The sequence below is a fragment of the Pelodiscus sinensis genome, chromosome 11 (genome assembly GCF_052426305.1).
Source record: "Pelodiscus sinensis isolate ZL-2025 chromosome 11, ASM5242630v1, whole genome shotgun sequence".
Lineage (NCBI taxonomy): Eukaryota > Metazoa > Chordata > Testudines > Trionychidae > Pelodiscus > Pelodiscus sinensis.
In genome coordinates, this window is record NC_143062.1 from 31,222,628 (window position 1) to 31,799,343 (window position 576,716).

At 43.9% G+C, this 576,716-nt stretch overlaps 6 protein-coding genes and 1 long non-coding RNA gene across 25 annotated transcripts in view; 4 read left to right on the forward strand and 3 right to left on the reverse strand.

Moving 5' to 3' along the window:
- The first annotated feature begins 3,134 nt into the window (after positions 1 to 3,134).
- On the forward strand, positions 3,135 to 186,315 carry FGD5 (FYVE, RhoGEF and PH domain containing 5). 5 transcript variants are annotated; one of them, XM_025189555.3, is made up of 21 exons: positions 3,135 to 3,658; positions 21,364 to 24,349; positions 91,536 to 91,665; positions 107,212 to 107,270; positions 107,385 to 107,415; positions 124,001 to 124,152; positions 125,390 to 125,546; positions 130,058 to 130,142; positions 133,279 to 133,329; positions 134,129 to 134,187; positions 144,484 to 144,555; positions 145,978 to 146,046; positions 161,151 to 161,234; positions 162,381 to 162,460; positions 171,799 to 171,898; positions 173,286 to 173,423; positions 177,570 to 177,672; positions 179,529 to 179,685; positions 181,559 to 181,687; positions 183,937 to 184,085; positions 185,379 to 186,315. In XM_025189555.3, exons 1-21 carry the CDS (start codon positions 3,646 to 3,648, stop codon positions 185,483 to 185,485), a joined length of 4,911 nt encoding a protein of 1,636 aa, XP_025045340.3. In that variant the 5' UTR covers positions 3,135 to 3,645; the 3' UTR covers positions 185,486 to 186,315. The 5 variants fall into 5 exon arrangements, with proteins under 5 accessions (XP_025045340.3, XP_025045343.3, XP_025045339.3 ...); XM_025189554.3 differs by having other exon boundaries at positions 3,137 to 3,658; positions 130,055 to 130,142; XM_006132845.5 differs by having other exon boundaries at positions 3,146 to 3,658; positions 130,055 to 130,142; positions 179,529 to 179,659.
- On the reverse strand, positions 48,013 to 49,259 carry LOC142830923 (uncharacterized). Its single transcript, XR_012906472.2, has 3 exons — positions 49,124 to 49,259; positions 48,769 to 48,863; positions 48,013 to 48,560 (listed from the first exon to the last, which is right to left on the reverse strand). It is a non-coding gene; the product is annotated as an uncharacterized LOC142830923 (long non-coding RNA).
- Positions 186,316 to 204,697: 18,382 nt separating the features above from the next.
- Positions 204,698 to 281,181, forward strand: NR2C2 (nuclear receptor subfamily 2 group C member 2). Of its 6 annotated transcripts, XM_075938756.2 has the most exons (16): positions 204,699 to 205,105; positions 214,412 to 214,495; positions 215,620 to 215,719; positions 230,851 to 230,961; positions 234,003 to 234,203; positions 236,077 to 236,179; positions 239,698 to 239,877; positions 242,463 to 242,610; positions 243,489 to 243,582; positions 244,176 to 244,309; positions 246,430 to 246,607; positions 247,715 to 247,836; positions 248,336 to 248,475; positions 263,128 to 263,265; positions 265,435 to 265,540; positions 267,124 to 273,263. In XM_075938756.2, the coding sequence occupies exons 4-16, from the start codon at positions 230,890 to 230,892 to the stop codon at positions 267,296 to 267,298; spliced, it is 1,791 nt and encodes a 596-aa protein (XP_075794871.1). In that variant the 5' UTR covers positions 204,699 to 205,105; positions 214,412 to 214,495; positions 215,620 to 215,719; positions 230,851 to 230,889; the 3' UTR covers positions 267,299 to 273,263. The 6 variants fall into 6 exon arrangements, with proteins under 6 accessions (XP_075794870.1, XP_075794871.1, XP_075794869.1 ...); XM_075938755.2 differs by lacking the exons at positions 215,620 to 215,719; positions 267,124 to 273,263 and adding an exon at positions 276,174 to 281,181 and having other exon boundaries at positions 204,698 to 205,105; XM_075938754.2 differs by lacking the exon at positions 215,620 to 215,719.
- Positions 281,182 to 281,325: 144 nt separating this feature from the next.
- Positions 281,326 to 284,909, forward strand: MRPS25 (mitochondrial ribosomal protein S25). Its single transcript, XM_006132843.3, has 4 exons — positions 281,326 to 281,574; positions 281,698 to 281,804; positions 283,707 to 283,794; positions 284,480 to 284,909. The coding sequence occupies exons 1-4, from the start codon at positions 281,441 to 281,443 to the stop codon at positions 284,667 to 284,669; spliced, it is 519 nt and encodes a 172-aa protein (XP_006132905.1). The 5' UTR covers positions 281,326 to 281,440; the 3' UTR covers positions 284,670 to 284,909.
- Positions 284,910 to 286,068: 1,159 nt separating this feature from the next.
- Positions 286,069 to 313,870, reverse strand: RBSN (rabenosyn, RAB effector). Of its 2 annotated transcripts, none has more exons than XM_075938751.2 (12): positions 313,710 to 313,870; positions 310,673 to 310,979; positions 303,057 to 303,200; positions 301,748 to 301,848; positions 300,959 to 301,004; positions 300,686 to 300,847; positions 299,072 to 299,313; positions 297,781 to 297,851; positions 292,492 to 292,578; positions 291,767 to 291,869; positions 291,232 to 291,336; positions 286,069 to 289,715 (listed from the first exon to the last, which is right to left on the reverse strand). In XM_075938751.2, exons 2-12 carry the CDS (start codon positions 310,833 to 310,835, stop codon positions 288,573 to 288,575), a joined length of 2,367 nt encoding a protein of 788 aa, XP_075794866.1. In that variant the 5' UTR covers positions 310,836 to 310,979; positions 313,710 to 313,870; the 3' UTR covers positions 286,069 to 288,572. The 2 variants fall into 2 exon arrangements, with proteins under 2 accessions (XP_075794866.1, XP_075794867.1); XM_075938752.2 differs by lacking the exon at positions 313,710 to 313,870 and adding an exon at positions 312,746 to 312,949.
- A 26,158-nt stretch (positions 313,871 to 340,028) lies between these two features.
- Positions 340,029 to 346,135, reverse strand: TRH (thyrotropin releasing hormone). The gene is made up of 3 exons (XM_006132840.5): positions 345,723 to 346,135; positions 344,443 to 344,657; positions 340,029 to 341,769 (listed from the first exon to the last, which is right to left on the reverse strand). The coding sequence occupies exons 2-3, from the start codon at positions 344,633 to 344,635 to the stop codon at positions 341,240 to 341,242; spliced, it is 723 nt and encodes a 240-aa protein (XP_006132902.2). The 5' UTR covers positions 344,636 to 344,657; positions 345,723 to 346,135; the 3' UTR covers positions 340,029 to 341,239.
- A 127,571-nt stretch (positions 346,136 to 473,706) lies between these two features.
- Positions 473,707 to 576,716, forward strand: part of TMCC1 (transmembrane and coiled-coil domain family 1) — a 231,117-nt gene continuing 128,107 nt past the window's right edge. Inside the window, exons 1-5 of one of the 9 annotated variants that reach the window (XM_075938741.2) lie at positions 473,707 to 473,862; positions 484,788 to 485,031; positions 486,957 to 487,114; positions 522,915 to 522,972; positions 529,419 to 530,117. In XM_075938741.2, the coding sequence (XP_075794856.1) occupies positions 529,575 to 530,117 (543 nt within the window). In that variant the 5' untranslated portion in view covers positions 473,707 to 473,862; positions 484,788 to 485,031; positions 486,957 to 487,114; positions 522,915 to 522,972; positions 529,419 to 529,574. Of the gene's footprint in view, positions 473,863 to 484,784; positions 485,032 to 486,956; positions 487,115 to 522,914; positions 522,973 to 529,418; positions 530,118 to 574,217 lie in introns of those variants that run through there. The other 8 variants (XM_075938742.2, XM_075938738.2, XM_075938740.2 and 5 more) reach the window with 8 other exon arrangements.

Below are 576,716 nucleotides of genomic sequence, written 5' to 3' on the forward strand. Positions count from 1 at the left end.
CCTCCTCCCCAATATAGGCATGAGTCATCAATAGTCAGCAATCAAACTTCAGCTGAAAAATATATCCAATGTTATACTGGCTTTAACCACGCCATAAATACTTTGGTGCTTGCGGGCCTCGATGATTACCATATCCATGATTTTACAAAAATAGAATAGACTTATGTCCAGAATAGAGCAGCGATATTCAGTCTTCTCTGTGTTCTCAGCAAAAGAAAGAATAGCTTATCAATGTAGAGAGCCATTACAGAATTAAAAGAAATTGGACTCCGTTTCTTGAGTTGTTTGAATAAAGAATGCTGAGGTAGCTAAAATAAAGCCATACTTCCATTCCACTTGACCTCTCTGCTTTACCCTCTTTCCAACTTTCTAGTCCCCTACTTCTTTTTTGCCCGTTTGTGTATGTCTTTGATTGTTGTTGTTACCGCCACTCTCAGAGCTGTGGCTATGCTGGATTTTGTATTCTCTGGTCTTACCGCTTTGACATATTGTAAAGTGATATAATTGCATGACTTTATTGGATATCCAAAGAAATGTGTGGTATCTAGTAACATAGACTAGCTGTAGGTCATTTACCTTTTTATGTTCCATTATTCGTTTATGAAAATTATTGATTTAATCACAACCTCCTTTGAAAAGAACAGTAGTCACTTTTACCTGGACAGGAGCCTTTCAAATTCTAAAAAACAAGACTTTGTGACTGGAGATGAAGAGGATATATTTGAATCAATGCCAGAGTTAAAATAGATTGATTGATTGAATGAATGTATATGTATTGTGAGAACTATCCACTCTGGCTCCAGAAAGAGAAGAGAGGGGGGAAGCTCAATCGCACTGTCCATGAAAACAATGTTGAGATTTGGGATATAGATCAGTTAATTTTCCAGACTTTTCTTTACCCTGTAGAAAACTGCAAATTATTATGGATGAAGAGAACTTTGGACAAGCTTCTGCTAGATTCGGTGTGGTCTAATATTTGTGACACCAATTATTCTATTAATTTTGTAATATTTTTCAAATAAAGTATCTGTCAAATATTTTTCCATTTTCTGTGTAGCTCACTGGAGAGAAGGGCCTCTCTGACCTCTCTGGCGGCTTCCTTTTGGTTACCCATCAGAAAATCATTTTTCTTTGGAAAAGCAAAGAAATCTGCAGGGGACATAAATTCTGCTCATGGGCAATGGTGCAAAATCCCCCAGGACCAATTTTTCTGACAAATTTAGTTTCTTGCAAAAATGGCAAACACTCTGTTCTGTAACCCATCTGTGTGCTACTTGAAAAACAAATATCAAGTTAACTCATTTTCAGATGCTATATTTTACATTGTATTATCAGACACTTTGGATTCACACAAACTGGTGGTCCTGGAAACATTTCTTAGATTGATTTGATTTAATTACCTAAATTGGATTAGGGCCTGATGTGATCAGATACCATAGTGATGAATGCAATGCAGGACCAAATTATCCAGAGAAGCTGAGGAGCCCTCAACACAGTCTAATGGTCCTGTTTTGCTCCTCAGTTTAGTGAATTTGTTTCCTTGTCGTCTGTACCTGTTTAGTGTGAAATCTGTTTAATACTAGTCATGAGGAAACAACAGTGAAGAATGCCTCTGAATGTCTTTGTCTTCTCTCTTCAGATGTATGCTGTAAATTGGTAGATGATGTTAGTTATTAGATGCTTTACAGTGAAATAAACATGAAACAATGCTACATGAAATAAAGCTGCTATACACTATCACCTCACTGATATACCACCTTTATTAATGCTATTTTTCTTTTACCATAAACCACCAAACAAATAATCTTTTAAGTGCATAAAATATTTATGTCACTTGTAAGATACTCTGGGGCCAAGTATATGGAGCGTCTCCTTTTCCATCTGAATATTCTGCTGCTCTGAGTAAAATCAAGTTAGACCCAGCCATCTTTGGGACCAAACAGATTGCTGTGCTATGCACGAGTGCAGAGGCTTGTAGGTGTGAATGGGGCTAGAGTCTGAAGCAGGCACCTGAACACCAAACCCCTTGGCTGGTGGATTTGCAAAGGGGGGGGGGGTCAAGAGACCAGCGTTTCCCTTTCTTAAACCCATAAGCTCATAATAGTGAGTTGCCATGAGGGGACCTCTCACCTACATAGAATGGACATTTTCTAGCCGCACTGAGATTCCTGAGGACAATGGGGAAGCGCGCCAAGGTCTCGAAGCTTTGGACGGACGCTAAGAGCCGGTAAGAACATAGGAGCCGAGCGGACAACGCTCGTCCGCCAGAGTAACCCTTGCTTTCCTGAGTCAGGGCTGCAGGGTCAGCGCTCCAGTGAGCGAGGACTAGTGCAAAACACACGCACATGCTGGGGGAGGAGGGGAGCAGACAGACTCATCCTCTGGGGAGTCAGGGAGCGCGTGGAGCCAGAAAATAGACACACTTAGTGGGAAGCCCGGGCGAAGGGAGAGAATTGCGGTCTCCCCAGTTCTTCCTGCGCAGACAAGGCTGAGCACAGAGAGGCGGGGCTGGCTACCAGAGAGGCGACAAGGGGAGACAGACAGCGCGTATCTTTCCTTTCCAAGGCTTCCTCCCTCCTCCCCCGGCTCCCGGAGTGTTCGGACAGGGGCTGCTTTGTGTGAGGAACTTATTCCTCTCTAGTTTGCACGCCCTTGAACGTGCCCATTATCCAGATACTCTACCTGGGGCTGGCAGCGAGCGTTTTATCCAGGCCCCCGCCTGTGGGTCTCTGCAGGGACGCGCCGAGCGGCGCGAGCTGAGCTCAGCCACGAGCCAAGCCAGTCCCCTGTCAGGGGTACGCGCGTGAGCTGCCCCCTCTGCCCGCGCGTAACACGCACACCCCAGGCTGGGCAGGGACACACTATGTGCTTTGTGGCGCTTGTTAAATCCTCCTCCGCACCCTGTAGCCGTAGGCTCTGCGGAGCACCCGGGCCAGGGTTCCCTGGGCTTTTCGCTCCAGGCACAAACTTCCACATTCATGATTTCCTTTTGCAAATGCTGTCAGGGAGGAGAAGCCTTGGGCTGGGGGCTGCCTCTCTGCCCATCTGCCCCTGCTGCTTGTGCAAGCCCCGTTCCCACTCCTGGAGCTTATGCAAGATCCTGAAGTGTGTGTGGAGGGGGGAGGGGGTGCAAAGTGGATGGGAGCGAGAACAGCTGCTGTCCCTTTAAATCTGTTTGTTTGGCAACCATGCCCCCCTCCCTTGTCTCACTGCAGCTTTCAATCCCTAAGCGAGCCAAAGGGCTTCCTCTGCAGGAAAGGAAGGGAAATGCCTGGGAGGAGGAGGCGGTGGCGAGCCCTGGCCAGTGCGCTGCGATCACAGAGGTACCCTACAAGCTGCCTGCAACCGCGCTCAGCCTTGCCAGGCTAAGCATGGAGCAGGGCGCAGGCTGCTAGAGGCTTTGAGCGCTTCCCGAGCCCACTCTCTGCCCTCCCTCCCCCAGCCAAAGAGGCTCCGGCCACTACTGACTAGTTCTCCCCTCCCTTCCCCGTCCCGTGGGCTGGCCACACCGGCCCCACGGCCCAACCGGCCCCACGCCCCAACTTCTCCTCCAGCGGCTCGGGGTGAAGGAGGCGCGCGCGAGCCAGGCTGGCGGGACCATGATCTGAGGGCGAGCGCGCCGAAAGTTGGGGCCGGCTGTGGAAGATGAGCCACGCAGGTGAGCGCCGGGGAGCGGGGCCAGGTCTGGACAGAGGGGCTGCAAAGTGCAAAGGGCTCGCGGCGGGCAGAGGGGGAACCTGGTTCGCGCTCAGCGCGCGCGGTGCCTGGGGAGGCGGATTGGAGACGGGGGCGCTCCCCTTCTCTCCAGCAGCTGGGCGGGTAAGAGAGGGTCGCCTCGCCCTGCATGGCCCCGCGAAAGTTGAGGGCGCCGCAGGGCCCCGGGCAGAGCGGCTCCTTCTCCCACTCAACTCTCTCCGTTCCCCTTTCTTGCCCCTTCACCCCCTTCCCGTCTTGGCTTTTGTTTCCCATCTGGCAAATCAGAGGCAACGAAAGGGGGCTTGTTGGAAGGGGGTGGGGGAAAGAGGCACATTGTCTTCCACTCAGGAATAACGGCCCGGCCCGGCTGGAGATGCGCTGGGTGAGACCTGCCCAGCAGCACCGGCGCTAGCCAAGCGGAGTAGGAAGGTCACTAGAAGGGAGAGGCCGCCTGGCGACGCGCTGCAGGGGAAGGGACGGGCGAGGTCGGGAGAAACTCTTGAGCAGCCTGGAAAGTTGACACCTCAGTGCCGGAGCCCTCGGGGCTGTTTTAGCCCCTTGCTGACTTCACGGCAACTTGGGAGATGCCCAACTTTCCCCCTGCTCCTCGGCGGGCAGCCTGCTGGGAGAGGAAAGAAGCGCCGCTTTGCTGGACCGCGGGGTTGGTTGCGCGGATCCTGTCTGACTGCGGGTTGTTTTGCGGTTGACTTTGTGAGGTGATTTGCGGTTTGGCTGAATGGGGGAGGGTCTGGCTCTCCGGGGGGCTGCGTGCAGGTGAAGTAAACGAGGCATTTTTAACCGGCAAGATCCCAGCGTGGAACGCACCTGAGTGACCGAGCAAGGGCGCGCCCGAACCGTGCGCTCCAGAGCGGTCGGGTTTTCAGAGCACCCAGAGAGTCATTTATTGTCACACAAGAGTTGGCGCTGGGTATCTCTGGCCCTTTCGCCCCTCTAGTCTCCTGTCCGAGTTCCCAAAGCCAGTCCAGGGAGACCCTTACCGGCAGAGGGCACAAGTATTATTATAGGGGTTTACCAGGCGGAATCTCTTTGCCTTCTTAGGGCACAGATTTTCAACACGGCTGAAGTGAGCTCCCATTTAGGCTCCTAAAGGAAAAGGGTAGATTTCGGCTACTTCTAGACTGCAGGCTTCTTTCGAAAGAGAGCATCTAGACTGCAACCACTTCTTTCGAAAAAGCAAGCCGCACCTAGCGGGATGCAGTCTGGAGGTAGCCCAAGTCAGTCTGGATGCTCTCTTTCGAAAAAGCCCTGTTTGCATTTAATAATGCCTTTTTTCAAATGAGCACTTTTGAAAAAAGGCGTTATTCGTTGTAAAATGAGGTTAACCGTGGTCAAAAAAACCACCATAAGTAAATCAATTTAATTTCAAAAGAACGTGGCGGCAGTCTAGATGCAGGGAAAGCTTTTTCAAAAAAAGGCCAATTTTTTTGAAAAAAACCCACTGTAGTCTAGACACACCCGAAGAGATCTTCCAGAAAAACTTCTTCCAAAAGAGAGCATCCACACTGCCAAAGCACATTAAAAAAGCGATCTGCTGTTTCGAAAGAGCATCCACACAGAATGGACGCTATCTCACATTTAAGCTGTAATTACTATGGATGGAGTGGCCACCAGGGAACCTGTGCTTTTCCCCCTTCCTTCTTCTTTAGAAAGAACTCCCTTTTCCCCATCCACACATGCCTTTTTCCAAAAGAGCTCTTTTGGAAAAAGGCTTCTTCTTCATAGAATGAGGATGACCAATGTTGGAAAAACCCCTCTGCTCTTTTGATTTTCTTTTGGAAGAACACAATTGCAGTGTGGACATAATTGAAGATTTTTTGGAAAAAATGGCTGTTTTCCCAAAAAAATTCTGTAGTGTAGACATACCCTTTGAGAAATGCTCAGCACCTAGCCACTCCCCACAGGAGCTATTGGGCGCTGAGCAGGGCTGGGAACAAGGGAAGGGCTCATTCTGAACATTTTCTAAAGAAAAAAAGCTTCTTTTTTTTTTAAAAAAAGGCAGAATTTTCTTGGTTTTTAACAACATTTTTTTTGTGGTTGGTGTTTTTCCCTCCTTTCATCTTTGTATTTTTTCTATTGGAAAAAGGGAGGAGGAAAAATACTAAACCCCACATTTTCTAAAATTAAAAAGGTTTTGTTTTGTATTGAACAATAGGAATGTTTTGGCCAAAATGATAATTTTCCACAAGTTCCAAACTCTATTGTTGACTGGAGGGAGAAAGGGAGTCAGTGAAAACCTGCCATCAGTTCTAGCACTGAGCTTTTGAAAATACAGCACCATAGCCTGTGCTTTTTGAGCAGTAACAGGTCTCCTACCCGAGTCTCCCCCTCTTCCATTTTGTTTCATTCCCCCAGATTGTGAAGGCTGTTCAGTGCCATGCTGGAGATGATACACCATGGTGCCCAGACGTTTCCCTGACACAGTCATATTCACTTTCAGACCCACAATGTGTTAGGAACTGTGAACTGGTGTTCTACCAAACTAAAGTCTTTACAGATTTCCTTTGGGGTGGCGGTTGCATTTTCTCCGCCCACTCAAAAAGTAACATATTAATTATTTTTTACTAACTCTCTTTGGACTCTTTTCTGCATTGTGCCAGAAAAGCTCATTGCAAGTTTAGCCATCTAGTGAAGAATGGCTTTTGGCACTGGTTTAAAAATGTCATCTCGGCATAATTTAATACACAGGGACTTCAACTTGATCCCTATAGTGTACACTTTCAGCACTACCAGGCTTATTACTTTATAAGGCCACTAGTTTTATCAGCAATAATTGTTATTTGATCCCCTGCACCATAAAGACTATATCCATCAGTGTGAAGCATAAATCTCCATTGAATTCTAAGAAGAGTTTTACTTTATTAACTGACACAGGTTCAGGTGTTCCAATATTATTTATATGACAGCAGCAACTAGTGGACCTGTCAAGATCAAAGTCCCACAGTGCTTGGCACTGTACTACTCATATTAGGACATTGTCTATGACCCAAATAATTTACAGTCTTCCTAGACAAGGGGGAAAGGAAACATGATTATTACCATAGATGGGGAATTGAGGCAGACCAAGATTAAGTGATTTGTTCAAGGAAGTCCATAGAAGAGCCAAAAATTGGAACCAGATTACCTCAGATCCCGTCCAATCCTTAACCACAAAACCATCCTCCCTCTAATTCAGGGGTTCTCAAATTACATTGCAATGAAACTCTCTTCTGACAACAAACATTACTGCACGACCACAGGAAGAGGGACCAAAACCTGGGCTCGCCATCAAGCTCCGCCACCCTGGCAGGGGGGCCAAAGATGAAGGCCAAGGACTTCAGTTCCAGTCTGGTGGGCTGTATCCTCGACGCTGTTGCCCAGAGATGATGCATTTGGGCTTCAGAACCAGGCTCAAGTAGAGGCCAGCCCTGGTGACCCATTAAAACAGGGCTGTGACCCACTTTGGGGTCCCGACTCATAGTTTGAGAACTCCTGCTCTATTTATTCAGTTGCTTCACGGGTAACTGAAATTGGGCAATGCAAAAGGAAAATTACAATTAAAAAAACACCAAAACACTTCAAGATGTTAAAATAATGTAAAAGCCACCAGATATAGCTTGGGAAATTTTTATTGAATATAATAAATAATTAAACTAATTTAGGAAATCTTTAGGACACTTCCAGAATACCCTCTCTTTAACTTGAAGCCATATCTTACTGCCATAGACTTTCATGAAACACTCCTATGGATATCAATGGGAGTTCAGCATATGAAAAGATAAGAGGATATAAACTCTCTGTTTTTGCAGACTGGGTTTCCTGTTGGGAAGCAGCTGTAAAACTGCAGCTTTCATTGAGACACCAGAGCCATTTACAGTTATTGAGATTTTAAACTAATGGCACTGATCATTTGGATGCACATTTTGTGCATGTATTTTTTCTAGATATCCAGTCTAAGCCACCAATCCTGCATGTATCTGGAGGTGCATAACTTTTCAACCCAGTGAAACAATGGTACCACTCACATGAGTAATGTTCCAGATAATCAGAGCTTTTGGTATTAGAATTAATAATTTCCCTTTAAAAGCAGGTTTTACCATTCAAATGGTGCACATGAGCTTTACACTGTTTCATGCCCAGTGTACGAGTGGGGCACCGGCCCATCCTAGTCAGACGCGGACTTAGCCGCCCACCCTCGTATTTCCCCGCCCAGGGTAGGTCCTCAGTATTCTCTCTTTGCTCTCGCCCCGGCATCAGGCACTTGGTTTGGCTGTTATTGCCGGGACATGACGGTAGGGGGGCCTGGGCCTGCCCTCTCTCACAGGCCCCAGCCCAGGGCCCTAAGGACAGGTTCGGTAGATCCTGTCCAGCCGGTGGGGCTAGCGCCCGCAACTCACCAGCTCACTGGCTCCAAGCCCCGCCCTGGGCTACTTCCTACCCCGCAGTCCTTCTCAGGTTCTGTTGCCGTCCCTGTGAGACCCGGCCCACACCGTGGGCCTCCCTTCTCGGGTGTTTCCTCTCCCAGGCGTCCTTCGCCCTCCCCGGCTGACTCCCTTCCAGGTTTAAACGCTACGCTGGCGTCCTTCTGGCGTGACGTCACCAGCCACACACGTCTCAGCTGGCGTGTAGCTCCACCTGGCCTCAGCGCACCGGCTGGCGCGCCTCTCCAGCCCCTCCCCCACCTCTCAGCTGAGCGGCGGCAGCAGTACAGGGGCTGCACGTAACCCGCGCTTCCTGGGCCACCCCCAGGAGCGCAAGCGCGACCGCAGGGTCAGTGCAGGGCGGGTCTGCCTCCGCAGGGTGGAGGCTGCCCGTCCCGTCACACCCAGCAACGCTTCTCTACAGGATGGTATATAATTGCATTATATTTATGAATGGCAGCATTAAAGTTCTGTAGTAAGAGAAAGTTGAAACCTATTGATTTGTTATTCCAAAGTCATAAACCATGGATCCCTATCTCAGAATAACTGCATTATAATGTCTCAGAGGGGCAGTCATGTTAGTTTGTACCTTTAAAAATGAGTAGTTCCTGTGGCACCTTGGAAATCCAGAACAGGAAGGCTGAGTTTCAGGTAGTCTCAAGGTGCCACAGGCCCATTCATTGTACTGTAACACATTTTATCATGGCAGAGTGGTATGTGCTCTGAAATCGAGGGTGCTAAAATTCCAATTAGGTAATTTTGTCTTTTAAAAATTATTTAAAGAGAATTATGGCCTTTTTTAAGATTCAGATCTGCCACTTAATTGGGTATTCTGGAGATCTTATTTCAAACACAGTCAGGTGGGGCCTGATCTAAGCCCATGGAAATCTGCTGAATTTTGACAGGCCCTTGAAGCACAGACTCTAATGATGTCACTCTCCCATCTCTGTATCCTTCTTTTTCTGTTTTTTTTTCTCTTCAGCATCTGAGGAAGTGAGTTGTATCTCACAAAAGCTTATGCCCTAATACCCTAATGAATTTGTTAGTCTTTAAAGTGCCACTGGATTCTTTGTTGTTTAGGCTCTTATAAGTGTGAGTAAAATTTTAAATGACTTAGGGTCCTCAGTCCCACTGAAAACTTTACCTAAATCACCCTACCTCACTTTCGCTTATTTCAAATGGTTTGAAACACACAGTGAGAGACCCATAAAACAATAACAGATCCATAGTCAGCAGTGTGAAATTAATGATCTCTTGGAGTTATTTACTGTACATCCTGCAGTCCTGGTGATGACAACTCCAGTGGTTTACAACATGAATGGAGTCCCCTCAATGGAATTACACTTTCCTTGTAAATCACTCTAGCTCATCTGATTTAATCTCAGTAACGTATCAGAGCAGGTGTCACAGCATATGTTACATATTTATCTAAATTCTGAATGATAGTAAAACGATTTATCTAGAAAGGCCTATTAAACACTGGTTTATTGACTGGTTAGAGTAGCCTGCAGAATGATAACTGCCATTTGAGACCTAGCGCTTCAGACTGGAGATGAAATAAATGAGGTTTAGGTCTCTGTTCTTGGCTTACTTTATGCATCACATAGCATGCAGCATTATTTGGGATAGGGAGGGTAGATGGGGGATGGGGTTGTTAACAATAGGCTGACCAGCTAAGAAGCTAACATTGATTTCAGAAATTTAACACCTCCTGTATTCAGGATGACACTTTGTGAGAGTTATTTCAATAAAGGTTCTATCTCAGCTCCGTCATTCTCTCCTCCGAACAGTGTTGTCTTAAATTGTATGCACACCAGGCTCACAACTCAGACACCCACCAGTTAGCTAACCTGACAGAGACACAGGAACAGAACATTTCTATCCAAGCATTATTCAAGTGAAAGCATCACTTTAGCATACACACAAGAGGGCAGATTCATTCCTTGGCCTGCTCCATTAAAGGCTGTGGAAGTAAGCCAAGGGATGTAGTTAATGCCTTATCACAATCCATTACTGGTAAATACCTTGCTTTCTATTTTGATCATAGCTGTATCTATTTGAGCAATACACTTGTAAATACAGGTATGGGGAGCAAATTACAGCTGTGCAGTTGAGCATTTTGATTGATTTTGGTAACTCAAGGAAAGGAGCAGAGGAGAGCAAACACATGACAGTAACTAAGAGACCACTATCAGTTTTATGGCCAGCTGGAGAGACACATACATGCCTCCTTTCCTGCTTATGGAAAGTACTCTGAACTTTCCAGGCTACGCTTTGGGACTCATGTGTATTGCTGCATTTTATTCAGGTCCAGAATGTTATGATATGACAGATTCAAAGCATGACCCAATTTTCCATTGCTCCACCAGAGTGTTGAGAGAGAAAACAAAGGAACAATTCCATGTCATTGTTTCACCCTGTGTTAGGGATGTAATAGTGTCGTTGATTAACTGATTAACCGATAAGCAAAAACTTGTCAGTTAATGCTATAGACTACATACATTTCTCCACCCCCCCCGTCCTTGCCAGTAAGTATTTTAGCAGGCTGGCCAGCAGCCCAGCTTAGTCCTGGCTTGTGCCAGGTCTGGGACCTACCCCTGCTGCGGCTCTGCATTTAAAGTGTATTAGGAGGCAGGTGGGCAGGCAGCCCAATTCAGTCCTGGCTCATGCCGAATCCGGGAGCTCATCTCCCTTCCCCTCCAAACAGAGCTGCTACCCCACGCTGCTGTCTCTGTATCTGAGGCAGCAGCACAGGTGACAGGCACCCCATTCACAAGGGGAGCTGTTTTTTAAAATGGCTTTGTACAGCACCTAGGAGAGTAGAGTCCTAAGCCTTTGGCTTGGGGCTCCCACACGTGATGGTCATACAAATAATAATTCTGCTGAGAGATGAGAAAGAATATTTCAATAACATGAATGTGCAGAGGGCCTGAACTGCCTACGTGGCTGATTGTCACACTGTTCCATATTGTAGACCACTCCTTAAAACAGAGGTGCTTTCATAGATAGGCTTTTATCCTTCCTTCCCTGAATCATCCATATTCCTTATAACAATTACAGTGTTTGGCTACATGAAATGAAGATGAGTGTGCTTCGAAGTTATGGGTGATTCTTTCAGTTTATATTTGTACTACTTATTCCTTTTCCCCTTGGGAAGGAATATGTTCATGTGAAAGCTGCCCAAGTCACAAACCTGATTTAATTCTAGGAAGAGTTTATAGGTTTGCTTTATAAAGGTAACTGAACAGTTATAGCAGATTTTTGTAAGGCAGTTGACTCAGTGCCACCTGGCATTCTGATTAAAAAACTAACACTGTGTGATACGAATAAAGTACATCTAGGGATGACAAATGTTAGCCAGGCCCACATAACTGGGGAAAGGGTCTTGAAAAGCAAAAACTCAGAAAAGGATTTAAGTTGAACAGTGGACAAGCAACTCAACATGAATTCCCAAGTTCAGTGCAGTGGGGAAGAGGGCTAATGACATCCTTGGTTGTATAAATAAATGAATGAATAGGAGGATGGCGGTGATTTTGGCTCTGTGTATGGCATTGGTGAGACTGATCCTGAAATACAGTTCTGGTGTCTTCATTTTTAAAAGGTTGCTGAAAAATAAGAGTGCAGAAAAAAGCTACAAAAATGATTCAAGGACTGGAGAAAATGCCTTATAATGAGAACTGCCAAAAATAAGATTAAGAGGTGACTTGATTACAATGTCTAAGTATCTTCATGGGAAAAATCTACTTGGTACTAAAGAGCTATTTAATGTAATGGAAAAGGCATAACAAGAACAAATAACTGGAAACTGAAGCCAGATAAATTAAAGTTGGAAATTAGGGACACATTTTTAATAGTGAAAATGATTAATCAGTGGCACAGACTACCAAGGAACATGGTGGATTCTCCATTTCTTGATCAAGGCTGGATGCTTTTCTAGAAAATACGCTTTAGTCCAGTGGTTCCCAACCTTTTTGATACCAGGGACTGGTAAACCCATTCACAGAATGTTGGCAGATCGGCAACATTTCATTTGCACATTAATTATGCAAATAATGAATGTTCAAATATGCAAATAAAATGTTAGCGGTCCACCAAAAGCCCCAGCATCCAGAGTCCCCCAGTGCCAGCTCTAACCTCTAGAGCCCCCAACCCTTCCACTCCCTGCCAGTGCCAGACACTGACCCCAGGGTCCCCTGCACCCAATACCCCCAGTGCTAGCCCTCTGTCCTTTAGAGCCTCCCACTACCAGACCCCCCAATGCCAGCCTCCTGTTTCCATAGTGTCCCCCAGTCCCTCACATTAGCCCTGTCCCCAGAGCCCCCCAGTACCAGCCCTGCCCCTGTATCCTCCCCCACTACTAGCCAAGCCCCCGGAAACCCCCAGTGCCAGGCCGGCCCTCATAGTCCCCTCACTACTAACCCCCTCAAGTGCCAGTGCCCCACCTCTTAGAGCCCCCTACTCCCAGAGCTCCCCAGCACTAGCCCTGCCCTCAGAGTCCCCAGTGCCTGCCCCGCCCCCCTCACTTAGCCCTGCACTGCCTCCCAGCCACCTGCTGAGCGCTGCTGTCTGGGTCACAGCTGCTCTAAGGCTGCAGTGCTGGGCTCCATGTGGCCCTCCCACTGGGCAGCAAAGCACTCTTCTGCAGTGGGGAAGAGACCCTGCTCCTTCCCTGCCAGGCCTGGCAACAGCCCAGCCCCTGATACACCCACGGGATCGGTGGTGTCTGCAGCACAAGCAACAGGGGCAGGTGCACGTTTCTGGAGTTCCTCCCCAGGCCATTAACAGTCAGGTTTAGAGAAGCAGGGTCACTCAGCCCATGCGTGTCTTGGGCTTACGGCACCCACCTGACAGCCGGGCTGTACTAGCCCCCCTGACACCCACTGGTTTGAGTCAGGGAGCCCGGCTCCCCTGCACAACACCAACCAGCACTGCCAGCTGCAGCACCCTGGGGGTATGTCTACACTACCCTCCTAGTTCGAACTAGGAGGGTAATGTAGGCATACCGCACTTGCAAATGAAGCCCGGGATTTGAATTTCCCGGGCTTCATTTGCATAAGCGGGGAGCCGCCATTTTTAAAACCCCGCTGGTTCGAACCCCGTGCAGCGCGGCTACACGGGGCTCGAACTAGGTAGTTCGAACTAGGTAGTTCCACGAGGTGTACCGGTAGTTCGGAATAGGAATCCTAGTTCGAACTACCTAGTTCGAGCCCCATGTAGCCGCGCTGCACGGGGTTCGAACCAGCGGGGTTTTAAAAATGGCGGCTCCCCGCTTATGCAAATGAAGCCCGGGAAATTCAAATCCCGGGCTTCATTTGCAAGTGCGGTATGCCTACATTACCCCGCTAGTTCGAACTAGCGGGGTAGTGTAGACATACCCTGGGATGTTAGGAGGCAGCCAGATATGTGGTGCAGGCCGGAGCCAACAGGGGAGACCCCGCAGCAGAAGCTGGGCCCTGCCGGAGGAGGGGTGGAAATTGCAGACACCTAGTGCAGCTCCCCGGGGACTCTAACCTGATCCTCCTCAGTAATATCGAGAAAGGCTGGGACTGCTTGTGGCTGCAAAGGCTCCACTACCTGGTCTCAAACATGCCACCTGCAATGGGAAGGACATGGGGAAGCTGCCTGCCACGCAGCCCCACCAGCCGGGCCATGTGGCTACCACTGTGTGGCTGCCACCCATAGGGACAGCCTCACTGAGGGCTGGCTTCAGCTGCGGCACACAGGGCCACCTGCAGCACCACACACCGTGGGGGTGGGGAGGAGAATTTTTAGTGTATGAGCAGGCACGCACCTTATACGGAATGGAACTCCCCAGAGGATGGGGTTCATTAGCAGTTGGGGGCATGGCCTGGCAGAATGCCAGGGCCTAGCTGGCAGGTGTTTGTGGCCCACAACTGGTCCACAGACCGGTGGTTGGGAACCGCTGCTTTAGTCAAACACAAGTTACTAGATTTGGTACAGGGATAAATGGGTAAAATGTAGTGGCTTGTGATACACAGGAGGTTAGACTTGATGTTCTAATGGCCCCTTCTGGCTCTAAGCTTTGTCAATCTATGCACTATAGAGTTTGGTCTGTCTTCTTCTGCACTGTCTCTGCAGTTTTGGGTTGTCTGCATATTTGCTCATGGTTGAGTTTATCTCAAAAAAACATCCATAGAAACCTCCAGCACAAGAGATGGAGCTGTCATATTGGGTACATAGAAGTGCTTGAATTTCTGTGGGGCACAAAATACCTTTTGGAAATCTAAAAGATTCCTGAACTGGATCCTAGACACCAACAACCTGGGCTGTTGCTAACAGCATCTTGAAGACTAAGGTTGCTTCTCCCTTGTAGCCAAAGCAGTGCTACAGACCACAGCTCAAGAATCAGGCTAAAAAGTCTAGACTGAAGGCTTTTTGCGCAAGAAACTTTTGTCGGAAGAGATCTTCCGCAAAAACTTCTTGCACAAGAGCACATCCACACTGCAAAAGCTCATCGAAAAAGTGATGTGCTTTTGCGAAAGAGAGCATCCAGACTGCATGGATGCTCTCGAAAGAAAGCATTGATTGGCTACCAGGGCACCTATGCGTCTTCCTCTTTCGATGCAAAAAACCCCTCTTCCCCGTCCACACGTGGCTTTTTGCAAAAGAACTTTCGCAAAAAGGCTTTTTCCTCGTTAAAAGAGAAATACCAATTGCTCAAAAACTCCTCTGTTCTTTCGATTTACTGTCAATTTACTGTTGAAAGAATATACTTGCAGTGTGGATGCCATTTTTCTGCAAAAACTCTGTAGTGTAGTCATAGCTTCATAGGTCTTGAACATTTACAAATGTGCCTGCTTTGCTTGAAATATCAGCAGTCAACTGGATGTTCTAACCAAGTCCACCAAGTCCCTGATGGCTTTGTATGTTCCACTTTATACTGTAAGGTAATATGAAACCATGTTCATTTTGGCAAATTACCAGGTTTGGAGAATGTGAGCAAATGGATGTTTTGCAAAGGTGTGAATGGCTGCACACTGAAGAACACTTTCCCTCCCTTTTCTTGCCATCCAGCTCTAGCACAGAACAGCTCCAAAGGGGCTCAAGGGCAAATCTATGTATCATTTAAAAGATCTTTGGGATGATGGCAGTGTGGTTTGGATGCCATTACAGAACACTGCCATTCACTCCCTGATGACTCAGCTGCTGGTCAGGGATTGTCATTTAATGTGCATTGTGAATGGGATGCAACCCTGCTGGAATGTATACTCTCCAAGAGGAAGGTAGTCAAGTAGAGGAAGAAGCAGTGCTTGACTAGGAAGCTTCAAACAATAAAGGGAGGAGAAAACTGAAAGAGCATCTGGTCCCAAACAGCTTCCCGTAGGTACTGGGTGTCTCTCCCTCTCAACGACAAAGATGCCCAACTTAAAATAAACATGCATATTTATTATTTATAAACAAGCACATTTCTTATGGCATAATATTATTTTTGCCCTTTAAAAAATGGTGTTAGAAGCCTCTTAAGTGTCTCAGATGCCAACGGAAGCAGAAACAAACATACCCAAAGTGGAATTGCCCTGATCATCAAAGGCTCATGGGGATCCATTGTACTGGGACAGATCTGCTTTTATTTCATGATTTAAAAACAAAAATAAACATTTGTGCAAAAAAAAAGTAAGTAAATAGTTTCATAAGCTCTATGAAGGGCCAAAGCAACACAGTGAGCAGTTAGAACAGAGAGAGGAAGCATCCTGAAGTGAACAAAGGCTGGCACTGTGGGAAAATTAGTTCACTGATTACTACCAAGTACTATGAACAAGGCAACTGAAGGGCTAGGCTGGTAATCACTAAATCCACACAATATTTTGAAATTTGTGTAAGGCAGTCCCCGAGTTACGCGGATCCGACTTATGTCGGATCTGCAGTTACGAACGGGGCTTTTCTCGCCCCGGAGGACGGGAGCGGCGGAACGCCCAGATGCGCCGCGGTCCGCCGCCCCCGTCCTCTGGGGCGAGAAAAGCTGCTCCCCGTCTCCCTGATCTGCAGGGAGACGGGGAGCAAAGCCACGGAGCACGCCCGCAGCAAGACAGCCCAGGCGCACCGCGGCTGTCCCACTGCGGGCGTGCTCCAAGGCTTTGCTCCCCGTCTCCCTGCAGACCAGGGAGACGGGGAGCAAAGCCTTGGAGCACGCCCGCAGCGCGACAGCCCAAGCGCGCCCAGGCTGTCCCGCTGCGGGCGTGCTCCAAGGCTTTGCTCCCCATCTCCCTGGTCTGACTAGCAGACCAGGGAGATGGGGAGCAAAGCCTCGGAGCACGCCAGCAGTGGGACAGCCGCGGTGCGCCTGGACTGTACCGCTGCCCGCGTGCTCTGTGGCTTTGCTCCGCGTCTGCCAGGTCAGCAGACCAGGGAGACGGAGCAAAGCCGTGGAGGACTTGGACGGTCCCGCCACCCCCATCTCCCTGGTCTGCTGGGGGGGGGGGGGTGCAGCTAGTGCCCCCCCCCCCCCAGCAGACCAGGCTTTTCTTGCCTACCCCTGGGGTAGAGCAGCTGGGGGCTGCCGGGTTGGTCCCGCAGCACCGCTCCGGACCAACCCGGCAACACCCCAGCTGCTCTGCCCCAGGCATCCTGATTCAGCCGCTGCTGGTCAGTTTCAGCAGCAGCTGAATCAGGACGCCTGGGGCAGAGCAGCTGGGGTGCTGCTGGGTTGCTCCAGTAGAGCCGAGGAGCCGCGCTACTGGAGCACCCCAGCTGCTCTGCCCCAGGCGTCCCCAAGTCAGCCGCTGCTGAAACTGACCAGCGGCTGACTACAGGAAGCCTGAGGCAGAGTTGCTCTGCCCCAGGCTTCCTGGAATCAGCCGCTGATCAGTTTCAGCAGCAGCTGACTTGGGGATGCCTGGGTTTCTTAAGTTGAATCTGTATGTAAGTCAGAACTGGCGTCCAGATTCAACTGCGGTTGAAACTGATCAGTTTCAGCAGCGGCTGACGCCAGATCCGACTTACATACAGATTCAACTTAAGAACAAACCTACAGTCCCTATCTTGTACGTAACCCGGGGACTGCCTGTATATGGAAATTATTTAAGAATAACAAAATACCTGTTAAAATACATGAATAAAAGGGTGCACATCAAGCTGAAAAAATAATTGACAGCTATGTATGTACTTCTAGAAATGCATCTCCTAAAAAGGCATCAGATGGACAGATAGAAAATCCTCTAGCCAGATTCAAATACATTCTGTCTCCCTTCTGTTGGATACAGTATTCTTTACTTCCTGTGTCAAACTGATTCATTGAGTTATTGCTAGGGGTGCCAGGTGTCCGGTTTTGAACCAGACAGTCAAGTGTTTGAGCTTTTTGTTCAGGAAACAAATTGAGAAAATATAAATGAGCAAATACAAATGTCCGGTATTTTCTAAATGAGATGTAATGTAGATTGTGATGTAATGTCAAGTGTGTCTGGTATTTTTGTTGAAACCATCTGGCAACCCTAGCCGCTGATTGCTTTGGTGATGGTGAAGTTATTTCATTCCAAACGTTTTGTTAAGTGCTTTGGCATGAACAGTTATCTATAAACAGTAAACCATTATTAGTCATACAACCTGATCAGTAGCAGCAGAAGGCAATATGGTGAGGGAGAAAACACAACTATATTTGAAACTGAAATTATATAGTTTTCGCTTCTTACTGCACAGCCAGTTTTAATCCTCTCTTCTCCCCTCCCCTCCCCCACTCTTTACATCCCCTCTCCTATATATCAGTATTTCTTTTCAAATCCTCTGAGGCAAGCTACTTCCTTCAACATGTATGTTTTGTGGCTTGATCTGGAATGTCTCTTAGCTCCTTCAAAACAGCTGGGCACACAGTTGATTTGATTGCTATCTTCATCTCAAATGAAAACTAAGGATGTAGAGGACTGGATCAGCTGAAACATCTCAGGATCAGCTGAGAGGCAGATAACTTGTCTCTCTCTTGTTTTATGAGGTGTCATCCCTCACTTTTCACCCAAGTCTCTAGCCCAGATTATCATGGGGAAGTGATCAAGGTAAAGAGTGATTTCCTCTGCTGATGGACCTGAACATGATGGAATTCTCCAGGGACCATCAAGATGTGGCTTTATGATTCTGTGAAGATTGTTTTCTGAGAAAAACAAAGAATGCAAACCAATAGTGTCAACCCACACATTAGAAGCCGTTGCAGCAAGGGTAGAGATTTCAGAAATAAAACCTCCAGTCATGTTTCTGAAAATCCAATAAATTTAATATACATTTATGGCTAATAACAATGTTTACTTATGCATATGTCTCAGCCTTTTAATTTATTTATTTTAAGAAAAAGAACTCTGGTTGCAGAACATTGTGGGACAGTATTGTTACCAGCAAAGGCACACTAGTAAGCTACATTTGGTGTGGGGCCAACTAGATGGTAAATGACTTTGTCCCAGAAGGTGGTCCGACCTGGAAACCATTGTATCTGTCACCGGTGGATTTCTCCAGTCCAGAATAAACACAGACTCCAATATCCAATTTAAAAGATATATAGTATACAACAGATAACAGCATAAGAATAAACCCAGAACACAACACTGTAAAAGAAAATCAACCCCTCACCCTCTGAAATAATAGGGGATAGCACAGTTAAGCAGAGAACATAAACTATACTCAGTGGGTGCATCTAGACTGGCAAGATTTTGCGCAAAAGCACTTGCTTTTGCACAAAAACTTGCCAGCTGTCTACACTGACCACTTGAATTTGCGCAAGAGCACTGACTTTGTAATGTACAAAATCAGTGCTTCTTGCGCAAATACTTTCACGCTCCCGCTCAGGGATAAGCCCTCTTGTGCAAGAATACTTGCGCAAGAGGGCCAGTGTACACAGGCACCTTAATTTTTTGTGCAAGAAAGCCCGATGGCTAAAATGGCCATCAGAGCTTTCTTGCGCAAAAGCGCATCTAGATTGGCATGGATGCTTTTGCGCAAAAGCACTTTTTGTGCAAAAGCATCCTTGCCAATCTAGACGCTCTTTTGCGGAAATACTTTTAACGGAAAAACTTTTCCGTTAAAAGTATTTCCGCAAAATTATGCCAGTCTAGACGCAGCCAGTCTGTCTAGGATCAGGATTGAGGTGACAGCCGAGGCTCAGGACCTGCTACCCGTTGGCTTGACAGCCTCAGGGGAGGAACACTGAGGAGTCCAGAGGTGTTACTCTGTGGAGGTAGGTAGCTGGGGTCCACCATACTGGGCAATCGCCACAGTGGTGGGCCGAAGCACCCTGTGAGTAGCTGGAGATAGTGATCTGTCCCAAAGTAGGTCCCGGGCCTTCATCACAGTCTCAGGAACAGCAGGCTGCTTACGGCCAGGCAGTTAAATGAACCGAACCAAGCGAGTGAAGATAGAACCAACCCGATCTCTTCTGTGGCTCGTGTTTATAAAGGTCCCAAGGCGGGAAAACCACAGGAGCATTTCTAGTGCACAAAATGTTGTTGGGTGCAAACAAATCAGTGCCGAGTGCAGATCTTCACATTATGTGCAGCACCGTGGTGCAGTGTGCACAGCCATGTGCCGTGTGCAGATGTTAGAGTTTTGGTGACAAAAGTCTTTTAGCTCCTTTGGGTTCCATTTTAAATGTCCCTCAGCCCACAAACTCCATTTTGGATTATTATGTCCTTATAATTATAATGTCCCAGATCTTGATTCATGACTAACAGGCAACAGTATCATATAAAACCTTACATGTGAGCAAAACATTTTGTTGAATGGTGTTATCAGTGTATTCTGAGTTTGTAAATCATGCTATTTTTTATTAAAAATGGGGCACTAGAGAGGTTATGGGCTAAGAATTCTTTCAGTATTAGGCTGTTGAGTCTATGAATGGTTGAAGTTGTCACCTTCTGTTGGCTATTCAGTGGTCCAGCTTGCATATGTTCTTCATAGCTAAAAACGGTCTTCACTTTCCAGAGCCATCCATGTGAAGCTTTTATGAGCATCAGAATGTATTTTAAATAAGGGAGAATTGCTTGCCGTGTGAGATTATCATTTAGATCAGAGGTGGGGAACTTTTTTGGGTCAGAGCCCACTGACATTCAGAAAAATTAGTCAGGGGCCGCACACACAAAACTCTCACAGACAAGGCACCTGACTAAGAAGAAGAAAAACACTCCCCACATTCTCTTCACACACCAGAGGCTGGGGGGCCCAGCATAGTAGATTTTGTATTCTCCAGCCCCATAGTGGGGCAGCGGGAGGCTCGAGTGCTAGCACAGGTTCCCCAATGCAGGGCGGGAGGGGGCTAAACCACAGGGGCCAGATACAGGCAAGCCTGGGGCGGCATCCAGGCCTTAGGGCCTGAGGTTCCACATCCTTGATTTACATTGTTGTTGTCTTCTGAATAGTGAAGCAACTGAAGAAGTTATACATTCTGAAAACTGAACTTAAGTTGACACCAATTACCTCTCTTGATTTTAGGGTACAAGGATTTCATTCAGTGCTCAGCTACATAATTAATGTAAAGACTGAACCAAGCCTTTAGAAATTCTTTTCACCCTGGGTGAATAAATTAGTTGACCAGCAAATAACATATCATTCAGTTTTTCATTATCAGTCAACATAGTAAAGGTGGGAGAATAGATTTTGTGGTTTGGGCTGGTAAATGTGCTATGTTCGTTTTGCAAGTCTGAATTAACCATTTAATTATTAGCAGGACACTGAGTGTCGGATTTGTTTTGCAGTCTACAGTGCAGATAAAAACATCACTACAAATTGTACTTCATTTTTATGGATTAAAACAAGAGCTGGTCAAAAAAATTGAAAAACTGATTTTATAGATAAATGTGTGCCCCACTAAACATTTGTAAGCGTCTTCTTTCCACTGAAACTTTGGATTTTTAATTGGAAATCTGAACATCCAAAACTTTAAAAAAAATGGTTAAAACCCCAAATTTCATTTTTGAAATATTGAAACATTTTGTTTCTACATTTGTGACTGAAATGAAAATGTTGACATTCATGAACTGATGTGATTTTGTCTGGCACAGTCTGATATTAAACTTTGTCCTCCTGAGTGGTTGCAGTGCTTCCTGGGAGCTGTAGTTCAGTGCTTCCTGCCACCATTCTCCTCACTGATGATCTGCACTACAATTCTAGTCAAAATTACTATAAACAAGTAAAGTTAATTGTGGTAGGTTTTCTGATATCTTCAGTGCCATTATGTTTCTCCTAATTCAGTGAATAGATATTTGTTGAAACCAGGATGGCAAACTGCTAATATGGCTTTTCTTTGTTTCTTTTCCAGACTTCACAAAACCACCACTAGCACCGAAACCAAAGATTATCAGTCCTCTTTCTTCAGTGGCTGTCTCCAGATTTCCTCCTTCATTGTCAAGACCTGATATTCTTCATAATCCAAACTCTATGTCTAGAGGTCCAAAACCTCCCATTGCTCCCAAGCCAAAACTCTCAGCTGACTCTGAGGGGAGATCTAGTGTTTATACCAACAATAACCTAAATAAATTCACAAATGGAAAACTGATATGTCCAGATGGAGAGCTGAATGAAGGAAATCAGTGCAACACTGAGTGCTCGGAAGCTGAAGCTGGTGATGAATACATCGTAGTTCCTGAAGTCCAGCTGACTGATAAAGACTGTGATGACTTTGAACATGTGCATGACCAGTGTTTAGAGTCCTCTGCAGAGAATGAGGTCTTAGAAGCAGCAGGGGAAGAAGAGGATCATAGCATTGCTAATGATGAGGAAATGTGTAATCCAGAAATAACTGAAGCCCAGGACAATGACTCTTCAGATACTATTGAACCTGTGGAACTGGACTCAGATGGATCAACAGAAATGAGAGACTATGACAGATCTGAAGCATTTAATCAAGTGTCTTCAGAAGCACCTGAAGTAGAAGATGTTGCTTCTAAGAATATAGATGAAGAAGTGGACTGTGTAGATGACCCTGAAAACTATTTCAAAGGTGAGGCTAAAGAAACGTTTAATAACCTCGATCTGGTAAAGGACAATAATGAATATAACTTGGAAAACTGTAAGATTCTGAATGGAGATGAGGACTTGAAGGGCAATATCTGTGAAGACATTATTCTAACACATTTATCTGTAGATGAGCCAACAGCAGAAGAGAATGATGAACTGTCCCAAAATTTAGAAAATGAGATAGCAAATGATGACATGGAAGTGAATCCAGCAAATAGTAGTGATCTGGATGATAATGCAGAGTCTGTATTGAGTACAGAAATAGAAATAATACATTATAGTTGTGCAAATTCTGATGATGTTGATGGAGGAGAAACAGACATTGGGTTAGGACTGAAAGAAAATGAGGCAGAGGAGGATTTGGGAGGCTCCATCAATGAAACTGCAGCTGAAGAAGAGGAAGTAAGTCCAGATAGTGACAAAGAAACAAATGTAGAAAAGGAAGAATATCTAGATGATGGTTACCAAACCATTGAAATTAAAAGTGAGGAGGAAACATCAGAAACAACATGTGAGGCTAGAGAAGACTCTGGAAAAGAGGAAGAAGTGAAGGCAGAGAATTTAGATGATAGCTGTCAAATTGTTCCTTTTGAGAGTGAATGCAATGATGATGTAATTGATTCACCCCAAGAAAATTTAGGTGAGAATTTGCAATTTGAAAGGACTTATTTGAATAATGATAGCCAGCTCTCTAGCCCTCACACTGTTAGTGAGCCAGAGCTGGAAGTGGAATGTAAATCAAATGTACTTGTTGAAGATTGTGGTGACTATGAATGTTTTGTGGGAAAACCTGAATCAGATGAGCAAATGCTTGAAGGCAATACAGCCAGTAGTAGCTTTGAAGAAAGCTCCCCAAATCCATGTGAACAAGCATCAGTTGAGGATAAATACCAAACAGAAGAAGAATTAGTTGGATATGATCAAAGCAAATGTAAAGCAGACTGTGATTGTAAACATGAGTGTAGCGAGTATCTAGCAGTCCCTGAAGTGGTAATTGTACCTGAGGAAAGAGAAACAACCAGTGATTCTCTAGACGATCCTTATGTGTTGCCTGCAGAGAATGCAACCCCACATGTTAGAGAAGTGAGGCAGACTGAATTAGAAGATATTCTATGTGATCACAGCATAAGAGAAGAACTCACTGTAGACACTGAAAACAGCTTGCTATCCATTGATCGAAAAAATATGGTCACTAGAACAAGGTCACTCTCTGGGAAAGTGCCTGGCTACGTGCCAGAAACTGTTCCAGAGGAAACTGGACCAGAAACGGATGTACAGTCCTCAAATAATGACTCTATGACTGAATATTTAACCAATAACTTACTGCCATTGGAAGGAAAACCAATGGAAGTCAATAGGGCCTTACCAGCCAAGTCAAGACGTTTTATTTTATACCCACGGTCTTTCTCGGTAGAAGGGAGAGATATGCCAGTCTCTGTTCACAGAGAAACTGATAGACCTACCCTGGATGAAAATAGAATAAAGAGGACAGATGACAACCTCTCTTTGCCCTGTGTAATTGGTTCTTCAGGAAGCTTTTCACAGAGAAATCACCTTTCGTCAAGTGGTTTGTCCACTCCATCCTCAGTTGTTGATATACCACCTCCTTTTGAACTAGCCTGTATAACCAAAAAGCCAATCACTAAAAGTTCCCCCTCGCTTTTAATAGAAAGCGAATCGCCTGATAAGTACACCAAGAAGAAGAAATCATCTTTTAAGAAGTTCCTCACTCTAAAATTCAAGAAAAAGACAGAAAATAAGGTCCATGTGGATGTTAATGTTTCCTCTTCAAGGTCCTCTTCAGAGTCAAGCTATCATGGGCCTGCTAGGATTATGGAACTGGACAGAAGGAGTTTGAATAGCTCACCTCAGCTAAAGTCCCATGCTGGGAAGCTGCGAGCTTCTGAGTCTCCTTCCACTGTTCTTTTCTACAAGGATGGTAAAAGAAAAGGGACACCCAAAACATTTAGCAGAAGTGTGTCAAGGGTGGAGTCCTTTGAGGATCGATCCAGACCTCCTTTCATGCCACTCCCTTTAACCAAACCTAGATCTATTTCATTCCCTAATGCTGACACTTCTGACTATGAAAACATTCCAGCTGTTAGTTCTGATTATGAAAATATACAAATTCCTCCTCGAAGACCAACCAGGGCAGGAACTTTTACAGAATTTTTTGAAGATCCCAGTAGGGCATTATCTGCTGCTAATGAGAATGATGGCTATGTGGATATGAGCAGCTTCACAGCCTTTGAGAACAAGCAGCAAACCACAGACCAGGAAACAGAAAGGTACTATAGTAAATTATTATGTAAGACCTGCTAGCCTTGACCAACCAAGACTTCTGTTAGGTGTCATAGGCAGACCCTCTGTTTTGCTTGGCTTATTCTCCTTGTTCAGGCAGTGTTTTCGAGAAAGAGTTTGGAAGAGTACAAGATAAACCATTATCAGTGATAAGAGACTAAATTAAGATGTATTGAAACTCTTTTTAGTAAACACTTACTAAAAACCCAGTGGAATTGGATGATTGTATCTGGGTAGAGGGCATAAGTCAAACAAAGTTCATTTTAAAATAATCATTTTACTCTGATGGATCTATTTTTTATGAGCAATATTTCTGAGCTCTTGTTTGAATGGAATTTATTACAGATATGATCTGTCTTACTATGTCTGGAATCTCTGCTTTCATTTAATCATTCTCACCAATTTCCATATGCAACATTGTGTACTTAATTTATCCTTCAAAGTACAGCAATTAAATATGGACCAAAAATGCCAAGCAAACCAGGACCTAATCTGAAGAGTCTATTCATTTATTAAATTGCTTAAAAATCTTTCATTATGGACTCTTGGCAGCTTCTGACTTCTGAATGAATTACATAAATGATTTGTCTGAAACAGCCCGTGTTGCATTTTGTGATTTTAGCTTCACTACTTGTTCATTTGCAAAAAACAAACGAACAAACAAAACCCAAAATGAACTGATCCAAATTCTTCTCAGTTACACTGGTGCAACTCTTTTGAAGATGTCTGTATTCTCTTTGATATTCCCTATTATCATTTTATAATCATATTATAGCTTGAAGCTACTGGGATGGAATTAGTGTAAAGGAGAAGGGAATTTATCCCACTGGTTCCAGTTAGAACAGATAAAGGGGAAACAAAGGAAAAGCAGCTGAATGAAAAATGGGGGTAGGGAGGTAAAGAAATGAATTAAAATCTTCCAACCACGTTTTTAACATACCTTTTGTTTTTCTTTCCTATCTGAGCTGTTTCACACTCATGTTTTCACTTTTTCATTATCTCCTTTTCCCACACATTTTGCATGAACAGGAAATCAAAATATTAATTGCTTGGGGAAGCTCATGTTAGTCAGGTTTCTCTAATTATACACTAGTCATTTTACTTTCAACAGTGCTGTTTCCATTGAAAAAACTGGAATTTGCTTTGAAACTGGGCCACTGGCTTGTATCAGTGACATACCACCCATTTTGGGTTATTCTTTAAGGCAACAATACTGAACTATGTAAATTGCTATGACTTAGACATATGTGTTGCCAGGGAAATGCCAATCAGAACTGGTTCAATGAAGTTTTGAGATCAAGGCTCAAACATGATATTTCAGGTTGTTTGTTTTGTGTGTTGTTTCTGACACTAAGGGAGAAATGAAAATTGGACATTCCTGAATAGCCCCTTTCTCAATTAGAAGGCTGTCTGGGAGGCAGAAATGTGTATGTTGCTAACAAGTTTTTATTGAGCTTCATTCATGTATTCAGTGATGTACAAAACAGAAAAAGACCATGCCCAAGATGAATTATCAAATAGATAAACAATATAGTTCAGTTATGTAATGCCCTGGATTAGACCAGAATAGTCTAATTTAAAAACAGTGTAATTGAACATATTGTGTGTGTGTGTGTGTGTGTGTGTGTGTGAATGTTACACACACATACATAGTTAGTATATTTATTATTAAATTGGTGCTTCTTAAAATGGACTTTAAGGGATATAAATTTTAGAATAATATCAAATCATATGAGAAGTAACCCTGCCACAGAAAGCTTCACGATGTTAACTTAAAATTCTTTGGCCTGCTTTTCTTATGATGCTTATTGCACTTATCTGAGATGGTGACTGCTTTGATACAATATACATGTAATACATGTGGCACTTCCTGTTATCAATGTATTCATCTCCATGGTGTTGATGTCTATTGGTGTATACTGTATATTGGTGCTACATATTTGATGAATAAATCAGAACAAATCTTCATTAAAGCTTCAAAGAAGAAAATTTGAAAAGGATACAGAATTATAATAATCCAGAAATCACCACTTTGCAAATGCCTGTGATTGGGTGGGGGACATTGAAACTGATAGATGAGAAGATTCACTTTTTAATTTAATCTTTTTTAAAATAAAAGCCGTATGAAGTAGATTTAAACTAATAATTTTTAATTAGATGCAATCAAATTTCTAGAAAGAGCTCAATAATGCAAGTATGCTGGAAATACATCTTATCTTACAATTACCATTGTGAAGCTAGTGTTTGGAATATTGCCCCCTGAAGGGCAGTTACTGTACATCCCCCAAATTTAACTATGGGGTATTAATAATTAAAATCTGATTCAGAAATGCAACAATATAGATGGTCATTAGCACACTGCGCTCTGGGAAAAGGAGTTAGCCACATGTGGAACCAGCCTTTTAGGCCTCTCAAAACCCCTTAACCATGAATTCTTCCTGACCTGAAAAGCCAAGAAATGTACATTTCAGCTTTCACTTAATTTTTAAAAAGGAAGATTTTAGGCCTTCTCTTTTGCAGAGATGGCCTTGAGCAATGTAAATGATATAAAATGACTGCTAGAGTTAAAAGGAACAGATACCCAGGCTCTATATCAGAAGCAGGAAGCTGCTCTGGTCTGATCACCCCCTGCCACGTACACACATTTTGGGCTAGGTCCTTCACTGATGCCAGCAAAGCTACACCTATTTACAACTAGCTGAAGAGATGGCTTGTTAAGGAAAATGAATTATGTTTTCATTAAGTATGGGGTGTATTCCAAAGAACCATTTCATTAGCCCTCCACAGAACCCTTCCTTTGCCTACACCATGTGGCATAATAATGGTAAAAAAAAAAAAAAAAAAACAGCTGTCATTTTGGGGAGGGAAACCAGATGTAGCAAACACTCATTTCACAGGCTCTCTGGTCACAAAACTTCAGGGGAAACAGCAGGGCACAGTATTGCCACTGTATTTTTAGAGCGATGGCAAAAAAAATGGTGCAAGTTAAGCATCTGCCATAACTGCATTTCCATCCTACTCTTCCTGCCACCAGGGTTTATCACTTGGCTCTAACAAATTTCCTAGGCTCAAATAGCCCCTGTTGAGTCCGTGTTCAAAAAGTTGGGGGGAAGCAAAAGGAAGCGATCAGCAGCTCCACCACATGCTCTCACCTGGAGGTTCAAACTTCCTGGGTAGGGGTGAGCTGGGAAGACACTGTCCCTCCTGGGCATTGTCCACCCAAATGTTCATAGGGTTCCCATCCACAATGGTGACCCATTCTGTTCACAGAGAGCCATAGTGAGAGGACTGAGGGTAGCCAGCAGCAGGGACTATATGGGACTGGTTTCTGGAAAGAGTCTTGATGTTGCCGTGCTACATGGTATGAGGAGTAGTGTGAGACCCAGTGCTTCTGTGTAGCTGCCCCAAGACCCCTGGCATTTCCTAGTAAGTCTCACAGGATATGAGGATTTGGAAGGCCAAGCACTAATCCTCTAATGTGATGGTTGGAACAAAGTCCAGGTTCCTTTCCACAGATGTCTTTATGGAAGGGGACAATCTGGTCGTTTGTTTGCTCAGCTATTCCTGTCTCAGTGAATTAAATGCATCACTCTCAGGGTATGTCTACACTACCCCCCTAGTTCGAACTAGGGGGGTAGTGTAGACATACACTCTATGGGCTCCCCTACCCAAGTAAGTGAGGGTAAGCCTGGGAATTAATCTATCACTAGGACTTTTAGAGAAAGCTGGTGCCATCAGGGGATGGTTTCTAAGAATAAAGCAAGTGGAACTGGGCCTTTGATTTGCCAGATCGATCTGGGTATTTGCTCAGTGATCAGCGAGCAAGGTGGCTCAGGTAAAATATAGAACATTTAAACTGAATACAGCCTTTAACTTTGCAAAGCACCTGCAGCCTCTGTGAAGTCACTGCCTGGTAATGCAATTCCACATGGATATTCCCTACCACCACTGACTATACACACATGCTGGGCTTAAAAGCAGCAGGCTCAGGTACCACAATAAGTAAATACAGAAAAGACGCAAGGGTTCTGTCAGCTCAAGTAGCTCCAAAAATCTAAAAATTACTCAAGTGTCAGATCCCAGTTACATGCTAGGCAGAGCTGTTATGGTCTACAAATCACTTCAGATACATTAAAAAAGCAGATATAACGTTACATTGGAACAATTGGTTTTAACAGCTAAAAAGAGCATATAGTTCTTGATTTCTTCAACACTGATTCTCTTCCATAGGAGATTTCCCCTCACATGCTTTTTAATTATGAAGTGCATTTAGTGGTGGTGACAGGTACAGGCCTGATTGCCCTGCTGAATGAAGTCACAGCAAAAGACCAGTGGCACTATTGGCAGTGGAAATGCATGCTTCCCCCAATCCACCTAGCAGGAAGAGGGATCATCAATGTGGTGAGAAGGTACTTTAATCTTCAGATTATGTTTATTCCTCTGCCTCTATGATTAATTTACCAACAGAGAGTCTAATTGACTAGCATCACTGGTGATGATGGTTTTGTGTTACTGACACTGGCCACTAGGAAGTGGCCTGAAACCATCATCTCCCTTTCACGCAGGTCACCAAACAGTTATCAAATGGTACAAATGGTTAATCATTGCTGTCTGGGGGCAGTTTGAGATTCACAAGCTAGTGGGAGATGATCTCCTTGGTGGGGCCCCAAACCAATCCAATGACTTTTTCCCTTTTCCCATTTGTGATTAACACTAAAAAGGCTCCAACAAGAAAAGTCACACAAAAATATACTTAAAGGGTGAAATTCAACCCATGGAAGTGAACCTGCATAACAGCTTGTGCACTTCACAATGCATTTAAATTGGGTGAAATTAATTTAATCCACGGTGATGAATTTCACCCAAACAGCATTAAGAACCTAGTTTTGACCAACAATCGGAAAGCTGCATCCTCCGCTCTCCCTGTTGTTCCTTGAAACTGCCAGCACATATATTATATAAGATAAAATCACTCTCTCTTTGGAGACTGAGTACGGTGCCCAAGTGCAGTATGCTAAGGCTAAAGTGCAGGTAGAGAGATAATCCATGCAATGGATGTTCCAGCATAAGTGATGTACATTTAGAAACAGCCAAACCAAGGAAAGGATGATCAATGTTTGTGTACTGAAGGGGGCGAGAAACATACTGGAATTGTATAGCTCATTGGCCTAATAATAAATACAGTGTATCACTATTGTTGATGTATCAGATAGGTGTACAATCTGTTAATGTCTGCAACAGACTAGCTGTCTTGAAAACAGAATGTTCTTAAAAACATTTCAAAGGGACATGGTTGAGACTCTCAGGCCAAAAATGTGCCCTGTCTGATACCACAGAGAAGAGGGATAAATATGCAGATTATGGGAGGCAGCTATGAAAGTAACTGGAATGGGCATCTCAATGTTTTTTTTGTCACACTTTTCCCATCAGCTCTTTATATGATACATGGCCAGACCTCCAGTTCAGCTCTGCTCTCTATGATTATTATTGATCACATTTATTATGGCAGTGCCGAAGGGCCAGTCAAGAATGGGGCTTCATTGAGCTAGGCACCGTACAACCATAGTAGTAGTCCCTGCCCCAAAGAGCTTATAATGTAAGTAGACAAGACTAGGCCTGATGGCTGGGGGAGGGAGGGTCGCAGGTGACTTGAAAGCAACAGGGCTAAGTTGGGCTTGCTGCTCATCCTCACTCTGCACTGCTCCTGGAAGTGGCCAGCATTGCCAGAGCCCATACCCAAACTCCCTCCTAGAGGCCACGCCCTTTCCTGTACCACAACCCTCTGTCCCAGCCCAGAACTCACACTTCCTCCTGCATCCAATCTCCTTCCCAGAGCCAGACCCTTGCTCCCTTCCCACACGTAAACTCCCTCCCAGTGCCTGTTCTCTGCATCCTTACCCACACCCCAACCCCCTCCCCAGCCTGGTGAAAGTGAGTGAGGGTGAGGAAGAGCAAGTGATGGAACAAGGGGATAGGGAATGAATAGGCATAGTCTCAAGGAAGGGGCAGGGCAGGCAGCAGGGCAAGAGTCTTTGGATTTGCCCAGTTAGACAATTGGCAACTCTAGTGGGCAGGCATGTGAAAGTCCTGGCTGTGCTGGAAAAGCATGTCCCTCAGTACAGCCGGCAGCTTACTGAGCATCAGCCAGCACTGCCACAACACCGCCCAAACATCAGGCAGATCATGTCCATGCAGGCACAGCTTGTGAATGTAAGAGGACCCACTGACTGTTCTGCCCTGGGGCCCAGAATTGCTGTCCACAGGCCTGGACAAGACAGACACAGGCTGGGGGGGGGGGGGGGGGAGGTAGAACTCACAAGCAGAGTGAATAATGTGGTAGCAGCAAATGTCTCATTAGTTCCATAGGGCTAGGGGGACTGGATGGGTTACTTACGAAGATTTCAGCTAAATGGAAAGGGAAGGGAGGTGAGGGGAGCAGGCAGAAGAGAAAAGAGGGGCAGATGTGAAGTGAACTCTCACTCTCAGTCCAAATATGGATAGCCCAGAATAGGAGGGCCCCACAAAAGGAAACTTTAAATTATAACAGTACACATGTATGCCCTGTGAATGTGCAGCACCATGCTTTGGATTGTTACTATAAGGCTGCTGAAATCCAGCAAAGAGTGTAATGTGAGTAAAGTGGAACTAGACCCAGGGTCATTCTCTGGATTTTTTTTCTTAACTAATCAAATAAACCAGACTTACAACTGTAATTTTGTTTACTTTCCTTTCTTTCATTAGCAACACATTTAAAAGTTAAATGAATTTGTTTCAAAATAGATCACAACTCCTTAACACAGATTTAATTTTCAAGTATGATAGACTGAGGCTTGCACTATGTCTATAACATGCATGCTCTTTCCTCATTACTGGAATTCAACTTTTGTCTCAGAGCATTTGGCAGCCTTCTGCTTGTACATTCAGGCTGCCAGGCAAGTAAATGTAGCTCCAGTAATGGCCCATAAACTGCTTTCTTTCCTAGAAAAAGGGACAATTGCTGTTCACAGGAGTGAGGTCTGTTTTGCTACTTTAGTGAACAGACACAGTTCATTTGAATTTCTTCCAAGAATATAACAAAACTGGAAAAGGTTTCCATAGAGTGTATTTTGGACACGTAGAAAATCTCTTCGTTGTGATTTGTAAATCCCTCATATTGAATCATTGTGGGAAAAATTCTGACCTTCGTCTAAATCAACTCAAACCACATTGATTTCAATGGAGTTTACAATAGCATCAGGGAGATCAGAATCTGTCCCTGTTTCCTCAAAAAGAGGCTCTCTCTAATGAATGTAGACAAAAGCACATTTTTATTTTTAAAATGTAATTACATTTTATTCTTTACTAAGCTTTCTCTTTCCATAATATGTTAAGAATATTAAAGTAGACTCTTGCCAGTTCATGTGCACTTGGAACAACTCCTCTGCTGATGCATTTGTTTTAACTGAATTTGTAGTCGCAGGTGGATGGGTTCGTAAAAGCTGCCATAAACAAGTGGGTTGGGAAGCAGAGTGGTTCCACACTGCGAAGCAGCAGATATTCATTCTGGTGTGGGTTTAGCTGTTCCACTCCCCAATGTTACTGGCTGCACTACGTAGCTCTAGAGGTCACTGACGTCAGAGGCAATGCCTCTAAGCACATTCTTGTCATTAAAGGTGAATGTGAAGAGGAAGGCAAAAGACTCCAGAGGCCATTGTTAATAATTGAAGCTGGTTGTTTATCATGGCAAAAAGAATGGGGGAGAAGGAAAATAGCTTGTAACCGGAGATTTATTCTCTTAAAAGCTTAATTAGGCTGATCCTTCCTGGAGCACACAGGGTAAAGATATTCAACAAATAGGTTTAGAAGGGCTTTTTGCCTATGGTTCAGTTACAGGAGCAGAGGTTATCTGTTAGCATTAAGTGTATGTATCTTAAGTTCCCCTTACTGTTGCCCTGTGAAAGAATATCCCACAACCAGACGGTCTTCTTTTTCTTGCTACAAGGTGCAAACACAGAGGCTATGTCTACAGTCGTGGCTTCTTGTGCAAGTATGGCCATTCTTGTGCAAGAATCCACAGAGCGTCCATACTGCCTGCCCGCTCTTGCGCAAGGAAATTTACAGTATGGCGTGGTAAGAGAGGGCTTCTTGCGCAAGAGCTAAGCTCTTTTTTAACAGGTGTAAGCCCTCTTGCACAGGAGCTCTTGTGCAAGAGAGCAGTGTGGACGCTCGGCAGGGATTTCTTGCTCAAGAAAGCCCTATGGCTAAAATGGCCATCAGAGCTTTCTTGCGCAAGAGAGTGTCCACACTGCCATGCGCGCTCTTGTGCAAAAGCATAGCTCCTACATGGCAGTGTGGACGTGTTCTTGCGCAAGACTTCTTGTACCAGAACCCTTGCACAAGATGTTCTTTTGCAGGAATAAATTGCCCAGGGAGGTTGTGGAATCTTCATCTGTGGAGATATTTAAGAGTAGGTTAGACAAACGTCTACCAGAGATGGTCTAGACAGTACTGGGTCCTGCCATGAGGGCAGGGGACTGGACTCGATGACCTCTCGAGGTCCCTTCCAGTCCTAGTATTCTATGATTCTATGATTCTAAGAAGCTGCCAATGTAGACATAGCCAGAGAGTACCCACCCTAAAGAACTGACAGTGTCAACAGACAAGATAGACAAAGGATGGGAGGAGAAACAGAGGAGCAGTGATCTGCCCAAGGCCACACAGAGCAGGTCCTTAGCCCAACTGGGACCTGAGTCCCAATCTCTGTATTTTAAAATGGAATTAGTGCTGGTGACAGGTGCAGAATCAGTAGCCTGGAGGATGCAGCCCTGAGCAACAGAATGAGGGGCATGTAACTTCTGACTAGACCACACAGCCTCCCTCTCAGGCATGCATTTTCCAGGGACTGCTACTGTCTTAGATTTGCCGCACAAAATCCTGGATCCCAGCACCAAAGCCAAGTGACTGGGCTAATAGGGGAGCTCCATAGAGGTGGGAAGGAAAAAAGGTTTTCCTTGCTATGACAGCAACACAGCTGATGTTCTGCCACCATTACTCTCCACTCCAAGTAGATAATAGCTAGCAGGTCGATATAGCTGTGGAGTCACTGACTTTAGTCAGCCTTGTTTCCACTATACCCCTATGTGGTCTGGTGCAAGAATTCTGCAGGGAACAGTGATCTGTGGTGTACCAAGGGTGCAGACTGACCATAGTTATCCTGGCTTTCATTGCCAGCTTTTTGCAACAGTTTCACCAAGCAAGGGTTGTCTGTGGAGGAGGATAGGATTTCACCAACCAGACATGATCACTTAGTTGCTGACCACTGAGGATCAAACCAGAGTAGGCTCCTCAGTAAATGAGCAGATGGACTAAGTGGGTAATGCAACTGTCTAGCTTTTGAAGGCACTTGCATGTGATGAGCAGAAGGAAAAAGCCTCATTAGCCACAGGTGACTCAAAGAATCTATTTGACTCCAAAAATGGGTATGGCTGTGCAATATGCTGCTGTTTTCTGCTCTATACTTAGATTGTTAATTCTTTAGGCTCCTTGTAGTATAATTGTACAACACCTAGCACAGTGTAGTCCTGAGTTCATAACTAGGGGTCCCAAGTGCTAGTGCTACTATTATTACCATATAGGAGAATGGAGCTGGAGTGTCATCTTAGGGCTCCTATTTCCTAGACTAGCAGAGAATGAGCAATTGATTTGTGTGGGACATGATCTGGGTCACTGATGGTGCAAACTGCCCCAACCTGGACTGGGCAGATAATGGAAAAGCAAAAATGCTGATCTTAAAGGAAACCACCTGGCTTTGTTACTATTGTTCACAATTCTGGTGAGAGCAAGAGGGCAGTAGTGGCAAATCAGAGGGGTAATATCAGACCACATAGGGAGAAATCAAAGGGTTGAGTGCAAAGGGTTGAGCCCTTAGGAGCACAGGGCCAACTTTCCAGCAAAAAGAGAACAGATGTCTTGTCAAGGAGCTTGGGATTTGTGTTTGTGAATCATTTCCCCAGGAAGAGTCAGTGCAGATAGTGCAGCTGGTTCCAGGGTGGTCTCAGGTTTTCCAGCTGGTCAGGCTGTAGCACAAGGGAGCCAAGGGACTTGTGAAAGTTACATAAGGAAACAGGGAACCCAGCTGTATTTTAAAGGTTTGATTGTTTTTTGCCTTCCTTATTTTCTTATGTGCATTCATTTCTGATTTGAGTGGGGGAGGTTGGACATACAATGCACCCACAGCTCATGCTCACCCCAACTCCTCCCTTCACCACCCTTTAAAATGCTAACAGATGTATTAAGCAGATATTTTTGGAGAAAAGTCACCCATAGCGTCCTCCCTTCTTTCTCAGGAAAAGCATTACCAGTAGAAAATTCTACCTCTGAATTAGTATAAACAAAGCCTAGTTCTCTGCCTTGAGCCATCTGTTTTACCATCAAGCTCCCTAGCATGTATGTGCAAAGTGCTCAAAGAGAGTGTCTCAAGATGGAGGATGGTTATTTATAGGGTAAGCCCCACACATAGGCAGGGACTATGATAATTAGGGAGTGGATTGCCTCTGAAAGGAATGGAGCTAAGATTCCCTAAAGAAGTTCCAGATCTTAAATCAAAATAGCTCATGTCAGGCATTTTAGGTTTCTGTTTTCAAAAATACATATGGAGCTTTTCCTACATTGTTTCTTTCTATGATTTCTATAGCATGCTGCACCTGTAGCACAGTGCTGTGGATATTCCAATGCCAAACAGTCCAATGGGCTATTTTACATCAGCCCAGCAGAGAAACACCATCTCTGACAGTCCCTGTTTTTCAGCCAACAGGAAGATTTGTACCAAGTGCTTTGTTGGGTGGCTGTGCACCTCCTCAGTCAATCAGCCAGGCTACCCTTATGCTGAATTTGGGACCATGGTTGGGCTCAAATCTCCCCCATTCTGTGTTCCATTGAGACTTCTCCAGGGCCAGTGTTTGCATGACCTTTTTGGATGTCTTGAATTAGGATGCTCCATACTGGCAAGCGCACAAGGGCTGGGCTGGTATAATGCAGGGCATGCAAGGATCAATTTGGTGAAAGGAAGGATAGTTAGGTTGGCAGGGTGTTGCTTTGGCAGTGGGAGACCTTGATTCAATCCTTTATCATACCACTGGCTCCCTCTGTGATCTTGAGGAAGTTTCTTAGTCTCCCTGCTGCAATTCCCAGTTGTGAAATGAAGATGTTTGCCTACCTCTCCAGTGTCGTGTCAGGCTAAATAAATTGGAGTTTTGGATGTGCCCAAATGTTAGGGTAATAGACTTATTTCAGGTGTAAGGGGCATAGTCTTATAGCTGAGACTGCAGGACCTGTGTTAAATTCTTGCCTCTACTCCACACTTCCTATGTAACCATAGATAAGTCATGAGGTCTCTCCATCTCCTTTTTGTAAAACCTCCATTAAGATAGGACAAATTCATTAGTACTTGTGAAGTGCTCAGATGCAAAGTTGATAGGGATCCTCTAGATTGCTGCAAAGGTGATTCCTACTGAAGATGCTTTTGTATCATTTACATATGATCCTTGCTAGTCTGAAGCTCCAAAATATGGACAAGAAAACCAGCCTGTATCTTGGAATCCAGTTAGGACCCCAGGATGGAAATATCATCAAAGCTAGGGCCTGTTGGAGGTCCAGGCATGGAAGAAAGCTCTTTAAACAGAGACTGTGGCTTATTGTACTGCAAGCAAGGAAAGCAGGGTTTGGGGTTAGGTCAAGAGAGATGGAGAAAGAGACAGATTTCCATCTGGAGTCAGTGGAGGGAGAGGATGCAAAAGAAAGGAAGAAGGAGACCTCAGATGAGCTGCTAAATTTTGGGGGGTTCATTTGATCCAAACTCTTTGAGGTACACTCATTGCAAATTAGAATCTGGGTTCCCAGAGCTTTACACAGGCATTCAGACTACACACAGCCTCTTATTTAAACCCCTGACAGTAGATCTGGCCTACTCAGAGATGAGTCAGATCTTTCCTTCTGTTTACCTTAGGGTTGTTTGAAATGGCACTGGGAGCTAGAAGTTGATGGCATTAACACAGGATTTCCAGCTGCACAGCATAGAGAGAATCCTTCCGTAGAGATAGGCAGAAATCCTGCCTCTGCCTTGTATTATCAGGCTTTGGAGGGGTGAGGAATTGTCCTTCAAAGCAAACAAGGACAAAGAGGCAGGTCTGAAAGCCAGTTGATGCTGTAGCTTCATAAACAGCTTCATGAAAGTGTCCATAACCCTAATTTAAGCTAGAAATGTTACTATTGTCAGAGGTTCTGCAGAGCTAAGGGCAGTTTTAACAAGATGACTGTGGCTCAGTTTCTGCTCTCAAATGCCTGGCACTTCTTATGACTCCAACAGTAAAATTCTCAATGCACCTGTGATAGCTGTTAGGGTACGTCTACACAGCCAAGCTAAAGCCGAAATAAGCAACGCAACTTGAGCTACGTCAATTGCATAGCTGAAGTCAAAATAGCTTATTTTGGTTTTTGGCGCTTTCTACACAGCAGGAAGTCTGAAAAAGAGTACTCTTCCTCCGACTTCCCTTACTCCTTGTAAAATGCAAGATACAAGTGTCTGAGTAAGAAGTCCTCCAGCTCAACATTGTTTTGACATTATGGTGAAATAACTGCTTGTAGTGTAGACGTGGACTATGTTATTTTGGAATAATGTCATTTATTCCAAAATAACACTGTGGTATAGACATACCCTTAGAAATCAACAGGAGATGTGAATATGACCCTGAGTAAAAAGAAAGTGTGGAGATCAGGATTTCCTTTCCGTTTTGACGTCTATGATAAAATTCAACTTTATTTTGCATGCCTGCCTTATAAACTTAAGCTCCAAATCCTACCCAGTTTAAAAAATGTGCATAGAGATTTATATACAGTAACAGTAGGAAAGACGAAATGAGGTAGAATAGCCATTTTGTCCATGTAGGCCAATGGGTCTGCAACCTACAGCTCTCGAGCCAAATATGGCTCTTTTGTCATTACCAAAATACATGCAACTTTTTAAATGAAAATGAAAAATTCAAAATTTAAAAAAAGCATAATTACTCATGTAGCTTGAATGCATGTATGAACCTGAATTTGACCAGTTATGATGTAAACTTCAAAGAAATGTGAGAAAAGCTGCAGCTACAGAAGTCCGATTAAATAAAGTCTGTGAGTACGTTTCATTTATGCTATTATTATTCATCATGTCAATTATCAATAATATCAAGTTGTATATTTTCAGTCATGCAAATGGACATTCTTATATGGCTCTTTGTTGACCACTTGTTCTGAATTTTGAGGTAGCATGGCTCTTTGGTTTGAAAAGGTGCCGACCTCTGACATAGGCTATGATTCTGTCCAGCACAAATGAGGAACATTGCACCTATAATTTCCAGCTCTCATAGAGGACCTTTCATCAACAGATCATCAGCACTTTACAGGGAGATCAATGTCATAATCCCAACTTTACAAAGTGAGAAACTGAGGCATAGAAACATACCCCATTCACCCTGCAGACAAACGACAGACCTAGGTCTAGAACCCAAGTCTCCCACCACAAAGGAGAGGGCTGAGCCAATAAGTCACACAAATGCTTACACGGCTGGATGCTAAAAGGTGGTGAACATGCCAGAGTGACCATTGGACCCGTAGGCTACAGCACTGAGAATGCAGCTGCATGGTTACATAGGGTGTGTCTACACGGCAATAGCATGATTTTGAAATAATTTTGAAATAACAGGAGGCTTATTCTGACTTCTGTAAACCTCATTCTATGAAAAATAACTGTTATTCCAAAATAGTTATTTCAGAATAGAGGCTGTGTGGACGTTCCACTGCTGCTATTTCAAAATAGCCCCTCACCAGGGCCATTCTAAGTTATTCCTTCTGGGACTCTAAATCGAGATAGCACGTCTACATGAGGGAAGCCTGCCTCAGACTAATTTTGAGGCTTCTCTGCAGTGTAGACGTGCTATTTCGAAATAAGCTATTTTGGAATAACTATTCTGGAATAGCTTATTCTGAAATAACTGTGCAGTGTAGATGTAGCCATAGTTACCTTAACCTAGCAGATAGAAAGCCAAAAGGGGCACAGCTAACTCAGTGCCTGCTATTAGCATCATGACAGGATGGTGGGGTGGGGGGAGGTTTTTAAGCCCCAGTCTCTTCAGATGCCTCAACTGCCTTGAGAGTAAGGCAGGGAGTTGAGACTTACTATGAGCAAGTTCAGGGAGCTTCTCATACGGTGGTCTGATCTTCTAGTTGCAGAGTGCCATTGATTCCAGTGCCTCTAATGCTTAACCTATTTTTTATCCACTCCAGCCTTGAGCACCCTCCTGCATGGTCCAGGCCATGGTTGCTTTTGTTACAGATTTACTGAAAGTGAATGCTATCGGAGTTTATGTCTGATAAATGTCCTGACCCAGCTGAAGTCAATATTATGGTCTAGAGTTATGCTAAATTATCTTTGAATCTCCAGTCTGGACTTAAAAGGAAAATAGTTCATTTCTGCTGTGCACAACAGCAAGTGACAGCAGATAAGTCAATGCAGAAGCCAAATACAGAATAGCAGACTTTTGTTCAGGGAAGCCACAACTTTGGATGGTTGGAGGGAGTATCCATGAATTAGACATGTGCAAAATCTTGGGTGAAACACACACACACCCACACACACACTTTTATATTATGGTTCTTGAGAGTCTGAGCACTCCACTTATATTCAAGCAATTTATGTGTAAAAAGGATAATTGTAAGGGGGGGGGGAACTGAGATGGCAAAGGGGAAGAAATAAAAAGCAGAGTGCATTTGTTTCAGCTCTCTCTAGTGTGTAGATCTTCTTACATGTTCTAAAATTGACCTGGGATGTAAGTGTGTGGGTTTCATTAAAAAGAGACAGCCTCCCACATGTGCTGTCTTGATGACCACTGTTGTCAGGAAGTACTTATTTTCCTATCAGACTAATTGGGAGACAGGCAAAACCACATAACTCATTTAGTGGATTAAAAACAATAAAATGATGAATTCATTTCCCTCCCCCTCCAAAAATGGGTCACGAAGAGTACTAGAACCAAGTGTAACCACCACCAGGTGGATTTGAACTTAAAACCTCTGAAGTGGGGTATAGGAGCCTCTACTCTCTGAGCTAAAAGCCAGATGCCTCCCAGCCTCTGCTGTAGAGATGAAAAAGTGCCCAGTAGAAAATAAGTAGAAACCAAGGAATATAGGATTTTTATAGAGATGGTAAAGAGTTCGGAAAAATCTAAATGTTGGCTCTCACATCTGGCCTAATTCTATTTAAATCTTTCTGAGGTTTGGGTAAAAAAATTAAATACCTTCTAGGGCTGAGATTTCCAAAGCTATTTTGTGTTTTAGTTCCCATTCATTTTCACCATAGAGTCTGCAAGCAGCGTGCCTTATACACAGTAGCATAACTATCCTCACACACATCCCTTTGAGGTAGGGAACTGAAGTACAAAGGGCTCATGTGTCATGCCCAAGGTCATCCAGGAAGTAAGTGACAGAAGTCTTGATCCTGCATCAATAAGGTTAATGGAACTTTGCCATTGACTTCTATAGGCATAGGACTTCCCAGACAGTGGACAGGAGAGGCAGAAGTCCCTGTGGGGAGGTTCCAAGGCTGTGAACTCTCACATTATACTTTTCAAGATCTAATTAAATATCTCTACCAGCCTGTCAAATTGCCTGACATTCATGTTGCCTGACAATATTTTAGTCACCGCTGGCTCACTTAATTTCCTCTGTCATTTGTTTCTGTTGGGGCAAGTCTCTTATGTGCCCATCAAGGCATTGTCTGAGGAGGCTGATGTTCCTTCTCCTAGGTCTTCCTCCTTGTCTTAACCTCATAAGGCTTGCAGTTCTGTTGTCTCCCAACCTCTGGCATCACTGTCTGTTCCTCTCTCAGAGGCTTCCCGTGCTTAGACCTCATCAGGTCTGGAAAAGATCTCCAATCTCTCCCAATTATCACCAAATACACAAGGTTTGGGGCTAACCAGGGCTGTTCTTACCCATACACAGAAAATGCAATTGTGTAGGGCACCTGAAAATTTGGGGCACTACTGCGTCCTAATGTCCACCCATCTGCCTCTTCCTATCCTCTTTCTGTGGCTCTGCTTCCTCTGGAGAGGATCTAGTTAACTTAAATGTGAAGAAGCCTGCCAAACCTATTAGCAGAACACTGAACCTGTGAAAGAGTCATTCAAGTGGTAATGAACCCATTTAACAGACTTTTGCCAGCCCCAGGTATAAACTATGAGGGTTTTTTTGTTTGTTTGTTTTTTTGCTGAATTTACTGTGTTAGTCAACAGGACCATAGTTTAAAATTTGCTTTAAAACATTTAATTTGTTTAAAGTCTGCTGAAGATTATAAAATCACCTCTTTAAAAAATCATCCCCCCTGGCTGTCGTGGGGAACAGGGGAACCAGTTTAATAGTACTGCGTAAGGCCCCATAAATCCTAAAGAAGGCCCTGGGACTACTCCTATGCAACTATCCTCATCATGGTCTTGCACGCTCAACTGCAACTCCTTCATGGAGTAAGGGCACAGATCCTCATTGAGGCACTGCAGATAGATGGTGCCCATGGCAGCTATTACTAGGAAAACCTCCAGGTCATCCATTTTTGTCAGCTTCAGTGGAAGACTCAGGGATGGGCTTGGGTTGGTGTGGCCTACTGCTGGACTCCCTGGTGGATTTGGGGGATGAAAGAGCATGGCCAGCTGTTGCTGTTAATCTCTTTGTTAATTCCCTGGTAAATTGTTGTTGCTGCAAGACTTGCTGCTGTTGCTGGGTGGCTAGCTGCTGGAGCAATTGGGTCTGCTGCTGCTGTTGACAGTGCTGCTGATCCACAACCTCACTCACCTTTCCACGGGGTCGCCTGTATTCACCAGCATGTTGTAGCGGAGGCCAGCAGATCTAAGGCTCAAGCCACAGTTAAACGGTCTCTCTGAATCTGGGAGAGTTGTTCCAGGCAGTGCAAGGTTCCAGTGCAAATACATTGACACACATCCCCTCCATCCCCAGAGTCCCCTGGAATCTCTCAGGCAGGCAAGGGACAAAGGGAAGGGTAGAGGGATCCAGGATCTCCCTCTCTACCAGATCCTGGCCCAGTGTTCAAGGGGAGAGAGGTGAGAAGTGGCTCAGTTCCTTCTGGCTGCTATTCCAGATCAGGCTCCCCTGGGCAACTTCTTCCCTTTCCTGTGTTTTCCCTTCAGCTTTCTCTTTGCAGCCACAAGGAATTCCCAACTCACTTTCAGAGTCCATTTGTTCACCCCAGTCAGGGAGAAGGGGGGAAAGGAGCAGGGTCAGCCTCTGCCCCTCCTGGCTGAGTCTTAATCACAGCCCTAGTCCTTCTCTTGTAGATGACTATACTACAGCAACAACTGTTTGTTCTCTTGCAGCCAGGCCTTCTTCAACCCCTCCAGCTAACTGCTGAAGCTCCTTTTTAAGCAAGTCTTCCAATGGAAGCAAATGTTTCAGCTACTGAGGGGCAAGGCATTGTTGGCCCAGTACTGTTCTACTCTGTTAACCTTAGTGTGGAACAGTGTTCCCTGTAAGCCGTGCACCTGTGTGGCCACTCAGAAGAGATTCAAAGGCCACCCAGCTGATTATCAGAGCACACACACCTAGGCTACGTCTAGACTGGCATGATTTTCCGGAAATGCTTTTAAAGGAAAAATTTTCCGTTAAAAGCATTTTCGGAAAAGAGTGTCTAGATTGGCACGGACGCTTTTCCGCAAAAGCACTTTTTGTGGAAAAGTGTCCGTGCCAATCTAGACGCGCTTTTCTGCAAAAAAGCCCCGATCGCCATTTTCGCGATCGGGGCTTTTTTTCGGAAAACAAGGCTGAGCTGCCTACACTGGCCCTTTTGTGCAAAGCTTTTGCGAAAAAGGACTTTTGCCCGAATGGGAGCAACAAAGTATTTCCGGAAAAAGCACTGATTTCTTACAGTAGGAAGTCAGTGCTTTTGCGGAAATTCAAGCGGCCAGTGTAGACAGCTGGCAAGTTTTTCCGGAAAAGCAGCTGATTTTCCGGAAAAACTGGCCAGTCTAGACACAGCCCTAAGGTTTTTTATTTGTACTGGGGATGTACATTCATACATGCTTTGATGCATAGAAAAAAATTATTCTGTACATGTATGGAAAAAATCCTCACACGCGTGGAAAATATTAGAGGGAACATGGGTGTGGGGTCTGTAATCTCCATCACACTGCCACTGAAGTGCAGTCAAACCTGTTTGATGGTTATTCTGAATTGCAGTCAGAAAAAACATGATTGCCCCCTGAAGATCCCCCGCTCTGCAAATGCATTACTTATTTTTAAAGTTGTAAAATCCAGCCCAATCCAGAGAGCCAGCACATGGATCCCACACACCACTTAGGTCTTCACTTCAGCCCATAAGTGTTCCTTAGTCCATCTGAGAGCATCTTGAGCTTCTCTAGAAATGCACAATTTATGAGAAAGCACATTGGGTTTATGTAAGGTGATTCCTTAGGGTATGTCTACACTACCCAGCTAGTTCGAACTAGCGGGGGTAATGTAGTCATCCGCACTTGCAAATGAAGCCCGGGATTTGAATTTTCCGGGCTTCATTTGCATGAAGTCGGCCGGCGCCATTTTTAAATGCCGGCTAATTCGGACTCCGTGCCGCGCGGCTACACACGGCACGGACTAGCTAGTTCGGATTAGGCTTCTAATCCGAACTAGCTGTACGTCTCAAACTAGCGGGGTAGTGTAGACATACCCTTAGTGAGTACAGCTTTGTTCTTTGTTACTTTTACTAGTGGGTAACCCTTGTCCCTCACTCACTGTACATCCCCACAGCAATTTGAGAAACTGTAGCCAGTTCTAATTTGATATAATTTTTCTTATAAAATTCTACAAGTTTCAGAGAGTGACTTTGTAAGCAAAAGAAGAGTGCTGAAGGGTGTCTACCACATACTTAAGGCCTTTAATTTATTTTAACTTTTCCCTGGAATTTATCAGTGTTTATTCTTACAACAACAAAAATAGGTGAAAATTGGTGGAAAAAGCTATTCATATTTTTTCTGGGTAAATCCTGGGGTTTATTTGTGTGGCTGCAAGGACAATGGAAAAAAGTATTTAGTACATTAATGCTTTGATGAATGGAATTCAGTGTGGTTTGCTGCAGAACTAAAACCAAACTCAAAACACACTCAGAGTTGAAAAAAGCAATAAATTTATAATTCCCACATAAAACTTTTTATTTGAATATACAGTGGTAGACGTAGAACTAATAACCTATAAATATTTACATTTAATAATTGGGCCAGACCAGTTAAAGTGCACACATTCAGCTTCACCCTTTTCTCTTGTTTTTGTTTTAAACTTTTGAATACTTCCTTGTGTTCTGAAATATATTCTGATACATATTTTCATTTTCTCTCCATTTTAGTGTGTCATATGTTTAAACTATTATTTGCTAACAACTTGAAATGTTTACATGATCAGTGTGAAATTCATCAGTAAATTCAGATGTGCATGCATTTCAGAGCTTGTGTGCATGTCTGTTTATTGTGTGTGTCTTCTAGACTAATACGTAACCTTGCTTTAACAGCAACTTTGCAGCTACATGCAGATTAATGTATAATTGTAATATATATACTATACATAAGTTATTTTTTATATATTTGAATTATACAAAAGTAGTGTGAAAGTCAGAAAAATAAATAATTCTTATTGTAAAACATGTTACTTTTTAAAAAAATACAAATTGGTTTCAACTGGAAATAAAGGGGCTTGCACATGTTAAATCGCTAAACATAGATGTAAGAATGCACATGCCATTTATTCCACAATGTAGAACTCTTAATTTCCTGAAAGCAACATTTATGACTATTCCTTCATTTGGCACTAAGCATCAATTTCCTTGAACTAATCTGTTCATGATCATATGGGAGAAAAGTCAACCCTCCATCAATTTCAAAGGAGTTAAACCAAGTTTCAACTGGGCATTTTGTGCATAGCAACAAATTTAAGTTGGATGGTGATTATAGGTCAGAGGATGGAATCAAGCAGACTTAATGGCACTCAACACCTTGTAGAAGGAGCTTAGCTCCGAATGCAGGCAAGGAAGAGAGATGTGAGAATCCAGTCAGTGCATGGACAGATTTCAAGTTACCAGGTCCATCCTCGTCACAGAGTATCCTAGGCATGTGTTCTCTCTTAGACACATCCTATCTATCTGAGAATTTTTTTTATGAGATTTATCAAGTGAGAGTTTAGTATTACAATTCTGAGGCCATTTCAGAATCTTCTTTCCTAGACTGCTTAATGATACAGTGTATATATATCATAGCATTAAAAATGCAATTGCTTTTTTGTTATTGTTACAAATCTAATCCAATAGTTTATGGGCTGTTGTTCAAGCCGACAAAGTTATTTATAGCTTACAGTACCCTTTTAATTACCCTGCAAGAATTCTGCTTTCATGGGACTCATGGGGGTTTAATGTAAAGCTGCCTTAATATTGGCTTTTCAGTGGCACGCAACAATTAATTTTATCTTAATGGACCAATTAGAGTTAATGGATGGGAGAATGTATTTAAGAGGCACTATCTGTTTTTCCAGGACCCCCCACTTTAAAGAGCTAATAAAAGGACCCTTTCACTTGGGTAATTGGTCGACTTAATTAGGTAGCATCTCTTCAAAGGCCTAAAGTAAGCAGATTTAGACCTATCATCAGTGAACACCTTTTTGTGTTCTGTCCTGCACTTGCTAAACCTATTTGGTTTATTGGTAGCACAGGGGGTTCTTCTGGCTTATCCTCTGCTTCAAAGGGAGCATAATTAGGTTACCAGTACCTGCCAGGCTCTTAATTTTTAGATCCTTATTTCTCTGGCAGTCTTCATCCATCTGCTCATCCATTCCTTCTTAGCCCTCTGAATGTAAAGGCCTCTTCGTTTATTCTATGTCTTGCTGAAGGATTTGGGCCCATCTATTGGACACATTAGGCATTTTGGGCCAGCAAATCATATCTTAGCTCTCTGAATCTCCCAGCTAACTTCACCTGTGCTGGCTCACCTTCTTCACACACCCCCCCCCCCACCCACACACACACACGCACACTGACTATCAGTCCAGCTTCTAGAATGGATTTTTAATTCCAAGAAATTAAAGCGAAGCTGTGAGTCAGAAAAGCACAGAAATTTCTTCCTCCTCAGCTGATTTTACTTTAGAAGCAATGGGTTGTAAATAGTATAATCTCTCCTTCTGGTCAGATCTTGTAGTCCTTACACAGATAAAACTCCCATTGATAGGAATGATGTCTGATGAAATACTGTAAGAATGGCCACTATAAAATCTTTCCTATAAACTTGAAACATGTGTGATTTAAATAATGCAAGACAGCATATGGCAGTGATGTATTACAGAAATTACAGATGAATCAACTCAGGCCAATGACTGAAAATGAGATAGACACATAATGAGACAAGGGAACAAAAAGATCTTTTAAGCTGACAGCTAAAAAGGGATGGAGGACTGAAAAAGTGAAAAGTTAGCAATACTAGCCTGGGATTCCTGTGACTATGACATAAGGTTGGGAGACTTAGGAAATGCATAGCATGCCTTCAGAGCTGACTATGCAACCAGTTCACTGTCAGATTTCTTGCTTTGAGCCGTTACAACAGACAATTTCTTATACCACACACATGAGCAAACCTGGCTTCCAGAGGCTGAGAGTAAAAGGTAAAGATGAGGAATGGGAGAAAATGTTCAGTGTCACACAGCTTCTTGCAGAGTCCCAGGTGTTAAACATTCAGCTTTGCTTCTCTGCTTTGGAGAATGTTTCCTCCACAATTACAGAGAAGGTTATTGCAATACAGGGAAATGAACTGTACTCTGTCAGTGTTCTCTTTAAACTGAAACAAAAAACAGGACTATGTAGCACTTTAAAGACTAACAAAGATGGTTTATTAGGCGATGAGCTTTCGTGGGCCAGACCCACTTCCTCAGATCAAATAGTGGAAGAAAATTGTCACAACCATATATACCAAAGGATACAATTAAAAAATGAATACATATGAAAAGGACAAATCAAATTTCAGAACAGAAGGGGGATGGGGAGCGGGAGGTAAATGTCTGTGAGCTAATGATATTAGAGGTGATAATTGGGGAAGCTATCTTTGTAATGGGTAAGATAATTAGCATCTTTATTCAAACTTAGGTGTAAAGTGTCGAATTTAAGCATGAATGACAGTTCAGAGGATTCTCTTTCAAGTGTAGTCTTAAAAGGCCTTTGAAGCTTCAAGTCTTTGGGAGATATAAGCCAGATAGCAAAGGCCCCAATTCTCTCTGCATTCGTATTCTTGCAGAAGAGAATGTTGAACAGCTTTGGCATTCCAGGTGCTTGATTTATTTTCACAATAGGGCTTTTGAGTCAGTAAATCTTAAATCTACCATGCACTTTCCTATCCAAAGAGAACCCCTGCCAGAAGGACATCCATGAAGATCACAGCTTTCTGACTAGGGCCAGCAGTCTGCTCCATTCCTATATTCTCACCTCTCTCTGAAGCTTGATAGGAAAGGCTTCCTTACCTTCCCCTTCTTCTGATATGGATGTCCTCACATCACATACAGGTGAAGTGGCCTAATAACACTGAAGCGTAGCAGCCATGTCTTCAGGTTTTGGAAGAGCTAATTGCTGACCAATGGATGGTCATTTCATCATAATCTCTATGTTTTCACCAAAAATGAGCTGCAAAAATTGTGTTCAGAGGTGAAAGGCTTTAAGTTGCCTGCCTCGTTAGCTGCAGCGCCATCAAGCACTAATACGATCTTGCTGAAGAAGCACGAGAGCGCGGTGCTGATCACGTTAACAGGAGCCTCAGCTGCCACCACAGAGGCACCTGATATGGCACAACTGCCCTCGGCACCGAGGCATGATTCACCACCTCAGATAGCCTCCATGCCTCCCACTACGGCACCGGCAACACCGGTTGGGCATTACACCCAACACAAAGACTTATTATTCTCCTCTACTTTTAACTCACCATTTTTACAACCTGAGCGCTCTCCCACTATGTTAACATCGCAGAGATCACTCTCTCAGGAAAGATTTTCATCAGAATCTGACGATGACTTCTCTAGGGGTTCTTCACTAGACAATTCTCCTTACATAGCTCAGAGTATTTACTCTTCCAGATCTGGGAATATGCCTTCACATTATGGCAATCCCTGGATACCTCCACCTGAGCCTTACCCCTACTAGCAATATTGGGACAAATGGCAATATTATCAGAAACACCAGCATGGCTGGAAATTACACGAAGTGAAATATTCCCCTTCAAAACAAATGCAAGAAGGGGACCCACTCACACAGGAGGCAGCATCAAATGCAAAATGATCCCACTCCAGTGGAGAGAGGGTCTCTGGCCCCAGCTTCAATGACTTCAGATGATGCTTCACATTTCCAGGACCTTTTTAAATGTGTAACTGCTGAATTAAACATTCCTCTTCAAGAGGTTGTGGAAAATCAGCATGAGTTAACAGACATACTGCACTCAGTAACACTGTCAAAAATAGCATTGCCAATTAATCCAGCAATAATGGAACCAGCAAAGACGGTATGGTAAACTCCAGCATCAATCTCTTCTATGGCTAAGAGAACTAATAAGAAATATTATGTCCCATCCAAGGGTTCTGAATTTTTTTTTCTCACCCAGCACCTAATTCCCTCATGGTGGAAGCTGCACAATAAAAATCCAAGCAGCAACAACACCGTCTACTCCATCGGACCACAATAGCAAACGACTTGACGCATTCGGGCACAAGATACATACATCTTCTACTTTACAATTTCACATTCGAATTACGCAGCTTTATTGACCAAATACAATTACAGAAATTACACCAAACTGAACAACTTTGTTGCAGATATTCCCGAGACTAAGCGGCAACACTACAAAGCACTGATATCTGAGGATTATATTATATCAAGAGCAGCATTACAAGCTGCCCTAGATGCTGCTGACATGGCTGCACATTCTACAGCAACAGCGGTAGTAATGAGAAGGGCATCATGGTTTAGCTCCACTCCATTCCCCAGTGAGATTCAATCTACAGTAGAAGATCTGCCTTTCAATGGTCAGAAGTTGTTTGCAGCTAATACCAACAACATTCTCCACTCCATTAAAGATTCCATAGTGATGCTTCGGTCTTTGGAGATCCACAGCCAACCACCTAGAAGAAGGCGATATAGGTATCAGCCCTACCCAAGACCTCGATACCCTCCATATGCACAACACTACAATAGACAAGACCAGCAGCAACAGAACAGAGACAGAGGCAGAAACCAATGTTGCTACCCTTCCTCTACCAATTCCCAACAGTCGCAGCAGTCCAACAAGCAAATCTGATGATCAGGTCGAGGGTCTGGAAAGCCTCTCACCTATTCCAACACCACCGATGCAAGCAAAGCTCTTCCATCACAGATTGTTGTCCTTCTTCAACAACTGGCAATATATAACCTCTGATAGATGGGTCCTGCAGATCAAATGGAAAAGGCTACCATTTGCATCCGTACTCCCTCTCCACCCCTCTTTCCACCCTCACAAGATCCTTCTTAAGCAAGTAGAGCACCTCTTACACATAGGGGTAATAGAACTAGTCCCCACACAGTTTCTACTTCCATTTCTTCTTGACTAAGAAAAGGCCAGGGGGTTGGAGGCCCATTCTAGATCTTTGAGCCCTCAAATTTGTTCAGAAACAAAAATTCAGGATGGTAACGCTTGCTACCATATTACCGGTGTTGGAACAGGATGATTGGTTTTCGTCCCTCGACTTGCAAGATGCATACTTTCACATTGCCATCCACCCTGCTCACAGGCATTTTCTTTGTTTTCTTGTAGATTCTCAACACTACCAATACAAAGAGTTTCCATTCAGACTCTCTACAGCCCCAAGGGTCTTCTCAAAGGTGCTGGCAGCTGCCACAGTGTACCTGAGGAAACAAAAAGTTATCATATTTCCTTACCTAGATGATTGCCTCCTCAAGTCACCCTCACACAACAATTCCTGCCATTCTTTGTTGGTCAGAAGACACCTATTCTGACACCTCAGCCTTCAGGTGAATGAAACCAAATCGACGCTCTCTCCTACACAAAAGATACAGTTTATAGGAGCATGCTTCAATTTGACAACGGCCACTGCATCCCTACCTACAGACGGCTTTCAAAAAATTGTGGCCTTGGTACATAAATTATGATCCAGCCCCCCGCACAGCAGCACTCGAATGCCTTTGGCTGCTAAGGAACATGGCAGCGTGCAACTTTGTAGCCAGCAATGCACATCTATACATGCGTATGTCTACACTACCCTCCTAGTTCGAACTAGGAGGGTAATGTAGGCATACCGCACTTGCAAATGAAGCCCGGGATTTGAATTTCCCGGACTTCATTTGCATAAGCGGGGAGCCGCCATTTTTAAAACCCCGCTGGTTCGAACCCCGTGCAGCGCGGCTACACGGGGCACGAACTAGGTAGTTCAAACTAGGCTTCCTAGTTCGAACTACCGTTACTCCTCGTGGAATGAGGAGTAACGGTAGTTCGAACTAGGAAGCCTAGTTTGAACTACCTAGTTCGTGCCCCGTGTAGCCGCGCTGCACGGGGTTCGAACCAGCGGGGTTTTAAAAATGGCGGTTCCCCGCTTATGCAAATGAAGTCCGGGAAATTCAAATCCCGGGTTTCATTTGCAAGTGCAGTATTCCTACATTACCCCGCTAGTTCGAACTAGCGGGGTAGTGTAGACATACCCCATGAGAGGTTTACAGAGCTGGCTGGGTCAGGTGTATAAACCCAGTGTCCATCTGCTACCCAGCCATAGAATTGTTTGCCATGCAGTCCAACAAGCAATGCCTCCTATTGTGTTCCAGGGTGGGCATAGGCAAGGGATCAATGGGAGATGCCTTCCTCATTGCATGGACGTCTCACCTATTCTACGTGTTTCCTCCTACATCCCTATTGAATGGAGTAGTTCACAAGATAAGGAGGGACAGGGCCCATCTTATACTTATAGCACAAGCATGGCCTCGCCACCCATGTTTCCCTTCCTAGTGGGGATGTCTCGTGCCCCACCAATCCTCTTACCATGCGTCAGGAATCTCCTACTTCATCCAGGCTCCCATGGTGGCCTACCGAACCTCCACTCGCTACACCTGAAGGCATGGCTTCTGGATGGTTCTCTGATCTAGAGTTGACTTGCTCACAACAAATGCAAATGGTCCTTCTACACAGGAGGGAACAGAGCACCCACAAGACATACCTTCAGAAAAAGAAAAGATTCCTGACATGGTGTGTTCATCACAAGCTGGTTCCTTCAACATTCTCCCTACCTACCATCCTCGACTATCATCTGCACCTTAAACAAGCAGGCCTCGCAGTAAGCTCCATTCAAGTTTATCTTGCTGTTATTACTAGGTTCCACTCTAAGATAGACGACTCATCCATATTTGCTTATCCACTCACCAAGCGGTTCTTAAAGGGCCTGCAGGAACTTTATCCAGATATCAATCCACCAATGCAACCACGGGACCTGCATTTAGTATTGAATGCCCTAACTAGGTTGCCTTTTAAACCAATGGTCACCACGTCATTATTACACTTGTCCATGAAAACTGTTTTCCTCGTAGCTATTCCCTTGGCCAGATGGGTAAAAGAGATTGCAGCCCTAATGGTGGATCTTCCATACACCACCTTTTTTAAAGACAAGATCACGTTATATACCCATCTCAAATTCCTCCCCCAAAGTACATTCATCCTTCCACATCAATCAGACAATACATCTTCCCACCTTCTTCCCCAAACCACACAACAACTCTTTCGAGGTGAAAATACCTACCCTCGACCTACACAGAGTGCTCTTTTTTTTTTACCTGCAGCGAACAAAACCATTCCAGGCATCTCCAAGACTTTTTGTTTCAAATCACAAGGAAGGCCAGGCTGTCTCATCACAGAGACTTTCCCACTAGATCTCGGATTGTATCAAGCTTTGCTACGCACTCAGATGTGCCGCCTCCAGATAGCATAAGGGCACACTCAATCAGAGCCGTGGCTACCTCTATAGCATTCCTCTGCAAAGTACCCATAAAAGACATCTGCACAGCTGCCACATGGTCCTCTGACCACATGTTTGCAAAGCACTACGCACTTACACAGAGACCTCTCTCCAACCTGAAACTAGCTCAGGCAGTTCTTGTCACCGCTTTTCTGCCAGATCCAAAATCCCCACTTCCCTAAAGGGAAAAAGCTTTGTAGTCACCTCGGGTATGTCTGGACTACATCCCTCTGTCACCAGAGGGATGTAAATTAGATATACTGAAATTGCTAATGAAGTGGGGATTTAAATCTCCTGCGCTTCATTAGCATAAAAATGGCCACTGCTTTTTGTCGCCGCGGAGCTTTGGGGACAAAAAGCGGCAGTCTAGATGAGGTTCTATCGCTCACTAAAGCCTTTGGCAACAGATCCCTTATGCCTCATAAAACTAAGTATACAGGATCTGTCGCCAAAGGCTTCAGTGAGCAATAGAACGGCGGCTAGACTACCGCTTTTTGTCCCCAAAGCTCTGTGGCGACAAAAAGCGGTGACCATTTTTATGCTAATGAAGCACGGGAGATTTAAATTCCCACCTCATTATCAATTTCAGTATGTCTAATTTAAATCCCTCTGGCGACAGAGGGATGTAGTCTAGACATGCCCCTAATGTGGAGCACCCACAGGGACATCTCTCAGAGAAGAAGAGGAGGTTACTCACCTTGATAGTAAATGATGTTCTTCGAGATGAGTGTCCCCATGGGTGCTCCACAACCTTTCCTTCCTTCCCTCTACTATGGGATCCCGGCCTTCTCAAGCCATCATTTCAGGATAGAGAAGAAACTGAGGAGGATGGGAGGGAGGGAGCCTCACGCATGCACAATGCCTGCAGCCTAACAGCGTGTGGCTACTGGTGCACACATGTGCGGCCCCAGGGACACTGCTATGAAATCTCCTCTCTGAGGCTCAGCAGCAATGCACCGACCTAATGTGAAGCACCTACGGGGACACTCATCTTGAAGAACATCAGTTACTATTGAGGCGAGTAACCTCCTCTTACATATGGATGTCAGAGTAAGACAGATAATAAACGGCAATATCATGCTAGGCCGAGAAAAACCTTGGGACTCACGTTTGCTTATGCTGCCCTGCAATTTAAACCTTCTAAAGTACTCTCCTGATAACAAAAGGACATTGCCATTCATAGCATGGGATTTTTAAAAGCATTCAGCATTGACCCAACTTTGCTCCCATTGAACTCATAGGAAAAACTTCCATTGATTTCAATGGAAACAGAGTTGGACTATGCTGAATGCTTATAAAAATACCACTCAAAAAGCACAGTAGATTTTCAGTTAAGAATAAGCATGATTGTGTAACCTGTGCAGATCTTTTTTCATTGACAATGCACACAGCTGGAAGGTTCATGCTGTGGGCTATGAGAGATGCAATGCTTAATCTCTCACAAAAAATGGTTGTTTTTTTTAACCAGGGGAAATACTTTGTTATCTTTACAGATATCCATGTGAGCCCACCACAATACATTTCCCTGTCCTGTTCCCCAGCTGGCTGCACACAGTTAATAAAGTAGCCAATCCTGTTAAGTCCATACTGCTCCAGGGAATGACACTTCCCCTTCCATCTCTAGAGTCCTTCAGGGCAAAATGGAGCTGATTATGTTGAACTTGTGGTGAGTGTTTTTCATGGAAAGTATGGAATAGAAAACTGGGAATAAAACCAAAATAAAATGTAAAGAGTTTTGTTCCAAGTTTTAGTTACTATGTTATGTTGCCAAAAGTAAACAAAGGAAGATTAATAGTTTGGCTAAAAAAGGAAAGAAGGGGGGGCCAATAATTAGGGGCATGTTCATGGTCCCAGATCTACAGTCTGGGCCATGTTATCAGTGAGTTACTTTGTGTGATACACTTTGCCTCTTTCTTAGTGAATCCAGAGCATAGTCAGAAAAACAGGGAGAACCCTTTGTAATAAACAGAAAAGGGACCACACGAACAAATCCAAATGGAAAAAGAATGGGCATGGTGCTCATTCCAAGTAAAGGAAACTGGTATTGTATTATTGACCTGAGATGACCTGATATTTCTAATTGCTAGCCCTGATAGATCAGCCTAGAACTGACAAACTAAAGCTGGGCTGAACAGTTCTGACTACATTAAATTTTGACAATGCTCAGAGTCATATTGGTTTCAATATGTGGCTCTCAGATGCTATAACATGTTCGTTGGTGCACTAGCCTACTTAAGTACCGGTTCTACTATGTCAGAGGCTATGTCTACACTGCACTGTAGTTCTGGAAAAAGCTACACAAATTGTGAACCACAATTTGCGTAGCTTTTTCTGCTTTTTTTTTTTTCTTCAGAAGAGGCTTTCCTGACATTTGGCCCATCTACACTGGGCCAAATGTTGGAAAAAAATGCTTTTTTAGAACATCCGTTCTTCCTCATAAAACAAGATTTACAGACACATTCCCTGGATGTGGCAGAGTTTTTCTGGGATACCGGTATCCCAGAAAAACTCTGCAGTGTAAACATAACCAGAGTGACTGGGGATGAAGAACTTGGTTCTAAATAAGACAGAACAGAGCTGGGGGCTATGTCTAGGCTACAAAGAAAGGTCAGAAAATGATACGCAAATTGAGAACGTGATTTCCGCATCTTTTTCTGCTTCTTTTTTTGGAAGAGGCTTTTCTGAAATTTGGCTCATCTACACGGGGCCAAATTTTGGAAAAATCTCCTCTTTCAGAACATCCCTTATTCCTCATACAATGAGGAATATAGGGATGCTGAAAGAATGCGTCCAATTTTTCATAAACTGTTCCAAAAAAACTGACACGTTCCTTGGACGTGGCAGAGCTTTTCTGGGATGCCCCCTGTATCCCGGAAAAGCTCTGCAGAATAGACATAGCCTGGGTCTCCCACATCCCAGATAGTGCCCTAGCCTCCACATTATACAGACCTCTCTCCCCAAATCAAGCAGCTTAGGTTTCCATTCTAACATGGACATTTTGGCAAAATTCTGTTTTCATGGAAACATTAAAGTTGGAACAAAACCAGATTTTGAGGCCCTGAAAGTTCCTCTGGCCAGCTCTGCTGGAATCCAAGCTGGGTTCTTTCTGCCTCTTATCTTATCACTAACAAAGATTCTGCAATCAGAGTGTCCCATTCTGCTGGTTATGCAAGAAGCAGAATAGAATGCAACTTTCTCTTCCATAGCAGTATTGATTCTGCATCGCTTAGGGAAGTTACATCTTAAGAAGGTATGTGACTGCATACATATAGGTTGCAGATCTGTAGAGCAAGAAGGTGCTTTTCTTAGATATTAACATTAATGATCAACGCCCTGGAGTTTTTGATGGTTGGTGGGAGCTAAGGCAGAACTCAGAGGGTATGTCTACACTACAAAGTTAGTTCGAACTAACTTTCATAGGCGCTACACTAGCGCTCCGTTAGTTCGAATTTAATTCGAACTAACGGAGCGCTTAGTTCGAACTAGGAAAACCTCATTTTACGAGGATTAAGTCTAGTTTGAACTAGCTAGTTCGAATTAAGGGGTATGTAGCCCCTTAATTCAAACTGGTGGAAGGCTAGCCCTCCCCAGGTTTCCCTGGTGGCCACTCTGGCCAACACCAGGGAAACTCTTCTGCCCCCCTCCCGGCCCCGGAACCCTTAAAGGGGCACGGGCTGGCTACGGTGCCCGTGCCAGGTGCAAGCCTGCCAGCACCCAGCCAGCAGACCCTGCACCTGGCACGGATCGAGCCACCCACCCGATGCCCCCCAGCCCTCCCCCTCTTCCCGGGACCAGGCTGGTGGCTCCCGGGAGCTTGCCCGGGACTGCAAGAGGCGGGCACCCGCCTGGGCTAGTGCAGACATCATGGACCTGTGATGTGCCCAGTGTGGGTACTCCAGGCACTCCAAGCCAGGACTGCTTTGCAAGCGGGGCACCCCTGAGAACTGTCTGTCCGGGGTGGGGGTCGGGACCCTTTAAGCACAGCCCTCGGCTAGCCTGAGACAGCATCTCCATGCTCTAAGTCCTCCTCTGATGCCCTGCCGGCACTGCTTCCGGCCATCCTTAAGCCCGGTTCAGGGTCCACTTATTGTGGACATGCTAGTTCAAATTAGCAAAACGCTAATTCGAACTAGTTTTTTAGTCTGGATCCGTTAGTTCGAATTAGCTTAGTTCGAATTAACTAATTCAAACTAAGTTAGTTCGAATTAACGTTGTAGTGTAGACATACCCAGAATGATTCTGTTACACACTTACCCTTTTCTTTTTTTTCTGTTAACCCCCTCATGTGAATTTAAGCTGATTTATGGACTTTCAGACCCAGAGAAAACCAAGGACACCAGGAGTACAAGTATCTCAATTTCAGCCCCAGCATCAAGCCTCAACTCAGACATAAGAGGACCACAGCTAGGAGTTAGTGGGTAGTTCCACCTCTATGGCCTCTTGACCTCTTTACTGAGGTCTGGTCTACACCTAAAATTTAGGATGACCTAGCTGTGTCACTCATGGTTCACACCATGTGAGACATAGTAAAACTGATCAAATCCCCAAGGTACACTGCTAGTCAACAGAAGAATTCTTCCATTGACCAGCTACTGCTTGTCAAAGGGGTGGATGTTCCACAGAGAAGAAATAAAAACCTTCCATCACTATAGTAGCAAACACCTACACTAGACTGGTATAGCTGTAGAGCTTGTAGCATAGCCATAGCCTGAGACTACCAACAAGGGAACCAATTAGTGTCAGCTATGCTGATGGGATTTGTGGCTAAACTCTGAATTATTGGGAACAATTATGCTGAGGCCACCATTGTATTTACACAGGTCACCAAGCACCCATCAAATGATAGTAACTCGGAATCAGTTCCCCTTTCTTGTAGAGTTTCCTTCTCTCTTCCAAGATTTTACAGGATCCACACCATCACTGTCAGGTGACATTTTTTCAGTGACAACAATGTTGCAACAGGCCACAAACTGCAGCAATACCTCTCCAAGAATAACTCTTAATTGTGGGATACCTCATTGCCCCATTGTAATGTTACCGTGGCTCTCATCTCATAGAGAAGCTACTCAGAAAAGTAAGAGTGTGGAGGCGGGGGGATGAAGGCCAGGAGAGAGGGTGCCGGAGCTGGCTGGGGTCTTGGTGGAGGTGTGTGAGTGTGAGGGGGATGGAGGTGTGACTCTGTAGGGGATTAAATGTCACTGATGAAAATTCCTATCAAGTGTATGGGATGATAACCCCTCCCCCAGTTGACTAAATAGAAACAACAAGAATAGTCTAAGATGCATATTCCACAGGTGATTATGGTATCACCATGAGAAAGATGTGAGGGTGGATTCTTTCAGAGGAGAAGCAGAGAAGTCTTTTAACATATGGGAGGATGCTTGTTAAGTAAGATGTGATTTACTGGGAATTCATTGCATTTTCTCAGGTGAAAGATTCCTATATTTGCAGTGTGTTGCATTTCAACAGCTGATTAAACAAATTGTTTCTGATCTCCCATAATTTTGCTTCCTAGCTTCATCTAATGTTTTCTTTCTCATGGTAGCTAGAGCTACTTTTTTGTCTGTTTGTAGCCTTTCTGCCAGTGCTTTCAGCATTATGATTCATGCCTGTTAACATATAAACAAAGATATTCTTGAATTGGGCAGCCTCTTCCCTTTTTTCAGTCACATATTTTATGTGTAGGACTAACTGGTATCTACAAAGTGCAAAGATGGCAGAAATACTGATCTTCCCTTATTATCCTGACGTGTTTCCATCCCTGGAGAAAGAAAACAAATAATTCATTATAATGCTCCTATAGGTTGCAGGGATAATTGTTAGCGATCAGTGTAGAGAATGACAAAACAGAATTATTGCGGGAATATAGTTGGACACTTTCTGAACCTATGATGAGATTAGAGAGCTTCAGTGCATTCATCCAGGCTCTCTCAGATCTTTCTGGGCAAAATTCATCTTTCCGGTCCACCCTATGGATCTGAGTTGCAGACTCCACACTTGTCTGTTTGCAGAGCTCTCGGTAAGGTTAAAATGATGGCAGAATACATTGCAGAGGTGGACACAATCACTCAGATGAGAATTTTGCCCCCTGGTAGGTAAAACAATAAATACTGAGCAAAACCAAAATTAATCTGCATGCAAAAAATTTTGTTAAATAAGCAGAATAAAGTTTAAGAAATAGAAGAACCCTTGGCTCTTGCTAGCTCTTGTCTTTTGTTTCCCTGCCTAAAGTGGTTATAACTGGGCCATGGCTTCTGGCCATATAACTACACAGGCTCCAGGAATTGACACTTCTGATGCTGCCTGTAGTGCTGGCTCGGCTGTTTGTGGGTTGGAAAGAGTAATATGTAGTGTGGTAGAGCACTGCTAATCTCTTCCTTGAAGTTACCAATCTGTATTGAAATTTTTCTTAGGATTGTTTCTCTGTCCCAATAGCACTTCTAATTGCAGCAGGTTCTGTTTTATGCCTCTGCTTAGTTGCACTCTGTTTTTCCTTGCAAGGCTGCCACAAATCATGTGTCTATCTAGGGATTTATATTAGCTCATCACTATATCATATACATCTGGGGAGGGCTTTGCATCTTAAGAAATGACCAGGCAGATTCCTGGTATTTCATCCTAACATAAATATGTCCTTTAAATTCTGTCTGTGGCTGTGTCTCCCTTCTTCCCTCCTCCAACACTTTGTGTCAACATTCCATGTCTGGATCATGGAAATAACAACATAGGATTCAATTATAAACATCCAATTCCAAGCAAAAAGATGGTGTATATGACCAGCATCACATGTATTAGAAATGTCCATCATAGAATCATAGACTCCTAGGGCTGGAAGAGACCTCAGGAAGACATCGAGTCCAGCCCCCTGCCCAAAGCAGGACCAATCCCAACTTTGTCAAGTCAGGACTTACAAACCTCTAGAGATGGAGATTCCACCACCTTCCTAGGTAATACAATCCAGTGCTTCACTATCCTCCAAGTGAAAGAGTTTTTCCTACTATCATGTGCTTCAGCCCCCTAATCATTTTGGTTGCCCTTAGCTGGACCCTCTCCAAAGTGTCCACATCCTTTCTGTAGTGGGGGGCCCACTCATGATTTTATATACCTTTATCATATCCACCCTCAGAGTATGTCTACACTACAGCGCTAATTAGTTAATTCGAACTAAGCTAATTCGAACTAACGCATCCAGACTAAAAAACTAGTTCAAATTAGCATTTTGCTAATTCGAACTAGCATGTCCACACAGAGTGGACCCTGAACCGGGGTTAAGGATGGCCGGAAACAGTGCCGGCAGGGCATCAGAGGAGGACTTAGAGCGTGGAGCTGCTGTCTCAGGTTAGCCGAGGGCTGTGCTTAAAGGGACCCGACCCCCACCCCGGACAGACAGTTCTCAGGGATGCCCCACTTGCAAAGCAGTCCTGGCTTGGAGTGCCTGGAGTACCCACACTGGGCACATCACAGCACTCAGCCATCAGCCCGGCTGCACTTGCCGCAGGCTGCCATCCGGGGGGGTCAATCGGGGGGCTGCAGGAGAGCTTCCACCCCGAGGAGCCCGCAGAGCCACCCCAGTCCTCCCCATTGAGGGCTCATACCCCATTCCTCCCTCACCTCCTTCTACTTACCCCTCCCTAGCCTCCCTTCCTGATGTACAAAATAAAGGACAATTGTGTTCAAAAATAGAATCTCTCTTTATTGAACAAAACTGGGGGAGACTGGAAAAAGGAGGTGGGAGAGGGGAAGAGAGAGGATGGGAGAGGGGAGGGCAACTACAATGATGAGGGGTTTGGAACAGGTCCCATATGAAGAAAGGCTAAAGAGACTGGGACTTTTCAGCTTTGAAAAGAGGAGATGGAGGGGGGATATGATAAAGGTCTATAAAAGCACGAGTGGGGTGGAGAGGGTGCATACTAATAACAGAAAGTTCTTCTTCACAAAGCAAATAGTCAACCTGTGGAACTCCTTGCTGCAGGAGGCTGTGAAGGCTAGAACTAGAACAGAGTTTAAAGAGAACTGAGATCAATTCATGGAGATTGGGTCCATGGAGTGGTATTAGCCAGGGGGTAAGAGTGGTGTCCCTGCCCAAAGTTTGTGGAAGGCTGGAGAGGGATGGCACGAGACAAATGACTTGGTCACTGTCTTTGGTCCATCCCCTCCAGGGTCCCTAGGGTTGGCCGCTGTCGGCAGACAGGCTACTGGGCTAGATGGACCTTTGGTCTGACCCAGTACAGCCATTCTAAGCTCAGGGCTCAGGGTCGGGGGTCTCAGTGGACCACCTTGATTTTCATGCAAACCTGCTCCTGGGTGGCCAGGCTGGCATCTCTCCTGCCCTAGACGGCCGCTTTCCTGTGGAGGACATGGACGAGGTCCACGATGTCTGCACTGGACCAGGCGGGTGCCCACCTCTTGCGGTCCTGGGCAAGCTCCCGGGAGCCGCCAGCCTGGTCCCGGGAAGAGGGGGAGGGCTTGGGGGCATCGGGTGGGTGGCTCGAGCCGTGCCAGGTGCAGGGTCTGCTGGTTGGGCACTGGCAGGCTTGCACCTGGCATGGGCACCGTAGCCAGCCCGTGCCCCTTTAAGGCTTCCGGGGCCGGGAGGGGGGCAATAGAGTTTCCCTGGTGTTGGCCAGAGTGGCCACCAGGGAAACCTGGGGAGGGCTAGCCTCCCACTAGTTCAAATTAAGGGGCTACACAGCCCTTAATTCGAACTAGTAAGTTCGAACTAGGCTTAGTCCTCGTGGAATGAGGTTTACCTAGTTCGAACTAAGTGTAGCGCCTATCAAAGTTAATTCGAACTAACATCCGTTAGTTCGAATTTACTTTGTAGTGTAGACATACCCTCAGTCTCCCCTTTTCTAAATTGAAAAGTCCCAGTCGCTTTAGCCTCTCTTCATATGGGACCCATTCCAAACCCCTAATCATTTTAGTTGCTCTTTTCGGAACCCTTTCCAAGGCCAAAATATCTTTTTTGAGGTGAGGCGACCACGTCTGTACACAGTATTCAAGATGTGGCCATACTATAGTTTTATACAGGGGCAGTAAGATATTCTGGGTCTTATTTTCTATCCCTTTCTTAATAATTCCTAACATCCTATTTGCCTTTTTGACCGCCGCAGCACACTGTGTGGAAGTTTTCATAGAACTATCCATGATAACTCCAAGATCTCTTGCCTGATTTGTCATAGCCAAATTAGTCCCCATCATACTGTACATATAGTTGGGGTTATTTTTTCCAATGTGCATTACTTTACACTTATCCACATTAAATTTCATTTGCCATTTTGTTGCCCAATCACTCAGTTTGGTGAGATCTTTTTGAAGTTCTTCACAGTCTGCTTCTGTCTTGACTATCTTAAACAGTTTAGTATCATCCGCAAACTTTACCACCTCACTGCTTACCCCTTTCTCCAGATCATTTAAGAATAAGTTGAACAGGATTGGTCCCAGGACTGACCCTTGCTAGTGCTTCATTTTCCCTTGATATACCCACCAACCTTTCCTAGTTTGAAAAAGATTATTCATAGGTTATAGAAATCTTGAAAAACGATTAAGTATAGAAAGTCATCATCTGTTATGGAAAGATCACTGTCTTTATTATTATAACATTTTGGGCACGTCCACACAGCCGGGCTAAACTCAAAATAAGCTACGCAAATTGAGCGACGCTAATTGCGTTGTTTATGTTAAAATAGCTTATTTCAACTTTTGGTGCTGTCTACAGAGCAGTTATTTTGAGAGAGAGAACTCTTCCCCTGACTTCCCTTACTCCGTGTACAATGAGGGTTAAAGGAATCAGAGTAAGCAGTCCTCCAGCTTAACATTATTTCGACATTATGTCAAAATAACTGTGTGTGGACCCGGACTATGTCATTTTGGAATAACATGAGTTATTCCAAAATAGTGCTGCTGTGTAGACATAGCCTTTAGGAGCACTAAATTTTAACCTGGCATTATTCTCTACAGTGTAGATATTCAAGAACTTATCTCACTGTAAAATTGTGAACTCCATCTTCAGCCAACTCTGTTACCACTGCTGGTCTATTGAGTTAGATGCTATACGTGTAGGGATGTCTATTAATAAGAAGATTATTGAAAATGTTGGCACCAGCATGTGGTGCTTGAATCTGATATAGTTTTTTTGTTTGCATCCCATTGCATCTATTTCTAAGATGACAATTTTTCTTTTTTATATTTCACTATTCTTAACTGTAGGGGAATTGTGCCAAATTGTGATTTCTGTGAAGACTGTTTGCCTTGCTCCATTCCCCTGTTTATTTATCAGCTTTAACTAAATCTGTTAAGCTCAATTCCTCATATCAAACTCCAGATTAGATTAATCAATGGTCTGATCCAGCAGGACATATCAAGGCCTACAGTTTTAGAATTTCATGTGCAAATATACATGTGCAATTGCCACATTGTTTATACCAAAAGCCACCCCAGAGAACAGAACATTGGAAAGTAACGCTTGACGATGTATCTCACACAGGGCAAAATTCTCTTTTCCAAACAAGAGGACAGAATTTGGCCCTTTATTCTTACGTGTGTAGATGCCTCACTAATGCTAATGAAAATTGCATGCATGGAGGCGGACAGCAGAATATCAGTTTCAATATCTATTGTGTGGATTTGCTGTACAAGCACTGGGCAGTACAAACAAATGCTACTGCATACCATTATGATGTCTCCACTCTGTCTAGCGTGATAACCTTGTGAAACTTCCTCAGGATGACATGACTTTAATGTGCTCTAAAATGCTTTACTGCATTTTTTTAATTGCAATTCTTTGGGCAACAGCTATAGATAAATCTTCTGTTGTTGGTGCTCTTGTCCTCCATGTGTATTTGTACAGAAAGTGTCATGCCAACTGTCGGCTTGAAAGGAACTTAGAGCACCCATAACTCAAGACAACCCCGGGGAAGAAATGACAAGATTAGCAAACCCACATGCTAAATACTTCCAGATATATTGCTGAATCCCTGACTGACTATAGGAATGTTAATCCACAAAACATTTAAATAAACATGGACCTGGTCCCAGGAGAGCCTTGCTCCATCAAGATAGGGCCTTGGAGGATGAATCCTTCTCACCATGCAATAAATGGGAGTTTTGTTACTGGCTTCACTGGGGCAGTATTGTACCCCAAGTTAGTAAAGTTCTGAGTTACATATTGATATGTTTCTAGTTATCTGAACACCCCTGTGATGTACGGAATGGCTATTATCTCCATAGGGACTTACAGTACAGAGGGGCTAAGTATCCTGCCTATGAGCACACAGGCGTCCAAGTCCTTGGCTAGTACCCTAACCACTGGGCCATCCTTCCTCTCAACTACATAAATATCCACTGACTGATCAGATTTCCGGAGGTGTAAATAACCCATTTCTTTTTTCATGTACTGTTATATATTACTTTTGTTGCTGATTACTACTGTCAGGGTTAATGGGAGAAGTGACTGGAAGAAGGATATGACCCAAAACAGAAAGTAAAAGCTTTCTCAAAATGTTGAGTTACTCAAAATTTACACCAGTTATCAGAGATCAGAATATGACCCAGAGTGGCATCTGATGCAGTGGAATGTGAAGAAAAAGCCATATGATTTCATTGTTGATGAAGTTTGTATTTGAATTGAAGGTACAGAATCAATTCAAGCATCTCCTTCTGGACAATGGGCATTGTCCTGTTTTCCTCTAGCATTCTTTAGAGGAGGTAAGAGTCATGATACAAATAAATGGCCCGTTCAGTCTGGAGATGGCAACGGGGTTTCTCATTAACAAAATGGAGATTCCTATTGTTACCGGTTTGTAAGATCATCATTTTTTTTTTACATTAGCTAAGATTTCTGAGTGGTGCAGGCGGCTTGTGTCTCAGCATTATTCGTGATTAAATACTGGCGCTGTTAACATGTGAGACCCATCCACAAAGGAGGGGAGGAGAGAAAAGAGAGAGTCGACTAAGTATAAATAGCTATGCTGATCCCTTGAAAGAGGCTTTGCCAACTGTGTCCCTTGCTATTTTCTTTTGATAGAAAAAGCTCTTTATATGGAAAGCTAATGATTCAATGAAAGTAAAAGCTTTGTAATTGCTAATGCTCAATGTAAATAATGCATCCTGAGGAGTCTATAAAGGGCACAGCAGATTTTAATAACCTATTATGCATTATCAGCCACCCATTGTACCTTCTGGCACAGCGGGGCTTTGGGTGTGGTGCATCCTAACGTCAGCCACTGCTAGTTCATTGCCAGGTCATCTCTAGGGAGGAAGTGTTCCCTGTTTACAGGAAATGCAGGACAAGGGCCTGTGAGCCAGGCTGAGCTGCAGGCAGAGGTCTGAGGCGGCTGAAAGCCTTGTCAAAGTGCGTGGTGGAACTGTGGGCGTGTGCTGCTTGTCAGAGTCCCAAGGACGCTTTGTTTGTTTTCAATGATTCCCTACATTTTTCTGGTGCTTGTGTTTTCCTTAGAAGATTTAGGCTCCCCACCATTACTGGATGGCAGGGAGGGTGGTCTCTTTTTAAATCAAGATCCAGACCCAGATCCTGTGCCAAGTCCAATAAATAGGTTTAGTACAGGGGGTCTTGCTGAGAACAGGCTTCTCCTCACAGGCCTCTGCAGCCATCGACACCTCAAGGCTACAGTAATTTTAGCAGGGTATGAACCCACTTCCTGCTATATGCAGGCTGGTGAGTCCTCACAGTCAGAGAACCGACAACTGTGCCTTCATCTCTCTGCTACCCCCTTCCCTCCTACCTGCTGGAGAAGAAGCAACACAGCAACATGGTGTGCAGACCAGTGAGCGGAGTGAGTTTTGTCTTGTGCACCACTAGTGACGTCATGTGTGCTTGTTCGGATGTGTGCCACCATGGCACCCACCAGTTACTAACAAATATATAGTTATGGAAGAAAAAATACTAAAACAAGGTTCATGACCCTGTACAAACACACCCTGAAAACCACCCTTCTTGGCACTCAGTCTCATTCCCACACAGCCTTGCTCCCATTGTTCCTGCATCCATGGGCTCCCCAATCCCTGCACCCCCATCCTGTGCACCCTTTTCCACTACCATCACTAGTCCTTGCTGGCCATCTTGAACTGGCATGTAGAAACAAACCTGGAAGGAAAACCTCTCTCAATCTTTCTCTCAGCTTCCTCTAAAACTCTTGCATTAGCTGCCTTCTGTTCAGGGCTCTTGAGTTTGCCTAGTCTCCCTACTCGGCCCCACACCACCAGAGAGCAATTAACTACTCAGACTTTAAATTAGGCTGATCAAAGCTTCAAGGGTTGGAATCTCATGACCTTTACGAAGGCACCAAGCAACGGATCCATGTCAGCTGCTTACTCAGATACCTATATCTCAGCTGTGCAGACACTACACAGAGAGCAAAGTCAAGAACCAATAGCCAGATCAAATGCACCACACACCATGCTCCACTGCTACCTCCAAGCAGAGATTCCACAGGGATACTCTCGGGAACATATGCTAACTGTCTCTGTTCTGGTGACAAAGAAAAACTCTATCAGCTCAGTGTATAATCACATTAGGCACCTTTAACAGAACAAGTGGCTTGGGATGGGTAGGTATGAGAGGAGTCATCACAGACAAGGTTAGCTCCCAGGCTACTACACTAAGCAGCACAGTATGGGTAGGAGGTGGGTAGCCCTCAGTGGAGAAGAACAGGTTAAGAACTATTTAGAAAAGCTAGATATAAACAAATCTATGGGTCCAGATTTAATGCATCCAAGGGTACTGAGGGAGTTGCAAATGTCATTGCAGAGTCTTTGGCCGTTATCTTTGAAAATTGTGGAGATCGGGAGAGGTCTTGGACGATTGGAAAAGGGCAACTTTAGTGCCCATGTTTAAAAAAGGACAATCCAGGAAACTATAGACTGGTCAGCCTCACCTCAGTCCCCAGAAAAATCATGGAGGGGATCCTTAAAGAATCCATTTTGAGGCACCTGGAAGAGGGGAAATTAATCAGCGATAGCCAGCATGGATTCACCAAGGGCAATTCATGCCTGACCAACCTGATTAGCTTCTATGATGAGGTTCTGTGGACATGGGGAAGTTGGTCGACGTGATATACCTTGACTTTAGCAAAGCTTTTGATGCGGTCTCCCACAATATTCTTGACAGAAAGTTAAGGAAGTATGGATGGGATAAATGAACTGTAAGGTGGCTGGAGACCTGGCTAGGTTGTCGGGCTCAACAGGTAATGATCAATGGCTCGATGTCTGGTTGGCAGTCTATTTCAAGCGGCGTGCACCAAAGATTGGTTCTAGGGCCTGTTTTGTTCAACATCTTTATTAATGTCCTAGATGAGGGGATAGATTGCACCCTCAGCGAGTTTATGGATGACACTAAGCTAGTGGGAGAAGTAGATACGTTGGAGGGTAGGGATAGGGTCCAGAGTGACCTAGACAAATTGGAGGATTGGACCAAAAGAAATATGATGAGGTTCAACAAGGACAACTGCAGAGTCCTGCACTTGGGATTGAAGAATTCTAAGCACGTTTACAGGCTGGAGACAGAATGGCTAAGTAGCAGTTTGGCAGAAAAGGACCTGGAGACTACAGTGGATGAGAAGTTGGATATGAGTCAATAGTGTGCTCTTATAGCCAAGCAGACTAATGGCATATTAGGGTGCATTAGGAGGAGCATTTCCAGAGGATCTAGAGAAGTGATTATTCCCCTTTATTCGGCATTGCTGAGGCCTCATCTGGAGTACTGCATCCATTTCTGGGCCCCTCACTGCAGAAAAGATGTGGATGCATTTTAGAGGGTCCAGCGGACAGCAAACAAAATGATTAGGGGGCTGGAGCACATGATCTATAAGGAGAGACTGAGGGATTTGGGCTTATTTAGTCTGCAGAAGAGAAGAGTGAGGGGGGATTTGATAGCAGCCTTCAGCTTCCTGAAGGGAGGTTCCAAACAGGATGAAGAGAGGCTGTTCTCAATAGTGGCAGATGGCAAAGCAAGGAGCAGTGGTCTTAAGTTACAATGGGAGAGGTCTAGGATGGATATTAGGAAAAACTGTTTCACTGGGGGGGGATGAAACACTGGAATGTGTTACCTAGGGAGGTGGTGGAATCTCTATCCCTAGAGGTTTTTAAGTCCCAGCTTGACAAAACCCTGGCTGGGATGATTTAGTTAGGGTTGGTCCCACTTTGGGAAGGGTGTTGGACTCAGTGACCTCCTGAGGTCTTTTCCAGACCGAAAATTCTATGATTTTATGATTCTATGCATTTCTGGATAGGATCCCCACCCAGAGCAGCTGGGAAATGTGACTGGATGAATAGCACATTGGTAGAGCCCTGCAAATCCTCAGATATCCAGCTGAAATCTTTGGGTATCCACAGATATGGATGTGGATATCCGTGGCTCATTTTTGCAGGTATTGATGTGCATACAAATGTTGAATTTAGAACCCTGCATATTTGCAGATAGCCGCAGGTTTCCACATCTGTGGATGCAGATATCTGTGGCACGTTTTTGTGGGTACGGATGCAGATACAGATTTTATATCTGAGCACGGCTCTTTATGTGGGTGCAAATTAAAGCATTTTTTCTATAGAATCCTTCCCTGAACAGATGGGAAACAGGAGGGGGGCCAGAGAGAGGGAGGTGAGGTGAGTTCAGTAAGCCACTCCCCACAGGAGCAGAAAGGAAAGGTGAAGGGGGAGCAGGAGTGTGTGCGATCTCTCACAGGATACCCCACTGGCACTTGGGAATAAAATCCCCACTCTCATCCCCTAGCCCTGGACTCCCCAAGCTCCTGCCTCTGGCTGAGGCAGCGCACACCCCTTCCCCTGGGCCAGGTGGCCATTATGGTCGTTGGGAATCGAGCTCAGCAACACGAGCGTTCCATCGCTGAGATTTGAAACACCCACTCCCTTCCCGCACAGAATGTCCCACACCACCAATCAACGACCGAGGTCTTCACATGCCCCTCCCCTCTACCATGCGGGGAGTGGCTGCCCTTTCACAAGGACTGAAGACTAGCGGTGGTGACTCTGGAGGCAGCCCAGAGAACCGTGGCTCCTGCCCCCCTCAGGGTGCTCTGGGGCACAGTGCACTGGCCCAGCCGTGTAGCACCAAAACCCACCCCCCACCTTCCTGCTTATCATGTATCCCCCCCAAACATAAAGGAAGTTCCCATCCTCCACAATGCAGTGCCCGCTCCATTCCTCAGCCATGCAGAACTGCTAAGGCTGAGGAATGAGAAGGACCCGCCGCTATGTTATGAAAGGATGGCTTCCGCGGTGACCATCCCCCGCCACTGCCTTCTGGAGCGCCACCTGCTTGTCAGCCTCCAGTGGATGGGAAGCAGAGAGGGTCCAAACTGTGGGGAGTCATGGAAGGAAAAGCACAGCATCGCCCCCTTCCCGCCGCAAATCAGGCACTCTCTGTGCTCATGTGGGAGGAAAGGAGGAGGCCTGTAGGATCAGTGTGGGGGACCAGGGCCGGGTACAGAGCTGGGGGGCTCAGCTCCCTTCAGCTGGGCATAGTTTGGGCTTCCTATGCAGGCTGCAGGATGGCTGCCCAGCTGCTCGTGGGGCGGGGCAACCACTCCAAACATGGCCCTGCCCCCGGGAATAGCTGGGGCATGGCTGTGCAGCTGTGCTGAGGAGGTGGCCAGGACTGAAATTTCTGATGCACACCCACACAGGTGTGAACCTTAAAGGGAACCTTGGTGTAGACCTTCCTTAAGAGCTCCTTGCATTCTGCCCTACCTTGTAGAGTAGAAAAACTACCCATTTGGCAGCATACCTGGGATGGGGATGGGTGCAAGAGAGCAAAGGCTTTGTCATATCTGACCAGACAATTGGTCTATCAAGTCTTGTACTGCTCCACATCAAGATTAAAAAAAAAACAAGCAAAAGTGAAATATACCTAATCAGTTACACAATTTTGTGGTATGGAAAAAACAATTCTTTCCTGACCCTGCAGACACAGAATTAATGCCCTGAAGTATGAACTTTGATTATCCTCTTTTTACCTTGGCTTCCACAGCTACTAGTATTATTGGCAATTATAAAATTATTTTGGCATCTTTCAGAACCCAGCTGCAATATTTGCCTTAGTAGTAGGATGGATGGTGGACATATGCTACATTAATAAGTATTTCCTTTTATTGGACTTTAATATCCCCAGATAACGAATCATTGTTTTTTTCCCCAGAAAATGTTCCAAACTAATTTGCAAATTGGATCAGAAAGAGAGAAAAAATAAGCAGCTTTACTAAAACAAGGAAATACAACGTCTGTTCAATTCTGTCAATTACCACTAGTACATTCAATTGGTATCTATTTAAGATATTACAAAATGAGAAGTCACTATCTGAAAAAGATGGAATCTGAAATATTAATTGTTGGTCCCACGTCTTTAAAAATAAGACCATAAATTTGCATTTACCACAAGAGATTAATTTAGTCATCGTTCTCTTTTAATTTATTGATAATGGGCTAACAGAAATTTTTCCACTAGCGCTGGGCTGATACACATATAGGTGTAGGAGCTGGAGTTTATTCTGATGCATTGTCAGTTACATTTTGATTGGAGAATCTTGTGATGGAGGATTTAGAAAGTGCACCGCTAGGTTCTTCAACTCCGAGGAGAGTTTGCAGCAATGGCAGATAGAAAAAATGTCTTTTGACTAGTGAATCAAACACATTTTATTTAGACCAATTTATCAAAGCCATGCATAGTATAATTCAGTTTCAATGAAAGAATACCCACATTTACTAAATCTGGCCCACTGAAAAAGAATAAAGAATTGACCTGACAAGGTAATTTTTACAAAGTCACTGCTGACATGGGTCCAATCCCAGTTCTATTGTAGTCACTACTGAGTGATCTCAATGGGAGGACTTCATACTTTCACTGTAACAGAGACTTGGACTTTCATTATTAGTTCAGGGCCCTGCATTCCCTACTGCGCAGATAAAACATTATTAGCTATGAGGACATTATGTTCCCTGATGACAGCAGAGAATACACAGTAGTAGCCATTAAAGATCAACATTTACCAACAGATACTTCATCCAAAGAACAGTTACTTCTATTTTAATTACAGTGGAAATGTTGGGTATCATATAGATAGATAGATAGATAGATAGATAGATAGATAGATAGATAGATAGATAGATAGATAGATAGATAGATAGATAGATAGATAACTGTGGTCCAATACCTACTTTTTAGGGAAAACTGTACTTAAGAAATGGGTCCAGGAATGTGCTTGCTTGTTTTCTTTTCTTTCTTTTATTACCTGATTTTGCCCTGATTTACTCTCATCCAAGCCCCTTTGAAACCAGTCGAAATGCAAAGGAAATAAATCAGTGGATTATTTGGCCCATTAAGTATTTTGATGATGGTAGGAATAATTATGTTGCATCATTCGCTGTGCAGTTTATTGTGAATACAAAAAGAGGGGAGAAAGGAGACAGAGGAGAGAGAATCTCTTTTTGTTTTGTTGGTTTGTTTTTTGTTTCTTAAGCATTACTGTTAAACAATTAAAGACATTTCTCTCTTTTTTTCCCCTCTCCCAGAAATGCCAATTTTGGATTTTGTTTTGTTGTAATTAATTTATTGCTAAAATATTAATAACCAAGCATACATTTTAGATCATGTTTCTGGGAATAGTTACAGGCAGTATCCTTTGGCTGACCTCTGAACGTTATTAGCTAGTGGTGTCCTTTTCACTGTATATAGCTCGTAGTGACAAGTTATGGGTTTGGTCCAAGTATGAATGAAACAGAGATTCCTTAAGTGCCACACCTTTTTATACCCATAAGAAGACTTTCTAATCCATCTTTCAAAATAATTGATTCAGTTAAAGGAGACTAATTTAACTCAGCTGATGTTGGTGTGTAATGTTCCTACGTGTTCTTTGATTAGGAATACAGCATCAACAATACATATCTGTTTCTCTAGACACTGCATCCTATAATACTTGTAAAGCAACTTCCAACAGTCCAAAATTTTAGAAACAGAAAACCAAGGTCCATCTGTCTCTGTGGGGTAGGTATAAGAATGAGGGTGGGGTTTGGCAGCTGGAATGTGAGTAGTTAGGCTGACTTTTTGAACTCTATCCTCAAGCCATGCCAAGTCCCTCTGGTCCTGCAGACTAGAGGCATGTAGGCTCTTTGGATCTAGTATACCAAAAACTTGTCATAGGCTATGTCTACACTGCATAGTTATTTCAGAATAAGATATTCTGGAATAGTTATTTCAAAATAGCATGTCTGTACTGCAGGGAAGCCTCAAAATTAGTCTGAAGCAGGCTTCCCTAATGTAGACGTGCTATCTCGATTTAGAGCCCCAGGAAGAATAACTTAGTATGACCCTGGTGAGGGGCTATTTTGAAATAGTAGATCAACAAGAAGTGGAGCATCTACATACACCTTATTTCAAAATAGCTATTTTGGAATAGGCATTATTCTCCACAGAATGAGGTTTACAGAAGTCGGAATAAGCTGTCCGTTATTTCGAAATTATTTTGAAATAACTGAATTTCTGTGTAGACGCTCACATAGTTATTTCAGAATAACGGCCATTATTCCAAAATAACTTTGCTGTGTAGACACATCTTTACTGTTTTGTTTCTCTCTGGGTTCATTCAGGAAGGATCACCAAGGCCAAAATGACAAAATACATACATCCCACAGAAATGATCAGTAGCTTCTCCTTAAGCAGCCTGCTGGAGGTCCAAGATCACCTCTATTCATCTCCGGAAGATACTGAATCAGTTGTTACTTCTGCCTGGCCAGTCAATTTCCATCACAGTTAAACTATCAGTGCATGTTCAGCCCTAAGAAAGAAATGCCTTGCAAATGACTTCTGGTGTTATGAGGTCAGGGATCTATGCACTGCCTGTAGACATTATTTCTTATGAAGCTGCAGCATTTGAGTTTCCAGGTACATTGGCTGTGCTGAGCATCCTTTAACAGTCAACATTTAGATAACATAAGCTATTAGGTCTTTTCCATCTTAGTAGCCAGCTGCCTTCCAGGCTTCTAAGGGGTCACCTGATGGAGAGGTGCATGCTTCAAATGTATCATAAAGCATAGCTGAGAGCTCAGGGAGGACATTAATATCAACACTTTATAAGACAGGTACCCCATGGGCATCTGAGGAGCAAGGATCATGAAGCAGATGGCAAACAAGATGAACTCTCTTTCCTGTCTGATCAGACATGTCATAGCTGTAAAATTTCCTTTAAAGCAAAGAACAGTGTGCCAATCCTGAGACATGCTGAGCACCCTCAAATGCCATAGAAGCCAATAAGAGCTGCACCCTGCAGGTTTTGGCCCTATGTTTCCTTTTCCATTTTATCTTTGAGACAGCTGGTAATCTTTGATACAGAGCAAGACATTGGGAAACCTGCTTTCTATCTCCAATATTATGTGTATATGGGGCTAGACAGGTGTGCGTTTAGTCATGTATGTGCAAAGTTACAGATTTTCACACACACACGTCCAATGTGTGCACACAAATGTGTAGCCTCCTTGGACACTGAAATATAGGCCCCTTCATTGTTTCTATCCCCTTTTATTCCTGTCTTTACCTTTGAAATCCCTCAGTCAAATTCATGTTTCTCTCAAGTGCTGGCGAATAAAATAAGTTAGTTTAAATAATTATTTGCTTATTGATGCGGAGTGGATGGGGAAGAGTCTCCAAGGAAATTATTTGATGAACAATATTTGACCATCCATAGAAATGCCTGAACAACCAAAAATATTTATTTGGGAATCACTTATTTGGGGATACTTTATTTTGTCTATTTGTGAATAGCATTCAACTAGCTCTTCCCTCTGCTGTGTATACCAGTGCCCGTCCACTTATTCCATGTGTTCAGACACCTTCTCTAACCTTCTGTATAGACACGGACCACACAGTATGCAGAGTCCAAACGTGGCCTCTTAAGGCTTTATTAACAAAATAATTAGTAATATAATGATCAGCTCAGACCTCCTACCAGTGTTTGGCTACTCTTCTTATTTCCCTCTTGGGACTGCCGAGGCTGCGTATTATATCTTTTCTCCCCTGAGAGCTGCTCTTGTCTAACCACATCAATACCATCTAGTGGAGTAAGGTGTGTCAGGCAAACACTGCCAGTCTATTGCATTGCAAGTATACACGTTCTCCTATCCTGTACATATCAACTGTTCAGCTACTCATGATGTAAGCATGATTGAAATTAAGCTGGTGTGCTCCTGTGCTGTGCTGCAGGAAGACGACAGCTGGCTGGGACAGTTGGCAGCAGTAGGAGGGTCAGCACGCTCCCAGCCTGGCACCTGAGGTGGCCTTCAGGCTGCCCCACTAAACAGTAGGCAGCCATGCAGGTGAAAGAGACTGGCTGTGGATGCCGACTCCCATCCGGGACTGCTCCAGCCTGGAAAAACAGGGGGCCTGCAGTGTTACATAGCAAGTCACTGCTGCTCTTCTCCCCCTTCACATCTGGGAGTGAGGGGAAAGTACACAGCCTCTTTCTCCTGGCTGCCCAGGGGACAGGCAGAGGAGGAATTCATGTAATCTGTGCACTTTCCTCTCACTTGCTGATCATCATGGAAAGAAGAGTAACAGTGTCCTGGAATGTGCAGCTGTGCCTCCCCCCACTCTCCAAAAATGGTGCCCTTGCCCCCCTCCCACATACCCCCCCTACATGCATACTCAACCCCTGCCCTGAACCTTCCTCACTCTACTCCACATTTAATTTCTTACAGGTACTGTCATATCACACACTCCTTCCTTCGCCCCTGCTCTGATCCCCCTCCACACTCCCTCCTGTGGGGGTGCAACCCAACAGTACCTGTAAGAAACTTAAGTTGCTTTCATCCCTGGATGTAAGTGCTGCTAAACAAAATGACTTTTGTTGCAAAGTCTCCTTTTGTACTGATTCAGTCAGTTTAAGGTTAGCCTGTCCCAGTAGACCCATTGCTTCCTCTGTTGTACTGGCTAACTCTTGGCAATTGCTGGAGGAGCAGCAGATAATGTGTCTGCAATCTGCTCTCATTCAGCCATATCATTGCTACAAGCAAGAGAATTAGTTGGGGACTACATTGTCTTTTGAAATATTGTCAGCCATGGAACTTTTTGTCCACTCACCCACCTCCCCAAACTCTTTTAATAGCATCTTTTGTTGCATTCAAGTTGATTGCTTACATTAAGTTTTATTTCACAGTAATTTTAATGATCTAAAGAAGAGTATCATTTAGCTGACTTAAGGAATGCACATCTCCTTTTACAGAGGCTTTGAACATTTATGACTCTATAATGGTTAATTTTATAGAAAATTTGTGCCTCATTGCAGGGATAGTTTAAGATAATATCTTTGGAGTGGCTACATTTCACATGCTGAAAACATGATGTGCTATAAGTTGCCCTATGTTCCACAATCTATTTGAATGCAGCGCGAGAAAGGTAACATAATTACAGTAGCTGATAAACATTAGTATCTCTATTAGATAGCAGTTTCATCGCACAAACTCCTGCTGACTTTAGTGATGCTGGGTAACAGGAAAAGTGAAGATAAATGTCCTATTGTAGCAGACATTTTCCCCAATACCACAAATAGGACATTTAGGGTGCATCTACACTCATAGACTCATAGACTTTAAGGTCAGAAGAGACCATTATGATCATCTAGTCTAACTCCCTGCACAGTGCAGGCCACAGAATCTCACCCACCCCTCCTAGAATAATCCTCTCACCTATATCTCAGATATTGAAGCCTTCAAATACTTTGAAGACCCCAAGATGCAGAGAATCCTCCAGCTGTGATCTGTACCCCATGCTACACAGCACCCTTATCTCAAAATTTCAATCTTCTTTCAAAATAAGGTGCTATTCCAAAACATCCCTTCCCCCTTGTGAAATGAGATTTACAGGGATGTCGGAATAGTGAGCCTGTTATATTTAAATATAACGGGCTTGCTCTTAAAACACAGAATAGCTATTTCAGGATACCAGAGGTATCCCAAAATAACTCCACTCTGTAAACATAGCTTTACTTTGCAGAAGGCTGGCAAAGAAGAACAAACCCCATTGCTGTTCTTTTTGTCTGCACTGGAGCACAACAAAAGGGATGATTGCTTTCTAGAAAGTGATACAAGTTCACCTAGCTGTGTATGCCACAATAGGGGCAATCTGATGCTGATCATCTGTAAGGTCAAGAGGGATTTTTTTCCACCGCATATAACATTGGCCAGGTAACTAGGAAGGCTTTTTGCCTCCCTCTAAAATACTGGCTTTTTTGGAGGTAAGAGTCTGCACATGATGGACTTAAAGAGTGATCTAGTGTGGCAAACCCTTTATCCCTCTGGTGCGGGGTGTTAGGGAGGGAACTAGAAAGTCTTTTTGTGCTTTTTTTAAACAAAGTTAAGGGAGTACCAGATGGCAGTTGAGATATGAGATGCCCTAGCAAAAATTGTTCAAGCTTTAATATTTTAGTTGGGGCAGCTGCTACTAGGTCCAAATAGGCTGCTTGGCAAAAACTAATATGGTAACAAATTGCTAATCAACTGTTAGGCAGCCACACTGTCCCTCTTGATCAAGATTCAAGGCAAAATGCAAAAGCAGTAGGAAGCTGCTGGGGATAATGTGTAACTATTGTTGTGTCCCATTTTCCTGAGAGCGTATTAATTCAAAGCACTGACACATGATAGTGAGATGCATAACTATGAGCTGTATTGATCATGTCTGGACCACTTGGGTATTCACACTGCACTTGACTCACCAAACCCCCCAAGTCCTGTCTAAGTACATCTTGGGCTCCCTGTGAAACCTGGCGTGGATTCTCTGGCAGAGTGGGGAAGGGAGTGGATGGGTCTCAACACCGATTCTTCCAAAGACCCAGGCAGGCTCTATTATCTACTATGATCTTTTCAAAATAATTTCTAAACAGCTCTGGTATTGAAATAACAAAAGTAGCACAAGTTCCCTCCTCAGAAGAGATTCAACTCCCCTTGCAATAGAAAGCAAAGGCCAGGCTGCTTTTAAAATCTTCAGAGAGTCTACTGAATTCTCAGCCTTACCCCATCTTCTTAATACACTGACCTTTGCAGAAGACGTTTGGCCATGAAAATATTATAAGGCAGCTATCTCGTGGGACCCATTCAAGGGGCTCAGTGAGAGAATTTCACAGTGAATTCAGCATTGATGCTTTTCCAGTAGAGTTGCAGCCTTCACTGGTCATTATTCCAAGGGTAGAAGCCAGTGGAATGGCACAAGCATATTCATGAGCCTAAATTCCGATGGAGATGTGGGCTAGAGCACTTTATTAAAAACATTGGATGCACAATTCCACATGAAAACTGCACACATGCTTTCATGCCTGTTTTTTGTTATTGTCAAGACAGTGTGTGAAGAGTTGGTACATGTTAATCGTGGCTGTTTGGGTACTTGGTTACCCCATCTGCACATATAATGTAGGGTTAGTTGAATGTGCAAATAGAGCATGTAATTGCTCCAACATTTTATATACACTGTTGCATGCCTCATTTCTTTAATAAAATATTCAGCTCCATTGAATAAAAGTGGGAGAGATGATCTGAGGTCCTGAGAATATTTAAAGTGTCTGGTTATGGGCTACGCTTCCTGACAGAGGAAAAATCTGCTCATGAAAAGGGTTCTCCTGAGGCCCCACAGTTCACATGGAGTCCATGGTACCAGAAAAACTCCTACTGAAATCAAAGGAATAATCAGCTCTCAGATTCAGCAGCTCAAGGAATTCTTTGTTATGCTGCCTTTCAAAAATCTCACATGAAGTATGAAGGAATCCCATTTATCTTGGCCAGATGAGCAAGGGTGAGTGTATGCAGGTATAGAACACAAACTACTGGAGTGAGTTAATTGTAACCCAGGTCCATTTCTTTATAGTTTGAGGCAGGCTTATTGCACATTCCAACTTCCCAGATTTCTGGCTATCAGAAAGAGAAGCCACGTATTATGAAGCAGAGAAACCAGCATAAGAACCAAAACAAAAGGACACAGATAGTGCTCAGTGGCCCCACCGTATGTTCTCAGGGATGGTAAAATAAATGTGTTCTTTCCAGGCAGTTATTTAAGGCCAGCATGTGAGTGGACTGGAAACAAAATAATCACTGGAGAGTAAATGTTAATCAGCTTTGATTCTGGACTGAAAACCTTCCAGTGTTGCCAAAGGACAGTAACAAAACATGCAATTAAGAAAAATGGAGAGCCATTTGGATCCCAAAAAAAGGAGTTTCCTCACTGCCCAGGGTCAGCTGAGTAGTTGGATGGATTTAACTTGAGCAGCTGCATCAGCCAGCTAGTTGTGTGAGTCCAAGAGGTTCCAGAGGCAAAGAGAAAAGTTTAAAGATACATTTTTCACTGTCATCTGAGGCAATTGAAATTCAGTGGGAGTTGAGTGCCCCAGGCACCTTTGAAAATCCCAGCCACAAACTGGACATTACCTACAAACTTGAGACTAAAGAAACAAATTGCAAACTATTGCTCATGGCTCTTTTTCTTACTTGCCCGCACTGAAAATAACACTCTCTTGTAATTGAACAAGTCACAAGACTTCCAAAGCATAGTATGAGGGACTGATGTGCAAGTAAAAAGACAGTGCCAAGTCAGTCAATGGTGAGGTCATTAGTGGGATAGAGTAGGGTAGATAATAAACCTAGGTCTCTCTTCAACATGGTTATTCTATATCTATCTATATCTATAAGAGATTCGTGTGTCTGTCTGTGAGTCTTTCTGCCTGTGAGTCCATTTGTTCAAGAACGCCTCTTAAATAGTAACTGCTAGGACTACCACATTTGATATATGGCTTCCTCTTATTCTAACTTGAAGCAGTGCACCTGGGGCCAGCACCGCGCATGCGCCGCACGCCGGGGAGGAAGGGACCGGCCCAGATCATTCAGCGGGCGCACATAAATGCCCCGGCAGGCGCCATGGTGCCCGCGGGCACCACTTTGGGAACCACTGCATTAGGCCATCACTCTCCTTACTCATTTCTTTCTTGGGTAATAATAATGTCTTGCATATAATTCTGGAGGATGTTGGAATACTTTAGAAACTCATATGCAAGGATCTCTCTTTTTCTATCTCATACACACACATAGGCTGTGTCTACACTGGCATGAATTTCCGGAAATGCTTAAAACGGAATACTATTCCGTTTTCAGTTTTTCCGGAAAAGGAGCGTCTACATTGGCAGGCTGCTTTTCCGGAAAAGCCCTTTTTCCGGAAAAGCGTCTGTGGCCAATGTAGACGCGCTTTTCCAGAAAAGAGCCCCGATTGCCATTTTCGCAATCGGGGCTTTTTTCCGGAAAAGACTACTGGGCTGTCTACACTGGCCCTTTTCCGGAACAGTGTTCTGGAATAAGGACTTATGCCCGAGCGGGAGCAGAATAGTTTTTCCGGAATAGCGGCTGATTTTGTACAGTAGAGCATCGTTGCTTTTCTGGAAATTCAAGGGCCAGTGTAGATAGCTTGCAGCTTATTCCGGAAAAGCGGCTGATTTTCCGGAATAAGTGGCCCAGTGTAGACACAGCCATACTGAAATGTAGCTACTACTTGAATATGACAGTTGGGGTATGTCTACACAGCAGGGCCAAAGTCAAATTAAGCTACGCAGCTTCAGCTACATCAATTGTGTAGCTGAAGTCGAAATAACTTAATTCAACTTTTGGTGCTGTCTACACAGCAGGAAGTTCAAGGAAGAACACTCTTCCTTCGTCTCCCCCTATTCCTCATGAAATGAGGGGTACCATGAGTCAGGGTAAGAAGTCCTCCAGCTCGACATCATTTCAAAACAAAAGGTTTGTGGTGTAGAGACACACTATGATGTTTTGGAATAACGTCAGTTATTCTGAAATAACGCTTCTGTGTAGACGTACCCTTGTTGTTTCATCTCCAGTTTTCTTCACCACTCTATAGAAACCCAGTATTCATCAGAGTTTGAGGGGGGGTTTATGTGTACTTGAGTGTGTGAATTTAATGATGATGAAAGGTGCTAAATTGACAGTCTAAGACAACAAAGTCCTCCATTTAGCTATCCAACAGTTACCACCTGGTCAGCTGCAATTTAAACTTCCCTGGCACACTTTCAGTCTCCATGGCCCATTCCACCTTGGCCTTTCTGCATAGACTATCAGAAAGGGGCCTCTGGATGTCAGTTGTGATATGGACACATGTCCTTTAGAAAATTGACTGAGATTCACTAACCTATTTCGCACCACTCAATGTTTTTGTCCTGGGCTAGATTTGAATGAAGCTTTAGAGGTGAAAGGCTGAAGGAACTTTAATTTGTTAGGCTGCTGAGATATACCATAGTTTACTTTTAGGACACTGTTTGTCCATAGATGACCATTGTGACCAATATTCTACACCAGAATCCTTGACAAACACCTGGAAATGAAAATGTTAACAGACTCAATAGAAACTTAGTTCCCTAAAGAACAGCAGTAGATGAAGTTTGTGTGTCATGATCATTGGGAAAATCTCATTAATACTGACTGACTCACTTGTCTTGATTATTTTTCCATGCTCAAATATTCCAAATGAGAAGATTCCCATAGTAATGACAATTTAACAGTATTCAAGGCTTATCATGTGCCAAGTCATGTCCAGGTGATTGCCAAGAGATATATGTGAGATAAATGACTAACTGCTCACATCTGAAATGTCTAAGCACTGAGAGGAAGGTTCTGTCCTGCAATAAAGCTACTTAGCACACTCCTGGACACAAAACTTCCTTACACGTGGAGGCGATGGCCCTAAAAGGCTTTGCCTTTCACTGGGGGATCTTCAAATGGTGGAGCTACCACAATGGATCTTAAATCACTCCAGCAGCTGCCACAGGCAAGGGAAAGGAAGTGTGGCTGGGACAGTCCTGCTCCCTGGTTATTATCTACCAAGGTAACAGCCCCATGTGCTCTTAGACAATCAGCACAGTTTATAGCATCACACAAGCTGTTCTAAGCAGCCACAGGCAACCGGACCAGTGCAGAGACACCCAAGAATGAGGGCATAGACAGATGACCTAAAGACACATTTGCACCACACATAACTTGCCAAGTGATCCCAAGCTGCAGTTCAGGATCCAGGTTCCCGGAGGGAGAAATGTTTAGCATCGCATAAGAACATGGGAGCCTAACTAGGGACAATGATATGTAGTTAAGCAAAGAAAAAATGGACGCTGACTATCAGGAAAGACTTTCTGATAGTGACATTTATTAGATTATGAAATAGTCTCCCTAAGTCAGAGGTAGGCAAAAGTGCCTCCGCAGGCAGAATCCAGCCTGCCATGTGAGTTGATCCGGCCTGCGGAGGCCCTGCCACTCGCCCCACCCCCAGGCCAAACAGGATCTGGCAGAGGGAAGTGTGCAATGTCTTCTCCCACCCTGCCCCCACCCTACAAGGAGTGCATGGTGCTTAGAAGCACTGCGTGCTCCTGGCAGGTTGGGAGGAGACTTCACGTGCACCCTCTCGTCTAAGTCCTCATTGGCCTGGGGCACAAAGTCTCCACCCACCCTGCTAGGGGTGCAGCGCTTCTAAGCACCGCTCGATCCTTGCAGGATGAGGGGCAGGGTGGGAGGAGACTGCATGTGTTCTCCCTGCCCCCAGGCCAATCAGGGCTTGGAAGCAGGGGAACCATGTAAAGTCCCCTCCCACCTTGCAAGGGGCTCAGCACTTAAAGTCAACTACCAGCTGGCGATTGATTCTAAGCATGGCGCTCCCCCTTGCAGGGTGGGGGCACGAAGCGAGATACTTTGCGTGCTGCCCCTCCCCAGGCCCTGATTGACCCAGGAGCAGCAGGGAGGAGCATGTGACATCTCCTCCCACTGCCAGGGGCATGGGTACCTAGAGGGAACCACCAGCTGCTCAGAACAGCTGGCAGTTCTCTCTGGGGGGGAGGGGGCAAGGACTTTGCACTCCCCCATCCCCAGACCAATCGGTGTCTGTGGGCAGGTAAGCATGGAAGTATCCTAGCCCTTCCCTTCTGCCTGAGCCCCCCTTCAAAAAAATTTTGAAGTGTCCCCCGGTCAAATTATTGCCCAACCCTGCCCTAAGTTGTTGGAAGATGCCTTGGACCTCAGGCATACTGGTCAGGAGAAGGCACTGGAGAAGACATTCTAAAAAACAATCCTGCATGAGTTCTGGAGCTGGGCAACATGACCTACTCATGTCATAACAGTACAGTGTAAAATCATCCCCTTAAAATAAACGGTGCTGCTGGAGTGACGTGCGCCTGTAAATGAGGTCCCATGCCACAGGAAGGCAATATTGCAAGGTTTGCTAGTGTTCTCGCCTGTAATAGCCTCATTCATAATGATTACCACAGTAATATACTCAGGCATTCTTACCAAATTATAATGTGCTCTTACATGAGCCTAATGTAGTCATTTATCTTTGGGAGAGAGAGGGGAACTTAATTCTGCATCTGCTGGGACAAACAATTACAAATTGCAGAGAAGCAGTTGAAAGAGGCAGAAGAGAGAAATTGGCTAAGCTGTTAATAAGCCTTCCAGTCCATTCCTCTCTCTGCTTTGCTGGCGCTTTGGCTTGTGCTGAGCTAGCAGCCCAGATTGTGCCATGCCACTCCACAGCCTCTTCACCACGTCATAGATGATCTCTTCTGTGAGTTTTCAATAAAGACAGATACAGGGCTGCTTAAATATCATTGGCAAGTTAACAAGACAATCTACCATAGGTTGTACTCTGGCTTCACAGCTGTCATTGTGCTTTTAGGTACCCTCTTTGTAACAGCCCTCCCGAAATAATAAAATATTCATAAGCTGTGTTCTGTTTGTTTAAATCATTCACCTTTTCAGGAAGGGGACCATGATCCTGCAATTTCTCTGCTGGGATACAGAAGAGCTGGTCTAAAAAAATGTCAATTATTTTTCATTGGAAATATAAAAATATTTTCATTTTTTATAATTTTCCTCCAAAGTTTTTTTTTATGAAAAAGCATAACCCAGGATTTTTAGGTTTTCAAAGCTGTTTTTAGGTTTTTTGGGGTCTTTTTTACTGAAAATTTAAAATGTTTGTCTTTTATTTTGGGGGTTTCATCAAAATCCCAGAATATGTCAACCATGAGGAAAATTTTCCATAAACATTTTTATTTCGATGGAAAAGCCAATTAGTTCTCCACTGAAGAAAGAGGAGAAGGAAGTACCATCATCTCCTTACAGTTAAGTTAGGTGAAATTCCTGGGATTCATTTGCATAATTGCGTCTGGGTGCTATGTCAAAATACCCTATTTCGAAAAAAGAAACACTATGTAGACGCGGTTATTTCAAAAGAAACCCCTTCTTCTGAAATAACCCTTAAACCTCATTTTATAAGGGGTAAGAGTAATTTCGAAAGAAGGGTTTTCTTTCGAAATAACCGCATCTACAGAGCATTATTTTCAAAATAGAGTATTTTGAAATAGCGCCTGAAGGTGATTATGCAAATGAAGCACGGGCAATTCAAATCCACCCTTCATTTGCAATTTTGTTCATTTGCATTTGTATTCCTCTCTCAAAAAAGGAATGCAATGTAGACATACCCTTCCTGTTCGACTGTTGTAATTCACTAGTGCAGTGTTTCCCAATTGGTGCTCCATGGAACCCCAGGGTTCCGTAAAGCAAAAGTAAGGGTTCCACGAGAACGCGGCATTGCCCCACCCCCTCTTAAAGAGACAGAGTATTTTGCAGGTTTTTTTGCTTGACCAATTCTGGCCGGGCTTTTTTTCGCTTGTCAAAGTTTACTCTGGGAACCCTAGGGGTTCCTTGAAATTATTTTAAGCTGAAAAGGGTTCCGTGGCCAAATAAAATCAGGAAACACTGCACTAGTGATATAGGCCAAAAGAGAAGTCCTAATCTTTCCCCCACACTCTCCAAATCCAGCTGCTCCAGGATGGGAGAAAGTGGGTGTGCAGCAGCTGGCTTCTCTAGCATGTATGCAGCATGATGCAGACACCCTGCACAGAAGTATGGGAAGATTTTACTCTCTTTGAGTATGTCTACACTTGCACCCTAGTTCAAACTAGGGATGCAAATGTAGACATTCGAAATACTCAATGAAGCAGGGATTTAAATATCCCGTGCTTCATTAGCATGATCTCGCCGGTGCGTTACTCCAATCAACAGCTGTTTCTAAAGTGAAAGTGCGCGCCGGGACGCGTTAGTTTGAACCAAACCCCTTGGTTCAAACTAACAAAATAAGGAGTAACGTTAGTTTGAACCAAAGGGTTTGGTTCAAACTAACACGTCCCAGCGCGCATTTTCACTTTAGAAACAGCTGTTGATCGGAGTAACGCGCCGGCGAGATCATGCTAATGAAGCGCGGGATATTTAAATCCCTGCTTTACTGACTATTTCGAATGCCTACATTTGCATCTCTAGTTCGAACTAGGGTGCAAGTGTAGACATACCCTTTTACTCCCTGTGTGGACATGCAGGACAAGTCTAAGTCTCTATCTCTTAAAATACGGAACAGAACATTTCAGAACAATCCACCAGTCTGCAAAGTATTTTTAAATGCATCTCTAATGAGCACAGAAACCTCACGGCAATCCTTTGTTGGGCAAGTTTTCATTCCTTCTAAAGGGAGTTTTTGTCTAAAGAAAGTTTCAGAATCAGGCCCCTATATTTAGGAAGAGGGGCACAGAATGAAAAGGATTTTAGGAGTTGAGATTGGCATTTTTGTTACTGAAGCTGCGTTTTAACTGTACCTTTCCTCCCAAGCTTCACAGATTGCTCTCTTTTCCCAATCCGGTCTGTTCTCTTCTTTGCTGAATTCTGCTCTGTGTTCCAGCTTTTCCTCTGGATGCTCATTCTCCCTGCATGGCAGCATTGATTCCTCACGCTTAGCCCAGAGTTTGGGGGATGGGAGAGAAGCCGACAAAACAATAAGTGAAATGGTCTCAGCCTGCTTGCCTCTCAGGATGGCTATAGACACAATCATTTTGTAGTTACTCTCTGAATGAAGCATTTGCATACACAGAGTAGCCGTCAGAGTCCTTGGGCAAGGTTGCAACTGATATAGTTCTGTCTCCTTTAGCACAAAGGGTTTTGAAGAGTTAACCAGGCTTTGCTCATTGAATGTGAGAATCAAAAGATCCTGCTGGCATGCAAACATCTTATCCCAGGTGTTTCTTTCTGTCCCTTACCCCAAGAACAAGGCACTACGTCTTCTGTCCTCGTTAGGTAAAGCTAAAGTCATGAGCTACTTTCAACTGATAATAAATTGTCTGATGAATAAATGAGACAGAACCCAAGTTTCAGGCTGAGTGTATTCCTTTGTAACTTGGACAGAGATTGAGATGTGATCAGATCAGCTCCTGCTTGGCAGGAAACACACTGTCTCAGCACCCCACGGTTCTCTGCATACGGTCCAAAAACAGTTCTGTAGAAAACCGCATCCATCCTTCTTTGATTGGAGCAAGGGTTATTGTTAGACCAGACTTAAGAAGCAGGAAGGCGTAAATGGCAACGGTGTGCCATTGGAACCAGGTTTGGGTTCTATGTTATCTGAACCATCTATGTTCATATAATCACTGGATTTGGTGGTGATGGGGGATTTCAACTATCTAGACGTATGTTGAGAAACTAACACAGTAGGGAATGGATCATCCAATAAGTTCTCGGACTGCATTGGAGACACTTTTTTACTTCAGAAGATTGAGAAAGCTACTGGGGGGAAGCTGTTCTAGATTTAATTTTAACAAATAGGGAGGAACTGGTTGAGAATTTGAAAATGGACGGCAGCTTGGGTAAAAGTGATCATGAAATCATAGAGTCTGTGATTCTAAGGAATGATAGAAGGGAGAACAGCAAAATAGAGACAATGGATTTCAGGAAGGCAGATCTTAGTAAACTCAGAGAGCTGGTAGGTAAGATCCTGTGGAAAGCAAGACCAAGAAGAAAAACAACTGAAGAGAGCTGGCAGCTTTTTATAAGGACATTATTAAGGGCCCAAAAGCAAATTATTCTGCTCTGTAGGAAAAATTGAAAATATTGCAGGAGACCACCTTGAATCAACCAGGAGATCTTATATGATCTAAAAATAAAAAAGGAGTCATATAAAAAGTGGAAACTACGTCAAATTACAAAGAATGAACATATGCATACAATACAGGTATGCAAGGTTAAGATCAGAAAGGCAAAGGCAAAAACCGAGCTAAATCTAGCTAGAGACATAAAGGGTAAGTTACATGTCTGCAAGTCACCAGGGCCTGATGAAATGCATCCTAGAATACTCAAGGAGCTGGTGTAGGAGATATCTGAGCCGTTAGCTATCATACTTGAAAAATCATGGAAGTTGGGAGAGATTCCAGAAGACTGGAAAAGGGCAAATATAGTGCCCAATTATAAGAAGGGAAATAAGAACAAACCAGGAAACTACAGACCAGTCAGTTTAACTTCCATGCTAAGGAAGATAATGGAACAAGTAATTAAGGAATGCATCTGGAAATGTCTGGAAGATAATAAGGTGATAGGTAACAGCCAGCATGGATTTGTAAAGAACTAATCATGTCAAACCAGTCTGATAGCTTTCTTTGATAGGATAACAAGCCTTGTGGATAAGGGTGAAGTGGTAAACGTGGTATACCTAGACTTTAGTAAGGCATTTGCCATGCCAAAGCTCACTCTAAATTGACCCAAATCCAGGTGCTTCTAATTTTGCAAACTTAGAGCTGAGTGTCAAGCAAATATGGAGTCAAATTTCAGGTGAATCCTATGGATTTGGGGGCTTGGGGATAAATGGCAAGAAAGTTGAATGGTATGAACATAAAATCAGGCAAATCTCTTTGTCAGAGTTTATCTTTGGGTCTTGCATGCAAATGCATATGAATTTGAACTAAGGAGAAGACGTATGCAAACTTCTGTGAACCAAACCTATGTATGTTTCACATGCTCTGGATAGCTCTGACCCCAAGCATATAAGAGATCTGATTTTCCTAGCAGGTATGTCTTGCCAGCCTAGTACTCCCACAGCAGTCCGATAATCTGGAATATATTTGGCATATTACAGTTTAACATTGTAACACAGTTCCTAAATGCTATGATGTTGCACCTTCACACTGACTCCATCAGTGCATGACACCTCTGTCATGAAGTGACAGGTGGCACCATAGGGCATTTCATCTTGTTGACTTGAACTTCATAAGAACTGCCTCACTGAACCAGAACAATGGTCCTTCCAGTCCACTTTCCTGTTTCCATCCTTGGCCAATACTGGCTTCTCTGGAGTCAAGAAGGTGCAGTTATGAGTTAGCAATAGGCAGGTGTGGGAAACTGTGGCACAACAGCATCTTGAGCAATTTTTCCCCTGAGCAAATATGACTATAAGATAATTCTTGGTGTGTGAGTTGTAGTTTGATGTCTAGACTGAATGACCCAAGCTATTGCTAGCATAACAAGTCATTGCTCTTTATTTCACCTGCAAGACTCTGATGTGTCATGTGAAATAAGGTAGTCATGCACCTTGGTTTATTTTTTTTTAAATGGTGACTCCCTGAACAGGATCCAAGATCCTTAGGCAGACAGATAAGCTTGTGAAAGAGAGAATTCTTGATGTCTGAAACACATAAATTTTCTGATCTCTGACATTGGACTAAGGGGTATTTTAGAAGCAATTATTTCTTTACTACTGCTCTATCACCCCCTGATTCATATCCCTGAGCAGAAAAGAAAGCTTAGCCCAGCTCCTTTGCCTTTTTTCCACTGTCCTTTCCAAGATTTTTTTTTTACTTAAAATTCTTACACTGTAGAGAATAGTAGCTTCTGAGAAAGAGAACATGTTGCCCATCATAAATAATCACTCGAATAGAAATGGTTGCAGAAGGGATACATTTATAATTGTATAGTTTGTGTGTTCTGAATATCTATGGCACCAAGACTCATCTCTCATTCACATTTCTTTCCAGTCCCATTCAGAAGATAATGCCACTAAGTCACTTGTCATTTTAAAAATACATAATGGAATTAATGAGACATGATTCAATTATGAATCATTATTATTATTATTCTTTGGGAAGAATCTTCAGCTTACTAGGTCTTTCCTTCTCCCCAGCATCTTGGATAACATGTCATGGTGCACCTAAGCGAAATAATCCTTAATCTTTTCAAAAGGCAAATTTCAAACCAATGGTGGCTGAGATAGACTTCAAAAGCCTTTTTGTTCTTTGTGTTTAAATCATGGATATTTATAACAAGAGATGGGTGAACCAGTTTAGATAAAATATGATCCTTGAGCCAAACTCAAATTGCATGTTTTTTGAGGAAGGGGAGATAAAAGAAGAAAGAGGTGTTCTCTTAACTATTATTTTGATCGCTATTCACCTTCTCCTGGCCTCAGGGCTTTCTGGTCCTTCCAGGATCAGAAGCTGAAGTGCCAAAATATCAATCATCATCATGCACTGTCAGAACAACCATCCTCATAGTACATTGATGCAACTTTTACAACTTAGATTTTCATAAAAAATATTTCCCAAATATATGAAACTAGTACCCGATGACCCCATACTATCCTCAGTACCATAATTGTAAAGGGATGAGGAAAACTTTGTCTACAGAGTAAATGCTGTGAGGAGAAAGATCTGGCAGTCAGTGAAAATCTTGGCGAAAGACATGGGTGTTTCAATGCTTTCTCTGTCACCAGCTTCAAGTAATTGAAACCACACTGCCATGAGTGCAAACTTTCGACTAACACTATAGCAAAGTTATCATCCAAATTTAGCAATGGTGCTTTGCATAGTAAATCTAGATAGGCCAGGAAGTAAAGGATTCAGAATCTACAAAGGTCCTGAAGGGAACCCAGCCTTACAGCATATTACATTCCAGTACACAGTATTTTCCTTGATTCATGGAATCAGGTTGCCTGCAAATCTGGAGAATCTAGCCAGAACAATACTGCATTTTCCAAGCATCTGCGTTATAAGTCATCAGAACACAATGTTCATTATCTTGGCTATTGCCACAGCTAATGAAGCAAAATAACTTTTAAGAGGCTCTAGCAGCCGAACCTCCTTCTCTCACTTACAATAGTTTTCCATTGATCACTTGGGTTTCCTCTCTCTGTGCCCTGGTGTGAGACTCAGGCAGGTTTTGGTTTGAGCTGTTTTTGTAGGTGATTGCGGCATGTTTTTATTTCTTATACTTAGTCATCTATCAGTTTGTTCACCTGAGAACTAACCAGCTGTGAGGGCCCAGATCAGAATTTGTAGCTCTATCAGAGGGCAGAGTTACCGATGGGGGATCCATGTCCATTCCCATGGGTGGGAGAAGGAATTGAAAAATGAAAGCCTCGCTCTTTTTTTGCTAGTGACTTGTGCCAGAAATTAACAGAGGTTTTCAGCTATCTTGTGCTGTGATATGACATGCAAAGCCCACACAGTCTTTAGAGCAGCTATCAGTACATGGCAATTACAAAACCAACACGCTCTCTGCTCTTGGTAGCGTGTCCTGAGAATAAACAGATGTCATTACACAACATAAGGAGAAAGGATGGTGTTCCTAGTGTCTGTTTGCCAGAAGCTGGGAATGAGCATTGGGAGATGGATCTCCTGATCCTATAATAGTCTATTGCCTATTTATGTTCATTCGTTCTGGGGCACCTGACATTGGCCACTGTCGGAAGACAGGATACTGGGCTACATGGACTTTTGGTCTGACTCAGTATGGCCGTTATTATGTAACAAAGAGGTAGACATTTTGGGCTTGTCTAGACTACGGGGAAGATTCGAAAGCGGATATGCAAATTCTGCAGGAATTTGCATATCTTCTTCCGATCTCACTTTTCAAAGCAGAGCTTCCGATCTCACTTTCGAAAGTGAAAGTAGTCAAGATGCATTTTTTTCGGCAATCCCCCTTTTTTCAAAAAGCCACTGAAACCTCTTTTTTTTTTGTTTTTTTTTTGAAAAGAGGCTCTTTGAAAAGGGGGGTTGCTGAAAAAAACACGTCTTGACTACTTTCACTTTCGAAAGCTCCACTGAATTTGCATATCCTCTTTCGAATCTTTCCCGTAGTCTAGAGGAGCCCTTTATTACCGAACTCCATGTCATTTCAGGCTCTTTTTAATTCCCTAAGGCCATAATCAGTTCCTTGTCTAGGGTGCCCATCTTGGCAGGGTATATTTAGCCCACTGTAAATAGCTCCATAGTCCCCTTTTCCTGTTCTTTTTTTATTGCAGACCTTCAGACACCTATCATGTTTGTGACAGGGTCCGTTCACCACTGGGTCACCCCCTTGAGGTTGCATCTGGGGATTAGCTCTGTCTGGACTGAGGCCCTGTTGTGTCACTCACTGGCATTGGAGCCCCTCTTGTTGTCTAGGAGTCAGAGAGCTTCCTCCCCGAGGCCTGGCTGTCTGGCCGGCCAGGACACTATACAGTTTTCCCCTCCTGCAGGTAACAGTGGCTCATCAGATCTGCTATCTGGCACCATTCCACACAGTCTTCCCAATCAAGACTGGGCCACTTCCATAGTGGCTAGTGGGGGATCTAGGCCTGCCCACTACTTGGAATTCCAGCTCAGGGATCTTAGAGTCAGCAGTCTACACCACCTCCACCTTGCTGCCATTTCCATGGGCTTCTTTCTGCTCTGTCCTCTACTGGCTTTCTTCTCCAATGCCCCTGGAGTAACCTCTTCCTCCAGCCCTTCCTCTGCTTTTACCCCTCCAATGCCAGTGTTCTCTTTCTTTGCTCCCTAGACCCAGAGAGTGACTGCTGACCTCCATACTGTCACTCCCTTCGGCTCTGATTTCCTGGCTTTATTCAAGCTTTCCTGCCCAGATGGGCTACATCTTCAATTAGTGCTTGTCATCAAGCCTCAATCTCCTCCAAGGTGCAGCCTACCCAGTTAATTTGCTCTTGTGATCCACCTTAACTCCTCCATTAGTGATGTAGGTAGAACACCCTATCACAGAGGACATATGGCCTTTAGGAGCAGTTGGATTTTCAGAGAGTATGTCTACACTGCCACCCTAGTTTGAACTAGGGTGGCTAATGTAGGCATTCGAAGTTGCAAATGAAGCCCGGGATTTAAATATCCCGGGCTTCATTTGCATCTTGCCGGGCGCTGCCATTTTTAAATCCCCCTTAATGCGGACTCCGTGCCCGCGGTTACACGCGACATGGAGTAGGTAGTTTGAATTAGGCTCTCCATAGGTAGCAGGACCAGAAGAGATGAGGAGTAGCTTTCTACCACTAATAGTGTTTGCCTAGACACCCCCTTTAAAATGATATGCTTTGGGAGCATCTGCCCCTAGCATTCTGCTTCCAGTGCCACCCACATCTATCACTTTTAAAATAGCAACCTGTGACTCCAGGTTGTCAGACTCCTTGATCGATGAGAAGGATAGTGAAGATAAGCTGGCCTTAGAGTTGTATATATTTCAGGCACTGAGAGTGAGGAAAGTAAAGTAATAAAGCAATTACCATCAATAAAAGCTTGGAAGTGAGGGGTGGAGCTGATCCACAGAGGCTCCTTTGTTGTTGCAGCCAGGCAGGGTTTAGGAAGTGCAGTGAGGCCGCCCACACTGAAAAACCACCAACACTAATAATAAACAAGGGAAGACAATGCTTCAGAACAGAACAGCCGGGCTCAGCCTTTCTACCTACAGTGATCTGCAGAATACGCAGAGCAGCTCCCAGAAGCCTCGCTCCCCTCAAAGCCATTGGGGCAACCCCCGCTGCCAAACTGTGGGAGAGCTGTCTAACTGTTTAGATATAAATGTAAAAAAATCAAATAATATCACCTCATGGCATTCATGAAAGAAAAATTAGGCCTGGCCCAAATCATATTGGATCTCCTTTGTCATTTTCTTCAGGATTGGGCCCTCAGAGGATGTGGACTAAGCAGGGCTAGATTCATACTCTACTTTTCACACACACACACACACAACACACACACACACACACACACACACACACCCCACCACCACCTGCTGTGCTAGTGGGAGTCCAGGTGCGGTAGTGTGCTGATTCACATTGAGGAAGAACAGATCATGTTTCCACCAGCAGCCATTCCTTGGGGATTATACCTGGGAAGGACAGCTTCCTTGGGGATTATACCTGGGAAGGGCAGCTTTAGTTTCTGCTGGGAAATGCATAAAGCCCCCACCATAAATAATACACAGGCAATCAGTGGTTTCTCTGGCCATGGCTTCTCCATTGCTGGTACTCTCCACCTTTGGTGTTGCAAAGACTTTCTCTGCCCCATTCACCTTTACTGCAATGTTAGTGAAAAATGCAGCCTATAGATATGGTTATAAACTCCCTTTCTAGTGGACTTCCCAGTTGAAATCCAGGGCATATCCAGCCCTTAGCCTAACTGATTAACACTGACTCACCCATGGCCACCTTCATAGTATTCTGAGAATAGCATTCAAGCTCATGATTCATCCACATTGGCAAAATGCTTTGTGATCCTCAGTGGGGGTGTGCTATAAAATACAAAGATGAGCCAGCGTTGGATCTGGGTTCAGATTCCACTGAAACAATTCACAAATATTGACATCTGAGGATTTGGTCTGAGCCCATTCTTGACACTTTATCTATAGTTATTGATATTGCTATTGTGCTGCTTTATTGATCTGAAGTATTCATAGAGAACCCATCATCACAGTACCTAAGCTCAATTATTAATTAGCATTGTTAGTCATTATTATTTTATTATATTCATTTTGGGTAGTTGTATCTTACAAAAGGAAAACCAGTTTGAATAATGGCCCTAATATATGAACCTGGTCAAAGTTCAGCCCCAAGCTTGAACTGAACCAAACTTTTCGGGAGGTTTAAAAAGTTTAGTTAACTTTTCTCCTATTATGTGTTACATTCATGGTAGCCTCTGAATGTACTCTTCAAAAGCAGTACACTTCTGGAATCCTGTGTACTAAGTCTAACAGACCTACAGGGTTAACCTGCCACTAGCTATGTCTGGGCTGTTTGTGGAAAACTTATGTTTGAGTAGCTTCAGGGGGTAGCCGAGTTAGTCTGTACAGGATAAACTTAAAAAACAACAAAAGGTCTGGTAGCACTTGATAAACTAATGAAACACGTAGATGGTATCATGAGCTTTCGTGGGCACAGCCCACTTCTTGTGGTGAGAGTGTGATGGGCTGATCTACTGCTTTTGCTTACAGTGCCTATACCGAGCCTTATAAGGTGTGCCCCATCTCTGTGGTACCCTTGGAGGACATCACATCGGACGAGGAACAGAAGAGTTCTGAAGATGAAGAAAGTAGCCAAGGGGATCCCAGCCTCATCCATAAGGTAAGAGATCTGGAACGATCTGGGGAATGCAGGAAACATCCAAGGGAGAAGGGAATTAAAAACAAGGATGAAAAACCACTCAACTCTTGGATATGTCTACACTGCCCCTGGCAACAAGTTCTCCAGCCCAAGTTGGCAGACTCAGGGTTGCGGCGCTCACAGTACCACTCTAAAAATAGTTGCATAGAAAGTGCTTCGAAGTGGGTGCTCAGGCTGGAGGTCATGTTCTGACACCACTCCTTCACGTGGCTTCAGAGCCCAAGCCACAATTTCTCCACAGCTTTTTTTAGCATGATAGTGCAAGCCCCACTAGCCTGAGTCTGGTGTCCACTCGGGCTGTGAAGTGCACACCCACAGGCTTTGTAAGTGTACCCACCAGTAGCCACCTCTCCCGGCTTTGTGCTTACAGCTAGCCGGGGAATATTGGAGCCATGAGCACTGCCTTTCTTCAGTATTATGGTAAGGAGTTGCTTCAGTTGAATATACCAAAACCCACAGACCTAAGAAGCAAAATGCAGGACAATGTAGCACTTTAAAGACTAACAAGATGGTTTATTAGATGATGAGCTTTCGTGGGCCAGACCCACTTCCTCAGATCAAATAGTGGAAGAAAATAGTCACAACCATATATACCAAAGGATACAATTAAAAAAAAAAAGTGAACACATATGAAAAGGACAAATCACATTTCAGAACAGGAGGGGCATGCAGGGGGGGAGGAAGGAAGGAAGGTAAGTGTCTGTGAATTGATGATATTAGAGGTGGGGAGAGTGGGATGTTTGTGAGCTAATGGTATTAGAGGTGATAATTATCTTGTTAGTCTTTAAAGTGCTACATTGTCCTGCATTTTGCTTCAGCTACCCCAGACTAACATGGCTACATTTCTATCACAGACCTAAGAAGGGAAGCTGATGCAATCAGTCAGCAGGCTTGTGTAGGTCCTGATCCAGTGCCCACTGATATGAACAGGAGACTTTGACATGAGTGAATATAGAACCAGATCCACAAACCTGGAGTCTCTTGGAGGCTGAGGGATGACATGAGAGATCAATGCAATGAGATCTGGTCTGAAAAGTTGTGAGCCTCTTTCTTTGTCCTGCACGCTGGGTGTGGTAGCAGGAGGGGAGAGATTGCTGACAGATAGCTAGTGAAGAGCCCCTGCCATAAAACTTAATCTGCAGAAAGAAAAAGGGGGTTGCAGCATTGTGCCCTCCTCTTACGACTGAAAATTCTGCCTTTCTCCCCCACCCCCCAACCCCAACCACGAACTTCAGGACTATGAATTCTGCCTGTGGTCCTGCATTCCCAGCTTTCCAACTCCCCACAAAAACCTTGAGTGGTTGGCTCCTTGTGATGGATGGTGTTTAGAATAAATTCCAACCCTCTGTTGTCCTTCCCTCAGAAAGTGCTGGTGTAGTTAAAGTACCGACCGTGGTTTGTATTTCCTACCCTAACCGCTTCCGCCTCCTTTTGTTGTCTTCTCACGCAAATCTTCTGGTGCCAAGGGAGCATTAGCTGCCCTGTCAAAACACAGCCTTGCAATGATGAAGTGCAGAAAAACCATCCAACTACCCAGTGAAGTGATGTCTCCCTCTTGAAGCAAAATCCTCAGACAACACAGAGCGGTTGTAAAACATGAAAGAGTTCAGAAGCACTGTCGCTCGGGGAGAGTTGGCAGAGGTACTCCATGTCTGGATGCCAAAAATAGTACCATGAATTTGGAAATGAGCTAATCTTGCTAAAACAACTGTTGTCGGCTGGCCTCGCAGAGCTGAATTTGGATTTCTAAAAAAACTGGCAACAGGAGTTTGTTTTTTAAATGATGGGGAAAATTAGCCTGAATAAAGGCATGAAATCACCTAGCTGATAAGATCTTCTTGCTGTGTCCAGAACATGTGATTCTGATGGGTGTCTAGCTGGGTTATAATTACCTCACTCTGCTGAAATGTGGATTGCCAATCCCCAAGTATTATGATTTGTTTTGCTTGCTTGCTTTTTACCTGTCCAATGAAGATTTCCAAGGCTTCCAGTTTGGGGGATAGGCTGGGGGAGGTGTTTTCTGTTGTTTCTTTTTTTAAGGCTCATTTTCTGAAGTTAAAAAAAAAGTATGTTGTACATAGGTTTCCTGGAATTGTTTCAACGGCTGGCCCCCTTTGAATCTCTTCTCTCCTGGGGATGAGCTCTGTGTGAGCACAAAGAAACTTTAGGACTTGCTGGCACCTCCATTCTGCAAACAATGTAAATGATGGACAAAATTACACATTTAGGGTGTTTTAGTATATCAGCTTTAAAAAAGCTAGAGCTTTGATTTCTGCTGGGTTGCATATTTTTTGTATCTGTCTAACTCTATTGGACCTGGTAATTAGACTAGTGTAAAAATGATGTAATGAAATAGAAAAGCATGCTTGACTTCTCCAAGTTTTGCTTTGATTAGGGTTCTATAAGTGTACCCTAAACCCAGAATTGTTGGGTAAAGTTACTAGGAATCACTTGGTATATATGATTATTCTGTTTAAAGCTGATTTGGAGAACATGTTCTTTTTGGTTAATTGTGCACTTGAATCCCCTTCTTAAAATCTCTGGCAGACGGTGTCAGGCATGAAAACTCCAAGATGAGGATGCTGTAGATTTTTGTAACCTCTGTGATTCCACTTGGTTAAAACAACCAAAATGGGTGCCCATCTCTTACTAATTGAGGGAGATTCTCTCCTCCCCACACACTCCGCTTAGCTAATTTACAGGATCTCTGGAGTCATCCCTCATGTGTGTGCCTGTTCCATATGTTTATTTAATTATATGCACCCAACTGGTAGTAAGGTGACACTTCACTTTTCTGCCCCAGACTCCAAAGTAGAAACAAAGGGGTTTGGAGTCTCCTTTGCTTGTATGAGGAAAGCATCAAAATGAGGGTTGACAACTGGCAAATCTGGGTTCCAATTAGATATAGGCTCATATGTACAGATTCAAGTGAAACAGGGGATTCTTTCATCTGCAAACCTTCATTCAATACTAGAAAAACACCCAAATCAAATCCATCCCATTTTTGAACTTGATCCAGAGCTTAACTCAGTGTTGGTCCTTTTGTGCTTCAATGGGAAGAACTAACTACATTTCTGTGAGCTTTAGGGTTGCTCAGATCTGGATATGAACTTGCACTTCAAACCCCACTAGCCCGGAAACCCAAACTGTCCTCTCACTTTGTGCACATACTTTTTGCAGCTTTCTCTGCAATTCCTACTTCCAGCCAGGACTAGAAGATGCCCTCAGGTCAGCTGCTCTGGTGAGACAACCAGCTCAGTGATGCTCTCCAGGGAGTTAGAGAAGGTTTAGAAAAGCACAAGCCTTTGGGCTTCACCCATGCAAGGTGTAATTAGAATGTCACAGAGCATCCCAAAAAGCTTTGGAAGGATCCTGCACCACAAGCCACATTTAAATCTAACGTCTCTTCCAGAACTAAAACCTCAAACTTTAGTGTCAAGACTCCAGAGTCTTCAAGCAGAAGTATTCAGTGAGATCATCCCTCCTTGCAGCCTCTTGAGACAAGCTGCTCTCCCTGACTTGACCCCATTCCCAGCTATACCTTTATCTCCTCAGGTGTCTTCACCCCAGGAACTGAAGTGACTGCAAGGACAATTCCTTTGTGAGCCCTGACACTTTGCCCATGAAGACTAGAGACTCTGTGTGACAGGGAGTCACTTCCACACTGGATCACAAGAAGAGCAGGCTGTGTCTAGACTACATACCTCTGTCGTCAGAGGCATGTAGATTAGACACATAGGCAAAGGCAAATGAAGCCGCGATTTAAATGATCGCGGCTTCATTTAAATTTACATGGCTGCCGCGCTGAGCCGACAAACAGCTGATCAGCTGTTTGTCTGCTCAGCGCGCTAGTCTGGACACTCCCCTGTCGACATCAAAGCCCTTTGTCGGCAGCCCCGTTATTCCTCGGTTTACCGGGGCTGCCGACAAAGGGCTTTGATGTCGGCAGGGGAGCGTCCAGACTAGCGCGCTGAGCGGACAAACAGCTGATCAGCTGTTTGTCGGCTCAGCGCGGCAGCCACGTAAATGTACATGAAGCCACGATCATTTAAATCGCGGCTTCATTTGCCTTTGCCAAAACAACAAATCTACATGGCTCCGTCGACGGAGCCATGTAGTTTATACGTACCCCAAATGACAGGATGCCATAGATTAAGGTCTATGTTTTAAGCTTTCATAGCTGATGGCAAATGTGAAGGAGTGGTAGGGCCCATAATAGGGTTCATTTGGGGAACTTAAACCCTATGGAATTTGCTGGATGGGTTTCGTTCCCTGTCCAATGAAACACCGCCAACCTTCTTCTGCATTGTAGTGCCATCATGTTGAGAGCTCTTCCAGGGACAAAAAAAGCTCACTAAAGGAGAAGCCCTTTTGGATAAACTGTTCAAAAGGGGGTTCAGTTGGGATGCAGCAAGTATAAATGCGTGCATCTTCAATACACCCACGACAATGTGTGCGCTCTCACTTCATTCAAAAAACTGCAATATCTAGGGATGCGAACATGTAATCGACTATACGATTAACTGATAAGCCTAGGCTTAAAACCCGGTGAGTCTCCAGCAGCAGCCCCTGTCTGTGGAGGGTCCAAACTCCCCATAGAGAGAGGCTGCTCCGCCTCTCACAGAGCAGCCTCTATCCATGGCGAGCCTTGCTTTTAAACTGGCTCCTCTCACAGACCGGCTCCTGCCTGGCACCTCCCGCTGCTGCCTCTGATATAGAGGCAGCAGTGTAGAGTGGCGGAGGGCTCCCCGGGAGTGGGGCCGGAGCACACTGGATGCTGGTCCCACCCACAGGGACTATTGAATAATAGTGTAACTGATAAGAATTCATGCGGTTACATGACTATTCAGTTATCCAATATCTAACATCTCTAGTAATATCAAGCAATATAAGGCTATGAAGCAAAGGTTATAGAGTCAGAACACGTGGAGGGGACGTGGAGATGCAGCCCCTGAATGGGGCGTTAATTCTCCAGTCTCCTTTGCTGGGAAACCAGACCAAGGGCATTGTGACAGCTGCAAGGTATGAGGATGCCTTGGGCTGCTTTTTGCAATGTCTGGCTGCTTCACACAGCCTGCGTGTCATGCACATAGAAAAGGGTGGTATTCACAAAAAAAGGCAATGGGCTTAAAAACAGACTCAGTAGTCAATGAAAGGTATTTAGACTCACACTGACAAGCACCTTTGCTGATAAAGGACCCAACCTTTCTATACAATGGTAGCTTTGGAAAGGTACAGAAGTAATAGCTCATCTGAAGAAGTGGGTTTTGTCCATGAAAGCTCATGATGCTGTACATATGGTAGTCTCTAAGGTGCTACAGGATTACTCATTGTTTTTATAGTAACGGGGTAGTTATCAGATCGCTAGGAAACATTGTGTCAGCATCAGCTATTTTGGTGTTTTCCTCTTATATTCAAGGGTGAATCCTATATTAAACCACCACTCAAGGGGAAAGGGTCTATTAATAAACATAGCTGGGTGTTTAACATGAGGAGCTGAAGGGACCCCCAGGAAAGATTCGATTAGACTAGTTTGATACTGCAATATTGTGATTTGTTTATAAAGCATCGGGATACAAATACTTAAGTGCTTTTACTCTAATACAAATAATAACATCATATTTTAAATGCAGAGGGTACATCTAGACTGCAAGGCTATTTTGGGATACCGGAGATATCCCGAAATAGCTACCCCGCATCCAAGAAATGTGTCCTCAATTTAGAAATAATTTTCAAAATAACGCATGTGCAATTGTGGCATCCCTGTAGACCTTGTTCCACAAGGAATAAGGGATGTCTCAAAATAGTTCTTTATTTCGAAATTTGGCACCATGTAGATGTGCCAAATTTCAAAATAGCCTATTTCGAAATAAAATCAAAATAATATATGCAATTAGCATAGCACAAATTGCATATCTTATTTAGATTTTTGAGTGCAGTCTAGACGTACCCAGAGAGAGCCACTTGCATCCACAACATGGAACTGCCTGGCAATTAATTTCAACATAAGGGAAATAAAATGATAACACTGATTACATTTAACTACTACTGCCTTGTGTTTCAGCATAAAAAATGTAAAATAATACATGGAACTATGCACAAGGTAGAACACAAAGGATCTGACCCTCCCCTCACACTGGGGGAGATCAAGAGGCATGCCCCTGAAGCCACTAGCACTATAGGGCTACGTCTACACTGGCATGATTTTCCGGAAATGCTTTTAACGGAAAAGTTTTCCGTTAAAAGCATTTTCGGAAAAGCGCGTCTAGATTGGCAGGACGCTTTTCCGCAAAAGCAGTTTTTGCGGAAAAGCGTTCATGGCCAATCTAGACGCGCTTTTCCAGAAAAAAGCCCCGATCGCCATTTTCACGATCGGGGCTTTTTTGCGGAAAACAATTCTCTGCTGTCTACACTGGCCCCTTTTGCGCAAAAGTTTTTCGGAAAAAGACTTTTGCCCGAATTGGAGCAGCATAGTATTTCCGCAAAAGCACTGACAATCTTACATGAGATCGTCGGTGCTTTTGCGGAAATTCAAGCGGCCAGTGTAGACAGCTGGCAAGTTTTTCCAGAAAAGCGGCTGATTTTCTGGAAAAACTGGCCAGTCTAGACACAGCCTAGCTGTATACAAATGGTGTAAATGAGAGTAGAATGAGGCAGTACCTTATGATGTTAGACGTTCCGAAGCATTTTAGCTGCTCATTTAGGACAGGGTGCTGCTACATGTGGACCAAATAGCAGTCATGCTGGAGAAGTGATCCCTTAATACAGGTAACTTACCTTTGTGTGATGCTAGCGGATACCTTGGCATCGTGGAAGCTTACTAAAGGAACATGGACTGGTAAAGAATTTGATGCTGAGGGCAGCGTTGGAGATGAACAATCATTACCATCTCTGAGCTGCCAGTCATGTAAAGCAGCAGTGGGATAGGGAAGGCAGTGAACGAATCACAACTCACAGAGGAGACACATTGTGTGCAAGGCAGGAAATATCAGGCTAGAGGATACAAAGGTTTTGCAAAGAGCAAGGCAGTACAGACTGTCTCACTGTTACAATATGTTAAATTGCCTTTGCTGTTTCTTATCTTTCCACTGGTGGGATTGGTTTCCAGGCTCCATTATTCACTCTGTTTTGCAAACCTTTCACTTTCATACATTGGAAAATACACAAAACCCAAAGAGAAGCTGGACTTGAGAGTAATGATTTGTGCCCTGCAAGGAAGCAACAAATTTAGATCGCTCTGACTGGGCCAAGTTTGGACTTGTATAACTGAGCAGATTCCCCAGAAGTGGTTGCAATCTAACCTGCCAATCAGCACAGAGCTGCAGCCCATGTAACATCATCAGGGCCATACAGGTGGTATTGGATGTAGCCCACCAAGGTCAACATAGGTGCTAAAACTAAGGGTGCGGGGGGTGCTACAGCACCCCTGACTTGAAGTGGTTTGCAGCCTACATAGAGTTTGCAGTTTGGTTCAATGGCTCTTAGCACCTCCACTATGCAAAGTGTTCCAGCACCCGGATGGTAAATAGCTTGAGAACCATTGAGTTACACCGACAAATGTTCGGAGGGGAAGCAAAGGGACAAAGTGATTTGGTCAGGGATACACAGCTGGCCAATGGTACAGCCAAGAATTAAATCTAGATTTCCTGACTCCCAGTCTGGTGTTTGGTGCACTACATCATGCTGCCTCTGGTAAACACAAAGCATTAGTATTACTTCTCTGTTTCTTAGTATGTGCTAATACTTCAGACTACTTCAATCGTCCTATTCCTGTGTCATTTATGACATATGTGATCTGCTATCCACCTCCATACTATGTAGTGTCACCTGGGCAATGGCATGTGAAGCATGCCGATGAATGGTAGGCAATGGGTACTCATGGGTGCAGTTCTGTCTTAGGCTTGGTATTGCCCAGCACAGGCACAGAGCATCTGAATACAAAGTCAAATATGATGCTCTGGAGGGATAATCTCTATGTGTCTGTGGTGTCTAACTGGAGCAGTGAAGCCTAGCAGGATGTAACAGTGCTGTATGAGCATGCTAGGAATGGTACTGCCCCATCCTTTCTCCTCCGCCATGCACATACTCTGCTCACCCCCGTCTCATATTCCCTCTTTTTTTACTCTGAATTCTCGATGTTAAGGAAGCAGATGCGGAAGGGGCATGAGACCTAAGACCACTCAGTGCACTGAGCACTAAGCCTAGCACTTACTTAACCTCAGCTGGGCTCACACATGACTTCTGCTCACCCATGGGACTGCAGTTTTGCATTCCCTGCTTGTGCACTCCATGTACATCTAGACAGTCTGCAAAAGTGGAAGAATAGATTGGCCACCACGGATCCGATCACTGGACCTTTTCCACAACACCAGTAACCTTTGGTTTGGCCCATAAACATGTTAGCACCCCATGGAAGTACAGCTATATTGTGAAGCACTAATGGGCTCCTGGAGTGTATGTGCTTTCAATAGCCTGCTATGCTGAGCATCAGCCACTGGCCTTTGTTTCCTCATTATTCATCACGTTATTCAGCTCTCTGGTAGGCAATGATACAATATCAATCATACATGTCTATTCCATCATAGTCGGAAAATTGCTGGTTTTAGCCATGCTGTCAGAAACTTTTCCTGTCTTTATCCGTGTGATGCCCCCTGAGCGCACATTGTTTCAATCAAGCTGATCACACTCTGAGGGCAATGAAAGGGAACATAACAATGTAGAAATTGTCAGGGGAGGGCACACGTCAAGTTGCCAAGTTTGGTTGGATGTATTCCTGGAAGTTTCATCACATGGCACGATCTTTAATGAAAGATGAATCTTTAATTCCTGGGGACTCCCAGATAATCCTGGAGGGTTGACAACCATAGCTTGGTGTCTTAGCAGGCAAGGTCTACCTATCCAGCTCTCTAGCCACCCTCCTTTTACTGGTCTACATGAAGGTCACTAGAGCTTTATGTGGAATTCTACACAAATGGTGAATCATGCTGTTTGCTAGAGCTTGGTTAGAGACAGAAACTGAAACTGATCTTTGGCAAAGCCACATAGCAGCTCTGTGCCTTGGTTTTCCCATTGATGAAGTGCTTAGCCATGTCATGAGAGGATTGTGAAGCTTAGTTCATTAGTCTTTGTAAAAGTGGTTTGAGATCCTTGATGAAAGGAGCTACATATGGTATGTGTTAATTTTATTTGAGGTGATAAATACAGTAATTGTGTTAGAGTACATTCAACAGCATCAATGCTGCACAGTCAGTGCCTGAAAAAAGAAGTTGAGCTTAGATTTCTTAATATTGTAATGATTCAAAACTTGTGTGTGTGTGGCCACGCATGCCATTTCCTCTCCAGGATGGAATCAGAATTGCTAAACTGTGTGTCATAAAGCCTGTTCTGCTTAAGATGATAGGAGAGTTCCCATTGGTTCAAGGCCTATGCTTTTGGAGTGGGACGGAATCTGAATTCTGTATATTTTGTTTCCATAAAGTTCTGGGTGGCAATGGTGCATAGCATAGTGACAAAGCTATTGTTCTAGGTGGGCATGGTTTTGTTACACGTAGAATAATGATTTTTCTTTTCTTTCTCTTTCAGTTAATTATTTGTATTGTTCCATTTTATCTTGTTCCTATTTCCTAATAGGAGACCTTGATTCTCAGTCAGGAGGACATTTCTCTGAAGTTTGTTCTGTGAACCAGGGCAAGATACTGGGGTGCCTAGTTGAAAATGGGTTATATGGAGAATAGATGGATTATTATTATTCCCCTTGGACCAGATCATGCTGCTGTAATCCTTGAGAGCTTGGAAACTGAGATGAGAAACCCAAGGAGGTGGAAGAATTCTTAGAGTAAGACACTGAAGCACTAATAGAGCAGGCAGATCAGACAAAGTTATATCAGAGCTACCGAATACATGGGCCAAAACAAGCAGTTTTTTACCTATCCTGCAAGACTTTCAATCTTTAAGAAATAATCCACTGATGTGGCTTTAGGTCCCCACCTTGCTTCCATTGATTGCTCTGATGGAGGGCTGGGCCCTAAGTTTCAGGTTGACATCCCACTATGCAGTGTGTAACCAATTCACCTGCAGATTCTTTATCCTAATACTGAGTCTTAATTAGATGCTTGTATTAATTAGATGCTTCTGGTAAACTGAGGCACAACATCAGCTGCCCTTTCTGGCCTATTGTCTATTATGCCACCTATGAACATGGTGCAAGTGACTTGCAATCATCTATTAACATTCATATATGACATTTAAAACACACTGTTTGATATGCAAACTAGAGATTGCTATTGAAAGAGGAATATTGTGGCAGACTATTTGGGTACAATTTTGAAAGAATCACAAAAGCATATTCTTTGGAGATGTGTTGGAAATTCATATTGCCTAGTAAAACATATCTGTGTTTGCACTCTCTCTCAAGGGATGGTTCAAATTCAGAGAATCTGGTTTTATTCTCTAACGCCAATGGGAATTGGAAGCAGCATGGAAATTGTATGCAGAACACACAGGGCACTACATGGCTGACCCCAGAACAATAAAAGATCATGGTAGTTAGAGATGGAAAAGGCCTTTGGAGTAGTTTGTCTATCCTCCCCAGTGCTATGTTCAGTCTAGGTTTAAATGACTTAGCACTGAGACTTCCACCATGTCCCTCAAGAGACCATTCCCCACAGTAACTAAGGGCATGTCTACACTAGGAAATTATTTTGAAATAATTTATTTCAAAAAAATAACTGTTTTGAAATAGCATGTCCAAAGACAGGAAAGCCTCAAAATTAGTCTGGGTAGTCTCCCTGAATGTGAATGCGCTACCTCAACTTAGGGCCCCAGGAAGCACTGTGGAGTAATTACTTTGAATGACTCTGGGGAACAGTTATTTCAAAATAGCAGCAGTGGAGTGTCCATACTACTGCTAATTTGAAATAACTGTTTTGAAATAAGCACTATTCCTCATGGAAAGCAGGCGTTATTATTTTGAAATAACCAGCCCCTTATTTTGAAATAATGGGCTTGGTAATATGGACACTCTGCTTGATATTTTGAAATAAGGGAAGTTATTTTGAAATACCTCCCTAGTGTAGACCAGGGCACAGAGATCTCTCTGTCATGAAGTAAACTCTGATATTCTGATGTAGGAGCAGCATCATTACCAGATGAAAACTCTGTTGACTGTTGAGAGCAGGCAATCACAAGAGCTGTTTGCTTGTATATAGCATGTATTTTAGATTGTGGGACAAATGAGGCTAATAACAACAAGAAGACTCAATTAGACGTTGAGCCAGAACCCTCTGTCTAGATCCATTGCTTCCATCTGCTAAGTACAGACAAACTGCATGGATTGGAGTACACAGCTCCTGAAGCCGCCTCCTGGGAAGGAAAGGTACAAAAGTGCTAACTGCTGGGCTGAAGTGTACACAGTAAAGATAACTACAAATGTGTTAACTCAGTTATGTTTTAATAATCATCTGGGCTTTATTTTAGAAAGTTGATAGTTCAGGGACCTGCACCCCTTGCATCCCGCTATTCCCAGAAGTCGGTCTCCGGACACTGTCGTCAATCTCAGAGTTCATTTCCTGGTTAAGCAAACAGTAATTAAATAGCACAAGACCGGCAACGCCCAGAAACACTGTCTCAAAACTTGCCCTAGACTGGTCATGTGACACCAGGGGTCCCAATGTTTTGTCTCTCAGCTAAGACATATTAATCACAAGTAGAATTACAGACCATGACAGTCTGTATACATGAAAGGCAAGTGAGTCCACACCATGGTGAAATATACTTTGCTGCTTGGCAACACGGAGCCAAGCCTGTCAAGGGGATGTGCAAACTGGCCAGTATTAGGTTTGGTAATCCAGAAATAAAATTTCCATTCAATTGCTTTATATCTGCAAGTCAAAAGGGTGGAGGAAAAAGAAGCATAGAATATCCCGATGTTGACCAGTAACACTTGTCAGTTTCTGTATGCCAATACTACACCGGGCTGGATTAACTCTTTTGGGGGTCAGGGGCTATTAGATTTTGTGGGACCCCTAGGCACTGGTGTGGGGCTAGAAATGAAGGGTTCAGAATGTAGGAAGGAGCTATGGGTTGAGGCAGGGCCTTGGATGGTGGGGATATGGGTATGGGAGGGCAGGGAATGAGATGTTTGGGGTGCAGCAGGGAGCTCCAGACCAGGGCCAAGGGGTTTGAAGTGCAGGAGGGGGCTCAGGGTAGGAGGTGGATTGCAGGAGTTAGGGTAAAAAGGGGGTTCAGGGCAGGAGTTTGGGGTGCCAGGACTGGGTGGGAGGTAGGGTGTGAGATGGGGTTCAAGGCAGGAGGTTGGGATGCAGAGTCTGGGTGTGAGTTAAGATGTGGGAAGGGGCTCAGGGATGGAGCAGAGGATGGGAACACAGGGTGCTTACCTGAAACAGCTCCCCTTTGGTGGTGCAGCCCATCTCTCCAGGCTAAGGAGGCCCCACAAAAGGCCCTTCACTTTTGGGGCCCAGAAATCTGGGCCCCTCTGAGTCCTGAACCTCGGGCTGCAGCCCCTAAAGCCCCATTCTCAATCCAACCTTGACTCTATGCTATATGTCATCCCTGGTGACAAAAAGAGGGAATAAGGGTAATCCTTTAGAAATTATTGTAAAGTTAAAACAAAAACATATTGTGGAGCAAGGAGTATACTTCAAATAGTGGAATAAAGTTAACAAAGGGAAAAGATGACTTTCAGGGGAAAATGCCTATACTAGATCTGTTCAAATGCATCAGAACAGTGTTCCAAAGGAAAGTGGGAGAAATATTACTCTATGGGTCATTTAAACGAGAATCAACAAAGCATTGAGTAACAAAACATAGAGAACAATTGGCTGAGATATGGATTAAATGACTGAATCTAATAAATGATTAGATCACCAGTTTCGTTGAGTCTTAGATTCGTCTACTTGGCTCACAATCAGATTACAATGGAAAAGACAGGTCATTTCCTACAGCCTTTTTTCCGAAGTCTCATTCACCTCATACAGTGGTTCATATCCTTCTATACAGCACTCCTCCAATATGTTTACAGAATCTTCCCCTCTCTGGGATCACCATCCCCAGGTTGAGAACCCAGGACCTAGCAGATTGGGTTTCCAGATTACTTCCCTAGTGGAAAGCCATTCCTTTCCTTCACTTATTTGTAAAATAAAATATGCAGCGTGTTTTCAATAATCCTCTGTTGCTCTGAAATAGACAGTTTTAAGGTTCTGCACAATTTTATATTAAAGGGACACACAACATAAATATGCACTAATTTAAAAAAGATCCTTACTTGTGTAGTAAACAGCACCATAAAACTTGAAAGAATTTTTAAAATTATTTTTGATTACTTATTCCAATTATTTTCTGTGATTTATTAACACTGAGCATCAAAATGAGATTGTTCGGTTTCATTTCAGTCAATTTTGCATCTGAGTTTTCCTGGTGCAGTTCCTGGTGCAGTCATACTACTGAGTTTTCCTGGTGCAGTCATACTACTGGATTTCAGTTTCCTGCACTTCCAGGGAATGCTTAAATCTTCTCTAAGCTGTTTTGAAACCAAAGTTTCTTATTTCCAGCCTGACTGAAAGGAAGACGGAGCAGAAACCTTGAATTAAAAAAAACCTCTGGAGTCACCAGATTACTTTTCCAGAAATGCAAATGTCTTGGGGGACTTGGGGAATTACTGTTCATACTTCTATTACTGCCGTGTTTAAATATCAGAGATGAACTGCAAAGCTTGAATGTACTCTAAACTTTAGCAAAGATTGATGGCATTTGAATCTGGAATTTTTATCCAGGCCCCTACAAATGTTCTTCATTCAGGGAGTGAATTAAACGATTGCACCATGATCCCCATAAACCCAAGCAATTCTCATCCAGAACTGGTGGTCATGATGGTGATGTGTTTCCATGTGAATTACAGCTACATTGCATGACATTTCTCTGATGAAGTGGGTTTTACCCATAAATGCTCATGATAATATCTGCTAGTCTCTAAGGCCATGTCCACACCAGGAAACTATTTTGAAATAACTAACTTTGACTTATCTCCTGATTTTACAAAATCGAAATAGCATGTTCCCTCTATGAGGAAGCCTCGAAATTAGCCTTATTCCCTGAGAAAAACAGGAGTTCAGATTTCTAATAAGCGTCCCCTTAATTTGAAATAATGGACTTGGTAGTGTGGACTCTCCACTTATAAATTAGACCAAAGGCAGATGGATTTAGAAATAAAGCCCTAGTGTAGATCAGGGCTAATGTGCCACAGGACTACTTGTTGTTTTTAAAGTTACAAACTAAAAGCTAAATGCACGACAGCTCAGCATCTAAACCAGCTAAATGCATGACAGCTCAGCGTCTCCCAGCTGCTCTACTGTACACCTTCTAAAGGAGGCTGTTTCAGCAATGGATAAATGGCACACCTGATCCCTTTGAACAATACATTTGTTGCTGTCTTCTGCCTGTTCAGAACAAATGGCACCTTGTGTGGCCTTCTGTTCACTGAAGGCTGCTTCCTTGCTTTATTATCCCTGTTGTACAAGTCAAAGGCACTTTAGTATAAGATTTCTTTCTCAATAAAGGTGTCAATGCTTTGCCCATTTCTTACCTTGATAAAGAGGCTCACTCTGTAATATGGTAAAAACCCTTTTAGTAGAGGGATCTGCTGATTATATCACTGTATAATATTTCTCTAAATAAAAGCTCACTCTTGTAATGATTAACTTTTTGTGTCTGATGTTTATATGGCACTGATTTTTACATGGCAATGATCTGTAAGCCTCGTAAACACTTCCTAAATAAATAAACAGATTAAATAAATAAATAGATTTAAAACAAATAATGCATGAAACCAGAGCAAAGCATCATAATTAGCCTCTTGAGCCTTGGAGAGCCATTGCCATTGCTGCTTTGACAATTTTCTGCATCCTCTGAGATATTCGCTACTTAAGTGCATTCCATGGTGATCTCCAAATTGTTATTTGCTTTAGTACAGCACTGTTTGGTTTCAGGATATATTTATCACCATTTAATTTCATCAATTTGCTTATCATGCAATAAAGCCCTTGGAACTTGTTTGCTTCATTAGCTTGCACTACAATGGAAACAGTTTGAAATATAACTATTTAAAAAACCCCAAAACACTTTTCCTTGCACACGAGAGAGGCCTCAGCAAATTCAGTGAGCTTTGCCTCCTGCGATCTTGGAAGAATCTGTTTGCCTTTCTTTCAGCTGAATCCTTGCCCTATTGAAATCAATGGGAATTTTCTTTCTTCATAGCCACAAAAAACAATTTATTGAACACAGAGTATGACCCCATTTCAGACTATCTTATTTATTTGTTTGTTTGTATTGAGATAGCACCTAAGAACTGCAGTTGTGGAGCAAGACTCCATTCTGCTAAGCAGTATCCCCGCCGCAGATTCAAAGATCATAAATTGTGGGCATTTTAGAGCCCTTACTGTTTCTGTTTTGGGGTGGGACATTTCTTAATATCTGTGGTTTTCTTTTCCACAGAAAGAAGGAAAGTCCAGAGCTTACTTGATTGCCCAGGAGTTGATGTCTTCAGAGAAAGTGTGAGTTCACTCTTCAGATCTGGCTGTTATTTTGTAAAGGAAGCTGCACATTCTACCCTGATTCATTCAGCGGTAGCTTGATGGCACTTAATACAAATCTCTCTCTTTCTGCAGATATGTGGAGATGCTCCGGCTGTTAGATGAAGTAAGTAAATCATTTTAATTGTTGAAAGCTAATTGCCCTCTTACTTAGCTGTAATTGAGGAGATAGAAAAAAGCATTTAAGTGACTGAGGTGAATTCTATTAGGAGTGGCTTACAGTGGGGAGGTGTTCGCTGAGGCATTTCAAAGAAATCTGTCTTCTGATAAACGACTGACTCTTTCTTGTATGTGCCAAAAGTCTGGAGTTTCTCATCCATAAGAAAGAACTCTGGGTAACACACAATAACAGGCTTTTAATTGAAGAGAGTATTTTTCCTTTAGAGAGTAATACTTCATAGGTAGAAGAGAGGAAGAGAGTAAGTCAGAGAGGGTATGTCTATACTAGCTCATTAATTCGAGCTAGGTAGGCAAATGAGGCGACCAGAGTTGCAAATGAAGCCCAGGATTTAAATATCCTGCGCTTTATTTGCATGTTCCCGTCCGGTCGCCATTTTGAAATTTCACTAGCCCGAACTCACTGCCGCGTGGCTACACGCAGCAATGAGTTCGGGCTAGTGAAATTTCAAAATGGCGACCAGACGGGAACATGCAAATAAAGCCTGGGATATTTAAATCCTGGGCTTCATTTGCAACTCTGGTCGCCTAATTTGCCTACCTAGCTTGAATTAATGAGCTAGTGTAGACATACCCAGACAGAGGTTGGGATTGGGGATAGAGAGATGAGGGGAAAGAAATGTAGGTGAAAACGATTTGAAGAGGGTCTATGTGAACTAGGTTCTTGTTTGAATAGATTAATTTTGCTCCCATTAAGTTGGGTTTTCTGTTTGGGGTGCACCCAATTGTGTCATAGGCTTGCTAGGACCACACCAAGCCAGAGACAGTTAGTGGCGCGCAGGTAAGATAGGCAGTGTTTGAGGTTTGCTCATAGGATCATAGAAATTAGGACCAAAAAGACCTAATAAATCATCTCATACATCCTTGTCCAGTGCAGGACTGCGTCCTAGGTCTTCTGATGCTGTGTCCAGGAGCGGCCTGTCCATATAGGTGAACTAGGCGGTCACCTAGTGCACCAAGTTAAATGAGGCGCCATATTCAAGTGCAATATCATTGAGGGGTTTGTAGGTGGGAGTGCCGATTGCATGGTTCATCTAAGGTGCCAGTTGCTGTGCCTATACTGGTTCTAAGTGTCCCAGACAATGGAGCTTCCACATGGCTTCCATAGAGACTGCGCCACAGCTTACTAGTTTTCATTCCAAAAGACTTGCATGGCTGTGCTTGGGAGGCAGACAGGGATAGCAAAGGAATATAGTTTACATGCCACTGCTGAGACAATTCAGGAGACAGTGACAGTGTCCTTGGAAGATTCCACAACACTCAGCAGTAGGGGATGTCTCTGAAAGAGGAAATCCACAGGGAATTTTGGTCTCCTCTTCGTGCCTCTCTCAGCCAGTTGCCAAAACTAAGAAAGCCTGCTTCCTGCCACAGCCTAGGTAGCGCAGCCAGCAGGACAGCTGTCTCCTTGCAGACAATTGCTTTTTACCAAACAAACTGGAAATTGCCAACTAGTAGCAAACAGTTAAAAGAGACATCACCAGGTAGTGGAGTCTCTCATCCATTGGATAAGTTGGTAAAACCTGTTCCTGCTGACAGTTTTGTCTACAGTAGGGCTCCCACCAATACTAACCCTAGTTCATCCAAACTGGTGGTAGCACATTTTTATAGAATTTCATGACTACCCATGGCTTGTGGTTGTGTAACTTCTATGCTACTGCAGCTGGGACTTGTAAGAGAAGCTTCCTGATCTGGTGAAAACAATTCTGTGAGGTAAGCCAAAGGGGAGCTTCCCACTGGCTAAACTGGGAGGAGTCATGTTAAAGCGCACTGCAACTGGAAGTTAGAGACCCTGTAAGATTTGAGTCTATTTGATTGTGGGATGGTGTACAATGAGTTATTTGGGTGTTATAAGAACAACTTCATTTACTGCCTGGGAAAAACATTTGGAAAGAATAGGAAATGTCTTGTTTGCTCTCACTTCCAAGCTGAAAGTTGTATCCAGGGGATGGGGCTTTTGTTTTATGCCTGTGCTTAAAAGGCTTTAGCTTAGAATCATTCATTTGACTGAGTGTGCACTGCTTCGTTCCAGCTGGAAAATATCCTAAACTGCTGGTAATCCATAATAGAAAGAACTCCCATAAAAACTACAGCTCATAGGCTAGTTACGGGAAAACTCTGCTTTGACACTAATTGTATCTACTTAACGCCACAAAGTTGGCTTGAAGATACAAGTTAAAAAAAACAAAGAGGGCTTTCCTGGTCTGACCCCAAAATGTAAACCACTCACTGCTATCCCTTTGGGGAAACTGTAGTTTCCACACAGCCAATGTGTATTACAGAAACTGTAGCATTAGCTGTAGGTTTGTTGGCCAATACTAAAATGCGGTTGGAAGACAAGAGGGAAATCAGTCTAGTTTTCATGATGATTAAAACATATGGCTTGAATCAGCCAGTTAGCCTCATTCGAGTGGGGAAAGTAACCTGTGATAGCTATGTTACTGTGTTAGGTGATTTTTTTTTGTTCTTCTTAGTCATCAGTTTCATGTGGAACACTTGGTGTTGGGCTTTCAGGGTAAACATTTGGGTCTGTAACTGAATGCTTCACTTAGGGTACATCTAGACTGCAGTGCTATTTTGGGATACAGCTGTTATCCCGAAATAACGTTTTCAGTGTCTTCATAGCATGCCCATTATTTCAAAAAGCAATTGAAATAACAGGTTTGCTATTCTGACTTCCTGGTAAACCTCATTCCACAAGGATTAAGAGATTTGTCAGAATAGTGGTCTATTTCAAAATTTGGCAAAATTCAAAATTTCCAAAATTGCGTAGACAGCACCAAATTTCGAAATAGACTATCTTGAAATAAGCTCGAAATAAGCTAGTGTCACAGTGTAGACCCGTGGTCCCCAACACGGTGCCCGCGGGCACCATGGCCCCCGCGGGGGCATTTGTATGCGCCCTCCAAGTGCTTGGGGCTGGCCTGGCCCCAGGCACATGGTGCACGGTGAGCGCCGGCCCCGGGAGCGCCGCGGATTGGCCGCTCGCGCTCTGGGCACGGGGCGCTTGCAGGGGGCGCCGGCCCCGGGTGTGCGGTGCTTGGGGGGGGGGGAGAGCGCCGGCCCCGGGCGCGCGGCGCTTGGGGGGGGCGACGACCCCGGGCGCGCAGCCCTTGGAGGGGGCACCGGCCCCGGGCGCATGGCTATGGGGGGGGCCTGCCCCTGGGTGCATGGCTATGGGGGGGGCCGCCCCTGGCATGCGGCTATGGGGGGCGCCTCCGGGCGCGCAAGTGTCCTCGCCCCCTGGCGCCCGGCGGGCGAACAGCCATGCCCCCTGGCGCCCGGCAACCTCAAATGGTTGGGGACCACTGGTGTAGACACACCCTAAGGGTATGTCTAGACTACATGGCTCCATTGACGGGGCCATGTAGTCTAGATGTACCCTAAATTATATTCAGCTAAGGATTTCATTATCTTCCTTGCCATTCATTCACTTACTCCTGGGGGGGAAGCAGCATAGTTAAAATCATAGAATAGTAGAACTTGAAAGGATCTCAAGAGATCAAGTCCAGCCCCTGCTTTATGGCAGTACCAAGCACCATCTAGATCAGGAGTGGGCAATAAGTTTTGATGGGAAGCCACTTCAAGAATTTGGAAAGTGGTTGAGGGCTGCTATGATATTAATGGAGGAGGTGTGGGGTCTGGGATGGAGGTTGGGTGCAGAAGGGATCTTGGGGTAAGAAAAAAGTTGTGACTTGGGGCACTGGACTGGGTGCAGGGGGCTGGATTGTGACCTAGGGCATGGAATTGGGGTTCAGGAGGGGGTGCAAGGATTTGGGTTGTGAGCTAGAGCAGGAGGAGACTGTGATTTAGGGCAGGGGATTGGGGTGAAGGAGCGGGGCAGAGGATTTAGGAATGTGGAGGAGGAGGGGGAGGCAGAGAGTTGGGAAAGTGAGGAACTGGGGTGTCAGAGGTAGGTTCTGCCAGGAAACTTACCAGACAGCAATCATTCCTGAATCAGCTTCCCTGTCTGTCCCCACTCCCTGCACAGGCTGCAGCCATGTGTTCTGGAGCCCCTTGTACTTCATGGCTGCCTGTTATTGAAACAGGCAGCTCCCACTGGCCATTTCTGGCCAGAAACCAGCCAATGGGATTGTGCAGTGTGTGGGAGCAGCTCCTAAAGCTTTCCCCCCCTCGCCTCCAGACTCACTGTTTTAAAAGAAAAACCACCCTGCAGCCACATTTCAGAGCAGCACGTGGGTGGGACAAGGCAAGCGGGGAGCCTGCCTGGGGTTCCCCACTGCATCTGTGGGCCAGATCCGGTGGCTTGGTGGGCTGGATGTGGATTGCAGGCTGTATTTTGCCCCGGCCTGATCTAGATCATCCCTGATAGATGTCTATCCAACCTGCTCTTAAATATCTCCAGTGGTGGAGGTTCCACAACCTCCCTAGGCAATTTATTCCAGTTGTTTCCTTTTCTGCTTTATAATATCAATTTTTAAAATGTAATGCAACAAAGGAAGAATTTTAAATTTAAATGGAGAGATGGGGTCAAAATAATTGCTTGCATATGAAAACCCCCAACTTTGAAGGACTCCAGATCCATACTTCACAGCTCTTTCTCCCTGCACCCTTTCTATTTCCTTGATTAGCCAAACCTTAGCATCCCAGCTGTCCCAAACTTCGGTCTTGAACTTTGCAGCTGGGGTTCATCTTGGGGTGATGAGAAGCTTCTGCTTCAAGTGGGTTTATTTGGTTTGCACTATTTCATTTTAGTATTTTTTTACACACAACTCCTCCTCCTCTCCTTCCCCCTCCCATGCTACTAATGTTAAAATAAAGTTGCAAATTCAGGCACTTACAAATAGGAAAATAACACAGTCCATGTTGGCTGTGCCCTCTTCTTCTAACCAGTCACAGTTTCTACACTTTTAGGATCTTCAGTCCAATCAGATGCCATTTTTAAGGTAAGGTTCCACCTGCACTTTAGTTATAAAATGTTTCCATGCTGGATATATGCCCCTTCATATCCCAAAAAAATACACAGTTGTCGAAAAAGCACAAAGACACTGGAGGACTGTTGTCCATAGAAATGATCAGCATGGCAGGGTTTTTTTAGATTAATCTTGATTATTCCTATTAATTAATTTTTCCATTTGTTGTGAAGAGATAAGCTGTAAATAGTTCCTTGGTGATAACATCATGAGAGGGATGAATTCATTCACTTCTTGGTCACTGGTTGAAATTCTCCTCAGGTTAGTAGGGATGGAAGGTCCTTGTGAAATGAGTGTGGTGGTCTTATTCCCATCCTTAGTGCAAGGTTCCCATATCCCAAGCAAACTTCATCACGCATAGCAGCAACTGGTTCCCTTGCTGGCTAACACAACTCAGTTGCACTCAAAAATAGCTAGGCAGCTGATGTGTTGTGGCTGCTGCTTCTTAAACTACACATGATCATATCATTATTACTGTGTCTTCTCCTATTGCCACTCATTTATTGTATCCACCTATTGCCTCTCATCATATATTGAAATTGTAAGTTCTTTTTTGTTGCATGTGTGTGGTGTTGTCAGATCAAGGGGTCCTTGACCCCAGATTGGAGATTCTAGAATGATGATATTATAACACAAATTAATAAGAGAAATTAATAAAGATGTTGCTTTGTGCATGTATGTAGTATTGGGGATGCATGTACATATACAAAACATTACTGCTCTATGCACCCCAAGTTACAGTAAGTACCACTTTGTATAACTAACACTGGCAGAAAAACTCCATTTTGCACCCCAAACTCACACAAATGTCTCAAGAAAAGCAGTTTTTCCTTATACACAACAAAAGTGGCATTGGAAGTGCTAGTCAGGAAAACTAAGCTTGGACAAACTATTATTTCTGTTTTATTATCATCTCCTTCTACAAAACCTTTTGAAAATGCTATTTTTAATGTCTTGCCTTTTTTTGCAAGCCCACATTGCAATAATAAAGGCTGAGAACTAAACCACACCCTCGCTGGTTTTGGGAAAAAAAAGTTTTTTCTTAAGACTGCATCAGAAGCTGCATTTTCCATCTCATTTCCAGCCTCGTCCGGAGCTGCTATTCGTTCAGCATAACTGAATCAGTTTGGCCTTTCAGTAGAGACTTTAATAGTTTGATTGATTGCCAAAATGATGACATTTCCATACACCCACTCTGCTATTGAGCTGAAAGAGTGGAAACATTGTGTTAACTCAGAAACTCTGTATCAGTTGGAGTAGTAGTTGTGATAATAATCTGGAGGGTTAGCTGTTATTTGCCCTACTGTAAAATAATGAAGTTCTCTGGAGTATGTTTTTTACAGGACTCAGATTTAATTTAACATTCACAACTCCTCTGGGGTAGCACTTCTTTGAAGTACATACTAACATTCTTTCACGTGCAAGAAAATAAGCAACACCTGATTTAATTCCTTGACACAAACACAGCTGTGACTTTACATTATCAAATATAGCATGTGGGCTTTCTAACCATTTACAGTGCACAATATCTGTTCAGGTACTACTTATATCAGCACTGGGTACCTACGCTAGTGAGTGGGCTGAACGAGTGGCCCTCCATCTCAGTGGGCTGCAAGATTGTCGTAACCAAGACTGTCTCCTGAGACAGGGTAGCGTTGCTAACTGCACTTGCATATCTAGAATTTGCAGGGTGTGCCACTCTGATGAGAGGTAGAGGGAGAGCACGGTTCTCACAGTTAATGTAGTGTGTGCCATCAGCACACACCTCACTTCACATGCCCTTGCTTTATGTGCATGTCACTTCAGTAATGCCAGTAGGGAAAAAAAAACCTATGCAGACAAAAACCAGCAGAATCTGGCAACCCTGCATATTGGGAACGGTAAACAAAATGTCTTGTGCGCCATACATAGAACCCAGATGAGCCATATGCGGCCCATGGACAACAGGTTGCCAGGTTGTTACCACTGACTTAGATGGACATTATGTAAAGACCGATATAGGCAAATTAAATAACACATCATGCAATCTTCTCTCTACTGTCAGCATACTTTTAAGTAAGGATCAACTTTTACAACAAAGTAACATTTTTGGCCCTAAAGCCTTTATAAACCAATGATATCTTAATCACTACTTACATGAAAAAGGTTGGAAGAGATCATCTGGTGAGTGATTGGGCTGAAGGCATATGTGGACTCCTTGGATACTGTTCAAAAGTTGACTGCACCAATCAAGTGCTTATTTTTCTAATGAAATGCTTTAGAGAATGGGGAATCCTGGTTAAATGAAGAGATAGTTTGGCTGTTACACTGTCTAAGGACAAATTGTGTCAGAGAACAGTAGCCCGTCCTCAATTTCATTAGGCTGAATTTATTTTCCTTATTTATTTATTGTTCTCTTCATCCGCAGTGGGAAAATAACTTTGAATGAGTGAAGTTTACAGTGGGAACACTTAGCCAAAATGGCCGTCAGACCATTTTGTACATCTCTTACAAGGAAAAAAAAATCATGGTTGGCATCAGGTCAAGTTCTTTGTAACAAGCCCTGTTGATACAGTATTCAAGATGTGCACACTACAGTTTGCCAATTCTTAAACTCATTTGCGGCATTTTCAATTTGTTTGTGTATGTGTGTGCATGCTGAGGTCAGAGTCCCTGACCTAGATTGTACCCAGCAATAGCAGGATAAGAGACTAATTGTGTCTGCTGCAATAGTTAGAATTTCCTGTCAGTCATCTGGCATGGTTTCTGCTAGGCTCAGTAATGAGAAATTTGAGAAGATCAGTGTTCAATGTAGTGCACGGGCCACTGCCACCATAGAGGTGCCACTTTTTAATTAGAAGTGCCACTTCCCCTTTCAAGACCAGAAGAGATGTTGAAGATAATAAGGATGCTCCAAAGAACAGGCAAACATAACTCACAAAGTATTATAAAGCAGTGCATGGATGCCTTCAACTTTAATATGCAGGTGCAAAAATCAAAGACTACAAGCCCTCTAGTTAGCATATAAGGCTGGGACAGTCAGAGAAGACTGGAGCATTGCATCCTGGAATATGTAGTCCTTGTGTGCCACTTCGCCATATTAGAGGAGAGGGTGGCTTTAGAGGTCTACTTCATTCCTTGCAAATTGTTATGCTTAAGGAAGACTTTGACTGTACAAAGATTAGGGACACCCTACAATTATACTCCCCCACCACCTCTCAAACCTCCTTAATGGGATGGAACTATTGGCCTCCCAGGAATTGATAATCTACATGATTTATATAAATAGATTTTTGGACAATGAAAACTCTACATAGACATATAAGGCAATTTCCATTAGTATATAGGTTTATATCAATAAAATAGTATAAAAGTCTGAGAACTGGACAGGAGTTATTTTGGGATCAGGATAAACAATCAGTGTACAGACATGATTTCTTCATCTAAAATATGAATGTCTCCACCTCAGAACAGAGTCCTGAAAAACAGCTGAGGTTTTCCATTAATGTATCCGCTCAGTTCCCACACCTCAGTTTCTCTGTTATTGTTATTTTTTTAAAGTTTCCTTCTTTATTTGAAAGCTCGCAAATCTCAGCCTGAATGAAATAGTCCTTGAGACTTGTTGAAATGCTGTAGGTGAAATTCTATTGGGCTTGCTTCCTCTAGAGAACTTCTAATCAACTCACTGAATCTATAGCTAAGAATACAGGAAGAGATATAGGAAGGGAAGGGATATTGGCCAGGCCATTATGGCTTACAGAGCTAAATCTTCAGCTAATCTAAATCAGCATAGCTTCATTTTAAGAGAGATTAAAAAGCTTTGTCAGTTTACACTAGCTAAGCATCTGGTGTGATCTGATTCATGTAGTTCCCTTAAAGTAAATGAAGTTACACTGATTTACACCAGCTGAAAGAGGATTTTAAGCCAAGAGTGCTGTTCTACTCCAAAACAAGACTGCAAAAATAGCACTTCAGCCACATTTATTTTCTCTTGCTATTTCCATCTCAGATATGCTCTGTTTGTAAGTAAGTTGATAAGTTTTTCCTAACTGTCAGCACCACACACGTATTCTGGGATCTGAAAGTTGTTGGTTTTCTTCCTGTTTCGTGCATCACTATCAGTAATAAGATTCTATATAAGCGACAAGGAGTCCTATAGCACCTTATAGACTAACAGATGTATTGGAGCATAAGCTTTCGTGGGCAAAGACCCGCTTCATCAGATGAAGGTCGTGGAAATTTCCAGAGGCAGGTATAAATATGCAGGCAAGAATCAGGCTAGAGATAACAAGGTAAATTCAGTCAGGGAGGATGAGGCCCACTCATTACCTCATTATCTCTAGCCTGATTCTTGCCTGCATATTTATACCTGCCTCTGGAAATTTCCACGACCTGCATCTGACGAAGCGGGTCTTTGCCCACAAAAGCTTATGCTCCAATACATCTGTTAGTCTATAAGGTGCTACAGGACTCCTTGTCGCTTTTGCAGATCCAGACTAACATGGATACCCCTTTGATACTTGACAAGATTCTATATAGGTCATATTCTACATTCAGTTACACTTACCATGGCAAAGATCACAACTTCCACTGTGACTGAATAGTACCTTGCACACTATGGTTGCTCCCAGAAGAAGAAAGATAGACAGATAAAATGAATGAATAAATAAATAATACGCATTAACTGATTGCTTAGAGGTCATTACCTATTTAGGAAGGATCGAGTGGGCAAAAGGAGAGGAGGAGTGTCACCTACTGACATACCAGGACCACTTACTGTAAGCCACTTACAGGACCACTTATCCTCTGTAAGCCACTTACTACGCATATTCATCTCACTGTGCTACACAGAAACAGTTGAGGCTCAGTGATGCTGTCGGGTGTTGTCCATAGGCAAAAATCTCGTGAAAAGTAGCAGTGTACCCAGATGATAAAGCAAAACATTCTCTTTGCTTCAATGATAGTTATGGATATCTTAGTACCTCCTTTCTTTCAACTTCTAAATCTTTACAACTTCGTTTTCTAGGGCTTTCAGCTGTGTAGTATATGAGCAATGTTGGAGGTAATTCAAAGGGAATTAGGAGATTTAGTCTAGGAATGTGTGTCAAGTACTTTGAGAGTCACATGTGGAAAGTGCAATATGTGAAAATTATGTTTAGATATCTACACACTTGTTTATGCATACCAAAAATTAATACAAGATTTATGTCTTAATTTAGTTTTTTAAATCCTTGCTCTTACCCTCCACTTAGTGAATGTGGATCACCCTATGCAGATTGTCAATTCACATGTCTATGCAAAAGCTTGAGCAGATTTTACAAAATCGCATAGTACTCTGTGCCCACATGTTACAGTGCAAGACTGCGTCCCTTTTTGGAATCAGCTGCTATGGAGCAGAGCCTGAAATGGAATGGCTTTGGTTCATGCCTCTATTTTAAGGAAATTTTGACCCAGCAGGAAATTATACGACCTCAATGTTTGAAACCTTCTGTGTTTGGCTGTGTTGTTCAGATGATCAATTTAGAGACTTTCAGGTGCCATAATTGATTGGAGTTATTGGGACTGCACAACCACTTTACCTTTGATTAATGGCTTCCCAGGCACTCAGCACTTTCAGCAATGGCATACACTTTTTGGAAATGGATGTTGATAGCTATTACTATTATATTTCAAGATTTGGTACTAATCATTGTAAGGCTGCCTATCCAGGTAATTGGAATTCAATAGTCTCTCAGAGAGTTAATTATAATCACAAAGCTGGGCGATTAATGATTAATTAAATTTGCTGAGATTGAGTGGAAGAGAGGTGCTAGTCTTTTCATTCCTTTATGGTATAAAAAGGACAGTTATTGGTCTGTTGACGTTCATTTGGAATGGGTGGCCCTCACCACTGCCTGGAGCGTGGGGGCTCCCCCCACACCAAGACCTTAGCTCTGCTTGGAGCACATGGCCCAGCGCTCCAGCCCTGCACTCTGGCGGTGATTTAAAGGGCTCTGGCCACCACTGCGGTTACTGTGGCTGAAGGCTCCTTTGAATCTCTGTGCCCTTGGGCAATTGTCCCCTTGCCCCCTTCCCAGTCAGTGGGCCTGCTACAGCTGCTAGGCTTCTCTTTTCTAAATCCTTAGTGAATCACAATGACTGAGGAACTTCAAAACAATTAGTAGATACAATTAGGAAAGGCATCCAGAAGAAGGATTGGTTGGTCCAAAGGAGGGGGGAAGAGTATGAAAGTCTTCCATAGCTATCTGAATAGTTTAAATCCAGTGGGTGCTTTTAGTGTCTTAAGTTGTAACTAGCTGGGCATATTTACATGAGGAAACATATTGGGAAGCTAGAAACTCAATCCCCTCTGAAGGTTAGGAAACTTCAACTAATCTCCAGCCTAAATTTATTTATGGCCATTTTATATCCATTCTTTTTGTGCCAGTATTGTCCTTTCGCTCAGAATAGCTCTTTTCCCGGCTCTGTCTCTGTCCATGCTGTTCCTGTTCTGCAGAACAAGACAGCAGTTCAGAGATCCCAGTGCTGTTAACCTACAACATTTCACCAGCATTAAAATAATACCTACAAGGCCCTCAGCTGGGGTAAATACAGATAACACACTTAAGTCAGTGGTGCTACCATTTTTTACCTGAGCTGAAGGGCTGATCTTCACAGTTATTGGAGATGGGGCCCAGGGTAAACTCTGGATCCATATTGGAACAGCCTCAGAATTTGTAGGAAAGGAAATGAACAAAAAGATAATTTTTCAACCCTTAAAAGTCTGACATGTTGGAAGGCTACTAGGTCATGTCTACTAGATCTAGCCGGAGAAGATTGTTCGCTTCTCCAAACTAATTTACCCAGCCTTCTTCAAGGCTGGATAAAAGAAGCAGTGCGTCATCAAATGATAAATATGACCATAATGGTTTCTTTTTATTGAGCCTTTACTTCCTTTCTCAGCACATTCAGCCACACTACATACAATGTGGCAGGAGGCCAGGAAATTGTCTCTGAGTGGAAAAAACTTGCTGCCATTTCTATTAACTCACCCAGCAAAATCACCTTCCCATGGAGTGTTAAAACAGCTGCATTTTTTCTTCTAATGAATGAGCTAATTTGAGCAGACAGCATATATGTTTAATGTATAATTTTTAAAAAAAAGTGGAATGTTGTTTTTAATAATAACTTGCTGTTTGCACAGTAGCATGTGAAGAAATATATTCACAGCATGAGTCCACCCTGACCATTAAGATACTAAATGTTTCTGTCTCAAGCCACAAAGTTCAGACAAAAGCAGAATTCAGCTTGTTTAAGCCTGTTGGAATAGTGACTCCTGATACTCTTTGTTCTATTTGCTAAAGCCTTGGACTAGGAGAAAGCAGACTTGGGTTCTATCCTGAACTGCACCATGACTTTTGTAATCTTGGGCAAGCCACTTAAATTTCTCTGGCCTCCTAAATCAGAATTAAAGCCCTATCATTTAATATTTACTTTATCAGTGGAGTTGTGCTTACTTGATCTTCTCATGTGCACTGTCAACAGAACCATCACTTTAAAAGGTTCTCCCTGCTTATTTTGTCACTGTCCAGATACCTGAGGTGACAGCTTTTGTGATGTGGACACACAACTCAAGCTTTTAAGTCACCACTGAAGCAGTGTTATTCCAGTTCCCTGGGGACAGATATCCACACCATAAAAACCACCAACCCAATTGGCTCTGATTGGCAACACTGCTGACAAGTTCAGCAGAGAAGCTAAGTGGACCAGAAGGCTGAGCTCCCCTCTTATCTGTAGAGGCTGTTACTATGGGTCAGATGTGAGTCATGTTCATGGGGCAGTGCGTGGGCGAGTCAGAGACAGAGTTTCAGTAACCAGGGTTATCAGTCTGGTGTCTTACAATTCCAAGCCTGCCTTGAATCTCTCATACTGCCGTAGTTCCTTGTGTGTTAAAGTTTGTGAAATAAGTCCCTGCAACTCCCCCTGTGAGATTGACAGCAGGCCATCCAAGCTGACAGATACATAATACAGAGTAATATATTTCTACAAGTGAAAACAATGCTTGAATGGGAACAGAAGAGGAGGTGTCGATCATGAGACTATCCTGTGGTCCACTGCATTTTTTTCCAGGATCTGTTTATGTGACTGACCAGATTATGTCCTGAGTCTGTCTTGAGACTCATGCAAAGGACTGGCTAGCTTTGTCTTTAACAAGAGCTAATGGAGCACCCCCTCACTTCATAGTCTCACACACAAAAAGCAAAAGAAGGTCAGATAAGGACAGAATCTTTTTATAAAACAGGAAATTTTGTAACCTCCACTTCTGCCACTGCTGCTCTGTAAGGAGCATTTACATCCTACAATTAATGGGCCTCACTTTCAAACTGGCTTTGCAATTAATTGAACTCTCCTCCCTCTCTGTTTCCCTTTTTCTCTCTTCCCACCTTTCCTTGTACAATAAAACTCCAGACACTTCCTGGTTTATTGGGATGCAAAGAAAGGATTGGGAAAAGTTCTAAATTACTTTTTAAATGATTCCGTACGGTTCTTCAGCGCCTGCCCTCATCACAAGCTGGAATGTACTTCCAATTTCCCAAATTTTCATTTACTTTTGTAGACAATGTGGGATCCAGTTAATTCACCATAAAGATCCCATTGGCAGAAAGCATGAAATTTGACCACAAGAGCTCTACCTGGTCCAGACTAAGGAACACCCAGCTGCCTGGCTCAAACACATCTCTTAATATATCCATTTCAGGGGAATACAATATCTATTCACAGTTCTGCATGATGCTCTCCAGGCATATTTCTGAATTGGCTAATATCCTCTCTGTTCAGTCCAATAATGCTTTGTTGTAGTAGTGATAGTGAAGAATTAGGCGCTGGAGTGTTATGCATCACAGCAATACCTCTCATTTTGTTCTTTAGAATTTTCTTGAACAAGGATTGCTACTTTCTAATACTCTGCACTACTGTGTAGGAGACCTCACTTCTAATCCAGGTCTTCTAGCCCCAGAGCTGGCAAGACACAACAGTAGCACTTGTTTAGTTTAAAGATTCACCCCACTCAACAAACTATTTACCTTTCCACTATAAAACACCATTGTGGCTGCTGTGCATTCTTAGAAAGACAACCCATATGTTACATGTCCTGATGAGTTATATGTTAATAGTATTCTTGTGAATGTAACATGGAATCCCCTAACTTTACTGAAAAATAAAAGCTCCCAGTCCAATATCCAATGGAATATCAGCATTTTAGTTCAGAAAACTAGTAACTGGATATTTTATCAGCTCTGAAACCATTAAGATAGCTTTTGATCAGAGTTCCATTCAATCTGCCGTGAACAAAAGAGGCAATATGCTACATTTTCCCCTGGTGTTCCTCATTTCCAGTGAGTCTGGTGGATGAATTTAATCCAATGCCACCACCTTTCATTTATATAATAATTTGCATAACATTGCACTCCAAAACAATGCACACACAATATAATTACTTTCCCCACCATGAAAAGGCAGTTACCTCATATTGCACACCAGCCAGCAAAATAACCATAGCCCTGAGGAAGGTTAATATAGAATATCATGTTTGTGAGACTTCAGGATGAAAAAATGATGGCTGCAAAGTGGTATTAAAGTAAAGAAAAACTAAGGAAAGCATTAGGGATCTTTTGATGGTCCCATGAGAAAATTAGTCACTTCATTTAAGCCTTGCTCCAAATGTATCCTTTGTATAATTACTTTCACTCCAGGACAGGTAAAGCAGAATGATTTTGGACTACTATATTATTTTTGGCTTTCCATACTTTACTTAGCAGGGCTTCATGAAATAAAGGTGGTTAGATGCTTTACCTGCAGTTTCAGCAGTTTTGGTGCTTTACTCCTATTTTGAGTCTCTCATAAATTCTCTAGAAATAGACCCTGCTATCAGTGTTCCCTGTAAGTTGAGTGCTTGAGAGGCCATCCAAGACTGATTCAGGTGCCATCCAGCTGATTAGCAGAGTGTCAACAGCTGCCTGCAACATGTGTTTCTACTGGTGGTGCACATCTGCACTTCCCTTGGTGCATATAACAAACATTATTCTGCACATAAATAGAAAACTATTAGTGGGAACACTGCCTGGTACATCTGCAGTTAGATTCTCTAGAAATGCAAAAGAGATAAATAAATATCAACAAATTTCCAAATTAAAGAAAAAAGCAAAGAACATTGGGAATCTGACTTACAATACCAACAAAGAAATAAGAATTACTGTGTCCAAGACCATTTGGAAGTTGTCCCTGCAAAACTCCCTACTAAGATTAGGGATGTAAGCAACTAGTTGAGTAGTCAACTACCTGACAAGCCTAGGTTTATTGGATAGCCGAGTCACTACTTGACAAGTCACTTCCCCTCCCCTTTGCTGCTTCTATCCCCCATCTCCATGTGAGGATGGGCAGGGGAGGCAGAGGCACAGCAGGGGACCAGGTACAAACTGAGAATCAACTGACCCCCCTGCATCTCTGCCTTTTAAGTGTAATAAGAGCAACCTGACATCATCCTTAACTGAGATGTTTTCTTTTCTTATCCCACTTAAACTCTTACTACCCATATGTTACATGTCCTAATGAGTTATATGTTAATAGTATATGTTAGTTGTATTCTTGTGAATGTAACATACGGAATCCCAACTTTATTGAAAAATAAAAGCTCCCAGTCCAATATGTTACTTTCATCTAATTTATTCATGATGGTATTTCAGGGTTTTCTACTACCCAGCATTGCTCGGGTCCTTAACTTAGATAAGTTTTGGTTTTCTTCATTTAAATCATTGTTGTGGGGTGGGACTGGGGATGAGGGGCTCAGTATGCAGGCTGTCCTGGGAAGAGAGAGGACAGCTCCAGTCCTCTCTTACTGCAGCAGCTTACGGCCAGATGAGAAGTGCCTGACCATGGCAGCTGCAGCAGGCACAGCCGGAGAGGGGTGAATGTCCTCCAACTGGGGGACAGCCAGACACAGAAACAGACAAATTCTCTGAAATATATAGTAAACAGCTGTCCCTTTCTCCACCCTTGCCAGCCCAATAGGGTTATTGCAGTCCCGGTCCCCATCTCTGGCTCCTTGCTGTCCCACTGTGGTCATTCTACAGTACAACTCCATTCTACCAGGCCCCTCCCTTTTCACTTTATGAGAAATAACTCAGTTATAGGCACATCCCATTGTCCGGGCACAACCAAACTCTTGTCTTGCTTTAAGTTAAAATAAGAGGAAGTTATATACCAGATTTGGTGGTCCTAGCTGTTACACTTTAGAAGTTCTTGAACAAACAGACTCTCAAATATATAATAGAAGATATTTTGGGTTCTCAGTACTCTGGACTTTAACTCAGTACTCTATACAATTACTGAAATGTACAGTAACTGTGAAACTATTGGGTGAATGAAAATTTATCCTATGTTCTCATTCCTCCTTTGCCTGTGATATATTAATATTTATGGTATATGGTATATCTTATAATTCCCGTAAAGTTTCCTGTTTGCAAACAAATTTTGGAATTTAAAGGAAAAGTTAATAATGGTTTAAGTGCCATAAAGAACCTCTGATCTGTTGCCTTAGCTGCTGTGTAACAGGTGATGTATTCACAGGATTTCCATGAAGCGATCTTGAAAGTACTGGGGGATGACGATGCAAGTGAGAGGGAGGAGGTGAAGCTCAAGCAGGGCTTGAATGAGATCCCTGAAATCCACAAACTACACCAGGAGATATTGGCAGAGCTGGAAGAAAGAGTCCTCAACTGGTAAGTGACAACTTAATGGCCTTGTCTTGTCCTCAGTACATTCAAAATATCTTGATTTTCCTTTATTCCAAGAACCACTGGCAACAAGGTTAAGATTCCCTACCATGATAAAACATTGAATACAGCCCAGGACTCCTAAGCAGCCCCATAAATCAGTGGGTGAACAGCTCAACTCGCAACATTTGCTATGTTTTTACAGTTCCTAGCAACATTGGGTCCCCAATCTGGTTGAGTCCCCTAAGTGATTGTCACAAAGCAGTCTAATGTGTATGAACCATGAGTCAGACTCAAATACCAGGAAGAGGGAACATGCAAAAAAACCCCAAAAGAAAAAGCAACTCTCAGAAACATTAAGAAATATAGGAAAATATCTTTTTTTTTAATTGTAGATCTCATAGAAATTGAAATAAATTAGAGTAATTCCCATGGTGACTTCATAATATAATAACTCCCAGTTAAAAGAAACTCACTCAGCGTTTGAACAAGCCTTTGCGTGGGCTGAGTTTTCAGGCTAAACGCAATCTTTCAGAGCCGCTGAAATAAAAATTGTCCTAGCTGAGCTAAATCTTACCAAGACAAAACAATTCTCTGTTTTGCCTAGACACAGTCTTTCAGTGCCAGAGCAAATCTTTTAAGCTGGATAGGCCTCTGTGGCTCATTCTTGCTGATACAGATACAAATTTTTTATCTAGAAGCCTGCATATTTGCAAGTATCTACTTTATATTCATAGGTATCCAAATCTGGGATGTGGAGGCAAATATCCACAGATCAATTTTGCAGATGCAGATGCCAATTTTATAACAGTGCAAGGATCTACAGATGAGGGATTGTAACATGGGTAAGGAGAGGGATCTGTGAGTGAAGGGTGTCTGAGCGTGGAGTTATTCTCCCACTAACCCCAGCATTCAGAGCAAAGTTTCTTGTTCACCCTGGCTGTGTTGCAAAGCTTGCTTGGAGAAATGTGAGCTATGTGAGCCCATTAAGAAGACATTCTGCCCAGCATGTATGTATATAGTTGCGGCAGGTAGAGTTATAGAACAGGGGCTGGCCCCAAACAAGACCCATTCTTCCACAGCAGATTCCATTGCCCAGCACTTCAGTTAAACCTGTGCCTTAACTGAGAGCTCATAATGGCATTAGCCGGCATGCAGCTGATACACAGCATTTGTGTAACCAGAATGAAATGGGGCATTTTTTGTTATTTATTGGCTTGGTCTTCTCTTTCTTTCTCTTTAGGGAGGAACACCAGAAAGTGGCCGATGTTTTTCTCTCAAGAGAATCAAGATTCAATCACCACACAGCATATATTATGCAATTTGATAGGAATTTGGCTTTGCTGGATGAAACCCGCCTTAAATCTTCTCAGCTGGCTACTGTCATCCAGGAGTTTGAGGTGAGGCCCTGCTTCATTTCTCTACTTGCATTAATTTATGGTTGCACTGCATTGCTTTCTCAAAGACATTCCTGTCAGCAACTTCACCTGCCTTCAGAGAAGGTGCGGAGGAAGAATCAATGATCACTTGCAGAACACACTCTGAAGAGACACTTGGAGTGTGTGTTTGTGCATGTGGATTTGCGTGTGTGTGTGTGTGTGTGCGCGCGCGCAAGTATATGTAAATATATTTCACAGAATCATAGAATCCTAGGCCTGGAAGAGACCTCAGGGGGGTCATAGAGTCCAGCCTCCTGCCCAAAGCAGGACCAGCCCAACTAAATCATCCCAGCCAGAGCTTTGTCAAACCTCTAGGGATGGAGATTCCACCACCTCCCTAGGTAACCCATTCCAGTGCTTCACCACCCTCCTAGTGAAATAGTTTTTCCTAATATCTGCTCATCTGTGTATTGAGGGAATCCATCTCAGCCCTCTTTTTTCCCCCCTCTTTTTCATTATTTGGCATATTTAAAGCTCTTTGAAGCTATATAAATGCTACAATATATAAAAATGTGTAATACATACATTATCATCATCCCTTCTCTTCTCTGCCCCTCCATCTCTCTTCTCCTCATTCTCTAACACTGCATTTCATTACATTTTAAAAAGCCTCTTACTGCTCCTTCCACTGCTCCCCCTACTTATCGGTTTGTCCTTTTACCCTATGAAGCCAGCACACCTCCTCCATAATAACCAATAGTATGGCAAGAAAGTAATAGCAGGAAAAAAGGCATGCAGAAAATCCACTGGCAAGGCCAGAGAAGTGTTGGAGTCAACTTCCGGACGCTCATCCCATCCCTTCCACCAGCTACTATGTGGTCTTGGATGAGTCAAGTAACCTCTCTGGCCTTGTCATGGTGGGCAAAAAGTGTGCTTTTCAATTATTAGCTCAGCTAGTTTCACACAATTAACCCTGTGATGCTGAGCACAGTGAAAGAACCTACACAGAACAGATTGAAAAACCCACCCCGACCCAGGCTAATGCCTGTAAAGCTATACTGGCTGGCCACATTTCAGACAGCCAGCTGATGTGTTAGCTTGTGTCTTGATGGAGCTTTTCAATCAGCTTAAGCTTTTTGCCCATCAATATAGAGCCTTTCATTTTTGCCATCTGTAAAAAAGGGAATAAATGTAGGTGATAAGGAGGTCGTAAGGATAAATAGGCTCCGATACTTTAAAGGTTATTTATAATGTCAGCTCCATGAGGTATAGATTGTGTCGTCCTCTACAGCATGTCTGACATTTTATTAGTACTAAATCATTGCAAGAGCCATTTGAAAGTCAACACTTGCCATCGGATAGCTCATGGTCACGGATGTAAGTTCCTGTTCTAAGCAGAAGGGAGGACTGGAATCTTGCAATCCATTGAGCAGAATCTTGGCAAATGTAGGCTTTTTATTGACAACCACTGTGCTTCTTACCAGGCTCAGTCAACCTACCCTGCACCTTCTTGTCTTCCTGATGCAAAGTGAGGACGAAATCCTGCTTACAAAAAGATGCTCCTATGAGTAAGATAAGAATTATTTGGCCCTACAATTGAACAGAAGATTAATCCAGAATAAGGAGTAACATTCAAACCCTTCTTATATCGTTCTTAGAAATGGGAACACCTGGGATTTTTTTTGACCCTTATAACTCATCAGCCCAGAGCTTAGGGTCTACTCTGGGCATGATTCTCCTTGACTTTAATGCTTAGAGTTCAAGGCACTATGCATGATCCAGTAGTTGCAGGATTGGACTCTGCATGATTGGATCCTTAATCCTCTTCTTGTTGTCCAGGGAATTAATCAGTTCATTTGTTTTCTTCTCAAGATACCTTTGGTGTTTTCTAAAGGATTCTGACTGCCTTCTTTACCAGCATCCCAATGCCCACGGAGGCAGAGCAGTGTCAGAGGTGCACCCTGGCCCTGGGTACACAGCAAAGAATACCTTTTGTCAGTGTGTTTGTAGTTGAACTGCAAACAAACAATCAGAGTTAATAGGATTTTGATTTGAGTCATAAATCCAAGCACAGGAGCATACTGTGCTGTTGCTAACCTGGGGCTTCTGTTCACTAAAAACTGCGTAAAGATAAAGCATAAATAATCATAAAATTAATTGTGCATTTAAATGAAGAAAGGTGAGGGTTGCCCCCTCCCCCAATTTTTAAGATGGCACAGATTTTTGTAGTTTTCACTGCTTTAAGTACTAAGAACCAGTTTTTCAAAGAACCGATTGGGGTTTGCAGTTGCAAAGTGGGTACAGAAATATCTGCACCTCTGTGATGGGTTTTACATGGGAGAGAGGGAGGAAGGTGATCTTATTTCAGTAGTTCTAGCCAAAACCAAGGCAGCGTGGATTATGCCAAGCCACTGAACAGTCCTTCAATGCCAGATGATCCTTGTGAGTCATTGGACTTGGTCTAGATACATCTATGAACTTGTTTAGGTTTCCTTGTTGAAAGATCGCTGGACCATTAATGCTGATTTTCAATCAGTCTTGGAGCACTGAGGAAGTTCCAAAAGCCTATGTACCAATTTTTAAAGAGGGTAAATGGAAGGATCTGGGTAATTATAACCCTGTTAATCTGACATCAATCCCAGGCAAGATGATGGAGCAGCTGATAGAAGCTCAATTAATAAGCATTAAAGGAGAGTAACATTATTAATGCACATCAACATGGGTTTATGGAAACTAAAACCTGTCAAAAGAACTAGGTATCTTTTTACATGAGATTACAAGTTTGGTTGATAAAGCTAATAGTTTAATAATATACATAGATTTCTTGTAAAGTGTTTGATTTGGTACAATATATTTTGATTAAAAAAGCTAGAATAATAGAAAATGAGTATAAACAGCCCTTGCTAGGTTAATTAATTATGAAAGAAAGCCCCATGAGCATAAGCTAAAACAAACCACCAACATAGGGTACTGGCATTCCTCACCACAAGGTGAGAGCCTTCTCCCCAGACTCCAGCCCTCTCTGATCCTCCAAATTCAGCTCTCTAGCCATCAGGCATCTCCCCCTGCTGCTCTCTGCCTTCAGTCCTCTCCTGCTTTTTCTAGCCAATGTCTCTGGCTCAGCAAGATCAGTAGGCAGCTCTCTTTGCTGGCTATCTAGCAATTCCTCCCTCTTGCAGCAAGGGCCTGAGGAACTTTCTGATTGCTGCAGGTTTCTCCGAGTAACCCTTTGCTACTCTTTTTGTCCCTCCTCTGTGCTCGGGGAGTTCTCACCTTTCCCCTCCTATCTTCCTTTGGGTACCCTACAGCTCACCTGCTCTCTTTTAAGACTAACTGGGAGTCAACTTATAGTCACAGGTGCACTGGCCTCTTCCTCTTAAAGGACCAGTATCACCCTGTGATAAACACAGTAAAGTGTCATCCCTGTCTCTCCATCTATACTGCCATATTTCCAGAGTGTTCATCACTCACAGCCAAATATAGCAATAACATAAAGCATCACTGCTGTCTGAAACTGGACTTTCTACTGTACGCTGTCTTTCATTAGTACATATTGCTATCACTATTAACCTTTTCCCCCTTCCTCTCTTTCCAAGTCACTGCAAGAACTGTGCAGACATTGACTAATGAAAGTTGAAGCCATATAAAACTCAGTTAGTTTTGGAAGTTGGACAGGGAAATCAAACCACCTGAGAGACTGCTGGGTTTTTTGTTTTTTCATTGGAAGATCAGCTTCCCTAACTCAGCCTCACTGGGGTATTTTGCTGTATTTGGCTCACACTTATTTGGATTCTTAAAATGAAACCCAAGAGACATACAATTTGAAAAGTGGCAAAAGGTCTGGGAGAACCCAGCAAGCTTCATGATGATCTGGTTGCTTTGGATCCTTGGATATCATTCTAAGGATATGTCTACACTGCAGCACTATTTTGGGATACTTCCGGTATTCTGAAATAGCTATTCCACATCTTTTAAACAAGTCCATTATTTTGAAATAACGGGTTTGCTATTCTGACATCCCTGTAAACCTCGTTCCATGAGGATTAAGGAATGTTTCAGAATAGCAGTTTATTTCAAATTACAAAATGAGCTATTTCAAAATTAACTCAAAATAACCTCCACGGTTTGCATAGCTCAAATTGCATAGCTTATTTCAAGCTAAGGGTGAAGTGTAGACACACCCTAAGATCTCTTCTGCCCTTAGCTTCTGGTTGGTTCTCTTTTTCTCACTTTCTCCAGCTTCTGGTTGGTTCTCTTTTTCTCACTTTCTCCAGCCTGAACTATTGTGTGGTATTAAATATGATGCTACAAAATGATTATTTTCCTATATTGGTTCTTTATATTGATGAAGATTCTGATCTAAGCTCTAATAGATGATGCAGCTAAGTGGCTAAATGGGGAACAGTTCAGTAGCACTTGTGCATGTAGTTGCCATGGCAGATTTTCCAGGTGGTGCATCATGCATGTGAGAGCAGGATGCAAACTACAGAGCATTGACTATTATGTTTTTTTCCATCTCTTGAGGATAGCAGAATCCTGGCGGCAGCCCCGTGAGTGTGAAGCACCAATTTCTGAAAGTGGTACAGCGCATATTCCAGTACCGTGTGCTACTCACAGGTCAGCAAGATCAAAGCACTTCTAAACTTGCTATAGAAGAGGCTATCGTTCATGCTCTGTTCTGGAGCCGTATGTAGAGGACAGGCAGAGGTGAAAGTAAGCAGGTGCACCCTGATGCATAGCTCCAGCAACAGCTGGCTGTGCTGTAGAAAAAGCCAGCAGGAGCTATTTAAAAAGCTGGCAGGGATCTGGGTTGCAATAGGACAGTACCTGTAAGATATTTTTAAGTTACTTTCACCGCTGATGGTAGGCCAGAGTTGGGGGACAGAATGGGATTAGAGCAGGGAAGGACAACCATGAATGGCCCTCCTTCATCTCAATGGGTCACAGCAGACCGTGGCCCACTAAAGTTCACTTGCAGCCCTGTGGCTCCCCTGTCTGTCCTCCCTCTCTTACACTTCTCACAAACTGGGGCACTGGAGCCCTACATTTATCTGCTCTTCCCGCTCCATCCCAATACTTTTGGAATCCTGCAGACAGCTGATTTACACCATTCCAGCTCTGAGAGGGAAGGGGAGGAGTGGGGACGGAGCATGAATCAGGTGATTTGTGCTGAGAAACAGGGGGGATGCATAGGAAGTGTGGGTCTCCAGTGCCCCAGTGCATAGGAGACATGTGGGTTAAGGGGACAGCCAGGGGGTCCACGGACCACAGGTTGCCCACCACTGGGTTAGAGCAGTAGGCTAGACTCCTCAGGGAGCAACGATCCATTTAATATAATAGAAAAAAATCTCACGTATTAACAGAGATAGGTTATCTCCCACTTGTAGCTCAGGCCTAAGTGTGGAACAGCGAGGAGGAAACAGTAAACACCTCGGCTGTGTCTACACTGGGCCACTTATTCCCGAAAATCAGCCGCTTTTCCGGAATAAGCTGCGAGCTGTCTACACTGGCCCTTGAATTTCCGGAAAAGCAACGACGCTCTACTGTACAAAATCAGCCGCTATTCCGGAAAAACTATTCTGCTCCCGCTCGGGCATAAATCCTTATTCCGGAACACTGTTCCAGAAAAGGGCCAGTGTAGACAGCCCAGTAGTCTTTTCCAGAAAAGCGTGTCTATATTTGCCACACTCACTTTTCCGGAAAAAGGGCTTTTCCGGAAAAGCAGCCTGCCAATGTAGATGCTCCTTTTCCGGAAAAACTGAAAATGGAATAGTATTCCGTTTTAAGCAGTTCCGGAAATTCATGCCAGTGTAGACACAGCCTATACTCAAGAGCTGATAAAAGGAAGAACATATTAGAGGGGACTCCTAGAAACTTAGAACAAAGGGAATGTCTGAAATTTTATTCACAGCACAGATTAGTAGCAGTTTCATCTTGCTCCAAACATATTGATCAAAGATGCAATTTATTTTACTGCTGTTTTGCTTTTTAGTAACAGTGATTCAGTGCATAGCAGTAGAAGGTTGTTTTGTGACTGACTGACCTGCTTCCTTCTCTGGATGTATCCACACTAGATGAGGCAGCCGTTCAAGGAACATCAGTTACATGTAACATTTAGCTATCTTGTTTTATCCTTATAGAGATTTAGCGCATCCATACAGCAACGCTGTTCTGATAGAATGAATGTGTGTCCACACACACAGTGCCCCTTACCACCAAAGTATATTCAGGAATGCCACGTGCATTGAATCCCTTGTGACCCAGGCCAATTGCTGAGAGCTTTAGGACAATTACCAAACACGAGGAACTGCATTGTTGGACAAAATTAGAAGAAGTAGTGCAGCTGAAATGCTTGTGGCTTCCCAATCACACTTGGGAGAAACTATTGTAGACAGCACTAGTTCATCCAGACATGTTCCTGGCATTGCAGCCAACTGGAACAATCAATGCTTCTGAATCACCTAGGATGGCTGTCGCACACAGATACAAGGTATTGTATAGACACTGAAAGACATTCTGAACAATGGGTGGCTGCACCAGTTCATCTAGTGTAGAGAAGTCCATGGATGCTAGCAGATGACCTCACTCAGATGACAGAACTGGCAGGGTTTGTTAAGGCATAGTCATCCAATTTCTCTGCACAGTGTGAAAATAACTATTATGTTCACAACTAGCTGTTTCTACCCAGATAAGGAAGGGTATTTAATCTCTACACTGGGTGCCAACTTCTGCGCTACAGCCAAAAGGAGTTGCCCACATCAGTTAAATGCCTCTAGCCAAGTGCAGCTGGGAAAGGGAAACCTGAATACTACATGCCAACACAGCACATCACCTCCCTGCCAGACTGTGCACTGAAAAGCACAATAGCAGACTCCTTTCCAGATGAGAGATCAGTACAGAATCCAGATGAGAGACCAGTAAAGTTAAGTGTGGGAGGGCCTGGAGGAAATGAACTCACATGAGCGGGGTGGGAGACTAAGGACAAGGGAGGAGGTGTTTCATGATCTATTTAGGCCTGATTTTCAAGTGTGAAATCTTGTATTAAACAAAGAGCTCATTTTAAAAAGTGTAAATATTTTCAGGATTGGGATTTAATAAAAGCAAACAGATACTGCTACAGTGATGAGGGTCACATAAAGGAAAGAAAGAAAAATACCTTTACTTACAGGAATAGCCCAACTCAAACCACTGGAACTATTTGAGTGAGTAAAGGTTGGCCTTTAAATAAGATTTCTATTATATATAGTTTACAAAGTCTATTTTCAAATTTTAATGTAGCTCCAGTGATCATTACTGATTCTCTTTGCCCAAAACACTGGAACATCAAGAAATATTAATTTCCTATTAATATAGGAAATAAATAACCATGCCTTCAAATGGGAAGAGAAAACGTTTGTCAGAAGTTCATTTATTAATCAAACTGAGTCACACTCAGGAGCTTCTCTTTCCTGAGAAACAGGGAAACATTTTAGTTAATTCCACTTACTAAAGGTTTACACCTGTCATGCTTTGTTTTGAATTTCAGATTATAATGAACCCAAAATATATTTTTAAAAACCTCAATAAAAATGCCAGGCTTAAACTTGGAAGGAAATTATATCAATCCAAACCTCCCTTAGTTTCCCATATAGGTGATTTTATAAAAGAGTAAAGGGTTATGGGATATTACGGCTGTGTGTTTCAGGTAGTAAAACCAAACTCTTTAATTATCTGGGAATTTACTGGATGTTCTTTATCTGACTGTTTTCTACAGATTATTTGAATAACCTTTGTCCTGACTCCGCAGAGTATGAAGACACACAAGGTAATTTCAAATAGGCAGAAAAAAAAACCCCTTTTCTTTAGTATCATATATATAGTAGCCCATTGTCTGTGAGTTTGTAACACTGATGTACACGGCCACACCCCATGGCCATGTATGTCAGTGCCCCGCCCCTCTTCCCCTCCCTCTGTGGCGGTTCGGCCAGCCCCACGGCCCCCCGGACACCCCCTCCCGCCAGCGCTGCTTCCCTCCCCCCCTTCCTCCGGGCCCCCACCATCCTCCCCTCCAGCCCAACAGCCCCCAATCCCCCCCCAGCTCTGCTTTCCACCCCGCTTCCGGCCAGCCCTGTCCCCTTCTCCTTCCTCCGTGGCGCGCTGTGGCGCTCCCGCCGGGCCCAGCTGAGCAGTGCTCAGCTAGGCCCCGGGGGGGGGGGGAGCAAGCGGTGGCAAGTGGCCCTTTGGGGTCCGTGCTCCCCAATGGAATTTACAACAATGTTGTATAAATGGTATAAATAGGATCAAACTCAGGCACAATGAGTGTGAAAGGCACGAGTGTGTAAAGCTGAATTCTGTCCAGTTTCCATATTTCAGGTGAGGCAAGCTTGGCTCTTGGTACTATAGTGAGAAAGAGAGACAAAGGAAAGGCAAGAGGGGATACAATGTGGAAAGCAAGTAGGACTGTTTGGAATCCTCGTTATTATGCACAGTTTGCCCCTGAAGGTGCCAGTGCAGCTTAGCCAGTGCATTTCTTCAAAAGCTGTATTTATAAAAAGGTGGGATACAAGTTCCTTTTTCTAACCTCTCATGTGCTTTGTGCCTTTTTGTGTTGCTTCCTCCCTCAGCTGCCTTACTCATTGTCTCTGAAATCACGGACCGAGCCAACGACAGCATGCAGCAAGGGGTGAGTTTCCTGAGGAGTACGTGTCACCCACTGTACAAGCCCAGAAATCCAGAGCCTTTAGCTGAGGATATGTACTCCATTTTGTCCTCCAAATCTAGGCACCATGGGATCAATTCTGCTCTTATTTGTAGTGGAGTAAATCTAGAGTAACTCCACTGACTTCAGTATAGTTTGCAAGGTGTCAGTGTATAATTTAGCCCAAAGGCTTTGTTTTGTCTTTGGCTGTGGGTCTGTTAATATTGTACACTGAGGAATGAGTGAGTGGAACACAGGCAAGTGGAGTCCATGAAATTTCCAATCGGAGATATATTAAGGTAGAACTGAAGATGTCATGTGTCTGATCCTGCTCCCATTGATGTTAACAGCTCTGACTCTGAACTCATGAAGTGTGTCTCTACACAGCAAAAGTTGTGCATGAGCTAACCTATCAGCACTAGCTTAAACCAGCCAGTGTGGGTGACAATAGCAGTGAAGATAGCACAGTGTGGGCTTCGGTGCAGATAGTAGAAACCTGGTATGGACCCTGGGTACGTATTCAGTTCAGTAGCCTGCTCTGAGGCCCATGTTGTACTATTTTCATTGCCATTGTTACCTGCATTAACTGAATTCCTGCTAGCGTGAGACGACTACATGCACAGCCTTGACTGTGTCGACATACTCCTACATCAATTATAGGTTCTTACTGCTGTGTAATTCTACTGATTTCAGAGGTATTACACCTGATTTACTCATATGATCATAATCCAGTACAGTGAATACGATTTTCAAATTAGGGATGTAAGCAACTAGTTGATTATCTGATAAGCATACGTTTATTTGATAGTTCAGTAGTGACTCGACTAGTCTCTTCCCCCCCACCTTTACTGCCTCTATTACAGGGGAGCAGGAGTGGTGCTGGAGGAGCCAACTTAAAAACCGGTTTCCGGTTTCCCCCAGCATCCTCTCCGCAGGGGCAGGGGTGACAGAGGCACAGTGAGGACCAGGCACAAGTCGGGAATCAGCTGATTTCTGGCTTGTGCCCAGTCCCAGATACCACGTCTCTGCTTTTTAAATGTATTAAGAGTGGTTCTCTTGCTGCACTTCAGCCTTTTAAATGTAGTAAGAGCCAGCCAGCTCTTAATACATTTAAAAGGCAGAGCCGCAGTGGGGTTAGCTCCTGGGGCTGGGAGCTAACCCTGCTGCAGGTCCGCAGTTTCCCCCGCTTATCGACTAGTCAATGGAAATTCCATCAACTAGTCGATTAGTTGATTAAACACAATTTAACATCCCTATTTTAAATATAGGATTTAATTAGATTAGGTATCTAAATATAGATTTAGACATCTTAAATAAATGATCTGATCTTCAAGAATGAGGAGCACCCAGCAGATCCCATTGAGGTCAGTGTGGATTACTAGTGCTCTGTGGCCAGAGATTAAAGCAAAGATAGTCTGTATATGACTGTTTCCATTAAAGTCAACGGGAGTTTTGCCATTTACATTAGTAAGAAGCAATATCAACTTCAGAATACTGGAGGTACTGGACTTGGTTCTGATCTTACATATATTAGTTTTATATTAATGGAACAAGTTCCACTCCATTTATTGGTAACTAGTACAGTACATTTCATTGGTTCTGGTGGAGTTTGTCCTGGTTCACATTGGTGTGATATCATGATGAGGGCTATTGTGGTTTTCTACATTTCATTATACCAGTGGTTTTTGTCTTATCATTTTATCTGAGACTAAATGCAATCCTTGGATCCATGTGTTCAATCCATTGACTTTAGCTAAAGCACAAAAGATATAATTTAGTCCAAAGACACAACTAAGAGCCCCACAGTTTTCTATAGTGCTTTGAAACGTTGCCTCAGAAATACTTTCACAAAACAACATAAAATATTAATAATGTTATTTGTGAAGCTGATTAAGAGTTTATTTCAGAACCATTTCCTCTAAATTTCCATGTTGATTTTGCACTTTACTTTAATCAATCTTGTATTATTAAAATCAGCGACATGGAAGATATTAAACAACATTTCCTTTTTCTCCAACCTCTGTAAATGCTCCAACCTCTTGGCTTTCTGGAAGGGCAGATTTTGTGAAAGTCCAATTGCTGGCTCTCTTGGAAGCTGTATTGCTTCTATTATAAACCATCTGCGCCTCTTTTTTCTCTTATTATCAATGCAATACGGTATTAATAACTTCATATGTATTTGGATGAATTAATATGGTATTTTGATTGACTCCGTTGAGCCTGTTAAATGGGATGGGTCGGGGTATTGGTAATAGATTATAAAGCCTTTTACTTCTAGGTCACTGGTTTGAATCTTGACAGAGACAGAACTAAAAGTCATTAGCATCTGATGGTTTTGGTTCAAATGAGATTCTGAATTTTAAAATTATTAAGTTGATGTGTTATGCTTGAAACTGGGAATACTTATGCGTGAAAATAAAGTGATATCCTGACACTTTGCAGGCTTGCAAGCAAATAAAATCCTTGAACTACTACACACAGTCTTTAGTGTGTTGCTGATCTGGACTATTACAGTCTTTTGGAAAAAGAAAGCTCCACAGTTCACCTTTTAGCCTCATCTAGGTCTGTAACTTTTAACAGGGAAAAAAAAACCATTGCATTGGTCAGGACAAAAACAACCCATCATGAGCTGCAGCACATCATGTCCTGACTGAGCACTGAGACATGAAGACATCATATTGGCCTGACGTACTTTCAGGACCCTCTGTGGATCTTGAAAGACTAAACTGCAAAATGCATAATGAATAAGTGCCTTCTGAATCTCTATTGACAAGATCACAGACATACCTATTTTATCCAACTCCTTTCTTTGTCAGTGATCTAGAAAGAATATAAAATGCACTGGAATGTCACTGGAGACACATACAAGTGATTTTATTTAAACCCATGCAAACCCATTGGCTCTGATTGAATCTAGGACATATCTAGATATAGATCAGTGGAGTGTGTGTGTGTGTGTGGCGGGGGAGGAACGGACATTAACCTTTTGGCAGTGATTTGCATTAGGACAGTCCCAAGGCTGATTATAGACTCTGGCTTACACTACTATAAAGCTGAAATTTTAGACCAAAAGCAACTAGTATGGGCATCACAGTCCTAGTTTTTAAGATACCTGTCCAGAATGTATCCCAGTGATATCCCATTGTTGCTTCTGGGCAGTCTCTTTTGGTTTTGTACTACCAGAATGATCAGCAGAAATCCTAATCGAATCACCTGACATGCCATCCAGATCCCTTGGTATTTGGAATTACAACAGCACCATCTGCCAAATAAAAGTGGTGGTGGCAGGGTCACCCTATAAAAAAAAAAAAAGAGAGAGAGAGAGAGAGAGAGAGAGAGAGAAGACCTGAGATCCTGATCAAGACTCTTTTCCAAAGTTACAAAAATAATGGCAATAATTAAAACCACTTCTGGAAGGGAACAATAGGTCAGATCCTGACCTCTTCCCTTCTCCCAGCACAAAAAGGTGCCTTCTGAGTGATATGGTCTCTTTTAATGTCAGCGTTTGGTTCACTTCGATTCATTTTACTTCCCACAGCGAGTGCTAAGTTGTTACAATTTGCTGGCACTCATTGACTGTGTCTGCCCAGGCCAGGTAAGCAGTTAAAAAGAAGTTACTCACCCTGTGAAGTAACGATTGTTCTTCGAGATGTGCCCTGTGGGTGCTCCACTCTCTAGGTGTCGGGTCCTGTCCCGGCACCACAGCTCGGAGACTTTTCATAGCTGTGCTCCGCCGGCTCGCGCATGCGTGGTTCCCCAGGATAACGTTCGCGCCTTTGATCAGCCGCGCGCGAGCCGGCAACCGTCAGTTCCTCTCATCCGCTCATCTGTAAGAAATATTAAGAAGAAATTTCCAGAGCGGGGAGGAAGGGCGGGTCGTGGAGCATCCACGGGGCACATCTCGAAGAACAATCGTTACTCACCCTGTAAAGTAACTTCTTTTTCTTCTTCGAGTGGCCCCGTGGGTGCTCCACTCTAGGTGACTCTGGAGCAGTACACAGAACAGAATTAAAGTGCTCCGGAATCAAGACTACCAGCACGATTCAGTACTGCTGTAGCCAGAGAATAATCTGAAGTAAACTGATCGACTATGGCGTAGTGCTTCACAAAAGTCGCATGCGAGGACCATGTTGCCGCTCTGCAAATGTCACGAAAGGACACCCCACTGAGACAAGCCGTAGTAGCAGCAACTGCCCTAGTTGAATGAGCTTTGGGACGAGAGGGGAGAGGCTTCCCTCGCAGTGAATGGCACATGGATATACACAACACTATGAGCTTGGAAATACACTGAGAAGTTAAAGGCTGTCCTTTTGAGTGACTCGCCACTGACACTAGCAAATGGTCTGTTTTCCTAAAATCCCGTGTTCTGTCGATGTAAAACGCCAACGCTCTTCTCACATCCAACGTATGTAAGTGTGCTGCTTGCGTTGAGGTATGGGGTTTTGGGAAGAAGCATGGTAAAACCATCGGTTCGTTTATGTGGAATTCAGAAGACACCTTTGGAATAAACGCTGGATGGGTCCTCAACGTTACCGATTCTTTCAAAAAAAACTGTATAGGGTGGCGAAGCCATAAAAGCTGCTATCTCACTCATTCTGCGAGCTGAAGTGAGGGCTAGGAGAAATACCAGCTTGACCGTAAGTAAGTGCAATGTTACCATCGCTAAAGGCTCAAAAGGGGGACGAGTCAAAGTTTGTAGGACCAGATCCAAGTTCCATGAGGGAGGAGGAGGCCTCCGGGGAGGGTGGAGATTTGAAAGTCCCTTCAGGAACCTTTTTGTAGTAGGGTGAGCGAACAAGGAAATATCGTCATCCCTATGGTGGAATGCATTGATTGCTGCCAAGTGTACCCGTAGCGATGCAATTGCCAAGCCATTGTCGTGTAGTTGTAAAAGATAATCTAATATACAAGGTAAGGATGCAAACCACGAGTCCACATTATTGTCCGCACACCATGCTTGGAACTTTGCCCACTTAGCTGTATAAGCGGTTTGTGTAGATTGTTTTCGACTGTGCATCAACACTTGCTTGACTCGCTGAGAGCAGGATTGCTAAGAGTCGGTAAACCAGCCAGCATCCACGCAGTGAGGTGTAGATGACTGATGGATCCGTTATCCTGGGTCAACAGATTCGGAAGAGAAGGTAGAGGCTATGGCGTTTTCACTGACATCTGGTGGAGCATTGAAAACCAAGGCTGACGAGCCCATGCTGGCACTAGAAGGATTACCCGAGCTTTGTCTACATTGATCTTTTCGAGAACCCTGGGAATTAATACTGTCGGTGGGAAAGCGTACAGTACTGTCATTCCCCAGTGGAGAAGGAAGGCGTCCCCCAGCGAGTGGTGTCCTATCCCAGCTCTCGAACAATAATTGGGACATTTCAAATTGAGTTCTGTTGCAAACAGATCTATGGTCGGAAATCCCCATCGAGCGAAAATACGATTGAGTACGTCCGTGCGAATCTCCCACTCATGGTCGTGTGGAAAACGCCTGCTGAGAGAGTCCGCTACTAAATTGTCGATACCCGGCAAGTAGGAAGCTGTTTGAACAGTGTTGTTGGCAATACACCAATTCCATAAACGGATGCTCTCTGCGCAAAGAGAGCGGGATCGGGCACCTCCTTGCTTGTTTATATAAAACATAGTCGCCATGTTGTCCGTTAAAATCCTGGTCGTTGTATTTTGAATATGTGACTGAAAATGCTTGCAGGCATGCCGCACTGCTCTCAACTCAAGCAGATTGATGTGCAGTAGCATTTCTCGTGGCGACCAATGTCTCTGGACTGTGGAATTGCCCATGTGAGCTCCCCAGCCTATGAGGGAGGCATCTGTAGTTATTTATGTAGTAGGTTGAGGGCGACGAAATGCGACGCCCGTGAGAAGATTGGTCGGGTTGGTCCACCACTGCAGGGATTCCCGGACATACTGTGGTACCACTACCGGTCTGTGGACGCTGTGCCTTGACGGGATGTAAACCGTGGCTAACCAGTGCTGGAGGCAACGAAAACGTAACCTTGCGTTGCACACTACGATGGTGGCAGCAGCCATATGCCTCAACAGCTGTAGACAGACGCGTGTGGGAATTGTTGGAGCGTGGACCACTGTGTGTATCAATTCTTTGATTATTATAAAACGTTCCATCGGTAAATATGCGCGCACCATAGCTGAATCGAGGCACGCACCTATGAACATGAGATTTTGGGATGGAACTAATGTTGACTTCTTCAAGTTTATGAGAAGACCCAGAGTAGCATATTCGTCGGATACTGTCCGAACCATATGATATGTTTCCATATAGGTCGTACCCCTGAGAAGGCAATCGTCTAAGTAGGGGAATATTGTCACCCCTAGTCTGCGTAGGTGGGCCGCGACTACTGCTAACATCTTGGTGAAAACCCTGGGAGCACATGCCAGTCCGAATGGTAGGACCCTGTACTGGTAATGCTCGCTCCCCAATCGGAAACGAAGGAAACGTCTGTGTGCCACGTGAATTTCTACGTGGAAATAAGCGTCTTGCAAGTCGAGGACTGCAAACCAATCCTTCTTGTTCAATGACGGAAGAATGGTTGATAAGATTACCATCTTGAAACGCTGCCTCCGAAGATGCCGGTTTAGCTTTCGAAGGTCCAGGATGGGTCTCCATCCTCCCGACTTCTTTGGTATGAGGAAATATCGGGAGTAAAAACCTTTTCCCCAAAACAGCTTGGGAACTCTCTCTATTGCCCCGATGGTGAGCAAACGTTGAACTTCTTGTTCCAACAGTTTCTCGTGAGAGGGGTCCCTGAAGAGGGACGGGGAGGGCGGCGTGGTAGAGGGAATAGAGAGAAAAGGGATGGAGAGGCCGGATTGAACTACCTTTAGCACCCATCTGTCTGTGGTGATCGTAGACCAGTGGTGGTAAGAAGAGTGTAGACGATGGTGAAAAATATGATGAGCTTCCGTATTGACTATGGGCAATTGGTTTGCATCCTCGACAAGCAAGTCAAATCTGTTGCTTAGTCGACTGCCGATTACCCGAACGGTTCTGCTGTGGTTGTTTACGCTGGGGGCGTTGTCTAGGACGCTGGTTGTCAAAAGGACGTGATTGCTGTCTAGCAAAATTGAAGTCATATCTCCGTTGGTAAGGGAAATAACGCCTACGTTTGAAGGAAGGTGTGTACATCCCCAGTGTACGTAGCGTGGTGCGTGAGTCTTTTCCTGAGTGGAGGACCTCATCAGTGTTTGCCACAAAAAGTTTAGATTTGTCAAAGGGCAGATCCTCGACCTTGCTTTGCAACTCCTTCGGCGCCCCTGCTGACGAAAGCCAAGATGATCTCCTCATGGCGATACCAGTCGCAGCGGCCCGAGCTGCTGTGTCAGCCACATTCATAGCAATCTGAAGTGCAGCGCTACATGACGCGTACCCCTCCTGTACTATTGCTTTCAGGAGTGGTTTCTTGGTGTCTGGGAGATGGTGCAACAAATCTGCTAGTTTGGAGTAATTATCGAAGTTATGGTTCGACAAATGGGCTGAGTAATTTGCAATGCGAAGTAAAAGTGTAGCTGAGGAATAGACTTTCCTCCTAAAAATATGCAATTTTTTATTGTCCTTGTCCGAAAGGGTATTTCTGTATTGTGGCACCTTACCCCTACGTTGTGCTGCGTCTACTACCAGTGAATTGGGTTGGGGGTGATTGAATAAAAAGTCCAACCCCTTTGCTGGAACAAAATATTTTCTATCAGCTTTTTTACTTGTAGGTGCAACCGATGTTGGGGTTTGCCATATCTCGTCCGCCACTTCCATAATCGCCTCATCGATTGGTAACGCGACTTTCGCACGTTGTTGAGGGCGGAGGTTCTTCAAAAGGCGATGTTTCTTAACAGGCACATCTGCTAGCTGTATGTCCTGCGTGTCTGCCACTCGTTTGAAGAGATCCTGAAAATGTTTCAGATCATTCAGTGGGGAGATTTCAACTGGGCAAATCACTTCATCCGGGGAAGACGATGGGCAGTCCGCAGGGGAAGCTTCCGTCTTAGGGTCCTCTGTTTCCGATAACTGACCCTCCTCTGGTTCGGATTGGTCTAACTGGATTGTTGGGCTCTTAGTTGGAGAAGGTGAGCGCAGTGGTTGTGATCGATGAGGTAAGTATTCCGCTAACGGTGATTGGCAGATGTGAGAAGATCCCCTATGCAATGGTGGTGAATAGTGACGCTGGGGAGGATTGACATATGATCTATGATAGCGCTCACGGTAACGTTCAGAGCGTGATGGAGGGGGTATCGAGAAGAACGTGCGCTATCATGCTGGATATAATAGACGCGACATGGAGAGTGCCTCACCGATCCGTACCTCGAGAGACGGGAGGGTGAACGGGACCAATGTGCATCTAAATACACCGCGTCCCTATAATCGTGCCGGCTGTACCTACTCCTCGAGGTGGAAAAGTAGCCGAGATCGGTCCCTATAACGGGTCTTTGACAATGACTTTCTATATGTTGAAGTCTCATCCCTAGCCTGAAGCACAGGGCAACCAGGCACCGAGTGAAGGTGAGACGGTGCCGGAGAGGTCGCTGATCTGGTGTCGGTGCCGGCAGGACCCCCGGTGCCGGGGTTAACAATGGTGCTGAGTCTGAGGCACTGGCATGTCCCGCCTCAGGTCTCAGTGCTGGAGGAGACAGTGCCGACGTCACCGCCGGGGCCAGCGAAATAGGCGCCGATCCGCTGGGTGCCGCAGAAGCCGTTGAAGCCGGTGCCGGGAGGCTGGTCAATTGCGGCGCGCTCGTCAATTTCAAGGAGCGTGGGGCTGAAGCCGGTGCAGGCTTGCTGGTCAGCTGCGGCGCTGCTCCCGTTATCGGCGCTGAAGCCGCTCTCCCTCCGGATGGTGGCGGCTCACTTATGCCAGCCCCAGCAAGTTGTCCTGACCCCCCGGGGTTCACTTTAGAAGCCGCTGCCGGGGTTGAGACTGCCGCAGGGAGGGAGCACGTCGGGGACGGCTTTGATGCTCTGGAGCCAGCCGGTCCCGGAGAAGCTGCTCTCCTCTTGTGATGGGAGGTTTTTGTGGCTGCTGGAGGGATAGGATCAGGCTACAACGCCTTGCCAAACATCAGCATCCTTATCTTTATTTCCCGCTCCCTCCGGGCTCTTGAAGTTAACTTACGGCAATGGGTGCACTTGTCAGGGACATGAGTCTCCCCCAGGCACCTAATACACGTGTCATGGCCGTCAACCGTTGGCATGGCTTCACAGCACACTGAACATTTTTTAAAACAAGTTGATCCTGGCATTGTCAGTAGAGTTAAACGAAAAAAACTGATCCCAGCTGTAACCCCCGCTGTGGGTAGTCAGTTTCACAGTCTAGCGCTTCACCGCACCACTTCTGAGTGAAAAGCGGGTTTGAAAGAAAAACTTTTTACAGGTAAGCAACTATCTAAAACCATAACTGAAGAAGAGATCAGGGAGCTCCGACCACGACCTGAGGCGGTTCAGAGGAACTGACGGTTGCCGGCTCGTGCGCGGCTGATCAAAGGCGTGAACGCTATCCTGGGTAACCACGCATGCGCGAGCCGGCGGAGCAAGGCTATGAAAAGTCTCCGAGCTGCGGCGCCGGGATGGGACCCGACACCTAGAGAGTGGAGCACCCACGGGGCCACTCGAAGAAGAACAGTATCAGACTTTGGTAATGAGCACTCTGATCTTTGCAAGGCTACAGAAAGGAAGTACTAGCTTCGTTATGTGCTCCCTAGTTAATCTTTCAGACCCTTGGTACAAATCCATTTACCCTGAATATAAAACCCCAGACAATCCTAGCAATGGTTTAAAAGTATAAGATGTTCTTTCAATTACCCGTGTCACCTCAGCAAGAGTAGCTCTTGAGTAAAAAAGGAGACAGTGATGTATGGACCCTTTGGGGTGTACAAGTATTTGCAGGGGGAGGAGGATGGCATACTTTGCTTCGAGCTCCTGGCTTCCTGGTTTGTGAAGGAAAAATGTCACTACAGAGCTATGGGCATTGGACACTACATGTGGATAAGAAGCTGCGAGTGTGAGTAATAGTTAGATATATGGTAACCCAACCACAGATGGGGAAACAGCTCGATAAAGCCCCACAGAACTGTTAGGCCCCAATAAGTCTATCTGGGTCTAAAATCCCATTTGACTCAGCCCTGTCTGGGTGTCTCTGCTTTTGACACCAGACTGCTTAATGTCAGAGAAATACAATGGCCAGGAGGAACTGAGGGGAGGGTACGTCGGCTTGTGTAAAGAACAGTAATCCTACACTCCTAAACTCTCTTTCTTTCCCTCAGGAAAGCTTACAAAAGCTGGTAAATATTGAACACAGTGTCAGGGGGCAAAGCAACCTCCTCCAGCCAGGAAGGGTGAGTACTGCAATTGGACCTCCTCTGATAAGGACATTGTTTTCAGCCAGCTTTATTTCTGTCTGTGTAGATGACGAGATTTCAGACCTCATGTCCACAGGTGTTTTTTACTCGGCCACTCTGATAAGTGTTGAAGCACTGGTTTATGTAAAAGGCCTTCACTCTGCCAGCACGGAGACAAACATGCCAAATGTCTCATTAGGAATGACAGGAGCAGCCCCTCTTTTCTAAGCAAAGTAGCTATCAATGCTCTGCTGCAGCTGTACCCAAAGGTCACTAGTACAGTGTATGACATTATAATTGCTATTTTTCCCCGCAGTAATGTCCATGTTTAAAGTTCTCTAGTGCTGGCAAGTACAGACTGTTAGCCTCGGAGCTTTGCAGTAGTGTTTGGCTGGGTGAAGAGCCTAGTGTGAAGGGAAATGACTTGTTTTCATTATTGAGAATTCCCCAGAGATACAAATGATATATTACATGAAAAGTAAGTGATACAGAAACAGGAGTGTCTGTATGACAGACAACACACACGTCCCCCTTAAAATATCTTTTCACTAGCTTTGCCTTGTCTTTCACATCACATTCAAGCTGCTTCTCAAAGCACTCACACTACTAACCTAAAGAACCTCAGAATCTCACCACTGCAGCCCTTGTCTATCTTTTCCTCTACCATGTTAGTGTTGTCACTATCACTTGTTAGGTAGCGTTTTCACTTGGAGCCTGATTTTACCATCCCTAATTCATGAGAAGGGCAAAATTAGGCCCTTCAATAGTAAATTATTCTGGAAGGGAACAGTAAGTCAGATCTTGATCTCATTTATAGCTGTGTACATCTATACTAATTCCATTGGATTCAACAGAGCTACTCTGGATCTGATTTCATGTTACTGAGATCAGAATCTAGTAGTCCATTGTCTTTACTGGCTTGAGAAGAGCTGGGTGTATTTATCGGGGGGGGGGAGGGTTTGCATGTGTGCATAAGCTGATGTGCTGTGATACTAATACTCTTGTAGCCCATGTTCACCTGGTGTTTATTGGTTCAGTCTCATTGTAAGGGGGTATTTAAAAAGTGAATGTCTTTTTATTAGAGACAGTGAAATGTTGGCTCCACTACCCGACAGAGTCATTTCTGTATAAACACAACTGATAGTGGGGAAGTGAGCAAGAAACAGCCCTGTCCCGGAAAAATGTATACTACTGGTATGAAAGTAAATAGTGAAGAGGAGCAACACTTATACTTGGCTGACCCATGTGAGATAGAGCTGATCCAAATAATGAATAATCCTTATTGTCACAAGGAGGATCAGGCGAGCCGAGACAGGAATCTCCTCAAGTAAAGGCAAAAGCATTTAACACAGTCCCTTCACTTTGAAGGGTTTTCAGTGTTCACACCAATGATACTGATGTCCCTGTTTCCTTCCTCAGGAGTTTCTAAAAGAAGGAACACTGATGAAAGTATCCGGGAAAAACAGACATCCTCGGCATTTGTTCTTGGTAAGGATATTTCACTGGTTTATTGGCTCTTATATCATATCGTGGGTTTCCATGACAGCAAAAGAGAATGACTATGGCTCTAACCTATAGCTGAGCTTGTGCAAATTGGGGCTGCCACTGTCAGGTAGTTTAAGCCAGACTGGTGATTAGTATGTGTGCATGGATTGAGAGATATTGACTTCTAGGATTTACTTTTCAGAAGGGCTCAGTGCCCACAAGTAGCATCAGAATTTTAAAAGAGCTCAGCACAGTGAGAGAGTGGCTAGGTTGCAGGGTGGCCTATCCTCTTTGACTTCGGGTTAAAAATTAACTTGGTTTCTCCTCAGGACAGCCTGGTTTGGTTACTCTAATTACGTTGCCTTCTGGTTAAATCATTAAAGAAAAAAGTCCAGCCCTTTCAGGGTACCCAACCCCAAAACACACACAAGTCTGCCATCCCCAGTCCCAAAGTGGGCACTCTGCCTCCTATATATGACACAGTGGGTCTTTGCCCATGAGAGCTTATGTTCCAATACATGTTTGTCTATAAGGGTATGTCTAAACTACACCCCTCTGCCGACAGAGGGATGTAGATTAGGCACATGAAGTGGGGATTTAAATATCCCATGCTTCATTTGAATAAAAATGGCTGCCGCTTTTTGCAAAAAGCGGCAGTCTAGATGGGGATTAGTCGACAAGGAAAACCTTTTCCGACTGATCCTGTAAAGCTCGTTGCACGAGGCATAAGGGGTCAGTCGGAAAAGGCTTTCCTTGTCAAGCAATCCCCGTCTAGACTGCCGCTTTTTGCCAGCAAAGTGCCGCGGCCATTTTTATTCAAATGAAGTGCGGAATATTTAAATCCCCACTTCATTTTCAATAGTGATGTGCCTAATCTACATCCCTCTGTCGGCAGAGGGGTGTAGTTTAGACACACCCTAAAGTGCCACAGGACTCCTTGTCGCTTTTGCAGATCCAGATAACAGGGCTACTCCTCTGATAATTGCCTCCTACCTGAGAGTCTGTTTTGTCTTCCCTCTCAGGAAATTCACACATTCTTCAACCTATTTTGGGGCTTTGTTCTTACCTCTCAGACTCTCCTATGGTCCTCTGAGTCTGTCCCTGCTCACTACAAATCAGTGATTCTTAGGCTTTCCTACATAGCCTCCCTTCTCTCCCAGTGGCTCTCCACAAATTTCTTATATCTTCACCCCAGAAGGATTTCGCTACATGATCTGTGTGCACTATGCCTGCTCATTTTCTCCACCAAGAAAGGTGATGTAAGGGTATCAGAGGAGCAGCTGGACCTGTCTCTCCTTAATGTGTCAGTCACCCTGTGACAGGTTGGATCTTGAAAAAATCAGCTTCTAATTGTGGGAACTGAGCGCTTTTTAAAATTTGGTCCTTAATGTCTGACCAACCGAGAGGATAAGGAAACTTCTACTGGCAGCACCTAAAAATCTCTCTTTAGGCTCCAGCGATAAAACATGTTTTTGGAGCTCAAAGATGTGGGTTCTAGTTCCAGTTCCCCATTTGTTCATGTGTGTACAGTACCTAGTTATTATATCTGTTGTTTACAACACATTCTTTCTTTCTGGAAACATAGCTTCTCTTCATATTTGTCTAGAAGATCTGCTCCCCCAGCATTTTTTCTAATGTGTTTTTTTTAAAAACTCATGATTTTACTTTTGCATTAGAGAACATTGGCTAGTGGCTACAGCAGAGATCCGAGACTCAAGACTCCTGGGCTTTGTCTACACTGCAGAGTTTTTGCACAACAAGCTTTTTTCCTGAAGAGATCTTCTGCAAAAGCACGTCTACACCTCAAAAGCACATGGCAAAAGCCATGAGCTTTTGCGCAAGAGAGCATTCACACTGCATGGACACTCAAACAAGAAAGCTCTGATTGCCATTAATAGAATGGCCATCAGGGCACCTGTGCTTTTTCTGATAGGCTCTTTTTGCGCTACTGAGCATCCACACATGCCTTTTTGCGCAAGAGCTTTAGAGCAAAAAGGAGCTATTCCTCATGGAGTTATCACACGAGGAATAACTCTACCAGCAAAAGCCCTCTGTCCTGTCGATTTACTGTATTTTTTTCCCCCAACAAAAACCTGCTTGAGGTGTGGACACTCTGCTGGTTTTTGCACAAAAACAGCCATTTTTGCACTAAAAACTTGTAGAGTAGACATAGCCCCAGGTTCTATTCTCCGCTCTGCAGCTAGTTCACTCAATAACCACAGGCAAATCACTTTGCCTTTCTACACCTCTGTACCATAGGGATATTGATAGTTACTGCATTCTAAGGTCTTGTTATGCTTAATTTATTGATGTCTGAAAAGTTCTTTGAGATCCTCAAAGGAAATGTGCCATGGGTATTTTGAGTAGTGTTATTACAATATAGTGCAGAATTTAATTTAAAGTCATAGGATAAATGCCTAGAATACTGGATTTACTGGAGACTTTCTAAATATTAAAGAAGGAAAGTTTCACTGGGGCAAACATGAAAAGAAGAGAATATTTATACCAAAGACACATACTTTGCCATGGATTCTTCATATTTTCTCTTCTGATTATTTCTGTTGCATGTAAAAGCCTCCTCGCTTACTGCTCAGCTTCACTGTCTGCTTCATCATGACAAACCAAATTGATTGTGAGAGACACTATGTTGCCTTGTGCTTCTTTGATGGCTTCATTGGTCTGCAAAACTCAAATTTTCATGTAGTGGAAGTAATGGGTCTAGCCAAAATGTTCATGATGTGATATCTCTGCAATGCTCTTTTACTGAGTCTGCTTGGTCAGCTTGAAACAATAGCACTGCTGTTCAAACCTTAGCCATTTTTAAGCCTGTCAGAATGACCACTGTTTTCAAGCTGGACAAGGATTTGACCTTATGGAGAGTGGCCCATCCAGCTCTATGGTAGTTAACTCTGCCCTGGTCTGCACTAGGGAGGTATTTCAAAATAATCCCCCTTATTTCAAAATAATAAGCGGAGGATCCACACTATTTCAAAATAAAGGGCTGGTCATTTCAAAAATCCGTACTCCTGCTTTCCTCAGGGAATAATAACTATTTTAAAATAAGTATTTCAAAATAGCATTAGTGTGAATGCTCTACTACTGCTATTTCAAAATTACTTTGAATTACTCTGGGAGTAGTTCAAAGTAATTACTCCCTACTGCTTCCTGGGGCTCTAAGTCGAGGTAGCGTGTCCACAATAATGGAGCTTGCCTCAGATTAATTTTGAAGTTCCCCTGTAATGGGGACATGCTATTTCGATTTTGTTATTTTGGGAGTTATTTCAAATTTAGTTACTGTATTTTGAAATCATTTCCTAGTGTAGACATGCCCTCTGAACTTGTTCTGTCAGGGTAGGTCTACACAGCGGTTCTATTTCAGGATACTAAAAGTATCCCAAAATAGCTACCCTGTGTCTTTTGAACGCGCTCACTATTTCGAGACCTATTTTGGCATCCCTGTAACCCTCGTTCCACTCTCCAGGGATATCTTGAGAGTCAGAGAGTATTACCAAAATGAACAAAACACTGAAATAAGGGTACATTTATTACGGGTCTTTGTGGCAGCAGTTTCCATTTGAGGAACAGTATCTCACTTCAGCTAAAGACTGTGCTACTCAGACCTGGGTGTCAGCTGCAAAGAGTGAAATAATCCCCTTGGCAGCTGAAGACTTTACATTAACTGTAGGCCATAAAAAGGGGGAAATGATTGCTGAATAAAACAACTCTCATGTTAAACTGCAAATGTGTTTGCATTACTCTCTGTCCCCTGTAATAATGCAGAATCTGTCAAGCCACAATCATTCGCTGGGTACGTTGACTCATCTATTTGTCCTGTTAAAACAATAAGGAGATTGCTGCACAGCTCTGCCACTGTATCTCATACTTGACATAGAGCATACTGTGACAGTTTGTTACTCCTGGTATGCCCACTCGGGTGCTGAAAATATCACCGAGTCTGTCTTTTTTCTCCCACGCTGGGCCCCCTTTTACCTGGGTAAGCCTCCACCAGCAAGCTCACAGGCAAGGCCTCACCCAGTTGCAGAAGATACAGACACTACAGGCCCGTACACAGGGGGATGCGAAGGGTGCGAACACACCCCATCATTGTCCCCAAGTCAGCATGAGGGTGCTCCACGGCCACCTTCCTGGTGGTCCACAGCTCGAGCTCAGCATCTGTCTTTCCCCCTGCAGCGGGGAGCCTATGCTGGTGCTGAAGCCTCACCCTCCTGCCTCCCTCTGCCCCATGCAGTTTGAGTGCCAAAGCCAGCTTCCCACCTGGGGAGAAAAGAGAAAGCCCCGACCCTCACTGTGTTATCTGGTTTGTGGGGAAGAAGCACTCCCCTTCTCCCAGCTGGGGGAACAGCAGCACACGGGCACCCTACTGTTCCCCCAGGCGGGGGAGAGGGAAGGGAAGTGCTTCTTCCCCGCAAGCCAGATTGCATAGCAAGTCTCAGGGCTTTCTCCCACTCCTGCCTCTGTGGGAAGCCAGAGCTGGCACTCCAACGGAATCCGGACAATGGAAGTAGTGGGAGGTGGAGCCTGGGACCAGTGCGGGGTGCAAGACAAGTAAGTACCCCACCCCCTGATTCCCAGACCCCTACATACTCCACCATCCTGCAGAACCCAGCATTCCCACCCTGCGCCTGCACCTTCCCTTGCTCCTGCACCGCCCCCGCCTGACATCCTACTCCCAGCTTGCTCCTGTACCTTTCCTCCCATCCAGACCTCACACTTCACCCCTTCCTGCACCCCACCTCCTGCCCAGATCCTGTACCCCATTCCTCTCATTGGCAGATCTGTCCCACACACTAGACCCAGGAGTGGCCTGAGGCTGGCTGCGGCAGCAGGCGCCCCAGGCCGAAGGTGCAATTGGCACCCCCGCCTACATGGCCATCAATGGCTGTGATGTCATCACAGGGCACCCGGGCCGGCGGTGCCCTAGGCAACTGCCTAGTTTGCCTAGGCTCACAGGCCGCCCCTGACTATTTTTGTCCCAACCCCAGAAGAGTCCACAAAATCCACTAACCCTGGAACTACAGAAGAATAAATCTGGTTAGTGGGAAATCCTGAACCTCAGGCCTCCCTCCTTATTCCCTTCTCCTAGTGGTGCTGGAGCACCAGAAGAGTCTCATATTTGGAGGCCACATCAGTGAGGATTGGGGATTTTTGGAGGGTTTTGTGGTCCCCACCTGATTTTTCTGTGGATCAGTGGCCTCCCAACCCCAAAAAAGTTCCCCAACCCTGCCATAAAGAAAGAAAACATGGTAACCTTTTGTGTTGGATGTAAATTAATAGTTTACTTTATTTAAAATGAAGTTTGATAAAGTAACATGGGAAAGTTAAAGCACTTAGTGTGTGTAATCGTTTAAATGAATATTTCCTCTTTCACTGGTTAAATTAAACCATTCTGCCTAGTTGCCAGCACTAGGAAAAAGGCTCAGGAATAATTATGTAATTAACGGTGACTTTCCATTAGGAATAGGTGGTCCATGGAAAGGTTTGCATTGAGCCAGGTGGGCCATGGGCCAAAAAGTTTGAGAACCATTGTGTTGGGGGATGGGAAAGCACTGTGTTGTGGGGGGATGGGCAGGCAGGGCCGGTGGCAACACGGCAGGGCTGGGGGAATGGTGCCCCCACCTATGAAGAGCAGCCTGGGTCCGGCAGTCCTGCATACACTCACCCAGTGCTGGCCTCACCAACCAGGTAGAGCAGCATCAGGCAGAGGAAGTCTAGGGAGTGGGGGGCCATGGTGGCCATGCTGCCTGCCATGATCCCAGAAGGTAATTTCTATAAAACCTTTATTTCTGTATACATGTTTAGTATGTTATAACAAAATCATTTTACCAATCACTATTTCCACTCAAATGTTTCCATTAACTTCTCTAAAGCACACTCATTGCATGACTATTTTGGACTCCCTTATATTTGAAAAAATAGAGGTCCACATTTACAAAAAAAAAAAAAAAAAAAAAAAAAAAAAAGCACACCTCTTCCACAGAAATTCCTGCGTACGGGCGTGCATTGAGATCAGCTCTTGGAAGACCCAGCAAAGGATACAAAGCATGCTATCTATGCTAGATTCACTAAAGAAACTGGTTACAAATAATAGTTTCCTCACTCTAGACTTTATTTCAGGTAGTCTTTCACAGGACAGGTAACTCTTAGCCTGGGTCCAGCAGTTCTCTCCCCTCACCTGCCCCATCAGTTAAAATTCTTTTGTTTCCAGATGTTTTCAAGTATCTTTTTGGGATGGGGCGGGGCAGGAGAAGCAGACATGAAGCTGAAGACTATCATTTTTTTCCTTCACTGTCTTGTATAGAATTTCCTTAAGGCAACAAACCTTTGTTTGATTTCCCATCTCCCTATGGAACAGTTCAGTAGTCCAAGATGCGATTGTCAGGTGAGCAGATCACATGACTCTGCCATCCATAAGTCAATAGCATTATGAAATGTCCATAGGAAGACCAAGCCTATTCATAGTCCGTTTTCTAGCTGACGGGCCTGCAGCCCTGTCTGGCTTTTCCATTGCACCTGAAATGTCAGCAGGAGGAGTGTCCCAATGCAGCAAATATGAAATACAGATACATAGGTCAATATTGCTAATTTCAGGTACAAAAAAAAGTATATGCATACAGATGGGATAATTATATTCAGAAATACCTCGACACCTTACATAAAGCACATCTCGGATACATCATTCATATGCTTTATAAAAATATGCTTCTGATATGAAAGGCCACATCACACACATCTTCTAGATCATCCCTGAAACCCTTCAACTCATCTCTGCCAGTACAAACAATCTTGGCCTGCAGCACCCACATCTAATCACCAGCACTGGTTAAGCATCTATATCAGGGTGGGCAATAACACAGCAACTGTTTGCCAGGGTTAGTCCCTGGCGGGCCGACACTGCTATATTTACTTTCATGGCCACGGGTACTATTGTTTGCAGCTCCTGTTGGCCGTGGATCACCATTCATGGCCAACGGAAGCAGCAGGAAGCAGCCCAGACTGGGACAACACTTCCCATAGCTCCCATTGGCTGGAAACAGTGATCTGCAGCCAGCACAAGCTGCCATCACCAGTACCTGCTACCAGGCAGGTAAATATATTGGTGGGGGTCCACCAGGAGCTAACCCTAACAGACTGGATCCGGCCCACGAGCTGGTATTTACCCACCCCGATCTATATACATATTGACCTGCAAGACTCTTCAGTACTAGGCAGAGGTCCACCAATGCATCTCAGGGCTGACCTCCAGCAACCCCTGTTAGTCCAGCTATGAAAACCTCTGGATTTGACTTTTAACTGTACTAGAAAAAAAACTTCCAAGGGAAAACCCTAGATTTTCAAATCATCATTCATTCAAAATCCTGATGAATATTCTAAAAGCAAGACCCTAATTCTATTGAAGTTACTGGCAAAACTCCAGAGGGATCAGAATTTGGCCTGAAATATTTTGGTGTGTGTGTGTGTGTAAGCCATGCTTGTATTTTATGCAAGTGCGTAATGTCTATTGTGTATGCCAGGCTCTGCCAGGCTACTGCAAGGCTAAAGGAGCTGGCTGGCTGTGCAAGTTGATGGTATTGTTGAATCTGGTGTTTCCTGGCAGGATGTTTGGAGTGTTTTGCTGGGCGCCTGTTTCCTTTTTCCAGTCTCTGTTTACACGGATGCTGGAGCCTCTTTGCAGAGAGCGCAGAATGAGCTGCTGAAGCTGGCAGGCCTCCTAATCGCACACACACCCAATCTGCAACTACAGGACTCTTCGATTCAGAGACTCTTATCTCACATTTCCAAGAATTTCTCTACAAAAGCTGCTTGTGTTGGACATGAGGCTGGGGAAGCTGTCATTGGCTAGGAGATTTTGTTCAATACTCCAGACAAGCGGGCTGGAGTTTAGCAAGAGTCAGAGAAGTACAATGCCATCCCAGCTTCAGGCTCAATCCTGCACCCTTGAAGTTAATAGTTTTATCATTGACTGATCTGAGAGCAACAGAGGACCTTTGCAGAATGATGTTAGGACAATCAAATGTGTGGCTGGCATTTCTATGGAATAAATTAATTGGATTTAGTTAGTACTAGGGGTAGGTGAATTTATTTTGAATCCACTTGAACATCAGATTTGAAAATTCAATGTGAACTGTAATGTTATTGGTCTCAGAGAGGTAGCCATGTTAGTCTGTAACTTAAAACAATGAGTGGTCCTGTAGTACCTTAGAAACTAACAAAAAAAAAATATAGGCAGTATCATGCATTAACAGGTGTGTTGTGAGCAAGACATGAGAAGTCATTCTTCCGCTCTACTTTGCGCTGGTTAGGCCTCAGTTGGAGTATTGTGTCCAGTTCTGGGCACCGCATTTCAAGAAAGATGTGCAGAAATTGGAGAGGGTCCAGAGAAGAAGAACGAGAATGATTAAAGGTTTAGAGAACATGACCTATGAGGGAAGGCTGAAGGAATTGGGTTTGTTTAGTTTAGAAAAGAGAAGACTGAGGGGGGACATGATAGCTATTTTCAGGTATCTAAAAAGGTGTCATAAGGAGGAAGGAGAAAACTTGTTCATCTTGTCCTCTGAGGATAAAACAAGAAGCAATGGGCTTAAACTGCAGCAAGGGAGGTTTAGGTTGGACATTAGGAAAAAGTTCCTAACTGTCAGGGTAGTCAAACACTGGAATAAATTGCCCAGGAAGGTTGTGGAATCCCCATCTCTGGAGATATTTAAGAGTAGGTTTGATAAATGTCTATCAGAGATGGTCTAGACAGTATTTGGTCCTGCCATGAGTGCAGGGGACTGGATTCAATGACCTCTCGAGGTCCTTTCCAGTCCTAGTATTCTAGGATTATGATTCTATGAGCTTTTGTGGGCACAACCCACTTCTTCAGATGATGCCCACAAAAGTTCATGATACTATCTACATTTTTTATTAGTTTCTGGGAGTATGTCTACACAGCTGAGTTCTTTCGGAATAACTGAAATGATGTTAAAATAATTTCGTGTCATGTAGATGCAGTCTATGTTATTTCAGAATAATGTCAAAATAATGTCCAGCTGGAGGACTTCTTATTCCGACTCCTCTAACACTCCTCATAAAATGAGGAAGGGAAGTTGGGGGAAGAGTGCTTTATCTCGAAATAACTGCTGTGTAGACAGCACCAAAAGTCGAAATAAGCTATTACGACTTAAGCTATGCAATTAGCATAGCTCAAGTTGCGTAGCTTATTTTGAGTTTAGCCCTGCTGTGTAGAAGTGCTCTACGGTGCTACAGGACCACTCATTTTTGTAATGTTATTGGGTTCACACCATACTTAGAAAGGATTGTGATGAAAGGAACTGAGGGAGAAGAGTTAGAGAGAGGGAATGTATTTGTGATCTGAGAGAGGGGGAGAGTGTGTGATGGGGGCACAAAATGGAAATATTAGTTTAATCAATATCTCCTGTGCAGTTCAAGAACCCCAGTCATTTAAAACCCTCGGTGATCTCTGGCACATTGACCTTCCTTAATCTCAAACCTATGATGCTATGTATTGCCATGCAAACCTCTATGACAGTTGCATCCACTGGGGTCTTCCTAATCTTAAACGAGTGCCCAACTGACTAATAACTATCCAGGGCAGCCAGTTTGCGCAAGCTTTTTCCTGGCCATTTTTCTCCTTGTGATCTGGAACTGCAGTGTTGAATCTAGTTCACCAAAGAAGTCTGTGAAACTCTCCTTCAGCATATATAGTTACTTCTGTTTATCCCAAGTCTTGAGAACACAATAGGTTTGAAGTATGTAATGGTCATCAGGACCCAAAAGTGGTGCTCCACACGCTGAATATCAACTTTGGGAATCTGGCTCCAGAGTAGCCCACTTCGTGCAATGTTGCCTCATGATTATAACAACAACTCTATCAGCTGCTAGTCTTGGTCTCTGGCTCTTCACAGGCATTGCCAGAAAGGTCTCCACCTCCTTACCTCAGACCTCCAACAACTGATTTTCAAAATTTCAGTAAAAACTAAGTCAATAGAAGTTTTACCATCCATGTAAGTGGAGGCAACATAGGACCCCACAGAGAAAAATACTGTAAAATCCTTAGGACAATCACACATATGGCAGGAGTTTCTGGAAACTAAGCAAGGCGTGAGAGTTGAGTATTTAGTCTGGCCTCCACTTCCCAAAGACAAAGACATCCCCAAGGATTGGGGCAATTTGATATCCTCTATCACAATTCCCGTGGGACTCCCAGAGGCTGCCAGAGCATCTTTCTTTACCTTTCAGAAGCCACTATTCAAAAAGCTGTGCAGGGAACCATGGGATAGGTATCCAATGGGCAGTGCCACCGCAATGGTGCAGAAGAGCACAAATGTGGGACGTGGGCATAGGCAGCAAGTTATATGGGCCAGAGATGCTCAAACACCATGAATATTCAGGGCCCAGAGCTCCGCTCCAGCAATGTTAACTGCAACACAGGCCGAGTGGCTATGATGAATTTGGAAGCTGGGAGCAGCACAGCTTTTGCAGCAGGAAGTTGTATTATAAACAGAGGCAGTGTGATTAGTGTAACAAAAGACTTGTAATTAAAAGTGAACTAAGGATCATTAGATGGTCCCAAAAGCATTGTCAGGTACTTCAGTCAAAAGATAAGAAATAAAAGGTGGGCTAATGGGAGTTTTGCTAGGGAGTTTAGAGGCAGTTTGATGCCGTCTAGATACACTTAAAACTCAACTTTCTTTAAACTTCTTTAAACTAAACCAAAACCACCTGATTTAAAAAAATAAACATCAAGAAATTATGAATTAAATTAAAAGAGAATGCAAGCAGAAGCCCAACAATGGAGTGGGAGCTATCCAGTTTATTGCACCCAATGTAGCATGTATGATTTCTTACCCTATGGGCAGGTGGCATGTGTGTGCATTTGGTGCAAAGAGCTCCTGGCCCTCCAAGAATATACACAGGCTTTGGAGATCAGGGTGGCTAAACTGAAAGAACTAAGGGAGGCAGAGACTTACATAGATTAGACTTTCAGGGACACAGTAGGGCGGTCTCACATCTGGTCAGACAGCCTCTGTGTTGAGGAATGTGAAAGTCTCAGGGAAGGAGAACATCCAAGTGGAGCAGGGGAAAATAATCCCATAGTTCGGACTATCCTTCCAGATGATGTTGTGGTATCCTCTTGTACTACAGATACCTCTTGGGGGGAGGGAACTCCAGTTATTACATAGAGACAGGTGTTAGCAATGAGGGATTCAATCAGAAACAACTGGGCTTGTGATGTCCAGGAAAACCACATGGTGACTTGTCAACCTGACGTGAGGGTTGTGGAGACATATAGACAGACTTATGTGTAGTGCTTTGGAAGAGCCACTGATCATGGTATTTATAGGAACCAATGACATGGGGAAGGATAGGAGAAAGGTCCTGGAGGCCAAATTTAGGCTGATAGGTAAGAGACTGAAATCCAGGATCTCCATGGTAACGTTCTCTGCAATGTTTCCAGTTCCACATGCCGTGCCAGTTAGACAGGCAGAACTGCAGGGTCTCAATGCATGGATGAGAACAATGGTTTAGGACGGAGGAGGTTAGATTTATTAAGAATTGGGGCAATTTTGGAGGAAAGGGGAGCCTATACAGGAAGGATGGCCTCCATGTAAATCAAAATGGAACTATAGAGTTGGCACTTAAAATTAAAAAGGTTCTAGAGCAGTTTTTAAACTAGGAGCTAGGGAAAGTTGACAGGTGTGAAGGAGTACATTGATCAGACAAAGCCATCCCTTAAGGGAGGATCTATTAGTAGAAATTCTCTGTGTCCTAGAAAAGTGGAGAGGGTGGAAGATAATAAGATACAAGTAAGATCCCGCAAACTGAAAAAAAATCATCCTAATTTTATTGAGACAAGTCATTGTTAGTGGGACCTTTAAGAGACTGGAGCCACATTTCTTCTCTTTATGCAGCATGGCAAAAGAGAAGAAAAAACAACCCCCCACCTTCAGAGGGCAATTACAAAACAGAGCCATCATCAGTGATTAATAAAATCTTGGGATACTAATCAAGGCTGCCATGGCAACAGAATGCACTGGGGGGTGGCTTCGTTAACCAACAATGAAAGAGTGCCTTGGCTTTTAAAAATATTTTTTTATAAATAAAATAAATAGGGTTTGCAGCCAAAGAGGCAGAGCAATACATGCTAGGAAGATACTGTGTTTTTATGAGTATTTTTGTGTATGTGTGTGGTTTAGTGTCCTTCCTTAGCTGCCTTTTCTGTGTTTGGAATGACCCCAAAGTTTGTGGCAAAGGAGAAGACTGCTTTCTCTTGTAATCCAGTAACTTTTGAAAATATAAGGGATCCTCTGTCTCTGTCTTCCTCTCTCTGGCAGGATCTCCAAGTGAAAGTGAAAATAAACAGAAGAAAATCAAGGTCATTGTCATGTGCTAATAAAAAGTCTTCCTTTCTTTTTTTAGCAATTGCTGCAATCCCAGCAGATACTAGCTTCAATTAAAAGGCCTATCCCTCCAGTGGGATCAAACAAACAATAGTTTATTCCAGATTCTTTTCAATGAAGTGTTTATTATAGGTTTACCTCCCTTAAACGCTCTGATCCCCACTTTCCAGTAAGATGTGATGAATTCCCCTCTGTGGCTATGCACAGCCCTGGTTCAACGGAGAATCATAATATGATCAGTACAGTGCAAGTGTCACTGTGCTGATTAGATTAATGTTAGCACAGCTGGTAATTTATGAAGCAATAAGTAAATGGTATAAAAACTCCATGACAAGCCATTTGTCACCCAGTTCTATGGAAATTTTATTGCAATGCCATTAGAGGAGTAAACACTTCACTTTAGAATAGAGCCTGTAGCTGAAGACTTTTCTTCCTTCTTATAGTTATCGTTTGAATGTAATAACACTTTTCATGTGAGGGTCTCAAAGAACTTTACAAATACTAACAAATTAAGCCTCAGCCCTGAGAAGTACATACCCCATTTTAAATATTGGCAACTGAGGCACAGATCTGCCCTATGTCAGATAGTGGCTGCACCAAGAACAGAACCTGCGGTGAACCTACTGAAGTCAATGGGAGCTTTATCATTGATTTCAGAGTGGCCAGGTTTTTACTCCATGGGTGTGTCTAGACTACATGCCTCGTCGATGGAGGCATGTAGATTAGACAGATAGGCAAAGGGAAATGAAGCTGCGATTTAAATAATCACGGCTTCATTTAAATTTACATGGCTGCCGCACTGAGCCGACAAACAGCTGATCAGCTGTTTGTCGGCTCAGCGCGCTAGTCTGGATGCTCCCCTGCCGACAAAGCCCTTTGTCGGCAGCCCCGTTATTCCTCGTGGGATGAGGTTTACCGGGGCCGCCGACAAAGGGCTTTGATGTCGGCAGGGGAGCATCCAGACTAGCGCGCTGAGCCGACAAACAGCTGATCAGCTGTTTGTCGGCTCAGCGCGGCAGCCATGTAAATTTAAATGAAGCTGTGATTATTTAAATCGCAGCTTCATTTCCCTTTGCCCAATAAACAAATCTACATGGCTCCATCGACGGAGCCATGTAGTGTAGACATACCCCATGAGTCCTAAGTCCAAGTCTCCCTTCTCTAACCATTAGAAACTGTTCCATCTCTGGAAGAAAGCTGAACCACAACCTCCAAAGAAAACAGAGGATTCCACTTTCCTTTTTTTCAGGCAAGGGCTTTGGTGAGAGCAGGGGAGGAGAGAAAAATGTTTAGGTCATAGAAAAGGAAATTACCAGGTGGCAGCTCACTGCCCCCGATAAGTACGCTCATGATCAGGAAGGGGGGCAGCAGGGTTCAAACTTCGATCCATTGAGCCCAGCAGAGTTACACTAAGGAAGAATTTGTCTCTTTTTGTTTAAAGCTATTTTAAAAACAAACAAGTTCTAGGTAGGAAGATGGGACTTTATGTAGCGGGTGGGTTTTTCCTCTCTCTCCACCCTTTGGCATGTATCAGATGCAGCACAAGCATCCAGTGTAAGGTCCTCTGTTGAAGATAATGCTTGTTGAGTTAAGTCAGATCATAGTAGGGCCTTGGAAAACATGACAGTAGGATTCCTGGCACCTTCCCCAAGATCACTGCAACTTATACCCACATTTAATTATGTATTCATTGAAAGACTACAGAGAATGGAAAACTAGGCTAAGGCCCAGCCCTAATCACAGTTTATTTTCATTCTCAGAGAGATAATGCAAGGTTGTCCACAGCTCAGTGTGAAGGGTAACACTTTCCGTACTAAGGGATGGCATGTCCACTGCCTCTCTCAAGCCTTCTCAGTACGCACACCATGACTCTTGCACCACGTTTCTGAAGATTTCTCTGATCGTGGATGCCAGTTTCTCCAAGCTTTGAGTACTAATGTGCATACACAGTGGTAATAGCTCCAGAGCTGCAGGTTCAAAGTGCATTAGCCAGGATTTGTATGTGCTGAGATGGTGCATTCAGATCATCTGTAGCCTTTTCTTTAACACAAACAGATATTTCATATGTACTGAACACTTAGGCTATGTCTAGACTGCAAGCCTCTTTCGAAAGAGCCTCTTTAGAAAGATACTTTCGAAAGAGCCTCTTTCGAAAGAGAGCGTCTAGACTGCACGTTGAACTTTCGAAAAAGCGGCTTGCTTTTTCGAAAGAAAGCATCCAGTGAGTCTGGATGCTCTCTTTCGAAGAAGCCCTATTTACATTGAAGAACGCCTTCTTTCGAAAGAGGAACTTTCGAAAGAAGGCGTTCTTCCTCGTGAAATGAGGTTTACCGCCATCGAAAGAAAAGCTGCATTCTTTCAATTTAATTTCGAAAGAACGCAGCTTGAGTCTGGACGCAGGTGAGGTTTTTTCGAAAAAAGGCTACTTTTTTTGAAAAAACCCCTGAGTCTGGACACAGCCTTAGTAATTAAGAAATGTGCCTAATCCAGAATCCAAGCACCCTTGAGCTTTGGAGAAATTTGGTTTTGGATCTGAACTCTGTCACTCATGCCTCTCTTTAGTAACAATTCATGCAATTGAAGTCAAGTCACTGCTGGCTCTGGGCATTCATCCCACTCAGGAATAATGGTTAAGCTTGCAAGACATATTGCAAACTATTGATTTTGCCTTTTCTTTTTGTATAGATGAATGATGTTCTGCTGTACACATATCCCCAGAAGGATGGCAAATACCGACTGAAGAACACCTTGGCTGTGTCTGGCATGAGGGTAATGCTTAGAATAGCCTGGCATTGACGTTTATTTGGGGCTTATTGGCTGCCTTGTTAATTCTTTGCCAGTTTATGTCTCTTTTCCAATTGTCTGAAAGGAAAAAGGGTACTTTATCTTATGAGTCCCTTGTCTGCTCAGGAATTAAAGAGGAAAATATACAATGTACAAATAAAAGAGTATCTAAAAGATTGCCAGTTAGCATAACTACCTCATTTGGGCTGGTAATGAATAAAGCAAACCAAGAGTTACTGTCTGATCAAGACTTTTCACCGAAGCTAAGAAAGGAAAAGACATCACATCTAGTCCTTTCCCATTTCCCTGCCCCCAGCCACTGCATGACTGTTCCCTACAATATACTAACTAGGGTATTAGCAAGTCTTGTTTTATAAACCCTTGTGTAACCGCCACCTGGGACGTCAAGCTGACTATAGGAGCCTCTATCCTCTGAGCTAAAAGCCAGCTAGCTCCCTGCCAATGCTGTAGAGGTCTTTTGATCTTAACTGTTGCTGTGGTCTAGGTGCCACTTGCATTGCTCAGTAACCACACAAGGTGTGTGGGTTACAGCACCTCCTAAAAATTCACACACGTCATTCCCTTCTCCAGGAGCTTTTATGTCCATTCCCTTCTGCCTGTGTTGTCATGTTAATTTTATCCCAAAAAGCAATCTAGACTTCCCAAGAAAATCAGGAACAGAGAAATAAAACGGGTACAGAGTAAGAAATATCTGGCAGGCTTTGTTTTACTACATACATTACAGAGGCATGTGCAGACTGCTGGCCTGTCTCCTCAGCACAGAAAGGACTGGCCACATTCCCAAAATTTTCAAACCCTTTCTTCAGAGTAGTTTTTATACTATACCTGGAACCATCTATACATGGAACACTACCCAAGTTGCAATAATATGGACCAAAAATCCGACCTGGATCATCCCAACTGATCCTGCACCCACTGTCACATTGTGCTGGACCCATTACCTTGTCCACACTAGTCTTTTAGCAACTGAGGACACCATGACTTTGATAGCTAACACTCAAACTGTTGGAGCTCCACAGATACCTGTGTATCAAAAGTTTTACTATATGCTGACTGACCATAGATGGTTTCAATCACTCCATCCTTCATTTACGCATCATTTGTTTCTAGGTCAGCCGCCCAGTGACAGAAAAAGCCCAAAACGTCTTGAAGATTGAATGCGCCGAACACTGCCTCACTCTGTCAGCAAGGTATTCTCTCATACCAGCTATAGCAGAGGATGTTTATTTTGGGTATATCTCTAGACCAGCTCACCCACTCTCCAAGACTTAATTGGTATCCCACTATTTTTAAACTCTATTTCAACCTATGTCTTTGTGACAGGTAGTGGTCAAGTGCTTGATTATAAAGAGGGCATTCATTTACATGTAAGGCTCATAAGACACAAATTGAATACTGATGAGTAAAAAGCTGGGCCTCAGCACCTGATAAGATTTTGAGCAGAATAGAAAATCCATGTCTAATAAGTCTGAGCCTTCTTCCTTCATATTTTACAACTTTTTCCCTGTCACACTGAGAACCCAGCTTTGTCTCCCTCCCCTTTATAACTTCACTTGTCAGCACAAGTCACTGGGGTTACCCAAGGGTTAATGAAAAATAGTAATTAGCCAATTCCACATCATAGATTTAAAGGTATTTAAAGGTACTTAAATGACAGTTAAAACAGAAATTAAACTTTATCGATGATGTAATGATGTCTTTTTGTTAAAAGGAATTTTCCTAATGAATTTAGACAAAGTTAGTACTGATCACAATAAGGGAGAGTTTTCTGTCTTCTTGTCACATGCTGACAGCAAAAAGAATTAGTACATCAATTTCTGAGCAGAAGGAAAGAATATTTGTTTTTGTTGGTTTTAATTGCAAAGGTGTCTTACAAATTTGGTGCTAGTGGATCAGGGAGATAGCAAAGAAAAAGGAACAGTATAAGATTTTCAGATACATTATTTAAAATTAAAATGATTCCGCCTCAGTTCAGTTGATCATGCAGATGAGGTGATCCTAGCTTGGAGAACTTAAATTCCCATCTCAAGTCTCCACCTACAATATGTCCGGAAGCACAGTAGGCTTCCACAAATGGCATGCATATTGGAACCAACTGAATAGATTAGGAGGGTGTTTTCCTTTTCCTCACTCATTCAAATCAAAATCCTTCTCTTATAAGGAACATTTGCCACCTGTGCCCAATGCACAGATTAGAATACTATGTTTGATACTTTTATTATCTGTATTGGATGTCCATCCAGTGCCATAAAGAGTCCAAACTGTGGCACTGGATGGGCATCCAATACAGATACTAAAAGAAGCTCATGCAGTATACATTAGGCCACTTGTGGAGCCTCCCAACCTCCTTACGTAGAGAGGCTGCCATATCCTCCCTACCTTCAGCTGGTGCCAACTCCAGCTCTAGCCCTGTGCAAGCTGGTGGTAGCTACCCAGTGGATCTGAGCTACCCACTGTCAGTTAAAAAAGCAGGAGATGTATGGCTCTGTGTGGCCAGGACAGTACATAGCTAGATACCCACTGCCTTAGTTCAGAGAAGTTCTAATGCAAAATACATTTCTGCCTTGATACGTGGTCTTCATTTGCAGCACACTGGAAGCTGTGCCCTGATTCTCCATTGGTCTTGTTACACTATGCAGTTGGTGCTCTTTTAAAGGCTGAGGCAGACTCCAGTGGGAGTTGCATGTGAAATTAGGGCTGGAAGCAGAAAGGCTGCCCTATGGAAATGAGGGGCAGATAGTGCTCTTTCACGGGGATCAGTCACAAATACAAGGAGACTCTCCCTCCTGCTGCTGTTCATTCAAGAGCAAATCATAAGTGAAGTCTTTGTAACACACCCTAGGGCACAAATCACCTCTGGGGGTAGAGAGGAGGCATGGTTATTGCACCATTTTCTCTCAACTCTAGCTGGCCAAGCTGCCCAGTCACACATGGGAGAACATGCTACACTCTCCTGAATGAAGGCACTGTGGGTGGACTCTGCTGGGCACCAGGGAATACCAGCAGGCTTTGGATCTCCCTGAGGCAACATGTTTTCCATTGCTTCCAGGTTGATTGATACAAGCCTCTGACAAGGGTCAGTTATGAACTGCCACAGTCTTAAGGCCTTTGCATTTACATAAGGCAAGAAGTACACATAAAGGAGCTGAGGACATGACATAAGCAGCAAATACGAAGAGAACAGAAAAGGCACTAAACTGATAAGCAGAACTTCTGGTTCTGGTTCACACGGCACAGCTGTATGAAAAGAGGGTAGTGTCAAGCACTAGCATCTACTACTGAAAATGTCCTACCTAGAGAGCCTAATTATTTAGCTTGCAGGGAGCAGGTGATGGTATTAAGTCACTCTTGTAGAAAAGAGTAGGATGCTGCCATACCTTTACATACATTTCAGATTTCTCTTCTTCAGACACAATTGTAAGCAGGTGGTACCGATATAAAACCTAACTATGGATATGTCTATGCTGCAACGGGGTTGGGAAGGGAGTGACTACAGCACATGTGGACATATTCATGCTATCTTTAATTTAGCTAGCTCACATACTGATGGCAATGAAACAGCTGTACAAGCCTCCCCACTCCCCCCCCCCCCCCCAAACCCTGGTATTCATTCAGGTAGCTAGCCTGTGCAGCCACAGTTTCACTACTATTGGTCCTCATGCATGCGACCATCACACTTCCAATTGCAGTGCAGACATGGGCTTAGAAAGCCAAGGGAGAATGCAGTCAGTCAATCAGTATGAAGGTACAGAAAGACTGCCATGGCATTACAATCAGTAAGAGAGTCCTAATCCAGGCCAAATCAAGTTTTTATAGTTACTTATCCATAGGCTAATGTATAGAAAACAAAACTGAATACTAAATCCATAATTATAAAATAAAAAAAACACACGTAAATAAGGATTTTAAAATAAGTAAATCAATAACCACATCAAATCACAATGCTTTTTTTCCCCTTATTTTAGCAGCTGACCATGCAAATAGGCCAATCTCTTGGATCACAGGTACTTTGCCTGTTCCTAATAAATACTGTTTTCTGAGAGATCATAGAAAAAGGCAGCCAGAATAAAAACATAGAAAGCCCTTTTGACCACCAGTGGCAATACGAATTATAGCATAACAGAGAGTGGGGAAGGTCATCCAGCTGCCCTTAGTCACATGGACAAAGGTGGTCGCTTTTTGGATACCAGTATATCAACCTTCTAGAAAAGCTATCTGCAAGGCTTGAAACAGGAAGGCCCTCCTTAACATATTACACAAAATATCTAAATATTTAGCATACTTTTTTAAACAAAGAGAACCAAGGTGACATATTTAACATAGAAACTACTGCCACATCCACCTGCTTGTTAAAATCCTCTAGTTGCAACTTAATTACAGATTGATTTAAAATTTATATCAAATCATTTCCAAATCTGACAAACCTAAAAAATGCAAACAATATTGAATATTCTCTAACCAAGGAAATTACATGAGAAAGTCCTCCTGAGCTGTTTTTCTAAGCATAACCTTGACAAACACTGGGGTTGCATGTTAAGAATGTGAAGTCAAAAGCTGCCATTGCCATGTTGTACTTTGGTCAGATTAGAATTCATGCCTGTCCTGCTCTGAGAAAAGCAGGGTGGAGTGGTATTTGACAGACCAAGAATCTTCATGAGAAATTAGTTTTGAATCACTTCCAATCCCTAAAGATTATTCCATCCCCATATTTCTGTACCAAACAAAATTTGAGCACGTACCTTGTCTATTTCAGGTCAGTTTCTCTTGCTGCACAGATGTCCCCTGCTGTCAGTGACAGCGTAGTGACAATCCAACTTTCTGTTTTGTTAGACTAAACTTACTGTAAAAGTAAATGATGTGTCATCTTGGTGACTGACAGCTTATAACAAAGTAGTCCCCAGAAATCATTCTCAATGCCAAGTGTGGCAATACTGGAGTTTGAGAGTTGTGCACTTTGAGCTGTTCACAGCCTCCAAAACTTCAGCAAAAATCCCTTTGATCCTTCATACAACCAATGAGTGAGTTAACTGGGATCAGGTCAGTGCCAATTGACATTATTCATTTTATAAGCCAGTAGCCATGTGTTATCCTCACACTTAGACATTATAACAGTTTGTGATTATTGCCTAGAGATGTTTAATGGAGGGAACAGGTGAAAAGGGTCTGTTTGCAGATTAAGCTTTTATTGACAGATCATCCCTGATCAGCTGTCCTTACCAAAATGACTTTGATTCACACCATTAAATCAGCCATGCTTTCATATTTGTAAAGCCACATCTTGAACCTCAAGTGATTAGAATTTTCTGGCAAATAAAAGGTTGACAGAACTGAGGAAAAGAATTCATCCACACTTTTTGATGGAAAATGCAGATTCAGCAAAACAAAATGTTTATTAAATTTGTGTCAGTTTCAAATTGTTTAAAAAATTGAAATGTTTTGATTTTTTGAGCTTTGAAATGACTTTTTGTTTTTAGATGTCTTTTAATTTTGTTTTAATGTAAATACTTAACTAATTGGTCAAATTGAAAAAATGTTTTAATGATGAAATAAAACAATTTGTTTGACCCAACACAAATGTTTTAGCAACATTTCAAAATTGCCCAGGAAACAACAAATCCATTATTTACCCAGTTCTGGAGGTTAAACCTATGTTGGTGCCACTTAGACTAACCCTTTGGAGACTAGGGATGTAACTATAGCCTGGTGAGTAGTCATTTGTCTAGTATAATGATTCTCAACTTTTTGCTTGTACCCCCCTTCTTTTTGTCTATAGTTGTTTATGTCCCTTCTCTCACAAACCCCCCAACACACACACACACACCCAGCTCTGAAGGCAGACTGGAGGCCAAAATAAAAGTGGCAATGTCAATATAATTTTTCACAGCAGACTCAGCACGCCGTTGCCACGGTTACTTCTGTGCTGCTGCTGCCACCTCAGGGCTGACAGCTGAAACTGCCACCACTTCCAGGTAAGAGACTGGGGCTATGTCTATACTGCAGGGCTGCGTCTAGACTGGAATGATTTTGCGCAAATACTTTTAACAGAAAAGTTTTTCCGTTAAAAGTATATGCGCAAGAGCACGTCTATACTGGCATGTGCCTTTGTGCAAAAGATTTGCTTTTGTGCAAAAGCATCTGTGCCAGTGTAGACGCTCTCTTGCGCAAGAAAGCTCGGATGGCCATTTTAGCCATTGGGCTTTCTTGCACAAGAAATTAACTTGTCTGTCTACACTGGCCCTCTTGTGCAAGAATACTTGCACAAGAGGGCTTATCCCTGAGCGGGAGCATCCGAGTATTTGCGCAAGAACCATTGATTTTATACAGTACAAAGTCAGTGTTCTTGCGCAAATACTTGAGGCCAGTTTAGACAGGCGGCAAGATTTTGCGCAAAAGCAACTGCTTTTGCGCAAAATCTTGCCAGTCTAGACGCAGCCCAGAGTTTTTTTGCAAAAACTCGCAGAGCGTCCACACTACCAGCGCATTTTTGCACAAGAAATGTATGGTAGATCGTCAGAAGACAGGGCTTTTTGCACAAGAGTTATTCCTCTTTCTACGAATAAGCCTTTTTGTGCAAAAGCTCTTGTGCAAAAAGGCATGTGTGGACAGACCACAAGGGTTTCTTGCACAAGAAATCCCTATCGGAAAAACCACAGGTGCTCTTGTGGCCATTCTGTAAATGGCAATCAGAGCTTTCTTGTGCAAGAGCGTCCATGACAGTGTGGACACTCTCTTGCACAAAAACACATGGCAGTGTGGACGTGCTCTTGCACAAGAACTTTTTGCAGAAGATCTCTTCTGCAAAAAGTTATTGCACAAGAAGCCTGCACTGTAGATGTAGCCTGAGAGAGAAAGAAGGAAGGAGAAGTCCAAGCCCAGCTGCCTCCCAGTGAAGGACTGTAAAGAGGGGAAGAGAGCCAAGCTCAAGTGACAGAGCTCTGTCTGTCCTCTCTTATCCTCTTCCCCCACCTTCTCTCTGCAAGCCCTTTTCCCTGAGTCCCAGCTGCTAGGAGCTGACAGCCGGAGGTTCATAAAAAATTACGCACAGAGTTCATGCTTCCCTGGACACATTCCTGTGCTTCCATAGTTTGAGAACCGCTGAGCCAGTAAGGCTGGGAAATATCGACATTTTAGGCTTAATATGCTTTCCATTCAACCCAGTCATATTTTCCATAAAACAACACTGGAAGTGGAATCTTGGGGGGAAGGAGCAAAGTTAGCAAAGTATTGAACAGTCCTGTACATCTTGACAATGAGGTGATGTACAGTATTGCAGTTCTTTGTCATGCAGCACTAATTCAGAACTGCAGGGACAGTGTCCATAAGCTATGTTTGCCAGAAATTGGGAATAGGTGACGGCAGATGGATCATTTGGTGATTACCAGTGCTGTTCATTCCTTCTGGGGCACCTGGCATTGGCCACTGTTGGACAACAGGATACTGGGCTGGATGTATCTTTAGTCTGAACCAGTACAGCTAGCTGTTCTTATGTTTTTACCAGTATGTATTATACCCTTGTCCTGGACCCTCTTTTTCCAATAGAATTGTTAAGTTTTACAGAGGCTGTTGTTTTTCACAGATGAGTGCTCTCTGGCTTTGTCTACACTGCCAGCTTTTGCCAGCAGGGAGTATGCAAATAAAGTGCTGATTAGCAGTTTGTCATGCTTAATTTGCATAATCTGAGAAATTTTTGCGCAAGGGGGTTTTGTGCAAAAACGAAAAGCGTGGACGTTTCCTTTTTGTGCAAAAACCCTTTTTTGTGCAAGATCTTTATCCCTCTCCGGGAGAGGGATAAGGATCTTGCACAAAAATGGGTTTTTGTGCTAAAAGGAAATGTCCACACTGCTTGTTTTTGCGCAAAAACGGCTCAAATAGATTATGCAAATGAAGTGTGACAGAATGCTAATCAGTGCTTAATTTGCAAACTCTCTGCTGGCAAAAGCTGGCAATATAGACATAGCCATAGGCTATGTCTACACTGGCACATTCTCATGCAAAAACTCTTTTGCGGAAGAGTTCTTATGCAAAAACTCTTCCAGAAGAGGGCGTCTACACTGGCATGTACTTTTCTGCAAGAGATGTGCTTTTGTGCAAGAGCATCCATGCCAGTGTAGACGCTCTATTGTGCAAGAAAGCTCTGATGGCCATTTTAACCATAAGGCTTTCTTGTGCAAGAAATTCATGTTGCCTGTCTACACTGGCTTCTTGTGCAAGAACTGCTGCACAAAAGAGCTTATTCCTGAGCAGGAGTGTCAGAATTCTGGTGCAAGAAGCCCTGATTTCATACATTAGAATGTCAGTTTACTTGCACAAGAACACGCAGCCAGTGTAGACAGGCAGAAAGCTTTTGCACAAGAGCAGCCACTTTTGCGCAAGATCACGCCAGTGTAGACACAGCCACAGTGTATAGAGATGCTAAGCCAGGGGTCATGGATTAACTCATGTGCTTCCCTGTTTGTCTGGGTTTCTTTAAGGTTACAACAGATAAATTGTTCTCAGTTGTCTTGTGTGTTGGCCTCCCTGTGCACAGAGGATATCACAATTCAGCAGCAGTGGGCATTGATTCCAGTACTGATTTTATACAGGGAGCCCTCATGGGAAGAGTGCTTAGCTTTAATGTGAATGCCTGGTATAGCTTGTGGAGGACAGAATACTCTGTCCCAAGCTCACACCTAAGTAACCAGAATATGGCACCGTTTACAATCGAGAATAAGAGTACAGCATTCCCTTCCCTGAACCAGCATGGAAATGTTGGCCTCCCGGATGGCTTTTGAAAATTAATTTGGTGCTTACCAATTTTGGAAAGAGTGGTTCAACTTCGGAAGGAATTCAGGGAGGTGTTCTCACACATAGCTGCTACATAGCTGTCACAGTGGTATTCTTCCCTGCGCCCACTGGTATACTGGTTCACCTCAGTCAAGTGGCTCTTCCTATCTCAGCCTGAGACTGAACAATTTTGAGTCCCTGTGGGGAAACTAACTGACTAATAGGGCGATCAGGAAAAATGTTGATTTTATGAATACAAGATCACACACATTAAGCACTCCGTTTTATTTCTGGACTCTCAGAATCTCAGATCAGAACTTGGGAGATTGACAGGAAAGCTGGAGTGGCGGATAAATGCAATACGAGCAGGTTTTCATGGTGTAAGGGTGACATCTAGTGGCCATCTTAAAGAATCACAAGCTTGCATTTGCTAGTGTCTCCAGTCCAGGGAAATGCAAATTTTCCCTTAAAAATGTCACATTAGCATCTTTCCAAGATCTTGAGAGCTGTGTTTAATTTGTCTGTAATGGAGTAAACTGAAACCAGTCTCATTTTCAATATGAGAGGCATCCTACCAAGAATCTATGTCCCAGCATGAAATCCTCCCAATTTACCTATGTAGCCAACACAGAAGTGACAAGCATCAACATGCAATACTTCACATAGGGTACGTCTACACTTGCACCTTAGTTCGAACTAGGGATGCAAATGTAGGCGACTGAAATTGCTAATGAAACGGGGATTTAAACAGCCTGCGCTTCATTAGCATGATCTCACTGGTGTGTTACTCCGCTCAACAGCTGTTTCGAAAGTGAAAATGCACATCAGAACGTGTTAGTTTGAACCAAAGCCCTTGGTTCAAACTAACGTTACAAAAAATGAAGAGTAACATTAGTTTGAACCAAGGGGTTTGGTTCGAACTAACACATCCCGGTGCACACTTTCACTTTCAAAACAGCTGTTGAGCGGAGTAACACGCTGGTAAGATCATGCTAATGAAGCGCGGGCTATTTAAATCCCTGCTTCATTAGCAATTTCGGTCGCCTACATTTGCATCCCTAGTTCGAACTAGGGTGCAAGCGTAGATGTACCCTTAGATATGAGCAACCCAGGCAGAGGGTAGGTGCACTGGAGTGCAGTTCCCTTGCTTGCCTGGGCTACGTCTAGACTGCAGTTTTAAATCGGAAAAAGATACGCAATTTGCGGTATGTAAATTGCGTATCTTTTTCGAATTTACTTCAAAAGAGGCTTTTCCAAAATTTGGCACATCTAAACATTGCCAAATTTTGGAAAAAAGTGCTCTTTTGACACCGTCCTTATGCCTCGTAGAACAAGGTTTACAGGGATGGCGAAAGCGCACGTCTGCTTTTTTGAAAAAATTATCGGAAAAGTGGATGCATTTCTTGGATGTGTCATTGTTTTTCTGGGATACCTCTGGTATCCCGGAAAAGTAATGCAGTCTAGACGTAGCCTTAGTGACCAGTGCAGAGACAAAACTAGTACTGTGGCCTAGGTTGTAATCTCCATCCTTAAGCCACACTGGAAAATCCATAGGCCATAAATGGCCAGACTGCATCAATCTAATCAGAAATATTGGAAATCTAACATTTAATTTTGTTCTTGGCCAAGAATTGATAATTCATCATGCTGGTGAAAGAAATAAAATGTCAGTAGATAGGAGCTTTCTCTCTTGATCCAGAAGCATCTTGAATCAGTCATTGCAGAGTTCATGGCATTGATTGTATTGCTGTATTTCATTCTACAGTTCATGCTTTGAAAGGGATGAGTGGTATAGTTGCATCAGCAGAACCATTCCAGATGACTACAAAGTTCACAATGCAGCTGCCTTTCATAACAGCGTTGAGGTAAGAGTGAGTCCTGGTATTGCGTAAGAGGATAAAAAAATCTGAATAGTTTTTTTTAAAAAGGAAAAGCAGAATGGCCCCAGGGGCAGAGTGTTCTAATTATTTATATATAAATCATCATGCCAGGGCCAAATGACACAGGTTACCACAGCACTTATATGTTTAATATTCAGACTGCTGAGGCTGCTACTGGTATTTTGAACATGTTGCAATTCTGCTTCGTACTACAGGTTTCATTTAAGTCAATAGGAGTTTTGTTGGAGAAACACTAACCAGATTTAGCCCTGCATGGGCTACTGTCCTAAATGCTTTCAAAAACAAGTATATGCCTTGCAGATGACTGTAAGAAGGCAAAACTAGCCATTAGTATTGCTTTTGTCACAATCTATAACAAAGGATCAATAATTCACCATCACTAAAGCCCTCAGCAAAAGGACTTCATTGAGACCTAACAAACAGTTTATACCGATCCAACTCCATTGAGTTATTCCTAGTTTATACCAGTGTGAGAGGAGAATCTGACGCAAAAGAGTTTTGCTGTTGCTGAATTCTCTGTTCCTTCGTCCTGCATGAGTCTAACTCTCTTTATAGCAAAACTACCAAGATATAGTAATAGACTTGTGCAAAGATGGGCAAACAGCAAAGGAGTTTATGAGTGCCGAATGGTGATAGAAAATGAGGGCCAGATTTGGATCCCATTAATCCAGAGTGACTCCATTGTCTTCCATTGAGATCTGGGTCCAAATCAGTCTGAGTTATAAGTGAAAAAAGTTTGGTGACTTCTAGACAGTCCTTTCCATTGATCACAAAACCATTCCAAAAGATGCACAATAGTCAACTAGGCCTTCATTCTGAGATTGATACACTGAATGCTATGCGGCTTATGGTGGGGATAAGGATTTTTTGATTGAGACCTAAAAACCATGTGTTCTTTCTGGATATTAAAGATATTACAGGATATTAAATCTTGTACTAAAAATATAAGTTTGCCCAGGCAATCTCAGCCAGAATTATTCACTGATGCTAGATGCTCACCAAGTGTAGGTCCATTGACTTCACTGGATCTGAACCAATTTGCACTAGCTGCAGATAGAGGCCCTACTGTTATATCACATGCTGTGTACTAGTTGACTACCACCATCTACTCCAGAAGTGGCTGCATTTCAGCACTTGCGTGTAAAGTTTGTGGAACACTTTGGGGCCCTTCAGGAAGGAAGAAGAATTAGGACTGGAATAATGGGGATTGTGTGTCAAGAAGGAGGTGGATTGGCAGAACTGAGGGTGGGGAAAGGTAAACACGATTTAGCAGCTCATGCTCATGTGGGAGTTGCATTAGCTGAAGTGAGTGTGCTTTGGAAATCTGGCTATTTCTTCACTTCTTTTTAAGCTAAGGGAAAGGCTGGGAATATCCTTGGGTGAGAGGCCTCCAACCTTGGTACCTGTGTCCCACGTCATGATGTGCATGAACTGCGGCTGTGATTTTACCCTCACTCTGAGACGCCATCATTGCCATGCATGTGGAAAGGTCAGTGTCACATAAATTCAGCTTCAAACTAGTCAACAGCAGGCAAAGCCTCTGGGACAAATCCTCCTTTTCACTACACTAGCAGTGGCGGAGGGACATTTTTAAATGTAGGGGTGCTGAGCCCCCTTGCCTCTGTCCACCCTCACCCAGCTAAGGTCAGGAGCAAAGCCCTGTCATGTGAGGTCAGCAGCCAGGATCCCAGCATATGGGGCAGCAGCAGAGACCCCAGTGCATGGAACCAGCAGCAGAGGACCTTGGCATGGTGGGCTCCAACCAGAATCCCAGCATGCAGGGCTAGCAGCCAACCACTGGGGCACAGGGCTTGAACCTGGACCCCAGCACTCAGTATATTAGTGAAATCCTGGCATACGGGATGCCAGAAGAACCCCGGGGTTCACACAATGGGGAAGCCTTAAAATTAGTCTGCGGCACGCTCCGTTAATGTGGATGAGCTACCTCGGATGTAGAGTGCCAGGAAGCACTGGGGGGGTAATTAGTTTTAATTACTCTGGGGAGTAATTATTTTGAAATAACAGATTCTACCACCTCGCTAGGTAGCCTATTCCAGTGCTTCATCACTCTCCTAGTGAAATAGTTTTCCCTACTATCCAACCTAGACCTCCCCCACTGCAACCTCAGACCATTGCTCCTTCTTCTGCCATCTGTCACTACTGAGAACAGCCTCTCTCCATCCGCTTTGGAACCTCCCTTCAGGTAGTTGAAGGCTGCTATCAAATACCCCCTCACTCTTTTTTCTTCTGAAGACTAAACAAGCCCAAACTCCTCAGCCTCTCCTTGTAGGTCATGTGCTCCAGCCCCCTAATCATTTTCGTTGCCCTCCACTGAACTCTCTCCAATGTGTCCACATCCTTTCTATAGTGGGGAGCCCAGAATTGGACATAATACTACAGATGTGGCCTCACCAATGCCAAACAAAGGGGAATAATCACTTCTCTAGATCTGCTGGAAATGCTTTCTAATGCACCCTAATATGCCATTAGCCTTCTTGGTTACAAGATCACACTTGTTGACTCATATCCAGCTTCTCATCCAATGTAATCCTCCTTTTCTGCCAAACTGCTGCTTAGCCAGTTGGTCCCCAGCCTGTAGTAGTCCTTGGGATTCTTCCGTCCCAAGTGCAGGACTCTGCACTTGTCCTTGTTAAACCTCATCAGATTTCTTTTCATCCAATCCTCCAATTTGTCTAGGTCACTCTGGATCCTATCCCTACCCTCCAACGTATCTACCTCTTCTCCCAAGTTTAGTGTCATCTGCAAACTTGCTGAGGGTGCAATCCATCTCCTCATCCAGGTCATTAATAAAGATGTTGAAAAAAACTGGCCCTAGAACCTATCCTTGGGGTACTCTGCTTGAAATACACTGCCAACCAGACATTGAGCCATTAATCACTACCCATTAAACCCAACAGTCTAACCAGCTCTCTATCCACCTGACAGTCCATTTATCCAATACATACTTCCTGAACTTGCTGGCACGAATTATATGGGAGACCATATCAAAAGCTTTGCTCAAGTCAAGTTATATCACATCCACTGACTTCCCCATGTCTACAGTTACCTCGTCAAAGAAGGCAATCAGGTTGGTCAGGTATGACTTGCCCTTCGTGAATCCATGTTGACTATTCCTGATCACTTTCCTCTCTTCCAAGTGCTTCAAAATGGATTCCTTGAGGATCCTCTCCATGATTTTTCTGGGGACTGAGGTCTGTAGTTCCCTGGATTGTCCTTTTTCCCTTTTTTAAAGATGGGCACTTCAATTGCCTTTTTCTAATCATCTGGGACGTCCCCCAATCTGCATGAGTTTTCAAAAATAATGGCCAATGGCTCTGCAGTGACATCTGCCAACACCCTCAGCACCCTTAAATGCATTAAATCTGGCCCCATGGACTTGTGTATGTCTGACTTTTCTAAATAGTTCTTAACTTGTTCTTTCTCCACTGTGGGCTGCCCCCTTCTTTCCATACTTTGTTGCCTAGTGCAGTAGTCTGGTAGCTGACTTTGTCTGTGAAGACAGAGGCAAAAAAAAGCATTGATTACTTCATCTTAACCCACATCATCTGTCACTAGGTTACCTCCCTTATCCAGTAAGGGTCCCATGCCTGTAGAAACCTTTCTTGTTACCCTTCACATCTCTTCCTAGCTGCAATTCCAATTGCTCTTTGGCCTTCCTGATTACCCCCCTGTATGCTCGAGCAATATATCTATACTCTTCTCTAGTCATCTGTCCAAGTTTCCATTTCTTGTAAGTTTCCTTTTTGTATTTAAGCTTGCCAAGAATTTCACTAAGCCAAGCTGGTCGCCTACCATATTTGTTTTTCTTACTGTGCATCGCAATGATTTGTTCCTGTGCCTTCAATAAGGCTTCTTTAAAATACTGCCAGCTCTCCTGGACTCCTTTCCTCTTCATGTTTGCATCCCAGGGGATCCTGCCCAGGGAATCAGTTCACTGAGGGAGTCAGAGTTTGCTTTTTCTTAAGCCCAGGGAATGTATTTTGCTTTTTTCCTTTCTTCCTTTCATCAGGATCCTGAAATTGATCATCTTATGGTCGCTGCTTCCCAGGTTCCACCCATATCTACTTCCCCTACTAATTCCTCCCTGTTTGTGAGCAGCAGGTAAAGCTGCGCATAGCCCTTCTTGGTACCTTCAGCATTTATATATACCTCCAGTCCTGTTTTGAATCCAGTTCAGCTCTTCACCTCAGTGATGGTTTCTGATATTGAACTTCACAGGCTACTTACGTTTCATGTGAAAAGAAAACATTTCTTTTGATCAATTTTAAATTTGCTGCCTTTCAATTTTAGTTAATGTTAAGAATATAAGAACATAAGAATGGCCGTACTGGGTCAGATCAAAGGTCCATCCAGCCCAGTACCCTGTCTGCCGACAGTGGTCAATACCAGGTGCCCCAGAGGGAGTGAATCAAACAGGTAATGATCAAGCGATCTCTCTCCTGCCATCCATCTCCACCCTCTGACAAACAGAGGCTAGGGATACCATTCCTTACCCATCCTGGCTAATAGCCATTTATGGACTTAACCTCCATGAATTTATCTAGTTCTCTTTTAAACCCTGTTATAGTCCTAGCCTTCACAACCTCCTCAGGCAAGGAGTTCCACAGATTGACTATGCACTGTGTGAAGAAGAACTTCCTTTTATTTGTTTTAAACCTGCTGCCCATTAGTTTCATTTGGTGGCCCCTAGTTCTTATATTATGGGAACAAGTAAATAACTTTTTCTTATTCACTTTCTCCACACCACTCATGATTTTATATACCTCTATCATATCCCCCCTTTGTTTCCTCTTTTCCAAGCTGAAAAGTCCAAGTCTCTTTAATCTCTCCTCATATGGGACCTGTTTGAAACCCCTAATCATTTTAGTTCCTAATCAATGTTCCACTATGATAGTTGTAATCTGGATTTTAATTTTAAATTCCTTGCCCACTAAAAGATTAATCCTAGTTCAATGATATTTCAGTTTCACAAACAAAACCCTTCCCTGCCTTAGCCAGCAGAATGACATGCCAATTCCCTTCTGAAAATACCTTTAATAAGCATTATCAACCCGTTTAGTGGTGCCATGGCCAGCATGAATTTTGATTTAAGGGAATGTATAACGCTCAGAGAGATGACCATAAGAATACGGTACAATTATCAGTAATTTTATATTATTGTTGTAGCTAAGACACTCAATCAAGAACTAGGCCCCCACTGTTCTAGGCACTGTGTAAAAACAGAACAAAAAGACTCTTTCCCAAAGAATTTACAATCAAAGTATAAGACAAGACATAACAGATGGATACAGACAAACCAGCAGGGGAGTATTTGTTCGTCAGCATGATAGACAGTGGCCTACCCATACCAGCAGTCAGGTTTTTTGTAGACATCATGATAAAGGAGAATTTTTTGGTTAGACCTAAAAAAGAACAATGAAGTGACAATTAAATACACTGTTGGAAATCTAGAGTAATTACAATGAAATCAGGGAAATTATCCTTATTTATACTGGTTTAACAAAGAGCCAAATTTGGCCCATTTAGCTTTCTCCCATGCTAACCAGTCCAGAGGATGTGTTTGGTAATGTACATTGGGATGGGGGAATGAGATATATATTTTTTTCTGGGGTAGATTATATGTCGAAATTGTTCAAGAAACAAGCATCCCCTGACATACCTCAAAGACCGACTAGCAAAAGTCTGTGACAGCTGCTACTCAGAACTGAGAAAAAGGGGTGAGTCCTCACTATTCCTTGATGAGTTGAATGAAAATGTTACCTGCATATGAAGAGAGAAGATTCCCATTCAGGGAATTTCTCCTTCAGACATAGTTATGAGCTATATTAACAGTGATACAAATGCATAGTCTGGGGGAAATAGTAGACTGCATGGCGGCTGAGAAGCTTTTAGGGTAATTCTACACTGCACGCTTATTTCGAAATAAGCTATTCCAGAATAGTTATTCCAAAATAGCTTATTTCAAAATAGCACATCTACACTGCAGGAAAGCCTCAAAATTAGTCCGAGGCAGGCTTCCTTAATGTAGATGTGCTATCTTGATTTAGAGTCCCAGGAGGCACTGAGGAATAACTTAGAATAGCAGCAGTGGAGCGTCTACATAGGACTTTCAGAATAGATGTTATTCCTCATAGAATGAGGTTTACAGATTTCAGAATAAGCTGTCTGTTATTTTGAAATTATTTTGAAATAACGGAATGGCTGTATAGACACTCGCATTGTTATTTCAAAATGCTAGTTATCTCAAAATAATGCTGCAGTGCAAATGCACCCTTAGTGAGCTGGAACCTCCAATTCTTCCTATGATTTCTTGGTGTACTAAAATAATAAACAATTGCACTCAATGCTACCATGCTGCTTACAGCTAACAGCTCTTCTTTGTATTAAAGCAAAGCAGTGTCTTAAAATTAAAGACACTATCAAACACTATCTATCTCACTACAAGGAAGGACCATTTCCCATAGTGAAGGGCTATGGTCATTGTGATGGACAACTTATAGGCAAGAACTATTTTGTTATGAGCTTAGGCACATGTGCAATTTAGTTTATCTTGGTTAAAGAGATCCATACATCCATTTTAACAACATGACAGACATCTAGGCTACGTCTAGACTGGCCCCTTCTTCGGAAGAGGCATGCTAATTTCTAACTTTGGAATAGGGAAATCCGCAGGGGATTTAAATATCCCCCGCGGGATTTAAATAAACATGGCCGCCGCTTTTTTTCCGGCTTGGGGAAAAGCCAGAAAAGAGCGTCCAGACTGGCGTGATCCTCCGGAATAAAGCCCTTTTCCGGAGGATCTCTTATTCCTACTTTATTCCGGAGGATCGCGCCAGTCTGGAGGCTCTTTTCGTAGCCGTAGATGTAGCCGTACTGTTATTGTTTAGAGAAGGAAGACATGCAACTGTCTTAGTGGTCTGAGCCAAGTGACAACTCAGGCTGTATTGATTCAAAGCTGTGCTCCCTTCAGATTTTCCAGATGATGTATAGTGACACGTGAGATTCAGAAAGGCTATAACCCAGATGATGGCACTGACTGGTACAATACTGTCCTCGTTAATAGGGTGACAGGGCATGTCCTGACGAGGGAATAAATTGTCTTCTGTACTCAGAACACAATGGAGAAAAGTTCAGGCTTGAAAGAACAACCCCAAAATGAACCTATTTTCTTTGCCATGGAGGTGGCCCAGGAACAAATCAGAACAGGTAGAGTGCACAAACAGCAGACACACACAGTCAGTGCTTTCAAAGGTCATTAAATGTCAGAACGCAACATAACATAATTATTTTCCTTCTCATCTTCTATACAAGCTGTATCCCAGATGTACTTGTAGGGGATGTTTCCACTGTGGAATGCCATAAAGCTCACTGAATAGCAATTCTGCTATCTAGACTTAAAAGCGGAGTTTGATCAAAAATAGCGAAAGGAAGATTAAGCAACTATAGTGAGGAATTGCATTTTCTTATTATTTGCATTAGCTGGGAATTTAGTATTTCTTGTTGTAATGTTAACCTAAGTGTTTGCACCAGTTAATCCAGTCTTTTTTGCCTGCCATTTCTCCTACTATTGTAGAACGGCCAGTAAGTGTGAGCTTCCCTCCAACTTCATCCAGGTTTTCAGGCAGTGCCTTCTCCTCAGTTTTCCACAATATTCACTATTCATCCTTCAAGAAACAAAAGAAGATCCCTTCTGCTCTTATGGAGGTAGGATCAACGCTGCCTGAGAAAAGGCAAGGAAACTAGATTTAGAAAAATGTGCATTGGCACACAGTAGCTTTCAGTCTCATTGTTTATCATTTGTTCTATATGCTGCAGGATCAACCCACTGTCTAGATCCTCTGTATCATGTGATTACATTTTACTCGGTATAACAGGATGAAATACAAAAACACACTAAAATCTGATGCTATTGCTATAGTTTCTCTTTCCTATTAAGACCAAGTCAGCTTAACATTTAACCTTCGTTTTCCCTATAATTTCAATTAAATTGTAAAATGTATTTCCATCCTGCAAGCTTTTAAAGGTTGAATAACACACTCAGAGAAGTAGCTCCGGAGAAGCATGAGAGATCACTAGTTTGACAATAGGAGTTTGGCAATGATCAGAAATCACTGTCATCCAGCAGTTACTCTGTGACCTTACTCCAATTCTTATTTCCAGTGTGTCCCCTTGGATTTCAATTGAATGAAGACCCAGTTAGTGAGAGTTGGTGGGCGGGGGCAGTAAAGCTAGCCCTTTCAAAGCAATTGGTGAATGCAGCTATTTAATTGTGTTGTCTATAGCTCACCCTGCCCTACCTGAAATAAATGGATGAAATCCTGACCCTACTGAAGCAATGGCAAAACTCCCATAGTGGAACCATGATTCATCCAAAAACATTTCTTTCCCTTCTTGAACTAAGCATCACATTCAAAAACTGACTACATTAATATCCTCCGACTATCCATACAGTCTGCCTACCGAAATATGTAAGGCCCTATCCTGGCAATTCAATTTCAGGTAACTGATTTCAGTGAGATCAGAATCTGGACCAATTGCGGTACATGTAGTTATCCTCCATGAAAAGGGGGAGGGCACATAGGTCTCTTAACTTTGTTTGTGTTAAGCTGGAACAGGGATAACTGTACAAACAGAGTAGATAAAATATTCATGGAAGATACTGCATAAACCAACATGACTACCAGGGTTAAGCAAAGTTCAAGAAGTTACATTTCAGCTCCATTTATTCTGGAAAAATAGAGATTGCCCTTTTACAAGACAGCAGCACACATTTATTAAAATGAAACTTTCTACAATAACCTTGATCTGAAAGCCATTCACAGGATTGGTGGACTTTCTCATGCTCCAAACTGCTACAGTAGAATATTATAAATATAGTTAATTCCTATATTCTGTCTGTCATCAAAGGCTGATTTTCAAGTCCATTCCCCTAGTTGACTCTCTGCTTTATTCAGGTATCAGTATTGTTTATTAATATTATAATTAATATATACTGTATTGCAATTATATAGCACCTTTCACCCAAGGAGCTCAAGGGTCTTTACAAACACTAATTAATTAAGCTTTAATTCTCCTCCCCTCACCCTGCCAGGGAAGCAATTATTTAAAAATATTGAGGAGAGTATTTATTCACAGATGAAACTGTGTTATAGAGAGATAGCTCACTCAAGGTCACATCACAAATCCATTGTAAAGCTTACAGAACCCAGAACCCTTCTGCTTTACTCAACACCATCCTTCCCCTTTTTAATCATGCTTCTTTGAATATATAAAGAGACAAGAAAAAGGGGATAAATTAAATTCCTCAATTGGAGAAGTATAAATCTAGAGGCTTAAATGATTAGGCTTCTTTGGTATCAGTGAGAACAGATTTGGCCTAAGATAAATTCTCTAGTAGTGCTTTTATGCAGAATAGTATTTTCATGATTACATTTTTCTCCGATTTATGCCACGTCAGTGTTTTCACACCTTGGTTATATTCTTAAGGCAACAGGTGTCTTTGGGTACCTTTTGTAAAAAATGGGCCTTGTTTATGGTATGCTTGCTGCTTTGGAGGGGGAAAAGCATCTGATGTCATAGATTCCTTGATTATCCTCTATGCAGGTGGCAGCTTCGGGAGAAGGATCTTCTATCAGTGGCTATCTCAGCAGGTGTAAAAGAGGCAAAAGGCACTGGAAGAAGCTCTGGTTTGTTATCAAAGGCAAAGTCCTCTACACCTACACAGCAAGTGAGGTATTGCCTGTCTTGATGTGACAGAACTTCCCAGTCCTGTTTTCATGTTTGTTTTCCCACTTCTTACATATGACAAATGCAATTTGAGGGGTGTACCTACAAGTTCTTGTGTAATCATTCTTTTTGGAAATATGCCTGATGATGCAGTGGCATTACAATCACCTTCATATGTTATGATACCCCAGGAAGCTGGAAATCCAATCACAGCCCTCACCTGACCCTTCTTTCCAAATTCCTTTTCCTCTGTATATTTGTTACATACCATGTTGATTGTAAATGCTGAGCTACAAGAGACCTGGTTTAATCTGCCAGCAAGCTATTGCAAATCAAAATACAAATACTTAAAATCCTCGGACTTTTCTTGGGTGCAATCCCTGTATGTTTTGAGATAGTGACTTAGAACTGATAATTGTTACATAAATAAGAGAGCTTTCTAAAAAAAGGAAGTCCCTGACTTTATCCAATCAAAGATCAAAATGGCAACTTTTCAGGAGCTAGTGATAGACTGGATGTGCCCATGGGACAGACTACAGCTACAATCTTCAGTATGGAGGGGTAGCTGGTGAAGAATAGAGGGGAAGCATACCATGCTCCATGTGACCTGAGCAGCCTCTGCAGGCCCTTCTTCCCTGTGAAAAGGAAGGGTGGCCATCAGCTGCACGTGATTTGTAGATAAAGAAGATCTGACTGATTGGCTTCATAACTGGAAACCCTGAAACAGAGCCTCTTGCTGAATTAAAGACACAAAGCTCAGACTACAAGCAATTGTAATAATACTTGGCATCTTAAATCTTCAAAACACTTTGCAAACATTAACTATTTAAACATCTCATTATATCTGAGAGGTAGGGAAAGTAGTATCATCACCTCTAAATAGATGATGCTGAGGCATGAAGAGGTTGCATGATTTGACCACAGTCACAAAACAAGTCAGGGCAGATCAAGGACTAGTACTAAGGAAATGTTGACACCCAGGCCTCTGTTTTATCTGTTAGCCTAGATTTCCTCTATAGTTAGATTAAAATATCTTGAGCCTGATTTTTCAGACGTGCAGGCAACTTGTAGCTCCTACTGACTTCAGTGGGAACTGTCTATGCTTAGCATATCAGAAAATCGGGCCCTGTACAGTAAGGCATGCCCTTCACAGGGTGGAGAATTCCACTAACCTTAAAGGGTTGCACCAGTGTTAGTGATAACCCTTTATGAGATATGAAAAACAGTGGCTACCAAACTGCATTATATGCTCCAAGCCTTGCCTATATCTTAAACAGCAATAACTAAAGAGACAAACTTAAATCTTTTAACCATCAATAGTTTTGCAGCACCTTAGAGACTAACAAAACATGTAGATGGTATCATGAGCGTTGTTTAAATTTTTCCAGCTACAGATTAAGTTGGCTACCCTTCGGAAGCTGAACAGACCAAAAACAAAACCCCAACATTACTTTAATAGAGGTATAAGGACCAAAATTGCTGCCACCAGTAACAGTTTAACTGCAATTCAATTAAGGCTTATTGTTTTACTTTTTTGTTTTTATTCCATTTGTACAGTGAATTCTCTGCCAAGTGAAATTATTGGGAATAAATTAACAGTGAATCGCATTACCAGCTCATAAATTGTAAAGAGGTGTCATTAGAAGTGAGCATGCTGTGTGATATAGTGAAGATGAAGCTGTTAAAAAAAACTCCTGTGGTTGTGTGGGGGTCATTTGCTACCAAACATAGGTGGCATTCAGTAATTATGGCTTAGATAATAAAATACAGGATCTTTCATCTCTATACCCTTAGTACAAACCTAGCCAAAAGATAACAGTAACCAGATACTGTTCCCATCAGATCTTCTCAGTGGCCTGTAGATTGGTGAATTACATATGAGCCTCACAAAACACATTCACGACTAGTCCTGTATTGGAATCTCATCAGTAGTCTAAACAGGGCTGAATGGATACGGAGAATTCCATCCCAGTGGTGGTTGAGTTAAGGATCTTGGCAGAGCAACACAAAAGGAACATTTGAACTGCTGCTAGCAAGGCTGCACCTACTCACTAGACAGCATACTTCTCCAGGATTTTCATCTCAGCACCAGATTATTCATTTTTATACTATAATTTCAGAAACTTGTTGAAGCCCTATCAAGAAGAGGGAGTCAGACACTATAGCTATTGGACAGACAGCCTTTGCCCCACAAACTGCAGCCCATTTGGAAGTGCTCCTTCTAAAGTGTGTCCCCTCCCCCACATTGATTTTAGGATAAAGTCGCCACAGAGAGTCTGCCTTTGCTGGGTTTCACAGTTACCCCAGAAAAGGAGGAAGGAAGTATGGATGCAGTTTTCCATCTTTACCACAAGCAAACCTTGTTTTATAGCTTCCGTGCGGAGGATAACAATTCAGCACAGAGGTACTGCACGTGGAATTGCAATTACATACTAACTCTTGAATGACTAGAAAGCGTAAGCAGCACTATTGACTCCTCTAACATATATCTTCCCATTTCCTTTCATTTTGAATGCAACTGCTACAGAAAAAGAGAAACTATGGAAATGCTAGTTAGTCAATTATAATACAATTGTCTGGATGGTATTAAACATCAGGTAGAAATTACTCCATCTTGACAAGATGGGAATTTTTGCTTCTTTGTATAGGTGCAACTAAGCCATAAAATCCACTGTTTGACAATTTAATTTTTAAATGAACATTTTCTATACTTTAGATGTTTGTTACTAGTACTGCATGATAAAATCATGAAAGTAATGATAAAATGATGCTTTAAAATATGCATGTGGCAAATGGCCAATGCTATTATGGTGGCTCCTGTGCTTTTCTTTCATGTGATGGGTCAGGGCACTGCCTCTTGCCCCTATTTAGAATCATAGAACCCTAGGGCTGGAAGAGATTTCAGGAGGTCATCAAGTCCAGCCCCCTGTCCAAAGCAGGACCAACCCTAACTAAATCATTCCAGCCACGGCTTTGTCAAGCCAGGACTTAAAAACCTCTAGGGATGAAGGGATTTTGTGGTGTTGATGCCTCCACTAATGCCTATGTGGGGAAAGGAAGCGGGGAAGGGACTCAGGCCCACCTTCTACCATAGCTCCCAGGCCAGGGGTCCTATGGATAGTGGCTAAGCATTTGGAGCCAGGATTCTTTCCCTTGGGCTAGCACCTTTCCCCTTGGACAAGGTTTCTCTCAGTACTCTGTGTCTGGGGAATGCCCCTGCTCAAGCACAGTTTCCTGTCTCAGGGTGTTTTTATTAGACCCCTAGCAGGAGCTTAATTGGCTCCAGGTGTTTTAATTAACCTGTAGTAATCTCCTGAGCCCACAGGGCATAAAACTCTGATCTACCCTAGGTTTATATACTTCCCACTTATCACTCTCCTACTGCCTTCTGGCCCTGCTACATCACAGCACGCAGGAGAGCGTATGGTTATGGAAATTTGTTTTCCCTCTCCCTCCTACTTCTATGACATCTCTCTCTCTCATGTAATTTTCCCAAGATTACACAGTAGGTCAGTGGCAAAGCTGACAATGGAATCTAGGAGTTTTAGCTTTCAGGACCCTGTTCTAATCCCCAGTCCAAACTTCCTCTTTAGACAAGGCTATTGTATGCAGTATAGCCTTCTGAGCCCTGTGATTTTTAATATATGTACTGGCTTGATCCATGAAATAAAATCTGTCTCCTCTACTTTTTTTTCAGGTGGATTAAAGCCATGGAAGAAGCAACCATATTATAGCAGTAATCAATCAAAAGGACTTGGAAAAATCTCTCAGATTTCTTTACATTCCCATTCTGTTTCAAGCTAAAGAGTAGTGTATTTCAAACCACTTGGTTATACACACTGGATAGGAACTGTTTCCAGATTGCTGTCTTTTTGCTTCCTTCCTTTTAAGTCCAAATTTGGGCCTCTGTCTGTGCAAATTCAACCTGCACTATAAACCACTCCCTTAATCCCAGAGAATTGCATTTTAACATCAAGACAAGAAAAGAATTTGAAATCAATTTTTTCTGAACTCGCATGGAAGTACTGGCTAGCAGTAAGTAACGGGTTCAGTTTTACTTATCCTAGGGAATGATCAATTTTCATTTTGTTGGTTTTAGTATCTACCGTTAACTAAGAAACAATGCAGTAAACCACAGATTCTCATTTAAAGCACTTTATTGTTTTATTGTACTACAGCTTCATTTTTTTCATGTTTTCCAAGGAGTTCTGTGGACTGATTTACCATCAGTCTATTAACAAGTGCCAGTGTGAAGTTATGTGCAGCATATGTTAAGTTGCTTCCACAATGAATGAATACCTGCAATGCACTACATATGATCTGCCAGTACGCCAATGGCTAGTATCCAGGGTGATTACTTACCAATTTATAATTTTACATAAGTCACTGTGTAATTTATTTAATACATTTCAGATTTTACAATTACAGTACTTTAAAATGCACTCTCCAAGCCCACATGTCGAAAACTGTTTTCCCCTACAGACTGTATTAATTTGAAATCCAAAGAATATTTTAATTTATTGTAAACCCTAAGACAGTTTTCACTTGACACTGATCTACTTATGAGTGTTAGATTATTAAATATCTGATCGAACATTTTTATTTTAAGACGCCATGTTGTTACTGCTTTTGATGGCTTTTGATAAATAATATCAAAAATCAAATTCCTGTTACCAGCATAGAGTAATAGATATGCTGGCTGACAAAAACAGTTATCCTAACATGCTCGGTCAAAGTGCTTTGGAAATCGTGTGGCTAAACGCTGTTGTGCAGACCCTTTTCTGCTGTACATCAGCATAGCTTCACTCAAGTCAATGAAGCCATCCTGATTTACACCACTTGAGGATTTAGCCCTGCAGACTGTGTTGTGTTTTGGGGGTTGTTTTTTTAAAGAATGGAGGGGGGAAAAAACCACAATGTTATAAACACTGCAATAAAATAATTTAATTTCATACACTTCTAATACTAGAATGAGAAATACAACAATTATGGTAAAAGTATATCTTTGCATAAAATATCAGTGTCAAGGATTTACTTACATTAAAATATGTTTTGGGGAAAATGTAGTTACTAGCATTTTTATATATTTTTCTTTGGTAATTTACATCAAAGCATGAATTTCTGGTTCAAATGGTGACTGGTTAGAATTGTCCATATTTTTTAAAAGTTTACAAAAATGTATTCAGGTGAAACTAAAGTCAGGTCTATTCATCATTTGGAAAATAATAATTACACATTTAAAAAAATCAAATATGGATCAAACAGTGAAACATGGTTATCTAGTTTTGTTAATACATCTCAATTTCTGATACTCTGTTGCATAAAGCACCACCATATGCAAAGACGAATTAATTATAAAAAGAATAAAGTTTTTGTATTATCTTAAAAGTGGATAAACTAATAACTCTGTACATTTTGTATTACAATTATAGCCTTGCTTCCATTGGACTGTAAATGTTTTGTTTTATTTTATTACTTTTTCTCTTTAAAAATCATTTGTTGGATTTGCACTGACAAAAACAAAGAATGTTAAATCACTAACCAAGGGTTCAAAGGAAACTGAGTTAGAAACAACAGTATTATGAACATTTAGGTGCTGACATTTAGGCCAAAATCCTCAAAGGTATTTGAGTGCCTAACTCACCCACAGAAATCAGCTGTTTTCACTGAAATCAATAGGAGTTAGGTCCCTAAATACTTTAATCTGGGCCTTAGTGACTTGTATGAAGTTTTCAATAACGGACAGGAAACGAATACATGAAAATATTTTGTTGTAAAAAATACAATGCTATTAAACTTCTTGTTTTAAGTAATGTGGAAAAATAAAAAGCAACATATAATTCCACTTTCATTGGTTTTTCCTTTATTAATGAGCATATTATTTTCTTCCTATTTTCACTTTAGCAGAACACACGCTCCTTTGGAATTAACTAGCACTTATTTTGAGACTGTTGTGTCCAAATCTCTAAGAATGGGAATCTCCAATACCATGTACAGTAAAACTCCAACTGTCTGGCATCCAGTGGTCCGGCACTCGTGATAGTCCAGCACCAAGTGGAACCCGGAAGTGCTCCGGCCAGCCAGACAATTGGAGCTGCCCAGAGGGGGCGAGAGGCAGGCAGCTGTTTAAGGAAGGAAGGCAGGCCGGCTGGAGGAGGGGAGGGGAGGGGAGCGGAGGGGAGGTGGTGAGTCGGTCGGCAGGGAACGGCACGGAGAGGGGGAGAACCCTCCGCCATGTTGCGGGGAGGCGGTGGAAGCCCCGCACAGCCGGCTTGCAAGTGGGGAAACTTGTAAGCAGCGGTGGTGAGGGGGCGAGAGGCAGGCAGCGTTCCCCGCCAACCCCTCCACCCCCGCCCGCCTTAAACAGCTGCCTGCCTCTCACCCCCTCTCCGCCGCCGCAGCTTACAAGTTTCCCCAGTTGCAAGCTGGCTGCATGGGGCTTCCACTGCCTCCCCGCAACACTGCGGAAGGTTCGCCCCTCCCTGCGCTGTTCCCCGACGACCCCCCCCACGCAGTGCGGTTCCGGCAGATCTGTCACAGCACCCCACTGGAGTACCTCCCGATACTCCGGCATATCCGATAATCCGGCACCCCTTGAGTCCCAAGGGTGCTGGATTATCGGAAGTCTACTGTATATTGAAAAGGAGAGAATGAAGGCTGTGTCCAATAGTTAGGATGTTAATTAGGACATGGGAGAAGAGGGTTCAAGTCCCTTCTTTGACTTCCTATGTGACCTTGGGCAGGTCAAATAGCCTCTGACTCCATTTTCCATCTGTAAAATGAGAATTCTAGCACTTCCATCTCTCACAAGTAGGGTGTTACCAAATCCAAGGCTGTGAAAAACACATCCTGGACTGCAAAAATCAGCTCTTCCCCCATGAAATCTAGATATAGTAGGAAAGGGAGAGAAACTGAGCTGGGGGTGCCCCAGACAAGGGCTTCTACTGTGTACTGGGCTCAGCTGCAAGTTCCAGTGGATCTGGTGAGGGACAGGACTTCCTTTTCACCTGCATGGCTACTCTAAGGCGGGGTGGGGGGGAAGCCCCATCTCCGGATACCTCCCCAGCTGCAGGAAGCTCCATGGCTGCTGCCTTCAGAGCCCAGCTCTGAAAGCAGTGCAGAGGGTGGCAATCCAAAGGCTATATTACAATGGCTTTACAACCTCCCACAACTCCATTTTAGGTTGGGACCCCCAGGGTTACAACTCTGTGAAACTTCAAATGTAAATATCTGAAACTGTAAAACTCACTATTTTTAAATTACCACAACCATGAAATTCACCAAAATGGACCACGAATTTTGTAGGGCCCTATTCATAGGAGCGTTGTGAGGGTAAACACGTTAAAGATTTTAAAGAATTCACATACTATCGCAATAGGGAGCACATAAGTACTTATGATGGGCTAGCTCAGCTCTAGGACAATAGTCCCGGTGGGAAACTGGGAAAGAGGCCACCAACAGAGCCTAATTTTTAAAAAGTTATAGTGATTTTTGGTTTTTGAATGGAGACATCTTAATAGGGCGCAGTTTTCAGAAGGCATGTGCTCCACATTTTCTAAAAGTCACCATCCTCAGAGTAGAATGTTATTTCTATGGTAGCATGCATTCAGTGTAGTCAGGCAGCTGCAAATTGTAAAGTTACCAGAAGACTGAAAACATTTTACTACTACTGACAAAACTATATGCATAGACAGAGTTTTCAGAAAGCACATATTTGTTTCTCTGATAGATTTCCTTTTCTGTAGATTACATAGCAAAATGCTCTTAAACTTCTTTCATGAACGCTAAGTGATTTGGCTCTAAAACCTCTAATCTGGTAATACCTTCATTAGGAAAGAAAGAAATAGAATGGAAAATATTCATCTCTGTGTTCCTTTGCCCAAATAGAACAGAAATGATAACCTACCAAGAATGGAACACAACCATGCCTACACTGGAATATAATGCTTGAGTAAGGGCAATAGGAAACAAAACAAAAACAAAAAAGCAACAGCTCAAATCTGAAAAGCTGGCACTTTCATACATTTTTGACAGCAACTGCAAAGCAGTTTCAGAAAGGAACCAGCACACACCTTCAAAAACATTTCAAAATAATTTAAGCTACAAGCTAGAACCCTGAAAAATCCTGTGAAAGCACTTCCTTTAAAACTCCCAGTGTTACCTCCATTCCAAAAAGATGTGGTTGTATCAAAGTGAGAAAGTGAAACACCTGTGTTAGTGTGAAGAGATGAACACATCAAGTCTGAAGTTGGTAGCAGAACTTTACATAATGCTGTAACCACATTTCAATCCATACTGCACAGAACCCTGTTTCTGCTAGAGATTGCTGCATACTGCCACCAATCACCAGCACTTTGGACACAGATGTAAACTGTTTTAGCACAGAAACAAAAAAAGGGGAAAATTTCATTCCATTTCAGTCCAACATTTTGTCCTACTGAACCTAGTCAAACGCACACTTATACAGGCAGAAATGGGATTAGTGTTGGTAAATCCTTTTTACAAAAGGTGCTTAATCTCACAAAAGAGGTACCTTGGTTTGGCCTGTGGCTCTCTCTATTCTGCTCTAAATTACTGGTACATGTACCTCTCTCATATGTCTCCTTTCTGATTCCCTTGTGGATAACAATGCTCTTCACTTTGCTATTATCTCTTTATCACTAGTTATTCTTGTCTGGACTTTTGAAATGTTTCTATTATAGTGCTTATAATAAGGCATCTAAAACTGTGCTCACTATATCAGACATTTAGTGGCATTCTGGTCTGATGTTATTCCAGTGATTTAGCACAATGTCCTGTTTGCTTTGCTAACTGCTGACATTATTTATACTGCTATAACAACCAGACTTTTTCCATCTACATCCTGACATATTAAAACTTTTTTCCATTTTTTTAAAAATGTTCTTCAATTGTTTTCCATGCCAAATTGTAAGTACCACTTCTGAGGATAATTCGGCACTTTTTCTCATTGCTTTGGAGCCATCCTTTCTTCTTGGCACACACAGAGACTATGTCTATACTGCAGGGCTGCGTCTAGACTGGCATGAATTTGCGCAAATACTTTTAATGGAAAAAATTTTCGGTTAAAAGTATTTGCGCAAGAGAGCGTCTACACTGGCATATGCATTTGCACAAGAGATGTGCTTTTGCGCAAGAGCATCCATGCCAGTGTAGATGCTCTCTTGCGCAAGAAAGCTCCAATGGCCATTTTAGCCATCAGGCTTTCTTGCACAAGAAATTCATGTTGCCTGTCTACACTGGCCTCTTGCGCAAGAACAGTTGCGCAAGAGGGCTTATTCCTGAGCGGGAGCATCATAGTTCTTGCGCAAGAAGCCCTGATTTCACACATTAGAATGTCAGTGTTCTTGCGCAAGAACTCCCCGCCAGTGTAGACATGCAGCATGTTTTTGCACAAAAGCAGCCGCTTTGGCACAAGATCGCGCCAATGTAGACACAGCCACACTGTCCACTGTCTGTAAATTTGTGCACCTTCTCATAAATCTCTTCTCTTAGATCATCTTGGCTACAACTTCTCAGGATGTATTAGTGGTATATTAACATTAGACAGAATTTTGATAGCTTTGCTCGTGGTAATCAATACTAATCCACAAACAGTCTCACTGACACTTCTATTTAAAAAGAGCCAAAATGAAGAATACAGAGCTCTGTGAATTGTATCACAGGAATACCAATATTATAACTGATTGGGAACAAAATAGCTTTAAGGGACTCTTCCAGGCACCAGTGTAGCCATGGTTTACGTTTCAACTGTTTCAGAGGCTGTTCTAACTTGTGGCAGATTCTTTATAATGTGAATCAGGTCCAGTCACTGATATGCCTGGTTCCAGTTTGCCTATGTTGGGAGGTATGAAGAGAGGCACAGTAGAACCACATATACTAAGCATATGCTGTGCCCTGCACCAGGGATTCCTCTAGGGGCTACTGCACCTCCCCCCCAGACACACACAATCCTCAAGTGAATTTCAGTACTCTTAAAAATGAAATGTTTTTAAAAGGGTGTTCTCTCCCAGTGCAATTCAGGGGACTTATCTGCTTTTGACTTAAGTTTTCAACGAGGCATCTCATATCCATGATGGGTTCACAGGTCACTGCTTTTGTTGTTGTTGGTTTTTTTTAAATCCAATCCTGACTTTTGACACAATTCTGTTCCATAAAAACATAAGAGGTTTTGTTTCTATCCCACTGCAGGATGAAAACAACTTTCAAGGCCTTAAAAGCTGTCATGAATAGGAAACGTTGTTTTCCAGCCTGCTCTACTTCACATAGTATCACTTAACTATCTAGTTTGCAAATCCCACCGCAAGAGAGAATGACTTCATCAGGCTCTCTGGCAGCAAAAACAGAGAGAGAAAGTTCACGACTGTAGTGAGCAGAGAGCAGCTCCCTCGTAAGATTTAAAATCAGATTCTGTTACTCTTTTTTGTGTGTGTTGGTAAGTCAACAATGTGTGTCTGCCCTGTGCTGAAGATTTCTTTAGGCCCTTTATTTACAGGATACATTTGTCCAGTGTTTTCCTTTCACCTTTATGTCCTTTCCTCCCTCTTGTTAACATGCATACACCACGAAAATGAAGACAGTTTCAATTAACTGTACAAAAAAAGGCCAGATCAATCAGAAAATACATTATTGTTATAGTCAAGATGCTAGCAGAAACTGCCCTCATAATGAAAGAGCCACAGGAACTGGAAATAATTTTAACCCCACATTTGAGTCCCAACAGAATAACCAAATACTCATTTGAATGTTACAGTATGTCGTGATGAGAGGTCATCTATGCACATGAGCATCGGGGCACATTAAATGGACAGTGTTTAAAACCTTGCACTGGCTTTTCATTTACTATTTGTATAGACAAAAGAATTTTGTTTCATGGGATGATAGATTATACTTTACAAGCACTAAATGTATTTAAAAAAATCTTTCATGATCCAAAAAGGAACAATTATTTCCACACTGTTGCTTGGGGCTTTTCACTGCAAAAGAGCAGTTCATTGGAGCATACAAAGAGCAAAGTTTCATTCAGAAAACAGATATTTCTTAGAAATAAAAACCCCACTCCCCTGGATAGCAAATAAAGTATTAGCAAAATCTACTGCCTCATCCAAAGCCTCCTAAAGCGAATGGAAAGACTCTTACAATTAGTCTACACTAAAATAAAGACCCACACAACAGGACAATGGCTTGCTCAGGTCAGCTACCTCTGGCTCTCAGAACTTAAAATTGCTGTGTAGATATTTGTGCTGAAGCTGGAGAACCAGGTACAAGGACCCTTCTCGCCTCACAGAAACCCAGAGCTGGATTTTAAAGTGAGAAGCCAAATCACTGCTGCCCCATGGGAGGGGAGGGGAGGTGTTTGCCCCAAAAGTCGGTACAAAGGGGGCCATGTGAGGTGTCACATGAAAGCTTATGTTCTACTGATTCTGTATATGCCATACACATACTTGTATAATATCTGTATGTGGAGTTAAATATATACTCTGTGTTGATGCTGGAACATTCTCTGTCTCAGAGCAATAGGCAAAGAATGTCCAGCCAGTGGCTATGGTAATTAGCAAGGAGACAATGAAGCTCTAGGTGCCAATACACATCTGAGGAATGTGACTGATACCTGCAAACCAGCCAGGGCATAATGGCTGCCAGGATGTGAAAGAGAGATAGGTCGCTTGACCATGTGACCTGCTCTGGCCAGGAGGATGCCAGGAGAGGTATATAAGTGTCATGTGGCACCTTCCATGTTGGCTTCAGTTCAGCTCTGATCCCAGATACAGCCATGCAGGGAACAAGGAGCCGGAAAGAACCGTGGACCCATCCTGACATAGTATGTATACCAGAGACTTTTAAGATAGCAGTTTATAAGATCTCTGCTAAAAGCCTGTATCGAGAACTGGGTGATGTTATGCATGTAATGTATTATCCTTTAACAACCTTACTCTCATGCTTTTCTTTCTTTTAGTAATAAACCTTTAGATTGTAGATTCTAAAGGATTGGCTCAGCGTGGTCTTGTGGGTAAGATCCAGTGTAAATTCATGGGGACCTGCAGCTGGTTTCTTGGGACTTGAAGAACCTGTTCAGGGTAGGTGGGATTGGGTTCTATAACTCCTCATCTGTGTGTTAGGCCCGGGGCTGATTGGGCCATAGGAAGAGCTGGGATGTCAGAGGGGTTTTGCTCGTGAGGCTTCAGGCTGGTCAGATTGGCAGCTGAAGTGTTCGGTGTGACTGGTTTGTGACCTGTCTGGAAGGAGCCCGAGTTTTGAGCAATTTGCCCTGAGTGGATGCTCTCAGCTGTGCCCAGACCCAGCCTGGTCCGCGTCAGTGGCGTAGTCAGCAGGATCCACAGATCTTGGTTAATTAAAGCTTTGGATCAGGATCCCACCCGCTCTAAATTTGATATTTGGTATTGAGAGGTTAGTGGGTTAAAGAGCCACTACAATGTGTCAGCAACTATATGACAGTCTGGATCAAAAGGCTCTAGAAGACTTGTGCACGGAGAGAGGCATTGACTGTAGAGAGAAAGCACTGAAGAGAATGGAGCTGGAGCAAGAGAGGGCCCTTGCCGACCTGCATTGAAAAGAGATGGAGATGGCAGCAGAAAAAGAGAGGGCCCTTGCCAAGATGCATCAAAGGGAGAAAGAAGCGGATGCTGAAAGGGAGCAAAAAGCGATGGAGACAGCAGAGGAGAAAGAGAGTGGCCCATGCATGGCAAATGGAAGAGCTGGCAGAAGAGGAAAGTTCCAAGCGACTCCAACAACAGATACTAGAAGCGCAACAAAAGATACAGCAACCTGAGAGCCCACCCACACTGGCCAGCAGAAGTTGGGAAAGGATAATGAGGATATCGAGGCATTTTTGGCCATCTTTGAACGTATTTGCAACGTGAACCAGAAGAGAAGGGTTTAAAGGCGGGGCAAGCCCCACTTTTGTAGGAAAAGCTCATATACCAAACAGCTTCTACTGTATATACAGATCCTTTTTGTGCAAAAGCTTCTCGCGCAAAAGCGGCTGCTCATTAATTATGCAAATGATGCATGGTGATATTCCACACCACACTTCATTTGCATAAGGTTTTCCAAAAGAAGGTTACCGTGTAGCCATTGCCTAGATTACAAAGGTTTAAAAATCTGTAAAACTATTGTGTGTGTTTAATATTAATATGTAACATATAATTATACACACACACGCAAAGAGAGTCCAAACTGTAGTCAACACCACAAGACATACAAAGATGTGGTATCTCCCCAGAAGGCCTGTAATCTAAATACAAAACACGACAATGAGATTATGACAAATTATAGGGAAGGGATAGAATGAGGAAGAAAGAGACATAAGTCGCACAAACACTTTCAATTTTTGCATATGTACACACACGATGGTAATTCTGCAGTTAACGTCTACTATATACTTGAGACTGTGAGCGAACCTGTCTGTCCATTGTCTGCCGACAGTCGGGGTGTGTGTGTGTGTGTTTCTGAGAAAAGGTTTAACGTCCGTGACTTTACTGCTAGGACCGGGGTTCCGTCGCAGAGGGTAGCCAGGAGGCCAACAGATGCCCCTTTATAGGAAGAGCTTATTACCCCTCAGATTTTAGCTGCTAGGATGCAAAAATCCCTTTGCAGCAGGAAGCCTGGGAAAGACTGAGAGGTGCCCCAACAGACCTGTCACCTGGGAGACACTGAACCCGCAGCCGCGGCGGGGTCCCTCGCCTCTGAGGCTCTGCTCCCCGTGTCCCTGGTCTGCTGGGGAGGGGGGGGGCAGCTAGTGTGCTCCCCCCCCCCCCCCCAGCAGACCAGGCTTTTGTTTTGGACTCTGGGGCAGAGCAGCTGGGGCGCTGCCGATTGGTCCTGCAGTGCCCGCTCTGGGCACTACTGGACCAACCCGGCAGCACCCCAGCTGCTCTGCCCCAGGCGTCCCCAAGTCAGCTTCTGCTGAAACTGACCAGCGCTGACTACAGGAAGCCCCAGGCAGAGTTGCTCTGCCCCGGGCTTCCTGGAATCAGCTGCTGATCAGTTTCAGCAGCAGCTGACTTGGGGACGCCTGGGGTTCTTAAGTTGATTCTGTATGTAAGTCAGAACTGGCGGTCAGTTTCAGCAGTGTCTGAATCTGGATGCCAGTTCCGACTTACATACAGATGCAACTTAAGAACAAACCTACAGTCCCTATCTTGTACGTAACCCGGGGACTGCCTGTACTCTGTTCCAACTGGTAGAGGTGAGTGCTGTAATTTTGAAGGTTCCAAATGTGTATAAGCAAATAGTCACTTCTCCCCTCTTGCTGCCTCTATCAGAGACACACAGCGAGGGGGGAGGGCAGCAGCTAGTGCTGGGGGGAGCCCGCTTAAAAGCCGGTTCCCCCTAGCACCATCTCTGTGGAAAGCAGGGGAGGTAGAAGCACAATGGGAAACACCACAAGAGGGGACTGAAGCAATCTCCGCTCACGCTGATTCTGCTGTGATTCTGCTTTTGAAGCATACAAGAGCCCTGGTGGGGGTCTTGTGCATTTCAAAGGCTGAGGTATGACAGGAAGCGGTCCCACGCTTCCTGTGTGGCTTCTTTTGAAATGTACAAGAGGCCCGCTGGGGAGCAACAGGGAGTGCAGGACCAGTCCCCTGCTGGCCCTGCGTTCCATGTGAGGCTTCCACTTTTGAACTTCAGGAGGAGCCTGGCAGAGGTACCCTTATTGACTAATCAAACAGTCAATGGAAATCCCATCGACTATTTGATTAGTTAATTTAAATTTAACATTACCAATATGGTTTCATATAATTAAACAAAAATCAATTCTATCATATTTTTTCACAAAGTTACATTAAAAACTACAATAAAAGAATGTAATGGCTGCAAAGTCAAGCACTCCCTGTATTAAAGTTGACTGTAAAGCCATAATTCAGCCTATGAAAATGCATTTTGATTGGGGATGTAAAATCTTATTTAATCAGTTAACCAGTTAAATGTTATGTGTAATGGGTTAACAGCTTAAATCGGGCCAGTCTGAAGTGCCGCCTCCCCCTGGCCATGGTGCAGCAGGTCCAGCTGGGCTGAAGGGTGGCTGCTTCAGACCAACTGGGGCCACGGTTAACTGGTAACTTTCATTAGATGATCACACACTACTTTTTCCACAGAACCCTTTACTTCACTCATTCAAGCTACTCATTCAATTAACACAGCAGTTTTAACTACTGCAGACTTCCCCATGTCTAAGATTTCCAAAGGGGCCCATACCTCCAGTCAAAATGTTTGGGGTCCACAAAATATAAACACTTTGAAAACACTAAATTAGCTGAATATATCCTATACACTGAATGAGCCAAGGGTCTTATGAAAGAAAAACAGAACAACGCAAAAAAGACTATCAATAATATATACACAAAGGGGCCAAATTATGTTTACAGTGTATCTCAAACTCTGTGACAAATACTGTTGTATAATCAAAATACTAACTGGTCATTTGAATTTTACACTAAAAACTCCTCTAGAATGCTTCTTACAATCATTGAAGCCATATAATAGGGGGTATGGCATATATTAAGGAGTATGGCTAGTTTCAGTTCACTGAATAATATCTGTAATATACTATTGCATCACAAGTAACAAATTTTGGCTAAAAGTTGTTACTTGTCGTTGACTAACAGCCTGGAAAGAATGATGGCTCTTAATTTACTTTTTACTTAAGATGTTATTGCAGCAGTACAGCTGGAGTAAGAAAAAACAATAAGCAATACTACCAATGAGATTCTATAAAATATAAAACTAAGTATTGCATAGAACCGCGTTTCTCAAACTGTGGGTCCAGACACCCTCCCTCCCCCGTGGGGGGTCGGGAGCAACTTAAAAGGAGGTCACAAGCAATTTAGAGGGGGGGGGGTCGCAGTATCACAAAGTTTGAGAACCCCTGGCATAGAACATTTGGCAGAAAGCATGTTCTGAGGACACATGCTGTAGCTGTATAAGTGTCATTTAATTAATCTTTCCTATTCATAAATTCTGAAGGGATTTTTCATTAAACAATCTCTAGCTGTATGCGTTCTAAGGATGTTAACTAGTGGTTAATTGACGAGTCGAGTAGTCGATGGAATTTCCATCAACTACTCGACTAGTCAGAAGGCACTTGTATATTTCAAAGGAGGAATGCAGAACTCCACATGCAGCCCCAGTCCAGCAGGAAGTCCTGCTGACTCCAGGCTGCATGCAGATGCCAGCTTTGAAATGCAGAAGAGCCCCAGCAGGATACTGGGGGCAGCGCAGAGCCTGGCACAGCCTTGGACGGGGGCAGTTAGGCCGCAGACGAGGGGGAGTGGCAGAGGGAGAGAATGGGCCCCGGATGGCAAGGCCGGGGCGGGGAAGAGAGAAAAAAGGACTTGGGTTGGGGCACCCTGGAGCAGTGCTGGGGGAGTGCAGAAAGGGCCCAGGCTGGTGTGCCTCAGGAGAGAGGGAGTGGAAAAAGGGCCTGGGCTGGCACTGCTGAGGGCATGAGGAAGAGAAAAAGGGCCCGGGCTAGTGCGGCTTGGGAGGAGGAGGTGGGGGAGGAGAGAGGAAAAAGGGCCTGGGGTGGCGCAGCTGAGGGGGGGGTGAAGAGAAAGGGCAAAGGCTGGCGTGGCCGCAGCCCAGCCCTCCCCAGTGGCCAGGCAGAGCGCCAGGGGTTGCCTACCCCACGGGAGGGGGGAAGGGGCGAGCGTAGCAAGGAGGGGGTACAGCCCCCTAGTTTGTCTGATATGCAGAAATGGTTTAAAAGATACCTTTTGGTCTGCTGTGCTCTCAAGCAATATTAGTAATCTATTTACAGAACTCAAATCTATGAAATAATGTATTTTACCACATAGCCCAGGAGTCCAAATTCAATATCCTTCTTTCGATAGTCACCCTGACCCTAGGATTTAAAGTTAAATAATAAATAAATAAATAAATGAAATGCCTGTGTATTCAACTGTACAATGAGGACAGACCTTTCTGGTCCCCATATTAGTTCATACCCTAAAGCATAAGAATTGATTAAACATTTTCCAACCAAATACAATTATTTTACTTACTATTGATCATAAAAATATTTAACTTTTAAAAAAATATCTGCACTATGTAACTATGTGACCCTTGTCAACACAAGTACCCTCTTAGTACACTCAGCCACAAGTGCATAGGGAACCCCTGTACTGACATACAAAAATGTTCTGTATAAATACATAAAGAGGTATGTGTAACTCTGGGGCATGCCAAAGTCTTCTGCATCAACTCATCTAGATATTTGCTTAGTTTTACAAGAGGCTACATAAAAAAGCACTGAGTCTGTACAAACTAAAATTCCATACAAAGATTTGCTTATACAGGCAGTCCCCGGGTTACATGGATCCGACTTACATCGGATCCCTACTTACAAACGGGGTGAGGCAACCCCGCACTAGCTGCTTCCCCCCAGCAGACCAGGGAGACGTGAAGCTAGTGCCCCCCCCCAGCAGACCAGGGAGACGCGGAGCGGCTTTTCTCAGCAGACACCTTAGCTTGAGAATAAAGGACTGAGGGAAGTGAGGTGTGGGAGAATAAAACTGAGCTCTGGAGAAATGTTTGGCTAGAGTTTCCCCTACAATATGTACCAGTTCCGACTTACATACAAATTCAACTTAAGAACAAACCTACAGTCCCTATCTTGTACGTAACCCGGGGACTGCCTGTACTGCTCTAAATACTATACACTGGAAAAAGTAGCACAATATTAATACATAACATAACATAAGAACAGCCGAACTGGGTCAGACCAAAGGTCCTTCTAGCCCAGTATCCTGTCTGCCGACAGCGGCCAGCACCAGGTGCCCCAGAGAGGGTTGACCGAAGACAATGATCAAGTGATTTGTCTCCTGCCTCTGACAAACAGAGGCCAATGACACCATTTTATCCCCTGGCTAATAGCCTTTTATGGACCTAACCTCCATGAAATTATCTAGCTTCTCTTTAAACTCTATTATAGTCCTATAATATTCCAGTTGTTTCATATTATATGCTAAGAATGAGAAAGTAAGCAATTTTTTGTTAACAGTGCACTGAGACATTTATAATTTGGTAAATTTTCTAAGCAGGTAGTTTAAGTGAGATGAAACTTGGGGGTACACAAGACAAATCAGACTCCTGAAAGGGATACAATAATCTAGAAAAGGGATCCTGCAATACTGTCACAACATTTAGTGCATCATCCAGTTCTAGAGCCCATAATGATCTTACCTATTCAGGACCATAGTGGGGTAAGATTTCTATACTGATGCAACAATTAAATTTAGCTGAGTGACACCTGTTCTCATATTATGGAAGATTTAATATAGTTTCCATAATCCTTTAAAATCTCCTTTTTCATGTACACTATTTAGTAAAGCATCTCCCACTCCTTAGTATGAATTAGCAAGATTCTACTTCTTCCTTTCAAGTATTACTGGCATTATCAAAGAATACTATTCTTATACATTAAGCATTTTTTTTAATTGAACAGAATTTTTTCATATGAAGCCTGAGGAGACACGAAAATTTGCTTAATAAATGTTGATTTTACCAATCTAATATATATTTGAGTGTGTGTGTGTGTGTGGGTTTGTTTCTTGGAGAACTCCTAGATGGTAAAAGCTAGGACCAAATTTGGTATACAGCTTCCTGTTACCATAACTCAAAGCAGCCTAAGGGTTTGGTTGTGCCTGGAATGGGATTGCTTCTCATAAAACCATACAGAAAAGAGACAATTACCAGACAAGTGAAGGGCTGGCCAGGACACTCCTTCCCATCCAAAAATGCCCCGCCCAAAGCCTCTCCACATCCTAGCGCCCTTTAGGGAGGGTAGAAAGGACTGAAACCCTCTTACCCGGATTCATATGAAGCACAGTACTGGCTGTTCCCATTCATCAGGGAGCAAGGGGAAAGTGCATAGCTTGCTGCCTCCCTCACTCTGGCTGTGGAGGACAGGGGTAGGCTAGCTGTGCACTTTACTCTCACTCCCTGACAGGAGGAGCCAGAGAAGCAAGAAGCCCTGGTACGATTTTTTTTTTGGGGGGGGGGGAGAGGGAGAAGGGAGCCTTTGCCCTCCCCACATTCTCTCCTCCCACACAGTCCCCTGTCCAGAACCCCTCCTCATCCCCCAACCCTGACTCCTGCTCCCACCACATTTCCAGCTCCCTACCCTGAGCCTCTCCATAAAACCCCAGGCAACATCGGGTAAATATGCTAGTTTCTAAATAAAAAAAAAAAGGAGTGCCCCCCCCCCATAACATATATCCCTTACTTATGGCTTAGGAGCTTATTAACCAAGACTTTCACACACTTAAGCTATTTAAGTAAGAATGCAACAGTGAATAATTTTTTTAACAGTAAATATTATTGGAGGGGGGGGGTTATAGACCTGCTCCCAGGCAAGAAAAAAAAAGCTTCATAGCACAATGTAGCATCTTCAAAACTGTAATCAGACCCCCAGCTGGTTGTTAATTCAATACCAGAATATTAGAAATCTCACCCAATATTGCTCCAAAAATTATATCACCAAGATCAAAGAATGCATTTTTGCTAATAAAAAGGTTAGCTCAACATTTCAATTTGCCACTGTTTATGTGAAAACCAACAAGGCATGTCCGTGTGTGGGCTTTAAGATATAATCTTTTGAGTAAAGGCTGCCTATTGTACTTCCCAGAGACTTCAGTGAGTTTTACTCAAGTAAAAGCCACAGTTATGAGCCTGAAGTACATGCTTTTGGTGACTGTTAAGCATAAAACAGGCAGAAATGTTTAAAAGTATTCAAGAAACAAGAATCTTGCAGATTTAAATTTGGTATCTGTGTTCGAGAGAGGCAAACTTCCTAACTACAAAGCCAAGAGGCTGACAATATAGTAAAACAGCACACTATTATTATTTCTCAGGACCCATAGCTATTGATCATATGCACAAACTGGAAAAGAAAAAAAAAAGACACCATTCTTGCACCAATGTAAGGATAAGCCAAGAGATAACATATTGATGATAGACAGACAGACCGAAAGGGCAAGTAGCAAGGAAATAATGAGACAAGTGATCAGCCATAGAGTACAATAAAATAAATCAACTTGAGTTAAATGGATAAAATACTCTTAGAACCAAACTAAGAGTATCAATACAGGGATTGCACCAGTTTAACTTAATCAGTTTCAAAGCCAATTTATTTAAACCTGTATAATTTGTTCATGTGACAGGCCTTTATTAAAGCTTTTCCATCATAACTAAAACACTTCACAAAAAAACAAAAATCCCTCTCTCCTCATTAAACCCTCTTAAATGGGATTTTACATCCCTAGTAAACTGGTTAACCAGTTAAATGTAATTAAAGATGGGGGGGCATGCCAGCCCAACTGGGCTGTAGCAGCTCCCCCTCCCCCCGACAGGTACTGTACAAACAGTAGTTTCTTGACTACTTTTAAGCATTTTGCTTTTTCTTTTATGCTGAACAGTGCAGCAAAGACATGTACCTCAGACTCATAACTATAGCTTTTACTGGAGCAAAACTCTCACTTTAGTCACTCCTGTGGTGCACCCAGGATGGACTGCTGCAGATAGGGGCTTCTCCAGCCAGCTGAAGTGCTCCTTTCCCATAGTGGGCTCTGAGAGGCTGAAACAGCCCCCAACCTGTGATGGGCAGAGAGCTGCTCCAGCCTCCATCAGTTAACCGGAACCAGTAAGCCTAACCCATTAACCATTCACATCCCTTATTCTCCACCCCAAAAAATGACAACCCATTTTGAAGCAGATACTTGTATAAATAGTGATGTAAGAAGTCTAAGAGTCCACTAGAGAACCTCCAGACAAATTTAGTTTACTTGAGAAGCACTTGAATATTGTGATAAATGTACATTTCAGAAATGGTAAAACACTTTCTAACCACATGCCAGTTGTATCAAATGACATTTATGAAATGGTAGGGCTTTTCCAAACTAGGCCTCCCTTATAAAGTTCACAAATACCTCTCTCCATAACCAAGGCCAAATTTTTTGAAAGACTGATATTTAAATGGAGAAACAGCAACCAATACATACTTGCACAAGCAGAACCACAATAGTCACTATATTTGTTTTACTAAGTACTAATATTCTACTCTTAAGTCTAGTTCTATTATCTGATTTTATCTGAAATACCTTTTACAAAAATACTTAAATATCTTCTCCAGGTCCTAATGATTTTAAGCTTTACATAGAATATTTACATGTTAAAAGGTAAGCTTCTAGATTTGTAGTTAACTATAAATCATATTTTAAAAGTTCACTTTAAAAAAATAATTCTTCTCCACACCAGTTATTATAAAAATAAATTAAATACACACTGGCTATTTTTTGAAGATTTTACTTTATGTTTATTCATTACTATACACAAGATGTCTTTCTGCTATGACATCCAAAATCTTGGTGAACAGAAGAAGAGTGAACTATTAATCCAGGAGTCTAGCCTGAGACGCATGATTCTACAAGTATTGGCCTCTTCACTGAAGAGAAAAACTACCTGTGCCTTATCTCTACTAGGATTTTAAAAGAGAACTCACTATAAAATCTCCTTTTTGGCTGTCAAGACATAGCCTTTGAAGGTTTCATAAGCAAACTCTATGCTGATTAAAAGCACAGGGCACCTCCTTCAACTGTTTTCACTAGTAAAAAAAATAATTTCCCAATATAAATATCTCATTGTAATGGCACATTTTTACTGATGAAAACACATCATGGGAGTATGTCTACAGTTAACTCATGCTCATTTAGATGTATGTCAGCTAGTTTTAATGTTGCAAGCAGGAGTACCAACAGCAGTGAAGCCATGACAGCACAGATTGCAGTGCAGGCTACCTATCTTACTAACCAGAACCAAGCATTCCTTTCAGGTTTATACGGTCTGCACTGAAGTTTGTGCTGCTGCAGTTTCACTGTAAGTGATACTGCTGTTAAGGCTGGTCTATGCAAAAATACTACAATGCGTCAGTGAAGACACTACCTTCATAGAAGGGAGGAGTTCTCCTGTTAGCATACATAACCCATTTATCCCAGAGATAGAAGCTAGGTTTACGGAATAATTTTCCCTTCCACTTAGTGTGGTCTACTCTGGGCAGTATTTCGCTATGTGCTTATGCTGCCCCTCAGGAGAAATTCACATGCGAGCTAGGTGATTAGCAGTGCACCCACATCTAAGCTTTAGGTTTCCAATGGTGTACATGTGCACATACTTTGCATATAAAAGTTATTCCGCACATGGATGGAAAAAAATCCACACACCAATTAAAAAGATTAGTGGGAATATTGCTCTGTGGGTTAGGTCAGTTTAACTGTGTCACTCAGGAGTGTGGATTTTTCATACTCCTGGGCAGCAAAGTTATACTGACATAAATACCTAGTATACTGCCCTAGACCAGTGGTGGGCAAATACCGGACCACAGGCTAGATCCAGACTGATGGGGTTAGTTCCTGGCACTCACATTGGCTGGGAATGGTGATTTGTGGCCAATGAGAGCTGCAATCACCAATACCTAGAGGTGCAGTAACTATAGCAGCAGCCCAGCAGGGACTAACCCTGGAGGTCCTCTGCCTTTTTATTGCCCACCCCTGCCCTAGACTCAAGTTATTTTGAGTACATCTACCCATGCTGCAGTCACACCTCTAATTCCTGTGTATAAGCCACAGGGTAAAGCTTTGAGGAGCATCCACACAGACTTTACACATAACCGACCTTAAATTAAAAGGCAATTACCTCAAAAAAGAAGATTATACACAAACCTCACGGGTCAGGAGGAAAACAATGACTGACCACAGAACTTGACTGGGATAAAGGGTTTCTCCTCACAGTAAAGTAATAAGGTTTGGAGGAGAGTAATCTCCATGTCTAAGCTATCTTCTGTGACCTCTCCCTACCACAATAACTTCGGGGGAGGGGAATAAACGCGTCTGCTCACTCTCCCCTCACTAAGAGACAAAAGGGGGCCGCACAGTTTTCCAGTCTGAGCTCCAGCAGCACAGCATCGTCCCAGCAATGCCGGGGGCGAAGGTAAAGGACGGTGGCGGGAAAGCGCCGTTCCTGCCCCCGGGGCCGGCTGGAACGCTGGTGTGTGAGCGTTCCATCCAGGCACTCAGGTAGCCCCTCCCCGCCGCTGCCGTCCCCCGGCCCCGCCCCGCGAGGATGGAGGAGGGGGCCGTGGCCGGCGTGGGGCTGGGAAGAGGAAGCGGGGAAACGCTCCCAGGCGGCAGCAGCGGCAGGCGGGGTCACGAACTCTGACCTTTCACAGGGGCACGGCGCAAAACCAAAACAACCCCCCCCCCCCAATAACAAATAATACTAACCCGAGCACCCCTCCCCCCGCCCTCTCCGGGCCGTCGCCTGGCACCGCTGCCCAACAGGCCCGGTCGGACCCGGGTCACCGTCGGGGCACATTTGGCGCCAAAGTCTGAGGTAAATGTTTTTACTAAATAAAAATACCCCGCGCTGGCTGATCGTAACGGGCCGGGCGGCGGGAATGGAGTCGGGCCAAGCCGCTCCAAGGGAAAAGAGAACGCCCGGTTTAAACGGCCAGAGTCCAGCCCTGCGGGCCCCTTGTTCGGCCTCCGGGGGCCCGTGGTAGTTGAGCGCCGACCGTGCCTAGGCCTGGCTGGGCTCGCAGGCCGCTTCGGGAAAGGGTCTCTGGGAATAGCTGGGCCGATCGAGTCCGAGTCCGCTTCGGAGCCGCTTGGCGGGGTCCGGCCCGCCTAGGTTCCGAGTCGGTCCGGCATGCGGGCGAGCAGCGTGCTTTCCGGGCGGGCTGCGGGAGAAGGGGTCTGGCCACGGCGCGGAGGAACCCTGGCCACACACAGGGAAGATGGAGTCTGAGCGGGCGGAGGCGGCGGCTTGAACCCGACCCTTTTACCTTTGCCACCGGGAGGGCGGAGGGGAGGGGGCGGTGGGTACTTTGCATACGGGGCCGGGACCGCCGCCATCTTACCGGCCGCTCCCCCATGGCAGGGCCGGGCCCTTCGGAACTCGACAGAGCTCACACCGGAGGGAAAGGGGGGGGGTCTAATGGCGTCGGCTCCGCCTGGGACTTGGCTGTCAGCCAGCACCGCCATCTTGTGTTTTTCCGCGGTGTCCCTCGAGTGTTTTTCTTCTTAGACGGGAGGCAGGCTAAGCGGCCTAACGGGCATACCCGTTACCCAATCCGCTCCTTGGGGGCGGGCCTTTTCGCCTTAACTTGTGCCGATTGGTTAGATCAGGGGGCGGGGTTTCCTGTTGGGTTCAGAGAAAAATTGCTCTGTGCGGCTCTCACGCCAGGGGGCGTGGGAAGGGCTGGGAGCTCGGCGCCCATTGGTCTCGGGGCACAGAGTGTAGTGACCGGCGGCGCTGGAGCTGCGGTCATCAGTGCGGGAGGAGGTCTATGGCGCTTGCTGCGAGCTGGGTCTCCTGGGCTCCTAGGAGCCAGGCAGCATGTGGGGCTGGCTCAACACTTGGATCCTGAGGCGCAGTTGGCTGAAGTGCTTCTGGGATGCGGGTTTGTTATCCACGGACCGCTCCTGCCGAGCCTGGCGTTGAGATGTTAGCCTGGGTTTACAGCGTTGGCCTTTACCTCGCTAATTGTCCTTTCCCTGGGTCCTGCACTGCAACCTGGCCATAGGATTTTTATTTCCTTCCTGCGCCAAGTAGTCAGTTTACCTGACTCCTGTAGTATTCCCGGACACGCTGTAATCGGGTTTCCCCTAACTGAGAAGAACTTTGATAGTGTGTTTGATTCCTTGGGACCTATAGGCTCAGATCCCAGCATTGCTGGACTTGGTTGTACCTTCCCGAAATGACACAGCTTCACTTCGCCCCAGTGCAATAAATGAAGAGTATTTCACCTCAGAGCTTGTGATTGCTTTCTTCTCAGAGTAATGATTTTGTTGCCTTTTTGGTAGAACAAATTTTACACCAGTGCCTTAGCCAACCTATGTTCTTTGCTGTGTAATAAATTGGCTGTTTCTTTCAGTTCTGTGGAGAGGGTGTTACAGTGTTGTATAGAAGTATTTTGCAAAGCAAGGTGGGATCTGTCACAATGAAGGGTGTCACAACTGTAGACTGGGAAGATAAAAGGAAGAAGGTGTAGATAGAAAATAAGTGACCTTTTATTCAGTGTATACAGTTCCTGATTACTTGTTTTATTTAGCAGATATAATTTTTATTAAATACAGCAGCACCAGAATCTCCACTATATGGTTAAAAAAACAACGGGAGAGAAGAGAGGAGGAGGGAAATTGCATCCCTTGAAACAAAACCAAGCCCACGAGACCTTGTCTGGTATTCAAACCATCTTTCATTTTTGTTACAGAACTAAACTAAACAAAATATGATATTTATTATTCCTGAGCTAAAGAAATCCTCCTTGCCTGAGGATGTTGTGAAGCCCAGGACTTGAAGGCTATGCCTATGCAACAGTGTTATATCAGAATAACTGACGTGTCAGTCTTCTCCCCTCAAAAAAAAAAAAATCACCCAGTCTCTCTGGGTCTGAATCTGTCTTGATGGCTTATTTGATCTCCCAAAGAGTTCATGCCCTCCTTTTTGTGTACCCATTTACATGAACCAATGAGTCTGGGTTCATCGATTAATCTTAATGGTTATATGAAGCCCCCTTCCTCTGATACAGAGGTAGCAGCGCAGGGAGGGAAGCAGCAGCAGACAGGAGCCAGTGCATGTGGGGAGTGGCAGAATGACGCTGGGCCAGACATTTTTACATTCTGAATTTGAAGATGAACTATGAAATCATGGTGCCATTGAAGTCAGTGGAAAGCTTCCATAGACTTTAATGAGGCCATGGCTTCATTTGAAATGTGTTGGAAAGGGCAAACTTTAGTCAGCTGTTTCAGCTAACCATTGATAGACCATGCTCACCAGGCTTGAACAGTGTTTACACAAAATGGTGCTGAAACAGATTTGTTCTTTGAGCTTACTGCTTCACAATATTCAGCTGTAACTTAGGGCTGTTAGCAGCTAATCAACTAGTTGGCTAGTCTCTTTCCCCAACCCCTTGCTGCCTCTATCAGAAAGAGGCAGCAAGGAAGGGAGAAGAAAACGGGGTGCTGGGGGAGCCAGTTTAAAAGCTCTGTGGGAGGAGGCAGGGGTGTAGTGGAAGCATTTGGCCTTTGAAATGTACAGGAGTCTCCACCAGGGCACTTGTACATTGCAAAGTGGAAGCATGGCATGGAACCTGGGGCCAGTGGGGGACCCTAAGTCTCCTGTTGGCACCAGGTTGTATACAGTGTTTCAGTCGTGTGGCACTTCCACCTTTGAAATGTAGCAACAACCTGGCAGACTCTTGCTACATTTCAAAGCAGAAGTGCCCTTATCGACTAATCGATGGAAATTCCAACTCTGATTAGTTGATTAATCTAAATTTAACATCCCTACTGCAACTGTTGCAAACAACTGTCATCTATTTCATAGTGCAGGTTGCAACCTCTGACAACTGGTACTCTCTGATCCAGCAACATCCATGGTCCGACAAGACCTCGGATGCTCCTGAACCAGAGAGCCTAAAGGCAGGAGGGCCAGTAGCCGGGGGCAGTGCTTGGCCAGGAACCAGAGAATCCCAGCAGCACGCATCAGGGTGGAGCTGGGAAATTGCAGAACTAGGGGCCAGAGAAGTCCAGCCACCCATGGCAGTGCGGGGCTGGGGAAACGTGGCTGCATGCAGCAGCATGGGCCAGAGCCAGAGAGTCCTGGCCACCAAAGGCAGTCTGGGGCTGGGATTGGCAGCCATAATGTGTGGGGGTTGGAGGACAGAGTCAGAGGGCCAGCTGGCTTGGGGAAGGGAACCCCTCCCCTGGACCAGCAGATTTTGTTGACTGGTCCCAATCATGCCAGACCACGGATATCCAACCTGTATCAGCAGGTCCCAAAGCCCTCATGCTATCAACACATTCACTTTTGCATACACAGTAAATACAACATTAAAATAACCAGTTATAGTTTGGTATATTTAAGGAGTTTCTCTTTTCATCAGAAAATTTAAATCCATCCCACAATCTATTTACAGCATAATATTGTATGGCTGACTGTGGTAGAGTCCCTGATCAGGCCCCTTGGTCTGGTACACCGGCTGGTCCACAAATCAGTCGACAAGCCTTCTGGTGCAGTCACCCGTCCCTTTTATTGTAAGTTCCCACCACCGGCTATGTACAAAGTTTACAGTCTAGACAGCTCCTCTCTCTAACTGAGAGCATGCTGAGCCACACCCTGGCTCCTTCCCCCCTTTCTTCCTCCGGCCCTCCCTCTGCCTTATATAGCCTTCCTTCTGTGAGGCCCACAGCTGCTTCTGATAGCCCTGAAGGTCTGGGCTTGCTCAGCTGTTTCCCCTTAGCCAGGCTACCCTGGCAGAGCTCTGGCTTCGCCAGCAGTCTGTCACACTCCTCCCCACTTATGAAGTGTCAGGTTTGGGCCTGCCTCTCCTTAACACACTCTGCCCCTGGGGCTGGCTTTTCCCCTTTTTTTCCCTTGGGGAGTTGTTCCTTGCCCTGGGGTTCCACCCTCCCTGGGCCATTCTGGCCCTTACTAAGGGGGGGGGGGGGGGTCTCCCTTCTGGGCAAATCCCCACATGTGTACAAACCCTCCCTTGGAGCTTTTCCAGGGGGCTCTTTTATTCCCTCCCCATGAAAGTCACAGTGGAAAGGGCCAGGCCCGAATTTTTCAGGCATTGCCCACAGGTGTTCACACCACCCGCAGCCTTGTTGTGGCCTTTCCTCCAATACAGCTCTAACCTGCACTGGGGGGGGGAGGAGGGGCGAGGAGGGGGAGATCAGGGTTGGTCTCCTCTTTGTGCTGCACTATCTTCCCCCACCAGGATTGATGTCTCTACTTCTGGGGACAACTCTGGGCAGCAATCCACTTGTGCCTCATCTCCCTGAGAGGGAGAAGGGCTACCCATTACCACCAGACTTGCTTCCCACCTTTCTGTCCCTACCGGACTGGGATACCACCCAACTACGTGACCTAGTTCCTCACACCTGTAGCACCAATGGCTATGCCTCTGTCTCCCTTGGGGGAATTCTTGACCTTCCTTGAGGCTCCCCTCTTGCTCTCTGTGGCAGATTGGTCCCAGTCCTGACCTACCACCATTGGATACGGTAACTGGTCCATTACCCTCACCCACTTCCACCGGAACGGCCTCTCAGTTCCAGTGGCACCTGGGCAGGACCTCTTGTCCCCATGGACACATTCTAGTGCCACCTTTACTCCAGGGAGAATCCAGTGTGAGCGAGTGGGCCGATGCAGTCCATTAGCCCTCGCTGGGCCTTTCTCCTCACCCGGATCTGGACAGTGGGCAGACACTGCCTCCTGTCAGGTCCTCTGATCTGAATCACCCTGCAGAACCCCACATGTCCACAATCCATACGGTCCAGGCAGTCCTGCTTTCTATGCCCTGGCATCCCACATTGCCAGCTGGTCATAGTGCCAGCCCCCACAGTTGCTCCTCGAGGTGACTCCCTCCTCTCTGGACCTCTCAGAAAGGGGCTCCTCTGGCTTTCTCCCTGATTCCTTGTCCCTAGAGCAGGGGTGTCCAAACTTTTTTCAAAGAGGGCCAGATTTGATGAAGTGAACATGCGTGAGGGCCGACCATTTTGCCTGACATTCTTTGAACCATTAAAATTAAATGCAAGTTAACTATTTTATGCAAAGTTTATTGCAAACGGCATACTTTTCATTTCATCACATGGATGACAAATCTAAACAGCTGTTAAATCACTCTGCCTTTCATATCTGAAGGCCAGATGAAAAAAAAAAATCCAGGAAGCTGAAATATATGTCAGGAACATTGTAAAGTACATTACATATTATTGGTAATAAAGGTTGTCTGTCAACTTTTAAGTTCAAAAAATATGAACAGGAACATAACACCAAGTATACATGTTGTGTCCAAATATATTTATAACTGATTTAGACCAACTGACATTAACTGAGATTTTACAATGTATTCATCTCAATACATATGGATTCGTTGGGGGCCATAAAAGATAGATATTGCCAAATTACCTGTGGGGCCGTATTAAACCGGAACACGGGCCGCAATTGGCCCGCGGGCCGGACTTTGGACATGCCTGCCCTAGAGGGTTGGCCTTATCTCCGGGGAACCTCTGCCTCTACATACTTCTCCACCAACCTAACCGCTGCATTAAGTGTGTCAGGCTGGTGGCATCTAACCCACACAGACACTCTCCCGAGGGGCTTGAGGCAACTGCTCGAGAATGAGCGAGTCCAGTATTTCTTGCACCATCTGTGCCTCTGGCCTCAGCCAACGGGTTGCCCAGTCTAGTAGCTTTTGGGCCTCACATCTGCGGTCCATCAAGCTGACAAATTTCTTCTGCTGGTACTTTTCTGTGGACAGACCCACCTGGTCCAAAAGGGCTGCTCTTACTGCCTCATAACTATGGGCTTGGTCATCCTCCAAGGCCACATAGGCCGCTTGAGCCTCTCCTGCCAGGTAGGGAGCCAGATGCAGGGCCCAGGTAGGCCATCCTATCTAGCATCCATGGCTGCCCACCCAAATGTCCTCAAAAATGAATCCAGGTCATCTGCTGGCTCCATTTTAGAGTCCCAGGCCTGGCGGCCGGGTACCATCCTCTTCCCCAGGACTCACCAGTTTTTCAGGAGTTGCTGCTGCTGCACTTTGCTCTGCTCTTTTATAAATTCCTGCAGGCTTGCTGCTGCTCTGCCTGCCAGGTTAGCAAAGCATGTCTCTCTGCCTGGTGGGACTGCTGAAAACTTTGCAGGGCCTGCTGCACTTTCTCTTGCTACTTGACCAGCCATTGCAAGGTCTCCTCCATTTCTGGGCCACCAACCACATTCGCTGGTGCTGCACCCCACTCCTGGTACCACATGTGGCAGAGTCCCCACTCAGGCACCTGGGTCTGGTCCATCGGCTAGTCCACAAATCAGTCAACAAGCCATCTGGTGCAGTCACTCATGCCTTTTATTGTAACTTCCCACTCCCTTCTAGGTACTAGAAGTTAGCCAGCTCATCTCTCTACCTGGGCACAAACTATGCCACTCCTTCTTCCCCCTGTGGCTTCCTTCCTCCGCCTTATATAGCTCTCCTTCTGTGAGGCCCACAGCTGCTTCTGATAGCCCTGCAGGCCTGGGCTTACTCAGCTGTTTTCCCTTAGTCAGGCTACGGTAGCAGAGCTCTGGCTTAGCCAGCAGTCTGTCACACTGACATATTAGCTAGCTACACTGGAATATAATTCATCACATTACTTACGATTCAAACTCATAATACTATAATAAACTGATGCAAAAAAATTTATAATTCATACTGTAAATATGGATATGCAGTTACAAAAAGGTGTTATCTTCTGTTGGGATAGTAATTGACTTGTCACCACTGTTCCACATAGTGTCTGGCATCTAGTTTGAGGAATTGAATTGCTTTAATAACCAGGAAGAGTCCACTAAAATTAAGGTCATGACCTTCTCCAATATGACTGAAGATGAAAAATCAGAAATGTTTATTTTCACATTCTTAGTTGTCATGTTCTGCCAGGGACTTTTATTACTAGTAGTCAATTTTATGCTTGACTAAGGTACATAATAATTGTCTGTAAAAACATAGTATAAATATTACTGGAAAACTGGAACATATCTCTCCTTCCTTAAATATCCATTTCCAATTCCTCCAATTTGTTAAATAGTAGTAGAGAGGTAGCTGTGTTAGTCTGATATTGCTAAAACAAAAAGAAAAACTATGTAGCACTTCAGAGACTAACACAATGGTTTAATAGGTGATGAGCTTTCGTGGGCCAGACCCACTTCCTCAGATCATATTCTGAAAGAGAATTGGCATGACCATATATACAGTAAAACTCCAGTGGTCCGGCATCCAGTGGTCCGGTACACCTGATGGTCCGGCACCCGGAAGTGCTCCGGCAGCTGCTTCAAGTTGTTAGAGTAATTGATTAACTGCGGCTGGATCCACAGCCAACACGCAGTTAATGTAACTTTCCTCTCTACTGCCGGGAGGGGGGGGGGGCCAGGGGAAGGTAGGGGTCGGTGGGAGAGGGGGAGGGGGAGCAGGAGGGGGCGAAGGTGTGCCAAAGCAGCCGCATTCAGGATGTTCTGGTCAGTTACAGTCACTCCGGCTGGATCAACAGCCGACACGCAGTTAATGTAATTTTCCTCTCTACTGCCCGGGGGGGGGGGCAGGGGAAGGTAGGGGTTGGTGGGAGAGGGGGAGGGAGAGGAGGAGGGGGCGAGGGTGTGCCAAAGCAGCCGCTTTCAGGACGTTCTGGTCAGTTACAGTCACTCCGGCTGGATCAACAGCCGACACGCAGTTAATATAATTTTCCTCTCTACTGCCGTGGGGGGGGGGGGGGGAAGTGGGGCAGGGGAAGGTAGGGGTCGGTGGGAGCTTTTCGCGATCGGGGCTTTTTTGCAGAAAACACTACCATGCTGTCTACACTGGCCCTTTCGGGCAAAAGTCTTTTGGAAAAAGACTTTTGCCCAAACGGGAGCAGCATAGTTTTTCCGGAAAAGCACTGATGATTTTACATTAGATCGTTAGTGCTTTTCCGGAAATTCAAGCAGCCAGTGTAGACAGCTGGCAAGTTTTCCCAGAAAATCAGATGATTTTCCGGAAAAACCTTGCCAGTGTAGACACAGCTGTAATGTCAGATAATTACCGGTCAGTTGGGAATCAGTCTGGAGTTGGTAGATGAACAGTGGGAGTTGCTGTGATTCAAGTAGCCAAGGCAATTAATATCCTTCTGTAGGAAGGATAGTGACTCTGGGAAACATACAGGACATAGTGAATGGCTTTGCCTCAATAGGGTTCTCTAACTGGTGGGACGATAGATGATATACATATTCCTATCTTGGAACCAGACTACCTTGCCAAAGAATACATAAACTGCAGTGGGTACTTCTCAATGGTGTTGCAGGTGCTGGTGGATCACAAAGGCCATTTCACCAATATCCGCATGAGATGGTAGGCAAAAGTGCATGATGAACACATCTTTAGGAACTTTGGTCTTTCAAAAAGCTGCATCTTGTTTTTATTTGTGGCAGAGAATTAACTTGCAGTTATATTAACCAGTCCTAGGAAGTAATTCCTTTACAGAGTTTCCTTCCCATAGTTATGATGATATCCTAGTATCTTTATAAAATATAGCATAGAAGTTAAAAAGTAAGAAGATATGTAAGATATTGTAGGCCGTTTCCCTACCAATGCAGGATTTTGACAAAAAAAAATGTGATAATGGTAGTCTGGCAAAAGGGTTCAATAAGTATGTGTTCAAATACCTTTCTCTAGTAGACACATCCTTGTCCAGCAGAGCATGACATAAGTTGTTCATTTTAGTATAATTTTTTTCATCGCCTCACTAACTAGGAATTAATGAAAACTTTTTTTAAGAACTGTGAATTCTCCAAATCAAACCATTAGTGGAAGTTAAAATGTGCCCTGTCCCCTTTTTAAATGGAGCTCTCTTAATTGCCAGTTATTAAATGGTGGAGTTACAAAGATTTGTTAAGTTTTACAAAGTAAACAAATATTTTTGCTTATAATTTTAGAAGATCTGTATCTTGAAAACAGTATTCCCATTTTTGCAGTGAAAATGTGTACTGCTTTTTTATTTGTTAGATATATTTGACAGTGGTGTAAACTCATATGAAGTCTCACCGCATATTTAATTTTACTTAATAACAGTGACAAAAGTCTAATTTTCTGTGCCTGATGGAAGTTGCTGGCATCTTTTCAAACAGGTTCTCTAATGATCTTGCTTCACCATGGCAACCAATATGGAGGTGCTGGCTCAGCAGATAATGGAGACACAGCAGGTGGCTGAGGTGAGTTGTAGATGATATTATAGTAGCTGGCACACTTGATTTTGAAAGGAAAATCTATCAGTGTTTTCCATTATTTACAAGTGATCAGAAATGAAGCAGATGGTAATTATAGAACGGCAATTATTTTACAGGAGAATATGTAAGAAATGTAGCCAATATTTGTTTGAGTCACTTTACTTCATTCTAGTGGATTCCATATGAGATGTGTAAATCAAGAAAATCACCTGTAACTTGTATGGAAATTTACTTCTTTTGCCTATTTTATAATTATTATAATTTGAAATAAAAGATATGAGAAAATCATTGCATTTGAGTGACATTTTAATAAAATAAGGGTTTCTGCTCTTTCAGTGGCATATCATCTAAATTTTGAACCCATGTTTCAGGTACTATACTACATAGTAAATATTGTGAGCATATAGTAGTGAGAATCTTATGAATCATAGTTTGGATTTTTGTCCAAAGCATACCATATATAAAAGCACAAAAATAGTTTTAAGGTAACATTAATTAATGGCCTTACTTATGTTCACCGTAACTTAGACGGTTGAAGATTAAAATGTCTAAATCAACTTCTCATCACTGAAAATGAACTTTATCATGGAAAGAGAAGATTACTTACATATTTCTTTCAATTTGCTAATTTTAATCAGGTCCTTAACTGTATAGGTTTTTTGCTTGGCTTAATATCCTTGAGAGTTATTACAGCCTATCATATAATTACATAATTAGGGGATTTTGTAAATGATCTCTACCAATAACTTCTTTCTACAAAGAAATATTAATTTGTTCTTATAAAACTATATTTTATGGCATGAGTGATTAAGCCACAATCTGGACTCAGGGCTGCAAAGAACAGCTAAATCATTTTTTAAGGACTGTTCAAAGAACAAACTAAAATTTCACCTTAGAAACTGCCAAACATAATTTTTTTGTTTTATTTTGCTCTTTCATATGTTTGCAAAGCAAATTTCAGCCCAGAATTAACTTTTACAAACTAGTCCTAGAAGAGTTTGAAAAAAAAAATTTTATACAGGCGAACCCTTACGTATTTTGGTATGAATGGTGATGCTGTAATCAAATCTAAGGCACATAAAATGTGACATTTGTAATTCCTCGTGCAGGAAATGCACCGTGGTAACATAGTATGATGGTTGTATCTTGCTACTGGAGAGCTCGGTCCTTCCCAAGAGCATGTGAAGCTCTGTGATTTCTTCCTGTCCGGTGGGTAACTAGGGCTTCCTCTCTTTACACTATTCAATTCCTCCTTAAATTTTATGCCAGTCTGCTCCATAACACCATGATTTTTGTTCATGGGAAAAATATCTATAAAAAAACACCGTGGTCACGACATCTGTTAATTCTGAAGGCTATAATGTTGCTTTTAAATTTTGAGCCACCTTCGTTATAAATGGTCAGCTTACTGCTATGTGCCCTGCTAAGTCAGATACATTTTTAGTCTACTTTAATAAATGACTGATTTTTAAAAATATATTAGATCTGTGTATTTGTATTCCTAGTCATTTCTTGGCAAGAAGGGAAATGATTAATTGGTTTGGGGAATTTTAAAAATTTGGCATTGGTCTTAAAAAATGAGAGTTTTCTTCAAAAGCCAGATATTTCATCAAGGAAAATTGAACTGGGAGAAGGGAAATATAACCATTAATCATATATTGAATCATAAGAATGAATTTTAAATGATCAGTTGTGAACAAGTTAATGTAATGTAAATATTGACATGGTTAGTAATACATACAGTAATTCTTCAAATGGATTGCTGCCCGTTTTGCACATGGGTTTACTGGGGACCAAGGTGTCAAGCAGCAAACATTATTTTGTCCTGTGAGTTGAGAGTCAGCAGTGCAGTTTTTCTCTCCTGTGCAGTAATTTGTTGGGTTTTATTGTCTCACTGAATTATTGCTCCAGCATGGCCATTAATGACTTTACCTCAATACTGTTTGTATTTTGTGTAGTAAAGTGAAAAACAGTTGAATCAGTTCTTGTTTTAAGAATGATTTTCTAAAGCAGCTCCTATGATGGTTTCATCTACTGAGTAGTTAAAAGTTCATTGCTTTTATTTTATTTATTTTTTCTTTAGAGCTTATTATTGTTTGTTCCATTTCTCCAACTTTCTACAGCCACTTGGATGAGCTTAAATGACACTTTGTGTCATTACTTATACCTTGAGCTATTATTTAGTTGGTTTTACTCAGAGTTCATCAGTTTGGAATATAGAGGACAGCTATGCCCAAGAAAGGAAATTTCTGCAGTTGCTTCATATTCTGAGCAACTTTTGTAAAATATCATTTATATTTTACTCTTCCTGTATAAACTACTAACACTTTTCTCAGAGTTTTATCTTGTGCTCTGAGTATGCACACCCTAGTGATCTCCAATCTGTAGTTCAAAGACCATTTGAGGCTTCAACTGCAGCCCTTGAGAGCAATTTCTGTAAGAAAATTTGTATGAAAGTGTGTTCTCTGCACTATGCCCTTCAATTTCTAAACTGAAGTACAGCCAGTCCCCGAGTTACAAAAGAGTTACAGACCAAACTCTTGGCTGTAACTTGAAATGTTTGTAAGGTGGACCCCACTGAGTTACATTGCGACCGTGCTGTTCGTAAGCACTATGGGCAGTGGCTAATATTGTCTCTTCCCTTGTTCCCATTGCTCACTAGCTGTCCTTCTCCATCACAGTAGAGGGATGCCGGAGTAGCATTAGTTCCTCCTTTGCCTGCTAAGTTGTAAAATCCTCTGTCAGCAAGGATAAGTGCTTTGCTGACTGCCTGAGCCTATGTGAGTGTCAAGGAAAGAACAGTTCCCTTCATGCAAGCAGCTCGCTGGGAAGCTCAAGCAAGGGAAGCAGGAGATGAAGCTGACAGCCTACTGTTCCTTTATTCTTTTCCCCATCCCATCAGCTGTCCATGGTCCCCAAACGACTTTTCACCAGGTTGGGATAGTTGAAATGCAGTCCATTTCCACCACTGCTCCTCCCTACTTTTGTCATGTACTGCAGAGAGGGAGGCATAGGGGCTAGCTATAAGAGCTCTGTATTTATGGGGGGAGGAGAGTTCTCACTCATGCTTGGTTAACTCCCAGGTGGGGACTTGGTGTTGGTTCTACTCTCTTTATGTGACATGAATGGTGCGAAGGAAGAGGAACAAGACAAAGAATTTGCACAAAAGCGCTGACTGTGGCCCCTTGACCTTCTTGAAATAGTATCCTTTGCCTTCAAGCTGAAAAAAATGGATCCTGCTACTGTATGAAATGCTTCCTCCAAAATTTACAAACACTGTTACATCATTTTTTCAGCTATATACTTGCTGTCTTGGATAAACAGGCTGTGCCAGATACTTCATTTCAGTGCACTTTGTGTCACCACTTATGTCTGTGCAAAGAGAGGGCAAAAAGCAATCAGTCAGACCTGATAGCATTTTGCTCTCACTTTACTAAAGAGTAAGTGACTACACAAGATGAAAGACAGTGAAGAATTAGGCCCTGTATTTGTGACGTCCCATCATTGTTGGCTATTTTTCATTTCAAAATAAAGTTCTGAAGGTGAAATCCAAGGAATAGGAACAAAAATGGCTTACGTCACCTTTCTGCCCTCTTAATTCTCGACTCCTGTAGGATCCCGTATAGCCCCTGATGTAACTTACACAGCCCTGAGGAACTATCTGAGAGATGACAATCAGTCCACAGCATCTTTTAGGCATGTAATTTTCCACACTTTCCTGTGGGCCTAGAATCCTTGCTGTAGTATGTGCTGCTGATCCAATCCCTTGCACCACCGACATAAGCCTCCCACTAAGATACCCCACTTACTCTTAGGTTTGAAGCAATCCCATTCTGGGCACATCCCATTTTCCTGGCACAATAAACCCTTACCTTGCTTTACATTAAGAGGAAGCTGTATACCAAATTTGGGGATGCTACCTCTCACCATTTAGGAAGAGTTCTTGAACAGATGCTCTCTCTCATAGACATTCTCTCAAATGTGTAGAACATGAGTACATGATCTTCATACATATTTCCCCCCCATATCCTTACCAACAATGTTACCATTATGTTCTATATCAATCATCAAGGGGGCGCTCGCTCCTGCACCCTTTGTGTGGAGGCTATTTGTCTATGCAAATAGTGCATCCACAACAACAGCAGTCTAGTAGTGTCCTATCTGCCTGAAGTCAAGAACACAACAACAGATACCTTCAGTCACCATTTCACAATAGATCACTAATGGGAACTTCAACCACAGGTTCTTCACGCTGTTTTTCTATCCTCGGGATTCTCTCCGATAGATCTGGTATGGATGGGGAGCCAGCTCATAAGTTGGCTCCCTGCACGTACTGGCTCCCACGGAGGTGCTTTCCCACACTGCTGCCTTTGTGTCAGAGACAGCAGCACAGGGAGCAGGTAGGAGCTGGTGCGCATGAGGAACCGGCTTAAAAGCTGGCTCCTGCGTATACCAGCTCTTGGAGATCCGACTCCCCCCCCACCCCTCCATTGCTAAAAGTTTCAGCAGTTACACATTTATTGAAGTAAACACAGTTTAACCTCTCTAATCCTTTCTCCTCCATGCCCTTTGCAATCTTGGCATACATATCTAAGTTTCTTTTACTGGTTGTAGGACGCCCCAGCGGAAAGGGGGGGGACCCCCTCCCCTTGACAATCCTCCTCCCTGGTCGCCCCTCTTGTCCCAATATAATGCTGATTGTGCCTGGTCTCGTTGCGCCGCTTAAGGCCCAGGCCACGCAGCAGCCTATCTGGCTGGTTGGGGGGGGGAGAAGGGGGTCCGGGCCCGCCCTCTCTCCAGACCCCGACCCAGGGCCCTAGAGTCAGGACGCCTGTCCTCACTCAAAACGGGGGGGGGGGAGGGTCTGGGAACCCTAAACTCCCCCGCTCACGGGTTCCTCGGCCCCGCCCTGGGCCGCTTCTTTCCCCCAGCCAGAGTCTACCTCTAGCCCTGGCCCCCTGGGTTAAACTGCACTCAGGGCCGCCAGTACCCAGTCCTCTCCGTCTCCGCCGGAGCCACCCCTTTCCTCCTCAGGCCTTCCCCTTCCCCTGGCCCGGAATCCATTTTTAAATCCCCCGCTGGGCGCGGGGAGATGACGGCCCGCCCTACGTCATCGGCCTGCGTCCTGCACCCGGGGCGCGCCGATGACGTCACCCCCGGCACAGTCCCGAGCGGGCGCCCGCCCTCTCCGGCGTCCTTGCGTCCGGGTCCCGCTATCGCCCGTCCTGACTCGGCCGGGGCTTCCTGCCCTGGTACGGCCCTGGCTCTGCCCCCGGGTTGCCACCGGACCGCGGCGGTTTCCGGCGGTGGTGGGGCTACCCCGCCACACTGGTTCATAGTTCAGTAAGGAAAGATTCCTCTCCCTGCACAGCAGTGAGTTCCAGGATATCCTGCATGATGGTATTTGTTTGCAATCCTGGGCATTTGTGTTCAGGTGTGCTGCTGAGGTGTGCTGCCTGCTTTGAGGTCTGCTTGCCACGCTGGCCACATAGGAAATTCATATTTTGCTGGGGCTTTTCCTGGGTAGCCAGAGAGCATCAGAGTTGAAAGAACAATGAGGCATGATGGGACACCTCCCAGAGGCCAGAAGTGTTGACTTTCACAGTGTTGTGTTTGTACTACCCTAAAGTTGACCATGCAACGTCAAATTTAGCATTACTCCTTGTGAAAATCATTGGTTCTTAAAGTCAACTGAATGGGCTTGTTGTTGTGGATAGACTTGGTGGTGATGGAATGGGCTTGATGGATGTTTAGAAAATCTACCTAATGTGGCTAAGTTCAACCTAAACTTCCAGTGTAGACTTAGCCTTAGTTTGAGGTTAAGTTCACTGTTTATTTAAATTCTCTACAGAGGCTGGTGCTGACATCATGTCTTATAAAAATTATGTATGGGTTTGTGTTGTAGCTGTATATCAGAAAGAAAATCAATAAACTGATTAGTTCTGTGCAGAAAAATATTTCTGAGTTGGGTTCGGTAAGCCTTTAATGTAGTAAATTATGTATTTTTTTCACTACAGGTTGGCCCTCCCTAATCCAGCACTCTCAGGTCCTGAGTGGTCCCAAAGGAGGGAGTTTGCCAGACATGGGGAGCTCAAGCCTTAGGCTCTCTTGGGGCTCCCCTCCTGCCCACTGGCCCAGTAAGTGCACTGCCCCCAGCCACCGGAGGGGCTCTGCTCCTGGCTGCCACCCCTGCAGCCCATGGGGCTCCCTTCCGTTGGCTGGTGGGGCTCCCTGCCCCCATCCGTCAGCAGCTCTACACTTCCAGCAGGCATGGGCTCCATGTCCCCAATGGAAGGGCTTCCCTTCCCCCAGCAAGCAGCAGATCCACGCCCTCAGCCATGCCCCTGGCCGCAGACGCTTCCCTGGCCCCAACCGCTGGAGCTCTACTCTTGGCTGGATGGGGCTCCTGCCCGGCCCTGCTCTGGCAGCAGGTCACTGGCTGGGCTTCTTGGCCCCAGGACATTGGCCCTCTTAGCTGCCTGCCTGGCTGAGCTCCCAGCTGCTGGCAACCTCTGTGCCTGGGGCTCTCTGGTCCAGCGATGTTGCCGGACCAGAGAGTCCCAGACCACAGAGGTTCAACCTATATAACCTTTCTATTGTATTTTTAGGCACCTGTCAGCCAGGAATGCAAAAGACAAATACAGTCATGTAAAGAATTCACAGTTTCAAAAATTTTCAAGTTTTTTTCTATATTAAGTTTATGAAGGAAGTTGTTGAGAGGGAAAGGAAGCTTTATCTAAATGTGGGACTATTATTGTGATCTTTTAAAGAAAAGTTATCTAATGTTATTCCTCAGTGAAATAAGAACAATTCTTTATCCCTATGGAGCTGGGTTGGATTCAAACTGGTAATGTATAGTTGAAAGACATCTGCTAATCAAACTTCATAAATGACACTTCCCTAGCCAGGTAGGCAGATTAAGGCCCAGTTTAACTAGGTATTTAAATATGTGTCAAACTTTAAGGACAAGTAGTACAATTGATTTCAGTAGGATTACGTGCATACCTTTCTGAATTGGGACATAGGTTTGTTGACTAAATATTGCTTTTGGGTGTGTGTTGCAATTATGCATGTATAGAGTTGGGAGAAATTACTCTATAGATATTGTCTATAGCTTTTAATCTTTTCGTGTAAGTAATATTATATAATACATACATTTTATCTTCAGTAGTTCTTTACTTTTGTGAAAAATGCTTCATTTTAACAGTGAGCTCATTTCAATATTCAGATTAGGAGTCTTATATGTAAGTATAAGATTCGGAGTCTTGTATGTAAATATTATAAGTATTATGTGTAATAAGACTAATTACATTACTATATGTGCAAGGGGTATATAGGAATTTAGAGAGGACCATGTTCCTTTAAATACATTAGCTTAATGAACGGTAAAGATAAAGATGCTCTACAGGGAAACATGGTGGTTTTCCTTTTCCATTTACTGATCTGAAAATAATTCAAGAGCTGGGTAAACTCTCTTTTTTTTTAATAGAATTCTCTTTTGATATCTTATGGAGAGGTAGCATAATTGGGGACTAAGGAAGAAAAACAGAAAAAAAGCTTTGTAACATGGGTACATCTTTCCCCAGATGAAATTAATTGTATTATTAGACAAACTGCTTCAGCAGCTGGCAAAACAGCAGGAACACGTCGATTCTGCTTCCTTGGTTACAGGGAGTGATAGTGCACTTGACCTTCAGAGGAGCAGGGTCACAGAGAGGGCATTTTTAAACAATTCTGTCTGGTTTCAGTGATTGGAATCTTCACTAATGGAACCTGGATGCAAAAGTCTGTGAACAGATTGTAATTGACCTCTGTATTCTTATTGGATTGTTTTGGCCTGAGAGGTTTGCTGAGGAAAAATGTAAATAAATCTGCAGGAAGGATTTGACACTGTAAGTACTAGAGTCTGTACAGAATATAACTAGGGAGCGCCAGGAAGCAAACAATGCAAAGGTTATTGAAACAGATTTTCTATCTATTCTTGAACTATGTATTTTCAATTATTTTGGTAAGGAGAAATCTATTTTTGAAAAAGCCTTTTATTTAGTAAATGGATTAATTTCAGAACAATTGTTAAAATATTTAGTGATACTTTAAATACTTATTGCTTAAGCATATTTAGAATTTAGTATGTTGAATTTTCTTACAGCTTAAGGCCTGTTTTCACTTTATCATATACTGAGAGACTTCAAATTAGTTGATAATTTTTCTTTACAAATGACAAAATATAGAAGTCCTTGTTTTTTTAACTTATTTTAATTCTTTACACAATAGATTATACCTATCTCATTTAAAGTTGGTGGATTAGATTTTTGCTAACTGTTTATACAGCTTCCATTGTGGCTTCTTTAAACATGTGGCATAAGTTCCACAAGTGAGTGAGGTCTTTTGTACTATAAATTTGAATAATGAATGCTAGTTATGACCTTACATGTTAAAAATAAACTTAATAGCAAACAAAACTGTTATTTGTGTCAAATAAATATTCACAGACCTTTTTTGTTGAGAATATTTTTCTCATATAAGCTGAATTAATTCTACTTATAGCCAAATATGGTAGAAAAAACATTCTTATGTAATAGCATATGAAGAAAAGCTGGACAGTTTCCGATAGTAACATTACTTAAATCCATTAAAAAAGTTATATATTTTAGAGTTATGGGGTTTTTCAATTAAATATTTAAAACGTGCATAGTTGAAATTAACTGGCGAGGGTTCTAATACAGCATTTTAGTATTATACGTTCTAATCCTTTGCATGTGTGTGGCAATGGTTGGGGGAGAAACTAAGCTTTAATATCGGAAGCTACTGGATTCTTTCTCAGCTCTACAATTTGATTATTTCAGAAGAACTAATCCTTTGTGCTTCTGATTCTCTAATACACGTGTTGTCCTTGTGTCAACCATTAGCAGTTCAGTGAAATCAGTTGAATGGTAAGAGGTGTCTGGTATATTCTGTAGCACCGCAAGTTTGTTCTTTGTAGGTACACCTGAAATGTTCAGCAGCTGTGAGGCATATAAAATAGACATTATTTAATATGGTATCATGTAGATGAGCCTAACCAAGGTGTACATTAATAAGGAAATACAAAGAATCCTAGGCTACATCTACATTGGCCCCTTCTCCGGAAAAGGCATGTTAATTTCAAACTTCAGAATAGGGAAATCCGCGGGGGATTTAAATATCCCCCGCGGGATTTAAATAAACATGGAAAAGCCGGAAAAAAGCATCTAGACTGGCGTGATCCTCCGAAATAAAGCCCTTTTCCGGAGGATCTCTTATTCCTAGGAGCGCCAGTCTAGATGCTTTTTTCCGGCTTTTCCCCAAGCCGGAAAAAAAGCGGCGGCCATGTTTATTTAAATCCCCCGCGGATTTCTCTATTCTGAAGTTTGAAATTAACATGCCTCTTCCGGAGAAGGGGCCAATGTAGACGTAGCCCTAAAGTATAAGATACACATTCAGACAGCTATTAGACAAAATAGGCAATACTGTATACTCTTTATTGATACAGCATGCATTTTTTCAACATAAACTCAAATAGTGTTTTGGTTTTTGGTTTTCAAGTTAATAAATTTAAGTGCATAAATAATTTTCAGTTTTTGAAGAAAAATGAAAATGAGACAGTAATATTTGTGATTCACATTATGCAGTGGTTCTCAAACTGTGGTCTACAGAGCCCTTACTGGTGGACCAGAATGATCATATGGGGCTAGCTTTTTCTATGTTGCCATCTGTTGAATTTTATTTAAAATACTTAAAAATAAATCCCATAAATACTTATGAATGTTGCTTTTTCATATAAAAAATCCCACAGGGACAATATGTGACGAGGGTAAGCAGGTGAGATGGTCTGCATGTTAAATAGGCAGGTTGGTGGACTATAAGACATTATTTCTATGAAGATCTGGACCATACTACAAAGTTTGAGAACAGACTAATATAATATGAAGTGTTCTATAGATGTGTATTACCCTAGTACTTGGAAAACCTACTCATGGGCCAGAATTCCATTGTGCTAGGCACTGTGCAATACAGAACACAAAGACTGTCCCTACCCCAAAGAGCTTACAGAGGGGTTGTACTCTAGTTTTCATTTAGTGACATGATTTCACATACACCTGTGCAAATCCCCATACATTAGGGCAAGAGTAGTCTCCAGGTGCTTTTGTGTTGTAAGGTGCCTCATACTAAAGGAGGATATTGATATATTAGGCATCACAGAAGCTTGGTGAGATGAGGATAATCAATGAGACACAGTCATATCAGGGTACAAAATACGTTGGAAGGACAGAACAGGTTGTTCTGAGTGGGAGTGGCATACATGAAAGAAAACGTAGAATCAAATGAAGTAAAAATCTTAAATGAATCAAAATGTTCCATAAAATCTCTGTGGATAGTAATTCCATGGTCTAATAATAATAAGAATAAAGAAGTTGGGATATATTACCAACCACCTGACCAGGATAGTCATAGTGACTATAAGTGCTAAGGTTGATTAGAGAGGCTATCAAAATAAAAATCTCAATAATAGTGGGGGATTTCAACTATCCCCATATTAACTAGGTACATATCACCTAAGGATGGGATGCAGAGATAAAGTTTCTTGACATCTTAAATAACTGCTTCTGGGAGCATTTGGTTCTGGAATCCACAAGAGGAGAGGCAATTCTTGATTTAGTCCTAAATAGAGTGCAGGACCTGGTCCAAGAGTTAAATACAACTGGACCACTTGGAAATAGTGACCATAATGTAATAAAATTTGGCAGGAAAAACACCACAGCAGTCCAGCACTGGCATTTAATTTCAGAAAGGGGAACTGCACCAAAATGAGGAGGTTAGTTAAACAGAAATTACAGTAAAACTCCGATGGTCTGGCATCTGATGGTCCGGCACTCCTGATGGTCCGGCACCATCAGGAACCCGGAAGTGCTCCGGGCAGCCGGACCATTGGAGCTGCTCTGCTCCCAGCTTCCCCAATTCAGCCGCTGCTAAAACTGACCAGCGGCTGAATCGGGGAAGCTGGGGGCAGAGCAGCTGGAGTGCTGCCAGGTAGGTCCCATAGCGCTGCCCGTTGGGGCTGCGGGACCAACCCGGCAGCACCCCAGCTGTCCCCGATTCAGCCGCTGCTGAAACTGACCAGCGGCTGACTCTAGGCTGGTCTGCCCCGGCTTCCTGGAATCAGGTGCTGCGCTGTGGGGACCAACCCGGCAGCGCCTCAGCTGCTCTGTCCCAGGTGTCCCGATTCAGCTGCTGTTGAAACTGACGAGCGACTGACTCCAGGAAGCCCGGGGCAGAGCAGCTCTGCCTCGGGCTTCCTGGAGTCAGCCGCTGATCAGTATCAGCAGCGGCTGACTTGGGGACACCTGGGGTAGAGCAGCTGGGGTTGGTCCAGTAGCGCCGAGGAGTGGCGCTGCGGGACCAACCAAGCAGCACCCCAGCTGCTCTGCCCCAGGCGTCCCCAAGAGCAGCTGGGGTTCTGCCTGGTTGGTCTCGCTGCGCCAAGGGTCGGCGCTACCGGACCAACCCAGCAGCATTCCAGCTGCTCTGCCCCAGGTGTCCTCGATTCAGCCACTGCTGAAACTGACCAGCAGCGGCTGAATCAGGGACGCCTGGGGCAGAGCCAGACTATCGGAAGGGGGGGGCTATGAGGGGTCTGGTCCCCCCACCCCACCCCACCCCAGACCCCTCATAGCCCCCCTTCCGATAGTCCGGCATATCTGATAATCCGGCACCCCCTGGGTCCTAAAGGTGCCGGATTATCGGAAGTTTACTGTAAAAGGTACAGTGACAAAAGTAAAATCCCTACAACTGCATGGAAACTTTTCAAAGACATCATAATAGAGGACCAACTTAAATGTATACCCCAAATTTAAAAAACAAAAAAGTGCTAGCGTGGCTTAATAACCAAGTAAAAGAAGTAGTGACCAATAAAAAGGCTTTGTTTAAAAAGTGGAAGTTAAATCCCAGTGATGAAAATAGAAAAGAGCATAAATTTTGCAAATTAAGTGTAAAAATATAAGGAAAGCCAAAAAAGGAGTTTGAAGAAAAGCTAGCCAAAAACTCAAAAAGTAATAGCAAAATGTTTTAAGTACAGCAGAAGCAGGAAGTCTGTTAAACAACCAGTGGGACCCTTGAACAATCGAGACGCTAAAGGAGCACTCAAAGATGATAAGGTCATTGCAGAGAAACTAAATACATTCTTTGCTTTTGTCTCTATGGCTGACAATATTAGGGAGATTCCCAAACCTGAGGATTTCCTTTTAGGTGAGAAATTTGAGGAACTGTCCCAGATTGAGGTATCATTAGGGGAGGTTTTGGAATAAATTGATAAATTTAAAGTAACAAGTCACCTGTTACCAGATGGCATTCACCCAAGTGTTCTGAAAGAACTCCAGTGTGAAACTGTGGAAATATTCCTGTTGACTTCAGATGGCATTTTTGTGTGTGGAAGATTTGTAGAATCAGGTCCTGAAATATTTATATATACACACAAAGACACCTCCTGGTTTCCAGGGAGATTATATATACAATGGCTGTGAATTTTATTTGGGCTTAGACACAGATAGGCTTGAAAATATTTCTACTGCATCTTTCATATAGTGAGGAATCATATACTAGGTCAGTGGTCTCCAACCTTTATACGCACAAGATCAGTTTTTGCATTTAAGTGAAATCCAAGATCTACCTCAACCCCAAATCCACTTGCCCCACCTCCTTCGTGCCCCTTCTCCAAGGCCCCCACCCCTGCTCACTCCATCCTCCCTCCCTCACTTTCACCAGTCAGGGGCAGTGGGTTAGGGTGCAGGCTCTGGTCTTGCACTAAGGGATTTGGAGTGAGACAGGGGCTCTGAGCTGAGCTTGGAGCAGGCAGTTGGGGTATTAGAAGGGGTTCTAGGTGCAGGCTCTGAGAGGGCATTTGGATGCAGGGCTGCTCGGGGCTAGAGGTGCAAGAGGGGGTTCATGACAGGCTCACTCCTGTCCTGGCCCTGCACCACTTCCAAAAGCAGCCAGCAAACTCCATCCCAAGTCCTGGAGGTAGGATACAGATATCCCTTGACATCAGCACCCCTCTTCTCCCTCACCTGCCCTGCACAGAAAGCAGGAGGCTCCTGAGGGGACAATTCCAAGGCAAAGGGCAGGAAATGCACAACTGTGGGGGGAGGGGCAGCTGGAGTGCCAGCACTTGATAGCCTCTTGGTCAAACCAGTCAGGATCCCCTGTCAGAGGCTCCAAGATCTACCAGTAGATCCCGAGCTACTGGTTGGTGACCACTGTACTAGGTCTTGCTCATATTTAGATAGGAATGAGCCAAGTAAGACTAAGTACGATGGTTTTTAGAAGGCTTTGGTGGGCCTTCAAACTGAAGCTGAGCTTAACAAAAACAGAGTGTTGGATGGCTCTGGGGACTATTAATGGCAAACAATACCTTTAATTTATAAATTGCCCTAGAAGATTTACCTGGCATTGTTCAGGTCCTTAACATTATTGTTATTGGAAAATAAAATGAAAATGTACATGGTTCATTTAAATCATTGTTCTGGGATGGGGCTGGTGATGAGGAGTTCAGTATACAGGCTGCCCTAGCAAGAGAGGGTAGCAGCTCAGGGCCAGGTGAGAAGCATCTCTCCATGACCACTCTAGCTCAAGTAGGCACAGCTGGGGGAAGGTTGCATGTTCCCCAACTGGGGCAGGTTCAGATTTGTCTTCCCCCGCACCACCCAGGCAGAATGAGGAATGAAGCAAATTTTGTACTTTCCTCTCATTCCCTGATGAAGGGGAACAGCCAGCAATGTTCCTGTACAAATTGGGGGGGGGAGTGTTCAGCCTCCCCCCCCCCCATCACTAAAGGGCACCTGAGGAAGCTCAGGGGTGTGGCAGTACTTGTATGGTGGAGGGCACACCACCAACCACACCCTTTCACCTGCCTGGTGATTCTGTCTCTTTTCTGTATGGTTTTATGAGAAGCAATCCCATTCCAGGCATATCCCATTCACTTGGCACAACTAAATCCTTGCCTTGCTTTTAAGTTATGATAAGAGGAAGCTGCATACCAAATTTTGTGCTCTTAGCTTTCACCACTTAGGATGAGGTCTTGAACAAACACAGAGATACAGACAAACTCTCTCATATATAGTAGATTGTGACTGATCATTTCTCTTAGGGTATGTCTAGACTGCAGGGTTTTTTTCAAAAAAAGTAGCCTTTTTTCGAAAAAGCTTCACCTGCGTCTAGACTGCATCCGAGGTCTTTCAAAAGTAAATTGAAAGAACGTAGCAGTTTTTTTGGTTGCGGTAAACCTAATTTTATGAGGAATAACGCCTTTTTTCGAAAGTTCTCTTTGGAAAAAAAGACACTATTGAATGCAAACTGTGCTTTTTCAAAAGAGAGCATCTAGACTCTCTTTCAAAAAAGCGGTTCTCTTTTTCGAAAAAATCTGCTTGTAGTCTAAATGCTCTCTTTCAAAAGAAGCTTTTTTAGTCTAGACATAGCCTCAGTGGCCCTTGTGAAATCCATTTGGAGGCTTTAGTCTGTTTTCTAGTGAGAAAATGGTACCTAAAATAACCAATGATCAAAATCAGTACTAATTGATTTCTCTTGTTGGTAGTTGCATCAACAAAGGTGAAGACTGAATAGGACATGGAGATTGAAGTTTCCTGTAGTTGGAGTTTAATCACAACTAACTAAGTTGTACATGTGCAAATGTATATTGCCTGTGTTGTATCAATTCTGTGGATTAATAGCTTTCAAGATTGTCAAACCAACATTTTTCATTCACTCTTACTTCAGATAAAGCCTTCACACTCAAAAAATTTTCCATGGGACATTCTGTAACTAACACCTTAACTCCTGTATAACCTTGTAAAGGTCACAGAATTCAGAGTCTGATTCCAATTTATCCAGGATCTTTCAGGGATGGAGACAGCTGAATTTCCTAAGCATCCATCAGGAATCCTTCAACCCAAACAACTATTTACAATCAATTTCTGCTCTGAAAATTAACTGTAAAAATAGCACTTGTTAGGAAATTGATTTGCTTTTTGCATGTATCCAGGATCGGGTCTGCTTATTAAAATGACAGAAATAAAGATATGCTACATTTTATACCTGTTAGTTCTGCAGGGCCAATACAGAAAGTTATTGTAAGAGAGATGGTATCTGTTTGTTTTTGCACACCAACAGATTTGTTAACTGAATTCCAATTGCAAGCCCCAATTTTACACTCAGTTCTATCTGTGAAACCCTCTTTGAGACCTGGTCTACGCTGGAGTGGAATGTCACCTAAGATACACAACTGTAAAATAAGAGTAACCATACTTGCCTGTATCTGAAGGGCTTTTGTAGGATCATAGTTGATACTTTCAAACTTGATTGCCTAAATTTAAGCATTAAATGCATAGTCAGACACCAAACTAAAAGTCTTTATTAGATGCTCAGCATTCATTCATTTCCATTGAAATCAATGGGAAAGTCAGGCACACAAATCTAAACATTTTGGATTTCATTTGACTAAAATATTTTAAGATCCTCAGATGAAAGAAGATATCTTAGTACAAAATATTATTACTTATATGTCTAAAAGCTTTATTTTAACATGAAATGAAAAAAGATTTATCAAGTAAATAATTGGAAATTGAAAAAAGGTATATTTTTTCACATCAGTAATAGTGATCACACTATAAATTGTATGCCTCTTCTGATAGGATGATCAAAGTAATACTATACCTAGGCTTCAAATGATTGGATTTTTACTGGTAGCTGTGAGTAAACATTGTTTTCACCCCCATTCACATACACACCAAATATTTCAATTGATATAAATAGAAACTTCCTGACAAAATAGGAAATATTATGCTTGACAATTTAATAGTTTGTTTTAAGGGTATTTTACATTGTATGTTTTGACATATGATGAGGACAATTTGTGTTTTAGTGGTTATAAAGCTTTAAATTTCTGACTATTAACGTCTGTTGTCATTAAATAATTGTCTAACCTGCCCATAATTTTTGTAACTGTGGAAAATTTAAATAGATATAAATTGAAAAAAAATGCTTAATATCCATAATTTTGCAGAATTGTAAAGATTGAAGAAGATAAAAATAGAAAACTATATTAAAATAAGGATTAATATTATCCCTCAAAAACCATAAAAATGAACAATAAACTTTGAATTCTGCCAAGTCTATTTATACAGTGATTATTTTGTTGTAATGTGTTTACCTACTGAAATCTTTTCTGAGAAGTCTATAATACATGATGGAATTCTATAGTGTTTAAGATAAAAAATGTCCACTATGTTATAACAATACCTGAAGTGAAATTTCCATTTTGTTGTTTACAGGTGCAGACTGTTCAGACATCATTATCTGAATCTCCAGTGATGACCAGCCCCTCTCAACGCATCCAAATTATCTCTACAGACTCTTCTGTAGCTTCACCACAGCGCATTCAGGTAAAATCCTTTAGTTTAAATAACTTAGTCAGTGGTTTCCTTATTATAAAAGCAAACATGATGCAGCTGTTACCCTTTTTTATTTCTTTGTCTCAAAAATATAGCAAGCTCTTATTTTTAATGCAGCAGATAAAATGACCTTTACAGATTGGAGAATTGGTATGCATTCAGCAAGATGAAATTCAATAAAGACCGTGCAAATTACTTCAGTTGGGAAGGAAAACTCAAATGCACAACTACAAAATGAGGAATAACAAGACAGGAAGTAATACTGATGAAAAGGAGCTAAAAGTTATAGTGGTTCCGAAATTGAATATAAGACAATAATGTGATGCACTTAAGAAAAAGGCTTATATTCTGAAAACAAGTGTTATATGTAAAACAGTGAAGATAATTATTCCATTCCTCAGCACGGATAAGGGCTCAGCTATAGTACCGTGTCCAATTATAAGTGCCACATTTTAGGGAAGACATGGACAAATTTGAGACAATCTAGAGGAGAGCAACAAAACTGATAAAAAGTTTAGAAAACCTCACCTGTTTGTAACATTTAAAAATGGTGATTATTTAGTCTTGAGAAAAGAAGGCAATGGGAGGACCTGATAACAGACTTCAAATGTATTAAAGGCTCTTATAAAAAGTATTGTGATTATTTGTTCTCCATGTCCACTGATGGCAAAACAAGAAAAAATGGATTTTATTTGTAGCAATGGAAATTAAGTTTAGATATTAGGAAAAACTTTCCCAAGTATAAAGGTAGTTAAGGTCTGGAATACGTTTCCAGGAGAGGTTGTGGAATTTTTGGAAGTTTTTCAGAATAGACTCGGCAAACACCTAGACTAGGTCAGGATGGTCTCAGTTTACTTGGTCCTGCTCCAGAGCAGGGAGTAGTACTTGAGGATTTTTCAAACTCCGTTCCAGCCCTACATTTTTGTGCATCTATGATTGTCATTAGTATACCAGCACTGACAGCTTTGTGTGTGTCTGTGTGTGTTTCACCTGAGTTTATGCCTCTTCACTGTCTTACTCTCTAAAGTCTATCACTATGGGATGATTCTCTTTGGAGACATATTTCTGACTAATTAACAATAGCACAAAACCTTTTTTATCTAGCAGAGCCACAATATTAACATATATCTTGCCTCTTCATTATAACATTTATATTTCCTCAGCATGTATGAGTAAAAAATAGAAAGACATTCTGAAGTTTATAGTGTAGATCCATTCAACGTAACTCTAGTTTTGGCCCACTTGGGCATAACAATTAATCTTGTTCCTTGTATCTCTACTGCTTCTAAAGGAACTATCAGTCCATGCTGAAGGAAAGTACTGCAATGGAAAAAAAACAATTCCCATCTTTGTAGAAAATTTACAGGAAGTATCATGAACATATCAATCTTAGCCCCATCGATAAGATTTCAGTGTGGCTTCATGCTGTCAGTGTTAGCAATTATGCTATCAGCTAAGATTTTCAATATAAACCATTGTAATAGCCAGTGAGAGCTCTGTGGAGGAGAAAAGTAGCCCAGAGACCCTTTGTCTGTTAAGCTCCTTAATTATCATAATTGGCTGTTCCATATTTTTTAATGCTTAGATTTTTTTTACAAAATGATGATGATGATGTGTTTATTTGATATGAATAGTGGTCAGATTAGCATCCGCATCCTAACTTTAAGTTAACGACAAACCAAAAATAGTTTTGAAAATATAAATTTATTTGTAATCAAATAAAAGAAACCTAAGCTGCAGTCATGGGAATTACCTGTCTCTAGTATTGTGTGCACAACACCAAAAGACAAGCTTGGGAGCTTAACTCTTCTAGACACTAAAAATGATGGACTGAACAGAAACTCTGGATTTATAGCCTATTACAACAATTTATAGCTCACTGATCTCTTCTTTTTGTCCTATGACTGCTGAGGTGTTAACAGACCTCTCTACCACATGGTTCCTTAATTTGCTAACTGCTTGAGCTAAACAATCTGTTCCATCTTGCCTTTTGCTGTGACAGTTGGGCCTGATCTATATTAGACCAGGCAGGTCAGCTTAAAGTACACAACTCCAGCTACACAAAATGTGTAGCTGGGGTTGGCTTACCTTTAAGCTGAGCTGTGGCAGTATCCACACAGCGGGAGGCGATGGAAGCACACATTCCCATTGGCTTGCCTTACTCCTTGCAGAACGAGGAGTACCAGATGTCAGCAGGGGCTGCCCTCAGCATTCAATTTAGGGGTCTACATTAGATCTGCTAAAACAAACACTAGAAGATCGACCTCTCGAGGGTCGCTCTTCTCACTAGTGTAGACATGCCTTGGAGTACTTCCTCCAACCCAAAGAAAAGCTCTTTCTGTTCATAAACTAATCTCTCTCATCAGCAAAAAGTTGGTCCAATAAAAAAATATTACCTCACCCATCTTGCCTCTCTGTTTCTAGCACTAATCAGCAGAGGCTAGTTTCACAGTTTATTAATATCTTTCACTTTTTCAGAATGGGTGAATTTGACCTCATAGAGTTTTCCAGGGTATTTTTACTTTCACTTTTAATTATTTAAGTGAGGAAACTTTGTGATTATATCAGATTAGATTTGTGTGTGTTTACTGGATATGTGCTTGGTCATGCATAGCCATGTATAATATGTTAGATATTTTTCATTTAGGTGACCATGAGAACCGTAGCCATTATACTTCATTGGTAGTCATTTTATATTATTTGCATCACACATTAGAGAGACTCTTTCTTGACCTATTTAATGTGATTTACCATAATCCGGCTACCTTCTCACCTTTCATATCATCAGTATGCCCATTCCAAAAGCACCCTTCTCTGCGAAACACTATGTGTATATATAAAAGCCTGATACCACAGCCTTGCACTTTGGGTTATCATTTACACCTACTTTGCACAAGTATAAATGACTGTGAGTTACAAGGTAGTGAAGGGCCATTATCAGATAATAAGATATAATTCTGAGAAAGAACCAAAGATTTTAGAATATTACATTTTATATTATGCCTTATAAAATCCTTCAACATTTGTTTCAGATTGTGACAGATCAGCAAACAGGACAGAAAATTCAAATAGTGACAGCAGTGGATTCATCAGTGTCTCCAAAGCAGCAATTTATCTTGGCCAGTCCAGATGGAACTGGAACAGGGAAGGTGATATTGGCAGCACCTGAAACATCTAATGCCAAACAACTTATCTTTACCACCACCGACAACATTGTGCCAGGTAGAATTCAGGTAAATACAATACTTAAAACAGGCAATACATCTTTGATTATTGATTTAAATAGATTTAATTGTGTAGTAGCCCTAAATGAAAGTTTTGAACTTCCTATGTACACATTTTTAAAAAAATTATATAATAATTTTGTTCATTTGCATTGCTAACTTTCCAGTTTACTACTTAGTATGCCACAGTGAACTGCCTAGTGGCAATGGCTAAGCAAGTGGGCTGTTAGAGATCAATAAATTAGAAAATTATAACACTTCATCTATACAACTTTTTGTCCTTTTACTGTTATCTGTGTCTTCCTCCTCTCCCTTGACCCTTTCCACTATGACAGGTTGTGGGCAATATTTTTTTGCCAGGGGCCACTTCGGAAATTTTTGAAGTGGCCCTGGGCTGCACAGGAAGTGGCGGGGCATCGAGCGGAAGGGGCAGGGCCAGGGTATTTCTGGGTTCCACAGCCCGAGACAATGATTGGTCTGGGGGTGAGGGAGTACCTTTGCCACCACCTCACGATCTCCAAGGTTGCCCATGCCCCTGGCATGGGAGGAGAGTTCCCTCACTCCCCTGCCCCTAGACCAATGCAAACTCAAGGCCCTAGACCAATTAGGGCCTGGAGGCAGGCGAGCACACGAAGCCTCCTCCACTCTCCTCCTCCCTCCCCACCCCCTGCCCTGTTAGCAGTACATGGTGCTTCAAAGCACCACGTGCTTCTAGCAGGGCGTGAGGAGGGTTCACGCACTCCCTCGCCCCCAGGCTAATTAGGGCCTGCGGACAAGGGGAGTGCGCAAAGCCCCTTCCTGCCTTGCCAGGAGCATGCAGCGCTTTGAAGTGCTACGCACTGCTTGCAGGGTGGGGGCAGAGTGTAGAAGGCTTCGCATGCTCCCCCGCCCCAAGGCCCTAATTCTGGGGGCAAGGAAGCAGCAGGGCCTCCGCGGGCCTGATCCACCCTCTTGGTGAGCCGGATCTGACCCATGGAGGCCCTTTTGCCTACCCCTGCACTGTGATCAGCACCCCTTGTTGCATGAGGTCCCTATCCTACAAAGATTTAAGCAGATGCATAATTTGGTGCCTGTGAATAGTTCTATTGTAGTCAATAGACAAAGTTATTTAAGTCCATGCAAACTCAAGGCCTTGGAATGTAAGCTCTTTGTGGCAGGGACTGTCTTCACTATATATTTCAGTGGGGCCCATGATTCAGACTTCTGGGAGCTACCTTAGTGCACATTAATAATCATAGATCAATCTTGTTCTATTAACGTAGGAGCATTTTCCCACACACTCACATCCACCTCTTTAAAATAAATATGTATTCTCTGTTGCTATCAATATGATAGAATATGTTAATCTTTAAAGAGCTACTGGACTTCTTGTTGTTTTTGCTGAAACAGACTTATATGGCTAGCTCTCTGAAACCTATGATAGAACTGTTATTTAACAATAAAAGTAAAAGTGATTTACAAGAGAGAAAATTGCTATCTGTGCATAAATATCTAAATAACAATTCTTTTAAATACATTTTTAAAGGCACAGTTTATTGTAAATGACATTTCATGTTAAAAATTCCTCAAAGCTGAAAACCTTCTGCTTTGAATCATATTTTTTGTTTAGTGTCTGTGTTTAATGGTATGATTTTGGCATTTAAAATACAGGCAGACCCAAAAAAGAAACAAAATGAATTACGTTATATTCAGCACAAAAACAGTGGAAACATTCTACCAAAATAAACTACAGATCCTAGGAGTATTTAACTGGAAGCACTAACCTACAAGAGTTAGCGATGATAAGTAAATCAGTTGATCTGAATACGAAATGTTTTTAGTGCTTGATTTAATGTGATATATACAAGCAACACCGTAACTGTTCTGGCTTTTTTTTTTTTAGATCGTGACAGACTCTGCTTCAGTAGAACGTTTATTGGGTAAAACTGATGTCCAGCGACCACAAGTAGTAGAGTATTGTGTTGTTTGTGGAGATAAAGCATCAGGTAAGCAAATATTCTCTTGTAAGAGACATGTTACTAGTACAAATAGTGTGATGCTTGAAGGATGTTGTGTTTATGTATTGTGAGAATAGCAATTGAAACTAGATCAAAAGAGAATGAATTTACAGTACAGAAATGTGTTGGTTATCTATGGCTGGTATACTTGTGAGTTGAACACAGTTGTGAACAAGTAAGTTAAGTAACTTGAAAGATTACCACGATTATGGCCAGGTTGGTATCATCCTGCTTAAACCCTCCTTAAACCAATATTAGTCAGAACTCCAAAACTGGCAACAAAACTTTCACTTTTCACCAGATTGCAACAACACGGTGTGAGAAGAGTAAGAGTTAGGGAGCCAACTATAGCAGGATCAGTCTCCCTAACACATAGAATCATAGAGCTGGAAGAGACCTCAGGAAGTAATGAAGTCCAGCCCCCTGCCCAAGGCAGGACCAATCTCAACTAAATCAACCCAGCCAGAGCTTTGTCAAGCCGAGACTTAAAAACCTCTAGGGATGGAGATTCCACCACCTCTCTAGGTAACCCATTCCAGTGCTTTACTACCCTCTTAGTGAAATAGTTTTTCCTAATATCCAACCTAAACCTCTCTCACTGTAACCTGAGACCATTGCTCCTTGTTCTGCCATCCATCACTACTGAGAACAGCCTTTCTCCGTCCTCTTTGGAACCTCCCTTCAGGAAGTTGAAGGCTGCTATCAAATCCTCCTTCACTCTTCTCTTCTGCAGACTAAACAAACCCAAATCCCTCAGTCTCTCCTCATAGGTCATGTGCTCCAGCCCCCTACTCATTTTGGTTGCCCTCTGCTGGACGCTCTCCAATGTGTACACATCCTTTCTATAGTGTGGGGCCCAGAACTGGACACAATACTCCAGATGTGGCCTCACCAAAGCCAAATAAAGGGGAATAATCACTTCTCTGGATCAGCTGGCAATGCTCCTCCTAATGCACCCTAATATGCCATTAGCTCTCTTAGCTACAAGGGCACACTGTTGATTCATCCAGCTTCTCATCTACTGTAATCCCCAGGTCCTTTTCTGCAGAACTGCTGCTTAGTCATTCGGTTTCCAGCCTGTAACAATGCTTAGGATTCTTCTGTCCTAAGTGCAGGACTCTACACTTGTCCTTGTTGAACCTCGTCAGATTTCTTTTGGCCCAATCCTCTAATCTGTCCAGGTCACTCTGGACCCTATCTCTGCCCTCCAATGTATCTACCTCTTCCCCTAGCTTAGTGTCATCTGCGAACTTGCTGAGGGTGCAATCCATCCCCTCATCCAGGTCATTAATAAAGATGTTGAACAAAACTGGTCCTAGAACAGATCCTTGGGGCACTCCACTAGAAGCCAACCACCAACCTGACATTAAGCCATTGATCACTACCCATTGGGCCTGACAGTCTAGCCAGCTTTCTATCCATCTTACAGTCCATTTATCCAATCCATATTCAGTTAACTTGATGGCAAGAATATTGTGTGAGGCCGTATCAAAAGCTTTGCTAAAGTCAAGGTATATCACATCCACTGACTTTCCCATATCCACAGAGTCAATTACCTCATCACAGAAGCTAATCAGATTGGTCAGGCACGACTTGCCCTTTGTGAATTCATGTTGACTATTCCTGATTACTTTTCCCTCTTCCAAGTGCTTCATAATGGATTCCTTGAGGATCCCCTCCATGATTTTTCTAGGGACTGAGGTAAGGCTGACTGTGGGTAGTTCCATGAATTGTCCTTCTTCCCTTTTTTAAAGATGGGCAGTACACTTGCCTTTTTCCAATTATCCGGGATCTCTCCCAATCTCCACGAGTTTTCAAAGATAATGGCCAAAGGCTCTGCAGTGACATTTGCTAATTCCCTCAATACCCTCAGATGCATTAAATCCGGGATTTGTATATGTTTAGCTTTTCTAATATAGTTCCTAACTTGTTCTTTCCCCACCAAGGGCTGTCCATCTCCTTCCCATACGTGTTGCCTAGTGCATTTGTCTGGGAGCTGACCTTGTCCATGAAGACGGAGGCAAGGAAAGCATTGAGTACTTCAGCTTTTCCCACATCATCTGTCACTAGGTTACCTCCCTCATCCAATAAGGGCTCCACACCTTCTTATTGCTAGCATACCTGTAGAAACCTTTCTTGTTATCCTTCACATCCCTTGTTAGCTCCAGTTCCAATTGCGCTTTTGCCTTCCTGATAAGTCCTCTGCATTCTCGAGCAATATATTTATACTCCTCCCTAGTTATCCGTCTAGGTTTCCACTTCTTGTAAGCTTCCTTTTTGTGTTTAAGCTCACCAAGGATATCCCCGGTAAGCCAATCTGATCACCTACCCTATTTGATTTTCTTGCTGCGCATCGGGATGGTTTCTTCCTGTGCCTTTAATAAGGCTTCTTTAAAATACTGCCAGCTCTCCTGGACTCCTTTCCCCTTCATGTAACTATGCTGGGGAGAAGGGAACTGCATGATTAATTGCACTTCCTGATTGGTGGAGAGGAGGAACTACCTGTTATTAAACCCAGCAACAGAACTGGTTGGATGCTCCATGTCCATAGCTGTGCATGCTCCTACTTCCTTCCCAGCCTATTCTCATGAATGCTTCAGTCCCTGCCTTATTCATTTTGGCACTCCAGGCTCTGCTTCTTGACCACATTTCTGGCTCACCCATCAGCTCTAGAATTCTTCTTTTGATCCCTGGTTCTGACTCTCAGTTCTACTCATAACTACGCCCCGTATATATCCTGTAGTCCAGATCCTAGACTCTAGCTTGGTTCCACTCTAATCTCCAGGCCCGGCTACCTCCCTGGTTCCAACCATTGGGCATGACTGCACAGATCCCATTCATGTCCCTAAGAGTTAGTTTGGCATCCAATGCTTTTTTTTTAATTCCTAGGCTAGCTTGAACTGAGAGTACAGTGTGAAGGGAGTTTACTCAGTGAGCCCTTTCTATCCATCCAGTGCATTAAATAAGCTGGGGTCCTATGGATAAAGGAAAAGTAGTATGTGCTCATATAATTAAAATCTAGGGCTCAGAATTAATGTTGCAGGGACAATGTTCATTTTTGGAATTTCTTTTGTTTTGAGTGGTTGACTTGCAGCTTCAGTGTTCTTTCAATATTGTTTTGCATGTAACATCATTCATATATTTTGTATCCATGAATGTGACTCCATTAGCAATTATGTAGCTCTACTGATTAACTCCAATAGGAAGCATTAGTCTTGGGTTAGAGCAGATAGTGCCATTATACATACCCTTTGAGGATGGTGAGAAATGGGCTGATTCTGAACAATTTCCAGAGGAAAAAAACACACAAAACTGTGACATCAAACTAGAATAGTGATTTCACCATCAGTGCCTGCAAATAGGCGGGAAAAAAACAGGAATCTAAAACAATTCTAAGTTATGATTTGTCAATAGGCTCTGCCTGCTATACATAAAATTTTGGTATGAAAGATATACATCATTCCCTTATGGTAACAAAGTTGTACATGCATTTCCTTTTCCTTTAGGTCGCCACTATGGTGCTGTCAGTTGTGAGGGATGCAAAGGTTTTTTTAAAAGAAGTGTAAGGAAGAATTTGACCTACAGTTGTCGTAGCAACCAAGATTGTATCATCAATAAACATCATCGGAACCGTTGCCAGTTTTGTAGGCTTAAGAAGTGCCTAGAGATGGGCATGAAAATGGAATGTAAGTGTTCATTTCTCAAACTGATGTTATGTCTACCAAATAATAAATATGTAGACTACCAGTACTCTTAAATATATTTTCAGTTTTTGATCTCCATATATGTGAAACACCAAGTTCTACGACATCTGCAATGCTCCCTTGAATACAAATCAAGAAGTATCAAATCAAGTATTACGAAATTTTTGTCATCTAAAATATTTACCTTTTCTAAGCCTGTTACTTGGTTCAGTTTTGTATAGGAAGTTCAAGCTACAGTGATGAATTTTGAACTTGGTCTCTTAACACATACACTGAGAAGACAGATGAAGCCTCATTTAAAGTGCATTTTACAAGTACAGTGTTTGTAATAGAGAATGACACTCCTGTTCTCCGCCTGTGGCACATATTTGTGTAGTTTCCTGTGGGTTGTAATGTTTTGGCTTAGCTTCGGATGTTGAGTTTAGTGTGTGGATGTTGGGTGGTGTTGCTGGCCTCATATATATAGGAGGTCAGACTAGATGATGTAGCGGTCCTTTCTTAAACTCTGTGACCTTGCTTTGGTATAACTTCTGTATGAAAGTTTCAGAGAGGTAGCTGTGTTAGTCTGTAGGGGTACGTCTAGACTACTTGCCTCTGGCGACAAAAGCATGTAGATTAGACTACCAGGCATAGGAAAATGGAATAACTAATATTATTCCAAAATAACAAAGAGTGTGTCTACACTGCAAGCTATTATTTTGAAATAATGGCAAGCTGGAGGACTTCTTACTCTGACTTCTGTAACCCTCATTTTACAAGGAGTAGGAGAAGTCACTCTTCCTTCAACTTCCTGCTGTGTAGACAGCACCAAAAGCCAAATAAAGTTATTTCGACTTAAGCTATGCAATTGACATAGCTCAAGTTGCGTAGCTTAATTAAACTTTTGCCCTGCTGTGTAGACTTGCCCTTAAAAAACAACAAATAGTCCTACAGCACCTTAGAGTATGTCTACACTGCACCCTAGTTCGAACTAGGGTGACTAATGTAGGCATTCGAACTTGCAAATGAAGCCCGGGATTTAAATACTCCGGGCACGGAGTTCGAACTACCGGGGCTTTAAAAATGGCGGCGCCCGGAAAGATGCAAATGAAGCCCGGGATATTTAAATCCCGGGCTTCATTTGCAACTTCGGTTGACTACATTAACCACCCTAGTTCGAACTGGGGTGGTAGTGTAGACATACCTTGAGGCACTGCAGGACTATTTGTTGTTTTTTAAGTTTTTTCTTGTGTATGGATAGATTTGTTTTGCTGTCAGATTTGGGGCTTTATTTCTCCTGTTACGTACCATGAATCCCATTTTTTGCAGATTTCCCATTAAATAAGGCTTGTTATGTTCTGTGAAGTGGGTATGCAGTGTTCTCTGCCTTAGTGGCACACTACTGTGTAACACTGTACTTATTCCAGATTCGTTTTGTTAAATGAAAAGACAAAAAAGATAAGTTTGATAATCATTGCAGATATTATTCCAATACCTTCTTTACAAGTCTGGGATTATTTTATCATAAATATGATTTAACTGTAAAGAACCTGGAGTCGAGGCTGTCAAGAAAGAATAATGCCATAATGCCACTTAAGAGGAAGATGCAAAGATGTCTTAGACATCATTATGTTTTCTTGATCCTGGGCTAGCTATGTGCCAGTCTCCCCCTCCGTGTAAATTCAGCTTGAAAATGCTCTGAATTTCTCTCCCTATCAACAGTCCTAAAGGGGCTCTTAAACCATCTGGGATCTCTGGAGCACAGGGAATCACAGGCAAAGAATATCAGTTTTAATATCCCAATTTTCAGGTGAGACATTTTTTCAAGTGAATATCATGTAGTTAAATGACTTGCGCAAAGTCACACCACAAATTAATGGCACAAGTTCCTGGCTGCCAATCCCATGCATAGTCCACTCAACTATAATGATGCAATATTACAGCAGTATCAATTTCATTTTCTTTAAAATCACATTGTTGTTTTCTGATTGTTTTGCTTGAGATTCATCCATATTACTTTTAGAACCTTGAATAGTAAGCCTTTTTTTCCTACACTTTAAAACTAGAGATATTTTTGGTCCCTCAGAGATGTGTTTAGGAACCCACTAGCCCTTCTTCACTGGCCAGACATTCACATATCCATTGTGCCTGAACATTGAACACTCTTCTACCGTATAGCAGTGTCAATAGTCCCTCTTAGCCTGCCTGCCCTATCATGAATCTTAAGTTTTAACAATTATTTTTTTTATAAAATGTTCAAGAAATATCATTGGTCCTAAAATGTATATATTTCTTTCCTCAGAAAATATAGTGTGAAAATGTGTCTTCCAGAATACTTACTGTGTTAAAAAGCTCTAACCCTAATCCTGCAAAACACTTAAGAATATTAATGAACATGTGATTAAGTGCATTGGAAGACTGGGGCCTACGTGTCTTCAGTTATCATACTGAATTTCCAATATTGCATTGATCTGAAAAGAGCCAATACATTTAATGCAAACTGAAATCCTGCTTTAAGATTTTCCTTTATTTTAGTTTTTGGATGAATTACTTCCCTTCAAATCTGTGTTTTTTCTGTTCTGATATAGCGGTTCAGAGTGAAAGAAAGCCTTTTGATGTGCAACGGGAGAAACCAACCAACTGTGCAGCTTCAACTGAAAAAATCTACATCAGGAAAGACCTAAGAAGCCCTCTCATAGCCACTCCAACATTTGTAGCAGATAAAGATGGGGCCCGGTAAGTTTTTAGTTTTAAAATGGGTTTGTTTAAGATGCCTTCGCGTTAGAGCTCTTGTGGAGTCAAATTTATAAACAATGGACTCGTTGAGGGTTCAGATATTTCCAAACAAATAGGCATGAAAATACATTTGGATACAATAGTAATGAATACTATATAATATCTTAACATAGATAGAAAATAGCAATGTAGCTTAAAGACCATGTTTTCAAAAGTAGGCACAATTTTAGGCAGTTTTTTCCAGTACAAGTTTTTGTGTGTTCAGGAGCTCAATTATATGTGCAGGTAGTATTTGCACAAATAATTTAGGCATTTATGAGTCTGGATATCTGATACACACATGTTATGACTTAAAATGCCATGGCAGTTTGGGAAGCTAGACTGGAGACTACTTTGAAAGTTTGTTGCAAAATCCTTACATTTGTATTGTGCATGAGTGTCTAATAAATACTGTGGTCAAACACATTGGCTGTGTCTACATTGGCATCCCTTTCCGGAAAAGGGATGCTAATGAGACACTTCGGAATTGCAAATCCGTGGGGGATTTAAATACTCCCTGCGGCATTTGCATTTCCATGGCTGCCGCTTTTTTCCGGCTCGGGGTTTTTGCGGGAGAAAAGCGCCAGTCTAGACACGATTTTCCGGAAAATAAGCCCTTTTCTGGAGGATCCCTTATTCCTGAAAGCGCAGTTTCTTCCAAGATATGAACTATTTTTTGGAAATAGATTTTCAGTGGGAGGGATAAATTCTCAACCTCACAAGATTAAAAGCCCAGTAAGGCTGATGATTACCTCATTATACTGAACTGAAATAAATTACTATGTATTTTTAATTATTTTTATATTATTCACTCTTAGATTCTTTACATTTTTGAATAGGTCAACAGGACTTCTTGATCCAGGGATGCTTGTGAATATTCAGCAGCCATTGATACGAGATGATGGTACAGTCCTGCTAGCTACAGACTCCAAGGTAATATTCTTTTCATTTCATTTCAAATCTTACATTTACTAAATTATTTTGGCTGTGTTTTTAGAAGGAAATCCTTATGACCCATTTGCAGTCACAAAGGTTCTTACCTCAGTTGAAAGGTAGAAGACATTAGAAAATGGAGAGATCCCCACCCTGAGGTGGAACGTGGAATGGGAAGCCCTGTTCCATCATTTCTGTAACATGTAGTTTGAGACAATAATACCATAGTGCTCTGCAGCAAATCCTATATTTTGGGAAAGTTGGAATGGATAATCTAGAAAATCTTTTCCATCTTTAACTTATCTGATTCAGGGAGACATACTTTTTTTCCCCCCCAGATATAATTATGAATGAATTTATGTTGATAATCCTGTATTGATCCATCACAAAAAAACACACCAGAAGTCAGGAGGGAAGATTTTTGAGAATTTAATGATCATCCTTATCCAAATGTCAACCACTGTCCTTTACTGTGGATAGTCATAAGGAAGTGAAACCTATGTGGGAGCAGAGGAAGGGGATACAGAGGATTTAATAGGTATCAAGAGGCCATGAATAATTTTGATCAATTAATATGACTTTTTTCTTTGTAGGCTGAGACAAGTCAGGGTGCTTTAGGAACACTGGCAAATGTTGTAACATCCCTTGCCAACCTCACTGAGTCACTTAATAATGGAGATACTTCTGAAATCCAGCAAGAGGATCAATCTGCAAGTGAGATCACTCGGTATGAATTTATATTGGCAGCTAATTTAGAAGGCATACCTATACTTTTGTAGGTTTGCATTACAATAGTAATGACCTTTTTCAACTCACTGTATAATTGCATTAACATTCCGGCTACGTCTACACTGGCCCCTTTTCCAGAAGGGGCATGTTAATTTCAGAGATCGCAATAGGGAAATCCGCGGGGGATTTAAATATCCCCCGCGGCATTTAAATAAAAATGTCCGCCGCTTTTTTCCGGCTTTTAGAAAAGCCGGAAAAGAGCGTCTACACTGGCCCCGATCCTCTGGAATAAGATCCTCCGGAAAAGGGCGCTTTTTCCGGAGGATCGGGGCCAGTGTAGACGCTCTTTTCCGGCTTTTCTAAAAGCCGAAAAAAAGCGGCGGACATTTTTATTTAAATGCCGCGGGGGATATTTAAATCCCCCGCGGATTTCCCTATTGCGATCTCTGAAATTAATATGCCCCTTCCGGAAAAGGGGCCAATGTAGACGAGCCCTCCATGTTTGGCTTCTGCCTTCAACCTGAATTTCTGCCATTCTGAAGAACTCTTTTCATTTATATTACTGTTACAAATGCTCTCTCCTGTTTGGTACAAATGCAGCATAATAAGGCAGAGCTGTATTTCATATTTAATAAGTTACATGAAATAAAAACTAGTTTGTGACAGCAAAAAAACTTTTCCTTAAAAATTGGTGAAAATTAGTAATGATTTTATATTACTTCAATTTTTTTCTTTGATTGTGTGTGTTTAGTGTTTGTGAAAGAAAGAAAATGGTAACAACAGTGCTGTGACAAGCATAGTATAGGCAGCAAGCATCTCCCACACAATTGTCATGAACGCTCAGTCCTGACCTTTAATGTCTCCTAATTTACTCTTAAATTTTTCCGAAGATGAGGCTGACAATGTGGAAACAATTTGGATTATGTCGAGATCATCAAACCTTGTCTTTTATGGCAATCCAAGGCAGAATTTGAACCCCAGCTCTCCAAAGTTATTATCTCAATCTCTTTTGTTTATTTCAAAATCAGGAAACAGGGAAGTAAATGCTCCATTTGTTTTTTACTCTTTGTTTTTTTTAAAAAATGGTACTGTAATATGTAATGCTAATGTATCAAAACAGGAAAAACACCAGATTTTAAAGCAATCCTATCCCATCTTTTCCATATAGGTTCCCAGGATAAGATTTTTAAAAATAGAAGTTACATTTAGGATACTAAATAAACTAATTTTTAAAAATGCAGATCACCCAGCTGCTTCTGCTGATACTAGCTTTATACTTTTAAATCTTGGTCCCAAGGAATAGATAACAAGGAAACAGATTGCTTGGGAAATAGTTGCTTAATAGCATTATGAAATAACATAATATGAGTCTGAAATGGTCTCAGTTCTCCTCTGATTTTGAGCTCTCGTCTTTATGGGAGAGGAGTTGTAGCAGTCTCAAGAAGCTAGTTATGTTTTCCTGATTTTGCACTGGCCTAGCTGCAGTTTTAGTTAGAAAGACACCTAGAGGCTAAAATGTATGCCATTCCAATAACATCCCTAAGGCTATGTCTACACTGTGGGGGTTTTCCAGGATACCTATCCCACAAAACCCCCACCACATCCAGGAAACGTGTTTGCTCTTCCCGTTTTTTTTTTTTTTTTTTTTTTTGCAGAAGAGCAAATGAGCTCTTTCAGGGAGCCCTGTATTCCTCATTTCACAAGGAATAAGGGTTCCTCCGAAAGAGGAGGCTTTTTTGTCATTTGGCCCTGTCTAGACGGGGCCAAATGGCAGAAAAGCCTCTTCCGGAAAAACAATCGGAAAAAGCTACGCAAATTGCAAAGCGCAATTTGCATAGCTTTTTCCAATAAAACCCAATAGTGTAGTAGACCTAGTCTAAGTGACCGTATGCCAGTGTAAGATCCTTGTAATGAAGCCCCAAGGTAAGAGAGAGGAAGGTGGGTAACCAGTGCAGGAGACACGGTTGCTGAAATAAGAAAGAGCAGCTGATGCAGGGCATATGCTGGGGAGAATATCTTCTAGATGGAAAAACTTGCAGTATTTGATTTGCCCTGAACTCCAAATGTGTTAATAGATATAAGAAAAAACACTTGTATTGTTTATTCATTTATTTAAAGGGCATTTGATACTTTGGCTAAAGCACTTAATACCACTGATGGCACAGTAGCTCAGAACTTGGCAGATGGGATGGATCCTACAGGAGGAGGGAATATTCATGTAATCAGCAGAGATCAGTCAACACCAATCATTGAAGTGGAAGGACCCCTACTTACAGATACACATGTCACATTTAAGGTGGGTCCTTCCTGAAATATATTTTTGGAAAAGACATAACATGGAATTTTAGTAACGTGTTTTTTCTTCTATAATTATATTTTGCTGTAATCAGTATTATCTAGCATACTAGCTATTGTTGTTAAAGACATAAAAACACCCCACATTTCCCTTGCACTCTGTATCCTGGAGCCCTGCAGATGCCCTCTCATTGAGACATTTCAATTGACAGTGGAGTAATTTTTGGTTTAGATTTACATTTTACATATAATTCTTCTGGGAATTACTCTTAGTGTTAAATACAACAAATCAATAATACCAAATGTGTAAATTCATACACATTGTTACTAAAAATGTTGAACTCTTAACTTTGGCTGTTTGAGGCACCCTCACATCATGGATATAGAAAATTTGGGCCATTTTCAAAGAATTATTGCTATATTTTTATGGTCGTGGTTTGGGGAACTGATGTGGAATTGCAGAAGAGATTGCACTTGGAAGCTGCTGTATCTTCAAGTGACTTTGAGCAACCACATCTTTTAGCTATATTCTATAGGAGAAATCAATAAGGATGTTTCTTTGTGTTGTCCAAGTGCATTTCCTTTAAGCAGATAAATATCATCAAGACAGTGAAGTAAACAATATATAGGAAACCTATTCTGTGCATATCAGGTAACCGGTGTTTTTTGCAAGTGAAGATTCATTCATATGGCATGGCTTTGCCAGAACAGTATTGATTTTAAATAATTTGTAATTTTAAAAAGTTGTATTTAGATCTGATTCACATCATTTTTATAGTAATTGTAAAGGTAATAATGCTGCATACAGCAGTGACAATTCAGGGATATGTGTTGTTGCATGAATAATAAAAAGTACTTTTAAAGTAATCATCTCATTCAGCTTCCCATATTTCTCCTACTTTTATACCTCCCCCTTTTAAGCCTGTACTTCTTATCAGTGCTAATGAGTTATGTGCTGAAGTTTTACTAATCTAACTCAATCATAAATGACAACTTTCAGCAAAAGACTCTGAAGGCAGATTGCATGTTTTATTCAAGTTTATTTAATTGATAATAAACATTTATGTCTGACCTGTACAGACTATACTGTACTCTTATTTCTGTATAGCTAACAATGCCTAGTCCAATGCCAGAGTACCTTAATGTGCACTACATCTGTGAGTCAGCTTCACGTCTGCTTTTCCTCTCAATGCACTGGGCTAGATCCATCCCTGCTTTTCAAGCTCTTGGGTAAGTGAATATTTTTCTACTGAATAATTACTTAAGTTTTAAGCTGAACATTTTCCAACTGTATTGGTTTGAAGTTAATTCATTTATACTTAATGGTTTAAAATGTAGAGACTACACATAGCACTTTTCTACATTTTGAAGAATATGAAAAACAAGATGACTGATTATGATAATACTTAGCATTACAGTAGTCAATGAGGCTGTACTGAAAAACTGAGTCAAAAGCTAGTGCCGGTTTTTTGGACATACAACTTGACAACTCGAAGTAGCAGGATCTCCATTTTGTAGATCATCTTTAATAATTTCTCATAGCCAGGACAACCACCCCTAAACACTTCTGTTGCAGTTATATTTTAATTCCTGTAATTTGTCAGTATCTTCCTGTCACAGAGGTGCCCAAAATACTATCATTATTATAACCCTAATTTATACATATAAGATAATGCCAACATGAGTTTAATACTTGCTAGAATTGTTTGTTTGATTTGTGTCTTTTTAGACAGGACTGTAACACAAGCCTAGTTCGTGCCTGCTGGAATGAACTGTTTACCTTAGGCCTAGCACAATGTGCACAGGTGATGAGTCTGTCTACTATCCTAGCAGCTATCGTCAACCACCTGCAGAACAGCATACAAGAAGGTACGTGTTAGGTAGTACTAGCTATTAGGTACATGATACTTATACAAGTTAGGCAGGCATGTGCTATTTTCAGCAGTAAAGAATTAAAAACATGTGTTTGTACATTTTTTTCACAAAGCATTTTCCAAGGAGGAATGGGTATTGTCTATCCTCCCCCAGATCCAAGCACAGAAGGAATCATAGAATCATAGAATACTAGGACTGGAATGGACCTTGAGAGGTCATCGAGTCCAGTCCCCTGCCCCCATGGCAGGACCAAATAATGTCTAGACCATCCCTGATAGACATTTATCTAACCTACTCTTAAATATCTCCACAGATAGAGATTCCATAACCTCCCTGGGCAATTTATTCCAGTGTTTAACTACCCTGACAGTTAGTAATGTCCAACCTAAACCTTTCTTGCTGTAGTTTAAGCCCATTGCTTCTTGTTCTATCCTCAGAGGCCAAGATGAACAAATTTTCTCCCTCCTCCTTATGACACCCTTTTAGATACCTGAAAACGGCTATCATGTCCCCCCTCAGTCTTCTCTCTTCTAAACTAAACAAATCCAATTCTTTCAGCCTTCCTTCATAGGTCATGTTCTCTAGACCTTTAATCATTCTTGTTGCTCACCTCTGGACCCTCTCCAATTTCACCACATCTTTCTTGAAAGGCATTGCCCAGAACTGGACACAAGACTCCAACTGAGGCCTAACCAGCACAGAGTAGAGCGGAAGAATGACTTCGCGTGTCTTTCTCACAACACACCTGTTAATGCATCCCAGAATCATGTTTGCTTTTTTTGCAACAGCATCACACTGCTGACTCATATTCAGCTTGTGGTCCACTATAACCCTTAGATCCCTTTCTGCCGTACTCCTTCCTAGACAGTTGCTTCCCATTCTGTATGTGTGAAACTGATTGTTCCTTCCTAAGTGGAGCACTTTACATTTGTTTTTATTAAACTTCATCCTGTTTACCTCAAACCATTTCTCCAATTTGTCCAGATAATTTTGAATTATGACCCTATCCTCCAGAGCAGTCGCATCTCTCCCAGCTTGGTATCATCTGCAAACTTAATAAGCGTACTTTCTATGCCAATATCTAAATAATTGATGAAGATATTGAACAGAGCCAGTCCCAAAACAGACCCCTGCAGAACCTCACTTGTTATACCTTTCCAGCAGGATTGTGAACCATTAATAACTACTCTCTGAGTACAGTTATCCAGCCAGTTATGCACCCACCTTATAGTAGCCCCATCTAAGTTGTATTTGCCTAGTTTATTGATAAGAATATCATGTGAGACCGTATCAAACACCTTACTAAAGTCTAGGTATACCACATCCAGCGCTTCTCCCTTATCCACAAGACTCGTTATCCTATCAAAGAAAGCTATCAGATTGGTTTGACATGATTTATTCTTTACAAATACATGCTGGCTGTTCCCTATCATCTTGCCACTTTCCAAGTGTTTACAGATGATTTCTTTAATTACTTGCTCCATTATCTTCCCTGGCACAGAAGTTAAACTAACTGGTCTGTAGTTTCCTGGGTTGTTCTTATTTCCCTTTTTATAAATGGGCACTATATTTGCCCTTTTCCAGTCTTCTGGAATCTCTACTGTCTCCCATGATTTTCCAAAGATGATAGTTAGAGGCTCAGATACCTCCTCTATGCTCCTTGACTGTTCTAGGATGCATTTCATCAGGCCCTGGTGACTTGCAGGCATCTAACTTTTCTAGGTGATTTTTAACTTGTTCTTTTTTTATTTTATCTTCTAAACTTACCCCCTTCCCACTAGCATTCACTATGTTAGGCATTCCTTCAGACTTCTTGGTGAAGACTGAAACAAAGAAGTCATTAAGCATCTCTGCCATTTCCAAGTTTCCTGTTACTGTTTCTCCCTCCTCACTGACCAGTGGGCCTACCCTGTCCTCTTGCTCCTAATGTATTTATAAAAAGTCTTCTTTTTTCCCTTTATTCCCGTAGCTAGTTTGAGCTCATTTTGTGCCTTTGCCTTTCTAATCTTGCCCCTGCATTCCTGTGTTGTTTGCCTATATTCATTCTTTGTAATTTGTCCTACTTTCCATTTTTATATGACTCCTTTTTTATTTTTAGGTCATGCAAGATCTTGTGGTTAAGCCAAGGTGGCCTTTTGCCCTATTTTCTATCTTTCTGATGCAGCGGAATAGCTTGCTTTTGGGCCCTTAACAATGTCCCTTTGAAAAACTGCCAACTCTCCTCGGTTGTTTTTCCCCTTCAGTCTTGATTCCCATGAGACCTTACCTATCAGTTCTCTGAGTTTACCAAAATCTGCCTTCCCGAAATCCATTCTCTGTTTTGCTGTTCTTCCTTCTGCCCTTCCTTAGAATTGTGAACTCTATGATTTCATGATCACTTTCACCCAAGCTGCCTTCCACTTTCAAATTATCAACCAGTTCCTCCCTATTTGTTAGGATCAAATCTAGAACAGCTTCCCCCCAGTAGCTTTTTCAACCTTCTGAAATGAAAAGTTGTCTCCAATGCAGTCCAAGAATTTATTGGATAGTCTGTGCCCCGCTGTGTTATTTCCCCAACATATATCTGGATAGTTGAAGTCCCCCATCACCACCAAATCTTGGGCTTTGGATGATATTGTTAGTTGTTTAAAAAAAATCCTCATCCACTTCTTCCACCTGGGTAGGTGGCCTGTAGTAGACTCCTAGCATGACATCACCCTTGTTTTTAACCCCTTTTAGCCTAACCCAGAGACTCTCAACACTTCCGTCTCCTATGTCCATCTCCACCTCACTCCAAGTGTGTTCATTTTTAATATATAAGGCAACACCTCCTCCCGTTTTTCCATGTCTATCCTTCCTGAGCAAGCTGTACCCTTCCATTCAAACATTCCAATCATGTGTATTATCCCACCAAGTTTCTGTGATGCCAACAATGTCATAATTGTACTTCCTGCTTATTACCATACTTCTCACATTTGTATATAGGCATCTAAGATACTGATTTGACCTTGCCTCCCAGTTTTGCTTTGACCCTCTGTTCTCTCTGCCGTTATAGCCCATGCTCTCTCCCATTTCTGACCCATCTCCCAGGTCTCCATGTTCTCCACTTATCTGTGGGCTTTGCTTACCTGTTCCCATCGAACCTAGTTTAAAGTCCTCCTCACTAGGTTAGCCAGTCTGTGTCCAAGTAGGGTCTTCCCCCTCCTCGAAAGGTGAATGCCATCTCTTCCCAGTAGTCCTTCCTGGAATAGCATCCCGTGGTCGAGGAAGCCAAAGCCCTCCTGGTGACACCATCCTTGCAGCCAGGCATTCACCTTAAGGATACAGCTGTCTCTGCCCAGGCCCCTACCTTCAACAGGAAGGATTGAAGAGAATACCACCTGCGCTCCAAACTCCTTCACCCGTACTTCCAGAGCCCTGTAGTCACTCTTGATCTGCTCAGTGTCTCACCTCGCAGTATCATTTGTGCCCACATGGATGAGTAGCATGGAGTAGTAGTCAGAGGGCTGGATAATCCTTGACAATGCCTCCTTAACATCTCGGATACGGGCCCCCAACAAACAGAATACCTCCCGAGATGAAATGTCAGGGCGACAGATGGGCGCCTCTGTCCCCCTCAGAAGAGAGTCTCCGACCACCACTACCCTACGTTTCCTATTCGCAGTGGTGGCAGCAGACCTCCCAGCCTTGGGGGTACGAGGCTTCTCCTCCTCAGTAGTAAGGGGTGATTCCTTATCTCCTGTATAAAGAAGAGCATAACGGTTTCCTAGTACCACGGCGGGAGGGTTCGGAGCAGGGGTGGAGCAGTGTCTGCTGCCAGAAGTAACCAGCTGCCAGTGTCCACCCTGAGCCGTCTCCTCCTCCACCAGTGTCCTGTGTACTGGGACAACTACCTCAGCTGTCTCCTCATGAACACGGTCCAGGAATCGCTCCTGCATTCGGGTGCTCCTCAACCTAGCCACCTCCTGTAGCTCTCCCACCTGCTGCCTGAGAGATTCCAGCAGCAGGCACCTTTCACATTGGATGATCTCCCCAACCTGGATATCAGTAAGTGGGAATTGCAAGCCACGGTCCCTGCAAAATCACACCAGGATCTGGGTAGAGGCATCCATGCTCAAGTGCTCTGTCTGGCTACAGGCGCAGGTGGAGGAGACAGAAGTAGTGCTGGCACAGCTGTTGCGGGTCTTCCTGACCATCGTAGGCCTCCCTCTGTCAAACTCCCTCTCAAACTCTCCTGTCTGCACCCCTCTGTCTGCCTCGCTCCACATGTAACTATTCTTGCACAGGATATGGGAATCAAACTCACCAGCCCCCCAAAGAGGTCCTCTTAGGGTTATAGATCCATGCATGGGGTGGAGCCAAAGCTAGAGGGGATAGACACAGTTACTCCTCTTGCTTCTTTTCTTCCATCTGAGATTCTACAAAGAAGATGATGAATCTAGAATCTACATTAACTTTTGTGTGAACTGCTCTTATGGAAAGTTCCAAAGGAAGCCACCATGCGGGGATGATTTAGTTGGGGTTGGTCCTGCTTTGGGCAGGGGGCTGGGCTCGATGACCTCCTGAGGTCTCTTCCAGCCCTAGGATTCTATGATAGTGGCAGAGTAGGAATTCAGGAAACTTAGAAGGGCATTGGAGTGTGCTGATACAGAGTTTTAGCATAGATGGTCTTTCATGTTCAGCAGATTTCTAACTAGATGAAACTCTACCCACTTAACAGTAAAATTCAAAGGAAGCACTGTAGGGTTCACATCATAAAGTGTTCCTCCCATCCTGAAATTTTGTGTGGGCATTTTCTTTGCTGGAGGTGATGAAACATTCTCCAACACATGCCCACAAGTTGTTCACAGTTACACTTTTGAAATAGTTGCTGACCAACACTGCACAGTTATTACTGCAAGTATACCACATTACCAAAATATAAATACTTAGATATTAATTAATAGCTGTGTCCCAAAATTCTATCAAAAAATCTTATAACAAGATGACTTCTCACATCCTTAAAAAGATATTTATCTTTTCTAATTTTATGTTAACCTGCTAATTTTCATCTCTAGAATGGAGATGATCTGGCATAGCTGGCTTTTTTACAGGGAAGATTATGCAAAATAATATGATTGATATGGGTAACTTTTTTAATAAATGGGGGAAATTATTATGTCTATAGAAAAAAAATCTATAGTAACAGCCTGACATCTGCAAATACAATTTATCTTTACTTACAGAAGTAGAAGAAACCAGATGTATATGTAGCCAGCAAATTACAGAATACTACATATGTCATGAAACTAGCAAGGATTAGTACCAGGATGAAGGTACAAAGATAAATACATTTTAAAAATCTATAAGTAAATACCAAATCATAAAAACATAGTTTGATTTAAAGGTGACTGCAGAAAATAATCACAGTTAAATATAGGCAAATATCAAATTATGTACCCCCCATTAATAATCATATTTTTTCTTGGGGAAATTCCATAATGTGGAGAGCCTTTAGATACAATGTAATTCCACAGTTTATGTGAAGGCAACACACAAAGGGGTCAGGATTCTCTGTGCTCTATATTGGCTCTTAGTACACTCCGGAGTTTTGAGGGGCCGATAGAGGAGCAAAGCCAAAGAACCTCTGATTCTTCTTTGAGTGATTGCGCACGTCCATTCCATGTAGGTGTGTGCTCACTGCACGTAATGAATGCACGCAACGTCGAAAGTTTTTCCCTTAGTACCCGTTGGGCAAGCAGGGGAACACCCTGGAGTGGCGTCCTCCGCTATATCAGTTAATATATACCCCTGCTGGCCCTCCACACCCTCAGTTCCTTCTTACTGGTCATAATGGTCAGGTGCTTTTGCTCTTGCTCTGCAAGAGTCTCTTAGCACTTCTCCCTTGTTTAGTTAGTAAGTTAAGAACAATGAACTGTGAAACTTTATATGAGTGGTTAACAGTTGTTAAGTGTTATACTTAGTGTTGAAGTACTTAGGCAAGAGGCTTGCTTTGTGTCCTGGGTGTGTCCAGTGGGGCATGCCTGGATCCCAAGACTTCAAGCATAGTGAGAACCCTATGCCCTGTGGAGACCCCCCACAGAGCTTGAACCAAGTGTCTCGGCGAAGCCCATCTGTCCGAGGCGTATAAGATCTGCAAAAGCTTCAAGCCGCATACCAAAGAGAGTCCCGTTTGAAGATCATCCTTATGGAAGTGGCCTTGTACCCAGCACACTGGTTTTGGTGCAGGAGGAACCCACCCACTCACACACCTTTCTGGTGCTGTGTAGGCCTCAGCACTGGTCTCTATCCCCAGTGCCCCAGAAGAAGAGGAGACCTAGGGGGGGCAGGTTTCCCTCTAGGCACGTGCCCTCTGTGCGCACTGAAGTGGGGCACGTGGCACCAATGAGCATGGCACCTGGATCATTGCGGTTGGGTCGGCACCAGGACTTCAGCCCAGCAGAGGACCTCCCAGAGCCCTCCACTCAGGACACTTTCAAAGCAGTGAGAGACTTGATCAAGCTCACCTCTTCTCCAACTGCGGCAACAGGTGCAGCCAAGGAGTGCAAGCCCAGATGGCACCGCCCTTCGGCCTCGGTACACAGCGCCCCACCCCCAGATCAAGAGTGCATCATCGCCCCACCCTGGTACCATCCACTTCGACCCCGTGTACAGCACCACCTCCAGTCTTGGCACCTGCCACAACTGCCTACCTGACCCAAGCATCGGCACAAGTACTGGAGTCAGCACTGGCACAGGGGCTCTCACGCAGCACTGACTCTAGTACCAGGTCTTTTGGCTGCCAGCCCCTCTCCATTGAGTGGACCGGCACCACCACCTGCTATGCCTCCACCTCCTCCTCAGCACTGGGGGAAACCACAGTCAATGACCTGGCATGCTCCAAGCAGGAGGTCGCCACCACACTGCCATGGTGTGTCACAGCCACCACACTGCCATGGTCAACTTCTGAATATTCAACCAACTCAGAGGTGGAATTGGTCTGGTCATCCTGGGGCTACAGGTCAAGGTTGCAGCACTGATCCTACTCTTACCACCGATTGCAGCACCGAACCATAGAACGTCAGCGCAACCGCAGCACCACCAGCAACAGCAGCTATGGCCTCAGCCTGCCCTGGTACCAGCCAAGCAGCAGCCCTGGCCATCACAGCTGCAGGCCCTGACACAGTGGCCTTTCTAGACCCCATGGGCCTACCATCAGAGCCAAAGTGTGGACCCCTCTAAACCAGAGTCAGTCTTATCAGGATCCAAAGCTCCTCCTTCAGCGACCCCATTGACTTGCTCCCTGATATCAGGGTAATCTCTCCCATAGGACAGGCATCACCAGGACCCGCTTCAAAGAGAGGGCCACCCACTGCTCAGCCCTCTACAGTGGCCTCGTTGGTGCTATCCCAGGCCTCCTCACAGGCCCATGACCCAGAGGCGGTAGGCGCGAAAAGGTCTTCATCCTCACCTGACAAGGCCCTTGGCAGATTCCTTCCCACCATGCCCTCCATGGACTTGAGGTCCCATCAGGAGCTCCTCCGTTGCTTAGCCCAGAGTCTGGGGGTACAGGCAAAGAGTGTGTCAGATGATTCGGATCCTACAGTTGACATCCTGTAGCTCAACACCCCCACCAGAGTGGCCTTACCCATCAATAAGACTCTGATAAAGATCACAAAGACCTTTTGACAAACCCCAGCTTTTATCCCACCAGCCGATAAGAAGGTTGAGCAGAAGTACTTTGTACCACAGGAGGGGAACAAGCACCTCTTCTTCCACTCACCTCCGGGTTCTTTGGTCATCCAGGCAGTGAACCAGAGGAAGAGACAAAGCCAGCCCGGCACCATGCCTAAGAGTAGGCATGCCAAAAAGATGGACCTTCTGGGCAGAAAGACCTGTGCTTCTGAGAGCCTCCAGCTTCGCATAGCAAACCAGCAGGTTCTTCTGAGTCACTATGCATATGACAAATGGGTGGCCGTGGACACATTTGCCGAGCTGCTTTCCAAGGACTCTTGGCTTGAATTCAGATCTCTCTCGGAAGAGGGCAGAGTAGTTTCTCAGGCCACCCTCCAAGCCGCCCTGGATGCAGCTGATGCAGCAGCCCACACCATGGTTCTGCAACACAGATTTTGGCTGCAGGTCTCCAGAGTGCCTCCTGAGCTCCAGACTACCATCCAGGACCTCCCATTCGAGGGGCCGTCCCTCTTCTCTGAGCAGGCCAGCCAACATCGGCATTGCCTCAAGGATACCCAGGCCAACTTAAAGTCCCTCAGGGTTCATACACCTGCTACCCAAAGGCATTCCGTCTCGGGCGGGAATGCCCCAGTGAACAGGAGAAGTAACAGGTGCCGTTCCCTCCCAGACCAGGGCCAGGTCCCCTCCAACAAGTCCCAAGGCCCCACCAAGAATTTTGAGGGTACACCCAAGGACAGCCTACTAGCCTCACCTCTCCAGTTCAGGGACCGCCTATTCCCTTTCCACCATGCCTGGGAGTCTGTTACCTCAGACCAATGGGTATTAGAGATGATAGAAAGGGGATATACCATCCTTTTCCTTTTGCCCGCTCTTTCCCAGCCCCCTGGCCCGTCCCTCTTCAGGAACCCCTCTCACAAGCATTCCTAAGCCTAGGAGCATCTGAAGTGGTCCTCCAGGGGTTTGTGGGCAAAGGATTCTACTCCCTGTACTTCCTGGTTCCCAAGGCCAAAGGGGGATTCTGACCCATCCTAGACCTCAGGAAACTCAACACCTTTAAAGCCAAGTTCAAGATGGTGACCATGGCATCCATCATCTCTTCCCTGAGCCTCGAAGACTGGTACACAGCCCTCGATCTAAAGGATGCCTACTTCCATATTTGTATTACACCACACCACAGGTGGTTCCTCTGCTTTATGGTGGGCCCGGACCATTATCAGTTTATGGACCTCTCATTTGGTCTCTCTACAGCCCTTTGACTGTTCACAAAGTGTATGGCCATAGTAGCTTCTGCCCTGAGGAAGCAGAAGGTCCAGGTGTTCCCCTAACTGGAGAACTGGCTTCTCCAAGGGCCTTCCTTGGACCTGGTGCTGGCCCACGTTGGTCTACTACAAGACATTTTTCAGGAGTTGGGAGTCCTAAATGTGACCAAGTCGACCCTGGTCCCCATTCAGGTTATTTAGTTCGTGGGCACCCACCTGGACTCCACATTGGCCACAGTCTCCTTCCCCAAGTGCTGTTTTATGGTGATCAAGGCGGCCATCCTGGACATGTGGGCATCTCCATGACGACGGCCAGGACCTGCATGCACCTCATGGGGCTTATGGCTGCCTGCACCTACGTTATTCAACATGCCAGGCTTCGCAGGCGCCCACTACAGTTGTGGCTGGTGTGGGTTCACAACCTGTCCTTCTTCCTTTGGGCTAAGAATGGTGACGGTTCTTCCCAATGTCCTCCGTTCCCTGGACTGGTGGATCCAGGATAGGGTGATCTGCACCGGAGTCCCATTCTCCAGACCTCTGCTGGAGAATTACTGTTCAGTTACTAACTGACACATCTGGCACTGGTTGGGGGGTTCATCTTAGCAACATGTGGACCCAACGTATGTGGTCACGGGACAAACTCTCCCTGCATAGTAATGTCAGGATGTTGGCGAGCAGTCCAGCTCAATTGTCTAGCCTTTCTCCCACAGCTCAGGGGCAGAACAGTTCTCATTGTGTCAGACAACACGTCAGTAGTCTCCTACATAAAAAGACAGGGAGGGGCCCATTCCCCTCTCCTGTGTCATGAGGCCCTTCAGCTTTGGGAGCTATGTATCAGGGTGGATATTCACCTGTTTGCCTCCTATCTCTCGTGGTCCCAGAACACCCTGGTGGACCAACTTATCAGATCCTTCTCCAGCCACGAATGATCTCTCAGGGGGGATGTGGCCCTCCAAATCTTCTGCAGGTGGGAGTTTCCCCTTCTGGACCTGTTTGCCACCCAGCAGAACAGGAAGTGCCCATGGTTCTGCTCCTATGGGGTGGGGATCCCTGGGAGACACACTCATCACTCCCTGGCCAGAGGATCTACTTTATGCGTTTCCACCCTTCCCACTGGTTCACAAGGTACTCTTGTGGGTTCAGGAGTTATGGGCATCCCTGATCCTCATTGCACTGGTGTGGCCCAGACAGGACTGGTTCACGTCCCTCCTGAACCTATCCTGCAAGAGGCCAATTGATCTCCCACTGGACCCAGACCTGATAACACAGGACTGCAGCAGTCTTTGCCACCTGAATCTGCAGTCCCTGCACCTAATGGCATGGAAGCTCCATGGCTCACGGCGTTGGAGCTGCAGTGCTCAGAGTGAGTGCAGGAGGTCCTGCTGGGGAATAGGAAACTATTCACTAGACCACCCACCTGGCTAAGTGGAAGTGCTCCTCTATCTGAGCTACCCAGAAAAGGGCATCACCTATGGATGCCCAGATCCCTCTATTCCTGGATTACCTACTGGATCTTAGGATGCAAGGGCAATCCTCCTCATCAGTTAGGGTATGTCTACACTAGCCTCCTAGTTCGAACTAGGGTGGCTAATGTAGGCATTCGAACTTGCAAATGAAGCCCGGGATGTAAATATCCCGGGCTTCATTTGCATGTTCCCGGGCGGGCGCCATTTTTAAATCCCCCTAGTTCGAACTGACCGCCCATGTCTACACGCGGCAGTCAGAAGTTAATCCGAACTAAGTCCTTGGTTCGGATTAACTTCTGACTGCCGCGTGTAGCCGCGGGCAGTCAGTTTGAACTAGGGCGATTTAAAAATGGCGCCCGCCCGGGAACATGCAAAGGAAGCCCGGGATATTTAAATATCCCGGGCTTCATTTGCAAGTTCGAATGCCTACATTAGAATGGACATGGGTAATGGAATGAACATGGGTAATCATTCGAAGAAGAAAAAAAGGTTACTTACCTCTTAACTGTTGTACTTTGAGATGTGTTGCTCATGTCCATTCCAAATCCTGCCCCCACCTCCTCCTCTTCTGAGTTCAGTAAGAAGGAACTGGGCCAGCAGGGGTATATATATTGGCCAGTATACCGGTGCTACTCCCAGAGACTCTCCTACTGGCTCAACAGGTACTGCTAAGGGAAAAACTTTTGACAACGCGTGCACGCAGTGCACACACACTAACGTGGAATGGACATGAGCAACACATCTTGAAGAACAACAGTTACGAAGGTAAGTAACCATTTTTTCTGTTAACTGGGCATTTTTCCCTTTCACTCCCTCACATCAATGAGGAGGATATGGGAGCAGCACAGATCAATTGAAGTTGCAGTTCTGAAGTAGCTGCTATACATTAGAACAGCTCTTGAGGGTATTGTAGTATATTCCAGGAGCCACTGTTGCTACCAGCCAGTGCAGAATTAAGTAAAAAACTGTATTAAAGCCACCTTTGCCACTCCTTTCCCTGGGCTGTGCTTTCTGTGGATGCCTCTTGGAAGCAGAGCACAGAATCTGTTATATGATGTTTAAAGTCTATCAATTTAATTTTTAATAATAAAATGACTGCCATCATGTACAAATCATGTAGCGGTGCTATTGGTGATAATTTTTCACACAATCAAGAATGTGCTTTTTTTTCCATGAGTTTTTTGCTTGGTTTTTGCTTGGTTAGAAAGGGAAAATCAGTGATTACTGATTTAAAATGTAATCCTTTCAAACACAATACTCATAGGCAAATCCAGCCCCCAAACCAGTTCCTCAAAACACAGCATAACTGGTGGTGCTCTCCTGTACAAAAAGAGGGGCATGATGTAAAGAAGTCATGGAGGAGGCCTTGAGTACTCTGTATTCCCTGAAGAGTAAACCATTCAGGTTTTTTCTGCATTAGAAAGTGGAGGGGGCTTGAAAGATTAGTGGAACTGACAGATCCACATGTTACTGGCTGGCAAGGGGTTGGAGGTTATACGAGTCGCAGGCCCTAATCAAGCCATAAGGTTGCACTACTGTAGCCTGAATGAAAAGAATTCCATCTTCAGCCTGATCCTTCCAGATCTCCTCAGTACCTAGCCTCACTATTTAGGTTGAGATTTGCACTGAGAAGAGGATGTGGCTATATATAAGGTTATTTTATGTTATTCTAGGTATTTTAAATAAGGGCATCAAGTGAAGTTTTTTATTATTATTTTAAAATGGTGAATACAAAATGCTAGAAATGTATCTAGGAAGATTATAGGAGTATTCTAATAATTCTGGAAAACTCTAGAATTCCAGCTGTTTTTCCTGTGTACTTTTGTACCGTTGTTTCCCATACATTAAAAATATGGTAGCATGTATCCCCTTGAACAGTCAGTCACAAAAGTATGATCATAGTATATCTGTCTTAGAAATTTCAATTATATTTTCATTCTTGTTTTCAAGACGTGTAAAAATGTCTAGTTTCTTTTCAATTTTTTGTTGTGGTTGCAGAAAATATATACAGTAATCATTAATTTAAGGCACATAGGGCTAAGCACATCTATACAGTCATTAGCAGTACAGATTACTGCAAAAATGCTTGTTATAATGTTCTGAAATATAAATATTAGAAGTCATGCATGGAGTTAAGTTCTAAAGATCTTTTAGTTTTTGTTTATTTCCAGTGAAAAGTTTTATATGTTGAAGGTTTCTTCAGCAGACTTATCTTGATTAATTTAATGAATAGTAATCATGCATCCAGATATCTGTCATAATATAATCTCATGTTTCTATCTGTCATATTTCTTTGACTGGTCTACAAATATGCAGTTCAGGGAGGAGGAAAAGGAAATATATTTCTTATTTTCTTAACATAGTAAGCCCAGGTCTACACTAGGGCTTTATTTTGAAATAACCCCCCTTATTATTTATAAGGGTCAAATTTATAAGCAGAGAATCCACACTACCCATCCCGTTATTTCAGAATAAGAGGCCACTTATTTCTAAATCTGTACTCCTGATTTTCATGGGGAATAACACTTATTTCAAAATAGTGTTAGTGTGGACCAGTGTATCTTAAACTTTTAAGACCGAGGAACACCAAATAATTTTTTTTTAAGGGGAACAACAATGATTTTTTTTTGTTGAGGAAAAAAAAGCCCCCAGGGAAAAATCGTTGAGCAGCACACTTTAAGAAACACTGGTGTGGACGTTCCGGTGCTGCTATTTCAAAATAATTACTCTCCAAAGTAATTCAAACTAATTATTTCCTACTGCTTTCTGGGGCGTTAAGTCAAGGTAGCACATTCACATTAATGGAGCCTGCTTTGGACTAATTTTGAGGTTTTCCTGTAGTGAGGACACATTATATTGATTTTGTAAAATTGGGAGTTAAGTCGCATTTAGTTACAGTAAAACCTGTGCTATCTGGAACTTAACTAGCTGGAAAACTTTAGAAACTGGCAAATTTCAGAGCTGGGGGGGGGGAAAAAAGGAAACTGGTGCTTTAAGCCAGGAATGCAGCACGTACTTGGGGGATGAGCAAACGGCCGCTATAGCCGCCTGATGCTAGGCTGCATCCCGGCCCCCCTGCGGCTCGCGGCCGCTCGGGCTCGCCTCCGCCCCTCTCCCCCCGTGCCTCCACATCTCCTCCCCAGCAGGTAAGCCCCCTGCAGCTCCTAGCAGCCCAGCACCCTCATGGCCGCTTGGCCTGCCCCTCTTCCCCACACATCCTGGCTTCCTCTCCCGCAGTTCCTCCCCCCCTCCAGGCAGACTGCCCCCGCTATCTCTGCCTCCCAGCTTCCACCCCCTTCACCAGGCCGTATCTGCCCCCCCATGGCTCGTGGCCCCCCCCAGAAGGCCACATCCCAGCCCCCACATGGCTCCTGCCTCTCAGATATCCAGAATTTTCAGAAAACCGGCATGACCTAATCCCCGTTTGTCACTAGTATACCTGACTGTAATTTAACACAGGTTTTACTGTATTTCGAAATAGATTCCTAGTGTAAACATGCCCAAGAGTATTTCTTCCTTTTTCAGCTAACTCTTTCTGAAACACCAAGACCCCCATACATCTCTTTTTCAGGCTCAACTAAAACTATGAAAATTGAGAAAATTCTTAATTGGTATAGCAATTTCCAAATAAACACATTTAAACAGAAAGGAGATGAAGTCAACACAAAGAACCTGGTAATATGAAAAGCTGAGGGATCACCCTGTGTTAATTATGCTCCGTAAGAGGGAGAAAGGGCACATATTAAAGTGAGCGCACAATCTATTTCTAAAGAAACAGATATGGAAAAAGGTGGCACAGTCATATTGCATTAGCCTTTCACTTGTGGACAACTAGAGTGATTCCAGAGTGGATTATTACTTATAATAAATTAATCTGGTAGTCTTCTGCACCTAATCTCTCATTTTTGTCCACCTCCCCAAAACTCCTGTTTAAATATATAGCACAATCTGCTTAGCAGAGGCCCATCACTGGCATAATATAGGTGTTTCAGGATAGGTTTAGATATATTGGCAAACCTTTTTGAAAAATATTGCATCATGTTTGACACTAGTGTACCTGACTCTAATTTATAAGGTCCTCAATCCTTACTTCCATGAGTATTAAGTCATCCATAATATATTTTAAATGGTTAAAAAAAAAGTTTATAATCAATTCAGAATTATTTTAAATTTCATTTGATCTATTCCTGCAAAGGAGATGAATGTGTTTTGTTAATTTTCAAATGTATTTGAACTCTCTCAAGAGAAAGTGTAATGTCTTATTGTAGATAAGCTTTCCGGAGACAGGATAAAGCAAGTCATGGAACACATCTGGAAACTTCAGGAGTTCTGTAACAGCATGGCCAAGCTTGATATTGATGGATATGAATATGCATACCTTAAAGCTATAGTCCTCTTTAGCCCTGGTAAGGTATTCAACAACCATTATAATGACCTAATTGTAATTGCAGTTCAGATGCTGAACTTAAATATATTTATCTTTTGACACCAGGAAACTTTTAAAAGAATCAAATATCCAGTAACAAAGAGACTGTTCTACTGAGTTGTTCATAAAATATCAGACAGCACCATTAGACTTTATCATAAATAACCCCTTTTAAAAATAACTTTGGGGCACAATATTTCGTGCTCAATGTTTAATTCTACATGTTTTGTACATATTTATATGCATTAAAGGCAGAATTCTCAGACCACCACCCTTTCCCAAACTGCTTTGTGATACTCTGACAGCATAAAGAAACCTGAAGGCTGCTCTGATAGTGCTGCACGGGACTATATTGATGTAAGATCACTGAGTGGCATAAAGCTGTGCTATCCATTTCCCTACTCTGCATGCTCATGTCAGGATTGGGAGTAGGTATGTGTGACAGATGACTGAGAATCTGTCAGTTTTCATTCAATATGGAATATAATTAATGGTAAAAATGATTGGGAAAATATATCCTCTGGCTATAAGTGATTGAAAGGTACTTGTTTCAGTGTTAACATTCTTTTATTAAGAATATGCAAAAGGGGGTAGAAGATGCAGATGTGAGATGAAATTCTACTGTGGTTTAGATACAGCCACCACTACACACAATATCGTTCCCCCTACCACCAATTTGTTAACAAGGACAATGAGCATATGAGCTGATAAACTAAAAAAAACAGAACCCATACAATGGACATTGTGTATGAGATCTCAGGATTTCCTCAGAGAACACACCTTTGTCAGAGGTATCCATAGGTATATCAAAGTACAAAGTGATGCAGGCAGGGAAAGAGGAGTTAAATATGTTCCTCAGAAATTGAACGAGTATATAAGAATCCTGACCGGCTGAGTGAGAGGGAAGTGCTTGTCTTAGAACTGTAGGGTATTTACTTTCTATTTCCACTGTAACTAATTCTATCTCATCTACCTTGCTGAGTTTTACGAAGTATTTAGCCTCTTTTTTTTCTTTAATATTTTCTCTATCTACTCTTCATAAATCTTGTTTTAATTAGATTAATTTAGGGTCTTGAGCTGTTGCTTTGGGAGATTTTTCACAGACTGTCTTGGATTCTTCTGTAGTATTAGAATAACAACACATAGTTCTTATCAATCATCTTTTAATGAGCAGATCTCAAAGCTCTTTACAAGGAGGTAAGTTTCACTTTCCTATCTTTACGGATGGGGAAAGTGTATCTAGGTAAGTGAAGTGACCCAAGGTCACCCAACACGCTGTTGGCAGAGCAGAAACAGAACCTAGGGGTACAATGCTGAGGCGATTGATTTTCCACCATTTGATTTAGTGGGTCCACTTAAAGCACATTGATTCCAGCTACATTATTTATGGAGCTGGAACTATGTATCTTAAATCGACCTCAGCTATAGTGTAGGTCTCCTTAGTCCTAATTCAGTCTCTGTCCATTAGGCCACACTGTAAGAGTTGCTTCTATCTGATGTGGGAGGAGAAAGATTCTAAGCACAGGCCTACTGCAGTCCTCAAGGGAGAAAGAAAGGGCATTAAACATATGACCATATGAGCCTGTCATTGAAAAGCTTTGGCATAGTCATATCTATGGCATTTTCTGTTCTTCTGAACATTGAACTGTTCAGTGAGGAGCTGAAAGCATCTGGAATTGAGACAACACAAACTAGTGAAGGTTTGGAAGTAAAAAAAAATCTTGAAAGCAAGAGATTGGTTACTCTGCTTTGTAAGTCCAGAGGGGAACCAATTTGAAATGAGAGGGAGCAGAAACAAATAATCATGCCCTTAAAAGCTGTCCACCCTGTAGCCTGATAGGACCCACTGATAGCTGATGTGCATTCAGATAGCTGATGTGCTTCCAGTTCTGTGGGCACAGCCAGCTGCATTAGGTAAAGTGAGTGACTAACTCTAAAACTGGGAATTAAATTTTAGCTAAATACATGTGTTACAGAACCAACAGTGAGCAGAAAATACAGTTAGAGCACCAGCCTATTTATTAATGACATAATCTCAGAATTATTTATTGAGATTTAATTAAGCACTTAAGTGGAAGATTCTTTGTAAGTACTCCTATCTTCTTATAGCGTGAAACCATTGACTGTTAAAAATGTTTTCTTTCCTTAGATCACCCTGGTCTGACAAGTTCAAGCCAAATAGAAAAATTCCAAGAGAAGGCACAAATGGAGTTACAAGACTATGTCCAAAAAACCTATCCAGAAGATACTTATAGGTATTTATTTTTGATATCCTGAATGATTCCATGACCAGTGGTTTCAGCATTAAGACATAAGAATGTTCAATCAAATTTAGTTTTGTGAGGACTCAAACAAAAGAAGGAAATCCTCATTTGCACATTTTTAAAAGTAGATGAGTTTAATTTAAACATGGCAAGAAGCAGGATTGATTGCCTACAGTTTTTTCATTTGAGAGAAACTGGTGAATAAATTCCTGACCTTTTAAAGTTTAACAGGTATGTATAGTAAGTGTTGTGCATCTGCAGACTGCCAACATATTAAACCTTTGAAAACCAAGATTTAGATGGGAGGATAGTAACTAAGCCCCTTAAGCTTGTAACTAGAAGGAATTCTACCTACCTTTTGTTTTTGTTTTTTTTCCTCCATTTCTTAATTTACAAGGACACTTGTCTAAAATGTTAGTTGCATGGAATTTTTTTTTGTTTACTAATTACTCTGGCTTTATGCCAGTGAAGTGACTTGCACCACTGAAAAATAAAAGTATTTTCCCATGCAGCTATACTTCTCAATAAAGAATAAGGGAAGGTAAAAGCATAAATAACCAAATTTCCCAAAGACTGGCCTCAATTTTTGTGAGTGCAGTTGGTAACCTCCTGTGGGTGAATATAGAATACTTCCACTTCTAAATCATTTATTGCAGGCATAAAATCATGTAGATAGAGGAAAGTATTCAAACTTATGCCTACAAAAAGGGATTTCTGACATCAGTCCTTTACAAAGTCCTCACACATTTACAAGAGATGCTATATTAACAGAATTGATTCTACACAGAATTTTTTCCACAGCTAGCCATTAACTATCAACAAGTCTCTTTATTTTATTGCTGGAGGGCTGAGCCGTTATATGCTTTAAATAATTTCATCAAGAAACTCATTTATTTTAATTTTTGTCATGTGATCCTTGCCAGTTTAAACACAGAAGATATGATACTGAATTATTGTAAAGTAAAACTGCTTTTAAAAAGTCAGCTGTGGTATAAGGAAGTAAAACTGCTTTTAAAAAGTCAGCTGTGGTATAAGGTTAACATCTACATATTTATATATTTTAGTCACTATCTTTACACTTTAACAAAACATGGACTTTGGGACTAGCATAATAGGGAACAACAGACCCTTCAGAATTCCCCTTTCTTTTCAGATTTTTCTGCTTCCTTTTTATATATTCTCAAGCCACTTTTGCTATCTAGTTTGTCATTAACAAGTTGCTAGGCAACTGAGGGTGATCCTGTCTAGATTATTTGAACTAATTAAGCATTTTGCTCTTCAAAATATGAAAATGCCCTCATGATCAGAATGAGACATTGTCCTTACCAAGAAACACTTGCAAACCTGGGAATTTTAGACAGTAGACTTAAAGAACTGTGCATGTTTCATTTAATTTACAAGGTGAAAGAATAAGCATAGATACTCTTTTCACGGTAGTGAAATTAACATAAACTGCCTTTCTTCTCACTCATGAATTACTTTAATAATAAAAGCAGATCCAGCTCTTTAGAAGCACAATAGTTTAGGTTAATTTGCATTATACATTTTCATAATCTCCTGAACTTCTTTTCCAGGTTAGCCCGGATTCTAGTTCGCCTGCCAGCACTTAGACTGATGAGCTCTAGTATTACAGAGGAACTTTTTTTTACTGGTCTCATCGGAAATGTTCCGATTGACAGCATAATCCCATATATCCTCAAAATGGAAACTGCAGAGTATAATGGTCAAATAACTGGCACGTCTGCATAATGGGAACAATTCATCTTGATGAATCAAAGTAATTTTAATAAAACAAGTAACTACACAATTAAGAGAGATAAGTTTTAAAAAATGACATTTTGGTATGTACAAATATTTCCAACATGTTATCAGTTTCCTACCAGACTGCTCCTTGTCTATTTATCTCCAATGACAAAGTATAAAAAGCTATTCAAACACTTCCTACTAGGACCCTTTCTGCCATAAGGAGTGTTTTGATGCCTTTCATTCAAAAGGCTATAGATTACTGAACATACTTTTAATGTGCTTTGTATTTAGAAATTATTAATGGGCAAAAATAGAGTTTTATAATGTCAGAGATTAGTATTAAAATTGCTAAAAGAAGAACAGTATGTATATATTTAATTTTTCCTTGGAATTAAGATCTAATAATTACCAGGGTATAATGATATTAGCACTTTCTAAGCACTTGTCACATCGATAATGTCATCAACATTCTACGTATGAGCAGGACAAATGGAAAAATGCATATGTTTTTGGTCAAAAAGCTATTGATTTCTGTGAAGGCTACAGGGAGACAATCATTCGTACTACAAAAAATTGCTATTAGTAATGTTATGCATTTAATGGTAACATGGAACTTTAAAGCAAATTTCCACACTGTTAGCATTAAACTGCTAAATTATTGAAAATGTGGTTTATTTGACAAAAGTATAATGACTACAGTATAAATAGCAACATTAACAAATGCTACAGAAATTGCTCAAATTGGAAGGTAGAATTTCTTGCCGTAGTAATGATGAAAATTTCAGCTTCCTTAAAGTTTAAATTCCAGCCTGGAATAGAACACAGTCATGATAGATATTATTCCATCAGTATGCCTTTTGATTGTGGGAAAAATCAGTCATTAACTGGCAGGGAAGCAATCCTTTCAACTAGAGTCTTGCAGTCTATGCTCTCTATACTTTTTATATTTTCAAATTCATTCCTTCTCTCTTCAGCCCTAAATGACCCTCACCATCATAGGAGCCAAAGGGGATGGTTATGACTATGGTAAAGCCCATAATGCTGTTGTAAGCTAAAGGGATAAGTGCACAATATGAGGTTTTCTTCCATCCCCAGAGACTAAGAAGCCTGTCTTCTGCAGTGTTCCCTATCCTGATTCCATTCTAAATTGGCGTGTCAGCCAGGTTTTTTATATTCATTCATATGCAGTTACAGTTAATGACCGATTGTTTGGAGTTAAAATATTAAACTATCTTTGTTTTTATCTTGGGTAGTAACCTACAAGTTGTTTTCTAGGATTGGCCTGTTCCTGCTAATATTTCATTAATTTTAATGTAAAATATTTATTTTAATATTAACACAGAATATTTTAAACAATCAAAATTCATAAAAAGCATTTTGTCAGAAGAGTTATATCTTCATTGAGCTGATTCTTGCTTATTACATACATTCATTAATTACTTTAATGAATTTCTTGGCAGTGTCATTTTCTACTTGCATACTTGTGTGTGACAAAAATATAAATAATGAGTTCAGCATTTTTTTGTTTCTGGTATTGACATCGATTTAGAAACATTCCAGAAGGGTTGGTTGCTCTCTCTCAAGGGTCTGAGCTATAGCCAAAGGATTTTAAGCAACTCCAGGTTAGCCTATTAATGTATTATCAAGTCCTGTCTTGGTACAATTCACATCTGATGTAAGTATCTCATTTGTAACACTCATTCTGACAAGTACAACTATGTGATTTTAGATCATATGTACATTAAATTCAGTTGCATTCACCATCTTTATAACATTCAGAAACCTTGGTTCTCAAAAAGGGTGGTATAGACAGAATGCAGAGCAAAGGCAGACATCTGAAGTATTGCACCATCTTCTTCCTAGGCTTTTATTATAGTAAATGAAGTGACAAAAGGCCCTACGTTTTGAACTTCCTTAGGCCAACTGGAATGCAGACCTAAGCCTTAGCCATTATATTATAGTATCACTACTTGCAGGGTTGTGTCAGGGCTTCCAACATAAAACCCCTGTTTAAAGGGTTTATTTGTTGGTCTTAGAAATTAGTTGCAGTCTGAATTTTAACATATAAGGTACTTGCCTTGGAAACAGAATTTCAAAGAAAAGTTATAGCCCTTTTCTGTGCAAATGTGAATGTTACAGGTTTACTGTTTTGCTTGTTCATTTAAAAATTTAGAGTACACATTAAACTGTTTTTGTAGGGGGTTAATTGCAGATTAGCAACTGATGTAACTTAATCACTTGTAATATTTAGTAAAAATTATTCCAGCAGTCAAATAAGCATTGCTGGAGAAGTGTGAAATATTCATAACCAAAAAATATACAAAACCAATTTTATTGTAAGTTTGAGATCATTTTCATAAACATGTTGAACATGTACATTTCTCAAGTAAAGGGTCTCCTTTGCTAGTAAAGATGAGCACAGATTTGAGTAAAAATGGCTTCTGTGTTGAAAACATGCAAAAATTTGGTTGTTTTTTTTCATTGTGAAAATAGTCATTTTGAAAAAGAAATCCCACATAAAGCTAAGCTGTCGAGCAAAATTTATGCATTAAATTTTATAAATAAAAAATGGTGAATTTCACACAGCTCAGTTAACATGTATAGAATGCATTCTGTAAACATAGGGCTATACCATTTGTACATTATTCTGCAGGTAGTCTCATGGACTTACGTAAGACTTGCGTAGAATAAAATGATACTTAGCGTGAGTGTGGGTATTGCCATCGGGCCCATACTTACGGTTTACTTTTTAAAAGTGTAAATGCATTTAAGGATAGTGTGAAGCAGTTCCATAATTAAACTTTTTATTTTAAAACCTTAAATTACCACCTTTAAACTATGAAGACTCTGTTCATGTAGCATCATTGTCATGGTTTGTGAGACCCAAACTAACCTAGCCCCCATGTAATTAAAAAATGTTTTCTCTGAACATACGTTATTTTGATTCTAAGACAAGCAGTTTAGATGGTAGAAGTTTGGACAGCAGATAGTGGATCTCACAGCTTAGGAGATATTCAGGTTCCCAGCTATTTGAATACAAGTTACAGATAACAGGATAGGTGTGAATAATAAGCTTCAGGCTTCTTTTTTCACATGCTGTTCAAGAGCTATAATTAACACTGAGCCAAGGAATTGGTATGCTTTACAGTAGGTCTACTCAACTCTGGAAGCTCCGGGGGCCACAATGATACTCACAGCACATGCTGAGGGCTGCAACTTAAGTGTGATTGCATATACATGCAAATATATATGTAAATATACGCAAATAGCTTATTTCACACTGACGGGCATGAATACAAAGATTACGGCAAGACTACACAACATGCAGATCCCATTTAAGTCAGTTCTGCTAATATTAGTACAATTCAATATTTACTCTATTTCTACCAATATGACAGCACTTTTAATGAGCAATGACAGTCCAGGAATTTAACTTCTAAAACGCATATCAATAGAAGATCATTATATTGACTTTTTTGTTTTGACTCCCACCTGTGGGCCACGTGTTGAGCCCCATGTAAACCCAAACTGCACAGCGAGCCGTAAAGAAACGTCCCACAGGCTGCATGTGGCCCCCTGGCCATGTGTTGAGTAGCCCTGCTTTACAGAGAGCAATGCTGTAAAACAGTCATTTACAATATTATTGGCCTATTAAAAAGTATGAGCCAAACTCCAGTGTGGTGTGGCTTTTTTGCACCAAACCACTGAGATAATCTAGCTGTGAAGCCATCTCTCCTGGCTCCAGAAGGACTATCCTAATATAAGGCTAATCTACCAGAAGCATAGAACTGATTTATGCTATTCCAGCCACCTATTACTGGGATAGCAGGGGGGAAAGGCATGGCTTGGGACAGTGGGGCATAACCAAGTTGTTCCTGTATTATTCTAATCATTGGCCATATTTTCAGCTCCTTGTTCCCATTGCAACTCTTGTGCTCCTTTAATATAGCTCAGGAAATTAGCTTCATACAGCAGCTTCCAAGATCATAAGAGTGTAAAGGTAAACTTTGTCAACTTTGCACACCATTGAATAAAACTCTTCACAGATTGGCTGCCACATAGGACCTGATCCTCTATGTTCAGACAGTAAATTCCTTGCCTATGTTATTAGTAATGCACTTGATTGTTAAAATTGAAAGCATATTACAAACGTTATTTTTCTGCCATTTATTGGCTTATGTGCATTTTTGTATTGTAAATATAGATTGGGAATATTTTTGTTTTTCTTTTGAAATAATGACAGAATTATTGGAAACATTTGTGTTAATGTTAAATTTGGTAAAAATTTAGTATTGCAAAGCTAATTGTGTGGCCAAATTTGACCTTGCAAAATTAGGAGCCAAAGTAACAAAGCCTGATAGTGATTCTAGAAAACCTTGCATCCAACTAAAGTTCCTGCTACTCTCTCTGATTATCTTCAAAACCTGCTAAAGTCTCATTGTGCTGCTTTCAAACGTAAATTGTTTTTAAGTGTCATGGTGGATCTAGTTTGACCATCCATATATAGCAGTAAGACAGTTCATACAAAAACTCTCTGTTGGCTGATATTGTTCTGAATGCAGTGAGTGATAATAGTCCAATAACTCCCAAAGCTGTTGACTATCAGGATATGCTGTCTGTTTTCCCATTCTTTCAAGAAAAAATATGAGTTTGGAGTTTGTATGTGAGTATAAAGGAATGGTTATTTGCAATTACAAAAGGTTAATTTGAGTAAGCAATATTTGGTTATTTTTAAAAGATTTTTAATTGTTTTTATTGTATATGAACCTAAAACAAACAGATATATTTAAAATATCTAAATAAGAGCAATTCTCCTTAGTTACACTGACTGGTCAAACTACAATCAGAACTAAGATTAGATTATTTTCCTTTCCCTTCAACTATTCGTAGATTAGAACTCACCCTTGGAAGCCAGTGGCGTTACTCTGATATAAAACTGGTGGATGGGACAGAAGAAACTGAGCCCAGATCTTTAGCTACGATACACAAATCCAGATTTTGACTAATCTTTAAATGGTTAGAATGTAGACAATGGTTAATTTATATGCAGCAGAAAATTGATTGCTAGCCAATGGAAGTTTTGGCTGGCTGCGTAGTCACAGATGGCAAGACTCGTCATTGACCTCCAGCCCCCTTGCACCATCGTTCCTGACACAGATGGGGTATAAGGCAGGCATAAAGTTTACCAATGAATAGCATTAGCTCAAGAAGGCTTCTATGTCAGCAGCAGAGATGGGTTTCCTCTCCCCTCACCCCTAGAAGCCTTTCGCTCAGGGTGTGTTCTGGAGTATATTGGGGTACGAGGAGGCATAGTCAGAGCACTCCTTGTTCAAAGAGCTGACTGACAATGCCACTGTGAATGGGTTTCAGCAAGGAAGAGGGGAGCCTGCCAAGCTAGGCTTCATCTACATTGCAAGCTTCTTGCGCAAGAACCTTTTGCAGAAGAGATCTTCCGCAAAAACTTCTTGCACAAGAGCGCGTCCACACTGCCATGTGCTTTTGCGCAAGACAGCGTCCACGCTGTCATGAGCTCTTGCACAAGAAAGCTCAGATGGGCATTCACAGAATGACCATCAAAGCACCTGTGCTTTTTCCAATGGGTTTCTTGCGGAAGAAACCTGTTGTCCATCCACACATGCCTTTTTGCACAAGAGCTCTTGAGCAAAAAGGCGTATTCCCCATAGAAAGAGGAATAACTCTCGTGCAAAAAGCCCTGTCTTCTGACAATCTACTGTACTTTGTCTTGAGCAAAAATATGCTTCTAGTGTGGATGGCCATTTATGCACAAAAACTATCCAGTATAGATGTAGCCCTAAAGATTCACTTATAGCAAGGGCAGATCAGGAACACCCTTCTGCAATAGTGACAGCAATGGGATACCCAATATCAGATAATGCAGAAGTTAATATTGGTATGTGTACACACACACACACACACACACACACACACACACACACACACACACACACTTCAAGCAACCCTTTTAACAAACTAGATTCTCAGAACTGTGCTGATATCTCTGCCATTCTCAATTACATTTAAGGTACCACTGACATAAACAAGAAATTAACAGGTATTATAGTTCCAATCTTGGTACCAGCTGCTCATTGCTGACATTGTGGGATGTCCGAACATACACAGGGAAACAGGCAAAAACATAGAAGTATGCTCCAAGGCCGAATTAAAATGCAGATTGTTCAGCAACTACTTGCAGGTTCAAATCTCCCTATAGGCAAAAGATTTTCCTTCTTCCTCTCTTACCTCTGGAAAAGCAGATAGATGGGGAGAAAAGCTCCAAGTAGCCTCAGGTAATTTCAGAATTTAATTCCAGGAGTGCATCAGACCAGCCTGATAGCAGCAGTATGATGGTAGATACACTTACTGTGATAGTAGCAGAGAACATCTGCTATGATAATACATCTTTGTACATAGATGTAGAAGCAAACATAGCTTCTTTTGCTGGCTCTTTCACACACAACAGGGAGGCGTCAGAGTTACTAGACATAGAACGATAACCTGAGTAATAGAAATGTTACTTTCAGATTTGCACAGGGGGCATTATTAAGAGTGAGAAGTGAAAAAAATCAAAAGCTGTTTTATATTGTGTGTTTGATATTCCCCTCTTTAATTCTGGAGTTGCTGTGTCATTTGAAAAGTCTTTTTTATAGGGCTGTCAAGCCTCTTCAAAATAAGGCTAGGCTTATTGTTTTACTAAAAGTGCCCCAATTCCCCTTTTTAGCCTGTGTTATCAAACTCACCTTAATAGGTATCAGTATTAAATGTGAAATTATTTTGTAAACATTTAAAATGTTAGTCTTAATGAAGATGGAAGTTAAAACTAAATACACATACAATTTTTTTTTTTAAAGTTAATGAAATATATCAGAATTGGAAAGCACTATTGCCTATAATTGCTTTATTTAAGACTTTCTCTTTGTTGTGAAATCGGTACTGTATTTATCATAAAAAATATTCATGTCAGTAAATCAGTGTTCCATATTTCCCAATGTCTGTCATTACTTGGGTGAAGTGAAGGCTTTGAAAATGGATTATTATGATTTTTAAATTCAAGCTTTTCCTCCCCCATCCTTTTTTTAAATACTGTTTTCTTTATACCATCTACCATTGTGTATTTCTGGATGTTTACTAATAGAGCTCACTCATGGAGCTAATGCATATATGTACATAGTTGTATGTTTGTGTGTATGAATGTGTTTATATATCTAATATATTATGTACAGCATATCTACAGTGTATTTGTACAGATACATAGCCATGTATACACCCTTTTCATATGTTAAAAGAAAGTTTATTATTAAGTTGCTAATCGAGGGCTTCCTAGTTTTCATTTCTTGATCCAGTATTGGCCCTGCCTTAAGCAGGCTCAGCTCCATTAACTTCAGTAGGATTCTACCTATTTTTAAACCAAGGCTGAATGTGACACTTTTATCTTCAGTACAGTTTAAAAATTTCCAGTTTGAGGTTTTCAGGTTATTTTCTCAGTGGTGGGTAGGAATCATCCAACTGAGAGCTAGTAGAATCTACCATTTCCAAGCAAAAACATGAAAAAAAAATATTCCCCTATATTCTTGATCAACACAGAGGGGCTTTTCTAGCTTTCTCAGAGAGTTCTATTTGTAAACTTTTAAAGTGATTTCTTTAAGTCTCCAGCAGTGGCTAATTAAAAAAAAAAAAAAAAAAAGGTTACAATATATCTTTGGACTATATCCTGAAAAATAAAGTAAAAGTCATAACAGTCATGTCTTTAGGGGTGTAAAATCCTGTATAATTGATTAACTGTTTAACCAGTTAACCCAGTGATCCCCAACCTTTTGGGGCTGCCGGGTGCCCGGGGGCAGCACTGCGCATGTGCCGCGCGCCTGGGGCAGGGGCTGCGCATGCACTGGGTGCCTGGGGTGCAAGAATGGCTCGGGCCGGTCCTGGTCACTAGGTGGGCACACATAAATGCCCCAGCGGGCGCCATGGCACCTGTGGGCACCATGTTGGGGACCACTGAGTTAACCGATTAAAGGGTCATGGGTCTGGGGTCTGCTCCAGCCCCACTAGGCTGGAGCAGCTCCCTTGCTGCCATGGCTAAGCTGGAGTGGCCCAGCCACCAAAAGCAGAGGCTGCTCCAGCCCAGCCCTCTCTGTGGCAGGCCTGGGCAGAGCATCCCTGCCTGCAGAATGTCTGGGTTCGCCACAGACAGAGACTGCTCCAGACACTGTAGCAGCCCATGTCCACAGCAGGCCCCCCATGGGACTAGAGCATTCCCCTCCCCATGGCAGACACCCACCAGTTAACCAGAACCAATAAGCATTACCTGTTAAGGGGTCTGCTAGCTAGTTAACCAGCTAACTGATTAACTTTTACATCTCTACATATCATAGAGTTCAAGGCCAGAAGGGTTCACCACGTTATCTAATATGACTTCATTTATTTTATAGACCAGCATCTGCACACTAAATCCAACAACCGAAATTAAACCAAAGTATTACAACCCACAGGAATCTAAACTGTTGTGTACCATAAGCAAAAAATAGGTGGGACTAAGGAACAGGGAACCAATTTAGTGAGATATACCCAGATAATCTTAGCAAGCGATATGTATCCACATACTGCAAAGGGAGGCAAAGAATCCTAAAGGTCACTATCAGTTGTTCCTGGGAGGAAATTCCTTTTTCACAGCCAAATCATACTCATGGTTCACATGTATCCTGTCATCAGCCCACACACTCATACCTCTCACTTCCTATGTTACTTCCAACAGATGAGCCCTCAGCTTGTTGCAGAATTCTTGATACTTTGTCCCTAAATGCATGACCTAGCATTCTGTACTATTGAATTTCATCCCATTTCTGTCACTCCTGTCTTCCAGGTCACCCGGATCTTCCTGTTTACATATTCCATTCCTCCTCTGTATTGACGATGCCTCCCAACTTTGTGGTGTAAAATTTCAGGTTTCAGTATGCTACACTGTTTATATGGAAATTGGAATTAGAGTGAGGTTCAGGTTTAAACTGAATTCCTCTACATGATAGTCCTTGTTTCTATTGCAGAAGGGCAGAGAGGAATGTGCTAAAACAGTCTCCATACATGCTCTTATTTCTACAAAAATAGAAATCAGTGGCAATTAGATTGAAGGAAATGATCAATCAGAACTACGTAAGGGTACCGAATTTCAATATAAGTTTCCAGTTTCAATGTTGTTTTCTTCAGTAGTTTAAAAAATAAAACAGCTTCAGTTAGCTGTGCAAGTAACATTCAGTTATAGAAATTAAATGCTCAAAAAACTGAACAATTACATTCTTACCAATAAAGATATGAGAGCTCCCCCTGTTAATAAAGAATTTCTGAACTTAATTTTTCTCTGGTAATATAATCATTTTTGCAGAAGGCTCTTCATGTATTTCCAAGTTAATTGAAAGGAAAATTAATAAGATCTACTGACCTCTTGGTAAATGAAGTGGTGAAAATATTCTCCCTTAGAATAATTTTGTGCATATCATGGGCCCCAATCTTTGAACACTCCCTTTGCCATTTGAAATCAAAGGGAACGCTTCACACATGTAAGCTTTCACAGAATCAGGACCTTGGTTGTAAAGTGTTTGCTGGGAAGAATACTAAGAATGTGTTCTTTTTTGCCATGCTGTTTAATAAATATATGTAGACATTGTTTTAAATATTGACTTTATGAAACATCCATCTTTTTAACATTTCAAGCCTGATTTCTGAGGCCTTGTGCATGTAAAAAAGTCCCATCAATGGGCACATTTCTTGCATGACTTGGCCCTTCCTTAGTGTTATGACAATCATACCATTTGAATATTATTGCTTTTCTGTTAAAAATAGAATGGCAACCTTAATGTTTTTATTATTGCTTTTCTGTTGAAAACAGAATGGCAACCTTAATGTTTTTAAATGCTTTTTCATTTCATTAACATATTTTAAGGTTAAGAAATGGATTGGGGTGTTGTTGAGCACTGCAGCCATTTCAAAGACTAATAATTAAACCGTGAATTTTAAAAAGAATGCCCATAATCTAGGATTGAAGGTTTATGGAACTCATAAGTTTGATTTTCCTCTTTTGAAATATAAAATGTGCTTAAATATAAATATGGATGAAATATGATCTGTACTATCTTGCAGGAACTACAGGATGCGAAATGAGCTTTCTGTATTGATCACAGATGGCCAAATTCATTCCCTTGGGGATGCTCTGCTCCTCTTAGTAATTGGCTTGTTGCATATAAAAAACTCTGTTCCTAGAAACATCTACTATTGCAAAGAAGGCACAGATCCATTTTAAGAATTTGTTTTACAATTTGGACTTTAAAAATGGGAATTAATAGAGTTCAAGTTAGAGGTGGAGAATATCTTTTAGAAAAATGTTAGAGCATATTTATTTTTTATCATCTATGAAATTAAGTTCAAGTTCTAGAATATTTTTCAATAATCCATCTGTTTTCCAAAATATATAGTAAGCCAGACAGCTTTATAGTTGAACTACACATTTTTCATTGTATAATTGTATGTATTTGGCATACCTACAAGGTCTGAACTCTTTTATAAAGATACCCCATCTGTTACAAAAGGAATTGTCTACTATAGTTCCTTGGGATGTTTTTTGGAACTCTCTGTTCTTCATTGTTTAGGAAACTGTTTATGCCATTATTTTTTAATTTCAGGTTTAAAACCTATTAAAGCTGTTGCTTTCTCACACCTTTGTGAAATCAGCTTTGTATGTGTGATGGCATTTAAAAATAATAGCATGAGTTTTTTAATCTGAATTTTATATCTAATCAATGTCTTCAGTCATGAAGAGGAAATTTGCATTGTTGTGTTTGTATATAGAGTATTGCAGTGCATGAATTAGCTTATGCATTTTATTAAATGCTGTTTAAATGTGGCATTATATTGTTGTGGCTTAATACTACTTCCTAAATGAGGTTTATACTATTAAAGTGAATTACAAACCTAAATGTATCTTTGATTTTTATAATTATTTTTTTTAATCGGGGTGATCATTTCATATTCATGCCAAAATTTCAGTTTTACCTGTTTCCTTTTTGTCACACTCTCTGGAGTGACATGCTAACCGTGGGTGCTAATCTTAGGGCAGACTGTCAAAAGTAGAGCAGAGACCCCAAACAGTGGCATGTTTTATAACTAGATTTCAACAACCCATTTACAAATGTGAGTTCCTAGATCACTGTAAAAGTCTTAACATAGAGTCCTCTTGGGCTCTCCAGTCTGTCTTGACTTTCAATGGTCGTTTACACCAAAAATATAAAAAAAAATATTCAGGTGGCTTCCAATCCAAGACCAGTTACCTTCCCCTGATCAATTTGTGCCTTATACTTCACCCCAAAGATGATGCCTCTAGCCACTCCTGTAATAAACAAACTAAAGGTTTAACAACTAATAGAAAGAAATCAGGGAATCAGTGGGGACTGCTTCGGGGAGGGACACAAGAGGGGCACTGGTCATGTGACTGCCCCACGCGACTCCTCCCCATACCACCCCTAACCTGAAAGAGGGCCCTACCTCTTCCTATCCCCATCTTGCCACCATTCTGCCCCAGGCCCTGCCTCCACCTGCGCTACCCACACTTAACCTTGTCACTCAAGTCCCGTCGCCTGAGCAATGCATTCTGCAGGACTAGTGGGGTGCCCTCTGCACTCACCAGCAATGGTGGCAGAAGTGGAGTGACCCAGAATCAGCCTGCTCTGCTCCACTCCGCCAGCTCCTGGCCTCGTCGTTCCACTTCCCTATGCACTCTTCCCCCCCATCCTCTCTCCCAAACAATGCAGCTTGGAGCCAGGGGAGCAGAGTAGCCTGGGCTAGGTCACTCCACTTCCTGCTGCCATCAGTGAGTGCGGGGGCGTCCTGACCACCAAGCCCCCTACTAGTCCCCTGAGCTACATTGCTGGGGGATGAAGTTTAGTGAAGAGGTTGGAACCACCCCCACACCAGTAGCGGAAAGCAGAACACAGCAGGAAGCCAGTAGAGCAGGCTGGGCCAGATCACTAGACTCCCTCCCACTGCTGCAAGTAAGTGTGGCTGAGATTCTCCCATCAAATGATTTATTTTGAGAGATATTTACCCTTAAGAACATAAGAACTGCCATTCTGAGTCAGACCAATGGTCCACCTAGCCCAATATCATGTCTTCCCACAGTGGCCCATGCCAGATGCTGCACAGAGGAATGAACAGAACAGGGAAGTTATCAAGTGATCCATCCCCTGTACTCCCAGCTTCTGGTAGCTGAAGGTTTAAAGACATCCAAAGCATGGGCTAGTATCACTTACCATCTTAGCTAACACCTATTGATAGGCTTATCTGGCATGCCTTTATCTAATTATTTTTTGATCCCTGTTATACTTTTGGTCATCACAACATCCCAGACAACGAGACATATGAAGTATTACTTCCTTTAGTTTTAAACCTGCTGCCTATTAATTTCATTGGGTGACCCCTAGTTCTTGTGTTATGTCTTGGGGTAAATGACACTCCCTTATTCACCTCTACACCATTCATGAATTTATGGACCACTATCATATTGCCCTAGTTGTCTCTTTTTCTAAGATGAATAGTTCCAGTCTTTTAATCTCTTCTTTTTAATCTCTTCTTGTACAGAAACTGTTCTATACACCTAATAATTTTCCATTGCTCTTCTCTGTACTTTTTCCAATTCTAATGTGTCATTTTTTAGATGGAATAACCAGAAATGCATGCAGTATTCAAGGTGTTGGTGTACCATTGATTCAGGTCGTGGCATTATGATATTTTCTGTTTTATAATCTTAGCCCTTTGTTAATGGCTCTTAATATTGTGTTAGTTTTTAGACTGCTTCTGCACCTCTATTGCTGTTGGGGGTTTTTCAGATAACTACCCACAAAGACTCCAAGATCTTTCTTCGGCTTGCAAGTATAATTGGTCCCTCACTTTCATGAGTACAAAATTCATTCTTCATATTTGACAATAATGGCTGTTTTGCCACTAACAAAAATGTGTATTCATGTCACATCTCAAAAAATCCCAGAAATTCAATAAATAAGCCTTTTGTGACCATATGAATACAAAGGAAAAATGAAATGCAAAATCTGGATTACTGAATGTACTTAAAATCTAATTTGAATCAATAGGACATTGTTATGAAAGGGATGCACACTGACAGATGGAAAACAGCAAGCACTATCGTTTTTTCAGTCTTAGCAGCAACTTCACTTTCCTTGTAATCCATAAACTCAGTGCCCTCTTTTGACTCTCTTCTCTCCTTTCCCGAATTCCTGTCTCCAGTTAACTCCTGTCACTTCTGTCTATGTTGGCTTTCTGTCCACCTTACAAATTCTGCATCAACATATGCTTCCATATATTCAAATTTGTCCTCTTCTGTACTATAACCATGGCTTAAACCCTTGTCTGAAACGATCCGCCTCTTGCCTTGATTGTTGTTGCTTTTTACTGACTGGTCTCCCTGCTTCCAGAATAATTTCCCTATTCTCCTACAACCAAGTTAACTCCGCCATTAATCTTGCCTTTGGTTTCAAATAACATTCAAGTTCTTCAGCCTCATTTACAAGGCCCTACATAACCCCTGCTTTCATTTCTCTTCAACGCCCGCGTACCCACCACGCTGGAGCAAGCTTTCTGTGTCGGTATTTTTAAGGCCACCAACTCCGTTTCTGCCTAGGATTAATGCCGAGGCGCCCAAGAAGTGCTCCTGTTAACGAGAGCAGGCAGCTGAACCAGTCCCACAGCAAAGGGCTAGGAAGCATTTTCCGGCCACTACATGAAGCAAACAGGTGCCCAGGAAAGCCAGGCAGGTGACTCAGGCTGCAGCGTTCCCCTGGGGCTACCTGCTCTCGACATACCCCAGGTCTTTCCTTCCTCCTGTCCCTTAGTTCGCTTCTTTCGCCCCCTCCCCTTCCTCTTCCGACCCTCGCTCCTGCAAACCCCCTTGCTGCGGCTACGCGTCCCAGCCCTGCAGCAGCCAAACTACGTCTCCCGCCGCCCTGCGCGTCAGGGGCGTGTCTCTCCGCCTCGCCCGCCGCCCTCTCCCGGCGTGCGCTGGGTGCGCGGAGCCAGGGCCGGAGCCTGCCCGTGTGCGTGCCGGCCCGGGGGGCCCCGCCAGCTGCAGCCATGCCCATGAAGGGCCGCTTCCCCATCCGCAGGACCCTGCAGTACCTGAGCCAGGGCGAGGTCGTCTTCAAGAGCTCGGTGAAGGTGCTGACTGTGAACTACAACAGCCACGGGGAGCTGAGCGAGGGGGCCAGGTGGGTGCACCCCGCTCTGCCTGGGACTGGCGCTTGCTGGGCTGGGCTGCCGGGGGCCGATGTCACCGCCCACCTCGGAAGGGCTGAGTGCGTCCCGCTGACTCTGGCTTTCTTCCCCCCTAGGAAATTTGTGTTTTTCAACATCCCCCAGATTCAGTACAAAAACCCCTGGGTGCAGATCATGATGTTTCGGAACATGACCCCTTCGCCATTCCTAAGGTTCTACTTAGGTAAGTGCTTGTACCTGGGAGAGCGGAGCATCCCCGTCCCCTCCACCGCCCCGGTTCACCGTGCGCCCGTTCTCCTCCCCCGCAAGCTGCTGGCTGCTCTAGCCCTGTGCAGAGATACAACTGGTATCCGCAGCCATGTCTGCATCTGCGAAAATGACCGGTGGGCAGTCACATGCGGGATGCCGATACCCACGGTTATAAAGCAGAGATCTCCAAACCTGCAGGGTTCTGCATCCCTATCAGCAAAAATGAGCTGTGTCGGGGAATGCAGATATAAAACAGATGTGCAGGGCTCTGCTTATGTTGACTGTGATTCCCAAGGCTTGCTTACAGTCGGGTGGGTAACAACAGCCTCACTCTTGTAAGGGCCTAGAGAGCAAAGGTGTTAGAGCACCCCACAGTTGTATAAGGGGCCTCACAGACTTACTGGTTCACTATTTTACTCAGATTTTTAAAAGTTCTGCAGGATTCCCTGCTTGTAGCACTTCAAATTCACTATTTTAAGCTGTAATGATTTGGTCCAGTAGCACCAAATAGTAACCGTCTATGACAAGAGGGATCTTAATAAGGGCCTCACATTATATATGCCATGAATCTGTAAAACTTTCTAGTGGCTCTTTTTTGCTAGCCTATAGAAATACATGGGGTTGATGGATTATGGACATGACTTTCTAGAGAGATCCATTTATAGGAAGGCAGTGCAGCCTAAGGGATAGTGTATTGATTTGGGACTCTGCTGCTGGGTGGCCTGGGTACAAGTTGCTTCACCACAGTGCCAATGGACCATCTGAACAAGGGAAATAATGTTTACAGGGAGCTGAGTTTTACCTGCTAAGACCCACTGCAAGATCCCTTTAATAGCTTGGTATGTATTCTTGAGACTTGCATACAGAAAGGTTATTGACCAAGGAATGGGTAGGACATTGTACTGCTTTTGACTACCTTGCTCATGGGCTTTGACCCCTACCTGTCCCACCCTCAGAAAAGACAGCAGTGGGGGTATGTGTGTTCTGTGAACATTGCAAACCCAGGGGAGGCGTGTTGCTCCTGCTCCCAGCAGAGTCTTGCAGCTCCCCTTGGCTGGTTTCCAGCTAATAGGAGCTACCTGTTCTGAAGTACCCATCGCCCTGGGCTCACAAAGTCCAGAGCAGCACGCAGGGACCCAGGCTAAAAAACATGCTGGGCTGCTGGCTGGGAGCTGCCCAGGTGAGTACCTCCTGGCCAGACTCTGATTCTGGCACCCCAGCAACTTCCTCTATCCCAATCCCACATAATCCAAACCCTTTGCACCCCTTCTCCTATACCAATACCCCTTCCCAGACCCTGCACTCCATCCTACAACCATCCTCTAGGTCACAATCCTCTCTCAACCTTGCACAACCCAAGTCTCTGCATCCCCTCCTGCACTCTTACCCCAGGTCACAACCCCCTGCACTCACTTTTGCACCCCTCCAGATCAGAATTCTCTCCTGCACCAGGTCACAACTCCTGCACCCCTTCCTGCATCAGGGCACAACCACCATCCTACATCCTGCCTCCAGGTCTGAATCCTCTCTTGTACCCATACCCCCTTCTGGAACCTGTCCCAGTTCACAACCACCACCTTCATCTGAACTCCCTCTCATATCCCACATCTTCTGCACCCGAGTCCCTTATCCCAAGCTCCTTTCTGCACCCAACATCGATCCCAGACCCCGCACCACCTCTATAAATATTATGGAAGAGTACAGCCCTTAACCACTTAGCAAATCCTTGGAGTGGCCCCCCTATCAAAAATTATTGCCCACTCCTGGTCTTGCGATTGTTTTACACTTTCAAAAAATCCTTCCATTTAATGCAGAATGGTGGACACTTCTAGGCAGTCACCTGTTAATACCTGTTCTGTACCATTTTCCTCTGCAGATAGTGGTGAGCAAGTCTTGGTTGATGTGGAAGATAAAAGCAACAGAGAGATAGTGGAGCACATTAAAAAAATCTTGGGTAAAAGCGAGTAAGTACACATACATCACAAACTGAGGAGTGCTTGTCCTCTTGCTGATAAAACAGTAAGATGGAACAGTGCTAGCTGATGAGCTGAAAAGTGGATAGGGCCTCTTAACCCAGGGGTTCTCAGCCTTTCCAGATTATTGTACCCCTTTTAAGAGTTTGTTTCCACCTCACTTAGAAGTGTAGCAGCAAACTGTTACTGAACAAATGCTTTACTTTATTTACAAATCAATTAGACTATATTGTATTTTTCAGTGTGTAGCATTCAGAGCAGTATAAACAAATCATTGTCTGACATTTTAGTTTGTATGGACTGTGCTAGTGTTTATGTAACCTGTTGGAAAACAGATCTAGATGAATTGATATACCCTCTGGAAGACCTCTGAGTACTCCCAGAGGTACATGTATCCACTGATTTAGTGGTAAGAGGATCTGACCTTCCTCTCTGGCAAAGGCAAGCGTGCTATTAAAGTAAAACTTCTCCAAGCTAAGTGGGAATTCTTTCTACAAGTGTCCTGGAAAGGTGGCTTGGCTGCCAATAGCCATTACTCTGTGAAATTCTGCCCTTTGAAATTTTGGTCTATGAAAAAATGCACCACCAACCGTACTTTTTAAGCAGCAGGGAATAGGTTGTAGAAGAGAGGAAGAAATACAGCCGCCTTAATCGTTAATTTTCTTTCCTCTTCCAGGGAAACATTACAAAAAGAGGAGCAAGACAAAAAGAAGCTCTCTCATCCTGCAACCTTTGGACCCAAAAAATATCATTTGCGTGAATGTATGTGTGAAATTGAAGGCCAGATCCCCTGCCCTGGTCTAGTACCGCTGCCTAAAGAGATGACAGGCAAATTTAAAGGCACCATGAAAGAAAAACCACAATGATTTAACAGATTAGGCACTTCTGCTGCCATTCAAGATGCAGACAGTCATAGGATACAGGGTGCTTCAGTAACTGAGGCAGACTTATCAGTGTCATCTCCCTTCCTCCAACCCCCCCCCCCCCAAAAAAAAAAACTGGTTCATTTGATTAGACGGAAATCCTTGATTCAGAGGTGGTTGGACCCACTAATGCTGGTCAGACATGTAGAAGGACATTTTTAAATAAATCTTTTTAAAACTTCAGCTTGTTTTAATTTTGGCAAGTTCCCCTATCCAGGAACGATCCTCTGTCTTATACTTGCTTATATGTGAGAGGGAGTGCTCTGCCTCAAGTTCATCTGCCTTTAATTTAAAATCTTATGTGAAAGTGAGTAGCCTTACAGTTCTGTCTGAGGAAAGCTACTGCAGCACTGACTGATGGGTTGAAAATGGATAGGGCCACTGTAACTTAAGACATGCCCTAATAGTTCTCTCCATTTGCTATATTGTAAAAGGGGACACCATCATCAGAACCAAGTAGATGTTTGTAAGGTGACAGTTCCACAAACAAGCAGACCCAGAAGTAGCCAGCTTCTGTAACTAGCTGGATGGGGAAGAAGTAATGAACTGATGAAATGGGAGGGAGGTTGCATGTTGGTGAGAGGACCCAAAGGTGAAAATCAAGGAGCAGTAGAAACAGATTTGAGACTTCACTAAAAAGATACAGGTTACACTGAAGGTGCCTAAATATAGAGAGTCTTGAACATTGTCATGAGCCTAAGCCTACTTTTCCCCAAGTTGACTTAGGATGGATTTTCAGACTTTAGTAGAATTGGTGGGGAAGGTGTATCTTATGCTTGCTCACCTGTATACAGATAAAATACTGTATGTTTAAGAAGAGGTACTTGCTAGTGGCAGTATTCAGTATCTTTTTTTAAATGGGTCTAAGGTGTTCTAGTATTGTAAGCAATAGTGTTACAAGAAATAAAGTACAAACTAATACAGGCCACTTTAAAAGAGTAAACCTACTCCTTAAACAATCTGGTTGCTTAAAACTGAAAGACTGAGATTGAGTCTACATAGATATATAGCTTTCTAACTGCTTTTACTAAATATATCCCATGTCCTGCTGAATGTTATTGCATAATGCAGCAGTAATTCATTGTTGTTTGCTCTAATGTGGAGGAATCACTCCAAGTTAAAGTTAGTTTGACTAGTGAGGACATGACAGAAGGTAAAGTTGCACATCTTAATTTAAAAGTTTATATGCTCCTAAAAGAAAATCATAGTAATAGCACTACATTAAAATTCCCCTGCTATTGCACACTTATAATGGTGGCCCCTATCAGATCCTATTTGGCTCTAGACCCACAGTGAAAAGCATTTTCCAACTACTGCACACACACACACACACACACCAAAATAAGCATGTCATTTTTATTTCTTTACAAATTTTCAGTATAGAGTAGTGCGTGCAAGTTTAACATATCAATGTTAGTTAATGGACAATAAGCTGTCTTCTGCTTTATAATGTAATCTCCACAGCAGTCCACACACAGATGTAAGGTTTTCACTTTGGAGATCACCTTTACTGTTATAAAAAGTTCTAGTCTATTACATTTAACATTGATTGAGATCATGAGGTACACTAGCATCTTAACTGCTTGTAAAATACATAGTTACATATACAATACTATACTTTAGTGTATTAGACTGTAAAACACAATGCAGGATAAGGGAACATACTTTTCATCTTGTCTCCCAGTGTAAAAAGCTGAAGCCACCAAACCATTTTTTATTTTTAAATTGACAAGATAAATTTTGGATTGCTGCCTACGAGCAGTTCTGTTTTGGTACAGGAAACAGTTTTGCCTAAATGAATAAATGCTAAACTTTTAAGGCTTTTAAAATGTTTTTAATTCCATACTTTGATTAATCTTAGAGCTACTGAGACATGCACCTCACCTGCCTTCATTAATCTGGCACTAGGATCACATGCATTTTTCAAGAGGTGTTATATGTCCCTGCAACCTGATACTTTTTTCATATTTTTGCAAAAACATTATTTGGGGTGGAGTTTACTGAGTGGACAGCACAGGTAAAGGGCTCAATCAGGTCTGATTGGAGAGGCTTATGGCATTCATATTCAAGCATCTTTTAAATAATACAATCAGTAAATGCTCAATTTGCAGCAGAAAGCTCTGGGTACTATTAGATACTTAAAGAAACACAGGATCTTCCACATGTGACTGCTTTAAATAATGATTTATTTAATCAGTTATGATATAAAATTCACAAAAGGAAATTTTAATATTTTGGGGAAGGAATGCATGACTAGCTGTACGCTAGTGATTTTTGTTCAGAATGAAACAAAGCTTAAAAAGCTTAATTTTGTCTTTCAGGAAGTAACATATGCCTCTTAATATTTGAGGTGTAAGTAACTTATTTACAAAAAGCATTGTGCTGTCACAACTGTTTGCATTTTCATATTCACTGATCTCTATTTCATCTAAAATTACACACACATGGTTAAGCCAAAACTTTCAAACGTGCCTGAAGTGAAGCATGTAAATCTAGATTTAGAAAACAAAAGTGGCTTGATTTTTCAGAGATCCGGGTACATGCATCTTCCACTGAAGCAAACTGTTACCTAAATAAAGGCTTAGGTGACCAACGTTGGGCACACACACTTCAAAAGTGATGTCCTTCATTCACGTGGATCCTAATAAAGGCTCATACTTTGAGCTTAAAACACATCCAACCTTATTTTATGTAAGGCAATCAAGTTTGATTGTGAATTTGTATCAATGCATCTTTTAAAAAGTGAATCAAATAGTGTACTGAAAGGCATTTCATAGCCACAAACTTTGTCCTCCAACATTTTCACAAAATTCCAGTTTAGTGGTTTTCAGCTTCTCCATTGCAAACAAGCTTTTCCTAAGTGCTATGTAAACAGGGTTCCAGTCTCACAAACAATACGCACATGATCATTCTGTCACCCAGAAGTTACAAAGGAATGTGCAGGTTCCAAAAAAGTAATTAGGAATTTGATGGTTTTACCTTACTTTTATTTTGCACTGGGTTCTGCTACTTTTTTCCTCTAAAAAGGAAGTTAGATTATTTTTATACAAACAATTCACTTCCGAACAGCTCAGTTCCCTCTACTTTTATTCTGTGTTTTATGGCCAGCACAATGGTGGCAGCTAAAAACACAGGTATTGGGAAGTGAAATGGCAGCATCCACAGCTTTTTAGTTTATTTAAAAAAATTCAAACACTTATGAGATCAGTTATCAAATTTGTTTTTAAATCTCTAAAAATCCCTTTACATATTTGCATTGCGCATATTGATTTGTATCTTTTATACTGTGCAGCTCAATCATAGCAGCCTGCTTTTTAACAGCACTTCCTTGTATCACAACTTGCACTGTTATTTTCAGGGGAAACATTTGTGCTAAAAAATTTTAGAAAGCAGCATTGGTCTCTTATTAATAGAAGTCCAGTTTTAAAGGCTGACCTATAATATTGCAACCAAAGCAAAAAAGGAAAGAGACTGATGTCTGCATCACAGGTATTTTTGAATCCTCTTTTTTCCCCTATTAGCACTTTGCCATTTTGCCCAGAAATAAACCTCTGATGATGATCAGCAATTTAAACAATGGTGTTGTGACAGAGTTCATACTATTCAAAGTCTGCATTATCAAATGTTTGAGAATAATGTAATAGTATTAGCATAGTCAGTTTTATTCTCCAAATCTGAATAGTGGGGAAAACACCTAAATGAAAGTGCATAACACAAAATTCAACATTCTTTTCATCGTTCCCTCTTGTAACCTGTGCTCCTTTTTTTTTTTTTAATTCTATCTGCGTCATCCATCAGCAGTAACAGTGAACTATAAAATTATATTTATGTGGACATATTATTGCTTCAGCTGTTGGATTTCTCTTTCTGCTTTGCTAGTGTGCACTTCAGTTCCTTTAAATTCTCTGTCAGTACTTCCACCTCATCCATCCTTCCGCTGTGTTTGGCATCAAATATATATGCCTTGATATTATCAATCTGTTGGAGAAGGAGTTCTTCTTCTATAATGTCTTCTCCTGAGATTTCATCATCATCAACTTCAAAGGGATTGGTAGAAGACAACTTTTCAAATGGATTGCCAGAATTCTGATGATTCACAGACTTTTGAAATGGATTTCCATTATCTTCAACGGGAGCTGGAGCACAAACAGTTGCCCCCTTTGTTTGCTGATCTTCCTCATCTTCAAATGGATTATATTCTTTTTTATCACTGTGCAAGGCTTTGGTGGTCAAAGACACCACCTGAGAACTGTGGTCAGCTATTGTGTTAGCAGGGTTTTCTGCTGGACTAGTATCTGCCTCATCTTCAAAAGGGTTTAGGAAAACTGTCTGGTTTTGGTCTGTCTCTCTGATGTACTGTGGAGCTTCTCTGGATTTAATTGGGAAGACTGAGTTCTCTTTAGTTAGCTTTTGCTGGATAGCACCTGGAGAAGGTGTTTTAGAACTTGGGCTGCTTTTGATCTGAGTGATATCTAAGTCCAATGCATGTGCTATCTGGTTGAGGTTTTCTTTTCCAGAGTCATGCTGGTGTTGCTTCTCTTCTCTGAAGTCGAGAGAACGTGTCCTTGAGTGTAGAGACATTGCTTTATGTTGCTCCCTTTCCCACTCCTTCTCACGAAGGACCTGAAGCTGCTCCCTCTGCATCTCTTCCTCCTCTGCCTGCCTTTTAGAAAGCTCAATAGCTTTCAGAGTTTGCTGCTGATCATATTCATCTTGAAGCTGTCGCAGGTTCTCTTGCAACATACGGACCTCATCTAAACGATTAGCTGCCTTTGCTTGTTTAATAAAGGATGTAATATTGTCAATCTGCTGAAGAAGTGGATCTGCTATTTCCCTTTGGCGAGGTGAGCTGGATGTAGGTAACCAACCTTCAGATTTCTTTACTGTGCCTCTCTTTGGATAAGGGACCTCACCATTGGATGCAGTTGTAGATCTGGAAGCCAAATCTTTCTGCCTTTCCTCTAGTCTTCTCTGTGTTTCTAGTGTTGCCTAGCAGAGAGAAGATTTAAACAGAGACCTATTAGCTTAAACTCCCACTTTTGCCTAAAATTTCTGTACCTATATACAGTAGTTACAACATCTGAGATTACAACATATTTTATGCAGTTTATAAAATGCATTTGTATCCAGTCCCTTTCCCCCCTTTCTGAAAAAACAGCCTATTTAAAAAAAATCAGTGTGCACTATTTGAAGGTTACGCCATCAGAAATGAAATATTTTAATTATTTTTTTTTAAATTACAGCATCCTTTACAGAATGCGGCGACATGCACAAAAATCTCTCAAAAAGGGAGGATTACAGCACTTTTGTTCTGACTCAAATTATTTAGATTATGGATACAGCATAACAGATTTTACCCATTTCTACTACAATAGAAGGAATACACAGGGCTCAAACTTGTCTTCATGTCAACTTTATGTTCTGTGTTGATCTAATGGGACAAAACTCAGAGCCACAATTTAAAATCTACATAATTCCACCCAAAAACTAAAGTCAGACTGTTACAAACATTTTCTAGTTATGCCTGAGGCAGTACTTTTATTATCTGGAATATACTGTTCTTCAAACACTGACAGCCTGTTAGTTAAGGAAGTTAAAGTACCTCTTCCCATCCTTAAAAACAACCACAGTTCAGATCCAGCAGATACTCGCAATGACGTCAGAAGGCCAATTCCATGGAAACCATTCTGGATCATTAATGATGATCCAGAATGATGCTCCCCACCCCATCCCAGAGAGAAGTGATCACCACACTTCAGAAGATGTCTGAGTTTGCAATGCTTTTCCTTGAGTTTATTATTAGTTTCACAAATCAACTGAAATCGCACCCGAGTTCCCTACATTAAACCTCTCCTGCTCTACACTAGTGGTAGTGATATTATATGAAGTGCACAACAGTCATCCTCTTCACTGAAGGTTGTGTGCACTTAGTGAAAAATATGCCTGATGAGACAGTGCAAAGAGCAATCCTAATTTGATTTGAGTATTACACTGCCCAAGCCCCTCTGTAACAGATGATCTTGTAATGGAATACTAATTTAAAGGGGTCATAAATGCAATGAAACCTACAGAAATTGTATCAAAGTATATATAAAATCTTAGAACAGAGGGCAAGTGTGTTCTTCAGGGAAATGCACTGAACTGAAGCAAAGGGTTCTCGTTCTTCCATTCCTACCCCCAGACATACCCAGCCCTCTTTTAGCTAATGACTCTTTTTTCCCCCCCTCACAAGGCATGGCCTGTCTCCCCCCAGGGAATATCACAACCTCCTTCAAGATGTATCCATATAGAAATGGGACAGTTCCTGAAAGGCTAACGACACACAAAATCCAGTCCTGCAGACAGTTACTCACCTACATTGAGGGACAATGGAGTACTAAATGAACATATTATATATATATATATATATATATATATATATATATATATATATATATATATATATGAATATGAGTGACTGCACGAAAAAGCTCCAACACAGCTAAAGCGAGATCTACACCCTCACCTGTCTTTCCATGTACAATTTTCTATCAATCTCCTGTTTTCTTTTCTCTTTCAGTTCTTCATACTTGTCTTTGGTTGGCAAGGACATCAAACCCAACAATTTTTCCTAGGGAAGAGTATAATTAGTAAAATAATGTTGCCAACAAACTGCAGACTGTTAGCCTACTCAAGAACAGAAACCATTAAATAAGATGATCTACTGCAGTGTCTCAACTTTTCTGTACCACAAATCAATGCTCAACAAAGTTTCAAGCCCCTGATAAAACTAAATACACAAAATATGCTGTCACACCAAGAAAGGCATTTAAACATGCTGCATAAGCATATAGTACTATGTCTTCAACACAAGTTATCTTCATGCCAGGGAAAAGCCTTAAAGGACTCATTAGGTCAGATTGCATGATATTCACCATTTAAATAGCCTAAAGCATTATTCTTCTCCAACACGTAATTTGAGTCTAGTCATGGTTCCAATTTTTGCTTTTGAAGATAATACAGCAAAAGATTCACATACGTGCAACCTGTGCTTTATTTACCTGTACAAAAAGGGTAGCTGAGTATCTAATCATTCTCTGAAGTTGTAGAGTTTTGGGATGAGGTTGGGGTTCTTCATTCAAGCCTAGTGTCAAAATCTTCTTACTGAATCAAAACACACACATACAGTGAATTAATACAAAAATAAGGGCCCAGAGTAAGCAAAATTCAAAACAAGATCCAGATGTTAGAGACACTGTCAAACTACATTAAAGCATGATTTTTAAAATATATTGCCACAAGAGTTACCCAAGATGACTGAAAAAAATTACAGAAAAATATTGTTCAATTTGCTTAATACATGCCTTTAGCAGCACTTTATGTATAGTCACTTTCACTATAGTGAATTTCCCACATAAGTCTATCTTACACAGTAAGAGGAGAAACAAATATTATAAATTACCGAGTGAGCTTATAAAACCACAAAATATTGATAAGGAGACAGGAATATTATTTAAACTTATTTTTTAAACTGCAAATGAAGTTGCCTGTGTCCCTGTATTGTAGACAGAGGTACTGTGGACATAGCTGATTCATGCCTTAACAGGATTGGGGTTTTTTTTGTTTGTCTTTACATATTCTCACTCAAACTGTATTAGGTGATTTTCCATTTTTCTTTGTTTGGTTAAATTAAGTACAGTACATTTCAATCTCAGGTAATTGTGTCTCTGATTTAGCCCATCCACTAAATAGTTACAAAAACCTCTCTCAACTATTTATTCCTTACCTTAAAGCATCTATTAACTCATACACTTTCTGCACTTCCACCCTCAGGTCATTAGCATGTTCAAGATTGTAGGTTGTCTCTCCAGCACTAAGACAGAAAGAAAAAAACACTTATCTTCACTTACACTGTTGTGTCCTGTCAACAGCAGTCTATGCAATGTTAAGAAATATCAAAAGGCCTCCTGTTAATGTGAGGAGGGCTTTAAACTAGGTTTGTCGGGGGCAGGTGAGCAAAGCCCACAGGTAAGTGCTGCATGTGCGGGACTGGGAGATGGGTTGGAAATGGGGGGGACTACGGCCTATAATGGCAAGGAGAAAGGAGGGTCAGGGCACAACAGGGAGGCAAGATCAAATCAGTATCTTAGATGCCTATATACAAATGCGAGAAGTATGGGTAATAAGCAGGAAGAACTGGAATTGCTAACCAATAAATACAACTATGATATCATTGGTACTACAGAAACCTGGTGGGATGGGACGCATGATTGGAATGTTGGTATGGAAGGGTACGGCTTTCTCAGGAAGGACAGACAGGGAAAAAGGGAGGAGGGGTTGCCTTGTATATTAAAAATGTACACACTTGGACTGAAGTGGAGATGAATGTAGGAGATAGCTGTGTAGAGAGTCTCTGGGTTAAGCTAAAAGGGGTAAAAAACGAGGGTGATATCATGCTAGGAGTCTACTACAGGCCACCTAGCCAGGTGGAAGAGGTGGATGAGGCCTTTTTTAAACAATTAACAAAACTATCCAAAGCCCAAGATTTGGTGGTGATGGGGGACTTCAACTATCCCGACATATGTTGGGAAACTAACACAGCGAGGCACAGGCTATCCAATAAGTTTCTGGACTGCATTGGAGACAACTTTCTGTTTCAGAAGGTTGAAAAAGCTACCAGAGGAGAAGCTGTTCTGGATTTGGTTTTAACAAATAGGGAGGAACTAGTTGAGAACTTGAAAGTGGAAGACAGTATAGGGGACAGTGATCACGAAATAATAGAGTTCATGATCTTAAGGAAAGGTAGAAGGGAGACCAGCACAATTGAGGTAATGGATTTCAGGAAGGCAGATTTTGATAAGCTCAGAGAACTTGTAGGTAAGGTCCCATGGGAAGCAAGACTGAAGGGAAAAACAACTGAGGAGAGTTAGAAGTATTTCAAAGGGACGTTGTTAAGGGCCCAAAAGCAAACAATTCCGCTGTGTAGGAAAGATAGAAAATATGGCAAAAGACCAGCTTGGCTTAACAAGGAGATCTTGCACGATCTCAAAATAAAAAAGGAGTCATATAAAAAATGGAAACTAGGACAACTAACAAAGGATGAATATAGGCAAGCAACACGGGAATGCAGGGGCAAGATTAGAAAGGCAAAGGCACAAAATGAGATCAAACTAGCTACAGGCATAAAGGGAAACAAGAAGACCTTTTATAAATACATTAAAAGCAAGAGGAAGACCAAGGACAGGGTAGGCCCACTGCTTAGTGAGGAGGGAGAAGCAGTAACAGGAAACTTGGAAATGGCGGAGATGCTCAATGACTTCTTTGTTTCGGTCTTCACCGAGAAGTCTGGAGGTGTGCCTAACGTAGTGAATACAAGCAGAGAGAGGGTAAGTTTAGAAGATAGGATACACAAAGAACAAGTTAAAAATCACTTAGGAAAGTTAGATGTCAGCAAGTCACCAGGTCCTGATGAAATGCATCCCAGGATACTCAAGGAGCTGATAGAGGAGGTATCTGAGCCTTTAGCTATGATCTTTGAAAAATCATGGCAGACAGGGGAGATTCCAGAAGACTGGAAAAGGGCAAATATTGTGCCCATCTATAAAAAGGGGAATAAGAACAACCCAGGAAACTATAGACCGGTCAGTTTAACGTCTGTCCCAGGGAAGATAATGGAGCAGGTAATTAAGGAAATCATATGCAAACACTTGGAAGGTAATAAAGTGATAGGGAATAGCCAGCATGGGTTTGTGAAGAACAAGTCATGCCAAACTAATCTGATAGCTTTCTTTGATAAGATAACGAGCCTTGTGGATAAGGGAGAAGCGGTGGATGTCCTATACCTAGACTTTAGTAAGGCATTTGATATGGTCTCGCATGATATTCTTATTGATAAACTAGGCAAATATAACTTAGATAGGGCCACGATAAGGTGGGTGCATAATTGGCTGGATAACTGTAGTCAGAGTTGTTGTTAACGGTTCTAAATCCTGCTGGAAAGGGATAACAAGTGGAGTTCCTGAAGGGTCTGTTTTGGGACCCGTACTGTTCAATATCTTCATCAATGATGTAGATATTGGGATAGAGAGTACACTTATTAAGTTTGCAGATGATAACAAACTGGGTGGGGTTGCGACTTCTTTGGAGGATAGGGAAATAATTCAAAATGACCTTAGCAAGTTAGAGAAATGGTCAGAGGTAAACAGGATGAGGTTTAATAAAGAGAAATGCAAAGTGCTCCACTTAGGAAGGAACAATCCGTTCCATACATACAAGATGGGAAGCGACTGTCTAGGAAGGAGCATGGCAGAAAGGGATCTAGGGGTCATAGTGGACCACAAGTTGAATATGAGTCAACAGTGTGACGCTGTTGCAAAAAAAGCAAATATGATTCTAGGTTGTATCAACAGGTGTGTTGTAAGCAAAACTCGTGAAGGCATTCTGCCGCTCTACTCTGCACTAGTTAGGCCTCAGCTGGAGTACTGTGTCCAGTTCTGGGCGCCACATTTCAAGAAAGATGTGGAGAAATTGGAAAGGGTACAGAGAAGAGCGACAAGAATGATTAAAGGTCTAGAGAACATGACCTATGAAGCCAGGCTTCATGAACTGGGCTTGTTTAGTTTGGAAAAAAGAAGATTAAGGGGGGACATGATAGCGGTTTTCAAATATCTAAAAGGGTGTCACAAGGAGGAAGGAGAAAATTTGTTCCTCTTGGTTTCTGAGGACAGGACAAGGAGTAATGGGCTTAAAGTGCAGCAGGGGAGGTTTAGATTGGACATTAGGAAAAAATTCCTAACTGTCAGGGTGGTCAAATATTGGAATAAATTGCCAAGGGAGGTGGTGGAATCTCCCTCTCTGGAGATATTTAAGAACAGGTTAGATAGACATCTGTCAGGGATGGTGTAGATGGTGCTTGGTCCTGCCTTGAGGGCGGGGGGCTGGACTTGATGACCTCTTGAGGTCCTTTCCAGTCCTATTATTCTATGATTCTATCTCTTCTGTCAGATAAAAAGACTACTGCAGCTAATAAGATTTCAGGATGAGTGTTATATGTTAAACTCAAGTGAAAACAAATTTCTTATTTACAAAAGTGAAGACAATGGTTAATTTGTGAATGCTAATATTTCACAGAAGAGTTTACAGCAGGAGTGGGGAACCTTTTTTGGATCGGGGCCACTATCCCATAGAGATATCAGTTGGAGGCAGCACGCGCACGCACGCACACACGCACTATTGTTGATGCCCCAGCAAGATCTCTTTATTGAAATTCATTTTTTAGAATTAGAATTAAATGTTTAGTATGTATTATAAGTATAAATAATTAAATTTGCATCACTTTATGTCTGGAAAGTGCCCACACTATTTTAGGTGTGATTGCTATACTATATTATTAAATTATACAACTATGCTTGCCAAAATTTAAAAATACTGAGTACACAGTGACATAGTAGCCTTGATTTGTCAGTGCCTTTGTGAATTTATTTGCTAATTTGCAAAAATTCTAGGCTCCAAAAAGGGTCTTCAGTCATTAGCACAAGTTAGTGAGGTTTACCCTATACTTTACATCTAATATGTACCACCAGAGAATACAAATACAGCCTTGCGAAAAGTCTAAACATGAGAGATACACAAAATCAGAGAGAATATGTCCCGAGAGAAGCTCCTGGAAATGCCTATTGATATGATAAATTCATTCATTTGGTTTTTAAATTTTATAGTAGTTAAGTAGGGAGAGAGTATTATAATCAGCACACTGTAGTACTATACAGCCGGTCAGCTGAGGGTCCCAATGCTCTTTACAAAGACAAGAGAGTCAAAAAGATGACTCCCATGTAGCAACACTGTATTTGGGAGCAAAACCCTGATATGCTCATCTAGTTATTAGGGATGCTAAGAAGCATTTAATTCCTTAATTGTGTAGTACAGTTTTTGTCAACTACATGATTAATCTATAAGGGATAGCACTCAGTCCCAGCTCATGCTGGGTCCAGCAACTACTCCCACTGCAGCTCAGCAGGAAAAAGTATTTTAGGAGCCGGGGGGGGGGGGGGAGCGGGACGACAACGGAGACAGCCCGGCTAAGTCCCAGATCAAGCCAGGTCCTGGGAGCTCTGCAATAACAGCATACTTTTACTACAGTAATCCTCTAAAGTCTTCAGAGCAGCAAAGATAGCATACTGTACCAAGTAACATGGATTCAAATAATTGAAAAGGGAGCCTTACTTAATACCACCACACTTTGCCCCTTCACTAAATGGTCTCCCTGAACCCATTTGCATACAGCTTCCTTCTCCTTCAGAAAACACCTTTATACCTTTTATTTTCAGTTCAATTTCCAATGCAGAGCCAATGCTGAACAAAACATGCACTGTCATTCCCTGATACCACTGCTATTGACTGAAATAACTCAGGTCCTAATACTGAACATACACTGTGCAGAGATCTCCTCTCACATAGTACAGGAGCTCTTCCTTTCTCATAGCTAGCCTCGAGTCAAAGCCCTTTGGGACAGAATGTATTGTACTTGTCTATAAAGTACTAACTATGCAGACTTCGCAGGCAGAAAAACTGCCATCCTTGCAAGTCAGTGGCTAAACTTCCACTAACTTATATAAGGCCAGAACATCACTTGTACTGCATCATAAACATCCACCAAATCAAACCTTCTATCTAACACCCTTCCCTCGTTTCCACAAACATGTAATAGTTTAAAACACTGTACGTCAACATGATGTAAAATATCTCTCAGTGTCACCTAGATGAGATATTTATATTTAGCTTCAGACATTTCACAGTGTCATTTGAAATCTTACCAGAATTAAGCCAAAGATGAAACTTCTGTCAACTGTAAGATATGCTTTAATAATTTAGGACATTCCCATTTACTAGCTTAGCTTCAGCCACTGAGCAGTGTCCTATATTTGGATATAATGAAATCTCAGTGTCTAATATTTGGCTGTCCTCAAATCAACAGAGAACAGCTTGCCAGTTTTCATTACTGTAGACTTTGTATTAAAATCAGCATTTTAGGGAAGAAAAAAAAAAGACATGCAAGAAAAAAATCACACAGGCTTACTTTAATGATTCTGCCATCTTTATGTATTGTGGAGCCTTCTGGTCAACCTTCTCCATGCAAAGTCGGAGTTTCTTGTTTAAGTAATCAAAATCAAGAGATTAAAATGCAGTTCTCCCATGTTAGCTATACAAATACTCTCCTCACATAAAAATCCAGCCATGTGTCTGGTCTAAGCCCTTCATCTGGGGCATATGCACATGCATGTGAGAATTCAGTGGTAACGAATACTATCAAATTGACTACCTAAGACAATGAGGTCCTCTATTCATGCACACAACAAATGCAGCATATGCAGTAGCACAGCAAGTTTTCATTCACTGCCCCACTACTGAACCAAGTTAAGAGACCATTTCTAAGATGGATGAAGTATATCTGTCATCATGACTTCTTCAGTCCTTGGCCTCTCTGCTAAGATTGCTGATAAGAGAACCAATTAGTGCTAACTCTGGTGTTCCAATGTATGATATTCACAGTTAGCCACTGTGAACTGAACTAAAACCCATTAATTCATTTTATAGACACCACTAAATAGCCATGATATTATGGCTTTCAGTCATTATTGGCTTGGACTGTATTTGAACCCATAATCTAGAACTGAAAGAGGGTTATATCCTATTACTAATTTCCTGGGCCATCCTGTCCAACTGCCCTCCAGGTCCCATACAAGCAACAGTTAAAAACATCAAGATTCTGTACAATCCATCAATGTAGTGCAGACATACAAATATGTACACACACACATATTTAAAAAATGGATTTTATGAGCAACCCAGCTGAGGAAGACCAGAATGGTATCCCTGGCTTCTGTTTGTCAGAGGCTGGAGATGGATGGCACGAGACAAATCGCTTGATCATTGTCTTCGGTCCACCTCCTCCGGGGCACTTGGCGCTGGCCACTGTTGGCAGACAGGCTACTGGGCTAGATGGACCTTTGGTCTGACCCAGTACGGCCGTTCTTATGTTCTTATGTTAATTTGGGAGTCACCTCAAAACTACTGATTCTAGATGATTAGATAAAGCAGGTCACAAAGTGAGATGCTTCATCATCAGGTTAGAGACAAGGAACCAATTATTATACAGTCCTACAGACATTCTTATCCCAGAGCTAGTGGACAGACACCACCACCCTGCATTCCCTTTTCCTAGTAAGGTGTACAATAAACAGTTCAGACATGGAACATCAGTGAGGAAGAATAAATCATGGACCAAGTGGTGAACATTTCCTATGTATAGTTCCATACCATCCTCCATATACCCCGCCCCCCCGAACAGGTACTAGATTTTATTTTACCTCATAGAGTTTCACAATATCCGGTGTGTATTCTCTCTCATCAATTTGTTGCTCTCTTTTGAGTAGGGTGTCTTTACAGTGCCTACAGCAGCGGATTCTGTCATCGTCCTTGTCATCCAGAACTGAGCTCACACTGCTTACACTGCTAATGCTGCCACGACGGGAGCCATGGATACTGTTAGGTGAGGAGTTTGGACTAATATGAGAGGCCAGGGCCTCTTTGCTGGCACTGGTGAGTTTGCCTGAAAGTCACACACAAAAGATTCTGTAATGCCCAAAAGGCAATGAATATTCTACTCTCTCATTGGCTATGTCTAGATTACATCCCTCTTTCGACAGAGGGATATAAGTTAGGCACTTCAAAATTGCAAATGAAGCCGTGACTTGAATTTCCCGTGCTTCATTTGCATAATCACATAATGACGTTTTCGAAAAAGCGCTCTTTTGAAGGTAAAACCGCAGACTAGACATGGTTCTTTGAAAAGGGAAGGCTTTTTCGAAAGAACTTGTAAACAAGGATTATAGGATCTTTCAAAAAAGCCTTCCCTTTTCGAAAGAATCGCGTCTAGTCCGCGGTTTTACCTTCAAAAGAGCGCTTTTTCGAAAGAACACCATTATGTGATTATGCAAATGAAGCACAGGAAAATCAAGTCCCAGCTTCATTTGCAATTTTGAAGTGCCTAATTTACGTCCCTCTGTCGAAAGAGGGATGTAATCTAGATGTATCCACCCATTGGGTCCAAACAAATACACATGTTCTACAAATTTCATAAAGGAAAACAACTTATTAGGGAGGCAGGAACTAGCTACTGGGATGTCCTACATCCACCTACTGTAAGCAAGCAAAGGCAGCTAATTGGATAGGTGAGGACCTTGAGTTGTAAGACTCACACATACAATTAACAATTATCAAGATTATTTTAATATTCCTAATTAAAGTAATGGGGCATCCTCTCTGGACCTATATGGCATGTGCCTGAAGACATACAGGAAAATAAACTGACATGTATGATCAAGAACAATGCTGATCAAGTGATTTTATGGACTAATCGTCAATATTTAATTAATAAAAGGGAGGATAGTATTTCTCTCAGTCATGTTAATGAGTTCATTACAACTTTGATAGCTAAATGTTTCATAATACTATCCATCTGTTTTCCTTGTACTGCTCTCTTAAGTGCTAGCAAAGGAACATATAAGGTCTGCAACAACCATCTGTCCTCTTTAACCAAAGTTATCAGGTGCTGTAGCTGCTAAAAAAAGTTATGGTGTCACTGTCAGAGCAAATTCCTTGGAATCAAGAAATCTGGATTCTAGTCCTCAGTTTACCTAGGTTTTACACTTATCTAGCCTGCAGTAAGACTTACTGCATTCATGTTTATAAAACATTTTTGACCTCCTTGGATGAAAGGTGTTACAGGAATGAAGAGTACTAATATTCAAGAAATTCTACTGTGCCATTCTGAGAAATCGTGGGAAAGCCAAGAGGAGAATCATGGACAGGAACTTTTGATGCCAACAGACAAGCAGCTCAGACTGAAAAAGCTCAACATCTTTAGTAGCTGTTGTTAAAGAGGAGGAGAGGTGTGACTCACATCTGCCCACTGTACTCACTCGCCAACGGAAGGCCGACAAGCTCCATACATTTCTTGCACATGATGGACCCGCAAAGGCGGCAATGGTGACGTCTGTTCCGAATGCTGAATTTGTTGCCACAGTCAGGGCAGAATGGTACATCCTGATCATTGACCCAAGGCACAACAGACTTCTCTATAGCTGTTCATGGGGAAACATACACACAAAAACTGACCATAGAACAACTATGAAATCCATTATCTGCTGGTGTGAAGCATCAGCAAAGCTAGTTTGATGTAAGCCTGTACCAACCTCTTACTTTAGCTGGCTCTGTATTTGTTCTATCAAATGATGTAAGCTGGAAAAGGAAACACAGAGAAGTTAATCAGGTCAACTTCAGGTTAACTAAGACAATATTTACAGGCCTCAGGAATGGCATTTTTAACAACTTGGACCTCTCAGCCTTGACAGAATTCTCTTGTGTACTAAAAAGGTACTCTCTCCTTTACAGCAACCTGCACTTTCCCATTATTTCTACATCAACACTACGGTAAACAGTACATGATATACATAAGCCAGATGCCTGACCTGAGGAGCTCACACTAACCCCATGAATATAATGAATACAACAGATTGTTTACAAGAGCCTGTGTATTCTTCCTACAGCACCCATTATATCACTGTTTCTATGAAAAGACAGAAATAAACTAGAGCCATGAAACAAGACCCACAAGAAAATATGAATAATAAAAGATTAAATGCAAAAAAGAAACAGACAGTATGAGGAAGGAGCTTAGCACTGCAAAACTAGAAGAAAATAATAAAAGAGATGATGCTTAGCCCACAGATAAATAGAAGTTCTTAACACAGAAGAGGGGCATTAATTAAAAATGGACCAGGATTTGGCCAAGTGCAAGACACACAGGAAAATGAGAGCCAAAAAGAAGACTGTATAGGAAACCAAATATTTATGGTTAAATCTCCAACATTTCTGAAACAGCATGGGCATTGCACAAATCATGCACATTTTAGATGCAAACAAGGATTTTACATCCAGTCTTCCATACATTCACAGGAATAATTTAGAAGTAACCAACTTACCTTCTCTAACCTGATTATTAATTTATTGACTTCAACAACATAATGATCAATCCTGGCTGCTCGGTGTTTCTTGAAATCAGAAATATGGCTCCTCATGGCACCTGGTGAGACAAAACAGATTAGGAAAATCTCCAGATTCCATCACATAACCTTGTAAATGTCAGATTCAAAGGAAACTTTAATCTCTTTTCACATTGTTTGCTACTCAGGTTCAAATGGAATTTTAGAGAGAGATTAGAAGCCTTGAATATAAATGTAAATTACACCTCTTATCTGTAGGCTGGTTTTAGTGATAAACAGAGCACTTTATTTCTAAAATTACAATAATTACTTTAAAGACAGAAAAAGCAACACAACTCTTGCGATTACCCTCTTGATCTCTATTACCAGTCAACAATAGCTTACTAAATGTATTACTTTTCAAGAGTTACTTCCTTTTCATTTGCTGATTATTGCTGGAATTGGGAGCAAAGCTGTCAAATTTTAATATTAAAAATGAGTGCTGCTGTAATTCCTCCTTCAGATTTCTCATTTCCTTTTTTCCCCCTGCAAGGATTTCAAATTGGGGGGAGGGAGGGAGGGAGGGAGGGGGAGAGAGAGAGACACACACACACACACGCACGAGAGAGATATCAACATTTCATAATCACTTCAAGAAAAGTGCAATTCAGCATTGCTCAAGATGTTTCTTTGCTACTGATTCATATTTTATTCCAAGAGATATGGACAAATCATGACACGATGATTTTTTTCCTGCAACGCTACAGATGGAGCAAAAAAATCAATGCTGAGGTTACATTACAAATATTTGTTTATAAACCTGTAACAGCATCTATGGCTTCACCTCCTCATACTAGTGCAAGCCAAGAACCATGTACAAAATATAGGTCTCTCTGTAGACAAAAATAATCCTAACTTAATAGTACAATACACTGTAAAACTGTAGCAGATCAGAGGGACAGTTTCAGAGGTGTAGGTTTGTCACCAGTCCCTTTGGGTTTTCATCCCAGACCCAACAGCAAGAGTGCCCTTGGGAACTGTAACCATAACAGGATACTGGGTACAAGACACCCTCCAACCCATACTCCAAATCCGTGCTGTGTGTTTCAAGGACATAGTAACATCTGTTTTCTAAAATATTACCCAATTGCCTTAGTTTAATAAAAAAATACACAAAGCATCACCTCTCTACACCATCCACCAAAATCTATGAATTTACAATCTGTGCAACTCCACTGAAATCAATTGGATTGTACTGAGTGTTACCAGAAAATCTGTCCCATCACACATGGCTTTCCTGTTTCCTTACCCAGTTCTTGGGGCTCCCACATATATGGATCTACTCCACCATAGCTGAAAGATTCATATCGCTCCTGAGTCCCAGTATCAGTTCGGTCATCGCCTTCGCGTTTCAGCAGCTTCTTCTTTGCTTTTTTGGCCTTTTGGACTAGATCTGAAAAACAGATCAAACACTAAGCAATCAGCTCCTGAATGTGTGTCATCTGAAGCCCCTATAAACATCATTTGATCATTTAGTATAAACCAATTCCCTTTAAAATAGTATTTTTGCTCCTTCATAAAAATAGGCTGGCCTGGTGTACAAAACTAGAGATGTAATAGCGTAGTCGATTAAACGATAAACAAAAGCTTATAGGGTTGTTTTTACATGCATTTCCCTCCCCTCCATCTCTCCCCCCCCCAGTAATTTTTTTAGCAGGGTGGCCAGAAGCCAGGCTCAGTCCTGGCTTGCAATGGGTCTGGGACCTACCCCCACTGTAGCTCTGTATTTAAAGTGTATTAGGAGCCAGGCGTGCAGAAAGGCAGTCCGGTTTAATTTCAACTCACACCAGGTCCGGAATCTCAGACCCCACCCCAGACAGAAGCTGCTGCTACCACCGCACTGCTGCCTCTTTATCAGAAGCAGCAGCACAGGACAACAGGCAGCTGATCCACAAGGGGAGCTTGTTTTTCAACTGGCACTCCTCGCAGACCAGCTCCTGCCTGGCATCTAGGGTTGCCAGATACCTTCACAAAAAAATCCCAAACATGCCAGGGAAAAAAATTGGTTGAGCAAAAAAAACCAAAACACAAAAAAGGGGCGGGGGTAGGGGACCAAACTTGTTGAGCATAAAAAAAAAAGTCGCTGCACCTTTAAATTTCTGTGTTTCCCCTGCCCCCGCCAGGGAAAATCAGACTGGTATTTTTTGTTTTTTACCGAACAGAAGACTCAATTACCGGACTGTCCAGGTGAAAACTGGACAGCTAGCAACCCTACTGGCATCCCACACTGCTGCGTCCAATACAGAGGCAGCGGCGTAGAGTGGCAGAAGGCTCCTTGGGAGTGAGGCCAGAATGCACTGTCTGCTGGCCCCCCCCTGGGGGACTATAGAACAGTCAACTAATCGATAAGAATTCATGAGGATTCAATTAACTACTATTGAACATCCCTATACAGAACCACAAAGCATCCCCATACATATGTCAGACAGTGATGAGGCTGGATATGAAGAGATGTTTAGCATCCACAACTCCTGTTGCCAATCCCAAGTTACAGATACTTGGCACCAGTACCAGTGTTTTATGACAAAATTATTAGGCAAATAAATTAATTTAAAATAGAGAATTGTTGACTGCAACATCACTGCAGGGATTCAATCCTGCAAAGCGGAGCACATCTTATAAGTGCTGAGTACCGCTCAATTCCCAGTGATTTCTGAAGGAGCTATGGGAATTCAGCACTTTGCAGATTGAGGCCTAAGGGAGGGAATCCTATCCAGAGTCAACTTATTGAGCCAACCCTAAAGAAAGCTACACAATCATGATCAGCAAATACCTGATTTTCTTCTTTAAACATTAGTAAAGCAGCCACTTGAATGTACAAGTACCTTCAGTGAAGTACAATTATTTTCAAATACTCTGTTAATAAATAGTACTGCTTTGCAGAACTTAGCTACATTCTTTGTAATTTCACACACAAAAAAGCCCACAAGCAGAAAGACATTTTAAAATACTGCTAATAGTGAACATCTTTGAAATATCAATGCATTCTACCAGACTACCTCACGTGAGATGAATGTTATTGAGAGAGGGGCATAATCTAGTGGAGCAAGCAAAGTCTGAAACTCCTGAATCTTCATCTTTATTGCAATATTTGCCCCAACGGTACTGACAAGGCATTTTAGTATTCTGTTCTGGCTTCCCCCACTGTAGAGATATGGGAATACTTAACTACTCATGGGGATGTTATAAGAATTAATCAGCTGAATGAAAAGAACTCTGAAGTTGAAAAGCGCTGTAAGTACTATGTTAATATTGGTCAAATTCTCTTACTTGGCTCAACCTAGTGGGAATATTAATGTGCCAGTTAAACCATCTTTGCAATTATCAACAATTCACAGGAATACAGTGTACCCTGACAAAGACTTATTTTTCAAGCGATTTGTGAAATTAAAACGTTGAACAAAGTAGTAGATAGGAGAACATTTTATAAACATGAAACAAGTCTGATTTACTTAGCAGCTATTAAAGAGCGGGTAAGCAGCCTGTTATTAAGATACAGGCAGTCCCCTGGTTACGTACAAGATAGGGACTGTAGGTTTGTTCTTAAGTTGAATCTGTATGTAAGTCGGAACTGGCGTCCAGATTCAGCCGCTGCTGAAATTGATCAGTTTCAACAGCGGCTGAATCTGGATGCCAGTTCTGACTTGCATACAGATTCAACTTAAGAACCCCAAGCATCCCCAAGTCAGCTGCTGCTAAAACTGATCAGCGGCTGATTCCAGGAAGCCCGGGGCAGGGGCTTCCTGTAGTCAGCCACTGGTCAGTTTCAGCAGTGGCTGACTTGGGGATGCCTGGGGCAGAGCAGCTGGGGTGCTGCTGGGTTGGTCCAGTAGCGCCGCCGCTCCTCGGCGCTACTGGACCAACCCAGCAGCACCCCAGCTGCTCTGCCCCAGGCGTCCTGATTCAGCCACTGCTGAAACTGACCAGCAGTGGCTGAATCAGGACGCCTGGGGCAGAGCAGCTGGGGTGCTGCCAGGTTGGTCCAGTAGCGCCCAGAGTGGCGCTACAGGACCAACCAGCAGCGCCCCAGCTGCTGTACCACAGGCGTCTGGAGCAAAGCCACGGAGCACGGGGGCAGCGGGACAGCCCAGACGCGCCGTGGCTGTCCTGCTGCCCTCGGACTCCGCCGCTTTGCTCTGCTTTGCTCCCCGTCCCCCTGGTCTGCAGACCAGAAGGACGGGGAGCAAAGCGGCGGAACACGCGGGCAGCAGACAGCCCAGACGCGTCTGGACTGTCCGCTGCCCGCATGTTCCGCCACTTTGCTCTGCTTTGCTCCCCGTCGCCCTGGTCTGCAGACCAGAAGGACGGGGAGCAAAGCGGTGGAACACGCGGGAAGCAGATAGCCCAGACGCGTCTGCTGGAGACCAGGGAGAGGGACCCGTTCGTAACTGCGGATCCGACATAAGTCGGATCCGCGTAACTCGGGGACTGCCTGTACTGCTAACATGCAACAGCTCACATTTGCAGTGAATTGGGTGCAGACAGTCCCACATTTACTGGTTTAAACTAAACAAGAGTCATATTTATCCATCTGTTAGCAGTCATTATATTTCGCCCTTCTAAAGTACTTTGCTTCCAAGGATCCCAAAGCCCTTTATGCAAACATTAAGACTTAACCCATGTAGGTTGAAGTCACAAGTATGATTAGCCCCATTTGACAGATGGTTGAACTGAGGCACAGAAAATTACTTTCCCAGAGTCAGTTACAGAGTTATGAACACAACTCAGAAGTCCCAACACCAAAACCTGCCTGTAGACATGCTTCATTCCTAATTACTACTGAAGCGTGGCACCAAATTTATTCCATGGCTCTTGGCAACAACTAAATGTGCACCACAAATCGGGGGGCTGCTTCTATTGATAGACAGAAGCCATCAACTTTCCAGCCATTACCTATGCTGTATCACAAATCTGTACTAGCATAATTTAGGCCACTTTTGACATTTATAAATTATACAAAATAAAAATTATTTCTCTTCATTAAGACATCCAGAATAACTTAACTATCAGCCAAGGCCAACATGTGGCTAATATCAATGTGTATTAATTTTGTTTGTAAAGACCACTGAAACCTGCAGGTGAAAGGTACTATAAGAAGTCCAAAGGTCTTTTAAGCAAGAGTACGCTAGAGCAGGAGCAGGCAATAATTTTTGCAGGGCATCCACTTCACAAATTTTAGAAGTAGTTGTGGACACCCCTGAAAGGGGCAGGGCCTCAGGCAGAAGGGGCTGGGTCTTAGGTAGAAGGGGGCTGTTCTCTCTAGGTGTGGCATGCCCTTGGTGGGGGGGAGCAGACCATGTGCTCCCCCACTCTCCCCAGGCCCTGACTGGCCTGGGGGTAGGACAGTATGCAAAGTCTTTGTCCCCTCCAATGCCCTGACAGGGGTGCCCATTGCCTAAAGAGAACCACCAACCATTTTGAACAGCTGATGATTCCCTCTAGGTGCCTCATGCCCCTGGTGGGGGGGGGGAGGAGATTCTACATGCTTCTCCTGACCCCAGGCCAATCAGCGTCTGGGGGTGGGGGGAATGCATGAAGTATCTTGCCCCGCCCCCGCCCTGCACAGCCTAGAGAGATCTCCCTCCCTCACTGTTCAAAATGGCTGGCAGGAGACTTTGTGCGCTCCCCCCAACCCCAGGTGTCCATCAGGTTGTGGAGCAACAGGGCAGCCGCAGGCTGAATGCAGCCCACAGATCCTATCCTGCCCACCCCTGCACTTGTGGGTACTTTCAAAATGCTGGAAGCAGGTTATTATTTGTACTACTAAAGGCCTAGTAACCATAATCATGAAGCAGGATCCGCATTACGATAGGTGTGGTACAATCCCAATAACATCTTAGCTTCTGCTACTCCAATATTTTCATAGGCCTTTTCTCCAATTATTGAAAGATCAGTGTTATGGAGATGGATCTCCCAGGATTCGATTTAGAGAGTCTAGTAAGGACCTGTTACATTTACTGCTGATCATGGCCCCTGTCCACTCCAGTACTCCACTAGGTTGCAAGGAGCAAGAGAAGTCTATGGGACAGTTTTTCCTGTGGTGGCGATGCCACAGGAAGGATGTGGATGCATTGGAGAGGGTCCAGCAGTGGGTGACCAAAATGATTAGGGGGCTTTTGAGCATATGACCTACGAGGAGAGGCTGAGGGATTTGGGTTTGTTTAGTCTGCTGAAGAGAAGAGTGAGGGGGGATTTGATAGAAGCCTTCAACTTCCTCAAGGGAGGTTCCAAAGAGGCTGGAGAAAGCCTGTTCACAGAAGTGATGGATGGCAGAACAAGGAACAATGGTCTCAAGTTGCAGTGGGAGAGGTCCAGGTTGGATATTAGGAAAAACTGTTTCACTAGGAGGGTGGTGAAGCACTGGAATCAGTTACCTAGGGAAGTAGTGGAGTCTCCATCCCTAGAGGTGTTTAAGTCTCGGCTTGACAAAGCTCTGGCTGGGTTGATTTAATTGGGATTGGTCCTGCCTTGGGCAGGCGGCTGGACTTGATGGCCTTCTAAGGTCTCTTCCAGCTCTATGATTCTATGCCACTGAAATTGGAAAAAGTACATCTACTCCAGCTACGATATTCACATAGCTATAATAGCACATCTTTGTTTGACTGTCTCCTAGCACAGACCTGGCCATAGAGACACAATCCAAATCTGCACACGGAAACAGTGGAAAGGAAAATCGGTGGAGATTATTTTATTCGAGGAAGCGGAGTCAAACAATTAGAGTATAATTCAACAGTGTTGCTTCTTGAATGTTTTGCTCACAGGTATATTCAACAGTTTCAGTATGATTGTGCATAGGGGCCTGATTTACCACCACAGGCAGGCGCCTCAACTCAATGGCTATTGGCCACTATTTATTTATTTGCCTCTGATGGGAGGGAAACTAGGCTTCTCTTTGGCCAGATTTGGTTCAGGTCATGGATTTGGTAGCTTCACCAGAAGCATAAATTTATTTACATAATTCTACAAAATCAGCCTTGATTTATACCACATTACATAAATAGACTATCTTTATTAAAGACTTCCCAGTCTCTTGTATTGTGAAATTCCAGTAAATTCAACATTTTAAAATATTTATTTCCTATCAAGCTAATTTCTGCAGTTTCTAAAAATTATTACAGGACATAACTCTGTCACACAGATAATATGCAACACATGAAAAATCAATAGTGATATTATAACACACTTCAATATCTACTAAAGATAGTTGTATGCAATCACATAATTTTTCTATCATTTGTCATATAAAGTTTAACATGTATCCCATGACACATTTATACACATCAAATTGGAGACCTGCTGTAATTTTCCTCATTGTTATCAGTAGAGATGTGAAGGACTAGCCGACTAGTTGACTATCTGATAAGTAAATGCTTATCAGATGATCGACAGGCTAGTTGACTAGTCACATCCCCCTGTTGCTGCCTCTGTCAGAAAGAGGCAGCAAGGAGGAAGAATAGTAGGGGGTACTTCAACAAAGCGGCAGTGTCACTTGGAACCTGGAGCCAGACCCCAGGCTCCAAGTGGCGCTGCCACTTTGAAATGCTCCGGGGAGCCCAGAATCAAGCTGCACACAGCATTTCAAAGCAGCAGCACCGCATGGAACCCAGGATCAACTGGGAACTGATCTCAGGCTCCATGCAATGTTTTAAAGTGGCAGCATTGACTATGACAAAGCAGACAGATAAAAATAACATCCTTAAAAATACAAATTAAAGAAAAATTTGAAAATGTCAGAGATATTTTAAATTGAAGGGACACTACTGAGATAGCAGAACACAAGTCTACTTTCATTGTCAAAAGTGAGTGAATGGCTAAAAGCAAATGAGCAGCTAAAGTGGTGAAAAGTAAAATTCAGTCTGATAAATCTAATTTAATAATCTAACATGGTCTAAGAGTAACACAAGCAATGTTTTAAATAAAAATATTGAGATTAAAAGCCATATATTCAAACAAAGTATCCTTTTAAGGGGCACTGTCAATTACAGTTAAAAATTATAAAAATTCAAGATTAAGGAAAAACAAGCAACTGTCCAGGAAAACACTCAAGACTGTTTCTGAACATTTTACTCAACACATACAACTGAAGTGTATATGAACAAAAAGCTAAGAAGAATCTTTTATTATCACAAAAATAGATTACCTAAACAGCATTATTAAATCCACTATAAATATAGCCAAGGCTCTTGTCAATTTCACACCCCACTTTTAATTATGTGCAAGTTATCCACCTTCAATTCCAATGACAAATCCATAATTTATTTTTTGAGATCGTGTCCACGGAAACTGCAAGCATAACTGTTATTAATTCTAATAATATAAATCCTTCATGTACTGAGAACTCTCACAAAAGTGAAGCACCTGCATTTTCTAACTTGGGCGCTTAAAAGTAGGTATCTGAAAATCAAGCCTCTTATTTAGTTGCCTAAAATTAGGAAACCAAGTTAGAAAACATTATTGAAACTTTCTGTTGGAAACTGTACAAAAATTCTTTGGCCTAAATCCATTTACACATTAACCAACCCCACTTCTAACTCATTTTAATCAATATTTTAGTGAAGTGAGACTTATAGCTGAGATGCTCTTAGGAATCTGTAGTGCAACAAACATACAGCCGCTCCCCGACTTACGGCCACCTCCACTTATGACCATCCGCACTTACGACCAAAGCGGTTATAAATGCTGATCCGAGTTACGAACGGCGATCTGCGCTTACAAACAGCATGGTCACCATGTAACTCTATGGGATCTGAGTTACGAACAGTTCAAGTTACGGACCAAGTGTTGGTTCGTAACTCAGAGAGCGGCTGTATTTCACTGTACATAATTTTACACAGCAGAAGTTAAAACTGTTGTCATGATTCTTACTTCTGAGCTGTCCTTTGACATCTCTGTCCTCACTTGAGTGTTCTTCTTCATAATGAGACTGAAGCTGATAGAAAGACTGCAGATCCTTCAGGCACAGGGGACAGAGAAAACCCTCTCTCACTTCCACAGAGTCATCAAATGGAGGAGGGTAGCCTGATGCCATGATGCTTTGTGCACTTGTGGTATACTGTTGTCCTCCAAAACTTAGCAGCAGTGGAACAGCAATATGCTGTTCTGTAGCATTATGTCTGATGAATTAACAAAGAGCAAGTGGCATTCTTCCTTGCAGCTTGTGCAAAACAGCAATCTGAAAAAGATGCACAGTGCAGTTTTAAACAGGATGAACAGTTTAACTCAGTAGCTATCTGATCTTTTAATGATCCAGTTACTTCCTAGAACACTGCTCCACAGACAACTGAAGAAACTAAAGCAGTGGCTCTCACCTTTTCAGACTACTATAACCCATTCAAGACTCTGAACCTTACCCCCAAGTTTCACCTCACTTAAAATCTCTGGACTTACAAAACCAGACACAAAACCAGACACAAAAATACAAAAGTGCCACAACACACTACAGGTTGAACCTCTCTAGTCTGGTACCCTGGGGATCTGACCAGTGCCAAACCAGAGGTTTTTCTGAACCACAGGAGGTCAATACTGTCTAACAGTATTACCAATACTTCCACTGTTTACTGGCCTCTTGGAAGACATTCAGGGATAAATTAAACAACAGCACAGAACACTAGAGCCAAGAATGAGGGCTTTAACACACTTCATGGGACTGCAGGAAACTTGGCCACACCCATAGTAAATGGACATCTGGCTAAATAAAATCTTGCTGGACCATGGATGTTGCTGGACCAGAATGAGCCGGACTAGAGCAGTTCAACCTGTATTACTGAAAAATTGCTTACTTTCTCATTTTTACCATATAATTATAAAATAAATCAACTGAACTATAAATATTGTACTTACATTTTGGCATATAGCTTATAGAACCATGTAAACAAGTCACTGTATAAAATTTTAGTTTGTACAGACTTTGCTAATGTTTTTTATGTACCTTGTTAAACTATGTAAATATCTAAATGAGTTGATGTATGCCCTAGCCTAGAAGACTTCCGTATACCCGCAGAGGTACACATACATACTCATGATTTAGTCTGGGACCTCTAGACTAAATCATACTTCACCTCATATCACATATTGCATGAGACCCTCAAGTATTCAGTGGACCCTTCCTTTTATACCCCAGCCCCTTAACTTCTGTTAGAGGGTGTAAAACACAAGTTTCTCATAAGATCCTTTGCTAGGGAAGAAAACTTATATGACAAATGACAAAGAAAGCTAAAGAAAATAAAATGTAAATAAAAATGGTCAGTCTGACTCAAAATACTTGGGTCATTCCAGGTAAATACTTTAGAGGGCAATTTCCTCGAATGTCCAGGATAAACCTTCATGAATGAAGTTAAACCATACTGATCTTTGGGCTCCACTGTACTAAAAATACAACTATTGGGTGCGTTACTGTAGGATTGTATGTTCATTTTTTATAGCAGTGTTTCTGAACCACTGGTATGAGTTCCCTTAGGGCAGGGGAGTCCAAACTTTTTTCAAAGAGGGCCAGATTTCATGAAGTGAACATGCGTGAGGGCCGACCATTTTGCCTGACATTCTTTGAACCATTAAAATTAAATGCAAATTAACTATTTTATGCAAAGTTTATTGCAAACGGCATACTTTTCATTTCATCACATGGATCACAAATCTAAACAGGTGTTAAATCACTCTGCCTTTCATATCTGAAGTCCAAATGAAAAAAAAATCCAGGAAGCTGAAATATATGTCAGGAACATTGTAAAGTACATTACATATTATTGGTAATAAAGGTTGTCTGTCAACTTTTAAGTTCAAAAAATATGAACAGGAACATAACACCAAGTATACATGTTGTGTCCAAATATATTTATAACTGATTTAGACCAACTGACATTAACTGAGATTTTACAATGTATTCATCTCAATACATATGGATTCGTTGGGGGCCTTAAAAGATAGATATTGCCAAATTACCTGTGGGGCCGTATTAAACCGGAACACGGGCCGCAATTGGCCCGCGGGCCGGACTTTGGACATGCCTGCCTTAGGGGTACTCGAGAGAAGTCTGAGAAGTCTGCGGGGTACGGCAACACAACTGAAATTTGGAGAAAACTGAATTTTGTTTTAAATTTTACACCGCTTTATTATTTGTGTACTTCTTACACCCAAAAATTTCATCGCCTGCCCGGCTACATTTAAGTTGTTGAAACAAATGTATTGCAAGGGTAGAAAAAAATGTTGCCTCTGAAACGGTAGGTACTGGGGGTCCTTATAATTTTTTTTAAAGGGGGCACTTCATAAAAAACAAAAGAGTTGAGAAACACTGTCCTAGAGACTAATGTCAACCTCGGGGGAGCGTGGGAACTTGCAAGAGGTGTTCGGGACGTTTCACCCACCGAAGTGGCTTCCTAGGAAGCACTTGGGAGACTAGTCAGCATGGAAACCCTGCGACAGGTGCCTCCACCCGCCCCACGGAGGTGACGCTCTGAGAGGGGCGCTGTGGCGGGAGCACCGAGGGGGACGCGCTGCAGTCCAGCCACGCCCAACTGGATGGGGGAGGGTCCAAGTGCCCACGGGACACCCCGACCGTTACGAAACGCGCCCGGGGAGCTCTGCCAGCAACGTGTGGCCGCCTGCGAGCCCCGCCCCGGGGAGCGGGCTCGGCCCCGCCCCGCCCCGCCGAGCTCTGGCAACAACATCAGGACCGCGGCGCCCCCGACCCCACTGCGACGGGGGGGGGGGGGGCTGCCCCTGCCAGAAGGGGGAGGGTCCAGCGCTCCAGGGCCGGGCCGCCTTTACTCCCCACAAGGGCCCCGCCCTGTCCCGCGCGAGAGGAGAGGAATCCCCCCGCCCTGCGGACCCAGGGGCGCGCCCCAACCGAGGAGCGGAGCGCAGGCCCGCGGGCCGGATTCCGAGCCCACCCCGGGGCGGGTCTCACCTCGGCTCCCAGGCGAGGCGAGGCGGCGGCTCCGGGCCGCGGGCCCGGCCCAGCTGCGCTAAGGGCTAGAGCCCAGGCCGAGCGCCGAGCTAGCGATGGGAGGGGATGGGCAGGCTCATCCGGGACAGCAGGGAGGGGCGGGGCTTGACCGAGGCGCCACTGCCGAGCGTCGAGTCCACGGATCGAGGAGCAGTGGCTGCTGGGAAAGGGAGGGCTTAGAAGATCGCCGGGGCAAAGGCTGGGAAAGGGGAGGGGCCAAGGACAAGGAGAGGCCAGGGCGGCTCGTGGGCTCTGAGCAGGGGCAGGCTAGGGAGTGGGGGCTGTGAGCTCTATGGAAGCTGCATTGTCAGACCCTATCTCCAGGGTTGCCAGCCCCAGCAATCATGGGGGTCTGGCGTGGGGCAGGCGCCGTTGCTGTCGGGTTTCCCTGCTAGCGGGGTACGCTCCAGTTACGGGCTCCGCTTTTCTCTGCAACCATTTAAATGAAAGGGGTTAGCTGGAGGGGTTAGCTGCCTTTTCACACTGTATCATCAGGAAGAGAGGGGAGCTGCTTTCAGCCACAGGAGGTTTTTGGGAGGTGGTCTTGGCTGGAGGAGTAAGACATAGTAAGCTAATAAAGCAAGACATGACAGTTGACTAAGTATAACTCCGGTCATCTGAAGAAGTAGGCTGTGCCCACGAAAGCCTATGATACCATCTACATGTTTCGTTAGTCTATAAAATGCTACCGGACCATTTGTTGTTTTTTTCTAAATTTAGATGATATCCAACTTCACTGCGTATCTGTTTTGATCCTATGTTGTGGCTTTTCTATTTATCTAGGCACTTTTAAGGCACTCCACCTAGGTGTCTAGGGAGCATATGTAAGAGAAAAGAAAGTAAGAGATGAAAATTGGATCAATCTGGAGAACTCTTTAACTAGCTTACTTGTTGTACCACTATTATATTATACGAAATACTCTCTAGCATCTTTCAGTCTTTGTGGCAAATAAATACAATTTACATATTTTAATTACGAATTTAATAGAGACATCAAGATGTGTGCATCCCTTACATCCCCAATAGCTTTTATGCTGGTGGACCCCTGCATCTATGTGTATCTCATTGAAGTCAATGGGATTTTGCTTTTGCAGATCCAGTTTTAGGAGCAGCCTAGATGAGTAAACATCTGATTTTATTACTGTAACCTCTTTCCCACCTCCCCTTTCCATGACATTTGTCTACTGACCTCACTTGTCTCACATCTCTAGTTAGCATCTTTCTCTGCCAAGGAGGCACATTAGTCATCAGCCTAAGTATTTGCAGAGTTGAGCTCTAAGGCCTTAGTCCTGTGACTTGTTCTGCCTGGCAGGGGTCAGCCTATACCAGTGGTCACCAACCAGTAGATCGGGATCTACCAGTAGATCTTAGAGCCTCTGACAGGTGATCCTGACTGGTTGGGCTGGGAGACTATCAAGCGCTGGCACTTCAGCTGCCCCTCCTACCACTGCCCAGCTGCTACTGCCCAGAGCCTCAGAGTTGCCCCGGGAGCTTCCTGCTTGTTATGCAGGGTGGGGGCAAGAGAGGCAGGGGGCATTGATGTCACTCTGTCCCCCTCCCCTGTATCCCATATTCATAGAGTGAGGAGCGCAGGTCCTCAGCAAAGGGGTGGAGCAGGGGTATTTGGGTTTGAGGTAGATCCTGGACTGACTTAAATTCAAAAAGTGATCTTGTGCTTAAAAAGGTTGGAGACCACTGGCCTATACTGATCAATTTACAGTGTGTGGACATTAGATTGTAACCTCTCTGGGGCAGGGACCATGCATTTCCTTGAGTTGGCAAGACACTGTGATGGGCTGTCCCTGGGAAAGAGCCAGCAACTGGAGGACTGATTGGAGATGGAGCCCAGCTGGGGAGTAACACCTGGGACTGGTATGAAAGTAGTAAGTTTACAGCAGAAAGGGGATTGCATCAATAATAGAATCATAGAATCATAGGACTGGAAGGGACCTCAAGAGGTCATCGAGTCCAGCCCCCCGCCCTCAAGGCAGGACCAAGCTCCGTCTACACCATCCCTGACAGATGTCTATCTAACCTGTTCTTAAATATCTCCAGAGAGGGAGATTCCACCACCTCCCTTGGCAATTTATTCCAATATTTGACCACCCTGACAGTTAGGAATTTTTTCCTAATGTCCAATCTAAACCTCCCCTGCTGCACTTTAAGCCCATTACTCCTTGTCCTGTCCTCAGAAACCAAGAGGAACAAATTTTCTCCTTCCTCCTTGTGACACCCTTTTAGATACTTGAAAACCGCTATCATGTCCCCCCTTAATCTTCTTTTTTCCAAACTAAACAAGCCCAGTTCATGAAGCCTGGCTTCATAGGTCATGTTCTCTAGACCTTTAATCATTCTTGTCGCTCTTCTCTGTACCCTTTCCAATTTCTCCACATCTTTCCTGAAATGTGGCACCCAGAACTGGACACAGTACTCCAGCTGAGGCCTAACTAGTGCAGAGTAGAGTGGCAGAATGACTTCATGAGTTTTGCTTACAACACACCTGTTGATACAACCTAGAATCATATTTGCTTTTTTTGCAGCAGCATCACACTGTTGACTCATATTCAACTTGTGGTCCACTATGACCCCTAGATCCCTTTCCGCCATGCTCCTTCCTAGACAGTCGCTTCCCATCTTGTATGTATGGAACTGATTGTTCCTTCCTATGTGGAGCACTTTGCATTTCTCTTTATTAAACTTCATCCTGTTTACCTCTGACCATTTTTCTAACTTGCTATCAAGAAAGTCTGTAGCCATCTTTTGTGCATTAGAGGAAATCCAGGGAAAGAGTTAGAGGCTGGGGACCTGGCTCTGGGGGAAGGGCATACCCAAAGAGAAAGGTGGAGAAGAAAGCTTATCAGAGGTAAACAGGAAGCAGCAGGACTAGGGACTGAGCAGAGCTTGACAGTGTGCTAGGCTCCCTGGACTAGAATCTGGAGTGATGGGTGGGCCTGGGTTATCCTACTAGCCACTAATGGAGAGTAACTGTCTGGGCAGCAGATACAGTGAGATTCTACTCCAGAAGGGGAAGCCACATAGTGTCCTGGTTGCAGCTCCTGGAGTGAGAGAGGGATTTCAGCTTGCGAAAAGACAGCAGGGAAGAGACTGCAAGTGGAGGCACTGGACCTGAAAGAGAGCTAATTCCCAGAACAGCCAGGAAGAGGTGCTACTGGTGATGAGCGAATACCCTATGACAGGCACTTAATGCATTTTGGGGCACTCAAGTAATAACAGAAAGTACAAGAAGAGGCTTTCCCACAGATAAGTGCCATGCTGGAATAAGCCAATGGTGGTGTGCCTCCTTGTGCCAGAGAAAATTGGATTCCACAAGTGGCATCTCAGTCAGGTAAGTCATGACTTCCTAACCACATGCTAAATATACCAGTTAAGTAGAGAAAGTAGATTTGATTATCACATTCCCAGAGGAGAGATCTTGATATCTAAATTTGCACTAGGCAGCACAAGGCGTTTGTGCAGACAGCATGAATCACTGAATGAAGAAAATGACAATCTGTGTAAATGCAGTCTTTTTTCCCCCATTGTTACAACATAAATTGTTTGTTCCCACAGTAATGGCTGCAGGGCATGGACCTCACTTAAGTTAGCGTAACTCTCATTAAATTTACCACAATACACTAACACATACATGAACAAGAGATGGACTCAAGTTGCAAGAATTTGTATCCAGGTTTGGATGTGGCACATTGGTTCTCATAACTGGATACTCAGACTGAATATGCCCCTGTCAAGATCTTTGTGGGCAGGGATATCCTTAATACAAATGCCAACAGGCTATTGTGCCAGCACTAGATAGTGCTGCTCACAATGGCTTCAAAATTGCCTGTAATCTTGTACTTATCTGACAGCCTTTCATGGGGGAATATTACTTACAGAGCACTAAATAGCTGGAGATCATAGGCCAGATTCTCAATTGCCATAAATCAGCATAGATCTACTGTGGGCTGGGATTTACACTTGCTGGGAATCTGTGGGGCTGTTTTATTTTTTCATGGTGTTTGAAGAAAAATCCTTAATGGCTTATGTCTTCTGTGGATATATTGAGATTCAATTTGCTGTTTTAAAGATATAAGAATAAACTGTGTAGTGTGTGTGACTGTCTTCTACTGGATGACAGCAGAACTGCTCAGATCTGCTATAGGCCCTATATTGTTCACAACTAATTGAATTGTGTGTATAGTAATAACTCTTTAGCATACATGTTATGAGGCCCCCAATCAGGGCCTGGGGGCAGGGCAGTGCACAAAATCTCCTCCTGCTCTGCCAGGAGCGCCTGGCTTTTCCAAGCCCTGTGTGGTCCTGGCAGAGTGGAGGAAACAACGTGGGGCCAGAGCTGAGGAAACTTCATGAGCTCCTCTGCCTCCAAGTCCTGGTTGGCCTGTGGGCGGGGGAGCACACAAAGCCTCCTCCAGCCCTGCCAGGAGCACCTGGCTCTTCCAAGCACCATGTGGGCCTGGCAGAGTGGAGGAAACTTTGCGCGCTCCCCCTGGGCCTAATGGGTCTGGGACTGGGGGACTGGCAGGGCCTCTGTGGGCCGGATCCACCCGCTTGGTGGGCCGGATCCAGTCCATGGAGGCCCTTTTGCCCACCTCTGGCATAGCGCAAGCCATGGAGCAGAACGTGAAAGAAGTCCTGGGTAGCCATGAATTTATCTGTTAGCCATATTTATTCTATGGTATAAACATAGACCTCCCAGAATACTAGGGAATGTACCTGGAATCTGGACTGGGGAAAGCTTGATACAAGTTGGTGGAAAAGAGGAGGGTGAAAAGTTGATCCTTGAGTTATCTTTGAAAATGAAGGCTGGCCAACAAACCCCCAATTGGGGTCAAGCCCCCATCTGGCCACAGCATCATGACACTCCTGCACTCTCCTTTCTCCCAGACCCTACATCTCAGCCTATCATACACTGGAACCCCCTGCCCTGAGCCCCTCACATACCCCAACCCAAATTCCTGAACCTTCACATCCAGAAGTCTGTGGCTTACTTAGTACCCTAACCCTACATCTAACCCCAACACTGCCCGGCCTGGAATTCCCTCCCCAAGTCAGCGTTCCATTATCCACTTCCTCCTGCATCCAGATGTCCTCGCAGAGCATGCACCTCTCCCTCCTTCCCGCACCCAAATCCTTCATTCCCACCCCAGAGCCTACACAACTTGTCTCAACCCAGCGAGGGTACGTCTAGACTGCAGGAGTTTTTCAGGATTCCAGAGATACCCCAGAAAAACTCTTCTGCATCCAGGGATGCGTTTGTTCTTCCACTTCTTTTAGTTGAAGAGCAAATATGATCTTTCGGTCACCCCTATATTCCTCTTTCCACGAGGAATAAGGGGGCTTCCAAAAGAAGAGGGTTTTCTGACATTTGGTCAAGTCTAGACAGGCCAAATGTGGGGAAAACTTCTTCCTACAGAAGAATTGGGGGGGGGGGGGAGGAAAGCAGCAGTGTAAGGGTTGGGGATAGCAAGAGATGGAAAGGAGGTGAACAGAGAGGGCGGGGCTTCAAGGAAGGGCCGGGGCGGTAGATCTTGGCTTGTTCTGTCATTTAAAAAGTGATCGTGGGCGTAAAAAGGTTGGAGACCACTGCTCTGGTGGAATCAAAGAGCTGATTTTCAATTATAACCCCATTATACACCGATTTTCTTGGTCACACGTGTGTTGTGTCTGTCTGAGCCAGTGAACAACTTGCTTTGAGCCACCTCTGTACACAAGGTAACGGCAAAGGAGGCTAGAATTTCTGGAAGGGCTTAAAGCAGTGGTCCCCAGTGCAGTGCCCGCGGGTGCCATGGCGCCCGCCGGGCCATTTCTGTGCACCTGCCAAGTGATCGGGGCCAGCCCTGCCCCTGGGCACGTGGTGCATGGGCGGTGCCGGCCCCTGGGCACGCAGCATATGGGTGGCCCCGGCCCCAGGCGTATAGGCAGTGCCAGCTCCTGGGCGCGCGGCGCGTGTGCATCCCCGCCCCCGGGCGCATGTGCGGCCCCGCTCCCAGGTGCCTGGTGCGTGAGTGGCCCCGCACCCGGGAACCCGGCAGCCTCAAAAGGTTGGGGACCACTGGCTTAAAGAGCTCTTGGAAAGCTCAAGAGCTGTGATCTGAATGACCTTTGGATGACGTTTGGATATAAAGGAAAAGTAGAGATGGATGAAAACTTAGGAATGTGGGGGAGAAGTGAGAATAGAGAAAATATTGGGGAATAGAACAGAGGATGCTTTCTATGGAATTAAAAGTCAAAGTAGCCTATCAGGTAGCATTTTCAGTTGATATGGGTTTGTGCATGGAGACAGGACGAAATTGTAGAAGCTGTGGATAGTATGATTTGTGAATGCCACCAGATGGCGAAATAGGCACATCTAAAATAGCCTAATGCCTGGTGTAAAACTACATAGTGAACATTTCAAACTGAATATTGTTCTACTTCACAGTTAATGTTCTCTTTATTTCGCCAAACTGATGGAGCACATGAGAACTTGGCTTGTCTAGTTAGAGCACAAGGCTCAAAAATCATCCTTGTACTCCAGTCCTTCACATCCCGTGGAAAATCCGAGAGCAGCAAATGGTATGCTTTAACTTTCTCATTCTTCAGTACTTTACCAATAGGTAAATCAACTGCTGGCAATGTTAAATACTTCAAAGGGCTTGTTGTAAAACATAGCCATGATGGTTAGAGATTAAAAAGATTATTCATGGGATTTCCTAATATCTGCTATAAATAGGGAGCAAGGGAGAGGACTAATTACACAGGGTTGAAGGGGGCATGGTATTGGTCAGGAACGAAATGCATTGACAAAGCTATGTACAGAGCCCAGAAGTAGAATAAGTGGACTGTTGCTGACTGCTACAGTCTCAGAGGTAGCTGCCGTAAACAGTTATCTTTATTATCCCCAGAATAAGCCTGTGTAATTGGTTCCCTGCTTCTGCAGGTATCAAATTCACTCCAAACAAACCCATCCTCTTCGAAGGAACATGTCATGTCTCCCAGTCCGAAATCAAAGATTTTCAAAGAACTGGCATCTACTATGGCTCACTGCAAAACTCCAGTTTTATGTTTTCCAACAGTACAACTGAAATTGAGAGAACCTCTTAATAAATTAATCTGATTGAATTAGAGATAAAAGGCCACACTGTGTCAGTCATTCTAGACAGAAATGTTTCTTTTCCTAGGAGTTTTTAAATGAAAGTCTTAGTGTACATACTATTGAGCCTTTCTTCTGACTTTTGGAGTCCTTCATCAGGTCCCCATCTTCCTTTACATCAGTGGCTCTCAATAAGAAGTACATATAATACTTGGGGTATAACACAGAGGTCTTCCTGGGGATACATCAACCCATCTAGATAGTTGCCTAGTTTTACAATAGGCTACAGAAAAAGCACTAGCGAAGTTGGTAGAAACTAAAATTTCATGCAGATAATGACCTGTTTATAGAGCTCTATACATTGAAAGGAAAGTATAATATGTATATTACAATTATAAATTCATTGGATGGTAAAAATGAGAAAGTAAACAATTTTTCAGTAATAATGTGCTGCGACGCTTTTGTATTTTTGTCTGCTTTTGTAAACAAGTAATTTTTGAAGTGAAATGAAAATTGGGGGTAAGCAAGACAAATCAGTCCTGAAAGGGATACAGTAGTCTGGAAAGATTGAGATCCACTTTTCTACATGACTAATACTGATCCTATAACTACAAAGATACACATACAATTCTCAGTCTAATAACAGCTTGTATAAAATTGGCCAAATTCAGTTGTGATCTGTAAAGTGGTGTGTGTTAGGCCTCCAACCCCCAAGTTTAAATTATGGTTCTATTTACACTTGTGCAACTCTATTGCAGTCAGTGGAAATAGTTTGAGCTTCGAATGGTCTAAATTAGAATAGAATTTGGCTGTCTTGCACCCTCCGACGTAAAAGCTGTTCTGGGGAACTCCTGCCAACATACACTGCATCTCCACTAGCAGGCTACAGCTGTGCCAGCAAAGCCCTGTAGTTTAGAAAAGCCCTAAACTAGTTTAAGGGAGTCTAAGTCGGGGCCCCTAAAAAGTAGGACTGATTTTGAGGGGATGCTACCCAAGTTTTTTGCACTTGCTCAAAGTAGGGGCATAACTCCAAGTGGGCCCAAGGAAGGCCACAGATGAACCTATTAGCACCTGGGCCCACCCAAATTGGAACCTGTGTGCAGGCCTTTGAATGAAAACAGCTCTGTGGCTTGTCCAGGTTACCCAGCAACTCTGCCCCACTGTTTCTTCCCTTCCCCACTAAAGCAGAGAAGTGGGAGCTGTGTGGTCCCACCACTGACACCAGTGGTACCTAGGTTGCCACCTTTGAAGTGCAAAAAACCTGGCACTCACTCATCCCCAAAGCAAGCCCACAGCAACCCCAAACACAAGGCAACTCTAAAACCCTCCTCTCCCCCTAGTAGCTGGAGAGAGAACATCACACGTATTTTACCATTTTGATCTATTGTCTCTTAAATTGTGGCGATGGGAACACTGCACTGGGCACAAAAGCTCTTAACATTGGATATCCCACTGCACTGTGGTGATAATGCAAATCTTTACGCCCACATTAAGGAAAAAACACAGGTTCAATTCTTTTTCTGGTAATGGTAAATCCTTTTTAAAAAAAACTGTCTAGGCTGGTCAAATACAAATCAGCTGGTAACTTTAGTGGTGCCTCGCCCTCCGGCCAATAGTAGCACAGGGAGCCCTGTCTCCATGCTAGTGAATGTGTGCCAATAGTCCCAGGCAGTGACATCATGGGAGTTGGCAGGAACCTCAAAACATCCTCTTGAGTTCACTGGGTGCAAGAGGCATCTTCCTTTTCTTGGGATCACTCTTCCCATTCTCCCCCAGCCACCCAAGATGTGTTGGCTCCCCAACCATGAGCAAGTCCCTCCCTCCCTGCTATAGTAGGGGTCTCTGGAAGATCTCCCTGTGTCCTCCCAGGGGGTGGGGGATGTGTGCTGTGGGTGGGGTCAAAGCCTGGCAGAGGTTTTTTTTTTTTTAACATATTTAAATCACAATCTGAAAAGTGCCTCTCCTTCAAAAATATCTTAACTGGTCTAAGTAACACCACTATGCACACACTGCAATACAAGTAGATTACGGAGGGAAATGTCCTTGAAGAAGTTTTAGACCAAATTCATCACTGGTATGCCACTGAAATCAGTGGAGCTATTTCAAGGCTGAATGCAAATCAGTAATGCCAGTTAAAGACCAAACATAACAAAGTAACAAATATATAATTTTCAGCGTCTAGTACTTCAGTTCTCAAAACAGCTCGGCAGCTAAATAACCCTTGGGTATTTCAATAAGGGTAGGGCATGTATCTGTACTAATCACAAGTGACCGTAAAGTGAAAGCTTCCCAGATTTCAAGTCCTTCAGACTCTGCCTTTGCATGCTCCTGGATCCTTTTACAATGATCATGACAGCAATGGCAGGGAGTGCTGCAGATCAGGATCAAAGCACATGAGAATAATATGAATTAGAATTTAGTTCTGGAATTGTAGTGGATCCTACTGGTCAGGACAATGTTCCCTGCAAACTGTGCACTTGTGTGATGGCTCAGGAGAGAGTCTAGTGCTGCCCAGCTGTTTAGCAGAGCACCCACAGCTAGGTTTTTTTGTTTCTACTGGTAGTGCACATTTGTATATGCCTTGGTGAACAGGAAATGTATTCCACACATGGATGGAAAAGATTAGAAGGGACATTAGTCAAGATTAGCACATTCTCAGGATTGTGTGAGCCCAGAACTTTAATAGCAATTTGTGAGTGGGAGCAACATTTTAGTAGCAAGTCTGTAGTATGCAAGCAGAGGTAATGAGTGAAATTTCAGGCCTGGAATAATAGAGGCTACTACAGGCAGCATTGAGACTAATGGGCATGGAAAACGAGTGTGCTGCAGCTTGTCACAACTGAGCATAGTGACAGAAGAGTACAGAAATTTTGCCCAACTTTTGCCCGTTCTAAGCATAGTCAACCAGAATGGCAAGTGGCTTTTATTCCCCCCCAAGAGCACTAACCAATGATTTCAAAGCACTTTGCAAATGTTAACCAGCATAGCATCCCAATGCCCCTTGGGAAGGGGAGGTGACTGGTAAAAATATTAACTCGTATGTCAGAGATGGAGATATTTACTTTTGCCAAAAACATGCTAGTAGTTGGCACAGCTGAGAATAGAACCTAGAAGTCCCAACTCCCAATCCAACATTTTAAACAGCAGTCGACACTTTCCTCTGCAGATTGTGGGTGAAATATATACAGTTATTAGGAAACTACTTGGTTAAAACATTAGAATACAAACTATGACAGACTTGAAACATGTAAGAATTTTATGAACATTATGTGATCATATTAGTGAAGGAAAGTTACTGTACACTGGACTATTAGAATTTCTTGTCCTACTGAATTCATCTAATTCAGGGGTGGGCAATAATATTTGATGGGGAGCCACTCCAAGAATTTGGTAAGTGGTCAAGGGCTATATTCTTCTGATATTGGTGGAGGAGGTGCAGGGTCTAGGATGGAGATTGTGTGGATATGGCAGGGATATGGGATCTGGGCGTGAGTTTGGGTGAAGGAGGGGGTTGTGTCCTAGGGCAAGAGATGGGGTTTTAGAGTCTGGAACGGTTTGGGGAAGGATTCTGACTTGGAGGAGGTATGTAGGAGGGAGTACAAGGTCTGGAAGTGGGTATGGGTGCAGGAGTGGAGGAGCAGAAGGTTTGGGTTACATGGGACAGGGGTGTAGGAAGGGGACCAAATGGTTTGGGTTACATGAGAGTGCAGGGGAGGGCAGAGGGGTTTAGTGCAGGTGGGGATGGGATGCCAGGTGCAGGCTCTGGCCAGAAGGTGCTTACCTAGGTGGCTTCCCAGTGAGCAGCCCAGCATTTCCCTCAGCCAGGCTTCCTGCCTTCCATGCCTGGCACGTCACTCAAAACAGCTGGCTATGGGGGACATGTGCTTCTCTGAGCGCTGCAAGCCTCAGAGAGGAGGTACTTTGCATGCTGTGTGCCCTGCAAACAAGCAGCTCCCATTGGCCAGTTTCCAGCCAATGGGAGCTGCAAGATTGTGCTGGGGGCAGGGCAGCACACAAAGTCTCTTCTTCCTCCTTCCCTCTCCACAGCTCCTGGTGGTGCTCAGAGAAGCACATGTCTCCCACAGCCAGCTACTCTGAGCAGCATGTGCGGGCATGCCCAAGGTTCCTGCTGGATCCAGCCCACAAGTCATATTGTAGCTGCCCTGGTGTGATTTATATTGAGAGTAGTAATCATATTCATTGTACACCTATAATGCTCAAGTTCAGATGGGGTAATGCAGGAAGTGACACAGTGGCTTTCCAGATAACACCCACACACCTAGTTTTGCTCATTGTTTTTTGTATCAGTCTCCAAGGACCTGGCATCCTGTCTCCAAGGATGATGCAGGCTTGTTTTGCCAGGCTGAGAACCTGGTGATCAGGAGGCTAGAAATTTAGACAATTGATGTGCGGGGTGTTAGTTGTCAGGAGCTGTCAAAGGTATCAGTCACATCTGTTAGGGAGACTAGCTAACACAAAAAGAAGCTTTCTGAAAGAGTCTGAGGAGCTAGCCATTGCAGTATCCCAGGGTGGAAGATGAGTAGATACCTGGCAAGCAAGAGTGCCAATAGGCTGCTTTATTGCTTTATAATCGGTTTTCTCTGGAATACTTTTGTTCTAAATAACTAATACGTGGCTACAAGGAAGCCTTTTGGTTGTGAATTATCACAGTGTTTGCTTTCAGAGGGAACAGAATAGCAGTGTCCGCATATAAGTCTGTAAAAATCCTGGGTGATGCACAGGAAATCTCAGGCCCAACCTGAGAGAAGGAGAATCTTGTGATTTCACCCAAGAGAAGATTGAGAGCCAGACGGTGGGGTGGGGGAGGCGGGAGGAGTGCATTCTGGGATACACACGGAACAGAGGTGCAGTTTAGTAATTGTGACACATACACTAGAAATACATCCCACTTAGGTTTATTTGTGTTATTTGCCTTGCTTTAATATTCTTTATGGCATTTGGGATGCTAAATTACACAGACTCTAATCCCATTAAAGGAGAGTTAGATTCAAAGTGGAGGAGATTCTCTTTGATGATGATCTGTCTGGCTCACAAGTGCCTTTTAACACACGCTCAATGAACTGAAACTGTTTACTGTAAACATTTTTATGCAAAGCAAAATTGTTTGATTGCTCTGTGTGGGAAGGGCTCCATAATTTTTTTGCTGTTAGAAGACTCATCTGTCAAAAGTGACAGCATGGTGGTTTGTAAAAACTGCAACTAAAAACTTGTCAAACATTTTTCAGATGATTTGCCCATTAACTGCTTCAGTGTTGTCTAACATTCCAGGCATGTGAGGGCAAAGTAATTTACCTGGCCCGCATCTGCGTACTACGGAGTCTTCCAGTGCTGCTAAGAATCAGGGGGCGTGTCTGTGTTGCACTAAAACACCCACAACTGGCCTGTGTCAAGCTGACTCTCGTTCACAGGCATCAGGCTGTAGGGCTATAAAATTGCAGTTTAGATGTCTGGGTTTCAGGGTCTCCCTGCTTATGGGGTCCCAGAGCTCATGCTTCAGCCTAAGCCCAAATATTGACACTGCAATTTTACAGAAGGATCTTTGTGACCCAGAGTTAGCTGACCCAGACCTGCTATAGGTGTGTTATTGCAGTTTAAGTGTACCCTGGGCTACTCCTCCCATCCCTCCACTGATGTCCCAATGTTTCAGTGGAATGTTGGCACTTTAAAAATTCAGTTCCAGCTCAGGACTCCTGTTCAGATTTCAAACAGACCTACATTTGGGAGTCTTGGGACCAGGGGTTTTGGTTCAGCTCTGTTTCCATTAGCCCCACTTATTTTTACTATGCTGATCAGCACAGCGACAACTCAAATCTTGAAAGTAACATATCTAAAAACAATAAGAAGCTTGCACCTTGGTTATCAACTTACTGTTAGACAAAAGAAGCTGCCTGCTTGACAGTGATCAATTTATATTTTTCACAGACCGTTATTGCTGTCACTTTTGACATAATCCCCTTTCAAAGAGCTTGTTCCAGTGACATGTCTTGACTGTACCAACTTTGAGAGCTTTCATAAAAGTGTGATTATAACTTTCCTTTCTCTTTGATCTTGCTTCAGTTGCTTCTGCAATAATCTCACTTATCAGAATCAACTGTATAAATTAGTCAAGTGGTTATTTGGTGTGTCTGTCCACAATATAAAAAACCACTGCAACTCATCTAAGGAAATAGGCTTTACCCACGAAAGCTAATGATCATATATATAAAGTTAGTCTCTAAGGTGCACAGGATTACTCATGGTGTTTAAAGTTACACAACTACCACTCTGAGGGTACATCTACATCACCATGAGCTGTGGAGAAGGAGGGAGGAAGAAGAGGCTTTGTGCGCTGCCCCGCCCCAGCACAATCTTGCAGCTCCCGGCTATGTTGAGGGGCTGGCTGCTGTGCCCACGGGCTGCACCCTCCCGCTGCATGTGGTTGCATGTGCACAGACTGCAGAAGCATGTGCTGGCCGACCAGCCCGTGTGACACTGTGTGCCCACCTCCCCCACCGTGTGCGTGTGTGCGCGCACGCCAACATACCTGAAGATCCCTCCCAGAGCTGCGTGGCAAAGGCACCTACTGTGGGCAAGCTTCCTGCCACAATGCTTGCAGCTTTAAGAGGGGCCAGCAGACAGGAGCTATAGAGTTGTGATTGCCTGCTATGGAGCATCCAAGAGGCCACCTGTGTTTCTTCCGGGAAGCCAGTTCTTGCACAAAAACCCCTGTGGAGCGTCCACACGCCTTTTTACGCAAGAGCTGTAGTGCAAAAAGGAGTTATTCCTCCTGGGGAGAGGAATAACTCTACTGCCAAAAGCCCTCTGTTCTGCCAGTTTACTGTGGGTTTTTTTGTGCAAAAACCTCGTAGTGTAGACATAGCCTCTGGGAACAATTCTTAGATAATAAATGGGCAGGAAAGGCATAGATTCACACAGAGCAGTTCAAACCAAACCACAGAATAAAAAAAATACCCTGATCGCAACTAGATTCACCCTTTTTCCCTTTATTTACTCACAATCTTCTCTTTGTTCAGTCCACTTCCATGTCCCAAATTCCTTGGAGGCATGGTAGTCCTGCCTAAGTTTATATCATTCCGTGTCTCTCAATTCCTAGTTTATCTCTCCTACGCAAAGAAAGCAGGAAAGCTACCTTATACAATTCAAATTTCAGAACTTTATTCCTATTGGTTCTTCTGGCTTCCTGCCAACCCCCTTGCTAGCTACCTGAGTTTACCCCTTAGTCACCAGGTACTAGCCATCACTCCTCCTGGTCATCATAGAGTGGGAGAAGGATGTTGCCTCCCAGTGGCTGGCCTAGAAAGAGGATGGCAGACCTACCACTAGTTAAAGCCCTAGTTCAGCAATAAGGACTCGGACTGCAGAATTCGCATCTAAGAGAGGCCCTGTTTCGTTTAAATGAGACAAGTCTGCATGAGAAGTGGGAGTCAAAGCATGTGTGAAATTTATATATTGGCTCTCGTTGGCCAGCAGGAATGTGATTCACTTCCTGTGTGTTTGCTGCCTCTTTCATTGTTGAGGATGCTCACGAATGTGAATTCACCCCCCCATCCCACCCTCCAAAAAAAACTGAGGAAGAAACTAACAAAACAGTTAAACAGAGCTACTCGTTCAGTTAACATGGGGCTACAAGAGTGATGGGCAACCAAGAAGAGTGAGTGGCCGCACAAGTGGCCCTCCATCTCAGTGGGCCTCAGCAGCCCACAGCCAACTGCTGTTCATCCTGCAACCCTTGGACCCTCTGTCTGCTCCCCTCCATCACCCGCACTGGGGTACTGGAGCCCTGCACTTCCTACTCCTCCCCCTTCCTCCCAGCACTTTTGGAGCATGCGAATCGCCGGATTAGCTCTCCATCCCTGCTCCTCCCTCTCCCTCCCAGAGATTGAACAGTGATGACCATCTGATTCATCGTGCTCCAGCTCTGGGAGGGAGGAGCGAGGGCAGAGCGCAAACCAGCAGATTCATGGTGCTCCAAAAGTGCTGAGAAGGGAGTGAGAGGAACAGGAAGTATGGGGCTCCAATGCCCCAGTGCGCAAAAGATGCGTGGGGGAGGGGCAGACAATGGGGCTGCAAGAGGAGCCCCAGTGGGCTACAGCCTCAGCTGGTGTTAATCTGCGTAGCCCCCATTTGAATGAGTGCACTGATTTGTCACCTGGGGAGGGAAGCCATTGGCATTTATCAGAGGGGTTTGGTTGGTTTAGGGTTTCATTATAAAGTAAAATTTTGTCAAGAGACGGGCCCAAGCTTCTGCACAGTTCAGAGTGAACATGGGGTTTGTGTAGGTTTTGGCATCAAATCCTGCAGAAGCGTTTCATGTATTTCTTATGCAGAACCAGGAGAAACTTCACCATTTCCCATGAATCTTGCTTTGAGATTTAGGGCCTAATTCTAATCTCACACCAGCATCAATCAGGAACAACTCTACTAAGTCAGGATATGTCTACATTACAGAGGGTTTTTTCCGGAAAAACAGCCATTTTTCTGAAAAAACTTCAATTGCACCCACATTGCAATTGCATTCTTTCGAAAGCAAATGGAAAGAACAGATAGGGGTTTTCCAACATTGGTAAACCTCTTTCTACGAGGAAGAAGCCTTTTTCCGAAAAAGCTCTTTTGGAAAAAGGCTTGTGTGGACAAGGAAGAGGGAGTTCTTTTGCAAGAAGAGGGAAGAGGAAAAAGCACAGGTGCTCTGGCAGCCATTCTGCTCATAGTAATCATAGCTTGTATGCAAGAGAGCATCCAGACTGAATGGACTCTATCTTTCGAAAAAGCAGATCGTTTATTCAATGTGCTTTGGCCGTGTGGACGCTTTCTTTCGGAAGAAGTTTTTTCAAAAGATTTCTTCCAGAAAAGCTTCTTCTGAAAGAAGTCTGCAGTCTAGACATAGCCTCATAGTTTGCGCCCGATGGTCCTAGGACTGCACAGCTCTACTATATGAGCTGCCCCTTATTTGAGTTGTATTGTAAGCTGCAAATGCAAGCCTCAATGACTGAAATAGGCTCACAGAACCTTAATCAGAAGGCCAATCAAATGGTTTAATATCTGCCACATCCAACCTGTGCAGGGGGACAGAATATATCCTCATCTCTGCCTCTTCTTCTGTCCTCTCATGGAAATAAGAGGTCAGAATGGGCCAGCTGCTCAGCCACAAACAGGCACTCTGCCAGCAAATTTTTCCTTCCTAGTTTGCTTCTTGGTTTCATCAAGAGAAACAGACCAGATTGTTTTGTTGCAACCCAGAAATACACCCTTCCCTGTCTGAGTTATAGTGCACCTTTGAGGATATTCTAGTTCCCTCCACCTTCTCAGAGACCTTCCCCTTCTAACTCTTTTCCTAGGGGTTCCTCGGATTCTGTTTTAGTGCTTGACGGAGCCTTCAGTCCCCAATCCTCCCTCATAGCTCACTGCTGATATTGTTGCATGCAGAGTAAATTTCATCAGTGTCTAGTCTCCGTCCACCTCTAGCCTATTACATCTCTATTCCTTAAACAAGCTGACTCTCTCTTGACATCCTCTGTGCACTGTTGCTGGGTGTAGTAGCGCATATTCAGCCTCAGCACTCCTTGGCTACGTCTACACTGGCCCCTTTTCCGGAAGGGGCATGTAAATTTCATGAGTCGTAGTAGGGAAATGCGCGGGGGATTTAAATATCCCCCGCGGCATTTAAATAAAAATGTCCGCCGCTTTTTTCCGGCTTTTAAAAAAGCCGGAAAAGAGCGTCTACACTGGCCCCGATCCTCCGGAAAAAGCGCCCTTTTTTAAAAGCCGGAAAAAAGCGGCGGACATTTTTATTTAAATGCCGCGGGGGATATTTAAATCCCCCGCGCATTTCCCTACTACGACTCATGAAATTTACATGCCCCTTCCGGAAAAGGGGCCAGTGTAGACGTAGCCCTTGTGTTTTGCCTCCATTTGACTACTCTAGAACAGTGAGCTGCTCATTAGGCTGGTCTAACTATAACTTCAGCAGTGCAGTGGGCAAGTTAATGTTCACCGAGTGAGTCACTGAGTGAGCAATGACTTTACTTTCAGCTTTGTTGTTGATGTTGCTCTTAAACTCCTTGAGCTGATGAGTCATTTAAAAATAACAATAAAAGGTTTTGTTGGGACCGCCTGTCCCTATGAAATGCTCTGCCCATGCTAATTATTATGGTTTGAAATGGAGTCTGAGCATTTGTCACAGCATCCTGTTCAGGAGGGAGAAGGGGTGTTACTTGGACAAGAGAAGTTTAAAATGTGTTGCGCGAGGTATTAATTACACAGCTTGTCCCCATCTTCCTGCAGCCAAAAACCAAACCCATGTTGGAGGAATTTATAAAGGGTGCTGCGAAGGAATCAAACTCCTTTTCTGCTTCTATAGTTGGCAGTGCTTCTGAAATGGGAAACCTCAGTGGGAGTTGTTTAGTTGTGCTACTCTGAATTGTAAACATTCCTGTTACAGCTGGACATACAACTTTGCATTATTGTGGTTCCAGTTAAGACTCAGTGCATACATCCTCATCGTGGACCTAATCCAATTCCCAGTGAAGCCAATGGAAAAGTTCCCACTGACGTTGAGCATTGGAGTGAGCAGTATAATAACTAGTTTTCCTAAAGTGCCAGTGGTTTGTATATAAATAAAAACTCAGACACGGATTTGAAGTGCTTAACGCTGGAAGCTCTGATCCTGCAAACACCCAAATAAGTGCCTCTGCATTTGTGAGTGGTTTCATGGGGTATGAGTATACTACAAACAAAAACCCACTTTTCTGTCTCACAACCCTGTTCAATTGACTGTGGCTTGCAGGGCTCAGGCTATGGAGCTAAAACTAACTGTGTAGACAATAGGAGTCAGGCTGGAACCTAGGCTCTGAAACCCTGACAAGGGGTAGAGTCCGACCAAGGACTGGAGTCTGCAGACCCTCGTGTATGACATGTATTGAGTGTGATCCCAAAATAATTAACAGGGTCCAACCCTCTTGCCATCCATGGTGCCACCTTCCATGTGGGTTGCTTGCATCAGCTAATTAACTTTGTGTTCTTCCCTGTGGTTCTGCACCAATTGCTATGTTCCTCTTTATATAGTCCAGATAAAGACCATCATGAGTGCATTTCTCTTCATTATCTTTGTTTAATTTAAGCAGAACGATCAAATAGAGTCTTGTCTTGCCTAGAGCCTTTCATGTAAATTGCATCCTCTGAGCAGCTTTACAGAGTTTAATAATGCCGAGTAAGTGAGATAAGAAATAACAGCAGAAGGGAAAGAATCTAAGACACAAGTGAGAAGATGTATTTATAGAAGATATTAGGATTAAAACCAGTCTGTGGCAGAAAAGCTATTTCCAGCTAGTGACAAAAGACACTTGAGCCAACAGTTCCAAAATTCTGAGCCGGGGCATGAAGAAGAGAAGCCAGGGGAAGAGTAAAGAGGAGAGCTATATGAATGACTAAAGTAAATCCATTATTAAACAGTCACAGGTCTAGCCTTTATAAGATAGTGAGACAACACAGGCAGTAGGAATAAGTAAGACCTTACCAAATTCACAACTATGAAAAACATATCACAGACCATGCAATCTGGTCTCCCTCTGTGAAATCTGGACTTTTGGGTGCTTTTACCCTATTCTATACAGATTTCACAGGGGGAGACCAGTATTTCTCAAATTGGGGGTCCTGACCCAAAAGGGAGTCTTAAGGGGCTTGGTGTTTTGCCACCCTTACTTCTGCATTGCCTTCGGAGCTGGGTGGCCAGAGAGCAGTGGCCGTTAACCAGGCGCCCAGCTCTGAAGGTAGCACCCTTCAAGCAGAAGCACAGAAATAATGATAGCAATATCATGCAATACCACTCTTGCTTCTATGTTGCTGCCTTTAGAGCCAGGCAGCCAGAGTGGTCGCTGTTGCTTGCAGAGCTGGGCCCTTAGTCAGCAGCAAGGGTGGCAATACCATAGCATGCCATCCTTACTTCTGCACTGCTGCTGGAAGTGGATTTACCTTCACAACTGGGATGGCAGCCAACAGCCACTGCTCTCTAGCTGCCCCACTCAGAAGTCAACACCACCACCAGCAGCAGCACAGACGTAAGATAGCGGTGCAGGCCGTCCTCACTTTAAGTCCAAGATATGTTCCAAAAAACTTGGACTTATAGTGAAACAACTTAAAGCGGGGAATTTTTTTCCCATGGCTGACTTCCACTTAAGCAATGGGGGGAGTGTTTCACACGACTTACAGCGGGGAATGGGAGGACTTATAATGCATCCGTTCCTACAAACGTCAACGACTTTAGTGTGGAACAGATGTATACCGGGGCGACTTATAGTGGGGATGTCCTGTACCACAACCCCCCCATACAGTAACCTTGCAGTCCCCCCACAACTCTGCTTTAGGTCAAGATTCCTACAATTACAGCACTGTGAAATTTCAGATGAAAATAGCTGAAATCATAACATTGATTATTTTTAAATCCTACGAACTGTGAAATTGATCACAATGGATGGTGAATTTGGTAGGGCCCTCGTTATAAGTAGCACAGTGTCTGTTGAAATAGAGCCCAAGGGCATGCAGGGAAGAGAGGTGGTATCATAAAGTGAGGGATGCAAGAAGCAGAAAAGAAATAGTATAGGTCACATTTGTGTGGCACAAAAGGACCTGAAACCAGCCCACAGGGGCTGATGAGGATTCTACAAGCATGGGAGAAACCTGGACTTGAATCGGGTCAGCATTGCTGGCTTTGTCAGCCCCTCCTGTCAGATTTGGCAGGGTGGGGCTGACCTGAGCATGCTGTGATGGAAGGTGAGGGGAAAAAGAGTGAAGGACTGAGGCTTCAGCAGTGTCAGTGAGCACGCTCAATAAACGCCAAGCACGAAATTGGTTGGGGGAACCAACCCCGTCAACCTTCCCTCTCCACACACACACACACACAACATCTCTATTCTGGCGTGACTATGGCACTGGAAAACTCTACTTTTTTTGGCAGATAACTTAGCAGACAGGAGCACTGTACCTAATTCTTATATAAAAGAAAGAAAATTAAATAAATATTAGACTCACTCAGCTTTAACACTAATATATTCTGACATCTTGTGGCTAGTCATTTAAGGGACACTGGTTAGTCTTCAAATGTTAATATCTATTCTTTGTTACGAACTCAGTGAGGAGACAGAGCGAGAGAGAGAGAGACACCCCGTCAGGACTCCTGGGCTCTATTTCAGATCTGGCAGAGGAGTGGGGTCTAGTGGGTTACAGCAGGGAGCAGATACATTTCAGCTCTATATAAGAACATCAGAATGGCCATACTGAGTAAGATCCATGGGTCTTTCTAGCCCTGTATCCTGTTTTCCAACAGTGGCCAATGTCGGGTGCTGCGGAAGGAATAAACAGAAGTGGCAATTATCATGATCCATTCCATGTCACCTATTTTGTTTGTTTATTTGAGCAAACATAAAATTTGTTTATTTGAGCTTCTTATAAATTTAATTGTATCATCTTCTTGTGTTGTTAGTGAAGGAATGAATAACATTTCCTTATTCTGTTTTTCCACACCATTCATGATTTTCTAGACCAGTGGTCCCCAACCATTTAAGGTTGCGGGGCCCCCCCAAGTGCCATGTGCCCGGGGCCGGCGCCCCCCCCAAGTGCCGCGTGCCCGGGGCCGGCGCCCCCCCCAAGTGCCGCGCGCCCGGGGCCTGCGCTCCCCCCATGCGCCGTGCGCCCAGAGTGGGCGGCCAATCCGCGGCGCTCCTGGGGCCGGCGCTCACCGTGCGCCACGTGCCCAGGGCCAGGCCAGCCCCGAGCACTTGGCGGGCGCACACAAATGCCTCCGCGGGCGCCTGTTCTAGACCTCTAACATATCCCCCCACCTTATAGTCGTTTCTTTTCCAAGTCCGTCTTGTTAATTTCTCCTCATATGGAAACTGTTCCTTACTCCTAATAATTTGTCGCCCTTTTTGTACTTTTTCCAAATCCAATAGATCTTTTTTTAGATGGGGTGACCAGGTCTGCATACAGTATCCAAGATGTGGGCATACAATGACTTTATATAGAGGCAGTATGGTGTTTTGTCTTATTATCCTTTACTTTCCTAACGATTCCCAATATTCAGTTGGCTTTTTAGTTTTTAGAATTCCACTTCACATTGAACAGATGTTTTCAGGGAACTATCCACAAGGATTCCAAGACCTCTTTTAGACCCCTCCTTTTTGTATCTATAGTTAGGATTATTCTTCTCAATGTGCATTATTTTGCACTTATCAACACTGAATTCCATCTGCCATTATGTTGTCCAGTCACCCAGTTTTGTGAGATCCCTTTGTAACTCTTTGCAGTCAGCTTTGGATTAGTCACTGTTTACCACCTTTTCAAGAACATTTATGAGAATTTTAACAGCAGTGGTCCAAAGGCAGGTCCCTGAGAACAATACTCATTCCTACTCTTTCTTCCCTCTTCCCCCCATCTTTTAAGTGGAGTACTCAGCAATGTTTTCACAATGATCAACCAATCCTTCAATTGCTGGAATGCCCAGCCTTTTGTTGTTCTTTATCACCTGCCTCCCTCTTTTTATAACAAATTCCCTGCCCCAAAGGCAAAGCTGCAAGCAGCACAAACTCTGTTGCATTTAAGAACTGCCTCTGCAGTCAGGACATGGGCTTTAACCAGATCTCAAGTATGAAATCTGGGGGTTCAAACTTGGGAGAGGGGGCTACTGCTTCCCCACCCCCATAAATGGTGGCCTTGGGAATATCCTTGGGTCAGATTGTCAAGGAATCAGAAAGGTTGGGGCTATATTTTCAAAACAGCTCAGCTCCTCATTGGACACCTGAACAAGGGCCAGATTTTTAAAACTGCTCAGTTCCCAATATGGCCACTATTTGTAAGTCTAACCAATGGCTGGTGTGGCTGTCAGGAAATAATCACACCTTCTTAAGAAGCTGATACTAGAGATCAGTGGGGTTTTTTCCCCCAAAGGTATAGTTCTGATGGGATTTCTGAGTCTTTTCAAAAGTAATGGGGTCACTGAGCCATGGGCAACATGATTAGAAATAATCAGTTGCCCAACAGTTAAATATTTCATTCAGTCACCATTTCCCTGCAATTATGCAAAGATATATGGAAGAGATGAACAGCATTTCAGATCTGCCTCCTGGGCTCTCTTCACAGGCTTGCCACAATCTTTGGTGCTCTAGTGATATTTCCATCCCTGTCCTATGCACTCCATTGTTCATGCTACTAAGCACTATCACCTGGAGGGATGGCCTAGAGCCGTGGTCCCCAACGTGTTGCCCGCGGGCGCCATGGCGCCGCCGGGTGATTTCTGGGTGCCCGCTGAAACATCTGGGCTGGCCCCGCCCCCGGCACGCGGCACATGCATGGTGCCGGCTCCAGGCGCGGGACGCATGGGCAGCCCCTCCTCTGGGCGCGTGGCACATGCGCAGGGCCGGCCTGGGGCGCATGGGCGGCCCTAGCCCCGGCCCCAGGGCACATGTGCGGTGCCGGCCTGGGGCGCATGGCTCGTGGGCGGCCCCGGGTGCACGGCCCATACGCGGTGCCAGCCCGGGGTGCATTGCCGGCCCCTGCCCCGGGCGCGCGGCACATGCGCAGTGCCGCCCCCGGGCGCGCGGCTTGTGCGTGGCCCCGCCCCTGGGGGCGCGGCTTGTGCGTGGCCCCGCCCCCGAGCGCCCGGCAGCCACGCAACATTGGGGATCACTGGCCTAGAGCCTTCCATATCATGTTTGAAATACATAGACTCCTTGGGGCCAGTAGGATGCAATCTGACTTGTAACCTTTCAAGGCTGAGAAGCTGCATTCTGTGTCTTTTTCTGATGAGACCCGAGAAACATAGGTCCATTTGCTGTGCGTACTGATTATATATCCCATAAGAATAGTTTTGCCCCAATGACTTGGCCAAATTCCTCCCCCACTACAAGCGATAAGTCAGAGCAGCTGCCATCCTGCATCTCGGAGGTGGCGACAGGTCAGTAATAGGTTCCATGGATATGCATGGTCTGAAGGTTCCTACATCTCTGAAAAATACTTTCTAGCAATTATAGTGAAGTGCAGAGTTAGGATCCTTCCCAACAAAGTTTGTGGATTTTCAGATCTGGGGATCTAATTCAGGCTCCTCACTAATATTATCTCCTGTTTCATAATCCAACCTGCATACTTCACAGCCAATATGTGACACTGGGAAGAAGCACTTCAAATGGGAGTGTGCTGCTGTTACAATAGTGAGCAGGGTGAGCTGTGGCTGTGATCGTGCTCTCTCCTTCAAGTTGGAGGTGTGAATTCCCGCCTGAGGAGAGGAGAGACACTCACACTAGCTGATCGAGCTACTGCACTAAGTAGAGTGAAGGTGCAGGCAGCAGTCGGTCTGGCCTTCCCAATATGTGCCCCACCAGGGCAAGAGGTCACAGCTGCACTCTGTGTTTCGTGCACTAGCAGGGGAACTCTCCATGAGCTGCAATGCGCCCCTCCAGCCCAAAGTGTAGGCGCACCTTGACTGTCTTGTCAGTGACAGGCCCAAGACCTGCACTTCTCTGAATGGAATCCTATGACTCACTCCAGTTTTGACTGGACTACCCCAGTTTACCAACAGATTCTGCTGTATTTGGTCTCTGCTTGGGAATCCCTTCTTTAGGAGCTGTCCCAGAACTTTTCAGGGGCCCGACATTGGACGACATGGAGTTGGACAACATGGAGTGTTGATGGGAACCCTTTTCCTATTGAGAAATGCTATTTCATGGCAGAGCAGGGAGTTGGCTGGGGTCTCCCGCATCCCAGGTCAGTACACTAACAGGCTAATGGCTATTCTGGGGTATCTTGATCTCTTGATTTTTCCTGACAAAATTCTTAAGGTTTTGGTTTTGAGCTGCATTACAAAAGAAACAAAGTGTGAAACCTCAAAAATGTATTTGCAAAATGGAGTTGTTGCTGTTTTTCCAGCCAGCCCTAATCGTGGCCAAGGATTGAGGTGCACTACCCTGTGTGAGGGAAGATTTTTCTAACATCTCATTCTGCGTACATTATGCCTGGCTTAGTTCAGTGCTAACAGTGCTTCATTACCAAGTTCAGGCCAGTCGCAAAGAATTTCAGCCACAAAAAAGATGTTAAACTTAATCTTAATGTAAAACATTGTCATCTCAGATTTGGCCTAAAATGTAGCCCCCCACCTCCCAGGAAAACAAGCTTTTTCAGTATCTAATGCTGATAAAAAATAATTCCTTTTAAAAGGAAATCTGACTGAATTGGTTGCTTTCTTTAAACATGAGCATCCACTGCTGGTGCTGAAATCCTGAAATAAAAACCAGTTGTAGAATAAGTGCAACTGACTTTGATGATTTTCATTCCCTCCAGAGAGAGAAGGGCAAAAGTATCCAGAGTGAAAAGTAAGCTGGATTTTTAAAAACTTTACTCTATATTGTAGTGATCTGCAGTGCTATTGCTAATACAGGTACACTATTTTTCATGGTGTCATTCTCTGTGTCCTCTTATCCTCATTCACATTCAGGGCAGGCGACAGACTTTGCCAGGCACTGGGTAACGTGGGGAGGACTTGGCTCTGGGATCCTCTGCAAGGGGCGGAGTTAAAGGACATCCCACCCTCTGCACTGCCCAGACTGCACCGCATGGGGCTCCAGTTGTGATCTAAAGGGCCTGGGACACTGGCGCTATGGTAGCAGCAGTGGCAGAGCCCCGGGCCCTTTAAATCACTGGGTCCCTGGGCACTTGACCCTCTGAGCCCTTACCCTCAACAGCGACTCTGTTTGCTATTAGTTCCTTAAATTGAACAGCGTTTAGCCTTGTCTGAATAAATTTGACTAGCAGGAGGAGTTTCCCTAAGATCCTAGACTGCTGCAGAAGCACGAGTCTGATTTTAATTTAATTTAGTTTAGTTTATTTAGCTGCTTGCGTCTTCTTCCTTCAGCGTCCTTGGAGTAGATTCACAAGGGTCCCCATCTGGTGGGATTCTGTGTTTTGTTTGGTGCTTTGCAATGCTTGTCCATTCTTAACATTTATGAAGAACTTTCTATCCCCATTTCTTTATTTGCACCTGTTAAGACACATGTTGGTGATCACATGTCATTGTTAGAGTTCTCCCGGTTTTAAAAGGCCTGATAAATAGGAAATTATGCATGGAATAATGCACATGGAAATGTCTGTAAACTAATTCCTATTCTATTACAATATGAGAAATACCTGAGGCACCTTATGCAGAAAATGTGCCGAGGGATGTTGAGGGATGTACAAGATGTACCCATCTATCTGCTTTGAGGATTTACTCACTAGTTCTTAATTAGAAAGCCATTGCCAGTAATTGATGCCTGCCAGTTATCACAGGCATGTAACAGAACAAATTATCTCCAAAGATGCAAACTATATGATTGACCACATTGCATGTGGGTCTCCTTGGGAACCTCTAACTTCAGTGAAACTTGCTGAGATTGTTAATTATTTCTCTCCAGGGTAACAAACCCATATGGCAAAATCAACATGTCTAAGCAGTGAAGTTCTCCAGGGTTAAAAAACTGTATATGCTCTTAAAGCTTTAAAACTATATTGTATGGGAAGGAACATTACTTTTATAGGATGGAAGTTTTGTATTACTGTAAATATTTTGATCAGATTAATCAGGTAGGATAAAGCTGCTTTGAAAAACAAGAAAATAATGGAAACCTAGGATGGTGTGCATTGCAGCCCAGTATGCTTGTCACCACAACCACATACAAATATTATAGTTATGCAGTATGTACAAATGATGGCTTAGACATCTAATGTGAAACGTATGTACAAATACGCAATCTGTGTATGCAGGTCAGATCCCAATCTCAGTTATACCTGTGGAACTGGTTACTACACACAGTGTTTTCCAAGCATTAAATAATTGGTGAGTTACTGTGTGTCTCGTCACTCCCATAGATGGGTATCTATGTACAGACACATACCCATGCTGAACAGATTGACTGAAGTTTCAAGATTCAACTTGCACATGTACCAAAGAAACAAAATTTCTTATGTCATGTAGAACAGACTGACTAAAACATCCTTTTGTGTACAAGGCTCCTCAGACTCAACCAAATTTCACTGTGCAACTGGGTAACAAGGCTGCTTGTGGGTTTATTTCAGATGCATATTTTTATTGTACTACACAAGTAGAAGGTTTCCGAAGGGACTCTAATATTTTTATACAAATTAGTCTTCCACTTGAATAGCAAAATAGTTTTATATACAAACATATAGCAACCACCAGGACACAAGATGATATTTTCTAGAAAAATATTTTTTCATACACATGTAAACTCAGGAGGACTTGATATTTTTCACATTATCAAATTGCATTTGCACAACCATAAAGGACACCCGAAGTTACAATGGGATTGACTATTGATATTTATTGAATTGTTCATGCCAAATAAATAACTTGCAGAATCTGTAGACCACAAAAGTGAAGACATTTTGGAGGTGGGGGCGGGAGAAACTTAATTAGAAGAACAAAAATGATTCTAGGGAGAAAATGCCTGCTTGTTGCAATTTAAAATGTTGCTATCCAGTAAAGAGAATACATTGGTATTAAACCAAGGGACTGAAATGTTGATGTACTGATTAGAGGACTCAACTGTGTTCACACAACAGCACTCTTCTCAGTTTGTTGAATTGTTACATGATGCATTAAATGTCCTTATTCTGTAGTTTCCTAGATGAAATAGTTTGCTTTTGAGTCAATTGTTTGATGGCAAGATGTAAAGCTAAACATTCAGTCTGTTACATTCATGCATAGTCTTTCTGTCCAGGAGTTAATGCTTATTATCAGAACAGGCTGATGTGCATAAGTGTACGTTTGTCACTAATTTAGCATTTCAAATAAAACCCTGTTAAATTTCATTTTGAAATCACTTCATACAGTTTTTTCCTCTCCCTCTCTGTAAATTCATTTTTTCCCCACTTGCATAAGAAGAGCCATGTAATTATTCTGCTTCATCATTTAGTATCCTGAATGCATACACCAAGCTATTCTAATCCTCAGGAGATGCAGTTGATGGGTGCATATAAAGGTATCATCTTTAAGCCTGATCCTGCAAGATACTGAGCGCCCTCAATTTCCATGATGGTGGGAGTTGAAGGCACTCAGCACTTGTCCGCATTAGGTCCATTGCCCCATAGTCAACAAGGTATTTAAGCACATCCATTTCTTTAAATGCGTGAATAGTGCCATTGACTTCAGTGGGACCATGCACATGCCTAAGTACCTTGCTGAATTGGGACGTCAGTCCTCAGTACTTTAACTTTATTTTTAAGGATTTACTCATAAGGCAGGTCAGCAGCAGGGAGTCAGAGGGGAATCAATAGAACTTTAAGTGGTCTGGCAGAACTCTCTGAATCAAATGGAAATGATGCCCAATGCTATCGCCCATTCTCACTCATCTGACCCTGCCTCACCTTCCCAGGCAAACCTCCTCCCAGGGTGCTGCCGCTTCTCTTCTACTCTGCCCTTGTTGACATTATCTAGCAACTCGAGCAATAAGCTACCTTTGCTACAGTTGAAGGACTCCTGGAAATCACAGGGGGCATCATAATCTGTGCTTTCAGAATCCACATATCTTTTTCCAGGGTGCTGGCGTTTCTCCATGTCTTGGTCTCTCAGATCCAGCTCGTCATCCCAGCTCCTCTTGCCAGGGTGCTGACGCTTTGTATAAATCAGATACCGCTTGCCTGGATGTTGCCTTTTGGATAGTTCATGCAGATAGGCCAGTTGAGTGCTAGGGATATCCATGTACTGGTCCCACAGTGACCTCCTGCCAGGATGCTGCCTCTTCTGCAACTCCAAGTCACTGTCGTCGTCTTCCTCTCTTTTCCCAGGATGCTGCCTCTTCTCTAGGTCACTTAGGAATCTCTTCCCAGGATGTTGTCGTTTGGAAAACCAGCCTGGCTGAGAAGCACTTGGTTCTGTCCAAGGAAATGATCAGCATTAATCATAGAATCATAGAATGCTAGGACTGGAAGGGACCTCGAGAGGTCATCGAGTCCAGTCCCCTGCCCTCATGGCAGGACCAAATACTGAACTTTCGTGATTACCCTTATTCATCAGGACGCTGAAATGTGAGCTCCCGGGGGTATTTTTATTATAGCTCTGGAGGGAGCATAGGGCTATAATCCACTCCCAGTCCACAAACATAAACATAGAGTAACTCCAGACTAGAATGGGATTACTCTGGGGCTGTGTCCAGACTCAGGGGTTTTTTCGAAAAAACTTCACCTGCGTCTAGACTGCAGCTGCGTTCTTTCGAAATTAAATCGAAAGAACGCGGCTTTTCTTTCGACGGTGGTAAACCTAATTCCACGAGGAAGAACGCCTTCTTTCGAAAGTGCTCTTTCGAAAGAAGGCGTTCTTGAAAGCAAACAGGCTTTTTAGAAAGAGAGCATCCAGACTCACTGGGTGCTTTCTTTCGAAAAAGCGGCTTGCTTTTTCGAAATTCCGCGTGCAGTCTAGACGCTCTCTTTCGAAAGAGGCTCTTTCGAAAGTATCTTTCGAAAGAGCCTCTTTCGAAAGAGGCTTGCAGTCTAGACATAGCCTGGAGGGTGTAGCTCAGTGCAGACTGGCATAGGAACATTTCAGGAAGGACGGCTTGAAGGAAAGAAGTCCACTCTGTAAAATAATTAAGGAATCCAATGGTAGGGCCCAGCATGCTATTCTAGAGCATTGTGCCATAAAATTCTGGGGGCCAGAGCAGCTACAGAATCAGGCCGGGGCTGGAGGATGCCTGCACTGGGTAGGCAGAGGAGATGAGTGACAGTGCCTGCAGAGGTGGGCACAGGGCGCAGGAACTGCATGCCAATGGAAGCGATAGGGCAGAGAGAGACTCAATGTGGCCAGTTTGTGTGATTTCATCGCAAGTCTTGCAGAATTAGTAGCTTTCCTTAAAGTCCCAGCTCCTGGATTCATGTCACTACCTGAGAATCTCTGCTTTTATTTTTAAAAAATCCCATACATTTCTAGGCAGATGGGGGAGAGGGCACTTTCTAGTGCCAGCTCCCCTCTCCCTTTTCTTCTGAAGGCAGGATTTCCAGCTACCTGCATCTTCTCTTGCACTAGCTGCCCATCAGACAGAGGATGTATGAGCTGTTGCCAGAGATGGCAGCCTGGGCACACCATGAAAACTTAGAATCAGAATTATAGGGTGGAAGAAACCTCAGGAAGTTATCAAGTCCAGCCTCCTGCCCAAGGTAGGACCAATCCCAACTAAATCAACCCAGCCAGGGCTTTGTCAAGCCGAGACTTAAAGTCCTCTAGGGATGGAGATTCCACCACCTCTCTAGGTAACCCGTTCCAGTGCTTCGCCACCCTCCTAGTGAAATAGTTTTTCCTAATATCCAACCTAGACCTCCCCCACTGTAACTTGAGACCGTTGCTCCTTGTTCTGCCGTCCATCACTACTGAGAACAGCCTTTCTCCGTCCACTTTGGAACCTCTCTTCAGGCTGCTATCACATCCCCCCCTCCCTCTTCTCTTCTGCAGACTAAACAAACCCAAATCCCTCAGTCTCTCCTCATAGGTCATGCACTCCAGCCCCCTAATCATTTTGGTCACCCTCCACTGGACCCTCTCCAATACGTCTACATCCTTGCTATAGTGGGGGCCCCAGAACTGGACACAATACTCCAGATGTGGCCTCACCAAAGCCAAATAAAGGGGAATAATCACTTCTCTGGATCTGCTGGCAATGCTCCTCCTAATGCATCCTAATATGCCATTAGCCCTCTTGGCTACAGGGGCACTCTGTTGACTCATGTCCAGCTTCTCATCCACTATAATCGCCAGGTCCTTTTCTGCAGAACTGCTACTTAGCCATTCGGTCCCCAGCCTGTAACAATGATTGGGATTCTTTCGTCCCAAGTGCAGGACTCTACACTTGTCCTTGTTGAACCTCATCAGATTTCTTTTGACTCAATCCTCTAATCTGTCCAGCTCACTCTGGACCCTATACCTGCCCTCCAGTGTATTTATCTCTCCCCCTAGCTTAGTGTCATCTGCAAACTTGCTGAAGGTGCAATCCATCCCCTCATCCAGGTCATTAATAAAGATGTTGAACAAAACCGGTCCTAGAACAGATTCTTGGGGCACTCCGCTAGAAACCGACCACCAACCCTTTGAGTCAGACAGGGAGTGAGTGGTAAGGTGCAGCAGACAGCCAGGGGACAAGGAGTAGTTAGCAAGGGGTAGTTCAGAGTATTCTTGCCCTGTTTTAACATATTAGCAATAGGGAGGCACAGTCACCAAATGCCCTCTGCGCCTCCCCTTAGAGCTGCCACTGCAGGAATTTTCTCTCTAGGCAGGTTATTTCGTTGTAGGGATTCTATCCTCTCCCTTTGAAGCATCTTCCCTAGGATGCCAGACTAGCTGGAGCATTGGTCTGATTGGGTGCAGCGGTTCCTAGCTGGTAAGTCCCCCTAGAGAAGAAAAATCTCTTCATGATTTCTCTGTCACATTTGGCCTACCTCTTTCTTTCCCTTTATTTATTATTCACAAGACAAACAGAGCCCGGGAACTAAGCATAAATAGCAATGAAAGGAAAGATCTCCATGTAAGTAACGTGCTGTTAGCACCAATATCACATCTACCTTTATTAGTCTCTTCCTCCTCTTCTGCCTTCTTCAGGATAGACCGAAGGATGATGCTTTCAGCCCTTTGCAGTATGTCATCCAAGTGGCTTCTCTCTCCATTCTCATTTGCCTCTGGAATGGGCTGCCCCAGATTGACACAGACACTGGAGAGAGTCAGGGAGAGCAGCAGCAGCAGCCAGACTGATATCATTATGGGACAGAAGTTCCTGCAACTTTCATGGGAAAGTAAAGGACAGAGGAGGGCAAAGGAACAAAATCAACAACCATTACAATGTTCCCAGTAACTCGGGAAGAAGCCTGGGTAAGTGCAATCTCTCCAGCACTCTGTGCTGCTGCTGCAGAGCCTGGAGTCTCTTGTGGAAATTATTTCTTGTCCCTTTTAATTGTTCTGAGCACTCTTTAACTTTTTTTTAAATTCATTTGTAAATTCTTTGTAGGGAATGGTGAAGGCTAGCTCACTTTCTATACAGCACAGTTATTTGTTTCAAATGTGATACAAATTGATCACTTTTAATATCTTTTGATCAGACTAGAAGTCCTTCCTTTTGAACTGTTAGTATATTGTTTCATGTGTTTACACCCACATCTGCCCTAAAATTCACTTTCATTAAATAACTCCCTCTTAAACAACTGCTTCAAAATAATCCCAGAGTTTGCAGCACAGTTTTGTTCTTTTGTTAGTTAGAAATCAATTTTAAATAAGCAGCTGAGTTTTACTTCTTGTGAGAATACCCTCAAAATGGGGGGGAGGAGTGTGTGAGCGTGAGACCAATTTTGTACACTCTTTAGGTCACGGACCATCTTCCCTGTTTCGAAAGCACCTACCACTTTGGGGTGCTACTGCAAGTCAGGTAATACAATGTGGTATTCTTTACAACCTACATGCATAAAAATAGTACCTGCATTTGTTCTGATCTGTCTGTACTATTCCTGAGGCACCTAGCACCTTTTATCTAAGCTCAGATCATTTCTTTACCAAGCAATGAAGTTCATTTCAGAAAGCTATGTTACTGTACGTTCTATCTAGCTAAATAACATCTCTAGCAGACTCCTTCAGTGGAAGGAATATATACTCTACTACAAAGTTTTTTACAGAACAATACACCAGTTTCAAAACAGAAAACAAGTGTTACCTCTTTTGATGACAGGGTTTTGTTACCTTCTGATAAAATTCTTGAATAGGGGCTCTAAGAGCAGCATGCTGAGAAATGCTGTGCTGTCCAGTATAATCTTGCGAACAAAAGTTAAAGTAGGCAGCTGAAAAATGTATAAATTACCTGGTTTATTATGTGGTTTTGGTGGGTCTTTCTCCCAAGAGGATCTTCACTTCGCTCTTTCTTTAGAAGTATTTGCACATCTGAGCTGCAGAGTTGCCCTTCTTTACTACAGACACTTGCAGTATCCAATAGAATGGGTGCGAAGTTCTCGTTGGATGGTTAGTGCCTCCCTACTTATATTGTGCCGCCTCTGGACCCATTATGCAAATATAGCTGTGAGCTAATTTAGTTGATGGAGCTTTTTTTCATTGATGTCAGAGATCTGAGTTTTGGACGCACTTGAAGACTCTGATAGTTGTTTGCCAACCCCCTTGTATTAGCACTGGACTCCAGATGCTGTTATTTTTCATCCCCTACAGGGATTATACTGAATCTTACACAGCACAGAAAGGAGCTGCTTTTTTTCCCTCTCTGCTTAAAGTGAGAAGCTCCTATCCAATGTCTTACATTAAGCAAGCAGCGCAGAATAAAGGGACAGGTAATATACCATGCTAAGGAAACAAAATGGGGGAGACAAGGGTGTGTAAGGAACACAAAGGCTAGATTTATATAGCTTAGAATCTAACACAATATTGTGAGTGGCTACAAAAACTCTAGACTTTTAATTCCATCCTTTCTTAGATGCTGTTCATAAACAATATGCTAGAATTTATAAGGCAAAGCAATGGATAGTGAAAGGGTATATACAGCACTTATTTATTGTATTTATACCTAGCAATGATTCCTCTTTCTAAATAATCTATATTTTAAAAATATTTCTATACAATACTGGCCAACATTATACCAGATAGCCAAACTTGGAAAGTTATGGACTGTATTTAAAATTAAGTATAATAATATAAATTAAAGCAACACTAGTAGAATCTGACCTTTTTGGGGGGGGGGGAGGTAGAAGAGATCAGACAGATAGGTATTGGGGGGCAGGCGAAATATATTTTTTCTAAGGCTTTTAGTCCTATTCCTACTGCCAGCAAATAGACCCAGGAATATTAACAATTGACTCTGAAACACACCAAGCTAATTAAGTCCCAATAGGATGCAAATAGAGAGCTAGCTCTTTACTCCCTCAAATAAGGATTTTGAATCTTTAGTGGTCCTGTTGCCCTTAGTGAGGTTGCTCATATGAGTAAGGATTACTCACCGGCATGTTAGTTTTCATGATTTTACTCTGAGTTATTCATCTGAGTTTTTGAAATGAAGGGATATTGCTACCGGCTGAAACTAACATTCTTCTAAATTCCCTTTTATTAACACATTGTCACAAACCCAGACTGAGTCCTGTATGTTCTTCTCTTTACTGTTATCATTAAACTCTTTGATAAAGTTGGTTGTTCTCTGTAGTAGTTGCTGAAGGAAACCAACAGCCAGATCTGCATGGATGCTGCTGCCCCTTTAATGAATATGCCAGAAGTATTTAGTTGTCCTCCAGGGCACTTTGTAGGCTGACACTTGACTTTGTAGTGCTGCTTTACCAGTTGCACTCTCTTTTGCGCCTTGGATCTGAGAGAGAAAAGGCAGCATTTGGCATGTGAATCACTAATGGAAAAATCCTATAGTGCTGAATATGAAAGAAGCCTATAGCTTTATACTAAAATTACCATAAAACCCACTGAATGTAATTTAAAAACTTTTCTTTAGCTTTTTACAGAATTTTCTATTCAACTCTAAATGATAGATCAAAAAGCCTAGAGAGAGTTTATAATGGTCTGTTAAATTCTCCATGGCTGAAATCCTGGCTCCACTGCAAGAGACCCAGAATTTCATCCGAGGACTCTTCAATGAGGGATTGTGGTCACCAGTTGAATTTTGGCTCACTAGTTCTCTTCAGGAATGAATGTGCTGCAGTGTGCAGTCATGTCTGATCTTAGTTACAGCAATGAAAATCTGAGTCAAATCCCATCTCAGGATGCTAGTGTACATCTGGAATAACTACACTGAGCTCCATGAATTTCTCTGCTTTCAAACTATTGTTTAAACAGTTTTCCCCCCTAAAGAATCTCTTAAAATGGAGCTTTTTTGGGGAGGGGTGGAGGGGACTTGTCCTTCTGCTTTAGGGATTCTGAGCAGCAAGAAAAAGATACCTTATGAGCAAAACCAATTCACAGCTTTATAAAGATGTTGTCACCACTAATCTAAGAATCTGTCAACATTGTTTGCAGTCTAATAGACAACATGGCCCAAGATCTATATTGCAAAGAAATTTGATTCAAGTATCATCAGGCTACTTTACTATAACTGAGCAGGCCTATTTCTTACCCCAAGTAATAAAGAAAACCCCTCAAAATCAGCAGAGACTCTAGCACAGACTAAATTCATAGGGTAAGTGACTTTCAGAAAAGTGTTATAGCTTTTCAGAAATCTGTGGAATGTTGGGTTAGGGTATTAAGAGCCATCAGTTATTTCAGAGAACTGCTTGTTACAGAGCAATAAACATCTAATAACATACAATTTAGGTGTAAGTTCACTCAACCACAGGCCTAATCCAAAGCCTGTAGAAGACAATGGCCAGTGTCCTAACCTCCATTTGTATCTTTAGTATAAAGATCCTCAGCTGGTGTAAATCTAGCCCTCTGTGTTCCTTAGCCCTCACCCCACATTGTTTAGTTTCCTTAGCTTGGTAAATTATCTGTCCCTTTGCTTTTCTAGTGTACTGCTTGCTTAATATGAGGCTTATGGGCTTCTCACTTTAAACCAGGAGGGAAAGGAGGGATGTTCAGTCTGTTTAAATTGTTAGCTCATTTCCAACCAGATTTTATATATTTGAATTATTCTTTTAAAATCCTGCCACTGTTAGGGTACGTCTACACTACCCTCCTAGTTCGAACTACCGTTACTCCTCGTGAAATGAGGAGTAACGGTAGTTCGAACTAGGAAGCCTAGTTCAAACTACCTAGTTCGTGCCCCGTGTAGCCACGCTCCACGGGGTTCGAACCAGCGGGGTTTTAAAAATGGCGGCTCCCCGCTTATGCAAATGAAGCCCAGGAAATTCAAATCCCGGGCTTCATTTGCAAGTGCGGTATGCCTACATTACCCTCCTAGTTCTAACTAGAAGGGTAGTGTAGACATTCCCTTACTGAGGGTAAAAGCCTGGTCCTTGAGGTAGCTACGCAAGTGAAAAATGTATAAAGGATATAAATCCCCATGCTTCATGATATAAACTATCCATTCTAGTGAAGTTAGGAAGCGATCTTTGTGACAGTCTCCTTGGGACAGGGGACTCTTTGTCCTGCAAACAGCTCTCACCGCAGACTTGACCAATGCACTACACCAAACACATGTCACAGGACATTTATTCATAAAGAGTAAAATGTAAGAGCTATAGAAAGCTCGTGATATGTGAAGATTCATGGCCATTGTGAGATGTATACACAGGAGATAAGGGAGTCACCAGGGATTAATGGCTCGGTGGTGGTGCATCTAACAAAGTGGAGTCGTCACTCTATCCTGGTAAGCTGGTGATGCAACACAAGGGTAAATTGTTTAGACTTGCCCAATGCTAAAACTTTCCATTGAAAACCATCAGAGGCAACTGCACCCAATCAAAACCACCAGAAGGTTTTAGAAAAAGGAATATTCCAGGAAGATGGGTTTGCCAAGTCTGTGAAGATAAATTAAAGGCTGTGTTCAGTATAATCCCAAGGAGGGAGAAACATACTCTATCTACTAACAAAGCACCTTGGGGAGTGGGGGTGGCTTCATGAATGTCTGGATCCTGCTGGATCTTGTAAAATCACGAGCTCTGCAATGGACTGAAAGTTAGGGAAGAAACCTACTTTGACAGACAAAGGTAGCTATTGATAAAAGTAGGTAACCCAGGTTTGCGTTTTGTGCCTTTTGCTGTTGTGTTACAATCAGTTGTTTCCACTTCCGTTGGTATTGTAACCATTTATAGTTAAATCAGATTTATCACGAAACAGAAGGGGATCGTTAAGTGCCCCCAAATGCTGTGGTTTACAGGAGCAGTGGTTTAGTGCATTCCTAGTAATCTGGGGTTCACTGCACCTGTGGGGGAAGAGGATCCTGGACTACTGTGCGGCTGTATATTGCAAAAGTAGGCAGGGACTGTGCATAATGCAAAAAGATGCAAGGACTGGGATGCACCTATTAATCTGCAAAGCCACGCTGAGCTGGCATAGCCCTGAGGAGGGTGCTTGAGTCATTGGTGGAAAGTCTGGTGGGGAGCTGACACCAGCCAGGCATGGGCAAGACTCTCCCACTCTGGAGCCAGGGTAACAAAATGACTTTCAGTTCCGGCTGCCCCAAGAACTGTCACAATCTCCATGGGCAGCTTATTGCCCCTTTCTCTGAAGCATCATTATTGACCACTGTTGGAAAGCAGGATCCTGGCCTAAATGGACCATTTCTTCTGATACAGCCATTCCTGAGCATGTGAACTCTGCAGAGAGGAACCACACAGAGCTGAGGTGTAAGATGGTATAGCTTCCTTGAAGTGAATGACATTTGTGTTAATTTTCACCAGCTGAAGATCTGCCCACCAAATCTCCTCCTTTCATTCCCTCTATTTGGGATTTTGTCACAAAGTAGTGGATTATCCTTTGGACTGCAGTAGCATGTGGACCATGCTGCATCTCCTGCACAAGGGGCTAGGATAGCAGAGCCATTTAGCTCTTCAGCCGTGGGCCAGGCTCCCAACCTCCCACTCTGTAGTCCATGGTGGAGATCACGGCTGGTGATCACAGCCCTGAGCAAGTTCTGTGGTGGAAGCACTATAAATACCATTGACAGTCATGTTCCCTGGGGGCTATGGAGGCTCCTATCGTAACTTATCTACACCCAGCTCCTCAACATGCAGCAAACAGTCAGAACACTCTCTACTGTTAGAATGTCCCTGCACTATTTTTTCTCTTTGCTGCTGCAGCCAGCCAGGGAACAACCTCTATGCTTTACCACAAAAGGCAGGGAAGCAATACTGCAGAGATTTGGGGGCTTCTGTCTAAAGAGCTGGAATGGGGAACAGGGAAAGGATGGGGAAAGAAGCATGAAAAGGAGACTGTTCTAAAAAAGGGAAGGTCAGAAACCCAAATGACCTATAACAAAGCAGATGACCATCACGCCCCAGCAACGCAAGAGCAATCAATAAAATAGCCTCTCTGGAAACAAGTGGGTGGCTGTGGATTTTATAGTTGAGTCAAGTTCAGCATGAAGTGCAGCATTTCCATGCCCAACATGGTAAATTTCATAACTTCTTTTGGTCATCCTGTCAGCTGCTTCCTCCAAATCCCCATTAAGTTACCCTCATTTAACAAGCCATGCACCATTGTGCCTAGCTCTGCTCAAAAGGAGCAAGGAGACTGCCCCAGGGGAGTGAGAAGGGGCTAGACAAGACTGAGCTGGCAACACAGGGAGGGAATTTTACACTGCAACCTGAAAAGGGGAGCCGCAGGATCATCTCCCATCTATACTAGAACTATCTGTATGCTGGGACAGCCACGTGCACAATGCTTCTGGGAAGAGCTGCCAGTCTGTAGCCCCCCTCGCAATGTGAACAGTGGTTTAAACCTACAATTTGGGTATACATTAGCTTACTTTTCTGAGGGGGCAGTGGGTTTCCCCCTTGAGAGGATATTAGAAATATTTTCCGATCCCTCCAGCCAAGGATTTTCCAAGATTCTACTCAAACCAAGTTCCAACCACTTCCGTGAATACCAGATTAGCTCATGGAAAAACTAACAATTTTATATTCCATTTGGTGTGGAACAGATTTTATTTCATCCTAGAGGTAAATAGAATTTCATTTGTTCACTTAAGATGTGTCAGGTAAACATAAGACTTAAGCTTTTGGAGCTATATAAGGCTTTAAATCTGATGTTCTGGGGGAACGGCTGTGCAGCTAGGATTATGCCATGTGTCTTCCACAGGCAGCTCCATGTGGTATTGAAACATTACATGTGGCAGCTGGAAAGAGACTTCGTTCTTGGCACAGATCAGTCTTCATTTTCAAGGTGTGCTCTCTGCATTCATGAGCAAGGTAATTGTGAGCTCCAGCCTCAGAGAAAGCTCTGGTCAAGGCTCTAGAGGCACTGATACAGTCGGAAATCTGTGGAGGATCTGTTCACACACTATGCATTCAGTGCTGTTCCCTGGGCTTCTGGTTCTTTTGTGTAGCAGACTACATCGATTTTAATCAAAATTGGAAGGCCCCTGGAAAGATTAACGGACCAAATTCTTCTTTGTAATGCTCCCTGTGTAGTCATTTTCACTAGCAGAAAATGAATGTGAAAGGGGTATAAAATGCCATTGAAAGGAAATGGTCATGCCTTATGGTCACATTGAACATGGGTAAATGACTAAGGCTATGTCTAGACTGCAGGCTTCTTTCGAAAGAGGCTCTTTCGAAAGCATCTTTCGAAAGAGCCTCTTTCGAAAGATCGCGTCTAGACTGCAGGCGGATCTTTCAAAAGAGAAATCCGCTTTTTCGAAAGAGAGCACCCAGCGAGTCTGGATGCTCTCTTTCGAAGACGGCCTATTTACATTGAAGAACGCCTTCTTTCGAAAGAGGAACTTTCAAAAGAAGGCGTTCTTCCTCGTAAATTGAGGTTTACCGCCATCGAAAGAAAAGCCGCGTTCTTTCAAAATAATTTCGAAAGAACGCGGCTTGAGTCTGGACGCAGGGGAAGTTTTTTTGGGAAAAGGCTACTTTTCCCAAAAAAAACCCTGAGTCTGGACACGGCCAAAGTTGCAGGTCCATGGAGACTTAGACCCTAGTGTCTTTATGCCCTGTCTCCCAATTTGGGTACTGGCCGTAACCAGAGCAACAAAACCTGACAAGTGACACCACTGCGGAATTAAAGTAATAATTTTACTAATCAGTAAATTAAAGAGAGGGCCATGGGGGAAGATGGAGGAGGAATTGCATCTGTTTCAGACAGGCCTTTATAAAAGTAAAACACAACAGACACATTGTTTAAAAAATTCAGCTGAGCTGCTAGCTTCTAGCTCCGCTATCCTGATAAGCCACTGAAGTCAAGCATGCCTTCCAAATTAAAAAGCTGATGATGTTTTTGTCATGTGTCTGAAGGCTTCAGTAATTCTGAATGGATTTTCTAATCTCACCTTGATATAGCATTTTTGCCCCTTTCAGTTCATCACCTTTTCTCAATCATTTTATCCTAGTTATCCAGACCTCCTGAGAGCTTTCAAAGTAACTAGATTGTAGGAGTTTTTTTTTTCAAAGTAGTAGTTAGCTGCTATATTTTCTTCTTAGCCTGGCTTTGCAAGCAGATTTGTTGTTCTTAGCCAGTGGAAATGTTAGGTGCTGAGGGAAGCTAAATCCTGACCTGATGCAAAACAGCCAATTGAAGTCAGTGGATCTACCATGATTTCTCCCAGCTAAGGATCTGATCTATGAGCTTTTAATTCTATATCAATGTTGATTTGTAGCATAAACATTGCTGAGCAATTTATTGGTCCTATTTTTGCACACAGGAAGGGAAGCTCACGCTTGAGCCACAGCCCAACCCCTCATTTCTGGATTTCATTTCCCTGATGTTTTAATGTGATCCCGCTTTCCAAATGGCATCTGTCATGTCACCTTTCCTGTGGGTCAGGACAATGGAAAATGTGACCATCTGTCAGGCATTAAACTAATCTACCAAGTCACCAACAGAAGGTGCTGCATAGCTGCCCAGGCAACATGGCTCCCTTTCTCTCTGACATGTCAAGTAACCCAGATGTGAGCTACGTTTCCTGGCTCGCTCTGAGCTCCCATCACAATACCCAGCAAGGAGGGGCTGGGACCTTATGAGTTCTGGAACCTTATGAGTTCTGGAACCCATGTGGTGAGAGTGTGCAGTGTGACAAATGGCACGCTGAGGAGAAGACAACAGGAATCCTTCTCTCCTGGCCCCGGCTAGGCCCCTGTAAGCTGATCTGGCGTTGACACAGAGAATGGCCTTGTACAAAGAAGTCCCTTGATACACAGGGGTTTGAGAGGAGTGAATTGGCCAGCAGCCAGTGAATGCAGCAGGCAACGGGGCACCAGCAGTGCCCACTTACACTTGGAAATGTTCTTTATGCTGCACTAGAAGGGGTATGGCATCAGGACGGACTGGCAATCAAAATAGGCCCAGGAAATGGGTTGAAAATGGCCCATGTTTTCACATCAAAGAATTTTTTTTAAATTTACTCTTTGACCCCCATTAGCCACACCCCCTGAGTCCCATTAGCCAGGCCTCTAGAGGTAACACTCTCGGGGCAAGATGGAAATACGACCAGAAGTAAAAGGTGTCATGTGACCCCTCTCTAAGGACTTTTCCCACCATCCTCCTACCAATAGGGATTCGTTTGGCCTCCACCAAGCCCCCCTCATGCAACATAAAGAAGGACTAGAGGACACCAAAGGAAAGGAATGGGTAGCAGGCTTCAAACTAGTAACAGAAAGTTGTTCTTCACAAAGCAAAGAGTCAACCTGTGGAACTCCTTGCTGCAGGAGGCTGTGAAGGCTAGAACTAGAACAGAGTTTAAAGGGAAGTGAGATCAAATCATGGAGGTTGGGTCCATGGAGTGCTATTAGCCAGGGGGTAGGAGTGGTGTCGCTGCCCAAGGTTTGTGGAAGGCTGGAGAGGGATGGCACGAGACAAATGGCTTGGTCACTGTCTTCGGTCCATCCCCTCCAGGGTCCCTAGGGTTGGCCGCTGTCAGCAGACAGGCTACTGGGCTAGATGGACCTTTGGTCTGACCCAGTATGGCCATTGTAAGCTCAGGACTCAGGGTCGGGGGTCTCAGTGGACCACCTTGATTTTCATGCACACCTGCTCCTGGGTGGCCAGGCTGGCAGCTCTCCTGCCCTAGACGGCCACTTTCCTGTGCCTAGTGTGGAGGCCGTGGATGAGGTCCACGATGTCCGCACTAGTCCAGGTGGGTGCCTGCCTCTTGCGGTCCCGGGCAAGCTCCCGGGAGCCGCCAGCCTGGTCCCGGGAAGAGGGTGAGGGCTGGGGGGCATCGGGTGGGTGGCTTGATCCGTGCCAGGTGCAGGGTCTGCTGGCTGGGTGCTGGCAGGCTTGCACCTGGCACGGGCACCATAGCCAGCCCGTGCCCCTTTAAAGTGTCTGGGGCCGGGAGGGGGGCAGATGAGTTTCCCTGGTGTTGGCCAGAGTGGCCACCAGGGAAACCTGGGGAGGGCTAGCCTCCCACTAGTTCGAATTAAAGGGCTACACACCCCTTAATTCGAACTAGCTAGTTCGAACTAGGCTTAATCCTTGTAAAATGAGGTTTTCCTAGTTTGAACTAAGCGCTCCGCTAGTTCGAATTAAATTCGAACTAGCAGAGCGCTAGTGTAGCACCTATTAAAGTTAGTTCGAACTAACGTCCGTTAGTTTGAACTAACTTTGTAGTGTAGACATACCCTCCAAGAGTTTCCTCCCATAAGCAAAATGAATTTTGTGTTGTGCACCAGTAATGAGTTCAAGTGGCTTGTTTGGATGTGCCACTGTGGCACTCAAGTTATCAATAAATATCTTATAACATTCTACATTTCCCTCTGCTGCCAAGTCTGCTCCCCTTACTCCATCAGCTCCCCTGATGCCTGCTGCCCCCCAACCCCTCACCCTTCTCTGCTGTCCTGACTCCTCCCCTTCTCACTGCCCTCAGCCCTCCTGCAACCTGCCCTCCTTCACCAGCCCTTCTCTACCCCCGTGCCCACTCCTCCAGTAGCCCCACTCTGATCATGTGAGCTACCCCTCCTCATCACCTCTCCTAACACCTCCCTCTACACACCTACCCTGCCTCTCTCCTCTGGTGCTGGTCCCTCCCCTGCAGGTGCTTGCCCTTCTGCTTCACCCCCCACAATCCCCTGGCACCTGCACCTTCCCTTACACCTGCACCCTCCTGGTGCCCCCCTTCCCTCACTGCCCCTTTCCCCTTTGCCCTCTTTTTCCCCGATGCCCACTCCCTCACCACCCTCATGCACCTGTGCCCTCACACATGACTTGCTCCATCCCCACCTTCCTCATGCCCACCCCTTCTTTCAAGCCTTCTCCCAGCACCTCCCCTTCCCCCCTCTAGCTCCCAATGCCCTTACCCTCTCCTCTCCCAGCATAACCCTGTCCCCCCTCCCACTGACACCCTCCCGCCGCCCTTTTCCTCATTGTCTCCACTTGGCCCCCTGGGATTTGTCTCTCCTCCACTCTGTCCCTTGGTGCCTTCCCCTTTCTTTTCCTGACCTGCCCCCCTACCCTTGGCACAAGCCCCTTCCCCCTATTTTCCTCCCTCTTCCCCTTTCCCTCCCCCCGACTTTCTGCCTTCAGTTTGCGGCACTTGAGTCTGTGATTGGGCCCCAGAAGTCTCCACAGCCCTGGCCCCAGCTGCTTCCAGGGCTCCAGACCACTTGCCGGACCTGGAGCTGGGTCACACGGTGCAACTCTGGGCTGGGCAGTTTTAAAGTCCTGGGCCATGACATCACGCCACACCTGGGTGTCTCCCCTTTCAGCTGTTGCATGGCATTTGAGCATGCCGCTCATGCACTCCCTCGGCCCCTCCATGCCCTGTATGGGGTCAGCACCGGGGAATTTAAAGTGCAGGGCTGCAGCGCCCCGTCACAATCCCCCTCCTCCTCCAGCAGCTGTCAGCCGGCACTTTGGCTGGCCCTTCAGAGGATGGCCTACCAGGAAATTCCCGGTATCCTGCCGGGCCAGTCCATCCCTGTATGGCATAGCGCTAGTACACTGGCACTACACTGCCACTAATTCTCGTTAGCCTGCTCCCAGGGAATCTGTCTGGCCAAGATGGTTTCTGGCTGTTTTGGTCCCATGAATCAGGCACAGACTGAGGGTATGTCTACACTACCCCGCTAGTTCGAACTAGTGGGGTAATGTAGGCATACCGCAATTGCAAATGAAGCCCGGGATTTGAATTTCCCGGGCTTCATTTGCATAAGTGGGGAGCCGCCATTTTTAAAACCCCGCTGGTTCGAACCCCGTGCAGCGCAGCTACACGGGGCACGAACTAGGTAGTTCGAACGAGGCTTCCTAGTTCGAACTACCGTTACTCCTCGTGGTGTACCAGTAGTTCAGAATAGGTGTTCCACGAGGTGTTCCACGAGGTGTACCGGTAGTTCGGAATAGGAATCCTAGTTCGAACTACCTAGTTTGTGCCCCGTGTAGCCGCGCTGCACGGGGTTCGAACCAGCGGGGTTTTAAAAATGGCGGCTCCCCGCTTATGCAAATGAAGCCCGAGAAATTCAAATCCCGGGCTTCATTTGCAAGTGCGGTATGCCTACATTACCCCGCTAGTTCGAACTAGGAGGGTAGTGTAGACATACCCATAATGTGTCAGTTCAAAGACAATGTGATGAACTGTTCAGGGAAGGGTGAGGAAGGAAGTATTTTTCATTTATCATTAATAAAATAAGTGACCAGGTATAGCTTAAATAAAGGGATCCCCTTACAGAGAGCAGCTCTAAGGGACAGGATCCTGCCTTCCTGGTGAACGTCTGAGCAGAGACCCGCTAGTGGTGTAAAATGAGTAGCTCCATTGATTACAATGGATCATTTGATTTCAATGTAGCTATGCCAGTGTATACCAGCTGAGAATCGGACCCTTTCCAGTGACTTCTTGAAAAGGGGTGTTTTATATTTAAACATTTCCAAAGGACTTTTGTTTTGTTAGCAATACTTTTGCTATCTTACCTGTGTCAGATAGTCTTTTTCATATATTAATTTGTTGTATCAATCTGCCTTTGCTGCATTAAATTTTCTTCTGAAAGCAGAGGGTTTCCTTGATGGAGCCTGCTGGGCAGCAGCAAAGCTGCTTGGTGCAGCGTGAAGCCCCAGGTGGCAGCAGGGTTCTGCGGGGAGTGCCGAGATGCTAGGCAGCAGCAGAGCCATAGGGGAGAAAGTGAAGCCACCAGCAGGAGCACAGAGCTCCAGGCAGCAGCGAAACTAATAGGGAGCGTGAAGCTCCAGACTGCAGTGGAGTTTCTGGCCACTGTGGGAAGAGGGGAGCAAAGAAGAGGGGGTGGGGAGTAGAGCTCCGCCTTCCCCCACACTGTGGGGAGAGCAGAGTTCTGGTGGCAGTGGAGCTGTCTGGGGGAAAAGTGGAGTCCCCGGGCAGCCAGTGGAAAAGCAGATCCCCTGGTCCAGGACCACTCTGGTCCCGAAGGTGCCGGATGAGGGAGGTACAACCTGTACTTGGTTTAGCCCTGTGGAACCCCTCTGGAGTTGCACAGGGAATTGCCTGCCGACAAGGGGTGGGGAGCAGAGGCAAAGGAGGCAACTGTCCTCGGCTGTTCCTGTCACTACTTCAGCAGCTGGAGCCCTGGGCCCTTTAAATTGCCACTAAAGAACCATGTGACATGCTCCACATGGCTCTGAGTGCTGCCCGGGGTGGGGCACAGTGGAGCAATAAGGGCTGGCTGTCCCATCCCTGCCCCTTCTGTCTGAGGTTCCACCCTTTCTGGGAGCATGGAGCCTCACCTTGCCCAAAGGTGCGGCAATTCTGATGCCACTTCTGATTTTAAAATTTAAGGGACATATACCATGAAACATCAACTGCTGGCTGCCTGGGTTTAGGAAGAAACTTCTCCCTGGGCCGATTATTGAAAAATTGTTCATAGTGCATTATTGGCTACTGCTGAAGATGGGCTACTGAACTAGATTGACTGTTGGTCTGAATTGAGATTACATTATTCCCCTAGGAACTACTATGTATCAGTTGCTAAGGAAACAGCTCTTCTTTTATTGAACTGTAGAATAAAAAGTAATTGTCACTGTGAAATAAATGTGCAGCCTGCCGGGGTGGGGGTGCATGCGACTCTCACTAAAATGGAGCAAAGAGTAAGTGATTTGCCCAAATTCGCATGTCCTTTCAGTAGAAGAGTTGAGAACAGAATCCAGGAGTCCATTCCCTGCTCTAATAGCTCAGTGTGGCAGAATCACAAAGACCTGTGCTTTTCTACTTATACATATTATCTATGTGACATTGTTTCCATCTGTAAGCTGGAGAGAAATAGCCATCTTAGATATTTATAGAATATCATTCATTGTAGGTGGTGTAAATTATCACTGATCAAAAACACTAGCTTTCTATTTCTTGAAATTATTGCATAGTTTCAGTGAAACATCGGGGGAACCATCTCAAAATGGCAGCAAGACTGGGTTTTCTCACTGGAGTCTCATTTTATTTTTCTTACCCTGGTGAAGATCAGAAGTAACTCCAGGAAAATCTGAAATTGTTTAAGTTGCATCCCCCTTCTAATTTGTCTCCCTGACCAGTCCCAATCAAGGAGCAATGAAGAAGACTTGTCAGGCACAATTCATAAACAGCTTCCACTTTCTCTGATACATGGGACAATGGCATCAAAACCATAAATGTGCAGGTTTCAGAATGTAAATTGGTCTGAATTGGTCCTATAGGCAGGGGTGAGAGGGTCTTCCTTCTCCAGGATGTTGCATTGCACAATTATCCAGGTTCATCTTTGTTGTCATGGAAGGGTGGCTCCACCTTTTTTTCCCTCTTTTTTTAAACTATTTTATTTGTGCAGCATCAGCAAGAGGCAGGATTCTAGACCAGTTGGTATCTATCCAATACAAACTAAAACACTTATGGACCTAGTTACCTATGCAATCAATTCATGCAAACCTGTCCCAATGAAGTCATAAGCAGAAGCTGCATAACAGGGCCCCTGTGCAACAGGTATGCCTAGCTATATAAGCGTCACTGCGGAGTCACCAGCAGAATGTGACACATCCCATTTGTCTTCCTTTCAGGTACATCAGACAATTGGGAAATAATGAATATCTAGCTGGGAAGGGCAAATCTTTTGAGATGGGGGAAAGAGCTCGTCTTCCATTGTTACTCTTCTAGCCTCAGACTCTGTCCATGGTGCTGAATGCTCATGCAGCTACGTGGTTCAAACCCTGGCACTAGGATTTTGGTTTTGTTTCATGGCTCCTGGACATGATGCCTGACCCACACTTCTCTAGGGTAGCCGCTTACTTAAGTCAGGTGACTGAATTGACTATGAGTATTTGGGAGTTAACCCAAGCATGGTGTGGATTAAGACTAAATGGACCCTGGCCAATACAACAGGAGGGTTTTGTCTTCTGTAGAGTCTTTCTAATTCTTGCCCTATCCCATACAGAAAACAATTCAAAGGGCCTCCAAAATTCTATACAGACAAAAGTGGTTCTCTGGATAAATACAGAAGAATCCTGTTTTACTAAATGTTTTCTGCATCCTTTCCCCACTATTTATAACTGAAGGATCACCGCTTCCAGACCCATAAAATCATGAGCTTACTCTATCCTGCATGGGCATACAAGTAAAATCTCTACCTTACAAGGACAAAGTGAGCTCTGGTAGATATTTTAATGCCAAGGCTATATGCCATACAGTCCTTTGCTACTGAGCTGCCATCAAATTAGTGGGAAAATCTTTCTTTCCTTTGAAAATAAAGAAAATCACGGTACTACGTTGTCTCAGAAGTGAGGTTGAGTGTATTGTCCTTCCAGAGAGAGAACTGCAAGTCTAAAATGTTGTTCCCTCACTCGAAGAACTCCCTCAGTGGGATATGGAGAACAGGGCTTGGGGCAAATGGGTTTGGAGCCAGGGACCAAATGGACGCTGTGGTCCCCTCTCCGCCCCCCTGCCTCCCCGCGTAGCTCAGATAGTGGAAATCTCAATAGGAGTCAATGCTGCTTGTCTAGCCATGCCCCTAATAAGCGGAAGGGGTGGATTCATTGGAATCTTTTACTAAGCGACCCATGTAGAGTTTCTTGATGCCTTAGGAGGAGAGTGTCTGAGTACCTCTTGCTTACAACCAGTGTGAGGAGGGGGCAAACACATCATCGCATATCAGGAAACCCAAAAGGCTTGGGGAACATGATTACTGACTGATGCCACTGAACAGTCCCTGTAAACTCTGGTGTCTAATCCTGAATCCAACTCCTGTCAGTGTGACTCAAAAACAAAAGCCCAACAGAGGTCCTAATTGTGACTGTGTAACTGTCAGTTGCTGCCTCGCTCTTCAGAGGCAACAGGAATGATACAACCTAGTTCAATAGCTGCCAGCCTGAGAGTTTTGGACACTTTCATGTTTGCAAAGCTACTAGCTTAATATCTTGAATTCCTTGAAACTAATAGAAAACCCTTTGAGGAAACTTAATATAGGCAGAGAGTAGATATTCTGGCTTGGCTAATGAACAGGACTGGTACTGAATGAGATGAGGGCATTAATTTATGAGCAAGGAAGCTCTTAATAGAATTACTGAGCAAATTCCACATGGCGTGCAAACAAATCCCCTTAACAATTTACATCCATAAAGAGCAGAGAAAGCTATTGTATTTGGAAATGAAGGGGGAAAAAACTTCCATACAGTCCTGAACTACATTTATTTATACTCCCTTTCAGCAACATGTCACTTACATCAGCTAAACTGATTTAAAGTTTAATGAGAAAGCAAAACCAAGGCATTATGACATTAATCCCAGATATCAGTTCGCTGACAGACTTTTCAATGCTAAACAGCATATTATGAAGTCAGCACTTGACAGGATTAATTGTATACTTAAGAGTCAGTTTAACTCACAGTTTGTTCCTTCTGGGGTAGCAGCAGCTCAGAATTAAAGATCTCAGCGGATCTCACTGTAATGTTTCTTTATTCTGTAATTAACTCTGCCATGTTTATGCAAAGTCATTTTTATAGGATTCCAGAAAATGGAGCTGTGATTACACTTACACACACACACACACACACACACACACACACACACACACACACACACAAAGTGGTCATCTTCAGAAAGGACATCTGTATTTGGATGGCAGAAAAGATTGTAGAGGGATTTGTAGATCATATTATTTGTAGAGGAATGGTAGATTATAGAAGGATTTGACTTCTAAATTACTAGCAGGCATACCCAGCATTGCTTGGGTCCTTCAGGGAAGGGGGCTGGCAGTGTCGGGTGGTGCAGGCGTCAGCACAGGGAGGACGGAGGCATCGGGGGGGGGGGGGCTGAGGGCTGGGAGGTACAGGGGTCTCAGACCAGGATGCTGAAAGATCTGGAGGCGACGGAGTTGCCATGCCCAGCCCTGGCTGCTATCTTTTTCAGGAGAGAGATGGTCAGAGGGTTGGCCCCATGGTGCCCGGCGGGGTGGGACTCCTCGGGGGGGAAGAGGGAGAACTGGAGGCCATGGCTCCACAGACTAATAACTGGCAGTGCTCCTCAGGGGAGGAGGTGCTGTGTGGCACAGCCCCAGCCCTTAGCAGAGCTCCTGGGGAAGAGCGAGGCTGCATTCGGAGGGAAGGGCTGCATAGCCAGGGCTGTCCAACCCTCCCATCAGTTCTCCTTGCAGGAGGGTGGAGCCACTGGCTGGCGGGCTCCCTTCTGTCCTGTGGTGTGGCTGAAAGCTGGGGGGCAGGGGTTTGGAGCAAGGGGGCCATTTACCTGGGTCAGTGACTGGCAACATGGAAATCCTTGGCCCCCTCTGGCCACTCTGTTACTGGTACAGCTGCCCCCTGTGGTCACTCTGCAGTATAGCTGTCCCTCCTATCAGCCCACTCCCTTTCCGTGCTATGGAAAACAATCGGATTCCAGGCACATCCCATTTTCTTGGGACAACCAAATTCTAACCTTGCTTTAAGTGAGGATCAGAGGAAGCTACATACCAAATTGGGTGGTTCTAGCTGTTGCCATTTAGGAGGAGTTCTTAAACAAATGGTCTCTCAGATGGACTCACGGACAGTCAGACTCATACATTCTCTAAAACAGATAGATAGAAAAGGCAGGTTTCCTGCTTGCCTGTAAGTAGCAAACAGGTCGGATTTTCTGATGCATACCATTTGTCTCCTATAAGTCTGGGTTGCTATGCTGGATGTTTCTATTTCCTTTAAATTGCGCACTCTTTACAAGTATCATGTATTAGCTGATTTCTTTTGCGCTACTTTAAGTAATTTGGATTAATTATTTTGCCCTTGATGCCAGCATACCCTAATTATCCTGGCAGAGAGCCAAGGATGGGAGCAGAGAGAAGAAAACAGATTTTTCTCTCTCTCTCTCTCTCTCTCTCTATATATATATATAAAACAAAACTTTCCTGTGGGATGACAGAGTGATGTCATCATGTCATCTGCATCCTCATGCTGCTGTTGCCGCCCACCTCTGCCTCCATCCTTGGCCTCTTGCTGTGGCCAGCCTTGGCACCATCCCCTCTGGGCATGGTCTGCTCTAGCTTTGGCTCCCACTTCATGCTCTGGGGGGCTGCACCACCAGGAAGGAGCATCTGAGACTGGGTCCCCTCCACCATCTGAGACTAACCCCTTCCCCACCCCTGGGTCAGGCCATGTCCACTCCACCGTCCAAACCCAATGTCTCCCCCGGCTCTCTTACCCCTTATGCCAAGACCCCGCACCCCCAGCCTTCTCCTGTCCCTTCCCTTCTGGCCAGATGCCTACCCCCAGTCTGCTCCTGCACCCTCCCCCTGACCAGGGAGAATGGGGTTGGCAATCCTAGCAAGCAGGGAGCGCAGCCCCCTAGTAATATTGTAGAGGGATTTGTAGATTATATTATTTGTAGAGGAATGGTAGATTATAGAAGGATTTGCCTTCTAAATTACTAGCAGGCATATCCAGCATTGCTTGGGTCCTTCAGGGAAGGGGGCTGGCAGGGTCGGGTGGTGCTTTTTTCAAAAGCATCTAGCACTGACTTAATATTGGATTTCTTATCCAATATTTGCTTTCTTAATGGTAACATTGAAACTACCATCGACTTCAGTGGAACAGTGTGGTCTAAACTGAGCACTTTTGATGATCTCACGCTATGTTCCCTAGCTAAGTACTTCTCCAAATGTCATTGGATATGAGTAAAATCTCAGGATACACTTGTACACTTTCAAACACTGTGTTTAGCCTATTCAGAAATCCTGACTTCAAGGCTAAAGAGCTCTTGGAATGGTATTACACATCCTTGACTGTCAGATGAGGGGTAAAGGACTCAATGGAAATATGTCTGAGACAATTAATGTAAAATGATTAAGGAGTGCAGGGTACGGGCCTTCAGATCTCTTCAAGACTGACTGTAGGATGACTTGCTCTTGAAAATTAGGCAGCTCTTTCATGGCAGCTTTTAAAATTAAATTAAAGAGGCATTTGTTTGTTGCTGCTTTCAGTGGCTGTCAACTGCTATTAATTTGTACCAAATATTCAAAATAGTGTCCTAAGCCCTGGCTAAAGGATGCAGTTTAAATGGGTTTTGTTGTTGCAGTTGCTATATGCACTTATGTATGGTTATCCACCTGGATCCAATAAGAAAGAGAAATGGAGCTAATGAGAGAATCAGACAAGCAGACCAGCTGCTCTTGTGCCTGAATATGTACATAGGAGTAATTAAGCTAAGTTTGGTTTAAAAGAAGTGCAAGCAGCAGGTCATGCTTATAACGGGGCCTGAGGATGGGGTCCAATTCTGGAGGCACAGGTTTCAGGTACCAATGATATCAGATGCTGGGACTGATATATTAATCACCAATAACATTTATTACACATGTAACCCCTTTTTATGGTTAGTGATTTGTCCATTAAATTATCCTAAGTAGTCACTGGTCTATTTGGCCCAATTCTTTTTGCTTTGCTTATTCATCACTCGTGGTCCATACTGTGAGGTTCACCACCCTAAAATGAATGTTAATTGCTATTAATATTGTTCATTTGTATTGCAAAGGTGCCTGCGGGCTCCAATCAAAGGTCAGAACCCAGTTGTTCTAGGGTGCTGTATGCAAGAGTAAAACAAAGGTAGACCTTGCCTGTTAGAGTTTGCAATCTAGGATTATAACAAGATGAAAAAGGTGGATGAAACAGACAGGGCAAGCACGGTGGCAAAATAATAGTAAACTGTTTAAAGTTTTGCATAAATGTGTCATTTCAGAGGGCTCACTAGTCCCACGTCACGATCTGCTTCATCAGTGCCAGATGGAACTGCATCCTAGGTGTTGAACAGAGGCAGGTTTTAAGGAGGTGTCCAAACTTCGACTGAGAATTCTTCCTATCCATAAGGGAAGCTGTGGGAGAAAATACAAAGTGAACAAGTAGGCCTCATCAGTAAAGTGAAGGCAGCTTTCTGCTCTGATTGTATGTCTGACACATTTAATGCATGTTCACAGTGAACAGAGTTGCACACTTTTCAGGACGAGTTTTCAGACAATAATCATTTGTATTAAAATATGTGAAACTATCAAGATTTGTCAACACTTTAAAATAAATTCTAATCTACCTATCTATAGATCTGGCTTCTATTAACTTATTATTTGATCGTGTGTCTACTCTAGAATAGCAAATAATATAGCCATGCAAATGGCAGAATCACACATTCAGGTTTTATTGTCAAAATATTTGAATACCAGTATGTTTCTTACTATTTGATCAACTTTAAATAATAGGCATCTAACTATAGGCTCTCTTAGTACTACAAATAATTGTTAAGCCTCTGAATACTTTTTAATTTATGCCCATAATTAATGGTACCTGCACAAATGATTGTTGTTTTAAAAATCAACCTTCCACTATGGTAAGATGGAGGAGTCATTAATTGTCTGGGATAGCACTAATCTTAGATAAGCAACAATACAATGTTATTAGCGTTATGTTGGCACATGTATATACAAAATGTGTCTGTGAGAAGGCTTTTAGCAAGAGAGGGTCAGTGGGTCTTTCTATTAAAACAGTACCTTCTCTGAGGGGTTGAGTTAATTATCTGGCTAATGCGATCAGAGTTTTCACATGTACATTTCATTTAGAACGGCCCTCAAGCTCTCCATTCCCTATAATTTGGATAGTGGTCACCACACAACAAAGAGACTTGAGGGGCCTTCTAAAAACCCAACCCTTTGTGCAGGTAAGGCACAATTTCTTCCTGAATTGCTATGTGAGAGACCTTTACCTCATTTACATCTTCATCATAATTTCCCGAGGCTACATAATAACAATAGGTTTTTTCTATTGATGGCTCTTATGTGGGGCGTGAACAAAATTAACAGAAAAGGAAGGGGACACTCAGCTGTTATTTGAAAATAGAGATTATAATGAAGCCTCTTTTCATCAGTCAAATATTTACATTACATTCAACAGCCTGACCCTCTGAGAAGGGGAAGGTGGGCATGTGACCGGCAAGTCCGGCTGAGGAGACCCTAAGTCCAGGAATGTATTTATTGTTGGGTTTTTAGAAACGTGCAGTAATGATGGCAGTGAGATATGTATGGGCTCCTTGGGACTTCACAGCAGTCCCTGTGATGCACACTTTGAAGCTGTCTTTTAAAAAGCTCGGCTACAAAACTAAATGCATTGACAGGCAAGGGTTGAGCTCTGGCTTTTCCTTTTGGATGCCTGTGGGAAGGCAAAGGAGGGAAAAAAACTGTTGCAGCTGCATAGAGATTGTTCAAGGCATTCTGCATACATCCATCTTCATCAATCCCTGCTTCGGTTGGAAGGGCCCTGGGACATTGGCTTCTCTCATGGTCATAGTGCCCACAACTGACGGGTGCTAACCTTGAATACAAAAGCTTCAGAGGATAGTTGAGTTAGTCTGTAACTAGAAAAACTTAAAAAACAACAAATAGCCTAGCAGAACCTTAAAGACTCATAAAACATGTAGATGGTCTTCTGAAGAAGTGGGCTGTGCCCATGAAAGCTCATGATTCCATCTCCATGTGTTGTGAGTCTTTAAGGTGCTGCTGGACTATTCATTGTTTTTTAAGTTTTTTTGAATACAAAGACAGAGTTGAGCCTCATAAGAGAGGTTTAGCGATGCAAACTCGTGTGTAGCCGTGTAAAGCAGTAAGCTGGTGGCAATAGTCAGTTGATTAGTACAGGGGCTGAGAATCAGGAGCTGTAGGTTCTATTCCCTGCTCTCCAGTGACTGAATTCTGTGACTTTGGACAGCGTGTTAAGGAGGCAAACCAACCACCACATCAGTGGGAGCCTTCTCACCAACTTAAAAGAAAAATAGAGCAGGCCTGTAAGTTCTGAGTTTTGTGATCTCTCTAAGGCTGTGTCTAGATTGGCATGATTTTCCGGAAATGCTTTTAACGGAAAAGTTTTCCGTAAAAAGCATTTTTGGAACAGAGTGTCTAGATTGGCAAGGATGCTTTTCCGCAAAAGTACTTTTTGCAGAAAAGTGTCCGTGCCAATCTAGACGCACTTTTTGCAAAAAAGCCCCGATCGCCATTTTCGCGATCAGGGCTTTTTTGCGGAAAACAAATCTCAGCTGTCTACACTGGCCCTTTTGTGCAAAAGCTTTGCACAAAAGGGACTTTTGCATGAACAGGAGCAGAATAGTATTTCCGCAAGAAGCACTGATTTCTTACAGTAGGAAGTCAGTGCTTTTGCGGAAATTCAAGCGGCCAGTGTAGACAGCTGGCAAGTTTTTCCGGAAAAGCGGCTGATTTTCCGGAAAAACTGGCCAGTCTAGACACAGCCTAACTGTAAAAGAAGAATAATTAGACCTATCTGATGGAGTTGTGATTAGATCTATGTCTGTAAAGTGTTTTGAAATCTCCAGATGGAAGCTAGAGAAGTATAAAGCATTATTTATTGTATTCAAGGTAGAGCGTGAATGTATATCAGAAGCACAGGCTATATCTATACTGCAGAGCTTTTCCAGGATTCCGAAGGTATCCTGGAAAAGCTCTGCTGCGTCCAAAGAACGCTTCCGCTTTTTCAGGACAGTTTCCAAAAAAGCAGACACGTTTTTTCAGCATGTTCAGGGATGTTCTGAAAGAGGAGGTTTTTCCGACATTTGGCCCCATGTAGATGGATCAAATTTAAGAAAAGCCTCTTCTGAAGAAAAAAAAAAGTGGAAATAGATATGCAAATTGCAGTTCACAATTTGCATATCTTTTTCTGAAAAATCCTGCAGTGTAGACATAACCACAGAGGGGTTAGGTTTCAAGTTTGATTTAAGAAGAGCACAAAAAACATTTATAGTTAATTATACTCAAATTCAGCCTACCCTGAATTGTATAACAATCTTGGCCTATGAGGAATCATCTGAATTCCTATGGAATGGTTTCAGGGAGTTACGACCAATCTAACATGATTCTTGTTATAAATACAGCAGAACAGTACAGGTAGATTTCCACTGGCACTGTACCGATCTAAAGTCCTATAAGTGAGTCACAATTACAGTAACTTTAATTTGAAAAGCACCTGTTGACAGGTCAACTAAGATATTACAAAGGTAGACTCTGTTACCCATACACCTCATGAGTATTGCCTTACTCCAGAAGTAGTCTAGTTAGGACTGTGTATGGACCCTCAGGGCCTAGAAAGAATGATGGATAATGAACATTATAATGGGGAATCTGCCCAAATCCACGGGTTTTAATCACCCTATTGCATGTTGTCTGTGTTTAAACCAACTATTTCTTGGCCCACAAGAATAAAATGTTGCATGCTTTCTTTTGTGTTGGTGGTGCCCATTATAACCCGACCCAGTCTCTCACTAGGCACCAGGCTTAGCATGCTCATTCATGGTACAGTGCAAACTAAAAGCAAGTACCTGGGAATTCTAGAAATACAGCCTAGAAAGGCCACCAGGCAGTGTGTTGAGCTTAAAATTTCGGTACCTATTGCTGAAAAATGAAACATGACACTTTTGCCTTTTGAGAGAAAATGCCTCATCAGAAACAGGAAATTGATAGATGGTTTTTTAAACCCATCTGGAAGCTCTCACCAATAATCTGTGATTATTTCTGAGCCTTTCCTTGTTTAAGTTGAATATGTGGAGCACAAATCTTATTGTGTGGGGAAATTATGGAAATGCTGCGGATTACCTAATAAACAGGTGACGTTGGTACTTCATTAACACCACTACATAGACAAAGTATCTCTCTCCTTTGAATAAAAAATTCTCTCTGAGACACAGCCAGAGTAAATTCTACTGCCCTTACAGGATTGCTCGCGCTTCTTTTATTGAAAAGCAATAACTCCATCTTCATTAGAATCACATTCAGTTTGGTATAGGGAGCCAGCTGCTGAGCTTCTGTATCAGCAAAGATTTGCATAGATGGGCAGGAAGATCTTTCAGGGGAGCTGCCCAAGGAAATCTGGATTTTCTATTTGCTGCTTCTTTCAATTAATAAAAAAAAAATGTGTATGGTTTAAGACACAAGCTGGGAAAATTTCTGTGGAAGGTTCTAAAGTTAAAGGCAAAATAGTCTACCCACTAGATATCTTTTCTTCTAAGCTCTTGGTGTGACATAAGAGCCATATTGGCTCCCAAGTATGTAATTTAATGTAGATGCCCATTAACCCTACTGTCCATGGCTACCCTGAAAAGTGAACTGTAATTGGAAATTTTTACTGCCATATAAGCTAGGAAGGAGTATCATACAATCATAGAATACTAGGACTGAAAGGGACCTCGAGAGGTCATCGAGTCCAGTCCCCTGACCTCATGGCAGGACCCAGTACTATCTAGACCATCCCTGATAGACATTTATCTAACCTACTCTTAAATATCTCCAGAGATGGAGATTCCACAACCTCCCTGGGCAATTTATTCCAGTGTTTAACCACCCTGACAGTTAGGAACTTTTACCTAATGTCCAACCTAAACCTCTCTTGCTGCAGTTTGAGCCCATTGCTTCTTGTTCTACCATCAGAGGCCAGGAAGAACAATTTTTCTCCATCCTCCTTGTGACCCTCTTTTAGATATCTCAAAACCACTATCATGTCCCCTCTCAATCGTCTCTTTTCCAAACTAAACAAGCCCAATTCTTTCAGTCTTCCTTCATAGATCAGTATACTTCCACTTTCCTTCTTAATGAGTGGAAAACAGAGAGTATGTCCATTGTACAACAGGTTCCTAAAGCTGAAGAAGTTTGGTTGAAATGTGGATGACTCATTAGACCAAAATCCCAGAAGGAGGATCCTGGGCTTTGCTAGGGGCCATTGCTGAAGGCAGGGGCATTTATTGGGGGTGGGCAGTGAGGTGGCTAGGTTGCAACCAATGAACAGTGCAGTATAACAGAGAGTTTACAACACACACACTCCTCCAAAAGATGTTTTAAGTGACTTAATCACAAAGGAGAAGTAAAGAATGGTTGCAGCTCTTCAGCAGTGCTAGAAATTTCAGCTGAACCTGGGTACCAAAAACCCAATCCTCTCATTTTCCCTTTCTAAATTTCTTCTCGTTACTCCAAGTTTCATATATTGTTCAGGGTAAAGAAGGTTCTCTCAATCCTTGGTATTTACACTCTTCTAAATTTGAAGACTGTTCTTAGGTTTTGTTCAACACACACACAATATATTTCAATATCTTTCTAGTAAACTGAACACAGTATTCCAGGTGCTGTCTCAGGTGACTATTTCTTCCCTGCTTAGTGCTGCAGTGCCCCTTTCTGTGTGTCTTTAAAATGAGATGGCTTATTGGCTGCCTTGTTGCACAGCAAATACACAGGCTTCAAGTTTTGGATTTTCCCTGGTCTCGTTATGTTTAGCTGGTCTAACGGGGCATTGTATTGTGACCATCCAGAATTTTTCTGGTGGTTTTTTTTTTGTTTGTTTTTTTTTCCTCAGAGGGTCAAAAGCTGGCAGAATGAACTCCAGCAGAGGGACCTGACAGGATTGTACCTGGGTGAAATGAGGGAGGCAGTGTGGCCTAGTAAACAATAACCTCAGGATAGACACCTGGGTTCTAGTCCCAGCATTGACAGTGGTCTACTTGTGTGTCCTTAGACAGATCACTGCCCAGCTCTGTGCTGGTTTCCCCAACTATAAGATGGGGACAGTAATACTGACTTCCTTCGTAAAGCACATTGTGATCTCCTGATGAAAAGCACCATAAAATTAAATATTCTTATTAAATGAGAATGGTTTGAGTCCCTTGTGCTCTAGCCAGTCTAAATCACCCACACACACCACCTAAGAGCTTTCAAGTACTACGTGTGGTCAAGAGCACCTTGGCTTTATATTTCTCTATAAGACTGATGCTGAAAGTGACATCAAAATTAAACCTAAATAGCCCTGATGTTTTGCGCACCAAGTCAAATGAGCTGTTTATTTCTTAAAAATGTCATCTGGCAACATTGCACGAGAGATTAAGTAACTAGATTATCTCCAAAGATACACAGGTGATATAATTGTTCATTCAAGGTTATGCTTATTGAAAAAGATAGTTGTGTTGTATGAGTTCCCATCCACAAAGTGAGTCAAGCTTCTGTCACAAAATACAGAAAGAGCCAACCAGCAAGCTTAGAATTTGTTGCAGTCCAATAACATGTAAAATACAGTGCAAGCCTGAGAGAAGCTCTGATTTTTATTGGTGGGAAAAGATGTTTACAGATGTGAAAGGGTTGTTTTTAATGCATTATTTTGCCACCCACTTGAAAAACAGGCCTCCCTTTTTACACTATAAGAAGAGCTTTCTTGGGGTTTATTGTAAAATAGCAAATTACAGAGCATAAAGGCTTTAATTTGTATGGCATATTATACTGACAACCACTGCCGCAATGTTTTCCCTTCTGAGAGTAGTGGCTTGACAATGCTGCAGGCTGATAGTTTTGGGGGTTTGGCAACCATACAGGAGAATAAACTGCAGTGTGTGCAAAAGTTGAACATCCTTAATTATACCATTGTATGGATATATTGAAGTTAGAGGGCAAATTCATGCAACCCAATTGACTTCCTCAGGGGAGTTCATGATTTTAGCCCAACATCTCCTTAATAAATGGTCCTTTGGAAAGCACATTAAACGCACAAGGAGATTGCGAGGAGAATTTCACACAGAAAATGTATTAAACTTATTAAAGTAAAGGGAATGTGAATTTTGCAGTCGCCACATCCGGAGCCTTTAGAAGTGTCAGGCTGTTCTGTAGTCTCATGGTGGATACAGGAGATTTCAACCACAGGTTGAATCTCCCTGGTCTGCCACCCATGGGACCTGAAGCAGGGAATCTGCTGGACCAGGAGAGGTGGTGGTCCCGCTGCTGCCAGCTGTGAGGCTCCGCTCCAGTGGCAGCAGAGGGGTGGCATTGACAGAGCAGGGATGGGAACAGGGTTTTCAGGGAAGATGTGGGATGGCTACAGAGCTCCACAGCTGGGCTTTGGAAGCACAGCTGATGACTGCAAGGCTCCACTGCTGGACTCTGCCACCTCCCTGCCTCATCCCCCAAGCACCACTCCCCATTCACACTCCACTCTCTCCCTTCAAATGAGCTGTTTGTGATACTCCGGATGGAGGAGGAGATGCTGAACATAGTGCTCCTGGCTTTTCCCTGAGTGTTCCAGCCCCTGAGCACCTCCAGATGCCAGACCACAGATGTTGCCAGATGCAGGGAGTTCAGATTATAAAGGTCTTACCTGTATTACAAAGTATATATTAGGGTGTTTTTACTTCTAGGCCTGGATCCTTGTTACATGTTTCTTTTTGGACCTACTGTGTATAATACTAAGTTATCTGCAGTAATTTATCAATACTATGTGCCAAACTAACTCTAGTGGTACATAGTCAGCCAGGCCCATGAAAAGTAATGGTACTTCCCGATACCCTACTCCTGCTTAGCCTCCCTACCACCATGAAATCTGCCTCACAGCAGTAGATTTTTCCAAAGATCTCCTTTCCAATTTAAGCATGGCAATAAGTAGCCAGATTTTCAAAATACTGCTCACCTTGGTTGCTTAGCTCTTGAAAATCTGGACAAAGGAATGAAATGGTAGGAAAGGCCTTTTCAAATATCTGCCTCTGTTATACTGAGTCAAATTCTGCCCTTGCATTCATGTAAATTCAGAGTAACTTCATTGGCTTCTATACAACTAATTTATGGAAGCTCAAGTGGAAAAATAAATGTGCATTAAAAAACTAAGCTACAATGTCTTAGTACTATGGAAATGGGACCTGTAAAATGGTGAACTTCCTGTATTATTCCACTTCAGTGGGTACCTAAAACTATGGGGTTGCTAAAGGTATTTGCTTATTTCACTTCCCTGCTACATAAAAATATCTTAATCTCCTTGCTACCCTCCATGCTTCAAATGTATGAAGATAAACCAATGACTCATGAAGTGACTGCCTACTCTTTTTTAAATGTTATCTTTGCTGTGAAATGAAAAAAGAAATCCAAGGAAGTTGGTTTCTTTTAATAAAAGAATCTTTCTCTGTAATGCTACTGAGAAAAATACCAAAAGGTTTTGGAACGCCACTGGGCTTCTGAAATAAATCTGTTTACAAAGACAACTCATTTAGACCCGTACAATATACCAAAGTGGATTTTGGGTGGTAATAAGTCCCATCTCATTCAGATTGACTCCAGTAACATTTAGGAACCCCATAGGACACCAAATCCTTCCCTGTGGTAAGTCCATTGATTTCAGATTCAAGAATGAGTCTCAACCATCCCATGTTGTTGTTGGTGAAATGGCCCTTGTGAGCCACCCACCCATGCAGCACCATGGAGAACTACCCCTTGCAGAGCATGTACTCCTTTACAATGTGCCAAGATGTGGATGTGTATTCCATCTGTCACCCCACTGCAGCATTTCCCAGAGTCACCACCCTCCATAGCAGAAGGATATTGATTGCCCCACTCCAGATAGGTTCCCTACTCACTGGAAGCTGTCTGACAGTGGAGAAGTGAGTGACAATTGCCCTGTGGAAGCTTGCAACGCCAAAGTGGTGGTATGCTTGTGCTTTAGGACTGGGGAAAGTAATTGATAAACTTCCATGAAAGTAGCCTTATGCATGCAAAAGTTTTGCAGCCACTGCTGATTAGCCACATTGTTATGAGGGTATGGGACAAATCCTCTAGCCCCCTCCCTCCCATTAAAGGACCACCAACAAAAGTCTTCAACATCCTTCATGGGGGGGTAACTAGGGTTGTTTTTGGAGGTGGAGTTTGGTCTTCAGGGAGGATCTTGAACTTAAGTCATCCATCTGCTGCTTACACTCACCAGTCAGCTTGGATGACAACAACCAGCTGAGGAAAATTCATTGAGACAATGGGCCAGGGAAAGAGGAATAAAAGAGAGATGGTCTCAGCTGTTCAGTGGACAGTGAGTTTCTTTTATCCTCTCAGGACTGGTCTACACTGGACAATTCGATGAACCTAGCTAAGCCGCTCAGGGGAGCGAAAAATGCATACCTCTGAGTGATGTAGATAAATTGACCTATATCCCTGTGCACTAGGCTACTGTGCATGGAAATTTTTTTTCCATCAGCCTAGCTACTGCCCCTTTCAGAGGTAGATTTACCACAGCAACTTGAGAATTTCTAAGTAGAGTGTGGAGAGAGCACCTCAGCCAAGAAACCTTTAAAACAGTGTAACTTGATTGGTCAATATGTGTTTTCTGGAGCTGCAAAGCAGTGTGGGAGTTGTGGGTCTAAATGAAGCTCTCCCCCAAGAAAAGCAAGACACAATGGACATTGTCTTTTGTTTATATGGTTTCCTTAACTATCGGTTTGGCAGATATGGAGGCAAATGGCAGATAAGGTGACTGCACTTCCAAATCTTTCCCCAAGGTGTTTTACTCTGTGTTTGTAGTTCCCTGAATGGAACATTCTGTATCTCCCTATATAAGGTCAAAGAGTAGTGATCACCCAAACAATCAGTACATCTTGCACTGAAATTTCCTTTTACAAAAATGTCATGCCATGGGCTACGTGCCTATCCTCTATACCAGGGCTACTCAACTTTGGAAGCCCCGGAGGCCACAGTGACACTCACAGCACATGCCGAGGGCTGCAACTTAAGCATGGGTTGCATATACATGCAAATATATATGCAAATAACTTTTTTCACACCAATGGGCATGAATACAATGATTAAGCCTTAAGCCAGGGCGCTGGACCCAAATGTGGCCAGTGTGAGCCAGCCAGCACCTCTCAGGCTCTATCCACAAAGCTAAGCAGCCAGCACTTCCTACAATGCACTGGTGCTCTTGGCACCTCCTCCCTGAGGGCTAGAAACTCCCACACCCTGTACCCGTCTGTTCCAGCCAGCCCATCTGCTTGCATCTTTCAAAGCTCACCCCACCTGGGAGATGCCTCGCTGTTATAGAACATGTTTTCAGTGGAGGCATGTTCAAAGGATCCCACGTGCGAGCCACGTGTTGAGCCCCATGTAAACCCAAACAGCACCGTGAGCTGCAAACAAATGGGTCGTGGGCCACATGCAGCCCACGGACCACGTGTTGAGTATCCCTGCTCTATACTATAGCAAAAGATGACTTGTATAAACATTTGATATGATTAGATGCTGATTTCTGTTGCACTGTAATTAAAATATGCCATTTTTCTCAACTTGAGCTCCACCACCGGGCAGTTTCAAATGAGTCAAACTTGTATGCATACAAACAAATTCTTAAACTTCTTTTTTGAATCTTATATCAGCCAGAAAGTGCATTAGCAAGAAAATAAACATTTTTTGCCAGATCTGTAACAAAAGGCAAGGCACATAATAACAACCATGTAGGATGCATCAGAAACAAAACACACAATCTCCTGATTGAATATCCCAAGATTCAATTATGCCTTTCATTTTAGCTGCCAGAAACACAACCCCTCCAATTACTCTCTGCAAACCCACCATACCACCACCATAGAATCATAGAAAATTGGGGTTGGAAGAGACTTCAGGAGATTATGTAGCCCAGCACCCTGCTCAAAGTTGTACCAATCCCAACTAAATTATTCCAGACAGAGTTTTGTCAGGCCTGGCCTTAAAAACCTTTAAGGGTGAAGATTCCACCAGCTCCTTGGGATAACTCATTCCATTCTAGCTTTGAATTCAGTGGCTGGCTGCAAAGACTGTATTGGCTAGTCATTTAGCAATGAGAAACTTAAGTGAATAAATACAGTATTCCTATTCAACTTTCAATTTTCCAATAGAGACCATGAAGCTGTTTTCTGTTAGGGGAGGAAAGAAGGGAGCCCAACAAAGGCTGCATTGCCTTGTGGAATCATTACATATAATTCAACTTTTTAAATTAGAGTCACAGTATAATAGAAATCTAGAGGAAGAGACTTTAGCACTGATGAAGAAGTATCTGAGACAACTCCAGGGAATCTCTTCTGTATATTATCATGAGCTTTCATGGGGCAAAACCCACTTCCCCAGATGAGCAGAGAGGAGAAAAATGGAGAGAACCTCCAAATATTTAAAAGAAAGAGAGAAGGGAAGGGGGGGAAAGTATCTATGAGGTGTAGTGCCAGTGTTAATGAGGCTAGCTGGGTGAGCTGGAAGTGTTCCATACTTAGCTGTTGATGTCATGTGAGTGTTGAATATAACGGTCCATCCAATTCATGTCTTTGTTCAAGCCCCGAGAGAGTGTCAAATTTGCATATGAAGGCCAGTTCCACAGTTTCTCTCTGTAGTTGGTTTTTCAAATTTCTTTGTAGAAGGATGGCTACTTTTAGATAGGGATGTTAGGGTATGTCTACACTACCCCGCTAGTTCGAACTAGCGGGGTAATGTAGGCATACCGCACTTGCAAACGAAGCCCGGGATTTGAATTTCCCGGGCTTCATTTGCATAAGCCAGGTGCCGCCATTTTTAAATCCCGGCTGGTTCGAACCCCGTGCCACGCGGCTACACGCGGCACGAACTAGGTAGTTCGGACTAGGCTTCCTAGTTCGAACTACTGTTACTCCTCATTCCACGAGGAGTAATGGTAGTTCGAACTAGGAAGCCTAGTCCGAACTACCTAGTTCGTGCCGCATATAGCCGCGCGGCACGGGGTTCGAACCAGCCGGGATTTAAAAATGGCGGCACCCGGCTTATGCAAATGAAGCCCAGGAAATTCAAATCCCGGGCTTCGTTTGCAAGTGCGGTATGCCTACATTACCCCGCTAGTTCGAACTAGCAGGGTAGTGTAGACATACCCTCTGATATCATGTCATTGAATAGTTGTATAACCTCATAAAATATTATTAGTTACACAACTATTCTATAGTCTTTGGGGGTGGGGCTGGCAGTCGGTGTGCTCTGCCCCCACTCCCAGGGAGTCCCCAGCTGCTCCACGCTGCTGCCTCTCCATCAGAGGTTGCTCTGTGGAATGCAGAATAACCTCTGTCCAAAGGGACCTTGAAAACCAGCTTCCCACATGTTTTAGCTCCCACCTGCCCCTCTCACCCTCCACACTGCTGCCTCTCTATTAGAGGTAGAAGCATAGGGGTGAGTGGGGCAGGTGGATCTAGTGCTTGTGGGGAACCTGCTTAAAGACAGCTCTTCACGGGCACTGGCTCCCACTCCTTCCCCCCGCTGCCTCTAAACAGCAGCAAGGGGTGAGAGTGTGCATAGTCAATAGGATTAATCAATAAACCTAGGCTTTTTGGTTAATCATTTACTCTACACTAACATCCCTATTTTTAGATCCATTGAGGTCCCAGGTAGGTTAAAATGTGCTTCTGCAGGTTTCTGTGCATTACTATTTTTTATATCTGTTTTGTGTCCATTTATCCTTTGTTGTAGAGACTGTCCAGTTGGGCCAATATACATGGCAGAAGAGCATTGCTGGCCTTTGGTGGCATAGATCATGTTAGAAGATGTGCAGTTGTGTGCACCTCTGATGTTGTGGCTTATGTGGTTATGTCCTGTGATGGTGTTGCTTGTACAGATGTGTGGACAGAGTTGACAATGGGGTTTATTGTAGTGGTAGGTTCCTGGGTGACTAGGTCTGAGGTATGATGTGATCTATGCCATCAAGTGCCAGCAATGCCCCTTTGCCATATTGTTTGCAGCTGTTCCAGCTCTGGGAGGAAGGGGGGAGGAGCGAGAACAGAGTGCCAATCAGGCAATTCATGGTGCTCCGAAAATGCTGGAGGGGAGGAGTAGGAAGTGTGGGGCTCTGGTGCCCCAGTGCAGAAGAGGCGCATTGGGGAGGGTGACAGACAGGGGGTCTGCAGGCAGCAGGTGGAACCCCAGTGGGCCACAGGCTGCTGCAACCTATGGAGATGGAAGGCCCACTCACTGTTCTTGGTTGCCTATCACTGGTGTATGGGCTCAATGCTGAGCCCAGCTATATTCCAGGCAAGGAAAATACATGGCACAAGGAACACACTTCTTATTACTCTATGAGGATCACCTGCATCATCAGAGTCTTGCACTGTGGGAAAAGTGGCTGCCACCACTCTGGACTGACTCTGCCTAGGAAAGGCAGAAGTCACCATAGGGTGACCATTTCTTTAGCTGCAATTGCCTGGTGTCCATTACAAAGTAATTAGATAGCAATTGAATGAGTGTGCTCATTTACAAGAAGAGGAAAAAACTCATGGAAAGGTTACATCGACAAATTATTCATTGTCGAAAAAAGCATGTTTGTAATTATCAATTGTAACAAAAACATACAAAACTGGCAAGAGGTCAGGATCTCTTGACAAACCTATTAAGCAGGCATTAAGAAATTAATTATTATGTTCATCCAAACAGACAGAATTAAATTTGAATTGATCTGTGAGCAACTATTAAGGTGCTAAATAATATCCCTGGAAAACTAATGAATGCACAAAACCGAGCACGACACACTTCAATATTTGAAACATGTTTCTCAGATTGTTCTGCACTCACACAACCACAATGCTGCATTTTTAATCAGAGCATCTGAAATGTGAAATGGTTTTCATTACCTAGAGAAAGGCTTTTGCAATGTTGTGTGCTGCATTATAATGTAAGAAGGTAGTAGAAGCATATTAATGCCCAGTAGGCTCAGCAGCATCAGTGGATTCACAGAATGCTGTTTGAATGCTTAATGGCTGTATACGTTGAGTGTGAGCAAAATAAATACATTTAGCACAGATATAGTAAAAGAGGAAGGATGGTCTTAACTTGGATGTAATAATATGATACTTGAGGACTTATCAGTTCAACGGTTGACAGATGTTGACAAATAAAGCTTTCTAGGAACAAAGGAGGGAGCTAAGAACTGTTACATGTTCTACAGATGAGGGGAAAAAGACATGGGAGAGGTGAACTGACTTGCACAACAGCTCAGCAGCAGAGTCAGAATAAGAACCCAGGAATCCTGACTCCCATTTCTGTGCTCCAACCATTAAGCAATGTGCCATTCCTTCCATCTCTTCTCTTAGGGTGTGTCTACACAGCACCCTAAACTCGAAATAAGATATGCAATCTGTGCTACGCAAATTGTGTATCTTATTTCAAATCTATTTTGAAATTTGAAATCTGGCATATCTACATGGCACCAAATTTCAAAATAACACGCTATTTCGAGCCAACCCGTAACCCTCATGCAACGAGGTTTACAGGGATGACAAAATAGTGCGCCCTTTATTTAAACAAATATTTCAAAATAACAGGTGGCTTGTATAGATTCAAGGTAGCTATTTTGGGATACCTATGGTATCCCGAAATAGCCATGCAGTGTAGACGTACCCTCAGATATTGCAAGCTGACAATTAACCAGGCTTACTTGAAGCAAAATTCCTTTTTTTCTTTTTTTTTCTTTTTTTAACTGCTGTTTCTTGTCTTCTCCTTTCTGTGAGCTAAGGAAAATACCGAGGTTTGAACCAGTGACCAGAGCACTTGATCTCTCATTCACCTGATGATATTGAGAAATATTTCTAAAGTAGTATTTAATGTCTGAATTTCCTTGAAAACACATTAACATTTCAGTACTCCCAAATCCAGAAAAACACATTACATGCTTTCTCCTTCCTTCCTTTTCTAATATGATGGTGCCTGAAAATCAGTCATACTGTAATAAGACAGTAGCAGAGATTTGATTTCTTGAGGAAGGCTGAGGAAGAATTTTGATAAATGAGAATTGACTAAGATTTAGGTGATCTTTGAAAATTGATGTTTCAGGAGCTAGAAACCGTTCGCCTCTTGCATCCTCCAAGATTTCCCAACAGGGAATCTTCAGGAGCATCTAACAAAACCAGTGCTTCCATTTTAGCGGCTGTTAGCCTGTTCTAGGATGTACTGTACTCATTTATCAGACAGCACACATTTGTATGCATTTCTAATGATGTCAGCACAGCTCCCTGTAAGTTGTAACTGAGGGTGGCAATCTTACGGCAAACATAGCAGATGGTATGACTTACTTCCTACTAGTCTAAGAAGACTTCACATCAGGTCATGTCTCCAAATTATAGGTAAGGCCATGTGCACGCAGGCTAGATGAGTGTTTTTCCACCACTTTAAAAAAGTAGTTTTCTGGTGTCCAAATCCTTCCAGCAGTGTTTTCTCCTATTGTGCCTTCAATGTTTTCCACAAATGCCAGCATCAGGGCTGAGCCTCCAAAGAGGCTGGAGATAATAATATATCTCTGTCTGAATTATTTGCGTGCTCAACACAACTGACATCTCTGTTACTGGAAATTGCAATGTGTCATCCTAGCATCACATATCATGTCAACTGAAATATCTTCAATTGTATCTAATAGATTCTGCATTCTAATCCTGTCTCTTCAGCAAGCTATTGACATTTCTGCTTTCCATGTCCCCCTGCATCTCAGCAGTGTTTTTTCTCAAGACAACAGAGTTTGTCATTTTTGACCGAGTCTCTCTAAAAGAGCTTTTTAAACATTTAGCTACTTTTTGTTCAGACTTAACCAGCTTCCATGATGACGCAGGCAGCCCTGAGATCACTGTGCTAGCTGTTTATATGAGAGGTTGGTGTTCTAGAAGAGATTAGATTGTTTTTTTTTAATTGGTCCCATTTATAAACATCAAAAATGCTATTATTTGGGATTTTATGGAGGAAATCAAGTATTACAGTTCAGGCTTGTGGCTTTACAGCCGTTCTTTAAAATGGGACAGAGGAGGGGTAATTCCTCCAAATCACAATAAATTCACAAGGTGATTGATGGGCCACTGCAGAAGTACTCACAACTGAACTTTGTAATAGCCAATGGTGCACCCAGAAGTATCGTACCCTCTCAAGGACAGTTGTGAGGCATCATTTCCTAAAGTCTCCGGGTGAGGTTTTGCTCTGCCTTCCGTTAGGAGAAACCCAAGTTCCCACAGTAGGAAGTCCAACAATGTCCAATTTCGTTGAATTGGAATGTGAATCCAATCTTCCCTCTGCTGACGAACCTGCAGGAGGCCCACCTCCCCCAACCGGGGAGAGTGCTTGCTGGAAGGATGAATGGCAACCCCCTAGTATGAGCAACCATGATATCTCCACTGGTTTTTGTTTCTTCACATCCATATCAAAGCTAAATCAGCTGGCAAAGGGAGATGGCATTTATATCTTCCTGTGCCAACTTTGTTGAGACGTGTCCACGTGTTTTCAGTTATGATCTGGATTTTTTTGAAGGGCCAGTATCTTCATAGATCAGTGTTGATAAAGCTTAAGATTAGAGGTTCTGGAGGTGCTGCAGCTCCTCCTAGCATGAAGTGGTTTCTATGATATTCAGGGTTCAAGTCTGGATCAATGGCTGTCAGCCCCCCTCAACTATACAAATGGTTCGGGCATCCTGGGCTAAGACAAGAGTCATCAACTCTCATGTTTCATCCCACGTACAACATAATTGCCAGCACTATCCTAGAATCTGTGAAATGTAGGACTAGAAGGGACCTAGAGACATCAACTTCTGCCCCCTGGACTAAGGCAGAATGAAGTAAACCTAGACCATCCCTACTAACTGGTGTTTGTCCAGCCTGGTCTTTTAAAAGCTTGAGGCTATGTCTACACTGCCTCTTTTCTGAGCAAAAAAATATGCAAATGAGGCCAACTGTGGAATATTACTGTGCCTTATTTGCATAATTAATGAGGAGCCAAAATGGAGCCTCGTTAATTATGCAAATGAGGCACAGCGATCTTCCACATTTTGCCTAATTTGCATATTTTTGCGCAAAATGGGGGCAGTGTAGACATAGCCTGAATGGATTGGGATTCCACAACCTCCCATGAAAGACTGTTCTACTTTTTAATTACCCTTGTAGTTGGAAAGGTTTTCTTAATATCTAACCTAAATTTTCCTTGTTGCAGATTTAGTCCATTACTTCTTGTGCTACCTCCAGTGAACCTGGAGTACAGTTTATCAAGTCCTCTTTATAACAACCCTTAAGCATTTGAAGAACCACCATTCTTCTTTCTCAAGACTTATCAGGGCCTTTTTTTTTTTTTAACCTTTCCTCATAGGTCAGGTTTTCTAAACCTTTTCTCATATTTGTTGCTAGGAGAGGTGGTATAAGAGGCAGGGGGAGGCAATGCCTTTGCAAACGGATCAGGCACTGTCCTGCCACGCTCCACCCCCAGAATGCCTACTGCTTCAGCATGTCTCCCAACAGGCATTTTGACTGTGGATGGAGTGTTGCTGCCCATGTGCTTCAGCTAGGTGCTGGGCAGTGCGCCTGCTCCAGAGCCGGGGAGGCTCAGGCCGCAAGCCACCTGCCCTCCCTGTGCTCCAGGACCAGGAAGGCTGGGGCCATGTACTGCCCATCCTATCCTCCCCATGCTCCGGGGCCATGCACCGTCAACTCTCCTCTTCGTGTTCCGGGGTTGAGGAGGCTCCATGAGGGGCTAAAGGCTTGTCCATGTGATGGTGAGGGCTTGGCTCCTGTGGGGGGGGGGTCCTTGGGCAGAAGGAACAAGCCCCCAGCCCTGCATTCGCCCATCGCCCATGTTTGCTGCTTTCCTCTAGACTCTTTCCAATTGTCCACATCTTTCTTAAAGTCTGGCACCCAGAACTAGACATTTCTCCAGATGAGGCCTCACCAGTGCAAACAGAGCAAGACAACTGCCTCCCATATCTTACATATGACACTTCTGTTAATACACCCCAAAATCATATCAGCCTGTTTTGCAACTGCATCACATTGTTGACTCATATTCATTTGTGAGTCACTACAACCCCCAGATCCTTTTCAGTATTACGGCCGAGCCAGTTATTCCCCATCTTGTATCTGTGCATTTTATTTTTCCATCTTCAGTGTAGTATTGAATTTCATCTTGTTGATGAACTAATTCAGGTCATTTTGACTTCTAATACCAGCCTCCAAAATGCTTGCAAACCCTCCAATCTTGGTTTCATCTGCAAATTTTATATGCATATTCCTCACTATATAATCAGAACCATGAGTAAAAATGTTGAATAGTATCAGACTCAGAATCGACCCCTGCACAACCCCACTAGATATGCCCTCCTGGTTTGACAACAAAACATTAATAACTACACTTTGAGTGTGGTCCTTCAACCAATTATACCCTCTCCATACAGTAATCTTATCTAGACCACATTTCCCTAGTTTGCTTATGAAAATATCATGTGGGATTGTGTCAAAAGCCTTACTAAAATCAAGTTATACCATGCCTACTTCATCCACTAGGCCAGAACTTTGTCAAAGAAGGATATTAGGTGGATGTCACATGATTTGTTCTTGAATAGCCAGCATGAATTTGTCCTTATAACTGTATAGCCCTACTGTAGGTTTTAATTTCCTGTTTTTAAATATCAGGCAGAAACTGGATATGACAACCAAATGGTCTGATCTGTCATGGAAAAACTCTAACTCTTCTGTTCCATTGTCGAGGAGAAATGTCATAATGCCAGCCAATCCAGGTCACAGACACTAAAAGAAAGAGACCCTCAGACAATTCTCCAAGTGGATCTTTAGAAAGCTGTGAATTAGGGCTAGAAGAGCATAGAATAACCCAGTAGCTTGGGAATCTATCATTATTGTTTGATTTAGTTTTATTAATGTAATGTCGCCAATATCTAAGGTGATTTACAGATTTGTTGAGAGATATGGCCCCTGGCCTGAAGAACTTACATACAAGGTAGTAATGTGAGTCACTCCAAAGCCAATATTGTGAATACAAGGTACAAGACTGTAAAGAATGAGTCATCCAACAAGACTCTGTAGGTAGGGCTGTCATTAGGATTTATGGAGCCCTACGCAGTACAATTATACTTGTGCCCCCTATGACTGATGGCAGCGGGGGTGTATAATTTTTTAGAGATGTGATTTTATAATCTGCAGCAACACATTAATGAAATATTTTAAATGAAAATTTTAAACTAAGGTCCCATAGACCAACACAGTAAATTCAGAAACTGGCAATAAATACCTGGGGATGGCAAATACCTGTTAAATGGTTTCATTACCACTTGAGCATCTCTTTCACAGGTTCCATGTTTTGCAATAGGTCTGGCAGGCTTTTTCACTTTTAAGTAACTCCAGAGGAAGAGAAGTCACGGAACTAGAATAGAAAGAGGCTCAGGGTGGACATTAAGACCCAATGGTGCCCCAGATTTTCAGGAGCCCTACACATTCTGCATATGGCTAAGAACAACCTTATCCCTAGGCCAGTGTTTCCCAATTGGTGCTCCACAAGGGTTCCACAAAAAGCTGGCACTCCCCCACCCCTCTTAAAGAGACCAATGGCAGGAATCACAGCGTCAGGGCTCTTTTTTTTTTTTAGCTTGACAAAACACAGTGGTGGCCTCTTTTTTTTTAAGGCAAGCCTAGGGGTTCCATGGCCAAATAAAATTGGGAAACACTGCTCTAGGCGCTTACAGAGGTACCAATAAATCCTTTTCTGAGGACTATGAGAAAGAGAAACTTGTCTCCAAATAATTGGTCACGTGGTTCCGAGAGTTGAATCTAAGTTGTACAGGTGGATCTAGTTCTGTGTCCAAACACTTGGACTCTGGCTGCACAGCTGCTCAGGCACAGGAGCAGGATTCTCACAGTACAGGGAAGAGGAGCAATGCAGCGAGCATCACCCTGCAACCACAGGGATTTAATTGTGGCAAATCATGTCAGCTTTCAGTAGCCAGCATGGTCAAAACCTTTTATCCTTCATGCAGCACTGTCTCTTCTGTAACCCCTTCTTCATTTGCACGTACCAGGAGGAAAAGGCAAGAAGAGGAGACCTAATACCAAAAAGCCTTCCCCTCTTTACAAACTAAGCAGAATAGAGAACCTGTTGGTCTATTCTGCCTTGGGGTCTGTTTTTTTTTTTTTTCTTTTCTTTTTTTTCTTTCAAGCCCATGCCTGGAATCTGTCACAGATCTCAGTAATAAAATCAATTGTGGGCATCAGTTCTCTTGGGCAAAGCGACAACGAGAAACAATGAGAATTTGGTTTAGCCCTGATAGAAGATAATAGGTTATCGAACCATCTCTGGTTTAAATGACAAACACTTTCGGTGACCTCAGCAATCAATTCCCCAGTTGTCATAAAGGTAAAAAAAAAAAAAAAACTTTGCTCCTTTGAATGCTAGAGCTTCACAGAGTCATCCAGTTACATAGCAGATGTCATTAAGGGCCAAGGTGTCTGAGTCACATGTGTAAGGCTCCTATATTAAGCACCAGCTTCTAGGTCTAGAAGTCTATCTTTCCAATTTATGCCCTTGAGCTAGCTTCAGTCCTTTAATCTCATTTCATTTGGTTTGATTTTTCTCTGTGAGCGCTGCTATGGATGGGCCTCAAGTGACTTACCCAGCTTGAAGCAGAGCCAGCAGAGACAACTTTTTCATTGCTTTAATATGCTCAGGTAGACTTTAAAAATGACTGAAACTGTTGTGTCCCTTTAGCTGTGCTGAACGTTTTTTTCAAATATAAGGTAATAACTGTCACCAGTTACATGATAAATTTAGGATGCGGGTGATGGAGTGGAGACATGGGCCCACTAAAATTAATGAGGCGTGATTTTAAAAGTTAACAAAAATAGCATTCGGACTTTTCCAGGTGTATAGTAACATATATTTATCATACTCCTAATGCTGTCATTGGAGCAGTAGAATTTCATGACTCTAATCGGGCATCCAGGTCCCATGGTACTATGCACTATACAAACAAGTATCTCAAAGGAGTCCCTGCCACAGAGAGCTCACAATCTTGGGCAAACAACAAACAGAACAATAGAACAGAGACAACCCTGAAGAACTTACATTCAAGGGAGTGTATGGGTACGTCTAGACTACAGGCTTTTGTCAACAGAAGTTTTGTCGACAGATACTGTCGACAAAGCTTCTGTCGACAAAGAGCATCTAGACTGCATCCAGTTCTGACAACAAAGCAAGCCGCTTTGTCGACATGACAGTGTAGGCGCAAAGGACAGTGTAGATGCAATAATGTCTTCTGTCGACAGAATTCTGTCGACAAAAGGCATTATTCCTTGTAGAATGAGGTTTACAGCCGTCGACAAAATGGCAGTGTAGACAGGTATAGTTTTGTCGACAAAAGTCCACTTTTGTGGACAAAACCCTGTAGTCTAGACACACCCTATAAGTCTCAAGGGCTTTGTAGTAACAGGTGGTCACCAGTCTAGCTAAGCTAGAAAGACACGGATCCAGATCTTGGTTTCATTCCTGTGTAAATCCACTGCAGTTAAGGGAGTATTCCAGATTTATACCGATAGGAATATGAGTCATCTCTTTCATTGTTTGTGTGACTCTTGAAATTCTGCTTTAATATAGCAATGTGTGATTTGCCTACCTTCGTCTTGTGTGCTACAATGTTTTCATTTATTCTGCAAGGATGTTATATCACAGGCTGCATAACCACGAATATTTTAGTTCCCAGGATTTGACATGCATCATATTGCGCAGGTTTAAATGACTAATGGCTAGCTTGTGCCAGTTGGTCCTAAGAAGGATCACTCATAAGATGCGCTATCCCAGGCATAACTCAGGGTATGTCTTTCTGCAATACAATACCTGCAGCTGGCCAGGGTTGGCTTGCTTGGGTTATAGTGTGGCTATAAAATTGCAGTGTAGTTAATCAAGCCCCTCCTGGAATTGGGTGGTGGGGGTGGGGGTGGGGAAATCCGAGAGCTGGATTTTAGCCTAAGCCCAAATAGCTACACTGCAATTATATGAAAAGCCCCATAGCCTAAGCCTGCTGACACAAGCCAGCCACTGGCATTCTACTGCAGTGCAGACATGCCCTCAAAGATAGTTAGGACCATCATGAGGCCTTGATTTAGGATTAGCATTGGGGCTGGCTGGGAGCCCCAGGTGAGAGTTAGGGTCAGAGCTGGCTGGGGGCCCTGAGCAAGGGTGAGGGCTGGGACCTGTGCGAAGCCCTGAGCAAGGACGAGAGTGGGGCCTGGGTGGGACACTGGGTTAGGATTGGGGCCACCTGGCTGGTACTTTTATGGCTCTGCCACTTGCTGGGAGGGGCAGTATGTGGATCCAACGAGTGACACTATTATCACTGTACACTGGGATACCTAACATTAACAGTTTCTGTGCCCACCTAACGATGCATAGCTGAAATAAGAAAATGGTGTTATCCATCTTTCCTCTATGTGGTATCTCTAGATACTGCAAGTGGCTGTTGAAGGAAGTGGGGGCCGTGGCATTGCTTTGCGGTTGGTAGCTGGGGTTGAGGCAGGCTTGCCCTGTAGAGGAAGATGTTGGGGGGGGGGGTTGTATTTCAAAGGTGATAACCCTAGGTGCAGTCCTCGGGCCAGGGTTCAGGCTGGGGCCAGTGGGGGGACCCAGGACTAGGATTAGGGATGGGTGGGGCTCGGTGTGGGCTGTAGGTTTAGGTTAGGGTTGGGGCTTGGTGACCTTGGGTTGTAGTTAGGGTCAGGGCTGAGTGGGGCTCCCAGGCTAGGATTAGGGTTGGGTAGAGGCTATGGGGCTATGGAGTAGAGCCTAATTGGGGTCCTGGGATGGGGTTAAGTTTGAGGTCAGATGTTAGCTCTAGGCTGAGATTAAGGGTTAGGATTCTCCTTGTTCCCCTAGTTAGAGTTAGGGCTGGCATCCTGTATTCATCCCATAGGTGGGAATAGTGCAGTACAGCTCTGGATGGTGACCATGTTTTAGAGTTCGGTGAAAGTTGTTACAGGACCTGAGTGGTCCCCAACCAGCGAGTTTGCCAGACCCGGGGAGGTCAAGGCTCCACTCACAACTATCAGCCCCACTCCCAGGCACCAGCCCCTGCCACTGGGTTCCACTTCAGGCTCCAGCCCATGCTGCTCTCCCAGTTGCCAGACTGGTCTGTGCTCCCAGCCCTACCCAGGGCTGCGTTCCCCACTGCCGGTCCCATTGCCATCAGGGCTGCACTCCTGGCCATTGACCTAGGATAAGCTCCCTGCTGCCAGCCTGGGTTGTGCTTCTCATCCTGGCTGCCCCCATTCCCCGCCAGGCTCTCTGGTCCAGCAATATCCATGGTCCTACCAGATTTTTTAATGTCAGCGTGTACAATATTTAAAATATTTTTCCACAAAATATTTTTATATCACGATCTTTTCCAAATTTTCTGGTGGGTTTTTTTTTTCATTGAAATCGCATCATGCAAAATTCCTCTTTCATTTTGTTTTCAGTTTTTATTTCTTTGGTGCTATTCCACGTTTGTTGTGTTTTTCGGTTGCCTTCTTAAACTAGTAAAAGTTTGAAAAAAACAAGTCAGGAAGGTGGAATTATATTCTGTATTTGCTATTACATTCCATGCTGCTAAAATGTATGTGCTGGATGCTTAGCCTGCTGAAGTGTAGGCTGCTAACCTTGTGTTTCCACATTAATACAAATCCCTGTGTAATTTATACACTTGGGAGAAGTCAAAGGAGCAAAACATACAGAAGAGGGAGCAGAATTCTCATTGACATTCACACTGTGCCCAGTGTTAATCTGTTACTTGGTGCACCTCCCAGTTTGCATAGTTATTCCAATGGATAACTACCATGTCAGATCAGTGCACCGTGAAGGGCCTTGGGGCCTTGTTAATCTTAACAAAGCATGGAAATATCTCATACATTTGAACCTAGGTTCCTTTGTTCAGTATTCTTATGCTAATCCAATTTCATTGGCATTGTAGATGGTTTCATTAAGAATTCTTTGGCCTTTTCCCTTTTCTGGATGATCTTCCAAATTAGATAGTGGGGGCCTTAATTTGAAAATTAAAACCATAGACAACTCATACTTTATCAAGAAATCATTCCTATTCTCTCACTTATTGCATACTTTCCAACGGCATTGTTAATGGTTAGAAGACCAGGGACTAAATTCTGCTCTCGGCTATGCTGGTGTAAATATGGAATAACTCTGCCAAACTAGGTTTTTTTCTTCATTTGCATGTCTGTGCCATGTCTGTGCTGCATGGTCAGTGTTCAAGTTCAGTTAAGCTTTCCTGAAACAACTCCTACTCATACACGACATCCTATACTTGGCTGCTTCTAAAGTTGATGAAATAGCAGTTCACTCATGATACCTGTTCAGCCATAGGCCTCATTGCTGACACTGGCAATACAGTAGACTTCCGATAATCCGGAGCCCATGGGACCTAGGTGGTGCCAGATTATCAGATATGCCGGACTATCAGGAGGTACTATAAGATGGTTATATATATACTGTATACATTATATACTGTATATAAAGTGTTCTTAACCCTTTTTATTGTACATACTGCATACAGTATACTGTAATGTTTTAGTTTTTTTAACCCTTTTTTACCCTTTTTGCTCAGTTCAGCTGCTGCCGCTGTTACCTTGTGACTCATTTTTTGCTGAAGTTCACTTACTAGGCTCTTGCCATTTTGATGCCGGACTATCAGGAGTGCTGGACTATTGGATGCCGGACTATTGGAGTTTTACTGTAAATGGTATTAATTGGAGTGGTGATTTTGGGGGGTTATGAAGAAATTCACTGAGTCACTGGAATTGGTGGCCTGCTCCATTAAGGGCCAGGAGGTTCGAGAGCAGTCAATCCTGTTCAGTTTGCCCTGCCCTGTTCCACTTGTGATAGGTGTTGGACTTCAGAGGAAGGAAGATCAGCCTTGCAGGGCTGACTGAGGAGGAGTACAGACAGGATGCTCCTATGCCGGGGCAGGAAGCCTGGTTGAGGCCAGGAACTGTCTGAGGACCGTGACTGGCTGGAGTCCTTTGTAGGAGGGTGGGCCAGGACCAGACCAATGGGAGGTGCCTGTTAAGTGGGCTGTGAGACCGGCCATTGCAACTAGGACCCTCCTATAAAGACGGAGAGCTGAAAATGGAGCCCAGCTGGTTTGAGAAGTCCTTTTATTTAGGGCTTTTGTGGGACTTAATCTACACGACTCTGTTACCCTGGAAGGGCATGAACTCTCTGAGGCAGCTCAGCTAGAGGACCAGGTCATATCTGCAGCTGGAGTAGGGCAAAGAGCATGGTGTGGTACCTCAGGCAGAGCAGCTCCAATATGCTGTGCTGGGATGGCGGGTCTTGTAACAGTCCCTCCCTCCCTGCCAACTCATTTCAGCCAGGCCACAGAGCCGTGCTGGAGCTCTTTCATTCACGACCTGCCCATTGGGACCCCCAGCCTTAGAGTGAAAGATGTTCTGTCCCACCATGCCTCCGTGTTACTCATCTCACACAGATTGCTTTGCATACTGCAGCTCAGTCTTCTCTAACATGTTATTTAAATGAAGTTTGGATCCATCATAATTTTTCATGTCTCTTTTTTTAAAACCCCCCACCAGCCGAACATTCTGGGTTGAGGCTTTACAGAAAAGGCAGGCACCTTGGAACTAATCCCAGTGACTTCCCAGAAGTGAGGTCTGATCTAATACCTTCCACCCCAACCAGGGCCCCAGGGGGGACGCCTCAGAAAAGAGAGAACTCATACTTCAAAAGTGATCCATTTCTTTCCATGTTCATCCTCTTTCCCTTCTATGCTTTTCAAACACTTGAGTGATGTTTTGCTGTACTGGATTTATCATTCTGCATGTATTTATCCCAACTGTGTCAAAGAACCTCCCTACCTGTTCTGGTGCTATAAGCATCAATATGATTGCCCTCTGCTCTCAGAAATTCCCAAATGTTGGAGACTACGTTTGGTTCTACCCTGGCTCATGATACATGGATGTATTTTACAATTATTTGATCTGTCTTGGCCTTTGAAAGCTCAGCTGTGTAATCCATTTCTTAGCGGGTCAGGTAAAGAGGTATCCAAGGAATAAACTGATGAATAAAATGACTGGCACGGCCATGCAGGCTTATTTGACAGCATTCACACTGAAAGATGTCTGGCCTGATGTTGAAATGATTGATTTGTGGTTACAAGGGTTTTGTATAATTTTCCTTCAAGAGAGATCAGTGGTGAAAACCTTCAACCAAACATCAGGCTGCAAATGAATAGCCAAGCTTAATGTCCTAAAGATACTCATATGAAACAGGCCTTTCCATCTTTACCACCATATTAAATATCTGTCCCCAATTCCTCTGCTGTCCAGAGAATGTAGAATGAAGAAGGTGATATAGTGAATACTGTGCCAAAAGGGCAAAGTGGGATTGTTTCCAGGTCTGTATAGGACAGGACAAACAATTGTTGTCAACTATGTGCCAACAGTATAAGAGTCTAATGTAGACGTGGCCTTCTTGGCTGGTAGATGCTACACCAGGAAACTGAGACAGATGGGCTATCTACAGATATCCCATGAGAAAGTCACCAAAGCAAACTTCGACTGCATAATGCCCATGGTCCTGCCCATGGATCACCAGGTACAGTCACACTACTTACAGCCATATTGCTGAGCCCCAAGTGAGCCCATTCTCATCCAGACTTGTCAGGATCCTGGACAAAGGTAAACAGGACAAGTGGCAGGAGTTTGGGAGACAGGAAATGAAGGCAGGAGGCAGAAACAGTATCAGGGTCAGAAGTCAAGCTGAGGGTAAAACCAGCATCAGAGTCATGAATTAAGACAAGAGTCAGAGCTGGATACAGAGTAAGGAATCCGGCTGAGGGTCAATACCAGGTATAGGGATGCCAGGGGTCAATTGGAAGTCAGACTTCAAGGTCAGTACTGGGAATTGAGAAGCAGGGCTATCATGGCAGCTAATTAGGGATACTTCCTAATACACCCCATTGTTTTATATGAGATTTAGCAGCCAATCAGGCATCGCTAAGACCACTGTCAGTCAGAATATTTGAGGTGAGATTTCCTGTGCCTTTCATCCTCTGTGGATTGTGGGTGTGGCTAGGTTAGAGCTGCTGCCAGGTGGCAGTGTGGGGCTGCTGATTGCCATGTAGTCCTCAGTTTACGACCAAGTCCTGCCACTCCCTACAGACTGTAGGAGGGAAACCACTCTATCCTTGGGATATGTAATGTCAGACTGTGTTTGATTTCTGTTCATCTAAAATCAATAATGTGAGGTGTCCCAGCCAAGCAATTTCATTACCTGGCATATAAATTTTACATAAGAACATAAGAACGGCTGTACTAGGTCAGACCGAAGGTCCATCTAGCCCAGTATCCTGTCTTCCGACAGTAGCCAACACCAGGTGCCCCAGAGAGGGTGGACCGAAGACAATGATCAAGCAATTTGTCTCCTGCCATCCCTCTCCAGCCTCTGACAAACAGAGGCCAAGAACACCATTTTATCCCCTGGCTAATAGCCTTTTATGGACCTAACCTCCATTAAATTATCTAGCTTCTCTTTAAACTCTATTATAGTCCTAGCCTTCACAGCCTCTTCTGGCAAGGAGTTCCACAGGTTGACTACACGCTGTGTGAAGAAGAACTTTCTTTTATTAGTTTTAAACCTGCTACCCATTAATTTCATTTGGTGTCCTCTACTTCTTCTATTATGGGAACTATTAAATAACTTTTCTTTATCGGCCCTCTCCACACCACTCATGATTTTATATACCTCTATCATATCCCCTCTCAGTCTCCTCTTTTCTAGACTGAAAAGTCCCAGTCTCTTTAACCTCTCCTCATATGGGACCCGTTCCAAACCCCTAATCATTTTAGTTGCCCTTTTCTGAACCCTTTCCAAGGCCAAAATATCTTTTTTGAGGTGAAGAGACCACATCTGTACACAGTATTCAAGATGTGGGCATACCATAGTTTTATACAGGGGCAGTAAGCTATTCTGGGTCTTATTTTCTATCCCTTTCTTAATAATTCCTAGCATCCTATTTGCCTTTTTGACCGCCGCTGCACACTGTGTGGAAGTTTTCAGAGAACTGTCCATGATAACTCCAAGATCTCTTTCCTGATTTGTCGTAGCCAAATTAGCCCCCATCGTACTGTACATATACCGCTTGGTTTACCCTACTTCACTAGCTCAGACTAACATGGCGCTACTTTCTACAAGAAAAATGCTGGCAGGTTTCCTGAAGCCTGCCCACAATGAAACACTAGGTTTATTCACCGTGAATATGTTATCTGAAAAACATCAGAGATATGGGGCTTTATTCACATTTATTCTAAGCCCCGTTTACAACATTCTACTGTGTAAATGTGCCTTAAAATGGTGTTAAATTGTACTTGCACACATTAGACACCTTTGTGCTCATGAGCCTGGGGGTCTACAGTGAAAAATTAAGCTGACGGTGCTACATTACTGAGAATTGTACACAAAAAATCCACACCCCCAGTGTACCATACTTAAGCTGATCTAGCTCCGGGAGTAAACTATGCTAGCCTGTCAGAAGAATTCTTCCATTAACCTAGTTACTGTCTCTAGGAGAGAGAGATTACCCACGCCCATGGGAGAATCATTCCTGTTGAAGTAGGTAGAGTCTACACTGCAGCATTATAGCTGTGTTGCTGCTGTGGTGTTTCAAGTGCAGAGAAGATCCTAAAAAGGTGTAAATGAGACCTAATGTAACTGAGATTCAGGCTTATCCTTGTTGATTCTTGCTCTCTGGACCCATTCTGATCTCTTACATCATTATTCAGTGCAGTTGTTATTGGTTTACACTGGTCTAAATAAGAGTTAGCTAACTGAGAGGGGATGTCTACACTGGGAAGTAAGCTAGGGTGTGAAATTAAAGTGTGCGAGCTATTTGCACTAACTCCTTGTGCGGACACTCTCTAGACTTTCTCTAGGTGGGTTAACTTAATGCGGTGTATTTTGGTAAAGCATATAAATGGCACTCATAGAATCATAGGAGGTCATCGCGTCCAGCCTCTTGCTCAAAGCAGGACCAACTCCAACTAAATCAACCCAGCCAGGGCTTTGTCAAGCTGGGACTTAAAAACCTCTAGGGATGGAGACTCCACCACCTATCTGGGGAACCCATTCCAGTGCTTCACCACCATCCTAGTGAAATAGTTTTTCCTAATATCCAACCGAGACCTTCCCCACTGTAACCTGAGACCACTGCTCCTTGTTCTGCCATCCGTCACTACTTAGAACAGCCTCTCTTCATCCTCTTTGGAACCTCCCTTCAGGAAATTGAAGGCTGCTATCAAATCCCCCCTCACTCTTCTCTTCTGCAGAGTAAATAAGCCCAAATCCCTCAGTCTCTCCTGGGAGGTCATGTGCTCCAGCCCCCTACTCATTTTGGTCGCCCTCCGCTGGACCCTCTCCAATGCATCCACATCCTTTCTATAGTGGGGAGAGTGAGAGGGTTCTAGTGCATGGCAAGCGAGGATGTCAGCATACAATGTGCTAGCCTGCTACATGGCAATTTAGCACACAGCAAGCTATTGCAGAATTTTTCCCCACCCAGAGAAACCCCTATATGACCATTATCACCAGAGTATCTGAGTGCCTTCCAAACATCTTAAAATAGAAATAACTCTTTCCTCCTTCCCAGCCTGCTGGAGAAAAGAACTTGATTACTTTCTGTTTTTATTTTGTATTTGTTTTTGTATGTATAAGTGAGTGGGAGGCGTGGGTTTGTTGACAGACAGCTAAATCAAAAATATTTGGTCAAATAGTTTTCAATCTACACTTTGCTTGCATGCTGTTTTCTTCAGCTATTTGACCTATATGGTGGTCACTTCAATTACGCTGAGTTATCTCTGATCACTGCCTAGATGACTGAAACCTAGTGGATACGTGAATGACAAATAGTGGGTAATGCACTTTTTGGTACAACCTTTTGAACTAATAGTCATTTGTGCTAAACATTTTCATATTTCAGTAAAACCCCAATTTTTTGCCTGACGATGAAATTTTCCTATCTTCTGTTGCTGAAAACTTAAGCATTTTCAATATTGTTGGTTGTCAGCTGCCACAAACTGAAGAATTTTCATTTTCAAGATTTTGACTAAAAATTAATTGCAAATGGACTCTTCTCACAGGAATTTCCATTTTGACAAATATAGGTTAAATTTTTTTTATAGCAAACTTTCCCCCAGCTTTATTCAGCAGAGCCTGTGGCTGGGATTAGAGCATTCTGAGACATTAATTTACTTCCATCGCTTAATGAGTCATGCTGGAACTCAATTCAAGTACTGATTATGCATGCCTGGATTGATTACCCAATGTTGCAATCCTGATGCAGTACTATTGATTAGCTAATGAGATAAAATAAAACTAGAACATAAAGTGACTGGAGCCAACTACTTCTCTAATAACTGTGTTATGTTGAATTCATGAATTTCTCACTTTTTCAGCAGCAGAGACAGGCTCTGAATTCCTCCTCGGGCAGTCTGCTGAGAGACAGTGAACAACAGCATAACACAAGCCCTGGATTTTTAAATTTATCATAAGTTATGTCTAAACTACCCACAAAAAATCTCCTCACACATGTTACACGAGGTGTAATAGTTAACTCGAACTAAAGACTTAGTTCGAGTTAAAGTTTGACTGCCGCGTGTAGCCATGGGCAGTTAGTTTGGACTAGGAGGATTTAAAACTGGCGCCCGGATGGGAAGATGCAAATAAAGCCCCGGATATTTAAATCCTGGGCTTCATTTGCAACTTCGAATGCCTACATTAGCCTCCTTAGTTCGAACTAGGGGGCTAATGTAAATACCCTCAGTGTTTTAGCCCGATGGCATGAGTCCTGCAAGCTTGAGTCAGTTGGCCCATACCCTGAGATTCACCACATGGGGGGGAGGAGTCACTGTCATTGCAGGTGTATAGAAACAAATTGTTTCCTCCTGAGGAATATTGAGTCTTCATGCATCCCATTGGCTTTAATAAAATCAGAGACAGAAAATCCCTATTAAGTTGTATTCTAGACCATCCATCCAGGGCCAGTGTCAGTTTCTTTACTACAGATTTCAGGCTGCAGGGATCTCGCACCATGCGTGTAACCAAGCGCATCCAAATGAGGTACTGGGTTTCAAGTTCTGAAGGCCTCTGTCCAGCAAGTTGGAGGAGGTGCTCCATTATCTTGGCCTGCAGAGAGTCCGTATGCAAAGGCAGGTCTGACACATCCCATGCAGTGAAGAACAGAAGTCCCATAAACCTGTTCCAGTTCACTGTGTCCTCTGCTGTAGCACAATATTTGAACTGTATGTTTGAAGGGACTGGATGGCACAAGGTAGGAAGCAGCAGAGCAGCTTTGCAATCCCAGGAGTGTGGGATCAGTGTTACAGATTCCCCAAATCCTGGGTATTTGTCATAATAACCATTTCTAATACGCCTCATCCAGGCGCCTGGCATTGTCCCAAGGCACACAGCCATGTCAAAGGCAAGAATATATAGAAACATCCTGAATTCCTGGGACTGGCAACTATGCAGTGTTGAGACGTAAATATGGGAAGATACCACAGGGTCCCCCAAAACTGTATTTCTTTTCATGTACCACAACCATGCCTAACCATCCTGACAGGAAGTTTTTCCTAATGTCTAATTTGAAACTCCCTTGCTGCAACTTAGGCCCGTGGCTGCTTGTCCTATCATCAGAAGTTAAGGAGAATAACTTTTCTCCATCCTCCTTGTAACACCCTTTTGGTTCTTGAAAGATGTTATCAGGTTCCCCCCTCAATCCTCTCTTTTACAGACTGAATAAACCCGGTTCTTTCAATCTTCCCTCATAGAAGATTTTCTAGATTTTTAGTAATTTTTTGCTCTTCTCTGGACTTTCTCCACATCTTTCCTGAAATGTGACGCCCAGAACTGGACTCAGTTTTCTTAGTGAGGCCTAATCAGCGTAGAGTAGAGTGGAAGAATTACTTCTCATGTCCTGCTAATACACATTACCATTTTTTGCAAGTGTCATATTGGTGACTGCTTCAGGGGGTAGCCGAGTTAGCCTGTACAGGATAAACTTAAAAAATAACAAATGGTCTGGTAGCACTTTATAGACTAACAAAACATGTAGATGATATCATGAGCTTTCGTGAGCATAGCCCACTTCTTCAGATGACTGGAGTTGACTGATAGCTTGTGGTCCACTGTGACTCCACCTTTCTGAAGTACTCCTTCTTGGGTAGTTGTTTCCCATTTTGTATGTGTGCAACTTATTGTTCCTAAGTGCAGTATTTTGCATTTGTCCTTATTGACTTTCATACTATTCATCTCAAACCAGTTTGTCCAGATCATTTTGAATTATAACCCTGTCCTCCAAAGTGCTTGTAACCCTTCCCAGTTTGGTATAATCCACAAACTTTATACGTATACTCTCTATGCCATTACTGTATCTAAATCATTGATGAAGACACTGAACAGAACCGGACATAGAACATGTCCCGCACAGCTGTCTCCTATGCTGAGTTTTAAACTGTACATTGATGATAAATGGACGCTGGAAGTGGAAAATCCCACAAACATTCAGTGAAGTTATAGGCAGCTGAGTGCACCATTAAATTTAGCTAACAGTCTCTTTCTCTGTACTGCAATCCTGTTCCTGCTTATGTTTTCTCTGTCATTGCTTTGTGTAATTTTCAACAATTAAGTGTAGATTCATGTTATTTTCAGAGATTAGAAAAACAGATTTAGAGATTGTTAGCGTTAAGCTGTCTATTTAGATCAGAATCTCTTCGGTGCAGAGACCATCTATTTCTATGTGTTTGTACAATGCCTAGCCCACAGGGGCCTTTGAGCACTATAGTAATAAAAATGTATACATTATTAATAATTGGGTGAAGCTTCAGGGGGTAGCCAAGTTAGTCTGTACAGGAAAAAACAACAAATCGCCTGGTAGCACTTTATAGACTAACAAAACATGTAGATGGTATCGTGAGCTTTCGTGAGCACAACCCACTTCTTCAGATGACCGGAGTATTCATGTTTTGTTAGTCTATAAAGTGCTACCAGACCATTTGTTGTTTTTTAATAATTGGATGATAACACTTAATGCTTATATAGACCTATCTGGTCACAGATTTCAAAGTGCCTTCTCTAAGCAGGTGGTAAACATTACAATCCCCATTTTATACATGGGAAAAACTGAAGCACAAGGGTTAGTGACTTGCCCAAAGTTACATAGCAAGTTAATGACAAAGCCAGGAGCAGAATTTAGGAACCATGACTCTCAGCCAATTTACTTGTCATTGGACTATGCTGCCTCATTGAGTGTGACTGCAAGGAAATGTTCTTTTAATTTGCTTTGAACTCTGCGGATGAGAAGTGTTACTACTACTACAACCTCTTATACAAGTGGCATTGGAAATGAGAAGAAGCATTTACCTGTAACAAAGATATTTTTCAACACTAAGTGTGCAATTATCAACTAGAAATTCTCAAGGACTAGCACAGGAATCTTGAATCAAGGCAGGCAGAACGTAAGAACAGCCATACTGGGTCAGACCAAAGGTCCATCTATCCCCGTATCCTGTCTTCTGACAGTGACCAATGCCAGATGCCCCGGAGGGAGAGAACAGAACAGGTAATCATCAAGTGATCCCTCCCCTGTCACCCGTTTCCAGCATCTGACCAACAGAGGCAAGGGACACCATTCCTACCCATCCTGGCTAATAAATATTGATGGACCTATCCTCCATGAATTTATCAGTTTTTGTTTTAACCCTGTTAAAGTTCTGACCTTCACAACATCCTCTGGCAAGGAGTTCCAGAGGTTGACTGTGTGCTACAGGAAGAAATACTTCCTTTTGTATGTTTTAAACCTGCTACCTATTAATTTCTTCTGGTGGCCCCTAGTTCTTATGTTATGGAAACAAGTAAATAACTGTTCCTTATTCACTTTCTCCATACCTGTCATGATTTTATAGACCTCTATCATATCCCCATTAGTCCTCTATTTTCAAAGCTGAAAAGTCCCAGTCTTTTTAATCTCTCTTCATATGGCAACCGTTCCAAACCTCTAATAATTTTTGTTGCCCTTTTTCTGAACCTTTTCCAATCCCAAGATAAGGAGAGAGGATTATAGCAAATTGACCATCACACCTCATTTTTGTGGGGTGGAAGAGCACAGATCTAGGATTTGTTTGTAGCAGCATTAAAGTGATGAAGTAAGCTAAACAGAATGCTGATAATAATCACTTCCTCATCCTAGTGAGAGAAACGCTGTAGATAATCCTGATAAAATAGGCCTTGTGCATAGTAGGCAGGTCTCATAATTGGAGCTCTTGGTGTTACCATACTACGGCATGCAAGGTTCTCAGATGTGATCACCCTGATTTTGTGTGTAGAACTTGAGAAAGCCTTGGCCAGGGTTTTCAAAGGTGCTAATGCCCACAGTGTTCACTACTTATCACTTTCTGAAACTCAGAGTCCTGGTGTCTCAAGTTTGGCACCCAAAATCAGTGGCTACATCTGAAAATGTCTGATGATGTTGCTTAACATTTTCAGATGTAGTCATTGATTTGGGGTGCCATACTTGAGCTTATGGGACTTCCTTTTGCTGTAGTCTCAGTGCTATCTTAGAAGATTCTATGTTCCAGAATCAAAGAAAGGAAGACCTACTAGAGGATTGTTCTCTGCAGCACATAGTCCCTGTTTATTATATTACATTGTCCACTCCGAATTTCATTCCTCCTGCCCTCCCTAAATGAAGAAACACAGGCTACTTCGTCCATGGCTGATCATCTGCCTCCTATGCTGAGAGACAGCAATAAAAGTCTCTTTGATGCATGGAGGAAGATGTGTTGAAACTACTTGAGCCATAGTTATTCCACCCTTACTTCTCTGCTGCATTGTTTCTCTGAGAGGAACATAGAAACTACCAGAAATACTAATATGGAGTAGGTCAGAAGCCCTTGTAGTCTGGCATACTGTCTCTAACAGTGCCCATTGCTGGACACTTCAAAGACATGTCCCACCCAGCTCTGAGCACAACTCCCACTGAGCTCAATTCCAGCTCACTTGCTGTCGCTGTTTTGATTTGGGCCAGTGGAGGCAAAAGTCTGTAGCAATCTTTTTTCCTTTGCTGAAGGGATGTAGTGGAAAAAGGCCAAATAAGCCCATTCTATTGTCCCTCCAAAAAGACAGGACAAACTTTCTTCAGTCTAATCTCCCTAGGAAGATGTTTATTAGATGATCAGGAAATAGCGTGGTTTTGTTATTAGGAAGCAGTAGCTGCTTTGGACTGTGTATGCCAAATGTTCCTCCAAGCTGATTATCTTGCAGAGACAAGACAGGAGGGGACAAGGTAACATCTCCTTCATTTGCGTCAGCCAGAAAAGCAATACGCTAGCTGGCTAATACAGGCTGTTAACCCTTTCAGAGGGAACAGAATTTTTAATACAGATACAACACCTGCTCTCTTTCTTGCTCTGATTGAAACAGCATTTTTGTTCCAGATCTGTCTGTTTTATGAAGCTGCCAGTGGCCAATCTATGATTTGGGGCTTCCACCAACTATTTATCCATCTGCCATTATTGACCTGCCTTCCACAAGCCATGTCAAATAAAACTGGTTTTGGTCTGAACAGTCACCTATGTGTGAAAGCAGAAAGAAGTTTTATAAGTCTGTAGGAAATCATCCAAGCCAGTTTGCAATGCTGTGCGTCTGACACGTCAGTGAGTTAGAAAAAAGGCCATGTCATGGCTGCCCTCTCAGTGTTGTCCCATGCTTCGGCATGATTCTGGCATGTCTGCCCAGTGGAAGCTTTCTTCAGCGTGGGAGATTCTCCAGGGAGCATAGACCGCTTATGACACACCTTTTCCTGGCCCATAGCCTGGGAGACATGACCAGAGATTGTCTCAGTGCCCCAGCTGTTTAAATGACTCCAAAGGCTGTGGGCAGCCAGCCATGATCCATTATCATGCATGGACAGAGTAGGATCATAGGGGTCATAAAGATATTTTACAGCCACATTTGCATATCCCCTTGCCCAACTGAGCTGAAGCCATTTCTGGAATGGCCAATGTTCTGGCCCCAACGCGACTAACTTTAATTCACATACAACTTCCAGAGGGTGTGAATGGAGGTCTTCAAACACCTCCTGTGGGTAATCCTGACTATGAACTAGCAGATAGGCTAGTTCAAGAATGAACAATGGGGTGGAAAATACAGCAGATTGGTAAACATTTTCAGAACCATCTGCTTAATGACTGAGGCAATGAAGATATTTACTGTATTCAACTCATTAAGTTACTTGAGGATGAGAGGTTCATGTGAATTACTTTCTGCAATCGCTGCTTCTCAGTTCAAAATGTAAGAGAAATTAACTAATCTAAGCATGCTCAAAATATTATTGCCTCATACTTCCTTTCTTCACCAACCCCATCAATCTGTTCCAGGCACTTGTTGCATCTTGTCATGAATATGGATTCTCTGTATCCTAGTAAAGAGGAAAGGATAGAAGTTGTTGATGAAGTACAGGTAGGAACTGAAGAGAAAAAGAGCCCCATTCAATTACCTGTACATCACTTGAGGGCAGAAAACTAAAAAGTGTTCAGTTTTATAAATGTTTGTATATAAATGTTAGGAGTCTAAATAATAAGGTAGGTAAACTTGAGTGCCTGCTATTAAATGAGGATATTGGAGTAACATTTAACTTCAAAAAGGAGAGCCACCCACAAAGGAGGAAGCCAGTTATACAGAAATTAAAAAGAACCGTAACAAGAGTGAAATGCCTACAAGCTGCATGGAATCTTTCTAAAAAATCATAATAGATGCTCAAAGTAAATGTATACCCCAAATTAAAAATAGGACTGAAAAATGCCTTAATAGCTGAACAGAGTAAAAACATAAGTTTGAGGCCAAAAGGCCTCCTTTAAAAATTGGAAGCCAAATCCTACGGAGGCAAATAGAAAGGATCATACATTTTGGCAAGTCAAGTGAAAGTATAGAAAATGTCCACCCTTTTTTACTTTGTTTAACTGTTGCCCAATCAGACTTGCACAATAGTATAGTAAGGTAGGCCAAGAAAGTTAGTGTGTCTTTAGTTGTTCTTCAAATTCCAACTGTAAAAAAGAAAAAAAATTAAGTACATCAGAAGCAAGAATCCTGTCAAACAATCAGTGGAGCCAATTGAGGTGCTAAAGGAACACTCAAGGAAAACAGTGTGATTGCAGATAAGCTAAAAGAATTCTTTGCATTGATCTTCACTGCAAACTTTGTGAGGGAGATTCCCACGCCATTCTTTTTAGATGAGAAATCTGAGGAGATGTTTCAGGTATCAGTAGAGGAGCTTTTGGAACAAATTGATAAAGTAAATAGCAATGAATCATCAGGGTCAGATGGTATTCACCCAAGAGTTCTGAAGGATCTGAGGTAGGAAATTGCAGAACAATTAAATATAGTATTAACTTAAATCAGCCTCTGTGCTAGATGACTGAAGGATAGTTAATGTGATACCAGTTTTTAAAAAGGTACCAGAGGTGATCCTGGCAATTACAGGACAGTAAGCCTAAATTGAGTACCAGACAAATTGATTGAAACTTCAGTAAAAAACAGAATTTTCATACAAATGAACAGGATTTGTTGTGGAAGAGTCAACGTGGTTTTTGTACACAGAAATCATGCCTTACTAATCTAGAATTCTTTGAGGGGTCAATGAGTGGACAAGAGTGATCCAATGCACATTGTACATGTGGACTTTCAGAAAGCCTTTGGCAAAGTCCCTCACCAAAGGCTCTTAAGCAAAGCAAGCAGTCCTAGGCAAAGGACTTTCATCAGCTCTTTAAAAGACAGGAAACAAAGTTTATGAATAAATGGTCAGTTTTCAGAATGGAGAAGTGTAAACACAGGTGAGATCTCCCTGTTCCGGCATCCTTAGGACCTGAGTGGTCCTGAACCAGGGAGTTTGCCAGATCAGGGGAGGTCAAGGCTCCCCTCCCAGCCATCAGCCCTGCTCCAGGACACTAGCCCCAGCCACTGAGCTCTGCTCCAGGCTCCAGCTTGGGCTGCTGTCCCAGCCACCAAACCAAGTTGTGCTCTTAGCCCTGGCCCATGCCCCGCTTCTGACCCTGGCCACCCCCACTCCCAGCTGGGCTCTCTGGTCCAGCAATATGCATGAATGTGTATTCAACTCAGAGCAGGAAAATGTGCGGGGCCAGCAGACCTGTAAGCTGCATCATGTGGATGATAAGATGCTGATTTCCTTCCTCAGTGACAGGAAGGAATTTCAACAATTCAGCACAAATGAATTGCCTTTTGACTTGAGCAGACTTTGCCTGCATGATCTCTGTGTAACCATAGTGCCTTTCTGCAAGGTACTCTGTGTGGCATCAGCTTCCCTGCTAAAGGTGGAAGCACATCATGGATTAATGTGATCCATCCTGATTCACTGGAAGCAAAGTTGCTGCATTTCCCAAACTTTTAATTAAGCATGGGAATATGCATTGTAGGAATCTTCATATCATTACTCTCTTGTCACTTTTTCTCTGTCTTCCTTGTGTCTACTTATTCTTACAAGGTTTTACTGCTGTTTAATTTTGTCTCTGCAGTGCTCCATCTCCTGTAACAGTAACTTCCTGAACAGATTGCAGGTGACATCCTACTCCGTACAGCACAAGGGTGCTGCAATGGACCCTTCCCCCCAAGTACACAGCAAGCCAGAGTCTTTTCCTGTGTCTCAAGAGGGGATTGGCTTCTGTTCACAGTCTCAGACTGTGAAGAAACATGATTGAAAATCAGAAGAAAACAATTTTCATGTTGTTTAACATACAGGTTGATTTTAAGTGTGTTCTGGCTGTTCCGTTTGCTCACACGCTGTCAGGGCACTGTGAGAATCAGAATCGGTTCACTCTGAGAAACACAGCACACGTACAAAAGTGCCATGTAAAACCATATTCTGTACTGTTCTGTGAGCAATCTGGAATATCTGTGATTGTGTTAAAAAGATACTGAAAATGTGAGAGCTGAGATTCACGTGAAAGTCTGGCAAAGAAATCAAGGACAAGAAGTTCTTCTGGTGGATTATACTGAAATCTGTTTGAATATGGGAAGAACATATGGGCACAACTGTGTGACACAACAACTGGTGGTCCTCTTTGATCACTCTAGACAGGAATCAAAACCAAAGGTCCAAATCCTACTTCTTCTAGATTTAAGGGTGGTTAGAGATTGAGCCATACTCTATGGTTGGCCTCATATTTATAATCAGGCCCTCCGAAACCCTGAATATAGCCACCTCCTGGAAAAGATATAAGGGAGTAAATAAGGATCCCCAAACTTGCCATTAGTGTTTCAAGTAACAAGCCTGGGAATGTGTTTTTATTTTATATATTGCCGAAAATGAAGACTAGGTCTAAGGTGATTCTTAAACACCCATTAGAGTAGCAATTGTGGCCTGCAGGTGTAAGTAGAGATTTGGGAATAAAAAGGACTTTGAGGTCTACTCCTGGCTGGGCTTTTTTTTTTTTTTTTTTTTCCACCATCTGGGAAAATAATACCCATTTACTTCCCAGGCTGTTAGTGAATATCTTTTAAACTAATCACAACTTCATAGTTAAGGCTGAGATGTATTCTGCACTCAAAGCACAGGTAAATGCCAAGGTCCCACTTCTGCCCTGATAACCACATGAGCTCTTCAGCATTAAACAGATTCAGTTAGTTCAAAATTCAGCATCTCATCTCTTCATTAACACCAACCCTTGACAGCACCTCTGCCCACTACATTGGCTCCTTTATAGAACACTCAGTAAGGTCTGTGAAGAGGCTTTCTGTGGAATTGGACCAAGGATACCTTAGAGCACGGCTCTCTCTTTGCAATGACAACTTCCTGTGATAGGATCAAATTGGGCCCTAAATAGTTTTATTAAAGAATTGATGTATCACATTAAGTAAAATCATTTATCCAGGGAGATTGTGCAATATAAGCAAGTGTCAGGAACAAGGAAAAGGGGGAAAATAGTACAGTGAAGTAGTTATGCTCAGAAAAATAATAATCTGACCAGTTTTCTTGTCAAGTGCTCTTACCTAGAGTAACAATTATTCTCCACATGTACTGACCTCAACGTTGGGTTTCCCAGAAAGCTGATGTTTCGTTCTTTTGTCTTAAGGAATGAAGTAATAAAGTTTCATTCCTCTTAAACCCTTTAGGTGAACTTAAAGAAACTTTTAAAACTAACAAAAAATCTCACACAAACTGGTTTTCCTTTTCCTGATTCTTTGTTGTTAAATGACTGGCTCAGTATTTACTTGTTTTCCAGACGTCCTCCTTGTTATCTGTGGTTTATTTGTTTGGGGGGTTGTTTTGTTAAATTTGCAATATCAAGGACTCAGTTTCCTCTGTTGGCAAGGTATTTGGAAGATATGAAGAATATCACACAAGCTCATAACCTAAGTAGCTTTGCCTCCTCACACATGAGTGAAAGGATATGCTCATTTTTCCATAGTCCGTTTATGCTCTTTGAGGCACAGAATCGAAGTTGTCTTGGTTTGTAAAGCACCATATGAATAAGCAGATTCTGATACCCTTATTCACACAAAGCAGCAGCAGCACCGTATCCTGCAAGTAGGCTCATTGAAATAAATGGGACGTGTGTACGGAGTAACATGAATCAGGGTTCTAAATAGTTTATAACAGCGGCTGTATCTCCTTGGAGATTGATTGCAAGGATCTTCCCTGTGAGGTGGACACTTGCCCACTGGAGTACCTAACACACTTAATCCAAGCCCACAAAGAACCATTAGATGCTAAGTGTTGATCATTACCAGTCCACGCAGGATTCAGACTAACAATCTCAAGGTAAAAGGGTCTATAATGTATTGCCACATTTCAGTGCCCAATGAGAAGCAGTGTGCTTCCGACAGATCAAAACACTGCTGATCACTATTCTTGTCTTGTATGAATGCCGCTAATGTGAAAACAACTGGAAAATTTGGACTGATCTTGACAGTGCATTAGCATTCATCTCTTTTCATACACAAATCATACTGCAAGTTTGAATCTGAGATCTTAATAACGCAGGCACGCTTCCAAAGGGAAGGAAGAGGAAATTATGGTAGATAAAGACGATGAACATCAAAACCTGAAAAAAAAGATTCCATTATCACCTGCCACTTGGAATAGCTTTGCATTCTAAGGACTGTGTTAGCCAAAAACAGACCACTCATAAAGGCCTAACATTTCTCTAGGACTAAAGAAGTACGTTGGTAACAAAGATGAGGATGTTGCACAATAAGAACGTCTGAATATTAAATAGCAGAGTTTCACCCACCTTGACATCTCATGCCACATTCGTGAGTAGAGCATCTGCCACTGTTGAACCATGTGGTAGGGTGAGGCTGCTCAGGTTGAAGGGCAGCTTGTGGGCCTCTGATCTCTAGAGAGAAGATCAGAAAATGGCAGTTGTAGCTTGTGGCAAGTTGTAGCTTACAGCAGACTCTGGATTCTGGGTAATGACATTATTTATGTGCATTGCAATACTCACTAGGACCCTATGATGTTGGGCACTGTACAGACCCAGAACGAGTGCTTGAATAAAAAGAATAAAATTGTTAAATACAAACTGTCATTTCAAAGAACAACACAGACTGTACCCAGGCCAGAGCAGGTCTGATCACGCGGCTGCAAGTAAAGGCTAGAATTGTGGTGGGTAGCGAGACAGGTGGTTTTGAAATGGAACATTAGCCTGGGGAACAGTCTAGGAAAGAGTAACGACGGAATGCTGAGGTCTAAGAAAAGGGCCTCCTGGGCAGGGTAGAAGTAGTCCTGGACAAACAGCCAAGTAGGAAAACAAGGTCTGGGCAGGTGGCTCTTTCATTAGTCAACTCCTTGGCAGTGGCACTGTAAAAAGTGTACTTTACTTTTTAAATAGTGGGGGTGCTGGAAGCCAGCCCTCTGCCTCTGTCTGCCCATATACCCTCTCCCAGATCTGGGGCTGGGAGCAGGGCCATTTCTGGAGGAGCGGGGGACCAGGAGTAAGGAGGCCAAGAGTGGAGTCACAGTGGGAGGTGGGCACAGGGCCAGGAGTGGAGCCTCAGGCACAGTCATGCCTAAAAAGAGAACCTAGGCACTTAAGTACATTCATGATAACAATTTTCAAGTATATAAAAGAATGTTACAAGGAAGAGGGAGAAAAAAATATTCTCCTTAACCTTCGATGATGGGACAAGAAGCACTGGGCTTAAACTGCAAGTGAGCATTATGAAAATCCTCCCCACTGTCAGAGTGGTTAAACACTGGAATAAGTTGCCTAGGGAGGTTATGGAATCTCCAACATTGGAAAGTTTTAAGAGCAGGTTAGTTTTGGTGGTGGTTGTAGCTTGTCTTTGGTATGCCTTGTCTTGGCTCCTTCCCTACTCTGGCAAGATAAATGCAGAAGTGGGGGCAGCAAAAGTACCCCAAAACCTTATCTACCAGGCTTTGGTATAAATCTTCCCCCCAAAATCTTAACAATCTAGATTTTGGGAATAAAATCTCCACTGCCACCACACAAGTATTGATACAAAAAATCAGGGGAAAGATCACTGGGGAAATCTCACTCCTAAAGTACAAACTAGGACACAACCATTAACCAATACCAGGTTAATAAAAAGAAAAGAGAAAGAACTTTTATTATCACCTGTTATATTGTATTATATATATTATATATTATATTCCTGTTGCAAGCATAATGACTAGATGGAAGAGTAACAAAATAATATACGCATGGAGGAGAAATTTACCATGGGCCAGGAACTTAGTTACAAAGGAGAGCAAAACCTATTTTTAAATGCACAGACATCAGATCCCATTTCCCAAACCATAAAACAATAAAACCTAATGGATTTATCTAAACTTTATCCTACTTACAGACTGTGAAAAGTATTTTCTTAGAGGGAGACATCCTGTCCCCTTCAATAGCTGGAGAGAAAACTGCCCAGGACAAAGTAGGGGGAAAAAAACCCAAAATTATTTTGTCCCAGTTTGAAATTCCTACCTACATTTCTATTGGATACCTGCCACCTGGTTTAGGTAAGGGGCATATTTAACCCCTTAGACTTTAACCCCTTAGTATTAGCTATTTATGGAGAACATTGGACAGTATTATGAAAATTGTGTGACTCTGCTCACCCACTTACTTATGTGTTGCTGTCTCCTTGTCTGCACTGCAGGTGCTATGCAGGTACTGGGTAGGATAAGCCTCACTTTTCTAGTCATTTTATCTATAGATCTCAAGGTGCTTTACATAGATGGGTAAATGCCATTGCCCCTAGTTTATAGATGAAGAAACTCAGGCATGGAAAGATTAAGTGAGTTACTTGAGATCAGAAGAGACAAGAATGGAATGGAGATAGCCTGATTCCTTGTCCTGTTACATCATTCACTGGTCCACAATGGCCAGCATGAAAGCTTTTCTTCTAAAAACAGCCATTCCTACAACCTGAGTTGGGAGAGGTCCCAAACCCAGCAGTTCAATCCCATTCCTCTTCTGAAACACTTCCAGAATCTAGGGGTTTCTGGTTCTGGGGTGATAGTTTTGTTCCATCATATAGAGAAAAGGCACTTGGTCTCTGATCTGAAGCTAGCTCTCTAGAATTTGATTGTTGGGAACTGAAGCTCTGTCTCTAATAAGCAAGAACTGCCTTCTAAAACTAAAGACGTGTACAGAAATACATGACTGCCTAGGAACTTTTAAAGGTAATTCCATGAAATGTCTGCGGTCAGTGTGCCTCACCCCAGTTGCCTTACAGTATGCACTACCATTCAGTGCACTCTGAATTTCAGGGAATTATATCCACAATAGCAAAGATGTAGGAAGTACATTATTAATACAGTTCAGTACAAATGAGAAGAGGCGTCCTGTTCCTGCCCTGTTATGTTCTACAGGAAAACACTCTAAAATAATCTGTAATTTCCCTTCCTTTTTTTAAAAAAGCATTACTTCCATATTATAATTTGGGAAATGAATGTGGCTGAGTATGTCAGTGCAAACTTATAGGCTACGTCTACACTGGCATGATTTTCCGGAAATGCTTAAAACGGAACAGTTTTCCGTTATAAGTATTTCCGGAAAAAGCACGTCTACATTGGCAGGATGCTTTTCCAGAAAAGCACTTTTTCCGGAAAAGCGTCCGTGCCAATGTAGACGCGCTTTTCCGCAAAAAAGCCCTGATCGTCATTTTCGCCATCGGGGCTTTTTTGCGGAAAAAAAATCTGCGCTGTCTACACTGGCCCTTTTCCGGAACAATTATCCGGAAAAGGACTTTTGCCCGAACGGGAGCAGCATAGTTTTTCCGGAAAAGCACTGATGATTTTACAGTAGATCGTCAGTGCTTTTCCGGAAATTCAAGGGGCCAGTGTAGACAGCTGGCAAGTTATTCCGGAAAAGCGGCTGATTTTCCAGAATAAGTGGCCAGTGTAGACACAGCCCTAGAGTCTCAGGAGGCCCTTGTCAATCCATCTATTCTTTTAGAGCTAATTTCGGAAGGGATGCTTTGCAGACCTCAACATTTGATCCTGGCCTTGAACTCCCCAAAAATCTTACCATAGTTATCTTTTGCCATCCACAAAAAGCAGCCAGATAATTCCATTCTGAGGGGCCTATGCTGTAGGCTGGGAATAACAAAATAAGATCAGAAGGTTCCATATGAGAAAGCAGATACAGGGCATGATTCTCCCACCTTGGAACTTACTAAATGAATGCACCTGCTACTCCTTTCTCATACATAGGTTTAACACCGGGATTCTATGGCGATACTCCTCTCTTACATCAGTGTGAGAGAGAGTTCAGGCCCAGCATCTTCAGTCTCGCGTGTTCTACCCCAGTACGTCTGATGCACATGCTGCTTCTGCTCTGGGAATGAGAGAACACACACAATTAATGTTTCCTGCCTTCTAAAGCAACACACACAAACCTTCACACTGGAAAAAAATCAATGACCACTTAGCTACTCCTGACAGTACGAGATGTCTCTAAATTAAGTCTCTCTTCTTCCATTGCAGGCTTTGAAAACAAGAGCTCGCTGCCTTTCTAATTTATTCCGCTAATCAGGTGAAGTGGAAAGTGGTTTTGTTCTGTCGCCTGGCCAGACAGCAGATCTGTGATCCTGGCCAGGGTACTCTGATTAGCTTGGGAAGCATAGCTTGGGAGATCTTTTCCTTTGACTGTCTCTTATGGATGAACGAATCTTTTCATCCTGGAGTAGCAATAATAAATTTACAATAACAAATTATTAACCTTGAGCAGTACACATGCTGAGGACTTTCTGGACTGATTATGCCACATCTGGGTAGGCACAATGAAGTACCATGAAGCTGTAGGGAGAGGGGTTAAAATGTAGACGCCATCAAGGGATGTAAAATCCTATTTAATTGATTAACCGGTTAAACCTAATGGATAACCGGCTAACTGTTTAAAGAAGGGGCAGGTGGAGGATGGGAGTGCAGGCGGGGGATGGGAGCGCAGGCAGGAGCTGTTCCAGCCACCACCAGTTAAATGGAACCAATAAGCATTACCTATTAACCATGACAACATCCCTAACCATGACAACATGCACAGCTCCTACCAAATCTGCAGGGTCAGATTCTGCAGTATTAGCTATTTATGGAGAACATTGGACAGTATTATGAAAATTGTGTGACTCTACTCACCCACTTACTTATGTGTTGCTGTCTCCTTGTCTGCACTGCAGGTGCTATGCCACTGTGATGCTGTAGTGTAGTGGAATTATTAAACATTGGAATAAGTTGTCTAGGGAGGCTGTGGAATCTCCATCATTTGAAAGTTTTAAGAGCAGGTTAATTTTGGTGGTGGTTGTTGCTGATCTTTGTTATGCCTGGAAAAGGAAACCTTTACTGGATGGAATTACCTGTTCATGTAGGTAATTCACTTCTCTGAGTGGCAATAGTTAGAATGATGTAAGAATTCTTATGTTGACTTAGTTGCATCTCCGCCAGAGTTTAGGTTGACTTAACTATGGCACCTTGGAGTGTGAATTTTTCACGCTTCTGAGCAACGTAGTTATGTCAAGTTAAATTAAGGGTAGACCAGGACTTGGTCTCAAAAGATTAACTTTTTTCCAGAGACACATACTGGGAAGCAGAGGAATTAGTGCTGAGTGGCCTGGATGTGGATCACAGAGATGTGTCCAGCTTGATATGATTAAATATCAAGAAGTGTCAAGCAGTGAATAACACTCCCTTGGAGATACAATGGAGACAGCAACTAGCCCATTAACTTCAAATCCTTCGTAGCCTATGTGCAACGTGACCAGGATTCATTGCCAAATTTGGTCTGTTGGTTGGATTATTGGCTTCTTCCCCAGCTCAGGTCAGGTATTTCGGGTGAGGAGGGAGCACATGAGTGCTAATTGGTATCTGCCATTAACTTTTAAGAACCACCAGCCAAGAGCACTTTTGGAAATATGACTTGGCAGTGACCTGTCTGACCTCAACCCTGCCCCTATCTGAAGGGGGCAGAACCTGTGAGGGCAGTGTGATTGGTACTGGAAATAAAGGAGGAAGGTGTAAGGGCTTGTATAAGAAAAGTACGGAAGAATCCTATTACCAATGTGGACTGCTGAGCTGGGCTTAGGAGGCTGGTTGCAGGCATGCAGTCTGGCTGCCAATAGATGGAATGTGACTGTTGGCTCTTAAAGCAGAATAGAGGTGGGGAAGGTGGCTTTACTCCTCCTTTGTGTTCCCTCTCTTCTGGGGCCAGCCAGAGGCCACACTAACACTTCTTTCTCCCCTCCTGCCTCCGACCTTGCTCTAACTCATCACCAGCAGCCTGTGGCTCCCAGGAATTGTTCTGGGAAATAGCAGAGTGCAGCAGCAGTGTCCCAGCCATACATCCTTCCCTCTGGCCATGAGCCCTGTGCCAGAGGTGAGGAAGAGCCTACATAGGCTCTGTGCCACCCATGTATTCTCATTACCCTGGGGAATTCCCCAGTTACCAGTTTGCTCCCACTTTCCTCTGGCCCAAAGGAGCTGCAGTGGGAAATACTCAGAACTAGTGATGGGATAGGGTTACAGCCCCTGTGCACGGGTGTAAAGGATGGCAGGAGCAGGTCTGGAGCACCAACACAATGGATTTGTTCTGCTTTTACCCAGGCATTGTTGAGACCAGACTAGCCTAATAGTTTCAGGCTTTCAGTGAATTGCATTTTTCCTTTATTAATAAGTGCGAGAGCCATGGATTGTTATTTGCTGATTAAAAGACACTTCCAACTGTTTATTTAATTAACTGCGGCTGGTGTGTCTTGCAGAACCATTGGGAGAAGGGGCAGCTTTGCCGTGTTCTTAGCATGCCGGTTGCAGTTACAGTCAGAACGTAACTCAATTATATTTAACCATGGGAAGGTGATGAAGTGTGTAACAAATATTATTGTTTCATTAGCGATTCTGTGTTTAATTTAGATAAGTTTAATGTCTCACAAATGGGAAAGCTTTGCTCTCTTTGCTTCTTTACCCATAGCTTCATGACAGCATTTGTTCAATTCAAGTTACTTTCGCTTACAGCACCCACACTTGTATATTGCTTAGGTGTATCTAATGTGGCAGACCCTGGTCATCTGTGGGTGGAATCGAACCTGCCCCCTCTGGAGCTTAGTGCATGAGCCTCTACTGCAGGGCTGGCCAACCCGTTAAAGGCAAAGAGCTTTAATAGTTGGGGATATAGCACAAAGGACTGAGGGAAAAATGTTATTGAGAAAAAAAAGACGCTGCCCCTTTAAACAAAACTCCGGGTGGCTTTTTGGCCACATCAGGCACCTGTCGGCCTGTGCCATTTTGCTTCACCGTGCCAGAAGGTGAGTACAGGGAACCAGGGGCCATGGAGCTATTTTTAGGGGCACAGGGGTGGCTTTGCGAGCCATGGGGGAGGCTTTATGAGCCTCAATTTAAGGGGGAAGAGCTGCATGTGGCTCGCGAGCTGTGGGTTGACCAGCCCTGCTCTACTGTATGAGCTAAAAACTAACTAGCTGTTAGCTAAAGCTGTAGAACAGACTCATTATTCTCTCTTTATAAATGGTCTCAGTGTCACGAGGTGGGATAGTACACCACACCCAGAAGGTGTGTGGGATACACCTGTATGCTTGCATCAACACTGTATATACTCACCAGGAGTGGCAGTATCCATGTACAAAATAGTATGCAACAGGTAGGTACCCTAATGTGTTTCATCCTGCCACCTGGCTCAATGTCTTCCGGGAGATTTTTGCAGTTTTGAGGGATAACAGCAATTTATTCAGGAATTTCTGGAAGTTAGGGGTCAAGTTCTCCATCCCATAGTATTTTCAACAACCCATCATTTTTTCACGCCATTTTTTAAAACTTCCACAGTTCAGATGGTGCTTTATAGTCTCCAGCATCTCTCTGACACAAGAGGGGATCCTGCAGGACTCATAGGTAATGCTAATAGAGGACAAATGCTTGTCTGCGGAGAATATGGCAATCACTCTCTAGAAACTTGCAATGTCAGATTGCTTTCAGTCAATGGACAATCAGTTTGGAGTTGAAAAATCCATAGCAGGAGGCAGGGGGGGAATGTTATCCAACTGTGTATGGGCATTACACGTCTCCTGCTATTCAGGACTGCGATTCTGTAATGTACAAGAAATAGCGAATGGATTTGGAGCAGTGGGGTTCCCAAATTGCAGGGGCATGATAGACAGAAGGGATGTCCTACTGGGGCACCAGCCTACCTTGCCACTCAGTGCACCAACAGCAGCATGGTTACACAAGCACTAGTGCAGGTCCGTATGTAGTGGGGGGGGTGAAGGGCGCGAACGCACCCCCCCCATGGTCCCCTATGTCAGCAAAGGGGGCTCTGCAGCTGCCTTGCAGGTGGTCCATGGCTCCCCCTCCCCTGTCTCCCACAGCTGGGAGCCCCTGCTGGCACTGCAGCCTTGCCCTCCCTCACGAGGTTGGAGCACCAGCGCCGTCTTAGGGTGAGGCTGCAGCACCAGCACAGACTCCCCACTGGAGGGTGTGGGGAAAAAGCCCCAAGACGCGCTGAGTGATCGGGCTTGCGGCGAAGAAGCACTCCCTCTCCCCCTCCTTGTGGGGCGCTGTTGCTGCTGCTCTTGCTGCTGGACCCCGCCTGTGAAGTGCAAGCTGCTGGAGCCCAGGCAGTGGCCGGTGCACTGCGCTCTGCAGGAGCGTCTCTCTCTTTTTTTTTTTTCTTCTCCACACACATTGGACAGAAAATCCAGACAGAAGGGAGGTAGGCTCAGCCTGTGGGCCCGCCCCCGGGGTCTAACAGGAGATGGAGAACAGGATGCCCAAGACGGCAGCAGCAGCACCTGTGAACCAGGGGGACAGCGTAGACCTGGCAGCAGACCCAGGGACGCCGCCCAGCTTTCACTCAGGGGCAGAAGGCAACACCCCTCCCCACGGCCAAGGAAATGCTGATGCCGTAACTGCTGGAGGCAGGTGAAGTGCTCCCCCTTCTGCCTCCCCAGCCAAGCAGAGCTCTAGGACAGGGCACCAAAGCCTGGGGGAGGTGCTCCTGGCAGGGGGCAGCCTGGGGCTCAGGGCACGGGCCCCCAGCAGGGCTAGACAAAGGCTGGCTGAATTCCTGGCAGCAGGATGGGTGCCCAGCGTGGTCCTGAAGCTGATGGCATGTGCCAGCTGGGCACTGGCAGGACTTCACCCCACAGCCCTTGTTTTGCCTTTCGTCTCCAGCTCCATTTTAAAAGCAGTTCTGGTCTCCACACCCAGTTCTGGCCCTGCTCCAGCCATGCAGGGCCCCAGGCTCAGAAGCAGGTGGTGGCCTGGCCCCTCGGGGCTGGTGTAGCCCCTCCAGCTGATCAAGTGTCTGGGAGAGGTGGGGCCACTCCTGAGGGTTCACCACCATCATGGAGGAGAGCAGGTGCTCCAGGGCAGCAGAATACCAGCATCTCAGTTTACATGCTGCTTTAAATAGTCACCACCTGCACCACATGCCCCGGGACACCGCTCAAGCTTTGCCTGGACATGCTGCCAGGAGGCTTTCCCCGCTGCTCCCATTGGCCAGAACCACTGTGTTAGGGGGATGAGAGAGAGCTGTGCTGCAGGGGGATGGGCAGGCCCAGCTGGTGGAAGCATGGCATGACCAGGGGAATGGCACAACCCATGAGGAGCGGCCCGGGCTCGGCCCCGCTGGCTGGAAGCCCCGTCCGCACTCACCTGGTGCTGGCCTTGCCGAGCAGGTAGAGCAGCAGCAAGCCAGGACAGCCAAGAGAGCCGGGGCCCTGGCAGCTGTGCTGCCCGCCATGATCCCAGAAGGCAATTTCTAAAAAGCCTTTACGACTGTATAAATGTTTAGGATGTTATAACAAAATCATTTTACCAATCAGTGTTTCCACTCACATTTTCCATTAACCTCTCTTATGCACACTCACTGCGTGACTATTTTGAACTCCTTTATATTTACAAAAATTGTGGTCCACGTTTACAAAATAAACACCGCCCCCACCCCCACACACAGAAATTCCTGCGTACACGTACAGGCCTGCAGTGGGTCATCAGGGATGATCAATGTGGGCTGAGAAGGGAACGTACATAAAGCTTAGGACTTCCCAAAAAGCTGCAAGCAGAAATATTCTTTCTCTGAGCAGCAGGTTACCACTGGCCATGTATAAATACCACTCGTGATTCTGAGTGACCCAGATCATGACTCCATATACTGGCCTCTTCAACAGTGACAAGAAAAGATTCACCTGCACCCTCAGCAGGAGCAGAATAAGGGTTGAATGTGCTTTTGGTAGACTGAAGGGATCTCAGTGAAAAAATATACCCCCTTGACTATAGCTGCATGATGTGTACTGCATAATATCTGTGAGACAAAAGGGTGGAAAGCTGTAGCCAGGGTTGAGGGGCAAAGTGGGTCATCTGAATTTGAAGAACAGCCTGACAAAAGGGCTTTTAAAAGAGTCTGATGTGGAGCTATGTGGGTGAGAAAAGCTTTAAAAGACTATATGAACAGTCAGCTCCAGTGCTAGTGTCTGATGCTTTTATGGAAGTGTCTTCCACATGTGCTTACTGAGATTAAATATTTGTGGATTTTTGCCTCTTTTTATAAACTCTGTAATGCTTGGTGAAAATTAATAAGGACACTGAGTCTAAAAAAAATTCAAAGAAACAGGCAACAACTATACCAGGTTAAAAAACTTTTACCACAGTAGAACAGGCTGAACCAGACTTTAAAACCCCAAGTAAAAATGTAAGTCAACAGTGTCCATTGATATCCATGCTGAAACAAAAGACAGGACTATGTAGCACTTTAAAGACTAACAAGATGGTTTATTAGGTGATGAGCTTTCGTGGGCCAGACTCACTTCCTCAGATCAAATTGTGGAATTTGTGATCTGAGGAAGTGGGTCTGGCCCACAAAAGCTCATCATCTAATAAACCATCTTGTTAGTCTTTAAGGTGCTGCATAGTCCTGTCTTTTGTTTCAGCAAGACCAGACTAACACGGCTGCATCTCTATTACATTCATATCCATGAACCTAAAACCTACTATAATTAGGGATGTTAAAATGGTTAACTGTTAAGTATGTCAGTAAATATGAGGCTCACTGGTATGTTTAATGGTTAACTGGTTAACTCACCTCTGCCGGTGATTTCCCCCCCGGCAGCCAGCCATGCCAGGCTGGGGTAGCCCTAGATGTGGGGGGCTGACCAAGAGGAGAGCCTGGAGTTAAAATGGTCAAATGAATAATTTTTTAACATCCTGAACTATAATTTTATAGGCTGTTCCTACATATACAGCAACCTGTGATTTTCATAGGCTGGTGATGTGTAGCTATTGTTCTCTCTGCTGACAGTCATGGAGTGGTAAGTCTGTACACCATGCTGCATCTGGGATGCTGGGGGTTGTAGGAAGCAGCGATCATGAAGCTCTCCAAGGATGGGCGAGGCTGGTGAGTCGAAGGTCCTTGGGTGTGTAGTTAATAATGCTCTGAAGTATCTGAGTTAATTGCCTGAAAAACTCATGATGTCCTAGGACATTTCCCATCACACTTAGTCCTTTTACCTTCCTTGCAGCAATTGCTTTCCACATTCTCAGTCTCTATGGTCACATTCAGGTAGCCCATCTAAACACAGCGTTCGCAATCCGAGGCCATGGAGGATTGGAGGATGACACAGAACATATCCTCCCTAGTGATTGTCCTTCCTCTCCTAATCAGGGTCAGGCATGGAAGGTGCACCGCTCTAGGCAACTCCATCAGAGGCTGGTGATAAAAACAGACAACTGCACCATTACATTTCTAGTCGCAGGGAAAGGGAAAGATAAGTCTCCAAACTTCCTTTTTATCCTCCTAAATACCTTTAATAAGAAATGTCACTTGTCCCTCTAGCTTTGAAGCACCGCGTGACAGCACGTGCTAATGCTTCATTAGCAATTTCGATGTGCTTAATCTACATCTCTCTGTCGACACAGAGGTGTAGTCTAGACGCAACCTAACATTGCTTAGAGGTGTTTTTTTGCTAGATGATGCACTCCCATGATCATGAGGAAACACATAACATCATGAGGACCCTTCTTTTTGCTTTTCATGTAAATACACTTGAATCTCTCTGGATGTTTCTGGACCTGATGGACCTGAGATCCTTGATGGCTGGGAGTTTGGTGTCAGAGGAGCCAATGGCTGGGGAGGGGCAAAAGCTAGGCCAGCATTAGGAGAGCTGGGAGCCCAGCTGGAGCCAAGAGCAGAGCCTGGCGTCAGGAGCCAAAAGCAGGGTTAGCAAGTGGGAGGGGAACCTGGGAGGGGCGGGAGCAGCAGCTGGGCGGGGACCCTGACTGGGAGGCTGGTGGTATCCCGGAGAGCCCTGGTCCGGCATACTTCCTCATTCAGAACCAGTCAGGTTCTGAGGGTGTCAGACGAGGGAGGTCCAAGTACATCTTGGGCCAGATCTTCAGCTAATAAAAGTCTGTGCAGATCCTGTCATGTTCAGTGGTCACTCAGTGCTTCTAGTGTTTGCACAAGCAAAGAGATCTCCTTATGCTGTGTTCATTTCCCACTGTGAAGTAGCTGATGACACCAGTGTCACAAGGCCCTGCCCAGACACTGTCTGGGAAGCTCAGCCCTTAAAGGCACAGTCCCGAATACTACAACTCCATTGAAGTCATAGACACAAAACTGCCATGGACAAGTAAAAAAAGTAACCACCACTGGCCTGCTGTAGATTTGAATTCGTGACTTGGATGTGAGATGTTCTATAGACTACCTTCACTGCTGTATGTCACACAGTTCATGGCAGTAGTATCTATGGGCCAGACAGGCTGGAGTCCTATTGTGCATGGTGCTGTATAAACGAAGTCAATGGCAGTGTACACCCCCAAAGAGCTTTCAGTCTAAACTGGTATCCACTCATAAAATACTGCTTACAAAGCCTACATGGGAAGTTCCATCTCTCCCTATTTAATTCAATGGTGATTGCATTTTTGGTCATTCTTCAGCCAGTGCTGCATTTCCCTTAATAAGTGTTCATGTCCTATGGGTGCCTCTTTGACCTGCCATAGAAAAGGCAAACTTCACCGGAACAAACTTTCTGCTAGGCTATGAAATTGGACTCTTTTTTTTTTTTTTTTTTTTGTGGTAGTGGTGGTGGTTTATTTGATGGGGGCAAAAGTCTGACTTTCAGCTTTAATTACAAAGTTCCCTTATTAATCAAGTACATAATAGGACAAACTGTGTCTAGGTGCTCAGGGTGATGGGATTGCTTGTCCAAATGATCACTTTTGGCTGGTGTTGGATCCATAGTCTCCTGTTTATTGGGGCAGGATGGAGTACTAAAGCATTGCTATCCTTGTTATGTGAAACAAGGGCAGGAGAACTGTGCTTGGACTATCCTGATGGAGGAACTCAACTTCAACTAGACACCATTCACTTGGCAGGGGACATGCTTTCCAAAACCCAGTGAGTAGAAAGAGGGTGAGAGTAGCTACGTATGCCTGTTGGTGTGGGTCCTGCTTAAGGGTGTTAGGCACTATTTGTTCCTCTCTCCACTGTGTAATAACAGAGTTAATAGACTCAGTTGAGAATCTTGTTACCTACACAGAGGTGAAATCAGTTGTACCTAGTTCTTAGTGCTAGACTTGCTTTGGGACAGTGTCTCTGATGCAAGAGGCTGCCCCACTAACATCTGAAATCTCTGAGAGCTGTGTTAAGTACTGGGCCCTGAAGACACCTTGGTATATCGACCAGTGAAAAGGGGCAGCTATAGGAAAGCTGGCTGGGCAGCCAGCAAAGAGGAGTGGTGAGTGCGTGCCCAGGCAGCAGAGTAAATAAGGTGCTTTCTTACCCCTTCCTTTTCCACCAAGGGAAGGAGGTGAATGCTGTAGATGCACTTCTGAACTTTGGGTCTGCTCTGACCAAGGATGACAACTGTGAGTGGGGTGCAGAGAAGGAACAGGCACATTAAAGGGACTTTTGATTGATGGACTTAAGAACCCGAGAAAAATAACACTGTCCAACATTCTCTGGGGTGGGGCTTTTGCTCATGGTTTAATGTTTATGAATCCTACTTAGGGCATTTTCTTGAATTAATGCCTGGTTACTTCTCTCCTTGTATTGTTTTCTCTATACTCATTGCCTCTTAGCGTGGTACATAATTGTTCCAGGTTACTAGATGGGGCCTTGAACTGGTTTTCTGTTGAATTGTTTAAGAGGAACCTCTAGATATTGAACTTGGCTCTTGTTGCCAATTCCAATAGGCAGAAGGGTTACACATTGTATACAGGGTTTACAGTTTGGTTCAGTGGCTCTCAGCAACCCTCCCCCCCCATAAAAATAGCTCCAGCGTCCTTGTAACTGATTTAGTCATGTCTGAAAATGAGACTCAGAATAATCAAGGATCATTTGATGTGCACAGCAAGAGCTGCTTGCTTACTTTTCCATTCCACTTGGGAAGTTACAGTAAAGCAGGACATCTCTAATGCACCTTTCCTCTGATTGATTAAATAATGCACTCAGGGGAATATAACCAACAGATGCTTTTAATGCTACCTTGTTATGAGCCCAATTAACATACTCTTCTGTTTGTACACAATGTATTGTTTCTGCACACTGAAACCTATCAGTTCCTTGAAAAGAATGAAGATGTGTCTCCTTTCAGCCCTTAATGGACAGATCCAGTGACACTTCATATGGAGCAGAAAAGCTCCTTGATATTTCTTAATGGGAAGCCAAGAAAGACTTTCATGTTGTTCTCTCAACTTTTGATTAAATCAATGAGAGAAAAGGCTTCTTTTGTGGAGCCTTGAGCATTTTAGCAGTTAACCTTCTAAAACAAAGGCATCAAACGTCATATCTGTGTGTCTCGGGTTTTGTTGCTGGATTCCTATTATATAATACACTTGTTCTTTATCTATGTGGAGCTGCTAATTCTATAAAGCATCTTAAACTAAACTAAGAAGGTCCTTGTGCTATTTAGTACTTTTGGAAAATAATAAGTCTTGCTCTTCTTAGACTCTCACATTTGTGTGGAACTATGTATAATCCCAGTAAAATGAGTCATTGTGAAGTAAAATTATAGGGAGTTAGAATTTTGCATCTTATTTACCTTACGAGCTTTTTTTGGGGGGGGGGGGAAGAGAAGCAGAGAGAAGAAAATTGGCAAGATGTAGCATCCCCTAATCACACATTTTCCTATTTGCCTCTACTGAGCATGGAGAGCTACAACTATATAACGAAGAATAGGGACCTAATCTAATTTTGATCAAATTCAGGTATTCTGGCTACCTGGCCCCATCAGGCATGAAGAATATCTTGTTACAAATCCAGAGCAGTCTAGAGGTTCATAGTTATTACTCTCTTGTCCACTCAGAAACTTGCAGGGACAGTAGGGTTGAAGTCTAAATGCCCCTACCACAAAAGCAGCTCCTAGCCCCTTAGACTAAAGGAGACACACTCCTGGTTCTTTCCAGTATCGGGCATCCAACAAACAGATAAGCCATCCTTATTCTGTACAGAAGAGAATAGGACAGTGAGGTGTGTGGGTGCATGTTCACTGCAATGTATTTTCACAGCACTGAAAATAATTTCAATATTGACCAGAACTCCTAGCCAGGTCATTACAGTATGCTGCCTTTATTTTTAGTAGCTCTTCTCAAATTTCCTCCTGGTTATGGACACTCCGGTATCTTTCAAGAGGCATGCCTACTGGAACAGTGAGTACTGGCTCTACCTGAGGCTACGTCTACACTACGAGTTTTGCAGGAAGAGGCAATGCAAATGAAGCGCGGATTAGCATTTTCTCACGCTTCATTTGCATAATCTCTTCTGATCCATTTTTGCACGAGGGGTTTTTGCACAAAAACAAGTAGTGTGGACGTTTGCTTTTTGCTCAAGATCCGTAAAGTTTTTTGTGCAAAAAGGAAACATCCACACTGCTTGTTTTTGCACAAAAAAACCCTTGTGCAAAAACGGATCGGAAGAGATTATGTAAATGAAATATGAGAAAATGCTAATATGTGCTTCATTTGCATTGCCTCTTCCGGCAAAACCTGTAGTTTAGGCTGTAGCCTGATACTTCAGCATTTTGATACAAATCTCTGCCTGTTAACTCAGCATCAAGACCACACAGGTTGTTGAGCCAACAACCTTATTTGGTCTGGCACTCAGCTTGAATGGCTCTTTCAGAGGTTCCATGATCTGCTAATAAGTCTGGGAGGCTTTTTCACTTTCAAGTTAACTAGATCCTCTCAAGATGAAGCAGAGCCACAGAACAGGGATAGGAAGAGGTGAGTGGGTGGACAGTAATACCCAGTGGTGCCCCAAATGTCCCGGAGCCCTATGCAGCTGTGCATTTTGAGTATGGGTAAGGATGAGCACACAGTCCTGTTCAAAGAATGGCTAATCCAATTTGCAGTGTTCTCATTTGTGTGCTGTAGGGATCATTTTTCTACACACATGTGACGTGAGGGGTATGACAGGACCATTAAAGGGACAAAGTGGGGATGAGGATGCCAAAATTTATTAACGCACAGAAGGCTTGTATTTAACTAGGAAATTATTGTATTTAAACATTACGTGACACAGCAATGACTGCCTGCTATAAGCATTAGCCTTTCTGGCTGTTCCACCCCTTACAGCTCATAGCCCATAGTGATAGAAATGTAGCCATGTTAGTCTGGTGTAGCTGAAACAAAATACAGGACTGTGTAGCACTTTAAAGACTAACAAGATGGTTTATTAGGTGATGAGCTTTCGTGGGCCAGACCCACTTCTTCAGATCACCTCTTGAAATGGAGGATGCCCTTTGTTCTCTGCAGCTTCCCCCTCTGACAGCTACCCTCCTGTAGGAAAGTGCCTTTGAGGACTCTCCAATGCCCTGTGATCCCTGTGCTGTCTCTGCTATTTCTGTGCTCTGCTCAACAGCAGATGGAACCTAAATTTGCAGACTCCCCTGCACTTTCACTGTCTAATCAAGTATGTGTGTTCTCTTAAGGTCATTCTTGTTGCATGTGTGGGTCTCAGCATGGTCTCAGGTACTGTCTGATTTCAAAGCTGACAGCAAAGGCCTCTCATGAGTACTTTCACATATAGCAGAGACCTAGTTTCAACAACCAGTGCTCCTGGGGTTTGCAAGGAGCTATGTGCGTGCCTATCACATATAATATTTAGTATCAAGCCCTGGCTTAGTTATCTGAGAAGAAAAAAATGTTCAGAAATAACAAAATGATGTGCCTCAGCTAAAGCTGGAGGAATATCTGGTTTTAAGGGAGCAAGTCCTTTTGGGTCAAAGAAAATTTTGCCGCTTGAAACAACATCAGTCCTACAGAGAAGGGAATAACTTTTCTTTTAAGCTGAAAAATCCCCCAGAAATGTGGTTAATATTTGAACCAAAACTGAATCTTTTCAGGGTCTTTTGAGAAAATGACACCCTCCCCTCCAAATTTCACTCAAGCACAACTAACTTTTCAAAGATCATTTCAAATCAACATTTTGCTTTGGGAATGCTGTTTTGAAACATTTCAAAATGTAAAAAAAAAAAAATTCAGCTGGAACTATCCCCCAAATTCATTCTGTACTCCCGAGTAGTTTTCATGACCCCCCCAAAAATGCATTTTGGAAAATTTACTATTCGCCAAAAAATGTATTGCCCAACTCAGATCAGTATTAGTGTCCCTTGCATCTTTCCCTGTTGCAGTAAATTGAACTGATAATTGAACTATGCAAATTACCTTTCAATACTCCTGGTGAAGTAAGAGTATATTTAGGCTCTGAAACACAACTGACCAAGCTGGATATTTAAATCTGTCTGCTCCTTCTGAACCATCCCATAAACTTTGATCTCCACGTGCAGCTTCCATAAAAGTGATCACAAACTCAGACAAAACATGCCTGTATTGAAAAATGGAAGCATTGCTATTACCTCCTGGAAAACCCCTGGGGGAAAAGGATCTTATTCTTGATTACTAGCAAGGAGATGAATTAATAGGGCTACCATGCCACTCCTGTCAACCTGTCATTTTTGGTATCGATGCCCTGTTCTTGCAAAAGCAAACCCTGCCGGTTGCGCACAATTCTGGTAACTAGATCAATGGTCTTTCTCAGGCCTCCTGCTATGTGTTGGCAGCTGTCTTGGCAGCTACCAGTCATCTGTTGTTCATCAGGAACTTGGAGGTATAATTTGCAAGGGAGGTGAGAATGCTGAAAGCTGCCTCACATTCATTTAGGCCTCAGCTGGGCCCCAGTGTGCTCTGGACCCCGTCTTCATTCATAATGAGATTCATTATCAACTTCACATGGTCCTCATGGTTGGGCTTTAAGATTTTCCCTTAGTGTCCTCCTTACACCACACAAAATGCAGGGGAGAAACCAGGATGGTTTCATACGGGAAGAGGAAGTCCTTTAGCTTCCCCAGGCTCCCATGATGAGGGTAGATTTGAAAGGCCTCCCTTGCTTTCTCTTCACAAGTAGTTTAGAACAAACTTTTCAGGGTGGTTCAAATGAATAGTTTTGCAGCAGGACACTGTGGGTACATCTACACAGCAACGTTATTTCAGAATAACTTAGTCCGCATCTACACAGCCGGCAGTTACTTTGAAATAATGTCGAAATGCTGTCAAACTGGAGGACTTCTTACTCCGACTCCTGTAACCCTCATTGTACAAGGAGTAAGGGAAGTGGGAGGAAGAGCGCTCTGTTTCGAAATAAGTGCTGTGTACATGCTCCCAATTTCAAAATAAGCTACACAATTTTTTGAGGAGTAACGTTAGTTTGAACCAAGGGGTTTGGTTCGAACTAACGCGTCCCGGTGCGCACTTTCACTTTCGGAACAGCTGGCATTCGGAGTAACGCGCCGGTGAGATCACGCTAATGAAGCGCGGGATATTTAAATCCCCGCTTCATTGACTATTTTGAATGCCTGCATTTGCATCCCTAGTTCGAACTAGGGTGCAAGTGTAGATGTACCCCTACTTAATCTTTATGGTGTTACCCGAATATAACCCTGAACCCAAACCCTAGATCCTGCCAGCCTGAAATTTCAAAATGCAGACTCATATTTGGACCCAAACTTTCTATCTTTGCCATTAACAACCCCAACCCTTCCTTCTAACTCCAGACAGTTCCAAAATCAGTTTCAGATTGTCATTTAACAAATTGTCCCATCTTTTCTCTCAATGGTGTGGCTTCTTTTCACTTTAATTTTCTTCTCTTTCTCTCTGTTCTTATACTGTATTATTTCTGCCATTTTCCTGCCCTCTCTTTGATTGTTGCAACATTGCTAATGAGTTTCCTCTGGTTAATTATGATCTTTTTTTAAAATGATCTCTCCATGCTAGTTTCTCTTTTCAGTGTTAGTTTTCACATTGTTAGGTTTCCATTCTTTTTTTTTTAACCTTCTACTTCTATAAAGCTTGTGCAACAGAAATGGGGAGAGGGCAGGATTGTAAAACAATCCTTCATGCCTTGTGTCAACAGTAATAGGCTTCAGTGTGAGTTTTGGAGGCACAAACAGCCAGACTGTGCCCATGTCATTGATACAGCTACCCAAAGGTTGGACTGTGTCACTTCACCTCTCCCACCCTTTGTCTTGTCATACTGTAAGCACCTCAGAGCTCTTCCTATTGCTAAGTCTACACTGCAGAGCCCCTTAGTATAGATACAGCCTTACACTGACAGAAGGAGGTTGTTCTGCCAGTGCCAAATGACATCAGCTCTGCCAACAGAAGCACTCTTCAGTCAGCACAGATCTGTCTACACTGGCAGGTTTGTTGGCATAGCTATATCAGTCAGAGGAGAGGGGGTTTTCATAATACAGTACTGACCATCACTGCTGTGTCTGTATAAGTTCAAAGGAGTGACCAGACCAATATGTTAGCTGCTAACTGATGGTGTGGTGGCACCATGATGCCAAAACATGTTCAACCTATTAGCTTTACAGTGTATAGGAATGTTTGGACTTATTTTCCCAATAGCATAAAAATAACCTTTTTCTAGTTTTTCAATAAAGTGTATCATAGAAATCGAAAGCAGAAAACAAGTCATATCCAGCAGGAACCAGTGCAGGATTGTTGCATACAACATACCTTTGAGAGCTCTGTCCAGGTCAATAGTAAATGATTTCTGAAACTGGGTTGTACCTTTTCACTTCAGAAATGATGACACATTGTGGGTTACTTCCACAACCAGTGCCCTAAACACAGTTTTTGTACAAGTATAACTGCCATATAAGGGTCTAATATTTTTAAAAACCAACATATTTATACCACTACAATCTCTAATGCAGCTGTAGTTACTGGTATATCTTATTCTTGTAAAGCACCTTTGCATTAGTAAAACTGTCCACCCTAGGGCTTGTATTGCTTTAACTAAACCAGTGTAATTAAAGTAATACAACTCCTATGTGTAGGCAAGACAGTAGTCCATGAAGCCATTCCAGTTTGACATAGGGTGACCAGATGTCCTCATATCTGGGGTTTTTTTCCCCTTATATAGGTACCTATTACTCCCCTTCCCTCCCCCATCCCCATCACTTGTCCCAATTTTTCACACTTGCTGTCAGGTCATCCTAGTTTGACACTAGCTCAAAATCTGGCCCTCTATATAAGAATAACAATGGAAAACTAAATTATTGTTTAACACACACACACAAAAAGGCAAGTGATGATTTCTTTGACCATCTCACTCAAAGGTCCTTACCACAGCCAAGAAATTGCAGAATTATCAAGGTGTGCCCTGAGAACATGAAAATAAATTTATTTTGTGGCAGCAGATAGACAAACCCTAAAGTAATGATCAATCCTCCCCTCCTCAGGACAACTGCACCTCTAGATCACATCGAAGGATGGAGACCTAAAATTTGGTCTACCAACATTGTCTGATCCTGGACATGGATCGGTGGATGTAAACAAAATCAGCGCCTTTGATTTCTTGTCTGAAGCTTACATATTGTATGCATATATTATACAGGCAGTCCCCGGGTTACGTACAAGATAGGGACTATAGGTTTGTTCTTAAGTTGAATTTGTATGTAAGTCGGAACTGGCTCCAGATTCAGCAGCTGCTGCTGAAACTGACATGGGGCTGACTACAGGAAGCTGGAGGCAGAATTGCTCTGCCCCCAGCTTCCTGGAATCAGCCACTGATCAGTTTCAACAGCGGCTGAATCTCGAGCCTGGGACAGAACAGCTGGTCTGCCAGGTAGGTCCCTGCAGGACCAACCCGGCAGCACCCCAGCTGCTCTACCCCAGGGTCCACAACAAAAGCCTGGTCTGCTGGGGGGGGCGCACTAGCTGCGGGCCCCCCCCCCCAGCAGACCAGGGACATGGGGAGCAAAGCCTCAGAGGCGCGGGACCCCGCCGCCGCTGCAGCTTTGCTCCGGGTGTCCCTGGTCTGCTGGGAACTGTCTCCAGCAGACCAGGGACACCAGGAGCAAAGCTGCAGCCGCGGCGGGGTCCTGCGCCTCTGAGGCTTTGCCAGAGCAAAGCTTCAGAGGCGCGGGACCCCTCCGCCTCCCCGGCTTTGCTCCAGGTGTCCCTGGTCTGCTGGAGATGGTCCCCAGCAGACCAGGGGCACCCGGAGCAGCTTTTCTCGCCCCGGAGATCGAGGTGGCGGGACCGCTGCGCTCTGGGCGGTCCCGCTGCCTGCGAGCTCCGGGGTGAGAAAGCCCCATTCGTAAGTGCGGATCCGACATAAGTCGGATCCGCGTAACTCGGGGATTGCCTGTATACAAAAACAGAGACCTTGTGTTATGTTGCTCTTGATCCACCACCCAGTCTCAAACAAACACACAGCGCTTCCTTTGTAACTCTTCCAGAAGGTGGCAAATTGCCAGTTTCTCTCTTGTGAAGAGCAGTGAAAGGAATGCTTTTTTTTTTTTTTTTTTTAAGGGAACACACTTCTTGCTATCTGGTTCTGCCTCTGCAGAGCTGGGGTTCCAACTGCATGAGTACAAGACTGAGAGGGACTATGCAGAGCTGGTGCCTTGGAACACACTGCAAAGGGGGTCCATTTTAACCACTGATTCATATGGCCCATGGAGTTAGCTCTTGGTTTAAAATCAATGGTCCATTTATTTCTAAAGGCCAGCTTCTGTTTTTAGGGTTCTACGAATGCACCCTCACTGCCATTAGATCTTCATAGGTGGCCTGTGCTAGCTGACTTGGGCGAAGTGGCTGCTTAACTGCAGTGTTCAGGCCCCAGGACCCTGCCAGGTAGGAGGGTCCCAGAGATCGGGCTGAAGTCTAAGTCAGAACATCTACATCACAATTAAACAGTCCCTTAGCCAAAGCCCCAGAAGCCCAAGTCAGCTGTCACAGGCTTGCCCATGGGTGTCTAATTGCAGTGGAGGCTTACCCTAAGAGGACAGCTTTGGGGTTTGTGTTGGACATAAATTCATATTTTTCTTTATTTAAAATGACGTTTGATAAACGAACATGAAAAAGTTAAAGCGCTTAATCCGTTTAATAATTTAATATTTTCTTTTTTAATGGTTAATTTAAACCATTCTCCCCAGCACTAGCAAAATGGCTCAGGCACAATTATGTAATTAATGTCGAGTTTCCATTAGCAAATGGTGGTCCGTGGAAAGGTTTACATTGAGCCAGGTGGGCCATGGGCCAAAAAGTTTAAGAACCCCTGTAATAGAGCTACACCAGTTTACACCATCTGAGGATCTGGCCTACTTGGGGCTAATTTTTTCCCAAAAAATATGCATGCAAGTTACAGATGCAAGCCCTGTACTTACATGTGCACAGCAGATAACTGTCCATCTGGCCATTTCTTGTGTGATTTGCACTTGCACATACAGCACATGCACCTCTAGGGTTTGTGCATGGAAATTCAAGTAGTCCAAACCCACTCCACCCTCCCAGGTGCATATGTTCAAAATTCATTAGAACTAATGCAGCTCCCCCATGTACATGATTCAACACTCCCTGTGCCTGATATATCTCGGATTCACGAGGCCTCTTTTTGTGGCTATGGGATGAATGATACAGACCCTGCATCAGTAAGGAAAGGGTTAAGCAGCTGCTCTGGGCCCAGCCATCCCCATCTTGTCACACATGTAAAACATGCATGGTTTAGAGGAGGAGCTCAAAATCAAAACAGCCCAGATCACTTTCACAGCAGACAGGGAAGGTGAACTGACCTGTACTCTAAGCCAGGGCTACTCAACTTCGAAACCCCAGGGGCCACAATGATACTCACAACACATGCCGAGGGCTCCAACTTAGGTGTGGTTGCATGTACATGCAAATATATATGCAAATATATGCAAATAGATTCTTTCTTGGTGCTCCCGACACCTCCTCCCTGGGAGCTAGAAATGCCGACACCCTGTACCTGTCTGATCCAGCCAGCCTGTCCACTTGTATCTTTCAATGCTCACCCCGCCTGGGAGATGCCTCACTGTTCTGGAGCGTGTTGCCAGTGGAGGCCATGTTCAAAGGATCCCATGTTGAGCCTCACGTAAACCCAAACCGCGCTGCGGGCTGCAAACAAACAAGCCACGAGCCACATGCGTCCCACAGGCTGCGTGTTGAGTAGCCTTGCTCTAAGCTCCTGCCACTGTGACATGAATAAAGCCAAGAGGAAGAGATTTGGGGTTCTCCAGAGGTCTGAGAATTCATCTTGATTTCTGGTGGTTTTATGTCTGTACTTGACCCTTTAGGAAAGAGAGATCAGGTCGGAAGTGGTCCAAGGAGTCAGCAATATGGCATGTTGTTGGTGCATGACTTAGCCTAACCAGCTTCCAATCCAGGACCCATCATATGGATTCCCCTACTCATGCCTAAAGGGTGTCAAAGGCAGAAACTGATCCTGATACAAGAAGTCTAGGGGAGAGAAGGCCCTGAGGTCTGAAGGTCAAGACCCTCTGACCTCAACCCAAGGGCGACCCGGAGACCATTGCTTAACTTAGAGGGCTACCCTGTTACTGGACTTTATATACCCCAAAGGGGTGGCATAAAACATGTCCCCTGGCTGAAAGGCTGAGTCACAGAAGCATAGTCCAATGCCAGACCAATGTGGCTGTCAGCAGAGTTCCCAGGAGAGAAAAGGGCCTGCCATGCCCTGCCTGACCACTGCATAGATCTGTAGGGAGTGATAAGAGGAAGGTGAATTAGTATCATGGTGGGACAGATGAAGAGGTGGGCATGGGACAATAGCCAGAGGGTCTAACAATACATACACGTACAGTCCTCTACTTCCCAAGTAGGAGGTATGCATGCAGAGCTGGTTAAAAGATACAATGTAATTTTTGAAAAAAAGTCAAAAACTAAAACGTTGCATTTGAATTGTTTCACAAGCTTTCCCTTTTTTAGAGATAAAAATTGTGTGTACTTCTGATCTGGACAGGGAATCATCTTGGTTTTTCTTTATTGAGGTTTGTGACTTCTTTTCAACTTCTTCCTTCTCTTCCAGTTTGTCAGGGTCTGTGTGTGTGTGTGTGTGTGTGTGTGTGTGTGCGCGCGCACACGCGCGCAGAGCGATTACAGTGAAGGAAAAGAGAATGAGGAAGATGAACCCCAAACCTTTTTTTAAAAAGAGACTTTAATTTGAAACAAAATAAAAACTAATTCATGTTGAATTATTTAGTTTTATTCTTCCCCCCTTCTGCTCTCCCCGAAAAGTCTTTGTGACTAAACATAAAAACTGCTTTTTATTGAGAAGCTATTTTTCATCAACTGCTCTACACATTGGAGCCCCAAAGTGGAGTGGCTCCATGGAAACCCACGCTGGGCCCAGCTGATGAGTGTTAGGAAACCAGATTACTTCCCTGCAGGCCTTCAAAGATCCCTGAAGAGCATTTGTCTGTTGCACGCACGTCAGCAAAGCCTGCCCATTGAGCCCATTAGAAACTGCTGGTTCCATTCAAGGACAGCAGTAGAGGATATGTGCAATAGACAAAGATTCCTCCTTGTTACCTATGCTTCTTCTTACATCTACTCCAGAATGCTCCAGGCCCGTGGTTCTCAACCAGGAACACATCTACCTTTGGGGCTAGGCAGAGGTCTACATCAACTCATTTTAGATATGTGCCTAGTTTTACAACAGGCAACAGAAAAATCTGTAGCAAAGTCAGCACAAGCTAAAATTTCATGCAATTATTTGTTTATACTGCTCCATATATTATACACCAGTGGTCCCTTTACTTTTTCCATCCATGTGCATAATACATTTTGTTATGTGCACTGAGGCATATGCAGATGTGCACCTCCATAGAAACACATGCTGCTGTCTGTGGGTGGCTGTGAGAATTAATCAGCTGGGAGGCATTTGAGTCTCTTCTGTGTGGCCGTCCAAGTGCACAGTTTACAGGGACCACTGTTATACACTGAAATGGAAGTACCATAGTTATAGTCCAATTAATTGATTTTATAATTACATGGTAAAAGGAGAAAGTCGGCAATTTTTCAGTAATCAAGTCCTGTGACATTTTTGTATTTTTATCTAATTTTGTAAGCAAATAGTTTTTAAGTGAGGTGAAACTTGGGGGTAGGCAAGACCAATCAAACTCCTGAAAGGGGAACAGCAGTCTGGTAAGGTTGAGAGCCACTGCTCCAAGGCACCAGTTTGAGTTTCTTCATTGCTGTGATGAAGGTGTGACACCCCCCAGAGAGTTGGCAAAAGACATTGTTTTCTCTGATCTAAATCACATGGCTTGAGTCAAGGTCACATGCCAGCAGCATGGCTGGACGATCTGTCTCCAGTGTTAACATTTCTGTCTACCACTCACAGTTCAGTCTGGATTCCAGATTTCTTCCCTTCCCCAAAGTGCATGGGAAGATGTTTGAGTCTCTCTTGTCTGCAGAAGATGAGTGGAGGTTCCGAGGGATGATGCAGAATAATATTCGCTTTCAGATTTACATAATACAAATATCTGAAGGGGAAAATATGGAATTCGTAGGAGGTTCATTGAAACAATACTAGATAATGGTGTGTTGTGAACAGTGACACTCCGAAAGATTAATTACAGAGCCTGGGAGACACAAATTGATAAGGAAAGGCCACCTGTATAATTAAAAACAGTCTAATTACATAAGTTATATAATCTTAGTCCTGAGCAGTCTCCTGATGCTTTGACTGCCTGGGTGGGATATACAGAGCCCATCATTGTTAGAATAGAAAACATATTTTTTATAATATTAAAGCTGGGAGATTTGATTTTCCACTACATCAAACTTATGCAGTCAGTCAGCTATGTGCAAGCAATGCAACGAGAGAGGCTACTATTCAGCTACCATGAAGAAATAATGAGCAACACGCCCCAAAGCAGCTACTTTACATTAATAGGGTGAGCTCAGTGGCATGAGCATTTAAAGCAGCAAACCACAGAAAGCTTGAGGCCAATGTTCAGAAGAGGGATGTGATAGTGTACATGTGTAAACAGTTACACGCAAGCCTTCCCCGCCCCCCCACTGCTGCCTCTGATACAGAGGCAGCAGCATAGGGAGAGTAGGAAGGAGCCAGTATGCATGGTGGAGCTGTCTTATGATAGCAGAGGAAGCAGCATGTCAGGGGGAGGGGCTTGCGTGTATACGTGTAACCACTGAAAATTTCAACAGTTACATGTTTACCAAATAAACACATTTTAACATCCTTAGTTCGGAAGTAAGTCTCAAGGGAACCTGAGCTGGTATAACTTAAACCTTCTTGCAGACCCTTCAAAGTATATGTTGCACCAACTTGGTCACCTTCTAAACTCCTGTAGTCTAATTTCCTGAGACTCACACTTCTCATGCTTCACTTACCCCACCACCGCTTGCATGTCACATCCGAGTTTGATTCGAGGAGCCTAATTCTTCTATCACTTACTCTGGCTTTATATTTGAGTTCAGCAGATTTACTACAGCCAATCGGCAGCATAATGAGAGAGGAATCCGTTACAAATTCCCAAAGGCATCCACATGGAGGATCTGTTTTGCAGAGTGCGCCACCCTCTCACTGCTGGTGTGACCTCACATGATGGCATTCCCCATACGGTGTGCTCTGTAAAGTGGCATCCTCTGGGCAGCATGGCCTCGCGCACTGGTGGCCAAAAGTGGAAACTAGACATTTTCAGACTAAAAGTAAGGTGCACATTTTTAACATTGAAGGTAACGAACCATTACAAGTTGAACCTCCCAAATCTAGGATGCTCTGGTCTGGCAACAGCCATGGTCTGGAAGGACCATGGATGTTGCTGGAGCAGAGAGCCCCGGAGGCGAGGAGCCAGCCGGGAGTCCCGCAGGTGCTGTGGAGCCTTGGCTGGGCCAGCAGGGGCTTATCCTGTGTTGGGTGGGGAGTCCAGCCCAGGGAACCCCAACGGGAGCTGGGTAGAATCCACAGCCCCAGCCAGGAATCCCCAGTGGCAGGAGAGCCAGCGGCACTGGAGAGTCCTAGCCCAAGGAGGCTGACCGCAAGAGCCCTGGCATGGGACCGGCAGCAGGGTGGGGAGGCCAAGCTCCAGGGACCCCCCACAACCCAAAGAGGAGCCTTGACCTCCTCTGGTCCAGCAAACTCCCTGGTTCAGGATCACTCAGGTCCCGAGGGTGCCGGACTGCAGAGGTCAAACCTGTAGTACAAATTACCTAGGAGATGGTGGATTCTCCATTAGCTGGAAGTCTTTAAAGTCAAGATTGGATATCCTTATAAAGATATGACCTAGCTCAACCAGAAGTTGTGGCTTGATGCAGGAATTAGTTGGTAAAACTATTTGGCCTATGTTATGAAAGAAGGCAGGTCTGATGAGCCTTCTGACCCTAAAGTCTATGAATCTCTGATGTTACTCTAATTTAATACACTTATATTGGTAATCTGAAGGCAGTAGATTAAATGGAGTTTACATTAGAGCAAGAGGATCTAAGTTGCATCTTACCGACCTCATCTCTGATTTTCTACCTGAGTTTAGTTCTGGTAAACCTGGCATTTCTCTGAGCAACCTGAATCAAACTGGGTCTGTAAAATTGGCTGGAAACACACTAAATGTAGAAGTTTTAGCTACATCTTAACTTTGCACCCTCAGGCTACATCTAGACTGCAGGCTTCTTGCACAAGAAGTTTTTTGCAGAAGAGATCTCCTGCAAAAACTTCTTGCGCAAGAGAACGTCCACACTGCAAAAGCACATGAAAAAAGTAATGTACTTTTGTGCAAGAGACGCTCTCTCGAAAGGAAACTCTGGTTGCTATTTAGAATGGCCACCAGGGCACCTGTGCTTTTTTTGATTGCCTCTTTTTGTGCAAAAAATCCCTGTTCCCCGTCCACACATGCCTTTTTGCGTAAGAGCTCTTGGACAAAATGAGTTATTCCTCATAGAAAGAGGAATACTTATTGCGCAAAAACCCCTCTGCTCTTTCCATTTTTTGCACAAAAATGTGCTTGAGGTTTGGATGCTCCACGAGTTTTTGCAGAAAAACTCTGTAGTGTAGACATAGCCTCACTTGTATCAGCATCTCTTGTGCAACTTGGTCTGTGCTTTGCCTCAGCATTATTCTGTACAACATGCTACATGGTGCGTATTAAACTGCCTTCTACAGCAGCAGTTCTCAGCCAGGGTCTGAGGGCCCCTGGGAGGCCACAAGCAGGTTTTGGGGGAGGGCACCAGCTATGGCTGGTAGTAGACTCATTGGGACCTAGGCAAGGCTGTTCGTAGGTGGGTGCAGGACCTGGAGAAGACTGCCCCATGCCCCACCCCTGCTCCACCCCTTCCCCCCAAACCTGCCCTTGCTAAACTCCTGTCCCACCTCTTCCCACACCCTTCTTCCCCATTGCACCACTTCCCTGAAGCCCCCTCCTGGGCAACACAACTGCAGGGATTACCAGTGGGTCCGGCAGCGGGCAGCAGGAGGGGTTGGGGCCCCTGCACTCACTGTGGTTGTAGGAGCTGCAAGAAGTGGGATGAACCAGCAGCCTGCTCCACTCTGCCAGCTTCCAGACAGGCCAGCCCACTTCCCGAGGCAGAGCGACCCACCCCCAGCCCTCTCTGCTCTGCTCCCCTGGAGGAGCAGAATGGGCTGGGGCCAAGGCACTTCCCGCCACCGTGGCAAAGTGGAGCGACCTGGCTGGGAGATGGCTGCTGTGCCGCTCCCCTTCCCGCAGCTGCTGCTGCCATGGTGAGTGCAGGGAAGCCTGATCCCTGCTGCCGCCATGCACCGGGCCCCTCGCGTAGTCCCCCCAGCCGCCCTGGGCTCTGCAGGCTCCGATCAACACAGGATGGCTCAGGTCAGGACACCAACACCCCACTGCAAGGGGCTGAAGCCACAGCCTGAACAATTTAGCTTTTCAAGGGCTTCCTTTGTGTGGGGCCCCAGGCAGGTGCCCTGCTTGCTACCCCCTAAAGCCAGCCCTGGCTTCCATAAGCAGAAAAACAGCTGTTGTGGCACATGCCAGACATGGAGTTTTTATTGCACGGGGAGGGGAGTGGCTCAGAAAGGACAAAAATTGAGAACCTCTGCCCTGCAGCCACCAGTCCATCCCCTTCCTGCACACAACTCACACCATTAAAATGGGAAGGATGGTGAGCAGGCAACATGGGCTTTCTGCTCACTGATGCTTTGTTCAGTGTGTCGTGTGCTCCAGGACACACACTGAATATTCAGCTCACATAGAGACAGCCAAAGTGAAGCCTACGCACTCAGCAACCATCAGAAAATGATCCGTACAAGTCTGTCCTTTACAGTCTGTTCCGCGCATCATTTTGAGCATCCTTAATTAAATCGAAGGCCTGTTGCTTCCACTTCCAGCCCCAGATGGGCTGCATTTCAGGAGTAAAAAAATTGATCCTGGGGAATAGTTTGTATTTAATTTGGTAAAGACATTTGAGACTGAAAACACCATGGAGTAGTAAGATATTGATAATGGTTGGTTTGTTTATTGATCAGAGACGGACCTATATCTTTACCCAGGCCCTGAATCTATTTTGGTCCTGGATTAGTTTAGATAAGGCCCCTTCTTCATTATCTCAATCCCCCCATTTCTGACATGCCTGCCCACACCTCAGCTCCACCTTGAGTCCCTGCTCCTCAAATAACCCTTCAATGGTGTAAATGCCTTGGCTCAGTCATAGGGCATGGGCCTGTGCTCAGGCCAGTAAACAAACCCCTCTTTAAGCACAGGTCTGGAATACACGGTGGGTCAGGCAACCAAAACACAGTTCAACAGTTTTAGGTCAGCCCAGGCCCTGGTGCAGGATGGGGCAGACAAACCAACACGGTTCAACAATACAGGGCCATGCCCAGGATCCAGGTAGGACAACAAACAAAGAGTTTATAAACAGCACTCGTAAGCAATTAAGGGCTCTGGGTACTTTGCAGGTGGAACTAATAGTTTATAAGGCCCAGCTCTTGATCAGGGCAGGGCAACACAAGGAGCACACAGTTACAGGTAAGAGCTCAGACCTGGCCAGGGTGGGACAACAACCAGTACCAGGAGTTAAACAATTGACAGCTCAAGCCTGTCAACAGGCTGAGCAGGGGTCGGGTCTCTTCACTGGTGGAGATGAGCACAGGGATTTTATCCCCATTGGGGGAAACCTGCCATCCAAGGTGAGCAGTGGCAGGGAAGATAGAGTCCCACCCGCTCCATTGTGTCCCAGCCCAGGGCCCTAACAGTGGCAGCACGGGCTGCCACTGGGTCAGCAGGGTTCCTGGCTACAACATGCCGACCAGGTCAGTGGGTCAGTGGAGCCTCAGGCCCTTTAAATGGCTGCCAGAGCAATGCACTGCATGCTCCCAGCAGTTCGGAGGGCTGGGGCGTGCCAGCATGCTCCAGGTGGCTCTGAGGGCTGACTGCCCCCAACCCCACCCTTTCCACTCAAGGCCCCGCTCATTCTGGGAGCACAGAGTCAGGATCCCCACCCAAAGCCCTTGGAGGCTGTCAGTGCCCCTCCATGTAGCTCTCCATCTATGTAGGCTCACTGCAGAATTGCTCAACTTGCATCCTGCAGCTGGGGTTCAGGAGGAGCATACAGACCAAGGAGTCTGTAACAGGGCTAAAAGTAAGGGGGTGAGTGAAAATTAAGCAACACCTGCATCCTGACAGGCTGTCACTGGCCTGGTACTGATGAGTTGGATAGGAAACCCCTCACCCCCAAAGGGGAAGCATGAAGAAATAGCCAGTGTGCCCCCTCAGTGAACAGTTAAGATGCATACTAAATGAGCTAGGTTCACTGGAGTGTTCTGACTGTAGTACACCCTCAGGCAGTGCACAGCAACCATAAACCTGGTTTCATCAGCTTGTTTAGCACCACTGCGAACCAGCTCTAAACCTGTCATAAGAGCCAGAGTGGACGGATGAATTTTTCCCCTGAGTTATCACTGGGCAGAGATGAAGTTTTACTGCTGAACATGAAGTTGTATCTGAGACACTGCTGCCTCCCTGTGCTTGTAAAGTGTCATGCCTCTCTTGGATGTGAAGGATAAACAGCATGAGGCTCACACACACCACTGAAGTTGTGCAGAAGGGGAAGTGTCAGATTCTGACCTTGCTGGGGCTCCTTGCAATTTTTCATTTGTAGAGTCTGGGGTTCTCTGCTTGTTTGTTCCTCTCCCCCAACACATCTGGGGAAAGGGTGAGATGGGGGATATGGTTTTGGAGATGAAGTGGAGTAAGAACGGATTAGGATGGCATGGAAGGTTGCCAGGGGGAGTCTGCATTTCATTGTAATTGAGGGTTGCTGTATTTTAAGCACTACTAGCGTGGGAATTTCAAAAGAGCCCAACATTAAACTAAGACTGTCTGTCCATGACAGATCTTGCAGTGGCCCAGCTGTAAAGTCTCTTGTCTGGTTGCTCTGTGCCACTAGGAGAAAGCTCGTCTGGAGAGCAGCATTAGCTATGTCAGCGAGAGAATGTCTCCTGCCAACTTAGTGATGTTGACTCCAGGACTGGGCCGATATAACCGCATTGCTCAGGGGCGTGGATTTGTCACACTCCCCAGAGCAAAGTAGTTATATTTACAGGGCAGCTGACAGACTTCACTGGGCCATGGGCACGGTGTGGTGGGGCTGCCTCTGGGCCCCTGAAAAGGATGGGGCCTCAGGCAGAAAGGGTGGAACTGTGGGCTAGCCTCCCCAGCCAGCCCTTCAATGCCACCCGAGGCGCTAGTGGTGATTTCAAGGGCCCGGGACTCCATCCACTGCCATTGCTGCTGTAGCAGTGGCCATGGCCAGGAGACCCAGGCCCTTGTACATCACTGAGCCCAGGGCAGCTACCCCCATTTGCCTCCTCCCTGTTGTCGGATCTGTGTACTGGTGTAAGTTTGTTGTGTAGCTCTGGCCTAGCTCACCTCTTGCTGAACTCAGTGACAAAACTCCCGCTCACATCTAAGGCTGTGTCCAGACTCCATGCCTCCGTCGACGGAGGCATGTAGATTAGCCAGCTCGGAAGAGGGAAATGAAGCCGCGATTAAAATAATCGCGGCTTCATTTAAATTTAAATGGCTGCCCCGATCTGCCGATCAGCTGTTTGTCGGCAGATCGGGAGAGTCTGGACGCGATGCCCCGACAAAGAAGCCTTTCTTCATCGACACAGGTAAACCTGGTTTCACGAGGCTTACCTGTGTCGATGAAGAAAGGCTTCTTTGTCGGGGCATCGCGTCCAGACTCTCCCGATCTGCCGACAAACAGCTGATCGGCAGATCGGGGCAGCCATTTAAATTTAAATGAAGCCGCGATTATTTTAATCGCGGCTTCATTTCCCTCTTCCGAGCTGGCTAATCTACATGCCTCCGTCGACGGAGGCATGGAGTCTGGACACAGCCTAAGGGAGCAGCATTAGGCCAACATCAGCATTAGCATTAGGCCAACACCAAGTACTTTGGAAAATCCTATCCCTGGGGTGGACTTACTGAAATTAGGCCATGTCTGCAGTACGAGATAAGGTCGAATGTATAAAGGTCAATTTCTTGACACCCAATTTTGTAAATTGGAACATCCGGGTCCCCACTGTGCGCAAGCATTCAACATAGTTCAAAGTAGCACGTCCCCATTAGGGAAACTGGGGTCGACGTTGAGAGTGATGCACTATGGGTACCTATCCCACAGTGTCCACACCACTTTGCATCCTGGGTTATTCTCACGGTGCATGCTGGGAACAAAACTGTGCAGTGGGTGGTTCATGTCATCAGCATCCCACAATATGCTTGTCTAGTCTATCCGCCCTCCCCCCCCCTTGCTTAAGATCAATGAGAAATAGTCTTTTTGTGCCCTTTTTGACCTTGGTTACCCATGCCGATGTCATAGGAGCCCTCCTCATGGATCCCATTTTACATCAAACCATTGTGATGTTGATGTGTACTGTGGTGCACCTAATGATGGGGTATGTTACGAGTGTATGCACGTCACTCCACCAGGAAGAGGACAAGGAGGAATCTCAATCTCAGAGTGCCATGGGTATATTGTAGAGGTAAGCCCTTGCACTGAGCAAATTGGACATGCATCCGGCATTCGATCCTCTGGACACAGTGGAATGCCGGTTCTGGTGCCATGAGACAAGCACAGACTGGTGGGACTTCAGAGTGCTGCACGTATAGGACAATCAGCAGTGGCTGCAAAACTTCCAAATGCTCAAGGCCACTTTCATGGAACTTTGTGAATGACTTTCCTCTGCCCTGAAGCACAGGGACACCTAAATGAGACCTGCTCTGACAGTGGAGACGTGTGTGGCAATTGCCCTGTGGGAGCTTGCAACACCAGACAACTACAGGGCAGTTGGGAATCCATTCTGAGTGGGGAAATCTGTAGTGGGGGGCTGTTGATTGTTTGGCTAGTTGTATACATTCTGCTAGAGCGGGTAGTGACTCTGCGAAATGTGGATATCACAGTGCATGGCTTTCCTGCAATGGGGTTCCCCAACTCTGGTGGGGCTATAAATGGAACACACATCCCCATTTTGGTCCCCGATCACCTTGCCAAGGAGTACACAATCCACAAGGGGTACATCGCAATGGTGCCGCAGGCACGGGTGGATCACAAGAGCTGTTTCACCGACATTAACGTGGGATGGTTGGCAAAGGTGCATGACAAACTCATCTTGAGGAACTTCTGCCTTGTCAGAAAGCTGCAATCTGGAACCTTTTTCCCTGACCGGAAAATTGGAATCAGAGAGGTGGAAATGCCAATAGTGATCCTTGGCAAACCAGTCTAGCCCTTGCTTCTGTGGCTCATGAAGCCATATATGGGCAGCCTAGACAGAAGTAAGGAGCAGTTCAACTACAGGCTGAGCAAGTGCAGAATAGTGGTTGAATGTGCTTTTGGGCATTTAAAGGGAAGGCTTAAGAGTCTACTGACTAGGTTAGACCTCAGCGAATGCAACATTCCCTTTGTGGTGGCAGCCTGATGTGTGCTCCATAATATTTGTGAGAGCAAGAAGGAACGTCATCTGTCAGGGTGGTGGCTGAGGTAGCCAGACACCAGTGTGATGAGATGAGCACTGTGCACAGCAGTGCAAATCAGAGATGCTTTGAAAGCAAGTTTTATGAATGGCCAGTTTATGGAGTCATGCACATTGCTCTCAACAAGGTGCCCCTGCATTCTCTGTGTTTGCCTGTAATACCCCACCCAACCCCTGCGGTATAAACAGTAAAGAGACTATTGTTTAAAGATCATGTGTTTTTATTTAGGGAAGACGCCAGGGACAGAAAGGAAGTCCAGGATGGAACCTGAAAGCGGGGGAAGGGCTCAGAAATGTGAGGATAGCTTTTTGCCTCCCAAGGCCCTGCAGGTTAAGTGTAACAACCTTTTAGGTACTTGAAAGTGAATAGGGAACTGCCCGTAGCTGCTCAGGGCCCAAAACGATTGCTTAGTCTGCTTGTATGTAGCCCAGGCTCTTCCAGACAGGGACTCAGACCTAGAGCCAATTCACAGCTCTGCCACTAATGTGCTTTGTGACCTTGGCCAAGTCACTTCACCTCTCTGTGGACCTGTCCCTTCCTACCCTTCATCTGTCTTGTCTCGTTAGACCCTTTGGGAATGAATATCACACAGTGGGATCCCATCTCAGCAGGGGACTCCATACAGTACTGTAATAGAAATGTAAGTGACTTATTCTCCAGGTTACAATCTAATACACATATAAAGGACAATACTTTAACAGCAGATGGCACTATCCCTCCAGTCATCTGAGAATCTTTTTTTTCCTTCAAACTGCTTATTCAGCCCTACAAGCAACATCATTTTACTCATTTTGACCTCCTTTAAACCTGTGTAAATCAGGAGTAACTCTACTGAAGGGAGTAGAGTTGCTCAAGCCATTGTATGAGAGATCAGAACTAGGCCACAGAAATTTTCACTGGGATTTGAAGTGCTCTGAACTTTGCAGAACTGGGGGTTTTGCCCCTCAAAGCTTCAGTTTCCTTATCTTTAAAATTGGGGGAAATGCTGTTTCCCTGCCTCTTAGGGGAGTTCGGAGATTATATGTATTAATGCCTCAAAAGTGCATTAACACTGAAAGTGTTACATGTTGATTTTTGGAAATACTCCTCATATCCTAAACCAGGCCAGAAGGGTCACCTTTTAAAACAAAATCAAATGGGCATGAAACGTGCTGGGCAGTGTGAGAGACTCAAGGCCGTGTTTGGACTCAGGAGCAGAATGGGGCTGGTCACAGTGAAGCCAGATGCACAGAGAGCAGACTGGGACATCTGCAGGACCCCAGATTCCGGAGTAAAAAGTGCAGAAGGGCCAGATCCTGGGAGGAGCGGAGTGCTCCCAAGTTTGATGGGATGGGAGAGCACTCTGCACCTTCAGAGTCAGGCCCCAAGGAACTCTGTTGGAATGCAAGTTACCCACGCATTTGCCCCATTTACCATAACAAGAGGCTCACCTGGGCAATCTGTTACCAGAAGGGACCATGGCCAGCCTTGGGTCAGGACCAGCAGTGAAAGTAACTTAAAACTTCTTACAGGTACTATAAGGAACTATTCCCAGGATTTGATTGCAAGAGTTACTGGTGAGCCCATCCCTTTTGTATTAAAGCCCTTTGTCTCCCGGCTATTCCCCTCCTCCTCCCCCCCCTTTTTTTTCTCTTGATTCATTTAATGTCTATGTCTCTGTATGTATGTATACGTGGGGAAGAGAGAAATAAAAAGAACAAGGAGGGACCAGGGCTAGCCTGGGAAGCAAAGAGCTTTCATGCAAAATCCACAGAAGGTGCCAGTAATACAGTGGCAGATGCACTTAGGAGCAGAATTGTGTCCCTGTGCTTTTCAGTAGTATGCCTGAGTCCAAACCCAACCCATGATTGGTGGAACTTCATTTACAGCAATAGTGTTCCACTAGGACGCAGTTGTATCACTAAGAACTAGACCATTTTTTATTAATTATTTGACTTACAATAGCCCCTGGAGGCACTGATCAAGATCAGGGCCCCATCCCACTGTGCAAATATGAGATGCTGTCTAAACAGTGGGTGCTATTGTTTTCTCAGTATAAAATATATCTCCCTTGTGCTAAGTCATGAGCAAAAAAAAAAGAGGTCAGTTTCCTCCAGTTCTGAAGAATTATTGCCCTGACTATATACATCTTCAGAGGAGGAAACTATCTATCATATACCTTGGCACATTAAATAGGTTAACTTCTATATAAGTAATGGGGCAAATGCACCCTGGATGTAACTCTTGCCTTCAGTGGAGTTACATTAGGGATGGATTTGGCCTAGTATGTCCCATTTTTTGTAGCATCCTCACATTTTTTTCAAAGAAAACCCTCCCTCCTTATTGCTGTCAGGCACCTGCTGCTAAATAGGTCACTGCAAGAGACTGCTGCATCTGCAAGAGCTGATCCAGCAAGGTGAAAAGAGTGGCCTCAATGAAACCCAAGGTGAAGTGCAGTCACATTACACATCTTCTTGCAGTTTTTTCATTCTCTCATTTTTGGGGGGTTGCTTCCCAATTACAGTTAAACAGACTTTGGAAACCCACATTTCTGTCATTCTACTTTGCATTTAACCTGGGTTACTCGTGTCTCTATTCTTGCATGACACAGGTGTTGTTATTAGACTACTTCTGTCATCCTAGCCTTCTCTACCTGGGGAAGGGCATTGATGATCTAGTTGCCTTCTTGCCATTAACCTCAGTATGGCTCCAAGATTGTTTATGCCCTTTCAGCCCTTCTGAGAAAATGTCTGGTCTGCAGGCAAGAGACTATTAAGTAGCCAGTAGCCAGCCACAAACACAACCTATATCTCCCCAGAAAATTTGCTGTACAGGCAGTCCCCGGGTTACGTACAAGATAGGGACTGTAGGTTTGTTCTTAAGTTGAATTTGTATGTAAGTCAGAACTGGTACATATTGTAGGGGAAACTCTAGCCAAACATTTCTCCAGAGCTCAGTTTTATTCTCCCACACCTCACTTCCCTCAGTCCTTTATTCTCAAGCTGAGGTGTCTGCTGAGAAAAGCCACTCCGCGTCTCCCTGGTCTGCTGGGGGGGGGCGCTAGCTTCGCGTCTCCCTGGTCTGCTGGGGGGAAGCAGCTAGTGCGGGGTTGCCTCACCCCATTTGTAAGTAGGGATCCGATGTAAGTCGGATCCATGTAACCCGGGGACTGCCTGTATCTGTATGTAAGAGGCAGCAGGAGAGGATGATAAAGGAGCCCACTCAGTAATCCCCATTTTAGTTGTAATTAGCAGTTATTGGTTTGAAAAATGCAGCTATCATAACTAATGTGCATGCTGGCTCTGGCATTGGCCCCATCAGAAGACAGGTTACTGGGCTAGATGAAGCTTTGATCAGACCTAGTATAGCTGTTCTTATGTTCCATTCCCCCTAATGCCCATCCAAGGTCTCTCCTTAATAGTGCTACTAAATCCATCTAGATGTCCCTGGTTAGTTACCCAGTGAGCATGTGAGACAATGGCATTAGGTTTGAAACACCTAGATTCCCTTCACGATAATTTCAAATGCTTGGAGCTCTGACACAGTTAAAAATATAGATGATTTATTAAGTTCCATTAACTGAGGAAAGAGGGCTGTCACGCGGAGACCGTAAAAATTGAAATCCAATCTATTCCTTGTGGACAGTAAAGCCATCCTGCCATTTTTGTAGCAGTAGTAGTTAGCTCTTGTGTCTTGGTTAACATATGTCCCCTTTCCACACTGTTCTAAAAATAGCATGTCACTTGCCCATCTGAATGATTCTCTCCACCCCAGAAGTGGCTGCATGTCAGTGCTAGGTGGAGTGATTCCTGCATGTGTATAGGTAGATGTCCCTTGGAATGAAAGGTTCTACGTAAATGTAAGATATTATAGTAAGAAGAAATGCCACTTTCTATAGAATTTAAAACTGTCAATAGCCTGGTGTTGGTCAGAAAGGTTTTTTAGCCTTGGAGGAGGAAGGTGTCACAATAGCAAGGGATTACATACACCTATTTCTGGGAGTTTTCAGAAGACAGATGGCTAGGAGAAAACTGAGATCCTTCTCCTGGGCATTTAGGAAAAGCACATAGAATCCTCTAACTCTGGAACACTGGACAAAAAGAATTTATAAAATGAAGATGTCTAGTTGGACACAGACCATTGCTAGCATTCACCAAGAGACAGTCCTATTTTCTGAGGATTACTTATACCAATATTTGCTGTTCCTTTAGCTCGCTAGAATCTTTCTTCCATGCTGCTGCTAGCAGTGATGCTACCATCTGAGCTGGGCACTTGGGCAGTGGTCACTGCTCCCGGGCCACCACCAGCAACACTGTAGAAGGATGGGAAGCAATACCATATCATTCTAACCTTCCTTCAGTGCTGTTGCTAGTGGTGGCACTGACTTCTGAGCTGGGTGACCTGCCAGCGGCCACTGCTCTGCTGCCACCCAGAACCAAAGACAGCGCCACAACCAGCAGCAGTGCAGAAGGAAGAGTTGCAATGCCATAAAATGGCACTCTTCCTTCTGTGCCACTGCCAGCAGCAGCACAGCCATCTGAACTGGGTGCCAAGACAATGGACACTGTTCTCCAGCCACCTGGCTTGGAAGGCCAGGAAAAATCAGACATTTTTTAATATTTCCAAAATCTGCCCAGAGGGAAAAAAAGAGGACTTGGCTGGGAAAACCTAGATGGCTAGTGTCCCTATACTAGTTTTGTAATCCCCTTTTGGGTTGGGTGTCCCAGATTGAGATGGGAATCACCAAGTGTAGCCTAATGATCCTGTGGTCCAACATGGCCAAAAGTTTCTGGCAAACCATTTCCCACAACTTCCACTGAATAGGTTATAGACAGGGCCTTACCAAATTCACTGTGCATTCTTGTCACTTCCATGGCCAGAGGTTTTCCAACATGGTCAATTTTAGAATTTCAGATGATTACATATGAAATGTCATGGTGTTCTAACAATGCAGGTCCTGACCCAAAATAGGATCATGTGTGGTGGGGGGAGGGGAATTTGACTTAATTTTGTCCTGCTGCACTGGTGCAACTAGACTGACATTGGTGGAATTGCATCTGACTGAGGAACAGATGAATTTGGCCCCATAATTGCAAGTGACTGTTCATTAATTGATCTAATCTGGATACACATCAAATTCTAGCGAGGAATTTGCAAAGTTGTTGTGTGGACGGGGTCCCAAGAATTCCACCTTTACTTGTGTGCAGCCTTCAGGTCAGGGAGAGAGTAGGTTCCACCCTCATTTTTGCACTGCTTTCCAAGGTGGCTCTGATCTCCCTACCAAGAATGGCCTTGTAGGGTAAGGACAATCCTCTCCCTCCCCAGCCTGCCTCAGATTCCTAGCAGCATGCGAAGATCAGATTTCACAGTGCAGAGCAAATTTCATAATCCATGACACATTTTTCATGTCTGTGAAACTGATAAGGCCCTAATCAAATTCTCAGATACTTTTTCCCGTAGTGGTCTGCACTTGATGTTATACACCATTGGAATGTCCTGGTGATGCTACAAACTCTAAGGGGAGGTCTTCAATTAATTGTATTTGCTGTTTCTTTTCTTTCCAGAATCATGGATTAAGGACACTGGCAGCCCAAGCTCAGATTCTGTTGAAAAAGGCATGATGAGGAGGCCCCCTTGGTCTTTTCAAGTCTTCAGTAGGTCCATGTGGAATAGTCTCTGTCTCATTTCTCTTCCATGGACAGCAGATTTCATCATCAACTTCCCTTAGGGTATGTCTACACTACAGCACTAATTCGAACTAACTTAATTCGAATTAGTTAATTCGAAATAAGCGATTTCGAATTAGTGCATCTAGACCTAAAAACTAATTCGAATTAGCGTTTTGCTAATTCGAAATAGCATGTCCACATTGAGTGGACCCTGAACCGAGGTTAAGGCTGGCCGGAACCAGTGCCGGCAGGGCATCAGATTAGGACTTAGAGCGTGGAGCTGCTGCCTCAGGCTAGCCGAGGGCTGTGCTTAAAGGGACCCAACCTCCACCCCGGACAGACAGTTCTCAGGGTTCCCCGCTTGCTTGTCTAACTCGATGCGGGACAGCAAAGCAGTCCTGTCTTGGAGTGCCCTGAGTGCTCACACTCGGCACATCACAGAACTTGGCCATCAGCCTGGATGCACTTGCCACAGGCTGCCATCTGGGGGGGGTCAATCGGGGGGCTGTCAGGATCCAGGAGGCTCTGCAGGAGAGCTTCCACCCTGAGGAGCCCGCAGAACCACCCCAGTCCACTCCATCGGGGGCTCGTGCCCCATTCCTCCCTCACCTCCTTCCATTTACCCTTCCCTAGCCCCCCTTCATGATGTAAAAAATAAAGGACACGTGTGTTCAAAAATAGAAACTCTCTTTATTTAACAAAACTGGGGGGGGGGTGATTAACCTCTGAGGAGACAGGGAAAAGGAGGTGGGAGAGGGGGAAGAGAGAGGGTGGGTGAGGGGAGGGGGAAACCTGGGAGAAGGGAGCTGGAAGGGGGAAGCCAGGGGAAGAAGGAAGAGGGGAAGCATAAAACTATGGTACGCCATATCTTCAGTACTGTTTACAGATGTGGTCTCCTCACCTCAAAAAAGATATTTTGGCTTTGGAAAGGGTTCAGAAAAGGGCAACTAAAATGATTAGGGGTTTGGAACGGGTCCCATATGAAGAGAGGCTAAAGAGACTGGGACTTTTCAGCTTAGAAAAGAGGAGGCTGAGGGGGGATATGATAGAGGTATATAAAATCATGAGTGGTGTGGAGAGGGTGAATAAAGAAAAGTTCTTCATTAGTTCCCATCATAGGACTAGAGGACACCAAATGAAATGAATGGGTAGCAGGCTTAAAACTAATAAAAGAAAGTTCTTCTTCACACAGCGCATAGTCAACCTGTGGAACTCCTTGCTACAGGAGGCTGTGAAGGCTAGAACTATAACAGAGTTTAAAGAGAAGTTAGATAAATTCATTGAGGTTGGCTCCAGGGAGTGCTATTAGCCAGGGGGTAGGAACACGCGGGCAGCGGACAGCCCAGACGCATCTTGGCTGTCAGCTGGCCGCGTCCTCTGCGGCTTGGCTCTGCTTTGCCCCCCCCCCCCATCCCCCTGGTCTGTTCTCCACGGAACACCTCCAACTGCCTCGCAGCACACCAGCTGGGGTCAATCTCAGAGAATATGGTGAGTTTCAACAGGGCTCCCATTACCCAATGGGGGACAGTCTCAGATGCGAGATGGATTATTTCTTCGCCGGTCTTGTTGCCTGGCTTCTGTGAGTGTCACTTTTATCAGGTCCCATTTTCTGTCTGGGTTTCCTTACCTCTGGTGCAGCAGCTGTTTGTAGAGCTGGTAAATCCCCTCCCTGGCCAGCTGGCCGATGTCCTTGGCGGGTCACTGATGGACAGTCCCACCTACGCCATCAGTTCCCTAGTTTGGGGAATTGTGCTGAGTTCTAATGGAAGGATAGGAGAGGGGGCTCCATCAGCATTCTACTGTCAGCTGCCAAACTCCACTGGGCCAGGAGTCTTTCTCCCCCAAGATTCTCTGCTGGAGGCACTGGGAAGAGGAGCTAGAGCTAGACCCTCAGCTTCTGGTTGCCCCCGAGGAATCCTGGAGATAAGCAATGTGGGCAGGGTCCTCCATGGAGGCAACTTGCACCCCCAGCTGCTCCAGGAGGACAGGCAGGGACTCAAGGTCAGGCATGAACCTTGTTGGAGCAGGGATTGGAACATGGTCCCCTAAAAGTCCCAGGGTTTCCACTGAAGCAAGCAAAGATGAACTTGACTCAAGTCTATCTCATTCCCTGCTCTGACTCGTCCTTCCCAAAGGGGAACACTCCCAACCCACTGCCCTTGCAGGTCCTACAGCTTGTTGGAGCCAGCCTACCTATGCCTGGCATCAGAAAGCTAGGGACAGAGGTCACTTACATCAAATTCAGAGGAGGGGATGGTGAATCAGAATGGGGCTCTGCTGCTTCTTATGGCCTTGGCTTTCTCCTGGGGCACTCTGGATCTGATGCAGAAGCTGACACACTGTGTGGGAAGGAGGCAGGTCAGGATCATTAGGCAGGGGTGTGTGCTGTGCAAATGAGCCCACCTCTACCCCCAGGCCTGAGGCATTGTGCTCAAGGTGGAATATCTGATTCACTGATCATGGATTTTGAGACAATTTGTCTTTGTCTCTCTAGACGAGGACAATACTCAGTGTCCGGGCTGGTCCCATCCTTTCTGAACTTCTGATACATGAACAGCTCATCAGGGTGGAGACAGACCCTTTGCACCTTGCTGGCTTGAAAGCCCTTGGTCAGAGGAAGGGAGTGACTGTGAGGACAATTCCCTTCCTTCCACCCAAATCTCAGTGCCGGTAGGAGAGAAGAGTTGATTTCCTTTGGGCCCACCTCATTGTCTAGGAAGGAGTCTTCTATGAGCACCATCTCCTGGATCCCATGGCAGGAGCAGGGGAGGTTGGGCAAGGGGGTGGGGCATTTGAGATTCTCATTGCCAACCAGGGACCTGACTTGAAGTTACATCTCCTTTTCCTATCCCTGAAGGAGGAAGGGCCCAACATAGCACTGTCCTTAGTGCCCTGATCAAGGATAGTCTGCTGGGATGCAGGCTAGGAGAACCGCCTGGAAAATGGATTTTCAGTCTTCCCTTTCCAATTCCCTCCAGTCCCTCCAGATCATATTCATTTCCAAGATGTATTGGATGCTCATTCCCTAGATGTTTTGGAGCCTGTCTGTGTCTGGGGACTCTGCCAGCAGGTTCCTCAGCATAGTATGCCTGAGGTCAGACAAAGCCTTGTGCAGAGCCGGCAAAGAAATGGTCGGACATGGGTCATAATTGGGAAATTGGAAAACTTCTCCTCCCTGTCAATAGCATTCTGTTTGGCCAACCAGCATTGAAACTCTAGAAAGTGGGGCGGCTGAGAGGTCTCACCACATTTCCAAAAGGATGGCCCAGGTCACCACCAGAAGGGATTGGTCTCCAAGCAATTCCAGCCCCACTTATTCCAGCCATAAAGGGAAGGGGGAGTGTCTTTGAGGTTGCCCCTGCCTTGCATCTCTCACCTCCCTGGCTGATGTCAGGGTCTCTCTGTGAGGTCACCACCACCCCACCACCTTTCCCCAATAGGCTGAGGTCCTGCAAGAGGCCTTTGTGATGTCACTGCCACATCCACCCCTCCCCAGCAAGGCCCATGTCCTGCCCATAGCCAGCCCCTTTGGGCACATTAGAATCATAGGACTGGAAGGGACCTCGAGAGGTCATCGAGTCCAGCCCCCCGCCCTCAAGGCAGGACCAAGCTCCGTCTACACCATCCCTGACAGATGTCTATCTAACCTGTTCTTAAATATCTCCAGAGAGGGAGATTCCACCACCTCCCTTGGCAATTTATTCCAATATTTAACCACCCTGACAGTTAGGAATTTTTTCCTAATGTCCAATCTAAACCTCCCTTGCTGCACTTTAAGCCCATTACTCCTTGTCCTGTCATCAGAAACCAAGAGGAACAAATTTTCTCCTTCCTCCTTGTGACACCCTTTTAGATATTTGCAAACCGCTATCATGTCCCCCCTTAATCTTCTTTTTTCCAAACTAAACAAGCCCAGTTCATGAAGCCTGGCTTCATAGGTCATGTTCTCTAGACCTTTAATCATTCTTGTCGCTCTTCTCTGCACCCTTTCCAATTTCTCCACATCTTTCTTGAAATGTGGCGCCCAGAACTGGACACAATACTCCAGCTGAGGCCTAACTAGTGCAGAGTAGAGCAGAAGAATGACTTCACGAGTTTTGCTTACAACACACCTGTTGATACAACCTAGAATCATATTTGCTTTTTTTGCAACAGCATCACACTGTTGACTCATATTCAGCTTGTGGTCCACTATGACCCCTAGATCCCTTTCCGCCATGCTCCTTCCTAGACAGTCGTTTCCCATCTTGTATGTATGGAACTGATTGTTCCTTCCTAAGTGGAGCACTTTGCATTTCTCTTTATTAAACTTCATCCTGTTTACCTCAGACCATTTCTCTAACTTGCTAAGGTCATTTTGAATTATGTCCCTATCCTCCAAAGAAGTTGCAACCCCACCCAGTTTGGTATCATCTGCAAACTTAATAAGCGCACTCTCTATCCCAATATCTACATCAATGATGTAGATATTGAACAGTACGGGTCCCAAAACAGACCCTTGCGGAACTCCACTTGTTATCCCTTTTCAGCAGGATTTAGCACCGTTAACAACAACTCTCTGACTACGGTTATCCAGCCAATTATGCACCCACCTTATTGTGGCCCTATCTAAATTATATTTGCCTAGTTTATCAATAAGAATATCATGCGAGACCGTATCAAATGCCTTACTAAAATCTAGGTATTATGACATCCACCGCTTCTCCCTTGTCCACAAGACTCGTTATCCTATCAAAGAAAGCTATCAGATTAGTTTGGCATGACTTGTTCTTCACAAACCCATGCTGGCTATTCCCTATCACTTTATTACCTTCCAAGTGTTTGCATATGATTTCCTTAATTACCTGCTCCATTATCTTCCCTGGGACAGACGTTAAACTGACCGGTCTGTAGTTTCCTGGGTTGTTCTTATTCCCCTTTTTGTAGATGAGCACAATATTTGCCCTTTTCCCGTCTTCTGGAATCTCCCCTGTCTTCCATGATTTTTCAAAGATCATAGCTAAAGGCTCAGATACCTCCTCTATCAGCTCCTTGAGTATCCTGGGATGCATTTCATCAGGACCTGGTGACTTGCTGACATCTAACTTTCCTAAGTGATTTTTAACTTGTTCTTTGTGTATCCTGTCTTCTAAACTTACCCTCTCTCTGCTTGTATTCACTACGTTAGGCACACCTCCAGACTTCTCGGTGAAGACTGAAACAAAGAAGTCATTGAGCATCTCCGCCATTTCTAAGTTTCCTGTTACTGCTCCTCCCTCCTCACTGAGCAGTGGGCCTACCCTGTCCTTGGTCTTCCTCTTGCTTCTAATGTATTTATAAAAGGTCTTCTTGTTTCCCTTTATGCCTGTAGCTAGTTTGATCTCATTTTGTGCCTTTGCCTTTCTAATCTTGCCCCTGCATTCCCGTGTTGCTTGCCTATATTCATCCTTTGTTAGTTTTCCTAGTTTCCATTTTTTATAGGACTCCTTTTTTATTTTGAGATCATGCATGATCTCCTTGTTAAACCAAGCTGGTCTTTTGCCATATTTTCTATCTTTCCTACACAGCGGAATTGTTTGCTTTTGGGCCCTTAACAACGTCCCTTTGAAATACTTCCAACTCTCCTCAGTTGTTTTTCCCTTCAGTCTTGCTTCCCATGGGACCTTACCTACAAATTCTCTGAGCTTATCAAAATCTGCCTTCCTGAAATCCATTACCTCAATTGTGCTGGTCTCCCTTCTACCTTTCCTTAAGAACATGAACTCTATTATTTCATGATCACTGTCCCCCATACTGTCTTCCACTTTCAAGTTCTCAACTAGTTCCTCCCTATTTGTTAAAATCAAATCCAGAACAGCTTCTCCTCTGATAGCTTTTTCAACCTTCTGAAACAGAAAGTTGTCTCCAATGCAGTCCAGAAACTTATTGGAGAGCCTGTGCCCCGCTGTATTAGTTTCCCAACATAAATCTGGATAGTTGAAGTCCCCCATCACCACCAAATCTTGGGCTTTGGATAGTTTTGTTAATTGTTTAAAAAAGGCCTCATCCACCTCTTCCACCTGGCTAGGTGGCCTGTAGTAGACTCCTAGCATGACATCACCCTCATTTTTTACCCCTTTTAGCTTAACCCAGAGACTCTCTACACAGCTATCTCCTACGTTCATCTCCACTTCAGTCCAAGTGTGTACATTTTTAATATACAAGGCAACCCCTCCTCCCTTTTTTCCCTGTCTGTCCTTCCTGAGCAAGCCGTACCCTTCCATACCAACATTCCAATCGGCGGTTCCATCACACCAGGTTTCTGTAATACCAATGATATCATAGTTGTATTTATTTGTTAGCAATTCCAGTTCTTCCTGCTTATTACCCATACTTCTCGTATTTGTATATAGGCATCTAAGATACTGATTTGATCTTGCCTCCCTGTTGTGCCCTGACCCTCCTTTCTCCTTGCCATTATAGGCCGTAGTCCCCCCCATTTCCAACCCATCTCCCAGTCCCGCACATTCAGCACTTACCTGTGGGCTTTGCTCACCTGTCCCCGTTGAACCTAGTTTAAAGCCCTCCTCACAAGGTTAGCCAGTCTGTGTCCAAACAAGGCCTTCCCGCTCCTGGAAAGGTGAACTCCATCTCTGACAAGCAGTCCTACCTGGAAGAGCACCCCGTGGTCAAGAAAGCTGAAGCCCTCCTGGCGACACCATCCTCGCAGCCAGGCATTCACCTCCAGGATGCACCTCTCTCTGCCCGGGCCCCTACCTTTGACAGGAAGGATCGAAGAGAATACCACCTGCGCCCCAAACGCCCTCACCCGTACTCCCAAAGCCCTGTAGTCATGCTTGATCCGCTCAGTGTCACACCTAGCAGTATCATTTGTGCCCACATGGATGAGTAGCATGGGGTAGTAGTCAGAGGGCCGGATAATCCTCGACAATGCTTCCGTAACATCTCGGATACGGGCCCCTGGCAGACAGCATACCTCTCGAGATGAACTGTCAGGGCGACAGATGGGCGCCTCCGTTCCCCTCAGAAGAGAGTCTCCAACCACCACTACCCTACGTTTCTTCCTTGCAGTGGTGGCAGGAGACTGCTCAACCTTGGTGGCGCAAGGCCTGGTCTCCTCCACTGTGGGGGGTGACTCCTTGTCTCCTGCAGAAAGTATAGTGTAACGGTTATGTAACAACACAGTGGGAGGGTTAGGAGCAGGGGTGGAACACTGCCTGCTGCCAGAAGTAACCAGCTGCTAGTGCTCACCCTGCACCACCTCCTCCGCCATAAGTGATGGGTCAGCAGTCCCACATCCTAGGACAGTGACCTCAGTGGACTCCACAGGAATACTGTCCAGGAATTCCTTATGGCCTCGAATGCTCCTCAGCCTGGCCACCTCCTCCTGTAGCTCTCCCACCTGCTGCCTGAGAGATTCCACCAGCAGGCACCTTTCACAATGGTTGTCTCCCCTAGCCTGGATATCAGTCAGTGGGAACTGCAAGCCACAAATACTGCAACACCACACCAGGACATGGGTAGAGGCATCCATGCTCAGGTTCTCTGTCTGGATACAGGCACAGGTGGAGGAGACAGGAGAAGTACTGGCACAAGCGCTTCGGGTCTTCATCACCATCAGTCACTCCCTCTGCTCAACTCCCTCTTCAACTCCCCTGTCTGCAGTCCCCTGGTCGCACTGCTCTGGCTTTTTAAAGCCTGCTTGCCTAGGTCAGGCCTGCCCCCTTCTGAGTCACACAGGGGAAGGCTGAGCCTGAGGCTAATCAGAGGCAATCAAGGGAACAATGGCAGGCTCTCATTCCCAACTGCCACAGAAGCTGAAACTGAAACTGCTAGCACTCACCTGGAATCAGACTCTCAATTCACACTTCAAACTGTAAAATTCAAACAGTCAGGCACACATACACTCACACCACAGCTAGTACTCTCACCGGGTAGTCTCTTCGGCAGTGGGGTCGCTTTGCTCTCCCTCTTCAACTCCCCTGTCTGCAGTCCCCTGTCCGCTTCGCTAATCATACATTGACTAATCAGAATAAAGTGCTTTTTAATGAGCTACAGACCAACAACTGCTCATAGTCATCATTCAGCAAGTATTTGAGAAGAACTGGAACATTAGAATCATAATCAGGAACAACGCAGGAACAGTAATTGCAGAGGAGTCATGTTACCCTAGCAACTCCCCATGTTGCCTTGAGAAGATGAAGCACCAGGTACCAGGAGAGGTGGGTCCATCCCAGGACCCAGTCAGGCAAGGAGAGTGGAAAGCACTGGGTAAGAGTGGTTGGGTCAGGTTGGTCAGTTTCCCCCTTCCCTGTGTGAGAGAGGGATGTGTGTGTGTCACCTCTCCCTGTGCAAACCTTAAAGATAAGAAGGTAAATAAAAAGACTCCAGCTAGACAATATTTCCTTTTAACAGGGGCTCAGTCAACTTGATGTTAGTTTGAACTTTTGTATTGCATAGTTCTGATTGACTGTCACTGAACTCGCTCGAATACGAGTAATTTTATCAGTTATCCTGTATTCAGCATAGGGAAATATGGTCACTCTAACTCTTGATACGTTCTCTGGTTCTTTGAGGTAGCTGAATCAGAATCCCCAGTGTGAGGCACTGCATAATAGTAGCACCTTAATAAACTGCAGGAGGAGGCCAGTAGGTGTAATACACAAATAACCCCTGCAAGTCAATAACAACACAACAAGCTGTTCCCACTGTGTCTCAGAGTCCCCATCTGTAAAATGGGGCTAATCATCTTTTCTTTCCTCACATTCATGCTGTGTGCTTTTCTTGTTTGGAGTCCTAAAATGGAAAGGACTATATGTTCTGTTAATTCTATTAATTACTTTTGTTTTATTAATTTTAATGGCAGGGCTGAAGTGCTCACAAGAGACAGAGCACTTTTAAAATAAAAGCACATTATTTTTCAGCATACTATTGTATTATATCATTATCCTGAGAGCAAAGTGCACCCTTCAGGGTATTATAGGCTATAATTTCATTGAAGGCTTCCTAGGATTTCTGGACCACAAGAGCAAAGCTTCAGTAGTTTAGCCACAGGGGCCAGAAAATCAAATTACAGCTCCTTTAATACCCAACTGGTGATACTCTATAGCTCTGATATACCCCAGCTGGGATTAAGTGCTTTTAATACATTAAAGCAGGATGGATTCATTAAAGCAGGATGCATTGTACTTTTTTAACAGCACTGCAAATCACGATAGCTTCTCAGAGTCTTTCCAGGCACCAGGACACTTTCCTGGTCCTCTAACATCAAGGTCCAAGCTCAAAATTATCTGGTAATGGAAGCTGGCTGGTTGTTTCTGGTTCTCAGATAAGTCCTGTTCGCCTATGCAAACCATTAGGAATAACAAAGAGAAGAGCTCAGAAGAAATGTTTTCTGGAATGGGAGGCAGCTGCTGAGTTCAAGAATAATGAAGAATTAGGTTGGCAGTGTTTAGGGAAAGTCCATCTGCATCAACTGCAAAAGACTTCTACATGGTTTATATATAGGGTTTCACTTTCCTTGGAGTGCACTGAGGTGCATCCTTCTTCTCCTGTTGTACATCAGGAAGGCCTAAGTCTTACTGAAGTTTTGGGCTGACACATTGGTAGAGATAGACATGAGAGCATGGTCGATCAATGAAGGTAAGGATGGGGGAGGCAAGAACCCACCAAAGCCACCCTAAGCCCCTCCAGAGCGAGAACCCACCAAAGCTCTGGAGTAGCTTAGGGGTTCTCATGCTCACCTGGAGAGCATAGGGTAGTGTGGGTTCAAGTCCTGGGAGCAGGTAGACAGCCAACATCTCCAGTCCCACCCCTTCTGCTGAGGCCCGGCTCCCGCACAGGAGCCAAGCTGACTCCCCCTCACCATAGGGAGGTGGAGCAGTACACGGTGCATACCCCCCAACTATTATAAGGAAGGGAATGGGCAGGTTATGCAGCGTGTGTCCATGGAGCACTGGGGAGGGTGGGTGGCACCATGGCCCCAGCCTCCCCAACCATGGAGTGTGGGAGCTGGGGACATCAACCCCAGAATGCCTACAGCAGGTGATCTGGGGGTGGAGTGTGTGGGACCAGGCTGGCGGTTTGGGAAAGCAATGCCTTCCCCACCTAGCATACTGACTGCCCAGGCATGAGAGGTGAAAATCAGACCTAGAACCTCATTCAAAGTTCAGGAGGGTTGTCATAGTCAAAAGTTTTCACTGAGCCCATTCTAGCCACAGAGGGCAGCTACAAAATCTGGCTCCAGATATGTGTGTCCAAGCTCAGCTTCCCCTAAGTTTGAGGATTTTCAGTTCTGGCCTTTTTCTATCATTCCAGCATTTACACCAGGTTCATCTATCATCCAAGTATCCAGGGATAATGTGAACTGTAGAGGAGGAGTTCTCAAAGGTCTAAGGCAACCAGTGCCCAGGAAAGGGCCATTATAATTGGTGGACTTCTGGGTTATAGCCTAAGAATCCTCTCACTCTTTCAGTCTGTTTCCATCAACCACTTTGCTCTCTGTTAGCTTTGGCTTCTTGCTACTCAATACTTTCTCAGTTCAGAACACCAGTAACCTTGCTGTTCTGTCTGTTATAAACCACCACCATTGTTCACTTCCTGAGATTGACTTTTGAAAAGTTAGCTTCAAGTTTGCCCATATTATGTATCATCCAAAGATTTCCAGACTAACTAGAACAAGTTGTGCTATAGCACCTTAGGGTATGTCTACACTACCCCCCCTAGTTCGAACTAGGGGGGGTAATGTAGTCATATAGAGTTGCAAATGAATCCCGGAATTTGAGTTTCCCGGGCTTCATTTGCATAAAGCCGGCCGGCGCCATTTTTAAATGCCGGCTAGTTCGGACCCCGTGCCGTGCGGCTACACGAGGCGTACAGCTAGTTCGGATAGGAAGCCTAATCCAAACTAGCTAGTCCATGTCGTGTGTAGCTGCGCGGCACGGGGTCCGACCTAGCCGGCATTTAAAAATGGCGCCGGCCAGCTTTATGCAAATGAAGCCCGGGAAATTCAAATTCCGGGCTTCATTTGCAACTCCGTATGACTACATTACCCCCTAGTTCGAACTAGGGGGGTAGTGTAGACATACCCTTAGAGACTAACAAGGACCTACAGAACTACTTGCTGTTTTTAAAGTTACATACTGACATGGCTTCCCTGCTGAACCTCTGAACCTGACTAACTAGAGCTTCTTTTGCCTTCCAACTCTTTTCTTTAAGATGCAACCACACAAGCTTTGCATTTTGCTAAAAGAAAACATGATCTCCCCATGCTCTGGCTTGACTGATGCTACCCAGACCCCTTGGAGTGGCACTTATGTTTGCCAGATGGTTTAACAAAAAACACGGAACACCCTCCCGCCTCCGCCTCCCTTCTCTCCCCCCCCCCCCCCCCCGGCAAAAAAACACATCAGGAAAAAAATTCTATTGGGTTAAAAAAAAAAAAAGAACTGACCGGGGTCGAAAAACAGTTGCGGCCCCTTTAATTCCCGGGACCAGTGTAAAAAAAAGGTGCCGGTACTCCAGGGGAAAAGTTGTTGATTAAAAACAAAACCCAGTTTGCCTTTTTAAGAACAGAGCAGACATTGCCCTTTTAAGGTGGCCATTTTGAAGTCTGCCGGGGATGCTCCATCCTCCCCACACCCCAACCAGCCCAAGCTGCATGTGTTCTGGCGGACACCCGAGCCAGGAAAAACAGAAAATACTGGACATTTAACATGTCCGGTATTTTCAGAATTTTTTTACTGGGTGGAAGGTCCAAATACCGGGCTGTCCGGTTCAATACCGGACACCTGGCAACCCTATTAGCACTAACTGGGACTTCACTTAGCATGAGACTGCTGCATGTCTCTATAGCTATTAAGTATTGGTGGGAGGATGAAGGAAATAGAATGATGCTTCTTTTAGCTGTTTTCCAGATTACAGATTCACTTAAGAACTAATTGGCCATGTTTGCAAAGCATTTGTGGGAGGTGTTGTGAGTTTGCAGGTCCTTCATTTTTTAAAAACCTTCTTTAGCGTACATAGCTTCTATTTTGGGTGTCACAGCTTCAGACTGGTAGATTCTTTTCATAACTGCCACTTGGTGACAAAGCAAGCCCTCAGCCTTCTTAGGCCATGCCTGGTATGTAAACTTATCTTCCAGAATAAGTGATTGCAATGGGTATTGGATTGGTTTGCCAGCTCCCATGATTTATAATCTGCAACTACCACATAATACAGCAGCCACCCTGAGTGCTAAAGTACTGAGCAGATTCCATACCGTTTTTGATCACTTGCACATATTAGCAGGGATCCATTGCATCACTTGTGCTTGTGTTAATTCATAGGCTCTGCACAAATATGGGCCAAATTACATCCCCAAGGGCCAAATCTCAGTTTCCTGAACAAAGATGGAGAACATTGGTTCTATGCAAGCAACCTGCGCCGCGGGATTGGCGGAATTTGGGTTGGGCTTGTAAAACACTTGAATGGATGCCTTGGCAGAATGAGGCTCCAAAAGGTCTATAGAGTCAGGGCAAACTTGGAAGGGTATGGCTGGATTCTGTTTAGCTCTAGAAGAGTTGGAAATTATAATTCCATCCAGACTCATATAGTACTACAAGATTTACCTGGTGTTGCTTTGGTCATTAACTCAAATAAGTTTTGTTTTTCTTCATTTAAATTCATTGTTCTGGGGTGTGGCTGGGGATGAAGGGTTCAATATGCAGGCTGCTCAAGGAAAGAGGACAACCCCAATTCTCTCTCACCTCAGCAGCTTGGGGACAGGTGAGAAGCACCTGTCAGTGGCTACTGCAGCGGCCACAGCTGAGGGGGACAGACAGACACACAGACAAACAGACACACAAACAAACTCTCTGAAATAGATAGTAAATAGCTGTCCTTTTTCCAGCACTGCCTCATGTAGGCCCAGTGAGGTTATAGCTGTCCTGGTCCCCATATCTGGCACTTTGCTGCCTCCCTGTGGTCATTCTACAGTATAACTCCATTCAACCAGACCCTCCCTTTCCATTTTATGAAAAACAAGCAAATTCCAGGCACATCCCATTGTCTTGCACAACCAAACCCTTACATTGCTTTAGGTTATGATAAGAGGAAGCTACATACCAAATTTGGTGGTCTTAGCTCTTACTATTTAGGAGGAGTTCTTGAAGAAACAGACTCACAGATGAACACAGGCAGGCAGATGCACATTTCTAAAATGTTAGATGGGAGATATTTTGTTATGTTGCACCTTTGTTTATTATCCTATTTTTAATTAGATATTGCTCATTAAGGGCTCGTCTGCACGGGGGAGGAGAATCTATCTAACTTATACAACTTCAGCTGCATAATTAACATGTGGTGTGTCCACATGAGATGCTCTCCCATTGACTCTCATTGTGCTTCTCATTCTGGTGGGTACCAGGGTCAATGCAAGAGTGATCAGCAATCTGTTTATTGAGCCTAGTCTACTAGACTCAATACATCAACACCCACCCACCCAACCCCGCTGGATCAATTGCTGTCCATAGAGTAGTGTAGACATATACTACAAGTCTAAGGGTATGTCTAGACTACATCCCTTTTTCAAGAAAGAGATGTAAATTAGGCACGTCGATATTGCAAATGAAGCTGGGATTTGAATTTCCTGTGCTTCATTTGCATAATGGCGGTTGCCACTTTTTTGCGGGGGCTTTTTAAAAAAAAGGCAGTTTAGATGGGGATCTTTTGAAAATAAAACCCTTTTCAAAAGATCCTGTACTCCTCAAAAAATTAGGTTTAAAAGGGTTTTATTTTCGAAAGATCCCCATCTAAACTGCTGCAGAGGGGGTTTGAAAAAAGCGGTAGCAGCCATTATGCAAATGAAGTACGGGAAATTCAAATCCTGGCTTCATTTGCAATATTGACATGCCTAATTTACATCCCTTTCTCAAAAAAGGGATTTAGTCTAGACACACCCTAAATGAGGTTCCTATGAGACCTTTTCCATGGGGCAGTCAATACTTCAGAGTGAAATCCAGTCCCTGAATTGGTGATTTATACTTAGGAAATCCCAATAAACAGTTTTACGTATTGAAAAGTCTCAGAGGGGTAGCTGTGTTAGTCTGTAAGCTTAAAAGCAATGAGTCAAAAATATACAGTACCATGAGCTTTAGTTGGTAAAACCTGAAGTGGGTTTTACCGACAAAAGTTCATGATCCAGGTAGAACCTCTCTCATCCAGAACTGCCTGGTTTGGCAACATCCATGGTCCAGCAGGACTACAGATGTTGCTAGACCAAAGAGCCCAGCCGCAGAGGTGGAGAGCAGCTGGAATGGAGCCGGTTCGGTTGGTGGCAGCCTGCAGGGGCAGTGACCTGGGGGTAGAGAGCCCTGAGAGCAGCTGCTGCCACCACACATGATGCTGGGGAACGCAGGAGTAGCTGCTGCAATCTCTGCACTCTGGGCCAGGGAACCCAGGAGCAGCTGTTGCCACTGCTGCATGCGGGGCCGGGGAACCCCAGGAGCACCTGCTGCCACTGGGGGAACCCTGAGAGCAGCTGCCACCGCCTCTGCATACAGGGCTGGGGAATCCCAGGAGCAGCCTCATTCAGGGCTGGGAGCAGGGAGCAGAGTCCTACAAGAGGGCTGGGGGCAGCAGACACAGGCAGGTGAGCTGAAGGAGGTCAGGTCTCCGGGTGCTCCCAGGGCAGCTGCCAGGAGGGGAGCCCCGGGAGAGTCCACATGCCTGACCTCCACTGGTCTGGCAAATTCCCTTGTCCTGGACCACTCCCGTCCAGAGGGGGCCGGGCAAGGGAGGTTCAACCTGGGCTATGTATTTTACTGTGTACAGTATTTTGTTAGTGTTTAAGGTGCCACAGGACTACTCATCGTTTTATGTGTTATTATCCACCAGAGGGAGCTCTTACAGCATCTCCTAACAAAATCATGTTGGAACTGACAGTGTTTCAGAATCACTTAGGTGTTATATAAGGTCCAGTAGTATTCAAAGGAAATGTCTGCCCCAATCCTTTGTTCCTACCCACCAGGTGTTCAACAATCACACCATAAGAACACATGCAAGACTTTGAGTTTATAAAGCTGGGGTAATCCCAGCTCTCCTTTATGGGAGTGAGACTCAGGTGACCTACAGAGAACCTGAAAAACCTGGAACGCCAGCGTGGGCACTTCATTTGGAAGATCCTCAATATAAAGTGAGAGGAACATTGCACTAATGTCAGTCTCCTGACAGAAGCCAGTATTTTCAGTGTTGAGGCCCTGGTTATTCAGCAGCAGCTGAGGTGAAGCAGGCACTGTAAGCACATGCCTTCTCTATGCTTACCAAACAACTGCTGTCCAGTCAACTCACAGAAGGACAAAGGAACAGGGGAGGCCAAAAGACACCCTTAAGAGATGGGGCACTGACACTACACACTGGGAGAAAGTAGCCCAGGAGAGGGAACATCCTCTTTTAAGGAAAATCGCCTTGCCCTGGATAAAGGAAAAATGCCAGAAAAGAAAGACATTGCCATGACTTCCAACTAAGGGTGTGAATGATTAAACCAGTTAACTTTAATGGGTGAAGTTTACCGGTTCTGGTAAACCGCTGGGGGCTGGAGCAGCTTCCTACTCGCCATCAGCTGCTCCAGCCCCATAGGACCCTCTGTGAGCAGGGACACACCAGCTGGGCCCAAGCCCACTGCAGACAAGGGAGCTTCAGCTTGGCTGTAGCGGGTGGGGAGTCCCACCCCCTTTTAATCATTTAAACTTTACATTTAACCGGTTAACCAATTAGATGGGATTTTATATCTCTACTTCCAACACCTCCTGCAGTGTCTGCCAGCACGCCTGTGGCTCAAGGATCAAACCCCCTAGTCACCAAAGGACCCCTGAAAAATAAATCCTATGAAAGAGACCATCGTCGACTTCGGAAGAGCACTAATGATGATCCAGCAAGCGTGCCAAACTGCATGAAAATCAGATTTAATTTACATATTTGCAATGTGCTCTGGGAGTTCTAGAGCATGAAAAGTAGTAAATACACCACGGTCATACCCTGGTTTTTGTCCTGTTTTGGGGGGGTTTCTGTTTCATCAAGGAGAAGATTAAAAACAAACTGTTTACTCTCTGAACATGTGTTCCCCCCTTGTGTCTGCACCACAGAGAGGAATTGTATGTTACCTCACCAGACTGAGAAATTGTATGGCAAATACCAGTCCATCAGACACCAGGATCAGCACGCTGCTAGCAACTTGAAAATGCAGCTCCATAAGAAACCTCTCCCTGTGGTTAACAAAATAAACAATCCTGTTAACCGATCTAGTTGGGTGCTGTATATAAAAAGATCTGTTTCTCTGTATATAAAAAGATCTGTTGAAGATCTTTTAAACAGTGATTAGGAAGATTAAAATGTTCCCCAATAAGTTTCTGTATGTTTCCTTTACGTATATCTGATTTGTGTCCATTGATTCTTTCCCATAGAGACTGTCCAGTTTGTCCAATACATTGGATAAACAGTGGGGCATTGCTGGCATTTGATGGCATAGATCAAATTACTGGATGTGCAGTCAAATGACCTTTTGATTTGGTAGCTTATGTTGTTGGCTCCAGTGATGAATTCGCTAGTATAGATATGTGGGCAGAGTTGGCATCGTGTTTGGTTGCAAGGCTGGGTTCCTGGATGCTTATGATGTGGTTGTGTAGCATGGTTACCAGAAAGAATTCGTTTCAGGTTGGGGGATTGTCTGTCAGCAAGAATAGGCTTTTCTCCCAAGGCCTCTGAGAGGTGAGGGATCATTTTCCAAGATGGGTTGTAGATTGTGTATAATGCACTGGCGGGGTCTGAATTGTGGACTATAGATAACTAACCAATCAACCCGTCATAAGACGGGATTTTCAGGTCTCTCCTACATATCGGTCTTCTCTCCTGAGCCTCGGTCTCTTGCTCGCTCTCTCTCTCTCTCTCCTTCTCCTCCTGCCTCCCCGCCCCCCCCCCTCAGCTCTTCTCCACCTCCGGTCTCTCTCTCTATCTCTCTTTCTCTTCTCCTCCCCCTCCTGCCTCTCACTCGGGGCACCGCGGAGCCCAAATGACCGTTTGGGCTCTGTGCTCCCCGTGCTGCATGGGGAGCACAGAGCCCAAACAGTTGCTTGCGCCACTTGCTCCCACGCGGCAGCCCGGCTGAGCGGCACAGAATTCAGCTGAGCACCACTGCAGAAGGCAAAGAGGGGCAGGGAGGTGACGTTCACAGCCAGGAGGCAGGGCCTGGAGCCGCTGTCACACCGCACATCACCGCCCTGCCCCCTTCGCCTCCCACCATGGCGGTTGGCTGACTTCTGCTCCGTTCAGCTGGGCCACCGCAGGGGTGCAAGTGGAGCAAGAGACCATTTGGGCTCCCCCACAGCGGCCCGGCTGAGCGGTGCAGAAGTCAGCTGAGCACCACGGCGGGAGGCAACAGCGCCGCCCAGAGGGAACAGCCAGCATGTCAGAGTTACAGAGTCACAGACATTGGGCTACTATATATATGATAACAAGTGGGATCCTGTTATTTTCTCTTTTGGGTCTGTCTTGAAGTAGTTCATGTCTGGGTACTTTTTTGGCTCTGTCAATTTGTTTTTTCACTTCTCCAGGTGAGTAGCTCAGTTTTAGGAATGCTCTGTAAAGATCCTGTAGGTGATTGTCTCTGTCTGTGGGGTTGGAGCAAAACTGGTTGTATCTTAGGGCTTGGCTGTATACAATAGACTGAGAAATGTGTCTGGGATGGAAGCTGGAGGCATGAAGGTAAGTGTAGCAGTTGGTGGGTTTCCGGTATAGGGTGGTGGAAATTTGTCCATTATTTAATTGTACTGTAGTGTCCAGGAAATGGAATTCTCGTGTGGACTGGTCCAGGCTGAGGTTGATGGTGGGGCAGATTGGGGCCAGTGAGAAGTGCCTGTTTGTGGCCGTTGCAGCCATGAGAATCCCAAAATCACAAATTACTTTGGAATATGTAGATGCTACTGTAAAATCATCTGATCTCTAGGAAACCAGACTCCCAGATGCACTGGCATGAGTTGTGGTGTTGATGCCAATACACACCATGCATTTCTTCCTTGAAGCACTTCTCTGAAATCCCATTTCTGCAGTGGCTGCATTATATGGGCATGTATTATGAAGAGAGCTAATAATAGAGGACCAAAAAGACTGAGGTATGTATATCTACTCTGCTTCAATCTTCACTAAAAAAGTTAATGGCGACCACTGCTTAATATCTTCTTTTTCTTACTACATATTTTAGAAATGTGCATTTGTCTGTCCATCCGCCTGTGAGTCTGTTTGTTCAAGCATTCTTCCTAAATGGTAAGAGCTAAGACCACCAACTTTAGTATACAGCTTCCTCTTTCCATAACTTAAATTAAGGTCAGGGTTTGCTTGTGTTAAGACAATGGGATGTGCCTGGAATTCAATTCTTTTTCATAAAATGGAAAGGAAAAGGTCTGGCAGGAGGGACAGTTATACTGCAGAATGACCATGGGGGGAAATAAGGAGCCAGAGATGGTGACCAGGAGAGCTATAACCCAGGGTGGAGAAAGAGACAGCTATCTACTATCTATTTCAGAGAGTTTGTCCATCTGTACCCCAGTTGGGGACATGCACCCTGCGCCCAGCTGTGTCCACTGTAGTTGTAGCAGCCATGGAGAGGCACTTCTCACCTGGCCCAAAGCTGCTGCAATGAGCGGGCTGGGGTTTTCCTCTTGCTCCAGGGCTGCCTGCATACTGAACCCCTCATCCCCAGTCCCCACCCCCAGAGCAATGATTCAAATGAAGAAAAATACTTATTTGAGTTAAGGACCTGAGCAACATGAGGTAAATCTTCTAGTAGTTTATACTAACAACAAGGGGGAAGGATCACAAGCCAGAACACGGATAGAACAGATTAAAGAATATTTGGGTAGGTGAGTTGTATTCAAGTCAGGGACGGATTAAGGGGGGAGAGCTAGCAGGGCAGCTGCCCGGGGCACCAGCCTATGGGGGGCGCCTGATGGCAGCTGTAAGGGGCGCCACATGCTTGTCTGCGTGGCACCCCTTAGAACTGCCATCAGGCGCCACGCGGCCTCCAGCCCGGGCACATGGTGCCTGATGGCAGCTCTAAAGGAAGCAGCGCGCTGGGGTGGGGCCGTGCATGTTTCGCACGCCCGCTGCCCAGGGTTCAGGAATGGCTCGAGCCGGCCCTGATTCAAGTCAGGAGAATATAACAAAATTCACCCTATGATACTTAAGGAACTAGTAGCAACAGTCTCTGAACCATGAGCAACTATCTGAGGATAGGTGTGTCCCTAGAGGACTGGAGAAAGGCAAACATAGTACCTATCTTTAAGGGGGAAAAGAAGAACATGGGGGACAGAAGACAGAAGAAGAAATTATTAAGCAATCATTTTGAAAGCACCTGGAGGATAACAAGGTGATAAGTAGAAAAACAACATGGATTTGTTAAGAACAAATCATGCCAAACTTAATTTCTTTCTTTGATAAAGTTACTGGCCTATTGACTTAGAGGAAGTGTTAAATGTGACGTCTTGATTTTTGTAAGGCTTTTGACACAGTCCCTCCTAACATTCTCAAAAGCAGATGAGGGGATTGTGGCCTAGATTAATGTAAGGTAAAGTGGATGCATAACTGTTTGAAAAGTTATAGGCAATTGATCACTTGATGATTACCTGTTGTGTTTGCAGGGGCAGATGACCGTTTTGCGGGGCCCCGGGCAGCATAATTCCGCGGCCCCCCCCTTTTGCCACGGCGCATGTGCAGTGACGGCATGCGCATGTGCAGCGGCTTTCTGAAGCACAGGACCTGGGGCGGCTGCCCCATTCGCCCTGCCCTATATCCGCCCCTGTGTGTTTGTTCCCTCTGGGGCACCTGGCATTGTCCACCATCAGAAGACAGGATAGTGGGCTAAATGGACATTTGGTTTGACCCCCCCATATTGCTTCTTTTATGTAAAAAATGTACTCAAACAGTAGTTATAAATTGTTTGTTATCAAATTGGGTATATTGCACTTTGGATGACAGGATTAGAATTCAAAATAACCTTGATGAATTGGGGAATTGGTCTGAAATCAACAAGACAAAATTCAATAAAGAGAAGTGCAAAATACTATACTAGGAAGGAAAAAAAATCAAATGTACAATTACAACTCAGGGAATACTTGGCTAGGTAGCAGAACTGTTGAAAATGTGCTGAGGGTTATAGTAGATCACAAATTGTGTATGTCAACAATGTGATGCGGCTGCAGAATTTTTAAAAAGCTAGTATCTGGAGTGTATTAACAGGATTATCGTGTGTAAGGGATGGTAGGTAATTTTCCACTCTACTCAGCGCTCGTGAGGCTTCAAACTGGAATATTTTGTTCAGTTTTAAGTGCCTCTAAGAAAGATGTGGACAAACTGGAGAGAATACTTAGGAAAGTAACAAAAATTATAAAAGGTTTAGAAAACAAGACCTGCAAGGAAAAATTAAAAATCCTGCATGTTTAGTCTTGAGAAACAAAGACTGATGGGGATCTGATAATGGTCTTCAAATATGCTAAAGGCTATTACAAAAAAAGGGTGGTGATCAGTTTTTCTCTCTGTTTGAAGATAGGACAAGAAGTAATAGGCTTAATCTTCCACAATGGAGATTTAGGTTAGATCAGTGTTTCCCAAATGGTGTTCTGCAGAACCCCAGAGTTCTGCAAAGTGAAAATAAGGGTTCCATGAGAAAATTCCATTACAATAACATTTTATGATTTACAAAAATAATAATATTTAAGCATTTATGAATTTTATTGAAAACAATTTTCATTTGTGTTTGCCACGATAAGTATCCCTGTGTAATGCCAGCTTAGCCAAAGAGTGGGGACGATGATGTCACTACTCAATATAATGCATATTAGTTTTTTAGCTTTATTTTTTGTACACATTAAATTTTATTTTGTTTTTAATTATGTGCAATGAAACTAAATGTTGATCTCATGACTTTTTCTTAGCATTTGTTTATTATTATCCTTACTTATTTGTGGTCTACTTTTTCAGCTCTGTATATAAGGCTATTATTAGGGGTTCTGCAAAAGTCTTTCAAGTTTAAAAGGGTTCTGTGGCCAAATAAAATTGGGAAACACTGGGTTAGATATTAGGAACAAACTTTGCAACTATAAGAATAGCTAAGTACTCAGTTAAGATATTGGTTACTTTGGGACTTTGTGAAATCCTTATAACTGGATGTTTTAAAGAACAGATTAGACAATCACTTGTCAGGGATGATTTAGGTTTACATGGGCCTGCCTTAGCATGGGTGGTGGGACTAGATGGCCTCTCTAGGTCCCTTCTAGCCCTGCATTTCTATGAGTCTATGATTAGAATGAGAGAGGGTACGTCTACACTACAACGTTAATTCGAACTAACTTAGTTCGAATTACTTAATTCGAACTAAGCTAATTTGAACTAACGCGTCTAGAACTAAAAACTAGTTCGAATTAGCGTTTTTCTAATTCGAACTAGCAAGTCCACATTGAGTGGACCCTGAACAGGGCTTAAGGATGGCCGGAAGCAGTGCCGGCAGGGCATCAGAGGAGGACTTAGAGCGTGGAGATGCTGTCTCAGGCTAGCCGAGGGCTGCGCTTAAAGGGTCCCGACCCCCACCCCGGACAGACAGTTCTAAGGGGTGCCCCGCTTGCAAAGCAGTCCTGGATTGGATTGCCCGGAGTACCCACACTGGGCGCATCACACCACTCGGCCATCAGCCCGGCTGCACTTGCCGCAGCCTGCGATCTGGGGAGAGGGAGCAATCGGGGGGCTGCAGGAGAGCTTCCACCCCCAGAAGCCCGCAGAGCCAGCCCAGTCCTCCCCATCGGGGGCTCGTACCCCATTCCTCCCTCACCTCCTTCCACTTACCCTTCCCTAGCCCCCCTTCTTATTGATGTACAAAATAAAGATAACGTTTCTTCCAACATTGACTCTGTCTTTATTGAACAAAACTGGGGGAGACTGGGAAAAGGAGGTGGGAGAGGGGAAGAGAAAGGCTGGGGGAGGGGAGGGCAACTAACATGATCAGGGGTTGGGAACAGGTCCCAGATGAAGAGAGGCTACAGAGACTGGGACTGTTCAGCTTAGAAAAGAGGAGATGGAGCGGGGACAGGATAGAGGTCTCTAAAAGCAGGGGTTGGGTGGAGAGGGTGCATTCAGAAAAGTTCTTCCTGAGTTCCCATAAAGAAGGACTAGAGGACACCAAAGGAAAGGAATGGGTAGCAGGCTTGAAACTAGTAAGAGAAAGTTGTTCTTCTTCCCAAAGCAAATAGTTAACCTGTGGAACTCCTTGCTGCAGGAGGCTGTGAAGGCTACAACTAGAACAGAGTTTAAAGGGAAGTGAGATCAAGTCATGGAGGTTGGGTCCATGGAGTAGTCTTAGCCAGGGGGTAGGAGTGGTGTCCCTGCCCAAAGTTTGTGGAAGGCTGGAGAGGGATGGCATGAGACAAATGGCTTGGTCACTGTCTTCGGTCCATCCTGCCTTGAGGGCGGGGGGCTGGACTCGATGACCTCTCGAGGTCCCTTCCAGTCCTATGATTCTATTATTCTATGATCCCCTCCAGGGTCCCTAGGGTTGGCCGCTGTCGGCAGACAGGCTACTGGGCTAGATGGACCTTTGGTCTGACCCAGGACGGCCATTGTAAGCTCAGGGCTCAGGGTCGGGGGTCTCAGTGGACCCCCTTGATTTTCATGCACACCTGCTCCTGGGTGGCCAGGCTGGCAGCTCTCCTGCCCTAGACGGCCACTTTCCTGTGCCTAGTGCGGAGATTGTGGACGAGGTCCACGATGTCCGCACTAGCCCAGGAAGGTGCCCGCCTCTTGCGGTCCAGGGCAAGCTCCCGGGAGCCGCCAGCCTGGTCCCGGGAAGAGGGGGTGGGCTGGGGGACATCGGGTGGGTGGCTCTGTGCCGTGCCAGGTGCAGGGTCTGCTGGCTGGGTGCTGGCAGGCTTGCACCTGGCACGGGCACCGTAGCCAGCCCGTGCCCCTTTAAGGGGTCTGGGGCCGGGAGGGGGGCATAGAGTTTCCCTGGTGTTGGCCAGAGTGGCCACCAGGGAAACCTGGGGAGGGCTAGCCTCCCACGAGTTCGAATTAAGGGGCTATACACCCCTTAATTCGAACTAGTAAGTTCGAACTAGGCTTAATCCTTGTAAAATGAGGTTTTCCTAGTTCGAACTAAGCGCTCCGCTAGTTCGATTCAAATTCGAACTAGCGGAGCGCTAGTGTAGCGGCTATGAATGTTAGTTCGAACTAACATCCGTTAGTTCGAACTAACATTGTAGTGTAGACATACCCAGAGAGAGGGAGAGAGAGAGAGCAGCTATAAAGTTCAGGTCCAGTTCAATATGGTTCTGAGTAGTCCCAAAGTTTGGGTGCATGTGGATCCTGGAATTTTGGGCTAATCCATTAAGAAGGTTCAAAGTCAGAGTCATCCCATCCATAGAACAGCTTGGGGAGCTGCCCCATGCTTTCTTTGTGGGGGCCCCATCGTGGCCACCTCAATTGTCATCATATGGGTGGGTCGCAGGGTGGACCAGGGGATTACCTGGCGGGCCTGGCAAATGGTGGCAGTAGGAGTCGCCCTCCCCACTGACCATGGTAGTGGGAGTCGGAGCTGCCCAGCAGCTTGCTCTGGTCTGCCCCACCTCATCCTCTTCCAGACCACAATGCTAAGCTTCATTGTGGCATTGGGAAGCAGAGAGCCCTGCCCCAGGGCGCTCCGCTTCCTGCTGCTTTGGAGAAGTGGGGCACAGAGGGCTGGGAGAGGGCAGGGTGGGCCGTTCTGGTTTCCACCACCATGGTGAGTGTGGGCAGGGGGGAGCAACCTTTGCTGCTGCCAATTCCCCTGTAATTTCCTGACTGGTGTTACTCCGGTGATAGGACTTTGGCAAAGCGGTGCGGCAGGGGCGAGGCTTGGGCGAAGGAGTGGAGGGGGTGGAGGTGAAGCAGAGGTAGGGCAGGGTGGGCCCTGTGCCTGGGAGTTTGACCTGGGCTCCATTCATATCGGGCACTGGAAGTGGGGTTGCTCCAGGCTCTGCACACCCCCTACAGACAACTGTGTTCAAAGTTCACATCTGGTTCTGAGTCCAAACTTCCTACTCCTTTGGATTGCTCTCTAGTTCAAATGTCTGTGATTTTTGGGTCTATCTCTTGGACCAGGCATGTCCAAAGTCCGGTCCGTGGGCCAATTGCGGCCCGTGTTCCGGTTTAATACGGCCCCACAGGTAATTTGGCAATATCTATCTTTTATGGCCCCCAACGAATCCATATGTATTGAGATGAATACATTGTAAAATCTCAGTTAATGTCAGTTGGTCTAAATCAGTTATAAATATATTTGGACACAACATGTATACTTGGTGTTATGTTCCTGTTCATATTTTTTGAACTTAAAAGTTGACAGACAACCTTTATTACCAATAATATGTAATGTACTTTACAATGTTCCTGACATATATTTCAGCTTCCTGGATTTTTTTTTCATTTGGCCTTCAGATATGAAAGGCAGAGTGATTTAACACCTGTTTAGATTTGTCATCCATGTGACGAAATGAAAAGTATGCCGTTTGCAATAAACTTTGCATAAAATAGTTAATTTGCATTTAATTTTAATGGTTCAAAGAATGTCAGGCAAAATGGTCGGCCCCCACACATGTTCACTTCATAAAATCTGGCCCTCTTTGAAAAAAGTTTGGACACCCCTGTCTTGGACCCTTTTGAAGTTCACTTATCACTAGCTTATAGTGGAATAGTCTCAAAAAACCTTGGTGCTTATATTATCTAGTCACTCCAGATTTACCCAATTAACAGGTGTGGGATTGCCAGGAAACTACAAATATTGCATACATATTTCTGAAAATCCTCTTAATGAACTTCTGACCTCCCTCCTGCTTTCTGAACTTTCTCCATTGCTGGCGCATTTTCAGTTAAACCCTGCAGGACAATTTTCTTTTTTTGTAATGGCAAGCTTAGCTGCACAGCATTTTTTGTTCCTGCTGTGATAACAAAAGCAGCATTATTATGACTGCTGACATTTTTGCTGGAATGAGAGTGACAAAAGTAAAAAAAATATGCTCAAGCAATTGGCATTGTGTTTGCTAACAAGGCTGAGTGTGCTGCTTTATTTTTAATTTTAAAAGAACAGATACTGTCCCCGCCTACACTTGAGCAAATGCTGCCGAGGATGGAATCTGTCAAGGGAGGGTGATAATGAAATGCATTTTGCCTGACAAGCTTTACATGAGCATTGGCACATCTGACATTTTTAAAAAAAATACCACACGACTGCATGCCTAACTTTGTGCACATATTTGCCATATTTGTATAAACAAATTACCAGATCTGTCCATTTATGTATATGTAAATATTGTGTGGGATTTGGGGATAACTGCATGTGGAACCCACCTGTTTGCATTGCAGAATTTAGTGGTGTAAATATGGGAAGAAACAGTGGGAGGAGGCACACACATACATGCACCTCTGAAATGCAGCTACCTCTGGGTAGAAAGTAGAAGATGTTTCATAGCACCTAGCAAATTGCAGGTACCACTGGTTGAGAACCACTGCTCTAGATTCTACAAATCCTCATGCAGTGCACAGCAGACCTTATGATGAAGGATAAGATGGCTTTTGACTACTGAAACTGGCCACTCTATCCACTGAAGCATGAATGGGGTGCTATTAAAGGGTAAGACAGCCAGGATAGAATTCTGCTTCCACAACTCAACTGTGCTGTTGTCAGTGGTGGACATTGTTAGCTTCGGCACGCAAAGATGCTCAGATGTTTTGTTTCCTGCCTTTAGGTTCTTTTGGCATGTCAGGATCCATGTACTTGCTGGACCTCCAGTGACTATAAATTCAGTTGGCAGAGCTTGAATTCAAAATGCAGCTCATACCACTCTCCACACTCTATCATAGCTTAGTCAGAGTTCTCTTTTTGCCTCCAGCTATATTGTCCTGCTGTGATTTTGGGGAGGGAATAGAATGGTGAGACATGGAAAGAACAGTAGAGCAAGGAATATTGGCCAGCATGGATTAATCATACGATTTAAGAGAAAATAGGAATGTTAACATCAAAAGAGATTGGTATTATTTTTAAATGAGTCATTTCAGACTTTTCCACCATTACATTAATTGTATCAGACAAATACAGAACAAGGCCACTTTTTTCATCAAATCAGCTTTCATTCAAAGGGCTACAACTTCTAAAAATACACAGGCGCAGTCACACTGGATAATGTTACAGATCAGCTGAATGTAATCTCTGTTGGGTTCGAATCTCTTTCATTGTCTTGATACAAATCCCCCAAGTTGCTTTCATCTTTTCTGTAAGGTACAGCCATGTATCCCTGTAATGAGTACACCCTCCTGGTGGGGTCCATTGTATAGCTTTAATACTCCTGCAGAAAGATCTCACATCACAAGAAGGGGAATTGAAGCAAAGTGCTGGAGCTAAAACATTTAGAGTTGCCAGATGGTCTCCCCAAAAATACTGAACACGCGGGCTAAAAATGTGTTGAGTGCAAAAAAACAAAAACAAAAAAACCACTGCCACGAACACACATGCTGTTTTTAATACTTAACTTTATTATAAATACCATCTCTATGTAAAGAGGCTTAGAAGTAATTGTGCAAATGTGCATGCTATTTTCATTGTTTTCTATTCCTCTGAAGCTAAGGCTATAGAAGAATTTAGAACTCCTTTTTATCCTGCAAATGAAATGATTGTAGAGAACTCCTAGCGCCAATCATGCCCCGCCTCCCAGCCACTCTCCCCGCCCCCGCTAGGCTTCTGATGAGCCCAGAGCGGCGATTGTGGCTCCGCCTCTCAGCTGGGACTCCCAGGCTGGGAGGCAGGGCCGCGATCAGCGCTGGGAGCCTGTGATTGCGCCAAGCTGCTACCCCTGCCAGGCTTATGTGCAATCACAGGCTCCTAGCGCCGATCATGGCCCTGCCTTCCAGCCAATCCACCCACCCACACCACGCTTCCATCCGGTGCGCAGCCGGAAAAATCAGAAAATACCAAACATTGCACATGTCCAGTATTTTCTGATTTTTTTAACTGGACAGAGAGTGCAAATACTGGACTGTCCAGTAGAATACTGGACACCTGGCAACCCTAAAAACATTAGGAGCAAGCCACCATGGGCCAAAGTCACTAGGACTGAGTCTCTATTCCAGCTGATATGTAATCCACCAGACTCCTTGGTGTTTTTTTGTTGTTTTTTTGTGTGTGGCTGAAACAAACGAACATGGCTACCTTTCTGAAACCTCTCAGAGGGGTCACTAGACCAAATCTCATTCCTCGAGGAGTAACAGCTAATTCGAGTTAGGGGTTTAACTTCAAACTCCCGTTTCACTGCCGCGTGTAGACGCAGGCAGTTATTCCAGGCTAGTCAGTTTCCAAAATGGCGACTGCCCGGGAACATGCTAATGAAGCACGGGATATTTAAATCCCGCGCTTCATTTGCAATTTCGGTCACCCTCATTAGCCTCCCTAGTTCGAACTAGGGGGCTAGGGTAAGAGTATGTCTACACTAGATGGGGTTATGCACTACATTGTTGAGCACACTGTCCAGGTACTAGAGAAAACAGTACAGTATTTGAAGTTACTTTTTCCTGTATCTACTGCTTCTTATTCTTTCTTCTCTTCCAAGTATAACATTGGTCTCATCTAAAAAGTAGCTGTCCAGATAGCAGATGGTTCACTGTATTTCAGGGATTGTCCTCAGCTGCCTAAATCAGGCTCTTCAGCAAAGATGGACCAGGGTAGAGACAAGAGACAGCTATTGCACTGTTTTTATGTATGTATGGCACACAGAATTGTACCTCCATTCTTAAAGAATAGCTAGAGGTCTTCCGGGAACCTGCTGTAACATGCCATATTCCCTGCTGCACCAACAAATGCATAGGAACTGTGCTGGTAGGTACTTCCAGGGTTACTGTTGAAGCCCCTCACCCCTGTCCTTTCCAGAAACAGCAGGGCTATGTCTACACTCACGGTTTCTTGCGCAAGAACATCTTGCTCTAGTGTTCTTGTGCAAGAACTCTTGCGCAAGAAAACGTCCACGCTGCCATGTGTGAGCTGTGCTTTTGTGCAAGAGCGCCCATGGCAGTGTGGACGCTTTCTTGCACAAGAAAGCTCTGGTGGCCATTTTAGTCATAGGCCTTTCTTGCGCAAGAAATCCCTGCTGAGCATCCACACTGCCCTCTTGCGCAAGAGCTTTTGCGCAAGAGGCCTTATACCTGTCAAAAAAGAGCGTAGCTCTTGTGCAAGAAGCCCTCTCTTACCATGCCGTACTGTAAATTTACTTGCGCAAGAGCGGGCGGGCAGTGTGGATGCTCTGCAGATGCTTGCGCAAGAACAGCTGTACTTGCGCAAGAAGCCGCGAGTGTAGACATAGCCCAGGTGATGTGTCTGTGTATGTTCTTGGCTCCTGTCTGGGCCATGCCTTCAGCAAAGCTTCACCTAATGTAAATTTCACTTCTGCAAAGCAGCCCGGGAATATTGCAGATAGTGCTCCAGGCCTGTCCTGGCGGCAGTTTTTGTTCTTGCGGGGGGGAGGGGGGGAATGGTGGAGCAGCAAATGCTGCAGACTAATCAACTCAGATTATTCAGCATCCTTGACACATCACAGAAGTTCACCTAGTGAACCCAAATCCCCTCCTCACTCAGCCACCAGGGCTGCAGGGACAGCTGGGCCCCAACCCTCGCGTCCAGCTAAGGGAGGCGCTGCACACGCGGCTCCCGGCAGGGGCGAGGCCCCGCCCACTATAGGGGGCGTGTCTCTGGATGGCCCAGCCCCCTGACCTCACAGAGCGTGATCGGCCTCAGTGCCTGCGTGGTGACGCAGCGCGTTGCCGTAGGGCGGGACGGTTGGAGGTGGCGGCGCCGGGAGCCGGGGATGGGGCAGGCGCCGCCGGAGCAGCCGGGGACCGGGTGTCGCTTCCCGACCCCCAGACGGTAAGTGAGCCCGGCTCGTCCCCAGCTGCCGGGGCGTGGGCTCCGCTCGCGCCACCGGGGCTCTTCAGCCCCCCCCCCCCCCCGCCAGGGTCCGGGCTCCCCTCCGACCTCTCCCCTGTCTCCTCCGGGTCCTTCCACCCCCCGCCCGGGCTCCCCTCCGCCCCCCCCCCCCCGCTGCCCCGTGGTCCTTCCATTCCCCCTCCCCCCGGGCTGAGCTCCCCTCCGGTCCCCTCCTGCTTCCCCCGGGGTCGAGCTTCCCCCGTCCCGCCCCTTTTGGAGTCTTTCCTTTCACCCCGAACTGTGCTTCCCTCGGGACCCTGCCGTCTCCCCCTGAGCTAAGCTTCCCTCCTTCCCCATTTGTTCCCCTGGGGGGGGGGGTTCTGGCCCCCCTTGGACTGAGCTCACCATCTCTTCTCCTGCCACAGACACAAACCCCGTATCCCCTGAGGCTTTGAGCGTCCCTCTCCCCTCCCCCCGTTGTTAGAACCCCTCTACCTTTCTTCCTCCCCAGAGCTGCGCTCACACATTTTCTTTTAGGTGTTGATTCAGCTTCTTTCTCTTCCCAGGGTGTTGAGTCCTTTTTCCCCAAGGTTGTGAATCCCATTTCCAGGTGGTTATGCTCCTAGCCTCCCCCCTTGTTTGGCCCTAAGGGGCTCTGATCTCATTGCCCCCAAAATAGTGTCTGCTCTGGATTTGGGGGGAGGGAGTTGGGGAGAAACAGCCTCCTATCCGATTGGAGGAGAGCAATGTGGGTGGGGAGAGAGAGTAGTGATTGCAGGGAGGGAGCAACTTCTCCGTTTTGGGGCAGGGATGTGCCCCCTCTGCATTATTAATCAGATTCTAAAATAGTTCAAAATCACAACCTCTACTCCCTTGAATCTGTTCAAACTGCCTCTTTTAATCCTATGCCACTATGTTTCCTGCTCCTGGAAACAATTTCCCTCTCATTTTGCTTTCTGATATGGAATAACCATAGAAAGAATAGAATTCCTTTAAATAAGCTGGGACTATGCAGGATTGCTTTGTTGTAAAACATTGGCTGTGACTTTGTATCCTCAAATCACAGCAGCATTTTTGTTTGTGTCATCTTTTTGGGAGAGTTTAAAAAAATCTGTACTTGACACCTTTTATGTTTTGGAGCTGTCTTGAATTTAGCAGTGAAAAGAGTGAGTAGGTCTGGGGCGGAAGTAGGAGGAAGAAAACTGAGTCAGACACTAAAGTGTAGGTGCATTTAAATAAAAGGAAAGGCTCCTTATAATCTGCAGTGCATTAGGGAGGCCGTTCAGAGAGTGAAAGTAACTGGTGGCAGTAGAGTTTGTGAGCTCCACAGTCTCTAGCTTATAGATGAAAGCTAGTGACCTGTGTATGTTTACTGGGGTTTTGTTACTATGCCTTTGTGAAAGCTGCTGCTTAAATCTACAGGAAATCTGAACACTGAAGTCCTTCAGTGCCCATTGTGATGCTTTGATAATTTCAGATACTGTAGCAGCGACATGACAATTTCTGATTTAGCTGATTTTAGTCATTACTTGCTACATGCCAGTATCTCCATTGCCTTGCCCCCCCCCCCCCCCGTTAACTCTATTTCTTATATAAGAATGTAAACATTGAATGAAGTATCATTTAATATACAGTAGTGATGGTCATAAAGGAATTTTAAAAATGGTCTAGAATTCTTAAAAATCACTTTCGGGGAAAGGATCAGGCATGAAAAACAGTTGTTTCAGAATGCTATGTGTGTAAAGATAATACAGTTAGAATAGCCTAGCGGTACATATAACACCATAAACACATGCTGTATCAAGTGTTTTCTGATAGATATGGAGACAAGATTCCTGCTTCAGAGAGTTTTTTTGGTTCCACAACAACATAGCATGGGAACAACATCATATATAGAAGGTTGAGGAATCATTGGTGCTGAGAGCAGCAAAGGGAGAATTTGAGCTTAGGGAGTCTTGGAGTAGGAGAAGGCTGCATGGTAGACAGGAAGTAGAAGGTTGTTGCGTATGTAGGGTAACAGCATGAATGAAGAGGTGGAAGCAGATTGGGGGGAAGCAGAAAGGAGGTTAGGAGAAATGCAAAGGAGGAGAATAACACACTACAGTACCTGGAATTGAAATAATCTACTTGCCTTGGTAAGTGGGATGCATGTACAGATGGTTTAAATTAGCCATTTCAGCAGAACGTACGTTTTAAAAACATACTTGTAGCTCTTACAGTTGCTGCAACACTGAAAGTGAATGACTGTAATAAGAGTCTGAGGGGTAGCCGTGTTAGTCAGTAACTTTAAAAATGAGTAGCCCTGTAGCACCTTAGAGACTTACAAATAAACAAATAAAGTTAGCATGCGCTTTTGTGGGCAAAACTCACTTCCTCAGATGAGCAGAGGCTGTATGTGTCTCTCAGGTACTACAGGGCTACTCTTTGACTGTAATAAGGTATTCCTGAGTGTGCAAACATAGCTGCTTACAGGTTCAAGTCAGCTTCACAGTTGAACCTATAAACAGCAATGTTTGCACACTACTCATGAAGGTGGGAACATAAAAGGAAGTTATCATAGTTTAGGTCAGAGATCTGCAACCTATGGCTTTTGAGCCAAATATAGCTCAGTATGAAACCAAATATGGCTCTTCTGGATTCCCAAAATGCATGCAACTTTTTCCAGTAAAATAAAAAATTAATTCAAAATTCTAAAAATGCAGAATTACTCATGTAGCTTGAATGCATGCATGAACCTGAATTTGACCAGTTATGATGTAAACATCAATGAAATGTGTTAAAAGATGCAGCAGCAGAAGTCCCATTAAATAGTCTGTGAGTACAATGTTTCATTTATGCTGCTATTATTATTATTTATTTATTATTGTCAGTTATCAACAATAAGTTGTACATTTTCAGTCATGCAAATGGGCATTCTTATGCGGCTCTTTGTTGACCACTTGTTCTGAATTTTGATGTAATTTGGCTCTTTGGTTTGAAAAGTTTGCCTACTCCTGGGTTAGGTTGTAGAGACTATCCCACACGAAGTTGGCAACAGGGATAGTATAGAAGAGTCCACTTCTCCCTTGGAAAGGTTATGAGGGTGATGAAGAAGCAAGTCAGTAGGAGTCTTCTACTTTTGCAGTAGCAACCCAACTAATGCTGAATATTCCTCTTTTTTTATTAGTCTGAGTTGAGTAGGGACTCCAGGTTATATTGAATATACACTGTCCAGTGGTTGATGATGGCCTGGTAGGAGTCCCGGTGCCCCTCTCTTGCTGTGGAACAGCCAAATGTTGCTATTCATTCTATTGCTGGGATGTGTCTACTGCTCCCTCCAGGTAGCAATGTTAGTCCCTACTGCCCATCTTTTTATCTGTCATACATTTTTATTTCTGACTGTAATTTAATTATTGTTGTTCAGTGAGCCAATATAGTCTGGAAGTGACAAATACATCGAAGCAAGTGTAAGATTATTTTTTTTGTCATTGACACTGGGCTTGGTGATGGGTCAAACAGGAATCTAAGGCTTCATGCTACAGGCAGTCCCCGAGTTACGCGGATCCGACTTATGTCGGATCCGCAGTTACGAACGGGGCCGTTCCTCTCCCTGGTCTCCAGCAGACCAGGGAGAGGAAGCAAAGCGGCGGAACACGTGACCAGCGGACAGGGCTGTCCGCTGCCCATGCGCTCCGTGGCTTGGCTCTGCTTTGCCCCCCCCCCCCATCCCCCTGGTCTGCAGACCAGGGGGACGGGGGGGGGGCAAAGCAGAGCCAAGCCGCGGAGCACGCGGCCAGCGGACAGCCCAGACGTGTCTGGGCTGTCCACTGGCCGCGTGTTCCGCAGCTTTGCTCCCCGTCCCCCTGGTCTGCAGACCAGGGGGACGGGGAACAAAGCAGAGCAAAGCCACGGAGCCCGAGGGCAGCAGGACAGCCGCGGCGCATCTGGGCTGTCCCGCTGCCCCCGTGCTCCATGGCTTTGCTCCGGACACCTGTGGTACAGCAGCTGGGGCGCTGCCAGTTGGTCCCGTAGCGCCGCTCTGGGCGCTACTGGACCAACTGGGCAGCACCCCAGCTGCTCTGCCCCAGGCATCCCCAAGTCAGCCGCTGCTGAAACTGACCAGTGGCTGACTACAGGAAGCCCCTGCCCCGGGCTTCCTGGAATCAGCCGCTGATCAGTTTCAGCAGCAGCTGACTTGGGGATGCCTGGGGTTCTTAAGTTGAATCTGTATGTAAGTCAGAACTGGCGTCCAGATTCAGCCGCTGTTGAAACTGATCAGTTTCAGCAGCGGCTGAATCTGGACGCCAGTTCCGACTTACATACAGATTCAACTTAAGAACAAACCTACAGTCCCTATCTTGTACTTAACCCGGGGACTGCCTGTACTTTCAGAAAAAGTAAAAGGGGGTAATATTTCTTGTTGCTGTGGTGGCTGTACATTTTTTGAAGCTACGGATTACATATTAATTGTAACTTTTTTCCAGCTAGAAAAACAGCTATCCTAGGTACTAAAATACCCAAGCATTAATTTGTAGTAAGTATGCTAAAGCTATAATATTTCAGTGTTTGATATTTCAGCTCTACAATAGGCATGAATAAATCTCAGCTTAGTGTTGTACTTAATAGTTGGATTGTAAGTTACAACTTACAAAATGTGCTGAAAGTTTTCCAAACAGTGGAAGACGCATTCTGAGAGAATTGCTGAGCACTATGCAAGGCATACAAACAATGTTCCCTCTAATCTTTTCCATGAATGTACAGAATATATTTTTCATGTGAACTGAGCACGTGTGAATGTGCACCACCAATAGAAACAAAAAACCTAGCTGTAGGAGTTCTGCTGATCAGCTGGGCAGCATTTGAATCTCTCCTGAGTGACCACGCATGCACACAGCTTACAGGGAACGCTGCTTACAAATGGATTGACTGTACTGTTTTGTCTGTTTCTGAAATTTGTATTGTGACCAAGCTCCTTGTAGAAGTGTTCCTACTTCAAGTAGTCAAAACTGGTGCTAGTATATTTCTGTAATCAGTTAGACATAGGGGTTGTTGAGTAAATCACGGGTGAAGGATGAGTTGAAAAGTAAAAATGATCAATATCCCAAGTTAAAATTCACTACTTATGTTTCTACACAACCTTGGGGTAGGGATGTAAGAGACTAGTCGACTAGTGATGTGACTAGTTCCCCTCCCCCCCTCCGCCCCCCACCACTTGCTGCCTCTATCAGAGAGAGGCAGCAAGCAGGGGGAAGCAAGTGCTGGTGCTGGAGGGAGCTGGCTTAAAAGCCGGTTCCTCCCAGCACCATCTCTCCAAGGGGCAGGGGATGTAGAGGCACTGCAGAAAAATGGCGTGAGCGGGGACTGAAGTTGTCTCGGCTCATGTTGCTTCTGCTATGATTCTGCATTTGAAATGTACGAGAGCCCCGGGGTTCTTGTACATTCAAAGGTTCAGGGAAGGCGCCCTGTGGGGCTTCCTTTTGAAATGTACATTTCAAAAGAACTAGAGTCCAAGGGTGTTTCTGGAGCAGGTCCAGCCCTTGCTGTTTCAGGGTTGGGTGCAGCTTCATCACTGAATCCACGTTCTTGGGACACAACAGGGTGATCTCCCACATCTGTGCAGCCAGTGGTATCTTCACTATGTTCACTGCGATGCTGGAGTCTCCGTGTTTGACAGAAAAAAATCCGCAGAATTTTTAAATATTTGTATGCAGAATTTTTATTCTTTTGGCACGGAATTTAATTTTATTGCAGCATTCCTTCAGTAATACATGTGCTAATAGTATCTTTCTGCTTTTAATTAAAATTGGGTTTGGGGCTTTGCTATTCCTGATTTGATTCATAATTCATCCCATGAGTTGGCCATGTGACTTGAGGTGAGTCACTGCTCTTTCTTGTGTATATCTAAATTGCAGTTAGGTACCTGCAGCTGGCTTGAACTAGCTGACTCAGGTTTTGATTGAGGAGCTATTTAATTCCATCGTAGACCTTCTGGCTCAAGTTGGAGCATGGGTGAAGAAATTCCAGGGAGGGGGGTGCGAGGTGACCCAGCCTCCCATCAACTCCCCATCTCAACAATCAAAAAGGGAGCATGATGCTGAAAACTTTGGGAACCACTGAGTTCGAGCCTAGACAGTATGACCGTCCCACCTCAGAGGGTCTTAGATTAGTAGTAATAGGCAACCTAGGCTAGTGAGTGGACTGCATGAGTGACCCTCCTTCATCTCAGTGGGATGCAAGATGGTTATGACAAAGATGGTCTCCCAGGATAGGGTAATTTTGCTAAGTGCACTTGCTTACCTAGAATTTTCAGGATGTGCCAGATGAACGGCATCAGCACTTTGGGTGCAGAGGGAGTGCATGGCTCTCATAGTCGATGTTGTGTGCAATCAGTAGAACCCATTTGTATCTGCATCTGTTTTGGCAAGAATGAGCCATGGATATCCACACTGATGTCTAAGGATGCAGATAACCATGAATATAAAGCGGGTATCTGCAAATTTGTAGGGTTTAGATACAAAATTTGTATCTGTATCCACATCCATTGCTACAAAACTGTCCCATGAATATCTACATACACATCTGTAGCTGCGGATACCAGTGGATATGAAGCAGATACGTGCGCCTTTGCAGGGCTCTGGCAGTCAGCATGCACCTCACTCTGTGCCCTTTACATGTGTTTCACATTAGTAACACTGGTAGCAAAAGCAATATAATCTGGCAACCCTGCATGTGGGCAGCAATGAACAAAATCTCTTGCGGGCCACACATAGAACCCTGATAGGCCACAGGTTGCCCATCACTGTCCTAGAGTCTCAGCTTTAGTCTGAGCCTGAATGTCTACATTGCAGTTAAACAACCTGTTAGCCAGAACTCTGTGAATTCAAGTTAGCTGTGCTATAGACATATCCCTTTGTGTCTGCTTCCTTGCCTGTACAAATGTGAATGATTTTTGCCTTGGATTCCTTGAAGTAGATAGACTTTACTTTTTTTCCAGAGAAAACGAGAATTCTGTGCTGTGATGGTAACATATGGCCTATTACACAGTAAAACTCCAATTGTCCGGCACTCCCGATAGTTTGGCATCAACTGAAACCCGGAAGTGCTCTGGCCAGCCAGACAATTGGAGCTGCTGTGAGTCCCATGGGCGCTCCTAGCTGGGAAAGGGAAGGGGAGAACAGGGGAAGGGGATTATACCCCTGTGATGGGTCTCCTGGGACCTGCATTGCAACTGGCTGGGGGGGTGGGCGGGCGGGGAACATTGGGGTGAGGAGCAACCCTCTGCCGTTTTGCAGGAAGGCGGGGGAAGCCCCGCTCCACCGCCGAGAGTTTCCGGGAGGGGAGCAGGCTCCCCACCCTCCAGACTGTAGTACTATAGTTATCGTCAAGCAGGGGGGTAAGGGTCGGTGCTGCGGGACCAACCCAGCAGCACCCCAGCTGCTCTGCTCTGGAGCTTCTCCAAGTTCGCCACTCGTCAGTTTCAGCAGCTGCAGACTTGGGGAAGCGGAGTGGAGCAGAGCAGCTGGGGTGCTGCCGGGTGCCGAGCAGGGAGGTGAGGGTTGGCGCTGTGGGACCAACCCTGCAGCACCTCAGCTGCTCTGCTTCGTGCGGCTTCCCCAGGTCCGCCGCTGTCGCTGCTGAAACTGATGAGTGGCGGACTTGGGGAAGCTGCAGAGCAGGTCAGCTGGGGTTCTGCTGGGTTGGTGCCCCAGCGTTGCCCCTCACCCCCCTGCTCGGCAATAACTACAGTACTGCAGTCTCTAGTGGGGAGCCTACTCCTGTTCTGGAAACTCTTGGTGGTGGCGCGGGGCTTCCCCCGCCTCCCTGTAAAATGGCAGAGGGTTCGCCCCTTGCCACACGGTTCCCCGCCCACCCCCGGATGCAGTGCGGGTCCCGGCAGACCTGTCACAGCCCCTCGCCGGAGGACCTCCCAATACTCCAGCATATCCAATAGTCCGGCACCACCTAGGTTCCGAAGTCTACTGTAGTCACAAATTCTTGAGGTTTAAAGAACTTTTACTGGATACCCGTCTACTTCACCAACTGTATGTTGCCAGCTCAAAATGGTTGGCTTGGGTATTACAGCTGGTCCCTCAGTTGCGAATGGTCGACTTACGACTGTTTGCAGTTATGACCAAAGCGGTCGTAAATGGCGAACCCCGAGTTACGAACGCGATCTGCGCTTACGAACAGCGCAGTCGCGTGTAACTCAGTGGGGTCCGACTTACGAACAAACCGACTTACAGCCAATTGCTTGGTCAGTAACCGGTTCATAAGTCGGGAAGAGGCTGTAATTTTAATGGCTGCTTGTCCTGTTTTTGGTTTCAAAGATGTTGCTTAACAAGGCATTGGCACGTGTCAAAAGCCCAGTGTTCCATTAAGAGTTTAATTATTTCATCTACATCAGGCTTTTAGACTTCGCAGAGCATGAATGTGTGCTGCTGTTTCACAGATTAGGCATGTTAAATATTAGTTAATAGCATAGTTGATTAACCTCATTAATCCTTATTGGTTACTCGACTATTCTGTAGTCCCTAGGGATGGCGCTTGCAGCTGTGCAATCCGGCCCCACTCCCAACGAGCCCCTTGTCACTCCATGCTGCTGCCTCTATCAGAGGGAGCAGCATGGGGTGCCAGGTGGGAGTTGGTCTGTGAGTGGAGCCAGTTTAAAAACCAGGTCCCCTCATGGAGTAGTTGCCTGTCACCTTGCACTGTTGCCCATAGGCGTGCGCAGCACATTTCATTAGGGTGTGCACCCAAAGAATTTTTTTAAGTGTACTCTGACCCCCCCATTAGCCACACCCCCTGACCTCCATGAGCCACGCTTCTGGGGGTAACACTTTTGGGGTAATATGGACACATGACCAGAAATAAAAGGTGTCATGTGGACCCCCCCCCCCAAGGTCTTTTCCCACCATCCTCTTACCATTAGGGATTAGTTTGGCCCTCACCAAACCTCCCTCATGCAACTATCCTGCAATTGCATTAACCCAATGTGTGTGACATTAACTCGGGGGGTGGAGAGGCTGGGGGAAGTATTCCTTCTAAGTTTCCTCCTATGAGCACAATACATTTTGTGTTGTGAACCAGTACTGAGTTTGTGGCTTGTTTGGATATGCCACTGTGGCACCCAAGTTATTAATAAATATCTTATGAACCTCTACCTTCCCCTCTGCTGCTCTGTCTCCTCCGGTTGCTCCATCAGCTCCCCTGGTGCCTACTGGCCCCCTCCCCAAACCCCTCACCCACCTCTGCTGTCCTGACTCCTGCCCTTCTCACTGCCCTCAGCCTTCCTGAGACCTGCCCCCACCACCAGCCTTTCTCTCCCCTCCCCTGTGCCCACTCCTCCAGTAGCCCCACTCTGATCATGTGAGCTACCCCTCCTCATCCCCTCTCCTAACACCTCCCTCTACACACCTACCCTGCTCCTCTCTTGTGCTGGTCCCTCCCCTGCAGGTGCTTGCCCTTCTGCTTCACCCCCCACAATCCCCTGGCACCTGCACCTTCCCTTACCCCTGCACCCTCCTGGTGCCCCCCCTCCCTCATTGACCCTGCCTCCTTTGCCTTTTTCCCTGATGCCCACCCCCTCACCATCCTCTGCCCCTGTTCCCCTCATGCTCCTGTGCCCTCACACGTGCCTTGCTCCATCCCTGCCTTCCGCATGCCCACCCCGTCTTTCAAGCCTTCTCCCAGCACCTCCCCTTCTCCCCTCTAGCCCCCAAAGCCCTTCCCCTCTCGTGTCCTAGCATCATCCTGTCCCCCCCCCCCCCCCCCCACTGACCCATCCCCTCCTGCCCTTTTCCTGATTGTCTCCACTTGGCCCCCTGGCATTTCTCTCTCTCCTACACCCTGTCCCTTGGTGCCTTCCCCTTTCTTCTCCTGACCTGCCCCCCTCTCCTCAGCACAAGCCCCTTCCTCTCTGACTTGAACCCCCTATTTTTCGCTCCTCTTCCAGCAGCCGCCAGCTGGTCTGTAACAGAGTTCTAGGGTCGCCCTGACTGTCACCCTTCTGGTGCTCCCCCTACTCTGTTTCTTAGGTTTCTCAGCCCCCTTTTGGGCCACAAATCCCCACCCCGCAGTCTCTGGTTCCCAAAGTTCCAGCAGTCCCCATCACTTGGAGCCTGCACTGGGTCGGACTCGTAGGGTTGCCAGGTTAGACCCTCCCCAAAAAAAACGGACACACTTGATCTTGGGCGGGGGGGTGGGAGAGGGGAGGAAGCGGGACTGGCTGGGGGGTAGGGACTGGCTGGGAGGAAGAGGGGATGGGAGCAGCTCGGGGGGAGGGGGAGGCAGCCATGCTGCACTCGATCCCCTGCCTGGGGCACCCCCTCCCCCCGCCTTCCTGCCCGGGGTTGAAACTCACCTCGCTTGATGGGGTGGCTGGGTGACATTGCTGCGTCCCTGCCGCCTCTTTCCATGGGGTTCTAAGACCCGCCGGTTTTGGCCGCGCATGCGTGGCAAACCTGGTTCAGCATCCGTTCCCCAGAGCGCTGAAGCGGCGCTCCTTCGCTCATGCCCTTTTGAAACATTAGGATGTGCCTGTGCACACCCGGTACACTCCGTGCGCATGCCTCTGCTGTTGCCTCTGATATAGCAGCACAGGGTGGTAGCAGCCCCAGTCCGGGTTGGGGGGAATCTGAGCTCCAAGACCTGGCATGAGCCAGAACTGAGCTGGGCTGCCTGTCTGCCTGGCTCCAAATACACTTTAAATGCAGACTTGCAGCAGGAGTAGGTCCTGGACTCGGTGCAAGCTGGGACTGAGCTGTGCTGCTGGCCAGCCTGCTAAAATATGTATTTGGGGGTGGGTGGTGGATGGGATGTGCATAGTCTATAGCATTAACCAATAAAGCAAAAGCTTATAGGTTAATCAACTATGCTATTAAATCCCTATAATAGATTATCAGCTATTAATGATTTTTCTTTCTTGCTATGCTTGTTAATTCCAGCAGATCTTATTCCTGTACAAAGAAGCATTTTTTGCCAAGATTTGCATTGAAATTGAACCACAGTGCTAATTACAGCTGTCTACAAATCTAGAAGACAAATCACACCCACACCTCAGACTGTATCTATTTCCTATGGAATTGATCTCCATTTTCTTTCTAAAATGAAACTTTTTTGAAGATTTTTTGGATTATAACTGCAAGCACTTCTATGCAAGAAAAGAAGAGTTACTGTGGTTATTTATTGGAGGTATGTACTCTTCTGAGCATCATTTATAAAAAAAAAAATAGTGCAAGACCTAAATAATGCTTTTTTTTTTAAAAGGGAAATAAAACAATGGTGCTTGTTTACTAGGCACAGAAACTGGTGTTAATATCGCACAGTGTAGGGAGTGAAACACAATGTCTGTGTTGCTCAGGAGTTGGAAAGTAAAGAAGCCTTATAGTAAATTGTTACTTATCTGAACAGAAAGCAGACTCTTGAAATGTGGGCTCCCTCTGCTGTAGCTAACTAATATTTTTATTTGTTATGGAGGAAAATCAAACTAGAAATAAAATATTATCTGACTGATTTTTTTCTTGAGAGAAAGAACCCTTGACATACAGTTCTTATATACATATTACTAAAATATAAAGAACTTTCAAAAATAAATTGATTGACTAGGCACATGTGCATTGATGCATTACTGGCACCAGAATATCAGAATTCCATTATATATGTGAGATGGTCTCATTTGAACTTACTGTAGGAATGTTCTAATGGTTGCTTATAAAATAATCGCTTTTTTTGAAATGGGTGTCTTTTATCCACACATTTTTCACTCCTTTAACACTGATTTAGAACTTCCATTGGCTATGTTTTAAAAAACAAACACACCTCTCACAATGCTTCTGAGACACAGAGATGATTTTTGCCCAATTTTTATAGATGAAGACACATCATAGAGATGGAAACTTCTGCCCAAAATCAGAAGGTGTCTGTATTAATGGTCGTTAGAACTTGGCCATACCTGACTCAGGCTTGTTATGCTAATGTTTTGTTTGTCTGTCAAACACTGAATCAGAAAAAATTAAAATCTTTGTTTCATCCCAAGATCTAAAAAGTGCTTTACAGATGTTGGTAACTTTCATAACTCCCCTTTGTGACATAGGTAATATTACTCTCGTCTTATAGATTCAACAGGCTCAGAGAAGTAGTAATTTGCTCAAGGTCACAGTCCTTCAGACTTGAGTGCCCTGTTGTGTGTGAGCTATAAGACCATCCTCCACATAAAATGTCATAAGATTGTGAAAAGAGACTTGATTATCCCATGAAAATGCCTCAGTGCCCGGGAGCTAGAGAGCAGTCAACCATTTACCTGACTCTCTCTTGCCTTCCAGTTCTATTTATCTGAGTGTCTTTCTTATCTTAAGGAAAAAAAGAACATGAAATACAAACCTATTGAATGGAATAAATATATCTTCAGGCCTTGAGGAATCACTGTGTGAGCACTGATATTACACACTGTCTTTCTCCTTATGAATCTTTATAAATACTAGGGATGTTAGGAAGCGTGTAATTCAGTAATTGTGTAGCCAGCAACATTTTTGTCAGCTACACGATTAACTAGTAAGCAGCTCTGCATTTAAAAGAGCTTGAGATCCAACACACTGGCTCAGTCCCAGCTCACTCCAGGTCTGACAATACCCCTGCTGTGGCTCTGCAGTGAGGTAGCTGTCGGACCCAGAGTGAGCCAGGACTGAGCCAGCATGCTTACACGCTGGCTCCCAAAATACTTTAAATGCAGAGCTCCAGGGATGTGGGGGATTGCCTGTAGCTTATAGTGTTAACCAATAAGCATCTGCTTATTGGTTAAACTTTTAACTGGCTACGCTATTACATTCCTAATAAATACTTCCATCTTTTCTCAACATCTTATACTTTCACATTGACTTTCATTAGCAGTGGCAGTCAGTAAATCTACTTCTACCTCACTATGGTGAAATTTGACCAAAGGAGGACATTGTTCTAGAAGTGTGTGATGGGTCAGCCTTCCGTGGCTTTTTTGGGCGGGGAAGGGGAGGGGCAGAGGAGGAACAAAGGAGTAAAGGCCTTTTAAAGGTTGGTGTGTAACTAAAATAATAACATGCTACGTGACCTAGATAACTTTTCTAATTTAGTTTAATATATTACAGAGCATTCTGAACATCCTGAAATTCAAATGGGGGAAGAGGCAGACTGAAGGCAGGAAATTGAGAGTGCTATGGGTTTTATTTTTTCTAGCATAGTGACATTGGCTAAAGTTGGGGACCTGTAATAAGACCTGGCTGGTGTCTATTCCCAGTTCTGAGAGGTGAGTTTCTGCTACAAAATATACTTCCATGAAAGCGAGAACTCATAACTGTGTGTAAATGAACATTGTTTGTTTTTAACTAGGAAAATAGCACACATCTGTAATAGGAACTAGACAAGTTCTATGTACAATTGGTGAGTGAGAGATTTTTATCTCCTCTGGGTGTAGCCCCAAAAAGAGTTTAATATTTTGGAATTAATGGTTAACTCCTGTCTGGAATTTGAAATCATCTTACAAACGTTTGGAAACACAAAATGTTGTGAAAAACAGGAAAAGTGGCTGTGAATGTCAAAGTTTATATAGCAGGGTTAAGATGGAACTGTGGTTAAGACTCTTGTCCTGACTCTCAGACCTTTGCTTTAACAATTACATAATACCGTCAGGCAGGTTGAAGGGAGGGGAGAAATGTGTGTTTTGTCTTTGTATTTAAAAAAAAATTTATTTTTTATGTGAACTTCAGGTGCTTATCTGGGAATACAGGCAGTCCCCGGGTTACGTACAAGATAGGGACTGTAGGTTTGTTCTTAAGTTGAATTTGTATGTAAGTCGGAACTAGTACATATTGTAGGGTAGTGATTGAAATGTAGCCGTGTTAGTCTGGGGTAGTTGAAGCAAAATGCAGGACAATGTAGCACTTTAAAGACTAACAAGATGGTTTATTAGATGATGAGCTTTCGTGGGCCAGACCCACTTCCTCAGATCAAATAGTGGAAGAAAGTAGTCACAACCATATATACCAAAGGATACAATTAAAAAAACTCTAGCCAAACATTTCTCCAGAGGTCAGTTTTATTCTCCCACACCTCACTTCCCTCAGTCCTTTATTCTCAAGGTGAGGTGTCTGCTGAGAAAAGCCGCTCCGCATCTCCCTGGTCTGCTGGGGAGGGGCGCTAGCTTCGCGTCTCCCTGATCTGCTGGGGGGAAGCAGCTAGTGCAGGGTTGCCTTACCCCGTTTGTAAGTAGGGATCCGATGTAAGTCGGATCCATGTAACCCGGGGACTGCCTGTATGTGTATTCAGTCACCCAGCATGTTTTAGGACCCTTCTGTGGTTCACTGTTGTCTTTGGATGAAATAGCTACAGTCATGCAAGATGAAGGTACAGGCAGTCCCCAAGTTACGCATAAGGTGTTGAAGTGTCAGAGAGATTATCTCTGCCAGACAGTGTCAAGAGTTGAATATACTTACCTCTGAGCTCCTGTACACTGTCTGTTATAAAGCGCAGCTGTATCACCCCTCATTCCCACCAAATGTAGTGTCATTCTTTCATGTCATTAAGGACGTTTTTCTCCCTGCCTTCTTCCCAAAGCCCCATTACACTGACAGGAACACGGTTCTGCACTCTTTACATAAAGTGTGCCTTGGCCTTTCATATTAAGTGTACCATTATGGCCATACTGCATCTGACTAAAGGTCTATCTAGCCTGAAATCCTGTCTTCCAATAGTGGCCAGTACCAGGTACTCCAGAGGGATTGAACAGAACAGGTAATCATCCAATGATCCATTCCCTGTAACCTGTTCCCAGCGTCGGACAAACAGAGGCTAGGGACACTATCCCTGCCCATCCCGGCCTAATAGCCATTGATGGATCTACTGTCCATGAATGTATCTACAACTTCTATTGTTGACCTTCATAACATCCTCAGGCAGAGTTTCACAGGTTGTGCATTGTCAGAAGAAATATTTCCTTTTTTGTTTTTAAACCTGCTGCTTATTTATTTCATTTGGTGACCCCTAGTTCTTGTCATGAGAAGTAAATAACACTTTTCTACTTTCTCTACACCAGTCATGATTTTATTGACCCCAGTCATATTCCTTCTTTGCTGTCTCTTTTCCAAGCTGAAAAGTGCTAGTCTCATTAATGTTTCCTCATGACAGTCGTTCTATACTCCTAATAATGTTTGTTGTCCTTTTTTGAACATTTTCCAACACCAATAACTTTTTTGAGATGAGCTGATCACATCTGTACACACTATTCAAGATGTGGGAGTACTATTGATTTATATAGAGGCAATATGGTATTCTATCTTATCTATCTCTTTCGGAGGGGAAGGCTAAACTACGTTTTTTTTGGTTTTTTTGTTTTTTGAAAGAGGACATGCAAATTCTGAAAGTGAAAGTAGTCTGGATGCAGGGTTTTGTTTTTTTTCCCCCCAGGGAAAAAACCCTTGGAGGGGCGGGGGGACTTTAAACCTCGTTTTTTAAGGGTTTTTTCTTTTTAAAAAAAAAAAAAGCCATGTCCAGACTACTTTCACTTTTGAAAGATCCTCTTTCAAAAGTGAGATAGGAAGAAGATATGCAAACTTCCGCAGAATTTGCATAGCCTCTTTTAAAAATTCTACGTGGTCTAGACATAGCCTCAATGATTACCAACATTCTGTTCACTTTTTTGGCTGCTGCTGCACATTGAGTGGATGTTTTCAGAGAACTATCCACAAGATCTTTCTGGTCTGACCTGGTAACTCCTAACTGAGATCCCATCATTTTATATGTATAATTGGGATTGTTTTCCAATATGCATTTCTTTTAAGGATGTTAAGAAGTGGGTAATTGGTAATCGTGTAGTTGATACAATTTAAAATGAAGAGTCACAGCAGGGTATTGGAACTGTGCTGGGTCCGGATGTCTGCATGTTTTCCTCCCCTTCCCTTTTCTCTCTCTGGCCCCATCCCCCCACAGAGATGGTGCTGGGGGGAACCTGCTTTTTAGCCGGTTCCTCCCAGCTCCTGTTCTCCCCCCCTCCCCCCTTGCTGTCTCTGTATCAGAGACAGCAAGGGGGAGGAAGCAAGTAGTTGAGTAGTGACTTGACTAGTTGCTTACATACCTAATTTCTTTGCTTTTATCATCATTAAATTTCATGTGTCATTTTGTTGCCCTCTCACTCAGTTTTGAGAGATCCTTCTATAGATCTTTGCAGTCTGCTGGGACTTAATTATCTTGAGTAGTATTGTATCATCTGCAAATTTTGCCACCTTACTGTTTACCCCTTTTTCCAGATCATTTTGAATATGTTGAAAAGGATTGGTCCCAGAACAGATGCATGAGGGGACCACCATTTACTTCTCTCCATTCTTAGAACTGACTGCTTATGCCTTCCCTTTGTTGCCTGTCTTTTAACAGACAATTAATCCAGGAGAGCACTTTTCCTCTTATCCCATTGGTTAGTACATCTGTAATATGCACTTCTGTCACCTTTCACCCAGGCTATGTCTAGACTTCAAGCCTCTTTCGGAAGAGAGAGTCTAGACTGCACGTGGAACTTTCAAAAAAGCAAGCCGCTTTTTCGAAAAAGCAGCAAGTGAGTCTGGATGCTCTCTTTCTAAAAAGCCCTGTTTGCTTTCAAGAACGCCTTTTTTCGAAAGAGCACTTTCGAAAAAAGGCGTTCTTCCTCATGGAATTAGGTTTACCGCTGTCGAGAGAAAAGCCGCGTTCTTTCGATTTAATTTCAAAAGAACGCGACTGCAGTCTAGACGCAGGTGAAGTTTTTTCGAAAAAAGGCTACTTTTTTCGAAAAAACCCCTGAGTCTGGACACAGCCCCAAAGACCTCAGATCAATTTGGAAACAACTGAATGAATATCAGCATCGTTGTGACACATGCAAGTATCCCCTTGTTGCAGATGGCGAAGCTTAGAGGTCAAATAATTTCCCTGATGTCATAGCAATTCTTTCCTCTAGCTGGGATAGAATTAATATTGCTAGACTCTTAATCTGTTGCTGTAATCATTGCTTCTCAACATTTCTTGGAAAAATGTTGTGCAAGAATAATTCTCTCCACTCCATGGGACACTGTGTATAACTTCTGAGAGGTGTCTGTGTTGTGCTGCTTTCCTGACTTGGAGCTATTGTTGTTTGCAGCACTAGTGGTAGGAATTCCTTGGTAAACGAGCACGACAAATCAGTGGAAATGGTCCAGCACACAGTGAAGATATTTTGTGAAATTGATTTAATTTTTTTTTAAATATACCTGTTTTAAATTATACATGCTGTACCCATAAGAAGCAGACAAGCTTCCCTGCTTGGTTTATTGGGAAAATTTCAGTTAGTTAGGAACAATTTTTTTAGAGGGAGTGGCTGAGGAAATTAAAGTGGGAGCATGAATAGCAGTATTTCAGATTCACAGGTCAGTAAAGTAGCGTAAGCCAGACTTCTAAAAGAGCTATCAGTTTGCCAACAAGTCTTGTTTACATTTTGCTAACAGAATTTCTCTTGCATATTTTTCATTATGTCAAAAGAAATGCAAATACTTTGAAGGCGTGTTTGTTGCCTGCCAGCCTCTTTTCAAATGGCAGCTATTTGAATCTGTTATGGAAGAACTTCAACATGCCTGTCGTCAGTTGCAGGAGAACTAATCCTCATTTGGTAAATACAAAATAATTCCTTTGTACGTCTAGTAGGAGAGCCTTTTAGGTGCGTATTTTAAAGCTAATTCATAAAAGCAGGACCAGCTTAAGAACTGGAGGGGTAAAATAAATTAGTAATTTGGGTCTGCAGTGGATGTCTTTCCATTCCATGGCTAATTAAGAGTTTCTGGTTCACATTCAATCCTCTAAGCTATTTAACTTCAAAGTTAAATAGCTCAATTTCTTGGCTGTGTTTAAATGTACACAGCAGCTTTCTTGTTTAGGGGGTGTGGAAAATCATGCACCCTCTGTACCTCCCAAGCTCAGCAAGTTACAGTACTGTAAAGGGTCTGTGTAAGCAGGCTCCGAGCAGTGTTACTCCCCTTTTGGAGATGGTTTACGTGGTTGTAGTCACACCTGTTGTAGTCACACTTTCACTTTAAAGCATTGCTGCAGCTACCTGTGTATTAAAGATTTTGTACTTTCTATATTGACTACAATGAAGAAAGAGTACTAAAACAGCCCTTTCCCGGTCACAGAGAATAAAAAGAGCTGTTAAATCAGAACTTTCACCCAAACATCCTTAATATTATGGCTGCCCCTATGTGCCGATGTACTGTATCTTGCCATCAGTTACAGATAAGGTAAGAAGACATCACCCTCACCCCCGCACACCTGCAGTTTGAACAATAAGCTCTTTTTCTTAAGTGTTATTATGCATTGCTACACAACATATTTGCTTGCTTAGTGTTGTAACCTATATAGGCAAAACACCGGGCATAGCCTCTGGTGAGAACATTCTTTTTCAGTTGGGGCAGGGGTGGACAAAAATTTTTGAAGTGGCCCCTGGCCAAAAATTATTGATGTGGCTTTGGGCCTCTTTAGAAGGGGTGGGGCCTAAACCCGAAGGCGTGGGGCCAAGATGCTTCTGGGCTTCCCCAGACCATGATTGGTCTGGGGATGGAGGAGTCTTTTTGCCTCTCTCCCCCCCCCCCCCCCCTCTCCAGGCAGCCGTGCCCCTGGCAGGGCAGGAAGAGTCTTTGCATGCTCCCCCAGACTAATCAGAGCTTGGGGGCAGGGGGTCATGCAAAGCCTCACCCCACCATACCCTCCCCCCACCAGGAGCACGTGGCACTGCAGCGCTCCTCGCAAGGCGGGAGGAGGCTTCACGTTCTTCCCCCCCCCCAAATCCCCAGGCCATTCGGGACCTGAGGGTGGGGGAGCTGCACGAACGTACGGCACTTTGAAGTGCCACGTGCTTGAGGGTGGGCAGAGGAAACTTTGCACAGCTCCCCTGCCCCCAGGCCAATCAGAGTTTGGGGGCGGGGGAGCGCATGATGTGTCCTCCTGCCCTGCAAGCAGCGTATGGCACTTCAAAGTGCCCCGTGCTCTTAGCAGGGTAGGAGGAAGCTTTGCGCGCTCTCCTGCCCCCAGATCCTAATTGGCCTGAAAGTGGGAGAGTGGCAGGGCCTCCGCAGGCCTGATCAACCCGCTTGGCAGGCTGCATCTGGCCCATGAAGGCCCTTTTGCCCACCCGAGTTGGGGCTATCACAGTAATCAAGGAGATAGGAAGCCTTAATATTCCAGTCAGCAGTGGAAGGGTTGTGGGTATCTGCCCAAGAGAGGTGACAGCTGAAAGGCAGGAGCCTAAACTAGCTGCTTTTGTAAGATCTTCTAAAGAAAATTGCCCTTATTTGTGACATGCTGTTACTTGTTGCATAAGTTACAAAGCAAGTTAATGATAGTCTTAGGGCATTTTGGTTTTAACTGTATTTACTTCTATGTTTTACTTGACAATGAAAATGTGAAATCAGTCATGTAGCTATAGTTTCATAACTGCCACCACTTCGTTCGGCATAATAATAAGTCAGCTAAAATTCTGAAGATTTGTAGCAAAAGTAAGGAATTTGGAACAAACCAAACCAGAGCAGCTGCCAGCTGCCATGGGGGTCCAGTGATGTACAGATACAGAACAGCCCCTGTGTCAGCGAGCACATGAGATAAGAAATGGCAAAACGGGGTATACAAGGAAACAATCAAACACTGATCAGCGCCATGAGCATCAGTGTCTTTTCCAGCATTCGCTAATCCTGTGGTCCCCAACGTTTTGGGGCTCCCGGGCACCTGGGGGCGGGGCCGCTCACAGGCTGTGCGTATGGGGGCGGGGCCGCTCACAGGCCGCGTGACTGGGGGCGTGGCCAAGCATGCGCCGCACGCCCGAGGTCGGCACCGGCATGTGCTGCGATCCCAGGCAGGGGCTGCCCAGGTTCCGCGCGGCGCCCCCGGGGGTGGGGCCAAGGCCGACGCCAGGGCCAGCAAGGGCACGTGTGGGGGCAGAGGCCGGGGTCGGGGCCAGGGCACGCGCCGTGCACCCAGGGGCGGGGGTCAGGGTCGGCACCGGCACGCGCGGCGCACCCAGGGCCGGGGCCAGCCATGCGCCCGGGGCTGGCACCTGCTGCATGTTTGGGGGCGGGGCCAGCCCAGATTGCTCCGCGGGCACATGTAAAGGGCCCGGCGGGCGCCATGGCGCCCGCAGGCACCGGGTTGGGGACCATGGCGCTAATCTATATTATAAGGCGTCTAAAAGAGTTGCAAGAACCAGGAGAGAACCCTGGGGCAGAAAGTAGAAGTGGCAATAGCTTGGAGATCTTTGTCTTGGCTCCAGCCAGCAGGGTCTAGATGAGGTACGCAAACCCCCTAGCAGTAGGCAAGGTTTGGTCTGCTGCTACAGGGTTTTTGTGTGTTCACCTTGACTCTGCATTTTATTTAGTAAGGCTGGGTAATCCAGTCGCAGGGTCCTACCATACTCCATCTGGGATGGGTATAGGAGGAAACTGTTACTAGGAAAGGTCTAAGAAGTTTGGAAATCACTGATCAGTGTTGCTTACCTATTCAAAGGATGGCAGGGCCATGCGGGGGGGGGGGGCGGGGGCAGGGGGAGAGGAATTATCACCCAGTCCAGGGTCGCTCTCCCCAAGGAGCTTGGGTGAACAGCCCTGGCTGAGGGAGTCTTTCCCTCTGCAGACCTGGCCCTGCCTTGTGTTGGCTTCAGCCAAGTGACCTGCCTACCTTTCCATACCCCAGGGCTTGGGGCAGGATTGGGCCTAGGCAGTGAGAGAGCCAGAGCCAGGCACCCTCTGCATCCACCAGAAAAGGGGAAGCCCAGATCATATCTTGCCCAGTGCAGGCCTGGGCTGCCAGGATGCTTCAGTATCCAGATCCAGAGCCATGCCAGGCTCCAAACCATGGGTGGTAACAGCACCTGCTCCAGCTCCACCTCATCCAACCAACTCTCTGGAGGCCACATGGAGTTACTGGGGCCCAGGGCCGGCTGCCATGGGCAGAGAGGGCCATGTCTACAGGATGGTTCTTTTCCCCCCACGCTCCCCAAGCAGGCAGAGAACAGTGAATTCTTCCCGTTCCGCCACTGCAGCTGGGATGGGTGCTTTGAGCACAGGTGGGGGGAGCCTGGCCAGGTGGTGTTCTCCACCCCCCCCCCCCACCCCTGCAGGGGTAGGACCAGCAGCAGGGTAGGGGGAGAGCCGGGCTGGGTGCCATGGATGAGGGAGGCGGACCGGCGGGAGCAGCCCAGGGAGGATACAGCAGGATGGCAGGGCAAAGCAAGGCGATGACGGGCCCCTCTATGCCACCGGGCTAGGGCTGCAGGTTCCCGGGCAGAGGCATGGAGTCATCCCGTCTCAGTGCCCCATGCAGAGTCAGAGCAGCTGCTGCTTGCCACACAGCTCTGATCGGGGCTGCCAGAGCAGCTGCTACCTGCCATCCGGCCTACAAGGTCTGCAGCTCCAACCCTGAGGAAGGGCTGAAGCTAGGTCCAGGGCCGCGTTGTGGCTGTCCTGCTGCTTGGGGGGCTGGGCAGCCACCCACTGGCCATGTAGCCCCGTCCGTGGGAGTAGCTGGGACCGCAGCTAAGAGGCTCTGCTGAGGGGATGGGCGGGACTGAAATTCTTAGTGTGCACCCGGGCAGGCGCGCACCTTACAGGGAACTCTGATTCCCTAACACTTGGGTGATGCTCCCTCTGGGTAAATCCTCTACTGAGCACTGAAAGGTCTAATAGTGAACGTTGGACTTGATTAGTTGGTGGAGGACTTCATTATGCCAGGCCTGGATAGTTTTTTTTAATCACTTTGTAAATGTGGTGCTTTCCAAAGTGAAAGAATAACCACGTGAGTTTAAACCATACATAATGGGCATTTGTTGGTATGTGACTGCAACAGAATTGCCACAAAAGTGTTTGCATTTCTTCTGACAGGATCCGAAATATGGAAGATGTACATTTTGCTGATGAAAAGCAAAGAAGACCTATTACTGATGGCTTTTATAAAACTCTTACGTTGTTTTGCCGACTTTTGAATCTGGCATTCATGCCTCACTTTAAATCGCTCAGCCACTCCCTCTAATAGCACTGTTCAATAAGTTAAACTGCCAAATGCAATTCGCTTATTTCAGTCCGGGTATCTTTAGAATATTTTGGCCTTGGAAAGGGTTCAGAAAAGGGCAACTAAAATGATTAGGGGTTTGGAACGGGTCCCATATGAGGAGAGGCTAAAGAGACTGGGACTTTTCAGTTTAGAAAAGAGGAGACTGAGGGGGGATATGATAGAGATCTATAAAATCATGAGTGATGTGGAGAGGGCCGATAAAGAAAAGTTATTTATTAGTTCCCATAATAGAAGAACTAGAGGACACCAAATGAAATTAATGGGTAGCAGGTTTAAAACTAATAAAAGGAAGTTCTTCTTCACACAGCGTGTTGTCAACCTGTGGAACTCCTTGCCAGAGGAGGCTGTGAAGGCTAGGACTATAATAGAGTTTAAAGAGAAGCTGGATAAATTCATGGAGGTTAGGTCCATAAAAGGCTATTAGCCAGGGGATAAAATGGTGTCCTTGGCCTCTGTTTGTCAGAGGTTGGAGAGGGATGGCAGGAGACAAATCGCTTGATCGTTGTCTTCGGTCCACCCTCTCTGGGGCACCTGGTGCTGGCCACTGTCAGTAGACAGGATACTGGGCTAGATGGACCTTTGGTCTGACCCAGTACGGCCGTTCTTATGTTCTTATGTAACTGAGTAGCTAATTCGTTCCAAATCATATACTGGCCTTGTCACATACGAGATTCATCTAGGAATTAAAATTGGATTCTGTCTCCACACACTTTTGTGAGCAGTGCATTTGAGTATTTAACCAATTTCAAATTCTACTTCTATTTTATCTGTAGCCTTTTATAGTCCCTTGGGAATTGCAGTGAAATGTCCTTATTTCCACTGTTTATGGTTCATTTGTTCCTGACATTTGAGTCAGCTTTGACACATTGAAAGCGGCAGCGTTGCCTGGCAGGCAATGAGGATAGGGCAGCTTTTCTGTTTGTACTTCTGAAAAGGGATCATCAGGATCCCTGGCATGGCTCAAGGATGTTGTTACTAACTGCAGAATCTCCAGGCTTTAGAGTATGGTGAACTGGAGGAAAGGGAAAAAATATCTAAAGGAAGCAATTTTAACCCAGAAGGTTGCACCTGCAGAATTGGAGATGCTTGTGAGGAAATGAGGTCTGTTCAGGCAAACGTGTACGTGCAAGGATTATGGAAAGGGAATGGGAAATACAGATTTCTACTGTATGTGGGGGGAGAGACCTAAAACTGAATTTTATCTGCTCGCTTATTTCCTGTCTCAGTGCAGATTTTTCTGATCTCTTACTGTAGTGACATTAGAAGCTTCAGGGGGTAGTTGAGTTATCTGTACAGGATAAACTTAAACAACAAATGGTCTGGTAGCACTTTATAGACTGACAAAACATGTAGATGGTATCATTAGCTTTCATGGGCACAGCCCACTTCTTCAGATGACTGAAATTTGAGTTTAGGATATGTAGACCCAAAATAAATAGGTATTTATTTTGTAGTGACATTGGCTTGTGAGTGGGAGGGGAGAGAGTCGCTTTGGGGCTTGTCATTAGCAAATAATAGCTTCTGCATCTACTGCAGCAGAGATTAGAAGACCAGTTACTTCTGGGGATCAGCTCTGACTTCATGGTTCTAAAGTGTGCTCATGCCTAATGCAGATCTTGCTATCACTCACCGGGGAAGACCATATTTTTTCCTGTATTTTTTTTATCCTATTTTTGTGATTTTTATTGACCAATGTATGAAAAGGTGTCTTAGTTCTTGAGGGAAAGCCCTTTGCTTCTGTTTATGTATCCAGTCTCCATTGATGTCTTAGTTTGAGTCATTTCACCTCATTGGTTGATGTGAAAATGCTCTGATATCATACACTGTGAGTTCAGTTGTGTGGGAAGGATTTTTGGGCTTTTGGAATACTTCAGACCAGTAGATCCCACAATATTTTTACGGGAAAGGTAAGTTACTGTAGCTTTACAGAAGGGGAAACTGCAGACCTCAAGTGAATTGGCTGAGTTTGTCCTTGCCGAAGCTGGAATTAGAACCTAGCTCTTCTGCTTTTCTGACTCTGGAACTACTACTAGACCACACCAGCTTTTGTTTGCAGAGGTGTTCCAGGAAGATGCGGTGTTCAATGAAGAGAGACGCTCAGAACATAACCATGTATAAGTCAACTTGCTTCTAAATAGAATGCGGGGCTGTCCCTACACATATGCAGAATATGCGGCTGTGGAGGGCACCTGAAAATTTGGAGCACCAGTGGGACAGCAGGTAAGAGCGAGTCACTCCTGCATGTGGAGGAACTGACCCACTCCTGCTGTGGTGCCCCAAATTATAGTGAGTCTTGGCAACGTGCGCAGGGGAGGGGCAAGATTAACAGAATGCCATCACAGACCATCTGAGCCCAGGGCAGCGGATGGAATTGCCAAGCCCCTGAGCGAAGTGTGTGTGTGGGGGCAGCTCCAGGACCATGGGGCCTGGGGTGGAAGGGGCACTCTTGGGAGCTAGTCTCCACTTCCACCTACTGTGGCTGCCTGGCTCTCACTGTCCAGAACTCCAACAGCAATTTAAAGGGCATGGGGCTCTAGCCCACTACCATGTTAGCAGCTCTGGTGGCCAAGAGCTTCGTGCCCTTTTAAATTGCCAGGTCCCAGGACAGCTGGCTCTTTTTCTTCCCCTCTCCTCCCCACCCCACCTCAGTCAGCAGCCCTGCCTGAACCCGGCTTCCTGTTCACTGCGGGCTGAAGTACTCTGACTTACAGTGAGTGACAGAGCCGAGTGGCAGCCTCCACAGCAGCCAGGTGAGGCATTTAGTCCTTCCCTGTTGGACTCTCCGAGGTAATAGGCAGGGAAGGAGAGGGGGAAGCACAGGAGGCCCTGGGCTGGGTATGGGAACAAGACATGTAGGGGGCACATAGTGGGGTTGAATAGGACTCCATAAAGTCTAAGGATGGACCTGACCGAATGGTCTGAAATATTTTCCTGTGAGTTGAGTTATTTTTTATTGTATTTATATTTTCAAAAGAGTTAGCAGCAAAAGTCCTGGTGAAAAGATTGTAGCTATACAAATAGCCTCAGAGGGAAGCAAAGAACAGAGCCACTTTTGAAAGACGTGTTGTAACTGGCTTGGCTGTCGCCATTGTTTGGTTTTGACTTGGTGGAAAGCAGTAGAGGAAGTTGTGGTAGATTTTTTTGAAAGCTAGTTACAAAAGAGTGTGAATGCTACAAATGTCCACTGTCAGGTATGTAGCTGAATACACTTCTTCCTTGACAAACTGAATCTACTGCAGGCTTTCAAGACTTGGCTAAATATTTCTGGAAAAATTATAAAATATCACTTAATTTCTAACCGTGTATCATGGTAAAAATGATCAAGTAAAGCTTGTGCCAGACTGGTGAACTTTTCCTTAGCTAGTTGCAAGGCTAATGCATATGCACTGAATGCATCAAAATGTTTACAGTATTAACGAGGGCTTATTCACATCTTCTGTCTCTTAAAATGTGGAAGGTGGCGTTTTGGATTTTTTAAATTATTATTATTATTTTGGGATTTTTATGAAGATCATTATTGTATTAAAAAGTGAAAGTCAATATACTGTAGTCCGAATACTGTTCTTCATGCTTGTAAGGGGATACTTATTGACTCCTTCGGGATTAAGGAAAACTCTTTATGGCTGGACTAGTCCTTATTTTAAAACACAACTGCTCCACTGAAGGAACCAGTCACTTGCTCAAGATACAGAATCATGTGGACTATTTATATTAGAAGCAAAGGCTATATACTCTTGGAATTCCTGAAGTCTTATAACTTGAAATATCTTTTCTACTTCAGTCTTGCTTTCCCTCTCTGCCCCACTTTGATTTCTGACATGATTTTTATCACCAGTATCTTAATTGCTAGTGATTTTAATACAGGTTGAACCTCTGGTCTAGCACATCTGATTTTTTTTGTTGTTGTTTGTTAGCTGAATGTACACTTATGGGTGTGGCCAAGTTTCCCATGGTCTTGTAAAGTTTTACAGCCACCAGTCGTGGCTTTCAGTGTTCTGTGGTGGTGTTTATCTCTAAAGACTTCCATGGCCAGTAAGCCATGGAAGTGTTGGTAATGCTGCTAGACAATATTGACCTCCTGGTTAGGTCCCAAGGATGCTAAACTAAAGAGGTTCAACCTGTAGTTGGTGTCATTGCATAGCTACTAGAATGGGTGAAGTATTGGTTTCTCTTTCTAGCTGTGTTCTAGATAGTGGCCTCTAAAATCAGGTTGGTCTTATATGAATAAATACAACAATTTGTTCAGGCCTTTAAAATGTGTCTTTCGTGTCTGCTGAATGGGCACAAAAAGTGCAGACATAGCTTTACATGCAAAGTTGAGCTCAGATGTGATTCCCTGCGCAAGAATACATACTCATGCTAGCTGTGATTGTGTGTAGCCAGGCCCTCTCAGAGAATGACCGAGACCCGAGTCACTTTGAGTTTAGAGGCTCCAGCCCCAGACCCCCAACATATCTAACTTATATCCACAGAGTCATACTAAAATCAAAAGAATATATGAAAATGAACACTTTTATTAACAGTCATATACCAATAGCATGTATATTAAAAATGTAACTTTAATTGAGTTTTTGATGCAAGCAAAACTCTTCATTTAAGGAATGCTTTTCTGGCTTTGTTGTGTGCAAACTTGGTTATAATTGAAGAAAAATCTAAATCGTGTGCAACATCACTATTAATGTTAAGCATTGTGAGCCCATTCAAACACTCTTGTCCCATTGTAGAACAGTGATAGTTCTTTACTTGTTTTAACACATTGAATGTGCATTCACCTGAAGCCATTGATTCCGGGAGACTGACAAAAACATGTAATGCAGTTGTGATATTGGGAAATGCAGTTGACAGGCCAAGATCAAATATTTCTTGAAGAATTATTTTGGCTTGCAGTCCAATTTAAAGTTGGTGGAAAGTATACGTTTCAGGAAAATGATCTCGTCACAGAGATCTCTTGAAATTTCGTCATTGTACCTTTTGTTGAAACTGTTCAGCTGCTGAATATAGATCTTCATCACTTAGTTCTCCCAAAGGAATCCAAAAAAGGGTACAAATTTGTCTCAGTGACTCAAATCGATGAGTAAGATCTGATTTGGTAGTCAATCATTTAAAAAAAAAAATTGACTCAATAGTACCTTTCTGCATCAGATTGACATGTTAGGCTGTGATTGGAAGAAAACTCAGATGAAATGTCAATACCCTGTGCTACTGATTGGGACTCAAAGGGTTGCGTCTCATTGATCACAAGTCATACAGTGTTATTCCTCTCAACATCTAATATAGCATTGCATGCATTAATTACAAAGATTAGTTTCATGGATCATTTTTAGCAGCTTCATCCAAATAGACAACACTAAAATGCATTCAAGTTTGGAAGTGTACTTCTGAATTGACATACTCTCACAGTGCAGGCTTGCAATGAGCTTAAGGGGCTTTAAGTGAGCTTGAATCTTTCTCACAGACTCCAAATGCCATCACTTTGTGCTGACAATCTTGTTGGGGACATGCTGTGAAGGGAAACAGGCAGATGCTGCTTCAGAATTTCCCACTTTTGAGGTCTACTACTGAAGAGGTTGTACAATTGCTGGATTGTTCCAAAGTATGTGATTGTTTCCTTGCATGATTCAGTGCATTCAGCACTGACAAGATTTAATATGTGGTTGCCACAAATGGAGAAAATAGTTTGGATTTTGCTCAGAAGAACTGCTTGTAATCCGTTGTACTTCGTAGCCACATTGGATCCATTGTCAGAGGCTTGGCCGATACAGACCAAAATTTTAATTTTGAAGCCTTTTAGAATTTCTAATAAGTGGTGATTTCTTCTCCAGTTTTTTTTATGAAATTATCAAACACAATCATTCTTCAGTTGAAACCTTTGAACTTCCTACAATTTTTGACATATCATGCTACCAAGGTTGTCTTTTCTTTATGAGAACGATATGGAGTTGCACCAGTAATAATTGAAAAGTACTTTGCCTGCGATCTGTTCAAGAATTTTTGTTTGAACAAACATCCCACATAGCTCAATAAACTCGTTTTGTATTCTGGTAGACAGAAAAAGAACTTGCATGCATTTTCCACTCTCTTCTGATTCACAAATACACTTAACGTGGCCTGATAAAAATGAGTCATACTTGCTAAGAAGCTCAGGTGTACTAAGGAAGTTTCCGTTTGTAGGGTCACTGATACATTGACTGGAACCAAACAAAGCCAATCCCCATTCAGAAAGAAAAAGAATGACATTCAGTATGCACTCAAGGAATTTTTTCCAGTTATCAGTTTCTGTGTTTTTCACTCAGGAGAAAGTTTTCAATTAAACTGTCAGATAGTGCTGCTCTACTAGCTGATTACCATGTGACATACGTGCAGATATTTGGTCTTTCAACTTCCTCCAACTTCTACTGATGCTCCAACTGGATCGATCAGACAGTACGGGTGCATTTGAAGTAGGGATGTTAAATATCAGCTAATTGAGTAGTCGATTAACCTCATGAAATTTTATCAGTTAGTCGACTATTCTGTAGTCCCTGGGAGCGGGGCCGGCAGCCATCGTATCAGAGGCAGCAGCATGGGGTGCCAGGTGGGAGCTGGTCTGTGAAGGGAGCCAGTTTAAAAACTAGCTCCTCTTGTGGACTGGCTGCCTGTTGCTTTGTGCTGCTGCTTCTGAGAGAGAGGTGGCAGCAGTCCCTGTCTGGGGGGCTCTGAGTTCCTGGACCCAACACAAGCTGGAACTGAGCCGTGCTGCCTGCCCACCCAGCTCCTAATACATTTTAAATGCAGAACTGCAGCAGGGATAGGTCCCAGACCCATCGCAAGCCAGCACTGAGCCAGGCTGCTGGGCAGCCTGCTAAAAATTTCTCTGTCAGGGGGAGAGGGAAATACATGTAGCCTGTAGCATTAACCGATAAGCTTTTGCTTCAGTTGATCGACTATATTGTTACATCCCTAATTGGAAGTATTATTATTAAATAAAACTGGGTACAGAGTAGAGAGCCTGCTTTTCCATGCTCTAGCAGAGCCAGTCTCTTGTGTAGATCTTTCCATTTGGACGAGGTTTTTTTGTTTGTCAGCAGGCGAGTGGTAAATGCACGATTTTATTACTTGGAATCTGAAAACAACTAACTTTGAGAAACGATTGCATTTGAGCAACATTGTTCTTATCAAGAAGTCCAATATCAGGTTCTGATGCTACTGTTGTTACATTGTGTCTTGTGCTAGTCATAAGTTTTTGCTCTTGCTGCATATCATCTCTGAGGCCTTCATTATCTGCCTGTATGGATTCTGCAACTATCATTAGTGTTGGCATTTCTGTGTCTTGATTAATGACCTCATTTTGAGGCAGTGGCACTGAAATGTCATTTGTGGGAATAAAGTTTTCATCATCAGAACTGGAAGTGTCACTGTCAGTATGGTCACCGTCTAATGACTGAGGCATCTTTTTCTATGAGATGATTTTATTGGCTTTAAATTCTTAACTGCTGCTCCACTCTGTTGCTTTTGCTGTCTCTTACTTGCACCACTTTCAAATCTTTGCTTCATTGTTATGAAGGGGTTCTTTTAAAACCCAGTAACACACAAATCAATTTGCTAATCGCTATTGGTAATACAAAATTGTAATTGTGTATATACTTTGAAATTAATATTATATAATAGTGGTTTGGGGTTATTTATTATGGCCTTTATAGCCTTATTTCAAAGTATTGAAATTTCATCTGATAACATGTTCCTGTTAGAGGATTTTAACTGGTGTGTTGTTATGAATATGAACAAGAGGCCCTCCTGCCCCCTTCCTGCCCCCCTCTCCCCAATAGGGCCTGAGGTTAGCCATTGCAGCCCAAGTAGCACGGTAGGTTAGTTACCCCAAATATCCATTCAAGACACAAGGCACATGTGTACTTGGGGCAAATAGTCCATCTTGCAGCTTGTAGTGCTATGGCTCCGTTCTATATTTAGTGCACTAGCTCAGCAAGAGCTTAGTGTAAGTATATTGTCTTGGTCTGGGAGTCACACCCCAGCTTCAAATGTGATCATACTCTTAATGTGCATTCTTTGAGGACCAATCAGATCTTCAGTGCACTGACATTGGATCAGTGATCAGAAATAATTTTATCACTGGTATTTATGGCCATATTTGATCAGACCAAGGGTCTGTCTAACCCAGTATCTTGCCTTCTGACAGTGACCAGTGCCAGCCGCTTCAGAGAGAATGAACAAAACAGGGCAGTTAAGAGCTTCATCCCCTGTGGTCCATGCCTAGCTTCTGACAGTCAGAGGTTTAGTTACTCCCAAGAGCATAAGATTGCATACCTTACCATTTTTGCTAATGGCCACTCCATGAACTTACCTAATTTTCTTCTCAACTCAATTATACTTTTAAGCTTCACAGCATCCATAGGCAACAGCTCCTATAGATTAACTGTGTATTACATGAAGACACATGACTTTGCTTTTAAATGTATCTGTTAATTGGTTGACCCCTGATTCTTGTCTTATGTACTGGGGTATACAATACTTTCTCCACACCACTCTTAATTTTATAGATGTATCATATCCATTCTTAGTTGTCTGTTTTCTAAAATGAGCAGTACCAGGCTTTTTGTAATCTCTCCTCAGATGGAAGTTCCATAGCCTTATTAATTTTTGTTGCTCTTCTCTGTATTTTTTTCAATTCTACCCTATATCTTTTTTTTCAGATGGAACAACTGGAATTGCATGAAATATTCAAGTTGTGGATTTATATAGTTCCGTTATATTTTCTGTCTCCTATCCCTTTCCTAGTTGTTTGTAACATTCTGTACGCTTTTTTGATGGCCAGTGCACATTGAACAGATGTTTTTAGATACAAATATAGTTGTATATAGCTATTTGAGGTGTACTGTACATTTGTAACCTAATGATAGACTTGCTACCCTGTATCAGCAGCATAATCAAAGATACCTTTGTATGGGAAATCATGGTTTTGATACTATATATGGACAAAATGTTCTATTCTAGAGTATCAGAAGGTACCATTTTTAAAAAAATGGTATAAGCAGTAAAGTGTCCTTCATTTCTGATCTATTGGGGCAAAAGAGATTGCACAGTAGCTAGTAATCTTTTACTTGAGTAGTTTTTATATGGAACTTTCTTTTCTCATGTACAGTAAAACTCTGATGGTCTGGCATCTGATGGTCCGGCACTCCTGATGGTCTGGCACCATCAGGAACCTGGAAGTGCTCCAGGCAGCCGGACCATTGGAGCTGCTCTGCCCCCAGCTTCTCCGATTCAGCCGTTGCTAAAACTGACCAGTGGCTGAATCGGGGACGCCTAGGGCAGAGCAGCTGGAGTGCTGCCGTAGCGCTGCCTTTCGGGGCTGCGGGACCCAACTCGGCAGCACCCCAGCTGTCCCTGATTCAGCCGCCGCTGATACTGACCAGCGGCTGACTCCAGGAAGCCCGAGGCAGAGTTGCTCTGCCCCGGGTTTCCTGGAGTCAGCGGCTGATCAGTATCAGCGGCGGCTGACTTGGGGACACCTGGGGCAGAGCAGCTGGGGTGCTGCTGGGTTGGTCTGGTAGTGCCGAGGAGCAGCGCTGTGGGACCAACCCAGCAGCACCCCAGCTGCTCTGCCCCAGGTGTCCCCATGAGCAGCTAAGGTGCTGCCGTGTTGGTCTCGCCGCGCCAAGGGTTGGCGCTACCGGACCAACCCGGCAGCACTCCAGCTGCTCTGCTGCAGGTGTCCCTGATTCAGCCGCTGCTGAAACTGACCAGCAGCGGCTGAATCAGGGATGCCTGGGGCAGGGCCGGACTATCGGAAAGGGGGGGGCTATGAGGGGTCTGGGGTGGCATCCCCCCTCCACCCCAGACCCCTCATGGCCCCCCCCTTCCGGCAGTCCGGCAAATCTGATAATCCGGCACCCCCGGGTCCTAAAGGTGTCGTATTATCGGAAGTTTACTGTATTTGCCCAGACTTCAAGCTTATTAGGGCTTATGGCTAGGACTCTAAAGTTATAGCCAGAAAATACTTATGCAGGTGTTTGGATCAGGTAGTGAGGTGGTGAAAATTTAGCTAGATTGAGGCACTTTTTTGATGAGTCTGTGAAGATGCTGCCCCATATAAAGTTGAAGCACGTGAAGAATTAATGGTTACCTGAATAAAGCTACTTAATACATTTTCTGTGTACCAAAGCATAGAATATTCTGCAGGTAAGCCTTCCTAAATACCATCTGTTAATAGGGTTGCCAGATGGCTGAAACAAAAATACCAACCCCCCCCCCCCAAAAAAAAATCACCCGGAAAAAATGTTGTTGATTGGAGGGGGGGGAGGGGGGGCGGAGGGAACCAAAGTTGTTGAACAAAAAAAAGACTCGAAGAACCTGGATCACTAGTAGGGGTTACCAGGTAGGCATTTTAAAAAAACAAAAACCCTGACATGCTTCATGGGGTGTGGGGAGGACTGGCCAGGAAGGGGGAAGGCCTAGAAACAGCTAATGGGGGGGGGGTGCAACGGGGCTGACCGGGGGAGATGGGGGGGCCAACGGGAAGCAGGGCTGGTCGTGGGTGGGGGGGGGGGTCGGGCGGAACAGGGCTGGCCACGGGATATCGGGGGAGGGAGGACTGGCCGGGAGGAGGCAGGGCTGGCCGGGAGTAAGGGGGGGTGGGAAGCACAGCTGTGGGGGATCGGGGGCCGTGAGGGTGGCTGGGAGGAAGGGGAGGTGGGAAGCAGAGCTGGTGGGGGGTGCAGTGGCGCTGGCTGGGGGAGATAAATCAGGAAGAGGAACCGGCCAGCGGGAAGCAGAGCTGGGGGGGGGTCAGGAGCCACGGGGCTGGCCGGGAGGAAGGGGAAGCGGGAAGCACAGCGGGGGGGGGGGGGGAGAGGTGCAGCGGTGCTGGCCAAGAGGAAGGGGAGGGGTGGGAAGCAGAGCTGCAGGGGCGGGGAGAGGTGCAGCGGCGCTGGCCGAGGGAGATCAGGAAGAGGAACGGGCCGGCGGGGAGCAGAGCTGGGGGGAAAGCAGGGGGACTGGCCGGGGAAGATCAGGAGGGGAAGTGGGGGAGAACTAGATGGCAGGGAAGGAGGGGGTGAGCAAATTGGCCTGCAGGAAGCGGGACTGACCTGGGCACTTGCTGCCTGTCCTGCGCAGGCTCCCGGCGACGCACGAGCGAGGAGGCAGCTTCCCCTCCTCCTCACACTCAACTGACCGAGGACTCCTGGTGGCAATCGTGGCCCCGCCTCCCAGCTGGGATTCCCAACCGCTCCCCCGCCCATGCCAGGCTTCCGTCCGGTGCGCAGCCGGAAAAATCAGAAAATACCAGACATTGTACATGTCTGGTATTTTGATTTTTTTTTTACCGAACAGTGTACACAAATACCAGACACCTGGCAACCCTATCTGTTAATACCATACTAGTTCAGAAGTGAAAGACAACTTAATGCTTCACCTATTTTCTGAAAAGATATGTTTTGATACTCTAGAACAGTGAGGGGCAACCTAAGCTAGCAAGTGGGTTAGAGATGTAAAAGAGTAGTCAAATAGTCAACTACCCGCATTCTCCCTCCCCTCCCCCCACCTTGTTGCCTCTATATCAGAGGTGGCAAGGGGAGGAAGCAGGAGCTGGTGCTGGGGGGAGCCTGCTTAAAAGCCAGTTTCCCCCAGCACTGTCTCTGCGGGGGTGAGGGTATGGAGCGGGGAGTGCACAGGGGTGACAGAGGCTCAGTGGGCATGAGGAGTGATCTCTTCCCCTTACCAACTAATGGAAATTCCATTGACTACTTGATTAGCTGATTAATTGAAATTTAACATCCCTGGAGTTGGCCGCATGAGTGGCTCTCCTCCATCTCAGTGGGCTGCAAGACTGTTGTGACAAAGATGCTTTCCTGGGATAGGGTAGTTTTGCTAGCAGCGCTTGCATGCTTAGAATTTTCAGGGTGTGCTAATTGAATTGTAGCAACACTTTGATTAGATGCAGAGGGAATGCATGGCTCTCGCAATGTTGTGTGCTATCAGCATGCACCTCACTTCACGTGCCTTTGCTCTAAGCGAGTGTCACTTGTAATACCCGTAGGAAAAAAACTACGTGGATGAACACCAGCATATTCTGGCAACCCTGTGCATGGGCAATGGTAAACAAAATGTCTTGTGGACCACATATAGAATCCCAATGTGCTGCATTGATCTGCAAGGTGCCCATCACTGCTCCAGAATAAAAGATTGTGTCCATATATAGTATCAATACCATGTTTCCCACAAAAGGTATCTTTGATTGTGGTGGTGTAGGGTTAAGACAGAGGTCTTCCCCTGCACTCTCTCCCCTCAAAAAGCATAAGAAGGGGTAATGCATTTCTAAATGTTTTAAAGAATAGATGTTCCTAGCTAGTTCAATACCACAGTTCTGTAGTAAGATTTTCTACTTATATCATCACTTAGGGTGGGAATTAACTATATTACTTCTATACAAGTAACCTACACATAACAGGTAAAATACACATAAAATTAACCAAGTATAGTTTATGATTACCTTGCTTTTTATAGTTGACTTGCTAACTTATACAATTCAATACGTTCGCATCATAAGGAAGTATAATTATCATATTGCAGTAAAACTCCGGTGGTCCGGCATTCAGTGGTCCGGTACGCCTGATGGTCCGGCACCAACTGCAACCCGGAAGTGCTCCGGCAGCTGCTTCAAGTTGTTAGAGTAATTGATTAACCGTGGCTGGATCCACAGCCAACACGCAGTTAATGTAACTTTCCTCTCTACTGTGGGGGGGTGGGGGGCGGTGGGAACAGGTAGATCCGCAGGTGACAGGCTGTCGCTGAAACTCACAAGAGATCATCTCCCCTCCCTATCCCTGCTGCTTTTACCAGTAGACCGATAGTCCAGGATCAAAAGATCAAGTGAGTGAGCTTGCGCAAAAAACCAGAGGCAGCAGTTGAACCCAGTGAACCGGAAGGCATTGAGTGAGTCTGCCATTAGCATTGTGACCCACTGGAGAGTGCTGTTTTGACTTTTGAATATTTTAGCCCATCAGAGTGTACATAGTGATGGAGTCAAAAGTGAATGAAGGTGCTAGTAGTAGTGGTAAGAAAACTTTAAAAAGGAAGCATATAACCCTGACACTGAACCAGAAATTAGAAATTATAAAGATGCTAGAAAGAGGCATAAATCGGAACGTTATCATGAGTAAATTTAACGTTGGATCTTCGACAATCTATGACATAAAGAAACAGAAGGATAAATTGCGAGCATTTGTTGCTGAAAGTGAAGCGCCTACTAAACGTACTGAGCTACGGCAAACTCTGAAAATGCCTAAGATGGCACAGTTGGATGTAGCTTAAAGTGGTTTAGTGCAAAGCGTTCTGAAGGTAAGCCCATTACTGGGCCAGTGCTCATAGAAAAAGCAAAACAGTTTCACAGTCAAATGAATATTAGCGAATCGTGTGTTTTCAGAAGGTTGGTTGCGTAATTTTAAGGATCGGCATGGGATCCGTAAATTAGATATCAGTGGTGAGCAAAAGTCTGCCAATCATGTAGCCGCTGAGGAGTATAGTGCTGTTTTTGAGCAGTTGGTGGAGGAACACAGGGGCTACGTCTACACTGGCCCCTTTTCCGGAAGGGGCATGTTAATTTCACCTATCGTAGTAGGGAAATCCGCGGGGGATTTAAATATCCCCCGCGGCATTTAAATAAAAATGTCCGCCGCTTTTTTCCGGCTTTTAGAAAAGCCGGAAAAGAGCGTCTACACTGGCCCCGATCCTCCGGAAAAAGCGCCCTTTTCCGGAGGCTCTTATTCCTACTTTGAAGTAGGTCCTACTTTGAAGTAGGAATAAGAGCCTCCGGAAAAGGGCGCTTTTTCCGGAGGATCGGGGCCAGTGTAGACGCTCTTTTCCAGCTTTTCTAAAAGCCGGAAAAAAGCGGCGGACATTTTTATTTAAATGCCGCGGGGGATATTTAAATCCCCCGCGGATTTCCCTACTACGATAGGTGAAATTAACATGCCCCTTCTGGAAAAGGGGCCAGTGTAGACGAGCCCAGGTTGTCACCTTGTCAAATGTACAATGCTGATGAAACTGGGCTCTTATGGCGTTGTTTGCCAAACTCTACTCTAGTTGGCGGTGGTGAAAAGGCTGCTCATGGCTTCAAAATGAACAAAGACCGCATTACAGTTCTGGTATGCGCAAATGCATCTGGCACGCATAAACTTAAGCTTCTTGTCATAGGGAAGTACAAAAAACCAAGGGCATTTAAAACTCTTACGAGTTTGCCAGTGATTTGAGGCACAGGGGAATGCTTGGATGATGTCAGAAATCTTTAAGGACTGGTTTTTTAATCATTTTGTGCTCGCAGTTAAGGAGAATTTTAGAAAGGAGGGTCTACCGGAGGATATTAAAGCTGTTCTTTTGCTCGATAACTGTCGAGCACATCCGCCCGCTTCAGAGCTTGTAAGTGGAAATATCTTTGCTACATATTTGCCACCAAACGTGATGTCTTTGATCCAACCGATGGATCAAGGTGTGATACAGAACTTTAAATGTTTCTACAGGGGGACTTTTGTCCAAAAGTTGGTAAACTCAGACTGCAGTGTTTCTGAATTTCAATCTGATTTCAACCTTAAGGACGCTGTGTACGCAGTTGCATTGGCTTGGAAAGATGTAAAGAAGGTTACTGTACGAAAATGTTGGAGGAAACTTTGGCCTAGCATCATGTTTTGTGATGATTCTTCTGATGAAGAGGAATTTTGTGGATTTAATGTTAGGCCTAAGCACATTAGTAACATACAAGAAATAATTGAAAATGTCTCTTGAGAAGAATGCTGTAGCAAAGCTTTCAGAAAATGACATTTAACAATGGCTTGCCATGGACAAAGATGAACCAGTTGTAGAAATTTTGAGTGATGCTACGATCATTGAAAGTGTTTTGAATCCACAAAAACCTCAAGAAGAAGAAGAAGAGGAGGAAGTGATGGAGAGAGCAAAATATACCTGGCAAGAGGCAACTGAATTTATTTCCAAATTTGTAGAATTTGCAGAGTCTTGCAGCCAATATAATGCAGCTGAAGTGATGAACCTTCATATTATTCTGAATAACTTTTATGCTAAGAAGTCACAGTCCTCTAAGCAAGCTGATCTCAGGGATATGTTTGCAAGGGCACAGAAGACAGTTCAGCCTTTTTCTTCACCACCACCAGAGCCTACTGTTGTTGACACTCCCATAGAAGCAGAGGAGGATATTGAAGAGGGGGATAACAGGGATGAAGCAGCACTGGTTTCATCGGATGATGAGTAATTGTGCAGCATAGCAAAATAAAGTTACAGATTTAAGTTTCAGGGGTTTGTTAAAATTTGCATTTTTTAGTGTTTAAGTGAATAATTAACAGACTGTATATATATCAGCAGTGTATATATCCGCACACCCCCACCCCACCGACCCCTACCTTCCCCTGCCCCCCTCCTCCCGGCAGTAGAGAGGAAAGTTACATTAACTGCGTGTCGGCTGTGGATCCAGCCGGAGTGACTGTAACTGACCAGAACGTCCTGAATGCAGCTGCCTGCCTGTCACCGCCTCTCCTCCTCCACTGCTCACAGGCTCTGCCTCCCTGCAGCAGGAGGGAGAGTTTGGCACGCCCCCCCCCCCCCCCGCTTCCCCTCCGACGAGACCCGCCCCTGCCAGAGTACCTCCTGATAGTCCAGCATTTCTGATAATCCGGCACCACCTGGGTCCCAAGGGTGCCGGATTATTGGAAGTCTACTGTAAATGAGATTTTGTATATATGTATATTGGGTCAAATGGAAATACTAAATATTAGCTCTTCAGCTTATTTGGAGATGATTGCATTTTCCCGTTTTACAGATGGGAAACCCTGAGGCACAGAGGTTGAATTATGTGGTGTCTCTAAGGAAGACTTGGTGTCTTTTTGGTTCAGCTAGTCTTCTGTGTGTTACTCTAATCACTGGGCAGCATTCCTGCCAAATCCAGAAAATAATTTTCTTGTAGTAAGAGAGAATGGGCTCTACAAATTCATATGCAGAACTTACCTGATTTTTCTTACTACTTTGGATAATTTCAAGAATAAGTTTGGAGACTTTAACAATTCATTGTGAAGCTACTAAATGTTAATTTTTTCATGTATTCTGATATCTTTTACTGTCACTCCTGCCACAGTGTGCAGGTAGTCTGAAATTTTTATTTAGCCTTAGATCCGTTTGCTTTGCTTTCTTGTCTTTGTTCCCATTTAAGTTGTGGTTTCTGCTTTTATTATCTTGCATTTTCCTGTATTGAATCAGGTATACAAAGAGAGAGGGAGGGACCCAGTCCCTTGACTGGAACAAGAAATGTAGCCCAGCTGCTTCTCCATCCTGACAGAAGAGCAGCCAGGTCAAATTAGACTGGTGCTCTGAATGTGTGCCAAGCCACAATGCCACTTAATCATATTTGGACTGGCTGCCCCCTGCCAAAATGGAGGGGCAGTTGGACCAAATTTTAAGTAGTGTTGCAACCCAATGCACCTGCTTGGCCTCTGCCTTTGCAGTGCTTCTGGTACCCATGGGCAACAGGCAACACCAACTCCCAGGGAAGAAGTGAAGCAGGGGGCACCAGGAACCACAAGTCCGCAGGACGGTAACAGAATTGGATCTGGGCTTTTGGTTCTTCTGGGAAAATGGGAAGAGAATGTGGTTTGGTATGTCAGGAACTGTCAGATCCCTAATAGGGAATGTGCTCTGGTTAAGAGGTTGGCCTGGACTTTGGGCACATACATCATGGCACTAGGTGCAGAGTGGAGAGCTCAGTGCTTCAGTGTGGGGGAACATGAGAAGGTGTCTGTAGGGCAGTGGGAGGTGAGTGTTTCCCTGCTGCCCCTGTGTGTGGATGGAGTGTAGGTCTGGGTACAGGGGTGAGGAATGGGGGAGGCAAGGAAGTCTGAGGCTGGGTGCAGGGGGGAGAGAGGTTGGGGCTCAGAGCAGTATGGGGGTGGAGTGGAAGTCTACTATGGGATTGCTGTTTATGTCCTAGCTCCCGATCATTGAATAGTCTGACCTCTCTACCTGAGCCACTGTGGATTAGTTCTCTTGATTCCTTGGTACATACTGGCCTCCCTTTCTGTCCATTTCATCACATGTAGCCACTCCTGAGACTTGTACCCACTTCTAAATCTTCAAGATGATACCTAAAAGGAGATGGAGTGCTTATTAGTCATGCAGCAGCCAATTTGTTGCCTTGAGTTCAAGGCTTTCTGCCTCTCTTCTCTCATTCATTTAATCCTGAATCCATTTTGGCAGCACTCTCTCTTTTTTTCTTTTTTTTCTTCATACTGAGTAATTTCAGGTGTAGTGATAAGAGTTTTTGTGCAACCTAGATAGCTTTTGGACCCCCCGTCTGCTTTCAAGTTGTTTTGTAGCAACACTATGACCAAATACACCTGTTTTGTCAGGCATCTAGTCACTTCACTTTTCATTTGTTCACACAAGTCTAGTCACCCAAAGTTATACCATTGCCAGCTTCCTCTGAGTGTGCTCCAAGCCACGACCTTTAGAACATTACACTTGTTCTGGTTTCTCCCAGATCCTGTTTCTGAAAGGATTACCAGTTTTGTACACACCCAAGGTTATGCTTGCTTTATTGCTTTGCTGTTTGATTCTGAGAAACAATGAACCTTTTGTCTTAATCCTGCTTATCAACTGAAGTTTACCAGTGTTCCTGTAATACTGTACTTTACCTTATGTGCCATCATACTGCCTTTCCAGCCTCACTTGTTAAGCTTTTTGCTTTGATACAGAATCCCTTTTGTACTAGCTTTTTGGAAATAGACTGGGCCTTTTTTTACTTTTACTTTTCATTTTTGAGTATTGTTTCCCTGCCTGGAAACAACTGATACAGTGCACTGTCTCCAGCCGGTAGAGTAGATAAATGACTTTATAAATTGCTGTCCATGTCTAGCAGAGAGCTTGGGGAGTTCAGTTTATAGTAGTATCTGCTGATCTACAGTGAATCTTTTATAGTATGTTATGGGCTTGTCTCAACTATGAGGAGATCAATGCTGCGGTGATCAATCCGCTGGGGGGTCGACTTAGCAGGTCTAGTGAAGTCCTCCACTGAAATGAAAAGTGGAATGTAAGTTGAAGGGGGAGTTCCTCCAACAGACGCACCATGGTGTAGACCAGGGTTCAGCAACCTTTTCAAGCCAAAGAGCCAAACTCCATCAAAATTCAGAACAAGTGGCCAACAAAGAGTCATATAAAAATGCCCATTTGCATGACTGAAAATATACAATTTAATATGATTAATTGACATAATGATTAATAATAGCATAAATGAAACGTTTTTATTTAATGGGACTTCTGCTGCTGCATCTTTTTGCAGATTTCTTAAGTTTACATCATAACTGGTCAAATCCAACTTCATGCACACATTCAATCTGTCGTCTTTCAGTCTTATGGCAGGAGTCTGGGGATGTGGGGGTGCCTGAGTTAGGGATGTGGGGGTGCCTGAGTTGGGGATGTGGGGCTATGAGGGGCAAAGGGCAGGAAGTTCAGGTGTGTGATGGGCTTAGGGTTGGGATATGGATTGGGTACAGAAATGCTATAACTGGGTTGCGGTGCAGGAGTCTGGGCTTGTGGGGATATGAGTGACTCAGGGCAGGGGGTTCAGGTGTATGTTGGGCTCAGGGCAGGGATGTGTGTGGGGGGGGTGTAGGAGTGTTATAACATTGCACCCAGATGTGGGCTGGGTCCCAATTAGGAGCTTGTTGGCCAGGCTTCATTTTTAAATAAAATATTATGTCTAGCACAAAAATTCAACATGATCTTTATTTATGACAGGGGTGGGACCCTTTTTTTGGGTCGGGGCCACTGACCCACAAAAAATCAGTTGCAGACCACACTAGCGAGAAGCAGAACACCCCCTTTGCCCCCAACCTCTTAAAAAACAAACAAAAAAAACCGAAGCGCACTGATGTGGCCCCCAACTGAGACACCTCACTCGCCTGATACTCCAGCCCTATAGGGAGTGGGCAAGGCACAGGGAGGACTGAGGTTCAAGGCCTCAGGCCAGATTAACTCTTCTGGGATTCCAAGGTTAGTAGATTTTGTGGGCCCTCCCCAGGCTCAGGTTTGGCCAAAATGAGGGGTCCAGTGTGCAGGTCAGTGTGTCCAGTGAGTGGGAATAGGGATAGGGGTGCAGGATTTGAGTAGGAGGTGGGATGCTGGTTGGTGTCTGGCCAGGAGAGTGGGGGTTGGAGCAGAGTGCGGGTGGGTGTCTGGCCAGTGGGCAGGAATGGGGTGTGGGTGGGTGGGTATCTGGCTGAGGGCAAGAGCAGGCTGGGGGTGCAGAGTGTTAGTGTGGTGGGGGGGATGCAGGATCTGGTCAACACTTACTTTTTTCCCCCAGTGTCTGTAACAGAGTTTATTCACTGTAACAGTCACTCCCGTGTGGCAGTCAGCTGCTGCTCTACATGGGTCACGGAATAAGTTAGTTGCCCAAGGGTCCACTGCACACTCCAGTGGAATGGAGGCTGTGCCTCACCAGGAGTGCAGGGAGTCTGGCCAGTGGGTTCAGGCAAGCTGGCCAGGATCTAGCCCTCTGACACCAGGAAGAAGGTGCTCAGGCTAATGATAGACTCCAGCAGCCCCCATAGGGCTCTCCAGCGGGTGCGAGTGCATAGCGCATGTGGTAGCATTGAACAGTGCACGAAGCAGCAGGACACGGCCATGGCAACAGCAAGTCCTTTGCGGGCAAGATAGTGGCTTAGTCTGCTTTTGCCCTCTGTCCCAGGCACAGCTTCTCGCTGTTCCATTGGCTGGATTCAGAGCAGTGGAGAAAAGCCTGCAGACAGCGAGTCTGTGCTGCTTTGTTCCTTCAGCCAGGGGAGGAGGCAGGGGAGCGCTTGCAGAGCCATTTGTGTCTTCAGCTTTTTTCCCAATCGCGCAGTGAGGCTCAGGGCTTTCTCCACCACCCCTTCCACCCCAGCAGGAAGCTGGTGTCGGCTCCGGTTCCAATTTCGCAAGTGGCAAAAGGCTCCCCATTGCTGCAGAGTGTGAGGGAGCTGAGCGTGAGCCATATTTGGCTCCTAAGTGAGTCATAGGTTGCTGACCCCTCGTGTAGACACTGCAATAAGCTAAGCTATATTGACTCCAGCTATATTGTTCATATAACTGGTATTGTGTAGATCAACTGAATCCTGTAGTGTTGACCAGTCCAGAAAAGCAGAGATAATAATTATGTCCTGGCTAATTGAGTTCAGATAACTGTGGACCCTAATAATATCTAACAGATACGGCATAGTGACCCTACAAAATATTTTGCTAAAATAAGGCAGACTTTTTTTCATATTGAAAATAAAGAAAATTACCTCTTCTCCCTACAAATACCTTATAGTTATATAGTGGTCTTGCTCTTAAGCTCTTAAATTATTTGGAAGCACCTTAAGCTGTTTATCAGCTTTTGCTTGCAAGGGTTATATTATTGAGGAGAAATATATTGGAATAAAGCTTAGCCCTCGATACAGCAATCAAGCAATTAAATCAAAATTTGTTGTACCAAAAATTTTGATCTGTGAAATATTTTTAGATTTTTGAGATCTAAATTATGAGGTGGTGATGTCACTGAACACTCTTTTAAAAAAGAAAAACAAGCAAAGAATAGAGGGAGGAAATGGAATGTAACTCTTCCTCTCGGCAGCAGTACCTTGTGTCTTGGAATAGTCACCACCAGTAACATTTGATCTGTTACAGAAAGGGGGGGAAAATACCTCCAATACACATCTGTCTGTAGTCTTTATTCTGATCAGATTAGACTGGGACAGGGCATTGCCATTTGTACAAAGGAAAATGAAAAGTAGGCTGAAGTTTTGATTCTTCATAAAAGAAACCATCTACAAGCTGGTTTTATTAAACTAGTCTCTGAACTAGTCTTTTTTTAGCTTAGTCTGTACAGGATAAACTTAAAAAACAACAAATAGTCTTTAACGTGCTACCAGACTATTTGTTGTTTTTTATGTTATCTTATTTTGTTCTTGGAAAAATACATGCAGGAGAAAAGCATGATTTGTAATAGAAATCCGGAAATATGATTTATTCTTACCAAATTCAAGGAACAGTCATAATATAAATCTCCAAATCTGTCTTTAGGGGCCGTGAAAAGTGGATTCTAAGGTGAGAAGACTCATCTCAGCGAAAGTGCACAATCCTAGATTCTGTCCACTCACTGAGCTTAGGATAGCTATACAAAGTTTTAATGTGCAGAAACTTTACAGTTCTGTTTAAATTATGGATCAACATTTTAAAACAAAAGAAGTAAAACTTTAGTGCAAAAAAAATTTGAAGTTAAAATGAGTGAAAAATACTTAAAGACCATTAATTGAAATAGCAGGTCATGATTGTTTTAGTCAGAAATGTGTGGGAAGCATAGATATTATCCTCATGCACATCAAATTTACAAAATTACATTAGTTTCCTGACTGAAAAAATAAGACTACATTTAAAAATAAAAATATTTATTTGCAGTTCAAATTCTTCACACAGACTTTATCTAAAGAATCAGTGAATTTTTATCTGAAGAAATGTACATTACTACGGGGAAAACATAAAGTGTAAGACAACTAGTAACTGAAAAATCCCATAGCAAGAATGTATATTAGAACCATTTCACGCTAAGGGCCTAATTCTTCACTCTGGAACTCTGGTTTTATGCCATTGTAATTTCTTTTCAGTCTGTTTTCTCCTGAACCATTTTATTTTTGAATTGTTCATATTTGTTGTCATAAAATCTCCTTATTTTCTGTCATCCTCCCTAGGGGTGTTAGATGGTGTGTAATGGAATAGTCCTTTAACCACATTAAGTGTTAGTGATTACACGACTATTCGATAGTTGGAGGGGGTGGCAGCCAGTGCGCTCCTGGCCCCACTCCTGGGGAGTCCCCTGCCAACCTGCATTGCTGCCTCTATCAGAGGTAGCAGTGCAGGGTGGCAGGTGGAAGCTGGTCTGCAAGGAGAGCCAATTTTAAAACTGGCTTCCCATGAGGACCGGCTCCTGCCTGCCACCCTGCCTGATAGAGGCAGCAGCCCGTTGGGGAGGAGGGGGGAGGCTAAGCTCCCCTTATGGACAGAGACTGGTCCACAGAAGCAGCCCATGTGTGCGGGGAGCTTGGACTCCTCCACAGATAGGGGCTGCTGCCATGGAGCAGCTTCTGTCTGTGGCAGGCACAGGCTTAGCGTAGACAGAGGCTGTTCCATGGGATGCCAGAGTAGCCTCTGTCCACAGGAAACTTAGACCTGCTCATCCCCCTCGGATGGGGCTGCTTTGTGGCAACCCCTCTTCCCTCCTTCCCTGTGTGGCAGGGGTGGGGGGATAGGTGGCATCCCAGCATAGGCTCCTGCCTGCTGCCGCGCTGCTGTTGGAGGCAGCAAGGGGGGGCAGGCTGGTCCGTGGAGCTAGCATGCGTGGAAAGCCAGCTTAAAAGCTGGCTCCTGGCGTGTGTTGGCTGCCACCTTCACCTCTATCAGAGGCAGCAGTGTGTAGATGTGGGGGGGAGGAAGGGGACAAGCGGATCCAGTGCTCATGGGCAGCCAGCTATTAAGCCAGCTCCTCATGGGTGCCAACTCCTGCCTTCCCTCCCGTTGCTGCCTCTGATACAGAGCAGCAAGATTGGGGGCGGGGGGAAAGAATGCATGTAGTCAGCATGTGGCCATTTACATGTTGACATCCCTAATCCTCTTTCAGCGATCTTGGGTTATTCTATTCTTAATTGCCTTGTTAACAGTGTGAATCAAGGTGTGTGATAAAACAGTGGCATATCCTCAATTTTACTAAAAGTGCTGTGAATTCTTTGCAGCTTTCCACTGAGTGCTAATATATTTCTAGAGCTTTTATATTTCCCCCTCCAAATACAATGCTTATGGAAAAGTGCACAGTGGAGGGCTGTTCTTATGTGGAGAATAGATATAGCATAGGCTGCAGTGGTGCAAGTTTCCCCACACTGCCATGGCAGACTTGTCCTGAAAGGACAAATGGGTATGAAGATAATTCATTCTGAAGGCCAAAACGGTCAGAAAGAGGTTGCTTTTGTTGGCTCTTTCATATGCAGCTCTTTTCCATTAGCAGTCTGAGTGAGGGCACCACATTCAATTCACAACTCTCCAAAGAGCTTTAGAATTAGTGACTGCCTTTGGTAGTTACTGATCAGAGCTTGATTTTAACTAGTGACCTCGGCTGTGTCTACACTGGGAAGATTTGGCTGCAAAAAAGCTGTCAAAATGCAAAAGTCGCCAAAAATGAAAACTGGTCAAACCAGTTTTTCTGTCTTGGTTGACATTTGATGGCCACATTGCTAGCCCCCTCACAATAGACAAGAGCAAAGTAATGTGGGTAAGCAACCTCCAGTGCAGTGTTGTGGGAAAGAATATAAAAGTAGAACATCAGTCTCTCCAGCCCTTCCCCTGCAGCAGCAGTCTGCTTGCTGCTGTCTTTCTAAATGATCTGTTTTTTGTTTCCCCAAGCAGAGAATCTCACTCAGCTGTCAAGTACTTCCCAGAGGTTAGAAAGGGGAAGGGTACATGTCTGCTGGACAGCAGAGATCACAAAACACTGAGCACAGCCATCAGGGCAGGCTTTTTGGGACACTGGGGTAAGTTAGTTCTCTCAACTAAACAGTGTAGTCCACACAGGCTCGCTCTTTGTCAATAATAAAAGGAGGGGAAAAGACAAATGTGTCTCTCAGGAGTGGGAGTTCGTTACCAAAACTGGGTGTTTTTCTAGACAAAAGTTACATTGTAGTGTTTATGCTCTCACTGTTTTGTCAACAAAAGGCAGTTTTTGGTGAAAAAACTTGTCGTAGATAAGGCCCTAGAAATGAAGGGCCACATTTTCAAATGAGCTTGGATTAGATTTAGGTATCTGTAATGGACAGGATGAGTGCTTACCAGCACCTGGTGACTAAGTGGTTAAACTCAGCCAGAAGAACCAATGGGCGTGCGGTGTTGAAACTTGAATTGTATAAGATTCCTTGCCTGCATTTTTGTGTGTGCAAGAGTTAAAGCAAGACACACAGAATGATTTAAACCCAGGGAGGACTACCATGCCCCCAGGGAATTTGGGTCATGGAAATGGACTGAACCAAGAAAAGATCAGAAGTAAGTAAAGGGTGGCAATGAGTCTAGTCACAATCAGGATATTTTCTTTATTTTGTGGTTTGGTTTGGTTTGATCTGCTCTGTGTAGATCTGTGCCTCCCCTCCCTATTTACGATCTAAGCATTTTTTCCAGAGATTTTCTGTTTGTTTGTTTTCCTTAGTTGCTCTGTAACATCTAGCAGCCAAGTATGCTTTATCAAGTATATCTTTTGTTTTGTAATAAAAATCACTTTTTTAAGGTGATGATTTGATTCTTATGTCCTGGAAGGTACAGGAGGTCTTTCTGTCTGTGTATGCGTCTGCATGTCTTAAACTGAGAGGTCAGCTACTAGAGACTGCACATTGTTTTTCTCATTTCTTTTTTCAAGAGCTCTTGTGGCAGGAGAGCTTGGGGTACCCTGGGGGTGAGTTCAAGTGTTTGCCCCTGGTTTTAGGGATGAAAATCACTTAATGGTGGCAGCAACCCCCCAAAATCTGTGTGGTGTGATTCTGGGGGAAGTTTTTATAACCAGAGTGGGAACAGCCCTGACAATCCCATAATAGAGGGGCCAGATTTTCAGAAATGCTCTGCATCCAGCCACTCTTCTTGTGACCTGGCAATGAGCTAGTTAAAATCCAGCCCAGTTGGGTAGCTACCAGAGTTCCCTCCTAATTTTTTCCATCCATGTGTGGAATAATTATGTATACTGAGGCATGTGCAGATGTGCAACACCAGTAGAAACACATGCTATGGGTGCCCTGCTGATCATCTGGGTTGCATTTGAAGCTCTCCTGGATTGTCACCCAAGCACTCAGCTTACACTGGTAGCTGCTTCATATTTTTAATAATCCTAAAGTTATGAACTGTTGAATGATTGTATGTATGTGTCAGGTTCCTAATGGACAAGTAACAGTATGCAAAAACTCCACCAAGATAAAGCATTTTGGTATTTTTGGAAAAGAGGCCAAGAACTGAACAGCCCTAGAGACTGAATTGTCATTCTCTACCTGCAGGCAGGTGTTAAATAGCACTGGGATGCTTGCATCCTTGGTCTGAAGGGAGTTGCTGTGTGCTGACCATTTTTGGAAACTTGGTTGCTTTATTTAGCAGTCTGTATAGAATCTCAGCTCTTCTGCAAATCTGCTTAGAAAAGCACTCTGGCTATGAGCCATTCAGTCCTCTTTGTAATGCTGTTTTGCTAGCAAACTTACACCCTTATGTTAGGCTTTCATTCCCTTTCACCTAAAAATGATAAACAGGTAATCAGTATACTCTGAGTTATTCAGGTGGTTTGAAATATACTATCCTTTCTTTAGGAAAGGAAAACAAGGCGGTATTGGCATGGTTGAGATGTAGCAAGTTCTGCTCAGGCTTGACCCAAAATCTGTAATATTTCTTGCATCCGTGACCCATTCCATTGTAGGGTTGCCATTCAAGGTTCCATTAGCAAGCTTTTGTGAAGAGGGGCTCAAGCTCCATAGTTTTTCTTTTATTTGTATGCCTCCGTCACTGGAAAAGGTGGAGATTGTGGGAGGGGAAATGAGAAATGCAAGCTTGGTCTACACTTCTAAAATTAAAACACAGCCGTAGCAGCACTTTAAAGTGAGTGTGACCATGGCAGGATCACTGGGAGAGCGCTCTCCCAATGTTCTTTGTAAAACCACTACCACAAGGGAAGTAGCTAATAGCACTGATAACATGTTTACACGGGCGCTTTACACAGTGTAATTTGCTGTGTTTCCAAGAAAGAGTGTGTGTTTACACTCCTGAGCCAATAAGTTGTGTAGTAAAGTGGCAATGTAGACTTAGCCGTAGTTGCTGTAGTGGACTTGGAGATGTCTGTTGTGATTCATGGTAAAGCATTGCCCATTAGACTTAACAAAATACCAGTTCAGCTAAGGTGACAGGCCCTAGGGATGTAAGCAACTCGTCGACTACCCCAAAGCATAGGCTTATCTGGTAGATGAGTCACTACTTGACTAGTCGTTCCCTCCCACTTCCTCTGTATGAGAGGCAGAAAGGGAGGGGAGCAGGAGTCAGCGCTTGGGGGAGCTGGCTTAAAAGCCAGTTCCCCCCAGCACTGTCTCTGTGGAGGGGGAGTGCAGGGGAGGCAGAGGCACAGCGGGGACTCAAGTAGTCCCTGCTCATGCTGGATCCCGACTGCTGTGCTTTTGCCTTTGAAATGTAGCAAGAGCCCCGGAGGGTTCTTGCTACATTTCAAAGGCAGAGGCACAGCAGTCCGGACCCAGAGCAAGCACGAACTGTTTGAGTCCCCGCTCACCATGGGTTCCCTGCAGCGCCTATGCCTTTTAAAGGTAATAAAAGCCATGGGCAGCTCTTACTACATTAAAAAGGCAGAGGCACAGCTGGGATAGTGAGCTCCACCCTTATCAACTAATCTAGTAGTCAATGGAATTTCTAATTAATTGACATGAACATCCCTAGCAGGCACACAAGCTTTATTTGATAAATAGGCTGACAAGCAGTCTTATTTCAAAGGTGCTTTCAGTTCTCATTTAATGGCAGTTGAGCCCAAAATAAACACTGAGCAAAGCTGGTTAACCTGTATCCAGAATATTTTAAAAATAAATAGAAGGGAAAGAAAAATAGGTTACAGACCGGTCTGTTCTTGCAGACTCTAGTCTGAAATCCAGCTATGCTGTGTATGCATATCAATGACCATAAAATGTGAGAAACAGAACAGTCCTTCACCTGAACTTCAAAATTAATCTTGTAAGACTTAGTTTAAACTTCCTTTATGTCTCTTTGGCTACCTGGAAAAAGATTTTAAATTTCAACCTGTCCCTGATGCACTTTATCTATCTTTTAAATATAGTGTTAGAATTTGCTCATTTTGTATCATTCTTTCCACATGAATACATTTCTCTCTTCTAAGAGCTAGACCTCATGTCTGCTTTCTTTTGCAGCTTCTGTTCAATGGAGGGGCTGCAACCAGTCAGCCATGCTTAAGGACAAGTGATGGAGGCAAGTATTAACTCTTCCTTTACACTTCTCAGCTATTTTTGCCAACTGCTTTATTTGAACAGCTTTATTTCCCAAAGCTATTATGAAGTGGCTGTCCAATTGAAGGAATATTTGAATGCACTTTGAGACCTAATAAGGAAGGTGTTGTAAAGTGCTCAGCCAAGTCTTTGACAGTATATAGGGAGCTATTATAAAATTAACTTTGTTGTCACCTTTCTTCTCAAATTAACTAGAAATATGGACTTTTAAGAGAAATACAGAAAAGGTTTGCGCTCAATTGCCTCCTTAAAGGGACAATGTGAAAGTTGTTAGGTGAAAAATTGGATGTACTTTAGATAACATCTGTGTGGATCTTGTCTTAAGTGTTATGGATACAAATGGATAATCACAGCAAACACTTGTGAATTTTCATGCAAATAAAATGCAGTGATTAACCATGCTGGCATTCAGTCTTTCATTTGTGAGAACTTGGAAAGTGAAGACTAGCCACAAGTGAATATCTGTAAGAGCCACACTGGAAATGCATGTCTTAACCATTTTGAAAAGGACTTTTTGCCCCACTATGTATTTCATTAACCAAAATACAAAGATGAGCACGTAACTATATTTGCCACTAAGGAAACAGGAAGAAGGTCATACATTTTAGTAATTTAGTCATAAATGCATATATAGAATATACTTAGTGACCAGTTTGCAAACAGACTGTGTAAACAAGCTTTATTCATCAAACTGTATCAAACTATTTTCAGATATGAAAAGATAAAAATCATCAATTTTTTTGTAAACAGAGAGGGGCTGCATGAATCACGAGAGATTTTCACCAAATAATTCAGGTAGCTCTGGTTACAGATGTTTTAGCTGATCAACAAAGCTACCTGTGGTAAGCTGTTAATCAGCTATGTCAAGAGATGAGATAGGTATTTGTTTAGGGTAGGCGTAGGGAACCTAAGGCCTGGGGGACTGGATGCAGCCCCTGGGTTGTCTGGATCTGGCTCCTCCATCATTGGGGAGCCTGTGTTGGTACTCCAACCTCCCTGATACCTCTTGGAAGCCCCAGTGCCCAACTGATTTTTCTGTTGGTCAGCGGCCTCTAACCCAAAAAATATTCCCCACCCCGATTTAGGGAATAACTTAGCCATATTTGTTCTCAGTTGAAGTTCAGCAAGGACTACCTGAATAATGAATATTTTGGGAATTTTTAAAGTAAATATGGGGAGATATGGCTCATTATTTGTTTTTAGTATGCCAAATAGTTTTGGGGGCTCTCATTAACCACTGAGATTTGTTCATTGAATGATTTTGCCTGTTGAACAAAATGAAAAATGGATTCTAGTTTTGTCTTTTCTTCAAATAGTCAGCCTCAGTTGAGACCTAGATTTGGACTGTCTGGATACATTATCGTATTTGTCAAAGTAAAAGCAATATATGAAATTTAAATTTCAACAATGTAAGTCCAAGGAGGGTATTAGACATAAAGACAAAGATCATCTAAGCCAGTGGTTCCCAACCTTTTTTATGCCAAAGTTTCACAATTTTTTGGCAGTCTGGTATTTGTTCTGCAAATCATGAATTAACAAATAAGTAAAAAAAAAGTTACCTGTCTGCCTAGCCCCAACCCAACCCAACTCCTTGCTCCCCAGTGCCTAACACCTTTGACCCAACACCTACGCTGCATGCCCTATGGCCCTTTAACCTCGGACTCCTACAGCCCCTGCCAACACCCTCTGTCCTGTAACTCCACCCCTGCCCTCCCCAGAGCAAGGCTGCCCCCTTAGGGAGCATGGCTGTTACTGCCCGAGCAGTGCGACTGGTTTGGTGTCTCAGTGGGGTGCATGGCTCCAGGTTTTTGGCAGCCCACTGGAGGTTCAAAAGACCATCCAGGACCTACTGTTCAAGGGCACAGGCCTATTCTCTGAGCATACTGACACCAGCCTTCATGGGCTGAAGGACTCCAGTGTGATTCCAAGTCCCTAGGTGTTCATACCCTGGCACAGCAGAGGTGCTCCCTCCCAATCCCCCCCTCTCAATGTTCCAGCAGGGAATAGGTCAGATTTTTTGATGCGCAGAGGCTACAATAGGAATGGAATGTGACCATCCCGCTCCTCTTCCAACGGGGGGCTCCAGGCTGAGCCTTTGAAGGTTCGAGCTGGGGCAGCATACCAGCCACCACTTGCCAGCCCTTTGCCAATTTGGCTTTCCATTTTCCACTGTGCCTGGTCGCTCATCACGACGGACCACTGGGTCTTAAGCATGGTGTGAAATGGATACTTCATCCCTTTCCATTCTTGTCCTTCCTCCCTACCCCCATCTCTCTTCGAGGACCCCTCTCGCGAGTATCTCCTATGCTTGGAGGTGCAACAGCTCCTCAATCTTGGAACAGTGGGGGAAGTCCCAGTGGAACTCTGAGGCAAGGGTTTCTACTCATGCTATTTCTAGTCCCAAAGGCCAAGGGGGTGCTTTTGCCCCATCTTGGACTTGAGGGCCCTCAATGCCTTCATGGTGGAGTCGAAGTCCAAGATGGTAAAGTTGTTTTTTATCATTCCTTCCCTAACTGGGAGAGAGTAGTATGCTGCCTCGATCTCAACGATGCCTCTTTGCACATTTCGATTGCGCCACCTCACAGGCGCTTCCTTCAGTTTACAGTGGGCTGGGACCATTATCAGTTTATGGCCCTCTCCTTTGGCCTTTTTACTACCCCCAAAGTGTTCACAAAATGTATGGTGATCATCGCTGCATTCTTGTGGAAAAGGTGGATCCTGGTTTACATGTACAACTGGCTCATAAAGGGCTTTTCCCCTTCCCAGGTTCTGGAGCACATATCCCTAGTCAGGGAGATTTTCCTCGGGTTGGGTCTAAATGAGGACAAATCCACTCTGACCCCAACCAAAGGATGGAGTTCATTGGGCCTGTCTGGATGCCAGTGTAGCCAGAGCATTTCTGCCTGCAGCCTGCTTTCTGGTGATAAAGCACACTGTGCGGGGGCTCTGGTTATTTCCCACCGCCATAGCTCAGTGTTGCATGAGGGTGCTGGGGTTCGTGACTGCTTGTACTTATGTGGTGTGCCACTCCAGATTCAGGCTGTGACCATTCCATCTGTGGTCCACAACCTGGCCTTTCAGCTGATCAACATGGTAACTGTGCCCAAGGACATGCTAAGGTCCCTCGACTGGCGGCTATGCGAGGAGGCAGTCTGTAAAGGGACGCTGTTCCACAGCTCCACCCCGTCCATCCAGCTGGTGACAGATGATGCCGATACAGACTGGGGAGCTAATCTCAGGGAGTTCTGGACCCAAGGTCTGTGCTGTCCTGCAGATCTCTCCCTTCATATCAATGTCAGGGAGTTGAGAGTTAGCTGCCTCACATGCCATGCTTTCCTGCCAGGACTTTGAAACAGGTGCATTTCAACCTTTCTATCTTTACGGACAACACAGCAGTGATGTTCTATATAAATAGACAGAGTGGTGCCTGCTCCCGTCTCCTGTGCCGGAAAGTCTTCCTTCTGTGGGAGTTCTGTATCACCCACGGCATTCACCTGGTGGCTTTCTATCTCCCCGGGACCCAGAATACTCTAGTGGACTTCCTCAGCCGGTTCTTTGAGGGCCACGAATGGTCCCTCAGGACGGATGTGGTCCTGTCCGTCTTTCCCTACCTGGACCTGTTCGCTGCCTGTAGGAACAGGAAGTGCCCTCACTTTTGCTCCCTATTCAACCACAGTCCTGGGTCCATGGAGGATGCTCTGCTGGTTCCCTGGCTCCCAGTCCTCCTGTATGCCTTCCTTTCATTCCTTCTCATTCACAAGGTGATTCTCAAGGTCAGGGAATTCCAAGCTTCTGGGCTTCCATGCTTTTAATAGCCCCAGCATGGCCCTGCCAGCACTGAGTCCCAGCCCTGCTCGATCTCTTGGTAGAGCGCCCCCTGGCATTCCTCCCATATCTGGACGTGATCTCTCAGGAGTTTGGCAGGCTTGAGCTGTTGGCCACTTGCTCCTGTCTGCACTTATCATGGAAGATGTCCTTTCTGGTCTCTGAGCTGCAGGCTTTGACCGTGAACCCTCCACACACAGTCTTTTTTAGGGCGAAGGTTAGGCTTTACCCTCATCTGTCTTTTTTGCCTAAGTTATTGACGTATTTTCATGTTAACAGGATATTTTCCTACCGATGTTTTATTTAAAACAGCATAGTTTGGGAACAGAGCAGGTTCTACATGCCTTGGATGTTAGGCAAGCTTTGGCTTTTTATTTGGATAGAACAAAACCCTTTCGTAGATTTCCTGAGTTGTGTCTATAGTTGACAGGGTGAAGGGCTTGTCATTGTCAGCTGAGCGTATCTCGTCCTGGATTGTCTTCTGCATCAGGGAGTGTTATGGGCTGGCATATATTCTAGCCCCTCCTATCACGGCCCATTGACTAGAGCCCAAGCTTCTTCCATGGCTTTTGTGGCCCAGGTGCCCCTTTTAGAGGTTTGCTGAGAGGCCACCTAGTCGTCGGTGCATTCCTTTGCAAGTCACTCCGCCATAACGCAACAGGTCAGGGTTGATGCGGCAGTGCTGCTATCTGTGTCTCAGTACTCTCCACCCCCACCCTCATGGGTTTAGCTCTGGAGTCACCCTAAGTGGAATGGACATGAGCAAACACTCGAAGAAAAAATGGTTATTTACCTTGCGTAACTGTTGCTCTTCGAGATGTGTTGCTCATGTCAATTCCAATTCCCACCCACCTATCCTGTGTTGGAGTGCGCTGGCAAAAAGGAACTTAGGGAGTGGAGGGCCAGCAGAGGTATACATGAACTGCTATATTGGTGCCACTCCAGGGGGCTCCCCTGCTGGCCCAATGGGTAGTGCTAAGGGAAAACTCTCCCAACAGTCCGTGCATGTGGTGCACACACACCTAAGTGGAATGGACACGATCAGCTCATCTCAAAGAACAGCAGTTACAAAAGGTAGGTAACTATTTTTTCTTAGTTCATCCACTGAATTACTGTATAAATGTGGTCAAATTGTTAACCTTTCTGTGACTGTCTACTATTCCATGTCAATGGGATTGAGTTACCTCCAAAGTTACTGAGACTTAATGCTTGTAATGTGCTCTGAAAATTTCAGAAGAAAAGTACACCACAAGAAAATAGGTTTCCTGTTAAATATTGTAATTTATTTTGCCTCCTTATGCTAAGGCGTCCAAGAGAAGGAGCTTGATGCAGCTCATCTGGTTGGTCTTGCTGTGGTGCCTGCTATATCGGTACCTTGGAATGTCCGTTCTAACCCATTGTGTTATGTCTAAGGTGCACAAAGCTGAGGGAGATCTTGGATTATAACCCCTTCTCAATACAGCTATGTTAAGATTAAAAAGAATGTTTTACTAGGAAGCATAATATATTGCATTTTTAATAAGATCATAGCTTTTTCATGCTATCTTCTGCCAAGATTGAGAGCAGACTTCTGTGGTACGGTATATATTTATAGAAGCACAATCAAATCTTCTCCTGCAAGAAAACAACCTCTAATTTCTGTACATGTGATCTCCTTAATCATGGCAATGATGTGAACCTTCCTACACTTATTCCAGCCCCCATTAAATATTCTGCTTTTAATATTTAAAATATCCTTTGTGCTTCCTTCCTCATTCCCCTGATGCACTCTTCCTTCAGTGTGCTGCCATCTTAGCTCTCAATTGCAATGTTGTGTGGGCAACTCGTATCTGAAGCAAAGGGGGTGGTGGAGAGACTTGCTGGGAGAAGCTGAACACTTTTTCTTTTCTCAAATGTCTGAGCTGGACATGTCTGTGCTGCTGCCTCTACCTGTCTAGTCGCTTGGTAATCTACTTTCAGAACGGCATTTTTGTGTCCTCGTATACTTTTATGGACAAAATGATACCTAAGTGCTTCCCTCTCCCCACTTGAAGGCAAACTTTAGCATCCAGTTAGCAGTAGTTTCAATAGATACTAGTTAGTAATAAGCTATTCCCTGGTTTTTTACTGGAAATAAACAGCTATAATTTGGCCTTTTTACTCTGTTTTCCTGTATATTTATGATAGAACAGCTACTACATTTGAAGATCAGATCATTGTCTTCCTTACCAACCTTGCAGTGGGGATTAACTTGTTAAGTCATTACTGATTTAACTATGAATGCTGAATTCCAGTGGCTTAGGTTTTATTGGGTATTGTTACAGGCTTCATGGCATGCACTTCCTGTTTCTCATTAGCAGAATTTTAACCTGGTTCTCACTTCCCCATCTCTACCTACTGTCTTGAACACTTTCTCATTGATGAAAAAATAAGCAGTCCTTTCACAGGCTCTGTGTACTACATACAGTATATATGTTTCTAATATAATGGCTGAAGGATGCTTGAACAAGAGAGACTTTAACAGCATGTTTTTTCTGTATTGATTTTTTTAACCTGTCAGTTTCTGCATGGATGTGTAATATTGGCTCTTTTGTTTAACATTAGATAAGCATGAGACCTCCATGGCACAGCTGCATGTGTAGTCACTCTTGAAGCAATTGCACTCCTAATTGGCTGACAATCTTGGCATTTAAAAAAAATCTAAAGACAGGGGACATCTTTATTTATGAGTTGTCAAATAAACGTGTTGGGTGTCATCTAATGGAGCCTTCTGGCAGTGAACAGATCTATGACGACCCTGATCCTGGAGGCAAATCCCAAGATCAAGATATCAAAAAACATGAATCTGAGCAAAAGTTGTCCAAAATTACTCATAATGCTTTGGAGAACATTAATGTGATTGGCCAAGGCTTGAAGCACCTTTTCCAGCACCAGCGCAGGAGGTCCTCAGTGTCTCCACATGATGTGCAACAAGCTCAGGCTGATATGGAGCCAGAAGTGGATTTGGAAAGCCAAAGCGCCTGTACTGAAATTGATGGTGTCTCCACCCATCCCACAGCTTTGAACAGAGTTCTTCAGCAGATCAGAGTGCCACCTAAGATGAAGAGAGGGACAAGCCTGCATAGCAGGCGAGGCAAGTCAGATGCCCCAAAAGGAAGCCCACAGATCAACAGGAAGACTGCCCAAGATACTCATTCAGGCCGGCCCAGGTCTTCCTCCACCACCGATGCTCCCATTAACCTGTCTGTGCTGGAGATGACTTCTGTTTATGTAGCTGGTGAGGAAGTCGCAGCAACAGAGCGGGTAAGTTACCTAGACTGATTTTTATTCATTATCAGCCTGCTTGTAGGTTTTGTTAAACCTTTTGAGTTCTGTTTTAAAGCAATTTTTTTTCTTGACGTATAATAGAGCTACTTTGTAGAACAGCATCTTTACCAATAGAGCAAGGAGCTTCAAAAAGATTCTAACACTAACATTTTTATGAAATGGTGTGTTGCTTATTTGATATGCATTTTATTTCCTGAACTGGAGAGCTACTCTTAGTACATTATATTGGTAACGTGGTGGTCCATAATCAAAGAAATGGTGGTGACAGCCACAGTTGTTCTAGTTCTACCTTTGCTAGCATTTGTCATTCTGGACTGCTCCAGCAAATCTTTATTTAGTAAGTTGGGAGACTCTTTAGCTTTCTTTATATTACAGAAAAATTGACAGTTTATTTTGTGTCCATGGAAAGCCTATCCCAAAACCTGGGATTTTAGTGAGCCCAGCATAGGACTGTCTTTAAAACATTTTCACATGGCCATGTATACTGATAGATTGATGCTATTTAGAGCAGCCAGGAAGCTGCATTGTATTACTACAGGTTGGACCTCTATGTTGTGGGACTGGAAAGCCCCAGCGATAGAGGTTGCCAGCAGCTCAGAGCAGAGCCCACCTGTGGGGCCAGTGGGCCAGCAGATCCCACAAGGCATCAAAGCCCGTAGCTGTCTAGGAAGGGAAAGCCGGGGGTGGAGCTCGCAGGACAGTGGAACCCGCAGTGGAACCACCATGAGTTCCTGCAGAGTGGTGGGGTTGCTGTGAGCTCTGGCGGGGAGACAAGACTGACACACCCCACACATCAAGACTTCCCCTGGTCCAGCAAACTCCCTTGTTGGGACCAGTCAGGTCCTGAGGATACTGGACTAGGAAGGTCCAACCTATAGTCAATTTACCTAATCGTTGTGAAAAAATGTTCACAAATGATGTAGTCTCTGTCTAGTGGTGTCTGTTCCAACACGTTCTTGCAAACCTATTTCAGTTAGCAAATTTGTGGAGGTAAGGATAAGAAAAGTCTGTCTTGCACTTTTCTTCTATGCTATATCAATTTACTTGGTACATTTAAAAGTGCTGATTGAGGGAAAACAAAGATGCACCTCTGTCTGTTAAACTTCCTCCATTTTTAAAAAATTAGCATTCTGATTTAACCAAGGCTATTGCCTGGAATATATGTGGTGCCATTAATAAAAATACTTCATATGTCCAGATAAGTGATGTAACAGGGCATACTTTTATTCACAGGAGAAAAAAATGTGATAATGAAAACATGCTCTGCTGTCAAATATATTCCAGTTTTCTTGTTCTTTATTAAAGTAACTTAGAGTATAGCTCAGAACAAATCAGATGCAAAACTGACACTATAGGATTTCATGTTTGCACAGTGTTTGACATTTTATAATTTTTATAAAGTAACTTTTGAAGGATGAGGATGAGTAAATCCATCTGTTAAGGACAAGATCTAGAAATTAGTTTATTGTTTAAGAAATAAGGAATATCATCAGCCACTTGATTCATTACTACTTGTTTCATCATGCTTTGGCAAAGATGAAACAAGTACTCTAATTAGAACAGTATTTTCAAATACACAAAATTGTGTTCCAAGTCCAATTTGATTTAATATAAAATAGTATTGTGACGGTTTCCCCATGCTTTATGAAGTTTGGGTTATTAATATAAAGTTTGTCTTATTAATATGCATAACTTGAAGATGCTTTGGAGTAGGGATGTAAGCGACTAATTGACTATTCGATAAGCATATGCTTATCGGATAGTCAACTCGACTAGTAGCTTCCCCCCACCTTGTGGAGGTGACGTTCATAGGGCAACTCTGCACAGCTCAGTCCAGGCTCAGTTGTGCAGGGCTGCCCCTTAAACACCAAGGTAGCATTAAAAGGGCAGTGCTGCACAGCTGCACACTCTGCCTCTGCATTTCAAAGGGGCAGCCCTGCACAGCTGAGCCCAGGCTCAGCTGTGTGGCGCTGCCCCTTTGAAACGCTGAGATGGCATTTCAAAGTGGTGCTGTGGAGCCCGGGGTCAGCTGGGGACTTCCCAGCTGATCCCGTGCTCCATGGCATTTCTGCAGAACCCGGGATCAGCTGGAGAGTCCCCAGCTGACGGCAGCTCCATGTGGCATTTCAAATTGGCAGCATAGCACAGTGCCCGGGGTCAGCGGGGGACTCAGAGCACAAGAGCCCTTGCTGCATCTGAAGGCTGGTTCCTGTGGCTTGGTGGGCTGGATCTGGCCTGAGAATGGTGTTTTGCCCAGGCCTGATGTAGTGGCCCCCTTTTCATTGAGCAGAGGCTTATGACTCTTTATTTTGTGTGACTTTAGGGGGTGGGTAACAGATAAGAGCGTCTAACAACCTAATTATCTGCAACCAAAGCTGGAAACTGTAGTAGTGTTGTTTGTAGTTTGTGAAAGGTTAAAGTGACTGACATCACTGGGACAGAACTTAGATACCCACGACTTTAAACTTATTTATCCATAGGAAACATTTGTGCCTTAGAGCAGGGGTGGCCAACATGTGGCTCGAGCCACATGCGGCTCTTCAGAAATTAATATGTGGCAGAAGTTAATATGTGGCTCCTTGCATAGATACCAAATCTAGGGCTGGAGCTACAGGTGCCAAATTTACACTGGGCCGGCGGGTGCTTACTGTTCAACCTCCAGCTCTGCCCTAGCACTGTTCCCCTCCACCCTTTCCCCCTAGGATCGTGCCACTTCCTACCCTCTCCACTGAGCCTGTCACACCCATGCTTCCCCTCTCCAGTATCTCCCACTGAGAGAGAGCTGATCACAGTGGGCAGGAGGAAAAGAAGGATTCACTGACTGGTGGGGCTGCCAGTGGGCGGGATGTGCTGAGAGTGGTGGTGAGGAGATGATCAGGGCTGGTGACATATAACTGTTGCTCTTTGGCAATGTGCATTGGTAAATTCTGGCTTCTTCTCAGGTTTAGATTGGCCACCTCTGCCTTAGAACATATCTGCTGGTAAATTAATATGATTAATGTTTTCACTGGAAATGAAAAACTTAAACTCATTTTGTTTTTGTGGTGCTGGATGCTATATTGTATTAAAATACAGTTGATACATGCAAAAACATTTAAATGCTTGTAGCTTGACAAAGTATAGTAAGTTTATATGGGCTTTCTCAATATATAATATATGTGACAACATTTGGGGCTGTTCTTCCTATTTAAAAGCATCACAGTAGTGCCTGCCACACAAGGTGGCTCCTTCAGCAGGAGATCTGACCCTGGGGCTTGAGTTCATAAACTCTACATCCCTATGTTTTCCACCCCTCCTGCCTCCCTCCAATTAGTGTTCCTCCTGATCTATGGAGAAAAGGCCTCTCGATTCTTCATCCCATTCCAGTTGGCTGATTTTCCTACCATTATTTTTTTGGGGGGGAGGGGGAAGAGGGAGGAAAGGAAGGAAGGGAGAATGGGAGCCGGGACAACTGTGGGATTTGAATGGGGCCTAAAAGAATCCTGTTGGTTATTTTTTTAAATCAAAAAGCCAATTTACCTTATCAGCAAGTAATATCCATTTGTGAAAATATCTGAATAAAATATCACCTAAAACATTTTCCTCAAACATTTGGGACATTTAATTTATTCCAGAAACAGTGTTATGGCATATTTTTGTTCATAATGCTTGATTGTCAGTTTATCTTTCAGCCTAAAAGGAAATTGTCTTGTAATGTAAGGTAAAAAGATTTAGACCAAAACATGAGTGCTGTTTTTCACGCTTTAAGGCAATTGTTTAGACTTATTATGTGTTTCTATAAGTAGGACATTTGGACTGAAACTTCCCTTACTCAGTGTTGCTTCATGTTATTTGGACGGGGGCTTTTTCAGTCAAAATGATTCAATTGTTTCTGAAAATGAGGTTAAATATATTTTGCCTATGTAAAAGTCTTGTTTTGAGCCACTTGAGTGTCCCCACGCTTTGGAGCAAGAATTTGTCCATTTGGCAGGGAGGAAAAAAATCAGAAAGGAAATTAATACAGGCAGTCCCCGGGTTACGTACAAGATAGGGACTGTAGGTTTATTCTTAAGTTGAATTTGTATGTAAGTCGGAACTGGTACATATTGTACCCCAGGCGTCCAGATTCATCCGCTGTTGAAACTGACCAGCAGCGGCTGAATCGGACACACTTGGGCAGAGCAGCTGGAGTGCTGCTGGGTTGGTATGGTAGCGCCGACCCTTGGCATGGCGGGACCAACCTGGCAGCACCCCAGCTGCTCTTGGGGACGCCTGAGGCAGAGCAGCTGGGGTGCTGCTGGGTTGGTCCAGTAGCGCCGCACCTCGGCGCTGTAGGACCAATCCGGTAGCCCCCCATCTGCTCTACCCCAAGCTACGGTGAGAAAAGCCTGGTCTGTTTGGGGGGGTGCACTAGCTGCGCCCCCCCCCCCCCCAACAGACCAGGCTTTTCTCGCCGCGGAGGATGGGGGCGGCGGGACCGCGGCGCATCTCAGCGGTTCCGCCGCCCGCGTCCTCCGCGGCGAGAAAAGCCCCATTCGTAAGTAGGAATCCGGCGTAAGTTGGATCCACATAACTTGGGGACTGCCTGTAATGCTGTGTTTAGAGACTACAGGTTAGACATCTCTTATCTGGCACCCTCGTGATCTAACCAATCCCGAACCACAGAGAAGTTTCCCTGCCACAGCCCCCAGCCACCGACTCTGCCATCTCCAGCAGAGGGAGGGTGCAAGGCAGGGGTACTACATCCAGCCCCCGACTGGCTACCTGCTGGATTGCTGGCCCTGCTGCTGCTTCCCCAGCCAGACGGCTTGCCAGGCTCCAGCAGCCCATGCTGGGGTCTGGCCTTAGCCCTGTTCAGGATGCCAGGGGCTGTGGAGGGCTCAGGCTTTGGTCCCAGCCCCCACAGCAGCCTGCAAGCTCTGGTTTCACAGGCCGTCCAGGGCTCCAGCCCCATGCTGTCATGGGCTGCTGTGGCTGCCACCAGCCTTGTCCCCGGTTCCGCTGCTCAGAGTGCAAGTTCCTGCCCTGCAGCAGCCCGCAGGCTCTGGCCCCGCGCTGCCACAGGCTGTCGCCAGCCCAATTTTGCGCTGCCAGGGGCTGCCCTGACCCAGTCCAGTGCCGCAGGCTGCTGGGGCTGCCGCGAGTCCCAGCCTTTGCCCTGTCCCACTGTTTCAGCCCAGCCCCTCCTGAATTGCCCACCTGTCACAAGGCTACTGGGGTTCTCTGATCAAAGAATATCTATGGTCCTGCTGGACCCAGAGAATTCCGCTTTTGGGAGGTGCAACCTGTAGTATGTAGTAAAGCATGAATTACAAATTGACCAATGAGGAGAGAACAAAACATTGAGCACAATCTAGTCAAGGGCTACTCAACTTTGGAAGCCCCAGGGGCCACAATGATACTCTCAGCACATGCCGAGGGCCATTACTTAAGTGTGGTTATGTACAGAAATCTTTCAGTAAGGAACATATCTTAGTTTTTCTTAAATTGCTGTCAGGTGGATACAAGTCTTTGAACTCAGGATGATAAGATTCATGGCGCCGTTGCAGGTTTGTTTTCTTTAACACAGTGGAAATCTTTTGACAGAGAAGACACATTTGTTTTCCATTTATCTCTGCAGAAGCAAATTCCATCTCCCAAACAAAGTTGAAAACCTTACATTCATCCAACAAGTGTCTCCTCTTTGTTTTCATTTTTAATGCTTCTTATTAAAAATAAAATTGTATACCAGTGTTTTGGCTGTTTAGCTTGAAGTTTCAGGTTGTGCGTTTCTTGGAGTTATTTTACTCTTTAAAAAGAAAAGCTTCAACCTGTTGCGGGTGGGGAGCTGGGCAAGTCAGGCTGCACACCAGAGTCAAAAAAGGACAGATTCCCGGGAGTTCTGTCCTGTATTCCCAGCAGGGCTGATGTCCCCATACGGGAGTCCATAGATCTGTGTGGGATGGAGGCAGGGCTGCCCAGCCATGACACAGGACCCAAACTTGGCCACTGTGACCCAGTCAGCACCTCTCAGGATCTGCCTCCAAGGCTAAGCAGCCAGCACTGCTCACTATACCCCGGCACTCCCGGCACCTCCTCCCGGGGGGCTAGAAATGCTAACACCCTGTACCCATCTGTTCCAGCCAGCCTGTACGTTGCGTCTTTCAGTGTTCACCCCACCTGGGAGATGCCTCGCCATTGTGGAAAGTGTTCCCAGTGGAGGCCATGTTCAAAGGATCCCACCTACGGGCTGCATGTTGAGTAGTCCTGATCTAGTCTGTCAGTTGTCTGATGCAAGGATCCCATCATGGGGTGGGGGAGTGTGCGGGATAAGGATGTCAGTGTGTAATTAAAGACCGTTTTATAATTTCCTGCAATACACACCAGGGGCTAAGGTTGTACCTAATACATAGGTTACATACCATGATCACTGGGTATTCTGTATATGATTTGTTTGGTCCCTAAGTGTGCTGTAACCTGTTAACTATTTTTTTTTGCTACTACTGGTAGAATCAGTAGCTAGTGTACATGGTCTATATTCTACCTATTTTTATTATGGTATAATCCAAAGGTTACAATCAGTATTAGCACCCCATTGTGCTGGGTATTGTACAGATATATATAGTGAGAGACTCTACTTGCCCCAAAAATCTAACCATCCAAAATACTTACTAGTAAGATGTTGCATTTTTAGCATATTTTAAATATTTAATTCTGTCATGTTTTTCTCCATAGTCCAGGAGCCCCTTTCCAAAATCATCTGGTTTACTGAAGATTCTTTTTTCCTAGTCTAAAATAGTGATTTGCTTGACTTATATTAACACTGTCAGCTAATTGAGCCTGCTGCCTGTGGAAGCAAGGATGAAGAGTTTCATTTTGATGAGATTTTTGCTGCTGGGTTGTCTTCTGCCTAACATGTTCATTCCTCTTTTTTGAAGTACTATGATTATGCTGGAATGCTAATCTCCGTCTCTGATTGCTTCATAGGAAGATTAGCATTATCAAGAAATACAGGCATTCCATGCACTAGTTCAGGGTAAGGAATCCATGTAAGAACCAAGTCAGGTGTTGGGCTGGTTATTTTGATAGGCATGAGCTATCTATAGCAGAGAGACAGAACAGACAATGGGAGTGTTTCTGTGCACTGTGAAGTGTGTAGATTTTTTTTTTTCAGTTAGAGCAAAAAATTGTTACTGCAAATGTTAGGAAAAAACTATGGAACTCTTTATTGACAAGTGAACTTGTGCAGCAAACCCCACTGTAGCGAGATGTGAGTCCATTTGTTTGATGCAATTTAAAACATTGGGATTTGTGTTTTCACTGTCAAAAGAGAATTTGAATAAAAGTAGAAGGAAAGTTACATTTTTGTCCATTGTAAAGTTCGATGATAGTAAGTTATGCTGTGCCATATAAAAGAAGAGTGTCATGGATCTAAACAATTCAGCGGGTTCACTGATCAGGTTCCCCTCTTATACCTAGTTGTGGATTTTTTTTGATTGGTGCTGTGTGATTTTTTTATATTTAAGTATTGCTCTATCTTTGAGTGAGAAGGATGTGTATTATCCCAATGTCTGAAGATGTATAACTGCAGAAATCTTGCAAAGGTCTGAGTCATGCTCTGTGGAAATGTGTAGCTTGTATTTTTGGTGTTCTCTATTTTATATTTTGCAATCTGTCAAAGTCCTAAAGGACTTACTTGTCTGAACTACTTTACCAATCATTCATAGAAATCATTTTTTTGTACCTTTTCTGAAAAGATAACAATGGAAAGGGCAGACACCAAGGCGAATGAATTCTACAAATTGTCATCTTCAGGTTACCCTTTGAATCCAGGTCACAGATACCTGGCATAGACAGAATTGGTGCAACTAGGCAAGTTTTTAGTAGAAGAAGCTAAAAGTTCTAATGTGCATGTGTTGAAATAGTTTTCCACCTCTAAATTCTAATAATTTTAAAAGATCCATTCGATCAACCAATTGATCCATCCATAGCAGTGAAGGATTGTTCATATAGGACATTCTGTTGTGTGAGTGGGGGAGGGCGGGAAGGGGGAAGTTTGATGCTGTTGGCCTCTTTAGGTATATTGAATAAAATCTTCAGGAGCAAAACTTTATTTGATATGGATCTTGGTCTTGAATACATTTACTTCAACTATTTTGTTTTTGTGGGGGGTTAAACATTCAGATGAGTTCAAATAATGGAGATTAGAGTTGTCATCTAAAACATCCTCTTGCTCAGTAGATACCACAAGCAATATACTTATTTTATGCTAGCTAGGTTATAGCTGTGGGTGGCAGAGGTATTTCCATTAGGAATATAATAGTGTAGTTGATTAAATTATTAGCTGATAAGCTAAGATGCTTATTGGTTAATGCTGTAGGCTGCTACACACAACTCTCCCTTTCCCACGACTCTGCAAGTAAACTTTTTTAGTGGGCTAGCTGACAGGCTGGTTCAGTCCTCGGCTCATGCCAGATCCTGGCAGCAAACTCCCCTGTGGCTCTGCATTAATAGCGAACTGCATTAATAGCGTGTAGGCAGGCTGGCTCAGTCTCAGCTCATGCGAGATCCTGGCATCAACTTCTCTGTCCCTTAGTAATGCAGAGCCTCAACGGGGTTGATGCTGGGACTTGGCGCAAGCCAGGACTGAGTGCTTTCACTGCTAACCCTTATTGATTAATCGTGTAGTCCACAACATTTTTGTCAACTCCATGACTAACAAATTACGCGCTTCTTAATGTCCCTAACTTCCATTCTCTTTCCCTGAGTGTGTGGGTGATTGTAGGTTATGAGGATGGACAAGTGTTTGAGTCCCGTCTTATAGTATCAGTTGCCTTTTACCATTGTCCATAAGTCCATTATCAAACCGTAACAAAAAGGGAAAGTGGCCAGTACATCAGACTGCCTGGAACTACAGTAAAACCTGTTATCTGGCACGCTCGGGGATTAGGATGTTCTGGTTATCTGAGGGCTCCGTCAACCTAGGAAAAAACAATGGACAATAATAGTAAAATGCCGGTTAACAAAGGGGCAATGCCGGTTAACAAAGTTTTCTGGTTAACAGAGTGCCAGATAATAAAGATTTCACTGTATTTCAAATTAAACCAGCTGCAGAAGACTAGATTGCAACTGGAATTTCTCTATGTACTGTCAACAAAAGGGCAAAATACTTTTATTGCTCTGACCTGCTCCCCATAAAGGAGTTATGCAAGTGAATTCTTCCCATCTGGTTAGTTTGCAGCTCAGAGTACATGGAAGAGTAGGGATGAGAAACCCAACAAAAGGAAGGAACTAAGTCCTTTTTGTTGCTTGGACTCCAGGGAGCCAGTGTTTCTAGACCTAAACAATAATCCGTAGCTGCTTACTACAAAACTAACAAATAAACAACAGCTTTGGATTTGCATAAATGGCCTGTTTGTAGAAATTAAGGATGTAAAATCCCATTTAAAAAGTTAACCAGTTAAAAATGATGTTTAACTGGTTAAGTAGGATCCCGCAGCGGGGACCTGCTCCAACCTGCTGGACCATGGGATAGTGACTACTTGGGCCATGCCACCAGTTAACTGGTTTTTCTTCTTTGAGGGTCCCCATGGGTGCTTCACTTAGGTGTGTCAGCACCACTGTCCACACGGCCCGGAGATCTTTGATAGCAGTCGGTTGCAAGTAGAACAGTCTCCTTGAAAACAAAGGGCGGCGGGGCGGGGAAGAAAATAAGAGAGTGAGCTTGAGCTGATTTACATAGATAAAACGCACAAGATAAAGAACAAGTGAAGTGGGGTGCTGGCACTATTGCTGTGTCCCGCTCACCTACGACGCCTCAAGCAGCAAAACCCTGTCATGCCAGCACCTTCTGGCTTCAAAAGACACTAGGGCTATGTTTACACTCATGACTTCTTGCACGAGTAATATGCAAATAAGGCTAAGAGTGGAATATTGCCGAGCCTCATTTGCATACCTAATGAGCCACCATTTTTCTCAGAAGAGGCTCTTGAGCAAGAAGGAGCATCTACACTGCCCTTTTTTGCACAAGAAAAACCCTTTTGCGCAGTGCCGTTCTTCCTGAAAAGTAATAGGTGTAATGGCATTGCTCAAGAGGGTTTTTCTTGTGCAAGAAGGGGCAGTGTAGACGCTCCTTCTTGCTCAAGAGCCTCTTCTGAGAAAAATGGTGGCTCATTAGGTTTGTAAATGAGGCTCGATGATATTCCACGCTTAGCCTCATTTGCATATTACTCGTGCAAGAATCCGCGAATGTAGACATAGCCATAGAGTGCAGCATAATCATCTCGGCAGCAGACAGGCACGAATAGTGTTTGCTCTGCCTAGGGCAGGACCACCAGTAAGCCACTGCCAGAAACTCGCTTTCAGATGTAAAAGGGCGAGAGATTTACAGAGGAGACGACTTCTTCACTCAAACATGCCCCCCGCTCCCCCCCCCCCCCAACCAGTGACTTCACCTGGGATGGAGGGCAAGAGGAACACTCCCTCGGAGGGATGTTCTAGAGAGCACAACCAGAAGCAAAGCACAAAAGGCTCCAGGTCCCCCACTGATGCTCTGCCATTGAGCAATAAAAGACCTCCGAGAAAGGAGGCAGATGATGTTTGCCCTGAACAGGGTAACATAAAGCAGGTTAAGGGGTCCTGCTCAGAGTGGCAGTGATCCAGAAAAAAACAGCAAGCAAATGGTCTGGTAGTACTTTATAGACTAACAAAACATGTAGATAGTATCATGAACTTTCATGGGCACAGCCCACTTCTTCAGATGACCGGAGTTATGATTAGGGGATAAGGAAACCCTAAATAAATAGGAGAAGCGAAGGGGGGAGGGGAGAAAGATGTTCTGTTGCCAATCCCCCCACCTCTATGCATAAAGTATCAGGAGAAAGGGTGCTAAACCTGAGTAGATAAAGATCAAAGTCACTGAATGGATAAGGCAGGAAGAATACCATTCAGAAAGTAGCTGAAACAAAAGACAGACTATGTAGCACTTTAAAGACTAACAAGATGGTTTATGAGGTGATGAGTTTTCATGGGCCAGACCCACTTCCTCAGATCATTATGTGGAAGAAAATCGGCACAACTATAAATGATACAATCAAAAAAAATTCAGAAAGTAGTTAGCACCTTCATTGATAAAGGTTCCACCACTCCAAATCTTGATTAAGTCCATAATTAATTGAACTGAATTTGCATATGAATTGTAATTCCAAGCTTTCCCTGTGGATTTGATTTGAGGAACTGGCCTGTGACAAGACTGCCACCTTCAGATTTGTGAGATTATGGTTAGGAAAACAGAAATGTTCTGCCACTGCCTTCTGAGTATTTTCTTTATGTATATCCGATTTGTGTCCATTGAAGAGAAGCATGGGGCTGCTGGTTAAGCCTTCAAGCTCTCCTCACAACAAATCTGCGGTACTGCTGATGTAGCTGGTACTGGCAGCAAATAAAAAAGCTGGCAAGCTTCAAAGCAGAGAAACACACAGTACTGTTGGTACCAGTGCACCCCAGAGTGCCGAATACACCGAGGGATCCAGCAGTGGTGAGTTACGCAGTGATGCCACCGCCGCCCCTGGTACCGAGAGACATGACAGAGATGGACCTCACAGTACCCTCAGTACCAAGCTTACCACTCTTTGGTACCGATGGCATGCCAAGGTCTAGAGGTTCTGTATTATCGTCAACACCAGCATCACTAATATTAGCGAGCTTTAGTGACTGAGGTGGAGGAAATAAAGGTGCCAGTGCATAGTTCCCCAAAATGCCACAACACAACAGCAACCCCAGAACTGGCAGATGGCACAATGGGTACCTCCACCGTTCCCACCACAGTGGCCCTACTGGGACCCATGGATGCCCTACAGAAGCCACCAAATGTACTTACAACAAACCCTCCAGGTACCAAGGGCTCAGTCGGCAGACATAAATATGCAGAGACGGGCTGACTACAGCCCAAACAACCATGACAGCGAGTCATCTATGGAAGAGGCAACACAAGGTTGGCTTATTCCTCCTAATGTCATGCTCCATGATGGATGAGCACAGTCCACCCACATGACCAATCAGAGGGGATGACTTTAGAAGAGTAGCGGACACTCTTGACATACAGCTTCCTGACGTGACGCAAAACAAGCATAAGCTTATGAGTATACTCAGCTTACTCCAACATACCAAACTGGCTCTGCCAATGAATGAAGCTTTGATGGACCCGGCTAAGTCCATATGGAAGACCCCAGTATCAGTGCCTTCAATGTAAGAAGTACTACGTAGCACCTATGGGGGTAGAATTCCTATTCTCACACCCTCCCTCAAATTCACTGGTAGTTGAGGCAGCCAATCAGAGGGGGAAGCAACACCAATACCCCCAGAACACAGAATCCTGACAAAGATAGAGGATAGATGCTATGAGGAAGAAGGCCTATTCATCAACCTCCATTCAACTCTGATTTGCCAATTATGTAGCTCTGTTAGCAAAGTATTCAAACCAGACATTCGAAGCTTTCAGTTCCTTTATTCAATACATACCAGAAGACATAAAGGAACAATTTGAATCAAATGTGACCGAAGGTTCTCTAATCTCCCACACAGCATTACAAGCAGCATTGGGCGCAGCGGATACAGCAGCCAGATGTATAGCATCCGCAGTGGTGCTGAAGAGAACAGCATGGCTGCAACTGTCCGGGTTCCCCCAAGAGGTCCAATCAAACATCAGAGACCTTCCATTCAAGGGAGAGAAACTCTTTGCCGAGGCAACAAACTCCTCTCTCTACACCCTTAAAGACTCCAGGACAACGCTACACACACTGGGAATTCAACTGCCTGGAACCAAGAGAAAACGATATAAACAATACAATCAAAAGGTTCAGAGCTACAGGATATACCCAACAACATATGCCTCTTGTTCTCATAGGGCCTTTGAGACAAACTAGACAAAGACCACCAAATGAGCAAATATCATCGATCCAGGGGTCCAACACCCATCAGCAAATCTGAGGCATTGGTCGAGGGTATGATAGCCCCCAATCCTCCAGGGCAGGCAGAACTAGGGAAACAGATATTCGGAAACAGACTTGTCGAATTGTATCCGGCATGGAAAACCATCACCTCGGACCAGTGGGTCCTAGAAATAATATGAACTGGTTACTACATATACCATTCACAGCAGTTCTACCAATCTCCCTTCCCCCCATTCCCATCCCTCTTCAGGGACCCTGTAAGAGGCACAGCGCCCCCTAAAGCTAGGCATTATAGAGGAAGTACCCAGCCTATACAGAGGCAGTGGATTTTATTCCTCATACTTCCTAACTGTCAAGAAGTCAGGGGCGAGGGTGTGGAAGCCCATCCTAGATCTCCGTGATCTCAACCGGTTCGTCAAGTATCAGCAGTTCAAGATGGTTAAGTTGGCAAAGATCATGCTTGCCTTAGAGAGGAGCATGACTATCAACCCTCGACCTCAAGGACGCGCAGATGATTCCTCAGGTTCACCATCAAGGACTCACATTATCATTTCAGTCTGTTGACAACACCGTGGTAGCTGCACACCTACAAAGAATGCAAATAAACATATTTCTCTATCTAGACGACTGTTTGATCATGGCATATGGGGACACAGAGCTAGCATTGCAGTCAACGAGCATTATTTGACATGCTCGGGCTCCTATTTAACTTGGACAAATGTATCCTCACCCCTACACAAAAATTGGAGTTTGTAGGAGCACATCCAGGTGGAGTTGGTGGAACTGCACCCAGGATATAGCCTCATTGCTGATTCACAGATGGTCAAGAATACGCGACTTGATCATGTCAGTGCAGAGCTACCCACACACCATGGCACGTACATGCCTGCAAATTCTCGGACACATGGCCACATCCACATTTATAGTCCCAAACGCTTGACTACATATGAGGCCATTCCAGGCATGGCTACACTTCATGTATGGGCCCAGGCATCATCCGCTCCACAAAACACTCCATGTACCCATCCGGGTCAAAGCCACCCTAAACTGGTGGACAGACATAAACAACATCTGCATAGGGTTTCCTTTTCAGGCATCAACACCATCTGTCACCATCATGACGGACGCTTCTCTGCTGGGATGGACACATGAAGAGCCCTGGCTCCAAATCAGAGTAGTGGAGCTCAGAGCAGCAAGGAAGGCATGATCCCAACTGCTCGCACATATATGAAACAAAACAGAGAGAATGTCAGACAATGCTGCAGTGACATATTACACACACAGGGGGTGCAAGGTCTCACAGCCTATGTGTGGAAGCAACAATACTATGGCAATGGTGTATTATACACAACGTCACAACTATCACAATGCATTTGCCAGGCAAGGACAATGTACTAGCAGATGCCCTCAGCAGAAAATTCCCACAGAATCATGAATGGGAAATCAACAAATCCATCATAAATAACCTGTTCAGGAAATGGGGTTATCTAGTAGTGGATTTGTCTGCAACACACATCAACTCCAAATGCCCCCTATATTGCTCCAGGACGGGCATTGGACCAAGATCTCTGAGACTTGTTTGCAGTACACTGGGATTTCCCATTGGTGTATGCATTTCTACCAGTACCTCTCATACGACAAACAATACTAAAGATCAAACAGGATGCAGCAAGGGTCATACTGGTAGCCCGCAATTGGCTGAGACAAAATTTGGTTCCCTACCATACTACAACTCAGCATACATCACCCGTACAAGTTTTTGCTGGTAGGAGCCCTGTTGACCCAAGATGAGGGGCGCATACCACATCCTGGGCTGCACACACTAAACTTGCGAGCATGGATGCTTGTTGGTTCTCAGATAATGAGCTAACGCTGTCTCGAAGGGTCAGCGATATCCTGATCAACTTAAGGAGACGGACTTACCTGCAGAAGTGGGCCTGATTTTTCTGCTTGGAATTCAGCTCATGCACAGGATCCACACAGGACAGGAATATCGGACATACTAAAGTATATCCTCCTCCTGTGGAACACAGAGCTATCAATTAGTTCTGTCAGTGTACATTTGGCAGCTCTTTCTGTGATACACCCACCCATACAAGGGTATTCTGTTTTTTTTCCACCTGTGTGTGAAGAGCTTTCGGAAAGGGATACGAAACCTGTATCCACCACATAGAGATCCAGTGCCATCATGGGACTTGAACCTAGTGTTGGATTCACTTATGAGTCGATCGCTACTCCACCTATCAATGGAAGTAGCCTTTCTTGTAGCGATAACATCAGCTAGGAGAGTGGGGGAGAGAGCTGCACTCATGGTGGACCCGCTGTACAACGTGTTTCACAAGGACAAGGTTGTCCTTAAAACCCACCCAAAATTCCTCCCCAACATAACTACTTCGTTCCATTGTAATGAACCAATATATACTTACCTGTGTCCTTCCCAAAACCACGTGAGGACAACACACATGGGATGCATGCAGGACCTTGACCTTTTACCTGGAACTCACAAAAGACTTCCGACACACACCCAGATTATTCGTATCGTGTGCAGAGAGGTCCAGAGGCCAAATGCTTTCCAAACAGAATATCCAAATGGATCTGTGCATTCATAGAGTTGGCTTAATCCCAGAAACATAGACAGCCACTGCAGTCGTACGGGTGCACTCCACAAAATTGGTATCTCCCAAGAGTGCTTTCCTGAAGGGTCTGACCAAAGACATTATCTTATCCCCCACTCAACCTGCAGGAGAGAGCCTGCTATGCTCCAGCCTTGCTCTCCTCCTCCGCCCCTTCCCCTCCGCCCCCCCACTTCTCTGTGAGGTTGACTGGCTTCCTGCAGGGAGAAATAGGGAAGCTCCAAGCCTTTCCGCTGGCTCCGGCCCACTAGCTCTGTGTGCTACCATTTCCCTCCCCCAGCTGGGGGAACAGCATTGCATGGATGCACTTCCTGGAGGCTTTCCCTGCAGCTCCAATGGGAGCTGTGGGGAAAACCTCCAGTGCCTTGGAATAGCATTGAGAATGAAGACAAGTGCTTCTTCAGCCCCAACCCTGCACCCCCAGCGCCTCATGCACTCTGTGATTTTATACTGATGCAACTTCAGGGATTTTCATCAAATAACACTGTTCTCCTTTTGTCATTTTTGTTTTCCATCTTTTCTCTTTTGGGCTTAGTGACCATGGGACAACACCTGTGTGCGTGCGCTTGCAATAGGATGACATTGTGTAGTTCTTCTCTTTCCACCAGATATGTGACCTACGAGACTTATTTGTATCAGAGTTGTACAATACTGCATAGGGTGTGGTGTTTGGTTTGGAGGGGCGCTTGGGGGGGGACAAGCGTGTCTCTCTCTCTCTCTCTCAGAAACAATTCTTCACTTTCTGTAAGTAGGGTAAAGTTTATTTAGATTCGTTAGGCTTTATTGTTTTAAGGGTTGGGTATGGTATCTGATATCTGGCACTGCTTAAGAGATGTTTGGCTTTTCTTTTTAACTAAGTTCTAGCCCATGGTGTAATTCCTCTATGAGTATATTTTGTTACCTTTCCATCTGATCCTTATGCTTGCAACAGGAATATTGTTGTAGTAATAAAAGTTTTCTCCTTTCTTTTTATTAATCTGGCATTGGTTACTGTGTGTCCTGATTTTTATAATAGGGGTGAGATTTCCCAAATGATCTTTCTCCTAATCTCGTTATTAATATTTGGGTGGTGGCAGCAGAAGTTTTATTCCCCAAATCTAGGGTTTTAAGATTTTGGGGAAGTTTTATACCAAAGCCTGGTAGATAAGGCTTTGGGGTACACCTGCTGGCCCCCACTTCTGCATTTATCGTGCCAGAGTGGGGAAGGAGCCATGATGGGGGGGGAGGGGGGGGAGGGTTGTACTTGGGTTTTTTCTTGCAGATCCTTCATCTCCATGTGTTTTGATTTGAAAAAAAAATTGCTTACTCTTCCAGTGGAAATATCCTCTGTGGACTCTCCATCTTAAACATTTTCTTCTGGTTCTACAGATCATTCTTTTCATCATTTTGGAGTAGTGGTGCTTTCTGGTTTTGCCAAAGATTCTATAATCACATTTTGTGTTGTAATGAGGCAATTCACCCCTTTATTTAGATTGTATAATGTTCAGTTAAATATTGCCAAAGTCCTAATTCTGAGCTGTGAGTTGTGAAGATTTTTTTTTTTTTTACATTTAGGCCATGTCTTTCACTACGATCCCAAATTCTATAGGCATAGAGCTACCTACATTTGTATGTTGCTTAGACACATGCATACTTGGATGTATGCATTCACAATGCACATATTTGCCAGAAGAGCTTGCGAATCTGCAGAGTGCTGTGCCATACACTGCCATCTGGCACAGTCACATTTAGAACATTTTTGCAATGTTTTGTAGGGCCCAGGGATTTTTGGGAGATAAAGGTAAAATTCCCTGAATGCAGTGTTCTCCATACCAGTATCTTCCATATCCCCAACATTTTTATGCCTTCTTAAAACATCCAATAAATCCACACAGCGCTTTTCATTGTCAGACAGAAGTGTGGAATACACTGAGCTCAGCACTATTCCTATGAGCATTATAAATACAGGACACATGATGCTTCTGTATTTGCAAATCTTCGAGAAGTATTGCAACAACTGGGATCACAATGAGGAAGGTGAGGATATCTTTGAGTAGAGTTTGTTGGCCATAGCCAACATACAGCATTTTTGAAAGCAAACAAAAATCTCATCCCTGGAGCAAGGTTGCCCCAGCCCTGCAGTGTGCAGGGACAACACAATGAGAGCTGTTTTGGCAGTGGAGAAGTGAGTAGTGATCATGCTTTGGAAGCTTGCAATGCCAAATTGTTACCAGTCAGTGGGAAATCATTTTGAGTTTAGACAATCCACAGTGGGACTCTCTTCAAGCCAGGGAAGACTGGCTGTCTGCTGAATTTGAACAGCCAGACCTCAGGGCTATTCGAAATGTCCAGTGTGGAAGTATTCATTTGAATGATTTAAAGGGTCATTTTCATAGTCTGTCATAAGGGCAAGCCGAAGCAGCAGGGATAATAGGCTACAGGAGGCTCAGCCTCCCCTGGCACTGCCACTGGACCCTAGGTTGTGGCATTTGGCGGGGGAAATTTTTGCTGCATTACGCCTCATGCAGGTTCCAGGGTAGGGATGTAATTGTGTAGTCAACTACACCAGTGGTTGGGAATCACTGGTCTGCAGACCGGTGGCGGGTGGCAAATCCCTGCCTAATGGGCCATGGCACATTGCCAGGCCACCCCCCCAGCTTTTATTTAGTTTTGCCCCCCTGGGATTTCCAGGTAATTCCCTCCCTTTGCACTTACGCGTGGGGCAGCTGGAAGCTGGGTGTGCTGCAGCTGGAGCCTGGACCACAGTGAGGTTGCCCCTACTGGGGCAGCCTCACTGTTCCCCAGTTCAAGCTCTGTCCATTGCTACATGGCAGGGACAGGTGCTGGCTGCAGAGTGGCTGCTCCTGTGACTCCGTTCTTCTCCCTCCCCATGTGGGGAGCCTCCCCTGTCTCCAGCTGCTCCCAGCCAGCAGGTACACTTTTTGTTTGTTTGTTGTTATGCATTAAGTGCATAGGAAAATATCAGTGTGCAGAATGTGTCTGCACTGTCGGACCTGTTAGTACTGCAATTGAGGTAAAAGATTTGGAATGGAGAATACTCTTTAACAAGTGTTAGTACGTATTTCATTGTTTTCTTTGTGTGTGTGTGTGTGTGTGTGTGTGTGTGTGTGTGTGTGTGTGTGCGCGCATGCGCGCGCGCAGCAGTTTTTCAAATTCTTGTTAACCATGATGTCTCCACTCTTTTGATTTGCCGGATATACCATGGGCTAAAATTACCGTAATGAATATGCAAATATTTCAGTGCTGGTCCACCAATTGTTTTTGAATGTGTTTGGTCTGCGGTACAAAAAAGGTTGGGAACCACCGGACTACATGATTAACTAATAAGCCTGAGTTTCAGTTAATCTTGTTGACTACACACATTCCTCCCCACCAGATGCTGCCTCTATATTAGAGGTAGTAGGTTTGGGGGCGCGGGAGCTCATCCCGTGAGGAGCTGGCTTTAAGCAGACTCCCCACAAGCATTGGATCCACCTCTGGCCCCCTCTGCAGCAGCATGAAGGGTGAAGTTGGCAGGCTGGAGCCAATACGCTCATGCAAACCCACCAACCCCTTTACCGTGCTACCTCCTACAGAGGCTGGGGGGGGAGAGCTGGCTTAGGAGCTGGCTCCCCCCACACCAACTTCATGATGCCACCTGCCCCCCGCTGCTGCTTCTACCAGCGGGTGGACTGCCTGCAGTCTGGGCTCGCTGCAGATGGAGGCTGGTCTGTGGCATCAGCCTGTCTGCAGGGGTTGTGAGCTTCCTGTGGACAGGGGCTGCTGCCACGGACAAGCCTCTGTCCATGGGGAGGTTGGACCTCCACAGAAAGGGGCTGCTGCCACCCCATGCTGCTGCCTCTGAATCCGAGGCAGCAGTGTGGGACGGCAGGCAGCCACTCTGTTCAGGGAGCTGGTTTTTAAATTGTCTCCCTTTAGGGACTGGCTCCCCAGGAGTGGGGCCAAGAATACATTGGCTGCTGGCACCTCCCCGTTAAGAATTCATGTGGTTACACATCTGTTCAATTACACAATATCTAACATATGTATTCCAGGGCAGCTGAGGAGGCAATGTGTGCTGTTGAGCGCCCTGTATTCATCTGTAATTTACCTGGACTTCAGAGAGATTATCAAAGAACCCAGGAAGCTGAGTAGCAAGTACCGTCTCCTCAGCCACTCCAGAACCTTCCTGGGGCTTCTTTAGGACATGATGCTTTTCCTTGGGGTGGCTTGAGATCTGGGGAGGGGAGGTGCAGCTAGCCCAGGGCTCATCCAGGCAGGAGAAGGAAGGGGCAGCTCAGGCCTTTGGCTGAACCGGGGAATGTTCATGTTTCTGGCTGTGGGGGACATGAAAGAGAGGGTAGAGGGTCTCCAGCTTCATGAGGCTTGGGGCTCTCCAGGCTCTGGCTTCTGTGGAGGTACATATGGATTACAGGGCTGGAGATGTGGGCAAGTCTCTCCAAAGGGGGCTACACCAGCCGTCCATTCCCTTTTGGTTATCCTATATAACTTGATTTGTGTTTTTGCTCTTTGCCTGCTGGTAACTAGTCAGTTGGGCCAGCTTACTATCCCTTATGGATGTGCTTAAAACTCTTACCTAACTTCTCTGCCCACATCCTCTCCTCAGGGTTGTCTCTTTGTGTTCCATGTGTCCCTTATGCCTGGATCTAACTTCTTTTCTTTGTGCTAGGCTGACACACAGAGCCTAGGTTTCAAAGGAGGAATGCGGAAGTGCCTATCGAGTAGTCGATGGAAATTCCATCGACTACTCGATTAGTAAATTAACTGTTAACATCCTTATTATGAAGATCCTCCTATAGGGGATTGAGGACATTGAGTATTATGCAGTATATAAAAGCTTGTCTCTTCTATATTATTCCATTCTTCTGCTGTTTGCTATTAAAAATAGAAAGGTAAAATGTCATCACAAAACCACAGATTGGATTTGTTCTAACACCTCTTTTACATAATTTTGCATGTGTAATAATCTTGCTACATGTTGTCAGGCTCTGTGAAGAAATTGACAAATGAGAGCACTGTAGCATGAAAGATAATGTAATAGTCTTACGTTGAGCTACTTCAGTCACTTTTGTATTCTAATCAGTATGAATTTAAATATTTTTGCATAAAACTATTCTCATCATCCTACTGAGCTCAGAAATCAGTATGGTGGTGGCTTGAAAATGATTGACCTGACATACATGGGATTCTTATGTCCTTATCCTATTGGGGATAATGATTTAACCATGCACTCAAGTCTCCCCTCCCAAACCTACAGTATCCAAGTTTACAATTTGTAGAAAGCTTCTGTGGGATCCATGATCAACGGCATCCACTCTGAATTCTCTTCAGGCCAGAAGGGCAGAGATAATACCTGTGCCATTGCTCATCTTTCATCTGTGTGGTGCTTGTTAGCTTAAGGCAAAATTATTTTTGTGTACATAGTGTAACTTGACTGATATTCTGCTCTCTTCATACAAATACAAGTTTCCTTTAGGAGAGTAATATATTGGAAATTAAAATCTACCATAAAGATCCAAAAGGAGAGGTTTACTCTTGGGACAGAATCCTACAAAGAACTGAGTGATTCCTGATATCTCCATTCTTGGTTCCCATTAAATGAAATGGTAGTGGAAAATGCTTTAGTCCTTTATGCAGCAAATATACTTCCAAGCCCTCAGGTAGGAGACTTCCCATAGGTGCTGTTATATTTGCCAAATAGACCTTTCTTGGAGGATATTGAGTGGGGTGCTTAATGCCTGTTTTTCCACTTCCTAATGTGAGACTTTTTCTCTGCCTAGATCAGGCATGGGGAAAATACCCTTTGTGCACTGGATGCGGCCCACCAAACTGCCAGATCCAGCCCGCGGACGCAGCGGGGAGCCTCAGGCAGACTCCCTGCCTGCCCACCACATGCAGCTGCAAAGTGGCCATTGCGGGGCTCTGTTTGAACATCTGTGAGCCGAAGCTTCATGTGCTGCTCTTGCCCCCAGCATGATCCCGTTGGCTGGTTTCCGGCCACACCCTCTCCTGCAAGCTCCCTTCTGCAGTCATCCTCCATCCCAGACCCTGCACCTCGTCCATTAATATGGAAGAGTGTGGCCCCTTGACCACATTCCAAATTCTTAGAATGCCCCCCCCATCAAAAATTATTGCCCACCCCAACCTAGATGATAGTGAGTAGGAAAAAAGCTGTATTAGCACAGTGTAGCCAAATAAAAAATGTTCTTGAAACTGGCTGGGCTCCTTAGGTTCAGTGAGCAATGGATGAGCACTTGGACCATAAAAGAAACAGAGGGGAGGTGAGCAGAGTAAGGATTACTCACTGTGGTCAAAGTTTACTTTTAAACTATTGCAGTTAACTTAAAGGAGGGACCAGAATAATGGAGGTAACTGTGGAATGTTGAGACTTCTTACAGCGAATATTAATATTGGGTGGTATGGCAGTTGTATTTCATATTTATGGAAATATGTTTATGAAAATGCACAAACTGGAAGATGCTCTATGAAAAATACTTGAGATATCATTTGAAAAGCTGTAATCTGCTGAATGTATGTATTCAGTTTGTGTACATGTTAGGGATGTTAGAGTTTAACTGTTAACTGATAAGCATTAGCTTTTTAAAGATTGAACAGGGGAAGCATTGGGCCCAGGCGGGGAAGCTTTCCAGCCTATGGAAAAAAAGATGATTCGAACTACTGTTAGGGTAAGGTACTGCATATGCCAAGTTTCTTAATGTGTTAGTCTTTTCTGGCGTGTGTTTCATTTTAAGTAACCCGCTTGGTTCTCTCTTATGGTCACTTATATCCTACTTTTTATATTTAGAAAAATCACTTTTCTTTATTAAGAAACCCTGTATATAAATTGTCAGGTGGAGATGGCAAACAGGTGTGCATATCTTTCATTGATAACGAGGGCAAACATTTTATGAAGTTACTGTGTATAAAACTTTGTACAGAATAAGACTGATTTAGCTGGGTTTCTGGTCCTACCTGGGTGTTGAGGCAAGTCCCTTTCATTGAGTCTTCCCAGAGATGAGCTGATCTCAGTGTCTGTGTTACTCTACATAGGGCTGTGACCCCTTCCTTGTGCCAATATTGGAGGAGACCAGAAGGGTCTGGCTCAGCAGGACAGGGTAGTGGGATGCCCCAAAGGGCAGGTAGGTGGGCTCAGTGGTATTTCAGCACATCAAGTGACAATCTCAAGGGGGATCTCTGTGACCGAACCAGTCACAGGTGCTTCCATCAGAAAATAGAGAGGATGCTTATGAACTTCTGATAGTAGATTGTTTCTCTTTGTCTGGTTTTTATTTTTGATTTAAAACATTAAACAGACACAGGCCTATGGAAGCAATATTCTTTACAAAAATAAAGATGACTGCAACAGCTCTTTCTTAAGTTTCTTCCACCAAATTTTCATCTGGCACACCAAGCTTCAGTCTTAGGAAAAGGTGTTACTGGTATGCATTCATTCATTCAGGAAGTAAACACTGCCATGCAGCATTCTCTGCCTCAGTCTTGGCAGACTAGGTGGTGGAAGCCCTTGGCTGACATCTTCTGGTATTGTTAAGAAGTTAGATTGACTTGTTTTCACTGTAGCACATTCCTCCACATGACCTACAACTATTCACAATTCTTTGGAGTTTTAAAATGCACTCTAGCTTTGATTCAACTGTTTCAAAACTGCCACTTGCTTGCCTTGCTGGTAAAGGAAGAGTGAGATTGAAACTAATTCTTAACTTTGCAATGTTGGCAAAAAGCCCACTCATTCTTCTCAAATTGAAATGTTAATGAGATGAGAGTCTGGCTATTAGAGTTGCTATTAGTGAACATTGTGAAGACTTTTACTTTTGTTGGAAGAGTTGTCATGGATATCTGTTAAAAATTCTGTAGACACTATGAGTTTAGAGTCTGTCACTGCCTGTGTAGTTCAATGTACTTTCCTGTAGAGACACCCTAATATGGCAGCTTTCCAAGGTACCATTAATTTCTCTTGCTTCCTGTTGGAATGTTCTGTGTTTGGGGACTGTCTTAAAAGGTTTAGTGATCATTTATGAAAATGCTTGAAATAGTAACTAAAAGTGCAAAGCTAACTTCAGACTTAAGTCCATTTATTTATCAGCTTTATGTAGAGGCTGTTCATACAGTCTTTCCAGAAGTAGTCTAGAAGCATACATGAGAGCAGAGGAACGACTTTAAAAAAAAAATCTGTGCAATCTTTCAATATAGTTTGAGAACTGTTGTGCGATAACTTGTTTGCCTACAACTTGAAATGAGCTAATTTTCTAAAGTAATTGGTATTTATAGACTATTTTGTGCTCTTTTGACCTAATCTGCTGCCCACCCCCAACTTCCTTGGGAATACTGCCTCCTAAAGATTGTGGGTAGGAATTTGTTTAGTATTGTTAAACTGATATTTGGAAAAGTTAGCGTGCACTATAAATTCTTAATATCAGATTACTATTTTTCAAGTTTAACATGAACATGATCAAGGTTCTTGTATTAAACTTCAAAATTTTGTTTTAGTGTATAAATACAACTTTCCCTATTCCCCCTTGCAGTTGGACTAATTTGTAGTTGGGCTTGGTAAACAGTTTGGTGTTTTATTAGGGCTGACATTGTTTACAAAATGTGTGGTTCTCAGCAATCTCTCTACTCACCCACACGACAATTTACTTTGGTTTCAGTAAAACTTCATTCTACATACTAGATGTGGTGTGCGTGCATATTTTAGAGTGTTTGTGTGCAAGTGTGTGTGTGTGTGTGTGTGTGTGTGTGTGTGTGTAATTATTAAAATGTGCACATGCCACATCCAGTATGTGGAATGGAGTTTTATTGAAACCAAAGTAACTTGTCAGGGTTCTCAGTACAAAAGAAAGAAGGCTCGTGTTCATTTGAAGACTTAAGCAACGTACGGGGTGGGGGGGGGGGGAGTAGGGTTTTTTTTATATCCTATCAGTGCAGAATGGAAGCCTTTGATGAATGAACAGACAGGGAGACTTTCAGGACGGTAGCTGCTAACTCTTATCGCAAGCCAGTGGTGTAAGCCCCTGGATTTATAGATAGATATACTTTCAGCAAACCTACGTAAACAATTGTACATGTCTTAACAAAAATCTGACTACTGTAGCCATGTAACAGGTTTTTTTTTTCACCAGTTAAAAAGACAGGACTGGATGTTGATGGTTTATACAAGGATAGGTTTACATTGTGTGAGTCTCGCATCAGGATAAGATAAACTGTCAGATTGCCACAAATGGCTTAATAGCAGATTGATAGGTCAAGAGCAGGCAGAAGATTGTTTTACAACCTCAGAAATTAATCTTTCTGTTTCTGAATTGCACTGAAAGACCATGGCTGTACCAGGCACTGCTGTTCTCTGCCTGAATACAGTAACCTTTGTAAAGCATAAGAGTGGGAGCTATAAAACTCTGCAATTTTGTTTAACTGTTAATTGTCTGAAATGCGATTTAAATATTACAGAACATAAGAACAGCCATACTGGGTCAGACCAAAGGTCCATCTAATCCAGTATCCTATCTGCTGACAGTGGCCAATGCCAGATGTCCCAGAGGGAGTGAACACAACAGGTAATCCTCACATGATCTCTCTCCTGTCACCCATTTCCAGACAAATATTCTAATAGATATTTTCTCACAAGTGTTAGCAGGGCCCTGTTTTTATTTTCACTGTCTCTAGCAATAAGTAGATTTCATCCAATCTCAGACAACTGATAACTGTCTATCTTGCTGAATAATTACTTTAGTACATGGCACCTTTTCATTCCATAGAACCCCAAAGATACAAAAATCCACAGATTGTTACCCATCTATAAAACTAGGATTGGTCCATCCTACAGAGAATGTGGCAGTTATTCATTAAATGCTTTTCTAATTGAACTTTCCTCCAGTTGGAGGATCAAGTTCTGCAGCATAGAAATGTAAATCCCATGGGAGAATTAAAGATCCTTTTTAAACCTTCCCTTGTTTGCTAGCAGTGGTTTTTGCTTTCGAAGCTCTGAAGACTTTGATCTTATCCCTTCCTTCCATTCCCCTCATACACCAGCCACTCAGAGTTCCAAGCTGAAAGGAGGAGGGGGAGGCCTGCTAAACCTCAAGGTTGTAAATTCAATCCTTGCAGAGGCCATTTAGGGATTTGGGGCAAAAATTTGTCAGGGATGGTACTTGGTCCTGCTGTGAAGGCAGGGGACTGGACTCAGTGACTTTTCAAGGTCCCTTCCAGTTCTAGGAGATAGGCAATCTCCATTAATTTAATTTTTTAAGGAACCGCCATCTTTCCAGTGGAGTAGTGGATGTGTCATTTTATCTCACAGTATATCTGTACTATACTATTCCCCATGGCTGACCTGTGCCAGCTGACTCTGGCTTGAGGTTCTTGACCCCAGGGTTCTGTTTAATTGTGGTGGTACATGTTCAGGCTTGGGTTGTAGTCTGAGCCCTAGGACTTGAATGCATTGTTTACACCATAATTAAACTGCACCTTAGCCTAAGCGTGTTCAGCTTGAGTCAGCTGGCACAGTATAGCCACAAGTTTTTATTTGCTGTGTAGATGTACCCACAGAGGCCTGGAAAACTCTGTGCACAACATGAGGTTCACTCTTAGATACACTGGACAGTCTCATTGAAGGGCTAGTCAACACTTGACATTTGTTTTGGGTTAAAATCAGTTGTGAATTTCAAATCCAAAAGCTATTCATGAAGGATTGTGAAGTAAGAGTGATCACCAAGATTCTTAAATAGCAGCAGTTATTCAAAAATAAAACTCTGTGTATACAACTCCTTAAGAGTGTGTGTATGTGGGGAAATTTTGCCAGCCCAAGTATACCGATGTAACTCCCCACTTCATATTCTGGAGCAGTGGTTCCCAACCTTTTTTTATGCTAATCCATTCACAAATGTTTGGCAGACCGGCATCATTTTATTTGCATATTTATTATCCAAATGTAAATAAATGTTGCCACCTGCCTAGCCCCAACCCAGCCCCTTGTTCCCCAGTGCTCAACACCTTCTGACCTCCCCACCCATGCCCTTACATCCTTAACCTGTGACCCCTACAGCCCATGCCAGCACCCTCTTGCCCTGTGACCTCCACCATGCTCTCACCCATTACCTCTTTGCCTCCGCCCCCACACGCCCCAGATAGCAAGTCTGACCCCTCTAGAGAGTGTGGCTGTTACTGCTGTGTGGGCAGGGAGAGCAATCCTCCTCCTTTGCACCTCCTTCCTCCCCAAGTGCATCTTGTACCCCCATGGGTAGAGGGGGAGTGCGGAGTCCCAGCTGGGCTGCCATTACAGGGGGGAGGAGGTAGGGAGGGAGACGCCTCCTGTTCCAACTTCTCCTGCTCCACCTCAGCCCCAGAACTGCTGCTGGCAAAAGGGACCATGCGGGAGGGGGGAGCATGGAGCCCTGGGGAGGTACTTCTTGTTCCGCCGCCTCCTGCCATCACCAGCAAAAGCGGCCACGCAGGCAGTAGGAATGGCCATTGGAGGTGCGCACCCCTCCCTCTCTGAGTGGGGAGGAGTGCGGGAAGGTGCCTCCTGCTGCTGCCACCTGAGCCTCCACGGATGGTGGAGCTGAGCGGCCAGGAATAAACGGCTTGAGCTCCAATAGCCGCACGGCCCATTAGTCAGCAGTATGTGGCCTGGTGGTTGGGAACCGCTGTTCTGGAGAGTTATACAATATAACTGGAACAGTGTAATTGTTACAATTAGGCTGGTAGATTTCCCTGAGTAGAGAAACCTTAAGAATTTGTCTCATTCTTAATCTATAATACCAACTACAAGCAATGACCTTTCATACCATAGGGTCTAGCCTAAATCTACAGAAGGAATGGATTTAAGGGGTTAGACTGAGAATCTGAGCTAAAGCTTTGGTCTTAACTGTCCTTTCTGTGGGTGGAGTGAAAGAGGAGGAAGGAAGAGGTGGTTTGATTTACAAGTATCTGAAAGTGTCATTAGAAACAAGACTGCTCCTTAAACTCCTTTCTTCATCCACATTTTGAGTTTACAATAATTTATGACTACTAAGAATTTATCTGAAAATAGGATTCCATAACAGAAATGCCGGCAGATAATTATAGCAAATACTGAAAAATGCCCTCCCACTGCATCAGACTGTTTGCCTGCACAGTGACAATTGTACAACACAACTTGATTTATAGCACAGTGAATTGTAAATATCTAAATATTTAAATTAAATAAGTTTATATAATATATTTTCAGACTTGAACTGTTGATCTTGGTAGGTTTCTTTTTAATAGGATCCAATCCTGGCAGCATGAAATGAAGATCTCCAGTCACAGTGGCCATCTTTAGGGCTATGTCTACACTATAGCCTTTTCTGCAAAAACATACACAAATGAGGTGAAGCATGGAATATTGCTGTCTCATTTGCATAATTTATGAGGCTCCATTTTTGCGCAAGAGGCTTTTTCCAGAAAAAATTGCGGAACGGCTCTTGCGCAAGAGGGGGGTTTTGCGCAAAAAGGAGCTGTGTAGACAGCTCCTTTTTGAGCAAAAGCCTCTTGTGCAAAAATGGAGCCTCATTAATTACGTAAATGAGGCATAGCGTTATTCTACGCTTCACCTCATTTGCGTATGTTTTTGCGCAAGAGGGGGCAGTGTAGACATAGCCAAGGTTATGCAGTGTAGGAGATGAGATGAGAAAGGGATCTCACTGTCCTTTGTAGGGAAACAGACAAACATGCCTCATACCAAAACCTTGGAAACCAGTTAGAAAAAATGTTGCTTTTAAGTTATTAAAGGCATCTACATGGATCAATATTCTGTTTTAACGTCCTGATGAGAGGATTTCAGAATATATATTACAAATGTTAACTAAATCATATACTGATGTGAAGTAGGTAAGGCATAAATGGGACACTTGAGCCACCTCTGTAGTTGAACGCAGCAGGTGTTTAACACAGAATATGCTACGGAATCTAAATATTTTTAAATTCCATGAGACATGTCAGTAGTCAAAATGATTCCTTGAGTGACAATTTATACAGTACACTATGATTTCTTATAAAGAACTGAGTTTTTCTATGACTGCAAGTCATGTACATTGAAGGAGGGGATTTACTTACCTTTTTTTAAAGAAATGACAGCCACTTAATCCAAAGTGGGTGTTTCATATCTGAAATCTACTGACCCAGCCTCATCGTACATTTTTCACAGAAACAAAATTTTCAGCAGTCTTATGGCTTGAAGTTGGTAATAGTTAACTGCACGCATGTGTTGCATAATAAATGGAGAAAAGAAACAGAAAAAATAAGAGAAGCAGAATGGCTTTCTGAGTATATCCATGAAGCACGAGCAACTCTTTAAAACTCTGTGCAAAGATTGGCAACACAGAGATTTAGATAAGCGGTTCTAAAAATAAAATTGAGGTGAGTAATGTGACTAGTATTTAATACTCTATATAGTCTCTAAAATCAAGAAAATGTGATCAAGCAGGAATTTGTGGAAACTAACTTATCCCTTTACCCAAAGCTTGCTAAATAAGCAATAGGACCTTGTCTAAGTTCAAGTTAGAGTGCATTTGGTGGTAAAAATCTGTTCACAACAGCAGGACTGATCATAATCCATAGTACCTGTATAGTCATGTATTACTTCTGTAAGAATTGGACCCTAAGGAACAGTGAAATTACACTTCTGGTTTTTTCAGCATGAGTTAGTTGGCAACAACATGTAAATTATATGGAGAGAGCTGTGAGTTTACCATAAGGAAGCAAAATTCAGAGTTAGTTTTAATTTGTTAGTGCTTAATTCCATTCCGAAGTGGAGAGTCAGTCTTGAGCTCTGTAATGGGACAAGCAAATCTTATTTCACTGAACAATAAGAGGTCCAGACAGAGCAAATAAATTAGATTTAACTCCATTAAATCGTCAGCACAATGTGTCACATCTAGAATTACTTTAGTGAGCCCAGTAATGGTATCTTGGAGGTTTAAAAACACCTGGTGATCAAAGGCATACATAGTGTAAGGAGAGAAGGATTGATTGCCTCTAACCCCTACCTCTGCCTCATTTCTACCTTTAATGAGTAATTCACACCTCTTAGAAAATGTTGCTAAATGCACTCTTTAGAAACAATATATTTGAATCGAACATTGTCAGCAGTCTTCCCCATAGGCTTTATCATTATGAAATAAAAGCCCTGTAGTCAAAATATTACCGGGACACGTATGCAGTGTAGCTGTAGCCATGTCGATCCCAGGATATTAGAGAGACAAGGCAAGTGATATAGTATCTTAGCCCAACTTCTGTTGTCCAGAGACAAGCTTTCAAGCCACAAAGAGCTCTTCTTCAGATATGTGGCTCAAATGTCTTTCCCACCAACAGAATAAAATGTATTGCATTACTTGCATGTCTCCTGTTACTGTGATGTGCCAGAATAGGCCTAAAGCTTAGCTTTCATAAAATTGAAGTTTTTATGAAATTTAAGATGAACAGATTTGAAGCTATTCAAAATACGTTTGTTTTGATTGGTTGTTTTTACTTGTGCTTTTATTGGTGTTGAGTCTGTGTGTATGTTCCTCCTCTCGACGTTTTTAGCAGGTTTTATGTCCTTCTGCAGTCTCATATAAAAAAACTTTAATACATTTGTATTGTGTTTAAAAAAAAAATTGTAAGCCACCTTGAATATTTCAGATAGAGAGGCAGGATAAAAATATTTAAAATAAAATAAATAAATACATATGTTTTTATGTGGATTTTTATTTGGTGGGGTTTTTTGGTTCAGAGCCAAGGCTCATAGCTTAACTCAAACATCTGAGCATTATGCTGTTGCTTGAGAACTAGTGAATGAAGCAGATTACCTTTCCACAAGAAAGTTAGCTGATTTAACAAATGTTAACTAGCTTTTCTCTTGAACCGGTTTTTTCTTGGACCAGTTTTTGTGCTTCAGTGGTCATCTGAAAGACCGTCTTTACTAAATAACTAATCTTATCTCAATATTACAAGTACTTTCAGATTACAGCTTATTGTTGCTTTGTGGAAGAGGCTAAAGATAATTCAGTAAAGGAGGTACTGTTTTTAAGATTGCTATAATGCTGTAGGTTGAAACGATGGTAGTGGAATTGAGGGGTTTTCAGTGGGGCAAATTAAGGCCTCATGCATCTTTTCCTCAGATTTGGTATGTTGGGTTTGACACAAATTCCCTCACTCCTTCTCTTCTCTACCCCTCCAAAACAAACAAAAAAAAAGAAAGATACCATATAGGGAACAGATCATGTTGATAAAGGGAGCATCACTAGGAATAACAGGATAAATATAAAACAAGGAAGTCAAGACTGAATTGCAGGAGAGTGTGTGCTCACTGACAGTGAGAACTGGAATGGACAAAGCTTTAAAAATGTACTGTAGGCAAAAATACTCTGTTGATGAGGAAATGGATTGGATGACCTAGTAGGCCATTTCCATCCCAAACTTCTATAATACTATGATTTTGAGCTCAAAGTATATGCCATTTGTGGTTATCACTTCCTCCACAAAATGTTGCTTGGTTGCTCTGCTGTAAAGCTGAAAATTCAATTTTCTGTAGCAGTACTGTTAAAAATCTGGCTATAGATCCTTTTGCTGAGGCATTTCAGAGGCACAAGAAAGTGAACTGCAATCACTGGTAATAGGAGAATTTTCTTGGATATCTGGTATTATTGGCAGTGTTACTGCAACTTCAAAGAGTAAAAGACCATCCAAAACCAATCAAGTCAAGAAATTTGCCCAAGAATTAGATCATACTTAATGACTTATATGAAATTAACATTTTAGGTAGTTTAAGTGAGGTTATATACTCCACAGTGGCATGAATTTGTGATGGCAACGGATACTTCTATTTCTCTTTGTTTCAGGGTAGTACCAGTATATTGTACCTAAATCACCTAATTTAAAGTAAATCAGAAACTTGTATCTTCCGTGTAGCTCTTGGTTATGTGCCCAACCATCTTAGTATTACTCCTGGAAAACCTCTGCAAACCTGTGGCATGGCATAGAAAAATATCCCCCGCACCTGCAGAACACATTTGCTTATTTAAGAACATGGTTTCTGTGAGGAAGCAAAGAGAAGCTGCACCAGCTAGTCCCCACTCAACACTCACTGTGGTTCAGTCCTGTCTGTTAAGACAAACTGAGGAAGGGGAGGGTCTGGGGATGCCCTTGGCTACTCTAGCACATTAGTCCCAGAACACTCCCTCCCACTGAGCCCTAACCACCTTCACCTTGTCCACCCTTGCAGAGTCCCTTTCCCCCTGCACATCTTGAACCCCACTCCCCAACAGAGCCTCACCCCCTACATCAGGAAAACTCCATACGTAGACCCCCTACTCCACTGAGCCACACCCAGTTGCACCCCAATCCCTCATCCCATAAAGCCCCACTCTCCCTGCACGGAGCCCTCACTGCCTTCACCTTGTCCCCCCTTGCAGAGTCCCATTCCCCCTGCATCTAGATTCTCAACCAAGCTATCCATACTTAGTTTGCACCACACAGAACCTGGGTACTCTTGAGGGAATTTTGCATTGAAAAATTTATAAAATTAAAATTCTGCAAAAATCTTAAACAATATAATCATACCATTTTCAATTATTTTGGTTATTAATTTCAAAATACTTGTCAGCAAATTGAAAATGGTGTAATTGTATTGTCTTATTTTGACCTTTGCAGAATTTTAAAATTGTGCACAGAATATTTAAATTTTGGCACAATTCCCTCGAGTAGTGTGCACTATTGTGTTTCTTGTATGTAAAGTCACTCCCCTTAGTACTTTTGAGACACAAAAATTCTGTAATTATTACAACCATTATATAAAATAACTTAGCCTGATTTTTTTTGAAAACCAGATGTACGTGGCACTGTCACTGGTACTTTGTTGGCTCTAATGCACTGAATACTGCTGATCTGATGGAGATGCAACTGTATGGGACAAGATGAGGAAATCCTAGGATACGTTTACACTAGAAACTTAAATTGACTTATATTAAATCTGCTTACAGCCACCATAGTAATTGCTGTGGTGATGCACGTCCACAATACCCTCCATGAGTTGATATGTGTGTCCACTCCAGGAGCACTTCCACCAACCAAAGTGGAACGAACGAGCAGTGTGGGGAGCTGAATGCTGACCGCTTCCTGCTAGGAGACCAGCTGCCTCATATTGGGCTGCCCCCTCCTCCCAGTTTCCCTTTGAGAGCAAGGGAAACTGTCTGGGTTGTCTTGCCTCTGAGGTGGGTCTCTGTTGCCCTGGCTGCTTCATCCCCCTCTGGGAGCTGGGTGGGGAGAGAGCTCAGTTGTGAAATTGACAAGACAATCAGCCAATTAAAGTATGTAGTGTCCACACAGACACTGCATTTCCCTAGCTATTTTAACGTAGGCCCTGTATCTCTTGTGGAAGGGGTGTTACGTTGGCATAGTAGAGTACTTTCATCAATGGGAGCAAAGCTGTGGAGTGGACACCCAGATGTAATTAGGTCAACGTAAGTTGCCTTATGTTGACTTAATTCTATAGTATAGATCAGTGCCTCTCAACCTTTCCAGACTACTGTATCCCTTCCAAAAGTCTGATTTATCTTGTGTACCCTGAACTTTCGTCTCACTTAAGCCTAATCAATCAGACATAAAAATACAAGTATCACTGCCCACAGTTTCTGAACAATTTTTTTCATTTTTACCGTATTATAAAAATCATTTTTATGTAGCCTATTTGTAAAACTAGGCCAATATCTAGATGAGTTGATGTATCCCTTCGAAGACCTCTTAGTAACCCCAAGTACCATACCCATTGCACCACTGATGTAGACCTAGTGTACACATAACATTACTTCCCAGGGAGCAAAGGCTTGCAGCATATGTTTCTTGCATTATGTTTGCATGCAGAAGTCTAAGTGAAAGAACAAATCATTTGTATCCAAAATGCAATAAAGAAAAAACAATTTACCGAGACTCCTGATAACTTTCAGATGCTTATAAAGGTGAGGAAGTGGCTATACTATGTTAGAGATGAATAAACTGAAATTATAGTGATTTGTCTGTCACACAGCAAGTCAGTGATAGGAATAGACCATGATCTCCTGATTCAGGACATAGCCACATTGCCCTGAACTTCAGATGGTGGGGGTGTGAATAGTAGTGTACACCAAAATGCTGCACTGTAACTCTCCCAAGTGGATCCTGCAGGCACAAACTTAAGAAATGAGTCTGCATTAATGTAGTCCTGTTTGAAGAGGAGCTTGTTTGCACCTGCACCGTTCACACAGAGAAGTTGTAGCACTGCAATTTGGTACATGCTGTAATTCATACCCTCCAAAGTCCAAAATGCTGGCCATTGTAGACATTCCCAAGTTCATTAACTTAAATCCTCCCACTCACCGTAGTTAGTGACATCTTTAAAAAATTAACAGTTCAGTAATAATATGAAAATTCAATGTTTATATCCCATAAATTGCATATTTATAAAGCTTTTTGTGTCCAGGACAGATGCACATTAAAAAAACCAACCCCTTCTCAAAAAAAGCCCCAGACAAATAAAAAAAACAACCAAGCTTCCTATGACTCAACAAAATACAGTGGGCAGAGAAATCTGAACATCCTAGAAACTTTTGTTTTTATTAGGTTTCTAGTAAAGCGCATAAATGCTAATTAGAGGGAACTTCCAAAATCTATCCTAAAATCAATTCCACTGCAGCACTTTGTCAAAAGAGGGAGCCTGTGGACCTTTTCTGAAAATTCATGACACTACAAATAGTTCGTTTAACCAACATTCTAAAAATAAGTTGATATGAGCTAATTTTTTATTCAGTGATGCACTGCATGCTAAATGATTTATAATGTAGATAACATTTTAAAAAGTCGTCATCTTATAGCAGGTATAGAAACACATGTACATTTTCCAGCTTTACGTTGCATTGAACTACAGGAAAAGTAAACTGCGTATATATTAGAGTACACTGTAAAAAGATGAGATGTTAATTTTATGCCTCTTAGTTACTATATCAAGATTAGTCATGCCTGTCATTCTAACACGTTTTTCCAATAAAAATGGAACTGTTCACCTGTGTTTTCTGATGTATTAGTGACTTGTTTTTTACTTAAACTACTTGCAGCACTTATTTTCTAAAGTTAAGAATTACTGCAATTACTACTTAAAGTAGCTGAATTGTGAAGCCAATGCCATTGGCTGTTCCCAGCAGGAGGCACATTAAGACAGAAAATTGAAGTCTCTTTAGAAGCAGTTGGAAATGTGGTCTAAAGTAAGATGTGTTTTTTAAATGACAGACTAAATATAATTAATGTGTTATAGAAAGTAGGGATGTAAGAGATTAGTCAACTATCCGATAAGCAGAGAGGGGCAGCAAGGAGGTGGGGGAGCAGGAGCCAGTGCTGGGGGAGCCAGCTTAAAAGTTGGTTCCCACAGCGTGATCTCCATGGAGAGCAGGGAAGGTAGAGGCACAAGGAAACGGCGCAAACAGGGACTGAAGCAGTCTCTGTGCTGCTTCTGCTGCGATTCTGCTTTTGACATGTACAAGAGACCCAATGGGTCTCTTGTACATGTCAAAAGCAGAAGCCCTGCAGGGAGCGCAGGGCCAGTGGGGGACTTGACCACTGGCCCTGTACTCTCTGCAGGGTCATTAACACAGATGTTGAACAGAATTGGCCATAGAACTGACCTGTGGGAATGCCACTTCAAACTGACCGCCAAACTGACATCGAGCCATTGATCACCCGTTGGGCCTGACAATCTAGCCAGCTTTCTCTCCACCTTACAGTCCATTTGTCCAATCCATAGTTCCTTAACTTGCTGGCAAGGATATTGAGACCATATCAAAAGCTTTGCTAAAGCCAAGATATATCACATCCAGTGACTTCCCCATGTCAACAGAGCCAGTTACCTCATCATAGAAGCTAATCTGATTGGTCAGGCATGATTTGCTCTTGGTGAATCCATGTTGACTATTCCTGATCATTTCCGCCCCTTCCAAGTGCTTCAAAATGGATTCCTTGAGGATCCCCTCCATGATTTTTCTGGGGACTGAGGTAAAGGTTAGGGTTTGTAGTTCCCTGGATTGTCTTTCCTCAGAGATGGGCACTATATTTTCCTTTTTCCAATCATTCAGGATCTCTCCCAATCTCCGTGAGTTTTCAAAGATAATGGCCAAAGGCTCTACAATGACATTTGCCAGCTCCCTCAGTATCCTCGGATGCATTAAATCTGGACCTATGGATTTATGTATGTCTAGCTTTTCTAAATAGTTCTTAACCTGTTCTTTCTCCACCAAGGGCTGCCCACATCCTTTCCATATTGCGTTGCTTAGTGCAGTAGTCTGGGAGCTGACCTTGTCAGTGAAGTCAGGCAAAAAAAGCATTGAGTACTTCAGTTTTCTCACATCATCTGTCAATAGGTTACCTCCCTCATCTAGTAAGTGCCCCACACCCTCTCTGATCACCCTCTTATTGCTAACATGCCTGTAGAAACCTTTCTTATTACTCTTCACATCCCTTGCTATCTACAATTCCAATTGCGCTTTCACCTTTCTGATAACTCCCCTGCATTCTTGAGCAATGTATTTATACTCCTCCCTAGTCATCTGTCCAAGTTTCTACTTCTTGTAAGCTTCCTTTTTGTGTTTAAGTTCACCAAGGATTTCCCCAGAAAGCCAATCTGGTCACCTACCATATTTGCTTTTCTTACTGCGCATTGGGATGGTTTCTTCCTATGCCTTTAATAAGGCCTCTTTAAAATGTTGCCAACTCTTCTGGACTTCTTTCCTCTTCCTGTTAACATCCCTGGGGATCCTGCCCATCAGTTCTCTGAGGGAGTCAAAATTTTCTTTTCTGAAGTCCAGGGTGTGTATTTTGCTACTCTCCTTTCTTCCTTTTGTCAGGATCCTGAAATCTACCATCTCATGATCATTGCTTCCCAGATTGCCACCCACAAGTACTTTCCCTATTAGTTCCTCCCTGTTTGCGAGCAGCAGATCAAGCTGTGCATGTCCCCTGTTCAGTTCCTTCATAGATTAAAGCATAGTTGCATACAGAGGCCTTTTCAGAAGTTTTTTGGTATGTCTGCACAGCAAAGGAAAACTCAAGGCTGGCTCATGCCAGTTGACTGTGGCTAACAGTGCTCAGGTGATGAAGCTGATTGCTGTGTAGACTTGCAGGCACAAGCTGGAACCTGGACTCTGGGACCCTCCTAGATCACAGGATCCTAGAGCCTGCGCTCCAGCCGAGCTAACAGATCTAGGAGAGGAGGGTGACTGCATTAGAATGGTGGAGGGAAAGCTGTTCTCCACAGGTGAGTGACATGGGCAGGGTGGGGGAGCCTACCATTACCACTCTCCTCTCTGTCAGTTGTTCTTGAGTACTCCTCCAGGCTCCAACTCTGCTGTTCTTCCTGGTCCCTTAGCTTCCATTGGTGAAGGATAGTTATATGTGGGTAACGGAACTTTCTGGTCAAAAACCAGATACCTGGCAATGCTAATGATGGAAGTATTTTTTTCCACATTAAGTACATGTTTTTTATTCCTTTTCTTGTTTTACACCTTTATACTTCTTTAGCATAAAGGATTTTAGTAAGATTATCCTGACCACTCTCCATCACTAAAGAGCACATGGTGCATTTTGCAGTAGTTGTAGAGTATTAGTTCCATTGACCTGGTCAAAATTCAGCTTTTGTTGTTTACTTTCTGCTTCCCTAAATGTCTCCTTTAGTTTGAACTGGTTGGGGGCAGTCTTCCCTTTTTGACCTAAAGAGTTGTGTGGTGGTATAGCTAGGTTAAAACACTGCTGCTTTTCACTGCAAAGTTGCTTCATTTAAACAGTATGAATTCATTATTAATGGAATATACGTAATTAGTTCATAGCAATTTCCTCTGTAATCTGATCATTGTTAGAATTGATGGTCATTGATATAAGTGGTGGGGAAAATCTTGCTGTGTCTTATGGGACCTGTAGTATGCTAAAAGATTTATAGTGATAATTCTAAACCAGTAATACCAAGTGGTGTCTCCTCTTAACTGAAGGCTGTGCTACAATCAGGATTCTTGCCTTTGTTGCTGCAGAGCTCGATTACACAGCACAGTCTTGCTGTTTCTTTCCGTTTGGCTTAGCTTTGTTGGAAGAGCTCTTAATAAGGCCCTAAATTCTGCTTCAAGGGGTTTTGACCTGTGTAAACTAGTGGGAGGGGAAGAAAGAGAATACCCTCTTGTGTAAACCTTAATTGCCTAGCTTCTGCTAAATATAGCATTGCTTTGAAAGCTTTTTCCACCTATCTAAGATGATCTATGTCTGGCTCTGGAGCATTGATAGAATGTAAAGTGGATTTCTTTTTGCATGCTTCCTCCTGGTAAGTCTGTTTTCTTTCCGCTCCTTTAAGTCTTCTGCTACCATTACCAAAAGTGGGTGCCATCTACATAGTGAAATAGTCTCTCTGTAAAACACACCTGAACTCCATCAGTGGTTCAGCTGCTATTGGTTGGTTGTTTTTCCCCTGTATCATTTTGTCACCTTGTGATTTTCCTCCATGAGGTCTAAAGGAATCCCATACAATGGTCCCGTTAATTTTTTCCATTTATGTGCAGAATACATTTTCTTATGTGCACCAATGCAAGTGCAGACATGCACAACCAATAGAAACACATGCTACCAGCTGTGAGCGCTGTGCTAATTATTGGGAGGCAGCTGAATCTCTCCTGGGTGGCTGCCCAAGTGCTCAGCTTACAGGGAACACTGGTCCCATATCCTGTTTGTGGGGTTTCCAACTTTCCTGGGTGCAGGAAAGTTAGATTTCGGTTATTTAACGCATCAAGGTTAGTGAATAAACTTTGTTAGTGACAAGAGCATGTAGTGTGAAGTACATTACTACTTGTGGTGATTTTTGCATTCCACTCTCAATAATTCCAAACACTATAGTAATGAATGAAACAGTATAGTCACCACCAACTTTACGTCCCACAACAGAAACACTAATCCAAGAACCTGTCCCTGCAACAAACCCTTTTCGTTGCCCATTCTGTCCACACATCCACCCTAGTGACACCATCACAGGATCTAACTACTTCAGCTATACCATGAAAGGTTCATTCAGGTACACATCTTCTAATGCAGGGGTGGAGAACCTCATACGTGGGAGCTGGTTGTGACCCTTGACTTGCCTGGATCCGACCCCCAAAGCTCAGAGCCCTCCCCCCCCCCCCACAGCATTGGTGAGCCTGCACTGGTGTTCCGGTCCCCCCCCTTCCACCGTCTGCTCCCCATGGGGCTGGAGCACACAAAATTGACTAGGCTGGGCTCCCCCAGGCTCTGGTGTGCATGGGGAATGTAGGGTGTGTCTTTCTCACTCAGGGGCCACTGTGAGGTTTTTTCCATTTCTCACTTTTGTGAGGCCCCTGACTGATTTCTCTGTGGGTCAGCGACCCCGACTCAAAACGGTTCCCCACTCCTGTACTAATGTAATATATGCCGTTTTGTGCCAACAGTGTCCTTTTGCCAGTATGTCAGACAAACAGTACTGTATGTAAAAGAACAAGTGGACACACATCAAATACTAAAAATGGCAACATACAAAAACCAGTGCGGGAGCACTTTTAACCTCCCTGGACACAAAGTCTCTGACTTTCAAGTTGCCATTCTCAGGCAAAAAAACCTTCAAGAACAGACTGCAAGAAGAAACTGCTGAGATGGAATTCATATGCAGATTTGAAACAAAGATTTAAGTAGAAATGTGGAGTGGTTCTCACATTATGATAGGACATTTCCAGTTCAGGTACCCTCACCATCTCATCACTGTTGGAGATGAGCCACATCCACTCTTATTTAATTAGCATTGATGTCACACTCTGGTCTCCGTATTCCTTCCTTCTTTCTTTTCAGCATCTAAGGAAGTGAGTTCTGTCTTACAAAGGCTTATACCTCAATACCCGAATAAATGTCTCTGCGGGGACTGGGGATGCCGCCAGGTCCAGCTCCCAGCGTTCAGCAGGCTCTTAGAGGGAGGGAGAGTATGGGAACAGGGCATGCTTGTTGGGAGCAGGTGTGTGTGAAGAGAGGCAGAGACTCATGGGAAGGGATGAAGTATGGGTAGAGCTGGGACCTGAGGGGTGTGTGTGTCAAGCACCCCTTACCCGCTCCCCAGCTTGAGGGGAATTTGTCATCTATGCTACTTCTAATCCTAGCTCTGCTCAGATTGGTTGTATGGCTCTGAGTAAGTCATCACTTATTTCTCCATGCTTCTGTTAACTCGTCTACAAAAATGAAGTATTTAGCCAAACTCACTTGGAGCATCTGAAGTCTAGACCCCACTTGAAAAATGCTTTGAAATCTTCAGTTGGAAGATGGCTTGGTACAGTAAGTACACTATCATAGATGTGACTGACTGCTATAGTTAAATTTTCAGGACAATTTTCATTATAGGCTCCTTTTTTCATATTCCCATACTTTTTGCAACATTCTCCTTATGAGAGCAAAATGTTCTAAGGTGAATCTTTTAAAACTGTTTGAACAAAATTCTTCTGTTTGTGTGAACCACACAAGGAATGTGGGAGGAACATGACCACTCTTTTAGATACAGAACTATCAAAAAATAAAAAACGAGAAAACAAAAAGCTTCAGGATTTCAGCTTGATTATGGACACAGACCTCCACTGAGAATTTGAAGTCTTTGCTTGTTTAGAAAGATGTAGTTTAAGAAGATTGAACATCCAAAAATTTACAGAAAACATGTACTTGTTGACTTAATTGACACCACAAGAAATGCACTGCACATGGATTCACGAAGTTATGTGCATACTTTCCATATAGCTGGAGGCAACCACTGGGCTTTGATGGCAATATACATCTTTATTTCTTCGTGGAGCTTGGAAGTGGAAGGCCAGTAGATTTTGAAAATCAGCTGCTACAGTCTAATAGATACTTAGTCTACACTAGAAACTTTTGTTGGTGTAACTAAAATCTATACCCTCTGAGTGATGTAACGATGCCAACCTAACTGCCACTGTAAACAGCGCTATGTTGATGAGAGGGCCCCTCACATTGACATTGCTACCAACTCTTGGGGAGGTGGACTTACCTACCCCTGCGGAAGAAGCTCTCCTGTTGACATAGTATCTTCACTAAGCCCAGCAGGTATAGTGCGGAATGTGTAAACAAGCTCAGAGATGTGTACTTTCTGGCCAAGGAAGGGCAGAAGACCACAACTGGCCAAACCTCATATTCTCATCTATTTTATAAATAGTTTATGAACTGATTAATTGTGACTTATACAAAAATCCCAAGCTTTGAGAACTTTTGCTGCAGATGGTGGCTTTAATCAAAATAAAGCAAAGCACAAAGATTAGGCTTAATGGGACAAAGGCAAGAGTGATTGCAGCAAAGTCAATTTAAGAAAAGCTGTCTGAATCTCCTGGCTTAAAAAAGGTTGGTGAAAAAGTAGAACAATTACCCCAAACAATCCCTCCTTTTGGTGAGAGGGCTGAACACAGGAAAACATAGATGCAAGAGGCAAAAGGACAATAGGAAGGCTTGTGCTTCTATTACACTAAATTGGCTAATGGGAAAATATCTAACCATACTTTCTTCTCAAGTTTTGTTATTAGTAATCGGTTTCCACATTTCACTTGAAAGCTACCAGATGTACTTCTAGCATGAATAAGAGCTCAGTATATTGCGGAGAGACAGAAGTTACTTTCAACCAAAGAGAAATGATATTGCATCAGGAATACTGAATAGCCTACTGGTCTTAACATCAGTAACTTTTTTTGTGGGAATTTTCCAAGTAAAGAGTGGCTATGTATCCTTCCTGTAATAAGAATTGAATGGAACCTACAAGAGCTTTTGAATTAATCAAACTGCAGATTAAAAAGATCTGAACCCATTGCTGAAGGGGAAATGATGCACCTATTAAATATGGAATCCAGTGAATGTCTAGTATGTGCCCCAAGAATCTGAGGATTTTCTAGGATTTCAGTTGTTGTTTTACAAGTAAATTCCATCACTATGGACTCTTTGCATGACAGTTATGTGCTAGTAATTAAGTTATATGCTGTGGAGTTTTTTTTTTCTGGAGGAAAGAACATTTTGAAAGACTCTGGAAGAATCCCTTCCTATCGCCTCCCTCTCTCTACCCCCAGCATACAGAAGGTAAAAGAGGGTGGAGCTGGAGGTAGTTTCCTTCATTCTGAAACATCATGGATGTGACACTACTAGATGCAGAATGCTGTGGAACAGTGGTCTAATCTGGGATGCTGCAACTGACATTTAGATATTGAAATATGTATGTCATGCACTTTTAAATGCTTTTAAATGTTAATCATGCACGAGTTACATAAACATCTGTTTTTAGTTCTCAATTTTCCTGTAGAGCAGTCTAGAGAAAATAATAGTCTTCTCATAGCTTTTTCCTAGCTCATCCAAGTGTCCTTTTTTACTTGAGCCACATGGTTACTTTATAGCTTTGAGACTGTCACTCAAGCATTCAACCTATTTACATTCTTGCATGTGACTTTATTCAAGCATATATGGGTAGAGCCCTGCACATCTGGGTATCTGCATCCATGGGTTTAGAGGCAAATATCCCAGCGCGTTTTTGCAGACGCGGATGTGAATATAAATGTATCTAAAACTCACAAATTTGCAGGAATCTGGTTTATACCCACAGATATTGGCATCCACGGATGTGGATGCAGCTATCTGCAGATTATTTTTTCAGGATATAAATTTTGTATTAGCACAGGGCTCTATGGGAATACAGTGTGTTTCCTCAACAGTGTTCCCTCTAACATTTTCTGTCCTGCGCTGGTTGAATTTTCTTTTGTGCAGGTTGAAGTTTCTTATGAGCAATACCAATATTGAGGTAGTGTGTGGATGTGCACCACCAATACAAAAAAATTACATATACAATATGAAATTAAATAAAAAGAAAATTAACACTACCCATGGAGTACGTTTCATCATCCTTTCTAGCAAATTAAGCTAGTGAACATACCAAAATGCATATTATCCACACATAGCTCAGTCAACTAGCAATAGTCATGCCCTCCTTGCAAATACTAATACAATATTTATTCACTCTGGAAAGGAGAGTAAAAGGCATTTATTCAGGCATATACAGTTTTTCAGGGGAATGTTTAGGAACCATGCTATACAAGAACAAGTGAAACAGAGACCTGTAAAAAACAAATAAAAGGTCTCCTTTTTTGAAACTTTCACCTTTGTGTGTGTCACCAGCTCAAAGAGGAGACATCTCAGAGCAAAGTAACACATGGCTTCAGGGTTTGTAGACAGATGCATGTTTCAAAGAGCTTGAAAATAAGGTTTTATCCTACAAAACAACTAGCATCATACTTAATACTTGCTACTGCTGACTCGTCAGAGCCAGAACTCTACCACATAGTAAAGATCTGGCCTTAATGCAGTACAATTTGCCATGTATTAATTTAAAAAAATCATTCAAATCAGAGTTTTAAATATCTGCAACACTCCAAAAAATTCTTTTAAAAGTTTGTCTTTCTTTCTGCCATTAATACCTTTGTAAACTTTATTTGAAATGTAATCATTCAAATATCCTGGCGCGCGCACACACCCCATGCAGCCTGCTCCCCGCCCAACCCAGCCTACCAGAGAGGACTGAAGTCTGGACTGCAATAAGTCAGGAGGACACCCCAAACTACCCTCCTTCCTCCCACCCCACCTCCTCTTCACTGCACAGATGCCAGCACCTATCCACCCCCTTTCTCCCACCTACCCGTGTACAGTCTGCTCCCCCCACAGCCCAGCCAGGATAAAATTCTGCTTCTGAGACTTGCAGGCACCAGCAGTCTAGCTAGAAGTTAGGACAGGACACACAGCACAAATTCCCCCCAGCCTCCGCTTCACCCTAATGCCAGAACCCTCCCTCCCCCACCCACCCCATGCAGTCAGCTTCCCCCAGGAAGCTTGAGGAGAGTGTTGGGTTTCTGCCTCTTCCTCTCCTCCCGCAGATGGGACTCTCCAAACTCCCTGCCCCTCCAACTCCTCCCAGCCAGTTACTCCCCTGTCCTCTTCTCCTCTCACCAGCCACTTATTCTCTCCTTCCCTTCTCATATCCCTTCCCTACCTGCTCTTGAAGCTGCTCAGATGGCCCTTCCCGCAGTCAGTCAGCTGAGCTCCCTGCCTGTACTGGAGTGGAGCTCAAATACATAGCTGTGTAGCTGCACATCTTATAAGGAGCTTAGTTCTCAAGTGTCCCTCATTTTGAGGAGGCCATTTATTTTAGTTCCAAAGTTATCTGTTCCATGTAAATTTGGCATCCATTCAATTTTGTTGTTGATGATTGTTTACATCGGAAATAAACAATCTTGAAATAGCAGTGTTAGAAGCTACTTAAGTCCTGTTTACATAGCCTAGTTATAACTCTCTAGCTCAGTATGTGGTCACTCTTATTCTGTTTTTTCCCCACAATTTAATATAATTCCCTTCCTGAGTGACATAAGCTAATAAAAGTATTTATGTGGAGTGCGGGAAGGGGGCAGGGAAAGGGGGGGAGAGAGACTATACTGCTATAGCTGTATTGATTTAAGTCCCATCTCAAGTTATACTGAACTTCCTGTGTAGACAAGGCCTTGCACTAAAGAGAATTCTTGTAGCATTTTAAAAGTCCTGCATAAATGTGCCCTCATTTTGGGTCTCGTTACAGTTTGGGTTATGCAAGTTGAGAAATGTGGAATGAAGTGTCATTCATCGATAGTGCTTTGCAGAAAAGTCGTATATTTATGTAAAGTTGTGTCTGATCATTAAGGTCTTATTCCTGATACTTTCAACCAAAGAGAGATGATCTTGTAACTTCTGTCTCTTCATAATATACTGAGCTCTTATTCATGCTAGAAGTACATCTGGTAGCTTTCAAGTGAAATGTGGAAACTAATTACTAATCACAAAACTTGAGAAGAAAGGTCCTTGAGGTTATAGGCAGTTGGTTCTGTCGTCATTTGCTAGCCTAAGTGCAGGTGATGGACCCAGCAGTAGGTGGAGACAGAGCACTGGGGATTTGATGATATCACAACTTCTATTCAAAGCTTCTGAGTTCTACTACTGAAGTTGTTCATCACTCCCAGCAGTCGGAAGAGCTTTAGCTGGACACTCTGAAGCATCTGGTATATCTTCACTGCATAGTTAACTTGAGTTTCTAGTTTAATCTTTTCTAAAATTTCTTGCTGAAATTGTAAAGCAAAAAGTGACTTGGGTTTTTTTCTCCCTCTCCCTTTTCAGGGTAAAAAATAACCTCAAACTTTTCATGCTAAAGTAATTTCCATATGGGTGTAAGTTAGATGCCACCTGGGTATTGTTAGATTTCATATATGTGAAATATTAGCATAATCGGTCAGGAAAGAAATATTATGCTTTGTAAGTACTTGCTAACTACATGTAAATTCAAACATCATTTCAGTGACCTCCATAATGGTGGTGCAGAAGGTGTTTTTTGTGGATAAGAATGTTGAAACGCAGTCATGAGTGCTAGTTTAATCTGCCCAATAGCACATCCACCTCAAGCAAACTTCATGACCTAGTTCCGGATGCTTGTTTCATGATCCTTTTGAGCTGCATAATGAGAACCTATTAAAGGTTTAAGTTTTATTGGCAAATCAGTATGTGTAGCTGGCACTGAATAACTGCTGCTATTGTGGATGATTAGAGAAAACTAGTTTAAACCCACAGTGGTGTTTGAACAATAAGATTTGTTTAATTTATACTTGGATGAATCAGTTGTGGTGGTTGGTAGCTTACTCTTTGCTGTCCCATTCCATCAGCCAAACTGGTGTCATGTCTTTCATACGTGGCCTTGAGATGTACAATGTATATAAAGCAAAGAGACATCAGTCTGAGAATTCAAAAATGGATTAAGTCTGAGCTTGATACCTGAGAATTGAGTTCTTTAGGGGTATTCTTTTGGGACATTTTTTTGGACAAAATATTACTGCAGCCTGTTGCTAACATTAAAAAAAACAAAAACAAAAAAAATCTTTGAATAGGTTGTTTTCAAATTCATCCATATAGGATTTCTTTTCTATTTCATCTTGGTAATCACATTTGAAAAACTTGAATTGAAATAACCAACCACCATATCAGAATGTCAAAATAGAACTAAAACAGGTGTGTAATAGGCCAATGACTTTGTAAATATTGGACAAAAAGTGAGGAGCATGCTGTTTCTCATCCCTGGCAGAGGTATACATGTGTCTCATCTCACCACAGGTAGTTGTTTTTAATGAAAGCAGTATATTCTTAGGCTAGCCTTTTATCATTAAGAACTGTCAAGCAACACAGAAATAAGACTGTAAGGAAGCATGCACTATCTCTTTCATCTTTGGAAAGAAGACATTGAATGGAATTACAGTAGAAAGCTAGTGAAGCTGAAAATAGAGCACAGATGTTTTGCCTTTTAACAGAAGAAGGATCTATCATCTGCTAAGATTTTAGTGTCCAGTGCCCTTTCACGCTACAAGGCACCAGCAGCACGAGTGAGAGAACTATCCATTAGAAATGAGAGCTCAGTGCTTAGAAAAGTCATTTTACCTGTCTTGAATTTTGCCCATTTTCTGTGTTTTGGATTTCTGGTGGTCAAATTTTTAACACTGTTTTGTTCAAGCCTGGTTAGAAAGAAATCTGCTCACTGCATTTTTAGTTAAGACTGGTTTACCTCAGTACTAACTACTTAGCTGTACTTAGCTCAGTACAGAAGCTAAGGCCCAGGCTATGCTACATGCTTAGTTGACATAAGCTACCTTGTGCTGACCTAATTGTAGAAGTGTGTTCATTTACATTTGCCTCCTGCCAACATAAGTGTCACTGTATACCAAGGGTGGGCAATATTTTTTGATTGGGGCCACTCCAAGAATTTGTGAAGTGGCTAGGGGCTGCACTGTTCCATGATATTTATGGAGGAGGTGCAGGATCTGGGATGGAGGTTGGGTGCAAAAGGTAGGTCAAGGTAAGGAATTGAGATGCAGGAGGGAGTATGGGTGCAGGAGAGGATTCTGATGTGGAAGAGGGGTGCAGACTCTGGGAGGGGG

Coding starts and splice junctions, on each gene's coding strand:
- MRPS25 (XM_006132843.3), top strand. CDS start 281,441: ATGCCCATGAAGGGCCGCTTCCCCATCCGCAGGACCCTGCAGTACCTG. Junction 281,575..281,697: donor GAGCTGAGCGAGGGGGCCAG/GTGGGTGCACCC, acceptor CTTCCCCCCTAG/GAAATTTGTGTTTTTCAACA. Junction 283,795..284,479: donor AAAATCTTGGGTAAAAGCGA/GTAAGTACACAT, acceptor TTCCTCTTCCAG/GGAAACATTACAAAAAGAGG.
- TRH (XM_006132840.5), bottom strand. CDS start 344,635: ATGATATCAGTCTGGCTGCTGCTGCTGCTCTCCCTGACTCTCTCCAGT. Junction 341,770..344,442: donor GGAGGAAGAGACTAATAAAG/GTAGATGTGATA, acceptor TTCCTTGGACAG/AACCAAGTGCTTCTCAGCCA.
- FGD5 (XM_025189554.3), top strand. Junction 107,416..124,000: donor TGCTCCGGCTGTTAGATGAA/GTAAGTAAATCA, acceptor ATGTATTCACAG/GATTTCCATGAAGCGATCTT. Junction 125,547..130,054: donor CTGTCATCCAGGAGTTTGAG/GTGAGGCCCTGC, acceptor TCTTGAGGATAG/CAGAATCCTGGCGGCAGCCC.
- RBSN (XM_075938751.2), bottom strand. CDS start 310,835: ATGGCATCAGGCTACCCTCCTCCATTTGATGACTCTGTGGAAGTGAGA. Junction 303,201..310,672: donor TGTCAAAGGACAGCTCAGAA/GTAAGAATCATG, acceptor TCTGTTTTTCAG/ATCTAGTCCAAAAGGCCAAA. Junction 299,314..300,685: donor TGTCGGCCTTCCGTTGGCGA/GTGAGTACAGTG, acceptor TGTGACTTTCAG/GCAAACTCACCAGTGCCAGC.
- NR2C2 (XM_075938754.2), top strand. CDS start 214,436: ATGGCAACCAATATGGAGGTGCTGGCTCAGCAGATAATGGAGACACAG. Junction 242,611..243,488: donor GCAGATAAAGATGGGGCCCG/GTAAGTTTTTAG, acceptor ATTTTTGAATAG/GTCAACAGGACTTCTTGATC. Junction 265,541..267,123: donor TATCCAGAAGATACTTATAG/GTATTTATTTTT, acceptor CTTCTTTTCCAG/GTTAGCCCGGATTCTAGTTC.